The 559,110-nt window shown below is 38.5% G+C and overlaps 28 protein-coding genes and 2 long non-coding RNA genes across 62 annotated transcripts; 15 read left to right on the top strand and 15 right to left on the bottom strand.

Moving 5' to 3' along the window:
- Positions 1-12,108: 12,108 nt before the first annotated feature.
- dysc (whirlin protein dyschronic) lies at positions 12,109-120,297 on the bottom strand. The gene is given in 16 exon segments (XM_069109165.1): positions 12,109-15,525; positions 15,632-15,710; positions 16,089-16,394; positions 22,142-22,366; positions 42,828-42,938; positions 43,077-43,158; positions 48,462-48,616; positions 53,426-53,485; positions 53,842-54,142; positions 54,688-54,920; positions 56,199-56,522; positions 71,247-71,377; positions 85,085-85,434; positions 86,178-86,525; positions 119,803-119,848; positions 119,851-120,297. Coding segments are annotated over 16 exon segments (2,940 nt in total). The 5' UTR covers positions 119,897-120,297; the 3' UTR covers positions 12,109-15,382.
- Positions 120,298-120,310: 13 nt separating this feature from the next.
- On the bottom strand, positions 120,311-163,975 carry Rgl (Ral guanine nucleotide dissociation stimulator-like). Of its 5 annotated transcripts, none has more exons than XM_069109168.1 (7): positions 163,247-163,975; positions 136,079-136,291; positions 124,992-125,096; positions 124,218-124,647; positions 123,123-123,745; positions 122,446-122,760; positions 120,311-122,355 (listed from the first exon to the last, which is right to left on the bottom strand). In XM_069109168.1, the coding sequence occupies exons 1-7, from the start codon at positions 163,274-163,276 to the stop codon at positions 121,711-121,713; spliced, it is 2,361 nt and encodes a 786-aa protein (XP_068965269.1). In that variant the 5' UTR covers positions 163,277-163,975; the 3' UTR covers positions 120,311-121,710. The 5 variants fall into 5 exon arrangements, with proteins under 5 accessions (XP_068965269.1, XP_068965270.1, XP_068965268.1 ...); XM_069109169.1 differs by having other exon boundaries at positions 136,079-136,295; positions 163,247-163,973; XM_069109167.1 differs by lacking the exon at positions 163,247-163,975 and adding an exon at positions 146,917-147,274 and having other exon boundaries at positions 136,079-136,295.
- A 629-nt stretch (positions 163,976-164,604) lies between these two features.
- Positions 164,605-198,306, bottom strand: Axud1 (AXIN1 up-regulated 1). Of its 6 annotated transcripts, XM_069109158.1 has the most exons (7): positions 198,038-198,305; positions 197,864-197,951; positions 196,886-197,086; positions 168,544-170,769; positions 168,088-168,338; positions 167,537-167,953; positions 164,605-167,446 (listed from the first exon to the last, which is right to left on the bottom strand). In XM_069109158.1, exons 4-7 carry the CDS (start codon positions 170,753-170,755, stop codon positions 166,457-166,459), a joined length of 3,870 nt encoding a protein of 1,289 aa, XP_068965259.1. In that variant the 5' UTR covers positions 170,756-170,769; positions 196,886-197,086; positions 197,864-197,951; positions 198,038-198,305; the 3' UTR covers positions 164,605-166,456. The 6 variants fall into 6 exon arrangements, with proteins under 6 accessions (XP_068965259.1, XP_068965258.1, XP_068965257.1 ...); XM_069109157.1 differs by lacking the exon at positions 197,864-197,951; XM_069109160.1 differs by lacking the exons at positions 196,886-197,086; positions 197,864-197,951 and having other exon boundaries at positions 166,573-166,895; positions 166,969-167,446; positions 198,038-198,306.
- An 851-nt stretch (positions 198,307-199,157) lies between these two features.
- Positions 199,158-202,159, bottom strand: Oli (basic helix-loop-helix family member olig). 2 transcript variants are annotated; one of them, XM_069109191.1, is made up of 5 exons: positions 202,018-202,159; positions 201,673-201,895; positions 201,023-201,261; positions 200,726-200,949; positions 199,158-200,618 (listed from the first exon to the last, which is right to left on the bottom strand). In XM_069109191.1, the coding sequence occupies exons 2-5, from the start codon at positions 201,808-201,810 to the stop codon at positions 200,389-200,391; spliced, it is 831 nt and encodes a 276-aa protein (XP_068965292.1). In that variant the 5' UTR covers positions 201,811-201,895; positions 202,018-202,159; the 3' UTR covers positions 199,158-200,388. The 2 variants fall into 2 exon arrangements, with proteins under 2 accessions (XP_068965292.1, XP_068965293.1); XM_069109192.1 differs by having other exon boundaries at positions 201,673-201,892; positions 202,018-202,158.
- Positions 201,440-202,417, top strand: LOC138177896 (uncharacterized). Its single transcript, XR_011172562.1, has 2 exons — positions 201,440-201,595; positions 201,675-202,417. It is a non-coding gene; the product is annotated as an uncharacterized LOC138177896 (long non-coding RNA).
- Positions 202,418-231,258: 28,841 nt separating this feature from the next.
- Positions 231,259-246,837, bottom strand: Dhc36C (Dynein heavy chain at 36C). Its single transcript, XM_069109635.1, is given in 25 exon segments — positions 231,259-232,574; positions 232,867-233,148; positions 233,711-233,862; positions 233,934-234,143; positions 234,688-235,053; positions 235,276-235,516; positions 235,617-235,781; positions 235,873-236,171; positions 236,527-236,707; positions 236,929-237,299; positions 237,678-237,904; positions 237,961-238,152; positions 238,242-239,320; positions 239,434-239,622; positions 240,186-241,191; positions 241,447-241,619; positions 241,690-241,863; positions 242,271-243,326; positions 243,401-243,532; positions 243,664-243,858; positions 244,060-244,717; positions 244,927-245,654; positions 245,728-245,843; positions 245,919-246,355; positions 246,463-246,837. Coding segments are annotated over 25 exon segments (9,147 nt in total). The 5' UTR covers positions 246,774-246,837; the 3' UTR covers positions 231,259-232,367.
- A 389-nt stretch (positions 246,838-247,226) lies between these two features.
- On the bottom strand, positions 247,227-251,209 carry LOC138178026 (dynein axonemal heavy chain 7-like). The gene is made up of 11 exons (XM_069109428.1): positions 250,965-251,209; positions 250,559-250,862; positions 250,315-250,469; positions 250,102-250,255; positions 249,873-250,022; positions 249,524-249,712; positions 249,338-249,441; positions 248,790-249,059; positions 248,378-248,710; positions 247,946-248,296; positions 247,227-247,704 (listed from the first exon to the last, which is right to left on the bottom strand). Exons 1-11 carry the CDS (start codon positions 251,207-251,209, stop codon positions 247,227-247,229), a joined length of 2,733 nt encoding a protein of 910 aa, XP_068965529.1.
- Positions 251,210-251,246: 37 nt separating this feature from the next.
- mEFTs (elongation factor Ts, mitochondrial) lies at positions 251,247-253,723 on the top strand. Its single transcript, XM_069109301.1, has 4 exons — positions 251,247-251,413; positions 251,784-251,939; positions 251,994-252,522; positions 252,610-253,723. Exons 2-4 carry the CDS (start codon positions 251,784-251,786, stop codon positions 252,831-252,833), a joined length of 909 nt encoding a protein of 302 aa, XP_068965402.1. The 5' UTR covers positions 251,247-251,413; the 3' UTR covers positions 252,834-253,723.
- A 2,396-nt stretch (positions 253,724-256,119) lies between these two features.
- On the top strand, positions 256,120-260,934 carry qua (villin like protein quail). The gene is made up of 9 exons (XM_069109172.1): positions 256,120-256,605; positions 257,330-257,422; positions 257,600-257,716; positions 257,970-258,310; positions 258,386-259,148; positions 259,234-259,420; positions 259,490-259,741; positions 259,820-260,116; positions 260,194-260,934. Exons 1-9 carry the CDS (start codon positions 256,573-256,575, stop codon positions 260,541-260,543), a joined length of 2,433 nt encoding a protein of 810 aa, XP_068965273.1. The 5' UTR covers positions 256,120-256,572; the 3' UTR covers positions 260,544-260,934.
- Positions 260,693-262,071, bottom strand: Prosbeta2 (Proteasome beta2 subunit). Its single transcript, XM_069109190.1, has 4 exons — positions 261,947-262,071; positions 261,548-261,727; positions 261,119-261,434; positions 260,693-261,044 (listed from the first exon to the last, which is right to left on the bottom strand). Exons 1-4 carry the CDS (start codon positions 262,006-262,008, stop codon positions 260,769-260,771), a joined length of 834 nt encoding a protein of 277 aa, XP_068965291.1. The 5' UTR covers positions 262,009-262,071; the 3' UTR covers positions 260,693-260,768.
- Positions 261,947-264,804, bottom strand: Cdc6 (Cell division cycle 6). Of its 2 annotated transcripts, none has more exons than XM_069109173.1 (4): positions 264,195-264,804; positions 263,165-264,106; positions 262,870-263,075; positions 261,947-262,799 (listed from the first exon to the last, which is right to left on the bottom strand). In XM_069109173.1, the coding sequence occupies exons 1-4, from the start codon at positions 264,457-264,459 to the stop codon at positions 262,566-262,568; spliced, it is 1,647 nt and encodes a 548-aa protein (XP_068965274.1). In that variant the 5' UTR covers positions 264,460-264,804; the 3' UTR covers positions 261,947-262,565. The 2 variants fall into 2 exon arrangements, with proteins under 2 accessions (XP_068965274.1, XP_068965275.1); XM_069109174.1 differs by having other exon boundaries at positions 263,165-264,103.
- A 240-nt stretch (positions 264,805-265,044) lies between these two features.
- On the top strand, positions 265,045-267,179 carry RsfS312 (ribosomal silencing factor RsfS-like protein, 312). The gene is made up of 5 exons (XM_069109193.1): positions 265,045-265,205; positions 265,425-265,510; positions 265,770-266,438; positions 266,549-266,809; positions 266,889-267,179. Exons 3-5 carry the CDS (start codon positions 266,111-266,113, stop codon positions 267,092-267,094), a joined length of 795 nt encoding a protein of 264 aa, XP_068965294.1. The 5' UTR covers positions 265,045-265,205; positions 265,425-265,510; positions 265,770-266,110; the 3' UTR covers positions 267,095-267,179.
- Positions 267,180-267,283: 104 nt separating this feature from the next.
- Positions 267,284-269,762, top strand: LOC138177889 (uncharacterized). Of its 2 annotated transcripts, none has more exons than XM_069109177.1 (5): positions 267,284-267,695; positions 267,870-268,302; positions 268,378-268,580; positions 268,654-268,790; positions 268,881-269,762. In XM_069109177.1, exons 2-5 carry the CDS (start codon positions 267,938-267,940, stop codon positions 269,760-269,762), a joined length of 1,587 nt encoding a protein of 528 aa, XP_068965278.1. In that variant the 5' UTR covers positions 267,284-267,695; positions 267,870-267,937. The 2 variants fall into 2 exon arrangements, with proteins under 2 accessions (XP_068965278.1, XP_068965276.1); XM_069109175.1 differs by having other exon boundaries at positions 267,286-267,695; positions 268,651-268,790.
- Positions 269,763-270,402: 640 nt separating this feature from the next.
- On the bottom strand, positions 270,403-275,746 carry LOC138177892 (uncharacterized). 5 transcript variants are annotated; one of them, XM_069109186.1, is made up of 5 exons: positions 272,341-272,515; positions 271,853-272,055; positions 271,150-271,662; positions 270,933-271,073; positions 270,403-270,844 (listed from the first exon to the last, which is right to left on the bottom strand). In XM_069109186.1, exons 3-5 carry the CDS (start codon positions 271,576-271,578, stop codon positions 270,551-270,553), a joined length of 864 nt encoding a protein of 287 aa, XP_068965287.1. In that variant the 5' UTR covers positions 271,579-271,662; positions 271,853-272,055; positions 272,341-272,515; the 3' UTR covers positions 270,403-270,550. The 5 variants fall into 5 exon arrangements, with proteins under 5 accessions (XP_068965287.1, XP_068965289.1, XP_068965290.1 ...); XM_069109188.1 differs by lacking the exons at positions 271,853-272,055; positions 272,341-272,515 and adding an exon at positions 275,662-275,746; XM_069109189.1 differs by lacking the exon at positions 272,341-272,515 and having other exon boundaries at positions 271,150-271,590; positions 271,860-272,312.
- On the top strand, positions 272,716-275,029 carry Rnmt (RNA guanine-7 methyltransferase). Its single transcript, XM_069109183.1, has 7 exons — positions 272,716-273,149; positions 273,231-273,423; positions 273,494-273,738; positions 273,849-274,030; positions 274,104-274,313; positions 274,390-274,604; positions 274,683-275,029. The coding sequence occupies exons 1-7, from the start codon at positions 272,916-272,918 to the stop codon at positions 274,736-274,738; spliced, it is 1,335 nt and encodes a 444-aa protein (XP_068965284.1). The 5' UTR covers positions 272,716-272,915; the 3' UTR covers positions 274,739-275,029.
- Positions 275,721-282,387, top strand: Top1 (DNA topoisomerase 1). 3 transcript variants are annotated; one of them, XM_069109163.1, is made up of 12 exons: positions 275,721-275,852; positions 276,124-276,169; positions 276,714-277,107; positions 277,178-277,491; positions 277,571-277,719; positions 277,810-278,016; positions 278,090-278,254; positions 279,209-279,300; positions 279,624-280,597; positions 280,684-281,134; positions 281,202-281,351; positions 281,433-282,387. In XM_069109163.1, the coding sequence occupies exons 1-12, from the start codon at positions 275,811-275,813 to the stop codon at positions 281,533-281,535; spliced, it is 3,087 nt and encodes a 1,028-aa protein (XP_068965264.1). In that variant the 5' UTR covers positions 275,721-275,810; the 3' UTR covers positions 281,536-282,387. The 3 variants fall into 3 exon arrangements, with proteins under 3 accessions (XP_068965264.1, XP_068965263.1, XP_068965265.1); XM_069109162.1 differs by having other exon boundaries at positions 277,166-277,491; XM_069109164.1 differs by lacking the exons at positions 275,721-275,852; positions 276,124-276,169; positions 276,714-277,107; ... (3 more) ...; positions 278,090-278,254; positions 279,209-279,300 and adding an exon at positions 279,411-279,542.
- A 1,515-nt stretch (positions 282,388-283,902) lies between these two features.
- On the bottom strand, positions 283,903-291,384 carry mxt (Eukaryotic translation initiation factor mextil). 6 transcript variants are annotated; one of them, XR_011172561.1, is made up of 11 exons: positions 291,233-291,384; positions 290,084-290,202; positions 289,779-289,919; positions 289,522-289,691; positions 289,245-289,440; positions 288,903-288,974; positions 287,935-287,995; positions 287,561-287,849; positions 287,229-287,481; positions 285,745-287,158; positions 283,903-285,662 (listed from the first exon to the last, which is right to left on the bottom strand). XR_011172561.1 is itself a non-coding variant. In XM_069109178.1 (11 exons), the coding sequence occupies exons 2-11, from the start codon at positions 290,190-290,192 to the stop codon at positions 285,558-285,560; spliced, it is 1,518 nt and encodes a 505-aa protein (XP_068965279.1). In that variant the 5' UTR covers positions 290,193-290,202; positions 291,233-291,384; the 3' UTR covers positions 283,903-285,557. The 6 variants fall into 6 exon arrangements, 5 of the variants coding, with proteins under 5 accessions (XP_068965279.1, XP_068965280.1, XP_068965281.1 ...); XM_069109178.1 differs by having other exon boundaries at positions 287,037-287,158; XM_069109179.1 differs by lacking the exon at positions 291,233-291,384 and adding an exon at positions 290,779-290,898 and having other exon boundaries at positions 287,037-287,158.
- A 2,499-nt stretch (positions 291,385-293,883) lies between these two features.
- Positions 293,884-298,489, bottom strand: LOC138178010 (neuroguidin-A). 2 transcript variants are annotated; one of them, XM_069109415.1, is made up of 4 exons: positions 298,377-298,489; positions 297,248-297,773; positions 296,793-297,143; positions 293,884-296,674 (listed from the first exon to the last, which is right to left on the bottom strand). In XM_069109415.1, the coding sequence occupies exons 1-4, from the start codon at positions 298,383-298,385 to the stop codon at positions 296,649-296,651; spliced, it is 912 nt and encodes a 303-aa protein (XP_068965516.1). In that variant the 5' UTR covers positions 298,386-298,489; the 3' UTR covers positions 293,884-296,648. The 2 variants fall into 2 exon arrangements, with proteins under 2 accessions (XP_068965516.1, XP_068965515.1); XM_069109414.1 differs by lacking the exon at positions 298,377-298,489 and adding an exon at positions 297,854-298,265.
- Positions 298,490-299,201: 712 nt separating this feature from the next.
- TM9SF4 (transmembrane 9 superfamily protein member 4) lies at positions 299,202-302,597 on the top strand. Its single transcript, XM_069109407.1, has 10 exons — positions 299,202-299,327; positions 299,739-299,989; positions 300,049-300,195; positions 300,262-300,417; positions 300,489-300,769; positions 300,853-301,071; positions 301,151-301,308; positions 301,384-301,643; positions 301,752-301,935; positions 302,006-302,597. The coding sequence occupies exons 1-10, from the start codon at positions 299,325-299,327 to the stop codon at positions 302,243-302,245; spliced, it is 1,899 nt and encodes a 632-aa protein (XP_068965508.1). The 5' UTR covers positions 299,202-299,324; the 3' UTR covers positions 302,246-302,597.
- A 913-nt stretch (positions 302,598-303,510) lies between these two features.
- Positions 303,511-305,891, bottom strand: PGAP5 (Per1-like protein PGAP5). Its single transcript, XM_069109411.1, has 9 exons — positions 305,236-305,891; positions 305,022-305,167; positions 304,830-304,900; positions 304,612-304,752; positions 304,357-304,524; positions 304,196-304,281; positions 304,015-304,137; positions 303,774-303,914; positions 303,511-303,685 (listed from the first exon to the last, which is right to left on the bottom strand). The coding sequence occupies exons 1-9, from the start codon at positions 305,347-305,349 to the stop codon at positions 303,524-303,526; spliced, it is 1,152 nt and encodes a 383-aa protein (XP_068965512.1). The 5' UTR covers positions 305,350-305,891; the 3' UTR covers positions 303,511-303,523.
- Positions 305,892-306,379: 488 nt separating this feature from the next.
- Mtpalpha (monolysocardiolipin acyltransferase Mtpalpha) lies at positions 306,380-310,041 on the top strand. Its single transcript, XM_069109403.1, has 11 exons — positions 306,380-306,585; positions 306,875-306,984; positions 307,120-307,392; positions 307,476-307,726; positions 307,824-308,207; positions 308,297-308,467; positions 308,568-308,790; positions 308,846-309,055; positions 309,136-309,331; positions 309,408-309,610; positions 309,686-310,041. Exons 1-11 carry the CDS (start codon positions 306,513-306,515, stop codon positions 309,884-309,886), a joined length of 2,295 nt encoding a protein of 764 aa, XP_068965504.1. The 5' UTR covers positions 306,380-306,512; the 3' UTR covers positions 309,887-310,041.
- A 2,757-nt stretch (positions 310,042-312,798) lies between these two features.
- On the bottom strand, positions 312,799-315,620 carry LOC138177897 (Kruppel like transcription factor cabut). The gene is made up of 3 exons (XM_069109195.1): positions 315,425-315,620; positions 314,895-315,104; positions 312,799-314,420 (listed from the first exon to the last, which is right to left on the bottom strand). Exons 1-3 carry the CDS (start codon positions 315,476-315,478, stop codon positions 313,554-313,556), a joined length of 1,131 nt encoding a protein of 376 aa, XP_068965296.1. The 5' UTR covers positions 315,479-315,620; the 3' UTR covers positions 312,799-313,553.
- A 158-nt stretch (positions 315,621-315,778) lies between these two features.
- Positions 315,779-320,663, top strand: LOC138177898 (uncharacterized). Its single transcript, XR_011172563.1, has 2 exons — positions 315,779-319,088; positions 320,462-320,663. It is a non-coding gene; the product is annotated as an uncharacterized LOC138177898 (long non-coding RNA).
- Positions 320,664-321,524: 861 nt separating this feature from the next.
- ush (Zinc finger protein ush) lies at positions 321,525-525,843 on the top strand. Of its 3 annotated transcripts, none has more exons than XM_069109399.1 (8): positions 321,525-322,007; positions 520,263-520,519; positions 521,009-521,405; positions 521,743-522,459; positions 522,725-523,130; positions 523,421-523,679; positions 523,862-524,095; positions 524,309-525,843. In XM_069109399.1, exons 1-8 carry the CDS (start codon positions 321,968-321,970, stop codon positions 524,738-524,740), a joined length of 2,742 nt encoding a protein of 913 aa, XP_068965500.1. In that variant the 5' UTR covers positions 321,525-321,967; the 3' UTR covers positions 524,741-525,843. The 3 variants fall into 3 exon arrangements, with proteins under 3 accessions (XP_068965500.1, XP_068965499.1, XP_068965498.1); XM_069109398.1 differs by lacking the exon at positions 321,525-322,007 and adding an exon at positions 467,840-467,924 and having other exon boundaries at positions 521,755-522,459; XM_069109397.1 differs by lacking the exon at positions 321,525-322,007 and adding an exon at positions 467,840-467,924.
- On the bottom strand, positions 508,535-538,848 carry l(3)77CDf (phosphatidylserine synthase 1 homolog l(3)77CDf). 3 transcript variants are annotated; one of them, XM_069109408.1, is made up of 5 exons: positions 538,198-538,839; positions 537,301-538,125; positions 536,966-537,188; positions 536,789-536,864; positions 535,041-536,361 (listed from the first exon to the last, which is right to left on the bottom strand). In XM_069109408.1, the coding sequence occupies exons 1-5, from the start codon at positions 538,449-538,451 to the stop codon at positions 536,306-536,308; spliced, it is 1,434 nt and encodes a 477-aa protein (XP_068965509.1). In that variant the 5' UTR covers positions 538,452-538,839; the 3' UTR covers positions 535,041-536,305. The 3 variants fall into 3 exon arrangements, with proteins under 3 accessions (XP_068965511.1, XP_068965509.1, XP_068965510.1); XM_069109410.1 differs by lacking the exons at positions 535,041-536,361; positions 536,789-536,864 and adding an exon at positions 508,535-508,554 and having other exon boundaries at positions 536,908-537,188; positions 538,198-538,848; XM_069109409.1 differs by lacking the exon at positions 536,789-536,864 and having other exon boundaries at positions 538,198-538,848.
- Positions 526,481-527,677, bottom strand: fs(2)ltoPP43 (female sterile (2) ltoPP43). Its single transcript, XM_069109413.1, has 3 exons — positions 527,513-527,677; positions 527,166-527,432; positions 526,481-527,089 (listed from the first exon to the last, which is right to left on the bottom strand). The coding sequence occupies exons 1-3, from the start codon at positions 527,675-527,677 to the stop codon at positions 526,595-526,597; spliced, it is 927 nt and encodes a 308-aa protein (XP_068965514.1). The 3' UTR covers positions 526,481-526,594.
- LOC138178003 (zinc finger protein 341) lies at positions 527,684-531,005 on the top strand. Of its 2 annotated transcripts, none has more exons than XM_069109405.1 (9): positions 527,684-527,915; positions 528,177-528,251; positions 528,359-528,632; positions 528,733-529,006; positions 529,097-529,291; positions 529,361-529,924; positions 530,000-530,269; positions 530,348-530,560; positions 530,663-531,005. In XM_069109405.1, the coding sequence occupies exons 1-9, from the start codon at positions 527,684-527,686 to the stop codon at positions 530,843-530,845; spliced, it is 2,280 nt and encodes a 759-aa protein (XP_068965506.1). In that variant the 3' UTR covers positions 530,846-531,005. The 2 variants fall into 2 exon arrangements, with proteins under 2 accessions (XP_068965506.1, XP_068965507.1); XM_069109406.1 differs by having other exon boundaries at positions 527,868-528,051; positions 530,663-530,997.
- Positions 531,347-536,502, top strand: LOC138177998 (neprilysin-1). Its single transcript, XM_069109396.1, has 15 exons — positions 531,347-531,621; positions 531,693-532,629; positions 532,908-533,015; positions 533,105-533,210; positions 533,298-533,490; positions 533,589-533,726; positions 533,789-533,881; positions 533,961-534,143; positions 534,238-534,369; positions 534,443-534,625; positions 534,764-534,870; positions 534,941-535,128; positions 535,261-535,424; positions 535,551-535,706; positions 535,804-536,502. The coding sequence occupies exons 1-15, from the start codon at positions 531,421-531,423 to the stop codon at positions 536,014-536,016; spliced, it is 3,102 nt and encodes a 1,033-aa protein (XP_068965497.1). The 5' UTR covers positions 531,347-531,420; the 3' UTR covers positions 536,017-536,502.
- Positions 538,849-539,055: 207 nt separating the features above from the next.
- LOC138177997 (transcription elongation factor SPT6) lies at positions 539,056-546,730 on the top strand. Of its 2 annotated transcripts, none has more exons than XM_069109394.1 (11): positions 539,056-539,296; positions 539,364-539,451; positions 539,656-539,840; positions 539,925-540,044; positions 540,130-540,281; positions 540,367-540,607; positions 541,364-544,395; positions 544,484-545,000; positions 545,092-545,329; positions 545,421-545,820; positions 545,918-546,730. In XM_069109394.1, exons 1-11 carry the CDS (start codon positions 539,258-539,260, stop codon positions 546,120-546,122), a joined length of 5,217 nt encoding a protein of 1,738 aa, XP_068965495.1. In that variant the 5' UTR covers positions 539,056-539,257; the 3' UTR covers positions 546,123-546,730. The 2 variants fall into 2 exon arrangements, with proteins under 2 accessions (XP_068965495.1, XP_068965494.1); XM_069109393.1 differs by having other exon boundaries at positions 539,653-539,840.
- Positions 546,731-547,861: 1,131 nt separating this feature from the next.
- On the top strand, positions 547,862-558,323 carry stai (stathmin). Of its 3 annotated transcripts, none has more exons than XM_069110237.1 (7): positions 547,862-548,071; positions 548,853-548,910; positions 555,007-555,362; positions 555,439-555,579; positions 555,657-555,797; positions 556,048-556,203; positions 556,618-558,323. In XM_069110237.1, exons 2-7 carry the CDS (start codon positions 548,874-548,876, stop codon positions 556,708-556,710), a joined length of 924 nt encoding a protein of 307 aa, XP_068966338.1. In that variant the 5' UTR covers positions 547,862-548,071; positions 548,853-548,873; the 3' UTR covers positions 556,711-558,323. The 3 variants fall into 3 exon arrangements, with proteins under 3 accessions (XP_068966338.1, XP_068966337.1, XP_068966339.1); XM_069110236.1 differs by lacking the exons at positions 547,862-548,071; positions 548,853-548,910 and adding exons at positions 552,576-552,861; positions 553,969-554,058; XM_069110238.1 differs by lacking the exons at positions 547,862-548,071; positions 548,853-548,910; positions 556,048-556,203 and adding exons at positions 552,583-552,861; positions 553,969-554,058.
- Positions 558,324-559,110: the final 787 nt, after the last annotated feature.

The raw sequence follows: 559,110 nt of genomic DNA, 5'->3' as shown, positions 1-559,110 counted from the left end.
ATAACCACAACGTCTACAAATACTCAGCAAAGGAGTAAATTAAAGTATTCGAAATTAATAATGCAAACTGCGAATCACACGAACAACCCGCCCTCTACTTCTACCCTTAGCAGTTTAACCTTCGATTGTACAGCGATCTCCAACTTTCAAAACTTAATGTAACCTATTGTAGCAAAGACTGTTGCTTAAATATACTCCTTATAAAAATCATCCCCCAACGAAAGTAAATACGGAGGCGAACAGAAACTTTGTACTTCCTCATCGATGAGTTTGCTTTGTCTTAATTGCCTGATTAGAGAAACGTGAATTAATTTGAAAGTTCTGCGCGAGCACCGAGTGGTTGGAGATCCCTGATCTAGGGGGCCACCCTATAACAGCACGTGCACGCTTTTCGGCCGCGTGAAGGGCACACCCGTGTACCGGGGTGGCTTTCCCTTCTTCAGATCCTCCCCTTTAATCTCTAGCTTGCTTTCCTCCATGGAATATCGGTTTGTGATTTCGACAGCTGCTCCTTTCGATTCGCGTCGCGACAATTCCTCTCGTTTCGATTCCTTGAAACGGATGGGGCAAACGTCCTCGGATGTCAAAGAATTTCTTTGTTTTCCTCTGTAAGGGCTTTCTTGGCATGTGTCGGATTGCTTCTTCTTTTCGCGGGCGAAATTGTTGGATTGGGATTACACTGGGGAATGTAAATTGAATTTTCAAAGAAGAATTACAGAGCAGAGATTGTTGAGAATGTTTTACATGTTGAAGAACGTATGGTGTTAGATATAGAGAAATATATAGGAACGTAACTTAATTTGCGTTTCCTAATTTAATTAAAGATTTTTGTTATTTATCCTATGTTTCTTTTGAATTCTTCTCTCGTAGAGAAATATAAAATTTATTTAGAAAGATCTACAAAATTTTCTTCGTAGCCTTCATGTTTTCTTCAACTTCTTTGATAATGTATATTGTATGTAATCTGAAAATTACGCTGATCCGCAAATGTCCCGCTTGTTCTACTATACCACATGTTCAGACTAATCACTGGTCGTCACCCAATACTTGGAGCAGAATGCATTCAGTGTTAGAATAGCAACAATGCATTGTGCTTATCCCGAAATCACAATTTCCACATTTTCCTCGGTCCCATTCCCACATTTAATCCCTCGTTTCTATTCTTAAACAATTGCATAGATCGATCTGTGATCCAGCTGTTCCCATTGTCCTTCAACACCATTTTTCCATCCAATCCACAGGCGACATTTGTCGTAAACTGGTCCATATGTATCGACGACCGTATATAATTGATCGATGTTAATAAAGATTCACTTGCGATCTCGATTTTATCTTACTAATTCTTACCAGTCTTTCCTTAAATTTAAATTAAAATTACTCTTGTTTCGATAAAAGTGCAATGTTAATTTTACCAAAGCGTTAGTGTTGTTCTAGGAATTACAGAAACAAGAAATCTGAGTTTGGCAGTTCCAAAATTAACGAGTCAAGGAAAGGTTTTTTATTTCAATGACACGAGAATATCGACAATTGATGGCTGCATTAAGCGAAGATCCGAATTCCCCGAGAGTCCAGAATAAACAAAGAACGCTAGGGGTGAAGAGTAAAAATATTTCCCAGTAAAACGAACTGCCCGATACGGTGCGAAGAAAGCGTAACAAACTTGTGAAAAGCTTGTCAAATCTAAAAGTATGCATAGAAATTACAAAATATTTGGTGCAAGCGTATATATCGTATAATCATGACAGTCGCGTCTCATTATAGCGCTCACGAGATCTCAAAATGTTTTATGTAACGCATACAATATGAGCGCCAAAGATTATTCATTCTAAATGTTCAAATTACTTTCGTAGGACAAGAAATTTCTGCATGTGATTCTAGTTTAATGGCAAAGCATGGTACACTCTATTTTATAATACAGTACTAAACTGAAACCTGAATAAATCCATGTTTCAAATTCTCGTACATTAAATTCAAATTATACAATCTTCACCCCTTCTCGCCCCTCTAATGTCCATATCGTCTGAGGAACATCCGTTATCTGAACATCGTCCAGACGTACCTCTTCGACTGTCTTACCTCACAGGTAACATGTAGGGTGTCCTTGCTCTCATTGTCGAAGAGGCGAGCAAAAGTGTCGAGCGTCTCTTCTGCATGCGATTGGTCTATTGTCCATGGCACGTGCGTTCTCGTAACGTGCATCTGCGCCGTGCCAGGAAGCTTCTTTTCCACGGATGTACACCGGTTGTCATCGATCCCCCCTGTTGTTCGTAAATCAAGCTGGAGGAGGTTCTAGACGTCTACGAAAACCAGGAAGCGAGTATATCGAGCATCTGCCGCCACGTGAAGACGGCCAACGTTAGATTTGACAGGAATGTGTTAAACTGGAAGCGATAGCCTCGTAACGTGTGATTTATTTGTTGAAGGTTTTACTGATGGTGAATGCCAAAGTCTGCTTGTTTTATTAGGTTAAATGATTTCGTAGACGCTGACTATGTGGTTGGATGTTGAGTGGTAAATAGGGTTAAGGATTGAGATATGAAGGATTCAGTGGGTTGAAGATTTGGCGAGATTTCTTTCTTTGTTGTAGTATTTTAGATAAATATTTAAATTCTGGGTTGAGAATATTTATCTTTGCTGGTAATATTTAAATCTTGAATTGAATATTGAAATTTTCGATGGAATATTTGGATCTTTTAAACGACCGTCTCGGAACGTGTGATTTACTTGTTAAAAGTCCAAGGTAAAGCAAAATATGTTTGTTTACGTAGTTAATTTAAATAATTGTGTCAAGAGACATAATATGCTCGGATACTGGTATCAGAATATGATTCTTTTTATCTTTTAATTATTTTATACCTTTATACCTTGTATACATCGTCTTACGTTACATATATATCTTTTTATATTATTACTGTGTTCGCCTCGATTTCCACATACGGTTCGCAACAATCATCGCGTAATATTAACGTGGCGAATTAGACACACGGTCTCCTGGGCAATTTCCTAGTGAAACGAAAAAAATCGCATCCGGTCTGCCGTGCAGTCACGTGCAACCCTGCGGTCTTTTCCACCCCGATCCACCCCTTGAATAGGGCATAGAGCCCTTAGGGCACGCACTGTTAAAATATAGCGACATGTGCGACTAGTCACGGCTCGTTTGATACGCAAATTTTTGAGAAGTTTAGTAAAATTGGATCTTTAATTCACCTATTTTATTCCTACGGTTTTTAACGCGATGCACTATATGGTATTGTTATAGTAATCGAAGCGAAACCTATATCGTTTCCGTAACGATGGGGGATCGAACCATAAAAAAAAGAAACAGTTGCTAATTGCTTACAGGATTAATAGGTTTCAATAAAATGTTAGATGAGACTTTCAGGTACCAAGTTGCTGAATTGGATTTTTCATAAATTTTTAAAAGTAACGTCTGTCAGTTCATAGTTTTCTTTATTTTTCAACGTATAGAGTAGATCAGCGAAAATTTAAGCTATTTAAATATATTTCTAACTTAAAATGGAGCTACTACTAACATAAAATTAATATTCCATCTGAAAACACTAAATCTTTTCACCGATTGATGAAAGAAGATAAGAATTATCATAAATAATGAACCGCGCCGTGAACTTATTGACGTAAAGAGATACAAGAAAGATTTGCATGCCTGATCAAGTTATTCAAATTTCCTCTGATTTAATTTGATTCGTTGAGAATTCGCGTATTTCAAACCGATTTAATTTTTGCTACCTCATCAAGGACTCTTGCAACAGTATAATCCTACGACCTCACAATATGCTATGAACATTAATTACGAAACGCAGAACCATGAATATAGTAAAGTGTGTCACAATCTTCAGGCAATTTGTACTGTCGGGTAAAATGCACTAAAATACCCGCAGAAAGGATAGTTCCAAGCAGAACGAAAGAAATTACGTTTTGTATGTCTTAAGGATGCCTCGAACCTGAAAGCAGCTTTCAACATTGATCCACCGCTTTGAGTGCAATATTCTTTGAGATAAAAATATTCTTTATGGTCCATAGTATAGGTGCTTGACCGATTTAATGGAATTTTACGAGGATTGACAATTTCCTTTGAGAAAAAAATCGTTTACTTTGAGCGACGTTCGTGATAAACTCTTTTCCATTGGAATGCCAACTAACGAAACCACTACAAACCTTCCAGAAATATCAATACATATTTTATCTGAAAATAAAGGAAAGAAGGGGGACCTAGAAATCTGATTATTTCCACATCGTTACACAACGAGTCGGATTCGATAAAATCGTCGTGTATTGTTTCCTTCCATCTTGTATACTTCTCACGTATCATTATACAGGGTGGTTGGTAACTGGTGGTACAAGCGGAAAGGGGATGATTCTACGCGAAAAAAGAAGTCGAAAATATAGAATAAAAATTTTTCGTTTGAGGCTTTGTTTTCGAGAAAATCGACTTTGAATTTTCGCTCGGTACGCGTGCACTTTATCACGTCTTGTTATAACGGATCTCACTGTAGATTTAAAAAAAAAAATAAAAAAAAATAAAAAAAAATTTTTTATTCTATATTTTCGACTTCTTTTTTCGCGTAGAATCACCCCCTCTCCGCTTGTACCACCAGTTACCAACCACCCTGCATATATATGTTGCTGGTGGAACAATTTCATCCCTGCGATACGTACGAGTTCCAGTTATGTCAACTATTTGTTTCCTGATGACTTTAGATAAACGGTGTTCCGCTGTAACCATCAGTTTTAATAAATATACTTTCTTCGAGCAATATATCTCAGCGATAATGTAATATCCGCTCGAATAATTCCCTTACGTGTTATTTGCAATAAACAACGAGCAGCCATCCAATGGCATCGGTATCGACAACCGCCACCCTACATCGTCATCGATCCTAACTTTATCCACTAACGTAACATACCAGTTCTAGGTAAACAACGTATTTTCATGGAATATCTTATGCCACAACGCGATCGAGTGATTTAGCAGAGCTTTACGACAAAGCTTAGACAGCAACCCCCTTGGAGATTCCTAACGAGATTATGCATTATGTCTACCCTAGGTACCGTGTTGCGTAAGCCAACCCCGCAATCGACCAGCTTGGTACATCCACTGATATGTATCACGACTACGTATGTCGAAAAACAGAAATCTCGGTGGGCGTCATGATATTTTGACATTCCGCCAACTCTTGTTTATCTTATGTCTACCGTTTCGCAAAGACGAACTCTTATTCTTGGCTCGGCGCGGATAAGTTCTAAATTATAGCATTCTTTTTCAAAGAATCGAAGTGGGTTTACGTTATATTTGAAATATTCTTTTCATATAGATAGATTTGAATTAAATCGAGGGAACTTTGAAATATCGTTCAGTAAAATTTCATTGAAATTGAAATAGCTTTAGAATAATCTTTAATTTGATTTTGAATCGAAATCGAAACGACTTTGAAATATTTTATATTTATATCCGAATTCAGATAAAAATATATGCGACAGATCTTTCTATTTGAATTTCAATCGAAATCGAATCGAATTTTGAGGTAGCTTTGATTCCAATTTAAGCAAAGTTTGAAACAAAATGGAAAAATTTTTGGTTCCAACAGAATTTCTCCCATTCTCCTCCTTTTTTTTCCTTTTTTATCGTTACATTTCTTTTTACCAAAACAAAATGTTTGTGAAAAATGCATTATATATCGTGTTTTCGTCTACTTGTTTCCTTCGTATTTTTTTAGTCGTGTGATATCTGATTTCGACATGTTCTCTGTTCCTTCTAGTTTTCGTTTGGCTCGAACGTTATCGTGAGAATTCAATTATTTCTAAATCCAACGAGACGCTTCGTTTATTTGTAGCATACCGCCGCTATTTCGTAGAATTAAGCAAGGCAATTGTTCAACTTGAAGCTCGTTTTCGATTGTATCGTTCTTCTTTATTTAGATAGCAGCGAAAGCTAAACAGACAGTTCATGTGCAACACAATTTGTCGCTCTATTCCGTTCCCTTGGGAATTTCATTTTATACCATTGCAAACAATAATAAAAAATTTTATACGAAATAAATAAATAAATATTACAAGCTAAAATTGTGTTAACATTATCTTGTTTGATGAACAATTGTGAGATTATAAAAGAGAAATTTAGCCTATAACCCTTAACCCTTTGTCAACTCACTAATTTTATTAAATGGCAACTTATTGGGTCCTGTAGTAAATTTTGTGCAGATCTAGTTAAAATTCGAGTTACAATTAACTCAAGTTAGCTATAACAATGCTAGTCGGATTTGGCTTGGTGTTGTACTTATATAAAGTGATATTTTCTTTTTTTTTATATAAAGGAGATAAATTCATTTCAACAGAAGGCTTGCAACCAGCACTTGACAACTATCAATAAAAACTCACGCGGCCTCGAAGTTACGTAATTATCATCGTTTAACTCGAAATTACATCATCGATTGTTTTATAAGCTGTGGTCATCCTAGTGGTCCTCCAAACAGGAGGCAATTAGCTGGTAATCAGTTTGAAATCGATAATTCGAGCTTAATTGGCGAGAATGATGTGTAATTACGTAATTACGAGCAAACGCAGCGAGCTTCGAAAACAGATTTCTGAATTAACTGCGGCCGTTAACTCTCCCGTTCCGTCTGTTTTACCGGTTACACTTTTACTGTGCCATGATAAGCAAGGAATCTGTGGTAAATTTCGATCGATGGCGCTCATTAATACATCTATTTAATTTTTAGCTTAATTAATTTTTGTAATTCTCAAATATTGGATATTACGTTCTGTAATAAGTTGGTTTACGTAAAATCTATTTAACCAACGATATATACATATATCATTTTATTCTATTATCCTCTGCAAATGAAGAGCACAGGTGAAAACTATTCTTATTTAACGTATAAAGCATTTATTACATTATTAGACTACAGTAGCATATGTATTCTGTTTATAATATTCGATTAAGATTTAAGATTTATGATTCGTAATTTATTAGTCAGCAATCTCTTTTAACAAACAATTATAGCAAAATATCCAAGTATATGAGGAAATGGGGAATTAAAAGATTGGAAGAGTAAAATAAATAATAGTAGGAAGCGAAATGAAAAATTCGATAAATATTCATACCTCTCGTGGTGAACGTTTTATTCAATTACAATAATAATCGTCATCGTCGCGGTGATGATGTTAATAATAATAATAATAATAATAATATTCACGGTCGTAATCATAACGTAATGACTATAATAATAATAACGGCACGCAAAAAAGGACAAATCGACAGGCTGAATAGTGATCGTAATCACGTTACGCGACATTCAACGACGATAATAATGACAACGGTAACAATAATGAACAACAACAATTCGAGCAAACAATTAAAGCGTCTGCGATTTTTAACAATAATCAAACAATATGGTCGCGCGCGTTACACTCGGAGAAACGATGAATTTCCTTTTGTCCCTTTACATTTATTCTACGCGTGTCCGTGAATGTATCGTGTAGTTGTGTATTCGTATACGCAGGGTGTAAAAGAATCGTTTGACGATGTTCCTTCAACGTACTATTTAAACCAAATAAAAAAGCACAGATTTAAAGAATTTTACTAATAGATCTAGAAATTCCAACTAACTGCAAGATTCAAAAATTTGCTGCGTGTTGTTCAGCGACACACAAAACTCCAGTATCGTCTCATTAAAGAACGAAACCATTCTTATCAATCTTTCAATCAATTTATTAACTTTTTATCGACTAATTGTATGTGCCATGCAACTAGTATTTGTTCAAACGTAGCAATTTATTACTTGATACGAGTTTATAATAAATAAGAAATTCCATCGATTCTAAAGCGAAACACATCTACTGTCAAAGTTATAAATTTTCCATACTTTATTCTAAAAATAGGAAAAAGAAAACAGACCTAGAAATCTAATTATTTTCCACAATATGGTTGCACAACGAGCCGAATACGATAAGATCGTGGCACATATTTCTTTTACACCCTGTATACGCGCAACGTATCATTGTATACATGTTACTGGTGTAACAATTTCATACGTGCGATCTCTTCTATCTCCGTTCCACGACGATGAGCGTATTAATCGACGGGTCGTTAATTAACGCGACGAGCCTCGTCGTTTTCATCCTTTGGAACGATTCTTCGTGTTGTTGTTATGTGTTACACAGTCGTGTGAATTTGTTTGGTCTCTGTAAGTGTACAACGTACGTGTGTATGTGTCTCTAAAGGTGTACGAAATCGGCTGCAAAAAGGATGATCTATGAAATGCGGTATGAACGAGCGGTTTGCTTATGTACAGAGTGTTCCTTGAAACGTTACGAGTACAGTTACATCTGCTTTACAATTCGATTAGCCCTTTTATCCGCCGACGACTATAGTCGACTCGCTTTTGCATAATGTTTCGATTTTATTCTTCATTCGTCAAGCGAATCGTCCCCTGTGGATCCTCTTCTTTTTTCAATCTTCTCGCTCGTTTATCTTGACGTTCGTTTACGAGGATGTGTACGAAGCTTAAGCTAAAGATTTCACGCGAATTACGTTTGTCGATCGACTCTCAAGACTGAGGCGACGTGGTATCGTGGATGCTAGCTTTTTCTCTTAAAGTATTTCGTTGCAAGACAGACTTTTGTAACGTTTGATAAAGTTTATGACATTAAGAATTTCTTAACATTCAGAATCGATCGTATTTAAGATCGTTAATCGCGGATGCGAAATTTTTGTCTCGAAGAATTTTGCTGTAATATCCGACAGAGAAAACATTCCAAATACTCGATTACAATTAAGAATTTTCTATACACTGCCTCGATCAAATTTTGAATACCAGAAATCGTTCGATAGTAAGAATCGAGCTCATATTCGTTTCGAGTAGAAAATTCTTATTTCTTCAATTTCGATTCAAACACGTTTTCTAACGGAATTAAAGCTGAATCCAATTCCTGAATTTTTATATCTAATCCAATTTCTCAATCGATTTTTCCTCCTTTCAATCACCATCGGTCGCAAGAAATGGAAGTAGTATTTCCTGGAGCGAAGTCACGTGTTTCCTCTTCGAAACGTTCGAAATCCCTGGTTCGCCTTTCATCGTACGATCGATCTCGATCACCGATCAGAGGATCGATTTCAATGCTCGCTCGCACCCACGGTTCCACGGTCGATCGAGAAAAAGCAAGTTTGCGGATGGTGAACGTGCGAAAGCTGGACAGGTTTTAACGTGGTACGAGTCCGTGTTTGTCTCTCAGGTTTGATTCTCTTTTCTCTTTTGTCGTTGAAAAAATAAATCGCTCTCTGCTAGATTACGCTCTTTCTTTTCTGACTTCGCAGCATGCTTTTTGTGTCCTGTGGGAGCTAACGCTATTATTTAAGATAATCTCGGGTTTAGTGGACGCAACCTGTTCGTCTTCGTCTAATTATTCTTTTCTATCGCGACTGATTGCTCGATCGTTTTGTCGCTTCCCCTTCGAACTCTAATCCTTTGCACTTCGAATATTTTTTTAATTCGATCGACACACAACTACAGCGCATTTTTACAGTGAAGTTTATCGAAATAAAAGGTAAATTTATTTGTACAGTAGCTTTCTGCTCATTTTCGTTTTGTGTCGATGAAAGGTATATAAGAAACGTAGCCATTGAAGTACAAAGGGTTAATTAATTGACATCGATCGTAGACTAATCGTCTCGTCGTGTGTTTGTTGATCGTAGGACATCGCTTGAATTTTTAGAATTCATTTTCTTTCACCTGAGGCAATTTTAAATGTATACGTAGCTTTATAAATCTTAAGTAGAATATAATCGTTTTGCGAAATTAGAAGAAGAAATGGAAAGAATTATTTCGTTAAGGCACCTAGTTCTGGTTACTCGCTTAAGCAATTTCTTCAAATAAATAATTACTGTCTTTCCAATCACTTAACTTCAATAGAATAATTTTCAACTTCTTAACCTCTCTTCTATTCCTTAAATTTGAAGAAATCAATATCGTAATGCTGTTTCTAATTACCAATATTAACTAATGAGAATTAATAAATTATTGAATTTTTTTATTAAAGAAAGAAACGATGAAAGCGGCGAGAGAAACGTAAATAACGCGGAGACTTTAACGCCAGACTAAACGCGAACGCTCGAGCTCGTGGTAAAGAAAATCGGTTTCCGATTTTCTCAGAGAAAACAGTTTTCATCGGAGAAAGGTGGTCAATCGTCTCGCGATTAATCTGATTTTCATATAGAAATCGTGTTCATTAAAATTTATTTCAACGCACGAAACTTCCATCCCTCGAAATGAATTTTTAATCGAACCAAACGTATCATCGACAGTTGATATATTATATCAGCGATTATCATTGATCGAAGGGGAATCACGATGGCTCATTGATACGACAGATTGCCTCTTTCTCTCTCTTTCTCTCTCTGTCTCTTTGTTTGCAGTAGCTGATATTTTTCGAGAAATTGAAAAGCGATCGACCGAGAGCGACAATATTTTTCTTGAAACGTTCGAAACCTTCGTCTGCTGTGGAATAAAGGGAACTTGTGTGTGGAAAAATAGCTAGCGACGAATCTGTTTTCTCTTCTTGTCTCGATGGGATCGGAGGATCAGCGACCGTGAAGCATACATCGTGCAAGATAATGAAGCTGTTAATGTAATTACGTGGTTAATTGCAACAGTTTGGCAGTCTTTAAACGATAGATATTTCCTTTCATTCCTATTGTATCATAGTTTTGATATATTTTTGTTGCAATTGGATGATGCAGAAACTTACTGATAACTTTTTCAGTTGAATGTATTTAAATGAAACGAAAAGAGAAAAGACTCTTGTAAATTTTCTTACGTCTAGATTTACAGGTTCCTCTCCGAACATTTAATTAAGAAACCTGGGTAATTCATTTCCAAATCGAATACCATTTATTTTATTCTCGCGAGAAGCAAAAAATACGTTTAAACTCTGACAAATCTCTTCCTTCATATATTCCAAATATCGAGTAAACGTTTCTTTCATTTTTAAAATTACTTGCACGAGTTTAAAAAATAGGAATACCGATTCCAGCGTACATTTATAAACAACGCTCTCCGTTTCGAACCGAGCCCGATAGAACCAGTTTTTCCCACTTTTCTGCTTTACATAACTCTTCAACCAGAAAGATTATCAGCGTCGCTCCGCTCTGTGTCCGATCGTTAAGCAAAATCGAAAGATCGAAAAGCCAATGCTGTGTGTGCCAATTGCTTCGCACCGTACTGTATCCACTGACGCTGATCAATGGGAAGTTCCAACGAACATTTTCCTCGATCGTGATCGGTTCGCGTCGCTTTCACGAACCCATTCGTTTTTTCTTGTTTCTTTCATCAAAGCGGTAAGGCATTGTCGGATATGTCAGCTGAGATCTTCGAATCGCTCCGGTGATTGCGTTATACATCGAAGGCTTTTACAAAAATATCATCTCCTTCTTTCTTTCGTTTCTTTTCATTTCTTGTCCCACTTTCCATAGTGATTTTTCCACCCATCATTTTTTTTTCATCATTCGTTCTTCCTCTTTTATTCTTTGTTCTTTATTCGGGACGTCGAATTTATTTTGGATGCTTCGTTAGAAAAATTCGCTTCGAAAACAGGAAGAAACACTAACACACGAGGTATTTTTTAGTTTTGTCTGTTTGCTTAGCCGAATAGCAACTAGCCGCGTTTTACCCATCGTTCCCATCTTTGTTCTTTTATTTCCCATCTTATTCTCTTTTTCGTTTCTATTTCTCGTGTTTCTTAATCCCGTGGCTTGTTCGCGACAAGCGGTGCAATTGCATCCTTGCGTTACAAAGCAACAACGAAGAAAACAACTCGAGTGCACACCAGCTACGAAAAACCATCCTCTTTGTTTTTTCTTTGCGGTTTCTTTTCTTCTCTCGATCGTTCACTCGTAATAGTTTCCGTCTTGTTTTGCATTTTGCACTTGTAATTGTATGCACAACTTTCCCGCTTTCCGCGCTCGAATTCCACGCTAACGTTCTTCTCTCTTCTGCTTTTCTCTTCCTTTTCTTTCTTCTTCTCCGTATAGCTTTTTCTTCTCTTTGGCACATTTACCGGAATACGTCGTACACGCGTCCAGGTACATTACTGTTTTGAAACGTGCTTTCTTGGTTAGCGCACTGACGATCAAAAAATTCCATTCGTTCTCTCCTTTTTTAATGTTTAAAAATTAATGCAAATGTAAAAGTGTTTATATCGTAATAGTATAGCTTGATCGTTTCAGATAAAAGTAATATTAACTAAATACTTTATTGAGACTTTTTATCGAAAAGTAGCCTTTTAGATTGAGTAATGCAAAGAATTAAATTAGATAAAAGGGCTTACATATTATTTGAATGAAATATTTCAAGAATTATCATTTAAACGATATATTACCTTATTTGACTAGATGTTATTATAAAACAGTAATTCTATGATATAAACTCTGACAATACGTTTATATTCATGACACGACATTATCGAAAAACTCCATTGGAATTTGATTAAACGCGAATCTTTGAACCGTCAGTGGCTTTCGTCGAATCGTTTCTCGCTTTCTCTCATTGGCCTGCGTCCCGATTCGGCTGTTTCGTTACATATACGCGATAATTTACTACTTAAGCTTGCGCGGTATTTTTTTCACGTTTTATTTATTTTTTTTGCATCTTTTTATCTTTTTTTATCATTTTTGTTAAAGCGAGCAAGATCGCGGACGATCATCGGCATTCGACAGAACGACTTGTGGACTCGTCGACATTCAACGTATACACACTACTATTCGTAAAATTACGTTTAACTTGGTAACAGGTAGAGATATTAAACAAGACGTATCGATAACCATTTACTTTTACAACAACAGTCGCTACGTTTATACTCACGAATTGATAATTAGTAACTACTACTCGTTTAAATGTAATTATTGCGGTAACAATTACGTTATAAATAGTTAGCGAAAAACGGTTTGTCGACACTAACGAAGCAGTTCCACAAAGCAAATATTCTTTCAACTCACGAAAGAAAATCGAACTTTCTACTTAATTTGAAATTTAATTCCTTGTGCTTTATAAAACGATCCGGAAGAACTGAAACACGTACGAATTCTACTTTCTCCTTACTTAATAAAATGAATTAAACAAAACTCTCTAAATTATACGAACAAGTTATTTACCTAAAAAAGATTTTACCCAAGAAAGATTCAAAGATCTTTCAACGAAATTAATAGGAACCGCTGTTCTAATTCGCGTAGATACAAGTTGCTTCTCTCTTTTTCCAAATTACACAGCGACGAAAATCAACGTGATCGTGCACAACGATCGAAAAGTTCGAGACATCAATTACAATAAGGCGATACAAATGTATCATTTAGAAAATTCTTCTCGTCATCGTGTCTATGATTCATCGTAAAAAATGCCTAAACGACGTGATCCACGTGAACAAGGTGAGGTGAAAAAGCATGAAATCTCTGTATGAAAAATACAGCCTCGAGTTTTCCAAGCGTGGCGCGCGTACGAATTGAAGGAATCGTCGCTCACGCGAACGTGATTCTAAAATAATTTCCACGTGATCCACTATGCAAACAAACGTTTATGATCTCGTGCTCGCGTGTTGTTCGTTTCACGCTTTCTCCAAATTTTCCAGAAAGTGCAGAATTTGTCTTCCTTTCTCCTTTTCTTCATTCGTCTTCGATCACGAAAATTTTCAGATTTTTTAAGAAATTTGTTTTTTTTTCTATGCACGATCGTCCGCGATCTCTCGAAAAATTCGAACGATCAGGCCCATTGCTAAGTACGCGGTGTCTATATTTATTTAAACTTGTTGAAAATATTTCGCATATTCTTATAGAATCTTCTCAGTTTTCCCTTCTGCGCGCTCCTCGGTGCCGCCTCAGCGCGCACCAGCAACCGGAAGTCCGTGCGCGCTTGAGGTGTGATCGGGTAGGTACAAGTTTGCAATTCCACTACGATAGTCAATAATAATATTATCATATAATATATAAGTATATATAACATATCTTGTTAAGCCTCAACAATTCCCATAATAAGTCTATGTTAATCTCAGGTTCCACTCGGTTAGGACTTTCGTCGATTTTGTTCCTCGTCACCTTTTCCTCGCCGCCTGTTGGGTTCTCTTAAATACGAATTACTTGCTTATACGATTATCTAGATTTTATGCAAAAATAGAGTTTTGTGGATCCGTAGTCGAAGGTTTTTAACAGGCTGTGATTCGATAGATTTAGAAATATATGACAATTATTTTCATAATTATTCAAAGTATGAAATAAAAAATTTGGACTTCGAAATTAGACATTTGAAATTTGAAACAATTGCGTGGTAGCTGGAAAAAGTATCTTTCTCAGACGTTTAAAAGACAGTTAAACGGATTGTCATCACGGTACCACTAAATAAGCCCTTGAGGAACTGCATCAACGAAAATCCTGATCGATGACATCGGCCAGGATCCTGGAAAACGCATTTTACTGAATCATCACATGTCTCGCATAATTTCACTGCCTCGTATTCTTGATACGTTCGATCCATTCATGTGAACAGCTTTCGTGATCGTGTCCGTTAAGCACAAGTTCGTCACTCAGGATCGCTCGATTTTGCTACTCACATATTCGTGAATCTCTTGTCTTGGCAGAGTCTCTGATTGAATCTCGTTACGATTAAGAGTATCATAATTAGTATACACGAAACAATCCCTAATAGTTTGGCACAATCAACCTTCCTTCTCTCATTTAACATCATCCTCACACTCAAAGTGTCTCTCTTAAATAGTCTCTTCAAACCATATCTCTTTTGTACTCCTGTGTCTTGTCACCGGATCGTCCGTACTTTTATTCCTCGTCGCAAACTTTGACAATATTTGTTCTTATCAAACGGCTTCTTGAATCGAAAAAGTTGGAAAGCCGAAAGATTAGAAGTTTCCGATAGCCTGGCTCGTCAGCAACGAGGGCAGCCACGATAATGTCGACGATCGTGTAATTATCATCCCATTGACTCGCTAATCGAGCTTCACTCGCCGCCTAACCCCTCCTCTATCTGTGGCGCTTCTTTATCTTTCCTTCTTTTTACTCTTTGTATTTTCTTCTTGAAAAATTCCCACCACCAGGGCCAGGTTCAGTTAGCACCTGACTGAGAGCTCGACCGTCGAATCGAGAGCGTTCGATGAAGATGAAGAGGCAAGCTCGTCTTCTTTTCTCTCTTCGTCGATTAGTCTTCGTTATATTTGTCGATCGACGAGCTTCATGATCGATTTCCTCGTTTCATCGGTCTCTTCAGCTTCAACAGACGGTTCAGCGTCTACGACGCTCCAAGTATGTCGCGGGCCGAGCTCTGGTCACGTTGGGCTACGGTGGTTCCGGCTCGGAGGTGGGAGATTCCTGCTACGCCTCCAGGAATATCAGAGCCGTCGGTTTCGGCTCCAGATTGCTCTTCTTTGCCTCGACTACCAGGAACTCGATCTCGTTGCGGTCTCGTCTCGCGAACGACTCTGCGATCAGCCTTGCTACCTCCTGATGATGGAGACCTGTTCAAACAAAACACAGACGAATGTTAGACTTCTGTCATTTCTGTCATTTCATGCTTGTAGCTGGTAGTTAACGAGAAAAGAAAGATTTGGAAGATGAAATTACCTTCGACCTTGTGACCGTCGACTTCTAGGATCAGCTGACCGACCTCGAGACCACCGGCCTCGTACGCTGCTCCATTATCCTGTGAAAGTGTAAACTAATTAGTGTTCCGAGTATCGGTAATTTGTTTACCTAACAATAGAACTACAAGTCTGTAATGTATATTTAAGTGTTCTATAGCTATATGTATAGACAATTGCAATTAAACTGATCGTTTCAGGATGTGTTTTCGATATCTTTTCATCGATCAAACGTTATTCTTGAAATAAAATCAGTCATCGATATTTCATTAATCACAGAATATTAAATTTTATTTTCAAATTTTTTTAAGATGTACAAATATACGCAATACTTGAAAATTTCCTAAATTCTGATATTTTGTAGTATCTTCGTATTCCAATCAATTAAATATTATTTTCTAAATAATGTTAATACTTATTGTGAATACAAATTTCCTTACATGTATATTGATGATTCTGGGCAGCGGATGTTTGGTATTGGCACCGCCCTCGATGGCAATACCTAAAATCGACTTGGTTTTCTTAACAGTGATCCTCAGGTTACCCTGATGATCAGGAACCACAAGGGCGCCATCTTCTTCTCTTCTCTCAGACATTTCGCTTCTAGTCAACCTTTGAGCACTGTGATGCCTTCGTGGTGGACCACCGGCACCTCCAGCTCCGGCAGTAGCTGCACCAGAACCACCCTCTTCGAGGAGCTGAGCTTCTTGCATGTCGAAGCTTCGTGAGAGCTTGTGCGCGAGTTCCTGAAACGAGCACAGCTACGTTTCATCGGTGGAAGTTGAGCCACCCGGCTTCCGGTTGACCTTGTGACAGCCACCGTTTGTTCACTTAGTAGAAAAATTGATTTATATTCCTTTTTGGATGTATTTTCGAGATGTTGTCGCTTCTTTTTGGTTTCTTAGCTTCTTTCGATGCTATTTGAATATTTTGTTTCGAAAGTACCAGTTGAAATTGTCTATCATTTGAAAATTCTGATTTGAACTTTCTACATTGAAATTCTTCATTCTTTTACAATAGAACGAAAATTATATGCTTCTAGTTTTAGTTGTCTCGCTTTCTCTTGAAAAGAAGTTTGAAATATTCACCGATTGAAAACAGAGTGAACATTTTTCAAGTTGAAAATACGAGATTTAACGCGAAAAGAGTTTCGGACACGGTCACTGTCACGCAGTCCGTAAAAGCCACCTCGAAAACGCATGATGACAGCACACAAGAGCTAAGGAGGCTGATGCTGACAAGTTCGTGTGCACGCTGTAGTCGAAGGGAATCCTGGTAGTCTGTAAAGTTGGTTACGCGAAAAGGTTCGTGAAAGGTACGATACGAAAGAATTTCTAACACTTCGCGTTTCATAACATTCTGTGAAACCTGTGCAAAGTGCTAAAACGAATATGAATAAAGTTAATATAAATTATTGTCTGGAAAATAACTATTTCCTCATGGACAAGATTTTTTGCATCTCTGGTATCAGACGTTTAGCTTTTACAAAAAAATAAATATCAATAATTACGTTAATCATGATGACATTTAAAATATAAAATGCATAGTATATCACGTTTGACTGCTTGTACAAGTTTCTCTCACGTTACACTGTGAAAAGATCAAGAAGTTTAAGATACAAGAGATATCTTGTATATCAATTTTTATAATTTTTAATTTCGAGAAATTTAATTTCAAATAGTATTTTCATCGTAATACTTTAAGAAGCGGTATTATCTTTTAAAAAATAACCAAACATCGTCGATCAATGGGTTTCACCAAGTTCGCCTTTGTAGTTACTCCACAGCCAACTTGCATTGTCTACCGGGCTTCGCTTCTCCACAACGATGCACATCTCTTCTTGTTACCTATATGCAATCACAGTCATCGTACGCAACATCGTGTAGAAAAATGTGAATATGAATAAAAAAAATATACATATATAAATATATATAGCAATAAATATAAATATATCGTGTAATATATTTATATTTACGTACATATAAATAAATATATATGTATATATATCGATATAGGTATCATAAGAGTATATTAAAAAATTAAGTTTCATGCTTGCTGATAGGCTGGTAGCAATTGGGTGTTGGTGGTGCTCGGACAGAGTGGTGGTGGTGGTAGTGGTGGTGTTTTGTCGTGCAATTATTTTACGATCGAATTATATTTCATTTCTTTTATTCTCATCGAAATTGCGATTGCACGATCAACTGTCTTAACGCACGGCATTTAACGAAATTGGTTCTTCAATTTCAATTTGTAACGTGCAGAAAAAGACGAGAGATCATGAGACGATGATAGAAATGATCGTGGCACGTGAATCCTTGATCAAACCATTTAAACGAGTATCTTTCCTAGACTAGTCACGTATCTTTCCTCGTCAAACTGGTCGAGTTTCACGAATTTCGAAATTCTCACGAAACTCCTTGCTCTTCGTTCAATTTCCAAAGCAAACTCGGTATTTTTTTTTGTTACGTCGCTTGAGGAATTCCTAACTAGTGTTTAACTTCAGTTGTTGAGTCAACTCGCGAGTCCCCCGAGCGAATTCTGATGCGTTCGTTAACATTAGAACTACCAGAGACGACAAAATTACTGATTCGTAATTTTCCATGAGAATCTTATAGACTTACAGACTTATGGATTTTTGTCAGATTTTATAGATTTTTAAAATTTGACGGATCTTCGAAATTTTCTCTACTTTCTACACTTTCTAGAATCGTTAAATTTTATCATTTTTACAGATCCTATAAATTTATATAGATTTGAGTAATTTTTTGTAAAATATATGACTCAAGATTTTTATATTTTTATTGGAAAATATTTCTCTCCTCAAATTATATATTTTTACATGTCGCTGTCATTTTGATTCTTTTGATAAAAATTCTGTATAATATTTTAGTTGTCGACAGTTCTAGTGTCAAACGTTTTGGTTTATACAGAATTCTCGGTTTCGTTTTGCGAAAAATGAAATTCCACAACGTAGATTCCGGATCGTCTCGAAATTCGCTCGACTTCTATCGCATGCGTCAAATTTCCACCGACACAGATGTAGCCGGATCCGTAGGTCACGGTCGACGGGCATGGAAATCGAGCGAATTCGCGAACCAAGTTTCGCGGCCGGCCTCCTCCTTGCATAGAGAAACGCGAATCGCGAGCGGTGAAAGTGTTTCGCAAGCGAACGCGGTTTGTGTGACGAGAACACGCGAACGCACGCGCGTTTATTCGCCCCGTGAATTTCTCTTCCTACGCGTACCTATGTGGATCCCATTTGTCAACTCGTAATTGCGAATTAATTAAAAAAATAACGAAAATGGAAACGATTCTTCAATAATTCTTTATATTTTACGGCGAAGCAAGAATGGAAAAAATAACAGTTTAGGAGAAAAACTTAGATCTAAAGATTTTCTTTGAAATCAACTGAAAATTAAGCAGTCCAAAATTAGGTCACATAACTGAAATCCAACTCAAAATGTTGTCGTCGTTTATAAATCATCAATGTATTGAAAAAAGAACAATCTTTTAAGTTCGCTAAAAATAAATGATAGATACGTGGAACTTTATAATAACAATATTATAACAATTGAAATTTCGAAAATTGTAGCGAATGATTAAAATAGATTGGAAAATTTCTCTGTTACAAGACGATTAAAGCTATGCTTTATTATATTTCTCTTCTGTAGTTTTCAATTAAAATTCTCATTAAAAAACAATATACGAAATGAAAGATTTAAACTATTACATAAAATGTACGTAACTTGTAAATTACATGACGCTGTAGAGGTTGAAAATCGATCTGATACAACGATGATAATCCAAATGACGCGTGAACGATGGTCGTCGAACTGAAACTCGTCAGGGAGCCATTTCCTCGCGGATTTTCCGGTTCCCTTCGAGTCTCCTTGTTCGGTGAAAACTTTTGTCTACGCTTTCTCTACTGATTTATCGTCATCGATGGCGTCCCATTACTGATCGAGACTTTCTTCCTACAAAGATCCTATCTTACGAACTCCACAGCATCGTTCTATCGATTGTCTACGTACGTTCAGGATCCGATTGCACGTTTCTAATCTCTAACGGTGGTCTCTATAGCAATTGAATAACATGAAACGAACTATACTAGTATCTACGTTTCGATTTTACACTCCGTTTACCGATTTTAAAGTCGCGAATATACAATGATGTGGAAAAGTTCCTAGTCAGAAAGGTTCTTCATTTTATGTTCCAAAAACGATATCTAAAGGAATTTTAACTAATTTAGTAAAGAATTTAAATAATTTAGACCGCGCATTTTTATGCATTTATAGAATATTTAAAGGCTCAATATAAAAATAATTAAAGTAGGGTAGATTGTTATAATAATTAGTAAGTGTATCAAATTTTTTCTTAGATTTGATTTCTTTATCTGTGTTTATATATATATATATAAAAATGTGTATTTGCATAAATGTGTGCAGTCTACTAATATTATACGACAATGTAATAGTATGTATTCGTTTTATTGCTTTCTTTTGCTTGCTATTCTTTCATAGCCAGTATCGGTTAAAATTCTTTTAGACATCGCTTCTGGAATATAAAATGAAAAATTTATCCAACCAAAAACATTTGCATACGCTACTGTACCTGACTATACAACCTATACAGCTACACTGTATTTCGATGTGAGTAAAGTGATCGTGCATGCCAAGACATCTAAATATAATGTAAAAATACACTTTGACATATGTTCAGACGGTGTATATATAATTATATATTTATGCTCGTGTTCGAACGTTCTTATAATTATATATACATTGCATAGATATTATAGTAGTCGTGCGTTGAATATATAGTTAAGGATAAATCGAAAGTAGCATGTGCAAGACATCTAAGAAAAAACACGTACACACCTAACGCTATTTCGACTAAATTCGCTAACTCTAAGAGCAGAAAAAGGAAAATTGATCTTGGTAAAAAGAAACAGGGATAGAGAAAGAAGTAAGAGACAGACAGATAGAGAAATATATATGTAATGTAACATATAGTAAAAGAAAGACAGAGATCTAATTGGGAGAATTTCATGCCAAAAGGGATGATCATTTCCGATGGCTTGATTTTAGACAATTAAATTAAGATAACTTTTAATTTTGAATGATTATCGATCATGATTTTATTTTATTTAACCATCACGTAAACCGGTTAAAAATAAATATTTTCTTCTTCATTTTTTCGATTAAAAATTAAAGAATTCTATACTTTGAAATTATAAAAATTACCGATTTTGTAAAAACCAGAAATTTTCATTCTCTTTAATATATGCGTATCGGAATAACCGCACATTAAAAGTTTGCATATTTTCTTCAGTTTATAATACAAGCTTCGTGTAAAATATTGCAAAAGTTTTGTTTCACCAAGGTGAACTTGTACTCAAGAAAGTAGGAAAGTTCTGAAACCATAATGCTATCGGACATTATCCTACTATCTGTTAAAAAATTAAATTTTTGTTAAACAGATTTACCGACTAGTTCGTAATATATTGTCTAACTATTGTCACTACGTTTTACAATCGTATCTATTAGTTACTTTACTAAACATCTCATGGACAACACTCCGAATATTACGTTAGAATTTGTCACTATTTTGTCTATTGATCTAATGTTGAATTCGATGAAACGATACTACTGATGAATAAATTTTTTTGTTCATTTTCTGGAACAGTCCCGATCCCAAAATTTGGCTAAATTTTACACGCGATACAAAATTATTTTTCAGTCTATTTATAAGTAATCACAATTGTCTTTAGTTCAAGAGAAACAAAAGAATGATAGGAATTCTTTGATTAATTAGACCTTCTTGGATGAATCGATTAGTTAATAAGATAAAATAAAATTCAAAAAATAAATAGAAGAAAAGTATCCATCGCATTCTTCCTGCTTCTATATAGATATCAGAAAATTGTGATTGGCGATCGATTATTTACCTCTTCGATTTACAAGCAGTTCGAGGATACGAAGCCTCGAGTCGCAACCGATGCGAGGATCTCGAAAAGTACCTTGAAGAGTTCATCCATCCCGACTCGAGTAAAAAATCGAAGAGCGTTAAAAGCCTGGAAATTTCAGCCTAGCGATGTACAAGACTCGCGGATGGAAATTTGCAAATTTGCATTACTTCAGACGATTTTAACACTGGGGAGCTTTTAAGATACTCGAGATCAGATTAAGACAGCCAGGCCGTTTAAGTTTCAAGAAAACTCGTCGAGAATTCCACGGTCGTACGTCGCGACTCGAAACGTTTGACGCAACTCGAAACGCTTCGCGAATGACATGGGAGAACAAAGAAAAAAAAAATTGAAATTTTAAAGTACAGTAAAACAAGAGAGACTTTAAAAGTGAAATAAAAAAGAAAGAAAGGAAAGAGGAAAATCAAGAGAAAAATCGATAGACAGAGAGGAACAAAAGAGAAAAAAAGAAGTATCTGTGCGTGGTAGACTTTTGTGTGTTGGTGGTTCGTTTAAATTTAAACTTACGAGGGGCCTGGCGCCCCAGTACCAGGATTTGACACGTTGCGTCAGCCCACCGAGCAAGTGGGACCTCCAACCACCGAAACCTCCACCACCTCCACCCTCTGAGCTCCTTTCCTCCCTTCCTTCGTCCTCATCCTCCTCCATATCGCGATCCCTTTCCGTTCCGCCTCCGCGTCTCCCATTACCGATCATCTCGGCGTCGCTACCATCGCAACCACCGTCGCTCTCCTGCGTCGCGACGCCGGGAGAAAAACATCGAAAGCCACGTGTTAGCCCCGTCAGCCGATACAACGTTACATTATAGTGTAACAGTTTCGTCAACGTAAGTTGATTTTTTCCATTGTCAAGCCTTCCTTCCTTTCGTTTCACTGTGTTTATTTTGTGTTTTGGAATTGCAGAGAGTTTTTTTGGGGGAGAGAGAAGGACGGTAGCTGTTGGTTGTTTTATTATAGAGTTATGTAGATAGGGATTAACAGTATTATTGGTGTAATATATAGGGTGGATAATGTTAATGGTGAGTTTGAGTTAAAGTTGTGGTTAAGATTTTCAGATACGAGCTGTAGGGATTTAGGGAATTATCCTTGTGACTACTACTTTATTTTAGTACATGGCTTAGCTACGTATTTTATTACATAGCTTACGAAATAACGATCTAGAATTACGTAGGTGGTACTATTATTTTACATGTAAGTTAGAATCTTCCGCAGCGTAGAAGAATTTTTCCATAAATCTTCACGAGGCGGATCATTTTTCTAGTATCAAACTACGCTCTATTTAACGAGTCAGCAGAGGTAAATAAAGCTATCAGATGAAAATCTATAAAATGCTATAGTATAGCTGCAAGTGAGCAATATCTATTTGTAATTTCTCGTAAATTGAACACTTTCAAACATATACAAAAAATACACTAAAGAATCTTCTATAAAACTCATCGATTTCGTACGAACACATTCTTTCAGTGATCCGTGCACAATCTACAGCCATTAGGACCATCAAGAGAGATTCCGTTCTCAATTTTCGCAAGCAGTCAGTGACTGTTCAATCGTCTCGTTAAGTTCCATCCCGGGCAATGGTAACGTGCACGCAACTATTCCGCGATTCCGTTATCCGCTATTAATCCACGGCACGAAGGCGATCGATTTATATCGTAATCGCTCGCGCTGGTGTACGATTTCACGGCGCGGCGAGAAAAATGGCCCCATGGTCCCTGGACGAGCGTGACGCGCGCGGTAATCATCATTATCGCGTCAGGATCGCGTAATCCGAACCGAGCCTTTCCCATCGTATACAACCGAGATAGAATGCGTACAACGAGAACGAAGGAAAATTCTCGTTCCGTGTAGGCCTCCGATAAACCTGAGATTACAGGGAAATCGGCGCGATCACAGTCATAAGTGATTTCAAGGTTTCTCAGTCGGGACCGTAGATAACTTTTGATTGCACGGATCGCGCTTCCTCTTTCTTCTTCTTCTATTTTTTATCCCTCTTTCTTGCTATCCTACATAGTAAAAATGGTTTGTATGATGTTTAGCAATGGATAGAAGCTATGAGGATCGTTTAAAGGAAACTTTCAATCTGAAGGTTTTTATTCTAAAATTCAGTAGAATGTTCCAGCTATAATCAGACAGGTCCGATGATCATAGCTTCTGGAGGAATCGAAAAAGTTGCGATTTTATCTATGTTATTTTCTGGCGTTCTTCAGTTCATTTCCGATTCGTGAGCTTTCCTCGTTTCTCGCTGAAAATAGTTCCTCTAGAATTTTCTGTATTATGGGATACTTGGCCTTTCATTAAGATTAATAACGATTGATTTCTTGGTTTACGATACTCAATTAATTTTATTCTCTATGTTATAAAATATATACATCTAATATATAATATAGGAATTTTTGTCTATTTCGTTGTAATTTAATATCTAATTAGAATTTTATATATCAGTTCCCTATGTATTTGTAACATATTTTCAGCCAGCTGCTCGTACAACGTTTCACTTGATCCAGTCCACCTTTAAAGAACTTTATCCGATACTAAATATAATTCCAAAGCATCATCTGTCTTTCATTCTCTAAGACCACATCCACAGAATCGTCATTTGATTCATATTATCTCATCCCACGCAATCCATCAGGACACAATATGTATTATTCTATAATAGGATCGGCTGGCTGTGCCAATATATAACCACAAGCGTGCAAACAACGAAAGGAGCATCGCGTCGCGGTAGAATTCCGATTGTTCCTGAAACACTTCTCCCAGAGTAGCGTTCGATTGTTTGCAGCAATTAGAACAGGTGTCCGCAATTAGCGGCGTGGAGAAGTCTTTGGAGCGCGAAAGGGTCGCGAAACCGGCGTCGTATTTCGCGGAATATCTCCTTAGCGACCGTGGAAGCGTGCAATTACCAACCGCCAATTAATCGTAATTAAGGGACGAAGATCGCCCTGGTGACCGTTTCCACGTATCATTATGTGGAACGTCGCGACCGATCGACTATCTAACCGAATATAACGGGATACTCTGAGAGTAATTCGTCCTCGTGAGGTAATCGTGTTAAGTAATTCGTAGCATATTATCGTTGTGTAGATTGATGGAACAACCTTAATTACTATGGCTAACAGACGGAGTGACGGTAATAGAGAATGGAGAAATAAATAGATGTGTGGTGGAATGTTGGAAGATCACTTAGTAGTAGTTATTATATATAATATTATATATATTATATATATAATATTTAGCATTATTCTTCTGTATAATTAAATAATCGAAAATTGATTCTAGATATTCGCTATGGCTGTTAAGTTAAGAGAGTTTCGTTAAGTTGATATTAAGCGTGATTTTAGTACATTAATTGTATGTATACAGGAGATGAAAAATAAGAGTTGATTGTGAAAATAGAAATTTCGTACGAATAAAATATTTACACCAACCATTTGATGATGAATTTCAAGTTATATTAAAGATGAGAATTGTTTTATATTTTGGTAAATAATATAGTTATCTTACTATGAATTGTATATTGACCTATTTAACTATTTTTTATATATTTATTTACATTGTTACTTATGTATAGATATAATTTTTTATTCACACTAACGAATAAAATCCCTAAATGAGTGTTAGGGAAGTGATACATTTACACTGTACATGAGAGTGTGTGTGTAAGGGTCAGAGGGCGTCCAGGTCTTAGTTGAGACAAAACACTGTCGTAAAGAAGCATCTGGTAGAGTCGGTTGGCGACAAGCGTGCGTGCAAGACGTTCTTCAGAGTGTAATATAGATGTATAGCTGTTGTGTGTGAAATATAGTCAGTTATTTGTATTTCCAAATCCTATGATTTCCTTAACAATGAGAATAATCAATTATTACGTTAAAAAATTATAGAATTTCATAGATATTATATCTACCTTCTTCCACTTCATAAACCATCACTTATCGATTACTATTAAAAATCAATGATACCTTCAACCAGTTTAATTAAATACAAAAGATCAAAAGAGAACGTTCTATACTTCGTAATATCTACTATTCCAAGTCACATGATATTACAGAGTAAAATTCAAAGGTTCGTTCGCGAGTGATGGAGCACCGAAATTCAACTAGATACATGTCGTTAATTGACCCAGATCGTTATGGGCGTCACCGATTGCCGAGGAGCCGCTTTTCGGCCCGCTTCGTCTTCCTGGTATATAACGGAACGACTCGCCGAAAACTTTCTCCGACGCTGACCTATTATCGGCCTGCCATTATCATCGTTGTTTCGCGCAGTCGGTTAAGGTTAGTGGGTAACCGCGGTTTGTTGAATTACGAGCCGAGTGTCACGTTGAACGAGACTCAGGTTTTTCAGACTGGAACGATATCTTCGTGGAAATCTTCTTATTGCGGATAATATCGCCTTGCTAAGACTGAGTTACACCTAGATCTCTTTTAATTTCTTGTGAGATTTTGAACCACTTAAACGGTGTTTATGTTGGTATCATTAAAAACGGTATAAATGTTGCGATGTTTGGTATAGATATGAGGAATTCTTTTTTTTTTTTATAAGTAATACTACAGGTTATGTACCATTTATAATATCTGTGTAGCTACCATAACATCAGAACTTAAGATTGGTGCATAATTTACGAGTATTTTATGAACCAACCGAATGATAATTTTTCACAGAAATTTTATTGGATTATTTAATTATTTACCATAGATAAGTAACAATGTGTGTGTTTGTGTGAGCGTACGCGTGTGCATGTTGCAATGTTATTTGGTATGGATGTCGACCTCATCTAGAACGAGGTATCAATTCCACGATTTCACCAGATCACAGTGGATTTTGCACGTAGGTGTCATTTGAAAACTGCTCTCGAAAGTCTTTGCGTAATGCCTCGAGTCGATGAATTTAAAGTCGGAGATAATTCCGTAAGAATCCGATATCGAAAAGTGCAAATAAAATTCTTGTGAGGAGTTTCTTGATCGAGAAAGTCAAATAATTTTATCGTAAGAATATTTTCCTCAAGAAACGCGTGTCTCATTTCGTTGCAGAGACAATTATGTAAATGACGGTAGTTGCGCAACTATCACGCAATTCCGTGTATATGTCACACAGATATGCAAAATATACAATTACTTACACGACTGTTATGCATTACAGAAGTTTAATTAATGTATTAAATTTTTACTGCTGGGGTTATTTATAGCTTACTTTGAAGTAAGTGAATTAACTTATACACGTTTAAGCGTCAAAGCGCTAAAAAATGCAATAATATCATTAAGAAAGTACAGAGTATGAGTTATTGTTTTATCAAGGTACGAGAAATATATTAGAATGGATAAATTGGAAGCTTAAAAAGGAGTTGTTGCATTGAAGTTCATTTTATCAATTTAACCAATATGGTGGTGTTATATTTATTTCATTGATTCATTTCTGCAACTTTGTATTAGTTCTCTATGTTAACATTGGCATTCGATAGAAAAGTTCAATTCACCACAAGTAACTAATCGTTTAAACTCGTATTTCCACCGTTCCACCCCACCGAATCTATTAAACTTCTCCACTCGATTAAACTCGAAACGCATCGGGCAAGGTATAATTAATCCACAAAGAGTATGCCGATTTCGCAATTAAATCGATTCGACCTGCACCTTGCTTGACCAGAGATTAAAGTAGTCTCTCATCGGATGATGTGTAACACCTGCGGGGTTCGACTCAAAATCAATAAAATTGACAAAAATTTTACTACCGTGCATAATTACATTCTTCGTTTATGTATATTCAAAAGTATTGCAGAATATTTGTCGATAACTACAGTTTTTATAAAAATAGAATGTTACAAAATTTCATTCCAAATTTAGCGTTATACCCAAGTACTAAACAACCAGAAAGACGCATAGAGAAATTAAAAAGAAAACTTCGAGTAAACGGAAATGTAACCTATTTTGTGATAAAGAAACGGAACAGAATCTATAGAACATACGTAAATTCTGTTCGGCTAATAATGCACATAAGTATCTTGTGTAAAATCCCTTGCCTCGAAGCTTCTATCGTTCGTTTTTCACGTGGCCGCTGACCCACGCGAGTAGTGGCTCGTTATTAATCACGGTTCTGCATATACAGTGAGTCATCAGAGAGGCCAGAGCCGCGTACAAAAGTAACCACGATAAGAGGATGATCCGTGGATCGAACCGGTTCGGAGATAAGGAAGATAACCAAGAGGAGACTCGTCACACGAGAAATTGATCAAGAAACGAGCCCGTTCCAATTTTCATCGCGGCCACGGAAACGGGCTCGGACTCTGCCGTTGCTTTTTCTCGTCTCTTCTTTTGAGCCACGATCACTGACAATTGCGATCCGACCGAGGTAATAAATTCCTCGCCACTTAAGTCATAAACGCGACACCGAGGATCATCCTTTTCTCATACCTCTGGAAAAACTCTATGGAGCTCGATTTATTTCTTCGATTCTATTACAATGACGATTCACTTGGATCTGTTCGAAGGGAATTTAAGATGGATTATGCATGTTGTTGTACAAGCTACGTAGTATTAGGTTGTCCGAAAAGTGTCTTTCTTTTACAGACACATTTTTTACAACGATGCATCTTTATACAAACATGAAACTTAATCTGTAGAACGTTGTGATCTTTATTTTGATAGAACAAAATGGATCATACGTGATTTGATAAAATAATATAAAACGAAAAATATTGTGTATCTATTATTTCCTTATAAAACGAAAGAAACTTTCCGGACGACCTAATGCACAATAATATACATAGATGCGTCTTTCCAAATTTATATTTTTATGAAAATTGAACAAACGAGTAAAGAAATGAGAAGGAAATGGAATCTGAATAAACATTTATTTATTATTCAACAAACATTTAGCGATTTATTTATTATCGAATAAACATTTATTGGGCAACAAATCTTTTTCAAACTTTTCCTTCCTTTCTCCAACTAAGTCTCAAGGTAAATTTCCACCTGAATGAGCAGCTCTAAGTGAGAAGCTAGTGAGAGAGAAAGACAGCAAGAGTAGCAATTAACGGAATATCCGATTAAGATCCAGTCGTGAAGTTTCCCAGGAAGGTCGGTTCTTCTTTCGTCGAAAAGAAGTACCGTTCGGTTGGCCCGTCAATTCTGAGTAATCCTAATTGACCGGTCGAGATGATTTGCACAGAGGAAAGTCACTTGGAAGATTTGCTAGTTGGCAGAATAAGGTGTAAATAAAAAATGGTGGTTTCTCTAACAGAAGATGATCGACTCTATGTTCTACGTAATTCTCTTGTTTGACATATTCGACTGCTCATTAACATTCGAGACGACGACACTTCTGTGAAAATGTAGACTTGCCTGAGTACAGTAAATGACGTTTCATGGGAGAACTGTGTCGAATTGTCTCTATAGGTTCAAGGTACACGACAGAATTTATAAATAGAAAGTTCAGAGAAACAAAAGGCAGAGGAAGAAAGTGTTACGTCCGGTGAACCTTTACATAAACCAGAATCCATACCTTGGTCAAGACGACCACTAGCTGTACAAATGTAATTAGTCGGACCTCAATAATCCTAAGGAACTGTCTTAAAACTAAGCAGTTTTATTTTACCGTCAAGATCCTCAATTGTTATAAAAGATCTTCAAGTCGAGAAATTCCTTATGGTTATTGCTCAATCAGGTAAAAAAAAAAATCAGGTAAAAGGGAAGATCGGGGTTTTCTCATGTTCAACGGACATTTCCAGCCGTAAACGACCGGTGGTGGAGCGACCAACCCCAGCAATAATTTTCCCCTGCGACAGCATCGTCATCGAACTTCACTGGTTTATCAGTCTTAGATCAGTCAACATTTCTTGACTGGTTTTTCATCTGTTGACCGGTCAATGTCTTGACTGGTTGTTCGTTCATTGATCAGTTATCGGTTGTAACTTACTATTTACACGTCTCTGAGAATACGTTTATACCCACGACGAGTAGCTATTTATATCTACAAAGTTGTTGGAATGAAGTATATATCATAACCTGTTACTTCAGTGTTATAATCAGTCAATCACCTCTATTATCCTAATCGAAATAGGGGATCGACTAATCCGTGGCGTCGATTACTTAATCGTAACGAGAATTTACGACACTCATTGATGCGATCTACCGCGAAAGTGTCTCTCTGCGAACGGTCGAACAGAAAGAGCTTATATATTTTATGATAAAAATTCGGAAAAAGGAATATTGGAATCCCTGAGACTCGAAGTTTCATAGAATAATACGTGAAGTGGCTTTTCTAGGGTAAGAACGCATGTAGTAGAACTCTGATATTGCAATATTGTAAAGAACTTTTCCTCCTGCAAAAAGCGGTATTATTATAATTATCTACGAACTCATTTTTGGGATTGTTGTCGTTTTGCTTGGCCGAATTCATAGAAAGGTTTATCGCGGAAGGATGGAGAAACGGCTTAGGATTTCTTTCCATAGTGTTTGTTTGCTAATTGAGGAGAGGATTCGCGGTAGAGACCGTTTCGCTTGGCCCTGTCCTAATTAGCGAATTTTTATTGGGAGAAGAGCCGCTCTAATGGCTCTCTACGTATTTTGAGTGGCAATTAAGGAGCCTTCTACAGAAGACTAATTTGGTGAATCGTTAGAATAGACAGGACGATTTGAAACTCGTGTTTATTCGCGGTATCCTGTACTCTAATTAACGATTCTAATTTTCGATCCTTCGAAACCGTTTTGCCAGAGATCCGATCAAGTGTATTTCATGATATAACATGATTAGTTGTCTGATTCCTTACTATCGCGATCATCGAAACTCTTCTTCAGATAAAAGACTGACTCTATCTTTCTTTGGCATTTTTTACTGATTATCACACTATAGATATTTATGTATTTATTGAAAATTAAAAGATATAGGAATGCACATAATATACAGATATAGAAAATCCGAAATGCACTAATTGTTATATGTAATACACATAATGCATTTAGTGGAAGAAGCAAATCTTCCATGGGCTTCCTTTCCTCTAGCATTGCTCGTAAAAATTTGGATTTGCATGAACATCAGTAGGTTACTAATTATTTACCATAGGAACATATAATAGCATTTACGTCAATCATAACAATTGTATTGAACGATGTTTACAGATACAATGTATATAATACATGCTAATTAAGAAACCTCAGAATCTTCAGAAACATTCAGAAACTTAAAGGAACCGAAAACTAAACACGTAACATAAAACCACGAAAATTATAATTTTCTTGCCACCACGCAGCCGTTTTGAAACGAAATGCGCGATGAACGTGCGGTGTGGCAGTCATCCACCTCATCATCCCCTTTGTTTGCCGCCGCTCCTGTGTTATTATCATCCTCGTGCTTCCTCCGACGAGATCGACGCTTCCACTCATCGTCGTACACGTAACCCGTATTCGAAGCCTGGCCAGACAACCTGGCAACGTTGTAAAACCCATTCTTCCACCTTCCCCTCTCTCACCTGTTACCTGTCCAACGTCCCCACCGTACGAACACCTATGATTGTCTCTGTTTCGCCTGTACGAAAAATCTGTTCCTCTTCGTTCGTCGTTGCCCGCGGACAATCAGGTAAACGTAAACCCAGGCCTGGTGTACCGTCACTTCACGCTCGGTTCTTGAATCAGTCGAGGCAACGCCGTCGAGACGCGTGCTGCTTCCACCTTTCTTCGATCGATCGATCGCCTATCGCGAGTAGGTACGACGTAGTTTCGATTCGTGACGATTTCGAGCGAGTTTGGAAGTTTAAAGACGACGGGATCTTTGGGATTTGGTTCGTGACATAGGAAGTACGGCTTTGCTGAGCTTGAGAAATCGGCTGAGGGATTCTGAGGTGAGTTTCTTCAGAGTTTTGGAAGTTTTGATTCGTAGAATGTAATAGATAATAGTCTCTCGGTTTAAGTTTCCAGTAGTCAGTTGGTTATTCAAGTGATTGTTAGTTATCGACAGTTAGAACATTACGTCTGATACAAGATATTTACAAGTTATGTGTGATCATAGATCTTAAAGACGTCTAAAGGAAACTAAACTTGGGTCAGTCTAGGAGTCTAAGCTTGTTACAAAATACAGTCTGTTTCTGTCGAGTCGAGTAAAAATAATTTGTACCATGTGCGTGACATGGTCTTATAAAGCAAGAGGGACATTTTAATTTCTGCCCAACAATTGTTGAAATGGTTTGAAATGGTTTGAATTGGCTTAAAAATCTTTAGGAATACAAGTAAATCTGAATCTGTAAAAGTTGAATAGTTCCCTAATATACAAATATTTATTAACATTCGAACATTCTAACATAAGAATGTTCAACCTCTTATCTTCACACCTTTCATACAATTTTCCGAACCTTTTCTTCTTCGACGAAACTTTCCCGGAAATAAAAAATATCTTAATCGGAAATATCGCGTGAGAAATATATCTAACCAATAAAACGAAGCTTTACTCCAAACGCAAGTGATGTGTGTACAAAAATGAAGAAAATCTGTTTAAGCCTCGTAATCGACAAGATAACGTGTAGGTACGATCGTTATCATCGGTCCGGTTCTTGTGAATCGACGACCAATCGATTACATAACGCGTACACGCGTCGATGATCATCGAGAATTTCGAACGATGGTTAATTAGCGTGGCTAATACATCTTTCGCAGCGATCATGGTAAATCGAATCTTTTCATACGAGGAACGTTATCCGGTTGTGTGTTCGCTTTTGCGCAGCAAGAATCGCTCGGCTACTTTCGACGCGATTTTTCCTCCCGCTCTGACGGTTTTAATTGGTGAACACCGGAGTGGAAAAAGATTTCTTCGATTTCTCGAACGAGGATGTGGAAACTGGGCAAACTGTCCGTTTCTAAACCAGAAAAATGATGGTTGATGAATGGATCTTTACGTACTTATGAAACATTCGAATATATAAAAGCGTATATAGTATACGATACATATGATAATATACGATATATATATATTATATACTATAATTATACATATAATATACAATGTACATTATATGTTAACGTATACAAATTATCCACAGAGAAGCACAATTATAATATCAAGATTACAGGATGAAAGTATAATAAGTACGCTTCCGGTAATTTTTTCATTTGAACTAAAAATAGGAAAACAAGAAATGCAACGTGCTGTTAGGTTCGAAGATATACATACTTTAATGCTGTTTTGATCTTATCTGCAAATCATTCTCTATCTAAACTATCGTTAAATAAATAATCAGATAATAGCTGTCGAAGATCAAGTAGAATGATTATTCACTGCAAAAATGCACCGATTATCTTATCTGAGACTCTTTCTCTATCTAAACGGGCGCCAGCAGCGTTCTCGTTGGTTTTTTCAAGCCTATCGATGACTTCTTTCTACTGCCAAAAAAAAAAAAACACGCGATCTGAGTTTGCGGCGCTTCGATTAAGAAACCACGGTCTGCCTGATGAAATCTCGACGCAGCCATGGAGAAATCATTAAGCCGCTCGCAATCGTTCCAGGTGCGTGCATTATGCGCGTGCAGGTGCACGTGCCACGACTGGTTTGTCTATTACTTTTATTTCAATTTCTTTTATTTAAACGTTAGTCTGTTATCGTAACATCGAATGCAAATGTTTGATTATCAGTCGAAGCTGCTGGCCAAATCAAAATAGGTTAAATTCAAATGTAGCGTTGTAGCTCTGTTAATATATAATAATATATCTATACATATCGTATACATACTATACTATACATAAGTATGCGGTCATTTTGAACGAGGTATACCAATTACACTAATTAGTGATGAATTATTAGCTGGAAATAACACCTTATCATTTTATGGAATCGCCAAAATATAATACTAAATTACTTCGTAAAAATTAGATAATAATATATTTTACCACTATACACATACATTTATTATTTAAATACCATTTTAGAAGAACCTTCTTAATCCAGCTCGTAGTCCAATTTAAAAATCTGAGAAGAAAGAGTTTGTCGAGTAACAAAATATTAGTTTGTCCAAAAAGTTAAGAAGCAATAGTTAAGAATTTGAAGAAAATCTATTTTTTCATGTACTTTTTATTTCTTTATTATTTCTCAAATAATGGCATCCACGTTACATTTCAATCTCTTTCATTTTATTAATATCCAAGCAAGGTTTTAAAACATTACACGTGTAAGAACATACATTACTATCATACTTGCGATAAATTTTATCGACACTGCAACTAGTGGATTACACGATATATTGGAAAGCTGAGAGAAAAATCTGAAATAATCGTTGCAACAATGCAACAATAGCGTGCATGGGTCAGATATCTAGATAGATGGTCTGAGATTTGTACGAAATGGATTGATAATTTCAATTTAATTGCGCGCATCATCGAAAAATACGGATCTACCAGTATCACACCGATCCGGTCTCTCGATCTTTCTCTACGGTTTCGTTCGGTGTCGCTCAAGGTAACGCGAGCGCGAAAAAACGGCGGGAGAAACGCGGGACAACAAAAACCGGCGGCTCTCGAGTGCGGATCGTTGTGAAATCGACGAGGTCGCGATTGCACTTGCTCGCTAGAACAATAACGAAACACGCAGAAGTTGGAGAACGGAGACCGCGATAACGTACATCGTATCTGTCGCCGTCTTTAACGCGATTAAAACGAGTTTCCGGTCGCGCTCTGCAATTTCTACATATTTCTCCGTGGGTTGATGTTGGAAAATGGACGAGCAGAGAAGAAAAAGATATTCCAAGTAACGTTGGAATTCTCGGTATTCGTTACTTTCAACACGTTTTCACACTCTTCTTTAGTGTACACAACGATTTCTATTACTTTGTACAGTTGCGCGTTTAAAAGGTTGTCGCAAGAGTGGAGTTTCTAATACTTGACGTATTTTAATTAAGTGACGGGCTTTTAGGTTTATTGTTCTTGCAATTGCTACAGGTATGCTAATATTCTTTTGACGAGAGTAATGTCTATAAGTATATAAATATTATTGATAATTTTGATGCTTTAGATAATTTAAGTACTTTATTATTTGTTATTTTTAGTGAGACCTGGACATGTACCTATTTATTTTTATAAAGTTTCCAATATTTAACGTGTTTTAACTTGAAAATTACAAAGTTAGAAAGAGATTCATCAAAATGACAAGTCGCAGATTTATTGCTTTCGGTAATACTAGTAAAAACATGTATATGTATTGTTTAGCAAGATTAATTGACTTCTATTAAGATAGACGCCTGATTATCTCTGTTAATTTTCATCAGGTCTTTGCTAGAAGAACCAAAATAATTTAAATTGTCGGTAGATCTAGTATTAAGTCGACTGCCTGTTTCTTTCTGCGGTTCTTCATTTCTAGGATTGATTCATTCGAGGCTGAATATGTAATTGGCTATGCTGTCTCGTCGTGCGTTAATGATTAAGAAATGACATCGAAGTTCGTTAGATCGTAGATCCACGAGTTCGAAAGCGACAAGAAAGTCCGCAAATGTGTTCGAGAAACTTTTACTTTCAGCGTCGATGTTTTATTATTGTGCAACCGTCGCAATGTGCATGATAGAGGATACAAAAAGTGGTGTGTATAGAAAGTGTTTGTAATGATTTATAACCGGTGGTTGTACCAGTTAAAACAATCATTCCGCGTGTCAAATATCGATGAAGGAACTCATTCTTGTCTTTCCTGATATTTCAAACAATTCTTTCTTCTCACCATAACCGTATATTGGACATTCTCGAATAAATTAAAAAACATATAAATTCCCAACACAATTTTTTGAGTCTTAACATTAAAAAATTTTTTAAGTAGGTTACCAATGAAATTTCGTTAAAAAATTCTGCAAAACTGGAATATTCTCAAATTGCGATATTCGATGATCGAAAAGTTGCAGGAGACCTCGGTAACGTCTCTGGCCGGTTCAGCAAGGTTGCCCCGTCGACAACATCTAACTGTTTATTCTATACGGTATCCGAGCAGCCAGTGTGGGAATTCATATTTTTAACCGGTTTGATCGTTTCCTATCGTCCCTCGAAATGTTCCTTTCACCGTTTAACGAAACTGCCACCGTGAAATTCGAGCCGAATCCAGGGTCGAATTGCGTGCACCGTAAGCACCATTCGACGTTTCGTCCCTTGGTTTTGAAGTCGAAGGAGAACAAATTAACCGTGAATATTTATTAACTCGTTGCATTGCCATTCAGTCGTACTTGAAGTACCGAATAAATCGATGGTATAATTAAGTTTAAGAAATGTAAAAACAAAATTAAAGAGAAAGACTTCTTCCAGTTTTATGGTCCATTTTATTGCGTGCCAAATTCGGGGTCGTTGAATTGCGTGTATTGCTATGCATATAGTGTTCCGTTCTTTGGTTCCCAAGTCGTAGTAGTTTTATTACCATTAATTTACAGAGTAGTATGAACGAGAGTTGAGGCAAACGGCCAAAAGTAGTATCATAAATTGTACATCTTTAATGCTACTATATTATAATTATTAGAATTTATAAGGCAAAAGATGCAGGGAAAACGTAGTATTAACATTTAGTCCTGGAATTGCAAGAACTGTTGCCAATAAAAGAATAATTATTCTCTAAATTCTTCATCCTGAATTCTTCGCTACTTTATCACGCATAAACAGCTTTAAATATCGAATGAATCGAGCTCATTCACAGATATAAAAACGAAATTAAAATTCTCCTCATTTTATCAGGTGTCTTGCCGAATTCGTTTTTCAGTTTTACGAGGCGGCACTTTAAACTTCTTTTACTGTTTACAAAACGTACAAATGATTTCATAAGATTCACTGATATCTCACAAAATCACTAAGCTATATAAATACGGACGTTTAAAGCCGAATAATGCTGCAACGTTATATAGCGGTCTCGACGTTACGACATTTGTCGTTTCACCCCTCGAGGATCCACTTTTACGATCGTGCGCCGATTCCGCGGGAATATTACATTAGAATTGTCATTTCCGCGACAGGATCTAGAAATCCCGAGCTTCCCGTGGCCCAAAGCCACGATAATATCGACGTATAATTCGCGTTCCTTCGCTCCGACCGCTGATCCTTGAGAGATCCGGGATAAACAAGATCGTAAAACTCGCGTGGATCGGTTCGTTCCACGAACACGAATGCGACCCGCTCCTTCTTCCAAGCTTTAATCTCGGGGAATAGTTAATTGTGTGTGACCCTCTTTTTAAGGTTCGTCGCTTCACCAAATTAAATTTCATCCACGGAAGTGTACGAATACAGGAGAAATATAAAAGATCGATCTTTCTCGCGAAATTGTTTAATTTCTTGCGATGATTATATGATTGATTGTTCACTAATTTGCTATTATTCTTTGTGAGGAGAAAATTGGATTAAAAAGTATTCTGTGAAAATTCTGTAGCTTCCTTTGATATTCCTTTCGATCTGTTTGTTCTTAAAAACACGATACTTTCAAGAAAAATATATTTGACTGTGAAATTGAGATTCTTCGATAGGTAGAAAAATTCTAATCAATATAATAAAGGTTAGAGATATGAGGTTCAAGAACGTATGTGGATCATTATGAAAAAATTGACGAAGTTAGTTAATAACGAATGAATGGCATAGGATGCTTGGTTTTCTGTGTCTGATTACGATTCAGATCATGCCGGTGGAGTGTCCAGCCGGCGTGGCCCAGTGACATTCTTCTTTTCTTTGTCACGTAGCTTGCATGACCCATTGCCCTCGACTGGCAATGACCACGATGTTCTCGTTTGCTTTTTATCGCGTTGGACTGTGATGCTACCGCGGCAGAAAATGTCTCGAGTCATTTTCACGCGGTTCTCAGGAAATCACCGTACAAATTTGACGTCGAAACGAATCAGGTTATTTAGCAGCACGACATTTTCATTAGCATCACGAAGTCTTTGAAAATTCTGTTCGGTAAATATCAACACCTTAATGACTGGCAACATCAATTAGCTTGGTACTTTCACTAAAGAAATTCCATCATTAATGGATGATCTTTTTTGGAGCACGGTGTTAATACACTAGCGTACATTTCCCTCGTTTGAGATAAAAATCACATGACACAGATGTTAAATGTTCCAAGACTTTCTCCTCGCGAAAATCTGACTAAGTATCCAAATTAGACACGTGATGTTAATAAACTATTTATAGATTTCTCTAAATGCATTCACATCCTTTACATTCTAATCAAAATAAAAAAGAATAACCGAAAGGAGTAAATAAACTTTCACGATATACCAAATGCTATGACGATTAAGGAATTGAAATGGAAAATGATTAATTGTGATGAGCAAAGAATGAAAAGGGAGCACGTGTCTATTAATCGTACTTATCACTGTGATTTTGATAATTTCCTAATGATTTTTGGATTTACTTAATCCATTAAGGACCAACGTTGCGTTAACGCAATGTTTAATTTTCAATCTTCTATCGATTAATTTACATTATCGAATTCTGCTTTTTAAATTCGTATCTAAGAAATGAAATCCGAAAAATTCGCTCGACATTCTTTTTGTCGTTATCTTAGATCCTTCAATTAAATTAATAAAAATTCAAATATTTGTAAGATTATAACAAATTTACCTATTACCTGATCCTTAATGGCTTAACTTTTCATAAGTGTCCTAATACTCGAATAACTAACGAACAAGGACCTAAATCGTTCACCACGTAAACTGTACAATTGCAACTTAATCACCAAAAACTGTCTGCATTTGTTTCAGAGAATCTAAAAAGGCCACAAAGACTAAGAAAAAGAGATCATGGAATCCTGGTTGAGCGACGTGCAGCGCGTACGAATTCCACGGCCGAAATTCGGTAGCGGGAACTCGGTGAGACGGTCGAATTCCACGGTACAGCACGTGCGACCGGAAGTACTCTCGCGGCAGACCCAGGACGTGGCTAAGGCCACAGAAGAGTTACGACAGGCTCTCCAAGACAAGCTCTGACTGGCCGATCATCGATAAGGGACCAGCAAAAATTGATCGAGCAAAACACATTCGAGTTCGAGAGTCATCGTTGTATAAGATTCTGTACCAGGCCGTCGCTTTGTCGCCTGTCCACTTTCTTCCGCCATAACCAGAGGACGAATCGTTGTTTCGTGTTATTTCGTGACATGTTCCGTTCCAGACTCGCGACAAAGCCATTCTTGCGAAAAGAACAATAGAACTCGACGCTCGAGGATGAATGTTGTCGGACTTCCGGATTTCGCCGAGTGATGATGATGAACTGTGCTCGAGTAAAGTCGCGAATGGGGGAAACGGAGCGTTTGGTACGTCTGTGAAGGTGGATGCTGAATATTGTTGAAGCGTGAATGTGGATGACAGTGTAATAGAACGGTGGTTTGTTGGATTTTTCAATGAGAATTTAATAGAAATATTCGTAAGCTTGGAAATAATTTTCAGAGCGAACGCTCATGCAAATTCGTGTTTTTATAAGCAGATAGTAGAACCTACATAAAGAATTCAAACTTGAATAGGAGCATTGAATGAAACTACTCATTCATATTGTTAGGAGATAGTAATGTTCGAATAACTAGCGTTCTATTGCGTGTAGTCTATCGTCTGAAACGTGTGTGAATACGAGACAGTATTAGGAATCATATTTGTTCTCTGTGAAACTACATTCGGCGAGGCTATGTACAGTTTGCCAGTAGTCGCTTTCTGTTACGATTTCCATATCAAAACCATGCTTCCTTCGAACCTTTTGTAATTTATGCACGCGACGTTTGTTTCTTCTTTCAATGTTAAAAAGAGACTGAAAGATAAAAACCTGTTGAAACCGTAAAGTACGTGTCGATTATTTCATTCTCTTACGCTTTCCCCCTTAAAAAGACTAGAATTTAATTAAACTAAGAAATCGAATAAAAACTAAATTAAAAAGTACATTAATTAAACTATAATTGTCCATACATACTGCTGGTAAATGAACGATAAAGATGAAAGAATATGAAAAAAGAAAATAGCTACATCGGCGATAAAGTATTAAAAGAAGTATTTAAATGACACATTTACGACTTCGTTGCGTCGTAAAAGTAAAAAAGAGATTCTTTTCTCGATCTCGGGCTCCTCTTCAAGGATATCAAGCAGCTCGTTTGCGCTCGGTCGACGATCTCCCGTCCCAAGGCCAGCAAAAGTCCATCAACGTTAACCGCCGCGAAATAGAGACATTTCGCGGCTGGTTCGGGTCATGCTATCTGTACACCATGATCGATCGGGCCTGGATAATTAATTCAGACTTGGAACACCTCCTTCGACTGGCTACGGGATCTCGTCGAGCGGATATACGGGCCATGGTGAACATCGATCGACCTGGCGTGATCAACGTCCATAAATCGAACTTGTTTCCAAATGGACCCGTGAGAAGATACCCTCGATCGCGTTGGATCACCTGTCCAGCATAGTAACCAGACTCCATGAACGTATGATTTTGTATTGACCACGCGAAAAATGAGATAAGATCGAGAGAGTAATAGGACGATGTTAATGGATTTCAGTTTGCTTCAGATTTTTTCTTTTAAGCAAATTGCAGTTGGTAAACGGTTAGTATATGTGTAATTAAGGTATTGTGAAGAGACGATTTTAAAAGTAAATTGGTCAGGCTATTCTACTGATTAGAGTAGTATAGTAAGCAATCACAGTTAGGGTATTAAAGTAGCGAGGAATTGTTCAGTATACGATACGTATACGATTAAGGTATTTTTAAGGAAATAACTATAAAACAGAAGTAAGTTAAGATATCGGTTATGGGTTAAGGTATTAAAGTAGTAAGCGCTCATGGTTAAGATATTAAAATACTAAGCCATTGGATATACGAGTAAAACATAAAGTAATAAACTAGTTAGTACATATATAATCTCGATATCGCATTGAAAGGACTATAAAAGTAATATAATAAGCAATCGTGAGATCAAGCTATTATAAGATAATATAATATAATCATGGCATTGTGGTGAAATGATTAAAAGTAAGAAAAAGATAAGGAAAGGCTTAGAATATCGAGTCATGTTGGTAGGTTTAAGAAGATTAGCATCTTTATGCTTTCGTGTGAAGATAAAAATTGTGTCGTTAAGAGCATTCCAAGATGAATGGATAGATTGGTAGGCGTCGATCCTTTGCTTAGTCGAAAGCAAATAGTAAGTTCGATTTAATTTACCTAGTACCTGAGGCAGTTTACGAGCTTGCTAGACCGGTCGATACGTGAGACGACTCTTCCACTCCATGGATTTATCGTTTCGTCTCGCGAAATGTCAAATTGGCAGAGAGCAAAAAGCCAGAATAGCAAGATGACGTTGCCGAAAAACATCATATAACTTTCGAAAGGATCGTAATGTAAATTGTTATTATGTTACACGATGAGACAAACCACCGAGTCATTGTGCATTTCATTTTTAATTTTCAACATTCGTTTAACAATCAATCATTAATAAGTTGATTGATTATGATAAATAGATGATATATTTTATGTTAAGGTTGGTGTAAATTATCTATTGCTGCTTATTTGTAAAGAAACAATTTTCTTTATTATAGACGCTTTTAAGCGATGTGAGCGATGTAGACGGTATATAGGACGAGAGTAGAACTAAACGCTTCTAATCGAGGTACGCGGGTTGTGTTTCGATGCAGCCGCGACCTGATGACTAATTAGGGTGGCTCGTTACACGTAGCAGTTCCTTAATTGGTCGATTCTTGCACGACGACAATCGAGTTAACGGTTTCTTGTTCATATAAATGCCATAGTTCATTGACTTCTGTTAATCGACGCCATACGATCGGTAATGAAATTTAGTTCGACGAAGGAATTCGCAGTGTCAATTGAAAATATTAAATTTCAGTTGTAACTTCACGCCTAGACGCGATCGATACAATTATTGTAAGGGCTGAGTTTATAATTTACGTGATTAATTTGATTAATTTGAAGCTAGATATTCGAGTAACAAATTATTATTTTCATTTATTATTTCATGTAAAATATAAATATAAAGAGTTAAAAGATTAAAAAGTAAAGTGGATCTTTCTTATTTTAAGAAATATCTACTATTTTATGTAGAGAAAAATTTTAAAAGTATGAAACATATCTAATCAGAACATTGCTCTGGAATTTCCCGAGATATATTTGTGTATGTATATCATCGAGTTACATCTGTTTCGGACTTCTCTATTGTTTTTATTAAAACCGTCGATCATTAGCTTTGAATACTCGCGCGAGAGATTTCACCGCTGTCTCAATTATCCATTTGTTCTGCTCTCATGCGCATCGCATGTGCATCCTGTACCCTCCTTTTCTTGACATTATCACAGGCAAAATACTGTCAGCCATTAGCGCAAGACAATTCCGCCATAATACCACAAGGCAATTCATAACCCTGCAAGTCTACTCTCGCTATTTGGACGAATTCTGTATGGTTACTGAATAGTACTAACATTGTTAATACGTCTGATATACACGTACATATTCTACCAACGAAATTACTAAACGTAGAAACATATTAATTCCGAGGGAAATACTTCTTATCTTAGAGAACAAAAGATCAGAATGAGCGCGATGAAATTTCATTCATACTCGACACTCATAATACATATTCAGACGTTTCTTGGTATTTGCTGATATAATAATTTCCAGAGGAAAACTCACGTTAATTGGAATGTTCCTCAATCAGTCTTTACAATTTATTAATGTATCTATGTTAAACCATCAGTATCTGTTGTGTTTCCCAAGTATCCGTTTTGCGCTCGTATATTATTTAATGTATTAATTATTATTTAATGTATCGTACCCGGAAGAGTTTCTACAATTCACCTTACACCATCATTTGATGTTTATTACATCCTCTATATTCCTTCCAATTATTAAAACTAATTAATTACTGTCTTCTACTCGCGTTGCATAACTGAACAACTTCCAAACGATCTTCGTATCGTGTACAGCTCGTCTACCATCATTTTGTACGTTAATCGGATAAACGAACATTAGATATCAAGATTTAACCAGGGAACCATCGTATCGCATAAATACTTCTCGTTCACGAATATTATGTACGAGTACATTAAAAGATTCTTTATACGCTATACCGTTTCCAGGTAATTGCTGTTCTCTCGCGAGAAAACAGCCTCGACAAAGTTTAATCCCAACAGGAAATGAGTACGAGCGTGAACGAGTAATTCGCGAAGAAACAAGGGTGTAACCGTCACAGAGATGGTCCCGCGGGATTAAGGTAAACTATCGACTCACCAAATTATCCGGATGAAGATGATGATGGCCGTAATCCCTAGGGTTGCCTCGTGATCCACCAGGCGAGCTGTGCCTTCGTCCACGTCCGTTCTCCAGCTCGTCCTCGTAGTCCTGCAAAAGAAACCGACAAACATCCCTTTTATCGCGTTCATCGACAGCGATCGGGAACATTCTCTGGAATGGACAAACGCTTCGTCTAAGAGGGTCGAGCACCGACGATATTGCTTTTTCTCGAACAATTTTCTGTACCTGGTTGTCGCACTCGTCGTCGTTGGAGAGGGCGAGATCGGAGGTCGTCACTTGATGCTGCTGCGTCCTTCTACAGCCCACTCTGCAATGGCCAAAATTGCGATTTGAGACCACCCACCCTGTCGAGACTTTCACTGTCTCTCAATCAATTTTCCCTTTCTAGATCTACGGATCGTGCAATTGCATTCTGTTTCCTCCATTACTTGAAGCATCTACTTTATTTTATTTTATATAAATATTATCTTTCGTTTAACCTTGTTTCTTATATGAAATTCTCTTTTCTCATTGATTTTGGTCTTTTTACTTTTTCTTGAAAGTTTCTCTTTTAGCCTATAGTGGTCACCCATCGGCCACGTGTCAATTGAATATATGAAACGATTCGTCGGTTATTTTATCAAAGTAAATCGATTTATCGAATGTGAGAGTAAGTAGTAAAGACAAGTACAATCTGAATTTAAGTTTACACGATCTTGTACTTATTCTTCGGTTAAAATTCGTGATTATCGTTCTAGCAAGACAAAGTCTACGTTCGTGACGACTGATAATTCTGGGATTTATAATCGTACAGACGACTCGAAACTTCTGGATATCGTGCCACGAGACCGTTTCGATCGGAACGAAAATAGAACTTTCTATTCTCACCCGGTGAAGTTAGACAGAAGAATGGAGCACATATGAGCGACGACAGCAATGCGGTTTATTTATATGTGTGCTATCGATTATTTAATGAGTATCGCACAGTAGTCGACCACCAACGAACCCTCCCATGGATATCGCATGCCAAATCTATTTCCATTTGCTGGTTCGTCCTTCGTCGAACTTTCAACAGTTCCAGGTACTACCGATCGATCGATATCACGCTAATGGTTAATCAGGATGGTATTAAACATCAAAGACCAATTTTTAGAATTTTTTATGAATTATACAATCGTCTACAAATATTTAGATACCACCTAATCATCGCGCGAATACAATGACAGCGATAAAAGCTATCGGATAAAAGGCATCGGAGCTAAGCTGGTTTCGAGTGTGCTCAATGATAGAATCTTAGAACTTTTTAAATGTTTGTTTCCAGCTACATTCTAAACATTTATATAGATTGTATGAAATCATTTAATTATTAAACGTAGAACTTGACTGATGCAGTCAAGTACATTTCTTGCTTCAGATTAAATTTAGCACATCACTTGGCTCCAGCCATGACAGGAAGTAAAGAGTTAATATAATAAAGGCGTAAATTTGATCGAATTACACCGAGCGTCTGTATACTTCTAAAGAATTAATTTTTCAAACTATTCTGATACTATTTGAGATAGATAGATACGTATTCGATTAAAAAAACTTTCATAAATATCATCTGTAGAAAATTGGTTTAGAGTGCACTTTAAAATGTACCACTTGAAATTGATATTATTTATCCGAAGATTATTCATGACACTGATCACGTAAAAAGATTTCTGATGCAAAATTCTTTCACTAAATCTTTCGCTACTTATTTGTTTTTGACGTTGAGAAAGTGGAACGAAGAAAGACAGAACTCTGCCCCTGGCATGGACACAGACACTTTTTCCCCACGAACGTTTCGTTCGCGTAGCTATTACGGTACTGCTAACTCTCTCGAAGCTCATTTGTTTCATTCTGTTACCCGGGATACGACCTAGTGTTAGACCTTTGGCCGACCATAGAACGAAATTTTCAAGGGCCATATCAATACGTACATGTGTACGCTACTGCCGCATCAGCTCCATTATCGGACTGCGGTACAAGGATTTTGAGAATCGCTTCGGTAATGCGCCGCGGTATACCGTAAATTATGTTATTTCCTCTGTTAACCCTAAACCACCAACCGATTAATAATATCATCAATTTTACGACCGAAAAATTCTTTATTCCTTGCGGATAACGTGCTTGATTATGGATTGCTAACTAAATGATGTATTAATTTACTCAGATTATATTTCACCAATTATCGATTATTAATTAAATAACATATTAATTAATTTAGAGAAATGATCGGTAATATTTAACGTTAAAAGGATGATTTTTTCTTGAACGACTCACACGTTTTTAAAATCTTTTGATGTATAAACGAAAGCTGGAAACGAAATGTAAACGAATCGAAAATAGGTCATCACAAATTCTTCTTTACAAATACCATTATATTTTTAATTGTCAAGATGATGAACAAATATTATAATGTCTTCCACGTACAAAGGGTTAATTAAAGTCATATCAAATAAATAAGGAATATTAAACTATCATATGCCAAATTAAATTTGAGTAAAGTCAGCACGAGGATCGATACAAACGCGCTTCTTAAACAAAGATCAACATTTACCGAAACAGATTATGAACAAATTGGATATAAGATCGAAATAATTCACGCGTTTTCAATCACTGTCAATGTAAATACAGGTTCGTAATGAAATATAAACGAAATGAACGCTGTAAGGACAAAGGATCGACCAAACAGTAAGATTGAAATCTCGTTAAAACATTCTGGTAGAAGCGAGAACATTCATCGCCTGATGCCACGAGCAATAATCGGATACCACTGAAAACCAATATCACTCTGGTGAGATATGCAAATCCTATTTTTCTCTCTGTTTTCGATTCACACGGTCATGGAACGCTTTATATGTACATTTCCCTCGTGCCATACCGGCGAGAGATATCGATTCAACGGAATTTACTTACGCCCAATTCCGTAGAAAGACACGTATATGTACACACGGAACGTCCCTAGTCTATCCATCACTTTGTGCTACGATTCACGTACAGGGTGTGCACCGAATTAATCGACCTGACCATTCCCTCGAACACGTTAGAGAAACTGGCACGGGACCAGAGAAATTTTCCACAAGATGGAACCTTTATAGGTGGTATATTTCCTCCCTGAAGTATTTCTTTTTTAAACTTGCTACGGTCTTTAAATTTGTATACCTATCAATCTATATACTTTATGTATCAATTTATATACTTTTATGTCAATTTATTTTTGCATAATCTGGCTCCATTTCTACATAACGTATTATGTTATATTATCTTCGTTCTGACAAATGACAAGACTTTTTTAACCCTGTTACGATGTCTGATTTATTTTGAATTCAATTTCCTTCTTCAACTGTTAAAAAATTTTTAAATTTGTAAAGAGAATATGTAAAGGTCATTATTGATATGAATTTTCCCTTGTTTCAATTTTATGATAAAATCTTCTTGGGACTACTATGAGTCTATTTTTTGTTGAAACATTGGGATTGATTCATAAAATTAAGGAAATTGAATAGACGTAATAGGATCCTTTTTCTACCTTCATGCTCGATAAATATTAATGTTTAAAAGTTACCTTGAATTAATATTGCCAGCTAAATGAAAGAAAATTTTCATTTACATGCTATTTTCAGTCTCACTTTCTATTAAAATTCAACTTCAATCCCACCATTCCTCTATTAAAATATTTCAGTCTACCTTCAAAAAGTCGATCGATCACCTTCGCAAATGTTTTCATCGAAATCAAATCGAGCCAACATTCTATCTCCAAGAACAGGACGTAAAAAGCTAGTATCTTTTTTTAGAAAAAGCAACACCCCGTCCCATCGATCTCCACTTACGACGTGCTCCCTTGACCGTACATAAAATCCCGTCGAGGGCTCCGGCGAATTAATCGAACGATTCACAGAGCTGACCACCGATACACCCTGTACATATCCACACGTGTTCAACCAGCGCCCACGCGAAGATACAGAAACAACACACACGTACAGTGGCTACAAAAAGTATTTGCACATATCCTTATTTACCAATCATTATTTACCAATTAAGCACTTTCTTTCATCTAGCATTTCATTTTTAAAGTACCAATTTTTTGACCAATTTTTTCAGTTACATGAAAGTACTACTGTCCATAATTTAATATACTTATACGAAATTTAATATACTTGGATTAGCATGTAAATTAGTAATTAATTAGTAGATCATTGGACGTTTGTGTAATTTCATATGAAGATTACAGAGGTAAAGCTATAACCATTAAGCTGCCAATGTAAGTACATGTATACTTTATTGTTTATCGCGAAATTAATAACAAGTTAAGCAGTTTGTTTCCAAGTGTAGATCGCTTAAAAATTGTTCAGAACGAAATGTAGCGAATTACAAGGCAAATTACTTAGCTTGACTCAATTATCCTTCTGACTTAAGTAATCCTACCGTAAGGTCTATCTGGCTAAAAACTTTTGCACACCACTGTATTGTCCGCTATTTACCCTCCCCCTTCTTCGATCCTCGTGTCTGCTTATCCTTGTACATACCTGCTACCAGTCAGGTGGCGTCGAAGGGGGTGGCTGAATGCGGGATACGTACTAAAGCCAGATCGAGCCTGGTAGGAAATAAAATATCGATGTATCTCGTACATCCGACATAGAAACGCCATTACAGCTATCCCTGTTTACTGGGAATCGCACCCTCCCTCTCATATCTTTTTCATTTCTTTTATTTTATCTTCTTTCTTCCTTTTTTTCCTTGGTTTGGAAGTTGGATTTCAAACCGTGAGAGAACGATCGATTATCGATTGCAGGTTCTTCTTTTTGGGTGGAAGTTGAGCTTGAAATTGGGTTAGGGTGCTTGGTTAGCGATTAAGGCTGTGACTTATAGGGAAGAAAAAGGGTTGGAGATCTGCTAATCCTAACGAAAGGGCTAATAGTGAGAGTAAAATGTGTTTGCTTTCGGGGCTATGTTAGAGAACTCTTTGGGATAGAAATTTGCGGGAAATTATTTTTGAAATGTATGAGGTTTTTATTATCCTTGAAACTACGTGGGGTTGATACTGTTTTTCTCTCGAAGAATTAATTATGTTCGAGGGCCAGTATAATTTCAGGCTTAGCGATACTTAGGTCACGAACAGTTTGAAAAATTGGTTTGGATTATTACTCAAACTGGATTATTACTACAGTCCCACATTCGAGAAATCGGTTCGCAATCCACGAAACGAAACGATTCGAACCAATCACCGCGGTATTCCATACTGAGTTACTTCAAGTTTAACTGCAAACTTGCCGATTACTCTGGATGAGAAATCTAAACTTAAATTTTCTTCAACTTCGATCCACTATAGATTTTATCCAATTTATTTTCGATGCAACTTTTTCTCGTCGCTAATTTATTTTCATTTTAGGTAAGTAAATATTCTTCCGCATTATTATGAAGCAATTATCAATTTACAATGTTTTTAACAACTTTCCTTCGAATTTTCCAAGATAAAAAGAACAAATTGAGAAGAATAAGAGATATTTAGATCTAGAGTGGAGGATCTTCTAGAAAATCAAGAAAGATTCAAAGGTATCGTTGAAAAATGTCAAAAGATTCTCGTTTTATTGGAATCTTCTTGACCTGGTCCTGGGCATGTCGGCCCCGAGACCGCTGTCCTCGCTGGGCGATCTATATTCCTGGTTATCCCGCGGCAGAAGAGGTCCTGTTACTCCTAGAGGATCTCCCTCGACGTCCACCAGTCGTCCTGGACGGCAACAACCACTGGGTACACCCCTCTGCGAGAAATCATCAGATCCAGTCATGCCGTTCGCCAATCCATCGCCATTTTCAACCCGGTTTCGATGGCCAACGAGCACTTTTCACTTTCTTTTCCCCTCGATTCAATTCGTTTCGTCGATTTTCAACATTTTTTTCTTTCAAAAATAACTTGTCCATCTCTTAATCGAATATTTTTTCGATAATTGATCTTACTCGATTACCTTTGCATTTGGAAGTTCAACGAATTATGGAGAATTTTCCAATGAATTTTGATGGTTTTAGAACAATTTGATAGAAAATAAATGTAAATGTACCTACTGTGACTCACGGAAGCAATTGAACACTTGTCACACGAAACTTGTACGTACGTGTATGTGTTACATAAAATATTCTATTACACTAGTGAAATTCGAAATCAGTCTGAAAATGTATATAGAAGTTACAAGATATTTAATCCCGTATCCAGATACGGAAATTGAGAAACTTATAAAAAATGGAGTTGACTAGTTTGACTTTAAGCAGAGTCATATATTCGTAGCAAGTTTCTGTAAGTGTTCGAATACTTCAGCGAGTTACCGTAAAGAATGAAGCGTAGTTGAACTCAGAGGAAGAAATAATGAATATCAGAGAGAAGCAAATGAAAAATATGAGGAAGCAGTAGCTTTGTCCATTGGGAAATCAATGAATTTCGTTTCCTATGTAAATCAGCAAATCGATTGTTCTATTCGTGCCAATACCTTCTCTGAGAGCCACCAATTAATTAGTCACAAAAGCGTCGATCCATCTGCCAATTTAGCAACGATCTATTATCGATCTGTACCGCGTGTCGTGGCTGAAGTTTGTCGCTGTGCAGTTGACACTTGATTTACGATGACTTCCGGTGGCTCTCTTCCGTTCAAAGATCACGAAATCTGCCCCGTGAACCGTGAAACTGCATGCCAGCCGTTCGTCATTAATCAAACATCATCCTGTTTTGTCGATTATCGATTTGTCGATTAGCCACGATGAAAACACTCTTTTCGAATCAATTAACCCGCAATGAATAACTTTTTGCCAATTAATGCAACTAGTTCCGGGTATTAATATCTTGCTCTACGTTACAATATTCATAAGAATTTTATTAAGTACTAGATGGTAATATATGAAATGTCTGTTTCCTTTTCTGCTAAAATAAGTATGTTTTTTCTTTTCATCAAGGTTTATTTATTATTAATTCTTTCGCTATGGTACTCTAGAGACTGAATATACTCTTCGTACTGATGAACAATATTTCCCTTGACACATTCTAGGTGGGGAATTTAAAATATTCAAACGGACATTTCATCTGTTACAACTAAATAGAAAAACTTCTCGACTGTAAATGCTGTTTTTGTTTCAATCTACTTCGAACTTCGCTTGAACATTCTCTTTGATTAATGAGGCATCAACGTGGAATTATCCCAGCCTTATTAGGCATTCCACTGTTTTCTGCCAATCGTCACTCGCGACTAAGGGGCTTCCAATTAGAGCAATTAAAGCTTTCCCTAACATCGTAACCGTTTCGAGATTCTCTGATAAAATTGACAAAAATTTCATGTAAGCGGTTTTCACTAATACTCCATAGAACTTAGATAAGCGAAACACAAAGGTTTAGGGATCGATGTAAAAGAAAGAAAAAAAGAGCCGTGTGGAAAGCTAAAACGCTAAGGACACGAAAGTCAGAGAACAAAGCGAGAACGGAAGCTTAGAACGAAGAGGATGCTTTCGTCGAAACAGAAATCGTTTCGTTCACAAACGATTTGGCGGAGGAGATTAAACGTGTCGCTCGTTTTCAACTCGTTGGCTACGAAACCGGCCATCAGCGAGCTAGCCCGAGCTTTGAACAAAGCTGGCAGGATCTTTCTATTTTTTCTCTTTCTGTTTTCCTTTTATAATTGGGCGATCTCGTATGCAGGAATTGTTACGAAATGGAAAAGCACCGTAGCGACGAGAGCTCAGTAAAGCTTTCAGGAAACCTTCCAGCTCCTGAATTGTGACGCACGAGATGCGACTAGGCTGATCTCCAACGAACTACTCTTAGCATCTCGTGATCCAGTGCGTGATCAGTCGCGATTCATCTAACTCAAAAAGAACTTCGATGGTCCTTGAGAAAAATTTTATTTGGTAGGAAAGGAATAATTTCTTTTAAACCAAATATGCCTGAATTTTCTCAAAGTAATATCATTTTCCCTGTACTTGAAGTCCAAATTGTATATATTATTTAAATTTGTATTTTTCATCAATTTGCTAATATTGTTAAAATATTATATCAATAAAGACTACCTAGTAAGAGTATCTATGATGGAAAATATTAACTATTCGTATACATCCATAAAATATAAAAACACTGGGGGAAATGGTCTTGAATGACCAAAACTTCGACGTCAATTCATATCTTTATGCTCAGTAATAAATATAACATTTTGCCTCTCTTTTAATTATTACGTATTTCCTACCAATACCTGTCTGATCGAGCACTCGATCAAGCAAGATAGAACTGAACAGAAAATCCAGCAAAGCTCAGGCGAACTCGTTCGCATTTCTGTACTGTCTCCCCTGATGTGGTTAGCGTGAAAAGAAATAAAAAAAAGAAAAAAAAAAGAAAGAAAACAAAATGAAGTCAGGCGAAATAGATTCATTCGCATCTAGCAGCTGCATTCTACTTTGCAATACCTACTCTGCAAGCGTATCTAAGACCTATCGCATCTAGATTCGCATTCAGAACGAAGAATACTCGAAGCCACCGTTCCGATCGAACGAATCTTTTCCTCCGTCCAAGATTTTTCTCCTCGTTATTTCAAACGGTGAAACCGAATACTCTCTCGGCTCTCGTTGAGAAATCGTTTACACTGTCGAGGCCTTAATTGCAACGACATTCAATCCACGGGCTTCGAATATTCACGCAATGGCACGGCTGAAGCACTACGCAAACAATCTCGACTGCACAGTCTCCTAAAGAGAACGCGGGACGTTGACGAGCGCAGACCGGAAACGAGGCGACACTGCCTGCCAGGAGAAGCGCACTAACACTAAGCGGAATTCATAAAAACACAGATAGACAGAAGAAAGTAGGTACAAGACAAAAGAGAATGATGCAGTATTCGAGTGGAAATAGAAGAACAGCGGAAGAAGTATGAAAAAGATTGAAACGAAAGAGACGTTCCTCTACGAGAAACGGAAAAAGAAAGTGTACAAGATCGGCCAGCTAAATCGGATCACCTAAATATGTGCCTTGTTTAATTTTTTTATGAGAAAACTTCTCACGACAAAGTTACACCGTTGATCATACGTATTCAGACAATTGTTTAATACAAATTGAACATTTTCTGCTACTTTCATATTTTAGTTATGTTTTTCTTTTTATAAATCTCTTTCACTCATATTATGTGTTCTTTATAATAAGAATTTTTAAATAAGGAAAAATTTAAGTAGGTCGAAATATTTAAGCCGATATTTCAAGAGACCCTTTTTATACGCTCTACTGTACGCCATTTCAAGAGACACGTGTAACGGCGGAGAGAATTTTTTCTTCGTGTCATTATGTTTCTTCATAATATGATAAATAAGGCAGATATTTAGCTGGACCATTCTGTATAGAGTTTTGTATAGATGAAGAAGAAGCAGAAGGGGTTGCAGGAAAATTCTCGAGTCATGCTTCACCGGTCACCGCGATAGCCGAGAGCAATTAAGCTAAAAACAGAAAGTTCATCTCTCCCATCGACGTTCCATCGAAGTGGTCGCGAGACGTGTCTGGTAACTCGATGATTCCCTTTGGACGTTCTCCAGTTGGTTCTTCGTCTGCCATTTTGTTCTCTAGTCTTCTTTTCTTCGAGACAGTTCTCCGTTATCTTCTCGCACCTCTCCAATCGACAATGAGCTTTTCCCATCTCTTCGCTTTCATCTTTCTTCGTCCCTTTTTACTTTCTTATTTTCGTTTGTTTCCTTCGTTCGTTAATATTCTTTCACTTACTTTTGTCTGAATTGAGTTCGACTCTTCTAACACGTTCACTGTGTTCGACATGGATTTATGCCGATACATAGTCTTTAAATTATGTGAGAGGTTCAACAATCAAATTGATACAATTTTTATTCTCTACAAATTTTTAAATTTTATTATTGAAATTTTATATGATTGGTGTTTAATTTCCTAAAAATCGAATGATTTGTTTTGATGGAGGAAGAAAGCTCGGCTTTTGTATGACTCGATGTATAGTAGTATATGTATAAATAGAAAATTTGTATGCCGCAAATTCAATTTAATTTAATGCAATTATTACTGGAAATATAAATTTGGAATCCTTCCAGATAGAAATTTGACAGTGAACGTGTTAAAATGTTTTCTCTCGTGTTTTTACGTGCTCTCTCGGGATATTTAAACTCTTTTACGATTCTATTAAAATTCAACACATTCAACGAAGCGTTCGAGCATATACTTCCATCGCGAGAGAACCGGCTCGAGATCCTTTTCGAACAAACATATTTTATATTCGAAAAGGAAAATATCGTAGGGTTAGGTCGCTTGCGAGACTTGGCGACAGAGATAGATAAAAAGAGAGACGAGAGGAGAGAACAGTCACCAGTTAAAATCTAACAGTTACAGTGGACAACGCAGAACAGAGAGTGAAAAAGACAGAGACAGATAGTTTCTATACATTTCCCGGAATAGAGATAGAAAAAAGACAAGTAGAAAGAGAAAGATAGAGAGAGAATAATCGTGTAAGGTATCAGTCGTTGTGTTTTGTGTGTTTGTCCCTTCATTCATTCGTGTCATTGTATACGGTGAAACAAAAATTATTTTGTTCACTTACCGGAAGATCGTGTAGCGATGGCGTCACTATTAAATCCGAGTGGGCACGGTCACCTTTTCTCTGAAAATAATGAAGAATGGTTTAATCGTAATTTCTCAATTTCATACGAGTTTCAAATAATTAACCATGGGAAGTAAACATGTCATTTTGATGGTGCAACAATATGAACAATTTAAAAATGCTGGCGACTAATTAAACGATGATGTATTCGTCAATGTAGATGTGTTCACTTTTAATAAAACTGGTACTCTTTTTAATGCATTATGTCTTTCTTACAACAAGCTAGAAAAAAATATACTTTTATTATCGGTGATTGGTAAAATTTGTTTTAAACAGCTGAAAAAACATAATCGTTCGATCATGAAAGAGTTCATTTCGATCTGACCAGATCGATACTATCGTAACTCAAAGCATACCCTTGCCATGGCTACCCGAGGCCTGTAAACCAAATCGTCGAAAGCAGCTCTGTCTTTACTGTCGACGAGTTCCCTCAGCTCGGTTAGAAGAGTTAGTTTCTCATGGGTGTTCAGCAGATCACCTAAACTGACAACCAGCTCCTCGATCGTCATTCGACGCGTCCTATAATCAGCCAGCAGCTGAGAAAGTGCAGCCCTCTCGCTTCTCGCGAGGACCACCCTCGCCTTTTCTTCTACCATCGCTGCTGTCGCGGCAGAAACCGTGTGCATACCGCCTCTGTGCCTCCAATCACTCGCAATGCTAAAGAAAATATTAACGATATCGTTCAATCTCCATTTTTCGCTCCAAAATAGCATTTACTACGAAGTTTCGATCGATTTACTTTCAAAGGACAATAGGCGGGGATATTTAAATTGTAAATTTCCATGTCAATTTAAATATTTATGGAGATAACTGTAAAATAAGGGAATGGATGCTATATTGGTGCTATATATATACAGGGTGGTTGGTAACTGGCGATACAAGCGGAAAGGGGGTGATTCTACGCGAAAAAAGAAGTCGAAGTAGAATAAAAATTTTTCGTTTGAGGCTCTGTTTTCGAGAAAATGGACTTTGAGTTTTCGCTCGGTACGCGTGCACTTTATCACGTCTCGTTACAACGGATCTCACTGTAGATCGTTGTCTCGATGGAAAAATTAAAAAAAAAAATTTTTATTCTATATTTTCGACTTCTTTTACGCGTAGAATCACCCCCTTTCCGCTTGTACCACCAGTTACCAATCACCCTGTATATAAAGGAAGTTTACACTCTATAGTTTGATTTAAGTAGAATAGGTATTTCTTACGTAGGACTCGGTGGTCGATGATTTCCTGGACTTTCTAAGAGCAGAGGGTCGTGTTCGGGATACCTAGAGGTTGGCATGACGATAGGTTGACTCGTGGTGCAAGAATGTGGCACTTTTCCGACATCGCGAATCAACAGAGTCATTCTTTTGTTTGTCTTCAGAATTTCCACTGCCTCGTCGTGTGTTGCTTCCTCGAAGTTTTGTCCATTTACTTCGATAATTTGGTCACCTACCTGGAAAGCAAGAAAATACAACGTTATATCCCATTCCTTATTCCTATTTTTATATCATTGCGTCATGTACTTTAGAAAATAAAAATATAATAAATTAATAAATTAACTATTGAAGTAAGAGAAATTTGACAAATTACAAGCTGTTACTACTAATAAATTCTCTTCCGTAACAGTAACAAATTTTTTAATCAAATCAGTAGAATTTTGTAAATAAATTTTGGAGACTAAAGTGGTTAATTTGCCGCAACATTATAGAATCTTGCAAAAGAGAAGTCTATAAGTTACAATTTGTGACTTGTCCTGAATTTTAATTATAACGTTCTATTATAGAATCGTAGTCCAGATCTATTATTTAATAATTAATTAACAGTTTTCTTATATTTTTTTCCTATATAGAAACACGATGGAATTGATTTTCCTGTCGAAATTCATCGAATCACGATAGCCCGCGAACGAAAGTCGGAAACGCCCTTAAGTGCTTGCCTTTTCGAACGCCATCAAATCTTCGCGATCGTTAGCGTTCGCTCGATGAAGCATCATTCCGATCCACTTTCGTCATCGAAGTGCTTGCCGGCGCCGCGCCATTCTAACTCAACGAACTAATTAATTCTTCGTGACATTGAATTACGTAACGAACTAATTGATACCGTTCGTTATTCATGAACGTCCTGTTACGTCTATCGTATTTAATCGTAACCGCTTTTCTACGGACTGATTGTCTCAATATCGATAGCGAACGAATTACGTATTCATCTATAGGAATTATCGATATAAAAAATTACCGTGTGCTTTCTTCTGCTAATTAATTAAACACAACTATTCTGAAGACTTGCGAGTTTCAAGTTATTTTATCGAACCTTCTCTTGATTTTTCACTTGTCGCGCCAATTATAATTATCGTAACAATTTTAAAGGATCCTTGCTAAACCTATAATTCAGCAAATACTAAATATTAAATTTTTAACTTATTTTATCCTGTTTCCATTGTCTTAATTATTATAAAAATCTTTCTTTCTACTTTAGAAACGTATAACTTTTAAGTAACTTTGCCCTGTCTCACTTCCAAACACCTTAACAATCTTTTAAACTACCTACTCTAAAAAATTCCAACTTTGTTACTTCATTCGCAGTATCAGCACGGAAGGGAATAGAAAAAGGAAAAACTTTTCAATTTTATCACCGAGAAAATGGTCTGCTGACACATCGAAAAACTAAGTCTAATAAAAATACAGCGAATCCATGGCATCGAAGGAAGAAATAAAATCTGAGATACTCTTACCAAGAGTCCAGCTCGGTCAGCTACGCTGTCCTTGTCGACCCCGGTCACATAAATCCCAAGGCCGTACTCAAGGCCACCCCTGATCATCAAACCAAGGGACTGACCGGGTTCGATGCAGAGCTCGACCTTCCTCGTCCTTGGACCATACCTCGAGTCTCGAGGTGGATAAAGCGGAGGTGGTGATGTTGGACGACCTTGACGGTCGATCCAGCTGCAGGACTGCTGGCGACCGGAAGAAGACCACACCGGATGGCCACCTCTACATCGGGGATCCAACGCTGGCCCCCGCACTGTCATACTCAAGGTCCTGCATGATTTCAGCATCTGCAATTAAAATTGCGAGTTTATTAAATTTTGATAGAACACTATATAAATTTTCCGATTTTTCTGTTATTTTAATTGTACACTTTAATCATATTTCTATTATATTAATTTCATTTTAATTTCCGTATATTTAAGCAAATTTCATTGTAAATTTTAGTGCACAAAACATGTAGCTAAATGTAAAAATTATCGTGAACGAAGATGGCTGTTAGATTATCTGGGTGCGACAGGTTCCGCGGAAGAGTATTCACAAAGAGTGTGGGAACGTTTTGAAAATCGGTGGAAAATGGGTTAACGTAGGGTGCGGATGGGCTGAAGTGGAGATTGGGTTAACGTGTGGAGCAGATGGGCTTAAAGTGGTGCTGGAAGAAATGGCGAGCTTGCAAATGACAAGAAGATCGAATTTGAGATTTTCGGAAATTAATATTTTCATGGAATTTGAAAGTTGAAGACATCGAAACAGGAGAAAGCCCCAAAATTGAAAACGAAGAGACGAAAAATTATAAAATATGTATGTAGAGTATAAGGGACAAGAAACATAAAAGATAAAATATGCAGTCCTTGTAGTGTAAAAGAGGTACAGAAAGGTGAAAAGGAATAATCGTAACAGTAGAAAAAGTCGAAAATGCCTACGAAGGAAATTCTTCGGGGATAAAAAAAGAAGAAAAATCCCACAGAAAAAAGATGTGAGCTTTTAAAAAACTGAGAGCAGAAATATAAAAATCCCAAAACGGAAAAGAGAGCGGCGGATCTAAAAAGGAATACAAAAATTAAATAAAGGCGTATCAGAAAAAGTAAGGTAAAAAAGTAAAGTTAAAAGAATCTCTCAATGCTTAAAATTGACATCAAAGGTAAAATAATTTATATCCCAGTTTCAATGAATTTATTTAACCACATCCATATATGAATTTGTTCCCTCTAACTGAGAAACTTTATTTAAACTGCTGTACGAAAGCGTCGTTTACGAGCCTGCTATACACTAGCTTCGAATTAAATGGAAAATTGAGGCAGGTTATTAATTCCTCCATAAAACGTAATGCCATCAAGGATAATTAACCTCTATTATTGGCCACTCTATTGAGTTCTTATTGACCCCCGGCTACCGAGCTGCATTTATCTTGCAGCTGACAAAGACTCTCTCGTGTTGTGTAAGTATAAACGTACAGCTGAAAAAAGTGACATAGTAAAATCGGTCACTGATTCAAATTTGCAATTTTCCATGACCGTGACAACTACTTAGACACGTATTGAGGTCCATAAGAATTTCGAAACCTCGTTCAGGGACATACGATATCAACTGAGAACTACTTTTTCCTTTGTAATATAGTAATATAGATATAGTAAGAGAATCAATTTTGAAATAGTTTTGCAGACCATTGTATATCGTTCAAATGCATATATTAACATACGCGGCACGCTTAACATGCAAAATGAAGTTCCATACCTAACAGACGTATTATTTAAACGAGGTTATTGCACTTGATCGAATAAATAGAAACATCGGAGAACTTAGACCATCCTTTGGTCATCATTCAAGCTTCGTGACGGCACTGTTATGCAAAAGAGCCTACGAACACGCATCAAGCAGGAGAAGATTCCTCGCTGACGATCTCAGAATAGATCGCTTATACGTGTTGTGCCTCAACGAACTGAAAGAAATCATTGTTCGTGAAGGGTTTCTTCCGAGGCTACCTTGGCAAGTGAAACAGCCAACAATCGGCGTGTGTACCGCGTCAAAGAGGAACAAACGATTTCTATCCCGTTCTCCAGCGAGGATAAAAGCTACGATACTATCGTTGGCATACGATCCTTTGTAGAATTTCCGAAAGATCGCGTCAGCTACGCATACGTGTAACAAAGAGATCGAGTGTTCTCGATCGCGTTTTTGTCAGCCGTTTGAAGCTCCCAAAAAAGAACTGATTTTGCTATGTTTAATCTTCCTGTGATCTTCAAATTTTTATATTTTCATCTTTCTGCGTTATTCTTTTTTTTTTGCTTGTTTTCAATCAGAATTTATTTTCCTGTGAAAAATTTTACAGAAAATTTTTTAGGTTTGAAAAAAGAGAAAGAAGGTATGTAAAATCTGTTATTAATATGCGCGATTGCTCGTTTTATTTTTATACTAAAAATTTTCTTGAAACATTAACAACGAAATCGAAGCAGACATTAAAACTAAGATCGCAGTAAGGTTAATATTCTTCTTATTTTAATGTTTGAAGACAATCTTTATGGACAATAATTCTTTCATATTTTTCTCAAATTACAATAATTTATTCGGAATAGAAAAATAACATTGGGTCGGAAATGATCTGAAGGATATATTCTGGTTAAAATCTCTCATACTATGGAAAATAGAAAGAAAAATAGTAAAAGGGAAAGTAACATTACTATCTTACGTAGCGAAGAGATAGAAAAGAGTAAAAAATTTTGAAAAGAGGAGAATTTGTAGAGAGAACGAATTTATGAGGGATCAAACAAGAGTTTCGAAACGGATGATAGAATTAAAGTCGAAGAAGAACATGTAAAAGGAATAAGGTTGGAGCAAATTCAGATCTTCAGCGGAGTCTACAACCTTGGCGCGAATTAAATCAAACTGAAGAGAGAGAATTCCTCACAGAAAGATATACGCTTCGCGTATTAACAAGATCCAGTCGATCTTCAACGAGAATTTTTGCCGAATACGAAATGGTGCTTGAGTCGTTTGATTAACAGTAAAAATAGAAACCTATAATTGTACCTAAATATACGATTCTAGTTGAAATGGTATAATGAAAAAGGATAAGTATATTATAATATTATGTTGAGAAAACATGTTGGTCAACGTGGTTTCTATGCGGTTCATATAATCCACGTTAAACTTATTTTTGGATAGAGAGAGTAGCTTTTTGTATCGATTTAAAAATATTTTAATACGTAAAGTCACGGAGATTTCCATTTGAAGCTTGCCGATTATTCCTTAAAAAAGTAGAGTCACTTTAAATTAATTGTCAGTGACATTTTTAAAAATATTTCTGTGAGTTTCGTAATGCACCACTCCGAATTATATGGAAAAATCTGTGCGATTCCACCATCGATTGGATAGTACTTCTTGTAAGTATGTATGGAGCTCAAAACATCAATCGTTATCGCTTGCCTACAATTCAGTTTACGACCTCGCTATACGTTTCTTTGCTCTGGGTTTGGGCTATAGATTATAGGCCTGTTCTCATGTCAAAAAAGGATAGAAGGAACAATTCGACAAGCATTTGTCGAGGGAAACACGCGTCCGAAGAAAATTGGCACGTGTAAGGTCATGAAGAAGTAGACGGTGCGTTCGACGGTGACGCCACTTGGTAGCTAGGATATCGATCTCCTGGCACTTCGTGACGTCACATCCTGCCTATCCTTGACCCAGCCCGAATCACGTCCTTAGGATTCCATGCTTCTGGCCCACGAAGATGCAATTTTGTCGTATCTATGCAAGGCATGTACTTGCGTCAATGTTCTTCCGCCTCCTTCATCACGGAGGACCCATCGAGAACGCGTGGAACTTTTCCGATGAGGCCGCATAAATTACTCTGTCCAAGTTGTTGGAATTACAACGCGATTCATCACGCCACAAAAATTAAGCTAATGGCATGCTTTTCGCAAAGCAAAATATTTGGTTGAGAACGTGAAACGTTTGTCGTTGAAGAAGAGTAACAATATCGATGGACTTTAGACAAAAGCTTCCATTTAAGCTTCCTGGACTGTTCCGCAATAATTTTACTAACAAACAATAGTATTTATGTAAAATATACATAGATTTCAATTTTGTGAAAATCTACAAATAATGAGAATTTATGGAAGTCTTCAAGTTTTATAAATACCTATAAGTGAAATCTGGCGACAGAATTGATCGAGCAATCCAATAATTCATCCGAAAACTGTAAATCGATGACTAGTTCGTTGCCGGATATTCAAATCGTGGTATTTCGTATGAGTATTAATTGAAGTGATTGTGAGAGATTTTCACTAGAAAGCTACAGATGAAATGTGGTTTGACTACAAAGAAGACAGAGGCTACAAAAGAGAGAATTTTTTTTTACTTCCAAATCAATGGTATTATTCTAGCTATTTCCTCGTAAAATCGTGCAACGGTCCATGACTCTGTTGCGATAAACGCAGAACGGAAATCGTGTTTCGCGTGTGCATGAACGATTAAAAAGCCTCACAGATTCTTATCCTTAATAAACCTGGTGGAACTTTCGTACGTGATATTGGCTGAAAATACACAACTACTGTTTGCGTTTTTTACAAAACGCACGATAGACATATTTATAGAATTGTTATATGGGAAACGAGGAACTGCTGATTCATCCGTTGCAATAATCGATGCATAACAAAATGGATATTAAATAGACCATATCTGTAACTAATCGTATCTGGACTATAATCACAACATAACGATTATTGCATATCGTATTTATTATACAGTACTTATTGTAATATTCCATGGATGAAATAAATTTATGTTTAAATTCCATTTGTTTAATTAATTTTATAGAAATGCGAATTTGCATAAATATTCGAAGTCTAATATAAATAATATAGCAATGTATAATCAGAACGCCGAGCAAGCAACGATTAAGTAGAATATACGCGTCCTGGTCAGCCCTCCTTCGTAAAAACATTACACAATATACACATAACTATCCGCACCAGTGCTTTTGCATAATGGTTTTTACTTAGCTTACTTTTCTCTCTGTCTGGGTGGGTTTTTATAAACGAAATTTCACTTACTTCCCGAACAGCTAAAAAGCTGAAATTTTAATTCTTGCATCAGCACCACTTTAGAAAAATGTCGCTGTTTACGGGTCAAGTTTTAGATTTTCAACATGTCATATAATATAACATATAATAAAATATATATAAAATATAATATATCATATACTTTTGCATATATAATAACAAAAAATGATTAGTGAAAAATCCATGCGACTTTTAGAATTTGTCATGTACATGTATGTGTGATACACAGAGGAAAATAACGTTTTTAATGAAGCATTATTAACTAATTGAATGTTATTATATTATTAGACCTCATATTAGTTTAGTTTCAAAGTTATCAGAATTTTAACATTTTCAAAAACTGATGTCTTTAATACATCGCAAAGTTAATGCAACGAGTCCACCAGATTTTTATTTTTAATAATATGAGTTCAACAATTGAACGGTACCTTATTGTATGATTATCGCGTGTGTTCAACATATACAGGTTTTCCTATGCACTATTATTATACTGAATTTCTTAATGATACCTGGTGAAGAATATTATTTTTCTTCTTTTGACATTTTTAAACAAAAACCATCTTTTTCCATTTTTTTTTTTTAATTTCCTTCAAGCTATCAACGATCCACAGTCTTTAGCAGCGTAATAAATCAGACGTACAACTAGCCAGCTATGCAACACTAATTATTTCACTTTCATTGGCGTTAAACACGCCAAGATTCGTCGGAAAATGAGACCACACAGCTACGCGTAAATTACGAGGCCATTCAGAAGCTTCCGCGAAGGTTTACAGCCCGCGTATTGCCAAGCAAATTTCATGGTCGTCGTCCGTCTTCTGGGACGAGGGCCAATTAAATAAATAATTCATGAGGTCGAAGAGCAAGCGGGAAATCGTCCAGCCAAGTCGGCTGAAACTCTTTATCGCGTCCTGGCCAGGACTATTTCCTTTCGACGACGTCATATACGTCATATAATCCTTTTCGACCAAGTATCACGTGCACATCCCTGTTCATAAATATTAGGAAACTTATGAAGACTTAAGTAAATCCGAAGGATCAGCAGGAAATTATTAAAGCTTCTAAATAAGTTATTTCATTCGAAGTATATTGAACATTATAATAACAATCACATCAGTTCGATATAACAAAATTAATTCTCTTCTTGTCTACGTATGTGTCTTTCCATCACCATTTTGATTATTTTTATATTCATATTATTGCTTGTTATTTAACTCCATACGTGTTGTAGATAATTTTACGGTACAAATTTAGATTTTGAATAGACTTTGTAATGGCTGACTAGGACGTGTATATTCTACTGAATCGATACACGTTCGACTTTCTAATTATATTGCTATGTTATGATATATAGCTGTTTATCTAATTTACTTTCAAATCTTCCATTAATATTTAGATTAGAATCCTATAAAGAGCAAAACATAATTACTAGAATTTGATGTATTACTATGATTCTATCAAGTACGTTTAACAATCTTCGATCGTAATCCTGTGTAAATATAAAATTCTCATCGATCAATCGTTTTCTTGGTACTTTAGATTAATTGCTTCGTATGAAACTGGTAGATGTATTAATACTAATTAATGAAATTAATATTAAAATTTACGTATATTTCATCCTCGTGAGGACGCCACTCGAGTTCCGTCGACAAATCGGGAAGTTGTTCTGATAGTCGTGGGACCGACTATCGGTCTGGTCACTTTCGTGATTCCCGGCGATACTTCTCGATCAATTTCGCTCGAGATAAGCGACCTCGGTCGACGTAGGGGATGGACTACAGACGAGTAAACAAGTTTGGCGACGTCTATTGGGTGGACACCATCGACGATTGATTTCTGCTTTCCTTGTTTAGGCATTGGATAGATTTTCGGTATAACACCTACATTGCTGATTGTCTAATCAATCTAATCAATGAAAGTCTTTTCATTATACAGAGTGTTTTGTTTATCTTGGTTAATACCTCAATTACTCTTGTTACTGCAAGGAATTGTATTAGGACAAAGTTGATTCAATAGTAGAGAGGATCGATATCACCGCGTTATTCGAATACTTCTTGGCTAAACGTTCTTTCGTACATGAAGTTTAATAGCCACGCTGGAGTCGAATTTTTCACATTTCGATGATCTTCACCCGAACGCTCGTAAGTTAAGTCGTTACGAAGGAATTGAGTTACCGCGCCATTGGAGCCGGAAAGTGTTACTTTATCGCGGCTTCGAGGCACGTGGATCAAAGGAATTCTTTGAAAGTATTGCAGTACTATCACGTACATTCACGCGCAAACAGAAAACGCAACACACCATGTAACGAAGCTCTGTCCGTGAATTTTTAACCGTTATTCACAAATTTTGTCAATATACGCTATAAAAATTTACACAGAACTCACGATGCTCGTATGGTAACTTTATTTTACTCGGAAAGATCGATAAGTATGAATTCTCGATATTTATGAAAGCTCATTCTTGTCGGCGTTGCTCCAAGCGTTCTCGCGATTTAACTTCCGCTTTCTGGGTTAAGAGTTCCTTAAACAGCTAGCTGTATTACTCTTCGCCGATGACAAGATATTTTTTTACGACTTGCAATCAGCGTAAAAATATGGAAGAACGCCGATGTACGTGTGGAATAATGGGTTGGTGGAAGCTCGCGGCGGAAATGACGCCAATCCTCCGCAACAAAATCGGCTCGTAACGCACATTTCCATGACAATCGGCATTTAGCTAGGCACAGATAAAAGATTCGATCACTTTCGCGAATTCTCAAGCGATCTTTGTGGGTCAAGTATTTTCTGCAATAGGTATAAAGGGAGACGAATTTATGGCTGCGTATTCACAGTTTCTCCTGGCGATGAAAATTCATGTTTGTTCAACCTTTTTCCGACAATTTCAGATAAAAGTAGTTCTCGGTTATTTATGCTTGCCTTATAGATAATCTAAATGTCGAGCATTAAAACTCGAACTACTTAGGCTGGTTTTTACTTCCATCGCTACTTTTACTGTCGTAGAAAACCCACGATTATCAAGTGCGATAGTGTTCACAGAAATGTAAGTTAGAGATAAGAGTACAGGAAAACGAAAAAAAGCAATAAGGATTCGGAAATAAAATTACGCTAAAGGAATTCTAAAAACTAACGTATATAATAATTCTAATCTTTTAGAACACTCATTTATCTTTCCTTTAATCTCAAAACTTCTCAGCATATCCTATTATTTTGGAGTACTACGCAATTTTAAATTGTTATTTGTCACTTGTGATACTCTTTACAACATCTGTTGGATAAAGAACAAACATGGGCTTTAATTAATAAATTAGTATTAACACTTCTGCATGCTCTGTGTATTTACGTGTATGTTACAGAAAAAAGATAATAATATGAAAGCGCTTAAATATTAAAAAATTCCCCAAAATAAATCCTTCTTCGCGTTAGAGGAAATATCAAGCACTGAGAAAGAGACATCAAGAAAAAATAAAAATAACAATATACTTATCAAACGGTGAAAAAGGTGGGCTATAAAAAAATTCCGTTAAAGTATAAACCCAATCGTCTAGAGCAGGATCTGAAAATAATTATCGATCCGGCGTGGATGCGGCGGAGTCAAAAAGGAGTCGGCTTTTTCCGGAAATAGAAAAGGACAGGTTGATACACAGTGGCGATGATAACAAGAACCCGAAGAGATATGGAGCGGGGAGCAATTTCACATCGATCTATCGTTATTCGTGTGCGAGTATTCCCATAAACGTACATTCGATGAAACGAGTACGCCTTTTCTTACCAGAATTCCGGCAACGACGGGATTCTGAGGCAGCTTCCGCGGTAGCCTCGTGAATTATGTAGGGAGAAAATAAATGACGGGGATTCTTGCCGGAGGGCGCCAGGGCGCCTGGCGCCGAGACGACGACCGAGGAGTCGAGACAGAGACGTTAGGAGAAAAAAATCGGACAGCGCGCGGGCTGAAGGGTAATGGTGATTTCAGGCGTTCGTGAGTGGAAAGCGTGAATTCGTTGTCATTTTTTTCTTTTCGACCATTTTTCTTCGGCTTTTGTGGCTCAATTCTTGAATGATTGAGACACTTATTGCAAAAAGCTAAAGAAGTTGTAAACCGTAATATGTTGATAAGATTGTTTCGGTGAACTGAGCAACTCTATTCAGAAGATACAAACATCTTGAATTTACATTAGTCTTTATGATTATTTGTGCTTATTGTAATAAATCAATTTATAGAAATAAATCACTCGTTTTTTGAAAAATTGAACACTACTGTAGCGTTATTCTGTTAGCCCTAAAAATTATTGTATAGTCGTTAAGATTTAATATAATTGGTATATCTGTGTAGAAAGCGTAATTCAAATTACTCTTATTAAAATAATCGTCAGTTTTCATTCATAGCAGATTTCACTAAGTGATGGTAAAATCAAATAGACTTTATCCCTTAAAAGCCTGGATTGCGTGGTGGCACAGCTACTGTCTGACCTTTGACAGACTTTTCTACTGGCGCCGTAGTCTTATAAGAGAGAAAAGGCCGCGAGACAATAAAGCGAGATTAAGTGTGGCATTTCAAGCTAATACTATCCAAATTGATAACATGTTTTTACTTTATATTGGCATATCTTTTTTTATAACCAAATGTCAGAATCTTCGAACGCAGTATCAAATATTATAATTCTGATACATTTCCGGTATTCTTACTCGCATTATATTTATTTTAAACTACTGGAAAGTATGCACTCGTGCTTTTATAGAAATAAAAATATGATTACATTAGATACCCGTTTATTTCCATTCCATCATTTTGATTATAATTATTTATGCATAATTTATTTGAGTATTGTAGATCTATGTACAATTTATGTAGTGTTTATGTAAAAATGAAATGTTTAATATTTCCTCTGAGAAACTTTCCAATCAACATCAGCTATTTATAACCGCGCTATCACGTCACGAGCTCTGTCCGTCGGCGAAATTTGAAGCAACCGTGTCTGAACAGCATTAGAGCGGCTTCGTTTAATGGCACGGTAATTCCCCAAAAAGTCTATTACATCCGTAGTACAGTTCAGAAGTTCCATCTCGCGGTTCGGAATTCCACGTCGCCCTAATGAACTCTGTGGAAAAACGCGCCATAAATCTGGCAAACTTTTCGCGCGCTGTCCACGCTTCTTGCTCCTGCCGCGCCTATCGACCATTACGAAATAACAAGCCACGGCCACCGTTACGGTTTACGACGAGCCACTGCAATTTAATCCGTAGCTCGTTCGAGCGTTTATGTTCGATCGATGTCAGACAAGAAGCAGACCGGAGCCGGATGTCGGTCTCCGGGAGACAGCCTTTCGAAATAGCAAACAATTCCGGAACACCGTTCATATCACGACGAGTTTTATCGAGAATATCACGACGAGTTTTATCCTTTTCAGGAAGATCTCCTTAAAATACTAGTTTGATCGATTTATTTTACGACAACACTCATTAGGTCTTTTCTTTCTTTTCTTTTTTCTTTTTTGAATTTTTTATGGATTTTTACCAAAGATGAAAAGAAGAATAAAAATAGATTCTAAATAGAGATTTATTTTACTTACTAAATATTACAAGTGTTGCACTTTGGACATTTCGTATTTCCAATATCTGAATATCCTTTTCACTTTTTAAATATTGAGTAATCATTTGTTAACGTACGTATACAGGGTGGTTGGTAACTGGTGGTACAAGCAGAAAGGGGGTGATTCTACACGAAAAAAGAAGTCGAAAATATAGAATAAAAATTCGTTTTTTTAATTTTTCCATCGAGACAACGATCTACAGTGAGATCCGTTATAACGAGACGTGATAAAGTGCACGCGTACCGAGCGAAAATTCAAAGTCGATTTTCTCGAAAACAAAGCCTCAAACGAAAAATTTTTATTCTATATTTTCGACTTCCTTTTTCGCGTAAAATCACCCCCTTTCCGCTTGTACCACCAGTTACCAACCACCCTGTATAATGCACAATTATTTTGATATTCACTTAAAGTGCTTGACATGTACCAGAATAAGATTAAGTTCCTGAATAAATATAAACATTCATAGTAACAATCGCAAACGAACGTGAGGAAAAACCACAAACGTATTCCAATTCTGGATAGAACGTTTGTATGCAAGCCGACACTGGAATTTGAGCAATAGGACAGTACAAAGTCCGGGGCGGAAATTGGAGCTCGATAGGTGGACCTTGAATCAACGAAACTTCGTTTTGATTACGAGAACGAATATGCGACACTGTTATCCAGTACGAGCAGTGCGAACACACCGGAAACTTAATCCGTGGATTGTCGAACTGGGTCAACCATTTGACCTATCGTAATCATTCAGGAATCGCGGCTCTTCCAATTTCCTGAAGTCATCTGGGTCAAGGTTGCGCCATCTTTTCACTAATTAGACAGTAATTTGTAAAAATACGTAATAAATAATTTTCTCCAAATCTTATCAAATATGTAATATATAGAAAAAGATAGAATAAATAGACTGTCGAAAACTCTACGGATTTTTTTTAACAACCCGAGAAAAATTGACTGAAGAAAGAGAGAGATCGTGCTTGTTTGTGATTTTGGAGATGTTAAATTGCAAAGAGCACCCTCAGGCAGTGAAGTTTACTTCTACGGATACTTTTCTGTAACTGGGATCTTGTTTATTCTACTAGATTTCTTTTTTTACGTGTTTCAATAGAACGAGGAGCGTAAGTTTCAAGGCCGCGAACTAGTAGAATCACCGATTCGTATCTCTCTCGAGATTGGTTTTCACAAACTTTTCAGAAATACAATAACTTCTTAACAGAGGGAGGAAAGAAGGACACCGATATCTTCTCTGGAAGCCAGAGTGAATTTGCGTACAGGCGATGGAATAAGTATCTGTGAGAAGCAGAGAAGTAACAGGCGATAGTTCTCTTGTTTCGAGCCGCGTTCAATTGGCGACTTAAACGGGTAGCTTTTCGGCAACTGAACATTTACGTTTTTGTCTTATTTTCTGTTGAGTTTTTATGTAACAAATAGTGTTTACTACGGTATTAACAATAGCTCTTTGTACAAGTTGAACCAGTTTTTAACTGCTATGTAACAAACGTAGAAAAATTATTCGTACGCGTGTACACGTTCGTATTTTTCACATACATATCCACTACTCTTATCAAATATAATTTTATCTAAAAAATTTAAACCATCCTTTGCCCATCACCATATGCTACGTAAATATATTTCCTTCCTAACAACTTTCCACCCTACAATAACAAAATAATTAACCATTCACTGCTCTGAACCATTAAATCACCAAAATTTTCTTTAAACCAAACAATATTCTATACTCGTTACAGCTATATCAAAGAAATATCGACGAACCGAGGCTACCAAGTAATTTGAATACATAATTCTCCGCTTCTAGCTAAGTCACTCTCGAGGGTGAAGATGCCTGTAACCCTGAAACAGGGTCGAATATATTATTTTTATTGTTCCCAAACAGCGAGATAGCCCGTGTCTAAAGTAGCCACACAGCATCGATAGAGGATAGGAGAACTTGGGCCATGTATTCGAAATTCCGAGGCGGTTTTCACCGAGGTATGTGCCTCTTCACCGAACCAGTCTGATACCCTGATGGGCCATTGTCGACGGGCTTTTGTCTAGAAACTCTGGAGCTACTACGAGAGTATGATGAGCTACCGGATCCAGAGATACCCATCAGAAGCGTTTACACCAGAGATTACTCGTGGCGTGGCTCCGAGCAACGCTTCTTTTCCATCCGGCCAGTCGATAGTACTCACCCTCCCTTCCGCCCATTTCTCTCATTTTTTCATGCTCGACACCGCGGAATTTCAGACCTCGACGATGGACAAAGAAAGAGAGAGAGAAAGAGAAACCTGGCGGTCCATCGAACAAAGTCATTGATCGAACCCGTCTCTCCTTTTGGATACATTTTTTTCAGAGGATCGTCAGGGAGCTTCGATTATCAAGCAAGCGCTCGAACCTTGCACAGGCGCTTCTATTGAGTCGTTCAATAAAATTGTCCCCTTTTACTCTCTGTTTTTTTTCTCTCTGCTTTTTATATATCAATGAGTAATTTATTTTCAAGGTATTCAAGGTTTTAGACATTTCTTTTACACAGGATTTACATTGTTATCTTCAAGGTTTGGTGGCAGTGTCATTTCTTTTTATGTTTCTTATGATTTGGGTACCTTCTGCATCGAGAAAGTTTTCGTTTCGTACAAAAGACCACGAATTTTGTTTCTGCTTTGTCGAGATAGATATCATGTAGAAAAATTTAGGAGGAACCCATTCGCTCATGTTAATAAACAAAATGAAAAATGCAGCAGTAACGAATTTTCAGATAAGCAGAAGATTTTTCAGAAGCAATCTACTTCTTTCATCTTAAAAGAAAACCTACAGAGCATTGCCAACCTTGATCTAATAATTTCATAGATGAAACAGCGATCGAACTCCAAGAAATGTTTACCACCGTTTCGGACGCTCGCTGTGTCGGCGCTTCTTATAAGAAGAATTCCTCGAAAATTACGATGTAAAATGTTTAAGCGATATTTCGAGCTAACGTTGGAAGCGGGCTAACCTCGTTTATAAAACACGGTAATATAGTTGAAAGTTTCACTATAATCCTTCGTGATCTCGGACGAGCTTCCAAGTTAAATTAAATAACGCGCTGGGTATCTTGCGCAATTTTTGCTCCTTCGATAAAGTCCGAACTGACAAGCGTTTATTTTAGGATTGGGTAGAATTGAACGTCGAAGTTGGAAGTTGGAAGTTGGAGTTCGATTTAAAGCAACGATTCGCAAAGTTGGAACTACTGTACGTATTCTTGATACGAAATTTGAAATTATGCAAGTCAGGCTGGAAAGAGATGGTATAGAAGCGCGGAGCTTATAGATGAGAAGTGACGAAGAACACTTGGAATAATTGAGAACAAAGATCAAAGATATCTGCAGTACTACACCGCCGGAAGCACTCTTTGGCATCAATCGAAACCGATTCAGACAAAACGAACTTTTAAAGAAGAAAGCGTTTCCTACTTTTGTCCGTTACTTTCTGGATATTTCTAGTATCTCGTTATGTTTATGCATTTTAAAGCGCATAATCTTCAAATTTTGATCTATTTCAAGGCTGGAATATCATTTTCTAGCCTTCCTTGTTTTTATCAATTGTGATTGAAATTTATTGGAAGATGAAAATGAGATGAAGGATATTTATATTCTAGAAAAGCGCTCGAACCGTTCCGTTCGTCAGATAACACTTATCGAAGGAAATCGTCTGCCCCAGCCCACATAATTTAGCTGAGAGCCAGGCTGGTATTTGCGATCGATGGGATGGCTCTTAAGGTCACTCATAAATACAAAACACCCACGATCGATTGCGCACCAATGGTTAGAATGATTTAACACTGATTTTTGCTCGTGATCAGGCACGTAGCCAACGAATCGTGTTTAGGGAAACGTTCCAAAATTCAAAGACTTCGGTACGGTATCGGTTCGTATGTGGTAGTCACTCTACATAGAGTCTGTAACGATTGTCAAATCAACGCCTACAATCTAAAGAAATAGAATTTCCATCGCACACATATCGACATAAGCAAATTTTTATCAAAGCGTACCACGGTAACTCAATCTGAAATTTCAATTCCAAGAATATCGATATCATCGATCATTGATCCAATCCTTGTCGCTTTTATAAAGATCGACGCCTAAATATAAAAATCGAAATCTCTGTGCGACAAAAATTTCCTTATGTTTGTCATAGAATATAACACATGAGATGACACAATGATAAAATACAACATTACAATGAGAACAACGATCGTTAAAATCTACTGTGATACGATCGGCGCATGCAATAGAATGAGCTGGAAACACGCGCCAGCGCGTGTATGTGTGTGTGATTTATCGTTACGTAAACCGGGTGATATTATGTTTCTGGTTTGGAAAATGAAAGTAGAAACTCACTTTGAGGGCCTCCTCGTGGGTCACCGCCCGGAAGGGTGTGCCGTTTACCTCCAAGATGGTGTCTCCTGGCCTGAGTCCAGCACGTTCGGCCACCGAACCCTCCTCCACCCTCGAAATGTAGACACCCACCCCTGAGAACAATTCACAGACTTTCCATCAGACCGGAAGCTGTCTGGCGACTGGTCCACGACCAGTGCACGCTATAACCTTCCACCCAGGGCGCGTTCTTTCCAACTTTTTTCCGTACGATCGTACTAAAAGTGCACCCGCGATTGAGAGAAATTTGATAGACACGTGGCGGCATTTAAAAACACTTAAATAAATTATTCTTCGATATCGCTCGAACAGTGAATGGAAAGAAGAGTGGCGTGGAAATTATTGATCTATCCAATCTCTTTTTCCTCCTTTTTCGATTTTTATTCGTCTTTTTTTATATAGGATAGAAATGTTGAACATAATAGTTATTATGACAGATCGGATATTTTGAATGAATTGTACCGACCTAACGTTTGTAATAATAGCGAACCATTTGCATGAGTTTAAATTGAATATTTAACACAATTACTAGTTAATCGCGCTAATCCTTGCACATAATCAACCACATGGAACGAATCTCTAGGAAATTCGCAACAAAATAAATTATCTCCAACTGGGTCGCAATCTATTAAACAGTTTAACGTCGAACGTGGAAACTTTTCCCGTAATACGGTTGAGGAATTCAATTGAAAAGTGGTACAAGTGTTTTCTATTCTGATGTGCTTTAACGCGCAATGTTTAACTTTATCATGCTAAAGATTTCCTCGCTTGTACTTTCTTTCTCTTATGCTTCTCGATCGACTCTTTCAAGCCAGTATAAACCAAGAAAAATTCGCGCGAACTGTCAATTATACTACAAATTTCATATCATTATTAAATGACAAAACAAAAGCAATCACATGCATAATGCAATTATTAATACTTATTTCCTATCAAAAAAAGAAATTGAAAATTCTTATTTTTCATATCTGATACCAGAAATACGAGAAACTCTAACGATAAAGAAACAATTATTTCTTAATCATTAATTCCAAATGTTTCGCTATTTTATTACACTGTTAGAAGGTTAATGCATTATTTCTATAAAATCGTTTTAAAATCGTACGAGGAATGCTTCGAATTCTTCAATCTTCAAATTGCGAGTAAAGGCACAAAAATTCCCATAAATAGCAAGCGAAACGCCGCAGAAACGACACGATGAAAATCGAAAAAGAAGAAAACAAGAAAAAGAGAATAGACGTAGAAGAAGAGACGTAGCCATAATCTCCTCGAGCCAAGACTGTATCATGAGCCGCTTTTGAGGCTCCATAAATCGCGGCTAGGGAAATTGATCCATTAGAATGCAAGAGGGTGGGCCGTTCGTGTAACATGACGAGGTAAAACTCCCATTTTTGATCGCAGCCACCGCCAACGTGTTACACCTCCTGCGAGTCTCTGATGAAAACGCGCCGTGGGCAGAAAATCGGGTTAGCTTCTTGTGTTGATAAGTGAAATAACATAAATAACGTAAAGGGAAGTTTGGTTGCTGCTCTCCTTAGTTAAAATGCTTTATCTAGCACTTTTATATTCTGAACTTCAGATATTTCAATATATTCTGAAAGATGAAAATTAGGTCTCGACTTATCTTCGCTAAATGCCTTTATTTGAACGAAGAAAGGCGAAGACAGCACAAGAAAAGTATGATAAAACTTTGGTTTTCTTCAATTTCGAAATAACGGGTATCGTATTTTATCTAAGGAGGACAAAGTAAAATCGAAGATAGAAATAAGGGATGTCACAGAGAAACTTAACAAGGGGAATGAAAGAAAAATAGGTGAGAAGAAAACGAGTGGGAGCACGAGAAGGAGCAGTAGAGTGCGGATGCAGAACAGTGAAACTGCTTGTAAAACAGAGATTACGATTTTGTGCCGGTGCGTGTTCTCTTGTGTCTCGCGAGCAACGTAATAGAAGGGCCATGCAAAACGATTTTTCTGCGGAAATACGTTGCGATAAGGATTTGCCTCTGATCTAGAACTCTAACCACAAGGAAATAAGGAAATGAGAAAAGAGATTACGTATTCCTTCTTCTCGACTTTTCTCTCTTTTTCATTATTTACCTACTTGCTGGGAAATATTCCATTTCCTGGTTGTGTGCTTTTGTAGTGATGTATGGAAATCCCAGAATATTATGGTTAAATTGATCGTCTTTGTTATTTCCGCAGAAAGAAGGGAATATTACGACGCACTATATTTATGGTTGGGCTGGCGAATACATTGAATATATTTGTGGTATGATACTTTTCGAGCTCGTGCAACGAGAATTCAATGACGTATTATTTAGATGTATGTTTTTATACGATAAAATGTCTTTTAAAAATAACTTTTTCCCTGATAGAGTATTGACAATTGTTGTATACTTTTCTTGCTGGCAAATCTATGGCGAACAAAATCTTTGAACGTCCAATTCGTTCGAACGGTTCCTTGCTCGCACAAATTGTTCGATGAGCCTTTTCTTCTTGTAGCGTTTTCAGTTCTTTTAAACGAAGCACGTATTAGTCACAATAAGGAAGCGAAAACGTTTGTTTGTTCGAACTTCGTTTGATCGTTGTATTGAAGTGAATATATTTTTTAAAAAATGTTGAAAGAGTATTAAATAAAGAACATGTTGATGATAAAATTGTAATGATCAGAGATGATAGGAATAATTAATTCAAAATAGAGTTTCCCTTTATTCCAAGGAAGAACATGTACGTAGAAGAATAGTATAGATTCTCGTTAGCCTGAACTAATTAGGCAAAAGTTCCAAGTAACGGTACCGTGGTTGATGAGATTCTACGCCACGTATGTTTCGATGCATTATACATTACACAAATTAGCTGCAACTTAATAGCGATCAAACTGAGCCAGGCGTTTACGCTATCTTTTGTATCATTTTAATTGAATGCCGCGCAAGACCGTGTTAATTAGCTCATTAACCGGTATCTAAAACTGCGAAGCGCGTCATAAATCTGACTCCATTCTCTGTTATGTGAAGCAACGCGCACAAAACTTTCCTCGGTCATTTACTGAAATAAAAATAAATAAAAAGGGAAATTAAATAGATTTACACTTTAACGACGTACCGCGCCAACATATGTTCTATGTTAAATAATTACTGAATTGCAAACGTTTATATATTATATATCTATTCAAAAATATATAAAATATTCAAAGTATACTACTCGTTGTAATTTCTATTAGATTAAACAATGTAAATGACGTATATTAGATATTAAATATATTAAGTTAATATTAAATATAAATATTAAATAAGTAACGTACGTAGATATAACAATAACCAAAGCTTTCTTAATATATTCTTAAGCTTTCGTATCAATATTTTAAATAATTTTTTAAATCGCTCTTCACAAAAGGCCCATCGTTGAAACATTAATCACGAAACTTTCGGGACACGAGTATAATCCTCAATTCCCGGAATTATAAAAACCAATGTAAATTCGATCTAGAATCTAGGTATCTAGTGCATCATATTGCCAAGAGAAAGAATAAAATATTAAAAATATAGCTCGGCAAAGGACACGGGATTATACTTGCAAAGCACGAAGCATCATGAATAGTTAATTCCCCAGATATTTGTCCTGGACAGAGAATAAAACCCGGTCGCATTATTCAGCAAGACTAGATACAATCGATGACCAGTTATTCGCGCGAACAAGGACGAAATTATTATATTCTATACATACAAAAAAGAAATAAAGAAAAAGGAACGAAATCTGGCGTTCGGACCAGATGGACGTCGAATAAACTTGGTCTGTTTGAAGCCATGGGAATCTTGTTCCGCTGGTAAATTAATCTCTTTCCATGCCAGTAAGCTGAGGAAGCAAAGATTAATCCGGTTGATAAAAGAGATAAGAAGGAACAATGAGCTCGTTACGCGAGGCTCGTGTTGCCCCTGCCGAACTTGTGTCGTCGTCGCCACGGCTTAATAAAACTTCGCCGCGTGTCTCAAGCCCATTTAAGAACTTGATTTCCGCCTTGAGAACGCCCTCTTTCTATTTTCCTTCAAAGACGTCGATGATGAAATATGGACGCGAGGTATGCCGGTGCTCTGCCTGTATAAATACCGACATATTAATTTTCCTTCTTTTTGTACCTTTGTTTTAGCTTTGTAATTTTCTAGCTCTGTAATTTTCTAGCTTTGTTTCAACAGTGTCATTCCGATTTCATTCTTCCTCCGAGTCTCTTTCTTTTTTTTCTTTTCTTTAATTTGTTTTCTTTTTGAACGAGATGAATAGAGACGTTCGGAATACTTCGAAATAATCATTATAAATTCGTAACTGCCAATTATGAACTATTATTTCGTTGTATCAAAAATTGTCACTTCTGACACGTGTAATTAGATGTATCATTTGTCATTTTAATTTCTCAATTTATCTTAAATCCGCGTATTTATCGGTTCGATATTTCTATAGTTTCTTTCTTCGCTTTTCAATTAGTTTCCTTCGTTTATAACTCAACACGTTACCTTAAATGGGCTTCGTATAATGCTAAAAAATTTCGCATTCGTGCCTGTCCGCAAGAATGTAATGGAAATTACTTGGATAAATATATAAGAGAGATGCGCGTGTGTGTAGGTATACATGTGCGTTTGTGTGTGCACGTTTTCTTCTATGAATTCATAAACTATGCGCATATGCATCATACACTGTCATGCAACGAAACGCCGGCGTGCTAAGCCTAGAGGTATTCTCGGTTATTATAATTGCGAAGTCCCGACGATAAATCGTCGGAAGAACGGAGCAGACCAGAGAAAGGATTCTGTCTTTATGAACATTCCACGCAAACTTTCGCGAATTTTATTATGAAGAAATGGTCCAGTTAAACGAACAATTTCATTTTTCCTTATTTTAAACGAAGTTTTTGACCAAATGCAGAATAAAAAATGTACATATAATTTGTTTTTGGAAAATAATAAGCAAGTAATTTATAAACTGCTACAACGAATATTTAGTATTTCATGTTTAATTTTTCTTTGTTATTTCTGTATTTTTTCTTGATGCTCTTTGAAGAGACTGTATCTAAAATCCCTTACGCGGAAAAAGAAGGAAACGACGAGAAAATTTCGCGGTAAGACACCGTAGTTCCAGTGACAAAAACGAGGTCATAAGAAGATAAACTCTGTTATAACATTCGACTTTTTGCACCGCCACCTTTTTCCTCTTGCTTCCGACTAAACAAAACGTACCGCTCGCCCTAGTTGCATAACTCATCGCACGCAACTTAAGCTAATAAACATCGGCCGGAAACTTGCTATGTCCTCCACGTTACCGCTCGGCGTTTCTTAACTCCCACACTTGCCTCCGATTGTTCACTTTTTTGTAAATCCAAACGTTAACATGTTTGTTATCATAATGAAAGAGAGCATTTATTATATTAAGAAACTTTATAGAAAATAATAAACAAGCTAATATAGATAGAATTAAAAAATTTTCAAGAGATATACCATTTTGACTGATATAATTACTCAAAAATTATATCGCTCAAAATCATATATTTCTTGAGTAACTGCTATGTATACATATGTACTACATATTACAAAATAATGTCCACATATGTTACACACGTGATACCGATATACGCGTCATCGATAGCTGACGTGTTAACAGAAAAACAAATTCGATGTGTAAAAAACTAAACCATGTGACGAATGCTCGACTGTGCCAACAGTGAAAAGAGGAATAAAAGAAGTAAGTACATATGTGGCACATGTTTAAAGGCTGAAACTACTCGTCTTCCTTACTTCGATCTTTTATCATCTCTCGAGATCGAGTCTCCTCGACTTAGCTTAGTCGAAAGGAATTCAGACGACGTTTCCAGGCTAATCTGTCCTTATCACGCGTGCTCGCTCGGCAAAAGAACTCTCGATAATACCAAAACGAGCGAGCTCGTGCGCCAACCACGGAGAAATCGCCGATCGAAACGCGTCGAAAACGAGGACGACAATCGAACCTGCATTCTGATCTTCTCCGGTGGGAATTGGTCGCGAGGTCAACTCAGCCACCTGTTCCTACTTTTAACGACTCTTCGACTCGATCAAGCCAGTGACTCGATTTATTGTCACGAGCACTTTACATAAATATTGTATAATTTAATTCAGAGGACCGAGGATCATAGCGGTGTAACTCAATGCACTGCTAGCTTTCACAAAATTACGTTCTACATTTATTACTATGAAATATTCAATATAGCGTTTCAAGTTATAAAAACATGTCGTAGCAGAGAAGATAGAGCTACAACTTGATTAATTACGAATTGATTCGAATTCTCGAAACCTTGACTTTCACGTTTATAATCTTCGATTCACCATTTCATGCTCGCTCTCTATTTTATGTAAATTATTCGAAAACTCGAGAAATTAGGACTGGTTTTATATATTCTAGGTTCCTCATTTTATTATCATCGTCCAAAAATTCAATTCCTCTAATTACATAGGAAAAACGACGAAGATATCTATTTTAAGGGAACTGAATCAACCTCGTTAAACCAACTTCCTACAAATTTCTCAAACGGGGAAAAAATTGTTGGAAGCGAAATTACCTTCTCCAGCCTTTACCCGCATACCGTGCAACCACGTTCCTAATCACTGGAAAATTTCCGTCTCTATATACAAGCACCGTAATGTGGGTCGTTACTTTTGTACAATCTAAAATCGACAGTGAACGAGTCTCTATAGAAAGAGAATCTATAGAATCTTTCGTCGAACAAAAATTCTCCTCTGTCTTTCTGTTTTATCATTAGCTTCCTTTCTCTTGTGCCACTGGTCGCCCTCTAGTCCCAAGCCCGGCCGATCTGCGCATTACACTTTCATGCGACATCGATCGTTATTCAATGTGTGTATGCATGTATCTATGTGTACATGGACGTGAATACGCGAGTATGAATACTCGAAAACCACGGGGAGATTGGAACGGCCACGAAATTCGCAACGATACAGGGAACTACGCCTGTAATGGCCTTCGTAACCTGTCGAGTGTCTTTGAAACGACCTGTGCAGCACGATGATGGATCGATTCTATCGACTGAATCATTCAGACGTTTATGATCACTCGTTCATATATGTATATATGATAGCATAGAGCAAATGAAAAATTTAATCTACCGATTTGCCGTTTGAGTTGATAAGGAAATTAAATTTTTTTAATTTGAAACACCTCAACGTGACGATAGAGGCCCGAAATTTAGTTACGTAACGTTCGATAACGAATTATTCTTGCTGCTCAAAAAATTACGACCCCATTTTTACAACAAAGACTTATAAAAAATATGAAAGTACTATAATATAAAATACGACGCATCAAAATAAAATTGTAAATTAATTTGAAAAAATATTTCTGTTAATGACAGAAATTCGACATTTAATTACATAACGCTCGAAAACGAAATAATTTCATTCTGTGCAGCCGCGTGATTTCTATCGCGAATAACATGTTAAAAGACAACAAAGTACTAGAATGAGAAAATTGTTTCTGGTTAGGACAGGAATTCGGAATTTATGTATGAAATGTTTTCCGTTCGCGAAAAATTCGTGGCGCTTCTTTTACAACAAAGGATATGAAACTTCGATTAAATCGATAAACGCGGACAGCTGACATTATTAACCTCTTGTCACCTATCAGCCTGTTGCCTTTTCGAAACGAGGTAACAAGCACGATAAAGAAGCAAGGTGAAGAAAATGTCATGTATCCCTTGCACGAGAAACTTTTCTACCAAAGTTCAAAAAATACAGATTCTACGTAAACAAAGTCCATGAAACGAAACGGTATCATCCCGAGTATTATAACGAAGGTGATAATGTTTTAAAAAAGAGAATTTTCAAAATGAAACAGGAACTTTTGTACGAATATCCTCGAACGTTCTATTTTCCAATGGTATTTCCACAACGTCTCTACCATTTTGAAATATACAGACCGCGGAGAAAGGTGCAAGGAATAGGATGATATACTTTATCACGAGATTACACGTCGTTTTATATCATGGTAGCCAGTAAATCGCATCTATTCTTTTATTTAAAAGAATGCCTACAAGCAACGCGTCATATTTCATGCACACAATACATGAGCGAAAAAGTAATAAGAAAACGATATTTCTATTCGCGTTTAACCTTTCGCTCTTGGCCAATCAAGCCATTAAAAACAATAATTCAAGACTTAAGTACCCGTTCGTTTGATTGATAAGGCAAAAGGTTGAAGACGCCTAAAAACGAAGATCAGAGGAAGCTTAACAAATCGTTCGATCCGGATAAACGATAAACCGTTGGAAGTACGAGGCTCGATTAAGCGAACCTGTCTCGAATAGCGACCGCAAATCGCAACGAATCACGGTCGTCCAATGGAGCTCTCGTGTGTTACTAATCGAGCGGGACTACCACAAGGATATAAATCATATCGATTAACGATCGTCGGCCGATGAGGATATAAATCGTTCGCGTGCAGTCTGTAAAAAATTACGGATCACTGGATAAAGGCACAAGTTCGTGCCTTTAATCACGCTTAACGTAATTTATATCGGTGTTTCAGAATTTTTTCCCACTGCCTACGTATCGTCTTTTTCTCGCGTTAACGACGTCCCTGGAAACGATAAAGCCTCTCTGCAATATTCACCAGCACCGGCCATCTGCGTTATCGCTGTACAAGTTTAATATAGCAAAAGTTACGTTTTTCCTGGTATTAAATTGAAGATCACAAGAGAATAATGTGATAAGTATATCTTTTTTGATTTTCTTACTTTAAGCATATCATAGATCAATTTTTATAACATTAATTTTATCATTTCTCAAGTCCTGCTTCTGATTACTGAAACACGTTATTGTACAGGTGGAAAAATTTGAAAAATTTGATATGAATCAGTTTTGCTACTAGCCCTTTAATCAGCAATATACTGAACTTTTTCTCTGTAAAAAATGAAACTTATCTACCTTGCGGTCGTCAATTAGAATCGTTACATCGTGCAAGAAATTTGGTCGATCTCGTTGAAATTATTTTATGAATTTATTAATATCGAATATCGCAATGGAAATTAAAGATTGGAAAATGAAGGTCATTGTCCGTTTGAAATTTCGAGCCATTCGTCTCAATCTCCCAGTGATCTTGTTGCTTTTTGCTTTGTATAATGCTAATGTTCCTCTTTCTCTCTCTTTCTCTCCTCCTTTCAATCTCTTTCACACAGTATCTCGTTCGTTTTGGTTCTTTTTTCCTTACATTCTCTCTGCCTTTTGGTTCGTATGGTTGATGAGTTACCTGACTGCGCTTCTGGTACAGCGAAACAGAAAACAAGAAAGACACACCGCCAGTTGGCTTATTTCGATTTCGACCGGAGCGAAACGACGCCAAGGTTTCGCAATTGTTTCTTCGAAAAATTACCACTAATCGATCATTCGACGCGTCCTACTTTTTTATCGCTAGTCCATGCTCTAGCGAGCCTACTCGCGGACAGCGCTGAAAAAACTTTCGATCTGTCTGCCTCTGGTATTTTAATTTAATGCATTCTTCGATTCCACTGAACAGGTAATAGTCCTATAAATAATTCCATGAATACTGATTCACGCTTCGGCGCGAAATTTCCAACTCGATATTATTACAAAAATATTTCAAATAAATCATGCGAAGAGAATTCTTATGGATAAACAAATCAAGCCAAGTTCGACGATTTTAACTATAAATTTCCTAATCGAACATTTGAATTTAAATGTCTTTCATACTCAGTAGTTTCCTGATTAATACAATTATAGGTTTTATATCTAAAAATGTAAATCCACCGAAGTAAATCTACTTCAAAATTTATTAATTTCTTAATCAAAATAATTTCCGAAATTAATTTCCTTCACATAGAATTCTAATCGTGAACAAACAAATTGTGAGAAATTTTAGGATTTCAGCTATAAATTTCGCGATTAAAATGTTGGATCACAGTTAAATGGTCTTCTTTTGTGAGAACATTTCTCGACTTTCTAATTAACTGAACAAAATTTTCGAAGAAGCTGACGATACACCCAGATGTCGTTTCTAGCCCCCGTGGGATCCACGACGATTCACAAGCTCACACGACACGTTTTTGCGTTTCGAACCAAAAGAAGAAATGTAAAAGGAATAGAAAAAAAAAAAAGAAGAAAAGGTTTCACGCCCGAGATCTCGACGAGGACCAAGCATGAAGCGATCGTTTACGGTGCATGTGCGATACGCCGTGATCAAGCGTGAAGTTTACGAGACTCGAAACCGTGAAACCGGACCCCGACGACGTAAAGCGTAGAGCGCGATGTCGGGGATGCTCCTGGCATCCGCGGAACGTGGATCCCGGACGGGGACATTTCTATTTATCTTTGGCGTACGCGAGGAACTTCTCTGGAGAACCATACCAACCTCTTCCATTCTCCGTTATCTCTATCGAACTTCGAATTCCAGTTCGTTCGCTGATCCTGTTTTATCGTTTATTATCTTTCGTAATGACTGTTCTTTCTCTCTTTTCTGTTCTACGCCCAAGAGAATTTGATTTTCTTAGATTACAGGTAGAATATATTTAATCAAGATCAAACGTAAAAATCGTTTCATCGTGAAATTGATTGACAGCATATTAAATTTTTAGTGGAAAGATTCTCCCATATTGAGATTTTAGTAGAAATATCTCTTTTTCATTTGAAAGAAACGATCGAGATCAGAAAGAGTTCAGATCCCATGTAAATCTCAATGATTGTGAATGGAAACATTAGAAATATCTATTTCTGAATTATCTTTTCTCAACAACATTGAAATCCTCTTGTTTTTTAAGTCCCGAGGAATAACGAGTATACGCAAAGAAATATTTTTTCCCTTGACAGAAATAACTCGGGTCGAAAAAGGTTCGTATTACCTATTCAGAAAGTCTCTGTTGCTTTTTCATTTGCTATAAAAACCAGTATGTTACGCTTATTTTGTGCTCCCCTACTGACCCTCCGATATCGAGCCGACGAAATAAACCACCCTCTTTATCCGTGCAACAAATTCCTCGGGAAATTTACCAGACGGTTGTTTACCAGGCTCGATAAACAAGCGTCCGATATAAAAGACGATAAGTAAACCAACCGAATTCCATCCCTGTTATCCCGTCTCCCACCCCCTAAATTGCTCTAAATTACTAAACATTCCGTGGTGTAATTAATATTTAACGAGTATCGGTACCGTGTAGCTTACCTCCTCTCGACAACTATTTAAAACGCGAGTTCGCTCGCATATTATTCAATGCGTCGGCTTAAATAAAGTCGAGGAGGCCAAGGTGAGACTTGGATTTCCTCTCGTTCTTTTACAATCCTCGCGTGCTCCTCGATAGAAACGAACGATACGATTCCCTGAACTGATTACACCGCCGGATACACTACGTGCAATTATACATCCGGTTAATCCGTTTCACTGGCGAACACGGAAGAAAAATACGCGATGACCGCCGGCAATTAGAGCCGCGTCATTAAACGCTCGCAGTATCGTTGGTCAATTAGCTGGTATCGCTAATTACCCCGTCGAACGGTCGTCCCGTTGTAAATACTTTGAAACGGGGAAGGCGCATTCGCGCCTTAAGATCCCCTAAGGTCGCCTGCTATCGTATACTAATTATGCTTTCTGCTAATCAGTGAAAGAATTCTCAGGTTATTTGATCGTCACCCTTGAAATACAATTTTTATTTAATTGGTTGTAATATCTTCTATATTTTATAGTTATTATACAGGTGGTAATCACTGTAGCATTAGTATAAATATTGTAGTAATAATTGCTGGTATATTCATTTAATTCGAAAGAACAGCCATTGCTAATTTTATATATTTTAACAATGAAAATTAACGAAGTAGTGAAGTTATATGTCGTGAAGAAAATTCTATTAATTCTTTGCCACTTAATTAAACGTATTTCAAATCGAACTCGGCCCTCAAATAGATATAATTAATAATTATCTGATTTTGCCTCCTAAATCAATATTTTTATGTTTTCCAGAGAACTCCAGCATAGGCCAATCAAAGTCGACGAAAATAAGAGGACCATGTCGGTTTCAATTATTTTTTCTTTTCCTTTTCAACATCGTACTGTCCATCGGTCGGCGAAAACGAATGGTGACTTTCTTTCCGCGCAATAAAAAAAAAAAAAGAAAATAACGACAACACGAAGAGGGGAGAAAATCGAGGCGAAACGCGATCCGAATGTAATACATTCTTTCGTTTCCCCCGGAGACCGTAGCTGGAATGGAAATGACGCTTAATGATCGAAAACATGTTTTCTCTCCCTCGCCATTCCCTGTTTTCCGATTCTCGTTCCCGTGACGATCGTCTTTCAATCGAATTGAAATCGAACATTATCGCCAACAGCCACTTCATTTAATAATTCTCAAACGACAGTTTTGTCCACATTTACTTGCCTACATTTACATTTTAATACTTTCCATTGTGGAACTTAGCAGAATAGAAAATTAATTTTTAAATTCCTTTTCATCTTGGTAACACATTTCACGACTGTCACATAATACAAAAATATGCCTTTTTTATGCTATTGCTTGACCGTTGAACCACAATAAGTTAATATTGAATATTTTTTCAGTTATAGGAATTTTTGTGAAAAATTAATTTTGAATTAAAATACAGGAGATTTATATAATAAATATATGACCGTGTATATAATAAATAAATTTATATAATAAAAATAATGAATATGTATTAAAAGTACGTAAATTATACTTAAAATATACGTATATAATACGCATATTTATTATACAAATACATGCGTATTGTTATTATATAAATTTAATAAATATATATCTGACCGGAAATGTGTCCATTACGTATATAAAAAAACTTTATTAATAAAAGTAATAGGACAAGTTACTGTTCCCAAAGAACATTCATTTTATACGTTTGTTGAGATAGGAATATAGTTTGAAGTCCGAACTTCAAATTGTGCAATGAAAACTGAGTTTAAGGACATCGTAAAAGAAGCGAGTTACTTTATTACTTTCATCGCTGCTATGGACGAAATTGTTTCATTCGCTTAACGGAAGGTTCGTCACGAGAACGACAACGGTGAAAATGAAAGACACGTGACAGCTGTGCTGAAGCACAGGAAGCACAGAGTGTCGATGATACGTCGATTACCAACGAGACAGGGCTAAGTCTGCTTAGAAATACGATAGAGAAAATCGGCAATGTCCGTCGTGGTGCGAAGACATAAATTGCGATTTTGTATCGACCAATCGTTTCTAAATAATCTTATCGTGAAACTTTATACACTTTATAGCAAACCTACTAGTGTATTAACATACATACTTACTACATATACGTTACAATATATACATAGAACTTATGCATTGGGTACTTCTATTGTCGCATAAAATGCCAATTCCAATGATATTCCTCTAACAATTGCTTAACATTTCTCAGTTATTTCTAAAACTTTTATCTAAAGATGTATCTATTTACATATTATGATCAAAATATAAGTAAAAAAAAAATGTCAAAGAAACATATTAAACAGTACAAAGAAGCAAATCAAACAGTGCAAAGAAACAAAAAATATTTCGCTATTTCGTTATGAATTTAAATTTCATTATGAAATTCAATGTTACTTTTAACATTTTATAAATAAAATATTGCTAAGGAAGCATCAAAAGAAATATCTATCGCACAACTTTTTTATGAATTTCATTTAAAACAAAATTCGATTTCGCTATGAATCGCAATTCAAAATCCTCGAGCACCACGACGCGCGTACAGCAAGACACGAGCGGCAATGAAAGTCACAGTTGTCGGAAGATACCTCGATCTTGAGGCGCGAAGTACGGCGATGGAGGTAGCCTGAAGGTACTTCGGATCTCACCTGCGTCCTTGCCACCCTTCACGCAGATCCCAAAGCCATGGTGAGAGTCCGGTGGATCTCTCGTCATGGTGATTGTCCTTACGGTGAGCTCCTGTAAACTCAATGGCTGAGAGCTCGGTGATGTCGGAGGATTCGCGGGATTCGGCTGCGATTGTTGCGACTGCTGCGATTGCTGTTGCTGCTGGGACGTTGACGATGGCGTGCTTCGAACAGCGGCGACACTCGCTGGCGAAGACGCTGGCGTTCTCCTATCGCCCTGTCGACGCTCGGACACACCATTTCCAAAAAGTCTGTGATGAAATTTCAATATTACTTTTTTATAATTAATTGGGACCTTTAAAGGTTATCTTGAGTGAAATTTCGTCTGAATTTTTTAAATTTAATTTAGTAACCTATCGTTAATTCTGCCTTAATACCACCGTTCTGTGATAATACAATCGTAATTTTATTGGTAATCGCTAACTTTAACAATATAATTTTCTACCTGGTGAGTGGACTAGATAAAAAGAAGACTCGATCTATAGCGTTCATTGCATCATTTTAAATTAAACGTGATCTAGGACTGAAGGTCTGCAGACTACCTGATTAATTCAGAAACTTTGTTGTCTTTCCTAATCGCATAATAGAATATTCTATCGATACCCTATCCTCTAATCTAGTGAATAAAAATAGCCACATTGCAACTTCCTAATAATAATCCCATTTGTTCAAATCAACATAAATCATTCTAAAAGCTATTTATAACCCAATCTTTCCGTCGTTAAATAACCATTTTGTTGTTTAAAAACAATATAAAATACATTAATCCCAACTTTTTATGTTCTAAATCCTGGATAACAGAACGAAATTCCTATAATGCTTTACTACACTTACATTTGCAAAAACTGATACCAACGTAGTCGAAATGAATATATCTCTATCAAATTATCATTCTGTTAGCTTAATTTCGAACTTTCTGCATAAGAGACTCGGTTAACAGGTTAATAGACAAATCAGTTATAAGAAGTCTAAAAACGAGCATTGGAGAACCTACCTAAGCACCTGTTCCGGCGAAATAGCACCAGAGCCTCCAGTGGCGTGTCCCCTGTGCCTATACGGTGTGGTGTGCGAGGAATGGTGATGAGGAGCACTCGGTGGTCTCTCGACGATCGTGTAACTCGTACCCGGAGGGCTATAATATCCCCTGTGTTGACCACCATGATGCCTGCTGGTGGACTCTAAATCCTCAGCTTCGTAGCAACCACCGGTGCCGCTTCTCAGGAAGTGAGTGCCGCTGCGCAGGAAGTGCGACCCGCTACCACCACCCCACTGCAGCTCCTGTAATTCCGACCCGTAATCCTCCGTACTGCTGGCCATGCCTTTGCGATCCGTTTTGTCAGACCTGGACACAAAACAAGGCAAACGATGGTCGAGTTTGAAACATAAAAAGAAAAGTTTCGAGTACTCGAGCTCTCTCACTTTTCAGCCCGAAATGGACACATCGAAAAATAGAAATTGTTAAAACTGACAAATGTTACGATGATAGTAACTACAAAAGGCATTAGCATATACACTTATCCTCCAATGAAGATCTTCTCTCATCAGGTTTTACATTTCATCTTCGTACTTATTATAAATTATTACTAAATGATACGAAGTTTAATGTATTTGGATCTAATTAGTTAATGCTACGTAATGCTAACGTAAATGCTATTAGGTTGTCCGGAAAGTGTCTTTCTTTCACAGACACGTCTTTTACAACGATGCATCTTTATACAAACATGAAACCTAATTTATCAAACGTTGTAATCTTTATCTTGATAGAACAAAATGAATCATACGTAATTCGATAAAATAATATAAAACGGAAAATGTTATGCATCCATTATTTCCTTATAAAACAAAAGAAACTTTTCGGACGACCTAATATAATAAATACAATGACGTATCTGTATCTTTCGTAGCTATGTGGACAGCTATGTATTTCCTGTTTTAAGATTTAACGTACGAGCAGAATATATTGACCGATAGGTAATGCTGATTTAAATTTCCTAACATGTACTCGTATTCTATTCGATTATACATTTTAACCTTTAGGTTGTGGTATTTGACTATAACTCGAAAGTCACTATATACGAAACACATCCATTGCTAAATTTAACGTTAATCCACGTATCGTTAAAATCTAGTTTCCTCCATTATGCGGATTGATAAGATAAAGATATGCTATACCATAAAGAAATAAAAGTTTTCTCTTAAATTTGGATTCTTTAAAGAATGAGTGGATAAATTAATCACAAAACGCAAAGATCGAGCAAAGACCCAAACGAACCACTCGATTCGTTAAAATCCCTTGGTGTCAAAGCAGTAACTTTTAAGATTATGAAAATACAATTAGCAAGTGTCTCGTTAGGGGAAGATTGCTAATAACCAAAGCGACTCGATGGAAGATAAAGAGGGCCGCGACCTGAATTTCCCAGATAGCACTGCATCGATCTAGAATGTCGTAAATTAATCGAGAATCGTGCCTCTCAGGAGATCGTGAAGAAGTTCTCGTTCTAATATTCACCCCGTGTGCCATTCAAATATCAAACTAAATCGATCTCGTCCTTTGATCTAAAACCTTCTGAGATAAAGTATCGTAGTGTATAACTAAACTGACAGCTTTTGGAACATTTGTAAAAAGGAGAATAAGTGAAAATAAACTCTGAAAATGATTATTTGTATGAAATTCGTTAAAGTAATTTATCACGGTAAGGAATTGTATAGAATTTTGGAATTTCTATACAAAAGAAATATCATTCACTATTCAATTTCCAAATTGCTTTCTCTCCAAACCTTATACGTACTATAGTGGTCTCACAAATCCCAATTCACAATTTCAAAATTCCAATTTTACAAAGTGCTTCGTACCAAACATGACGCTCCAGAAAACCAAACAATCTATTCTTCTTTGAATCTCCTTAAATCAGAAAATGTCAACCCTTGCAAAAAGTCATTTTCCTCTTTACCCTCTTTATGTCGTTTCCATTCGTTAAACTTCTCTTGGAAAATTCGATAACGCATAACGTCTATAATTCGAAAAATTTTAATTCTTCCCTTCGCTTGAGATTCGAGTTACCGAGATTCGACCGTATAGGAGAAGAATCGTTTTTAGAAAATTAATTTGAGAAAATCATCGATGTCTGCTTCGACGTAGAACGAGCTACCATCGAGCGACCATGAGACGACCTTACACCGATTGCTATTAATGCGTGACTAATGAAACAACGGAATTCATGGCGGGAGAAATACCCTTATCGCTGTCGGTTAAACCGATAAAATCTGCACGTGATGCGAGGGCAACGGGGGGTCGAATATTCCATAGCGTGGCGATGTCATAATCCCGACAGGAAACCAGCCATTATCGCAGGAAGAAATTTGAAAGTTCCCCCTTGTTCGTGGTGTTACGCCTCATGCAAAGCCGCCCACTCGTCGCTAGCGATTTGCACGCCCCTGTTGAAATTTCTCCCTCGTGACCGATCGTCCTTCTTGGCGGCGTTTCCACAATCGGAGAACAACTTCCGCGACACCGTTTCAACTTTCGTAAAATATTGCCGTTTTCTCTTATTGTTCGTATTGTTCGTATTTTGTATTAGCTAAATATGTTACAGCGGGGAAGAATGTTACTGACGTAAATCTATCCTAGTCAACAATTTTTGAGTCTTTCTCGTAAATTTGTAAAGTTCTTTGTAAATTCGTAAAGGACACGGTTCCTCGTTCAATCTGTTTGAAGCGATATTTTCCAGGAAAATCTGATTTCTCCCAATATTCTCTTTCTTTTGTTTCTTTCCATGAAAAAGAGAAACAAAAACGAGATCGTTACGTTCTTTTTATTGTGCATGGAATATCAAATGCCATTAACAAGCAACGTTGCATGAAATCCGTATTTTCATTTAATACAAAATCCAATATTTTGTAATTTTCTATTAAAAGATTTTGTTATTCAAGTGCCTCAGCATTGCAGCAGTATCATATATTTTAAAATCATATTAACCGATATCATGGAACATGCAAAACAATGCTTCATACGTTCGTACAAAATACGTAGTTCATGATAGGGTAGAAAAAGAATATAATATAAAAATTTCCCCGCCGAGAGTCACGTTTTCGTTTTATCTAACATTTCATCTTTTATAACGTATTGCCTTATTTCTATTACGTGTCACGTTTTATGGCGGAATACGTAATGACGGATATCGAATTTCGAAACAACGTTTCGGGGCAAGTATCGAACCATATTGGTTGAATCGTAGTATCGATGCTTTCGAATACAGTAGAACGGTGTCCCTAATAATATTTTATAATGATCTATTAAACGTTCCTATTTGAATATTTTATGCGGAGTTATGTCGTTTTATGCTTTATAAGATATCGTCGTATTTCCATTAGGTTTCATATTTTATGACGGCATACATTACGGAGAACATCGAAACTCTTGACGTATGACGCTCGACCGAATATTGAATTAATGTTTTTCTGCATCGAATAACTCTTCGCGGTTATTTCGTGAAAACATAAAATTGATATTAAATAATTCCGAGAGGACAATCGAGATATTCGCAAACGATATAACGAAACTATGGTGAACACCTCGTTTAATTCTCCAATAATTTTATAATCCTTTAACGTTGTTTAATTATATACTCATCGTTGTTTAGGATATACGATAATACAAGATTAGAACATAAGAAAGTTAAGCTAAATATAACTTTCGGAATAGCCTGAAGTATTAGTAACTTTGTTGCATTTAGGTATATTAATTTTATTTTAAACAGCCAAGCTAGCCCAAATCTATATTATTCAAAGTTGAACTATATACCCTATACTTAGAGCTTTTCTTTTATTCCTAGAACACTAACAGGATAAATTTATGGTAAACGTCAAGAAAGGACGACTAATGGCGCGAACTACTTTAAGTATGAGGTTACAGTGACTTTAATCTGTGCTGCAGTATCAATTTCACCCTTTTCTACGCTTTCTTTCCTTCCACTCTTCCTTCGTTCTCATGTTTCTAAATCTTCCTCTTCTGCTTCTCTTCTTTCTCATCATTTTCTCCACACTCCTCTATTCTTCTCTTTTCTAGGTTTCGTCCTTCCTTCATATATATATATATATATAAATAAGTGTTTTTCTATATTTTAAAAAAATAATAAAAGATAACTTGACCTAAATAATGTCCTCTTTATCTCTATAGCGGAATTAAAAATAAAATCGTACGAAAGAGCGATTGTGTCCATGACCTGTCTATAATAACTGGTCTTTATTACGAAACGAACGAAATCTCCAACTTCACCTGGTGCTTGCCAATGAAGATAAGTGGAAAAAGAATACGAGGTAATTCCGCCTTCGGCTGCTTAAAGGGTCAAATCAAATAAGAAGTTCACAATGTTAAGAACTTGCATGCCTCGTATAGCCATGTACATCTATATATAACTAACGAATCGCCAATATTTGCTACACATCGATGTCCACTGGATTGAAGTTGAAATATCAAAGAATTATTTACTCGATCGATTCCTAGCAAATCGATGTTCAAAGTAGGTTCTTCAAAATTGTAAGGAAACTCACAGACAAATTGAAACTTTGTAAATGAAAATCGAGAAAAAATTAAACACGATATTTAATAGTGAGATACTAATAGAATCGAAAGTGTAATTAAATTACACTTGTACTAAATCATAATCGAACGACGTTACAATTTTATCTCACGACTCGGACTCGAAATTATTTTTCCGCGACAAAACTGTTCCAATTTTTCATGTATTCCTTCGACGTAGTGCTCTTTACTGTTCACGTGCACGTATTTCTCGTTCTATTTTTCTCATGTACGAGTACCTTGTTCTTCACGCCGTCTTATCGCACATCGCATTTTCTATCCACCATTTCAAACGTTTCTTAGAATCAAAGGAAGACTAATACGGCAAACTTTACGATATTTTCCCTAGTTTGTAATGGTTAGAAAATGATCAGTCAATTTTAAAGGATATACAATTTTTCGAAATATTTGCAAGACTATTGTTCTTTTACAAAAATGCTCGTAATACACAGATACACGCAAGATCAAGTCTCATGAACTATATCATCATGAATTGTAACATAAGTTATAATTGTGATAATAATTCGATTATATGCTTTGCACAATATATAATCTAAACGAAAGAATTCTTTTTCATTTTTATCTTTAATAATTATCCATATGCATATTGATATAGTATATATATTGATATAGTATATATATTGATTAGTATATATTGATATAGTATAAGTGTTTAATTCCAATTATAAGAAAATATAATTTATAAGAAATTATACTTAATATAAGAGTACAACCTTTTAATATCTAGAACAGTATGAAAGGCGAGAGTCGCAGAGGAAAGATAAAAGTATCGGGGAAACTTGCCGAGGTTTCTGGCATAAATGACAGATTAGATAGAGGGATCAACGAAATTGAACAGAAATTCGAAGCTCCACGTAGAATATTAATCTAGGGAGGAAGGAGGTGGTGGAGAGCTTCGACACCCCGTGACAAGTCGATTTTCTAGAACAACCGCGGCATTACCAGCGCGCGGCTAACGTTCTAATAGCGTTAGGAAGCCTCCTGTTACCGGCGGAAGAAATTTCGGAGTCATCCGGTTCGCGGTAAATGCATACCTATGCAAAGCCGGTGCTTCGTCGCGGATCGATCGTTGGCCAACGAGCGAGAGAATCGACTGGCCGCGGTGTTTAATTCATACTACCGACCGGCAACGATCGATTCGCATTAAGGTTGGTTTATATTAACCGCTCGGACACGGAACGATTCCGTTACCGTTCCATTAAGTCGAAGACATTTAGCGTTTATGTTATGAAGACTTCCTTTCACAATTATTGAGCTAAAATTGTTAGTGAAATTTTTTGCAATTCCCAAGTTACAGATTATTAGATACGTAATTAGTAAAGAATTAGTAAATTCTGAAGTCTAATAGCTAATTACTAACTAGAGACATATTATTGCTATATATAATAATCAATGGATATATATTATTACGAATACATATATGGACACAATATGTGAATATACAAGGTGGTTGGTAACTAGTGGTACAAGTGGAAAGGGGGTGATTCTACGCGAAAAAAGAAGTTGAAAATATAGAATAAAAATTTTTTTTTTATTTTTTTTTCTTTTTTAATTTTCCCATCGAGACAACGATCTACAGTGAGATCCGTTATAACGTACTGCACGCGTACCGAGCGAAAATTCAAAGTCGATTTTCTCGAAAACAAAGCCTCAAACGAAAAATTTTTATTCTATATTTTCGACTTCTTTTTTCGCGTAGAATCACCCCCTTTCCGCTTGTACCACCAGTTACCAACCACCCTGTATATTAGGTTGTCCAAAATGTTTCTTTCGTTTTATAAGGAAATAATAAACGCATAATGTTTTTTGCTTTATATTAGTTTATTGAATTATGCACGAACATAGTAATAGAAATAGAACGAAATGGATCATACCTAATTCAATAAAATGATATAAAACAGAAATTGTTGATCATCTATTATCACCTTATGAAAGGAAAGAAACTTTTCGGACAACCTAATATTATCATGAATAATAATTCGTTTATCAAGGAAATAATATATTAGCAAAATACGGTAATATACTAACATTTACGAAAATAAAAAGTCCGAAATTTATCATTTTGTCGCGTTTAGTAGATACTTCCATTGTTAAATGTACGTTTTCTCGTTGTTACAGGAGGGCCACGATGTTCTCCGGAAGAAATCATCCTCAAGAGACGACGATTCTCCGCTACCGCCCCTTTTACCACTCGCTCGCGCGAATTACACGAATTCTCACCAGCTCGAAAATGGAACGGTGGAAACTTGGCTGTTTAAATCTACTGTGTGGCGCTTCATAAATCGGAGCTATAGTTATTTGATTAGCTCTGTTATTAAAGTCGGTCTCGAGGCAGGATGAAAGTAATATTATGGGGCAAATGTTTTTTCAGTTTGAAAAATCGTTCCGTTCGGAGAATTTGCTTTGGCTCGCCGGATATAACTTCTCTGATGTAAATTTGTGAATAAAACTTGAAAGAAATAGCCTACCATCTTGACACTCACAGTTACAATAGCATTTTATTACCTCAATATTTCATATTCGATTTTAAACGGTTTCCAAATGGATTTTTCTTTCAAGAATGTACACGATAATATGATAGTATAGACTATAAACACGCTCAAGTTTGAAGCGAATGAACTGAATACGAGCGAAGATCTACAAAAGATCATCCTACGTGCGATCATTTCTACATGCGAAAATAAATGAAACACGTAGAGTTACACTTCTTCGTTCAATGTTTCATTTTTAAAAACAACGAATTTAAACGTGAATAATGAAGCATCTATTAAATTGAACCAATAATTTTTCATAAAATATATAACTAATGATCGAACTGAAATCGAACACATCTGTAGCCAAAAGTTACATCGTTCCAATCCCAAACAATATTTGCCTATTTTCATATCTCATAAGAACTCACAACACTCGACTCGATTTCATGCGATCCATCATCGTAACTTGACGTTATCTCTTCTCTGCAAGAGGAACGGAAATATCGACGTTCTCCCCTTTCCCAGAGCAAATTTTAACCTCTGACCTGTACACCCGACTCCACGAATAATCCCGCAGGGTAGGTCGATTTCAATGAAAACCGGCAATTACCGAATACCGGCCAACCGACCGCAACATTGTTCAGCCGGCAGTGTTACAATTCCAACAGCTCACACAACCTACACCTGTGTCCTACCTAACAGGCCACAGCCACCCGATCGCTCCACCCCCCTCACATACCGGCCACCATAATACCCAGGAAACCGAGCAATTTCCCAAATAAGCTCGTCGACGCGCGGTTATTCATGCCGAGACAGCAATCAAACCAGTTTCTACCCTCGTCAGCGAGTCAAGCTTGACCCAACCTTGACACTGAGCTGAAGGGGTAGCTTGTTTGCCGGCGGGGGTTGGCCGCGGTGCAAGTTACCCCTGGACGTTCCTAGGGGTTGTAAGCGGAGGGATAGAGAGGGCTGAGAGTACGGAAGGTATCTGTGAAACGGTGGAAAAAGGCTGAGGAGGGGAGAAACGAAGGAGGGAGCGACAAAACGATGAAACAGCCAGGTGGAGGAAATGGTAGCGCGGGAAGAGTTAGAGAAGAAGAGAGAAGACACTGTGAAAACGCGACAGAGAAGAAGACTACGTAGGATACAGTATGTTGAAAGGAGAAAGAGTAAACGATACAGGAAGAACGAAGAAGAGTAGATTAAGAGCGAAAGAGAGAAAGATAAAGTCATAGTGGGCGATGGAGTGGGTGACAGTAGCGGGGGCTGAGGAAAACGAAAGGAGGGATACCATGTACCCCGTGGTGCGAGGGTGGGGCGATCAATACTGCAGGAACACCCCCTGAAGCCGGCTTCATTCAGCAGCTCTCTTTCCACCGATTCTCGTGACTTCGAGCCGCTCTAACGTCGCTACTATAGCCGACTATACTGCTGCACTAAGAGCGCAAGGGGCAAACGGCACGATTGTTTCGAGATAATCGCTCCTTTTCCATTTAATCGCGTTAAAAGGATGAAAGAAATTCGCGGGAAAACGACACTCTTTGATTTTTATCGATTTCCGTACCACTTGAGAATTTTTGCCATTCATCATTCTCCTGTTTAGACTTTTTAAGCTAAGCTTTGATGAAGATTAATAGCAAATATTGTGTACGAAGAATATTTTTAAGTTTCTTCCTCGTTCTTTCCTGGTTTGTTTTTCCTACTTTTTCTTTTCTTTTTTTTTTTTTTTTTGTTAAGCTGATTATAGGTTAAGCTACCAGTGAATGAATGGATCTTGTATCGATCGGTCGAAGCACTTGTTTTCGTATGATGTTTAGAGTGGCACTAGGCCTGGCTCATTTTTCAAAGCCGTCTTCAATCAATCACGTCAGGAACAAATTGAATCATCCAATGAAGGAAACGATTTGTCACTTGGATACACATAGAACGAGAATAGGAAAGGGAGACTGATTGCCAAGAATTAAACTCATATTTTATTTACGAATCGACAAACGAAGCAAGTGGCTCGTAACAAAAGCGACCGTTGTCGAATTTTTTGGCTTTTTAAGTAACCATGCATTGTAGTAATCAGGACTCAGACATAACACGACGAAATGGATACTACGAAATGTAATTTATATCTTGACTTATTATCGAACAAAAAATATTTTTGATTAAGTACAGTGGTTCGTAACAGTATATGAACGTTTATCATAAAAAGCTTCTATGCAACTGATAATAATCTTTGATATCGATCTCCACGTGAAACAATTGAAAGCTAAAAGAATTACGATATATAGTAATGGTGTAAAGGAAACTCAATTTCGTATGGAGTAATCCGTGCTCCTTTGAACGCTTAATAGAATGATTAAAATGAGAAAATGGAGCAGAAAACGATCGAATACCACGAGTGAAATTCTCTGATGAATATTTTTCTATCAGGCGCGCTAATGAGAGCGTGTCGTTTTCAACGATCCACGGAAGAAAGTGAAATCTTTTGAGGCGTGCACGATGCAAATTATCTTAGAGGATTACGCGGCACGCCACGAATCGCGTCTAGTATTATGAAACCCAGTCGGCGAGAAGGATCGGCTCGCGTCGACGACGATCGGGACGAAGCATCGTTGAATTTTCGCGCATCAATTAACGATTACCCCGCCGGCATGGTGATTCTATCGAACGTTTTAAATATAATTCTTCGTTCACAGCCGCGCGACACAGCCAGGGCCTTTACGGTCATCCTTTCGCAACAAATACGTCATCATCGATCATGGGCCTCTTTATTAACGAGCCTCGTTGATGAATGAATTCCTTGCAAAAATTCTTTCGTCGTTGTTCGATAAATAATTTTAACCATCTGTGTTTTATTGGCGCTGTTAAAGCGATATTGTTAATGTACAAGTTACTTCTTCTACAGTTTTCAACGATAAAATATGGAAAACACAAGAAGCCTGGTGTATACATAAACTTACAAATATTCGTAACTTTGTTTCTTTCGAAGAAATTTCCTGACTTGTTTGCATTGAAAGTTCTGAAATTGTTGGTCGAATGTATCGCGATGCCGTAAAGTGTATATTATGTGGAGTTCTCACGAAGGGTGGCTGACTAGGACGCGTGTATTCTACTGCATCGCTACGCGTTAGTCTTTTCTTCATTTCTGTTGACGTATTGCTGCAATTGTTACGTTATTATACTATTATTAGACACTCATGCATTTACAGAAAATTTAAAGCTGCAAAACCTCCTTTGGTAAAATCATACTGATATGTTCCTTTCAATTCGTATATATCTATCTTACACGTACAATCCCATTGTTTTCCATAAAAGTCAGAAATACTGAGAATACTGAACAAGTAAAATTCCTTCGCGATTTTTAAACGATATTGCAGCAACCATTCCTAGCTTCGTTTTTATAACCCTCCAGAAATAAGAACATCGTAAAAACTTTATATCAACCTATCTAGACCTGACTCGTCTACGATCATTTTGCAGCTGCGTCCATTAAACCCAGGACCACTCTCAACTCATTGCCAGAAGTAATCAGACGTAGCGTGATCCAGCAAATTCTCCAAAATCGATTTATAATTAAACACAGTCTTCCCTGTTCGAAACGAGTTGCGGCACGACGAAATAATAAAAAACAGGACGCATCCAGTTGGCTAAATTAGGATAACACTAGGCGCGATAAAAGTCAAGCCGTTTTAAGAGAAACGTATCCTTCTTCCCAGGGGAAACAAACAATCGTCGAGAAAATGTAGCATTCCTTAAAAGGAAAAGGTAGAAAAAGTACAAGGTGTTTGATAAAGCTGGGCAATATTTATAAGATGTGATTCTAAACATTAAAATAATGACGGAAGTTTCTGTGACAACAAAATGTCGTTTGAGGCCTATTTTTCGTGTTACGAACCAGCTCACTTTCTCTGTAACTTGCTCATTCTTCATACATCTCATGCCGAGACAAATTACGGAGATTACAGATACGAGAACGAAATTACGAGAAAAAACGCGATAAGTCACAGTTTTTTGTCTTTTATAAAGAAAGTCATTCGAAAAATTTCAAACTATCTTCTCTTATAATCAATTTTCATTTACTCTTTGCTCTCCTGATACTCGTTTTTCATTTAATCTAGAGATCAACATACGCTTCTGCTAACTATCTAATATTAAGTTTTTTTTAATTATTGATTATTCTGTTGGTTTTATGCCTGCTCGTTTTATTTTTCATTAAAAAATTTACCATCCATTTAAAGTATCATATATTCACATAAACTTCTTCATTGTTTTAACGACAAATCTAGCATCACGATTCACAAGCATCAGCAATTTTTCTAACGTCCTATACACAACAACGAAGCCACAAAGAAAGAAGCGTATGAGCGAGCGAGAAGAAAAAAGAAAAAGGGTCAGGCGAAAGGGCACGCAGTAAAGCGCGCAAAGAGGGTCGTAAAGCGTTGGGTAGCATCCGGTCGATGGTCAAGCATCCCTCTGGCGCGATATACGCGAGTTTTCCTTGGCTACTGGCAATAGGACACGCAGCCCTTCGAGAACGAAGAACAACACAGTCGCTGCGGCGACTGCAGTGGTGATATTTCACCGGGCGAGTCCGCGGAAAGGGGCATGCCTGACCTCTTGGTGTACTCAGGTGCGCCAACGTATACGCCATGCACGGTCTGTGCACCGTAGGTGGAAACGACACGGCTCAGGTGTCCCGTGAGCACCCGCGCGCCCACGCCGGAGACGAATAAAGCTGCCGTTTGTAAATATTGAACGAGACCTAACTACACCGAAGCCGATGTTGGGCTCTACCTGCTTCGCAGGATTAAAATGGATGCTGCGGCTGTTACGGAGATGCGCTTCTGCAAAGAAACACTTTGTATGCTGATTATGGGCAGAGTATGAACGTATAAGGGATGTGCTGACGATGGTTACAGGAATGGAAGACAAATTAGGGATACATAGAGGGGATGTGGGATTAATAAATCGCTATGGAAATTCAGATTTTTGTGGAGGCAGTTGAGCAAGAAATACAATTGTAAGCGAGGATCCAGGTGTTGAATTTAGTTCAAAGTTTAGTTGTTAAGAAATTGCATGAAAGGAAAACAACGTTATATGTGTAGTGAGTGTTAAGAAGCGGTATAAGAAAATTGGTAGAAGTTTGATATTTGATGTCATGAATTAGCTATTGGGATATTCGCGGAATTTCTGCATAGGTGGCACTTAAAGAAAATTTATATAAATGTTCCGACACGTAAACGTTAACTTGTAGAATTCAGGACAATAAAATCAAAGAAAAGCTAAGAAATGTCACCGACGGTAATATCTCAAGAGAGATTGTAAAAAATAAATCAATTCGCCATTACGAAAATTTGTACACCAAAGAAATTTCTCCTTCAAAGACCACCTAATTGCCAAGTGTTAATCACACAAGAGAGGATAAACAGGCGAATAAATCGTTTCTCTAAACTCTCCCCAAGCTCAAAGCTGATTTCAAATGTCAAACGCAGCGATTACCCGAAGCAAGGTTTCGTTTGATGGCGAACAACACACGGTGGATAATAAATTCGTCGATTGATCAAGCACGGTCCGTCGAATTCCCAAATCAAACACCTCCGTCGAGTTGAAAAGAATTCCTGGTGGCGTATTTCCGGTGCATCTCGCGAGCACGTGCACCGAGGCCGCACCGAGGGACCCTCAGTTCCGTTTTATCGATGCAAGCTGCCCCCGCCACCACATCGAGACGCACTTCCCGTTTCACGTGCCGTTTCACTCGGAACCGATGCATCTAGGCCGACTTCGCCTCCGGCCAGTGCACGCTCGTCCTACCACGCTTCCGGTGCCACTGTCTGAAGACGCTGACTCGATCAGGCGCGCTCTTCTATCGCGGATTATGTTAAAACTTCCCCTTACAGCATTTTCCATGCACATAACGTTTGAGAACGACTGTTTAATCGAGAAAAGATCATGATTTTCATCATCATCCATGACCTAATTTTGTGTCTTTTTTAAAGAATTTAAATCCTTAAAGATCCTCGTATGAGAATGATGCTACGTGGCAAAATAAATATAGTAACTTTAAGCGATACTAGTCTGTACAGCGATCCATAACATTTGTACGATTAAATAGACATTTTCACATACCGTGCGACGTTTAAGAACGATGGGAAACGTTTTCGCAGATCGAAACGTGCACAGCTTTGTCCAACATAAATCCCACGTACCCAGCGGTGCACTTTCAACTCGAACGTGCTGTAACTTCGTACGCGTGCCGCGTTACAATGCGTCGTTTTCCTTCTCTCGATGGAATTTCAAATTTCATGGATAAGGGGAGTCACGTGACCAAGAAATTTCCAAGGGAAATATTTCCCTTAGAGCGGGATGTGGAATCTTTGGGGAAATCGGAGAAGAACCGTATAAAAGATTTAATTTTTAGAATACTAAGAGCCGAGTGATTGAGCAATATCGTTCTTCATTGAATTTCGAATATAATAATAATAAATTTAGAATATAAATTATATTTTTAGATATATTATACGATTTTATTATAATTTTAAAATTAATAATATTACCATCAACCATCAATAAACACAAAAAAGACATACATCGACAGCTTATTAGAAGTTTATGTTAAAAGTTGAAAGAACAAGTTGAACATTTCTTGGGAAGTATGACGTGTTCGATTGATTTAGGTCTCTGTAACATCATGTTATCGCAATGTTCGATGCTAATTAACGTGACAAGCCAACGGAACTGAACGGGTGAAACCTCGGTATTGGTAATGTGATTGAAAGCTCCATTTTCACGGCTCACCTGCCGTGTCTCTGTCAAAGCATGCGATCGCATGCCCTCCTCCGCGCCGCGATTCCTACGGACAGTGTGCACATTGCTCGACTCGTGCAGCCATTCCACACGGCCCACTATAAATACACCGAGGGACGTTCTATCGAACCTGATCGCTGCCACGACTCCACGAACACGGAATGAACCTTCTTATTTTCCACGATATCTTATCGTTTACTCGAAATTCATTTCTTATAAGTGATAATTGATATGAATCCTTATAAATAACGAATAGTAAAAAGAATAACTATGATTTATCTTTGATAAGAAATCGACGAGAACGATGAAACGAAACTTATATTATTATTGTTTCTTGGTTATTAGCAACAATTGTAGAAATTGTATTAATTATTGCGACTGAAGAAGATAATAATATCTGTAGACTTAATTTAAATAGCTCGTTGTGACGTTTTCGCTATATATTTTCCCTCTGAATCTACAAAGACATTTTTATACATAATGAACACCTTTATTTCAAACCACTTAATACGTACAACGTTTATCATTTCAATCTTTCAATCCTTCTCTCGTGACAGTTTTATACGTTCCAGTAAAATAAGTAAAATATTATAAAAAGTAAATCTACATATGAGAAGCAATTAAAACAGCGCGTGACGTAACAGTGAACCGAGTACGAGAATAAAATTCAATGCAGATTCTTTTCAATTCTATTGTTTCTCATATGTTCCTTTCTCTAGAAGGTAACAAAGATATGAAAAAGATTGATCGGAGATTACGGGGGGAATTAATTCCGCGGGGGACAAAGAATCAGTGGCGCGTTCGAAATTCTCGAGACGATAATGACGGAAACGCGGATCACACTACCGCTAATGGTGAATTATTACGATTTAACGCAGCAATTAATTAATAAAAGTAGACGTTTCCCGTGAACGTTTTAAAAAGGAAACCGACTTCGCGATAACATCGAAGAAATATTGCGCAACGCGGCACCGCGATTACGTTACCAGCCTCGTTACACAAATCGCGCTGTCGTTAGAACCGACGAGCACAATTCGCCAATTTAACACTTAACCAAGATTAATCTTTCGCCACTGGCTAACTACCTCGGCGGAACGGCTAACAACCTTCAACCATCTTAATTACCACAAGGCTCTAAACCGTCGATTATAGCAAGCCACTAGAAAATGATAAATCAGCAGATACGTCTATGATATTTTGTGGCTGGTCCAATTTTTCAAATCGAAATCGTTAACCGGTATAACGAAGCGGAAAATCATAATGGACGTCGAAGTCGCATCGATTAGCTTATCGTGACGTTTCCAGACGAGCGCTCGTGGAGCGACAATTGAATCTATGAAAAAAATTAAGCGTGTTGGCGACGAAATGAGTAAGATGCGGGTTATGATAGAAAATGTTAGATCGTTCATATTTTTCACTGATTGAATCCTGTGAGTGTGTCAATATGCTCCTGAAACTTTATTTTATGTAGGATTATCTTTCCCTGTGTGTAATTGCTTGTTATAATAAGAGGAAAAGAGAAAATTTTTCACGGCTGATTAATCCGTAAGCCGTTTAATTGCTAATTATAAATGTTCCCAGTTATTGACTGATTTTATTTCCAACGTAAAACGATCAGAATAAGAGACAAAATTACATAATCACCTGATATATGGAAAAATGTTTCGATGTTCGTGAGTTTCCCGTGCGATGTTTCGCGTTAAGAAGCAGTTTCGCGTTACGGTGATGGTCGTTTGGAATTAATATCTCCGTGGTAATTCGCAAAAAATTCTAAAATAAACCGAGAGAAACTCCACGGAAGGGAAACGGAGAACGTTCAGGGTGGTTAAAGCGGGAGGATATTCGAGTTGAAAATTCAACGCGGTACTTTCCTTGGGCTTTTTCCTTATTTTCCTACTTTATTCTTTTCGTTCCATTTCCTCCGTTCTCCTCTCTTCTTTTTACCACCCTGCTATTTTTTTTCTACTTTCTTCTTTTCATATTTTGTGCAGCTTGTCTGGATTCGTGCGCAGTCACATTAAGAAGCCACGTTTACGTGACTACAACAGGGTTGCCACTGCATTGCGTGGCGATACTCGTGTCGCACTCGCTAATGTTGCATATGCAGAAAGCTGCACACGCCACGTGCGCCGAATGCGCAACGGGGAAAAATGAGCCCTCGAGCTCGCGAGAATGAACGCGTCGACGCGTGCAATGCGGAGAACGCGCCGCCGCGCTGGACTAGCCTCAGCAGTCTCGAGTACCGCCAGAAGTGTTTCCTCTAATCGTGGAATTTTAATGTACCAGAGTGGAAATTTATGGTAACAGACGTCGTTCACGATGGCCGAGTGGTTTCGAAGGAAACGATTATCCTGCTTCTCGAAATAGCTTTATTCGTCGTTCGTATTCGTTTTGTTTGTGTAGACAACGTGAGAGTGAATGAGAAAGAGAGAGAGAGAGAGAATAATGACGAGTAAAGTATACACGAAATAGGTACATATACTCCTACTCATAAGCATTGGCCACTTATTGATTTTAAACGTAAACTTTAATAAAATAGGTCTGTAGTAAAATTTTGTAAACTTACTACTAGCACAATCTAGTTTCCCTTGCTGCAATATTTATTTCTGGCTATTCTAAGTATAGTACATATCCCGTGACTTATCTAGTTAATTATAAAACTATAATATAATTGCCTCATATCATTCGCTAATAAATTATAAATAAGTGTCCAAACCTTATAATATCCCATTGGTGAACTGCGTTATAAACAAGCAAACCAGTTTTGACTTTTCATTAACCACGACTACGTAACAATCGTACTATCGAGAACACGCATCGCGATAACAAAAAGATAATGTGTGACGATGCAAGTATTCAGTCGCATTGCCTGGGGACGGCCGATCTTTTAACGAAATAGAAAGATCGAATCCATTTTCTCGTGATGGTTAGCGTGACGGCTTCGCGTGTGGTCAGGAGGTTAGCATGTGCGCGGATCAATGGGACAGTTCCGAACTGTCCTGGTAGCATTTACCCACTGGCATTTCATCGTGAAAACTAAACTTCTTTCTATCACCAACTAAAGCATAAAGCGACTGAAAGCTAAAAGAAAAGAAAAGGGAGGAAAAGGAGAAACAAAGCGAATGATGGGACAAAAATGTTAGAGAGGAACTAGAACGCGTGGTCTCTAGGGATCGAGAGAGCATACGGTGGGCCAGTTGACGCAAGATTGAACAACGATAGTTATCTAAAAGGAAATTATCCGACATTATCGTAAATTATTGCAAACGACATTCCGAAAAGTACCTTGACAACCCTTCACCTCTATTTTTCCCCTTTTTTCTCTTGTTGCACGCAGGTTCACACACGAGTCCTTTTCCAAGTAAACAATTCGAGACCGTGGGGGCAGCCTGTTGCATGAACCTTGATGCCAGATAGGGTTAATTTTGCGCTCCAGCTTTGCCCTCTTCTCGATTATCTCTCCCTATTCTCGCTGTGTGATTTTCCTCTCTCTCTCTCTCTCTCCGCGTTTTTTTATCCTACTTTCTCTCGACCAGTTTCGTTCCAAACTGTGCTTTTTAAGCATTCGCGTGTATTTTGTTTTTCATCCTGAGTGTGCTTTTTTTTATCCGACGATCTAGATTTCACGGAGAAGTTTAGACGAATCTCCATGGATGCTTTAAAAAACGTGATGTCGGTATAGAAACAAATGGCCAAGTTCGGTATCGAATCTGGGTTAGGGTTACAATAGGACGTTGCCGAGTTTCATCGAAATTAACGCGCGTCTGTTAATGCCCCGTTTCTCTTCGTCCAATTCCCCTAATGTGTATTCTGACACGACAATGAGATGTACCTATTGTCACCATAGGATTTCTATTTGAAATAATAAAACATTGCGGAGAGTTATTCGATCTTTGTTTCTAAAAATTCGTTGCATCTATTGATCAAGCTGGCGTCTTATCTCTGTATATTGCATGGTCTCGTGAATTTTTGATACATTGGTAATAATTTAACCATCAGTGATGTCATTGGACTGTAAACACCAAAGAAGTGATTGGACTAAATTATTTAATTCTAGAGCCTTTGTTTTAACATGTAAATTATAGAATATACAGGGTGGTTGGTAACTGGTGGTACAAGCGGAAAGGGGGTGATACTACGCGAAAAAAGAAGTCGAAAATATAGAATAAACATTTTTTTTTAATTTTTCCATCGAGACAACGATCTACAGTGAGATCCGTTATAGCGTACCGCACGCGTACCGAGCGAAAATTCAAAGTCGATTTTCTCGAAAACAAAGCCTCAAACGAAACATTTTTATTTTATATTTTCGACTTCTTTTTTCGCGTGGAATCAGCCCCATTCCGCTTGTACCACCAGTTACCAACCACCCTGTATATAAAAATTAAAATTATTCATAAGCTAACAAATTCTTTCATATTATGCAAACAAATTGCGACATTGATATATAAACTTGATGTTTTTTATCATCCTAGGCTTTCAAAAAATCTAGAAAGACTTTTAAACGCTTACCAGCGTCATCTGGATATATTATACAATTATTCGTTAAGCCAAACGTTTCAAATATTTTTTAATAAAAATGAAAATTCTTCTCAAGAAAGAAATTCATGGATAAAATTTCGCGTGCTAACGAAGGGTTAAATATCCTACAACAACGTTAATTTATGTTCAAGCTATATTCAGATATAATTCAACGATATCATTTGAAGGCTAATAGCGCTTTATTAGTGAGGATAATGTGATGTAAATCGAATGGATATATTATACAAATATTAAATTATTGTATTTTAGCAAGTATGACGCGATGTAATGAATATTGATGTTTCGAGATTACAAAACAAATATTGTATTTTCGATCTCTGATATGTAATACGTAATTTCTGCTTAATAAGGTTTATCTGAAAATGGAAGAAACAGAAAGGAAGACTTGAAAATTTTAATAAACAATTAAACAACAACCAAAATTTGCAGAAGAAAGTATTTCAGTTATAAAAGATCTGTAAATCAAAAGAATATAAAAAAACTATTAAATGGCAGAAAACAAAAAAAGAGGACTTAAAAATTCTAATAAATGATGAAGAATAAAAATCTGAGAGGTATTCAGACTGCGCGTAGAGACATTAACAGAAGAGAAGAATAATGAAAATATCATTGAAACTTTTGTTCCATTCGTTTACAATTATTATATATTTGAAAAACTGGTGCATTATATTATTGAAAAATTTAAGTCGAGCTTGCTTATAGCTTCGTATACACCATTTAGTCGGCCAGTTTGGTTGTATAGTTGAACATTTATGAAATTAAAAACGCGATTAGACCGCGGTAGATGTTATCCTTCCACGCGACAGAAGAAAAAAAGACCAGAGGCAAGGAAAGGGAATCCCTGCATAAGCCGCAACACGACTTACCAAGGTAATTACCATTAGAACCTCGAGTGTATCGACTTTGTGACCGATTACGCGTAACTCACGAGCTCGAGAACACCATGCAGCGATAAACTCGTAACGTAACGAGCAGGGGTTGGCTTGGAGCGTAAAAAACCAACCTCCTTTAATCACAAGCTGGTTTTGCCTCTAATAAAAGTACGCGAGCCGAAAGGAGCAATGTAAAAATATGCATCGCACCTTACTACTTTGAACCTGACTTTCCTTCAGTTGGCGATTTCTCAGGGTAGTCTGAGATTGACATATTTAGCTCAAATATCAATCTTTATTGATAATCAATAATTAATTGTATTATTATTTCTTTTTTTGACGATTTTTGATTTGAAGAAATTGAGAAAAAAGAGAATTTGAGAAAATAATATTTCCTTTATTGTGTGATTTATTTTTGATATTAAACATTTTATGTGTTAATATTGATTCAATTTAGTATAGTGCTTAAAGATTACTGTCTTTGACTAATTAGAAATCGGTAAAGTCATCTCTTCTCCGATCGTACTACCATTTACATCTCGCTCTATACAAAATTTCTATACAGAAATGTTCAAAAATGTTCACAGAACATGTCCATAGAACAATAGCTAAAGACAGAGTTGAAATTAAACTTTGTTACGAATAAAATCTACTCTTATTGAATCATAACACATAATTAGTACCACGAGTGTGACAAGGTATTATAGTGTAGGTGGTAAACCGAGATTTATGTTAAGAGATCGCGAATAAATATTCAGATTGTTTCCCAGATCCACGATGGACACACCGGTTGCTCGCGAAAGCGTCTGGTACAGCGGACGAAAGCGAATCTGCTGGAAAAAGGCATTGAAACGAGGCTTGTACCTTTTCTATGCAAACACGTTTCATTATACGAGAACTGATCGGTCTATCGACACCGAATGCAAGGAAAAAATAATACTAATAGCTACAAGAGGGAACAAAAGAGACGTAGTTTGCAAAGAGGGTCACGTTCAGGGAAACAGAGGGAATGAACATAGCGTGAAAACTATACGAGAGGAACAATACTTTCGTCGTAGCTGGTCCGCTAACTCGATGTATCAGTTTGCTATTCACACGTGAAACGTGTGAGATAAAATTGTATCAATGGTTTTTCATGTTGCGACTGAAAGTGTAACGAACAGTAACGAATGACCGAGCGTGTGGGACTTTGCGAGCGTGTCCAATATTTCGCGGGTGAACGCACCCTTATTGGATGACTCGAAAGAGGAAATTGTGGCTTGCGTTGGATGTTCATCATGCATACGATATATATCACCTGAACGATTATGTACGTATTAATATGCGTGATTTAGGAACGGAAATTAAGTAAAAATTGGCAATGATGTTTTCGACACGTTGTCCACTAGTGTCATGCGTGTATAAACGTTATAGTAAATACTTTAAAACGAATTTAGATTTAATTTTCAGATACGAAATAAATTAATATTCCTAAGCTACGTACTAGATTTACAAAACATTGTATCGAATATATTGTACAAGAATAAAAGAAACAAAACATGAAATATATCAGACATTTTACCATTGTCCATTAAAACAACGAATGCGTTGAAAAGGATAACTCTTATCTCGATATCTTGTGCGTTTAAGACGTAATCTCCATCGTGAAATAGTTCTTTCCATTGCCGCTGAAAACAGATCGAGCTCAATCAAATACCATATTTTTCGCTTGAAAGCTAGCCCTCGGAATAAATCGCCCCTAATCATTTCACGAGCACTATTATCTCATGCATCTTTGAATAATTTCACGGGCTAATCATCGCGTTAAATCCCTATGATCATTCCTTGGATCGAATCATCGTCAGAAGCTGATCTCGCAAATGGATTAATGTTGCAACCGACTGACTCACCTCGGTCCGTACAACGATTGAAGTGTATATCACTGGACAGTAAAATGCGGACGAGCATTGCTATTAGTTATTAACGTGTTCGCCCCCACTTCCCTTTTTTCCACGGAAGGCGTGCTCACGCACCACGTCACAGGCATCGATCCTCGGCCACGAGGTCGAGGGCTGGAAAGTGTTACGAGAGGAGAAAGGAGAGAGAGGCGGCCCAGTCTTCCGCCAGCCAGAGGAAACGAGCTGATTCAACGCCAGAGGCTCGGGCTACTCGCGTCGCTTATTAGCCACCAAAGGCTCCTGGTTCTTAGAAAAATTCTACCCTTCGTGCATGTCCAACGTGGGGATGGTGAAAGGTTACGAGGCCACGGAAATGGAGAACCGAACGTGGAAACTGTTCCCGCCTACTCTAGTAAATACAGCGATTTTTATTAATAACGTTCGGACACTACTATGTTCCACAGATTATTGCTTCATGCACTATGGTTTAGGACTATGAATTTAATTCATCGTACAGTCGAGGTCAGAGAGATTCTATAGTTCAAAATAAGACGATAAGAATCTAAGAATAAGAAAATTACGTTGGATACTTTATATTCGAGAAAATCGAATTTACAAACTTTCCAAATATACAGAAATTTGTCTAATGGCAGTTTGACACGAGTATAATCAATAGATTATTCTACATACGAAGATAAGTTGAAAAGGAATAGAATGAATATTCTTCGTTCAGAGCCTCGTTTTGAGGAAAATCGAATTTAGGAATTTTTCAAACGAATTCTTGATTAACCACGTTCAAATTCTATCTTCGAAATATGTACAGGAAATGATTTTGGCGCCAAAGTGTGGTTAGATTAATCGATATGGCCGCTTGAAGCTTCGTTTAACAACCTTGCTGTATCATTTCCAGCAACCATACTGGTGCAGGATGATTAGAAAGAGTAAAAAAGGAGAAAGACAAAAAGAGAGAGAATTCTACTAATGTCAGAGACGAAGGTGGGATCTCTGTATCGGGAACAATCGAATGAACGTTGAGGAAGATTAGGAACTGGACGGGGAACGGAAACATTGGAACGTTGGAGAATGCAAGAGGATGTAGTCCCTATTGTCGAAGGAGAGTTTGAAAGGGGCTCGCGGAAGTGAAAATTAAAATGAATGTCACAGAGAACTAGGGTCTTGTTCTTGTTCGGTAGAGTGGGGAAAAAGTACCAGGTTTTAGAGGGCTGGTTCTTTTTGTGGCGATGAAATTTTTTTCAAGGATGAGTACTTGAGAAATAATATATTTTTTTTTTTACTCTATTATGAAAAATGTCAAAGGTGTAGAACATTCAGAGAGTAAGACATTCATAGAAAATGGAGCAAATGTTATATGTTACGAAAACGTCATAATGACAACATCTATAGTTATCATTAAATAATTATTGTGCTGATATAATATTGTTTTGCACATAAAATAAATAATTGTACTTTCCCTTTCTATTACTTTTTGAAGAACTACATTACTTACTTGCGTTAATACTAGGACCATGAAAATGATGGATTTCAGTTTCTTTTTACAATTAGCAAAAACATGTGGAAGTTTTTGACAAATTTAAACGAAGAGACTTTTATTGAAATGAAAACAAGATTTTTATCATCCTCTAATTATAAATATTCATGTACACTGCATTTATATACACGCGAGGAGCTGGTTATTCTAGTATTAAATATACATAAATGGCAAGCAAAAGTTCATCTTCTTATAAGTTAGCAACTGAGAAGCTTGTAATAAATTTACACGAACGTTCTTTGAAGACTTTACAAGCGTCTGGCGAGAGATTTAACCGATTACAGGTTCTAATCAAACAGGCGACGTCGCCGGTTTCCAATTAAGAAAAGAAAACAGACTCGATTTGCCTCGATTGCAAATCTTTCGTTGGAAAGCGAAGAACCGAGTCTACGAAGCTAGCAATTAGTTCACTTTACAGCGAATCGACGTTGAAAGTCTCGGTCATCGCCTGATGCCACCGTCTTTTAACTATTTCGAGTCGTCGAGGAAAAAACTACTGGCATCGAGTAAAGTAATCGGCCCGACAAATAATTATCCTTTTTCTCTCCCTAATTTTCCAAAGGACATCGTCCAAATTTTTCTCGATAATTTAAACCAGAAACTGTTTTCTTGAGATGTATGTTCCCTTGTTGAAGTTTGGTCCTGGTACTGTTTCCTATAATTTTCAAAGTGAAGAATAATCAGATGGTAGTCTGAATAATATTTGCTGTGGGAGAAAGGTAAGCGAACTAGAAACCCGTGTACCGTGACACCGATCGACCATCCTTCACACGCTGAACGCCACGTCATCCAAAAAATCAGTGACACCCAGTTTCGATACTTGGTGACCCAAAAATGACACCTTAAATCCGTGTGAAATTGAAATTGCTCGATCTTTATTTCAATAACAATTTGTGTACTCGATATCGTTTTGCGAAGAACGAATTGGAAGCACGAAAAATGTGTAAATTGTCCAATTTGATATCGAAACTTACACGATATAAAACGTCGTAACTAAGTACTACGAAGAAAAAAATGGTGTCAGTGATAAAATATTTAAAAGAAAACTGCAGTAAAGTGACTATATAAAGAATTTACATGAATCGGTGCGTAACTTTCAAATCGCGTAATTCTAAATAGTTTGTGCAGAAATGTCGGCATGGATCAAACAAGAATTATTAGACCTTAACGGGGACCAGACGTAACATTTTGATTGTCACTTGTTTCAGTCCTTGCAATACTTTTTTAATAGACAAAAATTCAGTGCGCTAGAGGCTTACCGAAAACTTGTTACTTTCTGTTATTTCTAATTCCTATACAAGTTTTATACTTCAATTGTCCATGGCTCTAGTATTAATCCTTGAAACTCGAAACTATCCTTTTCTAGTATCGCAGTAATGTAATGAATTCATTTACGAAATAAAACAAAAACACAGAGAAATGTGGACAAACAATTCGTTGGAGGAATATCTTCGCTGGCATTGGATCATCCGACAAATTAATGGGGAACACGATCGAACACGTTGAGAAGACGTGTTCGAATTAGTACGGGGACACAAGTTCGTTAACTACACGTGTGTAGGATTCGAGAAGAAAAGAACAGAGCACGCTGGAAGCACCCTCGTCCTCGGCGAAAGAAAAACAGAACGATTCAGCGTCGGTAGGCTACTTGCCTACGGTGACACCAATTAAGCCCTGAAATATCGTGAACACGCGGTTACACGAGCATGCAAACACCTCTAACCTAATTTACTTCGGGAGAAAGATTTCGTAAGCGATAACGTTTCAAATCGAGGAGCCTCTTGATTTGAATATACACATCATCGGTCGCGTATAGTTGGCGTATATGTTCGTGTCAAATTTTTAACACCGACAACTTTATAAAATTCCACTTCATTATTCGATCTTTAATTAATTTATCGATCTATAGCAATCTATAGTAATTAATATCTATCGATGGAAATTACGTTTTTCACGACTATCAATGAAAAATTCTGCAAGTTAATCTAATTGTGCGATGCCGTTGAAGGAAGTTGCTCAACCTTCTTCGAAATTATCGATATAAAACGAGCCGTTAAAAGCTAACATCACGATTAATTAATCCTGAAAAAAACAAACCAACTTCCACGAATTAAGTGAACGCAAAGCTCAAAGGAGCTTCAACAGTTTGAAAAGGTGGCCTGAAGAAGAACGAATCCTTGATCCAAGCAACTTGTTCGAATTAACTCGCGCCGTTTGAGAAAAGATGGAGAAAGAAAAAAGATAGCAGCAACCTTGTACGAGTTAACATTGGAACTTTCTTCGAATAAGCGTAGAGAATCGGAAGATCGCTTTAATCCTGCACAACCGAAGTTTTCTTTGTTTACGAGACTAAAAATTATAATTAATCGCAATTTCTCATTTTCAAGTTACATGACGTTGTGAAAAGATTAACGCAATTTTGAAGCGCAAAAAGTTCCAATCGCAGCTTCAAAATTAATACGCACTCTGGCCATTCGTTTCGCCCTTTTTTCTCAACGTGATCGATTGCACGAAACGGAGATAAATCGGCAAAATGTCGAACGCTAAGTGCTTTCGACAAGCACGTTCGATTAATCGATTCTTCTACGCGTACTTTTTAAAATGCAAAGCTTTCCCTCGCATTGTGCAACGTCGCTACAACGTTCCAGGGTTTTCGGTAAGAATTTTTATCAAATTGAATAGCCTTGATTCGCCGGAAAGAGAAAAGTTTCAAACGAAACGATCCTCGAACGTGATCGTAATGGAAGAATGAGAAAATCGACTTTGTTCGTCGAGGAGTTATGACGACGTATTACGATCGATTTGAAAAAGACTGAATTGGTAACGAAGAATGAACTCCAATATAACTCGATTCTACGAACAGGAAAAGCATGAAAATACTATTGCTTCGCGTCGAGAATATGTAAATTAGCTGTGTTGGCATATTTTCTATGTTTCACTAGATACGCTTGAACATGCTTTTTTTTCTTAAGAGATTTATCATTTTTATTGCATAAAATGTATCACCATATTGATTTATTCGTTAAGAGGAACACCGATAAATATTTTTTAATTTCATGTTTCCTTAATCTTAAGAAATCCCATAACAATAGAAAAATAGAATTACGTCGAAAATGATGCACAGAACACAGAAGAGTTGAATGAAACATGATACGCTGTATATAATTTAACTTTCATTTATCGTACTAAAAAGTTAGTCAACCATAAATTCCTCAGCGTCAGCATCGTTGCAAGCCATTTTATCATTCCCACGGTATATCATTCGGACTTCTGTCATTCAGAAAGACCAAATGAAAATCTAGATATCGTTCATGAATCACTATCACAATCTATCACCATAATCTATCGTCAATATTATATTAGGTTCTATAATAAATTCATTCGTAATTTCTTTAAAAAAACATCAAAAAACATTGCTTCTGCGTAAGATCTGTTTAATGAACGATGGATGTAACGTTTTACTGTTCTTTCCTAATGAATTAAACAATTCAAAATGTTTGTTCTTGCATCGAAAAATTCCAATGTACGAATATTCCGAGAATATATATGTATTTAATTCCAAAATCAAATAGAAAGACGATTTGGATATAGAACGGATCGACAACATAGTCGAGTCATAAAATAGTTCTGTAAAAGGCGAAAAATGTAACTTCTCATATTCTTCGCCTGCGGTCTTCGTACGGTATCATCAAAGAACCACAGAAGCATAGACTAATCTTCCACGTAAATAATTTTACCTTTCTCATTATCTTCGAAATTGTTATTAGTACATCGCCGGCGTGAAGAATTTATGAACACGACGTTGTATATATAGATATATCGAGCTTGAGAGGTTACGCGATGTCGTAAAACGTCTGCAAAGATAACTGGTGGTGCGGTGGCTGTCATGAATACGTAATCGCGACGCGATCAACGTCCAAAGTAATTTCGAGTAATTTTTATCGGTCGGCCGCGAAAGGATCAAGGCGAACGACGAAGAGGAAGGGGAAAGAGGAAGAAGAAAATCGCGGGACGAGCATCGACGGTATTGGGAGTTCTCATCGAGGGTCCAAAACGAACTCCGAAAATCCTGTTTTCCGGCTGAGAGCCTGATTTGCAATGGAAATCAGCCGTGAATCGTCCTATTTACATGTACCCCCGTCCACGAATGAATAATTCGAAATTGATCCCCGTTTGATAAATGAAGAAACTGCTTGGGAACACCCGCTGTGTACTTAAACTACGAGTTTATTGCTTTAAATAGCGTTAGGATATTAAAGAATCATCGGAATTACGGGTATCAGTTAGGTTCCTAAATCGTTGGTTTCTTAGAAGATTGACATATTTCGAATCTACAAAGAGATTGATTCTAGAAATGAACTATTTATTTTAACTTTTAATATATGTATATAATAATATAGCTAAAAGTGTTATATATACGATTAAGATAAAATTAGTTTGCCGAAAAGTTGACCAAAAAGTCACTGACGATTGTTAATAGTACGATGATAAGATCGTTGTAGAGGTTGTTGTAACTTGATGGCTCAAGTTGGCAGAAAATTAATTCACCGTGACAGTCGATGTTTCGCCAGAGTTGCTGCTGCTCGACGAACTTATCAATCGAGTTTCCAGCAATTAGAAGTTGCTTCGTTATGTAAGCTTTCTTCGCGGCCCTGCTTTCTCGTGCTAAATTTCCTGTTTGCCATTGTCGTCCTCGCCGTTAATACAGTTTGTAAAAAATTCGGCTTTGTGTGAAAATACCGAATTACTTGTTGTCTTTTAGAATCAGATTCTAATTAAGAAAGAGTAACTAGAAGATTCGAAACGAATTAATAACTTATTTCTAATTCGATTCCAAATTGCTTGAACTTTTTCTAGTCCTTTACATTCAGCTTTATCGTCGAATCTTATGCAATGAACTACCAGTCAAAAATAGATGAGCAACACAATGACAGATGTTGAAAATCACTTCTCATATAAAAAGCATCTCTCTCCGTTTGGATAAAGCAAAATATAAAAGATCGACCTTTGGACGAGATCCTAAGAAAGAACGAGTGAAAGATCAGAATACTTAAAAAAAAAAAAAATTCTCGTTACGTAAGGAACGTCTATTTCGAAGCTCGAAGAAAGGAAAGGGTAACTGTCTGGAATTTTCCATAAACCACTACTTCTCTCACCTAAGCTTTTATGTTATTCTTTCAACATTCCATCCTACGATCCACTTCAACGGATTACCAGGAGGAAAAAGAAGAAACAGTTTTCCACTGAATCTATGTACAAAAACCTACCCCAACCCTATTGCTAGCCATCGAACAGAAAGTTCGATTAACTCGCCCATTTCCCATCAGACGCAGACGTTCGAGTAATATCTCGCAGCTGGAACTACCATCGAATCGACAGCATAGCCGATATGTCCCAGGGACAGGCGGATAATCGCGAGCAAATATACAACGGCCAAACGAAAAACCTTCATTGACAGATCTGTCAAACGAGGAGAAACTCGACAACTGGCCTTAATTAACACAGCGGCGTGTGTTCGAGGTCTTCTTCAAAATCCTCGCTTTGGAAAATTCAGTCTAAGTTCATTTTGCAATAAACGGTAGCCTGTTTGGTGATTCTGTATGAATTGTACTCTTGCAGACAGCGGTAGAAGCTGGTACATCGTAGGAAATGTTGTGTGATACGTATCTTTCTGTATTAGTACACCACAGCCGTGGAATTCCATTCAGAATCATCAAGTCACTTAGCGTTCGTAATTAGTGTAATAAGCCGGAATATTTTATGCGATATTCTATTTCTGCCAATGTGTCCCAGAGATTCTAAGGTCTGAAAAAAAGTCAACTTTCTATTGCATTATCTATTCTTTACCTCATCTTCTCAAAATTTTGTTATCTTTCAGAAAACTTTTTGTATATGTATATATATACAGGCTGGTTGGTAACTGTTAGTACAAGCGGAAAGGGGGTGATTCTAGGCGAAAGAAGAAGTCGAAAATATAGAATAAAAATTTTTCGTTTGAGGCTTTGTTTTCGAGAAAATCGACTTTGAATTTTCGCTCGGTACGCGTGCACTTTATCACGTCTCGTTATAACGGATCTCACTGTAGATCGTTGTCTCGATGGAAAAATTAAAAAAAATAAAAAAAAAAATTTTTATTCTATATTTTCGATTTCTTTTTTCGCGTAGAATCAACCCCTTTCCGCTTGTATCACCAGTTACCAACCACCCTGTATATATTTAAATTTTGATTATAAAAAGTGTACTTAAATATTACAAATACATATATATATGTAATGCTAGCTCTTGTAAAATATCCACATCTATGCAAGACTGCAAAGAAATTCGTGTTATACTCTTTTATAACTATGTCCTTCTCTCTAAGCAGTGTGCACCGCCATATGGAAAGAGGATATCGAAACGTGCGTTACACCTGAAGGGTCAAAATTGAAATTCGACGAGTCGTCCTGCACGAGTGTAACGCGAGGTCGTTCGAACGCGATAGATCGATCGCGCTATACCACATCGAGAGGAATGCGATACGGGATGCGAGTCCGTGGGTAAGAGACTAGAGAAACGGGGGCGTGCAAAGCGGTTGCTAGTGGAGGTGGAGGCGTTGATGGCTAATAATAAAAGCAAAGGAATGTTTGCTGTACGCGTTGGAAACGCGTCAGCAGGACAGGGGAAGAGAAGAACGATAGGAGACAGTGATAAAACCGGGACAGTGATACGGATGGAAAATTGATGGAAACAAAGGCTGACGGAGACAGTTTCCAAGATATATTCTTGTTCATAAGTTACAGAATATAAGAGAACTTTAAGTGAAATAATAATAATAACCCTGTTGTTTTCTTCGGATCTATAGAAACGAGAATGGAAACTGATAGAAACACTTCTGACGATTTAAATGAAATTATTTTATGTTTATATATCTCATATATATATTAAAACGATATTTGTTTTATTACAGCCAAATACGAAACAGAACTTACTATCGGTTATCGAAAACCTTCCCAGCAATCTAATAGAAATAAAGATTTCCAGATACAGGACATGTCGTTTTAAAATTCCTCTTGCATATTACAAATTATACGAAGCAAACCATATAACCGCCAGACATGCCATCAACCACGGTCAAAAGCGAAACATCCCCGAAGATAAAACCAAAAACGGGGCCAAAACCGGACCTGAAGCGTGTCCGTAGAAAAGAACAGAATATAAAGGACACAGAGGCGAGTGACGAGAAGAGAGATATAAAAGTGTAAGCGGGAAACAAGTGGAAGTTATGGAGATAGTACGTGACGAACACGTAAAATGTGGAAAATCCGGTGAAAACGAGAAATGGCTGAGAACGAGAGAATATCTGCCACTTGACTTTAGAGTTTCTCGTGGCCAGACGGAAGCAGCAAACGAAGATAAACTGCGGCCTCAAAGAAACACGCAGGATAAGGATAGCAAAATGCGAAGATTTCGCTGGAGATAGCAATGTTACGTGTCGCAAGAACCATCAGAGTGGTTTTTTAAGGGTTGAAACTGGTCTCGTGTCGATTTTACGGAATCAGGCGTGCAGCCAAGTGGAATCTGTGCTCGATGGAACGCACGTGATCGTTACAAGTGGAATCTTTCTTTTTTCCCTAGCAAAGGAATCGCGCCGATAAACGCGGCTTCCTTCCACCCCATTTTTTCCCTTCTAGAATTACACGGGTTGATTGCAACCGTAGTTTTTGCCGAACATTTGTAGATTTATATGTGAAACGTGAACAAAAACACCGTGACTGCATTATATATTAAATATTTTCAAAGGGGCAGTCAGCTTATCGATCTCACCCTGCAGCGTGATGCAAGTTTTTGCATAGCGTGTGCTTTCAGGCAAACGTTGCTTGCAAAATGGAATTTTTAAGCTTGCGGTTGAACTTCGACGATAAATGATTAGGGCTCGTCGATTGATCAAGGTGCTTAAAACTAGCATTCTCAAAGAAGAAACGTCTTTATAAGGGATACAGGTGTACAAAAATACAGTCCGAACGTTCCAATGAATGAAAAGTTTGAAACCTGGTGCGAAGAATGGAACAACTGATGGAAAAATTACTTGAAAATTTTCAAACAGTAAAGAAACATTTCTACAGACTCCTACAAAACTATGTAATCTAGTAATTATGGAATCTAGCAAACTGGATATTCAATACCGACTAACAGAAAAATCTTCAGAACCTACCAACTTACTCCGGAACGCATATCCTTCAAGTCCAACATAATGGGAAGTTACATGTACGTAATTATACAGGATCCTTCGAGAATCTCTAATTCAGGTAAACTCAACCCATATCAACAAAGAAATTTTCAAAACTTAACATACTTCAAAGTACTCATCCTCCGGATCAAACATAACAGGATTATACACGTATACTTATAAGAGACCAATTTATGCATGAAACACTTAGAGGACTCAGACTCGAGAACCAGTATATTGTTACAGACCAAAGAACCTTAAACGGAACGTATCTCAGAGTGCTTGCAGTTTCGACAAGAATCTTTACGATCCACCGACGGAAATCGAACTTCAACCACTATCCTGACATAAACCTAGATACATCCTCTTCATAGAAGAGACGAAGACGTTCGAATGGGAATTTCGCGGGGACCTCTGCCATCTCGCGCCACGGCGGGGCGCGCTTCGCGAGAAGCAGCTTCCTGTCCTTGAATTTGTGGGTTCCAAGGGAACGTGCTCACGGGGTCGATTCTCGAGACTCACGTTTCTTCTCATCTCGCGTTGAATCCAGGGCCGTGCTCACGTGCGGCTGTCCGATGGTCGCACGGTCGTTGCACCGTCGGACCTCGTTGCGGCAGCAGCCTCGGGAACAACGACGTGAACCGTGACAACGACGACGAGGAGGATGGATACGAAGATGAGGTCGAGGGCGGTGACGATGACGATCGACCGCGACGATGTCGATACGGGACGAATGACGCGCGTAACGACACGGAATGGCGAGCACTCGGTGCAATCGCGAAGCACACACGAGCGACGAGCATCGCCCCAGCTCGGCACCAAGCTCACGACTGCCTCTCGAGGGCTTAGCTGGGGGTTGCTTCGACTCCGGTTCACCGGTTCAATCGGTGGCTGGGGGTGGCCTCGGAGGGGCCAGGGGTACAATGTTAACCCGACACACCACTGCCGTCTAGAGGCTACCAAGGGAACGTAAAGATTCGCCAGGGCGCAAGCTCCGCCGTTCGCCACCAGCGCAGCCGACAGGGTGTCACGAACATTTCAAGCGACATGGATGTGTAAAGTGGATTCGTACCGGGAGCATTTCACATATTACAAGAGCACTTTCCGTTGCAAAATTTTCTCCTTGGCTTCGTGCAAATACGTATATGTTGGATGTTATACGACGGTAGTTTGGTTCTCTTCAAGGGGTCGTCTAGGGAGAGTATGGGTGCACGTGCACTTTAGGAATTTTATACACGTGATGTAATGGCTGTTGGAAAGTTTCTGGCTGTAGTATAGTCTTAGAATATTCCCGGAAAAAGACGTCTATTACGTTAACGTAATATGTATTCGTTAAAGTAAATAAAATTATGGTACATACTATGTTGTTAAACTTCTTATAAGGAGAATTTTGTTAATATATGAATTAAATCGAAATAGAAGTATGACTTTTGGCTAGGAACTTTTTAGAGCTATCATAGCATATATGTACATATAATTGACTAACTATTATAATGTACATGTTTAATTTTAAAATAGACTCGAAATAATAAAAACAAAAGGGGTCAATTAATTAGCCTTCTTTAAACAGTATTATACGGATATCATCATAGGACAGAAAGAATTCTTTTACATTTTTTCCACATAAATAGGAAACAAAATGTCTATTCGTGATTTAAAACGCTTGAAAGAAAAACAAAGGAGTAAACGAAGCAGAAATGCATCTTTGTATCTACCAGCAGAAATATATCTTTGTTCCTATGAACAGAAATATATCTTTGTTTAATGGATTCCCAACCGGAATGCCCATTTGTACGCAGTCACTGTTAATTCAGCGACACAGTAGCAGCTGTCGATCACAGCTAGACACGCGATGCCAGCATTAACTCTCTAAATTAAAGCTATGACGCGATACGGAAAACAAGAAAGCACACAAGTAAACAATATTTTCGTGATCGAACTACCATTCTTGATACTTAAAAAAAAATGCACTTTCTTGCATATCAAATGCATAAAGTCACGCGTGACTCATAATAATACTGTAACTTCCATAAATTCAAAATTGTTGAAACAGAGTCGTAGCTACAACTTTGGAAGACAAAATAATATTACGATATGGTACATTAATTACAAAAAAATTTTTTTAGTTATACCTATCAATGATTCGATTGTTTCCAAAATATTTAGTTATTTATAAACTAGCGTTTCTATTATTTCCAACAATCATCAGCTGAAGAAAAAGAGTCTCCGATAAAGAGAGCTCTCAACGTCACAAAATCTCTAAGTACAAACCCTTCAACCACAAATTTGTGATTTACATAGGCTACATGCGAATCTCCATCCTTTTCCCCATGATGTTCCAAGTGGTTCGCTCATAATCGTATTAACCACAACACGGCATACGTGGCAAGAAACTGATACTAAGGATCAATTAAGGACTTTATCGGCATGCACGTTCGAATTCCTCTGGTTCGGCATTTCTGACGTAAACCGGTGACCTTGAACCAGTTCGGCAGACTCGAAGCGCGATATTAGGTACGCGTGTCTAACAGCTCGAGGAAGCTCGCCCTTATCGCATCGATCGTACCGGGGAGGACAGAAACAAGGGATATAGATCGCCCTTCCTGTTTCGTTAAATGATCGTATGCCGTTTGTCGAAACCATTAGCATCGATTCCACCCCCTGCCGTTTGTTTCCTTTGTTAAATGCGACCGGGGAACACCTACCTGCACGTTTTACCGCAGTATCGGGGTACTTGCACCCTCGCTGTAGGTGATCAACAGGTTCGCGTGCCGGATGTGTTGGCATACCGGAAGTCATCAACGAGGCCACACGACGTGGTTTTCCACGGTCTCGTACGGTAACGATCTGACCATCCTCTCTTTATGTTCGAAATAAACGGTCGTAAAAGTTAGTTCTCGACTGGATAAACGCAATCTCGATAAGCATCGATGACACGAGGAACAGATATGGATTTTCTAGGAACTTCTATAGGATAATAAAAGAAGAAATTTGAATGAAATGGTTCGTTGAAGGTAGGGATCAAAGATAAATAATATAAAATAGAATTAGGATAAAGAGTGTTATACCTAGGGTTAAAGGGATGAGTAAAACTGTAGATCCATCTATTCTCGTTTCTGTAGGATAATAAAATAAGAAATTAGAATGGTTAAAAATAAATAATAAGGAAGAGAATTGGATAAAGAATACTATACCTAGGATGAAAAAGCTTAGTAAAATTGTAGGTCCATCTATTCTCGCCTTTATCGACTCGTATTACATATAACTTCCGCGAATTTCAGTAAATAATTGACGCGTACACGAACAGATACAGCTAGTTAGTGACGTTTCTTGGAAAATTAAGGTCGATAAGAAGTAAGTACAAAATTGCCTAAGCTAAACGATACATCAAGGATCCAGACACGTCGGCGTAGTATTTCACGAATCCAACGTGCTTGGATCTTGCGATTGTTTTTTTTTCTATGCTTCTCACTTGCCCTAATATGAAATGCATGCAGGTCTTTGTAAAAATATATCAACGTACGTTCACACACGTTCTAATGTGTTTTTTAGCTTCGATATCGGAACGAGTATTTGATATTCATTCGCATCAAACGTATGCATATACTCGATTTCGGTTTTTCTTTCTTTTCATTTCACGATTAAATTCAAAGCCGAAATGAGAAATTCCAATATCACAGAATCGAATCTCTCTGTTCCTCGCATCGCTGTCATAGATGCGGGACAAGAAAAATGAATCACGGAATGGACGAATGGCTGTTTGAACAATTTTGGACCTCATTCTTTTTTTCTCCTTTTTTTCTCTCAATTGCAATGCGGAAAAAAGTAATTGACAATTGTTTCATTGGGTCCACTTGATTCTCGCGGCCGATCGACTACACTCGAAGCCACACTACGACACTAAAGTTATGTACAAAATCACAATGTTTCTCTCGCGAATACTCATTATTTGCCCGTCACAATCTTTATCGCCGTAATCTCTTAGAATCCGCAAGGATTTCTTGTATAAATTACACATAACTACACACAACTGCTACATTCGCGCATCTCGCAAACTACCTATTACATCGTTTGTCTTTGTTCGTTTCGCGTGTGCGTCGATAAGAGACCTAAATGACTTACACTAAATATAATCTAAAACTACATTAGTCCGCGATCCGCACAAATGACGCTAATGTTATATTCGAGTACCGTGTAGGCGGGTAATGTCGTGTTAACACAATTATGCGATGAGCGAGTGACGATGAAAGAAAGAAAAATTGATACTAAAGACACTGAACGTCGTATGATGTCCAAATGTAATATGTCACTGTCAACGCGTCGTTCACGATTATCACTATAAAAAAATTTCGCGACATATCAAACATTGGTACTGTCATGGGTAAAATGTGAAAGAAAAGATGATGTGAACGCATCATCGCAAACCTAATGAGATTCTTTTGGATTTTCAACTAGGACGTTCTTCAAAATGCTCTTTTATGAAAGGGCGCACGAAGAATAAATAAATTTTCCCTAAATATTTCGGTTGACATGATTATCGCTCTGAATATTCCATCCGACGCAACATAGCAAAATATTAATTACGAAGTAGCCTATTCTCTCGACATTCAACACTACCGCTTGTGACTCGTCTTGCTCTTAGGACTTTCTGTGACGCTATCGTTAGGCTCTCTTCTAGGTCGTAGAATGAAGTTCAGATTGTGCGCGGTATTTACGGCGTAATAAACGTTCGCTGAGTTTGGCAGAACCATCTCACGATCAGGAAGAACCTGGGCTAGCGTATACTGGTCGGAGCTGCCCTCTATTCCTAACTTAAGCATCGCGTTTCGTATCACTTGCGGGGTCCTTTCGTTGTTCGAGAGCATGATAGACTTGTACAGCACCACGCCCTCAGTCTCAACGTTATCGGTCTCCATGGTGACTTTAATTATGTAAAAATCTGGTGAGCTCTTGTGCGAATGACTCGGACTGGACAGGCCAATGACATTAGTGCTGTTTCCATTGGCGGTGATGGGAGTCGGCGGTGCTAGTCGGTTGTGCTGATTCGTCGCTCCGCTTCCTCCGCCGGAGCTTAGAGATACATCCAATGATGGCAAAGACGAGCTGGAGGAAGAACTAGACATCTGGGACGGCGAGGTGCGCCGATCGAGAGAGTTGTGCGGCGAGCTCGGCAGAGAATCTAGGTCGCAATAAAACTGGGAGCTACTCGAACTCGACGTAGAGGCTATCGAGTCGTTTTTGCGATGACCCTGATGACTCTGCAAGATAAGTCTGGGCTCAGGCTTCTCGCGAGGAACAGGTGATCGGGAACGGGTTCGTATTAACGAGATCAGGGAGAGCATGCTGACCTGCTTCTTCTTGCCACGATTATTCAGAGTGTTTCCAGGGGGCGGCGGCTCGATCTGACAGCTCAGTTTGTATGCTTCCCGATCATCAAGTACCACCACGGAATGAAACCAACGATCGAACAACGGATCCGTGCTGAAATTGTACGCGTTCGCTGCACCTTGGAGCAATCTTATCCTAGCGAGGACCTCGAACTCCTTCCGTCTTTTATCAAAGTTGATTAATCCTTCCGCTATCGTATCTGGTATCGCGGTGTCTATCATAGTGAGATCCGTTAGGAAAGTTCCTAGGTACGGTATCGTGCCATAGCTGATATTCTAAACAGAGAAAGTTCGTTAGTGGTTGTATCCAACATTGCAATCAATGAATCAAGGGATACATAAGTATTTGGTACACTTTCAAATTATTGTAAATATATAAAATAGTTCAAATGAAGCTCTTTAATCTAATCGTGGTATCTGATTTTATCTCAGACGATCATATAAGTACAATCAGTGGATATAGATAAGAACAATACTCGATATTAATTAATACGTACAAAACAGTAAGAGACGCCTGAATTAAGTGACTACGCGTTGTTCAATGTTGGGATAATAGAGGAATTGAATCGAATTTTGATTAAACTGCACCAAGTGTCCAAAATACTTACGCACATGTGTAAATTAGAAATTATACTTACTCCCGCGTGAGTATTCTGCTTCTGAAATAACTTTTGCAAGTGCCTATCGCTCCTACCGGCAGTGTCAGCAAACTTTGCAGTACCTTCCTTGATTAAAAGCTCTCGCTGCGTCCACGCGTTATTCTCTTCTGAGAAAATTCTCTCCAGTTCCCTGAACAGCTCGTGCTTCTCTCTGGGCATAGACTGCCAACATTTCTCCAACCTATACACAGGATTACTCTGTAAACCGGACACGATAGCCTTCAAGCTACTAAAGTTCTTCAACACGCGTAGTTCTTGAGCAATGTCAATCCACGTCTCGAGGATTCTCGCTCGTTCCTGAGGCTTCGTCGTCGGGTCCATCAGTATCGTGGATATGACTCGAAGCGACACAGCGTTGAATTGATTCACGGTCGCCAACACCGTAGCAGCGTCGTGACTTCTCGAACGATCTCTTCTGGACCAGACAGCACCTAGGCACTGATGGGCTACGAGCTTTTTGAACACTTCGGCGTCCATTCGGGTTAACTGTTCGGCGAAATGCCGGTGTGGAACTTCGGGGAAACTGTAATTCGTCCAGTGATCCACGATCGGATCTGGGGAACCACGTGGTAGTCGACCATTATCGTACACCATACAAGAGTCTGGAAGAAAATGATGATTTAGGACGATAATATTTTTCTGCGTAGATAGAAAATATGTATTCTTTGAATCGGTGAATCAAATGGATGAGTTGTACGTAGTAAGTTCCTGTATTTATCTAAAATAACACTAAATACGTCATATGCAGTATGATAAACTTCCGGTTGACGTGTAGCGTTACAGAATCGACGAACGAAATGAGATGTGTGATAATATGTATCGATTGACGTGTGTTAATATAATATGTAAAGACTGGAATTTCTTGCTGTATTAAATTATCACGACTAAATTGTCATTCAAGACCGAAGAATTAAACAATGAATATTTATAAAACGATAATTTACTTGCAATATAACTAACTCTAGAAATAAATATTTATATGTTTAATTTCCGGTGTTCTACAGAATCCACTACGTATAGCATACGATTAATCAATTAATCACGCAGGATATAGCGTTATAAAAGTTTCCTTACCCATCTGATCTTCACGCTGAAACCTGTGCAAGCGATGCCTTGCCTTGAGCTCGAGTTCCGAGCCAGGAAGTCGTCGATGCGTGAAGTCCAGGAGTCTACTGAGCAATGGATGATTCGGCGGCGACTTCCAGTCACCAGGATAGGCATCCAGCCAAACGTGAAGAGCCTGAACTAGGGTCTTTCGATGCTGTTCACCTGTCAGGGCACCGGATCCTTCGTCGAGGGCGTCGTACCTCGCCAACAATAGCTCCAGCACTTCTCGCGGCGTAGTGAATGCACGATATGTCGCCAAGAAGACATTGATGTATGTCGACTCGAGTTCCCCGTCGTCGTTCGCCAGACTCTCTACCAGCCGCTGCACCGTTCCGGCTTTCAGGAAACGCACTCTCACCGTCTCCCATTCTAAATGCGAAATCTCGTCGTCTGAATCCTGTGGAAAGGGTATTTCAAAATCGTTAAGTCGGAACGCCTAAAAATTGCAGAGGTTGAACATTTTTCAAATTTGCAGATCTGTCAGATTTCGAATATTTATATACTGGCAAGATTTTTAACAAAAAAATTTAAACGTACAGAAATTGAAATGCAAGAATTGAGAATTTCGGAAATTGGAAAATTCATAAATGAAAAATTCAGGGACTGAGAGGAGGTACTCAAAGGTATGGAAATTGTATAATTAAAGAATTTCATAATCAGAAATGCAGAGGTTTGGAAATTTAGAAACTAAGAAATTCAGGTATTCGAAGGTTTGGAAGAGATTCGATATAAATTACTCACCGATGCAGAGAGACTCCTGGTAGGCCTGTGATATCGAACCTTCTTCAGGTACACCGTGTATATGACGCCATCGCCCCTTTCCTCGCCCCATAAACGCCACGTGGGCTGCAAAGTAGAAGCAAATGGCGAAAGTTACGACAAGAAAAAGGCAGACATCCGTCGAGGGTATAGGTAGGCGGTGACGGCGACGTATACAACGAGCTACACAGGCAAAAGCACGCCACCAGGGGATGATTTACGCCATTAATTTCACTAGCTACCCCCTGTCATGCACAACCATCTTTCTAACGGGGACAAGCTAATCAATGAACGTCGTGCACTCGGCGGATTTATTGAAATAATTGACTTCCAGCTTCGAATTGACCTCGTTCGTCCATTTTACAACTTGGATCGTGATTAACCGGATGAAACGCTTTATCCTCGCGATCTACCGTCTCTCCTCTCTCTTTCTTTCTCTCTTACAACCTCATTGTTTCAAGTTACAAGAATTCTAACTGTTTCTCATTTTTAACAAGAATTTACGAAACCGATTTAGCTACGACGTGAATTACATTATGTCGACAATAGACTTGAGGATATCCTCAGATCGATTCCGTTTCAACAAAAGATTATCAACTTTTGTAAAGAAGCTAAAGTATCGAATAAAATCTAATAAGCCACCGAATATAAAAATAGTCGCTAATGGTCATAGTAATCGATGCGACTTGAAATAAAATAAATAATAGTATAACTTGAATCACGATATTTAGTCGTCTGGAACAAAAGCATACTTAAGCGAAATATCAGAAAAGCGATACTCTTGTATCTCTAGAAATAAATATTGAGCTTAAGCACACATTTGTTTCATCACACGATTTCTTTCTAATACCAAAAATATACTTAAGAGAAATAGAGGAGAAAAGAAACTCTGGCATTTCTACTATTAAATAACCAGCCCAGGCGCAAATTTATTTCATCACACGATCCTTCACCTATTTTCAGCCCGGTATTCCAAAACGCAAGCCGTGGATGGCAATTACAGGAGATTATAAACGAGCGGCTCCGCTGAGTCTGGTTTTTAACAATCGTGCAAGCTGGAAAACCAGCCGGAACCCTCGTTTCCTCTCCCCCGACGCGTGGAGACCCGACGAACAAAAGGAGACCAACAGAAACACGACTACAAGCAGCAGCCTCATGCAAACACGAATCGAGAAATAAACACGCCATGTTCAGTCTGCGCGAGTCACTTCCGGACACCATCGTAATTCGTAATATCATCGCGGTACGATAAACACGGAACGATAGGAAGCTAGGGTGAGATCTTTATCCAAGTGTTTTCTTTGTGATTCAGTACCGTAAACTGCAGGGGAATAACAGCCGATTTTAGATTCTTAATTGGTATTTAAGCTTTAATTATGGCGCGTGTCTGCCCGCGAGTTAAGTAATTTTCATAAGTCAAGACAATTTATTTACGACGAAGGAGAACTTTAATATTTCATGAACTTGTTACAGAGTTTGCTTTTTCGTACGAGTTGTTTGTGATTGCTTGTTGCTACTGAAGATCATATTTAGATCATATTTAAAAGTGTTTATACATTTCGAGAAATTTAAATACGACAAAACGATGGAAGAATATAGAAAATTTGCAAAGTAACGCGAAGGAATTGCATGAACATTCATGATCCCGTAAGAGTACCTAAAATGTAAAAATCATAGCAATATTCTTGTAAATCTTATATTTGTATGAAGCGATTTGAAATATCGTACTAGGAATACGATTGCTATTGACGTATTTCTATCCCCATATTTTTATCTGTAATCGTGATTTTTGAAGAAGTCACACGAGCCTTCGAGAGTCAGAATTTCCAGAACTCTAAACTCGATAGCACCACTTGATCATCGAGAACACTAGGACTTCGAAGCATTCGAGCTTTACGATCCTCCATGCCCTAAGTTTTCCATCGCATTGCTCGAATTCAGAGATTTTACGAACTTGGAAATGTCCCAAGTCCTATGGGACCGCGAGAATTTCGAACGTTCGAAGAACTAACCACGAAAGACATATCTAAGCTAGTATCTTCGTCGATGAATAATTAATTTATGATAAACCGACGCATTATATTATACCAAATTTTTAATTCCCTTATTCTTCTCCTATATCTTAAGTTTGTTTCCATTTTAATCATAACGACTCGATAAACAAACGTATATTTTAGAAATATATCTTATGGAATTTATCGATATTATTCGTTTTATAAAAAAGACCAATAACTCACTTGCCAACATAACAAAATTTAAAACACGAGTACTTTCCAAACTCTGGTACCGAAGTACATTTTCCATATCAATTTACACGTCGTATCGATAAGAAAGGCAAGAAGTACTTATACAACTATCAGACGATGTTTCTTCAAATATTAAAATATTCTAATCTCAGGAAATGTAAAATTTTCCCAAAATAGACGTGGTATTTAACTGTATGCTATTTATCGATAACTGATATTATATATCTGATACTGATGACTATGCTAATCATGACATTTATTACAATATACGTAATTTTCTCTTCGAATCACGTAGACACCTAGACAGGGAGGACAACAGACTCGACAGACTCAACAACAGACTAATTTCTTAGCAAAGGAACTAAGATCTTGGAATTCACAGCCAATTACATCCTCGGAAACTGCTGCAAGGGAATAAGTTAAGGGGCCTTCAAAGGAACAGGGACCACTAAAAATAGGATTCTCGTTTGAACACGCTGCACACACGTTTGCTGTTTTATTTGCAACGCTAAAAACGTCACCAAAGTTATCCGGTCCCTCCGTCGGATAACTTACCTGCAAACCAACAAGAAAATCGTAATATCCCCTCGTGAGGAATATACGGAGAACCCGTATAAGATCTCGTTTCCCTTTCTCTCTATATCTTCTGCGTGTCTTCTATGTCTCTCTTCCCTCTTGAAATCGCGTATAGAATCGCCACAGAAAGAAACAAACCGTGTCATTGCCATTTATGCCTCTAATATGCAACATTTACTAACTGCACCGATAGGGACCGACATATGCATACAATGTACAGCCATTGGATCGATGGAACTACAAAAGGAAAGCGTTTCTACATGAAGAATGGAAGTAGTGCTGTACTACTCCTATCTATTGATTGCTAATCGTACGCGGAAGCTTTTATTGTTGACGATTCGATGGACGATCAAAAGAGCAGAGGATTTCAAGAAGAAGATTTAACTGTAGCCTAGTCAACAGTTCAGTAGTTTTTTTCTTTTTTATTTCTTACTTTTCTATTTCTATATTCTTGCATTTTAAAGAAAATAAATTAATTTTCTCTCAATTGAATCTCATATGAATTAGAGAGTCGATTGTTCTGCTAGTGACGGTCAAAAAATTTGGACAAAAATGTTTTCCAAGGCACGAGAATCCAGTTAGATAATAAAAGGCAAACGACAAGGTATAGGCAAGGATGACGACAAAAAAAGATGACCTGAAACTGGCTACGGTCCCGAAGAAAACTGGCTGCGTTTCTCGATTATGATGAGTTCTGTAGCAGCGGAGTCTAGATGCAAGTAAAACTCTGTTGAAAAAATGTGGCTTACGTTCCGGAACGAACTGGCAATTAGAGGTCTACAGGGAGAACCCGAGCGTGACTTAAGGTCCTTATACAGCCCCCTCCCTCTCTTCGTCCTTGGAGACGCCTCCTTGGAACACGTCAACTGTCCATTGTTCGTCAGAAAATTCTGTCGAATAGAAATCTGTCTGCGTCGACTCCGAAGATTTCTGCAATTTCGGTGTAACCGCCGCTAAACAACCGTAGGAGATTGCGCCTGATTTTTGCTTTCTTGTGGTTTGAAGTTATCGAACCTTGGCTTCCCTGATGAAAAAATGCGAACTTTTCTTTCTCGTGTATCATCTCGAAAACAGATATTGTACAGAGAACAGTGAGAGATGTCGAAGAAAGAAAAAAAACAAAAGTTGCACGTCTTTTTATATCTACAACATAGTTACTCGCACAAGCAACCTCTGTGAGATGAACGTGTCAATCGAACGAACCCTATTAAGCCTGGAACATCCTCCTCGTTAACGTCCCAAATAATTCGACCGCCTTCTTCGTTCATTCAACTCCTCCTCTTTGATTTCGCAGAAGCTTCCATCACAAAAGACGTTGTTGGAGCCGTGTACGTGGCAAAGTGAACCATCAGTGCTAAGACGGTACCAAAAGCGATGTGTGTACAAACTACCACAACCTCCTCTATTATTCCAGCGTCGGCCTATAAAAAGCTTAACATCGGATTACCACGAGAAGAGGAATGGTTTGTGGTGCGATCGATACATGGAAATCCACCCCGACTATCGCGATGCTAACCTCCGCCTCCACCTTTCAACCCGCGCAAACATCGATGTTAAAGTCACGATTCGAGAAACCCGTTGGAATATTCCAACCGTGAATCAGACAGGGTCACCGTGCACAGCAGTGACGGTTTTGCCATCGATCTGTCAAATTAGATTCTGTGAAATGGCACGTCGCTCTATTTGAAGCAAGGATTTCTCGTGCAAATTGCTTCATAGTTATTAACTGATTGCGAATGCTTGTGCAAATTTGAACATACGCGAAGATCTAGATGTCAGATATGAATTTGTTCAGACTTCTACGTACAATAAAATTTCGATTATTAGAATACCGATTAATGGAACGATCTTTAATTATGGATTTTTAGAACAAAATTTATGAAGACGTAAAAGGAAGATCAAAAAGATTGGTGTATTTTCAATCTATGCTACTTCTAGCCAGTAAATTGCACAAATTTACGAAGATATAGGAAATAACGAAGAAATGATCTATTACACGCCTTTCTCTTTTTTTTTTTTTTTTTTTTTTTATTTGGAAGTAGTTTACAATGAATTTTCATTGAGAATTATAAGTAAATTATTCTAGCGTGGTACTACAACGTGAATAATAATAAATGATTATCTTATGTTTGATTCTAGCTGAATCTAATGTTTAAATCTGGAGGGTGATGTCTTTTTACCTGCCCCTGGTGTTGATCCGTCGTGTCAAATAATTGAGCAACTAGTGGATTTTGGTGGTTGTTAATTCTTATGTTATGTCCATTACTGAATTTGGATATTTCTTCTTTATCTGTGGGAATCTTAAGGTCGCGATGTATTGTTTCGCTGGTAACATACCAAAGTGCATCTATTACGGATCTTAGAGTTTTTGATTTATTACAGACCTGTATCGTATTACATTCCTTCATTATATTTTTATTCGATAAATCGTAAACGTTTACGAAGATATGAAACAGAAACAAGAAACACTTTATCTATTACAAACCTGTGTTATTCCTAGGCAATAATCATCGAAATGAGGATATAATTCTTATCTCGTTATCTTATAATCGCCATGAGTGAATGTAAAATTTAACGCTCGAAAAACCATAAGAAATAACGAAGAAAGGGAGAGCAGGGGATATCTGTACATAAAGGGGCAGGATCCGATTTAGTTTGGAGGCAGGCAGGCAATAAACGTAATCTGCGATCTGAAAGAATTACGAAGGAACGTTCTAACGCTATAAATAAGATCTATAATTATTGGGTACGAGTATTAGAAACCTGCGAGGCAATAAAAGGAACGGATCGAGAGAGAGAGAGAGAGAGAGAGAGAGAGAGAGAGAGAGAGAGAGAGCCGTGGCCGCCACGGAGCAGATAACAGTCATTCTGCTAAACGGTTTCGCAACGCTTCGAGCAACAATTTTCCAAAGCCTGTTAGATAAATTCACGCGATGATCTAATCCTCCGGAGTTTCTGCGTGCACGTTACACCCTGCACTATCGTCACGAATCATCCCGTGGGCTGAGCATTCCGTGCATTTTTACTTTCGCCCGCGGTTACTTTATTTTTGACTTCGTATACTCCGCAAAAGTCTTGCGACAAAAACCTACGATAGTGATTCCATAATGATGAAAATAATCATACGTTTTAGGAAATATTTCCTTGTGAACACAATTTAACGCTATTTAAAGTCCAGATCTGGTTCAGGAATATTTTTTAACACTCGGTGTAGAAAACTATTGTGTGTGTATCGCATGTGTGATAATAAATCATCTTGACAATTCGCTTGCTATAATTTTTTACTCACTGTAATATTCAAAAGGTGGGACTAATCTCTACCTAGATTCCACTTCTCTAATTACGCTTATAGCAGGAGTATAAATTTGCATAAAAACTCGCAGTGTAATTATTAATCAGTAATTTATTCCGCAAAAGATCTCATATACTTTTATTTCAATAAATTCTAAGTCTGCAAGTCGCGAATAGTTTTATATTAATCCTAACACTTTTACGTCGTATCGTACTTGCACTACACGATTAAAATAACCTGACTGACCCAATTTTATTTTCGATCCGATGTAAACATTCGATTTCCTCCATTGGTCTCTCTACCAAGTGTAGCTACTGACTAATCAGAAATCCTCTATAATTCACGGATTTCCGTTTGGTAACAATAACCTAGCGAGGTGTCTTCCACGTTTTCAGCACGCTATTTTAAAATGAATGATTCACCGTCGAGGAGACTTTTGAATAAGAGACAATACGAGTGATCGAAGAGAAAGAAGAAGGGGTTGCGTCGAGTGAGAAAAATGTCGCGTGGGTACCAAGACGTGCCGGAAGTTCAAAGAACGAGCGTTGATAAAGCGGAGCTTTGTTGATGCCCGCCACAAAAGCCACTCACGTACGCTCAGTGTGTGTACTCTGAAACACCTCAATAAAGAACACAATGCACTCAAACGTGTTAACAGTGCCGAAACTTCTCCAAAGGGAGATCAGGGTCGACGATTCCAGTCTCTGAGTCTATTCTTTCTTCATTAAATTCGAAGGACACATACACAGACATGTTAACTGTTGATAACTCGCTGGATTTCTTTGATCGAGTGTTAGGAGAGTTAGCTACTCGATGGTAAGGAATTATGATTGTATCTATATGAATTGTAATTTGTTAAGATTAAATGAGAGAATTGACTAGTCAAATCGACTACTTTTAAAGCCGATCGTATGCTCCCTTTTGTATTGGAAGTACTAGAACACTTACGACAAATTATACGAAGTTCGTATTATGTAAAACTTTACTATAAAAAAATAAAAATGTTCTTTGTACAAAGTGCAATAACAGCGTCGATCGCAGAATTTTGTTATAGTTTCACGTGGATCACGATCAGAGAATTTGCCAAAGACAGTTTAGATTCTTCGAGACGACAGACACAAAAATAGATAAACATTGCGAAATTGCAGATTATGGTTATTTCATTATAAAAGATAGTTTTACAATAAGTTCTTGTGTCGGACACGACAAAGATCATGAATAAGCTACATAATGAGCCACAACTGCGAACAGATCGAAAGTGTAACGCGTGTCTGGCGAACACGTTGCTCAGAAGGTTTCATAAACAAAGAAAATTTTTTGCTTCTCAAGGGAATTCGATTAAGTACAAACTGCTGCCGGTTTCCGGTCAGGCAACGCATAATTACACGGCTCCGTAGGTCGGTACGTAAGGTACGATCCCAGATAAGCAATTAAACGAACTGCTGGCAGCAGCGAGGATGACTCATGTACCGGTAAATAAGGTGTCAAAGTACCTTTAATCACTTCGCGTTCCCGTTCTCTTTGTACATACATATACTTACTTACGTAACCCAATTTCTACGACAGACGAAGATCACTACGTTTAAAGAAAACAGACAACAAAACTACAGTTAAAGTAGTACAACGAATGACCTTTACGTTACCATTTCTCACTAAAGTTCCCTATTTAAATCTAGTGACTATGCAATAATTCCGATTATTCCTAAATATTCGATATGTGTACATTATGTATTTGCTGTAACATTAGTTTACTCTAGCATATATATATATATATATATATATATATATATATATATATATATACACATGCACACACACGTTGATATTAAAGTCTCGTATCGTCTGTTTGATCGTGACATAATTCTATCGTCGACTACTCAAATCGTCGACTCTATCTATGAGTCAACCGCAGATAAAAAAAATGTCAACCCAACGTATCGACATTTTCCATATACGTATTCCATAACCGTAAAAGCATACAGAAAACTAATCGAAGCTTATCCAGTGTAAGACGAAATGAAAACTCTTAAATCATGCAAACGAAACATTTGTTGTTCCTCGTATACATAATTCAACGCACGGCGAACTAAAAAATAACAAAGAATTGACGTAAAATAGGAAACTACTGTTCATTAAACCGGTTAAAAGTCGATCGACTGACGTAAAAAAAACTAGGTGATATTAGGAAGGGAAAAATTTACCATATCTACGAAACGTGCCGCATCACGTACCAAATGAAATGGCCATTTTAATAATTTCTACAACTGGTTGCACGAACGAAAGCCAATTTCCCTGATGGACAACTCATTATTTGCTTTTAATTATCGTCCAATTATCCTCCCCGGAATGATATGTACGTGGATGAAAAGAGATCCTCGTCGATTTATTCATCGTTGATTAGGTCAATGTAACCATACGTTATCGTCTTTATTTGCATGCCGTACATCCTGGTCATTAACGACAATGATACAGTTCCGATGACACTCTGACCCTGATTATCCGATTTAACCACTTCCACGTGCGCACATTTATCAACAAGCATGCGAGTATTTAAATAAAACTCCCGCGAATAGAGAAACTAAATCATTAATACATGGGAAAACACCGCGTACTACAAAAAAAATTTTCCTCTGTATATATCTCAGGAAAAAAATTATGATTAATTACGACATTTTTCTGGTGTTAGTTGTACTTGTACGACCTCGTTTGTTTCTTCGACTCCCATACAGGGAAAATATTTTACTTGGAATCGTTTCAGTCTACAATATATACAGTGCGTGGTAAATGTACTGAACGACGTAAAAACAATATTCGATTGATATGTGAGAGAAAAAAGTTTGATAACAAGAGCGTTATAAAGTAATGGAAAAGTTATTGTCATTGGATAAAGGCAAACAATGGAAAAATTATTCTTTTCCTTGAAGAATTTACAGCGAATGTAAACGAAGTAATTTAGTGTTTCATATGCCTGGCTGAATACGCAGCACAATGGTTCTCGTCTTCAGGTTAATTCTAACATTGTAAGTTTGCCTTTTGTGAACCACACTTTCTCCGTCTTGCCCTTTTTTCTTGAATAACCTTTTTCTTTACAATACAATAGCTGTAACTGTGTAAATTTCTCGCTTTGAAAAGTGAATTCTTGCGATGTTAGCTGTTCCTTTCAAATATTTCCAAATAAAGAATTGATCGAACCGTAACATTTTTGTGAGTTTCAAAGCCTCACTAGGCTTTGTCATCATCATTTGTATTGTATATTAATGATATATTAGTACAAATAAATGAAGTATTCTCATTGGGGCGATCCCATGATTAAATCACATTAAAATATATCGATAAACTTATCCGAGGAAAATCGATATAAAAAGATGGGAATTTCCTTGTGTCGTATACCAATCTAATTGAAACATTTATGATGCAACATCTGATTCATTAAATTCATTTAACGAATTCATTTGACAATTCATTATGGTGAAACAGCAACGATACACGATGCTTTTTTCTCGTTCTCATGCACGAGGAGGTCAGTACTATATATACAACAAACGTTTAGGCATGCACAATAAACGTAGGTGACACACTTACGAATCACAGAAATACCAAACAAATTCTACGTGCGAAAGCAATTTCTTCCGATAGCTTATCATTATATCGTAATCGTGTTGCAATGACATTTCAGATTATGCGGTATTTATACAAGACTGCTAAAAGCATCAAATATACTTCCAAAAATAGAAATCCTTATCGTGAATGGTATTCTTTTTTTAAATTTACTATACTCGCGAATATTCTATATTACATATTATATTCTATATTATATTATATATTAAACACACGTATAATGCAATACATTCTGGCTTAATAGCCATAACTGCGATAACACGAATAACTGAAATCGAATGATTAATCGGAATACTAAAATTTCCCGAATTTATGGAAGAAACGATTTGTAATCGAAACTCGAGGAATCTGTTCGAGCAAACTTTCGCATGATTTATCGGACACGAACGAGAATTATCTAAGTCATTTAACAACGGAACAACGGAATCGCATTATTAAGGTAAACGAACAGGCTGTGAAATTTCGACATTTTCTAACAAAATAGAATCAGATTTCCAGCCGTAAGTTCGACACGTAAACATTCGATATTTCTAGTGATTGAACGACGCGGAGTTTCATCGAATCATTCGAAGCGCATCAAACTTATAGCTTTGCCTAGAGACGATTTTAACGCTACTAAAATACGTCAGAACGACAGATTTCAGAATTTGTTGCTTTTGCAATTAATAATAAATGCACGTAAGTAATTTTAATAAAATCAACATCGATCTTCACCGAAATGGAAGCACGAATATAAATAATTAATTTTATCAATCTCTTGTCTATTATTTTAACTTGTCACAACGACAAGCACCATTTTTTTTTTTGTTATTTCTAAAAGTAAAAACGTGCAAATGCTTTCGAAAAAATTAATCTTGATTTCTATTCCAAAACTCATAATCTTAACATTCGCTCTCTAACTTCTTGCAAGCAACTCTTCTACAATAATCAAGCGCGAGCTGAAAACACGTTCGAGCACACCACGCGAAATTCCTCGCTGAAACTAGATCTCTACAATGCTCGTATAACACTTATAACCAAAGGATTTTCTTGTGTATACGCGGGAAGTCACGTAGCATGGTCGAACTACGGTTGAAAATTAACGCTACTCGATTACCTTTAAACATCTGAAATGTTTACACGTGAAATAGAATGAAACAAGAGAATCATCATAACCAGACAGCAACGCAAAGAAACATAACGAACAACAACGAACAACGAACAACTAAAGAGAAGAAAAACAAAACAAAAATACTACTATAGAAGGGAAAAATGATATAAAAGAGAATATGAAGAAAGAAAAGAAGCTTGAACGAGGAAACAAACGAATGATGAATTTGTTGCCAGTCTGTGTTTACCTGCTGCACGTACCACTGCGTGGAATTCTGGTTCTTCCTGTGGCTGCTGGGCTTGCAGGGCGCGCAGAGCAGCAAGGGCGCCAGTTTGTTCACCCCCTTGACGCTGGCCGTCGCCGGGGGCGACGTTGGGCTTAGCCCGTCATCCCCCAACACGGGCCACAGCATCCACGTGTGAATGTCCGCGGAACTTCCCCTTCTTCCGTCACTTCGATTCTGCCTGTGCAATTCGTCTCGTGATTCATCTGACTACTCTAACGTCCACCGAGCTTCTCTCGATTCTTCGGATCGAATTACACGAGAACCTCGAAGATTTGTCTTTTTTCTTATCTGTCTCGCTCTCACGATTTGCGTTTTTAAAAAAATTGCCACGGATGAGACGCAAGTAGCACTTTTCTTTGTTGTTTCAAGCGTTTTTCGAATTCTGAATGTTCAAAAAATATTATACATTTTACGTATTCCATATATTATACGTGACTGGAGCACATTCCTTGATTATTTAAGATCGTGTCATTTATTCCAATTCAACAGCAAATTTTCGAACTTGAAGAAATCGATCTTTAAAGTACAGCTTGTCTCGAATTTGCTCGCTTTTGTTTCTTCTGTTGTTTCTCTACTGAATCTTCTTTGAAATGACAAAATTTCATTCGAAGAACCATAAATTGAAGAAACAAGCACAAGGAGATATATATACCGTGTATCCTGAGAATTCGCGTTCGAACACAATTCACAACAAGTCTTCCCTGGTTTGTTGTCGCTTGAAAACTGATCGATAGTCAATCGCGATACGAGCTCGAACTACGGTCGCGAGTCACGACGCAACAACTGCCGATGAGCAACTGCTTCGATTCCCACCAACGACGTGAATGACGCCACAACAAGAACGTGCGTCGCTTGACGCTCTATTATCGAAATCGAATTGAAATGTTAAAAGTGCAACTTGCGATCATCGATAGAAGAATAAAGAAGGCCTCTTTTATCTACTTCCACAGTTCGTGAATTTTCCATGTGAAATTGCGTCTAGTTCGATCGAGCTGCTCCGTTCTCGAGATTCTCGTTATCGAGCAATAAAGCAATGTATCAGAAGTAATACAAGAAAATAGTTCTTTGATTCTTAGTCGACGATGCAAAGGATGATTGGCTATTGTATAATGGGAATACATAAGATAATGAACAAAAATATTGACACAGACAAGATTTTTTCCTAAAATCCTGTGTAACTCTATAAACATGTCCTTGTTCGATATTCTTGCGGAATAACTTTCGAGGCCAAAGTTTAAATATATCGTAATTCATTATCATTAAACAATTGTAAAGTTTCAACTGGGTATTGTATTATGCACGTAATGATAGACGCTAGAACGTTTTGTAAATAATTTTTTTGAAAATAAATAATTTAGAAACGGTTTGAGAATCGCTATAGAAATATTTACTGCAACAGAAGACTTTGATTCCTTACAAAGATATTTATTTAAGATATTTTTGAAAATATAATGTTTTGAGAAGCCAAATCGATGTCATAATATTTCTCGACTCTACTTCATATGTATCTTACCAACAAATTTGATGGGCAATCGTATTACCGAAACGCTAATCGAAATATAAAATAATCTAACACAAAACTATAACCCAGACTCAAACCTCAAAATTACAAACTCGACGTTTCCACCTATTATTTACGAATACACTTCAACGATGAATCCAATGAGCTTCAATTTACAAATTTTCTAATCTTAAAACTTATATTTTAAACTTCTATTATTTTTTTATCTCCTCGAGAAACTATTACTATTAGAAAATACAGAGAGAACTATCGAAAATTGTTGAAACATCAGAATGAAATTTAGGTAAAAAAGTTATTAACACTGCCCCTTACCCTTACGGGACCTTACCCTTACGGGACCTTACCAGTCCCGTTCAAATGACCGCTTTCATTTAATTTAATTTAGAATTCTACATTCATTGTTATTTCTTTCGTTCATTTAACATTATGTAAATTCTTATATTAATAAAAATTGAAAAACTAATTAATCAGAGAATATAAAAATGATATAAAATAAAGTTAGATGAACAAAAGAAATAACGAGGAATGTACAATCTTAAATTAAATTTTGAAACCGATCATTTGGCCGGGCCTGGTAACATTAATGTTAATACAAATATTACGTATGTTTTGAAGAATTTGTTCGAAATGTAGTCTATTTTAAAACAGAAATTCCATTTTCGCTTATTTTAATCAGCGAAACGTATCCAGCACGCGGATCGTGTTTATTAAAAATCTTTCTTGAACTACGTCAACAATCATTTTGCCTACGCACATCGATTGGCTTTCGAAGGAAATGATCAAACAGAAGCTTTCATGAACATGATCGATCCTATGATAGCTGGTTACTGAATGTTTAAAGGTCGAAGGAGTAAACGATGGAAAACATTTTCGCTAAAGAGGATGTTGCTGCCGCGTGGGCGAAATTACGCTTCCTGTTGCTGAAAATCGCACGTATTTTCTAAACACTCGCCAACTTCGTGACTTTTTACATTTTAAATACCGTATTAACCAACGAACGAGGAAAAAACAAAAAATTCGTTGCACATCCTCTGATTGTTTACACAACTGTTTTTATGCCGTTGCATTAATACGAATTGCTATTTGCAGCGTTATTATTATTCAACCTTCTATAGTATCTTGCAAAATTTTATTTTATCCACTTAACATTATATCTTATTAGTATTATGTCCTTCTGATATCATCCAATCTATTTATAATGATTATTTGCTCCCTTGGATTTGAATTAGTATTGATATTGGGGATGAAAAAGTTGCAATCAATATATTGTAATCGATTTTGTCAGAATTAGAAAGCATTTTGTTTACAGAAGATTAATGTAACATAAAAGTGAATATATGTAACACAGGAATAAATCAGGTATTGGAACAGAGAGGAGATTTTAAAATATCTCGATAAAGTTGGTGTTCAGGGCCGACAGAAAACGTATTTTTCTCGTGCGTAAAAACAGCCTGAGAACGATATTTTTTCCCATTTTATCAAACTAATCTACGATGTATGACCGCCAAAGTCCATTCTATGTGTCTAGAACTTCCCACGTGCCGATTCGTTACGCAGCAGTAACACAATATCGTAACGCGAACGATAAAACAATACATACAGGCACAATAAAAATTGCGAACATTAACAAAGGAAAAGAAGTTTCCTAGAAATCATGCAAAAGACACGAGGGATTTTCTTTTTATGACTTACAGAAAGAAGGATGATTTCTAGCAAAGAAAGAAAAAGCAGGGTCGGTAATAAAGAACGAAAAGATTCACTTGGAAAAAAGAATCAAAAGAAAAACGAGGACATCGTCGTTATCTACAATTGTCGAACATGATTGTCGAACAATAAAAAGAATAGAACCTAGAAAGGTGATTCAATAGGACGTTCCTAAAACGTGGAAACGATTGAGCGAAATCCTCGTGGCTCGATAAAAGTGTCGATGCCCGTCAACCGTCGCGGCGACGCCTCGTTTCGATAAAACAAACGCCCCGTCGCCGCTTGCCACGAAAAACGTATGGTTGTCTGTCACAATCTTAAACCCCCTTGCTCCTCGTTATTTTTCGCGCACCGTGCTTGCACATTGAATTAACCACTTGTCCACGACCAGCCGCGATTCGAAAAAAAAGTACTCTGTGCGGATGGAAAAAGCTTCGTGTCGGTCCGAACTTTGAACCAGGCTTCGAATCGAAACGTGACTAAAGAAACTTGTATAATGATATCTGTGTGATTCATAAGTTGAAAAACATGGACTCCGCGGAAACAGCAGTTTTACGAGCATTCTGCACTCAATTGAGAGGAATTAACAAAGAGCTACGAGGATTCTGCTTGATGAATGTCGCGTGTCTGTTACATTAACTTGTCTTTTTTGTAAGTCGACGTGACTATGGAATTTTTTTTGTATATCGCAATCTTTTTTATTATAATTCAATAATTTAATATGTATCTATTTTGTCATAGGAAGAATATAATATTTTATATATGGTACTTATAAATGTTTCTAACATTTTCCTACTGTAATTCAATAATTTCATTAAATATGTGCTCCTTAACTTTCACGTAAATAATATTTTTGTTTCTATGATAAAATACATATCCCTAGATCCGTAAGCTACAATTCTATTTCTGAAGGGGGGAGGGAATATGAGAACACATCGTTATGTTTGGCTTTGCGATTATCGATTCTATATTAAGGCGAAACTGAAGCTTTGTTCTACGCAAATTCTTAATTAACTTCCATTGTTATAAGTACAGTACATGTTGACATTAATATTTACGATTTATACATACACATTCGAACTTTTATACTTAGAAAAACATTTCAGATACCTAAAAAATATATACTTCGGATTATTTGTAATGTCAACGTGATCAATTGATCGCCTATCTTCAAGATATAAAGAAACTGATCGGAAAGATTTATCGATTCTTGACAGATTTATGGAAATTGAAAATTTGATATAAATTATTATCGCAGATCGTTCTGTCGATTAGAAATTGTACATATACGCCTGTACGCGTTATATGTATTTTATCTGGAATATCGAGCAATGGCTGCTCAAAGATCAAGCACTCAGATTGCATTATGCAATGTGGCTATAGTCCATAAAGGGAGCTGGTGGACCGCTCCGTAGCAGGAAGTGTGTTTTAAGTTGCAGTGCGTTTCGTGCGAGCATGAATCATTTGGCGGCTCAAATGACTCGGCTGTTACGTTATTTTCTTATTTAACGCGTAGGACAATGAATGCCTTACGAATCATTCGAAAATTTTGAACCCAATACTGCGTTCTTAAACGTACATACCAATTCATTGAAATAATTTATAAAATAACTTTATTCTGCTCTGATAATAAAAATATATTTGCAATAGTTATTTTTAACTTCCTAAAAAATTATCAGATACTTTACATGTCACAATTTATTATTACGAATTATAAATAAACAACGAAAACGTAAATCCGTCTGTGTGTCAGAATATTCTAACTTTTAAAGCAAGTTCTTTTGTGATATTTCTTTTTACGTAACACGATTTACGAAAAAGATTCGCCTAACGAAACGATTCCTTTGATAGATAACTACGAAGAATCGATTGCGCGTCTAGAATCAGCAAATTAAATCCGCAGATTGCATTGGTTCTAATGGAGACTCCCTACGAAGACTCGTAGCCAATCTCGCTCGATAAATACGTAATATAAGGTCATGGATGTTAATACGTCATGTTACTCACCGCAAGATGTAAGCATTAACAGAACTGTTTGTACACAAGTTCGTCAGTCAGGCGTTTAACGAAGGTAGAAGGTTAGAAAGAGTTCTCTATGCTCGTAAATAAAATAGAATTATTCCGGAAAATAATTTATTCCGCAATTAAGAATTTTGGAAGAAGGTTTATTGTTACAAATAACAAACCACTTGAGAGAATTGTTATTCTTGAACATTAAAACACATTATTATAGATTACTACACTATTATATCACAAGAACTTGGAAATAAAAAAAAATCTTCTAGATAAATACGAATTTTATATATTGTTTCATCTACTTGGTTCATTATTAAGAAAAATACGCTTGTAACATTTTTTATTGAAAATTAAACAACTGTAAATCATTATTTTTTGACACCATACAAATATCCTGAGTTGTTTAACATTTTCTCATCCGCATAAATTTACTAGCAGCTCTAACCAGTAACCGACGTTTTTTTGGTAAAATATTTCAAGTTCGTAAGCTTCACGTAAAGGATCACACCAACACTAACACCAACGTCGTGTCACCGGACACTAAACACTTGGCCTGCAGCTAACAACACGTCGATGTTACTGGACGTGAAACTGTTAAAAAAAGACAGGATTTCCTAATTCCTCCGAATAATAACGATATATGTAAATATATTTGACATACTATTTTTAACTAATAATACCAACTTCCTAATATATTCGCTACAAATACGGAATAAATTCGTTAGGAGTATTTCATCTAAAATATGTTCTACCATAGATACTCTTTCAACCACAGTGCACTTTAGCTATAATCACATTCTGAATTTGGCCATGTAGCATGAGAGCAATTCCATCGGCTAATTTCGAACGACCACAACCCCCTACGAAACTTCCAGGTAAAATCGTGTTACGTCGCGTTATCTGGTAGGAGCTGAATTCCATCCCTCGGCCGGGACAGCCACTAGCGGTGCAAACATCATAGATCGGACAACAATAACCCTAAGGAATTTCTCGATTTGACTTCTATGTTGCAGCAATTGAGGGCCCTGAAGTTAAAGTAAAAAACGATATTTAGTTTATGACTGTGTGAATTAGGATTATTGCGGCCCGACTCATGATGTTTGCATCGCTAGTGGCTGTCCCGACCGAGAGATGGAATTCAGCTCTTACCAGATAACGGGACGTAACATCCTCCCCCCGTTGAGAGGGTACGGATCAAGATATTGTGAATATAGAGTCAATTAGATCTTCCATTAAACTCCCTCTCGATTGATTCTACTGGAACGGGTTGGTTTGGGAACGAGATGTTTGACACCTCGATCCAAGATGCTGGTTGCCGTCTGGATGATGTCGTCGACGCTTAGATAAACCTTGATGACTCGGCCTAAAAGCCACTGCATTGAGGGCACGTTATCCTCCCTGACGATGATAACTGTGCCTTAGGATTACTGCAGTCCGACCTATGATGTTTGCAAACCTAGTGGCCGTCCCGACCGAGGGACGGAATCCAGCCCGTATCAGATAACGGGACGTAAGAAATCGTTTTCAGGGAACTCAAGAAACTCGAGCACCCGAGAACAATTTTCTAGCGTTCGTAATCTCGAGCAAGAGGGAAATTGAGCTTGCTCGAGCCACGAGTAGGAAACTATCAATTATCATTCTGCGAATCATGTCGAATATCGTACAGTCAGGCGTCTTTTCGACGAATGCCGCCGACAAAGAAGCGAACGTGTATGGCAATGATATATAACCGCGAATTATTCTTATGGCCGATTGAGAGGAGGCCCTGAGTCATTTCAAGAATAAAGGCCATGGAAGTATACGAAAATAAATATTTACAGATTTTATATAGACAATTTAAAAATCCGACGAATGCCGGCAAATGATCCTATACTATACAAAGACCGCGTTTTTATTCAGTTTTAGAATTAAATATGTATTTTTGTTATCCTCTTGAATATTCTGGAAATGCAGATTGTCATAATTAGCATTAATGGTCGTCATTGAACTTTTCGAAACTTTATATATTTAATACCTATTTTTTAATCCTTAAAATACCTAGTATTTGAATATCAAGTGAAATAATAATCAGAAAACCGAGAAAAATTAAATCTTATAAGGAGGACAATTTCTTTTAGTATTTTACTCACTGTCTTAAGGAGCATCATTAAGATATAAAGGACCGCTGTTACTTCAACCATAAACGCGCTTTACGTAAGAGAAGAATTTTATCTTCAAAAAATTCGAAAGTTTCCCAATCCATTATCCTCGAGACAGAAATAAATTAAAGACATCTGCCCGTCCATTGACTGTAGCACTCATAAATGAAATAAACTTTGCTATAATTAAATATGACCGCGACGAGAGATAAGACTCGCCAGTGATAAAAAGGAAAGGAAGGGAAGAGGTCGAATCTGACGCGGATGTCACTGTTACATTAGCATACTCGATCCGGTTTCGAAAACGCGAGTCAACCTTGACTCTTCGCTGTTCCCTTCTCGCCGATCAAACAGATAAAAAAGAAAGCAAAATGAAGAGGATAAGAAAAAAAAGAGAGAGATTCGCTCAAGCAACTGTTCTTTCGCCATTATCCAAGGCGAAATTTCGAACGGAGCCCGTGTGATAATAGCCGTGTTTTTAATGCCGACTCGTAAACGTTCGTTTCGGAATTCGTACCAAACGTTCGACCAAATTACTTCGTTTCTACGTTACTTGACACGCTACAATGATGCACGTGCTATGAACCGCGTGTTCACAACGATACGCGCGATTCATTCAACCGTGTCCTCGAAATCCTAGTTGTTTGCCATCCATTTGCTGTATTCTGGTTGATATCTCGTGTGCACTTTAGAGCAAGCGGCTTCAACGTAGAATTTTTGGCTATTCAATCGGAATAGACTTTGTTAAAATAAACCGGGTGGAATAGGGTGGATTTAACCCAATCTACAAAGCCAATAGAGCGAAGGTATTTTCATCGAGGTATTCTTTTTTCTTTTGTTTCTGGAATGAAGAAATATGGAAAAAACGTGTGTCAAGAGATACGGTAAATATTAATCTTCTGTAACTAAAACTGCCACCTTTTTTCCTTGATCTGAGATTTAGCAAATAGCAATTATAATAATGAAATTAATTTAGCGCGGAGAATAGGGCGTTGGTGTTTCAATGCAGAGTTTAATCACCGCAAGGCATATTTTGTATTCAGTAATGAACACGTTCTTTAATTACTGAATAATTATAAACTGAATTATTATGTACGAATAAAATATAAGAATTCACGATAAAACTAATCAATATTATGATCAATTTTTGGACCTTTAACGTTGAAGAAAATACTGGCGGGAGATTAAAAAAATTTGAAACATTTTAAGAACGTAATCCGAAATCGGAAAACCAGCTGGCAAAAAATTCCAACCGAGTAATCGTCTATTTTTACACGTTGCGATACACTGTTCAATTTTTCACGAGGCGATCACGCCAATAATTACAATTAAGACAACGGAGAATAAGCGGATTATAGGAACGTGGCACATAACAGATAGCTTAGTCATACGCCGTTAATACATAGGTACGCGATCGTTTACGTCCAACACTAGGCGTGTACAACATGTGTAACTTGTGACAAGGCGTTCGATTTTCCAAAGTGTTGCTAGAACCCATAAACCTCCTCGCTATGTTGGTATACTCTTAAGAGGCGAGTCTGCTTACTCTGATAAGATTTGACCAAGTTATGTGCGTAGAAGTGCGTATTTTGACGAAATATCGTAAATACGAGAAATGTGGACTAATTGATAGAAAGAACTAATAGAAAAATACCAATCGCCTGATATACTTTGCAACCCCTTTTGAAGGGGTTCTTTTATAACTTATAACGCCTTCATTGTGTAGCTATCTCTTATATCTTTTGCTCAGAAATATTTTTATATCTTCATATTGTCACATAATAATATTATTACATATTTCATATAACAGTATTCATTTTAACATACTGTTCGTTATCTTGTTTCACTCCTTAAATCTTTTCATCGGAACGGAAAAATTTGAAAATATAATAAAACATTATAAAATATTCGCTCATATAACGATGTTTCTTAATCGTTTATTTCATCGTCCAATTTGAAAGTTCGAACGATCAATTGAGAAAATTATTAAAGTTTTTAAGCTTGACGATTTTATCTGACATGCTTATTGTTGAGTTTGACAACATGACGATAATACCATACGCTCTGATAGGTATCAAATAGAGGCGATAAAGACACAATTACAAGGCGTCGTGTCAATAGGCGTGAGAACAAATTGAATCTTTCAACCGAACGAATTGGCATCGCTCTTTGCATTCGTGACAAACATTTCCATGATGAAGCTTAGACGTACGTTCAATGAAATAATATAGTCGAATGAGTGATTATTCCTTTCGTTGAATCTTTTATTAAAAATATTCAAGTATCACGTAATAAGAAGTTTTCTATCTTGTCATACCTAGCGTGTATGTTTTATTATATGTTGTTCTATAGTTGGTTTGAAATACAGTACACGTACAAATCTATACGTACTGACATTAATGTACTTAGAGTCTAGAAAAATATCGATCAATCAGTGGAAACAATGTCCCGTTAGTACATCGTAGAATTTCTAATGAAACGAAAAACAGAGCGGCTCGATATCTTTACGAGATCTCATGGCCACAAACAGTACTCACGACCGCAACCTTGCAAACCTATTATTCTCATCGTTCGATCGTTGTTTACCCTTAAAAACAGGAATGTACGATAGCTTGTAAACGGAGCAGCTCGATCTCCACGAACGTAGTTTCAAACTTTCGATTTTCAAATATTACTTAATTACATATGCCGTTTTCTTCTCTTTTAATTGTAAATAAAATTCATATAATCTCTATACAATTTATTCCGTACTTTTGTTACAATGAAGATGTAGAATTTAACGAATGTATACAATGTACTCATTTATACGACGTTTTAATAAAAGTATCGATCAGGATGAAAACGTTTATTATTTCTAATAAGTGTATTCATTTACTGGACAATGCTGTACGCTTGTTCTAGTAGACGTCGAATCTTGTTGCAAGCGAATGAATATTTTACGTTTCAACCTTCTTTTTCTTTTAACCGAGGAAACGGCTTTTGATGTTTTAAGAGTGTCATTAGTATACAATTGACATGAGAAATTGCGTATTCTTTCATATTTTTCTCACGCTTAAGAATTTTTCTAACGATAGAGAAGTATGATTTGATCGAATGAAATAATCGAAAGGACGTTGCAGGGTTAAATTGCGTTACTCTTGAATATATTGTCTTATGAAACGCATGTACATTGCCTAGTAAATGACACTACACATTTGCTGAATTAACACACATTTGCGAGACAAAATTTACATCAGATCATAATATTTGACTTTCATTGTATGTATTAATTACACCTCAATATTTAAATTGCAAATTTCATTTTAAACTTTGGCAGAATAAAACGCCTAAAATAACTTTACGAACGTGTGTTAATTCTCTGTAGCACGCTAATGCCCCTAAATCCACCTCAAAATTCCAACGATCCAACGATCACTCACCACAGCCTCTTCCACGAGAAGAAAATCGTGCGTTCGAACAAAGAAGCGAAGAACTGGACCCGAAATCCCCAAGAAACACGACTCAAACTCCGGTAAACTTCGTATACCTCAACACCTGCCCTCGTACCTTTCTCTCCCGTTGGCCTAACTTCTGTTTCAGGTATACGCACGCACACGCGCATGCAGAGGCAACATAGACGCCTATCGTAGCCGAAAATTGTTAGACGCTGGAACACCGTGAACGAAGCACAGGTGGTCGTTGATGGAACACGACCAAGGGAGAGAAAGGAGAAACAGTCACGCGACCGTTTCACACCGGCAACAACAAAGTACGTGCCCGAACCGCGCGGCTCGCCGTCCCGACAACGACTGACTCTGAACGACGCGAACACGTAATTCGGCCGAACCGGCTCAATGCAATCGGACTGACCACGCTCTTACGTCGGCCACTCGTCTCCATTATCACCGTGGGTCGTGCACTGACGTAAATCTTCGTCGCCCGTAGTTGGAAGACACTAGCGACGATGATGGTTAGGTTTCAAGCGCCAGGATATTTGCGAGACACGCAGGATGTACATTCATGCAAATAAATGGTATGGAATTCATTTTTCATTTGTTGTTTTGATATAGCAGGCAATAGAATAATAAAGCGATTAATATCGATTAACGAAGGGATATGATTAAAGTTTTGGAATTGGAAGATTTGTAGAAATTTCTAAATTAAAAGTTTATATATTTTAATAAGTACAAGTAATTTCAATAAGATCGTAAGACGCACGGGACACAGGATGCAGCAAGGAAGTTTATGGAACTTATTTTGAAGTTAATTTGTGTTTTGGTGTACGATTGACAATATTGTCGTACGATATGAGAAATGATCATTTCTGATGAATCTTTGAGTTTCAAAATCTTCAAAAGAGATTTGAAGAAAGGAATGAAAATATAGTTTCAAATTGATATCTAGATAACAAAAATAAAAATAGTTGTGTTACTTCAATAGAAAAGATTGAAATGACTTTTATTCGTCTTAGGATGTCCACTTGCAGCTCTTGTAAATTCCAGTTTTCGTTTAACTATATACGATCACTAATCGTCTATGATACAGTACTGCTATCTGTCACATGCTATGGATAAAGTCGATGCATGACATTACCATCGGAGGACGGCAACTCTCGATCGATAAATTCTTCGATTCGGTTCCGCTAGATTTTATCATCCATACGAACTCGTGACGAACAATCATTCCCATATATCATTTTACAATACAGTTATCTGGAGAAATAATAGGAACACGAGCATTTGGAAAATACTATGAACGCATTGAGTAAAACGATTAATAAACAAGCTTACGTTACAGTTATGAAAAAAATATATTCGAACATGTCACAGCTGCAATATGATTGAATGACGTACTTTGATTCATGCCACGTAACAAGATCGTGCGTCAATTTTATTAAATATTGTTTTTAAACTTTCAAACCGTATGTTATATTACGAAGGAAAAGAAAGATTACGAGTTGAGATTCGATAAAGAATAGGTATGAAATAATACGCCAAGAATATTACAGCATTTGAAGCATTAAATTTATCCCACAATGACCAACTAGCATAATTCCTTTCCCAGGCCTTGAGAATCGACACGAATTTCACGTCTGATGCGTCGCAAATTACATCGACAGAAACGGCGACTAAATTTCTATAGAAAAAGAAACATTGCTGTACCTCGCACGTTGAACATAGTACTTCTCCAACGAATGTACACGTATAAAGTGAAAATAGTAGCAGACATTAGGCCAATTATTTGGAGCGTAGAGTAATCAGACGCACGAGTATTGCTTTGATACATTTTTCCGTGATGCGCATCGCGTGCCAATAATACCATAATCAAACAGACTGTTACCGTGAGCATGGAGGAATTTATGCGTGTCTCCGCGTCTCCACGCGAGCACGTACGCGCGCTCCCCTTCGAATCGCTGAATTTTGTTTCGGTCACGCTTTCTACATGAATCCTGGAAACTCGACATTGTCTCCCACGATTACGCGTAATCACTGCGTTATCTAGGTATCAGCTAAACGCGTATATGAAGTGGAAATTTCCTTTGGCAAATCGGAATTAGGAAGTGTCGTATGATAAGACGAGTCGATAAATTTTGTTCAGGCTTAATTTTATATACATTATGATATATTATTGAAAATTTGGAATAAGATCCCTTGAGAATAAAGTGTGTGTTTTTTAATATAATTTCATGGAAAGATACATATATGTATTTTCGACCGATCGTGGGGAGACGCGGTCGCGGGGAAGCGCGTCAACGGGAGTCGTAAATTCCCGTTACGACTCTAAGAATCGACACCGTGAGTCAATCGATCCCCTGATTTCCGTTAAGATAATAGGGGTGGTTGTTGTGGTATAACGCTGCGATTAACAGTGTTATAAAATATATATTTCCAACAACTTTGTACAATAACACAAGGTAGTAATTCCGCCGCTTAAGACATAGGTGACGAAGAAATGGATTGCTCTGATATTAGAGAATCCGTGTAGATATGTATGTAAATATGAAACCGGAATTTTTGTATAGAAAATACACGTTTATTGTATGAAAATGATTAAAAATATTTTATTCGAAGTATTGTCCATCGCTAGCTATACATTTTTCCCATCTGTCTGGCAATTGGTGGATGCCACGCCAAAAAAACTGTTGCTCTTTTGAGGCAAACCAGTCATCGAGCCATTTTCGTACATTTTCATAAGAAGTGAAGTGCTGGTCAGAAAGTGCGTGTCCCATCGATACAAATAAATAGTAATCGGACGGAGCCAAGTCTGGTGAATAAGCCGCGTGCGAAAGTATTTCCCAACTGAACGCTTCAATCGTTTCCCTGACCGGTTTTGCTGTATGCGATGGTGCATTATCATGAAGCAAAATTACTTTGTGTTGTCTTTTTTGATATTCTGGTCGTTTTTCATTCAAAGCTTGATTCAAATCGATCATTTGTTGTCGGTAGCGCTCAGTATTAACGGTTTCGCCAGGTTTTAACAGTTCATAATAGATCACACCATTCTGATCCCACCAAACACAGAGCATTGTCTTCCGTCCATAGCGATTTGGTCTTGTAGTCGATGTCGCTGGTTCGCCTGGAGCTACCCATGATCTTTTACGCTTAGGATTCTCAAAATATATCTACTTTACTTCGCCAGTCACAATTCGGTGGAGAAATGACTTTCTTTTGTATCTGGCGAGCAGCATTTCGCAAGTGGTTTTTCGGTTTTCCTGCTGTCTTTCATTCAGTTCATGTGGAACCCATTTTCCCAGCTTCTGGATCTTTCCCATGGTTTTCAAACGTATGGAGACGGCTTCTCGTGTCACGCTTAATTGATCAGCGAGTTGTTGCGTTTGAGCGTCATCCTCATCCAACAATGCTTGCAATTCGCTATCTTGAAACTTTTTCGGTGGTCTTTCACGTTCTTCGTTCCTCACGTCAAAATTGCCACTTCTGAATTTTTTAAACCACTCAAAGCACTGTGATTTACTAAGAGCATGCTCACCGTAAGCTTCGACAAGCATTCGATGCGATTCTGCAGCAGTTTTCTTCAAATGGTAACAGAAAATCAATGCTGTCCGCAAATCGTAGTTTCCAGGCACAAAATTTGACATGTTCAACGCTATTACAAACTATGCTGTTGTATGAAACTTGTATTGTTCTGAGTCGAAAATGTTTGCGAGATGTCAACAAAGACGTTTGGCATCAATGACACAGTTTAGTGATAACTACATTATCAGCTAGGACCATCTATAGGCAAATTCCGGTTTCATACAGACCTGATAACTTAGCTGATCTCGTACTCTATTCTAACTCATACTCTATTCTAACTCATACTCGTCCTCGTACTGTTACTGTACTGGGCTGGAACTGAACTGTATTCGTACTGTTTTAGGATTCGAACTGTCCGTTCTTATATACTTACGGTGGAAAGCTCGGTATGTGTGTAAGTATTGAACAAAGGAAGCTGATTCGTTGTTCACACTTTTCATAACGAAAAGTGTGATTACCATTGGTTAATGAGTGAAGATAGGAGGAATAAGCATCCTACCCACATAGATTATGGGTGAACTTGTTTATGGGAAAATCCAGACATTTCCATTAGGTAAATAATCGGTTCTTCCCAATATATAATTACCAGCTGTTCCGTAATTTCTAAGAGCGAACAATGAACCTAAGGACCTTTTAAGTACCGGCCATAAACCGAAAATATTTGCAGCATGAATGGTTTCTGCAATGGGGCCTTAGGTTTGTTGAGGGTATACATAACGGTCAGCGGACCCTTAGCGACCCAATACGGTTCCAATCACGCGATGTAACAATATATATCATATGGTATAATATAATCGAAGCTACCTAATCTTCTATGATTCAAGTCATCCATTAAACTTCATCGAATTATCCTAAATATCTTCCAATCCACCGAACGAATCTGTCGAAACGATTTAAAGCGCGTCACAACATACGATAAAATCATAACTTTTAAAATGTAAAATGAACTTGTAACTTTTGAAATACTGTTGAAATGGCAGCGGAGACGATTCCACTTTGCAAAAACTCCCTGAAGCAAAGCAGCTACTTCAGCATCAAGATGTTTGCCCGTCTCCTCTCTGCCACAATGGTGGTAGAGTGTAGAGAGACGAAGCGTAATTTCATTCCCCATATAAAGCGACCTGAGTCATCAAATTCACCCTACACCGTGCTCGAGGGTGACAGAGAGCTGCGCTAGGGTGGCTGAGTACAACATTCCGGACTTTATGCTACGAGACCGTGAAACTATCTTCGGTTGTGCTGATTTTTTAACGGATTATATTATTACAAGAACGATCATGCAAGTAGATAGTGCCACTTTCATTTACGACGCCACTTTTGTCCAACTGAAAGAATACCTTTCGCTTCAATCGTGTTGCCACAAAACCATTTACTCACGATCTTTTTAAAAATGGATGGAAATACAGTGAAACGAATCAGATCGCTGATTATTTAAGTATATTACGTATTCTTTATTCGTCTTCTTTTATATATTTTCTGTTATGTAATACTTAATCTATGAATAATTATTCTTAATAATACTTAAACTATGAATAATTATTCTTAATAATACTTAACTATGAATATTTCGAATTCAGATTATTATGAATATAACCAAAAGAGCAAAACCTAAGCAGAAGTTCGTTTCTCCAATTAAATATCATAGCAAGTATTACACTTTGTTTTTCACAATTTTATCTGATTAATGATCTTACATAATTTTTGATGTACATTTTGTTGCAGCTTTACATTTGCCAAAAATAGTTATATAAACATTCGCAGAATTAGTAATATTCCTGTCTTGTTGATTTTTTCTTTTAAATATTTCTTTGCGAATATTGTTCTCGCTACTTAGCAAGCTACTTTTTCACGTTCCAGACTAAAGTGCAAAATTCTTAAAGAATCGACCGCTTCTTTAAATTGAAAGAGATCTTTGCGAGGCACAAAGCCGTCTGAAAGCCACCCTAGACAATGTCGAGTTCTGCGGGGGTGGTCAGGTGGTACGATCTGGAACGAGCACGTGGATCGATAAACAATTGCAGTCACTGGTGACCAACTATATTTCACTCGTTATCATCTACGCGCTACCAGAATCGCCAACCTTCACGTGATAAATGCAACTGTGACGTAGCGAGTGTGACGTAACCCACCATCTACTACGTCATCGTGTTGCAAACTGATTATACGAGGCCGTAGGCCGTAATTCAAAATGATTTATGGCGCGGAAAAATGTGAACAATAGTCTAAATATAACAGCTGAAATTTAACATCTAGTTTGAAAGGAAATTTGAAGGCATTTAATAATAAAAAAAAGACGCGTGTAAGTCGACGATTCACAGCATTTGGTCATTGAATTACAATCACTCGACGTTTTCAATATTCTTTTTTTTTTTAATAGAATTGTAAGATGTATCGGAATTTTATATAGAATCGAAGTTTATCAACAGCAGCACACATACAAGTTAATAATTCAAAATAACTATGTAGCAAGTTATGCTCCGTGATATGATACCTTCAGTTTTAATTGTCGTAAAAAGTATGAGATAGTATAAACAACGCCGCGTATATATAATTATCTATATATTTGTTACTCATGAATTTGTTATTACATGTGGTCCTAATTCGCTGGAATTATTTTATCGTGTATGTAATATTATCGTTTATGAAATATTACAGCATATAGTTAGAATAATTTAGAGAATTAACAATGAAATATTCGTTGAAACGACTAAAAGATTATCAAATCGTTTAGAAAAAGAAATTTGCATTACGTCCTGTTTAGAATTAATTTCATTTAAATTTTCCTCTTTCCACGAAGTCATTTCCAACGGATGCCTGTCTATATTTCAACTTCTGGGAAGTTGACATCAAGACGTGAAATTTACGTTTTCGCGGATTTCGCGGTACGTTTATACCCGCAGCGTGCGAGATCATATACGTGACTTGGTGCATTTCGCTCGCTGGCACGTTTCGATTCGTTTTGTTTCACCTCATCTCGCTCTGTTCTTACCCTGCCTGTAATTCACCGAACAGTAAATCTTGTTAGCTTGAACGCGTACTCCAACGGACCACTCGTGTCAGTCTGCACAAGAGTATGGTTCAGGACGTAAAATCGATACCGAGTTTCTCTCACCCCTAGAATTGGCGGGAAACGAACCCCCTTGTGTTACGCTAGGGACCAATCTGGAGATATCCTCGTTCCATTTTCCTGTGTTTGGACACCGTTTGCCCTGATTGTTCGTTGATTAAACGAACAAAAAGCGGATCCAGTCATAGCGAAAAGTATGCACGACATGGCGCATGAGTAAATGTTACAGAGAATAATTTTCCAACGAAGGCAAAAAGCTCGTTGACCTGTCTCTGTATCTAAAAATATACATGTCATCGAAAGAAATACAAATCTAACTAAATGTACCTAGATATTAGATCACAAGAAATTAATCTAATAACGCAGTATCCTAAATTTAATTTGATTATCACATTTTATTTCTAGCAATTCATCAGACATCCTTTAAATAAATCAGTACGTACGGACAAGTATAAATCGTCAGAAATACGCTTAAAAATTTACCGAGATCCAGCTCTTATCCTAAAAACTAATCTTTCCAATAACGCGACGTTCCAAAGTAGACAAATTGATCGTCCAATCGCCATCACTTCCAACAAACCAGTGCAGTAAAAAGTACAAATTCTTCGTAGAAAGTGCTTGCAAACGCTTCCTCTATTCCCGAAAAACCATGAAAATGTATAATGAAAAATTTAACGGTGAAGAGATTCGCGCCTATTGGAACCTTGTTATTCATAGCCTCTCGCTTTTGGACCAGCAGACTACCGGTAGTAATTACGATCCAGCCTGTGCTGTGTCAGTCTTAAGGTCGTTTACTTTCGTAGCGACTAGGCTGTCGAGCGTCTGTTCGCGTGTACAAGCGAAATAACTCCTAGAAAGCCAAACAGAGTCGATAAAACGTTCGCCCTAGGCGAGACGATGTTCATTAACCCCGTTACTCTCTCGTGAAATCATCCGTGGACGCCGGTTTCTTCTTCGGTAGAACTCTGCCTGATGAATCTCCTGGACGTCCTGTGAGTTCGACGTGTGCCTTGATACGGAAGAAACCAACTAACGGAACACGTTTAAACATAAAACGATGAATCGATGTTGGTACAAGCCGATAAACCGAACGATGGGATCGCTGGCTACGATTATTTTGAAAAAAAGCGACTATGGTCGTAATCGTTAGATGCTTGATAGATGGAAGATGATAGGATTACTGGTTGAGGAAATATTGCTGATGGGAAGAGGAAATATCGCTGATGAGATTTACGATTGAACGAAACAGTTATAATCAGTGTGGTACAGAATCACAGATGTTTGATCGAGAGAAATATTAGGTGTTAACCCTAACGTATGAGCAGAATTTTGCAGATTTACGAGAAAAGAAAAGAGAAAAAGATAGGAGAAATAAGAAATTGTAAATGATAAAGAGTTATATAAGCGAATGAAATAAAATTTAAAAATCATACATATATGTGTGTGTATAATTCTTAAATAATAAAGCATTGTAAGAGACTAACAAACAAGAATTTCAGTGAGGAAATTGCGCCAGAATTCACAATTATGTGAAGTAATTACGCTAACTAAACCGTGAATGCCGATAAAACGGAATTTTCGATGCGAAAGAATCGAACGTACTAGTTACAAAATACGTAAACAAGAAGCACGCATGTAGTTACAGTGAATAAATTTCTAATCGTAGACGGAGTGAGCTTCGCTCAATAGGAAATTCGCGGAACACTCTCAGGCAAATGCAATTTATCAAAATAATTTATGCTAAATAATTTTTTAAACTTGATCGGAATAAATCAAGATTTCAAGGAAAATCAAGGTCTTTGAGTAAAATAGCCAGGAGCTAAGGACGATACGATCGTTATCGGACGTTCTTTGGTCGCGAAAGCTTTTCTCCACTTTCACACGAGAACGAACGATATAAAACACGTGTTTGCCAGCAGTGGTAGTCAACTGTCTGGGTTCCCAGCCATTAGAGCAAACAAAACCCGTTTCTTTGTGCACACAGCTATCGAGAATCCAATTAGCAGCAGTGCCCTAGTGATTTAATCATCATATGTGCAACAAAGTCGCTGTTACCACGCTATAAATTCATTTCCCTCTCGTTTAATTGATTTTTCACTTATTTTTTCTTTCCTTGTCGTGTCTCATAAGAAACGAATAATATTAGTTTAGTTGTTAGTGATTTAAGGGGGTGTCCTGAATTAGAATGTTCTGAAACAGCGTCTTTTTGTGATTTTTCTTAGAAGGGGAAGAAAGAAATGAAGATATTGAATTTTGAGGTATGGTTTTATATATATTTAACGAATACAAAAAAATTTTTTTGAAAGTAAAAAAAACAATTATACAGATTTCTAAGTCTATTTCATGGGCTGCAGTTTTCAATCAGCGTGAAAGATCCATCTCGTAATTCTTGACCGAAACAAAAAACCAAAAAGGGATTAAATTATTACATATTTTTCTTCTCGATGAACTAAAAAAAAAGGCAGGAAATAGTGTGACATTAAAAATTTTGGCAGGTATAAAGAAAAAATGTGTGTTATAAAAAGAAAAAATAAACTTTAAGGAGCTATAACAATTATTTAAATAAACTTTTTGACGAACTGTTTTAGTTCATCGAGAAGAAACATATATAATAATTTAATCCTTTTTTGGTTTTTTGTTGCGGTCAAAAATTACGAGGTGGATCTCTCACACAGATTGAAAACTGCAGCCCATGAAATGGGTCTAGAAATCTGTTATAATTCTTTTCTTTACTTTAAAAAAAATTTTTTTGTATTCGTTAAATATATAAAACCATACCTCAAAATTCAATATCTTCATTTCTTTCTTCCTTCTAAGAAAAATCACAAAAAGACGCTGTTTCAGAACATTCCAATTCAGGACACCCCCTTAAGTTAGTGGCATAGCTTGACTTAATCAATATTGGTCCACATATACAATAAATAATGTTATTAATATCTTGTAAATGTTCCAGAGGTTGACAAAACACGATATTTAATCCTAAAAGATCAAACGAAAAAATAGCGTTGAAGATCGATTGACGATGTAATGAATTTTGAAATTACTCCTTTTTTAAAAGATGACTGATGTGACTTGTCACATTTTTCGCCTGTGATCGATTTGATTCGTCTGGCCAGTACCATTCAAATATACAATGTCCTTTTATTTTACAATCATCGTCTCTGTCTATCGTGGTACGCGCGAAATTGCTTGGCCGAATTGCACCACGCCGAAACCTTGAGCGATTTCAGACTCACGTATGTAGGTGTTGTGAGTCACGGAGACGCGTGCGTGTCCCACGCGCGACCCACGAATCACGTTTTTACGTTTGCACGAAAACCAATCGCTTCGATGGTGGTCTGCTTAACCTGCCAGGTGTTCAAACGATATTTTTGATATCGATAAGCATCGATAAAGAGTGATGTATTTTTGTTCCGATCGTGCGACAAAGTGTTACGACTTGCAGTCGTAATGATACCGATGTTCGCGGAAATGATATTCCGATCAAGGTCGAATCTGTCGAAAGAGTTGGACGGTTCAAGTCGGTCAAGTCCCTGGCGGTAAACTTCGATCTTAACGCATTGTAGTAACTCACTGGAGACAAACGTGTCTATTTTTAATTCAATAGTCGTTTACTTTACTATAAAAGAAAATTTAGAATAAGAAAAGAAAGAAGAACGTTGAATATAAAAGTAATGGAAGTTCTTTTATACAAAGATTTTTCATGCAAATACGAGAGACAGAAGTCACGGACTATTTGATTATTTTAAAAGAAGAATATAATTCACAAAAAATATGGAACTATTGAATAGAAAGTATCTTTGGCGCTAAGACTGTTGCTTAAATATGTAACGAAAGATATTGATACCATAGGCAATATTGCAACTGGATAGAAAAAAGAAAGTCATTCATATCTCGAATCGTTACACAGCAATTTTCCCTTCAAATTGCAACAGCAAGTTATATACTTTATTAAGTAACAACCAATATTCGTCCACCGAGACGGTCTATAGAGTTCCGCAAAAGTAAAAGCGGATGTTTTAATCTCTCTAATCGTAATCCGGCCATTTGTACAAACGTTCGACTTTCGTAGCCGATAGCAGTTTCACAACGCCAATAAGAAACTGCTCGAGCCACGATACACTTCCATGATTGACGTCCGCAGGTCTGGCCTCCTTGCGGTTTCAAACCTCTTAAATGTAAACCAAGACGTCGATATTTTTATATTTCTCTTTTTAACATCATGACGAATCACTTTTCCTTCAGTTTTATATTTCTTGCATTACGTATCATCTTAAAACAGCGATAAAAGTAGCAGAACTGAATGCGATCGACATTCGTTCGTGACTTTGTAATTTCGTTCGATCTAATCGTCTAAATCTGCGAGTAACAGAGAAGAAAACGCATAATGTAATTTTATCACCGAGAATCGTTGTATTATTCGAACGCCATTTGAACACTACAAAAAATCGATAAGTACATTTTTAGATAACATTTATAATATTTATGTATTCTGTTTTGTTTCTGTGATTTTCGTTTAGGATCACGCACATGCCTTGAATATTATAACCTTCGTCTCGTTAAGGGAGACGTTGTCCTTCATCGACACAGAAAATCACGTTAAAGGCTTTAAGTAGATCTAATATCTTAAACAAGGCACGAGTTAAATTCTCCGTGAGACACGCGATTACAAAACAATTGGCAAGGCTTGTATTCCCATACACACGATGCTTATTAATTTCCACAGTGAATCTTCCTCAGATACTGAAGTTTATTCTATTTTTGTCAAGCGACTCTCTAATTTTATAACAGAATAAATATCCTTTCAATTATATTTGAGGCCAATTCCAGTATGACGTATCAGTCCTAATATCTCAATATCCAAATATTTCAATAATATCGTTCGATCGTTCGCGGAGAGACGCGATCTCGAGGAAGCGCGTCAACGGGAGTCGTAAATTTCCGTTACGATCAGAGAATCGACGCCATGAAATGATCGATCCTCCAATTTCGTTTAGGATAATAAAGATGGTTGAATTGATTATAACGCTCAAGTAACAGGTTACAATATACATTTTATTCCAACAACTTTCTAGACATAGACAGTTACGCTCCGTGCGTATAGATATAAGTTAAATAGATGACTGATCTAAGGGTGGAAAATCATTCTAGAGATGTTGACTGAGGTAAAAATGAAAAATCAGTCAAGAGATGTCGACTGATCTAAGGATGACAAACCAGAAGTTCGGTGACGATACTGTCGCAGAGGAAAATTATTGCTGGGGGTTGGTCACCCCACCACCGGCCGCTTGCGGATCGAAATGACCGTTGAACTGAGAAAAACCCAATCTTTCCATTTTTTAGCTGATGGATCAATAACCATAAGGAACATCTCGACTTGAATATATTTTATAACAATTAAGGGACCTAACGGTAAAATATAAACGCTTAGTTTTGTAACAGTTCTTTAGAATTATTGCGGCTCGGCTAATTATGTTTGACCGCCTCGATCAAGAAATGGATTCTGGTTTACGATTCTAGATTACCGGACGTAACAAATATATACTATTTTTCCTTACCTACTTAAAATTTTATTTATCTTTCTATAAGCTCATAAAAACAAAGAAAATCTTGCATGAATACCTGTTACTGAGAGTCTAGCAATAAATTATAACTTATAGATGATTAACATGTTAAAATTCGTCTCATTCGCCATCCAGTCGCCACAGGATTCACGCGTTCAAGGATCCGTATCAATTCAGTAGGTCGATTCTCTATCCTTTTCTCACATGGGTGTTTTACTCGTGAGATGGACTCTCGCATAGTCCAGTCGTATCGATTTCAGGTTGGAGAAATGCGTGGCCGCGTGCAACGTATCCAGTGGTCCAGGTTACTTTCACGTTTCCGTTCGGTCGACGTCGACGAGGAACAGAGATCACCGCGGGAAACGTAGACAAAGAAGGAGGGGAGGAAAGCGACAGATGCGAAGAAAGAGAGAGAGAGAGGGAAAGAGAGAGAAAGAAAGGATTCCTCTCGTTTCGTACTGAATTCTGAATGAATATCCGCCTTTCTCACGATCGAACCACGCTCGTGAGAAGATTGATTCGTGCGAAGCGCGTACCGGAGAATTGGAGCATCTCGCGTCTTTTCCATCGTACTATAAGAAAAGCGTGCAAAAGTCTCAAGCCATATCTCGTAATTGCCACTAGAATCATTTTTTCAAGAAATATTTTTATATCGTATTGTATAAAAGCGAGTTTATACATACAAGGACTCACGAAAATATATGAATGAAAAATTACAGCTAGCAAAGAGAAGCGTTGAACTCTGATTTTATTGAAATGTTTGTCCCTCGATAGTTCAAATAAATGAAATTTTACTGTGCTTTTAAAATATCAAAATAATTAAGGCTCCAACGTTATATGCCCGGAAGGAAAATCGTAAAACAAGAGATTAATCTGTGTCTATACGGCGATACGATTTAATGTAAGAAAAAATCTAGAAAAGATCGCAAGAAATTGGAAGAACTCATCTGGTCGACTTTTTTCTACGAAGGTAGATTTTCTCTTCACCTTGAGTCGGATAACTAGAAGTAACAGTACCCGTGGTATTGGCACGTCCAGCATCTATCGAACGCGCCGGATCGACTAGTTTATCGTTCGAGTTTCTTGCACAAATTCCTTGTTTGTTCTATCGAGGAGCATCTGTCCGAAGACGTATTTCCCGAAGGAGTGTCCCGGAGCCTATCTCCCAGGTCTTCGAACCAACAATGGAGCAACTTCCAACTACGAAATAGACCTCTTTGTGTAACTGCATCTTGAATCACGGGACGTGCGATACGTCAAATATTCGGATTTACATATCACCACTGAATCGTCACAGTTTGCTCGAGCCACGAACGTGCTCCCTTTCCTTTTCGATGAAAGCGTGACCCAACACGGAAATCAAAGTATACAGATATAGGGTGTTCCAAAAAGTGAATCGAAAGTATCTTCGTTTGGCGAGAACGCGGGCAAGCTGTACTATGCTACATATTGCGTATAAAAAATGAGCGTAACTTTCTCTTCCATGTTTTTTTCTATGCTGAACGCTTGAAAGAAGAATCAAACGTTGAGAAGTTGACTAATATGTATATTATAATTGGCATATCTATAGTTAAAACACGTCCATTGCCGATTGAATTTTTACTACGTTACTATATATTAACCTTCTCATTTATAAATTATTTAACAAGCAGAAATATTTCTCCGTATAATTAATCTAGTTATCGTACGATGAATAAGGTTTTCAGTAAGATTTTATCGTTTAACCCCTTTCATGATCAATGTATTTCTATAGGTTAATAATTTATTAAAGAATAGCAAAGACTTAACTAAACGAGGAATCAGTTTTCATGCAATTAAATTTACAATATTTTTTGGAACATCCTGTATTGAAGAGTTCTAGCCGCTCTTTACGTACGCGTTCGCGATGCCCGCACTTCTTTCTCGCCTCCTGCATTCCGCGACGCGCCTCGTTAGACTTGACACGTATTACTTTGCATTCTCATAAGCGTTATGCCGCCCTGCCTTTCTCATAGCGCCAGGCAGAGCGTACGAGATCGCCAAGGAATCGGCAGCTACGAGTGCTCATAGACGGTCAACGCGATCGAGAAGGAAACTATCCGGACAACGTTTCATCTACCGACAAACGAAGGTACTAGAGGCTACAAAAATAAGGAGATTAAGGACTTTTGCACTTTGAAACTATAAAATTTTCAAAGAACATAAGAGCAATTAAATTTTGAATTATTCATTAATTTCGCTCGGTATAGCGGAATTTTTTATTAAAATACTTGAGAAAATACTCGAGTCTGAGAATAAGAAAAGCTAAATGAATTTATATCTTTTCCTACATATAATCTACAATATGGTACATAGAAATGTTAATAATTTCTTTTGCTCTTGCCAATGGGACCTAGTTATATAAACGTAAATTCTTATTGTTTGAACGTTGGTTATGCAGAAGATCGATAAACATCTATTACGTGAAATATTTGTCATCCAATATCGGTCAAATACAGTTCCAGTTGTAAACAACGGGAATAAGAATAATATTCCAACGTTCCAATTACAAGCCGTGAAGCAACGAGGGTATGTAACACACGAGAATGATATGGTCGACCGATTAATTTCTAACATAAACAGAACGGCATCCCTCGATAGTAAGCATACCTTCGCGTGCGCGAGGCGTGCGCAAGTTTCATTGACTCTCGAGTTATTGAACGTGTTCCATCGAACTACAAGCTGTCCGCTGCATTACGATTTTGTCCACGAGGCAAGAGAGGAAAGGTCAACGAAACATACTTGAACATGGAACATCTTATATCGCGAATAAAATTAGAATAAAATTTGAATAAAATTATCATAAAGAAGACAAACAAGAACATATGATCTTTAAGTAATCCTTAAGTGAATGTAGTAAACTTATTTGACTTTGCTGCGACTCTCGAAATTTTATGTTTCAATCTTCTCCGATATCTTTAACGTAAAAATTATCACATAGGAGTACAGGTCTCTTCAATCGTTATGAAATAAAATATTCAACGCTCATAACAACAATGATCCAACCTCTTGGATAATGGTTAAGAGCTTGAAATATTTTTGTAATTTTGGAAGAATACGATATGATCTAAAATGGCCGAAAGAACGCATTAAGGTTAAAACCACGTCTTAGTCGAAAATCGTATTCTACTCTCGTTCCATTTTGTCTTGTGGCTAACCGGTGGCGAACTTACGAAACGTAAAGCGAGTTTCACAACTCCGGCTATCGAGCAAGAAATATCACTAGCCGCAAGAAATTACTTTTACTCGGTACAGACTCATCTGTCCACTCGGATCACGTGGATGAAAAACACGTGACAACATCTGAGTTATTAGCAATTAACACTGTACATGATGGGGCAGAGATACAATCTATGACCTTTCTTCTTTTCCAGATCTAAACATATTATTTCATTATGTACAAAAATTATCGGTAGTAATAGCACTCTTTATATAAAATCAGGCAAAATGACAACAAACGTTCGTAAAACTCGTTAAATTTTATTCTTCGTAACTACCGAATTTTAACGACATGAATACGTCAGTTCCCGGCTAGAATCCCATACGAGTTGATTAGTCAGCGTAGTTAGTAATTGTCAAAAGGTCGAAGATCGTTACAAGGTAAATCGAAATCAACTTACGCTGACGACATTGACGACAATAACCCTGCAATTTTACGATTCTCCTGTTTAAACATTGTATCGTATACTTCCTGTTTCGTTGATTACGTAAAAAAATTACGATAAGGCAACGTTTCTTGTGTCAGTCGTTTCATAATATTTTCAACTCGCGACCGACTGTTTTATAATACATCATTCCCAATACGCTAAACTGAAATACATACATACATATGTTTCCTACGAATATTCCCGCCAGCAGGAATATTTCCTTCGGTGACCGCGTTTACGTTAGACAGAGATGAAAGAAGGAAAGATAGAAAGAGACAGAAAGAGCTTTCAAATCCACGATTATTTCCGCACGGCGAAGCCGCGCGTTGCTCTCTGTCACCTGTGTATTTCGCTGGCCACGATACACGGACACGGAACCAGACGCGACAGAGAGACGGAACAAGAGGGAGCAATAAAAAAGAGAAAGGTATGATAATTACCAAGGAGTCGTCCCCATTGTCAGCGCTCATAGCCCACCGCTAGCGCGAGGGAATTCGAGATCGTCGTCGTGGTCGTCGTCTTCGGTCCTCTTCTCCGCCCTTCCGGTAGAACAACCTTACGCTCGTCATTCTGCGGCGTATCCTAAATTCGCAGGACACTCGAAGGACTCGTTAATAGACACCAATGGTAGCGCCTCGCACCTGTCATCTGGCATTGCAACAACGAACGCGGCTTGGTGCGATGGTTATAACGTATATAGAAAGGGACGAGATAGAAAAGGATCGGAGACGGGAAAGGGCAGACGTAAGAGAGGAAAACAGGGAGAGAAAGAGAGAGAGAAAGAGAGAGAGGACACTGACACATGAAACGTCAACGACACTAGCACGCCGTTGTATTCACCGTTCGAAACGAAAGCAAATTTTTTTTTAATTACGCCATCGACACGCGTCTCGCACCACACGCCACTTCCATTCGATTTAATCTGCGATTTTCGTATTTCATTGACCGAGCAAGAAGGAAGAAAGCCCGAATATGAAATTTTACCGCACCAACCAAACTAACCTCCGTACAGGCTCACGGGCAGGCGCTAACTTCCAGCGACACTCAACTCAACAACTTGCTAATGCTTTCCCTTCCACACGTCACCTCCCACCCCAAATCACATACGAACGGCAGGTAGAAACGATTGGTTTGGAATTGGAGTATATCGTCATACAGACCAAGTCGTTTGTGTTATCTTTTTGAAGACTAGTCGCCCATATCAGTTACTAATTCGGAAGTAATTTGTAATTTGAATAATATCGCGAATAAACGTCACCACATATGCACAGGATTCCCGCTACGGACGCCATGTTGGTAGTGCGCGCGCAGCTACGCTCTAAGGCAGGAAATTTGAAGAGTAATTTAGCGGTATGTTTAAATTGTCATTGTAAAGAGGTGTTAATTTTAGTTTACGCGGACAAATCGCTAATACTAATTTACGATGTTTTGTAAGATTTCCGGCTTCGTTCATGTGAATGGTAATAAATGTATGTTAGTACCCTGTAATTGCATGTTATCGCAACATTAAATAAGGACAAATAGGATATAATAAAGGTAGGAAGAATATTTTTACACTGCGTTACTTACACAGCCGGATATACCTATACAACTAAAGTAATTAATAAGACAGGATCATGAACAATATATTGAAAAGAATCACATAAAAAATATGATTTTTCATGAACTGCTTTCAACATAATAACGATAAAATAAACAAAGGATCTTGGGGAATGGTATCGTGAATGTAGAAAGACGAAATAACAAAAAACGAAACGACACACACATAAGAAGACAACACATTACACGGTAGACAAGAGACTTTTTCACAACATTTAATAAAACGCTATCAACTAGGTATGCCTTTTTTTACTCAAATACTCTAAAAGTTACTTACATACGTGTAGTTTATATGTATATTTATGTCATACGGAGGTGTCACATCCCTCGCAATGTTTCAACACGTTAAATCTATGTTCCTTTCGTTTCTTCTATTTTCGATAGTGAGATTTCGTTATCACTGTACACTGACAACAAACGTAACGATTTTAGGCACCAATCAGCGACGATGAACACAGTGTAAAATACGGAAATAGAAGATAGTCAAAAGTGCTTGGGAGCTGACACATCCAATAAGTATGTATAAATTTAATACTATCGTCTTATCATTGTTTTCTTACGTGTTATATTTTAATCAATCGTGGGTATAGCGATCAACGTCCCGGGATGCTAAAGAGGTCTATGTCTGAAAATCTACAAGGTGAATAACAATGGGTGTGCAAAACAACATCCGAACGAGATAATATTTGCCATCAGACTTTGTTTACCGCAATAGTTTTTCAAAAAATGAGAAAACCTCGCGCGGGTATCTTTTCTTTAACTTATTCGTGTTAGCTCTTACCTTGAAATTGCGAATATAGACAGACAACAAAATTGAGCCGTTGATCATTTGGGTTCGAGAATCCTCAATAATCGATAACTTATACATTTTCGTTAAAAAGTTTTCACATTTTGCTATTCTTCGCATGATGTGCGTGATATTAAAAAAGGACCTGCAATTTCAAGGTGCCATGTGAAAGAATGGAAAAAATATATGAGACCTTAAACGTTATATGTTCTGTAGACAGCGTGCGCTTGGTATGCCAACCAATCATGGTTCCTCTAACATTGGAAACATGTAAGTAACCGTGATGCTTCTGAATTTATTACAACACGACGGAAAATCTCTATATTCTGTATCGCCTATTGATTGAAAAACCATTCAAACTCGATCCCTTACTAACTGGCATAAAAAAGTCCCATAATTTATTTTCTTAACCTACGATCCTGGCAAACTGCATTTTCATATGCACGAGTATCACAATCGTTCACATTTCGTGGTCACATATATATGTGTTTTGTGTGTACAATCATGTGCCTGTCTTCCTTTCTAATCAGCAACGCGAACATCTTTCGAATTCGCTATAAATACTAAGTTGTTCGCTATCGCAGCTGTCACACGGATCCGAAAAAACCTTCTTTTTTTCTGTTCTTTTTTACAAAGACACAAGGCCCGCGATCGTAATATTAAAGTTAAGTATTATAAACTGCAATCTAAACTGATCCCATATGTTGTTTCTTGGTCACAACCTCGTTGAATATCTTCTGCAACTTCGTTTCAAGGAGACTGTTCATGGAGATTTTCGACGAAGACCTTCCCCCGAAAATCCTTCACCGAACTGGCGGCCCCGGATTCTCTTCACGTTTATTGAGAACATCGTCTTATCCATTCGATCAATTACACAATCGACAATCTTATAATAAAGGAACAAGGACAATGTCTCAAGTTTCCATCCCGGGCGGACGCACACGTATAATTTTTCTAACGACATCCACGGGACTCGTCATAGTTAAACGCGAGTGATTCTCGAGAAGAACCTTTGTTCTATTCGAAAACCACATAAACAATTTACTCGGATTTATCTAACGCATGGAAGTCTATCTGGTCAAATTGCCAGCACCTTCTTATTGAGATATTTCTTCGTTATCCTTTTTTTCTTCTTTTCTTATTTTTTCATTTGCAAGGTTTCCAATGACGAAAGTTAAATTCTATTTTTCGTTATAAATCACTATGGGTCAAAAACGATTTGACGGATTCGCAGATAGACAATTCTTCGTATCTACAGTTTAACCTAGGCGGATACAGTCTCAACCATTGACTTTTTAATAATTTCCCCAAAGTTTTCGTCACACTCTTCCGTACTTTCCGATTGTTGTTCGTTACCTTGGTTCTTTTCTACCTCGACCTTGGTTCCATTCCCGTGATAAGTACCATGAGCCGCGGGCTCCATTTCACCATAGTACGAATATCTACCAGATAAAAGTTCTGAAAATGGTTCTAGTTTACCTATTTGTTGAACCACTGTATTCATCGGCTGCACCGAATTTAAATTCGTGTATTGTGATCCGGTTGTTTCGTCCTGGGCAAAGCTAGTTTCGTAACTGGATGAGTGTTGTCCGGGGTGGACCTGGCAGTTTCCCTGAATTGATCCGGCGTCTTGCCCATAAGGCGCATAGTGTGAGAACCCTGGATTTCCTGGCACCGTTTGGAATTGCGGCTGAAATTGCACCCTAGATGTAGAAGGAAGGTTAGCGTAAGGTTGATAGTCCTGATAAGTAGGCTGTTGAAAGTTTACTCCGGTACTTGTTTGGCCTGAGAACGTTTGAAAAGCTTGACTAAACTCAGGATGAAGTTTCCTTTGAGGTCCCTGCGTACCATCAACAGTGTCTTCGTTAGGATAGCAATCGTCTCTAATTGCGTAAAGATCCAGACTATCCTCTCTAGTACCAGGTACTTCTGGCTGACAATTCGTCCCGCCGTCCCTAGCGTCGTGATTTTCGTAATGAAGCGTCGTAAATCCACCACCGTTCAAACACGATTCTGTGGTCCTATTCTCCATCACGGATCCCAAATTGATTTCTCTTAAAGGACTTCTGCCGTTTTGATTGTCGGAAGCGTCGTGATCCGTACCCTCTTCTTCTCGTTGCTTTTTTTCTAACTCCAGGCGCATGAGAGTGTGAATGAAATGCGTTCGCACTCGTACTGGATTGAACTCAATCCTGCCTGAACTATTCGCACAACCATCTCGGGTACATCCACAAGGAAAACCCGCTCTATCAACCTATTAACATATATCACAGTCGTATCATTTAGTTGTTTCTTAGAAAAATCTGTGACTCTATCGTATAGTATTTAGTATAGATCTACTAACCTGGCACTTTACATTGGCTCGACTACAAGGACAACTCTCTGGATCGCAATATCCTTTGCACCCGCAACCGCAATGTTCTCTGCTAGCTCTAATGTCACGGCACTCGTCTTTTTCGACAGCATCTATTCTACGTACTCCAGCCGCCCTAAGTAAAGCTCGTCTCTGCCACGTAGGTACTGGCTGCAGGAAATAATAACTATCGATATCCAGTTCTTCGTTATCACTTTGTTCCTCGTCCGTATCATCGCTGGGATCCTCGGAGCTGGAGGCTGCTTCCGATACGCAATTTGCAGCACGCTCGGAGCGCAATTGAGCTAGTCTAGCACGATGAATTCGCCTCTGTTCAGCAGCATGCTCCGATAACGAGAACCGTTCTGCATGAGTATGCGTCGCACTCATGCCAAGGGTGCTGCCACCCTAAGAAAAATAAATCGATTTACCACGTTATATTCATACATACTATATGTCATTAATACTACAACACTAGTATATTCTTCGTAATATTTATAGTATTTCTTCGAAATAAAATCTGTATTGTATAAAATATGTACCTGAGAAGGTACACAAGTGAAACCCTGTGCCCTGGGAAAATAATACACGGTGACAGCGTCGAATTGAATATTGCGTTTCTTTTTCATGGATTCTTCCGTATTGCTTCTCTTCGGACTAGGAGCCTCGTCCATGCAATCTATCAATCTTCGTTTTAAATTACTCTTTGAAGGACTCCGAAAATTCGTCAATGGTGGTTGTGGTGTACCCGGTACACCCACATTCGGTACAAAACTGTCCAATTGATTCACAACTGAAAAAGAATATCATACTTTGTATTTTCCTATCATATTCTCGCATATTCAGAAATACATTGACATATCTTTTATAACCCAATATCACAATTATTAAAATTAATTTGTCAAAAAAATTCTTTTACATAAGTATTTATAAAATATATTTTGTTCATTTTCAAATGGAAAAAAGAAGTTACACCAAATAACGATGCGTTTAATTACCTTTTTCTTTATCGGAGAGAATATCATCAGGTATCCTATCCAAGAAAGAAGTTTCGGAATCGCTTTCGGGAACCGGTGCAGGCCCAGGATCACCGGGTATCTCGCTTCCTAAACCAGAATCGCTTCCATCCGATCTAACTTCGTCCCGCGCACCAGTGGCAAGCGCTAGACTTTCCGCTGAATCTTCTGTAAAAGCTTCCGGCCTCTCTGGCTCCAACCTCGATATGATCTCCGGATTAATATCAACGCAGCACATGGACTCGTTCTCCTGGCACGATATTTGATCAGAAGCGGTATCATCCTCACATCCACGTACATTCGTCGTGGTTGACATTTCGGAGCTATCGGACCCGGTTTCGGTTTCCGTCTCTGTGTCAATAGCTTCTGGGACATCCGTGGTATGTTCCAACATCTCCGGTGAACTTGGTGTCGTTTCAGACGAATCCAAATTGTTCAACGGCTGTAAATCCTCCGTGGAGGGTAAAGGCAAGGAAAACACGACTTCTTCATCCTCTGCTAATTTCTCTATTACCGATGTGACTGGCGTTTCTTCTTTTTCCGGTTTCTCTTCCGTCGTCGCGTTTACCGTTTTCGGCAATGTTATCCTTTGCAAGATCACCTTGCATTCCTTCATAGAGATAATGGGAGTTGATTTTATCAATTTGGTCTGTAACAGATCGAATACTGCAGGAGAATCGTCCTCCTTATGGTCCTCTGACTCAGTCTTTTGGACACTGATCTCGCAATTTCGCCTTTCAACGGAACATACATTCTTCGACGTATCTTTGGAATCAATCCTTACATCTACGTTGCTATCATCAGCCTTGCACGTGGTGTTCTTCTTCTGCTTCTTCTTCGAGGTGACGGTCATATATTTCGCATCTTTCTGTTCCGGTGAGAAGTACTGCGACACATTAATGTGATCTATCTTAACCACTAATTGGGGTAACGAACTTTTCATTATTTCAGTCAACTGCTTGTTGTGTATAACCGATGCTGTGCAAGCACTATTCGTAGGCATAGTGTCGCTACACGAGCACTCCTCGACGGGCTCCTCGCACTGTTTCGGTTCCTGGCACTTGCTGAGATTTCTCTCCGGGCTGTCGCGCGACAGCGAACAACAAGAATCCTCGTCAATAAACGAGTCCGAGTATTCGAGCTTTTTACAGGTTTCTACCAGCGCCTCCTCGACGCTGCCGTTGGTACATTCACCTTCCGGCGACGTCGCTACTCTGCAGACCCTATGCTCCGACTCGGTACAGCTTATCTCCTCGGAACCGTGATTCGTTTGAAAAGAACCGTCCACGCTTACATTCGTCGATAACCTACAACCACTCGTTAATAAATCATCGATAATCCTATTGTTCCTTGAGATGCATCGACTGTTGACATCGTCGTCGAACAGGCACGAGTTCGACGACAGAGATATCTCACCCAGGGTACGCTCTCGGAGGCTCACCAACACCGGTGAGATCCTCCTCACGTCGCTTCTTACTTGATTCGATTCATTCTCCGAAATTTCAACACCGATCCGCTTGATTTCCGCATTGATCGGCAGAAAATCGCTGGCCAGTCTTTTTCTACACAACGGCGATGAGGTGGTGCATTCTGCATCGCAACTATCATCCACTTTAGAATCGTCTGTTTGTTTCTCGGTACACTGAACCGACAACGACATCGACGTCGGCGTCGGCGTCGGCGTCGGCGTCGGCGTCAGCGTCGGCGTCAGCGTCGGCGTTAGCGTCGGCGTCAACGTCAGCGTCGGCGTCGGCGTCGACGTCGAACAATCTTGTTCATCCACGGATTCGTTCGATTTCACTTCTACATCGATACCCGCATCTTCAAGTTGCGTCTTATCTTTCCCAAGTTTCAGACCCATACCGGAGATGTCTAATTGACCTTCGCCGTGTGAAAAGTCGTTCGAGGTCTCGACCGAAGCCTCACATAATTCTAGATTGATGAACACTTGGTTATCGACGGATCGACGAGTAGCATCCTGTATTTCTTCAGTAGCCATCAAAGAATCGGCATCATTGTCGCGCTTCGTTGGTCCGTTTTCCGATGTAGTTGACGACGACACTGTCGTCGACGCACCAATCGTTTTCGCTGATTCTATAGTCAATGCACCACCACTAACCGTTTCCGCTAAATCAGCCGAGGTAGAACCTTCTTGAGCTCCTAAACGACGATCCGGATTCGAAGACAATTCCATCTGGAGCGTTTAACCTGCGGTAAACAAGAAACACAGAAATTCATTAAACTTATACCACGTGCGATCATTAATAGTAAACGATATTTGCAAATGTTCGAAGAAAGACCACAAATTAGGAAACGTATCTTATTCTCTGAACTTCATATTCGTTGCTGATGGATACGAGAAAGTAGATTCGACTGGATTGAAAAACGAATTTTCATAGAAGTAGAGAAGATCCTCTAACGATGGACGTCACACCACCGGGATCAATTTATTGCTATATCATTCCGTGAAGCGAACTATTCTCGTTCCTAGTCATTTCAAGGTAATCATATTTTCCGCGTTGGCTCTTTTTCTCAAAATATCATAAGCAAAAGGACGAAGAGGAGGATGGAGGGATCAATAATCCGCGCGCCGATACCGCGCACCGGCAAACGGAGAAAGACACGACGTGACGCCAACGAGAAAGAGGAAATAAATCAATCATAAATGTTCTCCGTGATTTTGTCGCATCGCGTATCCAGAAACGTTTGCGAATGCTACGCGGTTATCCCCAAATCCGCGTGCTCTTTAATCTGTCGATATCTTTCTTATCACGGCACCAAATATAAAAGGGACTCTGCATATAATCCTGGCCGGAGATTATTGATTCAAAGCTGGCAGGAAAAGAGGGGTGGAATGGGGAAGGAGGGGGAGGTTTCTGTCTGCCTTCGGTTACCATGCGCACCTTGTACCCCTTATATACCAGAAAACTCCACGACTAAAGTAGGTGTAGAAGGGTTCTTTTCTTCCGTTATCTCTCCCTCTTTCGTCTTTTTTTTTTTTTTTTATCTATTTGTATCTGTATTTTTTTCTTAATCCTGTTCGGTTTGATTTACTTTCGTTTCTTGTATTCTATTTTTACCTTCGAGCCGCACGATCTTCTGCCCCCTCCACGAACCTTCCGCACTACTCTGTTCTTTCGCGAAAACCGAACCTCCAAACACGAGGCTCGACCTCGACAATCCGTTATCACGGCAAAGCCTTTAAGTCGTTTCGCAACTCCAACTGTCTCCATTCTGTCCGCGAACTCGTCTGCCGTCCCTGAGATCCGAGCGATCGGCGTCCTCCATGGAGGACAACCGTATGGGCCTTGAGCAGGAGCAGAGCATTCAACAATGTCTGACTGCCCACGGGGCCTGCACGCAAATGGCCTTTTTCAGAGAAACGGCCAATCTTATCGGTGATCTTACAATAATTCTTGGAAAATTTTCGAATTCGAGAAACATTTACTGGAAGAACGTGCCACGGCAAATCACGCAGACGGATGCTGAAGATTCGATATCGTGGCGTTGAATGGTGTTCGATAATTCGAGACAAAGATTTTTCCAGGAGCGATGGTTGCAAAAAATACGAGTAGGAGATCGTGGAACTGGATACGTGTTCTTCGAGTACGAGCACCAAAAGATATATGACGATGATCGAGGCTGGTACGAACGAGATTAAACATGGAACGTTTTAGCAGGAAGACATCGTAACTCGGTGTAGTGCAACAGCACGGATCCGAAGAGCAAAAGCGGCTGTGCGAGACGAAAGAAGAGCTGAGCGGAGAAGCGGCTTTCTCGATGAGAGATTCAAAGCAAACGCGCGAGAGCAAAACAAACAGGAATAATATGTTCTCTGGTGTTGCGAAAACTAGGTGGACGTTCACGAACAGACTGACTGAATATTCCCAGGAACGAATTCGATAGAGAGAGAGAGAGAGAGCCGGCCTCCTCTCTCATTTGATGATGATGATAGTACTCGGTGGCGAGAAAGCGAGGGAAATATGCCTCTAAGTGCGGAGAGTATACTCGTAGAGAAGGAAGAAGCGAAGCGGAGGCGCGTGCGTCGCGTTCGACAGCTCGGAGCAGAGTGAGCGGAGCTGGCTCGACGCTGCGTCGATGACGATTCCGTTCGGCGCCGCTACTCGGTCACCTTCGGGACGCCTCGGTTCTCTCCTCCGCACTGGTGAAGGGTACACGCGTACTTTATACGTAGGAGTATGCGTGTTTGTGAATGTGTAATACAGTGTATGGTGCTACGAAACGCCGTGGTTCTCAACGGGCCGATCGAACGCAATTCAACTCTCCAAGCGATCAATCTTCGCCTCTATTTTCGGTCTTTTTCCAAAAATTCTCCCGTGGTGGTTGTAAATGTTCGAAACATGCACGCCAATATTTATCCCTAACGGTAGTTAGAGGAAAACCTACGTGTCGACGGAACAATGGATTCAAGTGGAGAGTGATAGAGTTTTTCGAACGAGACCGCTCATTGATTACATCGGTGAAATTCCGTGGCCTTTCTAGAGTAATTCTATTTTCTGCGCACTCTTACACGCCACTGGCCGAGACACACAGCCATAGGTTACGCCTACGCGTACACACGCGTGTAAAATTAACGATCGGTATTATTAACTTTTCTAGATTAAATACATACTGCCTTTAGCCTTCTTCTTCTTTCTTTTTTTAATTTAAACGGGTAAAGAAGCAGACATCAACCATAGTTCACGATAAAAAGTGGAATAGTTCAGCTACCGAGTAGGCTTTCGAATACGATCGAAGTAGTCGATCGAGTATTTCAACGAAAAACAAAGTATATATGTTACATTCATTATGAAACGCACGAGTAAAAATTAGAAAAATAATTCACGAGAACGTGCGTCGTAGACACGTTCCGATTCAACTGTTAGACGATGCAGTTATTTAAATTAACCTCGTTACACTTGCTGGCGGACAGTCGTCGATTATCGAGTATCATCGGTGAAAAGCTTGGCTACAGTTCCCTTGCATGTGTAACATTGTATGCGGCGACATTTCCGAGCCTAGCTACAGAGAACTCTAGCCCACCGTATATCTCTTCTAAACCTCCGATACAAAAGTCCTTGCTTATAAACAGGAAATAGGAAGATCTGGCCGCGTGTAACTGCGAAGAATCGCCGCGTATTATCGATCCGAACGATTGACCAGCCTCCGTGAAACATCCAAGGTAATGCCCGTGTTTGTCAGAAGGACTACGATATAGCTCGTGATATAATGTCTCGACACGTTTAGAACCACAACAACTGATCGTTTTTAAATCGTGAAATAGTCGAGATCGATTTACAAAAACGACAATCATGAAAACCACTGATATAGAAGATATATTCACGGTATACCAAACAGGTTTCCATCGTTACATAAGTGAGTGTACACCAAGTGACTATATCATTCTTATCATTACCCTTGCATACTACTTTTTCCATCAGATTCGCCAAAGTGCACTCGACGATCCAGAAAACAAAGTCATGCACGAGGTTAAGTGCTTACTTATCATCGACCTGGCGTCGATTCTAATAGCGCAACGAACCGGTTCGTATACTAAAAATCTACTATTCAAACCTAATTTTACAAAGGTTAAACAGGACCCAGTTTATCGTCACCTAAATATTCGCGCAACCATCCGGATGTTTGAAAATTCATACGCGTAACGCGATCCTCCGGTTCTTGCTCCAACGTAATGCATTTTAAAAGTGGAAAGTCCTGCATAGGTGGCGCTGGTCGCAGAATTGGCGCGGTATTGTCTACGAGTACTCCAACTCTCTCTTTCGCGATGTCTTTCTTCTTTTTCCTCTCTTCGTGCTCTCTCCCTCGCCCTCACTCCTTCTTTCTCCGCTTCACTTGCCTTTCTTCGTTTCTCACATTTATATTTTTCTTTCTCTTTGTCACACGCACACAGAGAGACGAGTTTCTCTCACGGATGAGGTTCAACGAACGAGAGAGCGTGGCGCTTGCGCGGGGCTGCACGACTGCCGTAATTGTCGCTACGCTGCAAAAGTAGAAGGCGTACAGCGACAACCCTGTGCTCGTCTCCTTTCAGTCTTTCTCTCTGTTTTTTCCTCCCCCGATCTCTCCTTTTTTTCTTATTCCTTCTTCTTCATTTTTCCTTTTTTCAGCAAGAAAGTAATGGTACATTCATGCCGCGACAAAATATCAAAAAACGACCGAAAAAGATCTCCCAGCTCTACGCGGCCTAACACTCGCGTTATATGTTCTTCCTCTCGATGGCTTCCACACGAATTTTTCACCTCTGCATTAACCTACAGAAAAGGAACCCGAAGTCTCGACCGGTTACCACAGTACTTCAATACTCGTCACTTTTCAGATGCCGTAATAAATGTTACGTCAAAACATTTTCTTAATGCTCTTGCTATAACTAGATTGCGAATGTTTATGCATTTATGAAAAATTTCAGTGCGCAAATATACAAAATATCCAAAACAAGGTACTCGTTGTAATATTTAAGATGAAGCACGTCTATATTTACCTCCTCCCTAAATTATAGGACGTACAAACTGCGACGTCGTTGATATTGAATGAGATAGAATGGAAATGAATCAAGCGTTGAAGGGTAAGCTAACTATATGAGGACAGCCCTGATTTACTGAAAAGGTCACTCGGATAATCCTTTAATTACACGCGATCTCGAACAGCGCTATTCCAAAAAGATGAAACACGATCCGGTGTGCTTTCAATTAAGCTTCATTGAAATTTTACGTCACGTTGCGCGACGCTAAACGTTTCAACGTATCGCGACAAACAACCGAACGATTTGTTACGTAAGCACATAATTGAGCAGCGCTGAAGTTAGCCCGTGTTCGATTTCTTTTCCACCCGTGTGCTCTGTTGTCGTTTGGATTGAATATCAAGGTCGCGTTCTTGAGCCACATCGCGAAATTCTGCACGTCTCCTGAACGATGTTTACCCATCCTCATGCACACTAGAGTGTGCATACGTCGCGACTCGTAAGCGTACGCGCGACGAACAGGTGCGTGGCAAACCATGAACATACATATACGAGTTATAAAAATTGACGCTGCAATCGTAGCGCTTTCCTGATCTAATCACATCTAATCTTCGTTATTTTTATTCCCGTTTCATCGTTGAAGTTTCCTCTAATGACTAAATAATTCGCTTGGTACCCATAGCCTATGCACGGAGGTGCATAAGCTGTATTGTTAATGAGATCTGGGAAGACAATTTTGTTGAATGACCAACCAGTTTATCAAACTACGCTTTACCTATCCAACTCTATGTATACGCTGAGTCCGTTTGTTTCCGTAAGGTTTTCTGATGCTTTCTATAAGCAACATCTGACTAAAGTGCAGAGGGCAGAGTTCGTCCAAGTTGATTATCAATACCCGTTCCCTTTCCTACGGTATCATATATACATATATTTACCAGAATTTACACTGGAGATCGGATTAGATTTTGAATTTCTGGAGACAGTCCGCTGATTCACAATTTGAGTTTCTCCCGTACAACTTGCTAAGCTATTTTCTATTTAGTTGTACTTCGTGTAAACTACCATCGAGGAATAAATACACTATATCCGATCTCGTATTCTCTTATCTGGTACGCAGCACAGAATGTAGTTTCAGAAGTGGGACGCCCAATTTGCGAAATCTCAGTTTTACGCTGAGCGTAGGTACGTAAGTGCAATGTGACAAAGAAGGAACGTTCTCCAATCTGCCGTTTAGTCACCAAGTAGAAAAACTATGAACTACCATACGAGATACGCAACGCTTCTTCCTTATATTTGAATTGTTTTTCTTAAGTACTTAGAATCGCGACTCTTTAGCTGTTTTAAACAAAACATCAGTTTCTTTGAAGCCGTCTGTCAGGAGTTCGATTAACTCTCTTCGCTGGAAGCCAACATGTAGAAAATTGCGTAACGTCAGTGGCCCTTGTCCCCGCGTCGGAGGCGATGCAGATTTTCAGCAAGTGAAGACATTCAAAAGAGACAGTTTGATCGGGCCTTGTTACGAATTTTCATGAAAAAGAACCGAAAACGCGGCTTGGCCCCAGGTACCGCCGGCTTTTCTAAACTCTACAGCGGCAAAGAACCAAGGTGGGGGCAGAACGAGGGACCGAGACGAGGCATATTAAAACGGCGTGGGGGCAAGCGAAACGCGAGACCAAAGCAGTTTTACAACACCGGCAGACGCTGCGATATTGCTCCGTCGTGCTTTCTGCTTTCTGGGAAAGGTCCGAAGCTCTCTCTCTCTCTCTCCCCACTCTCTCATTTTCTCTTTCCCCTACCCTCTATTCTCTCCCCGCTACACCCCGTCCCTCTTTCACCTACACGTCTGCACAACTTTGAACACGACCTACACGAACACTACCTCTTTCTACCAGTACTTCGTACACACTCTCATATCCATACCTCTATCTCTCTTTCCTTTCTTCCTCTCTTCCTCACTACCCCATTCTCATCAGTAGTATTTCTCCCTCTTTCTTCCCCCCTATTCCCCTGATCTATCAACACCACCTATCCTTCTCTCTCGCAAGATACTCACACAAATTCCACGCTTTTATATCCGTGTCTCGCTCGATCTTTCAGTTACCCCCATCTAACCCTCACTCGCTTACACCCACGCCAGTCTTTACCATCTGTCTCTTTCTATAGCGAAGGCTGGTAGTATCTATCTCTATCCACATTTCGTTCTCTCTCTTCAATCGCATCTCCTGCTCTATCTCCATTTCTACCCAGCTTCGCCGGTACCGTTTTCTCATATTCTCTCTGCGCGCGCCACTATGGCGCATCACTATAGAAAGATATAGTGCGGGCCCGACTACACTGCACGCAACTATACAACGTATAGTAGTACGGCGCAACGCGGCAACGAAAGACAAGGCCGTACCACTCGCGGCGAACGGAGGATACGAAAACAGTTTCACACGACCGACGCCAATGGTCTACGTACCACCATTATGATAGCTCGACAGAGTAAATAATATCGTGGGTATTCATTAATCAAGTAAGTGAACCTTAATGCGAAATGTAACACACATCGAGCGAATTTTTCAAGGGTCGAAAATGTATTTCTTTTTCTCGTCTCCCTTCGCCGATCTATGTGTCGTGTTGCACTACTGACGCGCAACACTCGCAGGAAACGCAGCAACCAAACCACCCACTCGAGTATACCAGTTGCTAATTCGTTTTGCTCATGGCCCCTTTTTGCAAAAGAGAATCACAAATCGAGGCGTATATACATATTCGTTCGCATATTTCAGAAACATAGCGAAGTAACGTATACCGCTGCTTTCTACGTGCATCAGCATAAACGGGTGTTCACGGAAATATATACCCATTGTACCATCGCGAAATCGATGTGTGCGTGAAGAGGGTTAGCATCCTACACGATTGAAGAACACGTCGTGCTACGGAGACACACGCTATGTGTCGATGTGTGCGTGTCTCGTACACAACGTAAACGCGCGGTAGTGTAGGTTGCTTTGGCATAATAAGAGCGAGGGAGCGGAATATAATGCAACCTCCTGCGCTCAGTGGCCTCCCTGGAAGCTGTGGAATGTACCACCCACCCTGCCCTCCCATTCTATACAACGGAGAGAAGAGTCGTGCGGCGTTGGTCGTTGTAAACACTTCGTCGGACTATTAATACTAAAAATCTCGAATCAGTACGAGACGTTACTCTGTGATACTAACTAACTGGAGTTTTATAGGTCGTTACACGGGGGTTGAAATTATTTTTAATAGGCTATTTTCGTCCCCTGATTCACTCTCTCTAATCTTCTAATTATAGGAATTTTCTTCTTTTCTATTTTTAGTCAGATGTACATTTGAATATTAAAGGTGTTAGGCCAATATCAATGGACAAAAATTAATTTTACCAATCGTGGCACGCTAATCAATCATGATTACGTATCGACACTTCGTCCAGACTCAATTCCGTCAATTACTCGAGAGAGCTATTCGCCAACGGCATCGAGAACTTCACAATAACTGTGAGTTGCACGCTCGGTCATTCATTTCGCGTCTTGTTGATAAGTGAAACTCTGATTCGTCGCACACGACAACATGCGCCACTCGTGCGGGCGCGTGACCATATAAACTGTAACGTATCGGCCATTGTTGCGTGCTCCGGATACATTGTCTCGCGGATTGCTTCGCATCTTCGTCGATAGTCTTTTCAGCATCTAAACTTTAGTGCCATAATTTTCATCGCTAGAACGTGTCGATCGGTTTTATCCGAGGAGCAGTAACACAACCGCACTAAAGAATATATTCAGTGAACAACGAATAACGAACCACGATGCTCGTTAAGATCATCATTTTTCGTCAAATATTTTTAATTAAAAAATCAGAAAAAAATACTCTTAAAAGCATGCACGATTAATAACGTCGAATAATCGTTACACCGCAAACAAACATTCGTGCGTACCCATAGCTGTTACCATCAGCAAATGTGTGTATATGTATTTCTTTCTTCGTTTTCCGAGAAAAAAGAAGAAACAAGGCAGAGAAAGAGAAGGAAGAAGGGGAGGAAAAAATCTGACAAGAAGCAACACGACCACGACGATGTTAAAGGACAAGAGTGGAAAAAGAGAGGGTGGGTGGTGGTAGCGAATAGACGAACGAACCTATGGATATTTTGCGAGGGTGCGAAAGAGATGGAGGGTGAGCTGCGGGGGTGTATATTGGGACTTGTAAATGGGGGTGGGAGGTTCCACCTCCAGCCGAATCGATCCCACCGCAGTGTAGCACTATAGCAGTCCACGTGCATACATACCATGGACTTCTCTCTCTCTCTCTCTCTCTCTCTCTCTCTCTCTCTCGCTATTTAGCTCTCCTTCTTCCCTCGTTCTCTACCCCGTTCGTTCCTTCACCCTCGTATTTTCTCTCGTATACTCTCCACACTCGTTGCACTACACCGTAACAAACCGACGCAGCTGCGCCAGTGCGCGTTCGACCGAGTGCAACCGGAACAAGAATTCTGGATGCTGAATGAAACTTTTTTTTAATGATCGTGATTAATACGTTGACACTGTTTCAACAGGCACGATGCGGCAGTGGTCGTGAACTTTTACCGGTTCCGTGTGGGTGACGTTTCGTGATGTGAGACGTACAACGTCAGATTCTGGACCAAGCACCGCTCAAGCGGATGAAACATAGCCCTGTGGACGTTGATGGATTCGCGAACCAGCATCAAAGGATACTAAATCTCTATTATCTGCTCCCGGCAAAGATGATTCCGTTCTGGGACCATCGTGAATTCCGCCTGATCGCCTCCGTTTTCCCAAATTTTGTATACACCACCATATCTCACATTATTGGCAACTCATTGAAATGTTCCAAATTTATGTCAGCATCTTAACTTACACTACTGATCATAAATATTAACACATTCCGTACAATCGAAATAATATTATCCATTAATAATAAATCCACGATAGTTATTATTATAAATTTGTTATTTCTTTTGCATCGTATGTGTCTTGTAATATAAAAGACTAAATAAAATTTGTTAGTAATACAACTATAGTATTCTATACTATTCAAAAGTAAACAGAAGAACAATATTCAGAACGCTCCTGTTAAATTTATATATCAATTTTTATGTTTCGAGCAGGTTGAACTACACGATAAATGGGACTATCGGTTAACGCGAAAACCAAGAAATACAGGCAGGTTATTATAAATCGATAAACGCAACGCTATGGTATATCCTCGTGCGCTGATTGGACATCCTGTACGAGGATTACTGACACGTTCATTCAATTCGTAGTACGTACTACTCGCGCTCAGCCGATGACTGCAGTCACAGAATGCGCGTATATGGGTGCTGCAAATCGAACGCGTAGGTGGAGGAGGGATGAGGATGGAGGAAAGGGAGAAGAGGAGGTGTGGGAAGATAACGGGCATGGAGTATTATTACGTGTGTCGTGGTACACAATCGACATACACATTCTGCTATGTAAAGCGCAGGCTGCACGGGTTGTACCCAACAATTTGTCGAGGGTACGGAATCGTGAAAATTTGAAAGGAACCAAGAGAGAAAGTAGCCGGATTTCGACGGTCAACAACAACCACGTTTCTTTCCCACAAAACGATTCCACAACATGAAAAAAACACACAGAGACTGTCCTTGTTTCTCGTTAACGAAAAAAAGCAAGGAGAGCCATGTTTCAACGCGAGAAGATGAAGTTTTTAAAAGTGTATTACGTTGACGACACGTTTTTGATAATGAGACGACAAAGAAGTAAATCAAGGTTTATGAACGCTTAGAACACTTCATGCGATAAGGTCCCGGTGTCTTGTATAAATAAGGAGTTAATGGCCAGTTATGATTCAAGTTCACGCACAAGTGTTCCCTAATTACATTCTCACGTCCATATTTTCTTGTAAAGCCATGCTCTCGGTACGGATTATACGGAACGTTAACACGAGCTAAACACGAAGCTGGCACTATGTTAGCCGGTATAGCGGCCATACCCGTCGCTCATTGTACTCGGTTCAATAGACGAGACTATAGGTTTCTCGTACCACCGATGTATGCGTTACACATGCGTGTGTATATACATACAGGCGTGCGTGTTCACGTATCAGAGCATTAGGGCTTATATGGGCCCTTCAGTCACATTTAACTGCGATGCAATTTGCAATTTACTATATTTTAATGGAAACCTAACAGATATCGTTGTTTAAGGTAACATTTTGAAACGTTTTTACTATCAATTCACTCAAAATTTCTTGCAAAGTTTTGTAGAAGGAGGCACAAAAAATTTTATTATTATATGAGAAATTAAATATCAATTTAACCAATATACATTTTGACATCGATTGAACGGGTTTGCGAAAAAATGATACAATTACAACTTTTCTCGTGACAAGTCCCTTTCAGCCGCTTAACAACTCTAAACTTCGATGCCAAAAACAATAACCCACAGAAAGACCTATCGTGGCCAATTCACAAAAAAAAGGGGACGAAAAAAAGGTTAAAGCAGAAACCACTGAACCATGTATCACAGGCAGATATTGCAAGGTGATCGAATCATCCATCGACCGATGCACTCTGGATGCATCACCATATGCGCGTGTATGTGAGCGTGGATCGTGGGCGGCGGACACATGCATCGTCGATTGACGTAGGCATGCAAATGCTCGACAGACTGAGACAGATCCAAGAGAGACGGCCACAGTGACCGGAAGACATGGACAGGAAAAAACTTACTTTATTCGTTAACCTGTTCACGGAGGAAAGATTCATTCAACCTGTAACTACCGATTGTTTTGCCGCACTTGTCGGTAGACGACCGTTTTGAAGTGACTGTTGCAACGGCTTCCTTTAATTATTGCGTAATTAGTACTCATTTGTTGCACACAAAGTATAATTTTTATCGTTTCTAACGGAAACCACACAGTGTAAAGTATCTTCATATTGTTTCTAAAGAGTTAAGTGTCAGCGTTTATCTCGCAAGATGTGGCACGGTTTGAGTGAAATTTCGTGTCACCACTGTCACCAGGAGCTCGAGCCAGCTGTGCAAAGCAAGCAGAGGGGCTAACTGAAGTTATTTGAAAAAGCCACGACTTTTTATAGGAAGTATAGATCTAAAGTCTATTCTAAGGATATAAAAAGCTTTCAGGAATGGTTTGTAGTTGTTTTAAGATCGTATTCACGCAACATATTTCTGTATTCAAGTGCAGAAGATCAGCCACCTAAAAGAGAATCATGATACGGAAATAAATTTTGAAAACGTCATTATCTGAAGTGTCGAAAAATTTTACGGTAATTTTTGTTTCGAGCTCTTCGATAGCGGCATGAAACAAAATCCTAACTTAACGAAGATCGTTTAGTTCGAGAAAGTGGTTCATTGTAATTGGTTAACTTTAATAGCTCCGCGAGAAATGTATCGTCCAAGAAAAACGAGCAAGGAAAATACGTATTAGCAGCATTGAACGTTAAAAATAACATCAACCATCGATCGCAATGATCTGAATATCGCTTGTTATGAAACCAACCAGGATGTTTAAGGAATAATAAAATTCGTTCGTATAATCTTTTTATTCCTTTATCATCAGACTCAGGGTGAAAGAAGAAGAAGAAGAAGAAGAAGAAGAAGAAGAAAAAGAAGAAGCAACATCCCTCGACGAAAGAGTCAGTCCATGAAATGAACTCCTGGTTAACGGGATCATACTGGCGAGGCCAGCTCAGTGTCTTTACCTCCTCGATCGCAGACGTCCCTCGTTTTCCTCCTTCCCTTCTTAAATAGACTCTGTTCTTTCTACTTATCTGTCGCAATTTGCCGTTGTCTCTGTGCCTTTTCAGACTTTCAATGATTACAAGTATCTTGGCATCGATCGTTTGGCAAATTGAGTTCCAGATGCTCGAATTAGAAAATTTAAGTTAGAAATAATTTACTTCTTAGAATCATTTTAACTAAGAGCTACACTGTATAATTATTATTTAAAGTTTTATCTCTCTAGTTAGTCTTGTTAATTAAAAATGTCTCTTTCTAACAGATCTCTATTTCTTTTCTGTGGGAAAACACGCGTAGTATAGTCGTATTTCTCGTACACAGGAATAACTATTTTCCATATCCACTTGCTCGTCACTGCTTTACCCGTGTCGATCGCCCCTCGAGGGTCTTCTTCAGGGTTGAAGCCGCTTGCAAGATTTCCGATATCCGTCAGGCTTACATAAAATCGAACAAAACAGCCGGGGAAAGACGTCAAGCTTCTGTTATTCGATAAAAACTTCACCTTCGTCTGAAATATGCGACCGCCTTCTTGCTTAATTAGATTGTCATTCAAACTGGACCATCGCCACTAGCTTGTCTCTATTTTATTTATATTAAGTACAATACACTCGCTAGACAATAATATTAGTGAATAGATCAACGACTGTACTAGTGTTGATCTCCTTCATTTATTTATCTTAGGTTTGCCTATTGGAACTTAATCTTGCATCAAAGATTATTATGATTATGATTATTAACAACACTGTGAGAAAATGTACTACGATAGCTCACGAAGATATTGCAATGAAACTAATAACGTCTAACACAAAGATGAACAACACAAAATTATTGGACCTAATACTTGGTTTCTTCTGAATAATATGGCCATTTTGTGAGTCCGGAAGTTCTCATGGATGTTTACGGTGTACAGAAGAAAAGAATTCATTCTTCCGTTGCTTGAAACAATTATTTCAATTTTTCTTTTAATATTCAATATTTCCATTCGCGGGTAAACAACGATACGATGATAGAAAATATGCGAGGAGCTTTCTGCGGAATAAGATAAATGTTCTAGAATATTCTCCTCGAGCCATGTCTCGTACCATTTTGTCGAAGAATTTTCCGAGGAACTGCAATTTTCATCTTCAATAGGAGGCTGCGTTTGAAGTATGGAACGTAAATACATTGGTCGATATCAGAGAGAAGTTCGTTAAGTCCACCCCTGATTTATATCAGTACTTAAGAGAACACTCTCAACCCGTAGGCCAACCCCTAATGAAAGTTGTTCCCCTGTTGTATATACACATTTACACGAGGAAAATTTTCGACTGTCGTGATTCGCCGGATCGAAAAGCGTCAAGTGCAGCGGATCGATCGCTAAGTAAATTACCTACTTGCAAATTTAGCAACACTGCCCTGTTCTAATCCCGTGATTCGATTGCTACAAGTATTCAATATAGTTTGCTCGATTCTGTTAGCCAAAAATGATCTTCCCTTTGGAAAAATGTAAAATTTGCATTTTTCTTGATACAAGAAAGTTGTTCGGCAAAGTTTCTATTTCGAGAAAGTCGTTCAGGAGCTTGAGAAAGTTTAACAAGAGAACTGCGATTAAAAGGAGGATTAAATTATTCAGAGACTCGATCCATTAACTTCATTTTCTGAATGTTTCTTAATTTTATGTGTGATTAATTTCTAATTTTGAAGCAGGTGCAAAAGAGATAAATATACAATAATCGCCTTTTAGTTTCGATAAAAATAATGTTAAAAGTAGTTACGCGCTTTTAATAATTGCAGAAACAAAAGATCTAAGTCTCGTCATATCGATAGATGTAATAGTTGAAGCGTTAAATTGGTCCGTAGAAAGAATAGAGACCACAGAGAATCAACGATCACAAAATACAACGTGTTGCAAACATCTAACTCGAGGTAACATTTATACCGTCTTATTTTAAACTTTCTTCTCTGCCCAATTCGCACTGCCAATTTGCCACAATCGACCCCACGATATAGCAAAAACACAAGCATCTTACTTACAGTAAAGATATCGTTAGACATTTAGAACTGCTTTCCCCGTATCTCACTTCGGAATTGTGGCATCCTATACAGATCGTCCCAGATTCTGGAATCGTCCGGTATACTTCAAAACTCTGCTATTTTCCAAGCGAAAACGCTGCCTCTGAAACGCATCCACGATCGATCGACCTACGTTTCGTCGAGCGATCGCAAGATGGGCGTAGGACCATCTCTTCATGGACCAGAATAGCGTCGGGTCTGACGTCATGTAGAATGTAGACGTAGTAGGACCAACGACACACGGCCTGGATGACGAAGAATGAAAATATCGTGGCTGCTCGTCAAGCTCGCGTTACACACGCCACATGCACATGCATATGTCGACGCGCGCGCATTCACAATTCGTGCAACGCACGCGCATACATGTGCATGTATAGGGTGGTTAGCAGGATACTGATTAATAATAAAACATAATAATTCTAAGATAAGAAGAGATTACTTCATTTTGATACCTATACAAAAAGCATGATTCATTGTGTCCAACATTCTTAAACCTCGTTTACATCAATTCAAATAATATAAAACTCCTTCACCAAAGGATCTGCTGGTCTCTCGATTGGAAAGATTCTTTCAAGTTTCTATTCCAACTCTCGTTTAATCCTGTTACTTCAAGAAGAAAAGTTCTTAATTGTACTGAATATTACAACATGGTTTGATTCGTCGCTTCTACGTGATTTTACATTGAAATTTATAACGATTAAAATCAGGTAATATCTTGCCGAGCACCCAGTAGGTACGTGTCGTTGCAACTCGTTAGCGTGCGAGCGTGAGGTATTCGTAATGTTTCACGAGAATGACGTCATTCTCGCGGGGCACGCGCACTGGATGCATATTCTCAGAGCAAAAACCCCGCGGATTCGCCGCCAAAACAAACCAGATGAACCTTCGCGGTTTGCCAGCTCCCCCATTGTTTGCCGCGTTGCTTAATATACTCCTTTTTTATGCAGAACAAGGATCACGCATTAACGGAGATACAGGTTTCAAAGATTGCGTTCTGAACGTTGGGTCAACTTAATATACATTAGGTGACAACCGATCGCATTTATATCAACTATTATATACCAACAATTATGGTTCGCTTTTTATATCAACTATGTACATAGACCACTACAAGCGTCGTACAGATCGAAAATAAGCCAGGACAATGTAGGGCATACTTTGTTCGGTACAGTCATTGGAAAGTGTATTTCTCTTAGAAAACTTTCGTAGAATATCCGCACCGGCCCCGAATTTACTGCAGATAGAGTTGGGAAAGTAATTTCTACGCAATAAAACGCTACAAGTGGATCCGGCCGTAACTTTTCCGCCGCTATGGAAGGCCACCACCTGGGTGGGTTCCGATCGTTGGATAATTCGCGATAAAAGGGGAAATCTAATTAAACTTCGTCCCCGATACCGATAATACCGGTCATCTCCGATGTCGTTGTCAATCGGCGAAAATGCAATTTGATCTAGATGAGCGAGAAAAAAATGCACTAAAAAAAAAGTGATCGAACCACTTTGGTGATCAAAGGAGAAAACAGGCCTGACCCAGTTTTCGCGATTGCGGTTACCTCCGTATGAAGGAACTTGCAATAACTCGTCCTTCTGCCGTCTCCTGCAATCTTAAATCCACTGACTTTCCCATGTCCCTTCTTTCCTTCCCCCTTTGCGATCACCTTCTTACGCGTGCCACGTGCACCAACGATAAAAACGTGCAACCAAGTGTATGGAATCGTGTGCTTGATCAAAAATAGACGCGGCATGAGGAGAATTAATGACAATACAATTAGCGACGGTGCTGGAATCTTAGGATGGAAAGGCACTTTTTTCATTTAGAAGACATTAGTCTTTAGCTGTTGATAAATTGAAGATTTTTTGTGAGTAGAATTGTATGGAACTTCAAAATTACTCTATTATAAAATAAAAGAAAATGCGAACGTCCTGATGATCTTCACACGGAGATATTTCTTGAAAATACGATTAGTTGTCATTCTGAGATCAATAAATCAATGATCTATAACGTGCAGACAGCACTGTAAGTGTGATATTTCAACAGTGGAAACTCGATATTTTAATGGTTAAATTCCAACGTTAATTCGAGGATTTAATTACGTCGATTTTTCTAGCTGGAAATTGAATTATTAATAGCTAATTAAACGATGAACGATAGGTTTTTGCCGGACGTGAAAGTATCCTAGACGACCGGTAAGGTAGAATGCAAGTAGAACGAACGCACGAGCGCGGTCTGTTGCAAAATCATCCTGAGATTGCTAGGTCCGACTGGCTGGCCGAGCATTGCAAGAGTTTCACAACGGCCATTGTTAGATAGAACGATGTCGAAACCGCATCAATTTTAGAGGAAACGGGGACGAAATGGAAGACAGCAGTTCCGAGGTAACCTCACCTGCGTCTCGCTGTACCGACCTTCGAAACGGCCTTGATAAAATTTGGAAATATCGTCAGAGTTAACAGAACGATGGCCCGATATCTGTTGCCATTTTTTAACATTTTGCGCTTGTTCGTTGTTATGTTCGTAAAAGACTAGATCCTAAGTCTTATAGTGTCGTCTGTAAATATTATAGTATGAGTACTCTAATGTAGATATTTTATTTATTCTTATATATTACGTACATAATATACGTTTTAACATATTTAAGTTTCTAATGAATACATAAACATCCGTAGTCTATTAATAATTGGAAGTAACATTTACTAAAACAGAACAATAATTTACCATTTATTAATTTGAAGTGATATCAGAAAAAGCCCAAAGTCACTAAGCTACAAGTAGTATGGTCCAGCGTATACTCAGACAAAACTAGAAAGTATAATTTAGTCACTTGTAAATTGAAACGAGTATCAAAACAGACGATATCGTGGCTGGATAACATAAAACAGAAGACAAGTCCACCCTCTGCGGTAAGTGTCCTCCAGCGTTAAATTCATTGCCTCTCATAACATTCGAATTCATGAAGTGAAACACGATAACGGATTTCCATATAGACTGGCGACGCGTACGAGCATTGTGTCGCACGAAGGACAAAGCGAAGGGTGGAAACTAAAAACGGATCTATACGTTCCATTGGAATGGGACGCCAATAGAAACTTCGCCTAAGAACTTACGAAAACTTTGCTGCCGTTCTTCGTGTCCGTGCACTTACCAGTGTAAGCTGGATCAAAAGAACCGGTGGACGACTTTATGCAATCTTTTCGATAGCATTCGTTCCGGATATTTTGATTGTACGTTAAGTCTTTGACCCTACAACTTCAATCCACTTGGAACTTTGTAAATTGTTTCGTAGATACGAGCGTTTCCTTTATAGAATTTATACGGATTAAAAATTGCTGAAGTCAGTTAGTACAGTTACGAGATAAATTCGAAGGTTTTATTACGTTGCAATTTCTTGTTATTTAGATTATATTTTGCATTTCTACAACAAGTCAGTCTTTACGATAAGTATAGCCATGCGTGCTATTATGTAAACTCCGTCTCCACCTACTCTCGATCAAGTCAAATCGGCTCCACCTTACCAATCATGTTCTTCCTACTGCATTTTACCATTTCAGAATCGAGGAACGTGTCATACGTTTAAATACGCGATTTTTAATAACGAGTACAATTTAAGTCAATTGGTTATCATAATATTATGTCATTGGTTTGTTGCGTAATATCATAAATTTCTCAATCACCTCTAATAGGCTTGTATCTTAAGATTTAAGAAGTTTCTCAACCACATAAGTATATTAAGATACTCTCTTCTAGCCGTCAAGTAGCCATCGAAATTAAAAAATCAACAAAAGTGGATTATCGTGCTTCACCGTATGGTTGTTGATTATGAATCAAAAATACACAATGTTCTTGGAAATTAAAACTTCTGAATTGGCCACTCTCACAGTATTATCCCTTTCTCTCAATGTTTACCTCGAGGTGTACGGAAACCTATAATTCGTGTTGGATGGAAGAGCGCCAGAAACGACGGGATGGAGTAGAAACTGAGGATTCACGAGGCGTCCGGACGCCGCGCATCAATAGCACATCCATTGGTGTTCGTGATAACGCGTTGAACGACGAATCAACGTAATAGGTGGCCTCTCGATTTCCCCTGGAACTGACCATTCCTAATTCCACAGTTTTACCGTGGATCGCGGTTAATCTCCGCTAGACTTCACTTTCCCCATTTTCGGTTTCCACGGAGCGCAAAAAGGGACGAAAACCACCGTTCGATCCGATCGATTTGAAGAATAAACGATTAAACTGCATTTGTGGAATTCGCTAATGACCATCGCTTGTTCTGCTTGTTTGCTCAAGCGCTAGAGGAGCGCTGGTTAATTCGACAAGTTCAACGTTTTGAGTCTTCGCTAAACGTCCTATTAGCTCAACTAATTAAAGTAATATCGTATTATAGAAATAAAAGTTATATATTAATATAGATGCTGAATTTATTGGAAATTTATAGAACTCATCTAAATGTCAATAAAAATCCATAAAAAATTAACCCTCTGATTTCAGCTACTAAAACGAAGCGTTTCTAATTGTACGTTGTACTTACAATTAGTCAATACGCTTTGAGCATACACAACGACATTATATTTGTCGGAGATGAAAGAACATCGAGATTTCCCGGCTGGAATGTTGGGAAATACCCCAATACCCTAGTCCAGACTTTTACTATAGCTACACTTAAGTAATAAAAATAAGAAATAATTCTAATGTTTCAATCTGGCTTTATGACGATGAGTTCGGGCTCGAAGTGACATAGCGGGTCACTGGACGTAGCCACGGTCACGGGAGGAACGTGTTCCTGACAGAGGTATGGAATGATTATACGGTCCTCATTAAAAACAAAGATTGATCTGAGAAGTGGGGACAGGAATATATAAGGGCAGTTTCAGTTGGATCAGGGAGTCAGTTAAGCAGATAGTTAATTAGTTAGTCGTTGGGCGAATTGCTGATTGAGTTATCCGAATCATGTATTACGTTGGTACTCGTCATCCCGTGGACCGTGGATTCGTTATCGAACCTGAATTCGTTGTCACCATCATCTCGACCATCCTATCGCCGCTATTACTCATAGCCTTTTGTAGTGTCCACATTCGTACCAATAAACATTAGCTACATCCGCGATGGTAAAGTAAGTAAAGGATCATCGAACGCCCACAATTCCAATCCTTCTCCGACATATTTAATAAGCAATATTTCATTTTGATTCTTCGAGCATTTCGTTTGATTATATTATTAGAATTTGTTCAATGAAAATTCATTCTAACTATTAACAAATCCATATAATATTTGTGGTACATTCGACATTTTTGATACAGCAACAAAGGGTTAAATCGGAGGGAAACGTATCACCAGACGAGATGAGAGGAACATTCAGGAACAAAAGTACCGTTTTATGAGGTAACATTGAACTGTCTAGTAACAAGTGCATGGATTGAAGGTTATCGCGCGATAAACGCGACGGTTCACAAATCCATGGCTCAATCTCAGTCAATCCATCTGTTTCGTCGGGTGAATCCTTGCGTAGCCCGGAACCTCCCTCCCTCGGTCGAGACGGCCACTCGCCACGTCAACAAAATTAGATGGATCACAATAACCCTAAGGAACTGTCATAAAACTTTTTGATTTACCGTTAAGTGCCATAAAATATGCTCGAGTCAAGATGTTCCTTATGGTTATTGCTCCATTAGGTAAAAATTGAGGAAACCTGGGTTTTTTCATGTTTCCCGGGATTCCAACCGCAAGTGACGAGTGGTGGGACGTTCACCACTGAACAAGTGACTTTCTTTGCAACAGCATTGTCACCGGACTTCACGGGATCTAAGACTACAGATCAGTCGATATCTCTAGACTGATTCACCGACTTTAGAACAGTCAACATCTCTTTACCGGGTTTACACCCTTCAATCATTCACCTACTCACTTATATCTACGCACCAGCGTAACTATCTTCTCTACAAAGTTGTTGAAAATATATAATATTACAACTTGTTAAATTCAGTGTTATACTTATTGATCTATCCCTATTATCCGTATCGAAATAGGAGGTCGACCTGTCCGTGGCGTCGATTATTCTAATTGTAACGGGAATTTACGACTTCCGTTGATGCGCTTCCTCGCGATCGCATCTCTCCGCGACTGGTCGAATAAACATCTTGGAATCGAAAAAGTCGGATCAAGGGGAGTCATGTTATCAAGAGCCCTTCACGTCTGATGGCTAACCAATGGTTCATAACCCTAACCTATCCTAATCTGTCTTTACCGCGGGGAGGTTAACCTTTGACCATGAGGTCAGCACTGGCCAGCGTCCGTTTACACCCCGAAGGGACCGAACGGACAAATGACGGTAAACAAACTCGTGGTCCTCTTCCGGACGCCACTTGGTGTTAACAAGAAAACCAGGAAAACTCCACTGGAAGAATGGAGTAGCGGTCAAGTAAAATGAATAGCTTTCAACTAGGATGGGGAAAGATATTTCACCGAAGAATCTGCAACGTGGAAGAAACACTCGTGGAATGTCTGGATCGTCCGAATAAGTTGCGACACTAGACACGTCTAAACGATTTTAGAGATGTTTGATATAACGTTCGCCATTTTAGGATGATCGATAACCTTATTCGCATTAAAATTATTTTACTTTTTAGTCCTTAATAGGTTAAGGAAGAGGGAAAGACCTCGATATATAACATCATGCATAAGTCACAGGACATTTAGTATGCTTAGAGTAGGAAATGGATGCCATGATTAGAAAATGAAACTAATACTTCTTAGCTATGTGTATCATAAAAAAATGTAATAATAAGGAGATTTTATCTACAATTAGATACCTATTAGATTACCTATAGACAGGATTTATAGTGATAATATTTGGCACCTCCGCAAACAGGTAAATAAAAAAAAAAAGTAAAAAAAAGAAAGAGGGGTTTCGTGGCCACCACTTTAAGTATTTATGTCGTAGCTACAGCAATGGAAATAATATCGGTTGCTTGGCAACGCTCTATTTAAGAGATCGAGATTTTCTACTTTACCATATCTGTATCGCCTACCATTTCTTCGATCTCACTACATATTCTGCAACTATCACGTATTAAATAGCTCTCTGGCAAACCACACATGCTTTTTCCCTCTTTCTTCGAGCCCACCCCTTCATTTCAACCCCTAAAGTCACTCTTAGTCTTTTTCGTAGCTTCGAACAAGATGACGAATGATCGACGCTGGATTCAAAGATAACAAGAATCAAAAAACAGAGAGAAGAGATTCGTTGAATAGGGATGAAGTGAGAGGGGGGGGGGGGCACAGGAAAGAAAGGAGAAGCGAAAGCAGTGTAGCAAGCCAGAACCGAGTAAGAAAAGAGATTTTTCTCTTCTGTGTTTCTCAAATCTATGTATGCATCTGTATCTCTGTGTTCGACACTGAAAAGAGAGAAATGGTAGAGATAGAGATAGGTGGGGGGAGGGGGGGAGTAGAGAGAGAGAGAGAGAGAGAGAGCAATAATGTGTGGTGGAGGAGAGACGAAAAGGACGGTAGAACAAGAGGGGAGGGATCAATGCCGGTTGCCAGGGCAACCACGGCACCTGATCTTCATCCATCCTGGACCATACTTCTCAGTCCTGCCCCGTTCACGAGAACGAACTGGGACGAAGTGTCCTCTAGGATACCTGGACTGATTTCCAAAGGTTATATCGTGTCCAGATTGAAACCTAAACGGGGGAACGTAGGACGTCAAGCTTATCCAATTGAACTTTCCAATTTAGACCTTATGTATATTCTGTTTTGAATGTTGACGATAGAAACCAAGTTACAGGAGTAACACAGTATCTTACAAACTTACAAAAATTTATTTTAAAAAGTCATATAAATGTTGTATATATGTCTTGAATCTATTTATATTTTTATGTAGATTCAATAATGTCTGGATTTTATACAATATTCATATTTTTCGTTTGATATGACTCCAACATGCATCTTCCAGTGATGATTATTCGAATGTTTCATCCTACAACTGAGAAGTTCAGCATATGAATAGTCAGCAATAAAGGAGAACGTAAGATAGCAAAGAAGCTAGCACGTTTCCTGTAGAATCGCTTAAGACTACGTATTAGGTTCTGCAGACCAAGCAGTACAGTTAATATGTTATTCCGAAAACAGCAGTACTGCAATAACTTTCTCCTATTCCTACCAACAACTATTGCAACATAACATCCAAAGCCGGAGTAATATATCCGTCCTTATTAAAACGTATATCTACCATAGATTCCTATCTTTTTCTAATTAACAAAATTAACTAATCTCTGCCTTAAAAAAGAACTTAATTAAAAGAAAAAAGAGATAAAAAACGATCAGTTTGAAAGGAATTCAGCTGAAGAGAAGCTACTACGTTAGTCATGAGTCGGTCGTTTCCATGAGCCCCACTGCGCATGCTTTTGCGCATCGGGTGAATAGACGTTTGCTTCTTTTTTTCAACTGCGTTTATCCGGCGTAGTATTCCGTTCGTTCGCAAAGATGATTTATCTCGATTTCTCTGTCCTATCGGAAAATCGTTCTAGCTGACAAAATAATCGTGCTACGAGAGATATAAAGGATTAGTTGCAATGCTGTTCGGTCAGAGCAGACGCGACGCGCGCGTTTCTGCGCATCAGCGCGAGTTTTGGCGGGTCGATGCGCCATTGTTGCCCTGGCGGCTGTGTCCGCTTTGTTTTCATCTCTCTCTCGTTCCGGTTTCTCTCCCCCTGCTACCACGAACCTCCCTCTCTTGTCTGCTCTCTCATTTCATCATTTTTCACTCGACGCTCTCACCCACCCACCCCTGGTCCTCCAGTTGTTCGTTAATGAAAAATAATAAATCCAAAACTATTGGGAGAACAAAGAAGAAAAGAGAACGACACAGAGCGACGTTGCTAAAACAATGAATTCCAGTTCACCTTACGTTTACATTCTCACATAAATCTTTTTTTTTTTTTTAGTGAAATATATACGATTGATTCTTTCGATAAATTTTGCTTGGTTGTAAATATAAAGAAGAAATTTAATTGGGAAGTTCAGTTTTTTTTTTAGAAGTTTGACGTAGACAGCTTTCGTAATCACCAGCACGCATACAGCGCGTCCTTGAATTTACTACTTGAAGTTACAAATCTGATAAATAAAACTATTAGTTGATTGATTTTATAAATAAAAATTAAGTAAAAGAATCATACTTGAACGAATGATAAAAGTCGACCAAAGTGTAATATTAGACGAGACGATTGAGAAAGCACGTAAATTTGCAGAACTATGGGGATAAATACAGAATTTACGTGAATTCCGTTACGGAACACGCTATGGGATAAGAAAGTAGAAAAGGGGTGTCTGATATGCAGCAATGGATGGTAGATATATCGTTATCACGCGAGATATCGTAACACACATTCTTTCATGGTTAGACAGCTAACATGACTACACATTCGCAAAGAACTTTCTAGCATAGTTTACTGATATTTTTAATTCTATCCTCTCACGTGCACTCGACCGACTAGAGTACTGCTTGTGTAATTAAGAAACAGGATCGAAAGCTCAAAATTTAAAAGTCATTTCATTTTGATTTAGCGATATTTACATTTGATGGAAATGAGTACTTTATTTAATTGAATTGAAAATATCGCATGATATAAAAAAGAATGCGTTAGCTTCTTGCAACTGTATCTCTTTGTGCATTTCCAATAAAAAATATAAATGTTATGGTATATACTACAAAATGGTACATATACTACTAATAGATTCTTATAAAATAAACTTTAGCAATAAAATGATATGCATTGATTGGATAAGAATTTTAATAACACCAAAGGTCAAACATTAATCAACCAAGTACAACAAACTCTACGAATAAGAATATCACGATGAAATGGTAACATTGCAACTAATTAGAATATATTATGTTTTCTTCAATTTAATTTATCTGTGAATACAGTTCAATTTTTTTCATATCATGTGTCACGTTATTTTTAAAATTGTTAATAATATATTTAATGAATAACTTTTTGATATCTTTTATAGATTTCTGTTGACGTCAAGTATGGGATATTTCTGAGTAAATCGTAAAAATGAAGGTTGACAAGTCTTATGTATAAACAGAGAGAACTGTTGCTGCGATACCGATAACGGAACGGTTCGTCAGACATCACTTTCGGTTTCGTGTTGATAAACAACGATATTACGACTAGAATTTATTACAATATCATTAAAATAAGCAAAATATCAGAAAACTTTCTATCGTTGGTTGGAATCGCAGCTTTGCATTCGTACGCTTCAATTATTATTATCCCTCGTATAAAAACAAAAGTGAGCTAAGATAATTCAATCAGACGCTAATCCTTGACCCAACGACAATTTTGGTTCATCAAGTATTCGTCATGAAACAGACGCTATACTCCAGTCAGTTACGTACTTGTATGCTGTGACTTGATAACTGTGTGATATTTTTAAAAGCTGCAGAAAATGTGATATAATTTATTATTTTTCTAGAAAGTGCAGAATTTAGGATTTCTTTACATTTCGAATTTATATTGAGTACATTATAGGCAAGTTTGTAATGTTTCACACAATAATCGATATTCTATTCTTTGTTCGTTTCCTATCAAACAAATTGAGGATAATCACTTATTGATACATTGATAAAAATAATTAGAGAACTACCCACGTGAATAATGTTATCGTTCAGCGAAGGACTCGATATTGATATCATATAAATACTTGGAATAGTACTTCGAATAATCAAAATTGAGACAAGAAATTGAATTCTAAATAATTTGGTATCTGACTCAGATATAAATATAAAAACATAATATACATGTACGTTAATGAATATTAGGTTAGTGCATATGAAACTTCTATAAAGTTTCATAAAGTTCATAAAATATTTCAAAAACTAATTTTGGCGCATCATAATAAAGTACAGAGATACATGATTACATAAAGATATTACATATGTTTACAATATTCTTTGAAAAAATGAAATTTTATATAAACCAACCTAACATTACTTTCATCGTACTTCACTGTATCGAACGAACTTGATTATATGAAACGATTTCCTGATCACGCAGTATGTTTGCGTAATGTCGCCATGATGCGCGTACACCTCGACAATCGGAGATATGCGCACTCGTAAAAATTAATGTATGCCACAAACTTGTTGCTCGTATTATAAAACGCATTCGCGATTCTTATCCGAAAATTCACGTTGCTGTAACGTCGTTGGTGAGATTGGCTTTTATCGTTAATACCACACGTCACGCGTACCAATTGTTAACGGACTTTTTATACACCTGAGATAAGTTTCGCCGGAAGTGCGTCACGAGTAACTTCTTTTGTTTAGTTCGACAGATACGGATGGAAATTTCTTTCCCTGTTCGACGATCGAACCTGGATTCTTTTCTATCAAACAATTTTTTCCAATTTTTCGCCATATGTTACATACCATCGTTATCATATTAAAAAGGAAATCTAGGAATACACCTTTTTGAATTTAGAATAGATCTTTTTTGAACCTACGAACTATGTATATTTTTGTCATTATCGCAAACGTCACTTCTCATATTATTTATTATTTTATCATTATGTTACAAAAAGTAGTCTAATATAACTCCTTTATTTATTAATATACATCTGTTTCTTAGGACTTTTAGAATTGGGAATACTCAATTGCTAGAACCTCTAAAAATTTCGTCTAAATTATGGAAATAGATAAAAGTCATAGAATAAAAATGTTCTCTCTCTCAAACTTCGCTTTAAAAAAAAATGAACAAAATGGTTACAAATTACTATCATAGAGAAAGATTAGTACCATTTTTTTATAAAATTATTAATAATTTCTCTGTACCTCATTAATTAAAGTCGTGTAAGTAAGCGTACATACTCTACGAGAATATGATTCATTAAAAGAAAGTATAGTTATCCTATTATAAATTTGGAAAATAAGGCATAAACGCAGTAGACCGGAAGTAGGCACAGGAGCCAGTGTGTCACGATGTCAAGCTCGAGGATGGTGAACAATTTAAATATTTTGCTGTTATTTACCTTACATTAGCAAGAACCAGAATACTGATATCCTATCCTATAGTATGTATTAGTCCAGTCCTATACGATCATTCGTGAACGCGTTAATCCTTCGTCGAAGAGCATCATGAGGCAATGAATCAACTGTTTCAAGGTATTTCAACCTTAATTGACGTCAACGGCAAATAAGCACAGGCTGGCCAATGGTCTGTTCACAAGTAACTGCGAAATGTGGTATTAGTCGTTCATGAAAACAGATATTTCTGTGTTCCCCTGTTGAGACCTCAACCAGATATCATTCAATAAACAGAGTACAATGTAGTTAAATCCTACGATTATAACTTTAATTATGTCTAAATTTGTTTCAATGTGATAAATTAAATTGGTATACAATTTGTAACATTAATGATTTGGTAACTATGTTTTCGTACATCTTTCACAAAGAAAAATACTAAACAATAACGAACCGCATTTTTTAAGAATTAAATAAAAAAGGAGATGGTAGACCTTGGTAAAAGTCTCCAAGTTTAACCTCACTAAGAAAATAAGTTTTGCGTGCCAGATATGTAAAAAAGACTACCAATAGCGACTCTGTCCTGCGTCTTTCGCCCAATCGAAAGGTAAGGTTAGTTCTTCCACTCGCGATGGAAAATATTGCTCTACGTATGTATAAATGTACAACGGAATATCGTGAGTTACACTGTATCAATCTTTTTGATATATCACTACGATTGTTAGTTTCTTTTGAAGCAATGTTGACCGTAGATTGTTTCGTTTTAATTCACCAAGAAACACAAGAAAGACAAGGTTAATGAACGTAAAAATACGTGATAGCAATCGAACAACGAAGACAAAGAGATTGCACGAACTAGCCGCGATTAAGACATCATAACCTATCAACCGTCTCATCTTAAAAACAATTGTGTCTTGAAATCATCGTTTTATCGTACTACTCTACTCCATACTCTTTCGGAATACAGAGGAAAGAAAGTTTGTTACCGTCTGGTATATCTGTTTATTTAGTCCATCCCTTCAAACTCCTTCCTGTTTGATCTTTTAACCGCTTCAGTTTTTTCCATAGAAATGACTACGTCATTAAGTTTGTAGTAAGAATGGAACCAACGATTTGGTTATTACAAAGTAGAAAAGAATATCGTATTCGTTCTGACTTACCGATTTACAGACGATCGTCACATTTTTATGTTGCCCCAAGTTACCAGCCGGTCGAGTCACGTCGTGGTTCTGACACTAACGAACTTATTCACGAATCATTTACGGAAACAGAAACACCGTAAATCAAATGATCACACCATGGCGCGCAGCAGCAGGCTGCAGGCCATCTTGAAGCCACCGATGAGACACGCACACAATAAGCCCAGTGGAATCAGGCACATACGGTGTAAGGTCCTCCCAGAAGGACGGAAGACGATCGAGTGAATGCTCCATAAAGTGGCGGCCATGATGGCGCCACTTGTCGAACCTTTTAAGCTTCAACAAAATTCATCCTACAATTTGAAAGTTAATTCGTCTTGTTGAAAATGATACACGCCGTAATACGTGACTTGCTTTTCTTTACAGTTGTAGGAAGTAGAAATTATGTTTCATGGCGATACTGCATTTGATTTCGAAAAAATGTTCGAATTGAATCAAATTAGTAGTTCGTCATGCAGTCACCGTGATGGCGCCACTAACTGAGCGCGTGTGCGACGACTGATAGAAATTATCTATTTCTCCTAGTATGTAGTTGTCTCTAAAGATTAAGAATGAGTAAGTAATTGTTTTATAATTGAAACCATGATTCACCATTTCGAAGTAAATATTCAATATTTTGTCTTGATCTGTCAATAATTTTTATCGTTCATTTCGCTAATTATAGCAGTAGTACGAAGATACGGTATATTTTCAACATTATGAGGGTTGATCGATTTTCATTAAACGACTCACATATTTCTAATATCTTTGCAAAGAATTAAATGGAGTAACACTGATTCACTGAGAAACACGAGTCTCATTCAAAAATAGGCTCCAAATGCATATTTGAAAAATAATTGGTTACACCCTGTGGTGTATTTAACCACTTTTATGCTAAAAGAGCGTTATCAATGTATTAATTTGTTTCAATGTATTTTGCAATCAATATTGTATAATACAGTTGCCCTGAAAGAATGTCAATCGTTATCCATTTCAATTTCTTATCTCATGCATGATAACAATCTACCAAGATAATATTTATAATCTTTTTTTCTATTGATGTCTGACGAATTTCTCTCAGAGCATCTGTCCGATCCATAACTTTCTTAAATAGATTTTATTCGAGCACTAAACAGTTATATCTACACTACAACAAACATCTTTGTCTGTTTTCGTCGTTAGCGTTGCGTTTGCACACTTTTATTGTTAATTTAACGACCAATGTCATCAGGAATAATATAATAATAGTCGTTATTGCTTGCCATTTAACGGCATTGTTAAATTTTTTTACAACATTCTATCTGAACCTATCGAAGGACGGAAGCTTCCAGAGATAAGGTTCAATAATTTAAGGGATCATTGCTATTAATTAGGAATACTTCCGTTCTTCGTATAGAACCCAGCGTTCGATTATTCCCGCAAAAAGATGGATATATTCTTGGCACATCGTAGTAAACTCTTAATAAACGCATTATGTATATAAATAAGTTATACAATCGATGGCTCAATTCGAATTATTAAATATATATATATCTATATATATATAATATGTATATGAATATTTAAGATCTGTACGCGTGTATGACTAGAATATAATATATATATTTATAATATCTCGACATGTATCACATGCTATATTGACTATCGCGTTACCGGACGGGATTTGGAAATTGTATTCCTCATCCTTACATCATTTCTCTCTCTGGCAGTTAATATCTGATATTTCAAAAATGAAAAAGAAAGTATATAAGAAAAAATCATCTAAGATTGTTATTTCTTTTTCTCGTTATAAATCGATTTCCGCTTCACCAGAGACAGAAATATGCTGTCATTTATTGCTCATGTTAGTATAATCGTAGCCCGTAAAGTAATTACTTTTAATTATTAATTGCTAATACTTTCATAAACTTTCATCTTAGGAGCATCAACCGTAAGTACTAGTATTGACTTCAGTGTTTATCGAACTCGTAACAGTGTACGTCGCCCCCTTAATACTTCTCCTTCTAATACTTTCATTGTATATCAACAAGTAGTCTCGCGTTCGAAACTTACAGACTAGAAATGTACTATAGACTTAATGTTAAAATCGAATCTATCAGATTCTGTCCTGTGGAAGATTAATCGTGTTGCGTGTCATTAAATATTCCCGCAATATATTCATAAAAATCGGTATCCACACTAAAGGTAATACCGTCTACCTATTCTTCCTTTATTTTGTAAATCGTATAGTAAGAAATCCTTTAATACTTCTGACGTTTCTCCCAACGCTCGTCACATCTTTTAACGTTTGATTCGATTCTACATCTAGTCGAAGAAACAAAGGCTCGAAATCTTTAATTCGATTCTCCACTGGCTACAGTACCATCTGTCGGAGGTCCACCTGCTGTGACGCTTTGGGGGTCTGTCGTAGGAAGTCCTTGCATATCCTGCACACCTTGAAACAATTTGCCTGGGAACCCATGCAACAAATCGTAGGAAACAGGTGTGGGTGGTAAAGCAGTGGTGTGAGCGTGTGGCGACTGTAAAACCGCTATTACTCTTCTCAGTTCCTCCAAAGCGTTCCCTGCATGATTTGGTAAGGAATAATTTTATAAACACGATTCAACTTAATACAATCATCGATAACATGCTGAGATCATGTTTTATTTCTTGTATTTTTGTATAAAGTACCTTGCATGAGAATATAATTTTTCGCCAAGAGGAGGGTTGCAATCTTGGACAACTTTCTTACGGACGGACTATGGGCGTAAGGAATCACGGATCGAAGTTCATCAAGTGCATCGTTCAAATCGTGCATTCTTCTGCGTTCTCTGGCGTTAATGTTCAATCGCATGCTTTTCCCCTGACGAGTAGTTTTTGATTTTGGCGGGCAGTTCAATCTCGATGCCCCGGGTCTATAAACATTAGAATTAATAAATATATTGTTTAAATGGGTTACATTGATTTTTATTATAGGCTTTCTGATACCTTTCTTGATCTGGTCTATTTTCATCGGAAAGAGCACTCGATGAAGCATGCGGTTGGGGCTGCTGCTGAAAATAGAAACCACCGAGGCCGACGGCACCCAAGGGAGTCCTTCTACCAGGTGCACTCTGAGGGTGCTCCGACGAGTAACTAGCTGGAGGAGCGGAAACACTAGCATGAGATGCTCCCGGTACTGAATACATAGACTCGAGCGATGCTGTTGATTGTGGTGGTAATGGGTGCTGTAATAGCAGACAATAGTGAATACCATACACTAATCGAAGTTAAAGTACCTTTTAAAGTAAGTTGAAGGACCGTCTTTTGTTTCACTTTGACCTTTATACTCATTACTTGTATGTACACCTATTTCTTTTTCGTACATTTTACCTTAAAGTCCATTTTTATTACAGTATTATATGAAAACCATAGAAATAACATGAGAAACAATTTTTAAATTCAACAGGCTCCCAATATATCAAAGATCATTCGTCATAGTATTTGTTTTGAGCAATGTAATTTAATTTTTTTGCTAATGTAGGAATTCTTAAGGACAAACAACCTTCCAATTTCTGAATGGTAACTATCCAGATATTTTAATCGCTTAATAAAGACCAAATTTGGAAAAATGTATAACCATAACGATTGATACACACAGCGGCACGATGTTCCCAAGCCCATGTAGGATGCGAGGCCGAACGTTGCCAAGAACCTTGCTGCAGATGCGCCTCAGGAAGACCCTCTCTTCTATCGTCGTCCTCAGTGGAACTGCTCTCGCCGTCGTACGATCTCATTTCTCAAACGACTATGGTATTCGTTTCAAACGTATTTCTTCTCTCACTTCCGTCCAGTGCTTCCGCGAATCACCAGAGGCGGCTTCTTCGCGAACATGAAAACGTCGGTTGATCGGTTATCATTGTTCACGCGTGAGTGACGCGAAGTATCGAGCGAATGGTATCATCGACAAGCATAATATAATCAATAGTAACCGCAACACTTACCGACAAATTTCTTTCCGCTGATGGTCATGCACAGCGCAGGATCCTCCGAATGCAGCGAGGATCAGCAAAATTTTTTGCGCACGACCGCATAGCCGGCCATCTCTCCGATATAAATCCTTCTTTGATCGTGGTACAATCCGAAACCGCGATCCACACGATTTAATTGCAATATATTGTTTGTCCTTTCTTTCTGCCGTTTAGAATAAATTTAATATGATAAAAATATGTCACTGTTTACGATTCAAGGCGACGCTGATCTCAGCCATGTTACACGAAACTTTTGCAGCGTAAGCTGTTTGCCTACCTCTCAAGAAGTAACGTTCGATCATTCACTCCTCTGTCTTTATTATTTAATTGTCACACACGTGTTTTCCTATCGTCTATCGGCGTTTCTTTTTTTCCATCACTCGAGTCGATACATTTATACTTAATGAAATTATCGCCCACAGACGAAAATTCGTTCACACACACAGACCACGCACGCGTCTATTATTTGCAGACGCCCTGCGCAGAGGGTGAACTGCCTGTAACCCTAAAGGTAGTTTGAGCCTCCTCCGACAGGACGAGTGACCGTCGACTGGTGGATGCTGGCCTGGACCAACGCCTGGCGAACCCTGGTGAATATCCGAACAAGTTTCACGAGATGATGCACCCGCTTCTTACCATCTGGATAGGTCGATGCCCAGATGGAAAGGCCCATCGTTCGGGGGGGTGCAACATCGTTTTTTGCTCTTTCGTGACTTGGATGCTTTCCCTACTTCAAGGGGTGACTTACTTTCAGTATCAACCACAGCAAAACAATCTTTGTTTCTTATTTAGAATTTCCATAACTACAAAGGATAGGATAATAAAGGGTATATTAAAAAAAAAGTGGTCGTAACTTTGAAACTCAAGTTCTTTTGATAATTTTTATAGATAATTTCATTTTTATATTAATAGATGATATTATTTTAATCCTTCCTTTTCAGTCTACCCTTTTGTCTCGTCTTGTTTTTTATTCTTATATTTTGGAAAGGGTAATTATGGAGTAATACAGGGCGTATTACAGAAACGATCGTAACTTTGAAACCTAATTTCTCCTGAATGGATAAATTTACTCTCCAACTTTCTGCTATTCTAATCCTTCCTCTTTAATATACTCTTCTCATCTCGCCTTCTCACGGTATATTTCTTCTCACGAATGACAACAAGAATTAACGTTGGAACGGATAAACTTCTCGAAATATGAAATCCTCCGTGCATTTTTTTAATCGCACATACCGTTAAAACTCATTTGATCTGTTATTCATTCCCGAACAAAGAGAAATTCAGAAACATGGAAATCAATGAAAAAATGAAAACGAAGAAGGACGGGAGAAAAAAGGGCGCTGAAAATTTCATAAATGGTAGGGGTGAACAGCGGAAATGCAACGTAGAGTGTATCACGATTCGTACGGTCTTGCATGTAACGTTGCAGATCAATTTTGCGAACAACGAATAGGGTCTCTCTCTCTCTCTCTTTCTCTCTGTGGAGTACGAAATAACGACGGATCGACGGCTGACACGTTCTCTACCGTGCGTTATACCTGACCGTGGGCATAATAACGCCGAAATCAAAACCGACTACTCGCACACACGTCGAGCCATATTGTTCGCTGCATCTGTCGTGTGCACGACACAGGGGGTTGTCATTCGCAACGAACACGTTCGACGAAAACTCTGTATCGCCGGCGTTCGACTCGCCTTTGCCCAGGTACAATGGGAATTTTTCACCGTGGCGTAAATGTTTTTGTCTCCTCTCCGTTTTTTCTTCTTTGTCGGTCCTTTCCCCCTCTCTCTCTCTCTTTTTTTCATTTGTTTCCCGTTTTAATTAATACTCCGGGAAACAAGGCAAGCCGCACAAAAATGGGCGCAGAAAGGATTTTCGTCAGTTTTTATGTATAACTTGCGATGAACATTCACGTTTGAAATTATACTGAAAATCGACAGAGTTGTTTTCTATTGTCTTTTTGAAGCATCCTTTTTTTCGTCCTTTTTGTAATCGTGGAGACTATTGAAAAATAGAGTTTCAATTTTGCAGTGTTCTATTTTTCGTTATAATCTTCATAGCGAATTGCGAACGTTGAAGTAAAGGAAAAAAGGGAAACTGACAAATTGCGATTTTCATTGAAAAAGATGTCTTCCGGTGAAGCTGTCGTCTTGGGGAAAGATTAAAATAGATTTATGCACGGTAGAATATTGCGAAGACGTACCTAATAAAAATACCATCTAGCTCCACGTTTGTCCGTGCCAGGAGAAAAGGAAATTTGTTTTACGCGAATGCAACCAGAATTTCAAAGTGTCGAGAGAATCCACCTACGTCATACTTGGCTCGGGACCACATGTAAAATAGATCCATGAAACCCGGAAACATTTTGCGTGGATGAGATTTATACAATTTCCAAGACGTTTTCGAACCGTACATTCATCATGTTTGAAGCTTCCAACTTGTCACAAATATCTTGAGCCGTGCAACTTCAACTATCTTACTTTATGAATTTATTATAAATGCTATTACCTCAAACTTTCTCTATTAACTCTTTCACAGCAGAAGATTCCTCAGTTATGTAAAAAGCTATTTTTCTGCCAATTATTGATAATTAAATTGTAGATATTTATAAACATAACTAGAGAAATAAATAAAATTGTTAATATACTTTCTTTATAACAAAGTATCAAGATAAATGAACGATTACAACATAATTTATCCATCATTTTCTCCAATTATAGGCAAAGTATTTATCTAGAAATTATGCAGAAACTTTTGAACAGAAGTACATGCCCTATAGCTTCGGAACAAAAAGCTTGATTTACACCAACTTTCTTGGAAGCGTCTTCCACTTCTAGAATTTCGAACATCGATAATACCCTCGAGTCTGAATCACACGATATATCCATCCCTCCTGACCGAAATAGTGGTTGGGTGTATGGGTTAGTTTCACTTCTATTCGAAATGTTTACTATACGCAATTCGGCATAATGTTGCAGTCTCTCAACCCCTGCTGAGTTCTCGAGGTGGTCAAATCTTTGGCACAGAAATGAGGGCTGTAATACATATCTATAGCAGGCTGGAATTGTTTAAGGAGCTAGCGAGTGTCGCTCCCTCATCGAACTTCTCTGTTCAAGAGGGTTGTATTGTACTTCAAATTCACCAAATTATACCATCATACTTCGCATCTCAATATGAATGGATACATATAGGAAAACGAAGATTCTTTTCTTTTTTCTTTTTTGTGCGTTTGTGTGAAATAGATTAAATTGTTAAATTACGTAGAACGAAATCGAATTTACCTCTAGGCGATTGCATCCGATAAATTGAACGCGGTAAATTTCCTATTTGTGGGAAAATAAATACAGAATCTTTCTAGGTCGAGCACCCTCCGTCGTAAACGGCTTGTTCGATGGAGGAGCCTCTCGAATTTCGAGCCAGTTGGAATGTGGCTGACGACATTTATCTTACCGTGAGATTTTAAACAACTTAATACTCTTTTCGATATCAATAAAATAGAAATTCATTATTCCGCATCATAAACTGTTTCAATCGCACTACAATATCGATACTACGTGATACATGTAAACCTACGATAAACAAGCGACAGGAATATGCTAATATTGTCATTACCGAGTTCGCTCATTCCTCGTTCTCGCGGAAACAACAACAGTAAGAAACAACACGAATAAGCCTGCAGCGAACGAAGCGACCAGAAATGGCTAGTATCGGCAAATAGACGAGATTATTTCCGCGATGGCAAAAGAAAAGATACGTGTCGAAGACCCCGGAAGGAGCGATTCTACGTGCGCGCGACTGGAAAAAGGATCTTTCGCGTACGCCCATGTAGAACGGTACAAACCTCCATCCACATCTAGCGGGATCCAGCGTATACGAGGACACGACGAGAAAGCGGGCGCTCGTTTAACACCTATAGATCGACTTGGTGAGGACAGAGAGAGGACGAGGGAAGAGACAGAGAAGTTGGGAAGCAGAGGGACGACGGAGGTGAGAGAGCAAGAGAGAGGCGCAGCAACGGTTCTCTGTTCGGGGGTGGTTTTCGGTGTACGAGGGGCTGGTCCGACCGATGGAAAGTCCTGAGGGATGAGGGAGGAGGTTGCCAAGGCAACGCTCTGCCAGCCTCGGCTTACTTTAGCTCTGCTCGTGCACTCGGATCAATACAGCATCACCGTGAGTTCCCGGACCAAACACACCCCCTCGACACCCGCCCCTCCCACTATCTACCCCCTCTTCTTCCATCTCCGTCTCATACCACTCTGCTCCCTCGATTTTCTCTCTTTCACCAACAATTTTTATCCTTCTCTCTCGCTTCGTTTCTCGATTACCCTCTGGCTCTTTTCATCTCTGTTTCACCGTCTGCTCGTTCCTCGTTCAACTTATCCCCAGCTCCGCTCCTTTTCCTCTTTCCTTCTCTTTTATTTGCTGAATGTACGCGCCTCTCCCTTCCGGGGCTCGTGACTCGCTCTCCTCTCGTTCTCTCCTTGTTTCATTCTACCCGTATCTATTTAGTCGTCTCTCTCGTCCACCAGCCAAGCTGCCTGTGTCCGGCCGTGGGCTCTCGGTGCAGTGATCGCAAAAATTATCGCGCCGTTTTCGGTAGGTCATCCACGAAAACAATCGAGAGCCATGCGAACGACGAGACGCGGTTAATTAGAGATTTACTGACAGAAGGAACAAGTTGCGGTCTTGGATGAACTTTTTCTATCGTCGCATTATTTTTCTATGGGATCTTCCTATGGGAACGATATAGATTTTTGTTTCTTTTTTATCATTTTTCTCGATACTCCAGTAGCGAGGGTTATAAATACCTGACCTTAGCTAGCTTCATTCACTGCCCCCGTCACATTGATCTTTCCTTGAGCGAATGTTAATACTCCAATTCATTTCATGCATATTTTTATATTAGAACAAGATGATGCTCATATCACGTTCGAACAGTTTCTTCATTTAGTTTCCCTCGTGAATCTAGTTAGCGTTTCTTTCAACAGTTATAGAATATCTGAAGAGATCCCTCTACAACAAGCACGTAAATTATTCTTTTCTCGCAGTTGGCACGGTCAATGTAGTTTCATCTGAAAACCCAGCCCGAATTTCAACGAATATCATCGACATCTAACAACTTCCCAATCCTAGCCATCTCAGAAAATGTCTTTTCTCGTAGCATCGATGTACAAGTAAATGCACCTAAATCGCTCACCTAGTAATCGAAACGAAATTCCTGACCACGATTTTCGAATGCCAGCGTTCGAGATGGAAGCAACTCCGGACACACACACCCAAATTTAAACGATCGATGTAAAGCGTCATCTGCAATTCGACGATCAATGCACTCCCCAGTCATCGTCGAGTCGGCGTTGCTCGTCGAGTTTCATTATTATCCGAAAAACGCTCGTTCAGAGATGAGGAATAATTACAACTAGCCCGGAAAGCACTCGTCGACTACTCAAATTTGTTTCAACAACCCACGGAATCGCTCTCTCTTTCTCTCTCTCTCTCTCTCTCTCTTCACACGCTGCTAGGTGCATTCTCGTAAACGTCGAATCATATAAATTGCAGCGCACCGATTCGGATGGATCGTTTCGTTCTTCGTAATGCGCTTCTTGGCTGATGGCGTGACGTTCGAGGGTCGAGGACACGGATGGATCAACAAATTCAATCGGACTCTGATCGTTTCGGTTTTATACCGAAGCAAAACTCGTAGGGGATGTAAATCACTCGTAGCAGCCGTTCACCGCTCCATTTTCTCGCGTTTTATCTCTCTGAGTCATCGGTGAACTGCTCTACCTTGTCACGGAGAATTAAAGAAATAGAGGGAAATGGTAAAAGAGAACGTAGGCAGTTTTGACGACGAGCGCGCTCATCGATTCGCGAACTTCTTCTGACGTTCTTTTTCCGTCGAGCGGAATTGGAATCGCGGAATTTTGAACTAAATTAAATTGTCGACGCGCTGAAAAAATATAAGAGGAGAGTGTTGGAACGAGATGGGCTCCGAGCGACGGCTGCAAGAAGATATAGTTTCACTTTCTTTTTTACATGATTTTTCTACTACTGTAGTATAGCTTTACGTTTGTTCGTTTTATTTCGAAAGTAATTGTATCTTGAATTACTAAAAGGAAAATAACTTATTCGTAATAAAGATACAAATATATTACGTGACATCAATTTATGCAACGACAAAGATGGAAAAGTTCGCCATCAGAGGAGAATGGAAAAATCATGGTGGGTGTCGAGCAGCTTAATTGACGATTTCTCGTCGAAACTACAGCAATGTTGTACACGATGTGCAGCCCTTGTTTCCCACGCGAACTTAGCCAAGATCATAAACGCGTGAAATCGAAGCCTGCATCTCGTAATAGAGTACACGAGAGAACTTAAATTAATTCGCGTTTTTACCAATATATAGTCAATGAACATCGTATCTCGTCTCGTATACGCGATAACTCGAAGAGGTAATTTAGACGATAACTACGTGATCGAGACGAGCAAACTTCGTAGATAGTTCATTCAGAGAGATAAGAAGACGATCTACGATAACGATATACGAAATTCAGTGGTCGATTAAAAAAGGAATGCCCGTGGAAACTGGTGGTTGATTATGATCAACGACTTCGAGCCCAGCGGCACACAGGGCAAAGGGTGGAAAAATGATAAACTTGGAGAAAGCCGGTAATCGGGCAGAAGTTCTCCGCGAGTTTGCCATGGAAAACACAAGGAGACACCCTCTCCATCATTTTGCTCGTAAATTCAACGGGATAAGAGGGGTGAAAGAGGACTCCGTGTCTGGATGCCAAAAAAGAACTTCTCTCGCTCGGCTCGAAGATTAACGAAGAGGAGGAAGATTAACTGACGCTTCCTCCAGAGCGTACTTTTCGTCCTTTACTTACGTGCACAGAGGCACGACTGTCTCTCGCCCCGAGCAACGTGTCATCGGGAAAAATAATGGCCACCGTCGCGGGATCAAAGGCTAATCGGAATCCCTTGTATCGTCCCGTGACTCGTCGGTGAAAAGGTGTTTCAAACGAGCAAAGTAGAAATGTAGAGAGGAAGAGAAGGCGGAGGGATGAAACGTACGCCATGGAGCGACGGCGAACGATTGGAGAACGAAAACCAGACGAATCGCCGTCGACTTTAATCCCCGGGTCCCGGTATCGCGACTTCGTTTGATATTATAACGATTCTCGATGAAATCTGGCGAACTACGCGAAAGCATCGACTTTTCCCCTATCTATTCTGCTGCCCAGAGTTGCTCTAAAAAATTGTCGGAGCCCTTCACGGGTGAAAACCAATTTCTCGTCCTTTCAACGGCCAACGATGTGTCACTTCTTCCGGGTCTTTTTACAAGGGAGGACGAAATCCGTCGTTTTCTTCGTTGGTCGCATAAAAGCAGGCGAGAAGTGTCGAAAATAAAAAGAAAAGCTACGTAAAAGGGTGGAAGGGTGAAGGGGAAGGGGAGGTGGACGTTCGGGTAGAACAAGGACAAAAGCAATGATCAGAGAAGGACAGGCAGTTGAGTGCAAGAGAAGCAAAGGAACAGGAAGAAAGGCACAAATGAAATTTAATAAAATTTCAAGCGCGCTGGTCGGACCGTACACAGAGAGCTGCCGGGTCCGTTGGCGGTCACCATGGAGACGCAGCTTCCCGCACCCCGCGACGTCACTGCTCCATCGATCTGCAACCCCTCTATGGATATCGCCACCACTATAGTCGCTTTACCCACCACCACCACCACCACCTCCGATACCATCACCAACACCGACGACATCGGCCGATCTTCTCTGTACGTTTGTATCCGTGTGCGCCTCTTTACACTCTCCTCGTCGTACGTCCACAATCCCCTGGACCACGTAATGGTACGTGGATGAGGGTGCACATACAGAGATGTTGGCCATGTGTACGTTTGTGCACGTAGACGTAGGAGCAGCCCGTGCAGCAGCCGGATACTCACGCAGCCGTGGCACGGTAGTACGCATAGGGAAAGTGAGTAACCTTGCCGGTTGCCTGGCTGGCTGGTGTACACCTTTCGAGTCTACCTTCGTTCCGAGCTAGCAGGTGAGGGTGGAGTCGCAAAGATGAACGCGAGTACAGAGAGCAGCAACGAGCGAGACGGAGAGAGGAAGAACCGACAGAGAGAATGAGAAAGAGAAGGCAGCCCTTATTTCTGCGATTCGTCCGGTGCACCCTTCGCCGGATCGCATTATCGATCGATGGATGGGTGCGAACGGGGCAACGGCGAACGACGTCCCCCTCTGTGGACCCCTCCTGTTCTCTTACACTTTTCCTTTACTTTAATACATCATCGATGACTCTTCTTCTTTCCGTTCTTTTTTGCACAACTTCCATATACTTTCTTCTTTGCCTTGTGTATTCTTATGTAAGGTATCCCGTTATTTCCTCCTTTCCATGAACCTAGTAGTATAATTAAATTCGAGTCACGGTGAAAAAAGACTGCCACTGATCCGTATTAGTGCGCTCGCGCTTTTACACGTTGATGACGATACGAGCTTCGCGTGAAAGAAGAATGCACGAAACACACGGAGGATGTTCCCGAACGACGAATTAAATTATCTCGATACTAAACACGATGAAAAATGAAAATTGATGGCAACGATATTGGCAATAAGATAGTTAGATGAATTTCTCTTCTTTTCTCGATCGTCCTCTCTTTGATCTATCTTCTCGTTAATTGTTCTGCTTCCTCATTAAGAGGAGGATCTACTCTAGACCTGAGAATCTAATAAATTAACAGGGACCTCTGCCTCTCTGCATGCGGTTGATTCTTCTAATTGTAAACCGACGCGCGGCGCGTTCCTCTTCCTCTTTAATTTGATTAAAACTCGCGTTGCATCTTTCTCCGTCATTTCAGCACCGCTTATAGCCCGTTAATCGAATCCACGGTTAAGAGCGCAATTTATATGGAGCACGGACCGCCTCCTTTCTTTCGCTTCTATTTTTTCGCCGACTCTTATGCCTCGATCCCGCGGGATTCAACGACGAAACACGCAATAAATAGCTCCGCCTTCTCCTTTCTTTGCCGTGTTACTTTTTTACCTTGCAAGAAAATACTATTTACATCATTCTTTTATCGTTCATCTCCACATTGTTCTTGGTAGGTCAGATAAAGGATCTGAAACTTGCTGCGGTATCTTCAGAAATAGCTTTGATCGCGATTATCGCGGTACCGTAAAACATTTATCTAACGTTGCAAATATTGTAATGCAATATTGTATCCTGGACAAAGCTTTATATCCAATGTGAATTAAGATTTTCCACCAATTTTGAAATTTTAATCGTAATAGGTAAAACCTGTTCCTGAAATAAAATCGGAACGAAAGCAGTTTAACGAACAGAATCTCAAGCGGGTTAATCTGAAGTTTTATTACGAACATCATACTCAAATTTTTCGTCAATTTAAAAATGAGAATTAAAATGGAAATAGTTTAATGAACGACAGAGAATCAGTTTAGAGTTTTATTACAAATATTATACTTCCAAAATTATTTATTTATTATTTATTCAAATTCTTCGCCAATTTTAATACTTTAATTACCACAAATATAATCTGTTCCGGGAAAAACAAAAAAAAAGTCGGAACGGGAGCAGTTTACCGAACAGGAGGCAAGCCAATCGAGAGTACCTGACGGACATCGGGTTGCGCCGTTTACGCGCGGCTAGGGAGGAAAGGAAACACCGCGAAACGTCATTTCCTCGAGTGTTTTTCTTTGCCACACAGACCGCAACGATACGCAGGCCATTTCTGCCTTTCCCGTCTATGGGGGTTGCTGGCCTCCGGCAAGCTACAGCTGATCCCAAATTTTATCTCCCCCCGTGACCAATCAGGAGGTCGGTGTCCCGCACACGATCGAGCTAGACGGTGTGACGCCAGTAGTCCCGACGGATTTTCACCCTCGGAACGAACCCGACTGCGCGGAACCCTCTTCTCTCCGCTGCGTTCCTCTTCTCTCTTCGCTCGCTCTGCTCTCTTCGCTGCGGGATCGCTGTTAACGACGACGCACCGTGACCGAGAACCTCACCACGTCCGAGGAAACGATCAGTCGGAAACACGCTATCCCGATATTTCCATTTGCTCTTCTAATTTTTTCCTCCTGTTTCCTTTCCTACATCGTTAACAATTATGTCAAGCAATTAGTAATTTGTCAACATAGGATCTTTGATGTTTTCTCAAATATAATTTCATAGAGGTATATGAGTCTGTGTGTGCAAAAGTATTTGTGGCGGCACTCGACACATACGCCTTATATTATCCAGGGTTCTCATTGTAAATTAGACCGAACAAGTTTCCATTTGAAAGGAAAGGAAGATTTTCCTAGGCAGAGTTTTATCGATTCCCAAAAAACGACCGATACGAAATGCAGCCTTGACAGTCGGTATCGGCTGTCCGTGTAACATGAGAGAGGGGTAGGGATAGGTGCATGGGAACCACCAAAATTGGAAAGGCAATAAGGGTGTACCGAGGGTGCACCTCGGCTCATGGGGGTTGCCTAGCGACCCCAGCATCCAGCTCTCTTTCTTCCGTTTGGTAGCCCGTGTGTCTCTCTTTCCCTACCTATCCTCCTATTTACTGGCTCGTGCTGCCTCTCTCCCCTGTCCCTTCCACTCTTTCATCCCCTTGCCGTCTCTCTCAACTTGGGTCGCCCCAACAGTAGAATACCAGCTCTCTCCGAACCTTCGTCCGTCTTTCTCCGCCCTCTAGTTTCTTCCCGTTCGCTTCTGTCCGTCTCTGGAAATACCAATACGCTCTTCCTCTTTCTTCCACTCTCCGTTACGCTGTTTTCCACCACCACCAGCGCCGTTACCGCGTACACCCCCTTTTTTTCCTCCGTTGTTTCTTTTTCTCCCTGATCTCTTTTCCATTCGACGCTCCGTAGTACTCTTCCGTAGGCTCATTCCCACCCTTCTGCTCATCCCCGTCTCTCTGTTACTCTCTTCGTTTCTCTGTGTTTCCCTTTCCCCTCCCTGGACGATCGTCCACCTCTTCTCTGTTCTCACTCCACGGTCCTGGGACCATTTTTTCATCTTCTCCTTTTTTCTCACTCGTTCTCCTTCCTTCCGACGAGTGCCAGCTTCCTCGTTGGTTTTCCGTGTCTTTTCATTCTACGCCAGAACCCGCAGTAGATACTCTTTCCTCTTTCATCCACTTGCCCTACAGTTTCGTCCTACTTCAACCCCTTTTCTTTCGTCCTTGTCGCTCGTTCCCCGTTTCTCCACGTAGATTCCCTTCCTTCTCCTCTACTCGAGGGATTCCCCTTGCTCCCGCACGAGGAACTAGCCCTGCTGCTCTCGCAAGGAGGCCGTGGCCCGAATTCTATCGACCCACGGTGTGTACCTACTATCAACAGCCTTCAGCTTCATTCACCCGCCCAAAAGATCCGGTTAAGAGATTGCGTACGCACACAGAAGACCGGCACGTGTTTTTGTTTTTGCGACGCTGGCCGGCTTCCGCCGGGGTTGCACCCGAGGAACACCCGGCTGTCGTCGATTTTTTTTACGATCCGACGCGGCGCGACGAACTGCGAGCGACGAATTGTCGGAATCGAGTCGATTGGAAACGATGGCAATGCAGGGTGGTGCAATGAGATGAGTCCTGTTGGTTAAAATTCTTTTATTTATTTCTACACAAACTTTTTTGGGAAAAATGGAAAGATGCGGTAGATGCAAAAAGTATTCAAATATTTATAGTCTCGTTTTTCAATCAAATTTTTTTTCGTCAGATTCTACATTTCATTTTTGTAGTATCAAGTCTTTTTTTTTGTAGCTGTATTATTCACTACATTATAATTTTAATACACTTGAATTCGTTAGCATATAAATTATGTAATTAATACATTGGCGTGGAATTATATTTTGTAACCATTGTATAATGAGGATTTCTTAAATTACGCTACAGGTTACTGCTGATTCACTAGACAATGTACTAGGCGATTGACTACCATGAACAAGCCAGTGTTTTCCAATTCCGTGAAAATTACAGAAACCAGGGATCCGGATAAAGCGGATTCAATTCATATTTCATTGGGACGCGAATGAAATTTTATTCGTTCACGCATGCATGAAATACGCTATCCTTTTTAATAATAAATCGCGGCACTCGATGTTAGCCCGTAATGGCTGTTTTGTCAAACGGTAATTTTAACGTTGTACCATACCCGGAGAGTATTCGATATTGTACCAGGCGGTAATTGAAATGGTAAGTCTGAAAAGGAAGTATAAAAAATAGAATGTGAACAAGGAAAGCAATAGGAAATAACGGAACAAAAAAAAAATAAAGAATATCGCAGAGTAGAAACAAAACACGACGGTAAAAGCCATCGAAGTTCGAAATTGGTCGAAACGTCAGCCAATTCCCTTTTTAGAATTGCAATCATCACCTCTACCAACGTCGATAACGCTCGTTGCCTCGGGCAATTTAATTCAAACATAAAAAATAATCCCTTTGATGATAGGTGGAGGTCGGCTGGAACGGAGCCAGCGGTCACGGAGAGGCTAGCTCTATGGCCAATCTCCATTCTCCGCGAGATCTTCGACAAAAATTTGTTTTCTCTTCCCACATCTCGTTTTGGCATTTCCCTATGTTCATCGTGAAAAACACGCGTATCAAAAGAGAACGATCGTCGATCTTCAACATCGTAGTTTGTAATATAGAATGGTAGACCATGGTCTGCAAAATTGAATGTAAATTTGCAAATGTTTCTTATAAAAGACCGTAACATTAATATAATATTATTTGGTTTTATATCCAATCTGCTCTAAGAAGATTCGTCATTAAACTCCGATCGCAATTGAAATTTCAATATATTCGCGTTTAGATTAGCTATGAGTTCGACCGACGACAACATAGCGAATACTTTCCTGCAAAAATAAGAAATGTGATTTATCATATTCTTCTTCCGTAGTCTTCAATTTCAAACGTTCTTTTGTCCAGCATTGTGTACACATACAATGGCTAGAAAAGGTATTGGCACATCCCCTTATTTTCCACCGTAGCAACCTTTCATTCGTATTTCATTTTCATAGTATCAAATATTTATACTAAATACTTAATATCATATGCATAATTAATAATGGAAGTAAATAAACAAAGTTATATAAAAATATGGAATGATACGAAATCTAATATACTCGGAACCAATTAATTAGTATATAAATGCTATAATAAATACAGTGGGATGCCAATGCTTTCTGTAGTTTTTGCAAACATTTTTCACACAAAAAGTTAATTTTCCCACAGATACGATATTCACTACCTTGTATTACAAATTGCACTCCGTCTCCTAACTTTTATTAGCTCCCATTCGATTAGTCTGATATTCTACTGGTGACAATCGATCTTTTCGGAGACGAAGGCTACATTGACCTTTACATGTTTGTTGACAGGGACGCGTCCCTTACTCTTGCAGCACACAAATCTCGTTCGCTCTCCGCAGGAGTCACAAGGATTCCGCTCTTCTAACAGCAGGTGGCTATTAGACGGACACGGTCACCGGTGGGCTCCAGTTTTACGGTCTCCGTAGTCCTTCCACCCGCGATTCGATTTTCTCCAATCGACACCGACAACCATGCAAGATCGAGATAATCCCGGTGATCGTGATTCACTCCGTCCCGAGAAAGGTAAAGTGAGTTGTTTATTGCGCCGCGCCACTGGTAACACTTTTACGTTCGCTCCATGTCCCGCCGGCCGTGTCGTTTATACACTTCCAGTAGCCAGTATATTTTTTCGAATTGATAGTCGTTCGTTTATTAGAGAGCTATTTTACTACGTCAAACCCACCTTTTTTTTTTTTGTTCCCCCATTTTTAATAGGGTACGTAGTGCTATCATGTGTTTTTGACGTTTATATATGCGAAATCGTATATCTTGATTGATAAAACAAATGACTATGTGTTTTTAGAGAATTCAAAAATTTCCCTGATTTATGTGCTCGGAAATTATTTATCTCTTAATCCTACCAGAGTCCTTACATTTACACTTACTATCAATTTCTAATTGAAACTTGTTACGTTAACATTAATCTCGTAATACACATAAAAGACATTAAAAAATGGAATATTAAACGAAACTCCACTGCACTCCAAATATTTGTATATGTGAATTACGTATCTTGATTCATAATAAGTAACTATATATTTCTAGATTAGGTAAATTCAACAATATTCTTAATTTATGTCTTTCATATATTTTTTCACTCTCAAGCTTCATTTTTCTTGCATCTACATTTATTTAATTGTTAATTGATAACTGTTTTACTAATATGAATCTACTAGTGAACATGGAAGACATTTAAAAATGTCTGAACACTAGAAATAGTTCTGATGGCAAAAGCCAAACCAGTGTCTGACCAACAAGTGTCTAATACTACTTACGTTCTCGAACAAGGCGCACGGTCTTTAATCAAAACCCTCTCAGCCAATGCACGTAGACGAAGGAAAAAAAAGGGATATTATGCGCAGCATTTTATGCAACGTTGTAGGATTAATGATTCTCATTATACTTTTACCAAGAACGAGTACAAAAGAAATTAATACTCACTTTCGATATCAGCGCAACGATTCGGTTCAATTGGTACGCCGGTTAAATCGTGCTATTAAAAATAATTAATCGCCATCAAGTTCGCGCAATATTCTAGCAAAACTGATTTCTCAGATTAAGCATAATTATCAATTATAAAACGCAGAAGCAAATCGACGAAACGTTACAACAACTTTCCGACGTGCTCGTAAAAGGATGTGAGTATAAAGGCATGAAATGTTCGTTTTTCTTTAGTTGAGACAAACGTGCTTTTGATTTTTATCCGAATTAGTTTATTAACCCTTTCGAGGCGATTTTTTCTTTTAATTTTGTTACGTTCTTCCATAGTAAAAGTTATCTTGGGATATATTGTCTTATTACCTTTAAAAGGATTAACGCAAGTATTATTGCTAACGAAATACGACGTTCGTGGTACTAATTTCAAGAAAATACTGTTCAGAATTTTATAAGATCTTAACAAGTTTACTCTATTTTTCATCTTAAAAACTGACATGGCTGCAAAGAAGTTTAAAAAACCTGACCAACGTAATATCGTTCTTTACATATAACCAAATGCTTTTAACCTGAAATATATTCCGTCTGCAAATTAAAGCAGTGGCTAACCCCTTTACACGCGTATCGATAGAGATACGCGTCTTTGGTTTACACACCGACCATGTTAATTACGTGTTAGTCGTACGCTGTAGTGCTGGACTAATATGCCCGCAAATTCGTGACGCGGCTCGTCAATACAGGTAACAGTACAGTGTATTTCCATCCATGTGCCGCCATGCAGTGTAATTTTCCGCGTACTACTGATTAATACCGCCTCAATATAGTAAAACGGACAAAGATACTATATATATTCCATCTATAATAATGTTCTAATAAATTTTTCGGTAAACATCCTCCTCGAACGTCGAAGCTTTCGATGATAGATAACGTAAATATTTGATATCGTTAAAAAAGCCTTCCACCTCTGATAACCCTTGAACCAGCTTCCTCGAAAATACCACCCGTATCCCATAACATCGAACACAACGTTAATTTCATTAAAACGTTCGATTGGAATTACTGAGTTGTCAGTCGTTTCGTCTCCGCTAATTGCCGATCAATTTTCCAATTTCCGCGGCGTTGTTGCGGCTTGCAGAAGGGAAAAAGAAGCTCGTTGAACGAATCCAACCGTACCAAACGTATTTACGGGGAGGAATAGCCACGTAGGATGTTTCGAGGCCATGTTATTTCCTCCTCGTATCCAAGCGACAAGAACGATCCGGTGAAAAAAAGAAAGAGAACAGAAGAGGAGGAAAACAAGGTCCACTTTTTTTCCTTCTCGACAACATCATCTCGAACAGGAAAAGAACTTTCGAACTCGAAAGATGGCGGAACTACGGCGTGGAGGGATTGAAGGTGATTATTAGAAGAACGAAGGACTGGGTAATCGACGATACCATCCGCGCGAGAAAACGAACCGCCTAGACGGGGATGAAACTTGGATTTTCTTCGCCGATCAACCTTCCTCTCGTTTTATTCTGGTAGAGAAACGCGGCTCGCCGGTGTGCGAGCTTTAATTGATATTAGGAAGTTGAGAAAAGAAGGAAGTAGGGCGGAACAAGTCGTTAAAAATGTAGTGGACGGTAAACTTCGAGGCGGTTCTCTCGCGTTTGCTCTCGATGAAAATCGGCCCGCGTTTTTAATTGCTTCTCTACCCTCGAGCAAGCTCACGGAAGATTCTTCTTCGAAGAATAACCGAGTCTTCCCCTAGCGAACGTTGCGATCGTTGCGCGACCGTGTGCTTTCTTGCAATGGGAACTAAGGAAACGGATTCTAATTTTCCTTCGTTTCCTGCTTTCTTCGCGCGGCCCGGTTGAATTTCAGAAGGAAAAAGACTCGGCGCGAGCGTATTATTAGCGAGCCTGCCGAGAGCACCGTCGCTGAGAGCAAGAAACGGAAATGGCGCGACGTAAACGAGTCGTTCCGCTCTTCCGCGGATAAAGTAACAGTGGAGGTGAGATCAAAGTCAAGTCCTTTCTCTTTTCCTCTTTTCTTTTTTATTTCACCTGCAACGAGAAATAATCTGGTAAAAGGGCTTTTTTCCTCGATACTTTGATACGAAACGCGAGTCTGGTCGCATAAAACAAAAACTCGAACATAGCACGCAGCCTCCTATCATGCGAGAAACAGGCTTTTTTTGTGTATTCCCAGACTACGACTAGTAGATTAACGTACGTTTCTTTGTTACGACTGCGAGACCAAACGCAAGACGAAATAATGACGTTTAAAGTACAAAACGGCCAGATTCTGCTAACGTTTATACCGCGATAAGCTCTGTAACGAATAAAACGCAAACACGTACGAAACGTAATTAGATTTTTACGTCCATCGCCAGGCACGTTTTGTATACCTCATTTCAATGAAAAAAACATTCTCGTTTGTCTCGTCCGTTTCTCGAACATTGGTGCACAGGTCCTCTCCCAAGAGACGAGTCCTGGATGATACGATGCGGGAACGTGAGCAAAGAACCGTCGTGAGACCTTGCACCCGAAATTCCCACCCCCTTTACGCGGCCAGAATCCAAAGTCCGTGGGGGACCCAACGAAAACACCGAAGCGAGGCGAATCTCCCTCGTTTCTGGGTGACTCGTGGATGAAAGAGGGATGACGGGTAAGATCGCGAGGCAAAACGAGAGCGACGCGCGCGGGAACAGAGGAATTGAAACACATTACAGGTCCATAGTAGGTGGAGGTAGGGGCGTGCTAGGTTGCCAGTCAAAGAGGGAAAAAGAATTAGGAAGCAAGGAAGGAAGGAAGTAACGAACGAACGAGACCACGCGAGAAAGATATAGTCTCTCTGTGATCCGACTCTCCCCTGAAGGTTGCTCGTGGAAGAGGAGGTTGTACGCCCTTGAACGAAGACGGGCAACAGGAGCGTACGACGTGCATCCCTTTGGATAGAGACGAATGCCTCGGGAACGAGGAGAATGCTAGAGTCCCGTGCGCTGGGACTCGGAGAAACGAGAAACGCAAAAACGTGAAGGAAAGAGACAGAGGAAAGAGAGAAGAAGAGTATGTAGTAGAGAAGAGAAGAGAAGAAAGGCGCGCGCGGTGTATGAAGCTCGATTTTCTGGGTGACGCGTGCGCGACTCGCGTTAAAGCGCGCTCGCGCCATCAGCCAACCACCACCAGAAACGACAACGAACCACCTCTCCCTGAGCGACGTGGTTCTGGGCAGAGCGACGGCAGGCGGGTAAACGCGAGCACCCGGCAGAGAAGCGGCACCACCATCAGTGCGATCACGAGCATCGCGAAGCCTGGTTCGGTCGCGGAAAATGCGCGGCAGGGGTGGAAAAGGGCCGACGTGAACATACCACACAGCCTGTGCCTGGCTGGCTGCCCGCCGGTTTTCGGCAAGAGACGACACAGCAGCAGCAGCAGCAGCATCAGCAGCCTGTTCGTGACGAGCCCCAGAATGCTCCTGGAGGGGGCTGACTCGGAAGGGGAGGGGGGGGGGGAGGCTCCAGAGTCGGCATCCTCAGTTCTAGAGTGGAAACCACTGCCACCGACAACGAGGGTTGGTGGGGCATTCAGAGAGGGCTAAAGCGAGAGGTGGCTTGGTGGGAGGGAGAACAGTCGATCCCTGGGGCACTACCAGGGGGATTGGGGGTTGATATCGAGGGGCAGGGCTAGGTGGGCGAAGACGGAGAGGGCGCAGTGATCCCACGACCATCAAACCAACAACACCGTCCCGACACAAAACGGCGCATCCTGCTGCGCCCCCTTCTTCTTCTTCTGTCGCTTCTGCCGCTTCTGCTTCTTCTTCTTCGTCGACACGTCCTGTTCCATCGTAGTCAGCCACGGCGGCGTCGACCGAAGTCGGCTCACGCATCCTGGCTTTCTTGCCGCTTTCATCCATGCAAGGTGTCGAACACGATCCTCCACGATGGATTCCATGGAGGTATCCGAGAGATTCATCTCCTGGACCTGCTGTCGATGGACGATGGAGTATGGTTCTCCAATACGGTGACCGTGGCTGGAAGAGGATCCAGGAGGCATTCGATCAGCTACCATTGGATCCATGGAACACGGAATTCATTGACAGGTAAAGTATACAAGGATTTCTCCCGTGACGATCTCAAGGTCAATCTTTGGTCCGATAGGTTTCATTCCGATTTTCCCTAATCGTGTCTTGCCGGTTAAGGTGCCTTTGATCGTAAAGCTTTTGACCTTCTTTTGGCGGCTCTTTCGCGACATTTTGATGATCCGTGATGATCTTTATCAATACGTAATTTCCTTTTTTATGTCCCGGACTGAGGTAGTTCAAGGTTACGTATAAATCAGGAAGTGACGTTTACAAGGCTTCAGGGTCATCGATGATACGGTCCGTTTTTTTTCGTAATTGTTGTTTTGACGTAATTTATATTCCATAAAATTATTAATTAATGACACATAATTATTTTATGACGATTATTATTGCGTCCATTTTTCAATTCGTTAATATAAAACGTAGAATTTTCCCCATCGTATTAATATCATGTATTGATCGAATAAAACTCTCGATTAGAAAATGTACAGACTTGAAAAATTACAGTTCGTGAGGACTGTACCGCGATAACCTTTGGTTACGTCAAGTTACATCATTCGACACAGTCGATCTAATGACATATGGTCAGCTACGAATGTCGATAGGAGAAAAGCATCCGTGTTACGGAGAATCACCATATGTTACGATGCCGGTAACGTTTTCTTTGGCCTCGGCGCATCATTTTTAAAAAAGACATCCGTCCAAGATAGACATCTCAAATGATGATACAAATTCATCGTGCAATACGATACTCTCGTTACAATTCTACAGTATATCTACGGTATTATTATTTAAATACTTCAAACATTACAACCGAGTTACTTAGTAGCTATTATCGATGTTATCTCTCTTCTTCCAACAAGATTACACAAATGTTTCCGTACACGCAGATGATAACTGATGAGACGTTCCTCTTAAATCCCACGAACGTTCTTCGATGTCGTAAGGACAACGTAACATCCTGACTTCTATAACACCCGGTAGACGAGGTGTTCCCCTATTCCGCGTAAGTACATTATGGTGTGTACTGTTGTTTTATCAGTAGTGCAGGATCGCCATGGCTACGAAGTATGAATAAGCCGTTGCCGGCACGTCGCCGCTAGCTGTCTAATTACCATTTTCGTAATTTTCTGTCACGAAACTGACTTTCAGTCGCCATCCTTAAAATCAGCCCACGATCGGCCCGGAAGTCCCCGAAAATGTGACGAGAAAAATCTCTCGCCACCTATCGACCACCACGATTCCGACTACTTCCGCAATTCGATAATCCTCTGGGAGGGATCTATCGATCGTTCTGATACCAACACTTATCTATACTACACTTTCAAAATTTATTATCTATTCATTAAAAAATGTATCATCTATCCCATGATCTTAAATATAAAGTAAGTAAAATTCGGAACAAAACATATACAATATTCTTTAAATACACATATTTTCAAATTCATTACCTGTTCTGCTAAATATTAAATAAAATTTAGAGTAGAAATTATGCAATTTTCTTTGACTAGAGTTGTTATTACTAGAAAAAATTATTAGATTATTACAGATGTATCTAAAGTTTTATATCATTTATGATCCTTAATTATCGTTGATGGTCCTCGAACGACCGTTCTAATTGCATGAGAGACAGTCTCGAGGATTGGACGATCCCGGCGAGACAACTTATCGAACTGTCAATATGTGATCAGCTGACGAACTCGGCTGAGGGTTTCAGGACGGATTCCTATTTATAACCAACCGATCGGTCGTCCGCCGTTCGACGTTCGACGCCTCGATTACGCTAGAAAGATTCGATTACCAACGCTTCAGGGTATTTAAACTTTCAACGATCTTCCCATCCGATTGCACAAAATCAATCCTCCACATTCTACCAATCTTTTAAAACCATTATCCACTACGTGATTCTCTTTACGTGACAAATTTTCAAATATCCAATGTAGACGACAAATTTCTATCTTGCTAATAACGTGCACTTATCAATTCTTTAATTCTACATGTAAGTCAATGACAGTCGGTTTTTTAATTCTATAGATAAAGCATTATGAAAAAGAATTTAGAAGACACAATGAAAAGCTGTTGCTGACCTACGACCACTCAATTGCCTCGCAGGGCCGAGACACGTCTCCTCACCCTCTTGTCACAAATGCTGCCTCATCTTCCAACTCTCCCACTATCGTTACCTCTCTGTTTCGCTCATGAAAACTGTTCATTTGTTCTAGATACCAGGTAGAACCATGCGGTTCGTCGGCCCGGTACCAGGGTTCTCATGAATGGAGGAGGGTTCGCCAGGATCGATGAAGAGGGCGTGCCTTCAGGGGAGGATTGGTATCCGTGACGTTTTCAACCCCACCTGAGAAGGCCGCAAACGGAGTGCACGTGCTCGATTACGTCATAAGGATAGCCGGGACTGGAGCGAGAGTAAAGTCATTCAGTGATCCTGTATCGCTGCTCGTTCCACGGTTATAAGACTCCATTTCCGGTTCTCACCGTAACTGTAAATTAATGTCAACTTTACGGTAAGACCCATTAGTTTCATTTTTTTCTCATCCCGAAAGATATGCATTTCTTGATCTTCTTGTTGAATTTTTAGTAGTTCAATTTTTAATAATAATACTTTCTGTTAATTTATTCACCATTTTTTTTAGTAACATATTTTCTTTGAAACTTCTTTAGTTCGTTTTTATATATTTCTCAGCTTTGTAAGATGCAAGAACGTATAAGATTCTCATAGTTAAAGTCCTATAGTCCCGTTTAAACTATTTCTTTTGCATTGTATAATTGCACCATAAAAGAACATCGCCTTGCAACTCAAAATATTCGTAACGTACACAAATCCAAGTATCCAAGTAGCAGATCAAAATTCCCAAGTTTTGACATTCTCGAGACGAGCGTCAAAGTCTTCATAGACGGGAATTCGCGTCCTTGGGATTTTATCGCTCGTATAATTACTGTCGTATTCGCCACGCCCGATTACCCACCCCTGTTCTACACTCTCGAAAACAGCTCTTCTCTCGTGGTATAGTTACCAAAACCAGGTAACGATCGTTTTCTTTCTTGCGTCCCGCGTTTCTATCTCCGTAAAGTACCATTAGATCTTCGCGAGATCTAATCCAGATCGATCGTCCTAAATTCGTTTCCCCTACTCTTCTTTATCATTCAGCCCCTTTTACGAGGCACGACGCTTTTTCCCGAGAAATTAATGACACTTTCGACATCCCATTGCAAATGTCAACGTTGGCTAGCATTTAAATAACTTCGTATTAAATTCCTCGTCTCCAAGGGTGTCTCCTGCGAGGGTTAATAGGCTGAGATCGGGAGAGAGGGTGGGGGTTGTCGAGGTTAGGCGAGAGGGGTGGGTGTAGCACGAGGAGAGTTTAAATCGATGGATGAAACCCCCCTCCTGGTAACCCTGACCCACAGTTCTGGCAGACGAGGTCCCAGCCCTTCGAGGGAATGCCCCATTGTGCCACGGAAACCCCCGTTTCTTCCTCGCTTGACGGATGTGAATTGGCCTTTAGGGCGATTGTAGCTTTCAAGCACGCGCTGGACCCCGTCGCTCACACAAACACACACACACACACAAATACGAACACTGTTACGGCCCCCCATATCGAGTCACGCGCCCTTTAAAACGAGCAACACCCTTCTCACCAAGGTTTTTGGACGAGTTTCGGTCTACGGACCCCTTCGCCCTTTACTAGGACACTCGGCCAAAGAGATACGCTCGGCCAGTCACCTCTTCCATCACGAAAATTATGGGTTTTCGGTTCGAACAGCACGATCCGCTATTGTGTCTCAAAAGGGGTATACCCGTCTTTCGAAAAAATTCGCTCGACCTAGTGTGTAGTCGTATCTCGTTGTTTTATGGGATAGACGAGTTCGTTAGAGATACTTTGTTAAACGAGGAACTTTTTTTTATTGGAAAAGTTTCGGTAAAAGGTGTAAAAGTTTGCTCATTCTCTCGTTTGGAGGTTGTAGACGATCGTACTTGTTTGTCGAAGTTGTGTTAGTGTCTCAATGGAATATTTTATGAATGAAAACGAGTATCCTTTAAAAAACCATAATATGTTAAAAATTAAATAACGCAGTATTCGTATTCGAAATGGTAAAATCAAACAATCGTATACAAAATTTCCACCTTGCTCTTTCCGTGACTACTAATCTTTCCACGTCAAAATTTATCGTACAACGTAAATACCTCCCAAAGGAAAAGCGATCTATAAACCGTGAAATTTTCTGTTTTCTACAGAGAATTCGTAAAACCACGTCGAAACGGGGCGTAACGTAAGTCGTAAGACACGGTCATGTTCTCTTACGTAGGCAACTCCGTGGCGAACATCCATCAAGATCCGCGTCAATATTAGTCAGAGCATCCCATATGTCCCTCTCCACGCGAAAAAAAAGTATGGAATGGGGTGGCTTTCTTGATTATGCGAATATCTACAGACAATGGAACCCCAACGTCAGCTGCTCCCCGGCCCTGGATATCACGGGGTCGTACACCCTCAGCGAAATAAGCAATAAGTTATGGTGGGACTGACGAACCCCCCGTAGACCCCCCTACTCCGCGTACCAACACCCTCTAACCACCCCTGATCGTGGGTCCATAGGACGAGTGGTATCGTTCCATAGTATAGTTTCGACGCTCATCAAGCTCAGTTCGCATTGCGACGTGCATCGCGCCGTGTGCTCGCGTACGCTTTTTTTCTAACCCCCGCGCGTGCTCTCGATATTATCGAACGTATACATACGTGCATCGAATACGAAACGCATCCGTTGAACGCGATGCGTTTGAACATTGTTCGAGTTGCAACGGTGATTGAGAATTTGTTGATCGACCATAGTGTTACGACGTTACATCGTTTTATTCCTTTGTTTTTATCCCTTTTATCTTCTTTTTCATTTTTCTTATATCACGTTTAGTTTTATCATTTTACATCGGGATGTTGACTTCACTGTGGCAGTAACTCGTCGTTGATGGGTTGACGGAGTAAAGACGGATAGAGGAGGAAGATACTGAAGAGGCTAGTGAATATTTCAGACTGTTGGTGAATTTTACGCGGAGGAAGATGGAAAGAAGAAGTGAGATGGTGGAAAATACGAAGATGCGTGAGTCTGTGCTCCTTGCGTTCACTGCGGGCTTCCATGTGCCAACTTTTCAAAATTCATAAGGCACGCGGTGAATGCCAAGAGCGGACCAAATTCAACGTTCTCTATCGCGATACACGTCGATCGTAGTTGGCAGTTCACGGATTTCGACGATTTAACTGCGCTCGTTACTTTTGCTACGACAGGTCAGTAATGAGTTGAAATTTCCATGTCTGCGACTTGATTTCCATTACGTTCGATGATTAATTTATTTTTAATTTTCCCTCTTTTTCTATTTTTTTTTTTTTTTTTTTTTAGTTTTATATCTTAATAATAGTAGACTGTAAAGGTGGATCGTAGTAATAGTTTTGAATGATTTCAAGTAGATGAGACTTCAGTAGTTCAAGAAAATCCTTTTGTTTTTCATTTTTTTTATTCCCCCTGCTAGAATTTGTAGAATTGTAGAATTTCAGTTTGATAACAGAGTGAAACTTTAAGTTTGTTGCAAAGTGAGATCATGTACAGTAACAGCTCCTCTTCGACTGTGTACATATGCATTCTTTTTAACAATAAAAAGAAATATCGTTTATCCCCGTCTATTATACCTGCGTCTCTCAATCATTTTTCCATCACGATTCTTTCTACTTCTTTCTCTTTCTTTTTCTACTCCCATCGAGTGCCTAATCATATCAGGTAAGGAACCTTGAACTTTCTCTCTCTCTCTCTCTCTCTCTCTCTCTCTCTCTCTCTCTCTCTCTGCCTCGGTCTCGGTAATTTCACCCTGTAAAGAACCTTACTCAACACGTCAATTAATTTTTCACAATCTACGAACCGGCGAAATCCTCTCATCCTCATTACGTAACCACGTACGATCACAGTAGTATAAATTACAAAGCTTCATCAACTTTTCCCATTCTACCATAATCTACACCTCCATATACTCAATTCATTCCCAATTTATCACGACTTATTTTCCCACCACGTTTACATTTCCTTGAACGTATTTTCAACCCTCAAAAGATACCAAAAACGATCCACGCGATTCTACAAAACAACGAAGGGAGCCCTTCCTACGGTTTGTTCCCAATCCCTCGACTTTGTCAAGGACAAACTCGTGATCGAACTCAGCGATGATCGTAGAGCGACATCAACGAGCAGCAGAGACATAGAGAGCAGGGTTAGCAATCGTTTTAAGTGTCCCAGCGTGGCACGAGCGGCGATAAGGGTGGGAGAGAGGGCTTAAAGTCAGCACCCCCGTAATGGAAATTGGGGAATTCCCGAACGTACGACGAAAACGGCTGCTTGTATCGACCGAGTCCTCATCCGCGGAACGGGCAAATACGAGCTGCCGGTGGCAGAGGGGGTGACTGCTAGCATAGGGGGGTGGCAAGGGGTGAACGGAGGTTTAAGGGTGGACGTACGTTGCCTGGCAACCCATCCCTTCTCGCCAGCATCCCCCTGGACCGCCGCGGCTCCAGCAACGATGCCACGTTACCAATACCAACCGCCGATGCTCTGTGCTTCCACCTTCTACCAACGCGGCTACCGAGAGCTCGATTTTCCTCTACCCCGGTTATACGTATACCCTGTTAAAGGAAACGCGTTCTCATTCTACAGACCCGTCCAACACTCCAGCAGTTTCCTCCATTATTCAGGCCCGATGCTCAACCACTGTCCCTTTTCGTCGGTTTCATCCCTCCACCTGCCAGACGTAGCATCCTCTCTCTTTTTCTTTATTTCCAGCTTTCCACGGGGCACCGCAGAGAATCTCCGCCGCGGATAATGGACGTCTGTGCACGCGAATTAGAAACGACGATTGCGAAATCAAGCGTACGCAGGCTTTCGTTATCGGAAAAGCGGTTCGATTGCAACGGGGGTTGGGGAGGATACACCGTTATACTCGGGATTTGAGACGAGTTGGTAATAACGTAGATTATTCGATCGGTGGAGAGAATATTTTGTATACTCGATTATTATAGAGAAGCTTTTTTAAAAAAAGAAAAATAGCAATTTAGATTATTCGATTGTTATTATAGATTATCGGAATTAGTTTGTTTTTAAATTTGTAAATATAGTGTAGAAATAGTGTAGAGATGATCGAGTTTTAGGTTTGAGAAATCTAGATTATTTGATTATTATTATTATCATAGAAAATTCTTTCTTTGCAAATGGGGATGATAAAAACACGAACGTAGAGAAACGTGCCATAATTTCGAACCGTAAAATACTTTGAATTCGGAGAACATATTTTACTCGATCGTTATAACGAACTTTTTTCTTGCAAATGTGTGTAATGAGGATAGCAATATAGGAGGACGTAACTGAGCTTTAAAGGATCATGAATTTCGGTTGTCGCATAAGCTTGATCGTAATAAAGTATTTTTTCCTGTAAGTATATAGATTAACAGCAGAATTTTAAACCTAAATTTAGATATCGCGTGGTTTCGCGTTTTCAAGAATATAATTTTATAAATATCGTGCGATATTCAAGAGTAACCTCCATCGTCCGATATCGACGGATCTATCTTTGCTCCTCGCCGAGAGTAGCGATTATTAATGACGCGAATCTCGGCATCGTTGCAAGAACCAATAACATCTTAGATACGTAGATTTACGTAGATTACGTAGATATTAGAACGACCAAACTACTTTACCTTATATTTTATTAGAACGAATGTTTTCGATTGATCAAGAACTGTAATTAAGGTTTGAGAGTGTATATATAACGTATTTGTGAAAGCAAGGTGTGTGACCGATTTACTAATAACACATTCGTATGAAGAAACATGTTTAATTGCATGATGTAATGTGGTTGGAATAAACGAGCATACGTAACCAATGCATCGCACATTCTTTCCAGCGATCCACAAAACGCATCAAAATGATAAACCCGCTCCTATAATTACCAAGTTGTCTAACCTGTCGCTTCTGATTATCTACAATCGTCGTGACTTTCACCAGTATAGAGTTTTACAATCGTTCCCTTCCGCGTTCCTCTCCTCGTCGAACAGACAACCGATCGAACTGAATGGAACCATCACGCAATAAAGTGTAACCCGAGCAAACGCTTGTTAACTCTCGTTCCTCCTCTCCCTTTTACTTTTTTCCATTATCTCCATCCTGCGTGTTACGGAGATAAAAAAAAAGAAACTAAGAAACCTCATCAGCATAAAGGACACAGGTTTCTCGATATTTCTATTGAGATAAAGAACGGTCGTAAAATTCGATCAATCATTCATATCTCGTATAATGTGATATAAAGACTCATAAAACATCACACCATTCATAAGTTTCGTAAAAGATGATAAATACCGTCAGAGAGAAGATTCTTATCAGAAGCTTGCCGAAAGTCCTTGACGAGTCTCCCTCATCGGTGTCCTGATCATCAATCAAATCTCTTCTCAAGGTAAAAGCACGGTCGTTATCTCGTAAGAAGCCACGAGCTCCGTGGTGGTTAGTGAAGCGCGAAAGCAACCTCCTGGTAAACCATGCATCAACGAAAAGCGTTTTCATGGCACGGTGAAGGCCGGTCGAAGGTAAAAGTAAAAGGTATGCCATTTTCGCCACGCCACCCCTGACCAGCTCCCGAAATTCTCTCGCTCCATCTCCTCCGGCGTAGGCGCGACAAAGAGATTCAGATGAAGGTCACTTTGCCAATAAAAAGAAGCTCGAAACGAGGGATAAAAGGGGGTGGACGTGAAACGAAACAAGACGCGGCCACTACAGAAACGGCGATACCCTCACCCTTTGCAATTCGATCAACGAATAAATTTCATTCAGGTGATATGTTCCTCGATGAGAGAAGGCCAAGCTCTGATACGCGTTGATTGCAAATTAGTTGATTTTATGCGACCATGGAGCACGATTAACGGCCATCCCTTTCGAGTGGACTCGCTGCTGAATCAATTTACACGGGATGCTACTTTTTTCGAGTACTTTGAAGTAGAAAACTGGAGTTAGATTGGTAAAGAGAGAAAGAGGAGTTGATTATTCTACGAAGAGGAGGTAAATGGTTCCATGGGTATATAGACCGAGGGGCGAGGGTGATAGGAGAAAATAATTCGCCCACAAAGATAGTTAGACACCGAGAAAAGTTACACCGGGTGTAAAAATGTTCGATCGAGGCAACGTAGCGGAAGAGATACGGACGCCTCTTCCACTATCCTTTTTAAGTAATCTTATACGAACAATTTCAAGAGAGCGAAACGTACAAAGGAAGTATTACTATATTTCGAAACTCCGGCTTCGAGTTAACGTCGGTTCTTTTATGAAACACGCTTTAAATATTTCAATGTAGGTTCATCAGCATCGGTTGAGAAAGACGTCGATATCAAGGGACGGTATCGAAGCATCGCGATAGCTGTGCAAGCTTTAATTACATCCTTTCCAGGCCCTCGTTCGACGTTGCATCCAGATAAATGAATATTTATCAACCTCTTCCCTCACCTTCGTTGGGAACATTCGAAATCTAATCCCTCGTCTAAAATGTAGGGAATGGTTAACGCAACTATGTAGGAGTGTTTACCAACTCCTCGAGGGTCCTTCAACTTTCTTCGACCGAGTCCTTTCACGTTGCCGCAAATTACGCAAATTATCGGCGGTATCCGCGTTTCCCCGGTGCTCGTTCCGCCTCCATGGCCGACTATTTCGACGTCGTTTCCGGCTGACGCGAGGGACGCGTGCACCGTAAAATCAGCACGCGAAATCATAAGCCGAATATGCTCGTCTATAATTCACCGGATTACTCCAGCGTGAAGTTGATTCTACCAGTCAGCGCTTTACCGCTAGGAGAAAAAAGGAGAATGAATAAATGAAACAAGCGTTTCGTTCAGTGAAAAAAGTGGGGGGAGCTAGTTGGAATTTTTTAACGGAGATATAAACCAGGCCTCGGGAAGAAGTTTCCAAATACTTTCCCTATAGTTTCGCGATTCACCGGCTGTAACACGGTCCATTCCGTGGATTTTCATCGAATAATCATTCGATCCTAATGTCGTCACCTCGACCGTCGACTAATGCTACCGACGTCGTTTCTCTTTCTCTCCCTCCCTCTCTCTCTCTTTCTTTCTCTCTCCCTCCCTCTCTCTCTCGCACTCTCCCTCTCTCTCTCCGTGGTCCAGGGAGAAGCTGAGAGCACTCGAAACACGCAAACAGAAGGAACCTATATAACGAAGGCGAAACGAAGAAGAAACCGGCGGAGAAAAAGAAAGAAGGAAAGAAAGGAGAAAAAGGAAAAAAAAGTTGAGCCCGAGCAGGAAGGAAAAGGAGACCGGAGGGATACAGAGAGGACAAAAAAGGAGCCGAGGGAAGGAGAGAGGAAAAGAAACGAAGACAGGAACGCGATGAAGGGATCCGCGCGAAGAGAGGGTTAGGCAAACGGCGAGGGGAAGTATAGGAGAGAGAAGCGAAAGGGGGAGGAGAGAATCACGTGGGAAAGGGGAAAAGCCGAGATACGGGGAGAGATCAATACGAGGTCGCTAGGCAACGAGCCTCCGGCGATCTCAGTCCGGGTAGACAGGGTGCCGCCACCAACCCCTGAAGCCACCCACTAGCCACCCCCCGAACCGACCTGCCTCCCGTTGCTCTCTGAATATACCCCGTGTGCTCGCCTCTCTCTTCCCACCCTTCTGGTTACTCCTCATCCTACTGTTTTTCATCCTCTCTCTTTCCCTTTCTCTCTATCTGTCTCTTTATGTTTCTCTCTATATGTTTCTCCGCCCTGTAGCCGGCTCTACTGCTTTTCCTCGCCGTCACCAACCCTGCTATCTCCTGCGGACGTACGCTGCCTTCGAAATCTCTCCTGCACCTGGCTCTGCGAGGCTCTTGATACCGCTTGCAATATTTACGATAGCCGTTTGCATAGGAATCTCGATTTTGCGGCGGATACGTTCTCGCCGGTTTGTCGAACTATATATCGAAAATCAGCCTTGTTATATCTCTACCTTGTCTCACCTGTGTCCAGACCGATTTCTTTCTTCGCTTGATTTTTTCTCTTCCCTTTTTTGCACTCCTTTCCTGTGCTTTTTTTATGTTACGTTACCGTAGGTCCCCTCGTCTGGTCTGCGTCAAGCGATTGACTTTTTAAAGCTCGTTTGAAGATTTTTACAAAGATGTTGGACGGTCGATTGATCGGCAGACAAGAGGCGAAGTGGAGAGCCTGTGACCCGGATGTATCACCACCTGTTGTAGTGCCTCGCTTACGTGCGGAACGTTCCCAAAACGACACTCCACTGGGAAAAACAGCTCGGATTTTGATTGCGGATTTTAAGAACGTCCGCTAGTTTCCGCCATGAACAACGTGCCGGAGGGCGAAATTTCGAAAGGTGGACCGATTGTTTCTGACGGTGATCGATAAAGCGATAAAATGAACAGCGTTGAATAAAGTTTCTGCCTTCGATCCGACTATTTTTATCGCGATAAGGAGGACGATAAGCGAGAAAACGGCTCGATCGACGGGCTCTCTTCGAGAATCGAATTAACGTACGATGCTTCTGATCGCTTCGACGGAATTGAACACCAGATTCAATTATATCATCGATAAGGACAAGTATGCCGATGGGCGACGAGATATACGGCTGCATGATACATAAACGGAAGATAGTATAATCGTTATTCCAATGGGACGATAGGTTTAATCGGACAATTGGCAGATCATGGCTACGCCACGCAGAATCCAATGCTCCGGTGGATGGTCCGTCGGGAGCCATATAGCGATTACGAAGTTCGTCGAGTGGCCAGTTGTCGACAGAACACCTTTTCTCTCCGTGGTTTTGTACACCGGACAGGTATATGTGTATCTTTCCTCCACATCTTCCTTTTTCATTGGTATCAGCCAAATCTGCCGGAACGAACGCGACAGATTGTAGGACGAATTCGATTGTACGCTTGCTTGGCGAAGAAAATACAGGAAACAAGAAAATGAGATTTTGAAGAAAAACAAACAGATAAAAAAATCTGAAAGTAAAAGAATCGTTTCTTTTATTTGCTTTCGGAGACTTTTTCAGTGTAAGAGATAGATAGTAACTAGAATATCGATAAGATATCAAAGAAAAAGCAAAATTGTTTTCTTTTTAATTTGATTTTAGAGATATCTGAGTATGAATAAGTCAAAAGTAAGAAAACGTACTTACGTAGGGAACAACGTCGTACAAAATTTTCGGCAGTGATTCGTCAAGTTTCATCGTGCTCGTGTTGAAACGAGCTCCATCGAGGAATAGACCGTAAATGTAAACACCATCGGTTGGTGGTTCAGGGAAAACAGTTTCCTTCAAAGGGACAAAGTCGTAGACGAGCAAATCTATCGGTATCGAATATTTCCTCGCGTAGTTCTGTTGTGCGCCAGTGAGAAACGCCTGTGTGAAGTAGAAACCAGAGATCCAGAAGGATGTCGGCGGTCCTTCATCGTACCACAACTGCAGCGAAAAACAAATAATATAGAAAGTGTTATTTCCATCGAATCACTATTGATATCCTAAAACGAAAACTTCTTCTTGCTAAAATATCTTCAATCTAGAGTTTCATAAAGAAGTATAGAAGTATTTGAGCACTTACTATAAAAAGAACTTTTGAGATTGGATATATATTAATATATGACTATATTTTCGGATTTGTTTCAAACTTTAACAACATAATGGTGAAAGTGATGTCTCATTGCATCGCTAATAAAGTTACATGAAGTTTAATACAACACATGTAATATATTCAAAGAAATTTAGTATAGCGAGTGACCAAATATTTTCTCAAGTCATTCTATAGTACTTTTCTAGAATCTCAGACTATCTATCAAATGGAGCAATTTATAAAGCAAAATAGCACAGACAAATAGTGCCTTGGAAAGAATATTCAAAGATTTATAAAATTTTGAACATCGCGTGAAAATGTTTCCTAAAAATATGTACGTAATTACATTTGCCATTATGAGATCGCTATGATAGATAGCCGAAGATCTTTCGCGCGGTATATACGTGCAGATACCTGAAGAAAAGCGAGCCTCTTCAAGAAATCCTGTATATAACTGCCTAGCGGCTTCAACGACGGATAAGAGTTCCTCATCCACATCTTCGATATCTTTCCAGTAATTATCGATACGTAGACCTCCTCGAGGTCCGGGTTCATGATCACCAGACCTTAGATTAAGTTCATGAAGCCGTGAAAAATCGATAGACACCGGCTGGCCGTCACAAGCTTAGCCGTTTACCTTTGATCGCCTTCTGAACATTTATGAGGCTATTCCTGATCGTTTGCAGAAGCTTGTTGAATCTTCCCATTTCCTGGACTAGCACCGTGTTCATGCTTTGATTATATAACGTCGGATATTTCTCGAGTGCATCCACCAGATCGAAGTCGTCGGGCAACTTTGACAGAATATCAGACGCTACACCGTAGACGATCTCGTCGGGTGATTTTCCTACGTCTGTTTCCGTTTCTCCCGTGTCCTAATTGGAGGACGGAGCAACACAGGGTCTCGTTAGTCGTCCGCACGATTCGTCACGCAGAATACATTTAAGGAACCCTATTATATTTTGTGAAACACGAGGCGAGCCGAGGCGACCGCGTACACGCCTTAATTGTCTCGAAATTAATGAACGAAGATAATGATAACGACCGACCCGTGATACCAACAACCGAGATTTTCCGCAACGAAAGTGGCGAATATTTTTGATACAGATCGTGTCCACCATAAACTAGACTACGAATCTCCAGACTTACGATAAATACTAGAAAATGATGCTTTAATAATCAATACGTTTAATAAGATTTAATAACTTTTCGCTTTGAAAATTCATAGAATAATCGAAGTGCGCATAACACAGTGGTATTACCTTTCTCCTCGTCTTTTTCAGCTAAGCAAGCATGAGATATATGAATAATAGAATGATAGTGTATATTTATTATTTACAGATTGAACGAATTTGGTTTCAATATCACTTACTTTAATATCCTGAATAGACTGCGGGATGAAACACGATATAATATTAAGACATGAAATTTCCATATGAAAATCAAGTTTCATAATATTAACCTCACCTGCGTTGCCAATAAGGAAGACAACATCGATGTAGTCTCCTGCTGATCCTTAATGATATCCGCATTGTCGTTCATCCCAAAGACACTAGGAGCAGTGGCCATTGGAAAAGATCTAATATATTCAAGAAATTCGTCATGATCACTGACTTCAGGTACATAGTATATACCACTAGGATCGAATAGGTATTCCTTCTGTGCAATGACTTCCATACAATAAAACTTCACAAGAATCGTATTTAAAGTTCTCCTATCCCATTCGTCTGTCACGCGACCGCCATAATTACATTCGCCTACGAGACAAATTAATTTTGAGTAAGAATCAAATTTTCTAAAACAGTACACGATATTCAAGAATACAATTCGTTGATGAACATTGACTAGGAAATATTTCAAATAGTATTTTACGTTAGTGCAATGTTGGCCCTAGATGGGTTCTTTTAAAAAGAAGAAAAGAAAAAGAGTTTAACCACTCAACTAACAAGTTTAACAGAGTCTAACAATTAATGCGATACCTGTTAAGTATTTCAAGGCCGTAAACTGAACGTCATCGTACTGATCCAAGAAGATTCTCAATTGCAGCGCACTGATCCGTAGGTCGGTCTCGTTGAACTCATATTGATTATTCCAACCGATCGGCCCAAATTTCCTGCGTTCTTGAACAATCGCGTGGAAAAAGCACAAGGAAAAAAGTAGCTTCTTGAAAGCCTCGTTTTGCTTGCAAGTCTCGAAGAATTCCTCATCGCATATTGGGTCCTTACGAACGAAAGAAGTATCAAGTATTGATATATGTTTTTAAAAATGCTGTACGCTTCCGAAGATCTTATAAAATTCGGAACAATTAATTTTACATTACCTGTAAGAAAGATCTGATTATATTTGCTCTTAGTCCTTTCGGTGGCTCGTTGGTCATTTTCACACCATTCTGAAGGACGCTAACTGGAAAATGCTCCACTGGATAACTTGTCAGCCATAATCGGAAATCTGGATGCACAGTTTCAGGTGTGAAGCTTTCACAAATCTAGAAAAAGATTTTCCTCTCTCGCCTTTTAAATTTTTTGCTCCATCATACCATTCTGCCGCTTGATGGTCAGTCGACAATTCGGTAATACCTTTTCCAAATGTGGCATAAAACTCTTGGCAAGATGACAGTTCTGCAGAACCACCCAGGTACCATTTTTCACTCCCTCGTCGATTAGCTGGGCGGCGATAACTCCTTGTCCTTGACCCAAAGAGAGGGAGAACAATCGGTTTGTACCGAAACCTTGATCGTCGGCGAATTTCAGTAGAACCGCCATAGGATCGGCGCCAGGCGTTAACACGAATATGAGGGGACTGCAGGAATATGAATCCGCGAACGACGATACCAGGTCGAAGGGCGGCGGCTCAATGTACTGTTGTCCCAGTTGTTCTACCACGAATTAATCGAAAATCGTTCGCTTTAATACGAAGCTTCGATATAGCGTAATACCAAACCATTTCTTTATTTCTGTCTTCATCTTTATTTTAATATATCTACATTTATATTACTATTTTTCTATATATAGCGAGTCACGAAAATATTCGAATTATTTATTATATATCTAGGGATATGTTGTACGCTATATAAAACTTTTTGAATTTTGGTTTGCGCCGTAATGAAATACGATTGTTATGAATATTCGTGAATTATAGTTTTCGAAATATTCAAAATATCGCGTGCATGAATTCTTCTTGACAAATATGTAAGCAACGATGCGACGTATTTTTACATGAAGATTTTTCACCTTCTACAAATTGCTGGACGGCTGGCACAACTTTGTCAGGACGCATACACCGCAGCACGATCATTCTCTCGAAAGGGTTGAGCTTGTCGTAAGGCGCAGGAAACGTTAAAGTGTGAGGCTCCATATGATCAAAGATGGCTTTCCAATCATTCAGCGTTGTCTCGAATGCGTTTTGAAATCCCTAAACGAAAGAGAAACGAATTAGTTACGAAAATGTATAACTATACTCAATGGTAATAGTATAACGAACATTCTTTGAATTCGAACTACGAAGTACGAATCGATCATGATAAAATGTTCGATATAACTCGGACAATAAGAATTTATTTTTTAGAATTGTGACCAATCGGGAATACTAAGATCTCGAACATAGGTGCCTTACTGTACCACGTTTCATCGTACCATAAACCCTGGAATATTATTCAAACGACACAACTCGTTCCAGGATTTCGAGGGTAGCCATTTCGTGGGATTTGCGAAAGGATTCTCAAGGCCAACGCCACCGGTCAACAGAAACATCCATTGGGGCATCGAGAGTCGTCCCTGCTTATTCAGCAGGTTCACCGAAAGCAGCAGCGAGAATAAAAGCTTGTCCTTCTCAAACAACGACCGACATATGTTCACGTAAAGTGAGTAGGTGAAGTGCTTCGTGAGGTCCTTCAGTCGTTGCTGAATGTCTTCGACCCGTTCCGTGTTGTCGATTGTACTATTGAACAGATTCACGAACCAGGCCAGAGAGTATTGATACATCGGATCAATATTCGCCAGGACAGCTAGAGAAAATTTTATTCAATTAAGATTAATTCAATTTTCTTTTGAATCTATGAAGACACTCCAGTGGACTTAAATTCGCCATACAAAGGAAGTCAGGGAGATTCTAGGAGTCAACATATTACATCGGTATATGTAAAATACTTTTTCAAATAACTTTAAGTAGACCTAGTTTCTTCAAAATATCATACGAGTCGATTCGCTTTAATACGATTGATAGTCAACAACGTGATAAAATTTGTACTTCACAAGTGTTCAAACTCGAGTTTTTCGAAAATGGAGCTTCCAACGCAATTTTATTATTCTCGATTTCCGTCTTATTTTGAACCATAGAATCTGCCTTATTGCACTTATACAGTAAAACGCTTAGTGTGTGTCACCAATCGTGAAGAAAAGAACGGTGCTGTAAGCAGCTATGGGCGTGTACTCCAATCTTGCAGCGTCGATAGACTTTTCTGTAATCTCAGCTGCCGTTTGTTTCGTGACTATCTCATCAGAAAGAGTCTTGGATGAACTAAGTACACTAATCGCTGTTTCATCCTCGAGAATATTTCCTTCTGCTGTCGACAGAACTTCCAGAATTTCGTCTTCGATCTCCTTCAGTTTCCTACGAAACATAGTCGTTGGCGAAGATTGAAGAAATATAATAAAACGTTAATGTACTTCTTGTTGGCGGCTCCTTGGACGATTAGCTGATTCTTCTCAGACTCCAAGTCTGGCCTTTCTTTGGCTACCACAATACCGAGGAGCTGATCTTCCAAGCCTATCGGTGTGATCATGAAATTCAATAGTGTTACCTTAACTGCTACCTCCGGTAAATAGTGAGGATTGCGTAATTTGGTCGTAATGTAAAATCTGTAAAAAAAAAGATAAGTAAAATTTATTCCACTGTGTCGCAATTGTTTTTGAATAAATAAATGTTATTTATTTCGAATGAAATCTACCGGAAATTGGCAGAGTACTCGATGACAGAATCCCCAACCTTGATACATTCCGCGCCACCAGACTTAAATGTTTGTTTCATCAAGAGCGGTTCCAATGCAGCATCAAGTTCTTCGCCCACATTCTCTAACAAAACTGGCTGTCCAAACTGTATAGCATTTTCTAACACTCTCATATAATCACTCTGCGACAATCTTATAACATGAATATTATTTTCCTTCTCCATATTCTTCACCCATTTGTTAGCTTGGCCCTGAGGATCGATCATCAGGGGCCATCGTCGAGAATTCGTAACAATTATCGCGTTATCTACCGAGAACAAATCACTGGGCAAACCAAAAATATTCCAGGACCGTATCAACACAGGATCACCTAGAATCTGAGTAAGCTGATAGTCCTTCGTACAAATTACTTCCAAATCGGTGCAAATTTGCACCCAGTTGTCGATTTGTTGTTGTCTATACTGAGTGGTGAACACTCCTAAATAGGCCACGATCCCGGAGCCGATGAGAATGTCTCCCGTCAGCTTGTAATAACGCTCGCCCAGTTCCTTCGCAGTATCGGACCATCTGGTGTACTCTCCCCCTAAGCCGCCAATCAACTCCCTGGCTCTCCTTAATCTTGCCTCGCACTCGTTCACTTCGTCCGTCATCGCCTGATATTCCGCTCTTCGTTCAGCCAACAGCTCCTCCAGCTTCGCCAACCTATCACGCACTTCTTGGAGCTGACTTCTCTTCAAGTTCAATTGCCTCATGGCCTCATTGTAGTCGGCCTCCGCCAAGGCCAGCGCTTGCTTCTTCGGCGCCACGATCTTCGCCACCTTGTCGTACTCTGACAGAGCGAAGACCCATCTACAGAGACCCTCACAGGCGGTAGAAACTTGTCTGATCCGTTCTGGATCGAAGTTTGGATTTGTTAAGATAGTGGTGCGGATCTTTGTCATGATCCTTTCTGGAATGTTGTCCTTATCGAACGTTAATAAGGATTCGAGGAATTTCATGTCGCTCAATATGCGAAGAGATGGCCTCCAATAATCATCTATAACTCCATCTGGAGTCTTAACCTTCTCCGGTTTCACGTCCTAATAGGATAGAATTTGATCAGATGGATCATGTTTTTATTCTTTTGATAAGCAGAGTTTGAATAAGTACATCTTTGTGGAGATTGAGTTTAGTTTGAAGTTGAAGATCGAACCTTTAGAATGCAAACTGCTTCCATCACCAATCGAACACCGGCTGGCGGTCGTTTCATGGATCGCACGATTTGAATATCCTGAGGAGTTAGAGTGTTCAAGGCATCGTTCGCCGCGTTTAATATTGGCATCACTTCTTGCAGATCGGCGTCGCATTCTGCGCGAATGGCGCTCGCTTCGTTCGCGACGACCTAGAAATTCGAATATTCTGCTTTTAAAAAATACTACAAAAGAATTTACGTACACGTACCGAGTTCCATGCATCCGACATACCGAACGAAAGTCATTTTTGTTGCGAGCTCTACGATTTTCGTATTTCAAAATCTCATTAATATTAACAGAGCGCAAGCATACGTTGTGGAAGCAATTTCAGCAAAAGCTATTAGAAACCGTAGAAAGCATGAAATCCTTTTTACAGAGCGAAAACTACTAAAATAACATCGCTGGAATTAACATTTGTGTCCTAATATTTCAAATTTAAAAGATATGTAGATTTCTGGAACTATATGCGAATAAATGACAAACATACTTCAAATTACTCGCAATTATCAGTAAGGATGCACATTTACTTTATTCTCTAGTATTTTCATACCCCAAGGTCTCACTAATATCAGCATAACGCAAAGATGCATAACGAAAGGAATTCGAGAGGGAGTAATTAGAAACCGTGAACAAAGGTGGAGTGGCCTTTACAGGGCGGAAGCTTCCTAAATAAAATCGAGTGACTGTGATCTTTAAGCCGGCAACACCTTACCATGGCAGCCTCTTCGTCCCTCTTGACGACTTGCTCCATGGCAGCTACCTCCTCGCTTTCCCTTTGAACGTCGAGAAACATGGCCTCCACGTCCTTAGCGGCGACAAGGAGCTTCGGTTGCAGCGCGACTAAAATCTCTTGCATCTTCTCCACTTGCCTGTGAGTACTGTCCAACTTTTCCAAGCCAGCTTCGTACCTTTTTTTCCCATCGAGCGCTTCCTTCCTCTTTTTTGCGAGCAGGTCCTTGAAAGTGTTGATGAGCTCCAGGTACGAGGTAGGCGTAACGTAATTGTACCTCTTTGACTTCCTCAGGAACTCCTTTGTCAACTCCTGCGTGGACATATGAAAGAATTGGCACATCTCGATGCAGGCGTCACGTTCCTTCTCCGTTAGATCGATTTCGCTCAAGAATTTAGTCGCCACAGCGAGCAATGCGTCCTCAGGCCAAGGTTGCAGCCAATCTATCGTGCAACAATTCACCAATGCCGGAAATTTTCGAATTCTGATACGAAAATTATCACCAATAGGCGACATGGTGACCACGATATGCAGGTGTTCGCGAACAGTTTGTACGAAGAAATTGAACAAAGCCACGGGGCTGCCGTCTGTCTGCAAGGATCTGTCTCTCTGACGATCGATAACTCGCATCTTCTCGCAAATATCAGATATTTCATCAGGTGCAAATATGTTAGGAACCTCTCCGGAATTTAAAAGATTGCTAATGTCTTCCAGAAAAGTCTCTTCTTTAATTTGTGTATCCAAAAACAGGAAAGCTGTGTGAAGATCGCTGGCTGCGCTCTTTTTTAGAATGTCTTTTACGTCTTCGTGCCATTCGTATAGACCATACTGTTGAGACATTTCCACTTGAAACAATTCGTAATCTGAGATGTGAGCTGCTAATTTCGTTAACGATTGGCGCCCCGAACCGCCCACTCCGATTAATAACGCGTGACTTCGAGGCTGCATCATTATGCGACAGATCTTTGATAGATGTTCTACGGCGAATCTAGAGGGCAAAATAAAATAGAAAAATTGCGGAGATATCTGGAAAAAGGATCTATAAGAGAAAATGGTGAACTAAGGGAATTATATTTTTTAAAACTAAATAACGTTAAATCATAACAGTGAACGAGGTAGGTGATAATCGAATAGTACAAGTAATATTTCTATGATAAATATTACTGGACCTATAAACCCTTTTTTCGGAAAGCTCCTCAATTTTCATCGTTTTTTACTTAAAATATACGCAACCGAGTAAAACCTGAAAAGAACGAGATTCATCGGTGTCCTCGAAATGGAATTATATTCAGCGAGATATTCTTCAGCTACGATTGCCAAGTGGTCTAAATCCTCCACTTCGGAATATAGCTTTTTATCCGCCAATGTATCGTAGAAGTCACAATAAATCAGATTTCGAAGCTCTACTTCTGTCACCTAATTACGATTAAAGAAGATTATGGAGACGGTGATATTTAAAAACCTTGTGTATTAGAAGAAAACGTACTGTGCCAGATCTAGCAGTAAGTAAATCTTGAAACAGGTGGTCCAGATTGTCATCCATATATTCTAACATGGTCCTTCGTATCTGCTCGACGAGCCACTTAATATCATGGTCGTCTACCAACCGATCACCATAAACGCGCAACACTTCGTGTACCCAGAGACGCTTTAAACTCGCCTTAAAACATTATGTCGGTCAGGAAATATTATGTAGTTCTCATACATATTTATGAATAGTAACCGTCAAAATTGGATATATTTATTTGGAGCATTATGTTATCATTACGTTAATGACAAAACACAAAGAAATTTATCTTTAATTCCATTTAAGATTGTAAGCTGTTGAAAAAGTTGTTTGTTTTACGTTATAAAAATAGGGACCTTTAGGGTCATCTTAACGCTAATGCAAACGTGTAACCATACTAATATCATTAGAATATCGAGCTTCCAAGGTCAGTAGAAGACACGCAGGACTATGAATAGTCATACAGATCATGTCATTAGAATTTAAAAGCTTAAGATTGTTCGTAACCCTACAACGTTTCATAGAATAAAACAGAAATTTATCTGCAAACAAATACTTACAGGTTTAGTGACACTTTCAGGCGTACACAGTAGCACTCCTTGAATCACTCTGGAAAAATCTCGTAAGTTGAACAAGTAATGGCATTTGGCCGGTGTCGGTAGAAGATACACTCTAGTTTCTTTATAAACATCTAAGGTTCCTCTCACGATGTAGTCGACACTAGGAAAGTAATAGTCCGGAAATTCCTTGTTCGTAAAGTGCCATGTCACAATGGTGGAGAAGATGGTGTTGAGAACGTCATCAGAGAATTCGGAAATTCCTAGGGTAAAGAAGTGTCTCTTGAACCGTAGCGTGACGTCCAATCCGCTGGATGGAGGACCCATCGCGCAAACCAGCTGAACGTCCACCAGTTGTATAGGCGTCACTTCCTTCAAATCGTACCACGTCCAATGGTCCAGCCATTGCCTCAACAACTCTATAGGTGGCTGTGCTCCGTACTCTTCCTTCTGTGGCATGGAGATATCGTCCACGAATACAACCCAATACTTTCCTGGCGGAGCTCCATATAGTCCCTTCTTTCGTCTGTCCAATTTGTTCATGATGATCTCTTGGGTTTGATTGGCAGTAGTCTGCGCGGAGAATATTACGAAAAGAGGTTTGAAAATTTCTGGATCGTTCTTCTTCAATAAAAACTCCATGATGTACACTGATTTCCCGGTACCCGTCGGACCGACCAAAAGGATAGGTTTTTGATGACAAATTAACAGTTTAAACAGATGAAAGTAACGAACAGTTTCGATCGTGGGGACGATTATCTGATTCATTGGTATGTCTTTTGGTATTACTGGAACGTCTTTTAGATCATCCATCCAAGGTCTCCATTTGCCTCTACCTTCTTTGATGTATTTATAATCGAACACCAAACCTGTCATTGGTAAATTTACTACGTATGGTTTCGATGGATCGGTGGTTTCTTCAGAAACATTGAAACGTTCTCTGACATCGGCGGGGAATTCCCTCTCTGTTAATGCTCTAAAGAGATCGCTGAAGCATTCACGGGAGTCCACCATCAACGTGCCGCCCAACGCCCAGATACAAGAAAAGAAGAAGCAACCCTGAAACACCCTTAACACTCGTCAGTTTCTCTTTCTTCGATAGAAAAGGCTTGACAATGTAAGTATTTATGTACCTCCACTTGTGCCCTTAAATCTAGATCTGTTAGAGTTTGGAGGTACTTCTCGTCGTGGTACTCGTCGAGGAAACAATCGAATAAGTATGTCACAGACCTAACCATATTAGCGTCTTGCATTGTTATTAATTCCTGAAGGTAAAATTAAAAACACGTGAAAATAAGAATAATACCAGGGCCTCTTTACACGATAATAATTAATTGATAATATTAGCAAATTGGCAAGTTTATTTTAATTGATTTATAAGTGACATTTGTCGAACCTTGACTCCCCAACGGAGCAGATGCAAGAGTGGAGGACAAAACCTCATGTACATCTCGTGCAAATGGTTTTTAAGATGCTCCGTGAAAGACAATGGTAAAGTGTTCAACCATGAGAGCAAAATTGGTTTCCAACCTAAACTAATTGGTTCCATGTAAATCATACCGCATCTTGACACTGTGGCAGGTGACGCGACCTATATCGATCGTAATAATTAAACTATGAGCTTTCGTTCCAATCTAAATTTTTATGAACGTAGCTAGAAAAGTAGAGTCTAAATAGAAATTTGTTTCGCTCTATAAATATCATACACTGCCGCTCATAAATATTATGGCTTACAAAAGAAATAGATAAAACACTTTATGTAAAGAGGACAGGATAAATTTCAGTAGGCTACCTCCAAGTCCATAGGCTCAAAAATTAAGTTCGTAGTGGGCGCTAGCTGGATAATTTCCCCGGAGGTCAAGCAAAGCTTTTTATTGTCATCCAGGACAGTATTCATGTTCTCGATCCACAGGGCGTCGACCGGCCCATCGAAGACCAACCATTTCCTATTCAGGTTGGTGGAAGTCGCGAAAGCTCTGTAACTGACAGCGAGCACGCCGTCGCTCCATTCGTGCGAGGCCGGGTCGAACTGACCGTATAATTGACCCATGGTGATCGCCTTTGGATTGATAACGGTTATCTCCACCCGGTGTTCGTCCATCAGCTTCCGTTCCTCTAACAAACCAAGACAATCGGCCAATATTCTATAAGCCGAGGTTTTCCCTCCAAATGGTAGACCAACGATCATGAAACCGTGTCTGACGATCATCATCTCATAGATCTGCTGTATCTTCTCCAAAAAGAAATCAGTACACTGAATATTAGCAGCGGTACACGCATCCATCGTACACGCGTTTAGGTGAGTATAATCTGGCGGTGGAAGAACGACTCCGGGAAACAAATCTGAAGCGATGCCCTCGAAAAGAGGCAGATCGTGAACCAAAAATTTTGGCAGGTTAACATCCAATATGCTTCTCAGCATGAGGATGTCTTCAGATTCGTCAGGATACCTGATCAAGAATCATAATAATTATAAACCGAATTAGAAAAGTTATAGTGTAAGAATTAGTATCTTATCTTAAATGATTTTGGGGCACGAATAACCATTATAAATGATCGAAATTTTCTTTGATTACGGAAAATCAAATATGACGGAATTTTTCTTAATGAAATTTTTCGCAAAAGTTTTAAAAGTAATCGTCACATTCGATTCTCGTACCTGAGCTTTAAATTGCCAGCTGCAACGAGGACAGATTTCACTGCCCTCATACCATAATCGTAATGATGCTGACTACTCAACTGCTCGGAGCAAAGTCTGTAAGCTGTGACGATTTTTACAGCTAGAGGTCTACCGTTATAAAAGCCATAGGAGTATAGCGTGTTCTCGGCGATCAGCGCGTAATCCGGCACCATCATGGCCACAGGACGGAACAATGCCTTTAGATTGTCCGGCAACTCTGATCTCCCCGCGTAACCCGGATTCATCGTGATAAAAATGGCGCACGTTGGATCTAAAAAGATCTCCGTGCCTTCGAATACGATCTTCTCAGCGCCGCTGTTTATCGCTCGTTGAATCGTTAAAATTTGTTGCGCTACTACTGATAACACTTCGAGATCGATTCGATTGAATTCGTCAAAACAAGACCAGGCGCCACAAGAAGCTAGTCCTTTGAAGAATTTTCCTAATGCGAGATAATCGAGGCCTTCGGAACAATTAAAGACGACGCACTGTTTTGCTACTGCTTTAGCAAGATCTTTCGTTGTCTCTGTTTTACCAGTTCCGGCGGGTCCCTCTGGTGCACCGCCTAGATGAAGGCTCAAAGCGCCGAATAGAGTTCGATAACATCTATCCGTTAAGGGAGTGATTACTAATCTTGAAGAATTGCCAAGATACTCATAACCATAACGTTGCTGTGAATTTATCATGTAAGCCCACATGTTTTCTTCCTGAAATAAATATTTTTAATAATAATCTTACTATTAAAAGATTTTTCTTTATTTTGTAGGAAGTTAGCCTGACCAGCCAATAGTAACGCAAGTGACACAACCATTTGAAATCGGTGTTCTTGATCACTTTCTCCTGGTAAAGCGACGCAAGCACGTCTTTCCCATGGACATCCAGCGTAACTAAAGCTTCTACAATTGTAAATCTATGTATTATATTTTGTACTAAGAAAATTATACTGAGAAGTATAACTTATGAATAATCACCAAGAGTGATGCGATTCTGTTTCGAAAGTTTGCCTCTGATTAACGATATAATGTCGTTCAGTTCTGCCTGACATTGATCCAAGTATCTCTTCATCCCTTGAACACCGTACGGCATCGATTCTTCTATACGTAGAGTCCAGTATGTTTTACCAACGCAAAGAATCGTTTGCCCTGGCCATTCCAGCACCCAGACCTTCCTCGATTTAGTAGGATACGCCTGGATCGCTAGCAGCACCTCATTTCGTATACTTTTTCGCATAACCGTTTCCAATTCGACCAACCATTTCTCTACTTGTCCTCTGGCAGCAGCTGTGGATATTGTCTCTATCAGTCGAACCTCTTCGTCCTCTGTCGATACCATAGCGACCACTTCGAGGTCCTCGTTAAAATGTAATCTATGTATTCCTTCGAAACATTTCTTTAGATGTGGCTGAACCCTGAAACAAATCGTTATAAATATTTCAAAATATTTTATTTCAACAATAACACAATCGTGTATAGTTGATTAATTTTTCCGAATCGAGTTAATGGCAGTTTTTATTACCGAGTCGGATCCTTAGTTTCAGAGAGAATTTCCAGCAACTCGTCGTTAGACAGGAAAAAGAATCTCGGGAAGAATAGTCGTTTTCTTTCGAGGTAATCATTCAGACCCTTTTGGATGTCTTCTAGTAATCCGTAGCTCTTCTTTAGCCGCTCCAACATTTTATCGATTTCGACGACAACGAAAACGCGAGGATCCGCGTGGACGGTCTTCATAATGTCACGCCAAGTTTTATCCACCGCGGAAAATTTTCTTCCTTCCTCTGGCATCTGTTGCTGTATATCCGGCGACGTGAAGATCGGCTCCAGGTACATCCAGATCGCCTGCACGCGTAGCCATTGGTCCAGAATATCTTGCAGCAAATGAAGTTTGTACTCCCATCTCCTGTTTTGTAGCGTTAGGTCGTTAAATTCCGATCATACTCGCAATATCTAGTATCGCTTGGAAAAGTAATAGCTCGTAAAAATATTTTACACTCCAATTATCCGTAACAAGATGTTAAAAACTGTTGACGATCTATGTTTCATAGGCTGTAAGAGCCAAAAACTTTTTACAACAGGTATTAGTCAGTTGAGAAATAGGCAGACACACAAAAAGTGAATGAAAATGTTAAAAACACTTGTTACATTTTTGTTCTTTTTGTAAAACCAACAGAACCCCTTGGATCTATCTAATATTTTGTATATCATACAACTACTATACTATATATACTACTACTATATACTACTATACTATAATAGTTCTAGCGTCGATTTTCATTAATTTTCTTACAGTATCCTTGCTTCAAAGGGTTTTATGTTCGGCGAATTCTTGATAGTAACTGTCCTAATGATGTGATCGTCTAAAAGAAGTTGTATATCGTCGACACCAGCGATGACGTAGGTACCAGTATCTTTGAAAGGGTTCACCGTAAAGTATAAATCGGCCCAATCCTTCTCCATCTTATCCATGGCTCTTTCCAAGGTTGCTTCCTTCGACGCGTTGTCCGAGATGCTCTCGAACTGGCTGACGTATATGCCTAAATTCATGTCCAAAATCTTCGCCAATGTTAAATCGGGATCGACTTTTATCGGAATGTTTATGATCTCCGAAATTTGCTCCCAATGACGATCCTTTAATCCTGGATTACCAAGCGTAAAAACGATCGGCATGTATTCCCTGAAGTCCTCGATTTTTTCCCGGACGCTGGCTGCTAGCTGCCTCAAAGCTGGCTCTTGAAAACTTCTCTCCAGCTTATAGATCGTTCTGTTTGTGCAAACAGTTTTCATTAACCATTACTTGTCGGAAAAATATACGTTTTATCTTTATTGCTAAATAATTCTTAAGGAATATAGGAGAATAACTTGAATTCTAATTATAATAAGTTATTCGAACTTTCACAAACATTAATATAGAAACAGAAGCTAAGGAAAGTCAATTTGTTTCGATCACCAAATATTCTAACAAGTAGATAATATTATAACGATTGCATAACAAATATATCGACCTGAACGCGTATCCTACGTCGTTATCGATGTCCTCCGGATTATAAGAACCGATCATTGAGTTTAACCACTTATCCTGCTTGGTCAAAAAGTCACAAATTGCGTCAAAGAGTAGTTTGAAAGGCTTCAGTTGATCAGCGATCTGTTTACGACGTGGATATTGCGTTATGTCCCAGCCAAACGACGCTTCTTCTTCGTTAAACTTATCGATCTTCTCCATGGCGGCGATCAGTCGGTTCTCTAAAGTCTGTGCCCTTCTCTGATATTTGTACACTTCTCCTATATCTCCCCAATGTTGAATCTCGTCCACCTGTTTCGCGTAAGACTCCAATTCCTCCTCGAACCTAAGATACCTAACTATTGAAACAAAAAACAATTTCAACAATTGTCAATTTCCTCGAACACGTTTTTTCTCTTCTTATTAATCAAGTTACTTGACTAATCTGAAAAAGATATTAGCACCTTTTAATGCGTGCTGAAACTCCAGCGTCTTAATCGCAACGATACTTTCGTTCTCTTCCAAAATTTGTGGTACCTTGTGGTACCATTGAAAAGCTTCGTTGTTTGTGATTATCTCGATGTCAGTTAGAAGACGATAATCGGCCAACAACGAAATATGTTCGATTATTTGGTAGAGGTTCTGCTCCAAAGTCTTAAAAGTAACTTCTCTGTTTACCTTAATGAAGTTTTTAAGCTCTACAAGTTCGATTGTGTTGGCGGGCGTGCTCAGGGCACGTTCAGATATACTTTGATATCGTTCTGTAACACTAAACCGGGTTTGCCATTGTTTTATCGTGGAAGTGCGAATAGATTCATCGTTGTTGGTTAAAGTAATTTGAGACTCACTTCCTGGCCATATCTTGATACCTCTCGACGAGAGTATCGATGAGAAGACATTTTATTCGACAAGTGTTGTCGACGATTGTCTCGATGAATATTTTTCGAGATACCTTGAACAATCCAGTAAAAACTGTCCTTTCAATTTCGACAGGAAAGTTCATCATGAGATTATGATAATGTTTTATTGGTTCGTTGTAATCCTCTAATTTTTTGCTCTCGTCTCTTGTAAATCGTTCCACTTTATAATACTCGTCATCATTGTATAAATATTCGTATCTGTAATAAGGATACGAATATATAATAATAAATATTATTAACAGTAATACAAATTAACGGACAGTGACCATTGTGTACACCAGTATAGAAAACAAAAATAAATGGTACAGGCAGTAAAGCAAATAACACATGATTAATTGTAGCGATTGGTCAGGATAATCAGATATTATATAAACAGAAATTAATATACAGTTATATATATATTAATATAACAAAAGTTAATATATAATAAAGATGAAAATTAGAATTTGCAATGAGTATCAATGATTTATAATTACATTTTTAATTCCATTAATATCTGTTCTGGAATAAGCTTTTCTCGATCGACTAAGTCAATGATTTCCTGCTTCAGTTTTTGCACTCTGGATTCCTCTATATGTGGCTAGAAAGCATTTTTAAATTTATATGTACGTATTCACGTGCATTAGATATATCATAAAAATATTATAAAGGGAAATTTATACTTTTAAAAAACCTTGTTCGCCAGACCAATCTAAATAAAGCTGAGTTTCTAATTTTTCGAAATTTCTAACTGCTTCACATAGCTCATCCAGGATACTGCAAAGGATTTCTTTAAATTTTTCGAAGGATGGATCGAAAGCCAGCTGCTTAGAGGTGATAATTATGTCCACATTAAACATGCAATTAATCGGCTGCAAATAACGAATAATTATTACGTGATTCGTTTTATTGCAAGTAGAGCGCGGATGCAGTATTCAATTTTGTATTTTAATTTCACTTCTTTAGCTATGTTTATAAGATATAAATTTGCATAAACATCCATAATCTAACGATAAGAATTAAATAATCCACCTTGCCACGAATGATTAAGTCCATAAAATCTTTCAAACTGTATTTACACATTGACAAAAGCTGCGATTCCATTATCTTGGCAGCGCATTCGTAGAATCTTTTGAATCGTATTCGTTGTAGCATACTCGGAACTAATGATTTTCTATTATTCTATGGATAAACGAATGAACGCCAATTTTGTTAAAATAGAATAGAATAGAATTTATAGTAAGAATTCTTGAAATTTTACCTCAAGGAAGATATCCTGTATTCCATCGTACCAAAAATTTTTCAACATATTTCTCGCTTTAATCATTTGTTTATTAATCATCTTGTTAAATCCCATCAAGTCCCAACTTTCTTTACATTGTGCAATTTGCTTTACATCAATCAATCGAAAGTTGCTGGAAAATAATCAATTAGTGTTTCAAAATGAAAGTGTAATAAATGGCCGATCTTTTACCGAAATTCGCCAACCCAATGGTCTAAGGACATCCTCATGCATGGATTTATTAGAAATAAATTGTTCTGTAAATTGTCGCGGTATTCTCGAATCTTAACTGTCGATCCAGGTACGATATATCTCATGTAAAGCGATTTTTTATCATTGTCTTTCTGCTAAAGAAATGCATATTTTTAGAAAATGGAAAATTACAATACATATATAAAATATAGTATAACAAACAGAATTGAAATTGCAATTGAACCTTCAACAAATAATTTTGTACAGGAACTTGAAGCGCGTACTGCAGTATTGCTTTCTTAATATTTCTTGTATAAGTATCTTTGATCTCGATTAGCAAGCTTTCTGTGTAATAAGCAAATCTATCTCTCAAATGGTACGGGACTAAAAGTAATATCTTCTCTATAACGACATCCTGAATTTGTACTGTGTGAACAGTATCAACCCCATTGCAAATGTAATTGTAATATCGGTTTACGTCTTCGTCATTATTTAAATCTATATCTACATTCGGTAATTCAGGTTTGGTGATTAAACTAACCATGTATCTATAAGTAAACGTTATTTTAAGCTCTAATTCGATTTCCTTACTATAAAATTTTCTTTCACAATTCTAAAAAATTTAGTAAAAGTTCAAATGTTTTGCTGACCTGCGGAAATTTTCTACTTTTAATCGTTTCCCTGTATACGTGACACCGAATTTACGTTGCTTTCGCTTCTCTTCTCTTCTTGTACATTTGATACATTTCATTAATTCTGGTGGCAACGAAAATAATGGCTCAATTTTCGTTTCAACTACTTTTAATATCTTTGGGACATCTTTGGCGCGTATTTTTTGAACCGTCGGACGCGTAATACCCTCACATGATGTCATTTCCTCACAGTCACATTCCATGTTCTGTACAGATATATCTGTATAGTGAATATATATTTTGAAATTTTAATAAAACGAAATAAGAAGTTACATAATGAAATGAAATTCAGAAAATTGATGTCTATTACTACCTTGCGATTGAATTTTGCATCGGCACAGATGGCGCCACTTTCGGACTCAGTTTTAGTAACTGGACTACATTTTTATCTTTAAGCTGTGTCCACGGTAAGTATATTGCAACATAATATTTTCTCGAAATTAGAAGTTCAAAGAATAATATCACTGTATAATACTTTACGATATAATGCGTTAAAAATCTCTTTCTGTATACTTAATGTCATTAAGTTACGAATAGAACAACTCTTATGACTGCAATTGACTGTAGTTTCTAGGCAACGAAATTGATCGATTGGTATAGAATTTATAAAAAATTTCGAATGAAAATATTATTTTAAGGTCATTTGATTATAATTGTCATTATATTAAAGTAGAATATGATTCAAAATACAGTTGAGATATTTTTAGGTTAGGTCTCATTAATGTACTATTTTTTCAATCTTCTTTTATGTGAAATAACGTAAGTGACATGTTTCAGATGATTCTACGTCAATTTTTTCGTTCAATACATACAAATTGTGTACCTTGCTACACATCAAAGAAAATATTGTTAAGCAAATTGCGCAAGAAAACTGGGTATACAATTGTAAACTGTAAAAAAGCCTTAGAGCTAAATGACAATGACATAGTAAAAGTAAGTCAAGCATTAAACTATGTAAGAACATCATTAATTTTTAAAATATTGTAGGCTGAACAATGGTTAAGAGAACAGGCTCAGGCTCAAGGCTGGTCTCAAGCAATGAAATTAAAATCCAGGGCAACTTCTCAAGGATTAATAGCAATGATCACCAATAATAATCATGGAGCTCTTGTAGAAATTAATTGTGAAACAGATTTCGTTGCACGAAATAAGAAGTTCTATGACCTAACAAAGATCATACTTGCTACTGTATTAAAACATGGAATGACAATTGAACACGATTCATTAATCAAGAAAACTATGTTATGTACAGAAGCAATAAGTAAATTATATGCAGATGATGGAAAAAGTTTAAGTGATCATTCTGCTTTAACTATTGGACTTGTAGGAGAAAACATTAATATGAGGCGTGCATTATGTATGAATGTACAACCAGGTGTACATCTATATGGTTGCATACATCCTACTCCTGTAAACCCAGTATCTTCATCATTTGGACGATATGGAGCATTCGTGGCTTTAAAATCTGATGAACGGAAAGAAGTTTTGGGAATACAACTTTGTCAGCATGTTATTGGTACTTATATTTATCTTTCAGTTAATCTACTATATTATTTCTTTATATATAAGTATAGGTTTGTAGTAATATTTGTTTCAATATTAGGCATGAACCCAACTAAAATTGGCAATGCAGAGGTAGATCAGCCCCATGATGATGTAGATGAAGAACCTGTTATGCTGTATCAAGAATTCTTACTTAACCCTAGTGTATCTATACAGCAGTTATTGCAAAGAGAACAGGTTGAAATCTTGGACTTTGTACGCTTTGAAATGGGTGAGACACTCGAAGACAAACAAGAATTGGATTCTGTAGAAACTTGCGGTTAAAACGATTGGAATTCGTTTAATAGATCTATGTATTTATCATACATTTTGTACATATTTCGAAAAAGCCATGATTACGTTTTTAAAAGATAACGTAAATTTAATGCTTATCTATTATTATATGATATGAGTAAAATACTTAAATTGTTGCATTTTTTTTAGTACATATAAATTGCTATAATAGAATCAAAAAGTAATATAAATTATATAGTATGAAAACTAAAGTATTTTATTTACAAAGTTATTCTTCAATGATACATACACTTATCAAAAAGTATAATCGATTTAAATAGCGGCATCAAGGATAAAACAGCATTATAAATGCAAAGCACTTTACATCTAAAATTATAGATGATATTCAGATTATTGCTCTTCTTCGTTTTCTTTATTTACTGAACATATGTTAGATGATTTTAATTTGTTTCTTTTTCGCATGAGCTTTACAGATTTCCAAAGCCACATTCGCGAGTCTTTTTTCCAGTAACGAGCAATATCTTCTGGTGAATGCATGACACCCTAAAATACACAATTTTATAAATGATATATTTTATGATGTTATATATCAAAATTTATAAATCATACTTGAAAATTCAAAATATCAGAATGTTGAACAGATTTCTTATAGGGCAACATATCTTTAGCATTTAAACCGAACAATTCTTGATCAATATCATCGGGTGGTTCAGTTTGCACATCGCTTGTTCGACGAAGCGGTATCGTATCATTTCTGGATTCAATTTCCGCCTCCAGTTCCAAACGTTCAAGCGCCGATGTAAAGCTCCTTGACTCTTTACAATTGCCAAAATTCGCCTATTGGAAAATTTTGAATTTCCATAAAAAAGTAATAATTTATACTACGTCGAAAATAAAGAAATTTGTCATCATTGAACAAATTGTGTAAACCTGTACTCCTTGAGAACAGACATTACATCCTAATGCCACTGACAAACATATATCGCTCATAGTCTTGGACAAAAGATTTCTCTCGTCCCATGCAAAATTTTCAACTACTCACAAAAGAAAAGACGCGATTTAATATTGATGAAACCGAAGGGTTCACAACTTGCGACAAAACAGTCACAAACCGCTTGAGTGGTCAGATTCGTCATTTCTCCAATCCATCGGCTTCTTACCGCGTCATATAAAATTGCTATATTATAATTATCATATAAAAAGACTTCAAAAATTTCTCGTATCCGTTAAAATCGACTGACAGGTGCCGATTCCATCTCTGGACGCGCATGGAAAAACAACACCCTTCAGTAACATAATAAATGAGCAGCTTTCAAATTCACACAACTTCAACATGTATATTACGTATTACAATTATATTATATTACGATAGTATTGAATACACTTAGTGTATCCAAGTAATTTTTAGGAAGACCATTGAGTTGCAATAATTTTTCTGAAACACGATAGCATTATAAGTGGAACTGTACGTATATTACATTTTTTAAATTTATAATTAATCTATGCTTTTTCAAATTTGTGTGTATTATTTGTGTATTTGTCTGTACTATTATATTATTTCATTCATTGTTAAAAGAAATATTCGCCTTTTTTTTTAAATGTAATTCTCTGTAATAAATAAAAGAGTGTAACAATTACCCTCTTCATCTTCCATGAAACGATACAAGATAATCACGATCGTTACGTTGTCTCCGTTATTCGAACGAAGATAACCAAGAGGAAAAAGAAGAGCACGATAGAGGACCTTCATCATGTCAGAATGACGTTAGAAAGGTACAGAACAGGTGCGCTGAAGCGAGATGTGTATGGCGTAGAGGCGATGCCCGCATGGTTGAAACGTATATCCAACAAGTACCCGTTGGTCACGGCTGGCCGGTCGGGGTTCCGGGCTGACTTCCGGACGAGTCCGCACCGCTACGGTTTCTTTTTAGCCAGGAACGCATGGTATCAGTTGTGTTCACGTACAGTTAGACGGTGTTACCTCGCAGCAAACACCTCTTCTTCTGCTCCTTCGTGCATATCGCCGCGGATTCGTTCGTATACATTCCTTTAAATGACGTGACGGAAAAACGGAGAAGAAAAAACGATGGATTTCTCTAGACGGGTGAGTCTGCAGAGGAGCGTAACTATGTGAAACCAAAGACGCAAAACTAACCGGGATAAGGAAAAGAACAAAGTTAAACATTCATAAACAAATACATACGATTTTAATTTTATCGTTTTTATATATATTATATATATATATTTTATATTTTTTAGTCTTGCGTTTTTTCAATTCTTTCATGTGAAATAATGTTTTATAATTCCATAAATTAGCAGCAAAATATTACTGCATACCGTATTATTGCTAAAAAAAAAAAAGAAAAGGAACGAGGGAAAGAATTTTTTCTGCGCGATAAATTTGGCAAAACAGCGCCAATTTGAATAGCAACAAATTGTGTTGTATCTTATTATCTGTTTTTTGATTTTGTATTTTTGTCAATTCTTTTACACAAAGTAATATTTTATAATTTTAGAAAGTAGTAGCAAAAATATCATTACATACCGTATTACTGCTAAAGGAAAAGAGTTTTTCCCGCACTATAAATCTGGTAAAACAGCGTCAACTTGTACAACAACAATTTTTACATCCTCGCGAAACGATCGTTCGCGAGAGATTCGGCTATGTACAGGTTGGTGGGCGTGCGGCAAGTGCAGTCACCACTTCCTGCCGCAAATGATCGTCGCGGACGACGCTCGAATAACACGTGTACAGTGTACACACGTACCATTCGTAACGTATGTGTGTGCGGGCGTGGACATGAATGAACATGGAGATGCATCTGCATTATCTGCAAAGACAATAGCGTGGCTGTATACGTGCGAACGTTGCACTTTGCATCACCTACACCTATGTGCAAGTTAGAGCATTAACGGCAATCGGCGCACACCCGGAGGTAGCAGCGTGTTACCTCATCGCTATTGAAATACATATATTGTAGCAAAACCAGGACAACGCACGATAGATATCTGTGGAAAGCATAGAAATAATTAACAAATCAGTCATAAAAAGTTATTCGTGTCGAAACGAATGTCTATGGATTTAGCTTAATCCAGTGACAGTAACTTCGTAATTTAAGAGATTATCGAAATAACGCGATCCTCTTTCAGGAAGGTCCAAAATTATCTATTCTTCATTACCAATTAGTATCAAATATGAATATTCCCCGCATTCAAACTGTGCCACCGCGTCTAATTGGAAGTTATTTCTGTGGATACAGAAACAATATACATCCGCTTCTCTGTTACACTTATTCTTGCTTACATTCTGCTCCAGTAGAAACACCATCCGCCGTGAAAAGTACACGGCAATTAATTTTTGATAAAAATGATTATTTCGCCAGCTATATTTCTTTAGGCCGTTCAATTATGGCCGCAAACATAAACATAGAGAGAAACAGACTTACATATAATAGTTGCGTGCACAAACATACATACGCTCGATTACGGATCACCTGCGATTAAGTCCTTCCGAGGACTTCACTCCCGTGAGTTCTCATACCCCAGTTTTCTGCCAGCAACCGTTCAGTGCGAGCACTGATCGCGTTTCTCCGTTGCGAAATACAGGCGCGCACACTCGTGTCGTGATTCCGAGTTCGAGATCCGAAACGATCAAGCAGGTGCTCGATCAATTTCAAATAGACAAGTAATTCATAAAGAATCGGACGGTCAGTGATCGATAAGAGCGCGAAAAATAAAATCGTGTTTGAAAACCAAGAAACAGTGGCAAATGTCAGAACTATTCGGAAAGATCGAAGAGCCGGTGTGTAATTAAAGATACAGTAGAAATAACGATCTCGATTGAGTGAAGGAAAGCGTGAGGAGAATATACGGGCCGGTATTATTATTACACTAACCTGGACTATGAAAAGTATAAAAGAAAACAGAATATAATGTCTCACGAAAGTGAAACATTCATGAGAATTTTTAATGAATATATTATATGTATTATAAATATCTTGCAACTTCTATATACATCTTCAGATTCGTTTCAAATTTTATCAATATAATCACGATAGTTGTGTCTCGTTACAGTGCTAATAAAATCCCATAATGTTTCGTATAACACACATAATATATTCAAAAAGAATTCTCACAAGTATTCAAATACTTTCGTGAGCCATTGTATGTCTCAGACTACCAGGAGAAACGAAGGTCAATATAATTTTACCGTGAAAATTACTAAAATTGTAATTTCGCGGATTCATTTTCCATATCGCTTGTTTCTTATTTTTGCTCGATAACGCGTATATGACCAATGACCACATCAATTCGATATCATTATCCATTATAAAATCCTTGAAATTAATGTTCGCGATAACGTTATTACCGGACTATTTTGCACGTATAAAACAAGATTCATTTGCAAAATTTTTTCAAATAACAAAAAATTGCTTTGTCATATGATAAAAGTTATTTATACAAAATTTACCTACTTAAAAAAGAGTACAGTTTCCTAAAAGTCAAATTTCAATTATGTGTCTCAGGACGACAGAACCTGCCGTTCCGATGATTCTAACGGTGAAATCTTTAAGAATGTTCCGAGGAACAGCAGTACATTTCGCATTTGGAAAATCGAGGTACCGTAACAAAATAAAAATGCAACATAATTTACACTCCCCGTTATATTACGATATATGCACGTAGTTTAGATGTATCATATAGTTTTAGTTAGCTACGCTGCTTTTCGAGAGTTTAAGAAGTACAAAAAGTGAAAGTGTGAAGCACTAAATTTTCCTTTAATGTTCGTGCAACAGGGTTTACGAGTTACAGCCGTTACAGGAAGTAATATGGGACATTTCCTCTCGGAGTTGGCATACATTATCTACGCGGTGTCACCGAAAGACGGTCCACTACCTTACCCTGGAATGCCGGTAATTCTTTCTCCTTTAAAGAATAAAGTTGTAACTTAATTAACTATGAAATTAAGGAAATATTATGTACTTTTGAATGTTAAAATAAGTCTTCACTTACACCACTATGATTTTTGATCAACCATATGTAAACTTCGAATGCATTTTTGGAAAAGATATCCTTTTTTAGTTATGTTTATAAAAATCTGAATTTATATAAACACCCACAGTTTAATTATATGCGTAAACTATATTCTTTATAACGTTTAAACAGGTTAAGGAGATAAAATCGACTGCGATAGTTCGTGTAATTCATTTCTGGATTGGATCTGCTTGCGATTCAACAATCTCTGGGGCAGCAGCCCTTCGAGCGGCCGAATTAGATTCACAAATATCTGCCACAATTCTATCAAGGGAGGCCCAAGGACGAGAAAGTCCTAGATTTTTAGCCTATTTCCGCCAGCATCTTATTATTGAAAATTTCCACTTTGAAACACCATCATGCAAATTGCACAGAGTAACTGGCGTAGCGATCCCTGTCTTGACGGAACTTGAAAAAGTTCATTGGGATCATTTCAGTTCACGGGACGTTATTCTTGTGGACGTTCTATCGCAGTGCGTAGAAAATTGAATTGAATAATCATTAATAATTCTGTTATAATATATTAATAATAATATAATGGTACATAGGGCTATCGTATTCCTTTGGTTGGGATCGTCAGCAGATCCATTGCACAAACGACACGCTGCCAGTATCTTGGAAGTGAGAAAAGAAAATAACAATGGTCGTATCATCATCATCGATGATGGTTACGAACAGACACTACCGGAGGGAGATAGACAACTGTTCGCCAGTATTTTAAATCCTTCCACAAGAGTGGTCAAGCCGGATCGCCTTTACCGAGTCAATATGCCAAGCCCAGTCAAACTGTATAGATGTAACGAACAATCCGGTAAATATAAGGTTGCTGAACTGAAATCTGGACCGATTCTCCGAGCTGATCTCACATCTGAAGCCGTTTACTTAATCGATCGTGGTGAGGCTGGTGTTTGGGCTTGGGTCGGGCGTAATGTGAACGCTCGAGAAAAATTGGAAGCGATTCGTAACGCACGAGGATTTGTAAAAAAGAAAAATTATAGTAATGGTGTATTAGTGGAAAGAGCGCTGGAAGCTTGTGAACCAACGGAGATGAAGGCTCTTATTAGAGGGTGGGAACCGGCAAAGACAAGACCGCTCACTTTACCACCGAATTTTGATCCTGACTATATGAATGAAAGACCTAAAATGGCTACTGGGTGCCAACTAGTTGACGATGGATCCGGTCAAAGAACTCTTTGGAGAGTAACCCATAAAGAAGGAATGATTCAAGTGGATGACAAAGGAATATACTACGCAGAAGCTTGTTACGTAATGTGCTACAAATATGGACAAGGACGTAGGAGTAGAACAATCGTACGTTGAAAATGTAATTTCGATTGTTAAATTAACAATAACTATTACTAATTATTATTAAATTTGAAATAACGTGACATCACAGATTTATTGTTGGGAAGGAGTCCATTCTATAAACGCGGATCGAGAAGCCGCTTTAGAAGCAGCTTGTCATTTGACGGAAGATACCTCTGGCCAGTTAGTAAAAGCATGTCAAGGCAGAGAACCACCTCATTTGTTGCAGATTTACGATGGAAAATTGAAAATACTAGCTGGAAGGCATCGCGATTCTCGTAAGCAGTAGGATAAATTATTTATTATGTTTATTTAATTAAATTCTTAATGAGATGTTTGTTTCGTAGCTCCGGAAAAGTATCTCGTTAGAGTTTTCGGATCTACTCCATACACGTCGAAAGCAGTTGAACGGCCTTTGAGATCATCCAGCAGCCTCGATTCTAGTGGAGTTTTTATTCTATTTTCTAATTCACCTGTAGTATGGTGTGGTGGGAGAAGTACTGGTGACGCTAGACAAGCATCTAGACGACTTGCGCCCAGAAATGCACCTCTGATAACTGAAAATAACGAAGATGACGATTTTTGGAGAGAACTCGGAGGTTGACGAAAGATAATAAGAATTATAATATGAACTTAACATTGGATTATAACAGTGAACTTTAAATTTAATCTTTAAGGTAAAGGTACTTACGGCACAGAAGTTATTGACGACGGAGAAGAGCTTGAAAAACATCTATACCAATGCTTGACGGACAATGAAATGTTTGTTGGCGAAGAAGTTCTTGGATTTGGTCAAAACAGTCTTCTTCCAGAAGCTATTTGGTTATTAGATGCAGGAAATGTGATATGGATCTGGATTGGAAAGTCTTCTATTCCTAAATCGTTGAAGGAGTGTGTACATGATGCAATGATATTTTTATTCACTCACCCAGCTGGTCGAGATCGAAACACAACGATTTCTATAATTAAACAGGGTATTGTAAATTATTTATTTTCTAAAAACAAAGATACCAAAAGACCTTGAAGTAAAATAATTTTATCATCTTTTTAGGTATGGAACCTTCAACGTTCATTGGATTATTCGATAATTGGAATTACAATTTACTGAGGGAATACAAATCGTTTGAAACATTTTGCACACTTCTGCAAGATAAAGAATTTCTACCGAAAATACAAACGTTATCGAAATCATTGAGTGACTTCGATAATTATGTAAAGTATCCTCTTTCTGTCTTAAAAGGTGATCCGGAAAATTTACCATCCGGTGTTGACGTTGTCCGTAAAGAAATGCATCTTACTTTCGATAATTTCATTGCGATTTTTAAAATGGAACCAGACGAATTTGTAAAACTTCCTGCTTGGAAAAGACAAAGACTAAAACAATCGGCGGGACTTTTTTAAAACATTGTGCTTTAATAATACTATTTTGTACCATAGTAATTACAGTACTAAAATAAAATAAAATCATGTTATATATTTATATTTTAATGTTTGGAATTAAATTTATTAATTGGAAAGAATATTGAATTTTATAAATTTAAGCGTTATGAGAGAGAGAGATTAAGGCTTTATTTATTACAAATTCACATATATATCCAAATGTAAAGTAAAACTGTTTGATACATTTTATGATGAAGTATCCATTGGCTCTGTATTAAGCCTATGCACAGTTTCCCCTTCAATGATTATAGGATGAACCGTTTTGTTAAGCACAGCGGTAGTACCACGTTTATATCGGTACGATATATTGCGCTGTCCTTTAACATTAGCAACATCATAAGGGCGTAAATAATCAACAGAACCTTTACGTATGACACATAAATCTACGTTAGAACCAGAAGCTAGATCATTAAATATACCAGCGCGAATGGCATCTGCAACTAATTCTTTAGCCTGCTCTTCCTACAAACATTTAAAAATGAAATATGTGATTGTACAAAATATAATAAAATAAGTAAAAATATTTAAATTCTTACTGTCATATCAGGTTTCCATCTACTTTCAAATACAGCCATTGCAGCTAATGATCCTGTACCCATACTAGTATAAATGTGACGATCTGAAGATCCATGAGGATGAATACAATATAAGTGTGGTCCATCCAAATCAACACCTCCTAATATTAAAGCTGCTCCAATATTTCCTTGATAACGGAACAATAATTGTTTAATCATAGCATTTGCAGTGCAAACTGGCACTATGCGGTTAGTATTTAAACGATGTAACTCCAACTGACTGGATATCATTTGAGTTGTCATTTCAGTATCAGCAGCAGTTCCAGCACCACAACAACTTAAAAATAATTATTAAATTATTCTATTAATTATTCTTAAATTAGAATATTAGTTAATATTATATTGCTTTGAATAATTACTAATGAAATTAATTTTTTTTTAAATACTCACTATATATTTTCAGTAAGATAATGAATCTTACTACAATTTTTATCAGCAACTATGGTATTTTCTGTTGATCTTGTATCACCACCAAGAACCACTCCATCTTTATAAACAACACCAGCAATTGTTGTTCCTGTTTTAACAGCTTTAGGTGCTTGGAATCCTTTCTTTACTAAAAAATTGTTTCTGAAAAAAATATACACTCAAATAAATTCTACAGTTCTTTATGTATTTTATAAATTCATAAGAAAAATTTATTAGGAAAAATCAATAATATTACAAAATGACACAGCAATATTAACTTGTAATAGGTTATGCAGCATGATACATTACTTTTCACTTTTATGATTGCTTGTACTGATATACATATAATGATGTTTTTAATTTTAAAATAATTACCATTACCTTTGACAAAGATCAAAAGAAAATCCTGGAGCAGGAATTTCAGGCACAAGTACCGAAGACATGATTCAAAAGTTTTAACTTATAACTGTGTGAAAAGAGACGCAGTAATGAACGAAAAGCATTTCACAAATGTCACCATTTACCAGTAGATGGCAGCTTTGTGTGGAGCAACCACGAAAATAGTTCATTTTTAACTTATTTTTATCTTAAATAATGTATGAACCAACTTAACTTACCTTTTTCTTATATGCAAATGGATCAAAATAATAATAAATACAATTAAAAATGTTATATTTATTAAAAGTCAAATATAACAAAATGCTCAAGAAATAAAATTTGAAACAAAAATATGTATTGCTTGGTTTCAAAAATTTAAAAAGACCGCTACGGTACACACTAAAAATCACATGAATTTCTCCTTTTACATCAACTTGTATACAATATATGAAACATTAAATGCGTTCATTATGATATAAAAAAATAATATAAAACATGAAATAATTTATACAGCTTATTCTAAAGTGGTTCTCTCAAATTATTAAAAAGATGCTATATACTTTTTAATATTTACAAAATGATATGAAATTTAATAAATTATGAAAATTTCTTTAAATAACATCTATAAACAAGTTATATCGTTAATAATTTCTGCCATCATATTCCTGTCTTGCAAAGCTGCATCTAACTCTTCTTGATCCCATTCCAAATTTATTTTTGTCAAACGAGCTGCTTTTTTTCTTGTTAACTTTAAAATACCTCTAGTTTCTATCAATGAACATAGACTATAAAATTCAGAACCATCGACAGCATGAATATTTCGTTTCTTGCAAACCTTTTTGTACACTTCATGCAACTAAAACAGAATTATATTTATATACATTGACATTTTTTATTAAACAGTTGTTTTTGTATTGTACACTTACTTTCCCCACTGTCACATCTTTGTTTCGCCCTTTGTTTAGGATAAGTAACAAAGAACACAATAGTAATTTTTGTTGTAATGGAAATGTACTTTCCTCCTTTTCAATATTTTGAGATCCACCATAAATACCGTTTAATACAGTGATGACTTCTTTTAGATCCACTGGCTGGTCCACTGCAGATTGTTGCTTTTTAGGTATATTTATTTCTGTAAAAAAGAATGAATTTATTTTATTTAGAAAATAGCAATATGTTTTTTCTTACTTTTATTTTGCTCTCATTCCATATAACACATACCATTATTATTGGTAGGTTGTAAAACTTGTGCTAATTTATGAGATTCTGCAAGTTCTATTACTCTTCTACTGATATCCAATGCTCTTCTAATATCACCAGAAATAGCAGCAACTTTTCCAGATAACATTTGTATTGCAGTTTTAGTAAACAAGTCAGACACATTTGCTTCACTTAATCTTTCAGATATTATATTACATATTTCTTGTTTTGTATATGGCGAAAAATGCATCAACTTTGGTTTCAATTCACATTTAGCTTGTAATCTAGGCAATATCCTATCTGTTAAATCTAAAGCATTAGCAATTCCAACTAAAATCAGTTTCGAATTGTGTATTGATGGCCATTCAAAGACAGAATATAAAACAGATTGCTTTTTACTTTCTAATTGATCTATTTCATCTAAAATTAATAGCAACATTTTATGATTAGAGCTTAAATATTTTTCAATAACTCCTTTACTATATTTTCCAGATTTTCGTTCAGCTAAAATGGGTGGTAATCCTAACTTCTGTATAATTTTTGCATAAATTGTAGCAGCAGATTTCATAGTTGTGCAATTAACATAGATTACTTTAAATTTTGATTTGAACTCAGTCTTTAATATAAGCTTTGAAAGACATGCAGTTTTTCCAGTTCCAGGTGGTCCTGATACATATAAGGATCCTGATGTTTCATTTTTTAAATGCTCTTCCATAAATTCTTGTAACTTTTGTAATTCATTTTCTCTACCAGGTAAGGTATCAGGTACTGAGCTGTGCAAAGCTTTACGAGCATTGCGATATCTTTCTGTTCCAAATAATCTTTTAGGAACCAGTTTTTCCTCCTTAGTTGGAGAAGATTCCAAATTTAATTTATCAAAAAGAGTAGAAGGTGTGGTTGAAGATGTTAATGGAAATGATTTATCTATCCTTCTCTGTTTTGGAGGTGTAGAACCATGATCTTCTAAAAAAGATATATAAAACCATTAGTATCATTCTATACAAAAAATATATATTCATTAAAAATGTATAAATTCATTTATTACACATACCATCAGCTTCAGTTGAATTCTGCATACATTGAAGAGTTTTTACACTTATAGCATTATCACTGACTTTAGTATTTTCTACGTCTGAGTCTGAGTCTGATTCACTACTACTTAAAGTAATAATCTTCTTCACAGATGGTGTATATTTATGAGAAGAATCTCTCGCAGTTGCATTACTAAAATCTTCTTTCATTACATTATTTTTAGTTCCATAAAATGAACATTTCTTTGTTATTTTGAATGGAATTGTCATTTGAACACCTGTCATTTTTTTATTAATTAAATTACACAATTAATAAATTAACATACACAATTTTCGCACACAAAAATTGTATTCTTTCTGTAGAAATAATGTGTCTAATATAAACTGTTTGATATCTGTTTCCTATTGCTTTTTAACCTACAATTTTTTGGAAAAGCCAAAAAGTCACTCAACAATTTTCCCAAAGTTCGAATAAAATTACACATTCATTAATGTTATTTCAATTTACAAATTAAATGTTCTAATTAATTACATATACTTCCTTAATAAAACACGTTCCAAGTACTTATGTGCCGCGCTACAAGTGCCGTACTCCGAGATTTTCCGCGGGAAAAAGCTTTAAACGCGGGAAACCGAAGGCATGTAAAAAGGAAATGGAAGAATATCAATTCCCGCGTAAAAACAAACATCCGAAAAATATAAGATATTAATTTAAGACAGTACACAATAAAAAATATACAGATACAAATCAACATTAATAAATATGATATTACTTATATTATACAAATTGATTTAAACAAGTCGTTTTAATATAATGTGTATAAAATACGGATACATAAAATTAATTAGCCCTCTAGGGGTAAACATAAGAACTAGAGAGACTAAAATTTCCAGGATCAGAACATCAGAAGAAGCGAGCTATTCTCTTCCATATTGGCATTAAAACGTGTACGAAGTTGAAGGTCCGACTAACGCAATCGAGATATTCTAGACTAATCTAGAGATCTCATATTCAGAAAATGAGGGCGAAGGTAATATGATATTAATATTTCTTGTTAATTTCAATATTTTTGATAATAAGTTTGCTATTACATATTTTTTGAATCATAAAATATATATTTCTTCAATTGTTGCTGCACTGCATGGTTATTTGACATGTTTCCTAACATTCGAATCACAAAAGCAATAGGTTAAGTTATCAAAAAACATAAAAATACAAGAAAAGTAAATAGGAAATTTTCAATTTTCAGTGGCGAAAAAAGAGGATGCGCAGGCTAAAACGTAAAAGGAGGAAAATGCGTGCGAGGTCTAAATAAATTTTATATCTATAACCTCTGTAAGTATATAGCGTATTATAATATATATTTAACATTTTTTTTTTTTTTGTTACAAAAAGATATTAAAACAGTAATATATATTGATAAATATGTATATAAAAGATTTATTTGAAAAGAAATTTAAAAAGCAATTTTCTAAACATTTGGTCATGTTTGTAATATATAAGTTCTACTTATAAAAATAATTTTATTTGTACAAATCTTAACACAAGTCTTTAAAAAAAGGCACTTATTAGCTTTATAAAATTTTTGTTTCAGCTGTAAGAGTAACATCTTCAACCAGGTCAACTTTAAAAAATTGTATCGATTTCAACTTTCACAGTTAACTTCTCTTATGCAGAGAGTTCATTTTATTACCATGCACGTGACTTATACAATTTAATAAATTGATCGTTTAAATTACTTGGAACCTTGTTTTCTTAACCTTAACCTTCATAATATAAAATTAGAAAATATACAATTATAATATGAGTTAATATAAAATTAGAAAATATGTTATACAATTATAATATGAGTTAATAGTAATAGCGATCAAATGGAATAACTGGCGTTTAGGTTATTCGAATAAACTTAACCTTGCTATATATGTGCAGAACAATATGCGGACTGTACTAACAAGTCTATTACGAACAAAAATACAATTTTATAAATATTTAAAACCTCGTACAAATAATGTAGTAACATATTCTCAATTAAGACAAATTACGATGTTTCCAAATAACAATCAAAAACAATTTGATGGCGATAAAAATATTGAAAACGAGTCACATAACCTAGCCGGTTCGCTTAGTACCACTCATAAAGTTTTTGAAGATGAAAATGCAGAAATTATTTTTGATGTCAGTGAAAAACAAGAAATGATTAATTTAGAAGATTTAAGAATTGAGGAAGAACCTCACGATCCTTATGAAGGAATAAATTTAAAACGTGAGTAGTAATGAAACTTATTTATATACTATTATACAAACTTTTTGCTATTTAAGAACAATTATTAATAATGTTCCTTAATACAAGATATCAATACAATCATTTTTCAGGTGGCGTAAACGGTGTGTTTGAAATAGAAGATCTTGTATTATTATTACAAAAAAGTAATGCCAAAAATATCTTTGTTACTTCTGTACCCTCTGAATTACAATATGTTGATTACATAGTTATAGTAACAGGTAGATCAAAGAAGCATATGCAGTCACTTGCTAATTTTGTCCGGAAAGTGTATAAATTAAAAAAGGACAAAACAGATTTCTTGCCAAAAATTGAAGGAGAAGATTCAAAAGATTGGCTCGCTTTAGATTTAGGTAATTTTCTTATTGTGTTGGGACAGATTTACTATATCTTTATAATAATCGAATTATTATATATTCCTTTTGTTCTTAGGAAATATTGTATTACATATTTTTTCAAATTTTGCTAGATCATTATATGATTTAGAAACATTGTGGTCAGTTGGGCCTGATTATGACGATAAAAGTAGAAGTTCTACTGACAAAGACATTATGGAACAATATAATACGTTTTTATCTGATTTAGAACCAATTGAGAATAATGATGATGATAAAAAAATGAAGTGTATAGACAATTAATATAATAGTTATCTAAATGATATATGTTATTTTTTATGCACTAAGATATGATCCTTATTAAATAAATTCTATACAAAAAGTAAAATAAAATTCTAAAACATAATTCTCATGCAATAGTTTTTGAAAAGTATGTGTATAAGTTACCAATCATCCTCCCTTCCCTCCCCCCTCTTTCATTCCGCTCTTCGTGCTCTATTTATGCTTTCTGAAGCAATTCTCCATTTGCAATAAGCGTCCATATCTGAAGGCGCTTTATCGCAGATCAACAAAATGAAATCTTATCGAATTATCAGCTCTATTTCATACGCTGACTAATAATTACAATATAGACGCATTTGCGCGAATAAATTTTGTGTTGGTACATGTAATATTAAACCGCGTGTATCAACAGAACGCGATTAGAATAATAGTCTGTCCACCTAACGGGTATCATCGGCATTTTTATACTATTTATAACATATAACATAAAAAATAATTTTTATAATAACAGAAAACATTACATCTGGTTCTTTAGTAAAAAATTTATGTAACTAAATCCATGGCAAAGAATATTCTTTCTCCCATATGAAAGTGCAATTAATTTTCAACAGTACTTATATAGGTAATGTATATACATTTTCAATTATTGTAAATCGTTTAATTAAAAAAATGTATCATTATTTGCACATTGTTAATTATCATGAATTTCAACTTATATATTATATATATTCTTATGTGATAAATTAAGGTATCTTTAATTTTATGGTTTGTTTTATCATACAATTCTTTATTTCAGATAATCATATGATTATTTTAAAGGAAGAAAAATATGAAAAAATAGAAAAATTTATCTAATCACAAAAAATGACAAACAATTTAGATTCAGTTTGTGAAAAAAAGTCCACCCGTTTCTTGCAAATTCCTTTAAAGTCAACTGAACAAATTTATTTAATTTTCTTAATTCCAACATTAATCAGCTGTTTTGTATATATAATTCATTTTTCTGCTGATTTAGTAGTTGCTATACAGCATTTCAAAGAAAATAACTTGGTATGGGGTTGTTGCACTATTTGTTTTATGTATGCACCAGCAATTGCATACTTTATGTTAACTGTTTCAAGACCAGATTGGTGGATGTCAAATGATGATAAATTAACAAAGGGAATGTTTTGTTGGTTCTGTCTCCAACTTTGTCAACTGATAGGCTTTGTTTTTTTTTCTCTTTATAGGTATTAATATTTTCTACTCAAAATAACTAATAGTCTCATTCATTTATATTAATATAATATCTAATTATTTTTTAGGTATGCAGGTCTTATAGTACTATCTATTGAAGCTATTATTTTAAGTGGAAAAGAAAGAACTGAGACTTTAAACATAGCAGCTGCTCCTGCAGCTATAGAATTATATTTCTTTTTACAAGCATGGTTTCAAGCAGTTCCTCAAGCTCTCTTTCAAACACATTTACTCTTTCGTGAATCATCATTTCATCAGACTCATCAATCTGGTATTTTATTTACGATTTGCAGTATAATTTAAATAAAATTGTAAATACCAAATTAAGATTATTTTTGTAGCAGTTGTAAAGGTGCTTTCTATTACTATATCCATTGTAATACTTGCCATTCAGACTACCTCATTTCAAAGATTTGAAAGTCAACGTATTAATGGTAGGAAACTACCATGGGCAATGTGGTTAAAGAAATATTGCATTCAGGTATCTTAATATTAAAAATTACATGGTTACCTACAACATGGGAAAATAATTTCTCCTTTTAAAGTATTTATTTAATTTATATAATTATAGGAACTTTGTGATTTTGAAGAAGGCACACCTTTAAAATTATCTGATAAAAAAGAAAATAACCCTATAGATAATTCCTTAGAACAACCAGAATCTGTAAAAGTTCAACACGAAGATAAGGAGCAATGTGATTCTCACATTTCTTTAGATCGTCAAGTGTCTGTGACACCTCCTTTACCACCTAAAAATGTATATATTACACCACCTCCAACTCCTTTACGTGGAATTACTACAGTTACACCTTTACCTATACCAGATGTACCAGCTCCACCAAGACCAGATTCAATATGTATAGTTCCAAAAAATACAGAATCTGAGCAATTATTTACTAAGGTAGTATCTATTGCAGAAAGAAAGAACAATACCATGCAAGATTTGAAAGTTCCACAACGAAGATATTCAGCAAAAGGTTTAGAAGAAGATGATCCTGTAGGAAAATTTTTGAGTTTTCTATGGTGGTTCTTTTTCATTCTAGCACGTATACTTACCATTGCCATATTCTATGAATTTTACCCAGTTTACTTATCCATTGTGCTTGGTATACATTATGGTATTATGTTAATATATCTTTTTTATTATACGCAATATTATGACATTATTACTTTTTTTCTTAATTTATGGCTAGGATTAGTGTACATAGTTAGTTTAATTGAATATAGAATTAAATTTAAGTATGCAGATAAGTGGGTATTGCCATATTATATTTTTGTATTAATGCAAAATACGTTTTTAACATTATCTTGGTATTTTTATGCAGATTGGGATGGGTTTTGGTATTCTTATATATTTTTGGTCATTCTTGGAAGTATGACACTATGCGTTTTATCAACTATAATTTATTGTGCTTTGCTTAAACCAAAGAAACGTAGGATATATACCAGCTGACAAATGGATAAAATTGTCTCATGGTAAAATATTCATTGAAACGTGATTTCACAAATGCTTTAATTTTTATATATTACTTGAACATGAGGTTGTTTTATATTTATACAAATCATTTACAAAATAGATATACTAGAAAACTATTATTAACGAATAGGACAATGGAGTAGCTGATGCAATTAAAATTTATAGTTACAATGTTTAAATCTAAACTGAGAAACTGAGGACTGATATTGATAGTTACATAATGTGAAAAATGTATTTATCATACATGATTATAAATTAGGTAGCTATGTTTATGAAACATTCATAAGAAAATCCGTCTAAAAACATTTACATATAGTTACTAGATACAGCAGCATTTCTCCTTATCTACGAATTTTATATCTGTATAGTAATATTTACATTGCACATTTATATATAGAGATACTTATGTGAATACTTATAAGTGTTAAAATATGTATATCTCTTACTCTGTGTTTCTCTCATCTTTGAAGACGTATATTAAATTTAAATACTATCATTTCATTACTATCTCTTTATTATCGCGATTTTAACTAAAAAATATTTGTGTAAAATATTTTTTACACATTATTTCATACTGACTGCCAAATCTTAGCAGAAAACCACTTTGAGATTATTAATATTAAAGTGGTACGTAATAAGATAACATTAATAAAGAAATACTAATAAGTTTAATTTGATAAAAAATATATGCTCCCTTATACATCCATTCATTTATAACTATATTATCTACTTGCACACATTCCTTAGTCTATAATATGTTTTTCCTATACATGTATATTAGAGTCTTTATGAAGATTTCCTAATTGCGCTTCAAATAAAATATCATTTAATAATTTTTCAGCTATAATTCTTTGGTCTAATTTCATACTTCTAAGTTTTGCTGCAATATTTCGTCCAATTGCATCAAACTCATCTCCCATTACAAATGAATTATTATGTGATATTTTTAAAAGATCAGAACATTCAGCTTCATCTATCTTACGTCTACGAATTACTGGACTTTCAGACCACTCATTAGACTGATCATAAGCTTCTTCACTTTCTGGTTGCCATACATCCTAAATAAATATAACTTTTTAAATTTCTGCAAAATTTTAATTTTAATTTTTTGTCATATAAGATTAAGCTCATGAACAATGTGCTTACTGTTTTGTAACATTTCCTATATCCTCCTCTTGTTCTTATTATTTCTTGACATTTAGCTGCTGATAAATCAATATATATCATTGCAGGTTTTCTTTGATTAGCTTTAGATTTAATTTTATCAACCATAAAAGGATGTAATCTCTGTAGAACACTTAGATTAATGAATACAAAACAATTATATTAAAGTGCAAGAATTCTGAAAATAAATAAATCTTACTTTAATATGACTTAAAAAATTTCCAGTAGATCTCAAATTTCCATTTAAATGTCTTTGACATTGTACACATTGAACTGTTATATTACTGTCTTCTACTCTAATTACTGTAAAATATTCTCCATCGAGTATAGCTGGTATTCTAATTGGAGTAAGAGTCATGCTTTGTTGAATATTGGACTGTATATGTGAAATTTGATTAGGTTGATCTTGTTGATGTTGCACTTCTGAATCATGTTGTTGCTGATGTAAATTTGAATTTTCATGATTTTCTTGATTCTCTATTTCAATTGTTTGAGAAGATGTCTGATCACTGACTGTTTCAGATATTTCTTGCTGTTGATTTGCAGGATCGATCATACATGTGTCAAAACTTTCAATCTTTGTTTCATACCTTTGCGTAGGAAATGTATCCATGATCTTACAATGCATGCAAAATTTATTCTAATAGAAGAGTACGTTAAATAAAAAGCTCAACAATTTATATAAATTGTACATGAATAACTCTTTAAATATCTGAAAAAAAAATAGAGGAACATGATTTTTACTAACAGTGAAGCAAAATACTATTATTTATCTTGCTTTCTTATTGAATTTCAGATAAGCTGTTAGATAAGAATGTTACATACATAACAAATCTAGATCAGATAATAGATGAGAGAATGTAATACATACAATCTCTAATGAAATTTCAATGTCTACCTACCACCAACCTTAAAAAATGTAGCTATATTGATATAATATGTAAATTCCTTGTTACGTACTACAAAATATCGTCGTAACAACGAAATATTCGTCGCATTTCTTGAAGTATTATAAATATATAGCTGTTTGAGTTAAATAAAGTGTGCTATCTTTGAAGCTATAGCAAGGCATGCATATGTGAAAGCAAGTGCATACTTGGCAGCACTGTGGTAAATAAAGTTATCAATAAAATTTCATTAAAATTTATATAAATTTATATACGTGGATAATAAATACATGTTCTTTACTTGACTACTATTCTTTTACATAATATAATTCAAAACAAAAGAAGGAACATTACATATTTATAAGGTGCATACATTTATAAAAAAACAAAATCAAATATGTAAGATATAAATAATACAGATTGTTTAATATTATTTAACTGAAAAAGGTACTGTGTATAATTCAATGCTTAATTTAAAATAAAGATATCTTTCAAATTATTACTTAAGAGTAAAAATATAATTTCTGTTTTGAAAGAAATGAGGCTTATCTGTTTATATGTACATATTATTCTATGTATATTTATTTGTTAATAAATTTTGTATTTTAAATTACTAAATATACATTGTTACTTCAGTTACTATGTTGCGTATTTGTTTGGGGAATTTAGGCTTGAACCGTGGAGCTCTAAAGCCATAGGGATATAAAGATAGAATGCGTGAGCGAACTGAAAAATGGCTAAAAAAGCTATTTAGAAATAGAAAGAAAACACTGCATAAAGGCTTTACAACTTGTAGGGTATTTTTGTGAAATACGAATAACGTTGTCAGCATTGATAACTCTGATCCTGATTTTACTGAAAATAGATGCAGAGTAGACGTAAAAGAATTGTTAGCACTGTAAGTGCTATGCGTATATAGTTTTTTTTTACAAATGGTTTGTTTTTACTTAAACATATTTGATACTAATGATTTATTTACATGCATACATAATATAATATTTATTAAGAAACGGAAGTATCTATTGAGAAAACAGTAGAATAAGATTTAATAATTCGACGAGATTTCATTTACTTGGATATGTCTGCACCTGAAGTAATGAATAAAGCCAAAGAAAAGCAAGATGAGATATTATCAGAAAAAGACAATGAAAAAACAATACCTACAATAAAATCACAGACGTTCTCTAGGGAAAGAAAAAGGAAGATTGAAGTAAATGATAAAACTCATACACAAATTAAATACTCTCGAACTAAGGAACATTATTCTGATGCAAATTCATCTAAGCGAGTAAAATATGATGCCGAACAAAATGTATATATAATTATTATATTACACATTTTTGAAACATTTTATTTATTTGTTAAATCATTTTCTTTTATCTGTATATCATAGGTTAATGATACTTCAGCAGATTTAACTACTAGTAACAGTGAGAAAACAAAAGAATCATCAAGCAAGGAAGAACACATTGAAAACTCATTATTAGTAGTACAACATTATAATTCAGTACTAAATAAAGATAGAAATAAAAGCAGAATTTTGTATATGAGAAATTTTAACAATTGGATTAAAAGCATGCTTATACGTGAGATACTAATTTATATATAAAATAATACTTTTGTGTGCAACAATTTTTAATTAAAAATCATTTACAGTGGAATTTATTAATAAAACTCCAACTAATGCCCGTTTAAAAGTGCTAGATATGTGCTGTGGTAAAGGAGGAGATCTATTTAAATGGGAAAAAATGAATGCAGCACATTTGATCTGTACCGATTTGGCTGATGTAACTATGCAACAATGTCAGGATCGATATAAACAGATGTCAAAAAGATATTCTCAAGAAAGAAGATATTTTTCTATGTTCTCAGCAGAATTCATAACAGCTGATTGTACAAAGGTATTTGTTTTTACTTTTCCATGAGTTTGTAGAGGAATACTGAACAAATAATTGACAAAATTACTATTTATGTTAGCAATGGAGAAATCAGTGATAAAAAATGATTTCAGGTTCGATTGAGAACAAAATTTAAAGATCCCAGTATATCACTTGACTTGGTTAGTTGTCAATTTGCATTCCATTATTGTTTTGAGTCACTACAACAAGCAGAATGTATGTTTAGAAATGCAAGTGAATGTTTAAAACCAGGAGGTTATTTTATTGGAACTATCCCAAATGCATATGATCTAGTGTAAGTTCATCTTTTAATATGTGGAAAACTTTTAGCTAAAGTTATACAAAAATTAAATGCTTGTTTTAATCAGTTCTAGATGGCAGAAGTGCGATGGTGATGGTTTTGGAAATGACATTTATAATGTAGAATTTTTTTGTGACAAAACAAAACCACCTCTTTTTGGTGCTAAATATCATTTTCAATTAGAAGGTGTTGTTAATTGTCCAGAATTTCTTGTCTATTTACCTGTATTTCGTAAACTAGCTTCAAAGTTTGATTTAAATTTAGTACTATTTGAAAGGTAAAAAGAATTTAGTAACTGTACTTACTGTATATCTATCATATTTATAAATAATGAAAATTTTGTTTAATTATAGATTTGACAGCTTTTATGAACGCATGAAAGATGGGGATAAAGGTAGAATGTTACTTAGTAAAATACAAAGTTTAGAAACTTATCCACCTCGACGCGAGGTACAGCTTACTGGTAACCCTGATAAAGATTATCAACATGCTAAAGAATATTGCTCGCAAAAGACTTCTACTCGCCGTGAGATTGGGACTTTATCTCGAACAGAATGGGAAGTTACTTGTTAGTAGAAAATTAGTAATATTAGTATAATTAATTACGTTTGTTAATTTTATTGTAATAACATTAATTTTGTTTTAGCATTATATGCAGTATTTTCTTTTGAAAAAATGAAACCTGGCTGGAAGCAACATTAGAATATGTAAAATTATAAAAATTAGGAACTATAAGATGTTAAATTTTTAATATAAAATTAAGCACTGACTGTATACTGTACGAACTAGTCTGTTGCTATAAAAATACACACGTATGTCAATACAGTATATATATATATAGTTAATTGATATTCTAAATAACTTGCTCCAATGTGTTCAACAATATATCACTCCAAGCTAAATGTATACAATATACTTTTATGTATTTGATTATGGATTATGGATTTGATTGTTTTTTATATAAACATAAAATTAATAAATTTAATATGAATAGCATTATGATTTAAGAAGATGGTGTAAACTTTTTTACCCATTGCGCTGAATTTTATAAAAATAAACTCGTTAAATTTGAACATAAAATAAGCCTTGTTAACCTCTATATAACATTATGCCATTAATTACAAGTACATGTTATTTTCCTTACATAAGCCATAGACATAAAAAGCGAGTTAACAGAACTATAAAAGGTTAATATTATAGAAATCATATCATACAATAGCTTAGATCTTTGTATATTCCTTTGAATTAATGATGAAGTTTTAAGAAATTAACAATAAATAATTTTTTAATGTGATATATTTCCTATGTTATGAATCTCGATATATATTCGATTATATGTCACGAACATCTCCACTTAAAATTGAAGTTTGTAGCAACGGTTGAATAAAAATTAGATATTTCTTTTCAAAATTAAAGCGATTTTCATCGATAGGAAAACGCAATTGATACATTAACAACTACTCTCATGAGATTTATTTATAAAATTGTTAGCGTTATGTTCATAACCAAACATTATTGTAAGAGAACGACTGAATAGGCAGGTACGAACTGCGGTGGAAGGGATTGTATTGGGGATCGAAGAGGCGGAGCAAAGAAGCGCATGCGCAGTTAGATATTTTTGATACTTTGACTGGGTCTCCTCTCTAAGCGTAGGCTCGGTTGCAGTCTCACGCGAAGTGTATAGTCGAATAGTGGTGTGTGTGCCCCCAGTCTTCTTCTCTCGCTTCTGTTAGCCCTTGCGTCGCTAAAGTCTATCAGTGCGTTTGTACGAGAAATGGATCTCGAGCAACCAACAACGCAGTCAAATTCCGACTCAGTAAGTGACTATTTAATATCTATTTGCTTCATTGCGTTTATCTACGTGTACAGTTTTTTAGTATTTTGTCTTATATTACGGCTTTTCTCTTGTACGTACGGCATAGTCGTGGACGCAAAATTTTTCTAAGTCCCAAAATGGCGTCTGCGACTAAGTCCTACCTGGCTCGCTTCACACTGCCAGACGTTAAGTCCAACGGAGGAGTAGATAGTTATATACCGTGCTACGATCTTATTAAGATGATATTTATATGTGAATTTTTTTGTTTCAGGAAAAAAAGATCAAGGAGAATAGCAATGTGACTGGAAATTATAGTGGTAAGTGGTTTATTCGTACAGTTTTAACACATGTAATCTGACATAGCTGAAATCAGAACTTTATAGCAGCAAATGTTAAGTTCAACGCAACGACCAAAGAGTTAATGCTGCCAACGACCCGACCGGTCTGACACGTGTTTCGACTCTGACGAAGCGTCCGAACTACTTACGACTTCCTGCAATTCAAACTTAGTTTTATTTTTTTAGTTGGCACTTGTTCACGTTCTGTATTACGAGAATTTAGAATTTCAATTTTTTAAAGTAAAAATTATGGAATGTTTCTTAATTTGCCTCTTTTAACTAAATGAATACAATACATTTTAAATTATTTTTGCATTTCACATTTAGTTAAATATTTCGAATATATAATAAATTTAATCGAGGAATACAAATAATTTTTTTTTATATTTTAGTAATTATGCAATTTTATTTAAATAATTACATGCAAAATGATTTATTTTTTCAATAAAAAGATTTTGAAATACAATTGATATTATATATATTTATGTGTGTGTATATATATGTATTATATGTATATTTCTAGATGCTCATATAAATGGCATGTCAAATGGCTTTGACAAAAAAAGAGAACACAAATCCGAACATAGAGATAAAGATAAAGAACGATCTCATAAATCAGATCATAAAGACAAAGAGAGAAGCAAAGAGAAGGATAGAAATCATAAAAGTGATCACAGGGAAAAGGAAAAAGATAGACATAAACATAGTTCTAGTTCTATTAAAGAAAAAGATAAACATGATAGTAGCAGTAGTAACAAAGATAAAGATAAGGATAGAAAGAGTAACTCATCATCTAGCAAGGATAAAGAACACAAAAGTAGTAGTTCTTCAAGCAAAGAAAGAGAAAAGGATAAAAGTAAAGATAAAGAACATTATCACAGATCTAGCTCTAGTTCAAGTTCCAAGGATAAAGACAGGTATATTTAATATAATTTTGTACTTAATTACACATAGTTTTATGTTCATATACAACAGATTATGTTGCAGACATCACAGTAGTTCCAAGGATAAAGAAAGCAAAGAGAAAGACAAGGAGAAAAGTAAGGATAAGGATAAATACAAACACAGTATAAGTTCAAGTTCTCGTGACAAAGATAAGGATAAAAATGTCTCTAAGGATAAAGAAAAGGAGAGAAAACATTCATTAGAGAAGGACAAGGAAAGACATTCCACATCTCATATAAATGACAAAGAAAAGCACCGCTCTTCTGAAAAAGACAAAGATAAACATAATTTATCCAGTAAAGATAAACATCGCCATGATAAAGAAAAAGATCGACATCGTCATGAGAAAGAAAAATGTAAGTTATAACATAAGGTATACAACAAAGTTATGGACGAAGAATGAACTTGTTAATTTTTATTTTATCTAATCTATAGCAAAACATAAAGAAGATAAAGATAAGAAAGAGAAGGAGAAGGAAGAAATTAAAGTAAAAGAAGAAGTAGTTGATGTAAAACCTAATCACATAGGAAATGAAGTATTTCAGTTTGATGTTGGCCAAACCTTGAAGCATGAAGTGAAAGAAGTACATATATACTTTTTCTAATATATTTATTCTTATACTTGAAACAAATGAATTCGAATAATTAAATAAATTTAAAATAATAAATTACAGGAACCTATATCACAAATTGAACCTGAAGATGATGATGACAGTGGTGGAGAACAACCGTTATATATTAAAGAAGATGAGGATGACGAAGAAGCTATGAATGAAGAAGAAGGTAGTATGGATTCAACTGATGGAAACGACACAAGACTTTCAGATCTTCATAATACAACAATTAAAACTGAGGAAGAATCGGATGAAGATATGCCATTGGTAAGTCAAATTTATATTAAATTTTTATTATTTAAAAATTAGATATGTATATTATAATATAAAAATTATACAGAGTGCAAGGTCCATGGCTCCTACAAGTGTTAAAAGAAGTTTAGATTCAGAGGAAGAAGATGATGTCCCACTTTCAGCGCGTAAAAAGTCAAAGAAGAATGATACAAAAGCAAAGAAGAAAAAGCGAAAACATGAAGATGATGAAGATGAAAATGATATTGAACAGGTACTGTGATTCTTTACATATATTCTTTATATGCATTAATGATGTTATAATCTTACTTAACAATTTCGCTACGGCGATTCGGTCAGCTAGCGTCGAAAGTGTGCACATTGTGGGTGGACAGTTTATCTTGAAAGAAAAGGGACTTTTCTTTAAAACAATATACTCATAATTTCTACATAAAAGATATAAACTTATTTAATAGGTATATAGAATCTGATTAGCAATTGAAAATAGTGAAAGAATAATATACAGTGATTAATAATTTAATTCAATATATGTTTCGAAACATGGAAACATACACAACCCAACATCATATTCTTGGTATTGATAACGAGATTCTTGTCTCTTAGAGTTTTTCGCACACACAACACATCTTTGTGATCTATGTTTTCCTGTAGCTTCATAAAGTGAAGGAAAATGTCTTCCATTGAGTCTTGATGGGTGATTTTTTCCGGGTGTAATAGGATGACAGGTTGTTTTTTTCTGATATTTTTTAAAAATTTGATCTGTTAATTCAATATTATATATAATATAATATAAATATATATTATATATGTCGGAGATGAAAGAACATCGGGATTTCCCGGCTGGAATGTTGGGAAAAACCCCAATACCCTAGTCCAGGCTTTTACTATAGTTGCACTTAAGTAATAAAAATAAGCAATAGTTCTAATGTTTCAATCTGGCTTTATGACGATGGGTTCGGGCTCGAAGTGACATAGCCGGGAAATCCCGATGTTCTTTTATCTCCGACATATATAACACAATATAAATTCCATAAGCACGTGTCAATCATATGGAGTATATATTTTTTGTACCATTTTGTTGTACACGTCGCTGTGGGTCACATCGTGCATATTTGATATATCCCGCATTCGTCTCCGCGGATTATGTGAATGCCGAATATATCCGACGTTAGGAGCGAAAGAATTAACTATAAAATAAAATTTATAGAAACCAAAGAAGAAAGGCGCAAGAGCATCAAAAGGAGAAAATTCTAGCCCAAGGAAAAAGAAGCAAGAAGAAGAACAAGAAGTTTGGAAATGGTAAAGTTTCTTATGATTTGGGGAATTACAACGTATAAGTAAATAAGGTTATGTCGTCCTAACCTTATTTTGTGTGTATGCGTGAATACATTTTTCAGATGAAATATAATATAGTAAAACTTATATACATATTTTTTAAAGCAAAATATGTTTAAAGTTATTACAAATATCAGAATAACGTCTTTGATAAATGTACATTGTTTTTATAGATGCAAATATTCTACAAAATTGAAATTGCATATGTATTTATCTATTTTAAGGTTAAGTTTTTGAAGCACAATGAAACAAATACGAAATAAAACTAAATGAAAAAATTGTTATAGGTGGGAAGAAGAGAAGAAAAATGATGGGACAAAATGGACATTCTTGGAACATAAAGGACCAGTATTTGCACCTCCATATGAGCCACTTCCCCCTGATGTAAAATTTTATTACTGTGGAAAAGAAATGAAATTAAGTCAAGATGCAGAAGAAGTTGCGACTTTCTATGCACGCATGTTGGATCATGATTACACTACGAAGTCTGCATTTAATAATAACTTCTTCCATGATTGGAGAGAAGTGATGACTGAATCAGAGAGGGCTAAAATAAATGACTTGAGTAAGTGCAATTTTAAAGAAATGCATTCGTATTTTGTTCAAAAAAGCGAAGAGCGGAAAGCAATGACAAAAGAAGAAAAGCAGAAAATAAAAGAAACGAATGAACAAATACAAAAAGAATATGGTTTCTGTATTATTGATGGTCATAAAGAAAAAATAGGTAATTTCAAGATTGAACCGCCTGGTTTATTCAGAGGTCGTGGTGAACACCCTAAAATGGGCAAATTGAAAAGAAGAGTTATGCCAGAAGATATTCTTATTAATTGTTCCAAAGATTCTAATATACCAAAGCCACCACCAGGCCACAAATGGAAGGAAGTTCGGCACGATCCTAATGTTACCTGGCTTGCATCTTGGACAGAGAATATTCAAGGACAAGTGAAATACGTTATGCTTAATCCGTCAAGCAAACTTAAAGGAGAAAAAGATTGGCAGAAATATGAAACTGCTAGAAAATTAGCACAATTAATAGATAAAATTCGTGCTGAATATAGGGAAGATTGGAAAAGTAAGGAGATGCGCATAAGACAAAGAGCTGTTGCATTATATTTTATAGACAAATTAGCTCTCAGAGCTGGTAATGAAAAAGACGAAGATCAAGCAGATACTGTAGGTTGTTGTTCTTTACGAGTAGAACACATCACATTACATGAGCAAAAGGATGGAAAGGAGTATGTAGTTGTATTTGACTTCTTAGGTATGCTGAATTTTTTGCTTATAAATTAGATAAAGATGAAATTTTTTAGTATAATATTTGTATACATGTTTTTATTGTATTTATAGGTAAAGATTCTATAAGGTATTACAATGAAGTGCCAGTAGAAAAAAGGGTATTTAAAAACTTGCAACTTTTTATGGAAAATAAATCACCAAGTGATGATTTATTTGATCGTCTTAATACAACCGTTATGAATAAACATTTAAATGAATTGATGGAAGGTCTCACTGCTAAGGTCTTCAGGACATATAATGCTTCATGGACATTGCAGCAGCAATTAGATAAATTAACAAATCCTGATGATACAGAAGCAGAAAAGATTTTATCATATAATAGAGCAAATCGAGCTGTTGCAATATTGTGTAATCATCAACGTTCAGTGCCTAAAACCCATGCAAAATCTATGGAAAACCTTAAGGCAAAAATAGAAGCTAAGAAGCAAGCTATAAGTGAAGCAGAACATGCTGTAAAGGAAGCCAAACGTGATGCAAAGCATGGATCTGTTAAAGAAAAAGTGTACGTATTGGTTAATTATTAAAAACTAAGTAGTATTAAGTACTTTATTGTGTATTTATTATTATAGCGTATATGAAAAGAAGAAGAAGGCTCTTGATAGATTAAAAGAGCAATTGACAAAATTGGAGGTTCAAGCAACAGACAAGGAGGAAAATAAAGAAATTGCTCTAGGCACCTCCAAGTTGAATTATTTGGATCCTAGAATTACAGTTGCATGGTAACTTTGATTCTTCTTTTATTTTATATTAAATATTACAATCATAAGCACAATATTACTTTTTATTTTTATATTATTTAGGTGTAAGAAACATAATGTCCCTATTGAGAAGATTTATAATAAGACTCAGAGGGATAAGTTCAGATGGGCAATAGACATGGCAGGACCAGATTATGTATTTTAACCCCATAGAAGATTGATTATTACGAAAAATAACTCCCACTGATTGTATTTAGTGAAATTTTCGTTAAAATTATTGAAGGAAAAAGTAATGGTATAATTTTCTATATTTACAAAAAATAAATGTGAAAATGCGAAGACATATTTTGTATAGAACACTACGTTAAATTTCGGTAAAGACTTTATATTCAGTATGTAATAAACACATACTTGTAATCTAGAATTGATCGCTTAGCAATCATCGCGTAAAAATTTTAGCGGTCGCATTTGCATATAGATGTTTAATTGATCTTATAAATATTAGAAACTAAAATTGAATAGTTTGACGAAAATTTAAATTCGTGTTAGGTAGAAATTTGTAATATTTGTGAATTAAAAAAGCAAAATTTGTGCAAGTGATCTAAATTTAGAGAATATAGCTCAAAGTTACTTCATTAGAACAAGAATTTTACAGTCTCTAAATTTAGAAGTGCACAATAAACATTGGTTGCTGCATTGTACATAGGATTATGAAAACTTTGCAAGCCAAGTAAAAAAGAGGTATGTGTATTAGATCTAAAAAAAATGTGACTGCCGAATGAGCAGCTAATTTTTATATTCCTTTAATTTGTCTTTTCTCATAAGTGTATAATGTCATCAATGGAATGTTAATTAAAGTTAGAGTCGCGCGCTCTACATAAATTTTTTAGTATAAAATTTATCAAATCGAAATTGTGGTTAGCCAATTTGATTGAAATATAGCGTCTCGAAAGATAATTATAACATATTAATGTATTTAAAAAATAGATTATTGCTTTTAGCGATTTATGCTTTATAAAAGAAATGTTTAGTCTATAATAAATGTGAACACAGTGTATCTTTAACATTTTTTTAATATTCGTACACATAAAAACCTTGTGATCACCATGATATAGAATATTGTAAAAAAAAAATACTTCAATATGTTACAAATTAGTTATCATATTTATAGCCATAGTTGAATTTTGTTTACTGTTTAATAGCAAGATACTCAAATTTATTGCAATATTTTTCAAAATCCTTTCCTAATATATACCTGTAAATCATTTGTACAAGATATTCTAAATTTGAAGAATGTCTTTGTTTGTGTGACTCATGGGACTCAAATTATACATTAATATTTGAGAGTATGTGTGTGTGAAACACCTTATTTTAATCTGTTATAAGTAAATCATGTTTAGAATATATTATTCGCTTATTTATCTTGGAATATGGATCAGAGACGAGTAATTTTTTCAGTAGCTTAGGATATATTCACATTAGTTAGATTGTAGACTTTATAATAAATATGTTATTTCCATCATAAAAATATTCATTCATCTTGCTAAATCGAATATTAATTACTCGTCACTGACATAATATTCCCATATCATTGTGTTGTATGCATATGAACACATACAATTTTTTACACTCATATATAAATATATATATTTAAGGAAGCTGCAATTATAAAATTATACAAATATGTAATTAGAATGGTGGTTCTTTATAACTTTTGTATTAAAACATTACGTTAATAACAACCACAATCACAAGTTAGTTCATTTTATTTAAAATTATAGAATGTATACTAATATGTTTTAAGAAATGTTGTAAAGTTATTAAAGGCCACTATTCTCATAAAACTGCCAATTATTGTATGAAGAGTCGCATAATTTAATCGTCTGTTATGCTACAAACTAGTTTTTGATATATAAGTAAGTTTGGTCATGTTCTAATCTCATTAATAATTTAAAATGAATGTTTCATTCATTTCAAACATTTTACTGTCTAAAGTAGTAAACTCTTATAATATTTATCTTTTTATATTATTGTCTTTTTCCAAATATTGATGATTATAAATATTTCTGAAGATAAAACTAGTACAGTATATCAGACTACATTAACTTATACGATGATCAAGTAGACTGAATTTAAGATATATATGTGCGTATATGTCACATTACTCTTAATTTACTTTATTAAAGTCATTTACGATATAGAAATTAGTAACTAATTAACATGACATAATGAAATACAATCAGTACATAGGCCTCTAATATCAAATGTTTTATGCACATAACATCAGATATAACATTTTTAACTTTTACAAGTGAGAAGTAAAAATACAATCGATATCTAGTACAATGAAGTGTACACAAATTGAAGGTGTATGTATATTTCGGACATTATCATTTCTATACGATACTGGAATAATAAAACTTATAGTGCAAAAAGATAAATTGATTTATTTACATAATAACTAAATGTTCACATACTTACTATTAATAGAATCCAATGATTCAAAATACATCGCATCCAGTTATAGGTGTGCTTTGTTTTAAAGTAAAAAAAAAGTATAACCCGACGATACTTTACTTTTATTGGTTTATTATTAAAGAGCAAGGTACAATAATATACTATTATATTACTGCAGTTAGTGTTTATAGTAATAAATTATTAATAATTTAAATCAAATAATTGTGTAAATTTGTAATAAATATTAAAAGATGTAAAAACATACAAACATAACGTTCCGTGTGCGTGCAACATAATTTAGTCCCAGATCAAATAAATATTAAATATTCTCCTAATATTTCACGCCAGAAAATAAAATACAGAAATAACATATTTTACATGTTCAAATAATTCATATGTCAAAAGATACGTAATGCGTAATTTTAAAAATAATCAAAGAAACTTAACAATATATTTGTAATTTATATTCTGGCTAATGAAACATTTACAATACATAATATAATCTTTAACTGAAAGGAGAGAAGTAATACCATAACAAAAAAAAATAACTTATTGAAATACAATTTTATATCTAATAAAAAATAAACTTGAATTAATTATAATACAAAATTTGTTATGCAGCATTGAATATTAATCCTTATTATTAATTATACGGAAATCGATATAGAAGCAAAAAACTTGTTTTTATCTCTCCATATAATTGATAATATATATTACACAGTATCATGGTTTTAGTATATAAAATATAAAATCTTGATTTAAGATTAAATGAAATCATTTTTTTTCTTTTTTTTTTGGCTATTATGTCACAGCAGAGTAATTACCAAAATAGTAGTTCCTACTTTAAAAAGGTAGACTAGACTATGTTAAATCACTATTTTGTTACAGTTGTTATATGTAACAAAATATATATTATGCATCAAAAATTGAAGCATTTTTTTAATGCTTACATAAATCGCATTCTACAATGTTAAATTTAATTTTATTTACAGTTCCAATCAACAATCATTTGTTAGTAATATTATACTCTTTTTTTCAATTAACAATTTTCCTTCGTTAATTTAAATTCAAAACTATTAATGGAAATGCTATTTTTTAACTTGACAATATTCAATAATTATGAATTGCATAAGCTATGTTTCATGAGTACCGTAATTTGATCTATATGTCATACTAAAAATATAAAAATCGTTTATTGTCTTTCATAAGTGTTTATATGAAGTATTCCAATACTAATAATAGTAGTGGTAGTAGTGACAGTAATAATAATAGGAGCAATAGTAGCAGTAGTAGTAATGATAATAAAGATATTGAAATTTCTTCCATCTACTACGAAATATAAAACAGTACATGGATGTACCATTGTAAAATAAACTAAAAATATTGCTGCAAGACACGTTCGATTAATTAGAAATAGACAACATTTTTTTTAAATGAATTCCACAAATTTGCTGCATATAAGTGTAATATAAGAAAGCATAAATGCTTATTAAAATATTACAATATTAAATTATTTTGAAAACAATTTAGATTTAAACACGTATAACATTTTTAAATATTAGCGGATATCTCGATATTCATACTAGTCATTTTGTATTGCTACAATTAAGTTCGGCAATATATATTATGTTACTCATATAATACCTATTCCTTCATGTCAGAACATTATACCAGTTTAATTTTAAAAATTTATCACAATACATCGAGATAAACATCGATGTAAATTAATACATACAATTTCATGGTGATTATACAATTTTGCAATCCCTCTCATTCTGGATCAGTTTCTCCTTCTCCGATCGTCAATACTGTAACAAGACCAGCAGCTGCCACCTTAGCTTTATATGTCTCCGGTTCGAACCAGCGAATCGGTTCCTGTTAAATAAAAATAAAGTTTAGTTGCATAATTGCTAATAACAAACTATATTGTAAGTAACCATTGTAGTTTCTACATTACCTGGATATGATGTTATAAGCAGCATGCTTTGAAATTGTAAAGCAAGTGTTAAATAGTTTATGTAGATGCATGCCATTTTAGAGTAGTTACACAAACGTTTTCTAATATAATTTTGAAGTTGAACAAGAATTTATCACACATTTGTTATAATGTACATACTACATGATTTTAAAAAATACAAAGTAAAAATGTTTATTATCTTAAAAATTCCATAAGTGTTATACAATAACATTTAGTATATAAGTCTTTTTATATAATGTAAAATTTAATACTTTTTTCACATAATATCACTAAAATAATAAAAATTGCAATAACGTTTTCTTAAATTCATTTAATATTAATCACTTAAATTTAATATGCATAGCATATTATGCAACTGTTAAACAAATCATAGTATTTAAATAATGACGTATATGGGAAACTTGAGAGAATATAAAATTTACATACAATGTTTAACAAACACATAACACGACATATTTTCGTTTTTGATTTACATTAGTAATCAAATCCCTAATTCATTAAAAAAATAAATATTTTAGTAATAAAATAGAAGAATATAATTGAAAAAAGAACTTTATGTAATTATTTAACGATAGTATATATTATGAGTTTAATTTATTTAATGAAATAAACATATACTACTGCAATAATATTCAGTAATAAACATTAATATATTATTATAACTCAAGGGCAAATTATATTGCTTTCAATATAAAAAAACCATTATAAGTAACATATAACAAGTTTTACATATAATCACATCTACATAATACTGTCAAAACAATTTTTTTGGTTGAAGCTATTAAATATCACAAAAATCATGCTTGTTCCAAACTTTTGGTTTAAATATATATATATATATATATATTGTATATGAATTAAAATATCAGCCTTGTAATTTAATATTTCCAATGGAAAAAAATATAAGCTAAGGAAAAAAGAGCTTAGGAATCAATTCTAACTGATCAAAGTTAGAAATTATTAGACTTTAGGAATTATGATACTTTCGTGAAAATTGCCTTTCACTAATGGAAAATATCTGTTCTTCTATACTATTACTGATTCTAATAATGTAGTGAGATTTAATATCTAAGGACGAATATTCCAAAAGTGAAATAAGTAAAAATATAACAGTTATTTTAGCATCAGCACATTTCAATACGGGGAATAAACGTAACTCCAAAATAGTTAAATTAATTTCAAGGCGTTAATCTTGTATCATCTTGCAAGAAAAATTAGTAAATAACACTGTCGTACATCAGGTGATTAGCATTGGTATCACATTGATGTACCTTGCGAACAATGTTGGGACATTCCTTTTGAATACGAGCCCAATCTGCAGGCGGTCGTTTAGCATAAGGGCCTGTTGAACACAGCAACAAAAACTCGTATGTGAGTTCTCTAATTTCTGGAACTAAACAAAGTATTACCAAAGTATTATCTTTTGTAGTTGAAAGCTTTCAATAATCACTCAAAATAATTACCTCCCTGAGTCGATGAACTTGGTTCAGGTATAATAAAGGGTTTATAAGTTTCTTCACTTTCTGACGTCGCAGTACTATCCATATTTAATTCTCGGCCTACTTCGTTTGTATTATTTGGAGTTAACAATGTTTTTTGTGTACTGGAGGACGAAATCGAAAATGGAGACTCTTCTTCAAAATTGAAATATTCTATACCACTTGTGAAATTTTCAGAATCTCCCAAGAAATATTCATCTAAAACTAGTTTTGCAGTCTAACATACAAAGTAATTGTGTTAGAAATACATCAAATAAGATACTTAATTTATACCTTTAAAAAAGAAAGATTATTACCCTAACAAGATCGAGATTGCATCCTGTGATCTTTAAGGACTGGTTACCAACTGTAACTGTATATTTATATTCGCCTATACTGGCGTCGTTGGTGGAGAAGCTGTGGAGGAGCGAACTTCGCAAACGAGAGTTTTGTTGCTGATGTTGCAATCGATTACTTTCGTCTGACGCACTACTATTTAGTGAGGAGCTAGAACCACCCATGGCTCCTTTTTCTCCTCCACCTTGCTCCAATCTCACCGGCGATGCATTTCGTTGAATCGTATCTTTTATCAAATCCTTCGCGTAACTGACGTAATAATGGATAAAAAGTAACTTAGATATTCCAAGTTTAATATAGAATAGTAAATAATTAAAATTAAAATTGAGCTCACTGTATCTTGTCCTCGGAAGTACCCGTGATTTGGACAAGTCGTTCTTTGGCTCCAGGGTTTACTACAAAAAAAGCAGTATGTCAAACATATTTTGTAATATTAATAAAATGTCAAATGTTTGTTATCAATTAAAATTTATTATGTAAGTCTCATTTGCATTGTGGTTAATGTGCAATTTGTCAATGCAAAATTATATATCAATAGATATCTATTAAATATAAATAATGTTCAAACACTCCAAAACAAATTATTTATGCATTAAAACATTAAAAAGTTTAACATTAATTATGTAAACATTTCCTGTAAAAAGAGATAAGATAAATTTTTAGATATGTTTAAAACTGTAAGCATTTATAAGCAGTAAACAAAATAGTATGAAATGCATAAAACACTGAATAACATTGTAATGATAACATCAAATGTTATTCAACATTTTATACTTACTTAAATGTGATTTAATAAGCTGCAAACAATATGCATACTAATGATAATAAAATGTGATAACAATCAAGACAGTCATACAGTAAAAAAAGATTTTGAGTAATCACACAATCGAATTTTCACAATATCATTAAGTGATTAACATAATAACATATAAAGAAAAAATATTTCATGCAAATAAAGGTAAATGTAAGTTACAACATAAATTATATTCGTGAATGTACAAATATCACTTGCTGTCATAAATTTATTTTACAATGTTGTAAGAACAAAACCGATTTATTTATACGTTTTATTACGAAAAGTTTTTCAATATATTTTACTAATGTTTTATATATGAATATATAGTAAATATTTAACAAAATATTTAATCATAAGAACAGAAAACTCCAATTTCTATTACTTTATAAAGTGGATTGATGTAATGGAAATATTAGGTATGTAAAGATATTAAAAAATATATAATTAGTTATTTTTGTAATGCGTGAACATGATGCTATTAAGCCATCTGCAAATTATTTGTTTACCTCGCTGGAAGGAGATGATTGTCTGGCTGAGCTCTTCGATCATGTGAACCCGCCGCCCTTTTATTCCCATCACTGTATTTTTGTGCAAATGATTTAGAAGTAGAAACATAATACTTACTACTTACAATAGATGTGAAAAACAGTATACAAAATATAAGATATATCAATGAACAGATCCAAAAATATAGTGCAACGGTAACTTAAAATTAAAATAAACCATTCAGAAATTAAAACAAGTAAGCCGTATTCTACATTATATTATGATGTTTTACATGTATGTATATTTCATCTACAATATACATATGATTAATATAATTTTAAAAAATTTTAAACTTCTCTTACCTTTACCAGAATCACTGTTACGTATAACAACTTCATCTTTACAGTAGTTTTTTCCAGGGATACGCGTAGGTTTAACAAATTTGCCGCTATTTTTTATAACTTCACCAGGTCCTAAAATAGGTGTCACAGTAGGGGAAGTCATTGTTGCCATAGGAGATGACAATACATTTGTAGGTGTGTCAGGAATTGCTTCTGCCTATTAATGTCATTTAGACTTCTTTACAAACCATTCCATTTATAATAAGACATAATATAATAAAATATAAGGATGACATACATTATCTAAATGCGATAATTTCTGTGTATAATATACATCCATAGAATCTGTGTGACGCCATTGCTTGGCTCTTAATTCTATAAGTTCCAGCAGGTGAACCCTAGTCGTCAAATCTAACTTTTCGTCTTGACTTCCATTTCTGATCGCCACAAAAGCTCTGTCCAGCTGATCTATAAATTAAAAGAAAAAAAATTGAAATTATTAGTATCTTGACTTCACTCTATTTTTTATATTAAAAATACTATTTTAAGCTATACCTTTATAAATAGCTTCTAACTGAGGAGCACAAAGTTTTAAATGATTACACATTGTAATCACACTTATTTGCAGCGTTCGATCATGGAAGCCATTAGTTAGTTGCATAGCAACATTGTCGATTAAGGACACTATGTCCTCCACTGTAAAATATAATTTTTTAATTTGATAAATTATAATAACCAAAATCAATAATTAAAATATTATAAAGGAAGTGAATAAGAGAATAAAACTTAATATGCATGTCTTAGGTATGTAATACAATAAATGATACATTATATAAGTATATTAATTAGCAATATATTACCAGTCGTAATCCGCCCATCGACGGTCGCGTGGCGTTGAGCAAGTTTAAGCGGCCGAGGTTTTTCGATTTTCTTGATGGTTCGAGCTCGATTCAGTTGTGTTGCGGCCATTCTCTATAATCTTAAACAAACAAACACAAAAAATAAAAAAGGACATTAAACAGAGCTACTAAGTAGATAAGGATTAAACACAATTTAATGAAATTAACCAATATAGCCTTTATTTCTTTCACATAATTAGAAAGCATAAGTTTCAAACACTACCTTTAAGAAAGTAAAAATAAGTATAGAATTTTCTAGCCGATTTCTTTTCACACACTGTTGAAAGTCTTCCTAACGCGATGCTACTTCATAATGTAATAAAAGCAATTATTTGTATGATCAATATTTACACAGATGTTGCATTTTTTTGGCAACTTAATATCATTTTGAAATTAAAGAAGAAAAGGATATTTTATTATCTTAAGTTTAATCGTTTTGTAGAGCGTATTCTTCAAAATTTTCGATATGTAGTTCTGCGCCGCGGGTGATTTAAAAATAACTACGGAACAGAGTGTGGTTTATGTAGAAAATACTAAGCAATGGCAAAGAAAAAAAAATTGAATATTTAATGTACTAACGTGAATTTTAACAATATTTGCTACAGTTGTTGGAGTTGGTGCGAAAGTAGAGTCTTTACAATAGTAAGTTATTTTACCGTAGCCTACGTAGCGATAAAAATAATTTATGCGGTCTCCATGCGAGCGCCTTTGGTACTTTCGACATCTTGTAAGGCACGTTAGAAGAAGAGGGAAAATGTGCAAAGAACAAAGAGAGATAGTAAGCAAAAGAAAGGAGAAAACAAGAGTGGGGGAGGAAAAGTGGAAGGGAAGAGCAAGAAATAAAGGGGGGGAAGGAGAAAAAATATAATGAATTATTTAAATTTTGCAAAGTACAAGACAAATAACATAAAGAAAATTCTTTATGTATACATCGAAATACTGAATTCTATTAAGGTAGGACATTAACATGAACTACCATTGCAAAATCCAAAATTATGAAAGCTAAGGCACATCACGTCGAAAAAACACTTAACATTTAACATTAACCAAATTGTTATATTTAAAGAGCAGTATCTACAATTTAATTTTTATAATTAAAAAGTCACTTACCACCACGTCGACCGTGCCACAGATCAACGACAGGCAGATCGTCTAAAAGAAATCGGTAAGATATGTCGACTGTCGTTGACATACGTTACGAAGGTATACTCAAGTGTCTTAAATTTACAACAGTGATACTAACATGTTATTTAAAATTCACTAGCAGAAGGAACTTAGCTCGATGAAAGCACGGTTACATAAACAGGTCTCGACACTCTCTAGAGAAAAGCGCTCAAAATTTGAGTCGTGAAAAATCAATATGGAAGACAACAAAGTTCTTGTTATTACAAGGCAAACAAAGATGCATAGAATGCCTCTGTTTCTGTTTGAGGCATGCATAGCATGTCATGTATGCACAGGACGGAAACCATTTTGCCTTCCATATTGATTTTTCTCGACTCAATCTTCGAACAATTTCTACCATGCTTTCGCTCACTTTCAGTATGAGTATCGAGACCTGTTTATATGATCCCAGATGGAGGTTTCTGCGTTTTTTAAACTTTTACGTACAACTTCATACAATAGAAGAAGATAGCCAGGATACGAGGGACAAAAAGTGTCCTTGAACCGATTTTTATTATGCGTCATTGTGATGCACCATTCGATAACTCACCAAAAGAAAACATTGTAAATCAATTTTCAGCGCTCTATCTTGACCAGAAGGATAGTTACAGAGTGAATTCGAATTATCTCTTTTTATCCTATTTTCCCAATTTAATGGCATGCAAAAATTCTGGGTTATTATAGACACATTAGTGTCGAAGTGTAAAAAAAAAATGTAGATTTCGCATAGCAGTTTAGAGCGATCACTGTTTTATTATTATGGTAACGACATGTTAGCATGACTATTATTCTCAACCTTAAGACTCAACCCAAGACCGACGATCTTTCGTGAACCATACATACTTAGTAGGTAATCACTGATCTTTTACCTGAAGAGACACAATACATCGGAGCAGCATAATAAAGTAATAAAGTAATAAAGTCTTAAGTTGAATTAAATAATGCGATTTAACTTGTGTTGTAATTTAAAGATAATGAAATGCAGGGGACTTTGGTAAAATATTGTTTTTCTATTGAAAAGGCTATCAATACGCTTACTTGTACCATTGAATATTAAAATATTGAAGTAAACAAAGAACGATACGAAAATTTTGAATTACAGAAAAATTACATATACTGTTATGTGAAATTAAAATTATTTGATGAATATGTTATACTTACCTAAGTGGAAAGATACGCTTCAATCACGAAACGACACTTTGAGTAGGTATAAGAATGGACCACGTAGGAGTTAGCACTGATGCTTAAAATATCATTGACAATTAAGAATTTTTCAAATAATGACAGGAATTTTCCAGGGGAAAGAATGGAATAAAAATTAAGCTAAAAGGTTTACATTCAGCAAATCCCTTAATTTTCCCAAATATTTTCACATGACAATTATAATTGAACATAAGATTGAAAACACTAGATGGAGGGTTGCTACATATAACAATAAGCCATTTTTACGGATGAATCCCTGATTCTTTAATAAAGCAATTACTTTTCAATTTGAAAAAGAATGATAGTTTTTCCCAATGTATTGTCTTCAGAATCCCTACATAAAAGAGGAGATCATAAATATGAAAATAGTAATTTTCAAAAAAGATGAATACCATCCATATCCATTTACTCAAAAACAGAAGATCTAATACTGATTTTATACATTTACATAATATATAAAATATTAAAGAATATCCGTAACAGTAAAACAATACGTGGTTGAAGGATCGACGGAGTAAAATGTGTTCCAAAATTATTTGCATGGACATTTTATGATAAAATATTCCTAAAATACTTTTAGAACACTTTTAAATGAACTCCGTTTGTTGTCGTGTAGCAAATAATAGAAAGAAAATCGATGTAATAACAAAAAAGTGGATCGCTGTGACGCGCACGAACCTGCGATAAAAAAATTCACAGCGGCACCACAAAGGAATATATAAGATACCTTAATCGCTCCGCTATCCTCAACGTTGAATGAGAAACTGATACTCGTATGGTACAAGATAAGGGACATATACATTTTCAATTGATTAAATCAATTTAATTCCTTTTATTTGTATATTACTTTTTCGAACGCACAAATATTAAAAATCATACAATATACTCACTGCGTAAAAAAAATGCAAAATTTGAAAATATTAATCACATTTCTACCTGAAAATCTTCAAGGAAATTGGTTTTTGATTTTTTTAACTACGACACACCTTTCCAAGAAATCTAGAAAGGGTTGAGAATAATAGTCATACTGACATGTCGTTACTATAAAGATAAGAAAGTGATCGTTCTAAAACTTCTATTCGAAATCTACATTTTTCAGCATTTTTAATTTTTTTCACTTAGGGTTCGCATCGAAAAAATCTAAAAGTTTTCAACATACATGATCGTGTCTATAATGATGTAGAATTTTTGTATGTTGTTAAATAGGGAAAATAAGATAAAAACGAATAATTCAAATCCATTCTGTAACTATTACCATTTTGGTCGAGGTAAAGGGTTGAAAATCGCCTTACGATGTTTTCTTTTGGTAAGCTTACCTTTTGGTACGGTACAGTAAAACCGGTTCACGCACACTTTTGGGCCATTTATCTTGCTACATCCTTTATGTAAATAAATTATTGACATTGAAAACATTTTATTCAGTCAGTAAGAAGCATTCTACATGATGATGATGATGATGATGATGATGATGATAATATAATAATAATCAGAATAATCATAATAATTATAATAATATTAATTTATAATAATAATTCATTCATAATAACCATTTGTAATATACAGGTAAATCTCTCTCTCTCTCTCGCACGCGCTTACTTTCGCTCTCTCACATACACTGAATTGTCTTAGTACATAAATTATAGAAAATTCATCAATAAATGAAACATTACATTCTTCAGACTATGAATTAGTCAATAAATCATTTTATACTCGTTTTTGCTGCAAAGATATTTTGTTTCTCCTTTTTTTAGTTTGTTATTCGGCAGCGTTGTTGGATTTGAAGGACTACTTTAAACTCCCTGCCCGCAGTAACGTTTACATATTTTGTGCTTCCTTTGTACATTGCTAAAAAATTCATACCTGCTATGCAGGTCAAAGATAACAAACTCTAAATACTTCTCTTCATAAGGCATAATATGTTCCATTATATTTCACAACAAAATTACTGTATCAGTAAATGTGTAAATGAACAATAACACAACAATGTAAACGCAACTGACGCAGTTCTATTATTGTAAATCCATATTTCTATTGATTTGAGGTAGTGTATTCAATGTAACCCTATTACTTTGCTGCTATATGTTGTGTGTGGATATGTGTCTCATATGAATATTTTTCACACCCATACACTTTTACTATAAGTCCAAAATATGTAAAACATATTAGGGAAATTTATCTTTAACAAACAGATGTAATCATAAATCTTTCAACTGAAATTTCTTCTCTACTTATTGCAAACAGCATGATATTTTTCAATGAGCATTTATAAACAGTTCAGAATGTAGAAATGAAGAATATACACTATGTATATATGTATATATATAAATATACACACACACACGCACACACACGAGTATAGTATTTAGTATTTTGGACTTACAGTTATTTCAGTTGTAAGTGTGCTTCAAAAATTATCATCTATGTATAAAGTATGAGAAAACTAAATGTCGGGCAAATTTTGAAACCGATTGTAATTTTTCATTAATTATTTTGTGCATGCCATACATTAAACAGGCATGAGATTTTGTAAGTATAGCTTGACATCATTAATCAAAATCTTCCCGCTATTCAGTATTCCAACTTCATTACCAAATACGACAAGGCTGCTGACATTAGGCTTGCTAGCACTTGTAAATAATGCCCAGCAATTGTGCTATTCTGTTAGTTTCTTTAACTATTATTTGATGAATAATTTATCACATTTTAATCGTCTTCACAGATTGAAAAAGAGAGGGCATATGTAACATCATGCATTACCAAGTTGGCTCAATCTATGAACACTTTTGTAAAAAATATAACATCTATGGATGGTTGAGCCCTTGGTTAGCATATAGCGAATTAGTACTTTTGAAGGTAATGCGGATCACTTCTGCAGGAACGACTACTGGATACAAATATCCATGTTATGATCTGCATTAAATGTATTTACCATCATTCTCCCTTTATCTTAAAAGGAAACATTTGGGTTTAAAAAGATACCCAAAGTTATATCTAATATTTAAAAAATGGAACCTATTTAAGCACAAGATATGGATGCTCTTTACAATTTGATTGTACAAACTCTTTATTCTATTGCAGAAGTGATTTTCGCTCTAGTCTTCGTATATTAGTTTTTCTTTCAATATCACACATACCCCCTCTCTAAGAAACTAAATACAGTAAACTTAAGTAGAAATCGAGAAATTGACAATATTAATTTTGAATTTTGACACATTCGTGTTATCCTTATATTACTTTTAATATAAGTTTAACAACTTAACCAAATCAATCTAAAGTTAAAACAATAAATACAATGCATAAACACATTGTAAAAATTAAACTTAACATAAAATATGACTCACATCAAGATATAATAGCCTCAACAGTTTACCAGGGGAAAACACAAACGAAACATACATATAATAGTAAAACTATTTACTACACTACTCTAAAATAGCGAGAAAATCCTAAGACACGCGATATCGCACGATGAACAATATTTAGAAGTTGCAGAATATTTGCAATTTCTAAAGTCATTTTCCTTATTAAACTTGAATTTTCTAATTTTTGCATTGAATGTCTTGTGATTTTTACGCTTCTGTAACAATTAATTCAATATCATTCCTCCTGCTATGTTACTGGTTTCCTCATCTATAGCTGGAGAATATCTCAAAATAAAGCAGAAAATTTTTCTGCTTTCAACTTGTACGTTTAACTTGCAATTTTAGATCTTGGAGCCGAAATCCATTATTTGATTAATTGTGTCACGATTACACGTAATTTTCTTTTATAAGTTAAGCTCGTATGTACCTTGACATTATTCTTCATGTACTTAATATCGTCAGAATATCGTTTCTTGTGACTTATGGAACATTTCAACTCCACAGATAAAAATTGATTTTAGACAACAATTAAAGATTAAAATCATTATTAACTATAATTATCAATTACACGACCATTAGTATGTCTTATGTAGTAATAAATTACCATCGTGCTATTTTATTTCACCGTTGACGATTGTTGTTTTTATTACTAGTTGTTTATGAGTTATTTAGCTTAACTTATTAACGAGTATTAATGGCATCTGCGTTTGTCAAGAAGAATTGAAGTAAATTTGCATTTTACCTTAATTATTAATGCTGTACGAAATTCAGCTTTTTCAAATTTTTATAAACTCGATTTAATGATGCCGTTTTTTCTTGAAACCTATAAGAAAATACAAATTGTATTGTAAATAAAATACTTCAGTACAACATAAGCATATTTATTAAATTTAAATTTTTATTTTAATTTTAAATTTAAATAACTAAATTTAAATATTTACTCTTTTTAGCTTTGCTTTTTTTCTGCGCTTTTCTCTTTTTAGCAGATACAGAAGATGATTCCCCGAAAGTTGTAATTTCTTCTCCAAGTGTACCAAGAGTTGTTATTTGGCGACGTCTGTGTTTTTCTTGTTTAGTAACAGGTAAGCGCGTCATATAATTTTCTTCATATTCTATCTTCCGTTTATTTTCTCGACCTAGACTAGCTTGTTTTTCCCCTAAACCGTGTTTATCTTCAATAGGCGCATCTAAATATTCTTCTTTTAACTCTCTTAAAACAGCACCTGATACTGCACGCCTACGAGCTCTTTCTCCTGATTTGCGAATTTTTTCAGCAACTGTCTCATCTCCATCTGCAAATGAAAAATACGAAATATTTAATGTATTATAATTTTCTACCTTAAAATATTATATTACAGCTGTTACACTGTGCAAATATACATTTATAAATACTGACCATAATGTACCGCAGCAAGTTTTGGTGGTACATAAATATTAGATTTTCTTGCCTGTGTTGGTTTAAAACCATCTACTTTACCATCTTGATCACTATCAGATTCTTCATCATTACTATCAAATGCATCTGGATTCGCTTTAAAATTAGTTGGATCATCACTGTTAATAGTACCAGTTACTGCAGTCTTAACAAGTTTATCTATTTGATATTTTAGTTTGTGATCTATTGGTCGGATTTTTTCTAGGACAGTTCTTATTTCAATTAAGCGATCGATTGATGGATCTCCTTCTATACGTTCTCCTGAACATTTTCTCAAAACTACATAAGTCAAATTAATCAGATAAGAAAGTAACATATGATATTTCATTTCTAGGAAACTAAGACCCTTGTCCGTAGAAATTTCCCCATTTTTGACACGGACTAACATATTGTCTACAAGTTGATTAACTTGTAGAACATTAGCATTCATCTCCCCAAGCAAGCGAAAAGCCTGTGGGAGATCTCTTTGTTCCATTTCATCAATTGCCTGCAAACAGAATATTTCATTATTAAAATAACATATACAATTTAGATATACACATTATATACATAAAAAAAATTATGTACCCTCATTATTGTCATATTTTGTTTAAAAAAGAAAAAATGTTTATAAATAAACAATTCACAATGGGATATTCATTCATAAAATGTTAAATTTTTATTTCACATGAATTCAAATATCCTTTAAGGACATCAATTAAAATTTCTATATAGTCTTTCACCGTATTTGACACAAGTTCAATATACAAAAATCGTTATGTATTCTATTTATTTCAATATTAATCACATTTTATTTAAGAAATGAAATACGCGCTAAATTCTGTTCGTAAAACTGAAGCGTAACCAATGTTTTTATATAAGTTTCACCCGAAAATTTGTAGAAAGGCTTAATTTTAAGAAAAATGTCGGACCCGTAAATGCACGGGAAAAAAGCGCAATAATCTGCTGCCATCTTTCCTATTTACTAATGGATGACAACGGAAAAAAAAAACAATCAAAAATTTCCAATAGACCTGATAGAAAAATGCATTGATTTAGACAAACTGCATGGAAATTTATCAATGTAATATACTTAAAAGTTTCTACTCACCTGTACCATTGTTCTGAAATAAAAATTAACCGAACAGATGCATATCTAAATAACGTAACTTGTAATTAAACGAGTCCCCACGTGGGACGATATTTTCCTTTTCGGGGGTATATTTTTTCGCTCGGAAAAGCTTGATCAAAACACCTTCTATTATGTAGTAAAAATGTTTCCATTTTCTATCAAAATTAAACTTTTATCAACTTATAAATAATTATTTTTATATATTAAGAATTTATGATATAGAAACGAAATAGATTAAATTGTTTATTAAGTAATATTTTACATTTATAAAAGATTCACTTCCTTTTCATTTGCAAGGATAAAAAATTGCGGGAATTTTAAGAATAAACACACTAATTAACACTCTCTATATAATAATTAACATGCTAGATATCGTACCGAACATTAGGTATATTATTTCTCACAACTAAATTAGTCATAAATCAGAATAGCATAAGATAAAATGATTTAAATAAAAGAATATCTAAAATAAATATTATCGTTTTCAATACGAGCAGTAAGAGCTAGATAGAGGAAAATAAAATTGTCGCACAGGAAAATCATTTTGTTTTTATTCATCTATTGTATTTTTTCTAAATTTTATCAAATATAAGTAGCCGCTTATAAAAATTATGAAGTTCCTCTCGTTTTAACAATTCTATTGGTAAATGTTACTGTTACTATTTACTATGTATTGATAAATGGCGTAGTATAAAAAATAACATATGTATATGACCGTGCGTGTACATGTAACTGGAAATAAACCTGCTAGGGAATTTTATAAAGAATCATTCTTGTATTACTTTACCAACAAATGTTTCGAAACAAACTTCATGTTGAAGTAAATTTCATTTTTGACGTGAACGCAGTAGAAACTCTACGAGTAGCGATTAAGAATAACGTAAGAGGTACGGCGTGGCGCGCCTTTAACGAAAACAATATTAAAGAATGGTAAGTATTTTTCGTTTATTATTTTCGTGTGTTTAAAAGTTATTAAGATTGAATACCACAAAATAAAAGTATTTATTGAATTGATGTGGCGGTTCTTTTTCAGTATAGTATTTTCTGTCTTCATAGTATTCGTAAAGTACAATGCCATTAGTCCTGTCAGAAACTTAATTACGCTTTATCACAATTAGTCAAAAAATGTTTTAAGGATTAGTGTCATTAAGTTTCATAATTGGTTGAAATTGGTAAGACGTATCTCTGGTAGAAGATAATGTGAGCATATCCACATTTGTATTTATAAATAAATCATGTTTCAGTTTATCCTATTGGACATATAGTCGTTTTTAAAAATATCAATTATTTAATTAAGATATATTAAAACATGTACCACATATATTATGTTTCTGTTAACAGGGAAGATTAAAACAAGGCAGTGCAATATTTGTAATAATATCATTATTAATTGAAACAAATGGCTTCTATGTGCCTGGTGTTGCCCCTGTGGAATTTAAAAAGGATCAAAAAATTGATGTTAAAGCAGTGAAAATGACCAGCACTCATACACAATTACCATATGAATATTATTCTGTTCCATTTTGTATACCAAAAAATGGAACTTTTATTTACAAATCAGAGAATTTAGGAGAAGTATTACGTGGTGACAGGTAAGATTTCCTATTTATCACTATATTCTGAAAAAGTAATTTGATTCATTCTTATATAGAATTGTAAATACACCATATGAGGTATTAATGGCGCACGATACAAGCTGTAGATTATTATGTCATGGACCATCTAATCTTATGACATGGAATGAAGAAGAGTCGCAACGTGTTATAGAACGCATTCAACATGATTATACTGTGCATTTGTAAGCATATATTTGCATTATAATTTATATCAATATATAGTTACAGTCATTTTTATCTGTTCTTAGGTTAATTGATAATTTACCAGCAGCAACAAAAAAGGTTCATAAAGATACAAATAACGTGATTGTATATCATGGATATCGTTTGGGTGGTATCATGAATGACCAATATTACATTAATAATTATCTTAAACTAAAATTAAGTTACCATAGATATGGAGAGTTAGTATAAAAAGCATCACTTGATATGTAAATGATGTTTCAAGCTATAATTATCTTTTTACTTTTCATAGAAACGAATTTAGAGTAGTTGGATTTGAAGTAGAAGCTCGTTCAGTTGATGTAAGCCAACTAAAGTTTGATAGAAATACTTGTATAGTGCCCACAAATCCTCAGGCAAATCCTCAATTTGTTAATCCCAAAGGAACCAAGCTTCTGTTCTTATATTCTGTGGAGTGGAGACAATCTGATGTGAGTTGGGCAAGTAGATGGGATATATATTTGGGAATGAGCGATGTTGAAATTCATTGGTTTTCAATCATCAATTCACTGATTGTAGTCATTTTCCTTTCTGGTAAATATACATCATACCCTATACTTTTAAGTCCTTTGATCGCTTTGAAGTTTATATACAAAGTTTTGAATAAAATTATATAGGGATCTTAACTATGATCATGGTTCGAACATTAAGGAGAGATATTGCACGTTATAATGCTGGTGAAAGTGACAGTTTAGCAGGTTTAGATGAAGCAATTGAAGAAACTGGATGGAAACTTGTTCATGGAGATGTATTTCGACCACCACCAAATCCTCGATTATTTGCCGCTGTGATAGGCAGTGGAATTCAAATATTTTTTATGGCTTTAATCACAATATGTAAGGTTCTCTATTGTTGTATGAAAGAATACCATACATTACTAAATATTTTTATACTACTTCTCTTATATACCTTTAGTTTTTGCTATGTTGGGAATGCTTTCTCCTGCCAGTAGAGGTGCACTTGGAACCTGTGCAATATTTCTTTATGTGTCTTCTGGTGTAATTGCTGGATATTTTTCTGCGCGCCTTTATAAAACAATGCGTGGTCGAAAATGGAGAAGGACAGCATTACTAGTAAGGACAAAATGGGTTAATATAAGATATAAAGATAATATAAAATTTATTATATTACTATATAATTTATTATAGACAGCAACACTGTATCCTGGAATAGTGTTTACTACTTGTTTCTTTTTAAATTTCTTTATATGGGGAAAGCATAGTTCTGGTGCAGTACCATTTACAACAATGTTAGCATTATTATGTTTATGGTTTTGTATATCACTTCCTCTTGTATACCTTGGATATTTCTTTGGATATCGAAAACAACCTTTCACACATCCCGTTAGAACAAATCAAATTCCCAGACAAGTTCCTGATCAGTTATGGTACATGAACCCAATACTGTGGTAAGTTTAAAGAATTATCTATTAATATGTTAAGAAATATGTATATACATATATATGTATATCAATTTCATTATATTGCAAACAAAATGTTTATTATAATTATTACAGTACGCTAATGGCTGGAATTCTTCCGTTTGGCGCTGTTTTTATAGAATTATTTTTCATCCTAACAGCATTATGGGAAAATCAATTTTATTATCTTTTCGGATTCCTCTTCCTCGTTTTCTGTATACTTGTCATTTCTTGTTCTCAAATATCCATAGTTATGGTCTATTTCCAGTTATGTGGAGAAGTGAGTAATAAATAATTATTTTCAATTGTGTTTATAGCATATATACTTATGTTATTTTATTCGTTATTAGGATTACCGATGGTGGTGGAGAAGCTTTATTGTTAGTGGAGGATCAGCTGTATATGTCCTAGCCTACTCAATTTTTTATTTTATGACAAAATTAGAAATAACAGAACTAATTCCAACACTTTTATATTTTGGTTACACTGCATTAATGGTATTAACGTTTTGGTTATTAACAGGTACAATAGGTTTCTTTGCTGCTTATGCATTTATTCGTAAAATATATGCTGCTGTAAAAATAGACTAGTCAAATTAATCATTGATGAAATCAATGATTAAAGAAGGTAACACATTTCCAATGTTACAAAAAATATTTAATTACTTTAAATGTATGAAACCAAAATAGTACAATAGTTTCATTTTCGTTAGATTAATCTAATTTGATTAAAAAGATGAGTAGTACATTTACCAAATAATATTCTTAAATATTATAAAATTATTTTGTTTATAGCGAAAAATATGTAAAACTTACAAATGAACAGAAAAAATTTCTGATTAAAGGACGTGATGTATAACTTAGTTCTTTGCATTATTAATACATGATTTTCTCTTTTTATTGTTTATTACATATCTTAAATAAATATTTCGTTATTATTAGAGTATTTATAATTTATAAAACAGAGTACTGCTCACATTCAGCGAAGAATACACACATTCATATAAAGAAAATGCATAGACTATGTTAATATTACTTCCTTTTAACATAAAATTGAAAAATATATAAAAATATTAATAAATGTAATATTAATTATAGTCAATGCTAAATACAAAAATAATATTAGTTCACAATTATTATATTTTTTATTGCAATAAAATAACAAGTTTACAAGTTATATCTGTAGACATTTGTTACTAGATATGTATGCATCGAATGCATATAATGTAACATTAAGGATGTAAAATTATGTCACTTACATTTGGATAACCTGGGGTGTATATTTCTCCGTAATGTCATGTCATAAAATGTTTATTAATTATACGTAACAATTCATTTTTGGACTAATTATAAAGATCTATATTTTTAATTATTCAAGTATTAAGTATGTTTAGTAAATCAGTAATGCTACAGTGTTTTATATATGAGATCTTTGATATTGGCTGATTAAATATATAAGACAGATATAAGTTTTGTACATGTTGCAATGATTATATTTGCGATTTTTAATATTCTTATAGTGTGTTATATGTATTTATACACATTTTCCTTTCCAATAGAGTAGTTTGATAAAATAATGAAAAGAAGATTGGAGTATGTAAAGCGAAATAGTATTCAATAATTTAATGCAGTTGAGATGTGTTATTGATCTGATTAATATAATAATGAGAATAAATAATATAAATATTTTATACTTTGAATAGTGTAAATAATATGTAAGTAATATTTTTATTTTATATATATGAAGATACACATAAAAATATGAATAATTTGAGCCTTATATTTTATGTTTTAGTTTGTTTATAATTATTATTTATAATCTACTTACTGCACTTTTTTAAATTAATACTAATAAATAGAAACAAGTCTTTAATGAAACTTTAAAAGATAATATCGATTTTGTTTTAATCTACATTTTATGATAAAATATATAAATATACACACTACACTGATAACATAAATTTTGATCTCTGTAGATTCCACAGGCATGTAACATTTTGATACAGAATAATTATTGGGGGTAAATACACCCTGAAATATGAATAGTACTATAAGTATGTATATGGTAATAAAATTATGAAGTTATATTAAATAGTTTTTTCAAATGTGTAGAACTTACTAGTAAAAGTGAAGGATTATCCTTATTGCGCCAACTGAAAGATGGTATTGTAAATTCTAATATATCTTTTCTATGTATTCTTCTACAACCATGATGAGTATGACCGTTAATGATCAGTCTTGGATTCAATATATCTAAAAGCTGTAAGTTGATTTTCTATAATCTATCTATAAATTCTATAAAACTAAAAATCTATAAATTCAATTTTATTGTAATAATCCTTGTAAAATATTTCATGTACTTGCTCAGATGCTTCCTTTGATAAACATTCCCATCGTTCCCTAAATTTGATATCTTTTATTTCATCTGGTGCTTGATCAGGTTCATTGCAAATTTCATCAGACTCACGATACATTGGATAATGCTATAATTATAATTCAAATATTATGTTATCGTTTTTATTTTAAGAAACATTTACTGACCTGTAAAATAATTGGCCTGCTGTATCTCGAAATTGCATTATCTTTGTTACAACTACTTCCCATATCTTTAGCACATTTTAAATGTGCTGAAAAATATTTTTATTTATACATAAGTTTTAATTCTCATAATTATTCACTTCTCTAACAAAAAGTAATCTTACTGGAAATTTTATTTAATGCAATTTCTGTAGGACGACACAAAAAGCACCCATCTCCTTCCAATGCCATACTATTAATTAGGACAAAGTGATTCCCTCTAATACTAACTCTTTTCACACTTGGTGACTTCAAACCATTTACGAATCGTTGATTTAAGTATGGTGTAATAGCTAAAGAAATATTTTTTTGCCAAAAATATATTCATTTTATAGTTATAAAAACTATTCATAGGTATAAAAAAAAATATTTTACAATACCATAGTGAAATCCAATATCATGATTTCCAGCAACAACATAAAGATGAGTGTGTTTAGGTACTGAAAACAATGAATGAAATCTTTGTATATATTGGTCAAATTCTGCTGAACTACTCCACTGTCCTTCATCAAATAAATCACCTGTCGTAATTATAATATATTTATTATTTCAACTTATCTTCAATATATTATATCATTAATATAATTTTATTGCATACCTAATATAAAAATTATGTCTGGTTTATGAAGTGTAACCATAGTTTGGAAAGCTCTATACATTTGCCATTCTCTACATAAAGAAAATATTGATTTCAACATTATATATTCAGTATTATTCAATAGGGAGAAATTACTTTAAAAAATGTATAAAGAATTTACTACTTGTTTATTATCATATAATAAAGTCAAACCTTTTTAATTTATCAAACCAATGTCCATTTTTTGAGCCCAATAAATGAGTATCTGCTATAAACATTGCATGTACCGGAGTTTCTTCTGATGTGGATTCAGTAATTGTTGTATCAGTTTTATGTGGTTCCAAAACTGGCCATGCACACTGTTGTGTTAAATACAACATATGAAATTTTTAATCTTTATAATCATTTTGTTATTTGTACGACTCACCTGAATAAGCACAAGGTAATATAGTAAATATTCACAAAAAATAAACACACATGCTAAAGCTATGACAGCTTCAGTTAAATATTTCTTATATGAAAATGTTCTGGTATCTAGCATTTTGTAGAATTGGAAATACTTTAAAGATATGATTTACAAATCGCTGTAAATGCAGTTGTGAATAGATAAATATTATACATCAAATAGTTTTTTCATTTCAAGTGAACATTGAACATTCTTTTCACTGTTTACATCATATATTTAGCATAACAAATATATTCTGTTTCAAATGTTGAAATCTTCTTAAGAAGTAATGTCTTTTTATGCCACACGATATGCGAATTCACAGATCCCCTTACCATTTTTACGTGACTTACAAAATTATCAATTTAATAGATAGATAAAATTACAATACTAATCATGTTTGGAATTAAAACTACGTGTGACTATCATAGCAATACTTTATTTTCTACAGGTAATCAACTAATTCAAATCAAATCAACTAAAGTAGAAAAACATGTGTATATCGCAGTTCATAACTGTGATAGTATTTATTTGTAATAATACTTCGAGGATGTAATTGTCTGCGGTGCTACAAACAAGATCTTGATTGTAGTGGTGCAATAAAATAGCCAACTGTTGAATAGCATGATATGATAAAACTATGTACTTGCTAATTAATAAATATTGAAATACAGGCAAGTATAGGAATTAAGTTCATAGGAACAATATTCACTGATATTAAATGATACAAATAATAAATGTATACATATACAGATACATTGTTTTAATAATCAATTTTCTCATTAGTATCAAGTAACATGTACAAGTTTTAATGATATATAAAATATTTACACAAGAACATTCAAAATTCAAATTTTAATATTTAATGTTAAATATTAATAGCAAATGTTATTTTTCTGTAATAAGTACATTACGAAAGCATACACTTATGATACGATATTATGTGGTACATATGACACATAAAAGAATAGACATCATATATTTTGTATTCTGAAAATATCAATTGTAATATTAAATTATATTTTTCATGTTTAAAAACAATTTTAATCATTTTTTTGTCTTATTAATTATTTTTATATATGTTAGGATACAGTAAGTTGAGGTCAAAGTCCTTGAAGAGTATAGTAAATACAGTAGGTTAGATTAATATCCACATTTACACGCATGCGTAGTTACCGGCGTTTCTACTTTCACACAGTGATTCCATGTGCAGACTTAAAACTACCTTTTGGGGCGTGTGAATGTAATTTTGTAAAAACATGTCACAATATAGATTACTAGGTGCTATTGCGAGTTTTTCGCATATTAACAAAAATGTTGTAGTACGAACAGGTAATTATAAATAAGAAAACAAGAGTTATATTTTTATATAATCGTATTTATGAACCTTTGCTCCCAAGTAAACTTATCGTAATCTACATGTCACATAAGGTTCAAAATACATGAAATATTCAAATTCATAATAAATACAAAGGAAACATTTATTTATGATTAAGTTAAAGGTTGAAAAATAGATAAAACTTCAAAATGAATATTTATAAAATGGCAAATATTGACTTAGAAGTGACTGCTAGAAATGGAAGCTTTAGAATTTATATTTGATCATAAATTTTATTTTTAGCATTGTACAAATCAATAAGAGCAATGAGTACCCAAGTAAATACAAAACATTTGAGATACAAAGTTGTAGATAATGTAGCAGTTCTTACTTTAGATTCTCCAGGAGTTAAGGTATGTAATAAATACACACATCTAACATATAATTGTATTATTTGTCATTAATATATTGATATATTGTTTGATTAATAGTTTGAAAATAATAGTAAGGAAGATCAATAAAAGTAATAAGCATTTCATATAATATAGGTAAATACCTTAAATCGAGAAATAATGGACGAAATTGTGGATGTTTTAAAAACTGTACAACATAATTCTGCTGTAAATTCAGTAGTTCTTATAAGTGGAAAACCAGGATGTTTTATTGCTGGTGCTGATATTACTATGATACAACGTTTTAAGACTTCAGAAGATGGCTATAAAATATCTTCTGATGGTCAAAAAGTTTTAGAGACAATAGAGAAAAGCCAAAAGCCAGTTGTAGCTGCAATCCAAGGCAGTTGTTTAGGAGGAGGTCTTGAGGTATATGATTTAATATGTTTATATACTACTATATTACAATATCTATGGTTTTAATCATACACACTTTTATTTAATTTACATAGGTAGCCATGGCATGTCATTATCGACTTGCTGTAAATGATCAAAAAACTAGTTTAGGTTTACCAGAAGTAATGTTAGGTCTTTTGCCTGGTGCAGGTGGTACACAAAGATTACCTCAATTAACTTCACTTTCTAATGCTTTAGATATGACTCTTACTGGCAAAAATCTTAAAGCAATTAAAGCTAAGCAAGTTGGACTTGTAGATATTCTAGTAAACCGTCTTGGTCCTGGTATTGGAACACCAGAAGAAAAGTAAGAGTTGTTAATTTCATATGCATTTGTATGAAATAAATAAAATTTGTATCTCCATTATATAAAGAAAAATTATATCTCATTGATATATTTGCAGTACTATGAGATATTTAGAAGAGACTGCTATTAGAGCTGCAAAAGATCTTGCAAATGGAACATTAAAAATTGATCGAAGCCCTAAAACATTGATGGATAAAGTTATGAATTTTGCTTTATCCTATGAGTTTGTAAAAAATCAAGTATTTACCAGAGCAAAAAATGAAGTAATGAAAAAGACTGGGGGATTGTATCCTGCACCTCTTAAAATCTTAGATGTAATACGTACTGGTATGGATAAGGGACCAAAAGCTGGTTATGAAGCAGAGGCTAAAGCCTTTGGTGAACTAGCAGTTACATCTCAATGTAGGGGTCTTACAAGTTTATTCTTTGGACAAACAGCATGTAAAAAAAATCGTTTTGGGGCACCCAAAAGTGCTGTTAAGTATGGATATTTTGATATGCATTATATTGATATTTATATAAAAATAACTAATTCTTTTATAGAACACTAATCTCATATATGTATTTTAGAAAAATTGCCGTTGTTGGTGCTGGTCTTATGGGAGCAGGTATTGTTCAAGTAAGCATAGATAAAGGTTTTGATGTAATTATGAAAGATACAAATGAGGCGGGTTTATACCGTGGTTTTAATCAAGTACAAAAAGGATTGGATACTGCAGTGAAACGAAAGAAGTATTCCAAGTTAGTTTTTAGCTTTTCGTTAAAAATGTAACACACTCGTACGCGTTTAAAGAGCCGCTGATTTCCGAATTCTGTTCTAATTTTAAAAATTAATTTTTAGCGTTCAAAAAGATAAATATCTTTCTCAACTTGATTCCACATTAGCCTATAATTCATTTAAAAATGCAGATATTGTAATTGAAGCTGTATTTGAAGATATTGCGATTAAACATAAAGTTATAAAAGAAATTGAGGCAAATACTCCACATTATTGTGTACTCGCAACAAATACATCAGCAATTCCTATTACTGAAATAGCTGCTGGTAGTAGCCGTCCAGATAAGGTATGTATTATATATTATTTCTCTAATCTGATGTAACAGAGAAATATATTTATAGGTGATTGGAATGCATTACTTTTCTCCAGTAGATAAAATGCAATTGTTAGAAATAATAACACATAAAGGTACGTCCGCTGAAACTATTAAAACTGCAGTTGATGTAGGTTTAAAACAAGGAAAAACAGTTATTACTGTTGGGGATGGTCCTGGATTTTATACAACAAGAATTCTGTCTGCTATGTTATCTGAAGCTATTAGATTAATGCAGGTAATATTTTTATTTTTTTTCATACTTTATACTGTATAGTATAAGAAAACTGAAAAATGTGATGCTTAATATAAAAACAGGAAGGTGTGGATCCTATAGATCTAGATAGTATGTGTAAAAAGTTTGGCTTTCCTGTTGGAGCAGCTACTTTATCAGATGAAGTGGGCATCGATGTTGGCGCTCATATAAGTGCGCACCTTGTAAAGGCATTAGGTGAACGTTTTAGAGGTGGAGATGTAAATATACTCAGTGACATGGTTCAAGCTGGTTTTCTGGGTATTCAGTTTTTTATTTGTTTTATATACTTTATTCTTTTTATAGATGTATTTAGTGAAATATATGTCATTTTTAGGGAGAAAGTCCGGCAAGGGAATATATATATATGAATCTAATGTTAAGAACAGAAATATAAACCTTGCGGCATTAGACATTTTGAAGAAATACAAACTTGAACCAAAAGGAAGTACATCTGTCGAAGATCGTCAGTTAAGAATGGTGTCTCGATTTGTTAACGAAGCAGTACTTTGTTTAGAAGAAAATATTTTGGCTAATCCGGTAATACAAAATTTCAAATGCATTAGTAAATCATTATAATTATATTGTGTTTATTAAGCATAAATATTTTTACAGTTGGAGGGTGATATAGGTGCTGTTTTTGGATTAGGGTTCCCTCCATTCACTGGTGGGCCTTTCCGTTGGATAGATTTTTACAGTGCTGATAAATTAGTACATAAAATGGAAGAATTTCAAAGCCACTATGGTGACGCATTTAAGCCATGCCAAATGCTACGTGATATGGCATCTGATCGAAGCAAAAAGTTTTATAAATGAGAAATTTAATAGATTTGTGAGAAAAGAGTTTATATAATGCTAAAGCTTTAAAACTATATTTGAAATTTAAAAAATTTTATATTTGCCTAAAAACTACCATAATATTTAGGAATATTATATTTTTTGATAAATATATATGTTGAGATGGTTCTAGTGATTAACCTAACCCCAAACTAGTTATGTATCTAGTATAAGATTTTTATACTTTATAACAGGAATATTTTCATAATATGTAACAATAGTGTTTATTTTTGCAGTATGTAATACGAACAAAATGTACATATGCGCTTTATTTTGAAACACAAAATATACTCTTTTTACTGTTTATAAAATTGTGCAATATAATTTATTAAAGGAAATTTTAATAACAAGTTTTGAATATAAAAATTTTCTACTCATTTTCCTTTACGAAGGTAGCGCCAGTAAAGGTTGTGAGTGTGCATTATATGTTAAACAGTTTAATAATGAATGACTGATAAATGTGTACTTACGAATAAATTTATCGCCTAATTACCATTTTTTATTTCCTTCCAATTATAAAAGGTGTAGAAGCGGAATTCTTGTTCTTGATGCAATGTTTGGAAGATATTGCACTTTCAGATACATTCTTATTTATGAGTAAAAAAAATTGGATCTCCATTCATGATATAAACGTTTAAGATAAATTTAACCTCAGCAAACTAAACAAATTTCTAATATACTAGAAATAAAATAAAAATCTATATATAAATATTTTATATGATTATAATTTCACGAAAGCACAACAAATATAGTAATGCATTTAGATTTGAGACCCTATACCAAAAAAAATAAATTTAATGAAAGTAATTATCTTTTGCTATTTATATATATCATACATTTTCCTGATTGATAAAAGGAACTTCAAGAATACAAGAATACAATTTATTATGTAACAACATTGTCCCTTTTGTAATAAAATTACTAAAATAATAAGTCTATAAATTTTGATATACAAATAATTCTTTATTATTATTAGATTACTATTTCAGTAAAGTTAACAAAAGAAGAAATACAAAAATAGGAACACGTGTTACGCTTTTAATAACAAAAAGAAATTTTAATAAAAACGAGCAAGGGTAATCAAGAGGACATTTTACGTCATCTACCGGTCCCACACCTGTTTGTGACATTTACAATATTAAAAGAACTCAAGTCCTTGGCTGATGCAAGAAACCACAACGTTTCGTGAGAAGCCATTAATGAGGATCATGTCTTTAAATTGACCTGTATAACTTAGTTCGCACTAGTTTGTCAAGAATATAAACAAAAGCTTAAAAAATTTGTTACGATTCTTTTCTTGAATATTTCTTTAGTCCCTTACATTGTTAAGGATTATTTTAATGACAACATTTTAATGATAAAAGAAAGCGCTAATAAAATATAAATATATACCATTACTAACAATATGCAAAGAAAGAAAATTAATCCACACATACATATGTATCTGCATAAATTTTTGGTCAAGTAATACTGAACTGAAGCTATTACATATATTGCAGTAATTTCGTTCAGAGCCTATTCAATAGTATTTGAAAAATTTAGTTTTATAATACAGAAATCATTAAGCGCAGAAATATTCGAAAGTGTATTCATATTTGCTAGAAAGCACGTATTTTGGGCAATACAGTTTTTCCACAAATACACACAATTGATAAAAAATCTTATCTCAATCGATGACCTTGCGAATTATGTTTGACGCTAACGTGATTTTTTTACGCGTATAAAGAATGTGATAATGCTTACAATGGAACTTTTCTACTTTCTCTGCGTGAATTATATTTTTTATTAATAATATACATAAAAAATAATATGAGTATAATAAAAATAGCATTTATAATACACATAATAAAGTGTGTATATACTCATACAGTAAACTCATATACAAGGCACATTCGTATATTATATTATTGAAAAACAGAAATACTTGTGAATTTTATTTGTACATTAAAAACTGTATAAAATTTATGTACTGTTAGAAAATCAATTTTTTCATGTGATCTTGGTATTTGAAAAAGTATTGGCTAATTTAAATTTGAATGCAACCTCAGTGAATTTTAACTAACGAGGATAATATCCTACACACGCATCCGAACACAACCTAGCTTTCTGTATGATGCGTGATGGAAACTTTTCACTTTGATATGATTTGCTGAATGCGTTGCTGTATGTATATTCTAATATTCTAACATTCTATTTAATTTATATTTCATACTTAAGAGGTATTCTTAATCAAAATATAATTGAAATGTATTTATATTTTTCAGATTAAAAGTTGAATGGACGAATTCACATAATACCTATAAATAATGGTCGAATATTTAAACAACTAATGATATCACATTCTATTACTTCATTTACTTAAAATTCAATGTGAACACAGTTGATAACGATTAAGTTTTATATGTTCGAAATTTAAAAATAACTAAGGGCTCGAAATAGTGTATAATAATTAATGATTATTAGTCATGTCCTTTACAACATGTAGTGCAAACACAACAGATACTGCACTAGCAATTTTTTTTCTTTCATTAGTCATCTTGATCTATGATCTTTTATTCATGTATATTGGTCTTACTTTTTTATGAAGTTGAGAAGTTAAAGATTTACTATCAAGTTTTCGCTTATTAATGTTGTATTGCATTATGTTAATCTATAAAAAATATAATAAGGATCATTTTTGTCAAAATTAGTAATTATATTTAATTAAGTAATTTATAAAACACTTTACTTACTAAAGTTGATCAAGCGAGAATCTCTAATTATAAGAATTACATAAAATTGATTAAGACACTTTTGTAAATCGATAACGAATATAGTTAGATGTCTGAGGATACAGGAAGGACAGTGTAAGGTGTACTAAGTTTCATGTATATTAACGACACTTTTATATGAAAGTATATAAGTTGTTTAATTAATTTCTGCTTCTGTAGAAAAAATTTTAAAACTTATTTTTATACATAATATTAGTCTTACTTCGTCTAGTATATCACTTAACTGGACGAGTTATATGTATATACATATATACACATAGATAGATATGACCTTAATTAATATACATATATGTATAACTAGTTGAAGATAATGAAAATAGCATAATCCTTAACACTTTTGCATAGCCGTTATGTATATAATAGATAAAAACTGTCTTTGCATTTTTAAATAAATATTTTTTCTCGGTCAACGCGCTTATGCATCACAGATCACAGTCACACTTAGGTACTTGGTTCACGGACGGCAAAGAAAGCCTCATTTTATGACTTATCACCACTCCTCGTGCCTTCAAGTTCTTTCCTTTTAAGTACGCTTTTATTAATTCAATTTACACGATCACACTGTGGCACACATCGGAAAAGACATATAGGAGCGTATTCGTATTCTTGCAATGTTCACATTTCAAAGTCGATATGTTCTCCGACAATTTTATTGTTTGATTGTGGACTTAGGAAAATCTTCCTGGGATAAATTTTTTCGCAGAGAATATCTATTGTTATCGTAAAATATTGCCTTTGATTATCCATCAAAAGACAATTTTAATATTCTCATGATGCTGGAATGGTCCTTAATTCTGCGATAATTAAAGCTCGATTCACTGCTTTAAATACAAGCTTAAATATTAAGTGATACCAGGTCACTGTTCTCGTATTTTTCAAGCTGTTAATTGCGGTGCAATTATTTGTTGAGTCGATTGTGTTATACGTGGTGCTATAACCGGAAGTAGGCTTACTCTTAAAGGTGTGGATGTCATTTGCGTGACAGAAGGTTGAGCGCCGGAGACACTCGCGGATGAAGACCTATCTCTGGTATGCCGTTTAACATGTTTCGCCAGATGGTCGCTTCTCATAAATCTTCTCTGACAAACAGTACAGACAAATTTCTTTTCTCCAGTATGCGTTCGCTTATGCCGTGAAAGTTCGTCGCTTCTTGAAAATCGTCTGCTACAGTCTTCGTAGGGACATGAGAATGGTCGTTCTCCTGTATGGGTTCGTGTATGGGCTTTCAAATGAGATGACTTAAAATAATTCTTGCCACAACCTGGATGTTCACATTCGTAAACACGACGTCGTGCAGTTGACTCTGGTGCAGTTACACTTGATGCTGTTGTAGTTGGAGGCGCAGTTACTAATAAAAGAGGAGCTCGTGGAAGAACCAAAGGCGATCCTAAAAGTCCGGTTACCATAATCGGCGCAGGTTTTGGTGCTAGAGGATGTAATTTTGGTTGTACAGTCTCGCGGTCCGTATTTTTATTATTTACAATAATCTCTTCTTTCCGCAAACTCATTTTGAATTTGAGACTCTTCAGTATGTTCTCCGGCTCCGTTGTACTTTGCCGCGTAGTCGATTCGGACTGTGAACTGGAGATATGCTGTGGATCATGTGGAACTGATTGTGAGCATATCGTGGTAATCTTTGGTATCAAGTTGGCAGGACTGTAGGTACCATCTCGATTGGCACGCATTATCACCGAAACACGGGCTGGTTCTGGACTTGGTGGTGGCGTACCGTCTAAGAGTAACTATTTAAAAAAATACAAATTTGTAACAATTCATTCTTTTCTTTAGATAATTAGATTAACAAAAATTTGTTAGATAGATCGAAAAAATATTGTATTTATATTTTCTACGTTATTATGTAGAAAAAATTAAAAAGAAGTGAAAATATAACAAGCTCAGGCTTTTTATCATTCGTTTAAGAGACATCTATATATTTCGGAAAATACGGATTCAAATGTTACTTTGCAACGACTACCATCAGAAGGTATAAACCATTTGCTCGAAGGATAAGCATCAAAAATGGTGTACGAGTGAACGCACGCAATGTGCACGCAATAAATGGGGTCATCTTGCAAAACAACTCTATAAAGCATGCGCGCATGCGTCTATGTACATTGGAGTGGTCTGTCGATCGGGCAGAAAAAATCAAAAAAAGGTAATTTTGCAATGAAGATGCATACTGAGAAGGCTACTAGTATCGATAACATAATACTCACTTTTGCCAATTCACATTGTTCCACGCATCGCCTTTTTCGGAAAGGTTCATCTTCTTCCGAATCAGAAGGTTGTGGAGTTGGAGGTAAACCAGGCCGTGCATTTCCGTCATCGTTTTTCTTCACGTTTATATCAGCAGCCTTCGTTTTCTGCAGAAGTTTATCTCCCAAAAGTGCTGCAACGCTGAACGAAGACTGAATCGTTGGTTCAATCTGGAAAGAAAAAATAATTTTTTAATTAAGCATTAAATAATGAATTCAATTATAAGAACTACATCAGAGAAATATAAACTAGAAGAACTATAAACAGAAAATCTACAAAATCTTTAAAAAATGTACGAAGCAAAGAAAAATACGAGAGAAAAGAAAAAATTAATAGAAATGATATGAAATAAGAATAGAAATGAAGACATATTGTGATGTAAAATGAATTGCGTGAAACAAGGCCAGGTTGCCGTTTCCAGCTGCGTTCATATTTCGCGGGCAGCTAGTCTGTCTACAGTGGCGGTACTTTTAATTCAACGTTCACTTACGTGTTTGAATTGGGGTGAGGCCGGTGGTGAAAGAGGTGTTTGATTAGCATCCATTTTTTAGAGAAAATGTGGCGTGAGTATGTTCTACGTTAAAGAGGCTCGCCCGTTGATGAGAAAACGCGGTCTCACGTATACCGTATTTCGAGCGAAAAAAGGTTAAGGGACGTAACCGTTGAACGTCTGGTAATGCAATGAAGCTTTCTCAGGTCGGTTGGCTCGACACGCCGTGCTAGTTGTGTGTGTGATCATGCGGCGCGCTTCACTCGGACCAATGGCGTGGAGGGGCTCGCCGTAGTTGACCAATCAGCGGAGTACTATCAGCCGACGACCGCGTGATCACCAGCGTGCTGTTCACGTGCTCGCGGTCTGACTGAGGCCGTGATCATGACGTCAGTCTGCGTGGCGCGCTCGGTCGATACGTCATGGTATCGCTGCGCTCACCAAGCGTCATGCAACTTCAACCCTCCTACACCTCCTTTCGAAGTTATCTAACTCGCTCTTTCTATCTCTTCGCCTTTTCTCTTCCTGCGATTCTTCGTCGATGTAGTCTGGCCGCGACCGAACGTTCGCAAGCCACGGCGAGCCTCCGAATTGCCTTTTCGCCACACTTACTTCCCCCCCCCCCTTTGCCCCGTTGTAACGTGAGAGTTTCTAAGCTCGCTGCATAAATATTTCCTTCTTATAAACAACCGCGTATGACGCTTCGATGATTTCATTTTTAATAGCTTTTCCGTATCCGGTTACCATTTTTGACCTTCTCGAAGATGTTTTGTTGTTACAGATAAACGAGGAAAAATATATTACGATTCTAGGAATGTCGTTTTCACCGTTCAGCATCCTTGTCATGTCACTCTCCCTCAACGTATCTAAAGTCTGCAGCAATGCATCTGCAGCCGCTCTGACATTTATTGGTTTATTGCATCTGGATTTCTCTCAACTTATTCTTCGAGTATTTTTTGTGTTTTGAAGGAACAATATACGTATGTATATACACGCGTAGTATATGGAGAGGGTTGAATAGAGCAAATAACTGAAAAATCTAGGAAAGCGAAGTCGTCGGGAGGTCGGATTTTAACGAGGAAGCATTCTGATGCAGTCTGCCGGTAAATATATCGGTCGCCTACTTTGCGACTGGTTAATTCGAATTCAGCTCGGGCGGGTGCTGGTCTTTGACTCTTCTTTCCCTTCTCCTCTTCCATCATTCTCTTTATCCCGTTGTATTTTTCTGCAGCGTCTTCTCTGCCGAACAAATTGGTCGGCTGGTTGATTGATTGAATGTCTGCATCGGCAGAAATTCGCAGCCGTATTTATTTAAAGCCGGATCGTTTAAAGACAGCTCATATAGGGAAAATGGAATAATTTTATCGTTCGCTGAATGTTATATTTAGCGAATATTCTTTTGTTCTTCTTTTTCATGATGTTTCGAATGCAAACGTAGTAGAATTCGCCTTGAAGACCGTATATAGCACTATGCTGTATAATCGATGTCATTCATAGATACAAGAAATTGCATTTTTAGTTTTTTACATAGAATGGTTGCATCGAAAAAAACTTCTGTCCTTTGGTAAATCTGTTACTATGAACGCGTAGTGATTTTCCACGACGTCTCTCTTGGAAATGCGGAAATCTCCGTAAACTGAGACGATGTTCATATTGTGGCCCACATATCGCGGTTGCGCACTAAAACAAAATGGGGTCGTAAGAAGATAACAAATAGTTAACTTACAAACAACAACTTGACAACTGATGTTTATTGCGCGTTATTAATCTATTATATTGTATTTGGCTCCTTTCTGCTTTTGAAATCCACGTGTTACGAAAATCATTATATTCTGTCTTTAAATATATATCTTCTTCTTGCTCTTTTAGATTTTTTATGACTTCCAAATTTCGTCTCATAGAAAATCGTAATATAGGCTAAATAGATTATGAACATACAAAATATCTATTATCATCTTTAATATAATTCATATAACATGACCTACTGAGACGCTAAGGAGGTTTAAACGTAGATTATTAATTTATTTCAATTATAATGTGACCATATTTCACTTTGGCAAAGTAATGGTGTCGAATCCTGATCATCTATCATGTTTACGAAATGAAATTGAAATGAAATAAAAAGAATTCGAAAGATTTTGAAATTACGAATTTCCTTTTAAAACTTAACGCGTGAGTATCTTTTCCTTCTTTTAACAAATGAACAAGCTTGGGTTACAAGTCCCTTAACGCAATTCTTTAAGAGGCTTTACGAATTAACGTCGTCTTAGTGGAATTCGTGACATTCAAATTATTCTGTGTTCGAAGTCGAAGCCGTTGAAAGAAACAATCTATGTACGTCATAATCGGCTTTGAAAATAGAGTTCCCGTAGCAGCTTAACATTTAATCGTATTGGGTGTAGGGCACACATAATTGCGTATTTTTGTTAATGCATATTCAATGCATAATGCAATGATTCATTAAGAAGAGAATGACCTGCTGTGTCGACTAGACGTCGAAACGAGCGATATCGTTGGGCGAATTCTTAGATTTTTGTCGGTTCGAAACAGGTGAAGGCGTAGAATCGTGAATCAGTTCCATGTGACCACGTTCTATGTGACTTTCTACGTATATCCATTGGTTCCTTATCGCTATTTTTTGAACAAGCTTCTTATCACACAGCGAGCAATCGCATGGAATATTACTATGTAAATTCTTTTCTCTTAGTGTTCTTGTGTCTTTAGTAAATTTGATTTTATCGTTTGATATCTTCACTGTTCTCTGTGCATTATCGTTCTCGACTGCGCTCTATATTGGTAAAACGATTAGAACACTCGATAGTCCCGCTCCATGCTTATTTACGTCGCCGTGAATAATCGACAACGGTTCCCATGAACGATCGGAAAATACGCGGTAAGATTAGAAGAATAACGGAGTGTAAATCACTTTAATTGTTTCTTTCATAACGAAAGTCCTTATCAAAAAATTTAGTTAGTATTTCATCATTCTCTTATCGGGTGTCCGTATAGTGAACTGAACTATAAGTATTATTCGTTGCTCTTAATAATTTTACAGTCTTTAATAAACTTATATCGATTCTCGTGAGCAGCCACGCGTCCCGTCGATTTGACGAATGGCTACCAATGTTTACGATAGACAACAACGGAATCATTCGACGAACTCGTGATCGATGATCGTGTGTGCGTTTTCTGTTCATGCTTTATCGCTAGCTTCGTGTTAACTCTGCAGAAGTATCGCTGACATTGTTTTTAAAATAAATATCTAAGTCAGTAAGAGAACGTGACAGAGAAGCATCCGGTATGATTAACCGAAAGTTCGTAAAAATCGGGTCCTCAAGCGTAAAGTGTATCTTGTATCGAACGAATTTCGTTCAAAACATTCGACTTGTATCTCCTCTATCTTACTTTCTCCGTAGAGGGCCTCAAGGCCGACCGCACGACCTTCCCCGATCTTTGTATTATATAGCGTGTCGTATTGTTTCGCAATTTTAATTAATAACATGACTAAAGTGATTGAACGTTGCACGTTACGTGCATTTTAAACGTGCACCAAACAAAGGAGGAAAGCACGTACAAAAATAACCACAGTGTTTAGTATGTGTCAAGAAAGACGCCAAAAACAAATAATGCAAAGCTTAGGTAGGAAACTGGTTAAAGATACAAGGTTCGTGTTTTAAATATTAAATTTCAAAAATTTTTTTTATTCAAAATCTTAATCTTAAATATCAAATAGAAATTACATTTTTATATCGCTACTGTAGTATCACAGATTATTGTGACACGGATTATATCAAGGATTATAGTAGCGGCACAATAACATTGGTATGCAATTTATTTGATATGTATGAAATCTATCTATGAGTATACAAAATTAAAATTTTTATCAAACAATAAAATTGCACTATCAGACTTAATTGTTTTGTGACTGCTTTGTAACACGTAGTAAGGAAAAGTTGGTAAGCTCGAGAATGTTTTCATAGAATCTCGATGTTTATCTATATACGAGTTATCAAGGTTCGAGATTCTCTGCTTGAAAATATAGAGGTAACGCTTTTCTTCGGTTTGCGTCAACACGAAGGCTCGCCTGCGGACACGCGCATCCGTCGATTGAGTTCACTTAAGGGCGTGCTATTTCATCAGTGTTTTTGTTGCAGCAGTACTGTATGCTAAATTATTGAATAATTATTACTCCATACGATTGCAAAACTATATTATGCTCATATAATTAGAATTACGCATTGATTAAAAATATGCATTTACTTTTGCGATTGTCTTGCTGCGATGGTTCCTTCTTGTAACTATTTTTGTTTTTTAAATTTCTTGCGTTCGCCATTAGCCTTGCGGCGTCTTTTCCTTTGTCCGACCTTCAGACAGCACTTCGACAGAATTACAATTACATATCTCATCGTTTATACGTTACATTTGTAGTTTGTTGTTGTACAAATGCAATTGTTGACAATTTCGTCGTTCTATTTTTGGCGATGCCTCTGACTTAACCTTCTAATTCTTTCTTCTCTGTTCTTCGAAATCTTCCGTATTCGTTACAGTTGCAGTATAGAACTTCGTATTATCTTTAGATTGCGAATATTAATGCAATTTCATACTTTTATAAATATAAGTAAGGAAATATTATAGATAAGTTTGACCAATAAATGTTTACACCTCTAAATTTTCCATAAATGCATAAAAATCTTCGATTTATGTAAGTATGTTCGTATAGTGTACAGTGTCTATTACTGCGTTCGGTTTGCTTTTTGCTTTATGTTATCCACGGGTTTGAAAGCATGGGGCGTGTCTGTTAAACAGGTCATAGCCCTTCATGGAAAGTAAGCGACTCGTGGTCAAAAGTATGTTCGATAGAGGACAGTGTTCGTATTGTTAGCGGAGATGTGTTTGATATATCGCGAAGTTCGATTGCGAATACATTTGGTACATCGTCTGAGTTCAGTCTCGTTGTACGACCGAAAATAGCACGTATTTTTCTTTCGCAGTAATAGAAGTGGGAATAATTGGTCTTTGACTTGTTTACATTCGAAGAAACGGTGCCACGTAAAAATTGGATCGGATTGAGGATACATACTTCTCATCCACGGCCGAAGAAGCAAATAAATATGGAGGATAAAAATGCCTCGAGTGGAAGTTTCAACCTTGGGAAATAAGCATCGACGATGATATCTTACCTGTAAAATAAAACTGTAAATATTTTACCTGTGAAATAAAAATTGAATTAATGTATCTATATAGGGTTAGGATAGGATTATATAAGAAAGCATGACAAATTAAAGAAATTAATTAAAACAAAATAATTTTCAACAACATGTATTTGTAGCTTGATATGAAAAAATTATATCACAATTTTAAATCATAATTATGAAATTCAAATTTTATTTATGCATATCTATATTTAATTCTAACTAACATTAAGATTCATGTAAATGTATAAGCAGATAGTGCGAAATATATTTTTGTCGGTACACATGATGCCTCTGATATCTACCGTTGCCAATTTAAAAAATTTCAGATTGATTACCAGATGAGAATAGCTACATTATGTGTTAAAACTATACTATTCGGCCGTAGATGTCGCTAGAGAACTTCTACCAAGTTACCAACCAATAGTTATAACTATTTCTCATCAAAAATTATTTGCTATTCATAAAGCAGACTTTTTAAAATAAAACCCACGATAGTTATCATCAATATTAATGCCAATAATCGATCATCACGTTTGAGATTGTATTTTGTTTATATTTATATAATATTTTGCATCAATCATTAAATTCCTTCTATAATTGAAAAAATGATATAGCTTGTCTTAATTTTTATCTTCTTTTATCAGTATTTTTCGGAGATCTTTCGGATTCCTTTAATTTGAATTTCAGATAATCGATATCATGTATATCGACGCACTACCGCCATCTGATACACTCGACAAACATTCTCAGCCGGTAAACACATCTTTAAAATTTCCCGCTTTCAAAAGCAGAACTCGAGTAATGGGCGGAGCTTCCCCCCTCACCGATTCCCCTACTTAGTAGCACGTAGTCACGCTGCATTTGCAGGAGTGGGGGTTGTTTGGTATCGCGTTTGTTTAGTTGCTCGCTGACAGCGGCCGCGGTACGAGTACGTCGTGGTGCGTGTATACGTTTTTCATCGGCGTTTGTGCGTGAAAAACGCGAGAACCGACTGCGAACGCAGGGTAAGAAGGAACCACAAGAGCGGGTTAAAAGAACAATCCGGGATCGATGAGGAAGTATCATTTATCAGAGACGTATATTGTCCGGTGATCGGAAAAATCGTATTTTTGTGCCTGTCGAAGTGTTCGTTGTTCGTTGCTTTTTTATCTCTTTGTCTCCCTGGCTTTGTCGTCTTATAAACCAACCTGTTTCGTCTACCCTTAAATTTTCGTTTCGTGTGCTGTGTCACTTGTTATATGTCAACAACGTTACGACGATCTGGGACGACCGAACTTCGTCTTCTCGCGCGTACCTGCAACGATGTCAAGCATGTCGACGCTGATTTGGTGATGGCAGAACGCAGAGGATGTCACGCCGCAAGCAGAGCAATCCAAAACCACTGAAACGTGAGTCGTAACCGATATGCGATTCCTTCATTTCTCCCGTGACTCTGCCGCTTTCTTTCGTCTACGTTCCGCGTGTTCGTATTTCTCACGTAACGCATGTTAAATCGTGTCTGCAACCCGGAAAAACGGGTTTCTCGACGGCGTGCTTTTAAGCCGGCCACCACGTTGCTTGACAGGTGATTGGGCGTCTTTGCTTGTCAGACCACGTTTCCACTCGGCGCTTACGTGCCATGCAAACTGTCTCGGCTGATTCGCGTCGGTTAGAATTCTTTCTCGGAGACAACAGTTCTTTCCGCCATTTTTTATCGGTTATATCTTTTCGAACGAGCTCGATACTGCATAACGTGTCTAGCCAATCAGCGTTTGTATCGTGATATCTTACTGGCGGGAACATACGTAGATAGCTTCGAAGTTATTCGATCGAGATTTAACGTTACAGGGGTATTGAATTATCTTTCTTTTGCAGAGAATCAATCATGTGCACGATCTTTTCTGTATTTTTTTTGTATCTGTTTCGTTCGATCGATTGGAATGTTAGGTTAGCTGGTATTGGGAGAGAACAGTTGTCATTCGACAGGTCGGTTGTTGTCAGCTGACCTTTCGAGCTCTCGCGGATCACGTGGTTGACCACACATGCAGCGCTCGAACCGCGTGCGTACGCCAATGTCATAGAAATCATTGCATTTCACATTTGTACGTTAATCAGGGAAAATGATATAATACCGTTACAGATCATTGGAATTAATATTTTATTATATAATGCTGTGATACGTTGAAGTGTCAACGTGTCTCGGAATGTATTAAAGTTAGGAAATATGTTTCGATAAATTTGTTATATCTACATATATACGTAGTAGATACATATCTGTCACAAGCCATTATATATTAATTTTGACGCCATTTTATTACAAGTATAGATATTCAAATATTATCTTTGATGTATACTATTATATATGGGTTCATCGTTGGTAAATTTGTTTTCGGTCTTATTAACGTATTCTACTTATTGCGTCTTTACTTAGAATGGTTTTGTATTGCTTTTCTGGAATTCTGCGGCACATAGAAACCTGGACATTACTATCGTCTATTGCGAAACAAACCGTATATTCTTCATAAGAAACAAACTTCTTATAAACTATAATTCTTAATTTTGGAAGACGACATTTTTCTTCATATGTTCAACACTAATAGTTCTTTTATCACAGACACGTGCATACCAATAGAAGAAAAAGCACACTTCGTGTAGTTTACACAACAAAAGTGCGATATAATTGTTTGATGTTAAAATTGATCGCTGACGTGTGTAGCGAAATTCACTGTATGTATATGCAGACACATTTCCATTCAAGTGAAATGGTAAAAACAAGTAGGTTTATGAGATGGTTTTTTCATTTCAGTAACAGGCAGCATTAACTTTCTTACACGTACATCTATATTCAAACTATTCACTAATATTTGTTTATCAAAGGTTTTTCATTCAAATACATTGCGGTTTTAAAAATCTTCCATTAGATCATAGTAATAAAATAAAAATTCTATAATTAAGGATTAAATACACACGTAACGATCCAATTAATATCTTGAACAATACACGAAATATTTTTCTCAATGATGATCATACCAAATTGCTTTTCCATGAAAAAAATTCGCATCCGAAGTATTCGATACTTTGAAAAAATTAAAAGTCTCTTCCATCACACACTTCGTCATTTTTTCGTAAAGCTAATTTTCTATTTCTTCACTCGCCATCCCCAATGTGCTTCCCAATATCTCTTTTTGGCGAACTCTTACGCAACCAGGCGGATTCGCGACACTCGTGTACCTACTTACAGCCACCAATTAAAGCTTCCACGACTCCGCAGGACCTTTGTCGATGGTATCGAGTTGGCAAAACGGGGATCGGTTCGGCTGCACGAATTCGTATCTCGGCTTATACGTATATGTTTCTGGATCTCGGCGTAAAACCGATCGAGGCCAGACGAGATCGCGGGTGCCGATTCCGACGGGATCCTTCGTCCCTCGCCGCCCTTGTGTCGCGGCTGGATCACGTGGCCCCCGCGATCACGAAAGTCGCCGGCCACTTTCACGTGGCCGCGACTCGTCGAACCGGGTGTTTCTCCTCTCCGCTCCTCTTTCCATCCTGTTCATCGCCACGCCGCACACAGTGTGTTAAAACGGCTGTCTCGCCGGGAACACTCGTAATTCTTATTACTTTCTATCGTTCAATATTTTTGCTCTTTCTAAGTTTCTAAATACTTAAGGATCGGCTGTAAAAGCATCATTTAGCGATCCATGTTTTTTTCTTTGTAAAAGGCAATATTTTATGTAAATTGGTGTGTTTAAACGGTTGTCACAGCGGGGAAATTCATAATTCTTGTCATTTCCTGTTATCTTTTGCCTTTTTCAAAGTTTCTAAGTTCTCCAGGACTTTTAATCGAATATTACGCAGGAAAACTATTCTCTTCTACGGGAAGAGAACAGAATGTGATTCAATCGCAGGTTTATCGTTGCTAGTAATAATAGATAGGAATAATCCTGGATATCGATGAGAGTCACTGTAACTCAAGCAGTTAATTACCAAAGGGTTCTTAGTCTGCAGAGTATTTTCAATGATTGTTTCGTAGTTAGACAACCGTTTTAACACGCTTTACGCGATATTTCCGCGATTTCACGACGAGACCACGTTTGTTATCCTTAACACGTTCACTGCCGCGCAATGTTTTCAATGAAATCTCCTTCAGGCCACGAGTGTGGTACAGATTATTCCGACCAAATGGTTTCTTATGCCACCACAATTAGAAAAGGAATCAAATGGTACCGAAAACTTGGCATTCAACTCCTTCTGGGAATTTCTGTTGTAAACGCTTTGACGGTTTACAAAATTGCGACAAGGAAGGATGTAAATATTAGAAAATTTAGAGAATTATTAGCTGCAAAATTATTAGGGTTGTCTGAAAATACAAAAAATCCTTATCTTCGACGGAGTCAGCATAATATCGTCGAAAAATGATTCCGGAAGAAGCATTAGACGCACATGCAAACTATGTTATACAGATAAAAGAACGGACTGATGAAAGACGCGAGAGAATTTCAAGAAAATGACAATTTATTGTCCAAATTATCCCGACTAACCTCAGCTTTGTACAGAATGCTTTAAAGTTTTACATTCTAAATAATTTTATTAATAAACCATTTTCGTATTACTTTTATAATAATTCAATAGTTTTATTACTTTCTGTGGAAAATCTTTTCAAATACCTACGACGATCCTTCGCAAATAGTCAAATAAGCGTCACCTGAATACGGATAACGTGGGCCTATGAGGAACTTTGCTGTCATCCGAATATGGATGACGCAGCAGTCAACGTGTTAAAACGTCGTCTCTCGTCTCCGATTGTTCGCATCCTTCTCTTTCTTTTCCCCTTTTGTAATTTTCGTGCAAGTTTCTAAAAGATGTTCGACCACTTTTTTGTCACCTGGACGTTAATGTCCCTGTAATTATTGTGTGGCACGTTGAGCCACGCGCGTGACTGCTAATTGGGAACAACGGTAATTGAGTTAATAACGAGCGATCGTGGAACGAGCAGGCCTTTCTTGGTTCACTCGCTGCTTCTGCGCCGGTTCTTAAGGGTAACTTCAGCTTCGAACGGTACAGTGGTTTGGTTAAACAGTTAGGATTAAAAATTGCTAAAAATTGGATGAAAAAGGTGACCATCTATTGTTCAGATTGTATCGATGAGCCACATTTACGTTTAAAATGTTTTAACACAGTGCACTGTTAGATACAAGATTTCTTCTCGTTGTTTTTTATTGATGTTATTATAAAAATGTTTAATTGTCCAGTGGGGCACACTTTTTATTTCAAAGTATCTTCTATTTGTCGGTTATATTCAAAATGCTCCAACTGTCAATTTTCATTCAATTTTTACAATTGTAAGAAGCTGAAGCGCTCCGGTTATCAATGACCACCATGGCGTCACAGGAGAAACCGTGGCCGGTGATATGTGACCAACGTGGTAGTCGAAGTGTTAATAATGGATACGTGAATAATGGAAAGATGGATACGTGACTGGGAGATGGATAATTCGAAGAATACGAGTGGGACAATGGATGTTAGAAATTTTTGTATGACAGAGTTTCTACGCTTTTTGTATTTTTAACTTAATCGGAGACTGTTTCGACCGATGTTTCGTACTTCTAAAGCAACTTCATACTTTTATAACGTTTATAAGAGTATTTAGAAAATTTTACGAGCTTGAGATTAGCATCTTATTACTGTCTTAATTACCGGTACGAGATCCAACACAGACAATTTAGATGAATAGTCAGTCCGCTGCTATTCCTACGAAAAAGAGCGAATAAATTGTTGTTTCCAATAAATAATTTTTTATACTAGCGTTTGAATAGTTTCGTATTTACAGAACGATTCTTCACGAAATTGTTCAAATTTCCTGGCTTTTCGTCGGCCGCGTTCGTACGTGCCTGAAATTCGCGACGGTGCAACGCGATCGCTTTAAAGATTAACCTATCTGCCGCTTATCGTCGCGGAGGACTTTAAAATACGCGCGTCGGCCGGTTGCGCAACTAAAGTTCGCCGATTTCGGAAAGGACGCGCGCGATTAAACGCTTATACGGCGAGATACGTCCTTCGCGGAAGAGGCACGGTCCTCGTGCTCGATAACCAACGCGATAGATTAAAAATAATTGACGTCACCAGACGATTTTTCTTATCTCTTCGTATCCAGCAAGCGCGTACGAACGTTTTTCTTTTTGGTTTCTTCGTTCGCATAATTCCCTCTTTACCTTGAATACACGTGAAAAATTTGTCGTTGTAAGAGTCAGTTTTATCGTCGGGATATCTCGCAAGCAGCATAGAGAAAATTGTTTTACCTTTTTGGATATCGGTGCGTCATCGCCGACTCGTTATTACTGGTTCCTGGTTGCAGCAACTCTTTCCGTCTGCGAACTAAGAATTCGCCTCGATCGCCGAGGGATCGGCGAATCGTTGGTTTCTTGCTTTTCTTGTATTTGCTGTATGGAATATACGATTAAACTAAGATTTAACGGAATTTTAATGGAGAGCAAGGGTTATTGAATTTTCTATTGGTAACGCGAAACGATTAGATGGTAAATTGTAGTACGAATTAGGAATTCGTCGATGGAAAGTTAATTGGAGAAATGTTTGTCGCGAGCTATCCTGCGTACTAGCAGCTACTCGATAATGTACATTGGTAAACTTCAAATAAAACGAGTAGATGCAACATACGATAATGTAGTATCGTGGACGAAAGGCCTAAGAGATATCGGACGAATCATAAACAAGCGGTTGCGGATCATGTGTATGGTGGGGCTAAGACAAAAGACAAGGGGTTGCTAAGGGATGAAAACGAATTAACACGTTAGTCGCCACGATACCCATATCTATGTGACGGGTATGCTTCCTTGGGGACCCCGTAAACCAAATATGGGTGACGCTCTTCTTGTTCGAGTTAATTAAATATAGGATATTATATATAGGATATACAACATAAAAATATTAAAAACACATTATACCATACTTTTTATTAATATATATTCTGGATAAAATATTACATTATGCTATGTTGCATGGTATTCGTTAAAACATTCCAAACACATTTGGGGTGATTTTGGACACTTCGAACAATATGTTTTAGTTTTTTTCTACGTTTTTCTCGCTTCTTGGCGTGCGACAATTTGCCTCTTCTTACAGAGGGTGCACATCCTTCTTATAGGCTTGCCCTGCTGATTCTTACGAATCTCCAAATGGTGGGACACCTTCTTCGTTTTTTCTGATGGTTGTCGGGCACCGTATTTTCTGAGGCCACATCGGACCATTCGGAAACGAGAATTTCCCGAAATTTTCTTATCCGTATTTTTTTGTTTGTGGCTGTTTGGTATACAATATGAGCATTTACTATAATTGTTCCTAAGAGTAAATGCTAATTTCCGATACCACTTGATGCTTTTCCGTATCGTAGTGGCATATGAGACCATCTGGTCACTTCTGCCGATACCAGTTTTTCCATTATTCTATACTACTCTCCTCACTTTCAAATATATTTTCACGCTGTTTACTGAACATTTTGACGATGAAAAAATCACTGATGTGCGTCTCACAAGAAATATGCTTCTCGACTAAATGAAAGATCTGGGATATCTGCCACGAGATCCCTCGGAATACTCTAACCGAAAAGCGTACCGACAGTCGGATTTGGTCCCGGCGGGAAACTTAGCCGAATTACGCTGGGCGACCAACGTGTTAACAGTCATTGTGAGTTGAGAAGTCAGAGAGTGGGACTTGCGTTGTCGAGAGAGTGATGCTAGTGTTACACGCTCAAGAAGGCCACCCGCTCAGAAACAGTAATAGGATAGGCTAGACATTCTGCATACCACAGGCATCGAAACAATAACCAAATAGCAACGGGATAGGCGTCTTTGAGATACACCAGACGACAACCCCTCCAGAGGGACTAAAATCTCAGTATAAAAGCCCTCCAAAATAAGCGCTCGCCCCAATCTTTTGTAACACTTTGAATCATTCTGTTGTAACACTTTGAATCGTCACTCTGTTGGATTTGCATAATAAATCCCATTATCATATAGAAAGTTCAATTTCTTCACCTTATTCGTGGAACGTTCAAACTGCAACGCGAGGAGATCACCGGCGATCTATCGGTTTCGTGATTTCTTGTGTCTCCTACGTGACACTAACGTTGTCGAGAGAGCGTTGGATCCGTGGTGACGAGAGTTGCAAATTAGCTATCTGGTTGTCTTAATTATAATACGTTATTGTGATTAGTTCACATTAAAAAACCATCGTTTTCTGTTTAACCAACATCAGTTTAATCCATTTATTGTAAATAAACTAATTGTATTATAAGATCCTGCAATAATACATCTTTTATATTTCCACTTATCTGTAAGTTTTTGAACATATTGTCTACCTGACTAAAACAATCACCATACCAATTACGGGATGAACACATTTTTCAAATACGCGATTCTATACCTTTTCTACGAGAAACGAAACAGATGTTGATAGTACAAGGGACAGTCGTACGAGAAATATATCGAATTCTGAATTGAATCGCGCGAAGGTAATAAATGTTAGCGTGAAAATTATTTCTCACTTTCAGCGTTCGCTTCCGTTGAATCTGCTTTACACCGCGAGGTGTGAACAGGTCGAAACGCTATCACCTGCCTTCCTTAATATCTCGATTATTTTTCGTTGAAAAAGCAACGTCGCGAGATACCGAATCCTCTTCGTGGCAAGGTACAGGAGAAGGCTGGATCTCCGCTTGTATCGCGGCGGTAATCGACGATGCCAGGGATAAAAGGCACCCCGTGGAGAGGCAGCAATCACCCCCCGTCGAGCGTAGCCGTCAAATTAATAACCAATGATTTTATACGATGTTTTATTGAATCGTGTTGCCCGTAAGTAATATCTGTGCGCAGCATCGGCTCGTTTCGCCTGGACACGGGGGTTAAAACCATTCTGGGGGAGGATCGTTTCGTACGGTTCGATTGCCGCGTTCTTCAAGTTCCTGCTGTAATCGTCGTCGAAACGTTAAATATCGAATCCTTCACTTATTAATCCTTTTCAGCAGATTGTGCTGTTGTCTCTTCTCGATGGTGATATTCATCTTTTAACGTTTTCCTCGCCTCTTTTTCTTTTCTACACGGCGTTTCCGTCTGTGTACCTTCGTGCGATTGGGATTTGTTGAATCCGCTTATCAGTTTGCCTTGCTACTGTGTTTCGTATTGCAGGTTTCGTCTCAGCTTTGTCAAAGATTGTTATTCATGTAAAATGATGTTACATGTATGTCGGAGTCAGGGTGGACTTGCGGGGCGTTCAATGAACTTTACTTTACCATCGCGGATGTAGCTAAGGTTTATTGGTACAAATGTGGACACTACAAGTGGCTATGAGTAATAGCGGCGATAGGATGGTCGAGATGATAGTAATCACGGATTCAGGTTCGATAACGAATCCACGGTTCACGGGAGGACGAGTATCAACGTAATACACGATTCGAGTAACTCAATCAGTAATTCGTACAATGACTAACTTACTCTCTACTTCTCTAGCCCCCGATCCAAATGAAACTGCCCTTATATACTCCTGTCCTCACTTCTCGGATCAACCTTTGTTCTTAATGAGGGCCATATAATCATTCCATACCTTTGTCAGGTACACGTCCCTCCCGTGACCGTGGCTACATCTAGTGACCCGCTATGTCACTTTGAGCCCGAACCCATCGTCATAAAGGCCAGATTGAAACATTAGAACTATTTCTTATTTTTATTACTTAAGTGTAGCTATAGTAAAAGTCTGGACTAGGGTATTGGGGTTTTTCCCAACATTCCAGCCGGGAAATCCCGATGTTCTTTTATCTCCGACATGTAAAATAGTAGTTTTTATACAAAATTCAACTGTATCTATTTTGTACAATTTTCACTGGCAAATAAAAAACTGTTAAAACAAACAGAGTTATGCGCAGTGATAATGAAAAAAGGGGGGCTACGTACGAGAAGCGTTAAGAACGAAATTATAAGAAAGTTTGTAAGATTTGAGCCGATTCAAGATCCTAAAGCATCGCTTAAATGTTAAATGGTGGGAGTATTTGAAAATGTCTGAAGAGAAGATAGAAATAAGCAGAAGATACGAGCGTAACGATCGGATACCACCTGCCACCGTGTTCCGTACGATTTATATAAAGACAGCTTGTGTGGAGGAGAAAGAAAAAAGGAGAGAGAGCGGTCGAACGCGGAACGGTTAATTACGTTTCTCGGAATCGGTTATAGCCAGGGCAGGAAAGGAATTCAATTGGCCGGGTGAAGATTCCCGAAATCTCGTGCTCGAATCTATCGGTTACAAAGGGGCACGCTTCCCTCCCTGACCGGATCCTGAAGGAAGGCACAAAAGCGAAGTCGCAAATTCCGTCGTGGCCGGTTACCCGCGAACAGTCGTTGCGGCTATCAGTGTCGATCGGCCGCTGGTGTGTGCAATGAGCGGGTGACGTGAAAGGGAAGAGGAAGAAGAACTAGAGGAAGCAAACGGCGAAGACGAAAAGACGGAGAAGCAAGAAGAACGCTGTACGTGTTACACGTACATATACGTTTGTCTGTATGTACGTGTGGATACGTGGATGGCAGGAAAGCAAGGGAAAGAAGAAGAAGAAGACGAGAAAAGGCGAACGAAGAAGCAAGAAGGAAGAAGAAAGAGACAAGAAGAAGCAAAGAGAAGAGGAAGGTCCATCAGCGTCCCTTATCTTCCTCGCCTGGGTCCCTTATTCCGCGCAAACGCATGAATCCACAACCGCCGCAAATGTCTCTCCCCTTGTGTTCTCTATCCCTCTTGTTTTCCCCTGTTCGCCAACTTGTTCCACCTCGTCGAGTCTTTCCTCGCCATCGGTCCACCTTCTTTTTCCTTCTCCCTCCCCTCGTGTCCTCTTTGCGAAGAAACGCACGAGAGACAACTATCGCGGCGTTGATCTCGTCTAGTTAGCCCTTCTCTTCTCTCGATCCTCCTCCGTTCAACCCGCCTTCTCTGTTCATCACCCTTTTCCTTTTCTCTATCTCGTTCTCCCTCCCCCTCGTTTTATCTTCCTTTTACTATAGTTACGTCTGTTCTTCTTTCACTCGCGTTTCTTCTTCCTTTTCTTCTCCCCTTCTTCCTCCTCGTCTTCTTGCTTCGTTGGTATATACGTTCGTCGTCGATCGGCGCACGGCGCGGGTTCGGTTGCTCGCAAGGAGAGAAGAAGAAGAGGAAGAAGGCCGTGTGTGTACTCGTTTCGTGCGCCCTGCATCGTCCTTCCTGCCTTAACCGCGGCGCGAGAGGAACCGATACAGGCGTTCTCTCGACTCAGCTCATAAATACAGCGGAGGAAGAGGCGGCTGCTGGAGGCTGTGCGGCACCAGAGAGACACCAGGGGAGGAAGGACGAAGGGCGAGCCTACAAATTGCTACACCGCATTGTGGTGTCACTCCAGCCTGTTACGACACGGCCCTGGCATCGTTGGAATGGTGTCTGCGAGTTCTCCTCTTCTCTCCCTTATCCCGTCCGCGTGTGTTAGGCCTCCTTCCCGAGCCTTCCTTCCGCTGGCCCTCTCCGCTACGGTGTCAACCAGCCTTCGTACCAGCTTTACACGCGTGTAAACGCGGCTTTACGCCGATAACCGCGATGTACCTTCCGATGCTGGACACACACAACTGGCCTCTTTTTCCTTTTGCCTTGATTTCTCCTTTATCTCTTCCTCTCTTTCGTTTTCCCTGTTCTGCCTTTCTCTTCCTTTCGCTCTTTCCTCTTCTCTCTCCCTCCCTCCCACCCTCTTCTTTTCATCGTTGTATTCAAGCCTCGTGACCGGGCGCGTTTGTTCCGAGAATTTTTTGATAGTCTACCCTCGATAAGGTTTAATAGATTCGTGGTGGGAACATGCTTGATGCGGCCGACATGTGTTTCGTGTTAAGTGAAGAGCTCGCGTCGAGCCTCTCTCTGTCTTTCTTCTCTCCTCTACTGTTTTCGGGGGTTAGCCGTTAAATTAGGAATGTAACGCGGAACGTGCAGCCGTTTAACAATCCCCGAGAGAATTTACGATTCTTAATTTCTTCTTCTTTATACGCTCGTATCTCACGAATTCAGGTTGCAACACTACGGCCAATATAATTGAATTTGGCTGGCGTAACTCGCACTCAACGCGGGATACCGAAACAGCGGGCAGAATCACGAGCAGGAACATCTGTTTGAAAAGCGTTTAAACTACTCGGAGCAGGAGGTCGTGTATCGTGTTCGAAACGAAATCGAGTCGATAAGCCGTGACGTGATCGCAAATGCGGATATGATTTCGCGAAAGTGCTCGGTATTGGGAATGGGTGAAACACAACCAGCTCCAAAAATGGCACAACGTGTGTTCGTATGCAACGGTTACACGTACACAGGGAGAAAGAGAGAGAGAGAGAGAGAGAGAGAGAGAGAGAGAGAGAGAGAGAGAGAGAGAGAGAGAGAGAGAGAGAGAGAGAGCCGCAAAAAGGCCTTTGCGAATCGCGAGAGGCACGATCGAGATATCGTATCGGTCTGGCATTCCGAGTGAATATTAGCGTAATGAGCTGATAGCCAGTGATAGGAGATTTCAACCTGGCGATCGTCACGTTCGTACGATCCGCCGATCAAAAGCATCGCGACGACTAATCGACAGTGTGCCGTCGACGTACGCGCGTGGATATGAATAATCTCGGTCGCGGCTTCAAACAATACAACGAAACCCCCACCGTGTGGTATCTCTGTCGTTTTGCGTTCGCGAGCGAACCATATCTCTCGAGTTCTTTTGTCGCGATCGCGGTAGCATCGTTGAAAAATCTGATCATCTACCATGATCCCGTTCTAATTACGCGAATCGTTGCCCTGCGATCCACGGGATCTTTCGGGACCGGCATTGTTCGGTCTTTAATCGCGTGCTGGCTCACTGGTTCGAGAGTTCGTGTACGTTCTTTTTATCGCGAAGATAGGGCGATCGTTTAAGTATCAGTGATTTCGCTAATAGCGATTTTTTATTTGTAATTTATTTGGATGGATGATCGCAAGGTCTTATCGAGTTTGCAGGTTGCTCGATGTGTTCTTTATTCTCTAATATGCTACTCGTAACAAACGATAGCTCGTTATCAGATTTTATTGCAAGATTCGTCATCTCCATACTATGGCGTTCTTTCGATGTTCGCGTGTAATGTAACGCGTGAGAGTGAAGGATAGAAAAGATCTGCTCGATGTAGAAGTTACGCGGATCAAGAATATCTCGAATCGAGTAACAGTAAATTCGAAACGAGACTTTCGAAGATTAAATCACCCACTTGTGAAATATATGAATGATATAATTCCAGTAATTCGTATCATTTTCAGAAAGACACAATTCTATTTCAGATATATCGCGTGTCTATTATACGCGTATATCGTACGATATAATTCTATCGATCTATGTCGTTATCGGAAAGCCACAAATCTATTTCTCAATATCCTCGCGTTTCTCTCACAAATTCTTCGTTTCTTATTGTCAGTGGACAAGGGAGAGCGAGAGATAGATGGAGTTCCGTTTTATTCCACGTCTCGTGTATATAGCAAAGTTTGCGTAGCATTCCAGTAGACGCGATTCCCTGTCCTATTACCGTTGTCTCTGGCCTCCTGGCGGCGGTTTTAGGGCCCCGATACCAGGCAGATTAGCCTCGCTACGAAGCGTCTGCGTTTTCTCAAGTCTTGAGATAAAGCGGACAGTCAGGAGCAAGGGTAGCTGGTGCCCGGCTCGTCTCTCGCCTCTGATCACGATACACGCTCGTCCACTCGCTTCTGTGTCTGTGTCCACATTGACGTACGAGACCTAATACGGGTAACACTTGTCTCGTTGAAACTTGTATTTGCGTAGTAATTGTCCGCTGCAAAAACTGTCTCCTCGTCGCCGCCATTTCAGAGCCAAGTATAAACGCGGAGGATCGTCTTTAACCAAAGACTCTAACCATCTGCCACAGTCAGTTTGTCAATTTTTTCTCTCTCGAATGACAAATTAGTCGAAAGACGGGCGATGGTCCATTTTCTTGTCTCAAGGTGAAAGCTTAAAGATGGTAATTAGTCTGCCAAAGATAATAACTCGTTCGACAATTAACGATTTTTAGGTCATCGGTACTCTTGACCATCCTCTGCATCGAACGTACGTACGTACGTCGAGTGGTATTCTTAATTAAAATTATTGTTCGCTATTTAAACGAACAAAAGAGGCTCCGAGTAGAAGCATTAAAGTATACTGTTTTTGGTGGCATGCGAGAGAGGCATGTATGAAACGTTCGCTCTGGCCAGTTTTGCCAGTCTTCCAAATATATCGCTCATTAGCGTTAACTGATCGGAACAACGAGAGTTTCTTCTTCTCCCAGTCTCTCTCTTTCTCTCTCTCTCACTCTTACGTTTAACAGACGGAAGGAGATAGATAGTAAGGGCGAGATATAGAAGCGGGGGAGGAGAGACCGCGGAGAAGATCGCATCTGATCTCGGTCAGAACGATTTGGCCGTTGTTGTTTCGTTGTTCGCTACGGCCGAATCAGATAATTGTCTCGGTTTTGCAACTGGAGTATTCCGCGAACGATTTCCACGCGATAGCTTCTCTTCGACAACGTCCGCCTTTTTTCCTTTCTTTTCATTTTTTTTTTTTTTTTTTAATTCCACTTAAACCGATCCACGTAGACGAACGAGATGTGCGTATCTAGAGAAATATCGCGGTTGGTATAACTAGGTGAATCGTGTCAAAGGGTTTCTCGTTTCGAGTCGAGCTTCAAAGTGGAATCGGTCGGAATCAAATGTACAGTATGCACGAAAACTCGTATGCACCGATGGCTGATTACCTGCAGATGAGAATCTAGCGACAAGAGAGGCGTATCCGATTCGTTAACGCGTCGTACGCGTTAATGAGAGAGGGTTGAACGTGGGTGCGTTGTATTGCGCGTGTATCGGTGCGTGTGTGTGTCATTTCTCAACAATTTTGGCCCCCTCTCTTTGGTTCCCGACGCCGTAGGTATCTCGAGTGCTCCTTTTCTCCTCAATCATCGGGCTTATCCGTGCCTCTTCAGATAAGAGTGGCGCCTCGGTCATTTCGTGGCAGTACCGGCCTCGAAATTCTCTCGATCGAGATAACGTAAAATTAAGGACGACCTTTCGATGGCAATTAAACCACGAACGAACGACGTCCGACCGAATAAACGCGTCCGTACCATCTTTTTCTTTCCGTTCTCTCGATACAATGCACGCGAACAATTTACTTTTCTCCCTTTTCCACGCTGGTTTCGTTCGTGAAAATGACAAAGACTTTAAGATTCGTCCAACTATCGTTGAAATTTTGATGGAACACCGATAAATCGCAACGCCGATTCTTCTTAGGTATAATCGAATAACGTGTTCTCGTTTTATACTGAGAGTCTTTGCAAAGTCTTTTCGAACGAGTTATTAGGAATGGTTGTCATTAACAAGGCTGTATCGCGAATAACATTGTAATGTCAATGTGCAACTCTGACTGTATGTCAAGTATCAGGTTTTTACAATCGTTCGCAACGACGGTGGTTTGCCGCGTGGAACGAGCAGTTAGAATGGAAGAGAAAATAATGGAATTTGTAGCAAGAAGATGACGTCGTGTTTTATTCTAATCCTATATATATATATGTCGGAGATGAAAGGAAAGCCGAAGCCGTTCTTTGGAAATTTTGGGAACATCCTCTAGTACTCTAGCCTGGATTTTATCATAGCTGTAATTGTTCGAGATTTGTGATAGCGAGATTGGGTTCGAGGTGACAATTGGTGGCTGAACGTAGCCACGGTCACGGGATGTACATTTTGCCTAACGGAGGTCTGGAGTGGTTGTATGGGTTTTCCGAGAAATGTGGTTGTGGCGGCATGCGGCCTCGGGAGCGGGCCTAGCCACGTGTGATACAATGGATCATACATTGTATTACTAATCAAACTCCAGGCAGAAACTGCCTAACAACGGCGTTTGGAACTTTCTCGATGCTTACAACGAGTCTGCCTAGCAACGGCGTTTGAAACCTTCTCGATGCTTCCCAACGGATATAGAAAAACAAATGCAATCGTACAGCGAGAAAAATCTCGACGAGGCTGGCATTCTTGCGACTGCTTTGGAGAGTGACACGTCGAGTTTTCAACCATCGTATTTCTGTGCTTAAGATCAGTCTACGCGTAGTAAAGAGTTATCCCGTTGCCCGTGGATTCGTTTGAACTCAAAAATATTGTTAATAGCGTTCATTAAACTTATTGTTCGTAAATCATACTATTCATTGAACTTACTATTCGTTAAACTTATTATTCATTAGACTTATTATTTGTTAGACTTATTATTCGTTCAACTTATTATCCACTAACTTATTATTTGTTAAGCTTATTATTCACTAGACTTATTATTTGTTAATCTTTGTAGTAGACTTGTGTATACGTGCAAATATAATCTCGGTTGTGTAAAACAATGGTTAATTCACGTGAAGAGTTGTTACGCGCCCAAAATTCCAACCATAACCCGACATATATATTTAAAACGCTAATTTATCGAGTTATGCTACGAGTCTTAAGCGATCGTAGAACGAAAAACTAAGTTACCAAATAATTACAGCTATCAGATCGCACGTTTCACACAGGCCTGCTTGTACATACAGAAATAGTCTATGATGAAATCACGTCGTTCCACTGACACGACAAGTTCTATGTGAAGTTTAAGAGACTCGTGAGCATCGTAACACGGTCAGGCCTCTTATTTGTTTCCAGAAGCGATACCAGAAAGTTGGCGGGAACAAGATCCGAGCTCGTGTCTCGTCTCGAGTGCACGCCGCCCGTAATAATATCTTGTTTAGCCGGACAAACAACGGCACGCGCGCCGCCGTGTCTGAAGAGACCTAATTGCCCGCCTCGTATTTGCTCGGCAAACACCTTAAGCACAGTACAAACTCCTTTCCCTGTCCCCTCCTCGTTTTGCCACGTTCCAACCTAGGTCCTCGACATAAGTTGAGTCTCTGGTTCGTTGTCAGTCACCGTTGTACCACAGAGATTGTCGCTCCTCCGTCTTACAGCTAAGCTAGCCTCGCGATAATTGTCGTCACGCGATTCTGTTCTTCGTTTGTCCTCATAATTCAACCCCCTTCTGATCTCGCGTCGAATCTCTCCGTCTTCCTGTGTTCCCGGCGTGTCGTGTGGTCGAGATTCGCTTGTTAAGGTCGATGTGTTGTTCCGATAGAGTCGTTGGCGAAATTGTTCCGTAGATTGTTCTTGGTGAAACGGGAATCTGGAGTCTTGGATGTACGAGGAGATTTTATCTTCGCTTTTGATGGAACGGGAGTTCAATTATTTGATCGTGGAGAATGTTTTCTGGTATAAAATCTAAAACAAGCTCTTTTTCCATGATTTCTTCACGTGCGTGTTTCTTCTTTTCTTTTTATTGTAAGCAACAATTTTATTTTCACTTTTGATAGAATGAAAGTTCGATTATTTGATTGCAGAGGGTATTTTCTATTACGAAATGTAAATCCAGCTTTGGAACCTTAAGAATAACGTTTGAACTAAGGACGATTGAAGGAATTAACAGGTGTCAAACGCTTCTGGATAATAGTATACGTCTTATTTAAATAAAAATGCATCTTTTATAAAGCATATAAAGACTTCCGTGGGTGACTGTACATGCGTACGCACACGAATTCTCTCTTTGAGATGCATAGATAAGAAGGTGGAATGAGGCGATGCCGCTCCTCAATCTTTCTTAAATGTCCTCCTTCTTCGTTCGTCTTTCTCGCGCCGGGCTCCTCCTTCTCGTCCTCTTTCTCGTTTCTCTTACCTCCTCTCCTGGTTCCCTTCTCGTTACTCCGGCCGCCGTAGCCACCCACGTGTTCGCACTTTAAACAGCGCTGTTCGACGAGCTTCGAATGACGTGTCGCGTCGAGAAACGAGGAACAGACCGATCGCGTGGGTTCAACGTAATCAGTCTTTGCTGAGAAATTGATATTAGGTTCCCTCGAAGGAGGAAAAGACAAATTGCCGTGCCTGTCGAGCGAGCTCGCTACCAGCGAGTCAGGAGAATAGGATGATTCCTGGTTCTGACGACTCTGAATGACTTTCGCGCGTATTTAACGCGTATTTGACGTGAAAGGATTTGAGAATTTATCAGCTTGCTGTTTAGATAGATGAGTTGAGATTTGATAGACGAGTTGTCAGGACTATTCTCCTGTTCGATTCGACGAAGAAAGAAAGCAATTTGTTCGGTCTCTGGACATTTTAATTTCACGCAATATCTTCGCAGTTTGTTGAACAAAACGTAGTAAATACAAACGAGGAACACGATATTATAAAGCGTTATCGTTTAAAATGTCAATATCTTCAGCTGTAAGTGATCCATGTCAATTTTCCAGAAATTGGTTCCTTAACTGATAGTGATTTTCTACATAGTTGAGAAGTCGCCCGTATCGATGAAAGAATTAATAAGTAGATCATATAATTACAGTACAAGCAGCAGAGTTTGGACTGTGCGACTTTGTTGCATCGAAAGTATGCCTAGTAAGACGCGTTTTTCTGCTCGTGTAAGAGATGACTACTGTTCCCGCCACTTCTCGTAAGATTTACCAAGCGCAGATCACATAATCGAACCTTCAGCTTCGACTTAATATTAATAGCGTCTAAGCTCAGAAGTTTGACTCTTACGACCTCTTAAAAAAAGGAGCAAAACAATGCGAGAAATGCGCTGACCCAAATAAATAAAGTGTCGTCAGCAAACTTGCAGTTGAAGGTGTCAGCCAACACTTCGTTGATCCTAGCAGGAAAAAGAAACGGCTTATTTACATAGAGAGGCGTTCGATGCACTCCTTCTTCGTTCCATCGATCGGTTTCGCAAGTGGCGCGTTTTTCTTTTCGTTCGCCTCCCTGAAGAGAAGGAAAGCATGGAACGCTCCCAGCCCTCTAATTGATCTAACCCGATAACAGCGTTAATGGTACGAGTCAGTGTCGATCGGCAAGACCGATCGCCGTGTTATTTTGACAACGGCGTTGCACGCGGTCGCGGCGTTAATTAGGTGGAACGTTGGCGCTTGTATAGAGGTGTCAGCTGCGCGTCCCACGTCGCGTTCGTCGATCGCGCGACCGTGTTACCTGGGCTTCTTTCTTAGCTGGCCGCCTCACCTCTCTCGCAGACCCCGTGCTCCGCGATCCGTTGCTGCGAGCATATCCGCGCCTCTCGTCGCTTCTCCAGCCGGCATCGACATGCAGGCTCGATCTTATCGGCTGATATCGGCAAGCGTGTCGAGAGCGTAGCCTAACGCTAACAGAAAGAGTGCGAGAATCAACGGCAAGCAGCCGCTGCGATGTTGCGGCTGCGCTCTCTCTTGGTATTCTCGTATCGCTGCTCCGATGCAACGAAACACCGTGTATTTGGAAGTTTTTAGTTCTTAACTAAAGTGTAAATAAAATGTAAAATAAAGTATATGTATACGTATGATATACGTATATATATTATCTGTATATAATACTGTACATAAATATTGAATTATTACTGGATTATAGGAACGATCAATCAGAATTTTGTATTTTCATAGCAATTATAGAAACGTAATAAATTAACGATAATGCATTAAATCCTAGTGGAAAGTTAAAGACGAATTGAATTCTCCTCGTAATTCCTTATGGTGTAACGTTTTACACGAAATAATAATTTTTAAAGGTTTCAATAATCTTGCTGCGATTTTTTAACTTTAATACGACTTACACTTTTCACCTCTACGTACTATTTAATTGTTTTGACAAATGAAACATTTAATGAACTACAATATATTAGGTTGTCCGAAAAGTTTCTTTCGTTTTATAAGGAAATAATGGACGCACAACATTTTTTGTTTTATATTATTTTGTCGAATTACGTACGATTCATTTTGTTCTGTTGAGATAAACACCGCGACATTTCACAGACTTGGTTTCACCTTTGTATGAAGATGCGCTGTTGTAAAAAACACGTTTGCGAAAGAAAGATACTTTTCGAAAAATCTAATACATATATACGTATATACAAATATACACGCAATGTACCTACTCTCATAAGATTCCATATAATTTAATTGTTCCGATAAAAGACGCGTTACACTGTGTCTCACGTCTTCAAGTAGTTGATTCGAACGAACACGCGAACGCGTTTGAAAAGTTTTCTGCCTCTGTAGGGCAGCGAGTATGTTGAGTTTGCGCTAACGCGAATACCAGGTAGTCGAAGGGTTTTGAAGCGAGAGAGCTCTAGCGATATACGAAGCGAACGGGACGCTCGTTATCGGCCGCGAATCTCTCACGAGAAAGGACTACTGTCTTCTCGTCGGCCATAAGAAGATGCACGTCCCCCGAGCTGCGAGCATCGCGCACCTTTACACGTTGCTCTCTTCGTTCGTGGCGTACGGTATGCTTGTAACCCGCTGCTAACCGCTTTGATTCGGGGCTGCGATCTTGGTCACAGGAATCGATAACGATCTACCCTGTGCCCCGTGGTCTAGGGGAAAATCTTTTGCTGTGGCAATCGGTCGCGTATCGATGGACTGGCTGTTGCCCCTCTCTCGTTGACGTTTCGCTACGTTTATTGGTGTTGACGCGTAAACGCGTATCGAAACTGAATATCGTGGGACTGGTGATGATACTTTAGCTTATCGGACGTGCTGGGTTCCCTGGTTCAAGGATCAACGCGATCGAGTGGTTAGGGACTCGAGGAAGTTTAGGCCTCGATATATGTGATCGTTAGATAATAGTGTAATCATAGTTAGAATTCCCTAAGAGCGAACGAGCAGATTAAACGATCACTGAGATCTTTGTATAATCTTGGTTATTTGTAAATGAGGAAGATAGGCATTGTAACTTTTATAAGTTACCGGTGCTATTAATTTTCTTGTATGATAGTAGCGAGTTTGGTAATAAATAAATTATTATCTTCCCAGCTCTATAGCACCGTTATTGGAACCTTTAAAAATTTCTTTAGTAATCGAATCTATTTTACACATTCGTTTTGAAAAGTCATATAAAAGCTCCGTCTTCCGTTTGTAACAATATTTTCGTAAACATTTTTTCGTAGATAACGTTTTCTCATAATTTTGCATAATATATAGAAACAAGGACGAATATTCGGAATTGGAGGTAGCTTATCGTAGCAAGTTGGTTCGATTGAAAGTCAGAAGTGTTTTCCGCGCGAAAGGATCAGCTTTACGGTCGAAACTGTTTCGCCGCATGCGGAAGCACCAGATTATCGCGGATAGTCAGAAACAGACGGACTGTGGGCGCGGGCAGAGGGCAACCGAGTCGGGGACAGCGTTATCATTCGTAGTTTTATCAGTCTCCGCATCGTCTGGGGTTGCTCTCTCTTTCTTTCTTTCTCTTCGACGGGGCAACCCCCTCAGTGGCGCTGCCTCAACCCCCTCGGGGCAGACACAGTCCACATGTTCAACGGACGGATATCCGTAGGTCTGTCGTCGTTTGTCGACCAGGAGTGGATTAATCGAATCTGGCTCGGCCATAGCGTCCAACAATTGATCGTATCGCGAATATTTTTTAAACTCGTTAGCATATAATATTTTGTCTAGTTTTATGATATTCCCCCACGCGTATATAGTGAAGATTCCGAGTGTTCTACAAATTAAAAAAGTGAAAGTAAAAGTACAACTAATTTTATAAATTTGCTATGTAACTCTCAATTCGTACAGCACCTTTCAATTAACGATACTTTAAATCGAACAAAATGTGCAAAAGTCTTCTATTTATCTATCGTCTTAAATTCGATTTCTCTTTTCCAAAAATCTCGAACCGTGCAAATTCAAACGAACAAATCAGGCTCAAAGGAAGAAAGATATCTCAGAATATAGACTACCTTCTTTCCCTTCCGATCCGACCCTGTCGGGCCGCGTTTATTCTTTCTCTTGGTACAGCCGTGTATGCATTCACTTTATGCGCCTCCTCGTATGTGCGGGAGTTCTTCGACGGTTGCAGGAAAGAGACGGGACAGCAGGTCGAATGGGTGGGGAAGATGAGGAGGAGGTGGAGGCAGAATCCTATCTGGTTAAAAATCGTCTGCGTGCCGCTCACTTGGTTCCATTCGCGAGGACGACGTCCGGCTTAATGCATTCCGCGAGATGGAAACGCGCCTCCGTGTGCCTTCGCCGTCGTCGTCTTGGTCGTCGTCGGGTACGACGAGAAGCGATCGATCTCTCGAATGGTTGTAGCTGGCTCTTGGTCGTCGTCGTCGATTCTCACAGTTCGGCCCGATTCTTATCGGACGGCGTCGCTACACGGAAAAGGGACCAGGAGGAGAAGCACAGCGGTACAGGTGTGGTCGTTAAATCCGTTAAATCGCCATAAGTGACCGGAGCCTGAAAAGAAACGGTCGCTCGCGTCAGGATCCAGCGGCGTCACGGATAAGGGAAGGAATGCCTCGAGATATCCGGCCTACCCCGAGTTTTATTCTCTCTCTATGTTTGGAAATTAACCGGCGTTGTTCGTTTGCTGCCTTCTGGCTTCCAACGAATTACGTTTTATCTGCTTCAAATTGCTTGCGTCTTCGATGTTTCAAAAACGTAAAACAGTCTGTCTATTTGCTTTCTTCTGGTTTGAAATGGATTATATTTTATTCGACACGATGTCGGAAGACTTGATTTCGATAATGTAAATCGATCGAAAAAATATAGAAATGTTCCATTTAACGCAACGTTGCATTCTGATTTAAATCGGAATGAATTAAATTCGATTCACTCTCTGGATTGTTCTCGTTTTCTCGTCCTTCTTTTGTAGCTACTTAAGATAAATACGTTGATCTCGCTTTGCTTATGTAGCCGATGATACACGTTTCTCGTCCTTTTGTACGCTCTTAGCTTCAAAGACAAATGCAGTACATATTTATTTTAAATCCCATCCACGTTCGAGAAATCGATACTTTGTCCCTCCTGGTTGCACCTGTTACCCATATCTGATTCGAAGAAGAAAATCTGCGCTCGTATAGCTATGATATATTTATTCCTATGTTGCTGGGTTGGATAGGTGGAGACGGTAATTTCCATGGCGTCACGGTCGCCTCATCGAGCTATCGTTGCCAAATGTGTTCTATAGCTGGTGATCTCGCGGTGATCGTCCAGGACAAGGCAGGTCCTTTAGAAGGAGGACTCGCCCCATGAAAAGAGGAGGAACAAGAAGGAGGAGGAGTAAACGAGCGTTGCTACAGCTACGACTTCGATGTACACGGATAGATGCAACAGAGAGAGCGGCCGGTCGGTTTGGTCGAGAGCAGCGCGGTCTTCTCTCGGTGCACCGATGCAATATGCACGCGATCCGGGTTTTGATAATAAAGGGAGCCTTATGCAGGCACGGCAAGTGTGTGTTTATGCGAACAAGGGCGAGGGGCGATAGGCAAAGAACGAAGAGGAGCGAGAAGAAAGTAAAACGTTGTTCGCCGTGTGTGTGACTGAGACAGAAAGATAGAAAGAAAGAGGAGGATGACCGTTATCGGTAAGCACAAACTCGAAGTAGTAGAAGGAGAAGAAGAAGAAGCAGAGGAGGAGTAGAAGAAAAAGAAGAAGAAGAAGGAGGAGAAGAAGGAGAAGAAGAAGAAGAGTGGCCGCAAGAAGAATGCTCACAATGCTGTAATTTCAGTGTTTGATCTTCCCATCTCTCTATGGGGGTATTATATGGGTTCTCGGTGTGCACACAGCTTACACGTACGCTATCCAACGTTGATGCGTGTGTTCAGACTCGGTGCGTAAGCCTGTCTGAGTGTTCGAGGGGGAGGCCGGTTTTATTTTACCCGCATTATTATTCCGTTGGAGATCGCGCGCTGATCCGTGGCCGTTCCACGGCTCGCCAAGGCAAACCCCGTAGAGAGCCGCGCTTATTTATGGATGGATTCCCTTTTAACTTTCGGCAGGATCGTTCTGTCTCCCTTTATCGTTCTGCCTCCCTGCGCCCGGATCCTTTGTTGTATCCTTCGTTTGTCCACGCGCCTATCCCAACCCTTCCGCGCGCCCACTTCAATGCCGCACCGCCGCCGACTCGTTTGATACGGTTTGAGGCTTCTTTGTCGGACGAGGGCGCGATCCGAGCATCGCGTCACATCATCTCGCAATAATGCACGAGCTTTTCGTGCTTTCATTCCGGGTTGTTCGCCTTTCTTCGCTGTCTAAATCTTGTGTTCGTGTCTTATGATCGATATTGATTATTAATTTAGATGTCCTTATTTTTCCTCAAATTCCAAGCCTCTCGAGTTTTTCTCCTTGCCACCGCCGCACGAACCTTTGTTTCCAATGCTTCTTTCACTTATCCTTTGAATATTTTCTTGTCAGTGATTCTGTTAAGACTTTAACGCCCGATTCTGTTCAACATTTTAGCGCCCGATACTGTTTTAATTTTCGAATTTAACCGTAGATATCGATCGTTAATGACTTTATTTTTTACAGTTTTCGTAATCGTGTGGTCGTTGACTTTTTCATTTCTAGTCAAGAATTTAGAAAGAGGCCTTAATGCCACTCTTTACCGTGTTAGATTTAATTCGTAATAGATCGGTGTAATGTAGCGCAATCAGAGAAGCTTATGCATATTTTTCATAAATTATTCCATCAAGTCCAATTTTTCGCTCCGAATTCCTTAGCGTGGTATCAAGCCTCTAAACAGCATTGGCGAGCGCCGGAAATGAACGCTTCGGGAAGTGAATTTGGAATTCGTAGAAGTTCTCTTCTATCGAGCTGCTATCTCGGCCGTGGAGCGTAATCAGTCCATCATCCGGTCTCCCTTGCTTTCCTTCTTTCTCTCTCTCTCCCCCCTCTCTCTCCCGCGACTCCTTTTACTGGTTATTCGCCCGATGGGAACTTTCCTCTCGTCGCTCATTACCGCTATCTCCGTCCGGCTGACCATCAACTGATATCCTATCGACGGCCAACAGCTCGTAGGCCATTTTGAATAAAATCGCCGCGCCGTTCGTCCATGCACTTAAAAATTTTCTCTCCTTCTCCGACTTTCTTCTATTTTCATCGAAGGTGAACGGAAAATAACAGCTACCAGCCGATTCGAAAAAGAGTTTTTCATACAGTACCAAACCGCACAATTCCGTTGCTCCGTGAACGAAGTGGTATACGTGTTTCTTAACCTTGAAGCCTTTCTTAAGATCGGATTCCTGGTTTAAAGGCTGTAAAACGCCATTCGATCAGGTCCACCGGGGCCCCTCATGGTCGATTCGAGAGATCTCGCGAGACGGAGAACTTTTTCGTGGATTAACGGTGGTTTTCGTTCGGCCTCGTAGCAACGCAATTTGATAAGGAGTGTGTTTTCCAACGATCGAACGCCCGGACAGTGCAGATTGCATTGTTGTCTTGTCCCAGAGATCACCGCGAGGGTATCGGTCTACTCCCTGATATCGTTGCAGAAAGCGAGGAAGACGAAGGAGCGCATCAGTGAAAGCTTTCCAGCGTGTAAGAGAGAAAGCAGAGCAGCCAAGCGACTATCGACAAGAGCAAGAGAAAGATAGGGGGTGAGCCGAGTTGCGGGGCACGGGTATAGTCGCGGATGATGCGAATTAAAAGTGGAGAGATGCGATGTCTGTCAATATTCCGCGATGTGCAACTTATCTACAACGCGATGCAGCTTCGCGCGCGAGCTCGCGTGAAAACATCCATTAACGCTGATTCGCTCTGAAAAACACCTTATCGTTATCCCTGTCGATGGCGTCGGTAGACCAGTCTCTGCACCGTCTCTGCCATCGTGTTCCGATAAGACCTTCGTGCCTTGCTGCCGCGATCCGATCACGCGATAATGTCTCGATCATCGATCGATATCGCTTCTTAAGTGTGTTTATTGGATTACCATTGGCGAATGTCGAGGGCGGCACCGCCGCGGAATCTAATCTGGCTGAAAGAAGCGTTGAAAAGTTTATTGACATGGACTTATTGTGGCCGATGTAAGAAAACTACAGGCGTGTATAGACGGCGAAAGATTATCGGCATGCTTCGTACCTCAGAGTTCCACGGACCGATGAACTTTGTGGCTCAAAATCTATTCTTAGTGCAAGAAATCGCGGAACACTTCGCAATCTGACTTGATATTCCAAGCCAATCGGTGGTAAATTCAACTTGTTGCTTTTGTTCAAGAAACTTCAATAAATACGACGAACGATTAGATCGCAACCTTCCATAAATCAGAGTTCCAACGATCAGTCTAATATCGTCGGCAACTAGATATAGCAGTGATTCGTTAATTGGTTAGTTAACGAGAAATGTATATGCATGTGTTTACTATACGTACGCAATATCAGAGGCTGATTTCGTCGAATCGGTTCTATGAGTTAATAAGAGTAATAATAGCCAGGTACTAGTGGAAAATCTCCGGAAAGAGAAAACTTGTATTAAGCAAATGTCGCCATTGCAGAACCATCGTATGCATGGAAATCACGGGACTGTGGAAAATTCGGTAGGGAAAACTACTATCAGAGACGCAAGCTTAGCCTACCTGGATGGTCGTTCGAGGCTGTTGTGTGCCAGTCAGTGCGTGAAGTTTCTCTTTCAGACGTGGTATCATCGTCCGCCATCGTCTTTTGTGTGTCACGCGAGTGCCATTTCCTGCCGCATACTTTTTTCCTATCGGTTGCGTGGAACGCAGCGACGACACGACTCGTCGTCGTCGACGACGGATGTCAACAGCCCCGATGGAGAGGAGGCCGTGGTCGATCGAATCGACAGGAGGCCAACACAGGCCCGTTGGTTAGGTCGCATCCGCGTTGCCCACCTGTTGACATCGTTGGCCGAGAAGGTGAATCGAGCGAGGGTGGCCGTAGGGAACCAGGGAGGCAAAGAGGGATAGTTACGGTTGTAGTAGCGGAGAGTCGACTCGCGAGAGAGGGATAGAAAGACAGAGTTTGCAGCGGTGGTGTGCGAGGGTGCTCGTTCATTATCTGCCACGCTGGAAGGCTCTGAAAGCCACCGGCTGAAAGGCCAAAAAGAGCCACATCCCGCCATTACAAAAAGCAGATTCCTGCTCCCGCGCTGATATTGGCGCTGATGCTCGTTTCTTTCCTCATCTTTCGCCATCTTCGCCGTTTATTTTCGCCACTAGCTGATGACAGTTTTTCGTTCTGTGAATTTTCGTTTTGATTTAAAGGCGGGAAATTAGTAGTGGAGGATTAAAATAAAATATATTCGGTGAAACGATGGTTGTTACGTGATAATACGAAATAAAGAAATACTTAGAGGAAGATAGGATTGAAGATCGGCAAGAAATTGAGTAAATAACTTTTATCGCACGTGCTCGCCTTTTTTTCGTATATCTTTCGTATGCATTTACCCGATGCACTTGGTGTAATTGTTCTCGGTAGAAAAATAAAAGCAAACGAGAGAAAAACTTCGCTTTTAAGCGGAATAATGGCGGCAATTATGCGTCCGAAGGCCACCTTCCGGGATAAAAGACGGCGTAAGTGCGAGCTACCGAAAAAGATATCGGCTTATCTATACAGATTGCTTGTCGAGAAACGTGTGCATGCCGATAAGTCGTGATCTCTGCGCGTCAGGCTGCTTGCAAATGCTCGCACATCACCGCGAAAGTGATAATGGCCGATAGGAACGATATTCTTTCGAGTATCGTGCAATTTTCGTGACGCAACGTTTACCGTAATAACTACAAAAAAGAAGGAAAGAGGAAAGAGGAACGAAAGAAACAAACAAATAAAGAATCCCAGAAAAATAAATAAATTATTTTCTTTCTTGATACATGCCCAAACCGTGGTTTATCTTCGATGCGACATGTCTCCATGCGATAAGAGAGCGAACGCCCATCGGGAACACGAAAAAGCGAACGATTAAAAGTTTGTTTCCCCTCTTGGACGAGTAAATTTGTTGACGATCTCTTGTTATCGCCATTTTGTCGAGATCCATCGCGCATTCGCGAGAGTGGTTGAACGTAGAAGGACGTGAAATAAACGGTCACGAGACATCAGGCACGGGGAAGCGGAGGAAACGAGATGACGAAACGTCGTTCCAAACTGCCGATCTCTCGACTACAGCCTCCCGACGTCTGTTCAAAGGATGAAACGTTATCGAGCTGTCTGATAACACGTCGCTCATCGAAGCTTCCGAGGGAATCTTTCGTTTTCTCTCCCCCCTCTCTCTCTGTCCTTTACTTCGTCTCTCTCTCTCTCTCTCTCTCTCTCTCTCTGTATTCTCCTACGATTTTTCTTTTCTTACACCCTTGTAGATCTCTCCTGGTACATTTTTTCTCTTCTTTTACGTATGGCGGCTAGGACGTGATGTAGTAATGTAATGTAGAATGATCACGTCAACGTCGCGGAAATAGATTTCCCGAAGGTTGCCGCGTTACATCATACAGCGTTTCTTTCTTATGTAAATTGCTCGGTTGATGGCGACCGTCCCTCGGTTCTGTGATTTCGGTTATGGAACTACCTGTCTTTCGTCGCGCTACGAGCAATCACCATGCGCCGTTGGATCGCTCGCTGGGAATTTACTAAAATTGGAGGCGGCTAGATGGAATATTCTTTGACGGTTCTCCCTTCTTTGAATTTTATATAATCTCCGTTAACCCTACGAGTCAAATTGATACAAAAAATATATCCGCCTACGTAAAAATCAGAAACGAATAACTCTTGAAATAATCGTCTACGTTCTTCCTCTGAAAACGTCAATAATTACTAAATTACACGCCTGTCAAAGAACGTAACTTACTGTGCAACCAAATTAAATCACAATGCCCTGAGGGGTTAAACAGCCCTTGAAAGGGCATAATAAAATCACCTGTGAACCAACGCATCGTCCATGAATGAACTCCGGAAACCCGTGGCAGGCGCAATTACGATGGCCGATCGGTATCTTCATAAATACCCACGAGCCGACGAAAATAACAGTATATTTTGCGGGGCGTGCGCGCGGCGTACTCGCGCAAGCCGCGGCGAGATTAATCGTCACTCCGGGCAGCGCGCGTCGGTAGTAAATCGTCGATTGATTCAATTACGCGCCGCCGCGTGGCTACTCCGCGTGCACACGATACATATCCCGGAGGGTTCGCACTCGTTCTCTCTCTCTCTCTCTTTCTCTCTCTTTGTCTGTCTCTGTCTCTCCTTCTTTCTCTCTTCCTCGGTCTGCATCTCTTAAGGCCGATCGACGGCGCCGGCATTCGACGCGTTTTATTATTTCGCCGCGGCTGACTAGATGTAATGGACACCTAGCCATTATAGGCGAGAGAACGCCTCGATTGGCTGGCAGATACCTGTACGCGTCGTTACCAACGCGGACCACTACGTACAGGGACGTCACGATCGCGTGGGTGTTGGTGGCTGGCGTTCGCACGTGTTTCTGGGTGGCTAACTGCACATCTACGCGACGACGACACGTTGTCACGTGTGGTAGAAGTGGCGCGCATACCAGAGGAGCAGAAGAACGCGCTGCCTCTCGCGTCCGTATCATGGGAACGGAGGCGTATATGGTTTATGGCGGGCATAAAACGCACCTCCTTCGGGTGATCAACGGATATACCGGTCCTGGCCTTCCTACGGTCTCGCTTGCTTGCGTTATCGGGAAATCGGCTGCGAGGGAATACGTGGATTACGATCGCAGAGGCGTAAGGTTGGATGATTTTGGTAGTGACTCAGATAAAAGATTTTTAGTCGTGGAACGAGCAGGAAGGTTTGATTAAAGTCGAATTAGTCGAGTTTCCGGAATTCAGTTCGATCGGATTTAAGATGCTCGGGAACACTTTGGCCATGAACTCGTTATTTGAGAAACTCGAAGTGCTTTCTCCGGTTTCTAGTCAACTTGAGATTCTTTTGACGAATGTTATTAGCTAACTCGTGACTTCGTTTGAGAAAATTGAAAGATCGAAAGTTTTCTATTTGTAGAATTAAGGAGATGGTTTTAGGTTTTAGTTTGAGTCGATGGTGTTACTTGGATTCGATTGGGTTGAAGATACTTCACTTGACTGATATAAACGAGACTATTAGAACAGATTAAACTCATAGAATATATTAGGAAGTTAGGAGAATAAGCGACAGCTTCACATTTCTAGCGAGAAACTTTTATCTAATTGAATCGCATAGTTTATTCGCTTATTATCATATTCACTGATACGTTCATTTTTATCCACCTCTTCATCGTATCCTTAGTCCTCCTACGTTGAGTCGATTGTTTCAACAGTCTCGCCTGTATAGCCTTAATTGTCTTCTTTCCACTAGATTAGAGAAATTATCGGACCGTGTTCTAGCCTGCGAAAGACGGACGTCAACCACCCTGGGTGAGAACTCGCAGTTAACATAGGGGTGCGATAGGAGAAACGTTACCGTTGTGGTCAGCGATACGATAGCGTCTACGGTTAACGATATATATTCTCGGTGCTCTCGCACCTGCTTACCGGGAACCGATTACAGGGCCACACTTTTTCTTCTTGACGTAACGAAAGGGGTTGTGTCGCCGTGCGGGCGTTTATTGAATTTGAATTACGAATGTCGCCCTCGACAACGTATCTCTCTGATGACGCGTTTAGATTTCAATTTCGTTCGTTTAACTCGCGTGTCTTTCCTCTCTTTATTCCCTATCGTATACACCATGCAAATTTCGAAGATAGACGATAATTCACAGGTGAACTTGCTGCGTCATGTGTAAGAGAACCTGAAGCTTTCCAAGCATTTAGAAACGACCTTTCGGTTCCCCAATGTCGAAAAAGAAACCATCAGGTAAATGTTAAACGTGGCAAAGTTTAATCGTTTAAATACTTAGGTAGAAACAGGATAACGCTTCGTTCGAATATCGTACGGGAAATCTGACAGCGATTAGTTCGCTTTAATTTAATTGACTGTATGCCTCTTCTTTTTTAGTATTATATTATTAATATTTATTATTCCAGATTTTTGATAATTTTAGCGAATGCTCAGACAGATAGCTTGGTGTATTCTCGATTCTCTATCGTAAGCTAGGAGGATCGAATGTTTTGCGATCACGACGTACAGAGTAGATATTCTAGATTTTGTAAAGTCATCGACGAACGTCCAAAGTAGAAATACGTTGACAAGATTGAAAAGAACTTCTATTCTAAATTCGTTTTGTGTCATTACATCTTCGTAATACATTCTCGCCGCAAGTTTGGAAGCTCCTTCCGATGTCGAGAAGTGACTCTGGCGCCACGTCAGAATAGGGAGAGAGAGTCCAGAGACTTTCCTGATGCTGTCGTCAAAAACGAGCGAACGCACGAACAAGAGACGGAACTGCGTCTAGTCGTGTGTCGCTTATCAGACACCGTGGTATCACATACGGGTCGCTAATGTCTCCTTATCAAAGGTACCTACCTATTCCCTGGGCCCTCCCCCTGCCCCCTGTCCCACACGTACGCCGGCACCATTGGATTTCCAGCTACCAGCACCACTTACCTATACCCACCTCTAACGTCACTGCTGCTTGCTATCACCGTCGTGGGACAAAGACTTTCTAGTTTCTCGTTTCTGTTTCCGCGCTTCCTGATACCGCCGCCCGATAACGTAGTTGCGTTAAAACCGGGCTGCACCTGCAAACGGGCCCGCCTTCCTTTTTCCTCTCCTCTCTCGGCGAATGTGTGCCTGTAATTACCATCGTGTCTTCGTCTCCTTTTACCCTTCTTTTCTTCCTTTCGAATTTACTTCTCCGTTTTCTTCCTTTTTCTGCAGTGCGACCAACCCAGCTATTTGAGCCTGCGTGTATCGAAGATTAAGTTCATCGCGAAGATACTTGCACGTTGTACCGGACTCTCGCCTTATCGAGAGTTGTTACCGATTTATCAGTCGCTTATCTTGTATTCGGCAAATCGGAATTGGAAGTTTCTTGAACATCGTTCGATAAGGAATTCGATCGAGGTGTTGCGCTTCTCGATGTCGCTATTTGGCAAATTTCGCATCGACGCGATACGAATTCGGAGTCCGCATTCGTCTTGCGCTCCTAATTGGTCTTGATCTTGTTGACCACAAAATCAGGTTGCAGAAAGATGCTTCCGAGTCGGTCGCCACTTCGATTAGAATTCTTCGGCTTGTTTTTAGATCATAGGGAAGTCGATGCCTCCCAAACGGAGATTCTGCCAGTGCTTATCGACAATCACCGTTAATAACACCGCTATTCAGACTGTAGAGGAAGATAACTCATCCCCAAGCACGTACCTTGCAGCGTACCTAACGTCATTACCACCTCGATTCGTTTGATCCAGCCAATGATCTCTGCCGCTCGAAATTCCTACAGAATCGCGAACGTCCCAAATGTGGTGCGTGTTCGTCCAAACGAAAAGGAGAAAGAAAATCAAAGAACGCGAAGTTGCTTGGTGCTCATTCACGTTCGTCGTACTCCACGCTAGTGGTAATGGTAACGGCCACTTAACGACTTAACAAGCGAGGACGAGCATGCGCGCGAAGGGGGGCGCTAACCTAAAAAGGCAAAAAGTGAAAATAGCGCGAAAAGGGATATTGCAGGGAGAATCCTTTAGGTATGCGCGCGTACGACTCCGAGGCGCGCGTGTAAGGAGAATCCTGGGATAACAAATCTCTTCGTCGCCTCTCCTCTGGTTGCCTCGTCTTTTTGCCATCGTCTCTCCTCTCTGCTTTAGTTCTTCTCTTCGAACAGGGCCTCCGGCTTGCATACGCACGCCGCCAATTATAAACTCCCTTTCCCCGCGTTCTGCAATCCGCCCCCACCTTCCACCCTCGACACGTTTCCTCTGTGCGAGAGCGGAGAAGCGGAGAAAGAGGGCTGCCGCTGCCGCCACCGCTGACGCTTCTCCGAGGGTGAGGGGAGTCACCCGTCGCTATCTGATGCCGCGGTAGAGGTGTTAATTCACGCTGCCTCTCCCTTTCCGCCGACACCCCCTCTCCACCGCCTTCTCATCGTTCACCTCCACCCCCTCCACTCTGCAATACTCGTCTCCCTCTCCCCACCCATCCTTATTCGTCACGTCTCTCTCCATTCCCTTCTGCGCGCCCCTACCTTACTTATTCGACTCGTGCACCCCCTCCATTCTCCCGCGCGCCTCCCCCACCGCCGCGTCCCGTACAAGCATCCCACTTCTTGGCTCGCGTGTACACGCACACGCACGTGAGCTGCCACGATGGCAAGCATCGCCTTTCGCGAGTGTGCCAAGGTGTGCGTATACGTGCACTGTGCACGCGCACGGAGAGAGCAGCACTTAAGATGGGCGTGAAAGGGAGTAATTGAGTTCTCGGTCTCACGTTTCGGCTATCGAGCAGGGTTGCCAGAGTTGTGGGGATCTCTTGATTTTTTCTTCTTCCTCTCTCTTGTTTTTTTTTTTTTTTGTTTTTTTTTGTGAACGACTACCGGGTGCTTGCTTTTTTGGACACTGGAATACCGCGAAGCTGACATTGTTATATCGATCTTTGAGGTTATCTATTCATTGTTCAGTTGACTTTTTCTTCATGGCTGTTACTGGCGTTATCACTGGTGGTTGATTCTTTGGGTAGTGGAACGTAAAAGGTTCTTGTGGTCGCCTATCATTCTCTTGAATTATTTACTCTTTGAGGTTATTATTGGTTCCACCGCTGGTGGTTGCTTTCTTTGGGCGCTGGAACGTTAAAATTGGAATTCATATCTTAATCTTTGAAGTTATCTGTTCTTTGTTCCGTCGAATTCTTTACTTTCCGAAATTATCTTTAAATTCTCTCGATTAATGGAAACTAGACTGATGTCCATGCGAGTGTGAAACATTTCGCGTGACGGCATTTTTATGTTGAATTTTAGATACAGTTGAATTTACGATTTATAAATGAAATAGGGTACATTGTACGTTTATCGTGCGATCGGTTCACGGAGTTTTATGATACAAATTGGTCAGTAGGATGTAGACGTTGCAAGGGAAAGAAGGAAAAAATATCGAACGATAGTGAGAGATAATTAGCCGTGATTGCGATTACAAGCATGGTCTTATGTAAATTGTTGAAATAATTAATCGCGTAGTCAAGTAAAAGAGTAAGGCTCGTTTGGTAACGAAGGTTGCACGAATTTATTCAATTACAGACACAACTCCGTGGAATTCCGTGGATGTGTTCTTATAAGGCGTGATAATTAAACGCATATGAAATACTCCCGACACGTATATCTGGCGCAATAAATTATTTTGGCTCGTCGTATTTGGCGTAGGAGCGCGCCGTAGAAATTTATTACACGAAGCTGGGTTTCCAGGCATTCACTCGTGATTCCTACAATTATCGCGAGAACATGCGTTAGTCGTACATGGAGAGAAATCGAGCGCAATTGCACCGTGGACGTTAAGAACCCGTCTCTAATTGTTAGAAGAATTTCATCATTACATAATATGTATATCATGATTCTGCATAAAATATAATTCTACACCAGATTATATTTTATTATATGTTATATATGTACCTCTGATGTATTTCATAAATCGCCTCTACCACGTTGTTTTGCTTGTACATTAGGTGATTTATCCGTATTCTCTGCATAATCATAGGTAATTATAAAAATGATGATTATTCATGATCTCGATGAATGAAAATTTATTCTACCATATTTCTTTTGGAAAGGAAAAGATCGATTCTCAAACAAGGTTTTTAGAAAGAATCGAGAAGCAAAACAGTGTAAGTGAATTAAAAGAGCGGTTTCAGCAGAATACTGTATAGAAAAAAATGTTTCAATGAAAAATGAAATTTGGTCGTCCACGCTAGGATTAAATTATAAACACACCGATTAAGAAATGTACAAGCAACCAAAAGTATTTGTAACCAATGAGTGCCGTGACAAAGAAGAAGAAGGTGGATGTGTACGTGTGTTGCTATATAGCTATGAGAAATTATCTGATATGGTCGTTAAGTTGGTACACTGGACAGACATACGAGATCGTTGCTGATTGCCCACCCCCGTTCCACGTGCAGGTATACCGGGTGACTTCGTTAGGAGAAGGCTGATCATATCAATGCATCCGGAGTGAAGCGCCAGGTCTAATCTTCGAAAGAGCAGGAAGGGTCTCTTTCCGTTCCGAGGACGGAATGATTTCATCCCTGGCGATCTAATATTTGTCACGGAGCATAGTCTGACGACTTGATTACTCACCGTAAGCCATTCGACCCAGTCGATTTTCATTTAATCCTCATCTTTAGGAACCTGATCATCGTTGTCACAAGTATCGAGATGTCATTTTATTCGATAAAAATATAGCAAACAGTCGAACGAACAGAATCTTTACAATCGATAAGAATCAATGAGATAATAAAACATAAATCTAACGTAGAAAGCAACAAACGTAAAATATCTATGCGAAAAGTAATATATGTATAATACTTACATAAGATATATGTGAAGACCAGAATTGACTCAGAATCCACCAATTATTGGTTAAGGAAACGTTCGTCCTTCGCGATTATAAAAATTCTTTAGATCCAGTTTTCTTATATATTCCCTTTCGAGGAAAATTTTATAACGCTCGGTGAAAGTAATCGAAGTACGATGTTAATTGACAGGAAACGGTTAATTATAAGAAGAGGCGGAGCACCATCCGCGCAGGTGGCGGAAAACGTAACCTGTTGATCGGACAGATTACCAAGACCGATTCCTGTGCCACGATTCGAGCTTTACGTTGGTGGTACTCAACAGGTTAATCGCAGGGAAATGTTATGCCGTCTAGAAAATTGTTCTGGGACATTTTTACGGGGAAACTTTCGCCCACGATGGGGACTGGAACGCTATTGCTCTTACATTTTCATCTTATCTCTACTTCGATCCTATTCTTTCCAATCTCTACTTGAAAGTTAAAGAACAACGTACACTAATGTTCAAGAGTATTCTGACGCTTATTCGAATACAATGGGATGTAATTTAGTCACAGGCTTACGGAAAAGAAGATTTGGAGAAAAGAAGAATCTTATTAATCTGCCACTAATTCGATAAAATTTGATAAAATCTGCACTACGCTTACTACGAATCGGTGCAAACCAAAGTGTTGCTACTTATGGGAGGTAATGTACTTATACATACGTTCTCCAATCTATTTGTCTGTCTTTGACAAACGATGAAGAACGTTGAATACGCAAGTGAGAACGTGAACTCAGGTGAAACACGACCGTAACGCAAGAATCGACATAGCCTGGCAGAAAACGCGAGGCACGAGGACATCAGAGTGCCACACCCGCGCCCGTCGACCTCAATATTATAATATTATCACCTCGAAGCGAGCTATAATAAGTCGTTTGCATCGTTGTCACGTGCCGAGGGATCTCACTGTCTGCTATGTACCCGTAGCTGATCGACAGTTAGGATAAGACGAAACGTGTCAGTTGGAAAAGCCGAAGGGCCAATGACCAGTTTCACAGGTTATCTCATTGTTACACGTAGCCAGTTCGAGGTTTCTTTCTTCACTCCGAATCTCTGTTTACGCTCTTTGGTCATTGATTCCCCTAGATATTACTTAGATATTCATTATTCGTTTACTTTCTAAGAAAAATTATGCACGACAGCACAGTTTGTCAATTATTGAAGCGTTACATGCTTACATTTTCATAAATCTCCCAATTCTTTCTCTATGAGAGAAAGAGTGAAAGAGAGAGAGAGAGAGAGCGAGCGAGTGAGCGAGAGAGAGAGACAGAGAGAGAGAGAGAGAGAGAGAGAGAGAGAGAGAGAGAGAGAGAGAGAGAGAGAGAGAGAGAGAGAGAGAGAGAGAGAGAGAGAGAGAGAAGTCTCTATCAAAAGCGGTTTCAATTCCGAGATATTCGTTTCAATGTTCGTGTTTACCAGAAGAAAACAAAGATCGGCCGGAAAACTGCAAATGGAATTAGAGTCCGTAATTCCTCAAGGCTCGCGAATAGCCGCGAGAGCTGTTAGCGTCGAGGTGGCCGGATTAAGGAAGTAGTTACGCGAGCTTGAGAATTCTAAAAAGACAAACCGCTGGGCTATTTCCCCTCTCGGTTATCGTATTCTTTCTACCGCTATCGAGAAGCCGGAGCAAAATTTACCTTACTTCGCCTTCCACATCTTTTCGTTTAAAAACAAGAAAAAAAATCAAGAGAGACCAAGATATGGTGCAGAAGCTGGAAACCATTTATTCCAGTGGAACGGGACACGTGTGCATACTTATATCCACATTATAAACACCCGGATAGATACTTGGAGGCGCGTGCGAACGAGCATACAGGCGAAAACGTTTCACATACATTGACACCACAAACGAAACGTGAAAAGAGAGAAAGGGAGACGATGCGGAAAGCAGTGGTGAGGAGGGAAGAGAGATGAAGGGGCAGGATACCAGGTTCGTTGTCATGCAGGATGCAAAAGGGGGATGAACGGTGTCCGCCCCCTCAGTCAACCATCCCCTTCCCTTGCCTGTGTTCCCTTCCAGATGGCAAGCCGGCGCACTTCATTTCCGCGTCTTACAGCTAGCCGGTATGCCGAAGGAAATGAAAACAATGAGATACAGCGGTCATCCGTTACCTATGCTCGTCGAGCACCGTCTCTTAACTCGCATTTATATTACTTAAGCGGCTCTAAAAGCATCCAGCCGTCTCACCCTCCTGTCCTTATCCGTTACCACTGGTTCTGCCCCGGCGTGGATGGTGTGTCGGTGGCGTTCTATGGCGCCAGACCTCTGCCGACGTGTTTCCACCTCGAACGAGAACCTTCGTACCTAGGAGGGGGGAACTTATATCCGCAATGGAATTGCGCTGCTTATGAATGTTCTTATTAATTTCGTTTAACTTGGTTTTTCAGCTAGATGTGGTTGAAATCCAGTTTATACGTGAATCTTTTAACGCCATGTTGCTTGAGTATCTTTTGAATCGTCACCCTTTTTCTTTTTCTGTAATAGCTAAATAATTTATGATCTTCTTATCCTTTGTATATTCATTCATTTATCAAAGATCAATTGCATCATCATCGATAGAACGCGAAAACCGAACATCTATATATTCAGCTGGAAACTTTTGAATCCCATTGTAGTTGTATTAAAATAGGTGCTAAACATTTTTAATTAGAATTAACTTCAGCGATCTCCAGGAAAAGAGGTTCGTCTTTTCTTTCTTTCTTAAATAACTTCTCCGTTTATATTTTCTCTTCCTTTCTTAATACCTTGATGATAGTTAAGAGAAGCGTCGGCTGTTTGGGGTGATTGATGGCGCGACTGTGTTTCAACGGCAGTCGTTAAATGATCATCGCGGCGTATCCAGTTGTCCCATAAACGTCATTATGTTTCTTGATTAATTCGCTGATAGTTTGTTCTTGTTGCTGACGTCGCACCGTGAACAGGGAGATAGGGGACTGATCGTATCCGGCCGCAAGTACGAAAGCCTGGTCGAAAGTGGGTCGCGAGGGACTCGCGAAATTAATTTCTCGAGATTAAAAGCGCGATCGGTACGATTTTACGAAACGGAGTCGAAGAAGAAAGTTACCAACACCTTTCACCACCTATGTTCTGAAATTTAATTTCCGCTATGTCCCTACTTATCAGCTCTCTTATGTATTTTACATATCATATATCAAATTCTATCAATTAATTACAGTTATCTTGTAATTTTATAAACCCGTATTTATTACCTCCTTTATATGTTTTATATTTCTTATATCCAATGTTACCAGTCGTTTACGTTTATCTCGTAATTCTGTAAACATTCTTTCAGACATTCCTTGCTGAAAAATATGGCCAGATGTACCTGACTTCTGTTACAATATTACGTTCAATTCCTTCGTCTTTTGAAGTAAAACCAAAGGTGCAACAGTTGCGCCAACAGCATTATCTACATAATTGAAGCGAACCAATGTCTGCTGCAAAACTCTTCCATTCTGTTACATTTATCTTGCGCTCCAAAATACCTTTCAATCCCCTTTATTCCTCATCAATTCTTCGACTCATTCCCCATTATTTTCATTATTCTCAGAAATCTGACGATTCAAAATTCATTCGATTCACCAGTGACAAACGTCGTTCTCCGAGATATTCTTCGATCTCATTCAAAGTTCATCCATCTCCTGGAACGTTCATTCCCGTTTATACAAGTCCGGTCGTCTTCCAAGCTCGTCGATGCTCCGCATTAAATTCAGCTCCTCTCTCTCGGTCTCCGTGTGCTCTTCGACTGGCGCACGTCCCGCCTACGGAAATTATGAAATCAGAGACACAGGGCACGTACTCGGAGCCGCTTTCATGCAGGATGACTTCTCGCTTCGCCCTGTGCTCTCGGTGTCCTCGAGGAAGGAGATTGGTAAAAGTCGCCTCGCGGATGATGTATCGTGTCGATGATAATACCGCCCTCGCTTCTCCTCCGCCATTCTCATGCTAGATAAATGATCAACGAAAGCTCCTCAACGTTCGTGAATTTCGTGCGTGGCGAATCGACGTAATGGCACGATTGATGAGTATTCGTTGACCGGCGAAGGACAACTCGGCTCGGTAATGGAAACACGTCACACTTTGGGCATCTGTTTCACATGTTCCGATGTTTAACTTTGGAATTAGTTAGTATCTGAGAGCTGACTGACTTGGTGGCTTTGTAGTGATAATGCACACGTCATCGGTGTGTTCCGATGACTCATCGTTAACCATGATGTACTGTCACACGTTTAGATTATTTCAAGTTTTTAAGCGATTTTTTATGTTGCAAATGGGATGGTTAGATCGTTATCGCGGCGTGATTTGGATAAATTGTAAATCAAAGGTGATAGATCCATAAATTACAGCTAAGAGACGAAATCAGGTGATACGAGTTTTTAAAGCACCAAGGTCTGTACTTTGATCTATATGTGTTTCTATACACGTGTTTTCTCGAGCACTTCGTATGAAGAAGTGTTATTCTACACTTTTTGCTTGTTTTTGCGCATGAAATAAGTTGCTGTTGATCGAATGTCGATTTAACTTTCGTATTTCCAACAACGTATTTTGTAACAACGCATTTTGAACTCATGGAATCTCTCTGATCACACTTGTAATTTTGTCTTCACTGATTGACATTTAAAGAAAAAGGAGCATGTTTTATATATTGAAACTGAAGAAAACGAATAAAATAAAATATCGAGCTAGTTTGGCACATGATAATAACAATTACATATACGTGACGTTACTCGTGACCGTATTTCAGTCATCATCGTGATTCCACTGGCAATCGGCACGATAATTTTACTCCGTAATTACAGCATCTAATTGCGAACGTTAACTGGTTCGATGCCAAAAGCGGATCGTGGTAGGGTAAGGTGAAAGGGAGACAGGCCCGAAAAGGGGGCAGAGGAACGTTATCACGAGAGGGTGCTTTCCTATATTCGCTGCGATACGACGGAGAGTTGGGTGATCAGATAAAAGCCTCAAAAGTAGTACCGTCCCAGTTTGAAAAAACTTGCGCTATCCGCGCGTGATTATACGGTAACGAAGTCAGGGACGCAGCTTACATTCTCTCCAGCCTCTATCGAATTTCTCTTTGTCCATTATCGACTTTCCACTCGGCTCTGATCGTTAATCCTTAAAAGAATCTCTATGGTGGATAGTATTAAGTTAAATTGCGTTTAATCGCTTGAGAAATTTTCTTATTTCAAAACGAAGCGACAAGATTTTTGTCTGGATATCAACCAAAGTATAATATACTGTATTTTCTAATTGACTTTGTTATTAATTCGAAGTTGATACTGGATATATAAAATCAGTTGTTTCATTTTGATAAATCTTCGACGATCGAGGTTTCTACGGCAACAAAATTCTAAGCCGATTTTCTCTTAAATTCTTTTGTGAAATTTTAGAGCAAAAGTTGCCTAAGATAAAGCAGTTTTAAACTGGCATTTTTTAAATTCATAAATTCTATGAAACACGAAATAATTTCAAACTTTTGGCAACTAGCGTGCATATACAACCAGCATGGTTCGGTGTTCAGTGTATTTTGGATTTTTAAAATTGCAATCACCTATGGTAACACGTAATCGTATGGTAATAAGATATAAAATGAATTTCAAAAGAGAAGGTTCACGGTACATCGGCGAAAATTTCCGGTTTGAATTCGCAATGACCGACCCTGGACGCGGTTACACGGCCTAGGGGGTAGGTATGTGGGATAGAGTTTGATAGGGGTGGATCCGGAGGTGCACGGCGCGCACCTTATCACGCCACTCTGCTGCTGTAGTTTTTGTCCAGCCCCTGCATATTCCAACTTTCTTCCTCCCCCGCATCGTTTGGACGCGCTGTTTACGTGTACGCGTGCACATGCACGACATCGCATACGAAAATGCAACCCTTCTATCGCACCAAACACCACGTACCTACGTAAACGAGATAAAATTTGTTCTCGCGACAGTTTTATCCAATTACATATCGGAAAGATCGCTTGATTTAACGATATCCGATAAAATATTTTGCATATCTTTTTGTGCCTTTCCTTTTTTATTTACAATCCTTTTAATGCATCGTTGTATATGCAGAATTTTCTAGATTTAATAGCGGTGCGTCGATACTCGCAATTAACATAATCGCCAATTACATAAAAATAGATACGCGCGTTTTATATAAAATTATTCCTGAAAAAAAATGATTTCGATTAAAAATGCATTTATTTAACCAGCGTTTAAGAACGATAACGAAAAGACGCATTTCTACACGGGCAGCGTGAAATATATTAACAATATGTAAATTAAGATCGAATTCGTGAGTGAACGAATACATATAGCAGTTGTAATCGTCTACGCTCGAATCTAATTAATTCATCTCACATAATTTATTCGTTCCATTCTCCTCTGAATATACAAAGAGCTCTGTCGACAGCTGAAAACGATCGCCTCCAAACGATTCCCACTAAAACCCGCGAAGTAATTCTTCATGGTGAACCTCACGATACGCGTCCCCGGGCGAGAAGCTTGAAATTTTAATTCACCTGGGACTCGATTAACATAATTTCCCCGTTAATGTCTGGCTGGCTTTTCCTTGTCGCGGCTTGCCTCAATGTAGCCGCATCGTTGCGTCCTGCGATAAGAGAGCCTCGCTCGCGCTCTACCGTAACATTTAACAAAACGGCAAAAAATGACCGGTGGAACAACAGCGAGCCAGGAAGCTAACCAGGCGAGAGCCAGGAGGAACAAGGGGGAGAGAATGAAAGAGGGTGGAGAAGGGGGAGGGGCAGCCGTTTGATTCGTAAATGAATATCAAGGTAGTCCGCAAAGGCGCGAGAAAAAGAGAAAGCAACGGAGGGTGAGAGACAACGCGTTTGGATCCAGCCAGATAGAGAGTTGGAAGAGAGGAAAGGAGACGCGGCTTCCGATGCTGTTGCGTTTTTCAATTGGCTTCACGGAAGCTTCGTCGCTTTTATCCGCGCTGTAGGCGCAAAACTAGAAAGCTTCGCTTCCCTGTTCGCTCTATTGTTCCATGGAAACAGTCGCTACTTCCTCGACGTGTTCCCGTCATCCACGTCTTCCCTTATAGAGACGCTTGAGGTGATTGAGAGTGAATAGGCCTCATAGGTAATCAACAACGTGACCGTTTGCTACAATGAATTACTGATAGCAACAAGCAGCTTTGATTATACCGTCGGTATCACGGAGTTCGTGATCATTTTACTTACACGGCTGCTCATAAGCATTAGGAAACTCGCTGGTTTCAAAGTGTGAATTAATCTAATTGTAAGGTATCAATTGTAAGGCAACTGTTAATCGATCAGAATTCCGTGAAATTCTTATTTTTCGCCAATCGATCAGAATTCATGGAAATCTCAGCCGGCAATACAAAATACGTGTATCATATTTTTAAAATTCTGTTACAGAAAGTGGTCTTATTATGCGACAAACGAATTAGATCTGTATTGCTTGCGTTAGTATGGGGGATTAGCGTAGTCAGCGTGGACGTAGACGTAGAGAAGCAAGACGGTAGCTTCAGGTGGTGAGCGTTGTGCAATTCGATGAGATGCTTAATAGAGCAAGCAAAACGCAACCGAGCTGAAAGGGACGACCAAGTATGACGCGAATTGCTTGATCGATTGGCGGATCCATTAGAGACTGGCGTTCGGCTCGCTCAGGTGCCCGCAATGTGGCATCGAAATGGAAATGGACACGGATCGGTGAACACGTACAGGGAGGAAAAGGCGAAAGGGTAATCGAGGACTGACCTTGCTAGTTTGCCAGGGAAATTGTCGGAGACGGAATATAGCCGGTAGATACGCGACTGTTTGTTGATCTACTCGTGTTATTTATTCGTTTATAGGAAAGTTTTTTGATGGTTAAGTTACGGACAAGTTAGAATCTCTAGCACTCGATGTTCAATCACTAGCAACAAGCGATCAGCCAAAATTTCTTTTTCTACAAATTGTCCGATATGGAAAAGATTATTGTAGACATTTCAGACGAAGCAAAAGATTTCTTAAGCAAACGTACAATTTCGCTATCGGCTCAGAGCTTGATAAATCGTGAAACTTATCGTACGTTCATTTACACCCGTAAGCATCGTTTGTTTCGAGCCAGAAATCATTCGGTCGATACGAAATCGTTGGGCGATATCAGGAAAGCAGGGCCACGGGAAAAAAGCGCACTTTCCTCTACTATCTGGAGAACTATTTCTCCGGTGTCTGGAAAAGCATTGCCGCTACGATAACGAGTGCGAGGGCGGTTCGGAGAAAGGGCGAATTTATCGGATTGACGATGGCCGAGGCGGGCCGCGTGCACACAGACATTTGTATGCAACCGTGTACGTACACGGGCCCGCGTCTGGTCACACGTTCCGATATGAAGAAGAATTGTTCGGGAGGTAGACATTGAAGGCTTTTTTCCGGCCGGACTGATAACGCGATAACGTTGGATAGGGGAGCGTCGCCTTTCTCCAATTAAACGAGCAACGTTAACGTTCCCGCGACGCTTTTTCTCGCTTCCCCTATTAACCGTGCGCGCTCGCGAATATACGCCCCCGATAAAATTCCTTCTTCCCCTCTTGCTTTCCTTCGGGATGGTAACGCATCGCCTTCTCGATCGAGGATTTTTATTTTGAATTCGTTGCAGTATTTGTTATCTGTTTTAGTGACCGTCTTATTATTCAGATATCAATTGGAAAAGGTAGCAATATTCGTTTCGGGAAAATAGCAATGCATTTTTGGACCATTTAAAACTGATTTTCATACGTTCGTGTAGCGTTAAGGTTTGTCAGGTTAATTAGGATGAGACGCGGTTGATTTTAGTTTAATTTACGAAGTTTTAATTTACGAAGGGAAAGCTACACGACGTACGAGATAGAAGCTGTAGTTTTTTTTTAAATTTTAAATACCGCTAAGCATCGTATAGATATAAATTGATACGTCTTATGCGTCCTGATTCTTCGTGATTCTCGTTTCTAAAATCCAGAACTTCCAGATAATCGATTGATATTAATGCACACCAACCAATCTCTTTGAGTTTTACTACATAGGCTGTTGAAATGATTAAAACAATCGATTAAACTAAGTACGATTTATATCCGTATACAACACGTACATGTGCGTTAAATGATTAAGTAAGAAATTTATATCGTAATAGGACTTTCGATAGCCGTGTAAAAATAATAGGCGACAGATCGGAGAAACAGGCTGAGGTTGTGAGTGTCGTTGAAGGGGATTCCCGGAGGAAAGGGTGGCGGCGAGTCGGACGGCCGTTTCGCAGGGTTGCAGGGGTTGTGTACGATGCACCTAGCTGCAGCTATTCTAGTGGAGAGCGATAAGGCCAGCGAAAACGGGTGGCTGTAGCCCGTAAATATCGAGACGGGGCAAGCAACCCCTGCTACCCTCTACCCTCTCTTCGCCACCACGTAGTTTATCGCCGGTATCGGAAGTCGCGGAATCAGAGTCGCGCCAATTGTTTTACGGTGCGCCGCCGTGTCCTTCGTTTAGCCCGTAGCACGAGCTTGGATGCTGTTTAGACCACGAGTCAAGATGCTGGTACATATCACAAATCTTCTCTAGTTTCTGTTTTCCGTGGCCAATACGTGGCCTCAACGTGTTACACCGCGAATTCTCTTATATTTATTCCTTTATATCACCAGAGAACAAGATAAGGTAAAGTAGTGGGATTGTTTCAGTCAAGCCAAGTAATTTGTCTTGCATTTAAGTTTCATCGAATTAGATAGCAAATAATTCGTTAACGATCTGCATTTGAAAACAGACTATTCGATTTGTTATTAATGACACACGATAAACAGCGAAATATAATATATCTTGTATTTATAATACTTACATCGACAGCTTGATGGCTATAGTTTTCTACGGGCGTATAAATATAAAAGCATTATTATGGTTTCTGACATTGTTTGGTACAAAACGTTGATCACATTGATACGCTAAGAGTTAAATAAGCATGTCTGTAAACACGAAGAAATCTCATCGAATTAAAGTAGCTTAAACTTCAATAAGCTGGAAGATGGAGTGTAAATACAAAGGAGCAGTCGTGTTTACGAGGCCCCATTTCACACGCTGTAGCGCTAGTCCAAACATTTGTACCGTCATTTGTAGTTAATGGTTGTTACTTTAGTCAGTCGAATGACGTCATTAATCATTATGATCGTCGGCGTCATCGAGCAGAGGGCGGACAGTTCTTATAAGGTGTTTCAGGCTAAGGAGTGGCGTCTCGTACATCTGGTTGGCGTGTATGCGCGACCGACAAGATACAGATCACGATAATTGAATCGACCGATCGGGGTACCCCGCAGCGCGAGATACGTCCCTGCTAAAGGTATACGGCTCCTTTCGTCTTCGTTTTTATCTTGGTGAGCTGTGAGAACGCACAATGCACGTCGTTCGCTAGGCGAAACCGCGAACGCCAATAAACTGCAATCGCGATAAAATGATATTGCAAGAACGAGACATTGTTACGTATCCTTTTAATCAGCTTTATTCGGCAGTGAAAGCAAGTTGAATTCAATTTTCTCGTATAATCAAGCGTGGATATTTAATATGAGTTTTTATTGAAATCATTATTAGGCTGGTGCGTATGAAGCGTCGTTTATTCGAAGATTAAATTTGATGGATCAATACCGCGTTAAAGACGAAGAAACTTGCTATATACGTCACGTATATGGAATATTGACAAGATTTATAAAAAAAGTATTCAAATCTCTTCATCGGCCATCTCTGGTGTATTTTATTAAACGATCCACGATTTTCAACGAAAGATGTGGAAAAAAGTTCGTTTCTTATATGTCGTTTGTTTCCAAAAAAAGAGCTGTCATTTATTTAAGCTATAAATTATTGCATGATTTTCAAACTCCAAGTTACAAAATTAGAAAAAAAAAAAAAACGTCTAAGTTTACATTTCTAAATTACGAGTTAAGATGTTAGTTTGGCTTAGGGAAGAAAGTCCTTCCATCGTAATTATGACGCTCCGCGTTAACATGCAATTAGGTAAAACGAGTGGAGGCTAGGCAACGGAACGTCGTTACAGTTGTCACGAAGATTCGCGCGAAGACTACAGGGAACAAGAATCGCGCACGGTGGAAATGTTTATCTTGTCACAAATCGATTGAGCGGTTCCCGGCGCGGCTTAATTAAATTTACCTGTTATCTCCGATCGAGACTATACCTGGTGCTGTTGCGCGGAACGTTTGCGAGTAGTGCGTATACGCTCCACGAATGGGGTGGCGAACACCCGCGACGTTCCTGACTCCGACCCGTCAGGACTCATTAATTGAGAAATTAATCCTCGGTAATTGTGCTTTTTGCGCCCCGTTTGCCAACCCGTTTCAAGATAACGCCTGCTGTGCGAATTGTTTATCGATGACGTATTTTCACAGCCCACTCAGAGATATGAAACAAACAGCATTCGTGCATTCAACGATTAATGGCTCTATTTTCAATATTTTTTTTTCATTGTCTTCTATTTGGAAAAATAATTCTATACTAGTTCTTTTATTTCAGTTATTGTCGTATTGTTCGAATGAAATACATTTATATAACGTTTACTTGTCTTGACCGTATTCGTTATAGATATTAACGAGCACTAATCAACAGCTAGTTAACAAAGACATCTGAAACATTGTCTATCTTCTGCACAAAGGGTATTAGCCATAAAGATACTTTGAGTGATACAAAAATTCAATTGTTTTCCATGAAAACGTCAGAAGAGAAAAGGAAAGGCCTATAAGGGATAATCGATGCGACTCTTTCGATATACACGTACTTATATCGTTCGAGTCGCGTGAGTAAGGCCAGCGCAATGCGGTCGGACAGGAAAAAGGATTCCGCCGGTTCGCTTGATACTTGCTCGTTTTTCGAGCTTATCTTTCGTCCTGCAGGATTATTGAAAGGTTTCTGTTGCGCGTTACTCCCTCGTTCGTGAGAACGCAATTTATTTTAAACAAGCTGCCACGACCAATTTATTCGTTGTCTCGTCATTATCGACGTAAAAGTTCCGTTTACAAAAGCGGTCTTTAGCTCTCGTCTTTGAATAATAATAATAAAAAAAAAAAAAAAAAAAAAAAGAGAAAAAAGAGAGAAACGAAACAGCGAGCAGACGATTATTTATCGATATTATTAGTGACAGAATGCGTGGACTCTGTCCACGGACAGATAGACGTAGAAGGAATCATGTATCGATATCGAAGCACGATAACCAACGCGACGAACGAGGGAGTACAGACATGGCTCGTCCATTACCACTTAAAGAAAGTCTTGGATCGATGGGAGAGAGCGAAGGTGGGTTCACGAACTAACACTGAACACGTATGCTTCGCCAGTTGACTCATCGTCGCGAAGCTGTCGGATGTTTCATGAAAAACCGGTATCTATCGTAGATTAAGATTCTTATACAATTTCCTTTGCTCAAACCTTTCGTTTCCTGGAAATTGAGAAGTAGTCGGTGCATTAACCAAAGATTAATTTAACTTGATCTTTTGGCGGTTTTTATTAGATTTTATCATAGGATCTAAAGTCAATAGGGTTGAAAGTACATAAATTAATAGGTTTGGAATTTTTTAATTTTGCATCTTTTATAGACAAACACGATGTAGGTAAATCTCACTTCCGCTTCTAATCTAATCTGAAAATATCCATGGATGTTTATCAACGATTCAATAGAAAAATAAGTTACAAATATTATGGATAAAAATAAAAATTCTTTTGCCTCTTGCTTTATCCATGTAGGATTGCTTTGCCTATGGAGAGCTCCGTTAAAACTCTCAAATATGTGGATTATTTTGTCAGTAAATTCTCGAATAGGATGTTTTGCGGCAAATTCTGCGGCATTTTATAGGTTGGCTGATCGGTTGGAATACGTAAGATCGGTTTCCCGATTTGCAGTATCTAAATTAGAAGCGACAATTAGAATCGAATTGGCCTCATCGAGATTCATGGCGTCGTTCTGTGAGGCAGTAGCGGCAGTTAGAAACGGCGAGCAATTTAATGCAATTCGCGTGCGCGAGAAAGGACAAGGAACTGAAAGCTCTCGATCTTAAGAAGTGTCTTCACGTGGCGGGCAAGTCCGTCAGAGGGGACGACGATCGTTTGATGAGAACCGCCTTGAGAAAAGTCCGCTGGACGGAGGATCAAGTGCCAATCAAGGGAGGCGCCTAAGCGTCAGGAATTTCGCGATCGTGAATGTTCTACCTTGCGGCTGGCATAACAAGCGTGTGCTAATTGCCTTCACCTTCTTCCCTCTCGCCTTCCTTTCGTTTCTTTTGGATTCTTCGCCGGCTCCTACCATTACTCGATGTCCGTGCTGTGATTCCTCGCTCTACCAACTTAACGGTTTATCGTCGGGAATAGAAAGATGCGTTTGATATTCTTGCGATAATTCAGATACTGGTAAAAGGAAATTTAGTACTTTTTCGAAGTTTTATGTTTTTCTGGTCTTTACGTAGCGTAGCGTGAAAATAATCTCTTTTTTGATGCGTTTTAATTCATATAATTGGACGTAAGATCTACCATTTGGAAACTTTAGAATCTTTTCAAGTTTTAGATTTTAGAGTTGTATTACATTTCTATCTATAGTGTTTTGCTTACATTTTTATGTAATTTTCAATGATCTTCAATTTGTACTTACGCAACGAATATTTTCTTCCATCATCGGTTCAATTTTAATTTCTATTATATTTAATAGCATAGTAATCCGAGAGCAAATGGATCTGACTTCGAATACGCTAAACTAAAAGTTCAAGTTTTAATTAAGATTTCTCGATAACATATTGTAGTTTTCCAAAGAAATTGCAGCAATCAGTATATTGCATCGTCGACCCGCTTCTTTTTTTATATCGAGGTTAAATTGTTTCTCATACAACAATTACGTAACATGTAAGTTTATCCTACCAGTCTAGGGTTAATGATATTCCCAATAAGTAAATTCTCCACGGATTTCATTGGTCCTTGCTTGCAAGGATAATTGTTGCGCGAATTGCTTAGTGGATACGTTGAAGGAATCTGCGATTAGAATTGCGACGGTAGGTACGCGTTTCTGATCGCGTTTGCGGCGAAACCTCTACGTGTAGTGCATTTAGAGCATCGTAGTTGTCTTAAGTATGCTGTCGCGGTACAAATAAGGCATTCGAAAAAGTCTAGCCAGGTAAAAGAATTGTTTGATGCGCCTGATTGTTTCCAGCGGTTCAATAACACTCAAACGACACGGCAGACGAGCGTTCGATAACTTAATTGTTTATCGGCAAAAGAACGAGAAGGAAAGATCATAATCATAAGATACAGCCGATTACTCTTAGTAGAAATGCAGAAGTAAGAAATGTAACAAGAAGAATAAATAAGGATGTGAGTCACATAGGCGTTGGTTTCAAGCTTAAAAATAAATCATACCTCTTTGAATATCATTTTAATTCATTATCGACCAAACGATGCAATAACGCATAAAATATTGAAAACGCAAGTATTAAATAGTCTATTAACGTAACGTCAACTTCCGGTCGATTAACATAGAATTTATTTTCAATCTCGTTCACTTGCAAACACTTTTCTCCACCCTTTTAAACGCATACTCAAAATCGCAACTCATTTCACAAATATCGAGCAACTCGTGGCAAATTCCTCGTGGTTGCATCAGTCGGAGCAACATCAAGGGGGTTGTTAAAAAAAAGACTACCGCTTTTTTTCCTCCCGTGAGGGAGAACTGATCGGTTTTGCAGCGCGAAGGCGGGGGTGGTCGAACAAGTCGACGTAGGAATACAGGGGTTGGTGGCGTCGAGGGGGTAGGGATTGCGCAAAGGGAGCAAAAAGGGGTGGCTGGTCTTGTCGAACCGGGGGATCTCAGTCGGTATCCCCGTGCATCTGGGAGACGGCTATGCATTTATGCATGTTTTGCGGGTATCGCATGCTTCTTGCCAATAACGCGCCATTCTACGTGGCACACGACTCGCGCACACCGTGCCTCCATTTTCTGGCCTCTCCGTGCTAGTGTCGTTTCGAGAATATCATGATCGTTTCCTCGACGATGAATCTGAACGATCTAAAAGATCGTAAGGAATTTCAAGCTAAAGATCGTCGATCTACGGACAACGACGAAGGTGTGGTTGGGTTTTTCTTATGCGAGCTTGTCATTTTTCGTTGCGCGTGTGTACAGTCATTCGTGCGAAACTCGTTTCGTCATTGATGATGGACAAACGATGTTCCGCGTAATTTGCCATTTAAGCGTCAATAGAAGAAAGCGCTGGATACTGTTTTATAACGAAATTCTACTTTAGTCATTTCCTATGAAGTAACAGATAAATGTAGAGATGATCTTAGTTTCTCGAGTAAAGCAAAGATGACTTCTATTTTATATTATTACAATTACCTCCGTTTCGGATTAAATTTTATTACGGTTAACATTGGCATTCCTGCTAATTAAAATTAATCTGCTGTACGAGTATCTTTTTCCTATGATGTAACAATTCAGTTTAAAGGAAATTGTTAGTTGATCTTCTCTGGGAAAAACCGAAGATTGTTCGAAGAGAAAGTTCATGTTATTTTATTAAGCTTATTTTATCGAGCCAAAAAGGGTAGCCAATTATTTTAGCTTCGGCTGGTTAAGATTAATCGTCGTGTACGAATATCTTATCTTCGGCAATTCCATTTAATGGCCGGAGTTGACTCTCTGGAGAGATTTTTTGTATCGCGGGCAATTGTCATTTCGTGTATTTCCAGATCTAAATATACATACACGTGTTCGTACGTAGGGAAACACTTATTATACCCAGAGTCAGTAATACGTTGCGGCCAGTAAAGTCGTAAGTGGTCCCCGTTAATGGCCGGCGCTGTACAAGATAAGAAATTATTGATCGTAAATAATTTTGTAATGTACGCGACGATAATGTTGCAATCGCTGCCTTTATCGACTCGGCATTCCATAGATGCGCGATCGGACGTAAAACTTTTTCGCGGAATTTTTTTCACGTTTCGGCTTTTGTCCGATCCTGACGTACCTTTTATCTCGTTCGCTTAATCTTCCATTTAATCGCAACGCGTATTTCATAAATAAATGCCTACTCTTTCTCGAAACTTATATCTGTTATTCTCCATTATTGTCTTGTATAACTAGACTGAGCATATTTCCCATAATATGCAAGAATATTCATACTCGTTATAACATTTGAAATAAATCTCTATTTAGATCCCACTCCTCTATCTCCTTACGATTACTCTTATAAACATTAATTTACTTGCGACATACGAAAACGCGATGAAATTCTTAGCATTTACCTCGATACTTTACCGCCAATCCTTCTTAATACAACATAAAAGTAGAAGAATTGTTTTTTATCCTAATAAATATTTAATCAGCCGCGATAAAGGAAACGATGCTTCCTTAACGTTATAGCCGAAGTTATCTGAACTTCAACAAAGGACACGCACATAAATACATTTATGTATATTGTACGAGGCGAAGAAAAGATGAATGTCAGAACGAGAATTGGTAGTTCGTTTACGCCTTCGAATTATCTTCAAATTGCATGATAGTTCCCCAGAAGGATCGTAGTGCTCTTTCGAAAGAGGTCGCGAGTTTTAAATTGGAGTGAATTAAGATATACGCGAGGCTACATATATATACAATATATATACATATATATCTTCTCCTTCGGTCGCTTCTCATAGGTATTAATCGCTATCAGATTTATCGAGGAACCCATAATTCAGCCCGTCTACGTTGACACGTGAACGTAAGCTGGCCGCAACACGCCGCGTAACACACATACCAACGTTCGCGAATACACAGACGAAACGCATACAGAATATGTTCATACAAGCCACCGGCTGTCTATATCGTAATTTTATGCACTTCGGGCCGATGAATATGGATTCGCAAGCAGCGCGCCACTGGGTCGTCGATTTATGCGGCCACTCGCTAAAGTACTATTTACCGAATAGGCGTGGAATCGAAGAAAAATGTACACGAGAGCCCGCGTATCGGTAGTCACGCGACTCAAGCTTAGAAATACGCACCGTTCCTTCATCGACGATGACGGTATTATTCGTTGAAGCGTCGAATCTTCGATCTATACGACTGGGATATCGTAAGGTACGCGTAGCGATGAATGTTCGATTTTTATTTCGAAATGATTCGAAGATTTTTAATGTTTTAAAATTTCGCTTGTCGAGACTTTGAGGACTCAAGATCCGTCAAGATTCGAAATTTCTAAAAATTTTAACCATCGAACCACATTTCCACCACATATTCGGGAGAATCCAAAGTATTTTAGAGCGCATTAGCGATCACACTTCTCCTTCATCCATATATGCCGCTTCAATTTCGGAATATCTTACAATCCTCTATCGGAACTTTATCAATTTTATGGACCGTATTACAGCACGTTTTACAGCAATAAAGTCTTGTTCACCGCAATTACCCGGCATCTCTGTCGTTTCGAACGATAACCGGACGTTCAGTCGTTTCAGTTAAAATTCATTTGGATGCTAATTAATACAATATGTCGATATCGGTACACGTGTTAGTTTCATTATGAGTACCGGCTCAAAACTCGATCGTTGAAAATTTAATTAGATTCCTTGACAAGGTGGAGGAGAAATATTATTAGATCGGTCGGGGCAGATTAGAGACGAGCCAGGGAACACGTAGTATTTCACGGAAGAAAAGAAAAGAGCGGCGACGCGGTGAAAAGGGGGTGGAAGAGCGAAGGGGTGGTCGAGAATCGGAAAAAAGCGAATAATCGCGACGAAGGTTTTCGTGCGAGCCTACCCACATTCCTACCATCGGCTACGAATGTTGCGGTCTCGTACGAAAAAAAGGGTAGCAGATACGGACGGGACAATCTGATTAGCGCAATCTAATTAACGCTGCTTTTAATGGCGTTCATTAGCACATGCGTCCCCTTCCCCCGTGTCGTCCACCTACGGTCCTTCCTAAGCCTCGACCCCATCTATACCCCTCGAATACCACTACCACCATCACCAACGCCACCCCTTTAGTCCGCCACGTTGACACTGTGGCCTTTTCTATACCTACGCTCGCGATTTTCGCGTTTGTTCTTTCACACGTGTTATGTTTGTACTCGTGTCTGTTGTTTTCTATCTCTTTTTTTATCGTATTACGAATTAAAGAAAATTATTATTATTGATATCTGTAGCTTCGTAGGAATCGACGTATCCGTGATTGTATTTTTTCGTTTAAATCGAGGAAATAGAATTTAAAAGGAAATCATATGGCTTGGAATATGGTTCGCTTAGAAGCGCCAAGTAAAGAAACTTATTATTGATATTTGTAGAAAATTTTGATGAAACTCTTTGGTAATAAACTGACAAGTTGAGTAAATGAGAAATACTGGAGCGTACACCGGAGCGTAGGGATTTGAAAAATGCCACTGTCGTTACGCGCTTTGCACTTAATCGGAGTTCTCAGATCTGTATCTTTTAGATACAACTCTCTTGGGTGGCATTTCATGCCGCAACGATTAATACGTTTGTCAAAATGAAGCTTAATAAACTTGACAGCGTCTAGGGTACGCCCGTGCTGCGTTTGTACAGTGAAAAGCGGAGATAATTGCCTTTGAAATTAAACGCGAGTTTGTGTTGTTAACATGAGCGTTACAGGAGTTTAAAGCAAGCAATTAGTTGCTTAGTTCCACCGTGCTGGAGCTGGTAAACGATTATTAAATGTAAATGATCAAACGCAAATAAACACAGTAACAGAATTAACGTATGTATCGTACTTTATTCGGTTTCCGTGATAACGCAATATGTGTTGGCATTAAAAATTGTTTCCGTAATCAGCCTAATATGCTTTTTTAGCCCTTTGAAACGCAGATAGTCCCGATATTTTACAACTATTAAATACGATGTGCGTTACTGTTGGTCGATCTTGAAATTAAAAAAATAAAAAGGTGTGTAAAAGGAAAAGAGAGAATAAAAGTAGGTGAAGGTGACAATTCTACGGATTAGAATTGTAGCTTTTTATCGTATCGACGATATATTTCGGAGTGAAACGATGTTAATACCAAGCCGTGTATGGAAGTGCGTGACACTGTATGGATATTAAGCCGATTTTGTCGACGATAATCTAACGGTGGCTGTACGCCGGCCATAACAATGCGGGCTTTTTACGCAAAAATCTTAATTCGATACGTCGTACCGGTCCTAAGCAATTATGACCTACGTTAGAACCTTAATTAATATTCTTACACCTAACCGTCTCTTTGAAACGACTTCCTCGCTTTTTACTTTAATGGAGTTTGAGTAAAGTAAAGAAGTACAGCGTGAAAATTTGTAACGAGGAAACTTATTTGCTTTCACGATATATTTCCCATAGCGATATGAATTCAAAATATTCGAAAATAATCGTTTTTCGATAATGAGTATACGTAGTCGCCGCCTACTAATTAAACGCATTCCAATGTACCTGTAAACACAGCTACGATGGGAATATCTGACGGAGAAACCGATGAAGGAAAGCTTCTATTTAATTTTTCCCATACTTAGTACCTCCATAATACGTACTTCCTATCCACATGAAACACGCATTAAACAATCAAATAATGTAATACGCACGGTAGCAGAGAAGTTGAATAAATATAAATGCCAGAAGGGAGAACGTCCATTGGAAATAAAAAATACATTTCCTTAATTTATCTGCTTCCTTAAATTTTCTACGTATATATTTCAACGTTATGAATATACAGTACATCAGCAATATTTCTACATAAATTTTCTACGTACGTATGTACTTTAACGTAATAAACATTCAGCATATCTAACAAAGATAATTGTACATTTCGTCAATACAATTGTATATTTCTCAATAACTTTCTAGTTAGTATTCGCGATAACTCTGACTTGTAATGTCAAAGACATTCGTCCTCTCTCTCTCTCTCTGTCTCTTTGTAAAAAACGAGAAAAGAAAAAACATGAAAGCAATAATTATCCCTAACGTACATTTAGCACAATTTACAATACGATTACACGTAGGCAAGGATACGCAAGTCGCGCGATAAAGCCACGATTCTCAAAACGGTGGCCGTTGGAAGGAAAAAGAGCGCGAGGCAACGAATTGTGAAACGACGGTAAGTCACTTAGCCAGGCAAATCTCTTGTATACGCCGGCAAACGTCGTACGCTCGCACGGGCTATGCACAATCGTTTGATATCCATACAATGCGAAGCCCGCCAAATACAAACTCGAATGGCGAAGTCAGCCGGCCTCGTCGTCGATCCTCGCTTCTACGACTAACCAGAACTTCGTTCCTCGTCGCGTGTACACACACGTACGATTCGTATCGTAAATACACGGCGGCGTGCATACATGCACACACGCACGTGCGCGAATACGGCCACGAACGGCAGCGGAGATAAGGCATGGCACACGTTGCTAGATATGTAACAGATACGAAGCGACGGCGTTTGCCGGGCTACGGGTATACCGACTGTACGACCTACAACTAAAGTAGGTACTACCTACTAGGCCTACTACAACGTACCTACAGGGAGTGGTACAAGTACCAGACGCGATCGAGACATCCATGGGAGCAGCCGGTAGAGGTATAATCGTCCCGCGCGACAGAGAATCAACCGCTACCGTCCTGCCGGTTCTCGTTGCGTTACAGGAAACCTAGCTATGCCTGGTGAACACGGTGTCGTTCCGACCTGACAGCACGGAGGAAGGTTTCCTGGTTTTGGTCGCTGTTATTTGCGAATGGGACGAGTGTTGTATAACGCTAGTTGGAAGAATCTCAAACTCGTTTGGAATTTTAAAAAGTTTTAACAGTTTGACTAAGCAGGATGACTGTGGAAATAGGGAAGGATATTTTAAATTATAAGTAACGAGATTCCGATGACGACATTGCCACTGTTAAATCGTTCGAGTGCAGATAATTCGATCAATCTAGTAAGAAACTTTCATATACTTCAAACTCCAACTTGCCACTTGAAATCTCTTTACAGCGTTGCTCCATTCGCTACTTTTTCTCCCTTGAATACTCGTTCTATTATTTATATGGCATACTGTGATTCCTCTACATTTGATCGATCCAACTAAATTCCAGGTCCTTTCAGTAAAAATTTTAAAATCTCAGTTCCATCAGTCGGTCTATGTATCATTTTTCTCCATATTCTGTGATTCCCGATTTTCAATAACCCGAGATCGGTAGAGATACGCCACGTCATTGATCTAATACGCGTCGCGTCTTCCCTCCATCGGTTAGGCGATAGATTTTCGCGACGAGCCGGAATTAAACGGGCTATGATCCATAGATCACGGGAGATCGAGCGGCTACGAAGGTGCCTCTCTCTCTCTCTCTCTCTTCGTGAACGATCCTACGTTGGATCCTGCTGCTGCTGCAGTCTGGGGTAATGACGTGCGAACAGATATCCGATCCCTTGCTCTCGCTATCGTGTCCTCGGCCCTCCACCAACCTCCGTCTACACCTCCGCCTCCGCCTCCGCCTCCTTCCGATTCCTGCTTTAACAGGCTTTGCACGCATGATTTCACGCGCACGCACGCACACGCTAGCGATCCACGCGGTCGACACACGCTGCAAAAACCCGGGGATGCCTAGCTGTCACGCGTTCACTGGATAGTGACGATGTTAATAATAACCTATGGCGCGTTCCTCTACGAGGAAAACGGAACGAGTCAAACCATATACGAAGCGTATTCGTGGACGACGAAGAAAGTGAAATGGGCACGTACGATGGCTGTGAAAAGTATGTGCAGATACCCTTATTTTCCAATGAAGTGCATTTTTTTTTGTTACATTTTATACATTTCATTTTGGCAGTAGCAAATTTTTATATTGTCTCTTCGAATTGTTACGAGAATATGGAAAATTCTAGGGTATAAATTTAAATTTGTGAATTTTTAGCGAAAGAAGCGGAAGATTTGCCTAAATTGGAACATCGACTACAAGGGAATTGGTTTTTATTTGGTTATTAAAACTGATTCGCTGTGATTTGGTGGTAGATAAAGAGATCGTAATCTTCTCGCGAATTATTTGTTATTTGAAGTCAGGTGTCTAAGAATGTAAACACAGATATTACAATTTTTGGTAAAAGGAGCTAAAATTTGTATAAATCGAATCACCGAATGTGGAAGCATTATTCTTTGTCATGAATAGATAAGCCATGAGTCAGTAATAGATAGAGAAAGAATGATAGTTTTGTGGTACCGATTCATTCGAATTCAAAGCTTTATCATTCACATGATGCATATCGTTAGCAGTTACCGTTATTAAAGTAACTTATTCATATCGTTATAGTCATAGCTTCCACTACTTATCACTTTCAGGACCGTATGCTCTGACATGTATATAGCCTGAATTCTCGCGTATTTTTGGAGCGATTGAGAAGATTCAAAAGATCGTTCTGAATGTTCGTTCCGATTTACGTTTCGATTCGATACACATTTATTGAATCATATAGATGGCATTTTGTTCCACAACCTGAAACTGAATAACACTGGAATTTTATCATTTTCTCACGGTATCTTTATTTTTCTTCCTTCGATTTAAAATAGTTTGTTCTCGAACACAGCCACAGCCTCCATAAGTACACTTTTCAAAAGACAATCTGCTTTATCTTATTTATCTAACGTAACATACCTGGAATTTACCTAACGTAACATCAGGATGACACTCGTGGGCGATTCTAGGTAGAAATATCTCGATATTTCGCAAGGATGAGGGGGCAGATCGGAGAAAAAAGGCAGATAGAGACGGAGAGAAGGAAGAGAGAGAGAGAGAGAGAGAGAGAGAGAGAGAGAGAGAGAGAGAGAGAGAGAAAGAGAGAATTGGCGATGATCGTGGCGATGTCTGCTCCGGCAGCGAGACTCCGGGCCGGCAACAATAATCGTCCCTCGTATCGGCCGTGCACGCCCGTTATCGCGGTTATCACCGCGTCCGGTCTCTATCGGCTATCTATGCAAATCGCAGCTAATTATATTTAATTAGATTCGACCACGGCGCTCCCACCGATTGCAGCGTCCCACTCCTCGTGCATGGGCTTCGATCGTGCTTGTGTGCGTTTTGCACAGAGATCCTCCTGTGTGTTCTTCGACTCGCGCGACCGCAAACACGCGTTCAGCTATGTATGCGACACGGGATGATGATCGGAGTGCTGCGCAAATAAACTTGATGCTCGGGCGTGGACTCCTCGTCTCGTGATTCTGTCTGTGACGAGTTCGCGGGAGGATTGAATCTGGGAAAATTTCGTGACGTATTCTAGCAGAGTCGACTCGGAATTAGTAATAATGTATACTGATGACTGAGTTCTCTTTGGTGATGAGCAAAATTGTATACAGTCGTTATTCTTAATATTAATATTTTTTAATATATCTTAGTTTTTCCTTTCTCCTTTTTTTGATTTTTCTTTAGAATTTACCATTTCTTTTCAAAGAATTCTTTTGTCAACTATATTTGTAAAATTGCATCATTTGTCTTTTTGAGAAATTGAATGCCGATCGTGCGTTTGAACATTGAGACTAAGAAACTTATAAAAAAAAATGGTTAATTTGATTTTCGAGATGCTTAAATATCAATGGTTATCGTAGAAAGAGCAGCGAATGACTGTGTAGTCGTTTTTGCGCATCTCATGTTTGTCATGTTGTCGACATGTCATGAATTTATACGTTTAAAAATTAGCTTAATTTTGTTTAACATGGCTTGGGCTTCTAACTTATGAAAAGAAAAGAATATTAAACGATTAATAACCAATAGTACGTGTGTTACGAGACATCGAGATACCCTTCTCTATAAAATGATTAATTTCCACCTGGATGACGGGGCTGAACGAGTCTTTGCCGATCTAACCGCCTCTGATCGACTTGATTTATCATTTGCACCGAATAAAATAATCCCGATCGAGATCTATACCACGATAAATTAAAATGACGAAGTAGAATCTTTCTTTTATCGACGTACAATAATCGTTTATTTTTCTGTTTCACCGAGGTCAATGTAACGAAACGAGAAGATAAAATTACCGCGTAAACCACAATGTTGCTCGGTAAGATAAAACTTTAAGGAGAGGGATGGGCACCTAAAAGATATCGCTTCTCATTATTGAATCTCTTTTGCTACCCTTTTGGGTTAGTATCCCCTCTAACTGAATCGCTATCGCGATATTACATCGCACACAGAATTCCAACTTGCAAGTTGGATCGTCGAGGCCGGTTACACTTGACTGTGTTGAGGCGCGTCCGCGTTTTGAGCCTCGTATTTATTAATGTTAAATGCAGCCAGTCGTATTCCTATGTACGTCTTGATTAACAGCAATGACTGTCTGATTTTTCGATAACGTAGGACTTTTTAAAACGCAAGAAACGTTGTGAAAATGTGAGTTCTCTCGTAGAAAACGAATCGAAGGCACGCATGCGATAGCATTAGAGTTCTGCAACTCTTCTCGATATTTTTATCATTTCTGTTTTACCATTGATGGGATGAATATTCGATATCGGGAATCATTCTGTGGAAACATCGAAAGCATACTTTTAATAACAAAAATGAAAAATTTTATAACGACAGAGTAAATGAAACACGACGATAAGTAACGACAAATATTATACAAATAACTGATCGACAGAAACTTCGTTTACGATAATCGACCTTCCTCCCAAAAGCTTAAAACTACAAAACTTTTATAAGTTTGATAAAATATGGATTTTGCCTTAACGATAGATAGAAACGGTTGACCTAAAGATTATTTAACCACTTACCATAAAGTCCAACAAACCGCGTACCAAACGCGGCCAGAATTGCCTCCCTCGTCGTTATCATACCATTGCCGTGATACCAGTGAAGTACTCGCGTGTACCACAAGTTAGATTACATCGGTGATCATCTCGTCTCGAATTCTGTCCACTCTTTCCTCTTTCTCTTTATTTTTCTTCCACCCTGGATCCCTCACGGTTGCTCGGAATTAACGAGTGTTCCTCGTGATTCTATGGTATGTGTGTATATATATATATATCTACCTGTTAGGTAGCTGGCCTTACCTCGGTCAGCTTGGAATCGACCTGCCCCCTCCGTGGTGACCTTCGAGAAAGTTTGATCGAACCCTGACCCTTCCACTCTTTCTCTTTGTCTCTCGATCCCCCAACGTATCTATCGCTGACCGATCTGACGAATCTGTAACGCTCTCGTTCACGATCTCTCGTGACCAACTATTAGGTGCCACTGCCTCTATCTGTGGCCACGTGTGTAATTAACAGACGCGATTTTAATTAGGGATTTTTTATGTGTACGATTATGTAAATCGACTGGCTGTCGTTAATTGACGGTGCCACGGGTATCGATCGAAACCCTGGGCAGAATTCCACCCGCGAAAAAAAGTTAGGTAGCCAGTCGTTTGGAATTTGTTAATTCCTTGATGCGGCGCGACGGTTTATCGGCCGTTAGTGAATAAATTTTACGTCCATCTGATAACGTTGACCGTTCCCTTCCTCCCTTCCACCCACCCTTTGCAAACCAACAGATAGAACGAGCGTGATTATAAATTTAATAGTGCATTCGCCGGGCTCGTCTGTAAATTTTTCCCCGATTATTTCCGGCCGGGTCGGTGAAATATGAAAAGGGTGCTTTTTTTTCGAAATTAACGTCGACGGCGGGTCATTTTTTATCGAGCCCAGTTAGAGATTCGAGGGAAACACGTAGCGTCATCGTTCGTTTGTCGCTTGTGTTGTATTTGTTGCATTGCGATCTATCGGATGTCGTAGGTCGAAGGTTTCTGAGTAATCTGATTTTTATGCGTTTATCAATTTATGCAATGTTATAGGAAACGATCATCGATGAACTTGAAAATGAATTGAAAGATAGATAACGACGATGTTAGAAACATGTTGGATGTAGTTGCGGATAGTTGTTAGTCATCGATTAATCGTCAGAAAAATGAGATAGAAGACTAACTGAAGTCTGTTGCGTTTTACGAATTCCAACTTTGTTTTTAGCTCTTCAAACTAACCGTCTCCAATTACAAATTATACACTGTGTTTCAGCATCTTACATCAGACACCGTGTTAACGATCAGCTGGATATCTGCTAGAAAAATCACGAGACAGGAATCTAAACGTTGAGAATAGTCTGTCTCGCAGACTCCAACAAAATTATCGTCCGGTTATCTATCGCGGAAATGTTGGATAATTAATTCCACCTCGCGTACCGGCCGGCACTGGAAAAACATCGAGTACGCACCAATGTACGTCGCATTTTATAGCGTTTCTTTTCCATGTGAAATGCGGGCTCGTGAAAACGTCGATACACACCGTTCGCGTGAGAATGCGTGCACACCATCGAGGCATCCGCGTGTCCGTCGTGTAAGAGTTGCATTAGTTATCTCGGTTCTGGTGGAGGTGGTTCGAGGACGATAGGGGAGGAATGCAACCGTTGGTTTATCGACGAAGCGTGGGTTTCGGAGTGCCGTCTTCTTGGCCGAGAATGCAGGTGCTTTATCTCCGCGGCCACGTAGGGCAAAAAGGACGATCCGAAAGGATTACTCCAAATAAACTTCTGTCGAGATGCGTTTCAACCGTATTTAACGGTGATACCGAGCCTAAACCGGACGGATTTTATATTTCACGGGCCACTCCGCGCTTAAAACAATTATCTGCCCTGTAAATCTTAGATTTCTTAATCTCGCGTCGTCCCGGAGATTCGTCGAAAAGGGATCTGGAAAGTGGATCTCTCGAATAAGTTGGAAATATTTCGCGTGTTGAAAATAACGTGTTGCAGGTACCTCTTTGGTCGACTGACTCTGAGAAATCTTGAAACCGAGGCGCATTGTTCTGCGGTATAATCCTCGATCATCTAGTTTCTAGAATTCTTGAAATTGCCCTTTTTTTTAAATACCTTCTTATCTATCGCATATATTAGTTTGATTCGTCTATTTTTCTGAAACACGCGAATCCTTGCAATTTTTAAATAAAAGTACAGCACGTGACTGGAATCGCGAAACATGTTATCGCTCTAGCAGAATAAAATATCATTTATCCTTTCTAAATCACAGACCATCAGCATATCGTGCGGCCACGAGAAACGGAATTGAAGATTCTTCGAATGACATCTGTTCGAAATGACGAATACGTTCGAGACTTGGTTGCATTGTCATTTTCACTTTTAACTGGAGGAAGAGGCGCAGTAAAGGGGGTTTGTGGAACGTATTGCAAAACCGGTGTGCAAAAACGGTCGTTCACCCGGGGGAACGGGGAAGAAAAAAAGGAGAAAAGAGGGAAGCAGGTGAAGAGGCGAGAGAGGGTTTAACGAGGCAGGCGCTCAGCCAATGGCACTAATGACGCTAATTAATTGCACCAAAGACGGCGACCAACCATTATGTACTTCTCACGGAAACACGCGAAACTTCGAGGAAGTTTTGTTAAGTTGCTCTCTCTCTCTTTCTCTCTTTCGCTGTATGGTCGTTACGCTAACTCACAAAGATCGTCCGTCTCGAATGCGGTTATTAGTGTCGTTGCATTTATTCGTCTTGTATCGTCAGCTGTCACTGTGTCTACTTTATTCGCCGTGAAAGTACCTAACATAAAGGTAGCCCATTAAAGGTGAGTTCCTGGTAATTTTACTCGACGTCTGAGAGTTTAATTGCGATGAAAATTTATTACTGTGTATAATACTTATTAATTCGATGTTCAAGCATTACGAATCAATGATGATATCGAAGAAGATGGACGTAAACACGCGTTTGATGCCTGTTGACTAATAGAGATCCATTTTCACGTGAAACGAATATATTTTTAATCTGCTCTATCAGCCACAGAAACGAAGTCCGAAGAATCTTTAAAAGACACCAGTTCGAATCGCGATAGAAATGACTATCGAAAAACAGGCGATAAGAGGTCGGAGGTCGAGATTCGATAAGGTTGCCCGCATTGTTCCCTGCCCTCTCCTCGTTCCTCCCGTCTTCCATAAAGAGCAATCAATCTGATGACTTAACTCTCATTTATCGCTGACCGGAGTAAAAATAACGCAGATGATCGGAGAACATGTCTCCGGTTGATTTTATTATCCGGACCTGGATATCTCGCGTGTTAGAATTAATCGTGTGCTCCGTTACAATCGTTCTAGACTGAATCAGAGAATTCTGGAATACGATAAAATCTTCGAAATAATATTACGAAGTTCAGCCTCTTGAGTTTCTTTCTTGCTAAATTTATTACTTTAGATCACATATGTAGTATACTTTATGCTTCAAAGATCTGATATTAAAACAAACTTGTTTTTATATTACTTGTAACACTATAATGAAATTGTAATGTTTAGTCATTTCATGTTTAATCATAATGGCTCACAATTAATAAGCCATTTTCAAAAGTTGTTTAAAATTTGAGTGTATATGTATTATTATGCGTGTGTGTGTATTATTATTATGAGTGTGTATTATTTATATGTATGCATTTATATATAACGCGATGAAACAAATCGTTCGTTAAAAATTGTACGATAATCTTAAGGGTTAAACAACGAAGGACGTTCTATCTCTTTGCTTTCAACGATAAAACGAAAGAATCAACGATATCTTTTCGATAACACTCGGAACATTACTTCTCCACGTGTACGCGCGCAGGATATAAAAGCGTGGCAGTTCTGTTCTCGCGTAAATTTCTCTCTCGTCTTTTTTTTTTTCGCTCGATGTTATCTGGCTGGTGAATATGTACGCTGGCCATCCTGGCTCCCTTATAGAAAATCACCGGTCCATCTCTCGTAACCGGGTTTGTCGCTGGACAAAAGCCGTGGCAAGAATGGGCCACCTATGCTCGCCCATTCTTGTTATCATCTCACGGAGGTATTGCTCTGATATCGAATGAATGGCCAGCTTTATGGCTCGATCTCGCATCCGATACATCGACCACGTATAACGTGTCTCGCACATAGGTATACTGATTACGCGACCAGATTGCCAACATTTCCTTTTTTTTCTTCTAAATAAGGAAAGTTAGGAATATTTGAGTCAAGTCAAGTAATTTACTTTTTATTATTTCTTATTTGCTATTTATTATAAAACAACCTTTAAACGATTTATATTCGAAAATAGATTGACTCGTTACGAGTGACATGGTAAATAATGAAATATATATATCGCCTATTGACAACTTAACAGCCATTGTTTTTTACGAGGATATAAATTCTATTCATCAAAAGGGAAGAAGTTTGTTCGATGTTAATATTCTTTGTTGCAATTATCACAGTTCGATGGCGTGTGTATATTGTTTCAGTTATTATTTTGTCGTTTATTTTATTAGTTTTTGCATAATAGCCGTTGTATTAAATTTTAAATAATTCTACCATAGGGTTATCCGAATAATTATTTGCCTTTTGATATTTTCTCTCGCTCGACTTAAAGCACACCGTATTTTCTCATTCTTTCGCTATTAGGTATACTAGAAGCTAATACTGTCTGATAATATACAGCAGACTTGATTATTCTGTGCAAAATCCAAGACTGAATTTTAAAACGTTGATGTCCCGGTACTACCTTACTACGCCACTTTCTATGTATATTCAATCCTTCCACGCCTTCCCACATTTATACATTCGATAAGACCATAGATATCCCGAGACGGAGAAAATTTAATTTCGTTCTCGGTAAAAATTTGTCTATCACGATGGGTAAAATGGAATTGATACGATACGTTTTCTCGCCCGCGAGTATCGTAGTATCGTTCGATGTATACGATAAAAGACTAACAAAAAAAAAAAAAAAAAAAAAAAAGAAAAAATCCAAAGCGGAGATAACGCTTTCCTCCGTTTCTTTCTGATATTTACATTTATTTACCAGATGGAACGTTCCTCTCGATACAACGGTGCTCTTGATGCGAGATATTTCGATAAGAGGGAAACGCGCGAGGGTGGAGGTGGAACGACGAGAAACGTAGACTCGTAACTTGCAATCAACTCGTATTATTAACGTTCCGGTTGTGATACACTTTTGCTGCGGTGTATCAAGGGTGTGAAAAATCGAAACGAAGTAAGTTGCCCCATTAAAATTCACCTGGCGTGTCCCTGAATATCTTCGTCGATATGGTGTATTCGATGCTTGAGGTCGACTTCCTTTCAACGTCCCCACTTCTACCGTAATCTCTTCTACCATGGCCACCAAGTGAAACGAGATTGTCGCGTAAAGCTGAAGTTTATCGTAGAACTACCTGCCATTTCTCTCGCTGAAAGATCTTCGTGCCATTATTCGCTCGTAAATTAAGAACTTTTTCAAAGCTTCGCGCTAATTTACTCCAAAACGATGGATCTTCGCGAGTTCCTTCGATCTCTTGCGTTTAATATCTATCGTTTGACGCATTCTTCCTTAAGATGGAAACACTTCCATCTCCTTTGAACGACGGATTACCATGATCGATGAGATCGAAGCTTCTCCAAATCTAAACCCACCTATCTTAAATAAACCCAGAATAGTTCACACTGGGAAGAACGAATACAGAGAACAATAGGGTGCAACCGGATTCGATGACAATCCCCAGTCGCGGAGAAAAAGCCGTAGATAGGAGGCGCGAGGCCGTTATCGTGGCGTATGCAGCGGTCGAGCGACGCGAGATGAATATTCAGCCGGTGGCGTTGGATCAGCATCCTTCGTTTCAGAGAAGCTATTCCTCTCCTCTTCGTCTTCGGTCTCTCGCCTCTATTTCCACGATGTACAATGTAAAATACACCTAGTGGACGGTGGCGGTGGCGTTCTTTCCCCTTGGCGAAGGTCTGTCGGAGAGGGTGGTATAGGAGGATAGAGCGAAGGAGAGAGAAAGAGATGGGGTGGTTGGCTATCGGAAACCCTCGGCCCGACCAATGCCACGCCGCCTTTATCGTTTTACAACAGAAAGGCGCACATCAGTCAACCGGTATCTCCTCACGGTTGATTTCCCGTGGCCGCGGCGGAACCAACCTACCTCTCTTCGTCTCTCATCCCCTCTTTCTCTCTCATTTACTCTTCGGTTACTCTCTTCTTCTTCATCCTTTGGTATCCTACTATGTCTAGGTCTCTGTCTCTTTTCCTCTACAACACCCTTTCTCCTTTTTCACCCTTCGTCCTCTCTTCTTTTGCCTCACGGCGTTACTCTTTCGCGTTCTCTCTTTCTCTCTCTCTCTCTCTGCCGTTCTTCCGCTTTCACCCCCTCCTGGCGCCACCCCTCTGTAGCCAGGCGTCGTAGAGGCGACTCCAGGCAAGAGGTGTAGCTGGAGGTGGAGCTGATAGCGGGACGTAGCGGCCCGGCTGCGGTAGTTATGAAAACATATGAAATATATTCAATCTGGGCCGACGCGATAACACCGCCGCCGACCACGGACCAACCGACCGCCCTCCTCTTTCCACCCCTCGTTGGACCCTTGCACAGCCACCTATGTACCAACAGAACAGGTGTTGGTGCTTGGTATGTACAAGAGTATGTGCCTGTATCAGAGAAACGCATATAGGTCGGGGTTGCGATGGTGCGACCGGTCTCCGGAGACTACACGCTCTCCTCGCCTTCCAGAATCCGCTGGAAATTTCAATAGGTACAACACGGAGATTGCCACGACGCCGGTGGAACGGCGTCGAGGATGGCTGCTTTCTCCGACGTCCGATGGATTAGAATGGCCCTGGATGCCGATCTACGCTACGCTGAACGTCGATTTCTATGGATGATCATCGGAGGAGAAGAAAGTTTATGTCGTAATGGGCACTGAATATCGTTTCTTTCGTTTTATCGGATAACCGGCGATCGATCGATGATTTCTATGATTAAGGTTGACGATCCGAAAGGTTACGAAATTTTATATCGTAACGAAAGTCGAACGTCTTCTTCGTTTTATCAAAGAAGAGCTATTAGAAACGCTGTGGACATGGATCCGTTCTAACGAACGATTTCTATGATTAATGTTGGCGATTAAGAAGATACAGCGCCTTGTATTACGGCGCGTATCGAACGTTATTTTACTATATTCGAATTCTGCTAATTTATCCAGATATTAATGTACCTATCTAGATTCTGTTAATTTAGTCAAAATCTACGAACATGTTACTACGATGATGTTTCAACGCTTACGACTAGGATGGATGCTTTCTCTCCTGAGCCTCGTAGATTACAAGAAACGATGATTCCTGCGAGCAAGATTAACGATCGGCGAGAAATGATGTTTAATGCTTTGATCAGAGTTGAATGTTTTTCCTTCTTTCTATCGATGGATGACTCAAATTTTCCAAAAATTTAGGCAATTGCGCAAAATTTCGTTCGTCGGGTGACAGTTATGGAAGATAGACTCGTACGTTGGGACCGACGATTGTCGTTTTACGACTTGACCGGTGTTTTATCGGCTTGGTCGCGATTACTGAAAATAGAACGTTCCCTCACTCAGATACCGGCGTTGCGCACGCCGCGCCGGTCATTATAATTATCTCACAAATTTCTAATCGCTCGCGATTATTTATCTCGATAGGTTTTACAAGCGCTCGGCCCCGCCGGCTGCCCTCAAACTCCCCCGTTAACGTGCTCCGTTTCCAGTAGGGACGACCGATAAAGAAACCGTCGTCTTAATCGCTATGCAAAACAGGGAGGCTCGTACGTGAAAATATGCTCGCATAATTTACTTCATCGAACCTACTATCGAGAAGCGTGATCCACGCGGACCCACACTATACGCGGTACGACTATAATGTTCCCGATATTAGGATTCCGCGTTCTAATGGTATTCAAGTAAATTTGTTCATATTGAGTGGAAGTTGTACGACGGTCGCAAGATATATGGCGGGTGTTTATAGTAGCGATTCTGTCAAAAGCAAAGTTTCATTTGAAACTTATTTTTTATGTTATGTTTTTAAATAATCTTATTTTCTGGAAATATACTATCACTAAATCAGTTGACAAACTTTTTTCTATCACTCGCGTTTCATGTTTCTCAGTCTCAAGCCGAAATTCTATATATTCTATACCATACGTTTTGGTTCATATCGTTAAAATGTGAAACGTGAAGTATGAGTATGATTAACAACGTTAGTACGCAATGTTGGTCTTTAGTAGATATCGATGTGACGAAAAGTTATTTCGAACGATAGAATAAAATAATTTATTATTCGATGTGTTTATGTTTCCGTCTCACCGTAGTCTGAAAGCTTTATCGTCACACCGTCTACATCTCTACATTTCACCTTCTCTCTCTTCGGTTACGTTTGTCGTGCAGTCGTTTGATCGGTCGTGAAGTGGCGCGAAAATACGAGTCGGTCAGGCCAAGTGGAGCGAGCTGGGAATGGACGCGACGATAAGGAAAGTCAGCCAGGTTGTTATCGCTTATCCTTATTTCCAGCGCGAGAACTATCTGTAATACGCGCGATACGTATCTCAGACGTTATCCAGTTCGATGAAACGTTACGCTGTTCCAGGACTTCGTAATTAGAATAGAGTTGCGACAGGAAGGAACGTTGAAGGGGGAGGAGTTGCAGAGGCTTTACGCGGAACGAGATCCTGGTCGATGAAACGACTTTAAGAAAAAAAAATTTCTCTGAATGTTCTAAACGGGGGAAGAATTTTTGCATAAAAATTCGTTGGTCGAGAATCGATGTTTTTAGTTACTACGCAGATCTTCGGTAATAACATATTTATCGATGCGATTATTCGACTTTATTTTTATGTATTTCCATGAAAGGTTAGAAAGATAAACGAAACGATAAATATATCGAGATTAAAATAAAAACTAACGATATACGGCTTGTAGGGAAGAATAGTAAACACATTTTAGTAACAGCGAATGTGTTAACTGAGAAAGATGATATAACTTGTCACTGAGATTGCTAATCTTTTGGATATAATAATTTCGTCCACCATATTTATATTTTATAGGGACAAAGATTAACTTATCTGAAATTCACGTAACTTCATTAACTTTGAAATACATGATTAGATGTAGAAGTCTCTCATTAAAGGATAACCTGGTTAACAAGATAAGATGTTAAACGATTCTGTTATTCCATAATATCTTTTATGGGCTATTTATACACACATTACAATTAAATTATAAATTTAAAGTAGGTACATATGTATATGTACCGCTTATCTTCTTTTGTGAAATAAATGTATCATCTCTTGATATCTAAGAAGCAACTGACGGTGTGGATAATTAAACATAAATGTTCAGATTGAACCGTTAAGCATGATACATTTGATTCGCTAGTAATACGTAATCTTTGTTGGAATTTGATACAATTGATCTTCGTATGTATCTGTTTCCGCTACTGGAAAGGTTAATAATACGGTAAAATATACTGTAAGGAATAGTTTCTATCGATAAAACAAATGCCACAACAATTGTAGCTTATTCCTTTCCAGTGTATTAAATTGTTTACGCTGCGTTTAACATGTACAATGTACAGTATATTAGATGATAATTTTGATAATTCTTTCGACGTGAAAGAAATTATTTATTCCTAAACACATATCTCTTTGTATGTTATGTAATGTACGCTAGAACGAACACGTATTATAACAAATAAGACTTTAGAATCAATTAAATTCGTTGCATCGTGCGACACAGTACCTAAGCTAAATTTAAAAATGGAACTGTCGAAATTAGATATGTGTTAAGAGATATGGATATGTAAGATACGTTGTTAAATGGAAGCGGAAATTCCGTGGGCGCCATTTCGCGATTAAATTTAATGAATCACTGATTTCTCACAATCATACGCAAATTTCCTTCAAATGGCGCTATAAACTCATTATCAATCAAACTCCAAACATTCGTGTCACATTTTCCTACAATAGAATTTACAATTAAGAACACGAAATTATCGATACGATGCGATTAAAACGAGGCGAAACGATTCTCAAATTTCTATAAGATCACGCTAGAAATTCTTTGTTACTAAAACTACAAATCTCCAAAAAATTCTCACACTTTTCTAGAGTTTCCAATTAAAGGCACGGTCTATCGATGTGGTACGAAGCACCACAGGTTTAGCAAGTTCCTTTAAAATCGCGTTATTCAAATTCATGGTATCAAGAAAATTTTCATACGATTTCCAATTAAAGACGCGAGTTATCGATATGATTGGGCCGAAGGGAGGCCAAAGGTCTATGACGCGATGGAAATGCGGTCCTTGGCGGGAAGTTCGTGAAGTGGCGCGAAAATACGAGTCGGCCGGGCGAAGTGGAGCGAGCGGGAATGGATGCGACGGAATATACGTACGGGGCGAAGCAAACCGACGCGGCGATAAGAGCGGTGGCGAGCCGTTATCACGATCGCCGCGCGGCCACGTCGCGCGATAACGATAACAAACTCTCGCCGTCTCTTTCCCTCTCCTATTCTCGTGCTCCCTCTCGACGCTCGCTCACACGAATAAGCGTGCACGTACCGTACGTGTATATTATGTGACCGTCGCGAGGGCGAGAGGTGACTCGTCGTTACCGCGTGGCAGCCTTCGCCAACCAGCGACTCCACGTATGCGAAATTCTCCGCTAGGATGAACGAGAATCCATGCGAAATTTTATCGACGACTGGTTGTGCTTGCTGGTTTGTTGGTTTGATAGAAAAACCACGAGAAAATCTATAGTTTCACTTTTGTTTCCTTAATGAATTAACGAAAGAAATTGATGACAATTCCTCGATTTTATTTAACCCTTTTGAAATTCTATTTAAATCACTCACGTTATGATTCTGACGATTTCACATGGCTTCGTATCTTATTAAGTTCGAATCATTTGAAGCTTCCTGATTACAGATATATATTTTTTAAACGAATCTTTAACCTTCTTATTTTCTACGATTTGAGGAAACTATGATTTTTTTACATCCACGTTTATTTGCCATCTGTTAATCTATAAGTAATAAATAAGCAAGTCTTTTTAATTAAATGGATATGTACAGCGACGGTCGTAAACCTTGTACTTATCGGCTTACTTCGTTTCTTTATTCCTCATTTCTTTATGGAACAGCTGATGGAATTAGAAACTGTTACGATCGTTCAAGAGTTTCAAACATTCGAGTTGTACGATCGTGCATGGATCCTTCAAGCGATCGTTTTGTTAGATTATTTGGATGGTGTACCAGTCGGTAGGAGTGTTTGTTTCCCCGGTCGACAAGGAAACCGTGCAAGAAAAATAATTTATGTCGAAATGTTTTAAGAAATAGGACATCCTCGATAAACATCTGCTAACACCACCAGTCAACTAAAATATACCTCCAAAGTCTCACCTCGGCGCTACAAATTATCATAAAAAAAGAGCAGCGCAAAAATCGTAAAAAAGAAGCTGAAAAAAATCTTTAAAGGTTGAAACCTCGCTAATCTTCGACAAATAAAAGAAGAGGCAAAATGGGAAAATTATAGGGCCTAGGGTTGACACAGGGAACCACGTTATATGTGTGCTTGTTGGTTTCGTGGCGGCATTCGCTGTGGTGATTTGGCGGGATCGCAGATCGCGATAGCTCGGCTAAGTAAGATCGAGGTGTCGGCGAAGGAGGGTGGACTGCCACGAGCATAAACTTGGCTCTCACCCCTCGCCGCCCTGTTCCACGTCGAACGACGGTTTAGGGGATGCGAGGCACGCGACTGCCGCCTCATTGCACCGCGTTAGCTTTTCACCCTCCGCCGCCCAGTTTTTCGGCCCGGAACCAACCACCCCTTCGTCGTTCGTTCGTTGGCTGCTCGCCACTGAACAGACGCCGAATCCCTTTTATGTTTTCCTGCTTACCTTTTGGCGCGTAATCCGCCGCCTGTAAATCCTCCTTATGGTTCGTGTTGTGCCTTGCGAGCGAGATTCGTCGCAGTTTATGTTTCGTGTTCGGTTTATCTTTTTCTTTTTTTCTTTTTTCATTTTTTGGGGAAACATCGATATTGTACATAAAATGCACATTTTTATGCGTTTATGGAAAATTTAAGGATGTATAAACATACAGAACGCTCGCACGGTTCAAGTATATATAAAATATCCGAGCTATGTGATATTCATTGTGACATTTTTAAAGCTGAAACAAATCTTCTAAAAGTTCCATTTTCTTTAATTTCGTTCGTAAGAATATGAAATTGTATAAATACCTGCAGCTTATTTAAGTAGCTTAGTATACGTTCTTCGGTATGGCAGATTGTTAAAAGAGTGATTGGGTTGGGTTAGTGGTTTTTTCTTTTCAGGACAAAGATGGAAGGGATGAAGGGACGAAGATCGAAGTGATCGGAGGGATGTTTTGTTGTAAAAAGTGCAAACTTAAATTTTTATGAATTATTGTTATGCTGATTGATTCATTGACCGATTTGAAGTCGCATTGGACATCGAGGAAGTGAAATGTATAATACCGACGCGTTTTGCGAATAATCGTTATTTATGGCTTTTCTCGATCTAGTACTAGTGTTTGATTTTTTTAATTTAAACTGATCGATCTGCGAATAATTCGAAGTAATTTCTAGTGATTTATACGATCATTTTGCATGTTATTTAGTTCTGGAATATCGCGGCAAGATAAATCGCCTGTGGCATCGATTACGATCGTTGCATGCGCGAGAAATTTTCCACGGGGCGCGATTGTTCTTCCCCTTAGGACTTGCGCGCTATTCTTATTCCGATAATTGTTTATTCATTCGATTAAACCTGTTACATTTTATTTGGTAGTCGCTATTTTTAGACGTTCCCAAACGTTTTGTACGGGATTCATAGCGATTTTTCCCGGGGTCCTCGACTCAATGAGATGGTGCATGTACTATTGTTACGAGGAAATTGTAACGTAATTAAATATTCTCTCTACGATCAAGATTAGACCGCTGAAGAATAGATGGATCCTAAAGGAAATGCTAAGATATACCGATGCCTATGATAAATTGTTAATGGATTCTATAGTATATCTCACCTCGTGTATCAAATGTGTTAAACCTCTGCTAAGATAAATAAATAAATATAAAACATCTGGGAATAAGCTGGCTTCTTCTGCTCGTGAACAATGAAAACGACATTAAAATACCTCTTTTATAATACGGGGTAATCGTATTATTATGCGCATTTTCATGAAGTACTAATTCTATTCTATTGCACGTCTTAAAAATAACGATTGAAACGAACGAACACAAAATTACCGGTGATCGTACGCAGATTAACGTTTCCAGCGCAAATTTTGTCGTGGACGATGAGATATCAATGTAGATTCACAAATGAACAGCGATGGTTGGCAGAGATCGAAGCGAGATAAACGATACCGATCTTTGATCGATTAACACCTGGGCGAGATAACGAGAAAACACGGTCGATTATCTGAGGGAACAAGTGGACGATAAGCGCTGCCGTCTCCCCCTTTGCATGCCCGTGAATTACATTATGATAATCACGGCCCCATTAACATATTAATATAATTCACGCTATAGCGGCGCGTGTAAAAGTGCGATGCGATAATATTCATTTCATTCGACCCATTTCTGCGCTGCACGCATTAATCACGCATGATGAGGTAACGAAATTGCCTTTTCCTACATCGGCGACAGTCGACGAGAATTTTCCTCCGGGGAAACGCGTGTCTTCGTTCTCAGAATTGTTTGCAGATATCCACTTGCGTTGAGGTCTATGATCAAGTCGTTTCACGGCTTCATTTTAATCGAATCGGTCAAGGTTGTAACGTTGACAGCGATCGACAGGTGCGTCGTAGATATTTTAAATCACCTTCGTATTAATAATATAATGAGAAATTCATGGACCGTGGATAAATTTGGAAATATTTAAATTTAACCTGAAGAATATTTAAATTTTCCGGTTATAAATAAGAAATATTTAAATTTAACCGGTTTTTAATTATGAGTCATATTTCATCGAATCATAAAACAGACAGGTATATGTAAAAGTTCAAAAATCGAAACGATATACGAAAAGGTCAATCTTCTCAAAAAATTAGAACAAGAAACAACTTCTATCTAATTTAAAGCATCTTATTATCACTATCTTGTCTCTGTCTTTTGGTTCGATAAAAATGAAACAAAAACAGTTCTTCCTCAATTCAGAGGGAAATTTCACGTGAAAATCGTGGCTTTATCCCTCCATTCCTCTTTCTCGCTCCATCCTCGATCAGGTCGTGCCGCTTCTGCGTGCAGTGTAGGCAGTTGGTAGTATACGTAGTAGGTTGTGTATGGAGATAGGATCTCGACAGCGCTGGCCGTCGAAGCAAATCGATTAATTGGGAACTGGCTCGCCCGATCGCCACGCTCTGACGTCTAAAAACCAGCTCGACCGTGTTTACCGCAATACCGTGGAATATATGCCGCGACGAAAACGAGAAAAAGAAAAAGGCCAAGAGGAAGAGAGTGGACGTTACAGCGTCTGGCTCGCGTGCAAATACATTCGAGAGCCTAATCGTAGTCCATGGTTTTGCACACGTGCGAATTAATCGTCGATCCTCGACGACGCACCACGGTCGATTCATTTCGATTTCAAGACACGCCGCGTGAATCGAAGAAGAATGCCGATAAGGGGTTGATGTTGCTCGAGAATTCTTCCGTCGTCCGCGATGACGGCCGAGTTTCCGATGTAACGATTTCAGCTTGATAATTTCTAGTTTGACACCGTCCAGACGTATTAACATCATATTATTTTACGTATATTTATATATAAAAATAGGTGTAGTTTCACTGTATGTTAACGATCTGCGTAAATTTTTAGTATATTCTGTTAGGGATCCTAGAATATCTGTAGAAATTTTAAATTTTGTATTATATTTCGATAATTTGCAGGTTTTTGTTCTTTTTATGGAACATTGTTTTATTTCTTATTATGCTTCATTTTTCACTGTTCTTGTATCGTTATTCATCATTATTTTTAATTGTTGCTGGAACTCTATGTATATCACGTTCTTAAACCATCTTCTGCATTGCTGGAATTCTTGTTTCGTTATCATTTTTCTTGCTGAAATTTCTTTCTTATTGGCACAATTAAATGGTATTCTTCTGCTACTTCTTTTTAATCCTACAACTTTTCTTTTCATTGTCTTTTGTTTCACTTTTAACGATTTTCCGTTAGTTTCTCTGTCTCTACTGCGTCATCTTTTTTAGCCTGTTCGTATCGCTTTTTGTCAGTAGAATTTCTCTGATGAATTTAAGGAATTGTTGAACGCTTTAATAACCGTAGAAAAATCGAATTGAATTCAAAGCTTGTACATTTGTGTAGTTTTACACGTGAATTAGTACAAATTTGAAGAGAGTCCATAATTTTAGTTAAGAATAGTGTGAATGTCCATGCGTGTCGGTGTACTTTAACCAACTCCTCGTCCTTTACCTTCATGGGATGTCTCAATTTGAACATTTTAACCTCTCCATACCCTACGCAACAGCTATTGCACATGGCAAATTATTATTACAAACAACAAGCTACCTTAATACAATCCTTCTGAACGTTTTACAAAACTGTCCAGGATCTCGTTCGCGACGCGATTAAGCAGCAATAGCTGCGAACGAATGGAATAATTTGTCGGTCACGAATTCGTCGGATCTTATCTGGCATCTGCGTGCCGCGTATTTTCTTATTGGCCGATACCTGCTTATCTCCGAACGAAAATAAGTATTCGATCCTCTGGGCGTGTTCACACTTACGAAATTGCATTCCGACACGACACATTGTCAAACTCTCGTCCCACGTTGAAAATAGCTGCAGAGGAAAGGAAAGGGTGAAAGTGAGAGAGATAGCGGTGTCGAAGCGAAACGAAAAGTTACTTGGACGTGTGCAACGAGCACGCATGAATGCACGCTAAAGCGCTGCTATGCCGGCAGGGATCGCTTGGACCTCGGCACCGATCGAAAAGAAAAAAAAAAGAAAAAAGAAAAAAGGGAAGAAAAAGAAAAAAGGAAAATATAAAAGGAAAAAGAAAAGGAGAAGTTCATGGTGATCCTTAGGGAAAGAGAGAAGAAGAAAGCTCATTGAAACGGAGCACGGCCAGATTCCGGGCAACGGGCCCCAATAAAAAAGAATCTTTTGGCCCGATGAGAAATTCGATTCTGATCGCGGGGCCTTTTTGCAATTCCTATCGAGTTTCGCGGCGCGGTCCCGCTTAAATCTCGATTTAATCTCCCCCCTGCAGGATTTTTGTTGCCCCTCGAAATCCTTATATAACACGCGTGTATCGATCCTTGTAAATATATCAAACCGTGCTTCGGCCGCAACAAGAGTATCCGTGTTCGGAACCGTAGAAATTTCTCTGAACGATTTTGCTTCTCCAAAGAAATCTTCATTTTACCGTTTCAGCGCTTTCGTACGAATTTTGGCTACCGCTTCGATCTCGACTCGCAGGATGAATTTTAAGAGATTCTATTAGTAATGCAAATGGCGAAAAGTAGTTTTACTTCGAATAGCAAAGGTCAAGATTGCTCCGCGAGGATCCATGGGCAAGAATCACCTACACACAGGACGAATCACGTAACTACGGCTGTATCAGCACGTATCTCCTATTTGGTTGAAGATGTACACGTTACGACATGGTTTATCTTCCTCTAACTTCTCTTTCCTTGGAGCCCGCTCGATGTGCTTACGAAGTGAACTCGCATCGATCGAATGAAATTGCACGTTTCTATCTGAAACAGATCGATGCCACTCCGAGTGCTCGAGGAAGAGAGAGAGAGAGAGAGAGAGAGAGAGAGAGAGAAAAGATGCAAATAAAAAAAAAGCAAGATCGCGAGGAGATAGAGCTTGTCGCACCACCACAGTCTTTTCTCTTCAACTCTGTTGCGTAATTCACTCTGTAACGATGATGCATCAGCGAAACGCAATTGAATTTTTTTTTTAAATCTACTTATCCGAGAAATTGTGTAATCGGAGATCATATGATTAATACGTATCTTTCCACTTCAATTTATCACAGCAAGAAGAAAGTAAGAGGAAACACTGCGAACAGATATTTTAATAACAGAAGTGAAACAGTTGACAAGAATAAAATAAATGAATCGGCAGACTGAATAAGGGACAATCGTAAGTAACAGTGAACGCTATATTGAAGACATTAACACGTTGGTCGCCACGTCACCCATATCTATGTGACGGATATGTGACTTCCGTAGGGGCCCCGTCACCAAAGTATGGGTGACGCTCTTCTTGTTCGAGTTAATTAAATATAGGGTATTATATATAGAATATACAACATAAAAATATTAAAAACACATTATACCATACTTTTTATTAATTTACATTCTGGATAAAATATTACATTATGCTATGTCGCATGGTTTTCGTTAAAACATTCCAAACACATTTGGGGTGATGTTGGCCACTTCGAACAATAGTTGTAGACTTCGTCATCACTACTCTACTAACGGAAATGTCTGTTGCCTGTTAACGAATTCATTCCATTCAATATCGTTCAACGAATTATCAATAGAGTCGAATTTCTCTTCTTCGTTTATAGCAAGTTCTTCCAACATGTCTTTGAGGTCTTCGCTTGCACATGCTTCCTCAATATTCGAACTCGATGAAATTCTATTTATAATTTTTTTTCTAAAATTCACTAGTTCGTCATCACTACTCTCCTCACTTTCAAATATATTTTCACGCTGTTTACTGAACATTTTGAGGATGAAAAAATCACTGATGTACGTCTCACAAGTATGCTTCTCGACTAAATGAAAGATCTGAGATATCTGCCATGAGATCCCTCGGAATACTCTAGCTGGAAAGCTTATCGCTTTCTCCATTTCAGAATTAAATAATCATTTCTTTACAATGAATCGAAGGCGATAAACGATGAATTTTCGCTTGTCGTTCTATTTACCGAACTTATTTACCGAAACTTAGCCGAATCACGCTGGGCCACCAACGTGTTAATTAATAGACACTTCAATTGAAACACTTGATTTTTTCCTTTCAAGGTGCAAGATCTATACATCTTTCGTGTTCGATATCTAATAACATAAATTTTTTATTGAATCGCAGATACGTATTGAAAGATACAACGAGCTGAGTAGTAAAATACGGGAATGTAGCGATGTGACGAAATATTTATGGGGTTTGCTGCGGTGGTGTATCGGTGAAACATCGTAGATCGCGGAAACGTCGTTAGTGTATCGCGGGCAAACGATTCCTTCCTGGGTGACACGATGTAGGAAGGCGTCGTGGAAAAAATCGCTCGTGACGAAACAGCTCGTTTCCATGCGTCGTTCGCGACGACGCTGCCGATAAGCTTTACGAGACAGCGCCTCCTTCTCTCTTCTAGCCGCCTCCGTTTCAGCTACGTTCGCTTCTATCGCTTTTCCTCTGGCACGATCGCCTCGAACAACGAGCCTCGGTCAGACTTGCCGATTACTCGATGCTTAACTTTCTAGAAACGATAAATCGCAATGAGAACTTTGCATAACTTCGCGTTCCGTAAATTCTTTGCTCTTTGTCACTTCGTTTCTCTGATATTTATCTTTTTTATTCTTAAAGAGAAAAATGATTCACGATTAACGTTACAAGAACGTTACACGGACTATATAAATATAAAGTAAATGATAAAAAGAAATGTTTTCGTTAAAAATAAAAGGTATCAGATACCAAAGGATTGGATAATAGAAAACCGTAACATATAATAATTTCTTTCGAACATCTTCCTTTATTAACTTCTACGGTACCAGCTGTCTAAGCTTTCCCAGCGAACACCTGTTTCCTTCCTACCGTCATAATGATCGCATGATTCCTTACGCTACCTCCCACATTGCAGTCCAATCAATTACCCGCGAACCGAACAGCTACAACAGTTCTCTCCCATCCTTTACAGTTCCCTCTACTTTTAATTGCATTCTACACCTGGTCTGCTATTATTCCTTACAAGTCGTGCGCTACTGTAATCGGAATTGTCAGTGTTGATACACGAGCCGTGAGAATTTCATCTCGATCGCTTGTCTATGCCGACGTGTCTATTTCCTCGTATTTTACTTTATTCGCAAAATTCGATTGAATTTTTCTACATTTATAGAAATGTTAGAGATACCAAAATGCGTAAGACATCTATAGATGATATACAAAAATATATTTAGCGATTGAAACAAATTCCATTTAGGCTCCGTCTTTTTGACTATGTTTACACAAATATAAATTTACATGAAACTTCTTACGATTTTCTTGCAATAGCGAAGAAGACGATTGGAAGAATCGCTGCTTGAATAGTACGCTATTATTTAATCGCGTAGTCTTTAATAGCGATTCTACGTACAAAGATTTCGATATTTATACATTTTTCATATCAACCATCGATATTCATCGATGCTGTATCTCATTCGTGACGCTTCCAGCCAATAACACAAATTCATACGTCCTACCGTTACAACTTTGCGACTGCGTTTTTCTTCAAAAAGAAACCACGAACCGATCTCCATTGCTATATAAACATCGATTACTAAATAGGTGGTAAATTGCTTATATCAACTCTGGTCGTTTCGACTTTAGCTAAACGACATGCACGAAGACACGTTTCTGTTGGTGGTTAGGAGAGCTTGGATACAGATAAACAAGCGAGACGTGGAAGAGTGCCCGGGTCAGATGAGATTGTGCCGCGTGTGTATCGTTTCAGTCGAAGCTTATCGTGCTTCCCTGATAACACTTGAACGCCCCCAGATCACTCGATAACCATGTTATCGACATCGGCCTCGTCCATCGGTCATCACTGTTTGTCAGTCTGATGGAAAAAGACCAGGTCCTGTGTCCCGTACTCGAACAAAATCACGGTATCGTGGCCGGTTTCGTCATGTTTTCTCTGTGTTTTGCTCTCTGCCTCATTTGCATCATTCTCGATTCTATCTGTTGGTCGAAATCGTTTACACGAGAACCACACGATCGCGATACCGACGAGGTCTCTTATCGGTAGCTTCAGTGTCATTGTGGTATAAATAGTTCCATTCCGATATTTCCGATAATAAATCGAGAAAGTTGCAGCATGGATGTTTACGAGGCTGCTACACGTGGACAATACGCGCGCGTGCATTCGCGCGTGCACTCTACGGGATTTATCTTTCTAAAGTAGCCGCTCTCTGCAACTGCTGACGATTACCAGAGCTTTCTGTTCTGCGAGATAAACGCCCGTTGCAATTAACAGCCGCCGTAAATTACCGAAACTGTTTCGCGAGAGGATCGGGGAAAGATCGTTGCTGAATGGAGGGTTGGCCTGACGACCATCACATTATTTTTCTTCGTTCTACGTTCGTATTTTCTGCCATTCAGAGAATTTTGTTTTCAATGGCAACTGTTTGGAGAAAATGGAAATTGTGCTATCAACGAGTGCAAGGTTGTTGTAAACGATTCTCCAGAGAGCATTGGGTTAATTATAGAATAGTTGGAAGAACATTGAAAGAATCGTGGATAATCGGCGATATTAGGATTAATCGATACTGATTCTCTCTGCCGCTTGAAAGCACTAGAATTGTTTCTGTTACATTCGAGTGATCTCACGCGAATAAGACCTTTTTTATTGCACCGTAATTGCAGGCAATGGTATCGGACGTAATGGTACGATGAGTGAGATTCCACTTTTAATAGATGTCGTAAAGCGTAACCATGTAAGTGAATATAATGAATGTGAGCAGAAAAGGAAAATAGATTAAAGAAATAATTATTTATCGAATCGTTTTGTTCTCCGTGTCTGTAACGTTGCACAGGATGTTTCTGTCTAACTCTTTCCTCATTGCCTTTTCTTCTCTCCGTTAAGTGAACGCTGGTATATTTAAAAAAAAAAATAAACTGTGGTGTATTTCGTGAAATCGTTATTAAATTCGTATATACTCCGAAAGTTCTTACTACGTGAAATCGCACGCTAGGTCTGTCCGACAATGGCGATCCGTTTCCACTTGCGTAGATACGTATTCCCCTGATTCGTCTTCTTCCAAGCACAAGACTCTTCTATCTCGAAGCTTTCGCGTTTTTCATTCTTCACGTTATTAATTTTACGCGAAAATTTTGATTCCGTCTGTTTGTATATATTATAATTTAACTATTTAAAGGGATTCTATCGAAACGATATAATTTTACCTACAAGGAGTTTCAATATTTTCACGTTTCACCTTTGTCAACGAAACAAGTGTAATATTCCATCAATAATTTTTTCTATACGATAACACGAGGCGTATACTATATAATATACGCTTCTTCGTTAAGATCTTTTTTTACAATTCAGGGAGATCTGTTCAGGCTTGCGAACGTTTCCGCTAAACAATATAATTTTACCTGCAAGAAGAAGGTTCAATATTTTCACGTTTCACCTTTTGTTAACGAAAGAAGTGTAATATTCCATCAATAATTTTTTCTATACGATAACACAAGGTGTATTAAACTTATTCGTATACAACACCTATATAATATGCGCTTCTTCGTCAAGATTTTTTTTTACAATTCAGGGAGATCTGTTCAGGCTTGCGAACGTTTCCGCTAAACAATATAATTTTACCTGCAAGAAGAAGGTTCAATATTTTCACGTTTCACCTTTTGTTAACGAAAGAAGTGTAATATTCCATCAATAATTTTTTCTATACGATAACACAAGGTGTATTAAACTTATTCGTATACAACACCTATATAATATGCGCTTCTTCGTCAAGATCTTTTTTTACAATTCAGGGAGATGTGTTCAGGCTTGCGAACGTTTCCGCTAAACAATATAATTTTACCTGCAAGAAGAAGGTTCAATATTTTCACGTTTCACCTTTTGTTAACGAAAGAAGTATAATATTCCACCAATAATATTTTCTATACGATAACAGGAGGCGTATACTATATAATATACGCTTCTTCGTCAAAACTTCTTTTTTACAATTCAGGGAAACGTGTCCAGGCTTGCGATCGTTTCCGCTAGATAGTGCTAATAAAAGAAAAATTCACACTCTTATTATAAATATTACAGATTTGTAGTTAAACTCAATGCATCTCAGCATAAAATTCGAAACCAACCGCGTAATCGTTTCAAAACGTGCGCACACATTCCTTCCACTGGATGCTCGATCTCACCGAGCGAACAAAACTTACCAAGCAGGATTCAACCGCATCTGAAAGAAACAACAATGTCATGCAGTGTCCTTCCGTTTTTCCGCGAGAGGAAGCGGCGCGAGCAAGAGACTAAGAAGAAAAAGACTGGGCTACGGCCCTGACATTCCCCGCGGCTGCGGAGAGGGCCTCCTATCGGAAAGCCATGGGAAAGAAAGAATCCGCAGGAAAGTCATCCGACGCGATGGGACTGTCTGATATCGCGGGCCTCGCATAAAACTCGGCTATCTTCGCAATCTGATGCCGCACGAACCAGTTTTCGGTACGGGGCGAAGGATCCGCGAGGATCTTCCAACCCGTAGGAACCATCCTCTTCGCCCGCTCCCTCGTTCTCGCTGTGTCCGCCTTTTATCCGCTTCGAATCCTCGCCGCGTCTCGCCCGTCCCCCTCCTCAACCCCTTCAGACAAGAGAAATACTGCCGTGGATCGATACCGGCGATCGATCGAGAGTGGAGAAAGCGAATCGTGCACGTTCCCCTTGGCTCGAAAGTCGAACGTGCTTAATTGAAAGAAAAAAAAAAAAAAGAAACGGAAAGGAAGAAAAGAAAGATACAGAGGTGAAAGAATAAAAAATAAAGAAACGTGGTTAAGGATCGTGGTGAACGATACGGCTAATCGCGGCGGAGGTGTCGATTAGCTTTCGATCTTCCGGCTGGGCGCTTCAGCGAGAACTCACAGATATCGATCGTGACCGCTCTCGCGATCGCGCCGAGTTTTCTTCCCGCCGTTTCAAGCCAGCTCGACCCGTTTTTCTTGCTTTTTAACGATCCCGATAGCCGACCAAGCCGCGGGAAAAGTTGCTCGATCGCTGGTTCTGTGTAGATCCGCGTTGATCGGAAAGTTTCTCGCGTCTCGCTCAGCTTTTCATGGTGTAGAGTTATCTCGAAGATATTTGAACGGCGAGTTGAATAAATCAGTTTCGAAATATTAGACCGATTCGCTATCGATTTGTATAAAAGTTAGGGACAGAAAAATCGAGTTCTAAATGGGAAAAGAAATTATAAAATTGTAGGGAAAGAAGGAGAGATACGTTTATGACGGAACTTATAATCGAAGCGACTGTATAATAGTGTTTCCGTCTGTTTCTTGCCGGTTATTGCAAATAAGCAAACGTTAGTTGCTATCGATTAGATCATCGTGATCGTTAAGTTTGTGTCATTAAGCAATGGAATGGTGCGTTGGAAAATAGAGCGGCAGACGCACATTCCACGATCAAAGGTAACACGAAACTGTTGGCGCGTACATCGACCCGTTCGTTTTCATCGGCCGTGTAATCGATCAATCGGTTGTCGGCCGATAATCTAAATCGAAGTGTCGAACTTCATTAACGTTTCGTACGCTCGTATCTTCTGGCACCGCGGCTCGTTATTCAATTAAATTACGACTACGATTATATATTGTGAACATCGATAGAACGGTATCTTCCAACAGCATCGTTTCGACCCAGCCAGAATCAACAGAAAACCAAAATCAAACACCGGAATGAATAAATAAACAACGAAAATTGAAATAAAAAATAAAGGAACAGAAAGATGGACGAAGCGCGTGGAAGAGAGAAATTGCATATTATTTTACAGATACTGTGTGACGTTTAGATTTATGAAATTTTATAAAACTAAATGTTATGGCCACTACTCTATCTCGGATAATTTCTATACGCATTTTCGAGTGATACTTCACCACAGACTCGTAAACGAGAAACGATTGGATATTTGCTACGGATGCAAATATTTGGCACGCTAAGGTCGTTTGATCGATCCGGCATCGATTAATCGGCTTAATCGATCAATCAGCCGACCGGACGCGGCTAATCTACGAGCAAAAGGACGCGACCAGCTACCTGTGAACCTACGTCGTCGTTTGATCGCCTCTGTTGCTTGGCTGTCTGCTTGTATAGCGCGTTGGACAAGGATAGGCTGTAGAGGAAAGGTAACAGGAAGGATGGACAAAGAGAGAGAGCGATGGGCGGAAAGGTTCGAGAGGGTTGGAGTAGGGTAATCAAATTGCGGACGAGCGTAAACAAGCGGGCGAAATTAACCTTCCAATTTCTGCGGCTTGTTGCTAAATAATCGATTGCCGCGTACCAAACTCCGTGCCGCTTTGCTGCGGCGTTGGCGTGCGGCAACAGGTGTTGAACAGCCGCTGTTACACGACGCGGCCACCATTGATCCTTTCGCTTCGGGACGCCTACGAAATTTCAACCCCCAACAAGGTATATTCGTGGTATAGTTGTTGCATTTGTAGTTTGGCGTTGGGAACTTTTAGAAAAGATGGTAAAATTTTAAAAATGATGGAAGAGGTAAAAAATTGGTAGAGAATAGAGAGAAGTTTAAACTGAATATGATAGGTAAATTTGAAGGACGATACGAATATTTCAGGTACGAGTAAGCGCTTTCTTTCGAGAAGGACGGAGTAGAAAAATTTTAAGGAAGACAGTTAATTTCTTTAAAAAGAATATTTTGGAAAGAATTAATATTCAGAATAATGTACATAAGTATTTAGGATATATGAATATTGCAAAAAGTATAGGATAGGGAAATGTTAAAAAAGAGAAAATAGAATGTAATGAATGTAATAATAACTTAGTTAAGTTGATTTAATTGGTAGAAGTTTATGTAATGGAGTAGAACGTAACTTCCGTTTCCACAAAAAAGAAGAGATGAATAATCTGTAAATATTTCAAATCAAAAAATATAATTATATATATATATACATAAACTCTGCTCCACTCATTTATTTTTTTCATGTCGTTTTAATTCTGATTATGTATGTATAACATATCTAGATGCATACTACAGGTTAGCCGTTCTAGTGTTAACAGGCAGCATGAAGTATAAATGCCTTAGTAACTTTATTGGGTTAAGTAATAAGTTCGTTTACCTTTCACCAGCGAATACATTTCGAAGAATCGTGTAAAAATTATTTAACGAAAGTAAAGATACAGGTGTTTGAATTTTTCAATGAGAAATACATATTCATAAAGCAGTGGGATAAGCAAGTAATTTTCCTAATCAGATTTTATATAAAAATAAGAATACTTGATGTACTTTCTTAAGAAGACTCGAACGAAGCTATTACTTATACTAGCGCAATGATTTCTAATTTTTCCATTTCAGCCTCAAACATCGCAATAGACACGTAGGTCTTGTCTTAACAGCGTCGTTCGTTCATCCAACTCACAGCAGGCCGCCAATAAATTGGACAGACTTCCCAAAACGAGAAGCACTTTCGGATCCATCAGCGCCGCGCGTCAATTCAATTCGTGTGGCTTTATCTCGCGAGCGGAGCGGATGCAAATACGGGACGGGAATGAGAAGAAAAAAAAGAACACCAGTCTATCCGATGAACGGTGTAATCGGTGACGCTGTTCGTGGGCCGGCGTCACGACGCATCGTGTGACGGCGGCCGATCGACGCCGGATAAGCCGCAGCAACTATTTCGAGTTATAGCTCGGCGAGAGAGTTACGGGCCGCTCGCGGGATTTATTAATCGCGGCAACGACTGAGTCTAACCCAACCTCTGTCTCTTTCCCAATCTTTCTCTGTCATTTTATTTCTTTCCGCTTTTTTCTTTTTTTATAGTTCCGGTTACTTCCAATCATTTTGCTTAAAATCGAATTTAACGACTGGGCAAAAAATTCAGTTTCGGTTCTGACGATTGACGGGAAAAAATATTGTTGGCCATTGGGTTGGCAAATTTATTAGCGTGCGTGGATCTGATATTCTTCAGAATATCGTGTAGAGAATTTATAGTACGGGACTACCTTGATGCTCGCGCGTGAAACGCGCGATGAATCTTTTGCTTAGATCTTGGATGCGTTCGCGGACTGAGACGAATCAAATTTGAGCCTCTTCCGTTCTTTGTTTCCGCTTATGTTAATTCTGCTATGTCATGTGTTTCTAAGAAATTTCTTAATGAAAGAAAGAAGCATGATTCAATTTGTCGAAAATATGGGACAATCGATACCATCGATCACCGAGTTCTGTAAGGACCAGCAGATAGGAAATTTTCATGCACGAAATTAACGAATTCGATCGGGAAACCGAAACGAAGCTACTTCGCGCCTGCATTTAAGGCGAGTAAATCAACGAGCAGCGATGCAGATTAATAATTTCGAGATTCGTATCGTTCCGCGACTTCCTCTCTATGTGTGCGACTGTGTATCAATCGCCATGAAAGTGTCTGCCTCGGCAGGTTTATCTAATCCGGTTAATAAAGACGGATTAAAAGAACCGCAACTTTCCCTCGACCGCGGCCAGATAATTCAACGTCGCGTTTCGTCGATCGTGAAATATTCGCGGCCGATAAAACGCAAGACGAGTCGGTTGCAGTTCTTATCGATTATCTTCCGGCCGGGTAATTAGTGTCTCATTAATTTGAGAAATCGGCGAACCTGTTATCGATGTACGTATGCTATACTTATGTAGCGTTGGTTTCGTGGAAATATTTCGTCATATTTATCCGTTGTTTTATCATTGAACTTTATCGAGCTCTCAGCGATTTTTCAACCGATTCTTCGACCGCATTTTCGACGTGCTATCTAACGTAGCGTTACATCGAGGCGTGCACGCTTCGTATATACGTGTATAATGTATATGCACATTGCGTACATTACTTATCGTCTCGACCTACGTGCGTTTACGTGCATCGGGTGCTCGCTCACAAGGTACTTGCTGCTCGAAGAAAGAGAAAGAGAGATTTTCTTCGACGAGATGTTTTCTCTTTTGTCGCGAGCCAAGTCAGCATGCAGATTACGATTTGTCGTTAGCCTCGTGATAAACTTTATGTGGCCGCTGATATCGGTCGATTCGCTACGCATAAACCATCCGTGCCACAACGTCGATCACTGATACATATCGTGGTCAATCGCAACAACGTTTCTACCAGATTTTTCAAGTGTCCGACAATTGTTTTTTCCGGCTTTTGAGAATTCTTACATAATGGGACAAAGATTTTTAGAAAGAAAAATATAACACTTTATTAAAGAGAATGATTGGTTCTCAACAAGATCTCAACAAAAATATTATTGTCCATATCGTAAAAGAAAAGAAATTTGTTAGTAATTGTAGAACTGAAATCGTTGTCCTGAGAAGTTCTGCGCTCGATTTTATTTCATTCGATGATATATAAAACCACAATATATTAATAATGAAATGTCATAGAACCTAATACGATAATATCGTATCGCAAACGGTCCCGACGTAGCTTTAATTATCAAAAGCAACGTTCGAGGTTTAGACCATAACCAGGGGAAACATCATGGCCCGTTGGAAGATATATATTTGTTTTCTCACAAAACCGTACGGAAAACTCTCTAGCAGCTATCTTATCGCTGCACTACGCGAAAGATACCGCCGCGTTTTGCATTGTTATTCAGCATTACGTAATAATAACATACTTAGAGATATCGGTGGTTTCCGCGTATCTCCGTCGACTGTGCGCTTCACAATATGTCCGATCTTATAGATAGGAGCAGCGGTGGCCGGGTTGAAATGCAAGCGCAGTTCGCTCGTCTCTAAGTGGCGGGTCCGTTGTCGCTCCCATTGTACGCCGGCTCGATTGTTTCTATTCACGTTCCCGTTAACAGTGCGTATCCTGACTCGCTGTACGACGCGCGGCGTTTTCCTAATTGCACCGCGGTCGCATGCTGTAATCGACGCGATTTTCCATTCGACGACCTTCGGCAGACCGATCGCGAGTGCGATACTTTTTCAGAGAAAGTGCGATCGCTTATTCGCTGGACTAACTTTGTCTAACGACGATTCGCTAATTTCATTTTGGAGTATCAAGGATATTTCATCGATTTCTATGTACATTACATAATGTTCGGCGAGTAGGATTCATGAAAAGCGTCGCTTGTACATTTGGAAAATTTGCCAGATCTAACTCAAACTCGAATTATAAACAACAAGATCTAAATGAAGTTTGTTTCTCGAACCAATTCATGAAACCACGATTCGACCAGCCAACCAAGAACTGATTTAGCTAAAACGTAACTCAAGTTGAAACTCAACTTCAGTTGTGTATATGCGTGTGTGTGTATACATAAGCATTACATGGTGTTACATATTTACGAACCTCGCCATATTCCGGCTCCTACTCCAACATTCCTGGGATCCTTTCCCAACTCTGCGTCAACGTCCGACGAGCCGAGCAACGAGTGATTATACAACAAGAAGCGGAGCTGCGATTAAACGAGATCACACCGAGGGGACCGATCTCGAGAGCGGTCACGATCGTCCGCGGAAAATTAAATAAAACTCCGTAGGAGCTGGCGAGAAACCGAACGTCCTCGTGACCAATAGATCTGATTAACGTGTCGGGGCCAGAGAAATGGATATGAAATCATATTCCATTGCTGTCTCCCGCGCCCGATGAGATAGTCAGGGGCTCGGAGCCCGCGAGTTAAAGAGAGACAGACTATACAGAGAGAAAGAGATAACAGGAGAGCCGTATTACCATCGATAGAGGATATATCGAGGACGGCGTGGCCACGTCAATCGATAGCGACCGTTCGATATCTCGAACCGGGCGAGCACCCGAGGGCGAGACCCCACCTCCTCCGCCGCGTACTTCCATCCGCGCATAATCATCGGCAATAAATCTCGGGTTGCATAAGTGTAACAAGAGATACGGGATCGCAACGCACACAGCCTGAAGCGTTACTGTTCCAGGGCCCTCTCTGCGCGTTGTGTTGGCTGGCCTGGGCTACCCGATCGTAGGCCCCGTCCCAAGCCTTCGATCCACGACGATGATGCGGGAAACGTACGAGAGAGAGACAGAGACAGAGAGAGAGAGAGAGAGAGTGAGAGAGAGAGGGAGAGAGAGAGAGAGAGGATGGCTGAGAGACCGGTGAGATCGAGACGCGTCCGTTCTCGATAACCGGTCCGATTGTTTGCTGGCCGGATTTTTGGAATATGATTGTTATTATTATCTGTTGGCGCACGCTCCGTCTCTTCCTTCGATAGCAGATCGAATCGATCCACCAACGATTTTTGTTGTTCCCAGGGCAAGTTGCCTTTGCTCCGTCTTTTCCTTCATCGGCTTTCTCTCTTTATTGGGATCTTCCTTTTCTCGCTAGAATAAGCTTCTTTCCCTCTGCCAATGTTCTGTCTGAGATGTTGAAAGATTGAATTGGAGGGAATTTAGGTGGTAGATTGGGTTCCTTACATATTGATGGAGTGGTAGAATACTGGAGCGTACAGTAGGCTTTGGTGTGATGCGGAGAATGAAAATTGTCGTGTCTTATTGATAAAATGATCGAGAGATTTGCAGGAAATTTTGGCTCTTGATTTACGTAAAATTGGTCTTTTATTGATTGATTTACTTCATAATTCATCTGTTCGTTTATAGTTATCATTTATATTCAATAATCGTGTTCTATAGTGTTGTGAGATATTTCTTCTTTAGCACAATAATAGGAATATTTGTGGGAAATTAAAGACTTCGATATGTAATACGTTTATTCCATAAAGCTAGAAACTTTTCCCATTTTCGATTGTTTATCGCAATGCTTCCTTCTACTATATGCAACTACCAGAATAATTTCTAATTTTTAAAAAGACCTCAAATATCTATCATGATTTTTGTAACCAGTAACTTGTCGTTTTCTAACCATTTTGTATGCACGAATACGCGTGGCGTTCCAGCTGCGTTGTGTTTTTAATTGTACCGGTTAATTTTATGCCGGTTAATACCGGCCGTTTGGCGAGATATCGAACAACCGCTATCTTTCGCATCTCGATTGACGTGGCAGCCGCGTCCCCGATATATCTTCTATCGATGGTATCGCGCAGCTCCGGCCGCTGCGCTCTATCGTTCGACGACCGGAAACAAAATACGACCGTAAATACTTTTCGTGGCGCGATCAAAGCAATCGTTCCTCCGGATAATTAATCGATCGTGTCAGTCGTTTCAATATCCCATTCAATCGGCCTGGTAATTACGTTGTAGCATCGATAATGGTCGCTCATCTTTCGCTACGTACAACTTCTTCTTCTCTAATTGCTATTCCATTAAATCGTAACTTAATCGGAAAAAGAAGAAGATAAACAAGTATGAAAGGAAACGTGTAATGTTTCTTACACGCGTGGACGAATCTCCTGTTTTGAAAATAAATGAAATCTCGTGCCAGTGATGTATGAACGCAAACTGACGCGCCATTTCTGTATCTTCCGCGATATCGAGCCGTATCGAGGATATCGTAATAACTAGATGGCGTCACGTTGTTCTTATATCGATATCAATTCAATCCAACTGCATAAACAACAAGGAAAATAGAGAAGAAAAACTATGAAATAATCGCTTGTACGTCGATTGTTTCTATCTTAGCTTGTTTTTAACTTCTTATAGGACATTTCTATTAACGAAGATGTTTATCCAGTCGAAGATCGAATTCGCGGAAAAATCTAGAGGAAAACATTGTGACACGTGGACGCGTTGTGCAACACAATCGTTCGATTTTCTTCCGATCGGAGTTGAAAATCTCGCACTAACGCGCGATCTCGAATCAAACGATCGTTATCGTACCGCGGCTAGTAATTATCGAATTCTATACTAGTGTTTTCTATCGATTCCTGACAAACTCTGCGACAGGTTGATTTTCCATAAATAAGAACAGAGAACGTTTAATCGATTCCTCTCTCGTTTTATGCGTTTTCTTCCCAATGCTTTTCATTTGTCATTAGTTACTCTTTGGTGTCAGCTGGCGCGTGACATCGAACTTGTTCGATTTTTTTCATTTATACGACGCAGACACCGCTGATTATTCCGCTGGACGACCTTCGACGATGATGCCAGATTGGAATATTTTGTCGAGTACCTACAACAGTCTCCCTTTTATCCCTTCTGTTCGTTAAAAAGTACAATTTTAGAATAATACGAAAGGAAAATGTTAAAAGTTGAAATAAAACCTAATTCGGAAATGTTGAGTTCTATAATGAAATATCGTAATCTTATGTTTTTGTCAGTTTCTAAAATTAGCAAATAAGAATTACTTTGAAAGAAGATTTCTTATATAAGTAAATTTTCAATAAAGTTATTTGTTCTTATGGATTATCACATTATTCGATATGCTGTACTGTATTTATATCTTACATATAAAAACAATAATAAACAAATTATACGCATGTTATTTTATTTTCAATCCGTAATTGAAATTTTGCATGTACGATTTTCATATTAACCGGTCATTCGTTTATCCAGTTGGCGATCTGATTCCCACAGGTATCGGTTAATCCTTTCAGGATCGAATGCTTTTTTAAACCGTGAAAAAAAAAATGTCGGTTCTATCAATTATTAATGATCAAAATACATGTTCTCCGATATTTCCATAAGAAAGATGTAATTAAATAAAGTTGTAAATATACAAGCAAGATAGGGAAGCAAATAGAATCTTTTAATCAAGCTATAGGTTAAATAGAATCATTCAACCTAATTAATAACATTTATACACAAGATCAATCGATAAAAAGGTTAACGGGGTGTTTTCTATTTCCATCTTTATTTTTCCAAATCTTTCTATATTCAGGACAAGATTGTAGTATTACATAACGCCTGTTTTTCTATGTAATGCAGAATTCAACACTGATATTCCAACATTCGCTGACTAGTCAATTACGTCTGATAAAATTACATGCGCGCGTACAGTCAACATCATTTCGACATGTTAGAATTCCCCAGTCTGACGAATATGTTCTGACATGGCTACGTCTTAGATCGCGGGATCGCTCGTAACGATTGCACGATTTTTCATGCGATATCGCGGCTATCGTTAACGAGTATCTCTCTTAATGCCTCCGTCCCTCCATCCTCGCAGTGTTTCATTACCCTCCAACAACCACCGCGTCCTACCTCCTCTTACCATTTTTTATTCTTCTCTTTCCATTCGTATCTGTCTCTCCTTAACGTTTACCACCTCTGTTCTCAAACCGATTCCATCTCTCTTTTCACCATCCCTCTTTAGCCCACCTTTTGTCATCCCTCTTCGTCGCTCGAATTCTCGATCCCTCGACGCCCGGCAGCGTTTCGAGTCGGGACGCTTTTATCAGCTCGGCCGATCGCGAAACGGCACCTCGCGATAATTGTGAAATATTAATAATGACGAGGAAACGGGGCCCTGGCTATGGCGCAACGCGGCCATTTACGCGGCCAAATCGCATCTAGACATCGGTGCGCACCGTCGTTTCTTCGATCGAGAGCGAACGTGTAGAAGATCGGGGAAAGACGTCGATCGTCGTCGTATAATAAACGGCGACGATATAACGAGGTTGTAAAACGAAGCGTTAACTCGTTAATCGGGTAAGACGAGTTAACTCGTCGCTCGTGTTGCCAATCCCTTAGACATAATAATTTTTTTATTTATTTTAATATTTCATGTTATAGACGTTTCTGCTTACGGGATGATTCGGTTAAAAGATTAAGCCGGGTCAGTCATTGATCCAGCGCCGACTGCTTTCGAAATTTTATCGCATCCTGAGCTCATTTTTTATGTAATAAAATATTCCATGCATAATTATGCCCGCTCAATATCTCGAACGATAACATCTGTGAAACAAGAATAAATTAGTTTTTTATCGGTTTTCTTTTTTTTCACCGAGTATAATCGATCCTTCTATTTCAATAAGATTGCAAAGATAGTACACTTCGTCCCTTCTTACTAATCACAGCGTACAAGGATTGACATTTTTTACGTGATATTATAGTCATGAAACATAGTGTACATGTATCTATAGATATATATATATGCATGTCTATACAGTATATGAGACTGTATCGTATCGTGTTCGTTTATGCCGCAAAGACCCACTGTCACTAATAATATTGTTATGTAAATTTACAAACGCTTATGCACGCGAATCGCGCGTAACGTGGCAGCGTGACGTCGAGTCGCGATCGATTTTTGGCAGCGGATCGATTTAATCGAAATGAATCGTAAATTAATCCGGAACGACCCGGCGTTGAGATAAATGTCGGAAAATTAGAGGGTTCGTCACTCGGTACCGCGGCTCTGTTGCGTGCCATAATTGAATACACGGGCAAGAAAAAAAAAAAAAAAGAAAAAGAAACTGCGCGTGTTGAATACGATGATCGACGGCGCACGCGTGTTGCGACTCTTCCAGGAGCAGCGGCCCCTGGTTTCGAGAGATCGACTATAAAGATGACGCTTCTTCTGCGTGCCTACAAGCATGCTTTATGTGGTTATTTAAATACAATGTAGAGGAGCCTGGATTAATTGGACGTGGTGGAACATTATAAGTAATTGATTAACAACTCGGTTCCTTTTTTTACCTTACGTATATATTCAATGAATATTTTGAATATTCAAAGCTTGAAAGACTTAAGAGGATGTTAGAGAGAACTGGTTTTAAATTGATGGGTCTATAGTCTAAGGTAAAATTATTTAAGTTAATACGATGTTCGAATTAAATTAAGAAATTCGCCTTGTAATTCGTCAAATTCGATTATGGATAATTAGATTATGAATTTCTGCAACTTATTTCATTCTATCAGATCTTATACAATACCTCCTCGTCGACTCGAATAACCCTAGCACAAGATTAATGGAAGCACTTTCTCGTTTCTGATATTTCCTCTCGCTGTACCTCAAGTGCACGAAGTGCATTTTCTCATTCTCTCGCTGTTATATTAAATATTAATGGTGTCTCGAATAAGCCTACTTTACTTTAATTGTTTAGATTCATGATCAAAAACATGGTGTTGATAATTATACACGGAGAAGCAATCCAGGTTGCACGGTCGTTGATTTGAGCAACGTTGATTGGTAAAGAAATAGCAGGTTAATAAATTGATATCGAGGGGAAGGCGATTTAGCTGGTAATTGGCTGCGAGTGGTTGGCTCGATGACTCGGTTATCGATGGAACCTCGTTTTTTCCCCCGAGGGCCGGTTGTCGAGTTACTATTCAATTAATGTATCGTTTCGTCTCGGATGATCGTGCAACGTGCACAAGCCGCGAGTTAGATTCGCGACACGGAATTTCCTGTACGACTTTTTTTTAAATCCAGAATAAACAGACTTTCTCGAGTAGTTTCTCCACATTTAGAAATTTTTGACCGAACACGAGATGCGTGAGCTCGTAATTCCACATCGACTATCGGCGTCGCATAGGTGTGACGCTTTAACGTTAATGTAACTGTAGTTCAGACTCAATTTGGCCAGCCATTGTCCACGGTAAAGGTATTAATACTACACAAAATTCATCTCCAATTCTTCTGATCTCGCTAAAACATCCACTCATGATGCACCGTGAAGAGACGAAGGGCAAAGAGATGAGAAATAAAAGCACCGGGAAATCGGATTCACGCGGTGACTTTCGCGTGACTTCCCAGCTGCTGGAGAAGCTTCGTTGCGTACACGCGCGCCTTCTCTCCTTCTTTCTCTTGTCTCTGCTGAATAATGTAGCCAAGCTTTATCAGCATAACCTCGAACGAGAGGCAGTCGGAGCGCACTCGCGCTCTCGCAGATACTTGGCTGATTCGCGAAAGATCGCCGAAAGATTAGCCATATCCTCGTCCCCGTTCGACTTATCGGATCGCCGTTCGGTTCGCCGCAGATTCTCTCTTTCCCTCGTCTGTGTTCGATTCGTTCATCGGGCTAAAGATAGTCGGCTATTTATCTAGCGGACGCTAGAATCTTCTATCGATACACTACGATTTAGGAAGTAGATCGGGGGTAGTTTTTCTTATAAGGATACAAGTCTGTTTCGTATCTTTATTATTTTTCGTCGTTTTGTTAGCGTAATTGTGTGTCCAGGTGTCTGGATAATTTATAAATTTAACGCGGATTTTAGTTCATCTTGCTTTAGTTGCTCGACTTGAGAACTGGATCTCTCTCGGCGGTAGTTTCTCCAATAAACATCCATTCCTTGATATCTTTAATAACTTTTGTTATCTGGTTAGTACATTTTGTCGCAATCATCCGCTGAAACATCTTAATAATTTATTTCGTTTGTTTGCGAACATTAGAGTCTTCCATTCATATCGTAACTTAGAAAGTGAATTAAGGCAGCTTCCTTTAAATGTAAAGTTTCTTTTAAGAAGATAGATTTCTTCGGTATCTTTAATAATATTTTCTATTCGATTAGTGTATTTTGTTGCGATTGTCTGCTGAAATGTTTGCGTACACGTAAACATATTTTATAGATTTAACGTGTATGCTAAAAATGTTTTTCATAGGAACATTCTGTCTTATGGAATGGATCAATAAAAATTTCTAACTTTTCTAACAGAGATTGAATTCCTTGATGTATTTATAATACATGTAATTTTTATCGTTTGGTTAGTGTAATTTCTAATAATTGCACGTCAGGATGTTGGATAATTTATTTTGTGAATTTGACGTATATGTCAATTATGTAATTAGTACACCATGTTAGGTTGTGAATCGATAAAGACAGAATTCTTTCATACTTTTCTTGCATTTTATTGTTTGTTTAATGCAAATTCCTGTAATTATACGTGAAGATGTTTGGATAATATTTTTTGCAAACCTGACACGATTTAGGGGTAGAAGGGTTGTTTGAGCGACGATATAAGGCAGCGAGAGGGTTGCGAGGGAATCGTTCGTATGGATTAAGCGCGTAATCTGTTTATATTTCATGATTGTATATGGAACATAGTTGCGTGTTGCTTTGAAGCCACCGATGTTGCATATCGTTTGCAAAGTAATGAACGAGTCGTTGTTTTCTCCGGGTCGAGGGGATCGCGGCTCGACTGTCCGCGCTGTTTGAAGAATGGCGGTAATCTTTTCCATAACAACTGCTTAGGATTTAACGATCTTGCGTGTCAGCGGAATGAAAGGAAAACTAAATAAATACAAATAAATCAGAAGAAAGAAGAAAATAAAAGAATATCGATAATAACCATTTTTAATCTCTGCTGCGTAAACATGTGTTTTTCGCGTTTGAGTTAATCTGAAAGTAACATTATCTACTACATTTCATACGTTTTGCTTCATACTATGTACTGCACAATATATGTAAACAAACTATTTGTCAAAAATATCACATCTCACCATCGTGAAGGTTTAAAATCTAAAAAATTTCACGATAATCTTAATTTAGATTATTTGTTATACGCTCGATATGGAAGTCTAATACGGTGTAGGAAACTAGAAATAAGAATACAACAATCTTCTTATAATAAACTCTGAACCTAAAGTACCTTAAGTATAAAATTATAATACTATTCGTTACACGATTTTTTTAAAGACTGCTATTATTTTAAAAACACATTAGAAAGACCATTAGAAACACACATTAGTAAAAGATCGAATATCGCAAATGCGTGAACAGGGCAGAGCTGAATATTCTATGAAATTTAAAAGACACAATCTACTTCCGTATAAAGAAACGCAAACAATTTCCCATTAAACAAGAAAATCTTCTGCAAATGATAAAAAAAGAATGTCTGTAGATCGGACGATTTCAGAACCGTGCCGAAAGCGTCGAGGGGCACGCCTGTAAATTTTTCAACGCGTCGCAAAATGCGGCAGAATTAGCATTGCCATAATAAGCGATATCGCAGGATCGACCAGTGCGCTATCATAAATTCCTCCAACGGTCGCAGATAGCTCAGTCCGATAAAAAAAGGCGCGCACACTGACGGCCGTGCGTCTTTCCCTCTCTCCCTTTTCTCCTCTTCTCTCCTTTCCTCTGTCTCTCGATTCGAATAATTTCCTCGGGGTGGGAAGGGTGTGTGCTCGATTCTTCCGCTTTTTTTTTCTCCCGACGAGCCGCTAAGCCGACAGGAAACGAACCGGCAGATAGTCCACGAACGACGACGCCATTGCACTCGCAGATAAAACAGTGATAGGGAGATCGATGAAGGCGATAGTTGAAGTTATTACCGGATAGAGGAAGCGGCCAGGACAAAGATGGAAACAGACGAAAAAGAGAAACAGAAACGTTAGTCTCAGACCCTTACGATTGAAGGAAAGAGGAGAGAGTGAGAAAGAGAGAGAGAAAGAGAGAGAGAGAGAGACTAAAAGAATGGAAAGAGACGTGAAGACGCGAAACTCGAAAGAGAGATTACAATAGAGGCGTTGCGTGGAAGGATAAAAAGAGGAAAACGTATTAAAGAACAAAGGAAGAAGAGAGAGGAAGAGTGAGTTCGAGAAAAAGAGACCGATAGAGACGAACGCGGATGTGGAAATAGCAGAAGGTAGAGGGGAAGAGAAGTATTCGGTACTCGCACGAAGCTCGGATAAGCAGTAACAGTTATCAAGAAATGGAAATGGCTGATAAAGGCCGGTGGTGAGCCGGCGGTGAAACGTTTTTAATATTACATTAAGGCAGGATTACTACGGCCGCGACAGAATTTGCCTCGTGTGACGCATCGTGTCCAGACACGCGAAATTTCACGGTCTCGCTTCAGCCCGATCCGGAACGATTTAATTAACGATCGACTCTGGCAATAGTACGGAGAAGGGCCAGAGAGAACGCGAGAGAATGATTCACCGTGCGATTATCGATCTACAGAAAAGGAAACTATTGATACGTTGTTAATCGATGCGAAACGATTGACGAGGAATGATCGAGGATCATCCGTGATCGTGCCATTTAAATAATTTCGCCATTTCGCTTAGGGTATTTCTTAATAAATCAACGATTTAATTTCTTAATTTATATTCCGTGTTTCTTTTTTAAATAAGAAAATGATTTTAAATGATGATAAATTGATTAGATCGAAAGTAACCTAGAGAGCGCAACCTTAATACCTGCAGCGAATTCTAAAACGTATATCGCCTTAATTTAAGCCCGAAATTATTGCACAATTTCTGCCGATGCATCGTTACATCGGTGCGTCCGAAACTTGCGCAACGTCAGTAGGCGATTTTCCGCTCGCTACGCGCGTGGGTATCGATTACACGCGCGAAACGCTGAGCCCGCTGGCGGAGGAAGACTCGATCATCGAGCAGAACTCGGGTTTATCATCGAACTTTTCGATATTTGCCGCGTTTCTCTGCAAGAAAGCTTCACGCCGCTATTTGCATAATGATGTCCGCGCGAGATCATTTCTATACCGCCATATGCAAATTCAGACGCCATTCAACGGCTAAACTACCGTCGATTAAGTGGCAGATCGATTCAGATCGCCTCGAAAAAAGTTCGATGTTCCCTCGTCGACGATTCGATGGATATTGCGAAACTTGTATCGTCGAATCCTGTTGGAGTAGCCTCGGAATCGACTCGGTTAGAGCATTTTGGATCTTCCACGGAGTTCATCGAATCGAGAAATAGGCGATTCTCGGAACGAGTGGGAGATCGAACCCGCTATGACTTCATAAAGGTAGCTGGAAATGGATTTTATGAAGTTCTTGAGATTCTTGCAGATTTTATTGGGATTCTCGATAATGGAAAGTTCATCGAATTAGACATTCTACATGATTTTTAGATTATAAGCTATAAAATGATAGGAATTTAGAGGGTCGTACAGCGAATTCTGGTCGTCGAATTACGATCGGTCGTAATCTCGAGTATTTTTTACTTTTTTAGTAAAATTGAACGATGCGAGAAAATTCTAATAGGAAAGTTTATCGATTACAAACGCCAATTCCAAGCACCTTCGTTCGTGAGTATTAAGACAACGATTTTTGGACGGAACGTTTCGAGTTTCGCTTTGATATTTTATTGGAAAAATTGACGGAACTTTTACAAGATTTATATTTGCGTGGTTGGTTTTACGAATGTACAAACTCTTTATCGTGGACGCGATAAAGCGCATCATATGCGTATCGCGGTGTTTTTTTTTTTTTTTTCGATTGCTCAGCAATAATTCGCGAGCATCATATTATTCCACCGTTTGCAGTTCGACTTTTGATATCGGATCTGCCGGCGGTGTCATCGGTTTCGACTCGAATTTATTTCTACGAAATTCAGTAACGGATAGAATGGACCGAAGTTAAATTTTTTACTTCCGACAAGATATGTAGCATCCACCTGGCGTTGAATTTCGTTCGAACAAATGGATCAAATAGTCTACTCCTGGACGATCGTGATAAAAAATTATCACTAAACAGCATTCTATCGTGCTTCCACTAAAAGACTTTAATAGTAGAAGAAAGGAACGCGATCAACGTTTTAGGTAGCACGAAGAATCTTTATTCAATCACGACGTAGACAAAGAAACTTGTTTACGATGGAGCTGGTCTGTCGACAGATTGACTGAGTCATTGTGGCTCACTGAGGGACCGAACACGAGCTTCGAGTCCAACTGTTTTGACACTCGTTCGTCTCGGAGCTTGGCTGCTCTTCGTCGGTCTTTCTTCTTCTCCGACCTCCGAATTCCATGCTGGGTTATATCAGAATATCTATGGACTCGTCCGGACCACTTTTCGCTTAATCGTCTTCTACTCTTTCTCTGGTATATATCCACCGAACATCTGTCCGTGGCTCGACGTTGCCTTTTCACCTGGACATTGTTACACTGTTTGTTACGATTACGAGACTTGCTGAAAACATAAATTGACATTACAGAGAAATATTACAAACGTTCTTTTATCTCATCTAGATTCTAGACAAGTTTCCGTTTGCATAGATTATCTTGAAAGAAACTGCGAACGAAGAATCTAATAACGCCGTACCAAGGATTTGTAGAGGACAGTATATGTGGTTACTGTAGAGGATGGTTGGTTTATTGGAATAACGAGATAACTCGTTGTCGTAAACCGTCAAGTATATTTTAAAATGATTAAATAAATAAGTACAGACAGTAAGCGCTCGTACTAACAGATTCGCTAAAGACAGTGTACATCGCTGAATAGATCGCTGATAACTCATTGATAACTGATGGATACTGTCCTCTACATTGGTGACCCCGACGTGATTGAACACGACTAACGAACCTCTACAGATTTTTGAATTCCAGGATTGACAGTCTTATAAACTTGGAATAACGAAAGCTTTGGAATTGGTCGTTGGAGAAACGTGATGGATCGTGTAAAAATTAATTTGATTAAGTACACGTCAATCTTTTATTCCACGTTTTTGCCTTGATGTACTTCACGATAGAATAGAAGGATCGATGGTTATCACAGATTGACATGACGACATTAGAGCGATATGAACAGTCAAAGGGATCGTTCTAGAGTTTAAAAGGATAATCTGGAAGAGAATCTTCCTACACCAAAAGCGATACGACTGTCGGAGGATGTTCTGCGATTGCGGTGACGCACGCGAATGTACAAAGGTCGTCTCGTAAATAGTTTAATCTCCGGACGATCAAGCAGGCGGCTGATTAAAACTGTCTCGCCTCTGTTTAATCATTATCTCCCGTTCGAAAGTACAAAGATGCGTTTTGTCTTCGACTTGAATTTTTGTGCCCCTTTAAAAATCTGTATACCGTACTCTAACGAGGCTGGAACAGTTCATCCAGTGTTCCATTTCGTATCGATATTCAATCGCGACTGCAGTTTCCATTGAAAAATGTACTTTGTAATAAAGACGCTTAAGAAAGAAAAGTTTACAGTTTACAAGCTTCTGAACTGTACTACGCTCCGCTTCTTGGCATCTGCATAGAAACGAATCTATATCTATCCAATTAATAATAGAATAAATATAAGAAATAATAATAATAATAATAACAAATATATAAAAAGAAATTTCCGTAAAAAGAATTTGTATAAAAATGAGTCTATATCGATTCAATTAAACAAACAATCAAAGCAAAAATAAAGCAACCGCGAAACAGTAGCAAGCGGAGGAAGCATGAAGGTGTCGTCAATGAGGCGGGATCGAGGTTACCAAGATGACCCAACAAATGTCCATACGAGCAGCAGGCACGGCGGAGATGCAACGACGTTGTACACACTGTAAGGTAGGCGCACGGTAGTCATTCCTGTGGCACGTCGTGACGGGTCTCGCGGAGTCTCAGACTGCTATCTTCTGACATTGAGGCGCCGGTATCTGTGCCACCAAGTCTCAGCGTATAACCTGCTGCGACCGAGATATGCCTCTCTCGACCGGCACAACTTTGCCCCGTTTTGACGTGCGCCAGATAACTAACGTCCTCGTCCTCCCTCTCTCTCTCTTTCTCTTTCTCTTTCTCTCTTAACCGTTTCTCTTCTTCCTTCTGTTCTTCTTCGCCCTCTGACATGGTCGAAAGCGCAGCGGCCTCCGTGTATCTCGGAAACGGAATCGCTGTTTCAAACTCCGGTCACAGGGATATTCGAGATATGACGAGTATGACTTTCTTCCTTTCTTCTTCTGCAGCGACGTGTGTCTAGCTTGTTTCGTTCGGACATTGCTTCGACCATTTGGAAATACGATTCTATAAATTTCGTAGTTGGGCATAGGGCAAGATAAATTTTGTTGTTCCTTAGATTCGATCATTTTAAGAGCTGCGACATAATTATGTTGCTATTTGTATCTTGGGCGAACGTTGCGACGATCGCAGTTTGACTGCATGTTAATCGTGTTAACGTTATGACGGCCAAACTAAACGACAGCTCCAAAACAGACACCGTCTAGACATCCGCTCCAATTCTTCGTTATTGTTGATCGTGTTCGATGGTTACAAAGATTCCAACTTCTCACTTTGCCTGTGGACGATGCAAAAATTTAATGTTTAATTAGATCTCTACATTAATTCAGGGAGAAAATCCATGCGGTTGGCAAGAACGAAGGAGATTACCAAAGATCTATTTCCCCATAAGCAATAGATCCTCGTATTCGCCATTGAGAACAAACGTTTCAACGAACCTACATGCCTGCTATTTGCTACCTTACTGATTACAATCCAGATGAAGCCAATCATCTCTCGATGCACAATCTTCAGGATACAATTTGCCACAGAACTGGACGTCCATCGTCGCCCAACGACTCCCTCTCTTTTCCGATCTACCAGTAGCCTTTCCATCAGCGTTGTTCAGGATTTTTTGAAGTTCGCGTGGGGCAGTCTCGGCGGGCAAAGAAGCCACAGTGAGCAGGTATAAAGCGATGCGCTAGCAGTCGTTTGACGACGGCTATGAATAATTCATGGACGGCGTTTCCTCATACAGCTCGAATGCTCTTCTGAGAACGTGGCAGGACACAGGAAAGCGTCGATAACGATCTCTCCCTCACTCTCTCCTCCTCCTCTCACTCTTTCTCACTCTCTCTCTCTCCCTCTCTCTCTCTCTCTCTCTTTCTATCTCTCTCCCCTTTCTACAGTCTCTCTTATAACGATCTCCATCTTCGTCGGTCACGATACGTTCATCTCGCTCTAATCTACGTGACTCACTATCGAGCACGGCGGATGGCTCGTCACGATGCGTCAGTGCGTCAGATAAAGTCACCGTATCCTCGTCATTCTCATTGTGTCAGAGCTCGCGCGGTGACACGTTCGGTGTATGTCCTACATCGGTGCTCAATTCTTTCCCTCCCGTCTCCGTGCAAACCTTCCTGCGCGCTGGCCAGATCCCGAAAATCGACCGCTCGATTTGCTTGCTCGCACGTTACACCTCCCGTCCACGTCTATCGTTCGCCGATCTACGCGCGCCCAGCTTTTCACTCGATGCTCTGTTTTCTCTTTGGTTTCTGCTCGTTGAAAGGATTATAGAGCTTCATTCCCGCTGGGATATATATGGGTTCTCGATCGAGTATCCCGTTTGAGGATAATGTTCACTTTCTTTTTTATTATTAACACTGGAACTATCGATAATTAACACGAAGCTATTTGTACAAAACCAGTCAAAAATGGCTGGTCTTTAAAAAATACGTAATAAGAGAATATTTTTATATTTATTGATTTATTAATTTTTTACGGAAGGAATTCCATGTTACGTAGTACATTTTTGGTATTATTAATCCATCTGAGACTATGATTTTTAAACGAGGCTTGACAAATTTATAAAATTGTAGAACCAGTCACTTTCACTGGTGTGGTATTTCTAGTGTTAGCATCTAGCGATCTAGCGATCGATCCGGAATTTTCCTGATAACTGATATCGTCATACTGAATGATACGCAGTAAAAATTTTAAAAACGTGTGGGAAGTTGTACGAAACGAGGAAACTGGTTAATTGGGGTTCGATAAACAGATTGCAAGACCCTTTTACATTTCGACAAGTACCAGCCATTTTGACCGGTATTGGTATAAGTAGGCTTGATATAAAATTATGTCAATTTGAATACATACCAAACAAAATACAATTCATTATATTATTCTTTTAGTTCTCGTTGCGAAAGTCATTACATCATTATGGAAAAAAGATATAACATGAAGTAGAAATTTTAAAATAAAATTGTAAAACCAGCCAATTTGACTGGCGTGGTAATTCTAGTGTTAAGGATTTTGTTTTACGTCGTCTGTTGAGGTTTTGAGCTGCAGTATGATTTGGGAGGTTGAAGTTAGAGGCTGTATCAGGGATTGGTTAAGCCTTCGGGTTGTCCTTGAATTTTATTTCCATTGATCGGTTATATTACGTATTATACGAGCATGAATTATATCGCAGTGCATATGCCTTTTATTTAGGTTTGGGTTGGGTTTGCATTAATTTACATTCTCAGATTGGAGTACATCGTAAAACTTATCTTCTGGTGGAACGTATAGTGGACACCAATTAATTATTACGTTCAAAGAAAATAACTGATACTTCTACTGTTTTACTTACCTCATTAAGATTTTAGATTTGGCTTATGCTTGAGTTATTTTTGAGTCGCCTTTAAGGTAGGTTTAAGTTAGATTTTGATTTGAAGTACGTTTTTCAAGTTTTTTAATATCACCGATTAGATTGTAGATACAGACTACATTATTTTATATGTCAAATATCAGATACCTATTATCAGGCATACATACGATCCTAACATCCAATGAGGAATATAAACTGCAAAGTAGCAAAGATTCCTGCATCGTTTCAAATTTCGTTGCAAGTATCCACACTGTAGAATGACGATGGGATGATGTTACACTGCATTATGCTCATGTACTTTGGTAAGGTATACTTTGATCGAGGTTTATTGATAATAAGCATAACTCGTCGAGTGGGAATCGATGTTTTAAGCGATAAATAGAAGATTTTTCAAATTACCATATTCTTGAATTCTTATTGTCAGATTCTTATTGTAAGTTCGGCGAAATTCATTTCATCTTACATTTTTCTGATATTTTCCATTTCTATGGATTTACTAAAAGGTTCTTTGTTAGGTATCGGCATCTTTCGGCTGGCGATCGGCAGAACGCGAGCGCGTTATCCGTAAAATCGTATATACATACGCGATAGGCAAAGTACGTGCCGCGATTATCTCGCCGTTTCGATCATGTACACGGTGTCTCGTGTGCGTGTGCGTCGGTTCACGAGGGACGCGCGTGTGTTCACCCGCCCGCTCCTCTTTTTTCCTCTTCCTGCTCTCGCGTGTATTACGCTCGCGCGTTTCTACGCAAACCGTACGTGCATACTGTGTGACTCGTAAAAAAACTATTCCTCACCGGTCCTGACCCAACGAAATCAATCGAAATCTTTCAAAAGTTTCATATGTGTCGAAATACATAACTCGTAGAAAGAGAAAGAAAGAGATTACATATGTATTTGAGAGATCGCATATTTCCTTTTAATTATACTAATCAAGCATCAATTACCAACAAATAGTTATTTACGTTCGCTTAATATACGCGAAAAACCGTATTCTTTGCAACGTATCTTAATAATTTATTTAATTACTAACTCAGTAATTGCAATAATTTCCCATCTCTAGTTCAATTGCCTGAAAAAAATGACAGACTAACAGAATTAATTTCTACGACTCGCCGTATAGAAGAACGTCGATGAACGCTTTTGTCATCGTGGTTACGGCGTGCACGAACGTGGAACACGCCGTGCATTCGTTCCTTTTTCGTTCGTTCTTCGGCGTTCTCGTGGCCAGCCGCGTTTTTTCACGAACGTTATCCACCATCACGATCGTCGCTAGACCTTAATCTATTTCATTTCGTCTCGTTAACAACACGCTCTCACCGCGGCCTGCCTGTTCCGTTCTTTTCTCTCGTTTTTGCCAGTTGTAACGCTGTGTTAGAACCAGGCGGGGGGTAAGTCCGTGATATCGAGGCTAGATAACGGGACTCGTTCTCGTACATCTTTTTCAATTGCTACATTCATTGATACAGTTCGATGACGAAGTACTTTAAGTACTATCCGCTAGAACTTCTTGTAATATTCTTCTTCCCGATACCATCTGTTTTTTCGAATTGTTTCTATCCTTATCTCTCGAAGAATTCCATTCGGTTGCTCGGGAAGTTCGTAGAGGAGTTCGATGATAATAATTTGGCGATCTTTGCGAAGTATATGCTTGGAGCAAATACCTCGTGACTTTTATATACACTTTGAAATTCGTTTCAAATTTTAATAATACAACCATGACATCTCGCAACACTGCTAATTACATTTCAAGATGTTTGGAGTAATACACATAACACTTTAATAAAAGGTTTCTTTAAATGTTTAAATACTTTCTTCGATCACTGTGTAATATTAGGTTGTCCGGAAAGTGTGTTTCTTTTACAGATACGTCTTTTACAACAACGCGTCTTTATACAAACATGAAACCTAATCTGTCGAACGTTGTGATCTTTAATTTGATAGAACAAAATGGATCATACTTAATTCGATAAAATAATATAAAACGAAAAATGTTGTGCATCCATTATTTCTTTATAAAACGAAAGAAATTTTTCGGACGACCTAATAGAATATTAATATCGATCCTCGGTAACGTATGAAGTTTACGAACAACTTAATAATCGATGCGAAATTTTTGCCAAAAAATATGTTCAGGGATTCGCGTACCAGGCACCGACTTTTATCTCGCGGCCCGGTGACTCACCGTTTATCTTTACGTTCGCCTAGACGGTATTGTCCGCCGTTATCTTTCACTATTTACCAAAGAAGAAGCAGTCGATCAACAGATAGCGTCGAGTCATTGTCTAAACTCGTTCCGTTCCGATCTCGAGATCTCTTCCTCGTCTCCTCCCAGTGTCTGTCGCAACACGAGTCATTTTCTCCTCTCTTCTAGAAACGAAAATGAACGAGGAAAAACCACGAGGGGAACGAACGATACACGTTCGTCCATTGTGTTCGTTTCGATATCCGTCGATACTTCATCCGAACCAACATATATGGACGAGAAAATACCGGGACAGGGGATGGTTCGGTAGAAAGTTCTCAATAAGCGCCTAAACGCGTTAAACGAATAGAACGCGAATGCTTCTCGTATCTCTGGCTTGTTTCCCTGCTTCTCTCATTTACGTCACTGCGCTGCCAGCCAGAGAAGCTAAGCCCGAGCGCACAATAATTCTATCTATCTATTTATCTTCTTCAGCCTTCAAAAGAAGAGGGAACAATGACGCAGCTCGCGAGACGTTCGGCAATTTGTTGCGGAGAACGAGAGAAAGAGAGAGAGTGAGAGAGTGAGAGCAGGACAGAGGGGTAAACAGAGAAAGGAGTGAATGATAAAAGGGACAGAAAGAGGGAGAGAAAACTGAAAGAGAAGTAGCTAGCGAGTTAGCGCGAGTGAACTAACCTTATAGAGGGAGAGGAAGAGAGAGAGAGAGAGAGAGAGAAAGAGAGAGAGAGAGAGAAAGAGAGAGAGAGAGAGAGAGATGGGTGAGTTGTACGCAGTCGAGGTAGCCTCTATCCACGGCTGAGATCTAATCTCCCTCGGGAATCTGGCATCCTATACCGGTATCGTTCAGGGAATCTCTTCTCCACCTCCAACCTCCCACTTCTTCCTCCCTTTACCTCGCTCACCCTTCCTATCTGAGCGCTGACTATGTCCTAGTTTATACACACTTCGATATCCTTGTGATAACGCTTCCAACCACCCCCTCCGCCATCCTCTCCCCCCTTCTCTGACAGTCCAGCGTCGCGCACGTTGCCGGTGCTAACGTTGCCTTCACAGAGACGCTCGCAATTTCTCGAATGGCCCTCTCTCTCTCTCTCTTTCTCTCTCTTTCTCTCTTTTCTCTGTTCTTCTCTTCCACCCCCTTTTTCTACCGCTATCTATCGAGCCTGGCCTCCCCCGATACCGTTGACAGATAAAAATGTTTGGAACGTGGTTATCGATCGTCTCGGCTGGAGATCCTAGGATACCGATACCCGGGATATAATCGAAGATGTCCCGATACACGGCGAATTCTCTGTTCGATCGGAGATTGGACCCTGCGCCATCGCTGGCGTATCGCGACGAACCATTCCGCTGGCAAAAAACCGAGGAGATGAGAGAAAATCAGGGTGCAACGATCGATGGTTCCGGTTGGTGCAGTTTGATGGTGATCTTTTTAATCGAAAAATTTTTTAGGGTTTTAAGGTTACGGTAGTTGACTCGTTGGGTGGTATACGGTTGAGTCGCGTCAATTGGGTAACCATTGGACAACGTACCAAATGGTAGTTTTATTTCCTGGGCACTACAGCAACGTAGATCTCTCGATAACTGGCGCAAATAAAACTGTTCCGTGGTCAGTTAACAAATCACTTTTGCCGTTGTGTGTTCTTTTTTGGGGTTTAATCTTTTTAGGTTCGAGCTTGTTAATTGAAACGTGTCGATTTATTATGCGAGAAAAGGTGAGGATTTGAAGGGATATTATGTCTTTTATTATGTCTCCACGTGAAACGGACGAAGTCGGTGAACCGTTGCCGTGTCTTTTCTTGTTCAAGCTGATTTACTTATCGACTCTATCTTTAACTGGTCTGTCCAGTCGGCCGCAATTAATCGCTGCGTTTCTCTATTACGCTCCATCCGAGACACGCAGTTTCCATTCGAACTTCCATACACGAAAGCACGCTCTCTAACGTGATAAAGCGAGCCAGGAATCTGTGTGCAAGCGAAGATTCCTCGACACGAGCTTGTCTTCTTACATCTTCTCTCCTTTGACCTCCTTCGCCCTTTTTATTTTTCGAAATTCTTCCACGGAGGAGATTTTACGTAACCGATCGTTTCCCGTGGCGATCGATCGCTGTTAAGGCTCGGCTTTTTTTCACGCCCGGTAACAATTTACAACGCGCGAATGAAGTGTAATTTAGAGAGTGGCCGGCGGGCAGAAGGAAAATGGAGGGCAAATAAAGGCGGCGGTACCACGTTGAACAAACAAGCCTGCTTGAAATAACCGCGTTCGCCGCATCGGCTTGAATATTCACACACAGCGCCGCTGCGCGCGTGCAGATAAGAAAACGTTCGTGATCTTTCGACACAGATAACGGGCATAGGAACTATCGATGATCTTCGCTCGATACGTCGATCCAAACATATTTTCCAGCGAGACGCGCGCACTTGCTAGCGCGTTCCACGCTGCTGATTAAAGCGTGTTTATCTTTATTGTAATCGGGCCAGGTCATAAAGCGTTCAGCTAACTGGATACTCCGGATACATTTCCTCGTCGAGCCGTTCGATTCGATCAATCAAGAAAATATTAGACCATTAAACTCTTTCATCCGTGTCGCACCGAAATCTATACGATCGAAACTGTATCGTTCGCGTTTCAATTAGAGGCGTTCACCGGGAAAGTGGACAGTGGTAAAATCTATAATTTGGACAAGGTTGTGAATAATATTGAATTCTGACGAAGAAATGTGTATGTTTCTATGTACATATATTGGAATATATTATTACGATTATACGTATTCGTAGAACATTGGAGAATCATAACTCGTACGTATAGATAAATGAGTCAACTCTATCGACAATAAGAACAATCAATCACCTTCTGGAAAATTGAACACCAGTCGTACACGTATTCCGGTACTAAGATTCTAATCGACTTTAATTTTTGATATTAATCTTTTCTTAATTTAATGTTCCGCTACTAGAATTTTGCATAAGTTGAAGTTACCGAATGACTCATATCATTGCCTGTAATAGAAATTCTCCGTGAATTATTCCTGCAGTAAAAGTGTATCGCACAGGATATTACAAACTAACGACTAAATATTTTTAATTGAACGAGTAAAGAGGAAAATGTGAGAAAGAAAATACGAAGCTTGACAATGGTGGATAGGAAATTTCAAGTAAACGGAGTCCTATATACCTCTTTGTCATCGATCATCCTACTTTTTTTTTTTTGTCAAAAAACTTCGAACCCCTGTAATCGCGTATAATCACAAAAATTAATTATTACCACCTCGATACAATTGAAAACATCGAGAGGGGCAGAGTGAAACAAAGTTGGTTCCGAAAACAGGAGGCCTCGAAACGGAAATAGAATGGTGCAAAGGGGTAAAAGGGCGAAAGGGTGAATTGATGGGAAGGGGTAAAAAGATCGTGGAACATTTGGCGAAAACGAGACTGGAAAGAGAAAGAAAGAGAGGCAGGAGAGAGGAATATATACGAGTGGTGTCGAGGCTGGAAAGCCTTGAGAGTTGCGGCGCCACTGGATGGAGATAAGGGAGCGTTATCGGCTGCGCGGTGGCTCTTATCAGCGATCGCGCTCTCCGTTCGCCTCCCTCTCTCCCCGGCCTCTCTCTGTCTCTCTATCTATCTCGCTCACATCCCCGCTACCCTCGCGTAGCCTCGGTTCGCGGCTCGGCGATGTTATCATCTAACTAGCTCCAGCTACTGATTCTATCTCACGTACCCACCCAGCAGGGCCGCCAACCAAGACCAGGAACGTCGCATGAAAATCTCGCGCCCGATCCTACGTCTCTATCGGAGTTTCGTTTCGTTCGAACAATCGTTTCTTCAGGGAAAATCGATTTATCTTGATTTTGATTATCTGGAATTAAATCTCGGTTTATCTGAGGCTAGTTTTGCGCGATGATTTTACGGAGCAGCGAAATTTTCTGATTTCTATATATTTATAGTAGAATCTATGAAATTCTAGATGGAAATTTATGTAACTATTATTTATACGTGAATTTTACAGTAGAAGTAGATTCAGTGGAAATCGTATATATCAGAAAGATTAAACGAGAAACCAAACTAATTAAAATGTGGAAATAAAAAATTTGTTTTCTGCGAAGTTTAACATTAATAATCTGTTCCGACGTAAAGATTGAGGATTTTTTAAATAGTAGAATCCGATCAATCTGTCTTCTGAACGACGGAAATTGGTTACAATTAGAGCGTCGTATAAATCAATCCGCGTACTCGATTATACCTTTAACCAAATTAACAATTCAGATTTTTCTCTTCCTTCGTAGGCAACGTTTATTAAATTGTTCGCAAGGATTTGCATTGAAAATCGTAACGAGTTCTCACAGCGGGAGGACGCGTCAGGTTAACGATCACCGGAACGCCACGCTGCGTTGGCTCGATTATAAAATCGAGCTGCGTCGGTGCGCCTGTCTTTTCCAGATACGAATCTCGATCGTCAAATGAACAGAACGCTACAAAACGCAACTCGTGCACGTTCTATCGGTCCATAAATTGGTAAACGATTAAAACTCCGTCACTTGGTGAATTCTAGCCCCTCCTTCTCTCGTTGTCTTCGAGTCCGATCTTTTCTTCCGTTGGCCTGGCCGACTCGGTTGATAGAGGAACACCGATTCGACCGCGAATTCCCATAACTCGTTCCCGAACCAGATCGATATCAGTCCGGAACAAAAAGGAAACGAGTCGATCGGGTCGAGATACAGGAGAAACACAACCGCAGCGCAAGATTTTACGGTGCATCTAGTTAAGAGTCAGGTACGACTATAAAGCTGGCGGAGGAACACCTGGTGCACGCGGCGACGTCTTCATCCTCTAATAGTCGTCGTGGATGCAAACTGTAAGAGAGACAGACGGAGAGGGAGTGAGAAAGTGAGAAGAGAGAGAGAGAGAGAGATAGAGAGAGAGTAAGAGAAAAAAAGGAAGGTGTAGCGTAGAAGATCGAGAGAGTCGGTTTTAATGTTACGAGGGTCTCTGATAGCGCTACGAAGCTTTTACAGCTGCGTGGCATGCGGCGTGGTTGATGTTATAATGTCATTTCTTTTATTAGCACACCGCGCGATAACGAACGGATACCGCGAAACGCGTTTCTGCAATTCAGTTCCTTCCAACAGGATGTGTAACACGTCTAATATCAATCTCCTGTGTTCCTCACGTGTGTAGGTAGAAGAATGCAAGACAAGTATAATTAGCTTTTAGACGAAGAAGTGGAACTTCATTTGTAAGAGAGAGGCTCAAGTATGAATTTTGATGGATTGTCTACGTTGCTATATTCTATATCGCTAACCGTGTTACTCGAAAGTATCAATTTCAAAAGATAATTACTTGCTAAATCGTTCCTGCTGAAATTTCATTTATTTAGTAAGACTACTATAATCTACTCCAAAACGATAATTGTCTTCTACGTCATTCCTTTCGAATTCTTCGTCATTTCTATTACACCGCGAAGGAATTAATATCCTTCGATATCTATATTAATATTTTTCGATAGTTTGAAATTTCTTAAATTCTATATTTCATTGAACTTACAACTGAAAAGTTACATAGTTACTGGCATATACACGAAATGTGCGAACAAGTTCAATGTAAACCGTCAGTATCATCTTCGTTTTGTGTTCTTCGACCGGAAGCTGTTGGATGGCAGCTTTTTCACAGTTTCCTCGTGTTCGATGGCGAGCATTAATCCCCAGGGCCCCGTATCACGTCGTAGATCTCTCTACCGAGAATTCTGGGAATGTTCTGATAGTAAAATGAAGCCTTTATGGTTAACACGGAGAGCTAATCTCTCGGCGAGAGTTACACGCGGTCGCTTCTTGGAACCGAAGGAAGTTGTAACGATTTCAGGCGAATGTTAAGTTGCCCCCGCCGTTGAGTTCAAACGATCATTTTTGTTTCGTCGTTTTCGTTTGTTCGTCGTTTCTCCTCTTCTTCCCTCCGTTTTATTCCTTCACTGTTTAATTAAAGATCACCATGTGCCTTAACTCGAGCTCCACGACGCGCTTTATTCGCGTTTATTTTCATAAATGGTGGATTTCGTGCGGGAACGGACAAAATCGATACAGATAATTGATGGTTAGCGTCAATAATTATTATTCTGTTTGCTTTTTCTTCCACGATCACCTGTCGTTCGCGTTTTTACGTTTGAATTACTTGATATATCCGTCGATGATCTTCTTTAAAATGTTTTATAAGATAAACGCCATCGTTCGTTGGTTATGTTATAAGTAATTTCATTGAAAATTGATGTTTCAAGGATAATTTTACTGCAGACCTATCTTTACTTCGTTTTAACGCTTCCTCGTGATCTTTCATCGTCTTTTTACCATGCATCCTTTCACGAGAAAGGGGAACCTGAATCGCTCTTCCGTAGATCGTTATCGTTTCCTGAAACATTTTTTTCAAGATATCTCGTGGTTTCTTTTTTGTTGTTTTTTGCTTATCTTTCTTACATTTTTTTTCTTTTTTTGGTTTTTATTCGTACAGAATAAAAGTGCTTGAAAGAGGGTCAAATGGTTGAGAAAAATATTATCGGAATGATAAACGCGCCATTGGTGGTAAATGTAATCCGTGACACACGTATGTACGTAACGGTGAAAAAGAGGAAAGAAAAACATTGGCCTGGGCGCCATGCAAATTAACATATCTGACCGATAATCCTTGACGGTTCAGTGGCTGCCACCGACATGCATCTTCTACGAAGCCGTTCGAAGAACCTACATCTACTCCTGTCTTTACCAATTATAACTGATTCCGCACATCTAAATATAATTTCTCATTTATTAACATAAAACTATTATCTTCGATTCTAATCCTACGCTAATGAATAGAAGAACGTTTAAAAGTCTTTCCTACAATAAATCATTTATTTTCTTCTTTTCTTCGCTTATCAATTTAATATCGAAATATCGAGACATTTCAGATATTGTTCCATTCACAATTGTTGAGGTTATTCGATGTGTAATCAGAGAAAACTAGTGGATAAATTGTAAGGCAGAAAAATATATTTAAATATAAGTGTAATTATAAATAAGAATACAATTTGAGCTGGTCCAGATCCGCACGCTAGCTGTGTTACCCAATAACTGAAAACCCCGAAGCCAACATCGCTTGTCTTCTGTTTATGGTCTGACTTCGTCGCAGTCTTTTGTCTACGCGCTGTCGATGGCTTCAGTGCTTGAGAAACTAAAAAGACCAGATGTAGAGTTTTCTTATAAGTGGTGACTACCTCAACAATAATAAAAAAGAAAGTGTGTTCTAATAGAAAAATTGTCTGCTTATCTTACAAGCTGTAACGTTAATATTTGTCTTCACATCAATGTAAAGTTCTTGTCCCATAAAATCATGAAAAATTCTTTCCATTATTGCGAGTAAAACACAAAGTCAACAGGAATGTCGTTTTTTAAATCGAACGTGAAAATGAACCCCATGGAAAGAGAATGAAAAACGGACAGGTTTTGTTCACGCAAACGCGTAACAGAGAAACTACATGGTGGATAGAGCCGGATGAAGGAAGGTATTGCAGGATCTAGATATCCCCTGTTGCCGTACAGTGGCAATCGATATCCAGACATCTATATCGAGCTTGCATCGATTCGTCAGAAGAAGAGACAGCCTGTTACGTTTGTTTCCATCGCTCGTTGCATACGGCTGTCAATACGTATCCTGGGCCGTGGCGCTGGAAAGCCACCGGCCGTTCTCTAAGAACGTTCGATCCACCAACATTTCCATACGCTTTTACGTCGGCCGGTGTTACAATTCCTCGCCTCGTGTTCGCACTGCTCGACCATTGGCTTCACGCCGCGTTGAATTGCAGATAATTTCGTATTTGAAATGTTAACTCGCGGCGATCATCCATGCAAATCGCACCTGATGTTTACGATCGACGTTCGATAGTCCACGTGGAAAGTCCAGGTTCGTTGGAAACTTCGAAACCCATCCAAGACGATTGTTTTCGTTGATACAGCATTTTTATGTGATTTTAAGAGTACGATCTTTCCTTTCCTCTTTCTTGCTTGCGTTTTTCTTATCTCGATCTTCTTCTTTTTATTTTCTTCATTTTATCAACTACCTTGTTATCAATACATTTTCATACGATGTTAATTAATATGTAACTTCTCGAAAGCTAGTACATGCGGTACTGTTTATTAATTGAGGCGTCAAGAAACATCGAAAAGTACAGAAATATGGCGAAGCTATAGAAGAAAAGAATATCTCGTTTCTTTTTAGAATTTATCATCGCTTGTGTCACCTTCTTGCGATTAACCAACTCATAAAAAGAAGATTTTTGTTTCTCGAATGTCGAATATTAATCGTGTATTTGTGTAATGAAACGAAGAAGTTAAAAAGTAGAGTTGATCAGAGTTTCGCTTACATCTTATCGATAATAATAATAATTTCTTCTTCCATTTGCGCGATCTATTTTTTCTTATTTTGCGACTTTTCCGTGTTCCCTCTGCGGTTCTCTTTTTTTCTATTGCCATCGTCAACCGCCGTGTACGACTACACGCAGTCCCCAGTGTCCATTGTCGGCGTAGAAGCTGCAGAGCGGCCGGCACCACGTATTATTATTGCGATAGCAGGAACAATGCAAGTGCTGAGAGGGCGAAAGGGTTGAAGGGTGGTTGCATCGGTATCTCTTGCCGACGATATCATCTGCCATTGCCTCCTTGGAAGAGGACGATTTTATTTTCTCCGATTTTGGCGGTTCCGCGTGATTTGGAGAAGACTTAGCTGATTTCACGAGCAACGATACCTTAGAATGAAATTGACATTGCTACTTCTGAAAATATCTTTCACCGATTTGATTCAGTGAAGACCGTGTAATTTTTGTCACGAGCGTCGAATGTTTATTTCATAGCGATAAAGTTGAACGAAACAGCTTTTTGCCCATACGTGATAAAAAAGTTCACTTAATTTTTTATATCGCGACAGTATTTTGTAGTAGCGCCCACATTAAAATATCGTCGCGAATTAAACATTTTGAATTTTGCAGCCCGTCTACGACGAGTATCATCCGAGGATTAATTTCACAGTGAAAGATAAATGATTTACAAAGGGATCCTCACAAAGAATATCTACATTACATCAACGAAAAGGTTCATCTCCACAACGACCATTCGTGTATCTCAACGTTCCTTTTCCTTTTCACTTTCCAAAATGTATCCTGACCTCGGACGAGTTTTTATTGTAACCTCGCAAGACGGCGAGCAAAAATAAGAAGAAGAGAAGAGACCACGTTCCTTGGACCAAATCCAAAAAGCGAATTCCCCGATATCTGGCAGTCTCTTTGACCGATTCAACTGGCTACACACCATCGTTCTGACAAGCCGCCACACAGAGTGTAGGATAGACAAAAATCCGTGGGCTCCCTCTCTCTTTCTTTCTTTCTCTTCCTCTCGTCCCTTTTCTCTCTTTCGCTCTCCAGAGGTGCGCTATCTCCATGGAGATAGGCGAGGGAAAAACACTCATTTTTATACCGTCAAAATGTGTTATCTTGCCCGTGCGGCTCGTCTCCGCGTCCCTCCCACTCCTCCCCTCTCTTTGCCTTTTTACCTCTTTTTTTTACCCTCCTCCTTTCGGGCTCTGTGTCTCTCCGACACATACACACGTACACCCTGGGGGCGGAATTAACTCGCTAGCAGATATCCACCCTCGAAGCCACTCGCCTCGCCACCATCCCACTGCTCCGCCGCTTCCACCCTCTCGACATTTATATTGTCTGCCGGTCGTCTAGGGGTTGAAAAAAGTGGCCCGTCCTCTCTTGTCGCCTGGCTGGTAACCGGCTAAGCAAAGGATTCCTTTTTCCAGTTCGACACCTTCGATTAATCTCCGTAGAACGCTAGTTTCGGACAGAAGGGTGAGGGTCGTTCTGTTCTCTCGTTCCCAACTGCTAAACGCCGCCACCAATTCGGCATGTTTGGCTTCGTTACGCTGAAAACTTTTCTATGGCTGTTGAATGAGTCTGACTGTTTGGAATTTGGGTTATTGAAACACGCAGGGTATGGGTGACTCTTTTAGGAATAGTAAAGAAGGAAGAAAGAAAGATTTGTTTAGAAATAAGAATTTTTGTTATTGTGTTCGTGTATTTCTTTAGGTTATTTGTGTGTTATTTTACTATCAAAGCGTTTTCTGAAGTATAATAAATATTTATTTATTGCTGAAATTAGGCGACGAACAACTGGTTTTTTATTGTTGAAGAATCGTCGGTTATTATACCGGAGTGTCAAATTCGAATTACCTGAAAATAATTTTTACTTGCTTTATTAACATAATTTGCGGATAATTGGAACGTAATCTATTTTTCGATAATTCTTCGCCAGTATTCAATTACCGAATTAGCCACGCTAACGTATGTCATATAATTTACGTAATGTGTTTAACTTATTCACTTAGAATTTACTACTTTTACAGATGTACTTCAAATCACACTGAGACATGCATATATTACGTTCATTGGATTATCTGTTTAACTCTGGTGTTGTACAAATATTTTTACTTAAACTAAGAACTTTTCTTATGGCTTTTCTTATGGAAAGCCAGAAACACTGTTGTAGATCCTAGTGGATCGTGGTATTTTAGTTTGCAGCAATATGTCATTCCTTTCATTCTTGAGTCGTTAGACGCATCGAAAGCTAAAGACTGTTAATATTTTTATAATCAAATTTTTCATTTCAATTATTCAATTGGATCAATTATTAATAACAAATTCAAAATAACAAACTATATGTTACTTTATCGTAATTTTCACCAACGTTTAAAGGATTGATCATCCCCAAATAAATCCTATGCTTTTATCGGAAAAATTCCACTTTTTGTCATAAAATAAAAAGGACGAGTTTTCTGGAATTCGACTATCTCGCTCGCGCATCCTCAGGCTTTGACGCACGCGACGCTCGCAGCTTTATTTCGTGCTTCAATTTCCGTTCGACGTGCGTCACGGTCGACCGGCCACGAAAGCTCTTACACGTTCTGTGTGGCAGGAAGAAGAGGGAAAAGAAAATTCGGTGCGGCCAGCGAAAAGCTTGGTCGATTCTCGACGAGCTGCAACCGAAGCCAGCCAGACGTTCATTTAATTATTATCACCCCTAATGAATCTCATTCTCCCTCACCATCTCCCTTTTCGTAATGGATTTCTGCGCCAAGTTCGAATCTCGTCCCTGCTAGTCATGCAGGTTCCTCGTCTTCTGGAAACGTTATTCCGCGATACGCAGCTTACCTCGTCTTTGTATACTTTCGAATCTGTGTGATCCGCGAAATGAAGCGACAGGGAAGTTGGTTCCACGCCTCGGATATCTTCGATCTACGGTTCGTTGACGAAGTTCCAGCGGTCTTTGTGTTTCTGGTTTTTCGTTTGATAACAGCGTTGGATAAGCGAGAGTTAAATGGCTGTTTCGACGGAAATGTTATGGGAAAATTGATGATTGCGATGATTGGGAGGGAGGTTAGCTTGAATGGTGAGGTCGAACAGACTCGTGAGATTATGTGTGTTACGCTGCTACAGGGTCGCGATGAAGGTTCTCTTGAACTTTGTTCGTCGTGATCAGCAGCAACGTTTCTGTCTTTCAAACTTCCCTTTTACAAACCTAATCGTGTTTTATATTGTATTACGATCTTCAAATGCTCGCTAAAGTCACATTCGTATGATTTTTGAAGTTTTGCAATTATTAAAATCATCCCGATGCTTTCGATAAAATTGAATTTTGAAAAATTCTTCGTCTCAATTCCAGAATATATAATTACCAATTAATATTTTAGAAATCAAATCGTAGCTGCAAAAATTCTATAAGGAGAAGAGATAAATCTTACCTGTACTGTATCGTAGGATCAAAAAGATATCACTCGCTTCCCCCAATTACCAGCAGAATCTCGAGTCTCCTCCATCATCCCCCAAACTACAACTTCTTTGGGAATAATGGTTCCGCGACTTTTTGCATGGAAGCTACGACACGGGCAAAAATGAGGGAACCCCGAGGAGTTAAGAGAACGTTAAGAAGCGTGACGCGATGGGTGACGGCTGAAGCGGTGGATAAAAGGAGGGGCGAGGTCGAAAAGGACGAAGAAAGACTCGATTAAACGGCAGGACATGGCCCAAGGCGCTGCTAAACTTTTTAAATACTTTCGAACTTCCTAAGGATGACAAATTGGACGAACCTCAGCGGAGGCTATGGAGGTATCGCGAGTCTTCTTTCTCCGGCGACCGATTAATTTCGTGTCTTCTCTCTTGACTGCTTTAACCACCCTTCCTATGCTCACTGGTCTCCTTCATTTTGTCATGGGACGAGCAAGGCAATTTGGGCCGCGGGAAACGATAAGACGTTTAATTTCTTCTTCTGTCAAATTTTTGAGCTGTGGTTAAGTAATGCGAAAAGACTTATACTTATTTAAAGTTAAAGATACTAACTACTGGAGACTTGTTCTTTTAGTCTTATGTCGTTGATACATTCACTGTTGTTGCTTTATTGGACATTTGGAATTGGACAGTTTCTTTCGACAAAGATATATCTAAAAAGAAATTACTCAATTAATCGAGAATTAGTCGATGCTAAAACTACCCTTGTAATTAAAGTGACTGATTCGTATCCGATCCAATTTATCGTAGAAACTTTATGAATTTATAACGGAATATTTTTTTGTAAAATATATATTTTTCCATTTCGATTCCACGATTTATATCTTTTCCTTGAATGATTCAAGAACAATTTATCATAAGCTGATAAAATGATCCATTTTTTTTTGTCTCTTCTAATAGAATAGCATGTCGTATGCCAGCTTTGCCACGTTTCGATAGCCGTTTACAGTTGATCGCGATAGCATCAACGCACGCATTATAAATCACGCTGTAGGCACTGTTACCGAGCTACTGAGTTTAGCGCTGAAACACGCTCTCAGTTGTATATTACAGATTCTGAATGTTATTAAATATTCAAAGTATAACAGAAAATGGTTATACGTTAAATTCAGCCGGAAATAAATCGTAAGAAATATTACGCATAGAAATGGTATTTTCCATCCCCTCGTCGAACTGGCGCAACAAATTACCAAGTCCATAAAGTCGGAGGAACCAATAACAGGCAGAGAGTGTCGCGACCCGTCGTTGCTCCAACACGCTATGCAAAACGGGAGATCCATTATTCGCGACTAATCGCTCATGAATCAATAGGCAGCGATCGAGCTCGGTGAAACGAAACAATCACGCAGGTTCGTCGGTGGCAGCCGGGTTCTGTGTTCGAGGGATTAACTCTCACAGATCTGACCTTTCGTTTGCTGCAAACAAGCGTATCTTCCACGAAAACAAAAACCAGCCTCCCACACTCCACACTATGCTATGGCACTCTATACATATACCGTATACATATATATATATAGAAACATCGATACCTCGCAGAAAACAACGACGATTTCCATTTAGCAATCGAACGTAGCCGTCTCGTTTTTAGAGGGTGGAATTTAGTCGTTCACGGGCCACCGCCGCGCGAAATCGTTGCCCCGTCGACCATTCGAGAAATCGTGATCCGCGAAATCGACCGATCCATCTGGCGATCGCCAGTTCCTCGTTTAGCTTTCTCCATTCACCGCCTGATCGTCTCTCTTTGTCGTCGTCTTCGTATTCGAAGCCACGAAGGGAACCTGGATGAATACGAACCGTTCCGTGTTATCGACTGGTTCCCGGTTAACTGTAAATTATAATTTAAACCAAGTTATTACAGGCGAAAAACTTTCGCTGTTGGAGCGGGCTTCTTTCCGCTCGACTCCTACGCGAGATTTATCTCGCGATCTCGCGCTAATCTCACTGAGTTGCTCGATACTATACGGGGTGTCATGCTTAGAATATCATTAATATCTTAACGGAGTAAAGAGAAAGGCTCGGGCAAGCTATTAAACATAGTACATACTATAAATTTCACGTCTCTTAAGTGTCGATGTACGAAGACCGCGGATGAAAAGCATAAGTCATATTTCTTGTCTCCGACATTTGATTACACTGTCGAAAGATTAATTCGGTTCTTCAAGTCAAAATATGTGAATTGAATATGAATATGAATTCCGAGAAGTGTAAAATGAGAATAAACCGTGAGTACGATGTGATCGCGTGTCGTTTTGGGGGTAAGTTTAGGTTTCCAGGGTGGACAGTGTGCGTACAGTGAGAAAAACGGTGTGGTTGGGAAGTTCAAAGAGGAATAGCTATGTTGTTCATTGAAGAGACATACCGTTTTACGTCCATGTTGGTCATTTTGACTTTCTAAACTTTCAAGTAAACAAAATAACGCATAAGCAAAATAAATGATAAATTTTATCTTCGTCAAGACCCTATAAAATATCTACGTACTTATAAAACTTTTAATCGAGCAGAATAACCAATCCAAAGATATAAATCCTCCACCGAAACAATTCACGATCTCGAACAGTTCCTTTGATATTCCCATAGATCGATTAAAATGGAACACCCAGTACCAGATCGTTGGTCTTTCTTTCAATCCCGACACTTCCCCGTTTCCGTCTTTCACGACTGCCAGATGAGATCTCTGTTTCTCGCGCTCTTGTCTCCCGCCCCTCCATCGCTTTAGCTGCATATCGAGATGAATCGATGGCTCGACGAAGCGAACGATCGCTGAGAGGAGAGCTGCGATCGACGAGCATTTCGTTCACCGAGCCTCGGAGAAATCCATGGCCGATAGAAGGCTGGCACCGCCTAGATCCGCGATCTAGGATGTTTCCAGGCGTGTGCCCGTTCCTGCTGCGCGCTTTTCTGCAGATTCGTATCGAAACAGCGACGATATTAATGCGAGGCAATGATTTACCGGGATGATGCCTCGGGGGAAAATTTAATAATCGAAAGTCGAGGATATAGCAGCCGTTCGTTCTATGGAAGATCGCGGCTGTAATTGTTTTGGGAATACATTATCGATCTCTCGTAGTTACAACGGCGCGTGTCTTGCAAAAAGGCGAGTTTCTAATCGACCATCGTTCCTTCGTCTGGCACTATTGGAATTGGTGGAAGAATAGATTGTTATGTCGCGTTTTATTATGCGGAGATGCCGCTTGGATTAAACCGAATCGCGATTAGAAACTTTGCTTCTATCGCGTCGCATCTAAATCCTGGCTAACTGTACAGTCGCTAATGGAAAATTTTAATTAATCTCGGTACAGTTTCCATGCGTAGTTACATGTACGATTAAGAAATCGTTTAAAATATCTAGCGAATATAATGGATATAAAACATTCTAATAGATTTTCATTCTCTTCTGTAATGCTGAAATATCTGTATCTATCATTAGTTACATTATACCGTATTAGATCTGTTTGGCGCTCTTTTAAATCCCTATCTTCATTAACCACTGCATATTCTATCTATAAATACAAGACGGACACGTGTAATAAATAAAATAACCTTTTGATGACATAAATGTTTTTTTTAGTCTTACGTCTTAAGCTATCCATAGGCACACGACACAATCTTTGTGATTTTTGTAATTTTTGTAGCAGTAAATCGAAGATTTAAGACAAAGTGACTCAAAGTTTCCCATCTATCCTGACCCAGCTAACCATACCATCGTGTAACCTGTACAACGTACAACGAATCCCAACGAGACCCGATCTCGTGCACAGCAAAGAAACTCGAAGCTCACGATCGGTTGTTCCCTCGGAGTGTCCCGTTCGAGCCGTCATTTCCATTGCCGGCAAAAAACGGGACAAGGAAACGCACTGCGGTGTTCTCCAGCGGGCACAACGCGCTGCAACAGAGCGGACGCGTGGAAAAAACTCCGGGATCTGAATACAATCGTGGGACATTAAGGCCGGGCCGAGTGCAACATCCGCGAGCGCGCGATCCCGTACAGGCTGTTGGCCGCGTGCGTGGGTGTGCGTCTCGCGTATCACGATACAGATAGGCACACAGGGTGAGACCATTTAAGGGCATCGAGCGTGCCACCAAAAACGGATAGGTGGCGTGTGTACCATAGGGAAAGCCTTCCCGGTGAAATCGTAAATCTGCTTCTCGTGGTGGCTACCGTAATGGATACTCTTCCTAGTCCTCTCAGGCAAGCTGTTTCTCCTTTCGTTGTTCTCTGGCCTTTCTATTTTCATCGATCATCTTAATCTTTTAAGGAGATATTACGTTTTATTTATAATTTATATACCACTACCAGATTAAAAACCAAAATGCGTTTATACGCGGGTTGTCCAGAAACCACGCTGGCTAACTCCGTAAATTAAAATGCACAGGATACTGACGATTACGAACGTTACATTTTGAAATTTCCGATTATTATAACGATTATTATTATTATTATTATTATTTCCTTGGTTCCTTAAAATATTCAACGTAAATTACGTACATATCTGAATCATGGAATGGAAAAATACATGAAAGGTGAAATTTATCAATTTGGAATTCTACAAGGCTACATCTACTAATTTATGTTTTAACTTTCACCAGCGATAAGAAAGCTATTGTAGAGATTTGGAAAATACTGAGAATTTCGATATAATCGATCAATTTACCTGGCAAACTTTCCATATTCTCCTAAATGTAGCATTTAATTGTAAAAATTAGTTTGCAAGAACTCAGACAAATCTATATTTCCCATTATTCCGCATTGAATCCATCATTCCTCTTAACCTTCCGTTCCTCATCATCCCTCCGCAGGATTTCTGATCCTCCGAATATCCACGCTGAGTGGCGTGGATTCATCTTCCCGGTCTGAAAACAATTCTCGTCTGTTCGAGTCGATCGATCATTTGCGGTGTTTTTCACCTCCGCGGTTCTCTTCTTCAGCCGCCATCGAAACGGCTCCGGCTAAGGGAAACAGAGAGACGACCTACGGATCGCGCGAGGAAAAGGATCATTGGTGGAAGCGGCAGCACACGACTGGCGAGAAAAGTTAATCTCTCTGGCCAGAGGTAGCGGAGCTTGAATCCGAACGTTGAGGGATGAAAAGCTCGGCGAGAAAGAGAGAACGACGAAGAGAAACATGCCGGAGAGTGGATGTATCGGCAATAATCGTGGTCAGGCCTGTGACTCGAGTGGCACGCCGGAGGGAAACGTGCAAGGGAGTTTCTGAATAGGCAGTGCCAGGGGATGTAGATACGCCATGCCCGACGACGCCCGAGCGTGCGATTCGACGAACGGGATGCTCCTTTGTCTTTCGTTCTGCTCGAAACCAATCCTCTCTTCTCGCTCGTCTCTTTTTAGCCCGGCTTCGTAACGCGCGGAGCAGTGTGCGGCGCGAGCGCGAACACGCGACGAAAGGGGCGGCTCGACGACCGTGCCTGATTCAGACAATTATTGTCGATTCACGGCTGGAAATCCATCCAGCCGACGCCAGCAGCTTTTTCTGTCGCGAGACGACGACTCGGATCTCACCGACTATGTACAAGCCCATCCCCCTGGCCACCATTCTTTTCTTTCGTCCGCTAACACACGCCTGTCTCTTTATCCCCCTCGACCGTGCTCGTTGCCGTTTTTAGAATTATCGGCCTGGCTACTTTGTGTCGAGCATCCCTCTCGAACCTGCCGTAACTATGACTCTTGCTTTCGGCGGGGAATAAAAGGATGGAGGGGTATAATTGGAATTGGATCCGAGGAGATGGATACTCGACAGATTTATCTGCCCGTGTATGGAAGACTAAGCGAAAATTAGTCGCTTCAGAAAAAACTAGCTACGATTGAGGGGCTTGAGAAGAGGGTGGAACGGAGACGCTCGATTGTGCTGTTTCTTTTGCTGATAGGGGTTTTTCATTGTTTCGAGTTGGCAAGATGTTAGTTAAAGAATCGTGTGTAGAAGTGTCGTTGATATGGAAGAAACTGCAAGTTGCTTCTCGAGCCAAGAGTTTCTCAGGTAGATACTAAAGGTGCGCAAGAAATCTTGTGACAAATCTTCCGGTAATATTTATAAATCTACTGCAACAATAATTTTCTTACTATCGTTCATTTTCTTTTAACTATTTAATCACTCGATCTATTCGAAAGTCACAAAAATAGTATGAGCTTTCGTATAATTTACGAACAATGCTTTTACGAACATTACATGCTATCGAAGAAGCAACCTTTATTCGTAAGTTAACATTGGGGTAATTCTGTAAAAAGTATGCAGACCGCGGGAGAAAAGCGATCTGGATCGTATAACCGTTCGCTGGAAAGGAAGTTCGCCCTTTTCGACGTCAATGAAGGCGGTCGTTCTACAACAGCCCGTAACTTTAGAGTCCGGTCGGGGATTGCGAACGGGGTGGCGGGTGGTCGGCTCGCTCGACTTGACGCGGCTCTAATTTCCGATAGGACGCGTGACTCGAATCCACGATGCGGGACACGTGCGCGCTACGAACTTTGAGTACACCTCCTCTTTCTTCTTATTCGAACCCCCTTATCCTGCTCCGGACACGGGTGACGCCATGATTTATCAAAGATACCCCATACATCCGTTGGGTGGTCCGCGGGAATCGGATAATTAGAGCCCTTTACAGCAATTTCGTTGCTGAGATTATAGTACCATTATTGTGAGCTGCTTGAAGACGATCGCTGTTGAGGATTCTTTTTTGATAAATGGACAATTTAGATATCATGGTTTAATGTACAGGTGAAGGTACAATGTTGTCGATGGAAATTAAAAAATTGTGTTTATTTCATTGTAAATATAATGTTGCGCATAGAGTAAAATAATGCTATACTATGGGGAATAGCAAGTAATTCCAACATAGAAATTCTTCAACGATTCCAATTGAAAACTCTAAGATCCTTAATAGATGCACCTTGGTATATTACCAACGAAACAATACATCGCGACGTCAAGATATCCACAGTCAAAGAAGAAATATCCAAATTCAGTCAAAGAAAAAATATCCAAAAAACCAAAACCCACTAGTTACTCAATTACTTGACACGTCGGATCAGATCCACAGGCTAAAAAGACATCACCCTTTAGATTTAAGCATTAGATTCAACTAAAATCAAACACACGATAAACACTTATTAAACACGACATAGTACCACGCCAGAAAAATTTACATATAATTCTCAATGAGAATTGATTGTAAAATACATCCAAATAAGAAAAAAAGTATAATGGTTAAGGTACATGATTAAGGGCCGGGCAGTTGAAATATGAAGATAAATTAACATATTTTCATCCATTACACTTAATTAGTTTTATCATTTTTCATGCAGAACGAATCCTATTATATTGTTATCGAAAATGTCCACAATCTTTCTCATCATTTACTCCAACAATACTAACCGAATCTTTTTCTTCTCTGTTTTAGGTAAGTCAATACCACGTTGCGTTTACCCTCATAGTGGGTAGCTTTTACTCGGGAGAAAATAAGTGAGTATGTTATTTTCATAACGTAATAATTGGCCAATCGAAATGGAAGACTATATAAGCGTTATAGCAACAACGAATATATTGCATAAAGGCATTACTAATAATAATTTTATAAAATTGGTCAATCGAAATGGAAGACTATATAAGCGTTATAGCAACAACGAATATATTGCATAAAGGCATTGCTAATAATAATTTTATAAAACGAGATTACAATAGATCCCAAGACAAATGATTGTTATCAAAATGATAAAGAATATACAGGGTGGTTGGTAACTGGTGGTACAAGCGGAAAGGGAGTGATTCTACGCGAAAAAAGAAGTCGAAAATATAGAATAAAAATTTAAAAAAAATTTTTTTTTTTATTTTTCCATCGAGACAACGATCTACAGTGAGATCCGTTATAACGTACCGCACGCGTACCGAGCGAAAATTCAAAGTCGATTTTCTCGAAAACAAAGCCTCAAACGAAAAATTTTTATTCTATATTTTCGACTTCTTTTTTCGCGTAGAATTAGCCCCTTTCCGCTTGTACCACCAGTTACCAACCACCCTGTATATGTAATCGGGGTTAGGTTTAGGGTACAAAAGCTACAAAGTAATTCCTACCTTGCGCAGGTATATACTAGTTCCAGATCTTTTTTGTTCATCGTTGTATATTATTCTAGTACCTATAACAAATAATCTTCTGCTCCATATTTCATAAAAAAAAGAAATGTATGCTATTTTTATGAAAAGAATCATTTTTCAAATTTTTGACACGTACAACCTGTGCCATTCGAACTCGTCAATTAACAAAAGTTGGATTTCACGTTCAATGGTTCAACGATCGCGACCGATAAGTCACGATTCAGGTCGCCGTCGAAAAAAAACAATGGGGGTGGCAGCCACGGTGGAAATGAGAAGTGGCCCGAGGCTGGAAAAAGCCCCGGACAGGACAGCGGCTCGTTCTTCACCGGGTTTCAAGGGAATCCGCCTTAAGAAATCGCTCGGTCTCTTATCACCATAGAGCAGGAATCCTTCTGGTGCAGGCGCGCTCGATCATCGGCAGAGAGAACACCGACCAGACAGTCGGAGCGATTTGTAACGCCATAGAGGAGCGTGTGCGATGGCCGATGGGAAGGGTAACTTTGCCGGCGACGATGTTCGATTTATCAGCGGCTTTCTCGCGATGAAAATAATAGCGAAATATAACTGGCGGAAAATAGAAAAATGTACGCGCGCGGAATTGATTCGCCGGCACGATCTATGGTTTTCTTTCGCTATGCGAACCTGCGTCTCCTGTTTGTACCGCGAGATCGTAGTTGGTTTGGTGTTAAGAGTTTCTAACATTGAACCAATTTGAAAGTTGGCGCGGCTTCAAGGATTCGCTCGATTTTGGAAGAATATAATTTCGCTAGAAGTGAACATTTCTATTTAAAGTAATCGACTGAATTTATAATATTCGATATACTTCTGACGACTCATTATGGCTATTTAAGGTCATTTCGATAATGTCAATATGGAAGAGAAAAAAAATAAGTAAATTCGAACTGATTTTAATATCGTTTATAAAGTACGAAGATGTTGGTTGGGATGGATTTCGTAAAAGAAGAAGGTTTATCGAACTTTTACATACCAATTCCAAACAAAACTACTTTCAACGCGTTGAAAAAGATTACAGCATGAAATTGAAATGAGAAATCATGCGTATCAAGAACAATCGATTCATATTCCTCTCAAACAGATTATTAGAAAAACACGATTGTATCTAAAATGACACAAGAGGAATAGAAATATTAACTACATAAAACGTCATAAACAAAGAAGAGATACGAATCAAAAGGGTATATCAGCATCAGCAGACAAGCTGCAAATTTTCAAGGGATTAGCGCACCAATGTACGATCGGCATCGTCCATTCGCATGATTTAGCAATACTCGGTTTCTCAAGCTGCTATCTCCAAGACTCCATCGTTCGTACGCACCCCATAAACTTCTCTACTTCGCACGGTGAATTCTCCAAGTAACCCCTTGGTCCTTCTTCCGGCTTTAACCGTACGAAACCATGGAGAGACAGAGTGTCACGTCCGAAGCGCGAGAGGAAGGTGGTGCAGTGAGAAACGTCCAGGTTGAAGAGAAGCAAGACGAAAGAAAGGGAGACAGAGGGAAACTCGAGAGTGGAAGCAGAGCGAAAGAGGAGTGAGAGCACGACGGGAGTAGAAGCGTAGTACCACCCAGGAACCACCGACGCCGCCGCCCACTCGTGTGGAAAAATGATAGCAGCGTACTGACTGAGTGCCCGTGCTTCTGCCTCCCCCTCCAGTCCCCTTTGAAACCCCTACGGGGGTGGCTGAGGGTGGACTGCGGGGGTTGGCTCCCGCCACGTGGGTGGAGAAACGCGGGGGTTGGTGGCGTGAGAGAGGGAGACGAGATGCCTGCTCCCGATTCCCTTATCGCCGCGGCACAGTTGTGTGTGCCTTTATGAAGATCTGTCAAACTCTCTCTCTCCGTCGCTCAACCGCGCCACCACCCCCTTGCTTCTCGCCTCTTCTCCTTCTATCTCTCTCCTTTCCCTTGCCAGGCTTCGCTCCTCGTTCCCTCAGCTGCTCTCTCCCGCGGGTGTTGCGGACCTAGGTGTAATGACGTATCGCGTATCTAGCGCACGTCGAAGCCAAACGCCGTTTCTCTGGCCTCCCCTCTGCCTGCCGCGCTCCTTTCACTTATCTTCCGTGAACTTTTTCCCTGGTTTATTTGGCTGGCCGGGCCGAGCCGCGGTCTCTCGCTGTCTCGGCTAACGGGTCTCGGACAGGTTACTGAGATTTTTTTGCTGTTTTGTAAGGTTTCTTTGGACCAGGGCGGATCTACTGGATTGAACGAGGGTGGAAGATCGGCAGACAGAGCGAGTAATTTCCAATTACACATACGTTTATGCACGCTATTTCCATGCTTGGTATATTCTGTTTTTAAGCAAAGGAGTTATCTTGAAAAAGTTTCTTTGCATTTTGGTAGAGTGAATTAGTTGACGCGTGTATCTGGTGTCTAGGATAGGAGATCGAGATAAGGACCGAGTAATTGGGAACGTTGGATTTCCACCTTTGCGAGAGAAGAAGCTGAGTTATCACAGAAAAGCTTCTTTGCATTTTGGTGTACCGAGGTGGACCATGCAGATACATACGCGGATCGAGACCAAACTCTCGTTTGGCTGTCTCGACTACAGTTGTTAGGTTCCAACGATCTCCTTCGAAAATCACACGATCTTTACTCAGAATCTTCGGTAAACACTAAAACCCCGAGGGTTTCGGTCATTCAATCCCTAACGTCCTAAGTATTCAGTGATATCCTGAAAGGATCAAATGGTGTTGTCATACCCATCGAACAAAGGACTCTTTTCGTCAGTAGTTCCACTTCTGTGAAGCTTTTCATTATTCGGTTGAGAAATTCTCTGTTTAACCCTTCCACGATGGTAATCTGTCATCAGTAACGTACTCTTACTTTTTCTTGACTTTTGAAGTGATTTTGTCGACACACGCAAAAACAATCATGCAATACTTGTGTCAACAGGATTAATTCAATATAATTTATGTAACCGCAACGTATGTATCAGTAGTAGTGAAAATGTGAATCCTCAATTGGCGCAGTGTGGTTTAGTTGATTGATAAATAAGCGATAAATAAATTAATCAGAAAAGTGTTATGAATTAATCTGCCGAGTGTTGCAGTATAAGGTTATCAACTGTGAAGTGCAACACGTTGATAAGAAAAATGAAAAACGCATGGAGGAAAATATAATTATCTGTAATTTGACTTTCACCATGCGAACTACACTCTCGTGTAATAAATCGTTACGTCGAAACAGCATTGCGTAAGCATCGTGTCACACGAGAATTACCTGTACTATATTTCGATTGTGGATTCTTCGGCAATATTTTGTAAAATTTTCACTTTACGTACATAAGTAAAAAAAGTAATACTAATGATATTAAATACTAGTAATCAGATTATTTTTTTAAATTTCTCCCTCTAAATCTTAGATATAACTTATTACTTTTAATATTTCATATAATCTTTTATACTATTGTATATACATTTTATACATGTGGGCATCTTTAAATTTCTCATAAATTCATAAGCATCCACAGTTTACCTATATCTTTCTCGAGTCGCACTACTAAAAGGATAAGAGTGTCACGATATGGCATAGAGAAATTAGCAAAAATAAGCTTTTGACGTATCAATATATCATTACAAATAGATCAAATGTTGCAAGCAAGAGACATATTTTCTCGTATAGATCGCAAATTTGTGTAGGGCTGTGTTCTTCAGCGGGATAGTCTAAACGAGAAGGAATCCAAGACGCTGCACCACGTTCGAAGTATCGTTTGGATATATCAGCCGGCAGATTAGGCGACGACTTGAGCAGAAGCTGTTGGGAGAAGTTGGCATTATCGCGTTCGGATTCATTGATTCCAGAAGGAACGTCGGGAAGGAGGACCGAGACAGTGAACTTGCTGCCATTACAGCGGCTGTTATCTGAGCATTTGAATGAAATTGCGATGTCCTACGACGTGTGATATCGGCACTCTACTTTCAGCTAGTTACCGTTACCTTCTTCGCCGGTAATTCGCGGCTTCAGATACCGAAGATTCGAGCATGATAACGTTTGTTGCTTTCGGATCGAAGCATAGCTAAAGCAGGATCTTGAATTTAATGCTAAGACGAATTTGAGAAAGCTTGTCAGAAAGCGATAGAATTATCACCGTGTGAATTTTAAACTAGAACGATGACTTAGGAAGATTTATTTAAATCTCCAGTCAATTTCCACCACAAATAGAGTGAGACCAGATTTTGAAAAAAGAAAATTTAACACGTAGGCTACTGTAACGAATAACCAGAACTCTACGTAACAGAGTCACGAAGAATTAAGAACTAGCAACTTGGACAGTCTAATTCATTCCGTACATTTCGCCGATATCCTAGAGCTCTAGCAGCTAGAGGAACGATACAACTAAAAAAGCTTCCAAAGAAATCGGTTTAAAGTGGGAAGTTTGAAATACAAATTATTAATTACTCAACTATATACATGGCGCTTATTGAGATAACAGCTTGTTAATGTATACAATATACGCGACACTGAGCAGGAAATAGTTAACTAAACTACGCGATTATTATCCAAAAGCTCAGATTCCGCCAAACTGAACGAAGCATTCCACGCTCCTCAAGGAAGCAAATTGGTCTCCCAAGAAGGAGTGCATAAAAGCTGTGGAACAATTCATTAAACCCGACCAAGCAGCCAAGGAACAAGCAGTTAGCCCGCCCCATTCCAGTCAGTTGTATAATATAATTAACCGCGACGAGGCACAGGAGCGAGCCGCGGTAAAATCCTTTGGAATTCGTTGGACGACACGCCGTAAGAGAAAGAGAGAGAGATCCCTTCTGACGCTTTCCTAAACCCTCCGCCATTCCCCTCGAACGTTCGTACCCAAACCCCGGATCGAGAAGTCCCCTCTCCGTAATCCCCTTCAGGGTCGGGGATTTCACGATCGCTAATGAGATTCCGAGTGTCAAAACTCCGGGCCTGGGCCGTGTCTGGAACACACAGGCCCCCGAGACTCGCACACGTATACGACGTGGCCACCAAATAACGGATCGTAGCGATTAGATGGTACCGATAAAGGTGTCCTGAGGTGGGCTCCAAGGGAACAGGTATACGACGAGTCGCGTTCTTCTCTGCCCTCTTTCTCCTTGTCACTCTTCTTCGTCTTCGTCTTCCTCTTCTAACTGACTTATACGTTCCCCGAGAGAACGTAAAAGACAGAAGACAGAAAGAGAGAGCTTGAGGCGGGGGCGGGTTGGGGCTAGAGGTACGACGGCGGTGACGGTGGAAGGGAGGAAGTGGCGGAGGACGAGAGCAGAAAAGATAAAGAGAGGACTAAAGAGCGGAGATTAGCGCTAATGCACCATCGAGGGAATGGGATGGTATGGGGGCGAGGTCCATCGTATCTCTCATATTTCAGACCCCCGTGACGTCGTCCGAGATACCGAATCATTCCCACCTAGAGTCGACCGTGTATTTTTAGACGGTCTCTTTTTCTTTTCGCTCCGCTCCCGTCTTCCGACTCCGCGAACCATCCACAGCGAGCCTTCCTGTTCTCCGCGTGAACCGAATGCTCCAAGGAATCAGTGGACGGTAACGTGTATTGTAGCTTTTTTTTAAGATACGGACATTGAAATATATCGTGCAATTGGCAGGGATGTCGCGTTTGTTGAAGATCGTTACTGCGAGATGACAAAGGTGGGCGATGTTCTCAGCGTGATCCCTGAATTCGATGGAATCGTTAGTGGGCGGTGAATATGTAGTTTCTTTCGGTGGATGGGTTTTCAGTAATGAATATCGAAGTTTATATCGTACGTTTGAGGGGGATGTCGAAGTTATGTAAAGTTGGATGAAGTTTGAGGAAGCTTGTACTTACGTAAGATGACGTGGGTTGAGATTGTCTATAAATTCTGTAGGATATAAAAATAAAAATTCTTATTTAAATATAATAAAATTGTAATGATTACCGATACAATTAACCGTGTGCTTAAATTATCGTCGATTGCTCTAGATGTACGAAAGAAAACCGTAAGTTCGGTGTTTTGATCGAAAATGGAATTTCGTTTCGCAAGGAAGCGTGCACTTTTCGCCTAATTGCAAGCGCGGTTAGGCGTTCGATCGCAAACGGCTTCGCTATTCCGATAAATAGCAGCGCGCGCGGCTATTGAAAAGAGCAGGAACGTAAATCGGAGGTTAACGTTTGTCTCGACGTTAACCTTTTCCACGTGAGGCGTCGACACCTGAGATAAGGAACGTCTGTTAAGGGTACATGGATCTGAGTCTAATAAGCTTCTCTCGGTTTCTGCGAGATAAATATCGGTGAGCGCGAGCACACGGTATTCCGTGCAACTGGCGCGAAGTGATTTACAAGGATCCTGGCCCACACATCGCCGGATCGTTGGGAAAATTATCCTGAGCAAAAATTACCAGACGAACGCTCCTTGTCGAGAAACTTTCGATAGGTTAACTCGCTGATATTCAGAATAATTTCGTGAAAAGGATAAACGGCCTTTTAAATCGGACAATTTTATTATATAAGTCTAATCCTTCTACGTCCTTTGAATCATTTTCCAACGAATCGTAGTTTACTATCGTTAAAAAATTTCACAAATACGAAGAAAGTACAAGGGAATCGTTACGTGTTATAATAGTTGAATTTTATCATCTTGAAGCTTTTCTCAAATATATCAAAAATATCAAAAACCGTTTTGTTTGTTAAGACAAGATCCAGATTGAGACATAAAAGTTTCAAGATTTCGGAGTTAAAAACTTTTTAAGAGAGTTAAGATTTCAAGATGAAATTTTTGTCCGGTAAGTTAATTAAAATATTTATTTTTCCATGGTCGAAATAAGGTTGGAATTTCAATCACAGAAACTATGGTGTCTCGGTAAAATGCTTTATGAGAAAGGGATCTAAAAAGCGGTTTGAAAGATAAACTTTTAATTGATCTCTTTAAAACCGCCGCTTTAATTCTGTATCGAAACGCGGAGGACGCGCTATTTACGATTCTGTTGGAAACGTTGAAAATATCATCGCCAGCAAGATGTCGCGTTCACCATAGAGCTTGTAAATCGTCTCTTGTAACGCGTTCGCAAATTAACGACGCTTTCAGCGAATCGTTATCCGCTCCGACTGTCCGCACTATGTTTTATAGCATTATAAACTTCGGCCGTGCATTATCGCGAAACGTTCGATATCTTTGTACTTTGTATTTCTCAATCAGTTTGCGCCACGACTAAATCGACGAATTTTGGTAAACAATTCTTTTCGTTGTTATTTAATCTGCCTTTTGTTTCTTTCACTATCAAATTCACTGTCTCAATCATTTTCAATCGTACTATATTCATAAATTTAATCTTGTTTGTTCGTTTAAAAATTTAGATATCGTTATACGATATCGTGGTACGCAATGGTGAGAAAGATAGTTTGAAAGACACCATAATTTTTCGATGCAATTTTATTTCACAAGAGTAACAAGTTGCTTGGTATCTATTTTAATATAAATATGTATTTCTTAAACTCTTTATATTCATCAACGCAAAATTCTCTCACCAACAAAGTTTAATTTGCCGTTATCGATTCGTCATAACAATAAACCACCCCATAACTACCCTTATTTTTTATTTTAACGAAAATAATCATTTCCAATCTCCTTCTACCTATCGAAATAAAATTGTATTGTTAGCTAAAATCTCATTTCCCATTAACCGCTCGCTACAGCGGCTACCGTCCCATAACCATCCCTAATCATCAAACGCGAATTACCCCACCATCCAACCACACGACCAACGATCAGGACATACAAATTAATCGACAGAGTCACCCTCGTCGTTACATCCACACTCCATACTCTAATGTGAGCTGATGCAAAAAGAAAACATGTCGTCGATTCAGGCGCACGAGCTTACACTTTGCATCCATTTGACCAACAAGCAGAATGAAGCCCGAAGTACAACAAGAAGAGAAAAATGGTGTAGCATTGAAAGGGGTGCAAGGGGGAGGGGAAAACGAAGCAGAGTCTCGGTACGAGCGTCAGCAGCCAATTCACGGTGCCAGATAACATCGAATATTTTTCGAGTGAATGTTAGCAAACGTCCAAAAAAAAAAAAAGAAGAAAACGGGATGGTACGAGTGAATTTCGTAGAGAGAAAGAGAGGCAGGCAGACAGAGAGGGAGAGAGAGAGAAGTAAAAATAGTGCAAAGGGAGAAATAGGGGCGGATAAAAAGAGATGGCGAGAGAACGATCAGCGTGGGTGGAGGACGCTAAAAGGCTTGGACCGAACTTTTCGACAATAACCGGCGGCGGGCAGGCCGTTATTGAATTTTTATTGGCGACGACGAGTCAATTTGCGATTAAACCCACCCTTGTTACTCTTCCTCGCGCCACCGGCTCGACACGAGTTCGACAGTTCGTTTAAAGGAGAAGCACCTCGTTTCCCTTCCTTTCTTTCTTTCTACCCCTTTTTTTCATCCATAGTTGAGGAGAGACAGATCGACTAAAACATGAAACTTCTTAAGGGATGATAGACAGGGGTAAGTGGATGGATGAACGGGTTTCTCTTCGGAATGACATTTGAAATTATTATGTCTGTCAGGTTGGGGATTCTAAGATGATTTCTTAAGGTTCTTTAGTGGCAAGTTTTAATCGTTATTGGATTTCGTGCCTCAAATCGCTGAACCTTGGATATCAAGGGAAATTCAGTCTGGTAATATATTTTTGTTTGCTTGGAAATTGAGGACTGTCTTTAACGTAATAAAAAAAAATTCTTACTCTATACTTTTCGAAAGTTATTAGGCGTCATTCTATCGATTTGTCTTGAGAATGATCTTATACAAGAGATATCTTATGTTATAACAGAAGTGTGAGGAAGCTTTCGAGTTGATAGTGAAGATGTCCTGCCACGTGTTCGAGAAGACGTCGTATATCCTTTCGACACTGTTCAAGGAAATAGAAACGGCTTGGCACTTGATCGAGAGCCGGAAGCAGCACGTGTGGACTTAATGGATTCTTCGCGTATGCCACTTAACCGGTTGTAAGAGAAACGATCCTCACCTGTCGTTACGTAGGGTGGTTACGTGTCTTAGGGATGGGAACGAAATTCTAGTCCTAGTACTTTTGTCGCGAAACTGTTGAAGCAAGTATTCCTTCACAGAAATCTTCTTTTCTTATTAAAATTTCGTTTGCGGATTAAGATCCTTACGAGAGAAAAAGGTTTTTTAAATGTAAATTTCTTACAATCTTTTTGCCTCGTCTAAAATTTTGGGAACAATAATTATTACAAGTAACTTATAAATGATTTTGTGGTAGTAGAGTGACACGTTAATTTAGGCACATCCGAATTTTTGTGTATTTTTTTTTTTAATTCTATGAAATTTCCTTTACTTGTGTACTAAATCAAATGCAGATCTTGATTAAATTTTTTATCACTGTTAGCTGATTTTTCAAAAGATAGCCAAGCTTCCAAAAGGACTTTGGACAATATGAACAGTGATGAAAAATCGGAAAATAAAATTTTAACAAAATGCACGAATACAACGATTGATAAAATAGAATAACATTTATTCGATGGGTAAATAGAATAAAATTAAAAACAGAATAAATACAGATATAACATACACGTTAAATGACGTTGTAGAGATAATTAACGAACTAAAGGGATTAACAAAATGATAATTAAAAAGAAATGAAAATAGCCGTGCTAATGAAGCATGTACGATAAAGTTGGAACGATCCGTTTGCATGACCATTCAAAATCATCCATCCATCGAATTCGAGAGGCTTTGGAAAGGGTCGCTTCTCACCTGTCGTCACAAAGGGTGAACACGTGTTCATCGGGTGAAAAACCACGTACAAACACACGTGAGGGATGAACTGTGCCTCGTCGGCCTCCTGACACGATCGACCATCGATGCTAGATCACTCTTGACGGGATTTCCCGTTGTTTTACCAACGTTGTGAATTGTCTGGCGCAGGAAAATGTCAATTACAAAACAAGTGGAAAGAATGAAAGACCAATATTCTTTCAAATTCTTAAAATTCCAAAACAGTGTCAAATCGTTCACTCCTTCGTTTTCGCATTAACGAATCATTTTCTTATTTCGTATTTACTTTTCACAGGCAAAGTGGATGGACAGTGACCGATGGACTAAATTAGAATTACAAAATTCACAAAACTTTAAAATACAATAAATAATAGGAAATAATAGAATTTCAAATACGAAGGTAACGAATCGAAGAATGTTCTAAATATTCCAAGCATGTTCCTTCCGTTTCACACCGAGTCGCCGCGTTTTGCAACTTCCGTTTCGGTCACAAATCGACTTCTCGAGCCGTCTGTCCGTAAAAGGCATCGGTGCTTTTCGAGGGGTTTCGCTCCATGTTAATGGCTTAATGGCGAGTCGATGTCCGATGGAAAAGGCCAACATTTCATGCTGCGTGACCAATACCCGTAGGACAATTACACGCCTCTTTTCAAGCTCCTTCTGTACCCCTTTTCGTGCTAAAGCCACCGATATCGCGAAACGCCGCTGATAACAGCGCCGGTTTTATCTTATCACGTGGAAACCCTCGTTTCACCGTCGCGTCGACTGGTCTCTTCTTCTTCTTTTCCTTCTGATGTTACGTCGACTTCTTCGTCTTCTTTCTAGAGGCCATATTACTGCCGTTCATCGGGGTCCTTCCACCTCTGACAGACAGTGGGTCCATTTATTCGCAAATGCCAAGGCCGAGGGAAAGATCGACGATCGGAGGTCTGGCCGGAGGTCGCGGAGGTCCGAAGAATATCTGGATCACCAGACGAGCGTCGACACGGAAAAATGATTCAGAGAAATTGTTTTCGTTTGACGATTCTTACTTAGCCGACATAAGTCGCCGAAAGTTTTCGAGTTTGTAGATTTTTCCACGTTATTATTCATCCTCTGTTGCTAAGTTAGGGTCATTGACTATTAGACTACGAATTTTTATGCATTTATTCAAAAGTGCATACAATCTACAAAATATCTATATTATGCTACTAGACAGAAACTTTTGTTTCTTCCAAGTATATGTACTTAGGTTACACAATCTTGCTTTGTTAAAATTTTACTCCTCAGAAACAAATCGACGTAACACAAAAAATTATTCGCGAAAAAGCATTTATACGTCGGGAATTATCAGATGGTCCTATCGTGGTCGAAATTAATGGTAGAAACAGGCGACCACGAGCGGAAGCAGAAGTCCTGAAAGGATGGATTGCTAGATCCTGATCGCTGACCAGTTGAGCGGGACTCCAAAGAGTCTTGGAGATAGCGGCGTGATTGCCGGGGGTTGATCGACGATTTGTCAAAGTCTTTCCACGAAACGGTAGAAAGACGACGACCGTGACAATACCGTCTGGTTCTATATTTAATGTCGCATCGCAAAAAAGCATCGATGGACCTTAGACTCAGACGTGGTCCCGAATAACAAAAAGTCTGACTGTTTGTTTCTTCTTTACTTTTAAATAATGTCTCTTATATGCGTTGATATATAAGGAAAAATGAATTCTATTTTTTGAAAATGAGTTTTATCCGTTTAGTCCGTTCCCCAAAATTAATTCTTTTTATTATTCTTCTTATAAACTTAGACTTTGTGAATATACATATTCCGAGCGTATAACGAAGTGTAAAATGTCAGGCAATTTTCATATCCCACATGTTATTATTTCATCAAGTTTTTCATTATTTTATATTTTCATTCTAACCTTTAAACGTGGCTTTAAATGACCTATATCTGTGTAACGTGTTGTGCTTGAATAACACTTACCTACGAGGTCTAACTGTTAAACATTCAGACACCTTGTATATATAAGAAACATTTTTCGCTTGAGAAAGCAATTGGAAACGAAAAAAGTTAGCACCATCTTCGGTCTTCTCTAGTATCTTCACAGTCTGCATTAAGCGTTAGCGAAAAGTTCCTAGAAGCTGCGTGCATTCAGGTGTACCGGGAGCGTGGTTTCCGCATTAAAAACGCGGCAGCCTCCGCGATAGTGGTTCTGACGTGTATATCCTCGGCCGCAGATGTCGCAAAACGCCCGGAGAGCAGCCGACACCGAAGTTCTCCGATAGCCTGATGGTCATTTCTCATTTGCGTAATCTCACGCTGCCCTCCTCCGTTTCTCCCATCCTCGTTCCCTCTCCTCGTCCAGCTCGTCCCCGTTTCGCATGGAAAGAGAGAAGGAGGAAGGGTGGTGGCTCTTCCGCGAGAGCTCTCTCGAGGGGGTGGCTCGTGCGAACCATTTGTTCCGCGGGGCGGTTTTGACGAGGCGAACTCCCTGCCCTAATCGCTGCGGCCGTAAACGCGACGCCTCCACCGGGAGCTAATCATAATTGCGCGCCACGATAAAAAGTGTCCGGCTCTTTTTCACCGTCCGAGGCGCGCACCGCAGGGCACGGCCGGACGATGACGAAGCGGCTCGTTGCAACCCGCCCCGGATATATCTCGCCCCAGTGCAAGTGGACTGATGCGTCCGCGTAATTGACCCCGAAACGCTGTTACCACGCGATGTTGCGATACCGATAGAGAAGCATCCTTCTATCGTTCATTCGACAATTGGCAATCTTGTTACGAATTAGTTTTGGATTAAGAGATATCTCTTGGCTGAGGTATGAAAGGATGAAAGTTAGAGAGGCAGGTTTTCTGTCAATTTTCTATGGATCTCGAGATTTGGTGAATTACGACGTTTGAATTATGCTTTTGTGTTTGAATATAGATTGTACCAAATGTAATATGTAATAAATGTAATGAATCGCATCGATTGGTGCTCCGAAAATGTAGAAGGAATGGTATCGTTGTGCCGTAAAGAACGAACATAAGATTAAGCGATTAGGCAGTTTCATGCAAATTTGTAATCACAGACGTTGCAATTACACGGTACCGAGTTCACATTCCAGCACTTTTGTACGATACCTCTTTAACCGTCGTGTTTTACATTTTATCGGATTTCAGCTTCTGCCGATCAAAATAAAAAATCGAAGGGAAGAAATCCAACAGCCAAATTCCGTATGCGCCCTTAATGACCCAGTTTCTCTACGGAGAGTCAACCCAGCTCCCCCAATAGCTCACCCCGCCCCAAATTATTCACGCTTACCCGAATCGATGGCCGTGACTGTGACACGAGCGACGGTCATCTCCGCTATCCCTGTCCATCTCTTCGGACAGACGAGAGTAGAAGCTGGAGATAAAAGGATACGAGAGATCGAGGAGAGAGAGAGAGCGAGAGAAACTCTCTCGATCCGAGGAAGACACCAACAAGAAGCAACGAGAGATGAAACGAGAAAGTCGAAGAGAGAGAGGAAGCTATCTCTCGCGTCGTCTAGACTCGAGAAGCCGTTCCTGGATTTTCTCCCCCGGGACCCTTGGTATATTCCATCCTAGGGGAGAGGGGAGGAACAAGAGAGAATCTTTCGAGACAGTGAGACCACTGTTGAATCTGTTTCTCCCCTCCTCGTCGCCCTCGAGGATCTTAACGAATAAGATAACACGGCGCCAGGGAGTTCTCCTCTCCTCTCTCTCTCTCTCTCTCCCTCTCTCTGTGCGCATCTCTCCACTTGGACAGGCCAACGGTCACCGACACCACGTCGATGATCCATCCTTGCCTGTTCAGACATCTCACAGCCCCGATTACGCGGAATCTCTTGTCCCCTCTTTGCTTTTTCACGCTTTCGCGCTCAACGATCCTGTTTAGTCCTGGTAATTCGACGTAGCCTCTTCGGTGGCTTCACTGAATCGAGAACATTATCGGCGCCGGGCCGATCTTTAAGACGTGTTAAGTGCCATTGATGAACTGGTACGGCCTGGTCAGATTTATAAAGGGTGCATATTACAATACCCATTTGTTTGCAATATGTGTCAGGTTGAGTGTGTGAGAGAGTATTATATGATGATTCGTTGGTTTGGTTCAAGGGATGTGCAAGTATACAAAAATGTATAAAAAAAATATCGAGAGTAAAGTACATGTTATTATGTAGAGGATGGTTGGCCGTGTGGTTTAAATGACGAGATTACTCGATAATGAAACCGTCAAATGTATTTAAAAATAATTAATAAGTACAAAGAATGGTCGCTAAGACGCTCGCTACTAACTGATTCGCTAAAGACTGTGTATTGAACGCTAATAGAATCGCTCGAGACTGAGACTGAAAAACTGGTCCTCTTACGATCGCGTTCATTTATTTATACTGGTTGGGGGAGTACCGGAAAATTTAAATTCGTCTTTGTTTGACGGTTGCACGTAGCGGCGACATTGTTTTGCCCGAAGTTTATTTATTATTACATTATGTATGTACTAAAAATGTTGATACCCCGAGGCAAAACAACAACATGATTCGAATTGTCCTCTAACTCATGTGTCGCTACAATTATACAGGATGTTTGGTAACTGGTGGTACAAACGGAAAGGGGGTGATTCTACGCGAAAAAAGAAGTCGAAAATATAGAATAAAAATGTTTCGTTTGAGGCTTTGTTTTCGAGAAAATCGACTTTGAATTTTCGCTTGGTACGCGTGCATTTTATCACGTCTCGTTATAACGGATCTCACTGTAGATCGTTGTCTTGATGGAAAAATTAAAAAAAAAAGAATTTTTTTTTTAATTTTTATTCTATATTTTCGACTTCTTTTTTCGCGTAGAATCATCCCCTTTCCGCTTGTACCACCAGTTACCAACCACCCTGTATATGTAGAAAACGACACATTATTTTATTGAAGCGTCGCTTTTATATGAGTACCAGGAAAGATATGAATCTATGTACCTTAAATATCCGCAGTTTACTGATAAGTATATTCCTGAATTCTTCCAGACTTTCCGAGGAAATTAGAAGAATCTAGATTAGTAGAAATTAAATAGTAGAAGAGTCAGTTTTGGATATAAACTGGCCACCTGTTTATGTTTTGTGAAAACATACGTTTGTCTATGGAAGACTACTTTTACATAGTAATTCGTGTATTTAAGGTAGTCGTTAATTTACAAATTATCCAGTTAATATATTGTTAATGTTACACTTTGTTGCATCAAGTCATCCGTTTAAAATTTCAGTCCGTTCCTAAATGTTCTTATAGCTTAGTCGAGTAGACTCGCACGTATATTATTAGCAAAACATTAAAAAAAGCCAATTAACTGGTAGTCAAAAGTGACCAGAATAGTCGGCGTTGCCATAAATCATTCACAGCGGGGCTAATTAAAAAGAAAGCCGCGAGAAAGACTCGAGTAGAAGTTCGACTGGTTCCCGCCACCAACGCGGAGTCGAACTCAAGCAAGGCCTGGGCCGACGATAATTTATTGGCAGGTAATTAGCGATCGTGCGAACGATAATTGTCCGCAATTTCGCAATCCCCGTGAACTGGTGCCTGCAATAATATCGCGGTAGCCCCTGTGGTTGCGTAACTCGTCGATCCAGCGAAAATCCAAACTGATAAATGTCCGCCGCGATGCGGAAAAGGCTGATAGAGAAGGAAAAAGAGAACGGGAAAGACACGATCGTTAGCGCCGCTGAAAAGGAAAAATCGTTGCATAATTAAACGCACCTGTCAATCAAAACGTTTGTCGAATTTATTTTCGATCAGTTTCGAATAACGCTATATCGGATAATAGTCTTTATCAATAAAATCGAGATGTTATGATTTATTCCGACACACGTAATAACTCTCCTTTCGTATTTAGATAGCAAATGAGAATCCTACCAATTTAAAATTCACTAACACGAGCAAGAATAATCCATCGTTCGTTATATTTGATTTATTATTCCAATGATCCATTCCAATCTCCAAATTCCAATCTCAACGAGAAAGTAAATACATTTCAAAAGTAAATAAATAAGAGACAGAAAATAAGTATCTATTTTTTGAAACGTATAATATTCGATAAGAAAATCACAATCTATTCTTGTGGTATCTTGCCGCTTGCTCGACGTCACCAATAATCTATCTATTTATTAAAAACCTATTATAAATCGATTAAAAAATATCCCAATGTAATTATTCACGTAGAAAATTTGAACACAATCAATTCCCTACACCAGAAATGAAAATACAAATTCTATGGACTAACCGTTACGAAAGGAAATACACCACTATCCGTCACATCCGATGATCAATCTAAAAACACGAGTCACCCTCCAGAATCAAACCACCGAACGATCCAACTAGCCCCGCCCTCGTTTTCCGACAATCGAAACCAATCTACATCAGGATAGAAAAAAAAATGACAGAGAAACACGTTTTACGATGTCGAGGAAGGTTCGTAAAACGACGCTCGAAACGACGCGTATCCCGTCGTAATAAAATCTAATCGCGAGTGCCGAAACGAGCCGTCGGCAACGTTCAGGAGAACGGTGTGCACGATCCACGGAGACAAAGAGTACGGTTATTAGATACAACCGTACCCTACGTGTCTTACGATCCTCCTTATCGTTATCGCCATTAGTCACGGAGCCCATTGCGCACCGTGTTACCGGTATCGGCCTGGTGTTATCGTTATCCGTTATCAGGCCGCGCTATCGGCGAAGTTCAAGCCTCGTGACGCCAATGACAAGAGGTAATTCTGGTGCCCTGAAGTCTGCCAATGACGCGATATATAAAACTCGTACGCTTATTTCTTTGCTTATTTACTCGCCAGATCCAGTCTAAAGTATTTACCGGTGTATTGATACGAGCGATCATTACAATGGAATCGTTGTTCGTCGACGTAAAAGTGTGATTTCGATAATGGGGGATGATCGTATGGTCTTTGGAATGTTGAAAAGGATATCGGAGAAATATCGATGAGATATTGGCTGTTATTTTTACGACTATTCAGGGTTTTTGATAGTTTTATTTCGTGATTGTGTACAAGCAGATAATTTATACTAATTTTATAAATGATTCACTTTTATCTATCGTTGTTGTTTATTCGCATTTTGTATGCTGAAAATTTTATAGTAATCGTAACGATGAATATGTGAACGTTATTTTCGTGCATATTCAAAGTAGAAATTAATCGCATAATCTTCGCGATATTGAAGCATGTTTTTTCCGGTTTAGAGATTTTGCCCTCGTTTAGAGTAGAATAGAGATAATTCGATTGTGTGGGATGATCATCTGGTTTCTGGAATGTTGAAAAGGATATTGGAGAAATATCGATGGGATATTGGCTGTTATTTTTACGACTATTCAGGGTTTTTGATAGTTTTATTTCGTGATTGTGTACAAGCAGATAATTTATACTAATTTTATAAATGATTCACTTTTATCTATCGTTGTTGTTTATTCGCATTTTGTATGCTGAAAATTTTATAGTAATCGTAACGATGAATATGTGAACGTTATTTTCGTGCATATTCAAAGTAGAAATTAATCGCATAATCTTCGCGATATTGAAGCATGTTTTTTTCCGGTTTAGAGATTTTGCCCTCGTTTAGGGTAGAATAGAGATAATAATGGTTTTCGACGGAAAGGAAGGGTTAGGATATAAAAGCGAAGAGATGCAGCTCGAAGGAGTTTTCGAAGGAATTACTACCTGTGATTAGATACAGCAACGTATACTGCATTAATTTGGTAAATAGGTACTTACTAGTCAATGTATGCGCATACTAATTCGATAGGTAAATGAATGTATCCACAAGCAGTGAAATTTAAATGTTGACTAAATAGCACGAGTTTAGTCTTCATTTAATAAAGATATGCACAAACATTCAAATTAACAATTTTGCCAGCGGATGTGCACACCAGCCACATAATTCATCAGGTGTAAACAAAGATGCATCATTTAAGTGAACACAGACTACTACGTATCAAACTAAAGTATTGTAGAAAAAATATCCCTTTTTTTCAACTGAATTTATTCCATAAACTCGTTCGTTACAAAGAGGTAACATAAATAATAGTCAGTTGCAAAGTTAATTAGAAAAATAATGTTCGTTGTACCATCATTTCCCTCTATCGCTTTACTAAAATCAAAGCTTGAGATTGCCTAATTTTCTCACAGGACTCCCAGTAACCGCCTCCTAACAATCGAGGAAAACCCCAGCGCACACAGCTCCGTAACTGTATCAAAAGAAAAAGAAAGAAAAAATAAAAAAACATCGCATAAAACGAGCCATAAAATTCGCAAACTGCCGAGCGTTTCGTAGAAGCTGGCCGATAGAGGCAGACAGGGACGTAATCCGGCAGAGTCCTGGAAACAATCGTCGATTCACACCCCTTCCCAGAAGGCGGCGGTGTGTTCCGGTCGAAATCAGCCTTTTGCCGTAGACGCGAGAGGGAAAAGCGGTATGTTTGCCCGGCATTATCGTGAGGCGGCAGAACACGAGAGAGCCGGGGAAAGAGAGTGAAAGAGAGAAAGAGGAAGGCAACCGGTGCTGGGGACAGAAGCAGCCAAGAGGGAGCGAGAGAAAGAGAGAGAAGAGAGTGATAACAGGTAGCCATTGCCATGGGTCTCGGTGCCGCTTGGAAACCAGTGATAGCGCTTCCCCGCAACGGCGAGCATCTCGCTCCTCTGCGGTTTCGTCTTACCCTCAGCTTTTAAACAGTCTGTCGGAAGTAGCTTTCCGCGTCGCCGACGAGAGTCTGCCGTGCGCGTTAAACCGCGAGCGGCCTTGTCTGCGAAATCAACGTTCAATAGCCTCGACTAAGTCCACGCTAGAAGTTGCGGATTTAGGAGAACTGTCGACTGTCCCGTTCGTTGAAACGTTGAGCTTTCGCAGGAATAATTTCGTAATACGCTGAAGAGAGTTCGAGGAAGGACGTAATGGTTAAAGAGTAACGGCGCAGCTTTTCTTGGGGTAGTTCTGGTATTCTTGGAGGGAATCGTGAAGTGGTTCGGTGACGTCGTTTAGGGACCGAAGAATTTTGGAATTTGGGAGCTGCTGTGTTGAGGGATTGCTTGTTGGGTTGATGTACCCTTTGAGAGAAGCGTGAGAGGTACAGGTATAGGAAGACTATTGCATCCTGAACGATATACTTTCCTGACGTGATAAAGATAAGTTGAAGATGGAATTTGCAGCTCCCATTTATGAAACGTGAGTTATCAAAGAAAATAGCAGACGGATTTGCGATATTAAACTTGTAAGAAAATACAAAAAGTATATGAAAGTGAATGATCAAGACCTGCAGATATTTAGTGACAGCTGATGTAAAAGGAATCATACAACAGGACTGTAATCTTAGGACGCTAAACTTGCTCCAAAAATGTAACCCATCAGGAAACAAAGATATTTTACAGGAAATACAGGAAAAAGACCGATCATATGCAACATACGATACTCCAATTACTAAAATATCCACGTACTTAAATTGACCATCCCTCACCAATTCTATAACATCACAACCTACTTAGTTTCGTCACACTTAACGCTACAACTGCATCGAAGAGAGCTGCGCGTCTTTCAATCGCTCGATAATCTTACAGTGCCAAATTTTCATCCATCAAAGCACACAAAGGACAATTACATTTAACATATACAAGCTAACATAAATAATACTTCGATTGCCAAAATATCTTCATTTTAAATTAACCATTTCCCTCGAATACCGCAATACCACAACCTACTTTATCACCAATGCCCATCAGTCTCAATCCTACGACCGCGTCAAAGAGCGTTCCGCATCTTGCAACCTTCCAAACTCTCGCACGAAACGGTTTGGGTGAAACGAGCCACGTTCGAGCGTCAAAGCGACGAACCTGCTGGCCGGTTGTCCGCATTCAATTACCCTTATCGTGGTCCAAGTGTCAGACGTTATCAGCCGTGGGGCTAGTGGCCAGCCGTGACGAAAATTTCACCGGTCGATCGTGCCTCCTAATTGTCGTGGGTCGCGCGCGCAATTAGCCGCCGGTTTTCCGAGCGAATCGGCGTCGGCGTCGACGGCGGTGTCGACGGCAGTGGCCACGCGTTCTGCGTGTGCGCGATCGATAAGATGCCGATCGTGCCGGCTTATCGGGCAACGGGCGGCCGATAAGAGTCGGTCCCCGTAGCTGTCGGAGCGAGCGCGGCCAGGCCGCGATACGCGGATTATCCGCGTGGCTCGTTTATTCCCGTGCTCGCTGCTACAACGACGACAATCGGCCTACCGACCTTCTCTTGTCCTCTCTCTCTCTCTCTCTCTCTCTCTTTATCCCTCACGTTCTATCTGTCTGGAAATACAGTCGTTGTTGCTCGGATTGTCGTTACATCGAAGTTCAACACCAGGATGTATAGGGAGCAGGATTAATTGTTTGTGAAGGGATTGATTCGGTCTTTGGGTAATCGGTCGAGGAGTTTGGTGAATAACGTTGAATATCGTCAAGTCCTGTGTAAAGTGTATTTTTATTTTGAAAAGAGATTTGAAGTGTTTGATGCACATGTTGCACGGTAAGCTGGATGGATAAGTAATCTCAATTATCATCTTTGATCGATAATGATATATCAGAGACGTGGATTAAATACATTTGCTGCATTGAAAAATTGCGATAAGAACAAGCAAAGATTATTTTATAACATCTTGTTTGTTTACTTTGTCTTCTCGACTTACTATTTGCATATTTCTAAACGATGATTTTTATAAAATCAAGGTAAGACGATCGATCTTACTTCTAAATATAACTCGAACTTCAGTCTAGAAGAACGATAAAACACCGCGCGTTAAGAACGCCGAGTGCAGATAATAAAGTAGATCGAACTGTATATGGATGATTAAAATCCACAGATCGATGCAATGATCGATGACGATACCGGTAACGCTCGATGGAAGATGCTCGACTCGATTTACGTGAAAAGTTTCACGATTTATCGACAAAACTGTTATCTACGCCAGGACTCGGTCGATCCCTAATCAAACATCGAACGCTGGAAAATCGCGTGTGTATGAATAAACATTCGAAACACACATAGAAAGAGGTAACGATCGTACACAATCGATGTTTGCGATGTAGTCGATGGATAGCGATAGAACGAGTCGCAATCGGACATGGCGATCGCGATCGCGATAATCGTCAGACGAGCATCGTGCCAATAACGTGACGCGATATCTCACGGGATCTACCGATCGGATCTGATCGACGTTCGATCGGGACCGTCTTGAAAAACCGCAGAGTGCTTGTCGACAATTGCGTCAAGTTGAGTCAACAGAAATCATCGTACTCGAACAAGCTGAAAAAATTGAATGGGATGCGCTGCGTGACCGACAGTCGACAAACACAGAATGTTTCGCGTGGTGGACAGTGAATTTGTGCAACAACGTGCTATTGGACTGTGTTACTCCGACGCGCTACGTTGATGAAAATAAAAGGTGGATCTGAGAATGAAAAGTGAGCTTGTGGTCGAGTAAAATTTCGATCGAAATGAGTATACTGTTGTGGAGACAACGCAGAGGCAGTCAGCTCAGGGCGGAAACCACGCTTTCACTGACAAGTAAGTAGTTTAAAAAAATACATAAAAGATCGAAAGTTTTGAGGCGGTGGTTGGTAATACTCGACGAAGTATGGAACGTAAGCCAAGTTAATATTAAGGTACTTTGAATATGAAAGTTATTTTTAATTTTCATGCGATCCTCGAATTTTCATATCGCAATTTTACTCTCGTAATCGAAACGAGAATTCATGTATGTTAGTAGCATAAATTTAAGAAATTGTTTACGATTTCGTTAAAGAAATATAGTTGGATATTTCTAGGACACTTTATATGCGAAATGCACATCCATAAAACGTGGAGTTCCGACTCGTATGTTGTTCTATCTGACTATCACTCTATCTTCCTAACAACGTTATCTCGTGTACACTTCGAAATTTCCCACTCAATTATGTTCGTATTCATCGTTGTCAAACTTCCAATATCGTAAAGTATATAATGGAATAACCCGAAGTGAAAACGAAGGTATACAACGATATTTAAATTTAGAAAGCTACAACCAAAGATGTTACTGTACAGCCAAAACACTCGTCTACTTCCAAGAATATTATAACGAGAAGATTAAACAACCTCGAAAGGTACCTTTCTCTTGTTGAAAAACCAAAAAGAATAGAAAGCAAAACAGAAAAATGTGGATCCAGTTCCTAGTACCGTTTCGACGATCGATCGTCTTGCGATTTCCCATTCGATTCGACGGGGGTGATCGAAAGCACAGGCAGAACGGGAGAGAAAAAGAAGGAGTTTCGTCGAACGTTGCCGGTCGCGGCCTCGGAGCGTTAATGGGAGGAGTTCATTAAGATCGCGCGATTAGTGGCTTATCGCGGCTAAGCGAGGCTCGTTACTTTACCGTGACGTCACTTCCTCCCTGTGTCGCCGGCATCGTTGTCCGTTGCCTCTCTTTCCGTCCGTGCTTCCAGCTTTCTGCCCGCCTCTTTTGTTCCCCGAATTCGAGCTTACACACCGTTTCCTTCTGGTTACTCCACGACTAGAGCATCGTTTTCCCTTTGCTGCTTCTCTTTGCTTGTTTTTCGCAAGAAATCCAAAGTACATAGCGTTCAACACGCGAATAAACAATAAAATTTGATACTTTTTCGATTACATTTCTGGATATCAATAGGATTATATAATATTGTAATATAATAATATAAATATAATAATGTAATATAAAAAAAATAATATAATATTGTAGGCGTAATTATATAATTAAAATGGCACAATTAGTTGCAAAATATGCGATTAGCGATGGACCTCTTGGAAACCTAGCGATTTATATTGATGGAGTCGATCGGTTTAACTTTTATATGGTCCATTTATTGCTTGAAACTTTAATACGATTAAAAGAGTGATTCTGGGGGTTTTAGGTAATCGTTCGTTGTTACAAAACCTTCAAATTAAGCGAAGATGAATTGGCAACGATTACGGTTTCGGTGATTAAATTGGAAACTGGTTCTCGAAGGTTTCTCGTTTAACCTCGAAGAAAAAACACTTTTCAATTTCAAGATAATATAACATTTATTAAAGATCGTTGCTTATAATATTATGTTAATTAATTAGCAAGGCAAGGCAGAAAGTTTGCCCCCGGTGGATTTGAATATTCAAAAGCTTAGTCTTAGGTTAAGTTTCTGTAAAAGTTTCAAAAGTCTCTTTCGCAAATCTACTTACACAAAAATATTAATTCCAGATAATACTATCTTGTTATACGTAGAATTCTTCGTCCGTAAACTTCTATTAGAACATTATGTTTTTTCGTACAGCACTTCAAATCAAACAAATTCCAATTGATTCTCAAGAACAAATATTGGGAAGGATTGTTTTCGAGTGTCGAAAGTAGATACAGATTGCGTGATCCAGATGGTAATCTCTCGTCATTTGTACGATCATTGGCTTTGTTAATCGTCGTACGATCATGAAATAACGATCTTATAACGGAGTTACGATAAGCCTGATAAATTGTCTAGACAATGGTTAGCGGTAAGTGTGGGATGGATCCGATCGATCTGGTCATTGATCGATATCGCGACCACACATTCGGTTATCTCCGCTTGGACTTTGTCCCATCTTCTGTTTGTTGATTTCCCTTTATCTTATAAACTTCAGCTCCGATAGTCACGAATGTTCTTATGATACAATTACTGTGATCGATATCGCAGATGATTACCGATGACGTTTAATCTTCGGTTTCTTGAACGATAAACTGATATTGGTTCTTCGACAATAAATGAGGTAGGTCAATCTAGTTGATCGTGCCTAAGTTTTTACACACGTAATCGGTGCCTTTTTGAAATATCTACGTAGAATTTCTGACAGAAAGTAACTGTAGTTTTTATTAAAATTTCGTTTACTAAAGTAATTTTTAAATTGGTGGAATTTTAAAGGATCGTAAAACGATCTTCCGACGTACAGTAATTCTTAACTCTGTGTGATTTTAGAAAATCGCAGAGTAATTTGTAAGTTGGAAGAATTGAGAAAGAATTGACTTTATAAATTATAGACTTTTAAGACAGAAGTAAGGGAAACAAAATTTACCGAGCGATAGCACAATTTTTACAACTCCTTCGACGTAATATTGCAGCGAACTTATAATTCGTACGAAGCTATTATTTTAAAGATACGTGTAGTTCGAACGATTACTCGTTTTCGATCGAAACGAATCAAATGCTACTCAAACTTAATCGAATTACTAATCTTCTTGATGGATTAATTATCGCATGGGAAAGATAAAACATACATAATATTCCAATATCTTTATGATTAACGGATATTAATCATTTGTTCATTACGATTTACAAACATTATATGTTTAATCTTCGAAGTTGGATTTAACTTATTATTTTAGTTTATGGGATTAATCGAAAGATTCTCATCCTATCACTCCAGCTTAAATTCCCATTAAACTCCAATCTTGAAAATATTAATCAATTTTAACCGAAAACTCGCTCTCACCTCATCGAATCACCAAGTTTAAATTCACCAAACATTGTTGGACCCAGCGAAGCCACTTTTTAGCCTGTTCACCGGGCAAATTTCCGCTCGGTCGAAGGTGGGTTTCGTGGCGGATCGTCTGGTGCGCGAAACGGAGCGGTGGTCGATTTTCAGCGAGAGCAGACGCGAGTCGAGGCGATCGGTGCCGCGATTTCGAGGACAAGGGAAGGCCGAGGAGGAAAAAAGAAGGCCGATGGACCGTGTTGAACGGAGATGAACGAGGCGAAGGAGGTGGCGCGGAGGGTTCCACGAAAGGCAAGAACGAAATAAACGATAAGAGGGACGCCGGGTTAACCAACAAGCAAATTAACACGTGGGAGGGTCCGATCGGCAAATGAGATAATTGTGCAACGAGGGGCCCCTCGGGGCTCTTTCTGTCTCTCTCTCTCTCTCTCTCTCTCTCTCTCTCTCTCTCTTTCCTCTGCTTCTTCTTTGCTCTGTCTGTCCCAGTTGAGTCCGGCTGTATCGCTTCAACGTCGATTCATCCAACTGTCTCTCTCTCTTTCTCTCTCTTTCTCTCTTTCTCTCTCTCTCTCTTCGTTCATCTGTTTCGCATGAGCTTCACGAGCCACGAGGCGATCGGGAGAGGCGTGTTACCGATGGATGGGACCCATCGATGGATCGATCTATCGATCCCCACGGTATGCTTCGGCGTACCCCTCGCCCCAACCCTCTCTTCGGCTCTTTACCCGCTTCTCTCGTCCTTCGTACCTCGTCGCCATCGAGATTATAGGTGAGCACCGACAGCCACGGGCTTCTTCCAATACTTTGTAAGTTTATTTGCGATCCGGCTGTTTGTATCTTTATTTATGAAATCCTGGCGGAGGGGTCAGCCTTCCTTCTTCAATCGATCGCGCGCGTTCTTCCCTCTTCAACTGTGCCATGAAATTAATTATGCCGACGGAAAGAAGAAAAAGGATAGAGGATAGGGTGCAACGAAGCTCGTACCGGAAGGATAATGAGCGATCAATCGCGACCGGTCGATAGCTGTGTGCGTAAACTCTGCAGCTTGAACAGCGGTGATCGAGTTGATCTCGTTGTTGCTTGGTCCTCCTTTTCGTGCGTTATCGGACACGCCTGCGGTTTCGCGTTTCCAGTGCTGTTTTTCTTCTTATTTGTTATTTCCGATTTCTTTTTAACACCTTACAATACTTTTTATTCCATTGGTCGATGAATTTATTTCGAATTTCTAGTACGTATATTGACATCCCATCCCTAAAAGTCTCTCCATACCTGCAGCTATTCAGTTCCAGCGAAAGAGATTCCTTTGAGCGAAATCGCACTCGGCAACCTTCTTGATGACAGCCTTTCCGGTGTAACGGCAATTAAAACTAGGACCAAGAAACGAGCCCACGGCGAAAAGGGTAGCGGTGGTCGGAAGAAGAGGTGGAAAGACGTAGAGGAGCGGTGTCCTGATAAACCGGGCTGATAGCGCGCCTCCAAACATTTGCCCGCGATAAGATCCCGTATCTCCTGAGAAAGCCCGGTTTTTATGCTCGTGCACGTTCTCCGTGTCCGTTCCTCCGCAAAAGCAGCCACCACCGCATTGAAACGATAGCGGACGCGAGTGCGAGAGAGACACTGGCACGGTGAATCGCCAGAGTGCGACGAGGACAGGCAGAGCGTCTGGCATGGGCCCATGGTGTTGTTGTAGTACCGGCTTCAGATAGAGATAGCTATTTTTAATGGAAGTTCCTTCGAGTGCTCGAGCGTCGATAGCCGACCGCCTATCTACCGGCTGATATTTTTAATATCGGAAACGGCCAGATGGGGTGGCGGTGGAGGAGAGGCTAGCTAGATAAGTCTCTCTCTCTTTCACTCTTCTACTCTCGGCCGGCAAAGTCGCCGATAGCGTGGATCCATTGCCCGTGTGTGACTGTCTATCTCTTTTCTATCTATTTTTCCCTTCTTTCGCTATCTTCCTCTCGACGACCGCATTCCAAAGCTTTTCTCCTCCTACTTTCGTCCTGGTGGGTATACATAGAATAACACCCGTTTTTTCTTTCGCGATCGCGATCTAGCGCGAGGAAACCTGAATCGTAGCTCGATCAAAGTGACGTGGATCACTGGGTAGACGCTTCGCGGGGATTTTGGGAACACAAGATTTGAAAAAATGGAACGAGGAAATGGATGGGATGTCTCGAGGTTTGAAGATATTTATTGATAGAAAAATCGTTTTACTTTGTGAAGATACTTACAGATCTAAAATGTGACATTAGCGATTATATAGTTAGAAGACTGACAATTCTCTAACTTTGTCACTGACGATAGGTAGCGTAATTACGTAAGAGAAAATATACAGAACGAATTTGATTGCTACGAATGTAGTTTATACATACGAGTAATGGTTTACTTTATAGTTGTACAACGAAGAAATACAGCTTAAGTTTGATCCTTAGGATCGTATAGTTAAAGAACTAAATAGAACTTACAACAATTTGTAACCAACTAATATATAATTATGGTATATAAAAATGATATATCTAAATGATATATGATTATATATCATTTGAATAGCATTATGTATAATATATAATTATCGTATCGGAAATAAGAAGAATAGTATAATGGTTGTTGAACTAGATCTGAGTGAAAGCATTCTGATCGTAGCTGTTGAAAAATGGTATTGAATCGTTGTCGTTGGTGGTACCAGAATCTCGTGAACGACTATCGAGGATCTAGAGCCAACAACAATTAGCCGGGGGTCAGAGTTCGGAGCTTGGTGCTGGCCTGCCACGATGGGCGGGTTTGCATCGCATCGAGGGCGATCCGAGTAAACAAATCATAAAGCCCGACGTGGAAGGCCTCCTTGCGAACGATCTTCTCTCGGTGAACCTGTCTGTTAATCTGATCTCGGACATTCTGCGTGCGTGATCCAGCTTTCACAAGAAACGTTGTAGAAGAACTCTTCGACGAAAAAGTATGGAGCAATCTCAAAAGTAACGCGCAATCTAGATTCGCTACTACTACATACACGAGTTTCTCTCTTTTTCTTGATATAACCAGGGACTTAACCAGGAACTTCCTTAAATTTTGCCGTGGTAGTTTTATCCTAGAAACAATGTCTTTCAATTTTCTATTTTTCAATTTTGTTTTTATTTCAATAGAGTAAACCCTTATTTCCACTCGAATCTCATTGCAAATATTTCTATTTTGTGTAGCCTACGTTCATTCCTTTTGGATCGCAAAAAATACCACCGAAACTTTCACGAATTTTTTAATGAAAGAAGAAAACGAATACACTGAAGTCGAAAAGGTCTTAAATAATTTAGCAGAATTAAATATTCGTTAAGATTAAAATACAAATCAAGATTAAAAAAAAAAACATTCTCCGCTCTTTCTTCTGATCTTGACATCTTCCAACAAAATTTTCCATCGATCCTTTTCCTCAGTGTCCACCATACATGTTCCCTCAAAACTTCTTCGAACGCGTGTACCGTCTATCCTCGCCAAACAGTTCCGTCTCGTACCGATCTTCCTTCTCCTTCTTCCTCCACGTTTCTCGGTCCAGCTCTTATCCTTCCGCGGGATGAGAACCCGAGATGCCCTCCTACAGATACAAATGGGTACCTATGCCAACGGCGCAACCTGTTATTATACATTCCCCTATACAAACAACGTGTTAATCGGGCCCGCGCCCTGGCTCTGCGCCGCGTACGAGCTGGATCCCCCCATGCATCGCGAGCACAGGCTATCGGGCTACGCGCCGTGGAAACCGATTTATCGATCGTTCCGCGTGCATTTCTTCTTCTTCTTCTTCTCTTTCTTCTTCTTCTTCCTCCCTGCAAGAGGCTCGGTGTATGTAGCGACGGTAAATTGGAATACACACCGGCCCCGGTTCCCTTCACCCACAGATTTTGACCGTTCGAACAACGATTCCAACTGTTCTTTGCGTTATTCCTGGTGATTTCTTTTTCCAGCCTCTTGAAGCAGGAACGAAGCAACATCGAGATGATGGGCCGCTGGAATGTGAGCAGAGTTTTGGAGAATTTGTTACATTGGTGTATTAAAGAGTGTTACGAATCGATTCGTTTTGTCGGTCTTTGAACCTTCTTACTTTTTGTGGAGAGTTTCCTTTTAATAACGAGCGCAGTAATATTGTTTCGCTGATTCCAAACTTGTTTAAGAAACATGAAACATCGTATCTTGCAATCTCCATTTAGAAATTTTTATTTCTCGGGTGCTGTCGCTTTCTTTAATCTTCACGTAAAAGATTGAAGGAAGTAGTCAAATAAAAATTCTCAGCATTGAAAAGCTAACTAAAAGTAGGTGACTTGATGTCTGTTCTATCCGGGCGTGTAATTGTATCTTATAAGCCAAGAAATCACTGACAATTCGATTACTTAACCCTAAAACGATCCCAGCAGTCAAACTTAAATCAATTCACTCGTTTCAAAAACGGAAAAGAGAGGGAAAGGGAAAACAATCGTTAAAAATCAACGGATCCATCAGTAAGGAAACCGTAGAAGAATGTGGCGGGTCTTCCTGTCGAAGAGAAAGAACGAGAGAGGAAGGATCGCAGACAGGGATGCAGCGGCCGGTATCTACATTGTATCGTGCACGGGGCTTCGTGGTCAGGTCTCGATGCACCTGGTGCTCATCGTCTCGATCTCGATGCTGCCCGGGGCTTTCTCGCTCCTCCCCTGTCTTCTCTGCTTTCTCTCGGCGATCTTCGGCATCGACGCTGTGCATACCGCCACCCTCGTGAAACAACCGCGAAACGCCCTGAAAATCCACTGTGAACCATTCGAGGATCGATCCGCGGTCGATTCACGACCGATAAGCGGACTGCATGCCGCACCGCCACGGAGTCCTGGTGCATTATGAAAACCCTTCGTAAGCTTGTACACCCGCTGGCACGAGCCTTTCGATGTTACGACACGTCGTTAGCTGAAACATCCTCCCTTCTATGTGGACGTACCTGTCATCGTGAACTTCCCCGTTTCATAGTCTCTATGCTGTGTCCGGAGAAATTGAATTACTCATCGCAAAGTCGGTCGTGTTATCTGGTTTATTTCGATCGATGTGGTAATTTTGTAAGGATTGTTCATTTATTACTGAAAGGAAGTAGGTTATCTTTGAAGAAGTGGGATTCCTATGGAATTGAATAATGGATTGTGAATCGAATTATAAGAGCTATAATAGAAAATGGTATTATATTAAATTATTAGCCAAGATATAATTTTTATTGGAAAGTTTTATAATTATAGAATTATAACATGAAGACGTTTTATAAGATTTATAATATTAGTTTTATTATATTTTGATACTAATCGTATTAACTATGTAATCAAAAATCATGACATAAACGAACCACCACGATCGATCATCGCCCCAAACCTCTCTAACCATCCATCTCAGCCATCCTAGGAAAAATTCACCTAAATAAAACCGACCACTAGTTATCAACCCTTCGATGCGTTCACTCCCCGTCCTCGCCCCTTCCATTCAGGAAACAACAACGATGCTCGAGTTCCCACAGACGAAAGAAATTCATGGCAATCAGAAAAGCCTTGTCTGCCAAACGACGATATAACACACTGTTGGCGGTTTTCCGTGGCCTTGCCTTGTCTGCAGGGTTCCTCCAACCCCTCGAATTCCTCGGAATTCCGCGGCTGTGGTGACTGGCGGTGGCGACCGCGTGCGCTTCGCGATAAGCTTCTCCTCCGACCGGCACCAAACCACCCCTCCTCAGTGAGCACGAACCTAGAACCATGGCTGGTGTTAGCCCGTCATCCTGGAGAGGAGAAAGTTTCGGGGGTGCAGCTCGAACGACCGGAGTCGATCGATCTCCTCCGCTCATCGCGGATTCGTTATCTTTATCCGAGGCGCGCTAGGCCTCGCGATATATCTGATTGGACGAGAGTTCTCCTTTCTGTCTATGGTGTCTACACAGATAGAATGGTTGGGGGTAACTGCCGTAATTTTAAAACGATCCCCGAACCGCAGGATTTCGTTTGCTGGCCGTTTATTTATGGTCGCGGCAACGAGGGTGCCTAGAGATGGCTGTCTTATCGGCGGTGCCCGATAATTGCTCGGTTTTTGCGGGCGAACACGCGGGCAAACGTTGGAGCAGGTCGATGGCATTTCGTGCTTCGTGGTACAAAGAGAGAGAAAGGACTAGGTAGTATGTTTTACGGGTGTTTCGCGAGCACGTGGAACAGGGCACGAGTTTTATCCTCGTTCGATGATTGCCCGGTTTTTGCCGGATTGGCCAGCGTCAGGCGATGATTTTCCAACCTGTTCGAAATGAGTTTTGGGAACGAGTTCCCGGGGCAAGTTGAGGATTCCAATGTATTTTAGTCTCATCAAGATTTGTCTTCTGTTGTGTAGTGTTAACAGAGATTGAGCGTTTTTCGTATTAGTTTCGGTAAATAAAATTAGAACGTCAGTAAATCCGGATCAAGTAGTTGTAACTAGATTTGATTTTGGTTTTGCGATCGATTGGAGACGAATGTTAACTGAGTGAAGTGGATCTTTCAAAAGATGGAGTTGTTCGATTTGATTCCTCAGTGGCTCGTATTCAAAGGATAAACGGAACTAATCGCGAGAATTAGTTACATCGATATCCAGCTTGCATTTTTACCATTTTCACACCCTCTTCCATGTTTACATATATTTACAATTTACATGTAGTACAAATGCATAGACACCTGCTATTTTTTAATTATATAGTTGCAATTTGTATCCACCGATCTCGATACAATCCATCGCAAACGTTGCTCCAATAATTTCGTGTATCGATTCCCCATTACACGAGAATGGGAATCGTTGCTGTATCAATTTGAAAAAACAAAATCGAAGAGAATGGAAGCGATGCACACGGGGACTCCGTCGAGTTTATCTCGGAACTCGGCTCATCGGCTCCTCTGCTTCATGCATCGATGTCCTTTATCGGCTGTTCGGCATGTCCCGGGAACATTACCGCCCCGGTTGATTGATATACAAAGTTGACAAAGTGCGCGACGTCGGTTGTCTACGTGTCGTGTTCGTCGTCGTAGTCCTCGAGGTAATGGCGCGGCAACCCTATCTCGCTATTGTACACTCCCTGTTACGTATACCTCTGTGTTCCGTATCGTTCTTCGAAAAGGAATCCGATTTCTCTGATTATTGACCGGATTTGTTTCTTCAAACGTATAGATGAAAGCCAAATTCCCGCTTGACGATTGGACATGTTATTCTTCCTTTTATTGGGGTTGATAATCAACAAGGAAGATGATACGTAAATTGAGACACTGTGTATTATAAAATTATTAGAGAAGAGTAGTTATAACGATTGCTTTTATCTTTTGCATTTAAAAATTATTGAAAATATGTCGAAATTTTTGACAAAATTAGGACTGACACTTACCAACATAGAAGCACGATCATATATTTATGATCTTCTATTTGCAATATATTCAAACACAGATTGAAAAAGTACGTAGTTCTATCTATGTGTGTTTTAGTAAAATGGTGGATTTTTCACCTTTTATTAAGTAAATTGCACAACTACAAGCCAGTCGTGCAGATCCCTTCATTTCGTAAAATTCTCTCTTATTCTTACAAAAATACGATTACATTTAAAATGGGCCAAAGTGTACGGCAGATTTAAAACGGGCGTTTTAAAGACGTCGTGCGTTGTCTGGGACATATATCCGTAACAAGCGTGTATCGTAGAAGCAAAATTGCATCTACCTAAAGGAAAAGCCTCGATGGCTGCGAAAGCCTCGATGTTTTCCTACTGAACGATCCTTAAAATTTACGCCGCTTTATCGTCGATCGCACGTCGCTGTACATCTCCAGCTGCACACACTTTCGTAGCAGCGTTTAACTATACAGAATCGGTACACCTACATGTGTCTTGCCGCGACCCGGTTCTTTCTCGGCCCCGTGCTAAACGAGAGAAATAAGAGAGGGAGAGACGCAGCACTTCCTTATCTCCCGTAACGACTGCTCGTTATTAATCGGCGCGCGCTGTTCGAGATACCAAACCCAACCTCCACCCCCGTGCACCCTTAGTGTCTCGAACCGTGGCCCCTTCGGATCGCGCACCTTCGTCAGCCTGCTGAGTATGCGTTCGTGCTTATGTGTGTTACCGATACGTGCTGTTGCAACGCATATAATAACACAAGGAAACGTAGAGTACGTATTATGGAATATTTCTCTGGAGGGTTGATCCGAGACAAAATCGGTTAGATAATGCATGATTGATGTTTTATTGGAACTATTTAGTAGTAAAGAATTAAACAATTTTTTTACGTTGAGGATACCAATGCAAGACCATACAAAGGTAAACGAGTTATTAATAGAATAAATAATTATCTAGCAGTAATTTTACAAAGAAATAGATTCTCCTAAGTAACAGGTTGATTCATAAGTTCTCGCGGGTTTCATCTTATACTGTATTTTTTCTCATAACAATTGCCTATCATCCTGCACATCTTATAGGTTAGGAAGAAGTTGTAAATAATGGTGAAGAATACTTCATAGATGAATTTTTACTAAATATCTGGAAAATGAAACAAAACCTTTCGCATTCGATAAAATTGTACAAACTTATGGACCGATTCCGACAATAAGAATAAAAGAGAGGAATTTTGTTAGGTGGAGCTATTAGTTACCGACTTCTATGTCAAGATATATTGTATTAGGTTTGTAGGTTATGTATTAGGTTTGTAGGTTAGGTATAATATTGTATTAGGTGTCTTTTTTTTACAGACCCGTCTTTTACAACGATGCATCTTTATACAAACATGGAACCTAATCTGTCGAACGTTGTGATCTTTACTTTGATAGAACAAAATAGATCATACGTAATTCTATAAAATAATATAAAACGTAAAATGTTGTACACCCATTATTTCCTTATAAAACGACAGAAACTTTTCGGACAACCTAATACATACAGGGTGGTTGGTAACTGGTGGTACAAGCGGAAAGGGAGTGATTCTACGCGAAAAAAGAAGTCGAAAATATAGAATAAAAATTTTTCGTTTGAGGCTTTGTTTTCGAGAAAATCGACTTTGAATTTTCGCTCGGTACGCGTGCACGTTATCACGTCTCGTTATAACGGATTTCACTGTAGATTTGTAAAAAAATTAAAAAAAAAATTTCGACTTCTTTTTTCGCGTAGAATCACCCCCTTTCCGCTTGTACCACCAGTTACCAACCACCCTGTATATTCACATTTTCGATTTCCTCCTGTATGCACGGAACACTTATGTGTACCATTTCGTGAAATATTCGGAAATTTTTCGGAAACAATCAGAAATAATAAAGGCATCATGAAACGCGTTAACAAAAGTAAGAAGTTTCTACCCTCCATCCAGGGTTGCACACCCCTCTTCTCGTACAGCCATTTCCGTATCGACTCGCGATACCGGAGAATTCGGCAATGCATGTGCGTCTCGCCTCTCGTACACAGGATGATTTATTATTTTTATCTCACCGCGGTTCCTCGCCTGGGTAACCAGCAAGCAGACGACGAAGAAAGATGTCCTCATCGAGGGAGAATCATTTCGCCCGATGAAATTCGAAGCTGCCCACAAGATCTATCATCATTTTGCCAGATACAAATTTCATTCGTAATTTTATATACGTATTCTTCAAACGTTTACCAAGTTAGGAGTACACAAAGAATATCTGTCGAACATTTGTTGCACTTAACAACGATATGGATGCAGATATCTTGTCGCGGTATTAGTCATTTTCACGATATTGGAGAATTACGGTTTACATTCACACGAATATGCGATCACTGCTTTTCTTACTCATTTCTGTTTCAGCTACTTCTAAAGGACATATTTATATCCATTTATTATCCATTTATTATATGTATCTCTAAAACACTCTAGCTTCTTGTTGATAATTCCTGATAGTATTTTAACTTGTACGATCTATAGTAACATTTTAAAATATATGTAAAAATAAATTATATAATTAATAAAAATTAACTATGCCCAATATGCATTTCGCTGGCATGGCAAATTACCTATTGTACAAATCTTGCATAGGAAACGACCGTTTGCTCGATCTCCACGTTTCATCGCCAAATTCCCGAAAACGGAAAAGCCAAGAAACGGAGGAAAAAAAGAAGAAGTTGGGCAGGAAATACGGCGCGATTCGCGGAAGCTGTAATCGCGTGGAATCGTTTGGTAGCGAGCGTTTAAACGCGATCGCCTCGCATTAGCGTCGGGTGACGGGGCTAGGGAAAAGTACGGTGGCGTGCAAAAGTGGCCGATAAGTCGTCTACGGTCGTCGATTCGGCAGGGGGTGGCTCGTACGGTTATCTTTCAGACGTGCCTTGCAATCGGCCGCTCTAACTAACTGCTCGATGAAAAGCTCGTCGCGAATCCGGGACGTATTTCTCTATCGTCCGTGAAAGGAAACGAGGGGGAAAAGAAACGCCTCGATAACGCGCGAAATATAACCCTTTATGGTAGGTACGCTCATTAAAATCGTGGCGAAGGACGTGAATTACAAAAGGGGGGTAACGATTTTCGTTCGTGAGGAAATCGAAGTCAGGCTGGTGGTAAGATCCGTGAAATTATGGGACACCGACTGGTATCAATAATCGATTAATATCGCCGGTTAAATACGATCCCCGCGGCATTACTGGCCGATAAGTCGTCGATAACTACGGCAGAAGCAGTCGTGGAACCGTTAACTAACGACTCGATGAAAAGCTCGTTCCACCGAACTTGGATCTTCTCGCGCGGGATAGGCCTTTGGATAGATATTGGCAATCATGGTTAAATTTGTCCCTTGATCGCTAAGAAATTACCAAGAAACGTACGAACTCTGACTGATTCCTTTCTCTGTTCTTATATATTATTCTTCATTTTATGGCGAGTAAACGGCGGAGATCCTGTGATTTAATGTTTTCGACGATAACAATTTTAGAAATGAATCCGAGCTTGGACATTTATCGTATAAAAATAGCGCTTGAACCGCTAAAATATTAGATGAGACATCAAGATGTAGTAATCCATTTAAACGAAGATAAAAACACGAAGTAATCTTGAAGATTTTATAATCGAACGCTTCCAATGGAAAAACAAAAATCTTAAAAAAAGCATCTCAACTTAGAATCCTGTATTCGTAACTCGAGGACGAAGCTCAAGCGCTAAACTACTAAATGAAACCATCAAGAACCGTCGCGCCACTGGAGTGTAACTAAAAAAAATCAAAGCGGCCGGCTCATTATGGGTAATCAATAATCGATACATTATCGGCGCATTCTCGTAGGAGGCGGCAGAGGGAAGGTAGCAGCCATGAGGGGGGCTAGCAACTCATCTCCGTCCCAACCATCCAGGCAGTCAGAGAACCTGCTGTTCGACGGGGATGTTCGAGGGTTCCGATTTACACAAGTATATTGAATTTATTGAGATGAGCCTAGGGATAGCGGCCAGGAGGATATTAGCTGCCTACCAACCGCCCCGACGTTTCATACGATCCGTCCTTCCCATCCCCTCTCTCGTTCGTGTCGCGTTTCAACCCCCGCGACACACCTTCCACCCTCTTCCCAATGCTCAGACCAGAGAGCCCACCTCCGTTCGCCTCTCGTGCATTTATTAAGATCGCCAGTCTGATTTATGCCTGGCCGATAGGAGGCGACTGACGACGAAGGGGTGGGTTTTCAACGCGATTCAAAGCAAATCTAATATCGACTCGGGGGTGTCGATTATCGGCCGAGACGAGGTCGCGGTCCAACCGTCTTGGCGATTCAATTTAGCTACGTTTACCCCTGTTTGCTCCGGTTCCCCAATGGGTTTCAATGTGTTTAGAATTGCAAAGGGGTTAGAACGAAGGGAAGAGGTTGTTTACGAGCCAGATTTTGATGGCTTCTTGATCCTCCTTGAGATTTACGATGGTGGGATATTTAGTGGACGTTTATACTCAAATTTGTGGAATATTGTAATTTTGTTTCATTCGTCCATCTAAAAGGATATTCAATGTTTCAAGCTTTCTATCATTCTTGAAAAATATAATCTTTAAATATAATAAATCGTATTTGTAATGTACGTTTCTTTTTCTGTTATAGGTAAGTCCGATTCACCGTCTCGTAATGGCAACTTTGCTTCTCCATGAAATTTCACTCGCTTTAACTGTAAGTCAAAGATTAATATCCTGATTAATATTCAGATTTTTATCCAAATCAACACGTCATAAACGAGGTAGAGAGGAGAAATGTTAAAAAATAAACTTTGTGAAAAGAGATTGCGATAAATCAAATAACACAAACGATCGCGTTGCATCGCTGTGCGATTCAATCGGATTTTATCTCGTCGATTTTTCGACGACTGACCGACGCGAAACGTCGACGTCGCAACGATTCTCGAGGGTAATCGGTGGTGGCAGCCCGAGGAGTACTGCGGATTCTGCGGCTCTGCGAGCGCGATTCGAGCTGTCCTTATCTTCGGCGACCAGCCGTGGTTCTACAACTTAACCCTTCCAAGGCAACACGGCGCGGAGATTACCTTTGCGAGCTCGTCCCGCTTTCTCGCTTCCTTTCCTGTCTGCTCTCGCTATCCCGAGTCCTGTCTCATTCCGAATCTTTTGACGCGGATGTCGTTCCACCCTTCGTCACTCGCGAATCAGGCAATTCATGAATTTAAGGAATTTTATCGTACGTTTTACTCGTCAGATACTCGTCTCGTTCTGATTACTGTAACGATGATTGAGATATCGGGATTAGCAGGTTAAGATTATTTTACAGTGTCAGAATAGGTGACCAAGTTAAATGAATAATGAATTTTGCACCTATTGCAGTATTGCGATGGTACATAGACGACACTAATGGAAACATCTATTAAAATAATCCTATCTCTTAGACTGTGTGATTTAGAGTTTTTCTCATTATTTATTAATTTGATTTCTCGGTATTAAACAACGGTATAAGCAACAGATATCGAAACAAGTCGTATCATCGATTCAAACCTGATCGAAGAAATATATTTCTCGTGCATTCTGTCGCGGATAGAAAGAGGGACGTATGATTGAAAAGAAGTTTCGATGACAAGAAGCTGCCAACGGCTGATAAGCTGGCGGATAAGAGGGCAGTGACGAGTATAAATATGAAAATGGGGTGGAGAGATCCCTCCATAAGCTTCCTCTATTTTACCTTAGCCGAAAGAAATACATTTCCGAACAGACACAGTTCGAAAGTAGAACACGGTGAATTATCGAAAACCCTCTCGATACCAACTAAAATCCGAGAAGCTCCCCATTCGCGATAGCGGCAGAAACAAGGAGAGCTGAAAGATTCGGACGCGTTGGGGGTGGTATTTAGATATTCTAATGGCCGCCTGATATCAAGACGCCACGGCGCGCGAGATAAAGACGACGCTCCCGTCGAGGACGCGGCGCTGCGCGTCGCTGATAACGCGGAGCTTCGCTCGTTGTTTACGTATACGACGTTACATGCACGTTAAGGTATATCTACGGGCGAGACAGTGTGCGTGCACACGTGCATATAACCGCGGCCGCGATTATTGGTGCAGCGAATATTAATGAAATGATTATGGCGAACGACGCCTGGGACGAGCACCGAAAAACTCGTCGCGTCGTTTCCTCGAGAAATTTAGCGTGCGCGCAGCAAGGTTTAATAGGGAATTGAAGACTATGTCTTGACAGGTTGATGGTTATTATGTATGAGGTACTTCAATGTGTGATACCGGTTGTAGAGCAGGTTTTAATTTCACATAATTGTTAGTCCATTATTTTCTTCTAAAATTCTTGCGTGAGGTTTCTATAATTTTTTATTGTGTATTTTAAATCGTTATATTATACAAATGCGAGATTCTAATTGGTCAGTTATTTCCCTAAAAGACTGGTTCAATTATTCGAACCAACGGATAGCCTAATCTTATACATATTTCAAATATTAAAGATATAGGAAAAGAAAGTTACCATTATTAAAAGTATCTGTACAATAGGTAGGGTTTACCAAAAATTACAAAGTACTCAACTAAACTCTCAAACGCTAAAAATCATTCAAATAGCATGTTCGAAACCGGATGAACAGCAGAAAAATACCACCAGACTCACCAATTCCACCAGCAATTTTCCAACCTTTACCTTACGGTTTGAAACATCCGCCATTACGATGCTCTAAAATTCAATAACTCGGTCGGTCGTGTCCGCGGCAATCTGAGATAGGAATCTGGCAAGTGATGCTCGACTGCAGAGGGCGATAAGCAAGCTATCCCGCGATGATAGCGATCGTAAAGTGACGCTGGGTTTTATCCGGCGTGTAACGTTCGACTTTTCCAGCGGTTTCATTGCTTATCTCTTTCGATTCGCCGCGAAGAAATCCACGGTATCGAGCCGTGGCTAGGGAAAAGAACTCGCGAAACAGAGCTTCTCCGATTACCAATGGACGATCGTCCACCCGCGATCCAGTTACCGCAGTTGTCTGTACTTATATATACATAGCAGCGAGAGAGTTGGCCGAGTCACGAGAGGAGAAACTGGCAAACCGGACGCGCAGGATCTGTTTGGTCGACAAAGGAGCCTGTGGATTAAGCCTCCGTGCACACCCACGTGCGGCATGGAACGAGCAGCGTGCACACACGGTCTCAAAGCACACGGAATAAAGTCGTGGCTGGAACGTGTTGAACGTTATCCCTGGCTCGGTGTCCGGCCGTAGATATGTTAATCAGCCACGCTGGTGCAAAGCGATCCTCGAAGGCTTGGACGATAGTTGCGTGCCCGGCATCCCGAACTTCGTCGACTATAATTATAAATCAGCCACCCTTATGCTAATGTCTCTGTCCTCCCAGACTCTGCTTTCGGCTGGCTTGGCTGGTGAAGTGAGCGCCCGCGAGTCGAGCCGCGAATCCAAGAGGGAGATTGTGCATGTCTGCGTATAAACCGATCTCCAATTAGGCCGCGATACGCAACTTCGGGAGTTACGAGTCGCGGGCGTGAGATATCGCCAGCAAACACCGCGGAAAGTTTTCAAGTGTATTTTATATTCCACATAAAATATTTGTATTTGTGTAACATCTTCTCTTGCCTACGTTTTAAATTAACTTACCAAACTTACAAGATCTTTCAACGATATGGAAGTCTAATAGAGGAATTTTTAATCAATGGATTAATATTCTCTTTCGTCCTATTACTGTCAGCTTGTGTTATATTTCGTTGTCATAAGGAAACACTCTTTGCCTGCATCTTAATCAACTTATCTAACGTACAAGAGGAAGATCTCTCAAATATTAATTCTCTCGATCGCAGAGCAAGATTACTCAGTGACCAGCATCGGATAAACTGCTAAAAATGAAATATTAACCAGTAGCCTGACTCTATCCGTCTTACAATCGTCATCTTTGCGACGATGATTCTCAGAGAGAGTAAAATTGGTCACAGCAAAGTCTCCAGGACGGAGGAGTAAGGGTAGGGAGGTTGGCTAAGGGGCGCGTGCGAAAGGGTGGCAGGGTGGTAAGCGTAGGGGTGGCGCGACAGCCGAAGCTATGCGGATCTGGCTTATCTCGAACTCGCAGACGCGTCGCAATCGATATATCTCGCGAAGGCTCCTCTCGATAGGTGACTACCCCGGCGACATCCACGCGTAGAACGCCAACGCGGGGCTTTCTCGCTCTTTGCTCGCGCTAGTGCGAGCGAGAACATCTTTTACTCGACAATGTGTACGTCTATGCATCGATATATGTACGTACGAATGTATATGTGTGCGTGGAGAAGCAGACACAGAGCCCTCTGGCTCGTCCCCTGGCCTCGAACCGCTGCAGAAAAGATCAATTTTAGATTCGCAGCGATTTATAACTTCCTCTAATATGGCACCGATACCATCTCTCTTCCTAGCCTCCCTCTGTCTGTCTCTCTTCGTTCCAACCCCCCTTTCCCCCGTCGACTATCCCCTTCTGTCTTTGTTGCTCTATCTCATTGTCGCCTAGCAGCTCGTGGATCTTCGAGGACCGCTTTCCGCGCCAACGAGCCGGCATTCGAATCCTCCTCGTGGATTATTTGTTTCCATATTCGGTAGAGAAGCGAGGGAGGGAAGGCCGCGTTAGGCCGAGCATAGGATTCACTAGCTGAAAATGGCTTTCATTCGCCGGATTTGCCCTCGTTCGGGGATTCCTTCGGCTGGAATCCTTGGACCAGCTGACTGCGGAAATAGATCCCGGAATCGAATATAGGGTGGCGGAGGGAGGAGGGAAGCGGATTGGAGCGTCACTCGAAGGATTTCCGTCTTACCCCTTTGGGTCCATTTGCAGATACCCTTCGCGATCATCGCGTTGCTATTGGATGTTCTTCGTGGAATTTTTATCAATGGAGTGGCTCGATGTAAGTGGATTACACGTGACAGGGATGAAGGGGTTGGAGTGCGGATAGAAAAGTTGGAAATTGATTTAGTTTACGAAGAAAATAGTCCGAGTTATTAAATTTCTTTTCGTGATATGTTCGTAGTAGCAAAATTTGTAAGGACGTTTTTAATAAGAATAAAAATTCTGTAACTAGAAACTAGAAACTACAGTAAGTTGCTAAGTAACTACAGTAAGATAGTTCTTCGTTTTATTGATACGGTGACTGGATGTATTGGATTACAACGACGAAAGGAGTTAAACTGTTGAAAAGAAAATTGACAACCTATTTCTAAAATTTTACAAAATGGTTCACAGTTATATATCGATCCAAAGTTATATATCGGTCTAACCCAGAAACAAAAACGCGCAAAGAAAATGGACGAATAACGGAACGAACGATGAAAGTGGAAGAAGAAAGAGGAACAATCGTTATCGGTATCGGTTCATCATCGTAATCTGGTAACAAAGGGTCTCATTCGATGAGAAGGCAGGAGAGAGAATCAGGCTATGTTCGGTTTAAATTAATTTGGGACTGGAAACGGAGAGGACCTGTCCGGTTGCGCGGTGGACCCGAGCTACAACTTAATTGGACGCAGAAACTGGTCCCTTCGAGGGGGCGAAACAGCTCCGGCAAGGCAGGAAGGAAGGATCCGGGCATGCGCCTCGGAAGAAGAGAATTTTAATTGGCGGCAATTTGTCGAGTCCTCGAGAGGGTGGATTCCCCCGGGATCGAGTCGGCTACTTAGCTTCAGCCGAATGGCCACTTTGTACGCCGTCAGGCCAGTCGTTTTGAAGGGTTCCAGCGACGGTTCCTCGCTTCCATCCATGTCCCACGTTTTCTTGCCAATCTTTCTTCTTCCTTTGTTTCTGCCCTTTTCTATTTGCGCTCCTGTGAGACGCATACCAAATCATTTTGCCTTCTTTCGCTTGACGTTATGAGATTTTTTTTAGAATATTTTATGAGATTTTATTTTAGAATATACGAAAGATTTGATAAATATCATCACGATAGTCGGCTCTTCTTACATTGCCAAAGCAACTGCAAAATGTTTCGTATAATACGTTTATAAAACATCGATACAAGTGTTCAATGTTTTAATTGTCTCGAACAATATGCAATATTTCGACATTTTGCATCCGACAGGACGAATTTCAGAAGAGAATACATTAAACTCGCTCAAGTAGGTCCTACCAGATCGTAAGATCAAGGGACTAAGGATCCAGCAAAACGCTCCGCGATTTTGGGATGTCCATCGACAAAGGAAGGAGGCAGGATCAAGCCGATAGGGATCAGCGACGCCGCGCCGGTCGGCTCATTATATTCCACGGATGACTCCGTGGCTCGGTCACGACGTCGCGACGACTTCCACCAGGACGACGATCCATCACGTTTTCACGCGAATTCCGTGCACGACCGCGCCGCAGCGTGCAATTAATGCCCGGCTACCACCAGTCGAACGTGTCGATGACAACCTACTGCACTATCTCTTTTCTTCTCTCGTTCGCTCCTCAAAATATACCGAATTTAACATTATCCACATGCATGCAATTACCGTAAGAGAGTTCCGTGTTTGTAACCATTTCCATGGTTTCTTTCGATCTTCCAAGAAATACGCGGTTCCCGTCTTAATTATTAATTTATTCGCCGAGCCAAGGGATAATTTATTCGGACGCGACTCGATCCCGGTTTAATCGTTTTCGTGCGAGCTTGTCCCGTGTTCCTCTTTTAAATATTTTGTCCCCGTACGCGACGAACCACACGGTAGTTTATTGACCGAGCAAATTTACAGAGGCAAATTTCGATGTTGGGCGGCGACGGAGGCGCGTTTTACCGCGGCCATGGGCCCCGTTTAATGGAGATGCATGCGCGTATGCAAATCTGTAATTGAATATCGAAGAACGGGGCGGGTCGCGTAAGTTAAACGCCACTTTTCGCTAACCGCGCCGGATGCAACCGCTTTAAATTTCGCGTCATTTTGCCGAACGTGTCCATTACATGGACCCTCAATTGCTCCTTTTGCTTCTATAATACTTCTTCTTCTTCTTCTTCTTCTTGTCCTACTCTTGGTCATTTAATCTTTTCGTTCTTTTAGTTTCTGAAGTGCTTAGTTTCAATCTCTTAACTGATCAAAATTGAGGAGAGTGGTTCAAAAAATATACCTTTTTTCCCGTGGATTGTAAAGAAAGGTTGCGTAAATTATATCTATCAAGTGGACAATACGTATTTACGATGTAACACAGATGGAAATTGAATCATTAGCGATATGTATTAGAATACGAGGCTAGAATTGGACATTTTTTTCGAATTTCCATAAGAATGGATTAAATGGCGGAAATGGTTGGGTTATATTGTTAACTGGTAGAAACAGTATGAGAAAGGGATATCAAAGGAATCGCGGGAGTATGGAAGGATACAAATGAGGCTTTCTTAGTTGCCTCAGCACGGAATTGGCTCGTTTAAGTTCGCTTTTGAAATACGCACTGGAGCCTGATTGCGGCTGCAATCAGCTGAGCTAGAAACTCACCAGTTCACCGCTGCCCCTCTTAACCTCTCTTTAGAATCACGATCTGCCGCTGTCGGTATACAAAATTACGACGCTGCACGCCTATGAGTCGTTAAAATTATTTCACATTCAATCTTATCAATTAAAACAGGAAACAATACAAACTCCAGCTTACCATTCTCTTCAACAGTATATTCGAATTTTACAGAAGTGTCGCGTTAAATACTAAAGTTAGCTGGCCACTAATATAACCACCAATTCTCAAATAAATTTCACGAAGTGGATCTCTAATGTTGCTCGAAATTAACTTCAAAGAATGAGCGTTTATATAGATATAACGTTACATATGTACGTGACTCACGAAAGCATACCGTGTTATCGTATTAGAAAAAAGATGTAAAAAGATATAAAATGTAATACAACACAAGACTTAATTTTACCGTGCTGTGATCCGCGGATTCCTAGAGCCAAGCGTCAATTCCACGAAACCTCTGAATTTCGCGGAAGACCAGTACCTCGGGCTAACTCATAAATAATCGTTTACCGCGAATCACTCGAAGACTTTCCCAAACACGACAACTATAATTAACGCGAAAATATTCCGGAGACATAGCGGAGTGTCTCTTACACCGTCCAATTATTATCCATTATTCGCGCCTCTGAGGCAAGATCTCTTGGTTCGGTACCCCCTGCTTTCGCGTCGTTACGATTAAGGGAACGATTGCGTGATCGTCGTTCCGCCGTGACAATCCGCCGTTAATAAATTCGTGGGGCCCTTTTAACGGTGAGTTAAAAGAAAGAGAGAGAGAGAGGGCGAGAGAGAGAGAGAGAGAGGACAGACGCGGCGAAAAAGAGGCGACGCGTTCCTCGCGTGCACGCTCGCGGCTCCACATGCGACCAGCTACCACCGATCGGTATTCATTACGTTAATATCACGTCATCTATGGCATATCCTGTAATCAAGCGGCTCGCGCCGGCCCTTGGTCTCTTGGCTGTGGCCACCCCCTGGAGCGAAGAGCTGGAGAGCTCGCGGCCCCGGTGTGTTATTAGAAGAGCATCCGGGCGACGGCCAGCCAAGGCAGACCGAGTAATACGGGTAGTAAGGCTCATTGAGATTTATGGTGGACCGTCTTCTAACCGCACCTGCTCGTTAAGCCTCGCGTTGCTAAACGTCCATGCCTCGTCGTTACACCTTCCTCTTCGGTTGGCTGGCTGCTCGGTTGCTTGCCCGTCTCACTGTTACTACATCGTATTCCTCCTCGATCATAGCGACAGTGAAAGTAGATTTTCTTATTAAGCTTCGTAGGTGGCTTGGCAAGCAGTTAGCCGAGCGTGGAACTCGCGATAACGTGAGAAATTTAGTAGATCGATGGTTGGAAGTGGCAAAACAGTGTTCGATTTGATTTAAATTGTTTCGAGCTGTTGGGGTAAAATATTCTTTGTACAAGAATTATTTAATAGACGTTGTTCGAGTGGTTTTAGCTTACCGATGGGCGTTATTTAAGAAATTTTCGATGAATTTCATTGCGATGATTCGATTTACAGATACGATAATTTTGACCCAAAATTCGAGTATCTTTGCATTTACATCGGAGAAAGTGCACGTTATGTTGCGGTATTGTAATTGTAAGTGAAGCTTGTGTAAGAGAAAGTACAACTCGATAAGGAAAAGAAACCAGGACCATCAGGAAAACCCAGTTAACAGTATTCGAGTTCGAAAGAGAATCATCGTTTAGAAAATCGGAAGACCAAAAGATAGAAGATAACCTTTTTATGCATATAAAGGAAGAAAAGGGACAAAAGTATCGAAGAGTTCCTAACGCTTCGAATGTGTATTTTATCTGAAATAAAAGATAAAACAAAAGAACATTAATCTACGTTTTATACAAATAACATTGCAGACAAATGACGTATTTAGTATTAGAACTTAGGTAAAAATTTTGCAAAATTCAAACGGATGTTTCTTGTGTAAGCGTTTCTTATGTAAAAAAAATTAAGTAACAGTCTACACAGTATACTGCAAAATTCCATGCTTACTTGGAGCATTTCTCACGACGTCTTCCATCGATAAACCATCTATAAACTATAATGCGATAGAAAAAGCAACAGAACTTATGCTTATCGTGTACGATAGAGAATCTCAGGATTCTCCACTAGCTAGTTTCTCTATTTCGATACCGGTCAGGGAGACCTCCGGGAGGTTGCAAGGCGCGTGCTCGCGTCGAGTAATAACTCGTCGATAACTAATGGGCCGGGAATGCGAAAAAATACACGCGCACAAGGAGCACGGCGATGGTAGAAGGGAAAACGCAAACTTCTCCTCAGCCAAACATGGTAAGTTGTTCCATCCTGATCTCCGTCGCCGAGGCGAAACTGTCCTGAACTCTTGTCCGGTCTTCCTTTCTCCGCGGGAAGCGCGACAGATGCGGGAACTCTGATATACGCGCGCGTACATCCAGAGGGGTGCACATTTCAGGTGTATCTCTCTGTAACGTGGATGCAGCATATATCAGCTGGGCCAAGATGCTCATAAATAGTTGATTTTGCACCTCCCTCGATCACGTTGATCGCGGTTGACCACTTTTTAGCGCGTGGAATTATTTATAGAGACGGGGAAAATGGACCTGGATAAATTCTTTCGATGAATCGTCGTTCAAGTTACGTTTGTTCGTTAATCCTAGAACTGAGCGAGTGTTATATCCTTTAATATCGTGCGATTAATTAATGACTCTCCGTCATTACCACGCTTGCCAAATAACTTTTCTTTCACAAAAAACATATTTTTGATAACTTCTATCCTTCGTAAAATATACCGCTGTTTTCATTTAAACAAAACACCCTGCGTATAATTTTGGTAAAATTAATATCGACTCTTATTGAGATTTATATAGAATATATACCGTGAGGATCGGTAGATGGAGCTTTAAAAAATCTTACCTTCGATTTACGAACATCGAGTGACAAACCAAGTCTCGTTTAGTACTACAGACTCTATTCACTTCTGAGGAAACATCGAAGTCATCGGAAACAAAAGTGACGAAGGGGTTTCACGGGCCGTGCGGAACATGAGTTAGGTTCGTCCAGGTGGTGCATGGATAATTGGCAAGAGGTTGGTTGTCCGCCATGCAGGCTGTTGCGCCAAGGAAGAGGAAGGAGAAGAAGAAGGCGAGAAGCGCGGCTCGAAGAGGAAGAAGAAGAGAGAACGGGATCGACAAGGATCTTGCGATCCTGGCGACGGTTCGAAGGCCTCCTCTTGGCCAGGCCTGATCTATGAATGGGACCAGGCACCGGAGGAGGTCGTCGGTGCCGATTGGTCGAGGCTGGTACCACTCTGGTACCACATCGACCAATCGTTCGTTGGTCTCTCTCCTCTCTCTGGGTCGCCTTCGTATCAAGATACAGCCGGGCCACCTCCTCTTCCGTCTCCTTTTTCTTCTTTTGCCCCTTTCCCCCCTTTTCTTTCCTCGCCTGTTCTTCCTCCGTTTTTATCTTTCAACTCGATGTTCCTCGTTGCTTCGTTGCTTCGTTGCTTCGTACTCTTCCCCTCGTGTACCCTCTTCCGCGCTCTGATGATCGCCGATGAAACGATTAGGGGTGGAAGCGTGGCGAGAGTATGTTTCGCCGTGAATTGAATTGGTGAAATCCGTTTCGAGTGTGAAAATGTTGATCCGCTACATTTGAAATTGGCTCGCAAGATCTTTGTAGAGCGGTCAATTTTACGTAGAAATTTGTCAAAGTGAATGTTGATTTCTTGTTGAATTTATTTAATTTATTTGATCAAGCTTGGTACTTTCAATGAAGAAACATTGGGTGTTTTAATTAGACAATTTTTTAATTTGTAACTCTGGTCCATGTAGAATATTTTTCGTATCATATTCACGCTTGTTAAAGATCCATTCACTTTGTGAACTTTTCTGTAAATATATATTTGCTATCGTAGTGAATTGGACCAAAACGTTTATTCCAAATTATACTTCGTTTTTTCTACTCTCAATCGATATATTGAATAATCCATTGCATTTTTCATATAAGCAATAACCTTGCACGTCGATGATATATTCCTATGTTTCGCAGCCTGAAATTAAATCTAAATTCATCTTATACATGTATATCTGACACTGGTAAAAAACCTGTTAAACAATCTGCACTTCGATATAATGCTTCGCTAGATCAGTTAATCGGTCAATGAAAAATTTCCGCAATCAAAAAGTTTGATCTCCAGCAAATACGCGCACCAGAATCAATCATAACGCATAATTGGATATCGTAGACCCATCCACCACTCTCACCGTTAAATTTTGCGCTTGTTTCGTGACTCTTCCTGCTATAATGAATTTATCGTACTCTTTCTCACCCTCCACCTCTGAATTTTCTTTCTCCCTCTCGACTTCTCTCTTTGTACGCTGTGCTTGTCTTCACGAAGTGGATGATGCGAATCGTTCGACTTCGCATGAGCATTGTTTGGAAATACGCGGCTGATCAGCGCCGATATACGGAGCCGTCTCACCCTCTCCCTCCCGGCGAGGCTGCTTGATTTTTGCTCGTTCGTCCTCCCTTTTTCGTTTGCGTGCCTCGATCTCCGGCCGGATCGTATCCGTAACGCGTGCACACGCCTCATCTTGTACGCAATTTGTTCTCTTCGACGGTGGAACGCGGCGTTCCACCGTGCTGTGGATTTCTCTTCTCTCTCCGCGTTTTTTTCCCCCTTGAAAACATTCTTTCTTCACCCCCTCCTCTTCTCTTTTTGTCGTCTCTTCTCTTTGGTCGCGGAGAGAATCGCGATGCCATCGCTTGGCGTAACACAAATACTCCACGTTGAGCAATTTCTTCCTCCGCTGCTTTATCCATGCGTTTCGGAGGTGCAGAGCTGAAGTACACGGATTTTGTGGATCTCGAATTCTTAAGTTTAGTTGATAAACTAGGTGGATATTTTGTATCCACTACGTAGATATTGCGCCAATCTTTCTTACAGGGAAGCATAAAGCTTTTAGGTTTTCTTATTACGAAAGAATATTCCGAATACTTTATAGTCTCTAAATGCCTCGTGCAACATAATGTCCGCTTGAAAGTTTTGGGACGGTAGTTTTATTGGCGAGCAAACGCTATGTTTTAAGAGATATTAAGAATCCCTGTTTGTTTTTTGATGCATAGATGAGCATCTTTAATCACAGGGAAGATCATTCTCACATATTGCTTACTTTAAGTGTGCGTGTGCCAATGTTTTATGGACTTTTCTCGTGACCCAGAATTATCTGATGTACATGCTGCACAAAAATCTTGAAAGTACCATTTAACACGAAACTTTATACGTTAACGAAAGACCAAAATATCAAAAGTTTATTACCCGAATCCTGGGAAGAGTGGCAGATGCTTCGAGTTCCGCGGTGTCGCGGATTCTCCTCTCCTACGTCACATTAAACAAAGACGAATATCTCTTCTACGTATCTCCTAAATGTAGCCTGGTCTTGAAAGAACAGAGAGGCCCTTTTCTTCATTCTTCGTTCGTTTGTATTGGTGAAGACGAGCCACGACGATAACGAGGCTGCGAGAGTAAATTTGCTGCCATTAGCCGCGCGAAAATAAAGGACGAGGGAGATATTAAATTAGCGGCTCGTCGGTTCGCGTGTCTTCTCGGGACAGTGCCTCTCGAAAATGAGTCCCGAGTGTCTGTTTACTCCTCGTTCGAGACCGTGCAATTTGCTCGCATGGCTATCGTTTGACCGCGTCGCTAGATCGGACATTTGTCGCTTCGATTCGTCCTTCGGAGCCGATGGAAGCCTGGTGGGAATATTCGAACCTTCGCTCGCTTATTGGATTTCCTAGAACTGTTTAATAATTTGTACAGAATTCTTTTTTTTTTCCTTTATTTCTTTTAAGACGCACATGTGTGACCCTCTCAGAAGTCAAACCGATCAACTCTGCTTTTTATTAATTTGATAAATTAATTGCGTAAGTGTACGGTTAATATTTAGTTGTTAAAATACAAATGACTTACCTTCATAAGTTCATTCGTCGCAGTATGGCATAGATGATTTTGCTTGTGATTAATATTCAAATTAAAATGAAATAATTCGTCCATCCTCGGTTGAAAATCTTTTTCAAGTATTCACGGAATTGCATGGTTACAGGATTAAAAATAATATTTTATACGTTGCGAAAGATTCTTAAGAAATTATTAACGATTGGTACATCGTACTCAGTCTTTCCAGAAAAACATACCCAAGGTCCCTTAACGCTAGCATTCGCTAAACTTAAAAAATGTCAATTACGAGTTCGAACTACCCTGAGGGCAATACCATAGAAATAACCCAGCAGAGAAACTCGTAGATCAATCGCGTCCATGCGTCACTTTGGGCCGATCGTTCGTCGTAGAAACTAAACGTAGTAACGTTTAACGATCCCTCTCTTAGTTTCGCTCTCTCGGTAGAAAGAGCAACAAAGAAGTCCTAGGCCAAAGTCGGACAAGACCAATCGGGACACGATTGAAGAAAAAGAAAAAGAGAAGAAGAAAAGAAAAAAACGAAATAAAAGAAAGGAAGAAAGGTAAAGGAACAAGGCGCTTGACTGGCTACGAGGTCCTAGATGACCTCGAGCAGAGGATCGAGCTCGATCTCCGAAAGATCTCTTTCTTTCTCTCTCTGTTTCTCTCCTCCCCGTGGTTCAGCGACTAACGAGACGTTTTCCCTGCGCTGGATTTATCGTCGAGTTCGCCGAGACATCGGTCGAAGAGCACGGCGGAACCAGCGATTCGCACGTCGCGGACCCGTTTCTCGCGCTAATCGTTGCCTGGTCGACACCGATCCCGCGATCGGCATCCACGCATTCCCTTCAAAGGGTATCCCCTTTGACGTGGCCACGTCACTGGCCGCGAAGACGAGAACGAGACGGAAAGTCTCTTGACATTTTGTTTCTAACCGACTCCGGTTATCTGCATTTTTTATCCGCTCGCGATTGGGTTAGGCTTCGGGCTACGGTTTCACGTGTACACCGGGACTTATCGGTTTCTTGGCTCTCTGCGTGTCGCATGGTACATATACACTGCGCAACGATGACATTGTGTGGAAATCTGCTACGTTGAAGTATTTAGTTAGGATTGGAATAAGGATAATGGAACTTTCTGAAGGGATTTGAATGAAATTTATGGATACACCGAGGGTGGTTTTAGCGTTTAAAGCTAAAGACGATGAAAATAGAGTTAATGCCGCGTAGATACGGTTTGGCTAAGTAATTTAGGTTACGGTATTAGGAATAATTAGCAATTTGGATAGTTCGTGAAAAGAAATAAAGGTGTGATAAAAAAAGAATAGAAAGAGAAAAATGAAGGTAAATAAACGAAGAGACGGAATACGTGGAAGAAAAATAGAGAAAGAATTGAACAGCAAAAAACACAAACTTTGTGCTACATGTTAAAAGCAATAAAAAATCCCTTTATACGTGTGTATGTACGTTTGTACGCGTTGATAAAACTGAAGTAAAAAGAGAGATCCGAAAATGTGAAAAAATAGAGAAAAAATAAATAAAAAAGAATTAGAAAAATGGGATAAAAACAAGTATTTTGCGCGGAAAGCAGCAGTTGGGGGTGGAAATAGAGGTCTGAGGTGGTCGTCGAAGGTAGCGGGCGAGCAGTAAAGTGGCCGAGTCAAAGGGATCGTAATCGGGCAGCGCGAAAAAGCGGCTGCAAGTAAAAAGAATAATAATCTCCCGGTGGAAAGGCGGCCGGCTGGGTTTCCTAGAGGCGAGGAATGGCAGTTGGGGAGCGTGGCGTGATAACCCTTTCGTTATCAGGGGTTGAATAGGGGGTGGTGGGAGCTTAGCAGCGGACCAGGCGATCCCAGACCCTGATAACGGGCCGATGTCTGATAACTCACACTCTACATTATAATACACAGCACGGGCTGCCAGGTCTCTGTTGTTGTTGCTGTTGTTGCTGCTGCTGTGCTGCTGCTGTTGGTGCTCTGCTACTGCTCCTGCTGATGGCTTTCTCAGTGGGGATAAATGAAGAGGCTTGTACTGGGTGATTAAAAAGTATCAGAAAATGATTCTGTCTCTCTTGCGAAATATTTCATTATTTTTGATTTTTAGACTCACATCCCTAAATCTCGATCTTCGATACAAAATTTATCGATTGAGATACACAGATCGTTTTTCTTATCTCCATCATATTTCATAATCTCATAATATAAAATAGAGAACAATCAGTATACGAAACATTCCCTTGAATCGCAATCTTCAATACAAAAAAGCATGCTACTTGCTGTAATATTTAGTGGATGAAATTTAACGAATCTCAGCTTCCGTTCACTTCTTTAATTATAGTAACGAAAATATAAATTTGCGCAAAAATTCGTGGTCTAATTATAACAATGTGTACAATGTCTGCTCGATAAGCGTTAAATATTCTGATCTCCTGAAAACATAAAAGAAGGTAGGAACGAAGAATTTTGAGATACGGACGTTCGATTCTATGAAGGGGGAAATCCCGCGAAACGGAGATGGGTGGATTCTCGTTGCACACGGATTCGTGACTCGTTTCAACGGACACGGGAACACTAACCAGGTTACCGCGAGTTTCCAGCGGGAGGGTTTTGCGGAGAGAGACTCGAACGCTGGACCCGTTTGATAACGGCTGCCAGCCACCACGTATCTTGGACCCTGCAGGCTTTATTATAAACCTCCTCCTTCACCAGCTTCGCCACCCCCTTCTTCCTTCTTCTTCGGCCAAAGCTCCCTTGACTTCATCTCTCTTTCTCTCTTTCTCTCTCTTTCTCTTGCTTGGACCGCTTCCTCCTCGAATTACGAGTATAATCCTGTAAATATAGAAAACAAGATAAGGTAGGCAAATGCTTTCAACGAGCGCTTAAATCAGCCACGCCGACGGAAACGATGATGATGTCAGTGAATTTTAGCCCTCTTCCACGACACCCAGCGAATTCTCATCGCGCTGGATAAATTCTCCAGGAAAATTTAATTTTTCGTCTTTGCTGTAGTCAATATTATTAAGCGAACGATGTTTCTTGACTTATCTATGATAATGCTGCGTCAACTCACTAAGATTTTATTTTTGTTAAATGTCTCTCGCTGTTCATCATCCAATCGTTAAAACTGACTTCTTCAAGTGAATTTAATATTAGATAAGAAGACTAAAATCACGTTTGAAGGATCGACGGTATTTTCGATAATTATTCGAACCTGATTTCATAGTATTCCTGTTGTATCGCTTGTAAAAACAAACTTCCGAGGTACAAGAAATAAAACGCAATCTAAGACATATACTTTGTTCGAACCCTCTGTGGTAGCGAACATGTTATGTTAATCTGTACAGCTATCACCGAAACTAGAATTGACCACTTAACTCTGCACTACCGTGCAAAGAGACCAAAAAAGGTAGGAACAGCATAGATTCGCGAAAAGACTTAACAAGATACAGTACCAGTGGAAAAAAGGAAGTAAGAGAAAACACAAGAAGACTGAAAACCCTCCCAATCGCGGAAGACAAGAAGAAGGACAAGGCTCGATAGAAGAGGAAGGCAATACGAAGAAGAAGAAGAGGAAGAGGAGAAAGAAGGAGGTGTTGCAACTCCGTATGCCTCTCGCGAGAAGGGCTACACGGTGGTGGGACCTCTTTATCGTGATCCCCGTCCTGCAGCTCAGCTCCTCATTAGCTCGGCCGCTCATCAATCACTCGTCCACGACCACCGTCTCGTAAAGTCTCGGCCCCCATATCGGCGCAACCTGGGTACCCTGGTTCGAGAGCTATCTCTCACCGCGACCAAACGAGCAGAGAGAGGGGATGTCTGTTTCGTACGTACATACTACATACGTACATAAGTACTTTCGTACGTCGGCTAACCGTACACCAAAGTGTATCGTTGAAACTTCATCCATCTCCTGTTTCGTTCCTCTCTCTCTCTGTATTCCTTCGATCTCGTCCTATTTCTTAATCTTTCGTTTTTTTCTTTATAACGAATTTTCGATTATGTCTTTTTTCATTATGTCATTTGTCGTTTTCTTTCTTTTTTATTTTGTTGCTTCTTTGTGTTTCTTTAATTCTTTCCGCCAATCTTTCGTTCTCTCCTTCGATTTGCGACGACTTTTTGGCGCACACTTATGGCGTGCCTTTCCTTTATACGTTTCATTGTCTTCTTATTCCGTTGCACGTTCAATCCTTCGATTTCATCCTTCTCGTCTACGTGGAGGCTGGCCGGATTGGCTCGGCTTCGAAAAGAGATACGGTGTCCCAATATTTGGACCATGGATCGCGGGACCTGTCCCTTCTCCAGGCAGAAGATTCGATCGACGGACCACTCCAGCGTCTTGCATCCTTTCCCCAACGTCAGATCGATCGAGATATCGCGGCGAGTGGAGGACCGGCCGCCGCTCTCTCACTCGGTAGCTCACGGTTTCGCCTCCGCGGGGCTACGAAATTCGTCTTCGTTCTCGTTCGATCGGCTCTCCGATACGATTACGGCCAATTGCGATTTGTTTCTCGTGTTTCGCGCAGGGACCTGAGTTTCTCTTGTAACCGCTACTCTCGGTCGTTGGTTTCCTTCGTGGCTGTTTGTCTTGCAGAAATATAAATTGTTCTTAACCCCTTCGTACATGTAGATAAGACGCCTTGTAGATTTGTATGATTTTTATCTGAAACTATGTGCACGATATTCCACATCTTCGGAATACAATTATCACTAAGATATATAGAACCTACGAGATAATGTATAATAGCCCTTGTGCCCTGTTATTAAAATATTCAGCCGAGAAGTAGCCAGATACGTAATACGAAATTCAAAATCGCAAGGAGACGTGACAAGCGTAACGCTATTTCGCTACAAAAGAGACTAAAGACGAAAGAAAAAAAGAGAAGGTGGTCGGGAAGGCAAAACGGAGGGCAAGTTTCAGCAAGTTTCTCCCCAAGTGCCGATACTCCTTAATCACGCTCTCGCGTTTCCTCTCTCCGCGTTGGGTTCAACGACGGCCAACCAACCAGCATCTTCCCCGAAATACGTCCAAGACCTGGGGGAGAGCCGATTCTTCGTAGATACCAAAGTATCTACTTGCCAGAGACGCGGTTAATCTTCGGTCTGGAGTCCTGGCCCTCATATAGCTCGATATTGTTTAACTTGCCTCGTTATCGCTAGATGCACTCTATAGCCATCTCTCCAGGGGTGGAAGATAGCGTGCACCTTCGAACATCGTCCCTCTCCCTCCCCCACAACCCTGTGGCGTTTTCCCCTCGCTTCTCGTCGCCACTTCGTCTCTCCTTCTCTCGCCGAGTTGCCAAAGGGGTTGGGACGCCTGGAAGGGAGCTGCATCCAGCTGATAACACCTCCTGAACTGATAACGAGCCGGCCAGGCTCTCGTCCTACGTACACTCCGAGCCCCTCAAGGCTCCCTCCTTGACTCCGTGTGTTTCTACGACGTCGCGAATTCCCTGCGAGCCTCTCACGGCTTCTTCTTCGTCCGACACCACGACCAGCCGTTGCAACTTGCTGCCCTGAAAATTCCTCCTCTGTGCCCTTCCATCGCCAACCAACGTTCAATGACACGAGATTTTCAGACGACGTTTGAAGAGAAAGAGAGTGGTGGTGGCAAAGTGAATTAACACGACGAGAATCACTAGAAGTATTTTCTTAAGGTTATTCGAATTTGGATAATCTTTTTCTTTTTTAATTTCAGTACAGTATGCATAGGAATGGAATTAAGAAATGTGATGATAATCATACTGTGTTCTTCGGGTTGCTAGCGACGAATCGTATTCTTTCGTTACTAAGAAGTTCCTCGAGTTTCAGGAAAACAGAAGAATTGTCATTGATATGCGTAATTTTTTCAATTTCAGTTTTATGCCGAGGATTTACATTGAACATTAAATGTCTTTGCGTTTATTGCTAGACAAAAAAGTTCGAGTACTGCGACTTCAATGAGATATCGTCTAATTCTAAAGATCCACTAAAGTACGAGACTCCTCAGGTTGAAATAATCCGCGAGAAAGTCGGCGAGTCACGCGGAATTCTTATCTGTCGATTAGGAAACTTTTTCAGCCGCGCGGTTGCGCCTGATCGTCGACTTTATCTTCCGCGAGGAATGGACCGGGAGTTGCTTCTTCGGTCAAACATGCAACCGTGAGAAGGAAAAGGGCAATGGAAAAGCGTAGAGGGGAAAAGAGAGAATCGCAGAGACGCGGGCAATCGCGTCTGCGAGCTGCTCTCCGACGTCGACAACGATAAGGTGACGCGACGCGCCGATATCTGAGCCTTGGCACAATACGTCCCTGCGCGTCTCCACGTGCATCCACTTCGCGTCTGAGATTTCGAGCAAACGGAACACGAGATGCTTCTCCTCCTCTCTGCTTCCTCTTGAAGAAAATTATTTTCGTAGCTTGTTTCGAAAACATGGTTTAGTTTCAGAGTGATTAGACTGCCGCAGAAAGACGCGAAACGTAAATTATTCTACACGCGAATAATAATAATAATAGCCGAGACAAATTGCAAAAATTCGAAATTTTCCGTAGTATACCACGACGAACCTCACAGCTACAAAAATTCTACTTATCCTTGTCACTGATTCATCTTCGTCAGGTCGCATATAACTCTAACTTATCGCCATCGTTCTTCCTCGACGATGGAAAGAAGAAAAAAGAAACGGAAGACAAGAAATCAGTGAAAAAGAGCGTGATAGAAGTCAGAATCTGCTCACGGTTCATGACACGTCCGCGATAAAACTTATCGATTCGATAGGAAACGAGGAGACGGCGATACGAAGCTTCGTGACCGTCCTGGCCCAACAAAGAAAACCGCTCGGCTTCGTGGAATTTTCACGGTGCATCTCGAAATATCCGTGACTCGACGAGAGAAGGTAGCAATTGCCGGCGATTACGATATCTGTGGAAAAAGGGCAAATAAAAACTTTATTCCTCGATGGAATACATTATCGTAGGTAACTGATGGAAGAACTCCTCGACGATGATTCATCGACGACCGACTGTTTCTCGCTTTCATGCCAGATATATACGCGATATACGTCCTCTGAGAGATCTCGGCGCGAAAACGATTAGAGTCCTTTCTCGGTATTCCCTGGCACGGACGCAACCGCGAGATATCGCGCGATTTATCGCTCCATTTTTGCGCCGTGACCTTGAATCATTTGTACGGTTCCGTGTTGCACTCACGAACACGATTTATCTCGGATCGGGTCGTTTCGCGAACATCGATAGCCGCGGACTACTACATCGTCGCCTGGAGATCGCGTAGACGCTCGTTAAGAAGCACAGTCTCGGAGAATACGATTGATTTTTCGATTTGGTATTTTTGGGTCAACTTCGAGGAAGTTTCTTGGATGTTGGAGAGTTTTATCGATGGTAGAATGACAAGTAGAATTTTGTGCTCCACTTGGGAATGTTAGTGCGGTTATCGGGATGAATGGGTCTGAAACTTTTTCAATCTGTGGTTTGTTTTCTTTTCGAGAAGATGGAAGACATCGTATCACTTCCTCGCAAACTTGTAACATAAAATACAGATCCACTTTTCAAAAAAGAGAAATTTCATTTCCATTGTATATTGAATTGTCGGATCGCTCCTTCTTACAATGTCTACGTTAAAAGAGAAGACGTTTCAGAAAAATGAAATTGTTACTATGTTACACATACAACATATATCATAATCGATGCGAAATTTTCCAAAGACGTAGCAATACGAATATCACGTATTTGCTCTGTAATTACCCTGAAATCATAATTACGCGAATTTTCGTTCACGACCCACACGCACGCCAAGGACGTGTGTCATGTTTCTGGATGCCATAAACCAGGAACAAGAAGGAACAATTAACGATGCGGAGGAGTGAAGCGAGGACTTGGTTCGGTTCGATTCTCCATTAGACTGACGGATGGGCCTCGATTAGGCTTCCCTGGATAACGAACGGGGCAGTGTCTCGTGGCGAAGAAAAGGCGTCGTGCCGAAAAAGGAAAAGCAAGGAAGCGCGGCGAAAACGAGACAACGAGATGGCAACCAAAAGGAACGAATAAAGAGTAGAAAAGAAAAAGATTAAGATGCAAGAAGAGAAAAGAAACGAAGGAGACAGAGGACGAGGAAGGAGAGAAGAGGAGTCGAAGAAGATTACTCTTTCTCCTGGAAGAAGGAAAAAGAGGGGAGGATGGGGGGAGGGGTTAAGACATAAAGCATAAGCAATAACGAGGCGCAGACTATCATCGACCTATCGGAAATAATTATTCTCTTTCTATCGAGGCGACTCAGAGACAAGAAAGAGAAAGAGATGGAAGAAGAGAGAGAAGGGGGTGGATACGAGCGAAAGGGAGCAGAAAGAGGGGAGTATAAGTAAGTATAAGTGACTTTGCCACACGGTCCTAAGATAATGCCAAGGGCCACCTTCCAGGAATTAGTATTTATTGTGACGCGATACAGATAGCGGTCACGGTACGCCCCTGGCGTACCTGGAGCCCCCAGTCCCACGAATTATGGTTTTCAATATGATGACGGTTTCGTATCTGCCGACCGACCTCGCTCTCATCTCTCTTTCTCTTTCTCTCTTCGTCTTCGTCTTCGTGTTCTCCTCCTCTTGCTCTTTTCGGAACGTCCGCCTTTCTCTTCGGCAGCCTTCGAGATATACTTCGTCCGCGGGCTCGTAAACCGTCTAAAAGGCTTCGACGATTTTTGCCTCGCCGCTGCTCGCACGCACGAAAGATCGCTGGTCGCGCAGAACCTTCTCTTCTATCGCTTCCAACCCCTTGTCTTTTTCTACTTTCTTCGATTTCTTTCAGGTTCCTTCTTCTTTTAATTTAAAGCGTTCTTAATAGAGTTATCGTGGTATCTTTCGACGCGAAATGATAATTGTCGGTCGAGGAGGGTGGAAGTTGACTAGAAATGAAAATAACGCTTACTTATAAATAATAATTAGAATATTATTATAATAATTAATAAGTAGAATATATTTCAAATAATTGCACCGTCGTTCATAGCTACGATCCTAATCATTCGCCCCTACAAATTATTCTACAATTTTAAAAAGTATTCCCTTCTACGTCTTTGCAAATGAAATTGTCTCCGGCGAATCTCTAATTTTCCAAAGGAAAGACACTAATTTTTACGTGGCCGTGGTGCGAAATAAATAATTCTAAAAATCGCCGGTATCTCTTCCGAGAGGTGAACGAGAATGGCAGAGGGAAAAAGACGGATTGGAATGGGTGAAGGGCTCGCCGGGGGTGGAGAGGTGCTATCATCGGTACGTAAGCACGAAATATCGCGACATCGTAGTGGCTGTACGCTGTAAAAATATTTTAAGCGGCTCCCGAAGGCACGGTGCAGCCACGGGTCGGGGGTGGTTTAGTGGCGGCGCCTGAAAAAGCACGATTACGTTTACGACTTCCCTCTCCGTCTGTCGACTCACTCACCCTCCGTCTGCCTTTTCCCACGAACCACCACCACCGTGAAAGGGGGATGAATCCGTCGCGTGCTCGGCAAATTTTCAATCGGATCTCCACCGTCTCCTCGCCCGATTTTTCTCGCCCCTTCTTTTTCGAAAAATATCTTAATTATCGGTTTGAGTAAAAATTATGGACTAAATGATATTATGTTTGCTGCACTTAAGAAGAATCGTGAATCAAACGAACTGTTTCAATTTATGGATGGTTTTAATGAAGATGATTGCTACGTGAAACCTAGCCACTTGTGAATTACTCAAATCGTGTATTCATAAATAAAATTGTTAGATAATCTATAAAACTGCGTGTATGTCTATTGCAATGGAGTCCGAGGAATATTTTCCAAATCTTATCTTAGATATTTCTATTTTCTGGCTAATTCCATATTTCCGTTTCTACCTTCTTGCTTCTTTAACTACACGGAAATCAAATACGATAAATCCATTTTGTGAAATTGTCTTACCTTTAACACGACAATATAGGATTGTTATTTAATTTTTTAAAGAACTAATCGCTATAGAGTTGATCAGTTTGGCTTCGATGTGACTTACGTCACATTTCGCAGCTTCACGCCCTTCCAATTTAGTTATTTCAATATCTCCGTGTCCGCCCTCGCCCTATTTTTCATTTATCTAACGCTCTTCATCCCTCTAGCATTAATAAAACATCAACTACGTTTCTCGATTCCTATCGGAAAAAGGAATAAATATCTTCATACACACTCTGTGATTCGTCTTCCACAAGACGGCAAACCACGTCCACCGTAATCTCGTAGGCGTATGGAGCTTATCGTCGTCGTGATGCGAAAAATCGGGTCAAGCGTTGGGTTTCACCGCGTGAAAGGGTGGAAGCAGCGCCTTATTAAGAAAGATGGCGCGGCATCAGAGAAAAAGCAACACGGCTAACCGTGAGGGGGGGGGGATAGAAAGAGAGGGTTGAAGGGGTGGACGCGGTATTATCTTCGCGCAACCCATTCCTGCGACCTTATCTACCGTAAAAACTTCGGCTTTAACCACCGGGGATCATAATCGAGCTTATCTCTCTGCCACCCTATCCCACACGCTCACCCTGCGTTCCGTCTCGTTCTAACTCACCACCGTTGCACCGAAGGCTATCTGCCGCTTTTACTCTCGTCTATCGCCCCCTGACGCGCTATCGTGGATTTTATCGCGAAACTTTGGATCGACTCGCAGAGACGGAGATCGTGAGGAAGAAGAGAGCCGCGGAAAGAGAAGCGGAGGCTCTTATTGTGCGCCACGAACACCTCGAGGGTTGGATGATTGACGAAAGGAAGAAGATCGTGGATGCTTCAGATATTATAGAATTAGACCGGTTTGGAGATTGATACACATGGTCCTCCATTCGTCATGCGATTAAAGTCAGCGAGACTGTACGATATAAAATAAGACGAACGCTAGAAATAATAAAATTACATCGCATTTACGTTGGAATAATAAAATTACATCTGCCTAGTCTCTAACTCGAGGGGGGTAAACAATCGGTAATTTTTTAAAATCGCCATTGATCGCTTGATAATGTTATTTGTTAAATTGCCGCATTGCAAAGATTCATCTAATATAACTATGCTTTTCATATACACGCATCTGTTTGTTTATAAGTATTTTACGACTGAAAGTACTTAAATGTCGGAGCTCTTAAAATTTTGCGCTAAGTCGTGGTGATGAAATAGCTGCTTACTAATTAAATTCAGCCTCGTTGTTAAAGATGAAACAATCCAACGGTACTTCAGATTTTATTTCATACGAGTATCAATCGTGGCAGCGAAATTCGAGGCACGAGGCGCGATGTACGCCGGTAACTCACGGGAATACCGATAAACGACACAAAATTAACTTCCACTCTCGCCGTTCCCTCGCGCCGACTTCCTCAGACACTCGATAAAAATCCATTTCCACGTATCTCCGTCTCCCTCCCGTCGATTTACGACTCTTTCACCCCCGTTCCTCTTTTCTCGAACGCAGGCAACATCGCCGAACGACGGCCCAATATCATCGAAATTGAGCGATTCCAGGCGTTCCTCCCGTACGAAGCAAACTGGCAACTTCGGTTGGAAGTCGAGGGGTTCCTCTGCGTTTCTCGTTCGTGCGCTACTTTACTACCCCGATGGCAAACGAACGTACGTGCTGTTTCGCCAACGAGTGTATCCGTGTGCATAATGCTACCTGCCACGCGGGTGTAATTTTTATGAACGCTCGTTTGCATGCAACATGTCATTCCTCGTAAAATATAGTAAATCGACGCTTGAACGAGTGAATTTATGTGTTGTGTTTCGACACCGGAAGATACGATAGAGGAACGTGAGAAAGACGATATTGAGAAAAACGAGAGCAACTGTTTTAGGAGAACCCTTTCTTATCGTATATTTACCCTCGTCTAAGACCATTCGATGGAAATCGTGAGAGAAAATAGATTAATCTGCGAATTTCGTAATATCAAATTATTTTAACAACCGTCTCGATCTATGTTTCCATATGATTATATTTTTACGTGCATCTAAGATTCTGCTCCTCGCTGTTCCTTTTCCATTTCTTTAAAACTACATTTATGGTCTGTATACAACGTTCTTAGAACATTTTAGCGGCTACTAAATGCGCAGTCTGGTTATACTGAGATATAACGGCACGCTTAACTCTGGGCACGTATAGGTACGTGAGAGTTCGCTACGCGGGGGATTGTTCGTGGACACGATCGTAAATATAACCCCCTTCGAGTTTTCGATACCTCAACGGCGACTTTACGACGATCTGGTCTGCGAAAATTGCTCATCGATTCCACCAACTCCAGCTTAGCACGCATCGTTCACGCTTGCTGTCTTCAATGCTCTCTGTGGATTATTCACGAACTTATGACAATGGACGATTGACAAATTTATTTAATAATCTACATTTGAGAAAACAGCTTCAAGAATTTTATCGTTTCCATAAAGCGTAAAGTACGAACTCGTTAAATTTTGAAAATGAAATAACATATTTTGATAATCACGTGGACTGTATTTTTTGAAGATCAAAAGTTAAGAAATGACAATAATAATAATAATCATCTTCTCTGATAAGTGGGATTCCAAGAAATCCCACTTTTATTCAACTTCGTCTTCCAGAACGCTTTTCTCCGAGCATAAAATTTGTCATAAAACGGCGTAATTTCCATAGGGTACACTATCGAAATTTACAACGCTTTGTTAATAAATATTGCTAAAAGGGAGGATGAAGTGGAAGGACAGAAGAATATTAGCAAGATTCAGATGTGGAAACGAGACAAAAGCAAGGGAATACTGGGAAGAAGAGGGAGAAAAAAGATGCAGACTATGTAAAAGGAAAGACGAAGGCCTGAAACATGTAATAGAAGAATGTGAAATAACGAGAGGACCAAAGGACATAGAAAAAATGCTAAATGAGACTGGAGAAGGACTAACAGAACTAAAAGCAATAACAGAGAAGAGAAGGGCAATACAAGACGGGGAGGAACGACAAGAAGGAAGCACAGCAAGGAGGCAAAAGCCCAAAGTTGCAATAGTTTTTTAGTCATTAGTTTTTAGTTTTTAGTTTTTACAGATAGAATAATTAAGGGAGTACAACATAATAGAGCGGATAAGAGGGGAGGCAGATATATAAGAAGCGAAATAGGTATAAGAGATGTAAAACTGAAAGTTGGTCCAAAGCCGAAAGACACGGACTAAGCAATAATAAATAAATAAAATAATAAATATCGCAGCCGCTTTAGAAAACAACTAAACCAATCTCCGTATCGGGTATTTCGAAAGCATCCAGCAAAAGTACACCGCCAGGTTGCTGGTTTCTACTCCAGCTAGATGAACGCGTCATGAGTCAAAACTTTCGTGGTCCGACGAGGAAAATCAAAGAAATAGAACTAGACAGGAGGAGGATCGAGGGAGGCAAGGTGGCGAGATATACCAAGCCCGCCCTTTGATAATTATTCATTCGGTCGACTTCCAGAGCGGTTCGATATCGATCTTAAAACGTCGTCCAGAAGGTAGGCGAGAAGTGTCCTGGTCAGATACGAAATCTCGTTGTGTCGGTTCACCGTCGTCGTCGTCGTCGTCGTCGTCGTCGTCGTCGTTGTCGTCTTCGTCTTCGTGGTCATTCGCAGGCAACCTCTGTCGCGAGCAGAGAACAGAGAGCAAGTTGCAAGGGGAAGAGAAAGAGAGGAAGCTCGTCGGCCTTAATGTATGCACGTCGAGGTCCTGCCGAGCGATAATTGCCCGATGTGGCATTGCCTTCGTGGCAACGAGCATTGGTCACGTCTCAATGTTTTAAGCCGCGTTCACAGTGTCCTCCGATTGATTCACCGCTTCACGATCGAAACGATCGCTCCGCGAAATTTCTTCATCAACGAGGATTGAGTTGGAATTATTCTCGTGCTTTCGACAGACAGAATTCTGTTTTGGATAATATCATTCTTCTTTTTTTTTTTTATTATGAAAATGCAATTTGATAGATTCTGGAATTCACACTGAATTAATGTCATCTCCAAGTTTCCATTCTAAAAAAAGTGAGGCGCTTTGCTTCTTCGAAGGACTTGAAATTTTATCGTATTATCCATTTATCGTAGATACTCTAAAGATTTTGAATAATTCCTGCTTCTCTAATTATCTACGTTCAACGTAAGAGATTCCCGCTAGCCAAAGATATAACATGAATTTCATTCGCGAACTTTGAAATATCTATTCTCTGCGTCCTCGATTATCCGCGTTCAACGTGAAGGAATCTTCTACTATGAAAGATATAAATTACGTTTCAAATTTCTATTCCAAACCTTACATTCTGCTCTACTTTCACTACCCAACGACAAGACGACACAACAACCCGCGCAGAATCATCTCTCTGACAGCTACGACATGTCCATGGATTTGTGTTGATCCAGGAAGCCTCGATTCTGAAAGAGAGTCTACTCTCCATACTGTCGGCCGTTTCTCATGGTTGATCCGGGCTCTGGTCCTCTTTAGAAATTTGTAAAGAGTCGAATCGACTCGATCGTGGCCGAACAGAGGGCCGAAAGGTAACGAGACTAAAGATTGACCGGATCAGATACGAGCGGGTAGGACCGGCCAGTCCAGATTCTCGCGATAGGAGAATTTAATAACCTGCTACGTGGCGGAGGGGGAGGATGGCAGGCCGATAGGGTGGCTGGAAGGTGGTACAAGGAGGGGGTGCAATAATATCGAGAGATATCGATCTTTAATTAGGCACGCAGCGCGGGAACGAGAGATTAGATCTGTAGCTAGACGAGAAGCGAGTTCTGCCCATCTTCCCTCCTCTCCTCTTGTTTCTCTCTCTTGCTCGCGCTATTCCTCTGCTTTCCTATCCCTCTTATACGACCATTCTTTCTTCCCCGTCCCCTTTCCATCATCTTTTTTTCTTCTCTCGTCTCTCTAACTTGCTCGAGTTCTGCTATATACTGGTCCTTCGAAGATCTTTCGGCTGCTTCGTAGTATCGTCTGCCACAATGAGACTCGATCCAGATCCATTTTCGTTGATTGTATCGAAAGAACGAAGAAAGGCAGTTCGATGGTATCGCTACCGGGCTCGCCGGAATATTTTGTGAATATAATTGCCGTGGATTTGTTTTATTTGGAAGCAATCTGTGGAAGCCTCCGGTTGGCGGCCATTGTCGTGCGCATTCAATGGTACTTTTATCTTCTTTGTCGATGAGAACGAAGAGAGGAAATTGGTCACCGGTTATCACGCCATCGCTCTTCTTCTTAAAATATTTATACCGTATGATTTGTAGCTTGTCGATTTACTAATCGACGATATCGGTACATTCACGAGTGACAAGCGTAGATTGTGAACAACCGTCTTCTATTTTCTAAAACGGTGCAAAAGTTTATCGAGCTTGTAGCGACGTTTGAAAAGTGATTTGATTTTGCTCGATTTTGAATTGGTTGTTGTCGATCTACTAAAATTATCGAAAAATCCCTTCTTATTGTAACAGCCTCTTTGGTTTAGAAACATCGTTACAGGAGCTCGAGAGGAAGAGAAAAAGAGGAGAAAGAAAGAAAAGGGAGATGGCGTGATTCGTGAATAAGTTGGTATCGTGGACAGGACGTTTTGTTGCCTCCAGAAAACGGGAATCCGGAATTTTAATCGAAGGAGGAGGCGGCAGATAATTTTCAACGCGTGTACGCAGCACGAGCCCGTTGCGACCATGCGCATTGAATATGCAGAGAGCCAGGGATATGCTTTATACGTGTCGACGATTAAGCCTTGAAAGATGGGGCAGTCATTAAGAGATACCAGCCGTTGACACCAGCGGAGACACTCGAACAGATAAACCTTTTCCTTTTTTCCCTCGGTACTCGCACCTCAACAGCGTGCTCCCTGCAGTTCGATGCATTCTTTTTGCTCGTCTATGTTGCATCTGGTTTTCTTTAAATGCGTTTTCTGGATTGTGCGGTGGTTTATGGTAATTCGTAAACTTCAATGTTCTCCCTCTCAATCCATTCATTGTAAGAATAAATGTGTTTAACCCACGACTGGTATCGTTGCACTGCAGTACTTATTTTTCAAATATTTTATTTTATCAAACGTTGTATATATATCTGAGGCGCTGAAAATAATGACATACAAAATAATACTTGATATGAAGTAACGTAAATTATCCTGGTCACCTATATGACTCAAGGATAACAGTTAAGGACTAGGCGTTTGGACTTTTTCAACAAACTTTCTGCCAAATTTGTTCTAGTTCGCTTTTAATTAAATCGAATATATCACTTTTCGGGTTTCTACAGGAAAATCTTGAACGATACCCGTGTTATTCAGGATATTCGTAGTTTGATTTAAAGGACAAAGAGAGTGAGACGCGGTACGTTGCTCCTCGCAGCACGGCTGGGCGGGCTCGATTTCTGGTTTTCACCGGCACCAGAAAAAATCACCAGCAAAAGCAGTGAAAACCAAGCTCGGTGACAGATGGCGAGTACTGATAACGTCCCTCGAAGGTCCTGCTAGCAAGCGAAACGACCTGCACGGATCCTGTTCCTGTCGCGAGATAAAAGAAGAAACAGCTGCGTCCCGGCGTTGATCGGAGATCGTTCTCCCGTACGAGAATGCTTTCGACGTAGGACAATCGTATGGAAATTTATGGCGATCATTTGTTTATCTATTTATTCTACGGGCGAAATAGACAATGAGCGGGACACGGGTCCGCGTTGTAACCGAGACGAGGAACGCGTTAATCGGTCGATGGAAAACACAAACTGATGATAAGCAGTTAAGGAATTAAAAATTTATTCCTTCCTTTCGCATCTTTCTCTTTACTTTCTAAAAAATTGTTTCTTCCTTCCTCTTTTATTTAAAAGTACAAAACTACATATAACGCAGAAAATATACAACAATATATAAGATATAAGAAAGGTAAGTTTTCTTAAATTTTTTAGTTTAACACTAGAACTACCAGTCAAATTGATTGGTTTTACAATTTTATTTTAAAATTCCTACTTCATGTTATATCTTTTTTCCACAACGATGTAATGACTCGCAACGATAACTAAAAGAATAATATAATGAATTTTATTTTGTTTTTTATGTATTCAAACTGAAAATAATTTTGTATCAAGGCTACTTATACCAATACCAGTCAAAATAACTGATACTTGTCAAAGTGTAAAAGGGTCCTGCAATCTGTTTATCGAACCGCAATTATCCAATTTCCTCGTTTCGTACAACTTCCCACACGTTTTTAAGATTTTTACTGCGTATCATTCAATATGATGATATCAGATATCAGGAAAATTCCGGATCGATCGCTAGATCGCTAGATGCTAACACTACCATAGAAATACCACACTAGTCAAAACGACTGGTTCTACGATTTTATAAATGTGTTAACCCTCGTTTAGGGATCATGGATTAATAATACCAAAAATGTACTACATAACATGGAATTCCTTCTGTAAGAAAGTGATAAATCAATAAATATAAAAATATTCTTTTTTTCCTTTTCTTTTTAAAGACTTCTTTTTTAAATCATTTTGACTGGTTTTGGTAGAAATAGCATGTGTTAAGTATCGGTAGTTCGAGTGTTAAGAATTCCTTGGTTTTTGCTTTCTAAATTGTCTTCAAAAATATCGTACGTGAATTTGTGTTTGATAATAACAATTTTGGAGCTCGGGAAGCTCAACACAGGCGAGCTAAGATAACCTGAGATCGATAAAATCAACGTGCATAAAATCAAAATGCATCATAGCTACGAACAACAAACGTGCCAGCACGTAATAAACTTTCAACAGGTATAACTAGCAACGAGAGAGCAACCATTACGAGTCTCATACATACGCTATATCCATCGTTAAATATCGCCATTAGGACATAATATAGCGGCATAATTGCACTAATAACGAACACCATTAGCTTTATTCACTCGGCTCAATGAACTAATAATATTCTCAGCTAGTAATCGGCGCGTATTTTCGTCCCGATCGACCGTCCGGCTCTGATCGAGTAATTAAGTGGTAAATGGCTAAAAGTCGAAATGTTACGCTATCTCGTCACGATATCGACGCCCGGGATTTATCGTTGCCCTTTAGCATAATTACTATCATTATTGTCCTACGTATGTGCACACGCGAGAGCTCGTCACGTGAAATACTCTCGCATGGACAGGTGAGCACGCGAGGTGTTACGTTTCTCCGATCCCTCGTGTTACGTTCAAAAACATCGATACGCGATCTTCATGGACGATCCTCGATCGATCTACGGTGTAATTAAATTTTCGGATCGATCCGCGAGATACGCCTGGTCGCTCGAGCAATCCTTGTTTAACGTCGTTCAACCAAAGATTTATTATATCCTCCAACCATTCGAAGAAGTTGTAGTTTTCGCTTTAGTTTTCTTTCGCAGAAGTAGAAAATGATGTTCGATAGGAAGATTAGATTGTACGATTTTTGTAGTAGCGTTTAACAACATGCATCGACTCGATTAGATGTCGATTAAACGGATAAATGGTTTTTCTTGAAAGGAATGATGCAATTTGTGTGACACGTTCGCAATCTGACCTGGGTCATTATATGATGCGTCACAGTGTTATTTATGATTTCTAATTGACCGACAACACGTGATACGAGATGAACGAGTATAATTGCCTGGAGATATTGGAAGAGGAAATCAGTGATACCAAGGCAAGGAGTAATTAACACAGCTTGTTATTAGAACTTCGTTAACTTATAATATAGAGCTCTGTAAGCTAGCCGAAGGTGCGAAAGTAATTTTCTTAGCGACGAAACTAAATGTTAAATTTGAAAACTTGCGTGTCTGTATCGTATATAAAGATCTTATATCGTCTTTTACGATCTGATCGAAGATCCAAATACGCAAAACGGAGATCTTCGATTTGCCTAAAATTTCCGTTTCCTCTTTTCGTATAGTTGATTAATTATCCGTCGAAATTCTCAAGACACGGTGATCGCAGGCAATTCGAATCGCCTGGTCGCCGTGTCACTACACGTATGACGGCCACGTATAGCCATGCGTGTTGATACGCAGATAGAAGACGAGGTGGACGTAGTAAGAGCTTTGCATGAATAATGTCCTCCGCGACGTGATCTGAACTTCTTGGAAGGGATGGACTGAACGGTGGACGGTCTCGTATAAGATCCTCTCTCTCATTCCCCTCCGGCCGGCACCCCCTCGTCGAGACGACGAAGAAAACGACGGAGGCGAGGAGCAAGCCGGAATAAAGGCAGATCGAAGATATCGGATCGATCGGGTAGATTTGCGTTTTAATGAGGTGTGCTTGCACCGATGCTTGGTGAATCTTGAAGAGCTAAGTGTAACGGGACGAATTGAATTGATCGATTGCATCGGTGTTTAATTGAATCGGAACATGGACAGTTTCGTTTCTAGAGACGTCGTCCGGTAAATTGTGCATAATGTTGTAGTACAAGGGACGGCGCGATCCTTGTCCACTAGCCACGATTACTCGAGTACCATCCAATCGAATGTTTCTCAGCGACCTTCGTTTCTAAAGGAATCGATGTTTTAACCAGCGAAATGGTTGCTTCTTCATTACATGGCACTCGAAAGAAATCAAGATCAAATCGTCCTTTAACCCAGGGATGAAAGCCAGAATCCCTTAGTCTCTTCTGTACAGCTTTATAAAGTCACTCGTCTAGCAACTTTTTCATTTTTGAGTTACGTTGAAATATTTTTACCGTTTAAAATGTTGTCATCGTTTCGTACCATTTTAAGATGAAATTATATTGTACATACAAACATCAACGACGCAAGAAAATATTAAAAGTCTCGCAGGTATGTTTCGAGATGGCAGATAGAACGTTTTAAGGAGAACGATAATATTATTGGTACATCGATAAATTATTGTACAAAAAGAATTCTGCTTGTCTCTCATCCTTCTGCCTACGCACGACTATAAAACGATCCAATCGATATCCAACTCTCTCGATCAAACTCCATCAACGTCGACTCTAATTCTCTTACGCTACGTCTAAACTGTCCTCGAGGTGTCCTATAAAGTTTACCACAGAAACGTCGTCCGAAACGGAGCCCGACTGTCAACCATAGCATTCGGGCGACAACCGAAGCGTTCAGCTAGAGGAACAGGAACAGGATCAAGCGAACACAGAAGCGAGATCGAGTAGCCACAAGGAAGAGGTTCGACGCGCGGCGTAGGAGCCGATGAGAAGGTTGCGACTTGAGCTCTCACTTAGCAGCCGCAGTGTCACGATCGGGACGGCTACATTAGCATATCTCCACGATGCAGCGTGGTAGAGTAGAGAGAGGAAAAGACGGTGACTACCGATGGAAAGAAGAAGAAAGAATAACAGTGAAGAGGGGATGGTGGAGGGAGGAGAAAAGGCAGAAAGAGAAAAGCAAAGTGTTCATGGATGCATCGGTACGAGTGGCATGCACCTCTGGCATGGGTCGTGGCCCCGTGAAAAGAGGGCGCACACTACCATAATACAGCTTGGAAAGAAGGAACAAGAAGAAGAAACAAGACGAAGAAGAAGAAGAAGAAGCAAAGAGGACTCACTCAGGCCTCACTAGCTCTGCCTGTTACCTGTACGTCGCGTGTTTGCCTACCCGCGTCACGATCAGGATCCTATTTGCATAGCGCCGATGAAGCTGCTACCGTTGCGCTCGTTTTCCTGCCACCGCACCGGTGTACTGCCATCGTATCCTCCTTCCTTCGGGTGCCAGCTACGCGTCCAGCCAACAGCAGATGACGAGTACCCAATTGGAAGGAAGTAGACTCAATGTGTTCGCTGCTGGCTCACGGTAATCAGGAAGAGGTCGTAGTCGATGGAAACCGAAGGCTGATTGTACGAATTGTGAGACAGAATGAAATTCTAGGTTTTTTGTAAATTGTAAATAAAGGAACGCATATAGCGAAGTTGGAAAGATGTTGTGAATCTTAGGAGAATAAAAGGGGAAAAAGGATTTATGGGCTGAAAGTATAGTAGAACTTAATTTATTTGATGATAACGAGGAATAAACAGTTTACGCAATAGGTGTTTTCCAACTCTGCCCATTATCCACAGTCTTTTTTTTCTTTTTTACTTTAATAATGGTTTCAGTCGACAGCAGTTCAGTTAATTAGGCATTAACTAAAATTTTATGCTAATAAATGGAGTTGTACCGTATAGCGTTCCAACATGCATACGATGCGATAAATTATAATGTAAGACCTGGCTGAAAATGGGCCACGTGCCGCGACTACGACACGCTATACGATATGTAATTTTTACACGACGAGCACATGTCTCTGCTCTTTATTCGCAATATATTTTTTAACGACCAAGGAACGAGCTTAAACAGAATCTTTGAAAACCATCAAAAATATTTGCCATATATCAAAGAGATTTGATCGATAATTTGACTTTTAAAAAATAAAGCTTTGCTATTACTTTTCTGCCATCGGCTTTAAGATCTATAACAAATCACCAAATTACAATCCTTTTCAAAAAAAAAAAAAAAAAAAACAAGAACAATTTCCAAACGATTCCTTCTGAAACAAACGAAAGAAATCAAGCTCGAAGAAAAGACTTGCGAAGAAAGACCATCTAAACATTGACTAACAGGTAACAGGTGCGGTTGTTTCTAAATTCAATTAAAACCACTCAACAAAGAGAACAATGGCGTAAGTGGCAAAGAGCAGGAGAGCTTCCGAACTCCGTTTCTCACGCGGTTGTTCGTTTCTCGCATAAAGCGGGGCCGAAGGTGTACACGGGCGCGGTATCGGTTCTGAGAATGGCTTATCAGCCCGCGGATATGTTAATGGCGGCCGTGTTTGCCCCCCTTGTGCCCCCATCTGCCCTCCACCGTCGGCCACCACCACCACCACCACCACCACCGTCTTCTTTTCGAGATATATTACACCCTCAACGAACCCGGAGGTGGTTGGTGGCGATTGTAGTAGGTGGTTGTAGGCGAGCAAGGTGCAGCCCTCTCGATCGGCCGTTGAACGTTTGCATGCACGTGCAATTAAGAATGGTCGAAGCCGGTAACGAGAATGAAAGGCAGATAGAGGCGACTGGACGACCGTTTGCGGGTTTAATAGTTCACTTCGTGGGACATCGTTCGTGCTTGATAGAGTCATTTCGAGAGAGAATGTCCTCGACGAAGATTCAATCGCGTGTTCTGTAACCGATCGGTGATTTCAATTGTCCCGATACTAAAATGATTCAGTTTATTGAACACGAATTTATTTGCTTTTTAAAAAGTTAACAGAATTGTTAATGGTGACTGTTTGTACGTTGATATACGTCAAACGTTACGGGAAAAATTCCAGAAAAATTACCATCTATACATACGATACCAGGAATACGTGCAGGAATAATAATATGTATTACGTAAATTGGAATCATTTGGAATAATAAACTACTTCTTTCGTTGTATCGATTATATCGTAAAAATGTCATATCTTCAGTAACAAGTATACTATTGTAGAAACAAAGTACTACGTTCTCTGACGATTTCGAAAGAGTCGTAAGAAAAGCTTCTTTCCCCCTCGTCTTCAAAACTGAAACTCAAAAATCGGCCTCGCTGGAAGTAGTTCTATAACACGAAAATTCAAGCAACTAATACAATACTTCCACAATTTCGATCAATTTCGCCGCAACGAAGCTCGCGCGTAAACGCGAGACGAGCGTGTTCCGCGGACCCAGGTAGCTTGTACGCGCGTGCAATTAAGAATGCTCTCTCCCTCGCATCCTCGTGCAACGAGCAACGACGACAAGCTGAACTGGAAGAAATAGGGCCTCGAAGGCAGAAGATAGCATTAGGAAAAGGAGAGGATGCCACGAGAAGGAAGAAGGATGAAGGAGGAACGCGATGGTGCTGGCAAGAGTCGGTCCGATCCATCGATGACCGCTTATTTACAGAGAGGCAGAAGGAACACGACCGAGCTGTAGATGCGAGCCGTGGATAGGCTAGAAGTGCGCTGCAACCCTTTGCCCAATCTACCTCGGCATCTCGCCTCCTCTTACCTCGTTTCTTCTCGTCTCGCTTCTCTCGCTCGTGTACAACGAGAAAGTCCCGACGAGCCTCGCCCAAGCAGGCAATTAAAGCATCCGGGTAATTCGACGGACGATACGCGTGTCGTCTCGATTTCGAGGACAACCCACCTGGATGGTGTAGTCCGTTTTTTCCCGCCTTCCTGGCATATATCCGCGCGAAGGATCACCGGGGAAGAGAGAAACCACGGACAGAGATACGGTGATCGGAGGTATCGATGCTTTGTCCAGACTCGTTTTACTGCTTGGCAACAGGATTTTACCGAAGTACAGGCATTTCTACGGATTCGATGTGTATAGGGTTGAATTTTGGGATGTCAAGGATCGTGGCTTTTGCAGCTTAATGTCCGCCAAACGTTCGTTCATATTTGAAGAGCACGGGCGAAAAACGCGATAAGTGGAATCTATCGGATTATTCCTTTCTTCGATTGTTTCGTGTTAAGATACTTGATCCTGAGGAGCGAAGCTGAAGCTCCTCTTGTCAGAAATAGCTGAAAAAAAAATGAATGGAAAATTCAGGTTTTTCAGGTAGAAAAACTTTTACGTCCGTTAATTTCGCTTCGAGATAGACTGTCGTTGAAAAAGGATGCAAGAAGGCGGAGCGAGAGAGCTTGAAAGATAAAGTAGTTAAACGACGAGGAACTTACGTAACCGTTCCATTTCCCACAACATTAACACATTAATAAAACAAACTATGAATTCCTCGGTCTCACAAGCCGCCCAGTGGAAATCTTCTCACGGTACAACTTCCTCGATCCGCAAGTCAAATCCAAGATATACATCGAAATCGAAATTTTTTATTTAGTCGGATTCCACGTTTCAGCGTCACAAGTCTGACGAACCTGAAACTTTCCAAATTATATTGTACAAAAAGCGTTTTCAGATCCTACGAAAGCTTGCGCGTCGTTTCACAGGATGCCGTGGATAAGCAATAAGCCGACCAACCCTACGGTGTCGAACTTATCCCAGATTTCGATGCGAGAGTAGCCCCTTTCGCCGAGGACGCGCCTCGTCGAATGGTGGGGATCTGCAGAGGCGTGCGAAGGGTGCAGCGAGTGGGGTAGCTGGCAGAAGGATAGATAGACGAATAAAGAAAGATAGGTGAAAGGAATAGCAGGGGGAAGGGAACAGAGGGTACGCAAAGGCTGGCGTGGCGAACGACCATTAGGGAGTCGAACGGCCATAGAGACGCGTCGTTTAACGTGCGTGCCGTGCATTTTTTTTTTTTTTCTTCTCGCTTTTTTCCGTCGCCCACCACTTCCGACTCCGCCGAGACGACGTTCCTTCCACGTGGATCCGTCTTCACGGGCCATGGTCGTTTCTGAGGAATTTATAAACTGTCGTTGGAATTGCCTGAAAAAACGTAGGAATCTAATATTGAAATACGCGAGGATATTTATGGACGATACGTTATACTTGTTTCTATCGCTCTGTTATTTTATTTTATTTTTCCTTTTTATTAAGATCGACAAATTTGTTAGCGAGTTTTGGTTTGGCTGACGTAAAGGAAGATTATTGTGCGGAGATATTGAATTGTTAGTTGGAATGGTATTTCTGTTTGAGAAGATTGATAGAAATTAAAGTAATGTTTCTTTATGGTTGCAGGGGAGGATGAGGAATGGAGCGACTCGGAGAAGACACCATCGGTGAGCAGCGGAGTGGAAGGCGGTGGATCGGCGGTTTCCAGCCCGATCGCGCCGGTCGTCGAAGAGGAATCGAGTTTACCGCCACCACCGAGACTGAATCCCCCTTCCTCGTCCGTTGCGATCGCGAATTCGGCCGTTGAGGATATCAGATTGAGGCTCAGCGTGCTCCCCGAAGACGCACGGAAACGACTGGCTAGTCTTACCGAAGATATCGAGGTAAATATTAGGTTGTCCGAAAAGTATCTTTCTTTTACAGACCTGTCTTTTACAACGATGCATCTTTATACAAACATGGAACCTAATCTGTCGAACGTTGTGATCTTTATTTTGATAGAACAAAATGGATCATACGTAATTCGATAAAATAATATAAAACGGAAAATGTTGTGCATCCATTGTTTCCTTCTAAAACGAAAGAAACTTTTCGGACGACCTAATATTTAACATTTGATCAATCTCGCGTAAAAATTAACAAACGATCTTACTCTCGATCGGTTCACAAATAAGATGGTAAAGCTTGTGAGTTATTTTGGGATAAATAGTATCTCACTTCGTAAAGCTTAGATCTCGTACGTTTCCCGAGAAATATCTAAAACGAATAGAAGGCTACAATTTTACTTGCTTAATAAAAATTACCTCGTTCGTCTTGTAAAATTACTCACTCGGTAACTTCGCTTACAAAATTTGTAAATATTTGTCGCACAGGTTGCAAGAAGCTTAAGAGATCGACATGTCACCCCGAGATCCAATCAGACGCGAGAATCGAGTCCGAAAGACACGGACGAAGAGTCCAATCTGGTCATGGTCAAAGAAGAGGATTGTCAGCCGAGATCGTCGTCCTCTTCGTCGTCCTCGACAAGAAGACGAGAATCCATGTGCAGGCGAGACTCGGAGGACTCGTCGAGACGATCGAATACGGACGATCCACCGACCGAGAAAAAGTTGAAACTCGACGATGAAGCTGCACCAAGACTGAGACTGAATCCTAGTCTGGCGACGGATCCAGCTCTTCGGCCCTCCGCCGTAGTCGCGCTCACCGTCAAACCGGAAAATACCTCGCCACCGAATCCTGTGCCACCCCTTCCGGCTGGACTTCAAAATGGTAATATTAATTAATAAAACAATCTGCTGTAACACTGGTCTGTGTATTATTTCTGTTATATCAAACCTGCTCATATTTCTCAACTGAACTGTTCAAAATAATGAAAGAATCGCTTGAGATTAAACGTGTGTTTTTCTGCTCTCTTCGTAAGTTCTAAACTATTGCCTGTCGCAATGTTAAAATACCAAAGATATTAAAATGAGAAAAATATTAAGATTTCTTCTCGATAGCTATACCTCTAGTTCTTTACAAAACACCGTTAATGTATCAGCTATTTTTGAAATACACAGAACTACAGACAGAATATGCAACTCACTCGAAGAAACTAACATTGCAGCAATCGCCTCAGGTCGTTTGTTCGTACTTCCAACCGATGGCAAGGAGACGATCACTGTGGAGCCAGCCAGGCCAGCACCTCTCTTCTGTCCTCCATGCGGCATCCGTTTTAGCTCAGCGAGCACTCTCGAAGCGCATCGCACTTTCTACTGCGCTCATCGTCCCCGACTCGAGGAAGACACCGCCAACGAAGAGGACGAGGAAAAGTCCAACAAATTCGAAGTGAGAAAAGCGTATGCCTGCCCTCACTGCTCGTACAGCGCGGACAAGAAGGTCTCGTTGAACAGACACATGAGAATGCATGCTGCATCTCCTGCACCACCCACGATACCAACCGCTCCGACCACAGCTACTACTCCAGGAAGTGGCGCGGCAAATGCCTCGAATGGCTCCTTGAACGAAGAGGCGGAGAGATATTGCAGAAACTGCGATATTCGATTCAGCTCCCTGAAGACTTATAGAGCGCACAAGACGCATTATTGTAGTACTAGGCACGTGGTCAAAGATACGCCACCAACAGCTACGGTAGCTTCCTCGTCGGTGAAAGCTTCGCCACCGACGAGCGCGAGTCCCGGTGAATCGCCGCCTCCGCAACCTTGTCTGGCGCTACCTACAAATCCTATTTTGATTGTACCGTACTCTCTGTTCCGAGGTGCTAGTGTCCTGGCAGCACCCACTTTGCCCGCGCCTGATACTGCGTGCTTTCTTCTTCCAAATGGTACGTGTTTTAATAACAGTTTATTTAGATCTTCCAAGTTACTTGTATGCTTGCGATTAAAATTTAAGAAACTGTTGTATTCGTTAAAATAAGTGGAGAAGTTTGAATTATATCATGGTAGAAGAACTCCATTTATTGGAAATCTTAATGAAGTTAAATCCGCGCCTTATGAATACATATACGAGTTAAAATTATGAATCTCATACCCACGAAAATCTAAAAAGGAATTCCAAGAATTAAACTGACAAGTCTCACTCTTTTGTAGGTCATCTTCAACCGATGACAAGAGGTCTGGCTACCACAGCGCAGAACACCGTGGTCGAACCTTCACCGGTTCTCCGAGCAGCGAACAAACCAACGACACCAGCGTCCGTCGTGGCATCGTCGACGTCGCCATCAGGTTCAGCGCCACTCGATTTGAGCGTTAGAAAGTCACCAGCTCATCAAGATGAAAAAGAGAACAGGGTATCGCCGGCACCCTCTTCTCTACCTCCACCACCTGGTAGTCCTAGGTCAAGAGGAAGCGGAAGTCCTAGAGCAAGGTCCATTGGTTCTGCTCCTACGGCTACTGGAACCGTTGCACCTCCTCCGCCGACGGAACTAGCTCTCAGACTGGCTGAACTTCCACCACCCCCTGTTCCTGGGGTTCTTGTGAAGCAAGGTGTCTCGAGGTAAGATACTCTGACGTTTTCGTAACACAATGTGACAATTTGTTTCATGTAGTTAATGAAAATAAAATAGACGAAACTAAAATAGATTAAGATAAAAATACTAAAACAACGAAAGGACGATAAATTCTTTTTCTCTCGCTTGTATAATAAATAATATTTGAAATGTTTCAGTATTTTAATCTTAAATTGATCAGTCAAAAAACTGATAAGTAATTCGGCTTATTGTATATAACTGATACGTAAAAGGATCTAGGTAATCCGGAAATTATAGAAAACTGTTCGATTTTCAGATGCAAAGAATGTAATATCGTGTTCTGTCGGCATGAGAACTTCGTCGCACATAAAAAGCATTATTGTCAGGCAAGAGAGACAACGGTCAGCAATAGTCCTCCACCACCTGGAACACCCTCGCCTCCTTTGGTGCAATTAATCTGTGCCGCGTGTGGTATCAAGTTCGCATCTATGGATAATCTGGTAGCTCATCAAGCGTTTTACTGTCCCAAAAGGCCAGAACCTCAGGAACATCATTCGCGATGCTCCAAGTGCAAAGTTAGTATCGTTTCCTCTATATAAATTCATTTTATCAAAACTTTCTCTAGATTTTTCTTCAATAAAAAATTAGTAGTATAATTTTTTATTAGATTTCGATTTAAAGAATATCCATTAATACTATATTTTTAATAATATTATATACTTCTCCAAAGACTAAAAATTTAATATCCTTTTTTCAGACTATAATTGAACCTGGAGGCACCCATACCTGTAGCAGCGGACCGACTGGAGGTTGGAGATGTCCCGTTTGTGGTGCGGTTAGTCCAACAGCCGGAGCAGCTCAGCGTCACATGGATGCTCATCAGGGTGTCAAGGCTTTCAGGTGTACGATCTGTCGGTACAAAGGAAATACGTTACGGGGAATGAGAACGCACATCAAAATGCATTTTGAGAAACGTGGAACCGATTTACAGGTACAAAATTTTACAACTGTGGAGCTCATAATAAAAGCTACTTATTGTTATCAAATTTGTTCACTTTTCAGATAATCGACGTTATGAAAATATAATCCATACCCTGATTTATCGATGTCCTTATGACTCGAACGATCTCTCCATATTGTAAAGAAACAATCTTCATCTGATAAATCCTTTGATAAGCTTATATTGTTTATTTGTCATTTATAGGAAGAAAATTACATAACGTGCGTACTCGACGACGAAACGGTTCTGCCGACTCCAGAACCGGCTCCAGCTACGACTCCTGAAGAAATCCCTGGCGAGGTGCAAGTAAATGGGAAAACCGAAGTTCGGAAGAGTCCTCAGCCACCTCCACCGCCACCACCGCCACCACCGACGGTAACCAACAAGGTGAAGCAAGAACGCGAGGACACTCCACCTCCCGAAGAAAGTTTGGATCCCAACAAAAGCGGTCCGCGTTACTGCAGGTCGTGCGACATCAGCTTCAATTATTTGAGCACGTTCATTGCTCACAAGAAGTTCTACTGCTCGAGTCATGCCGGCGAGGCGAGCAACAACAACAATAATAATAATAATAATAATTCGAGCAGTCATGCGACGACGCCTCCCAGCAACAGGACTGAGGCGTCGGTACTTTAAAAAGACTCTCGACAACCGATGGGACTGTTAATTGTTGCCAGTTTATATATATAATATAATTGCCGACTATCCGATTTAGTTGTGTGATTTCTGTTAATCCAGGGAATTGTTTGTACTTATAAATTCAGTTATCTGACGTGTACATATACGCGGTGCGTGAACGATCGTGAAGGAGAAGCTACGTTAAACGTAAGCTAGGATGTTAGTAGAAGTAAGAGGAAAGTTAGGCGATCGTGACGGTGTTTGCTGGTTCGCTTTGGATCAATTAGGCAAAGATAAGGTTGGATATTAGTGGGGAAAGTAAAATAGGATATACCAAAGTGAAACTGTGAAATAGATGTGTGTCCACGTATAAAACGGATCGTGGTTGCAATTAGGTTCACAGTGCAGCTGATTTCGTACGTCACGATCGACCGATACGAAAGGTGTGCAATCTCATGACTCTTCAATAATCTCGTAGTTGTAACTGATAATCGAAACATACCTAAGGAATTACGGAAAAGTAAACGATGAGTGTAAAATGTTGTACAGTAGCCAAGTAGAGTATTACGGTACGATATAGTAATAATCCTAAATGATACCAATTTCCAGCTTGTGAAAACGCTAAGTTGCAATATGACATTTAATATATTATATATAAATATATATATATATATATATATAAAAGATGATTTCATTGTCCATAAATCGCGCTCATATTCTCGGCGAGTAAATACGTTGATAACTGTATCCAGACTGCCATAAGAAAGAAAGATCGGTGTCGTTTCCTATCATTTTGCCAACAGTCCCGAACGTATAACAAGCGAGAGAGTAAAAATAAATTAATGGCCCCTAGTATTTCTCTTCGAATTTCGGATACGGTATAATTGGATCCTTACCAACGCATTTGCTTCATTACATTGCAATCAAAAAAAGAAATAAAGCATCGCCTGTACTTGTATACAAGTAATGGATTCGTTGCGAGCGCGTAAATGTAAAAATTAGAATTAAGGCCAGTGTTACACGTATACGCAGCGTACTATTCATATCACATAACGAGTTCGTTAAAGGCATGAGTTTCTTCGCGTGTGAACGTTCGATGATGAGAGAAAGAATGAGAGAAAGAGAGAGCGAAAAGAAAAAATAAATATGCGAATGTTGTAATCCGAACGTTGTCCAACATTGGACGTTGGAGCAACGTATCCGAAAAATCTCAGTTATACAAAAATTGTTTTCATATTTCGGCGAATAGTATAGTCAGATAAAACGCGAATGTTCGCAAATACTTTTATAAAAGTAATTGTTATGTTATTTACAGGCCTCCTGCTAATTACTGTCTAAAGAAAAGCAAGATTCACAATATTCCATTACGAAATAAATACGAAAGATTTAATAACACATAACGGAGAACCTACTTTATTGCTGAACATTTGTAAATCACTATCTGGTACTTCCACACAACAATTTGTTATACATTATAAATTTGGTATATTATTATATGCCATATCGTCGAAAACGGTTCTTTTTCTAAACACCTATACACACACCTTCCTTTGTCACTTCGACGTCTAGGTTTACTTTTTATTGTTTTTATTTTGATAGATAAATTTTACACATAAAATATATCTATAAAAATATGTAATAAATATATAGACATAAATAAAATACTAAGATCCTTATAACCCTTACTTGTATGTAGTGGGAAAAACACATAAGACTTATATTTGAAAAATAATTTTGGTTAAGAAACAAAAAGACATATCAATTTCACTAACTGAATTTATTTTACATATTGGGAAATGTATTATGTTAACATCACTGATCACCAATTATTATTTTCTTTCAGTATAAAAAGATCTATATGTAATTAAATAACTATTCGGAATCTACTTCATTATTATTATGCTCATCCGAATCTTCAGACACACGTATACTAAAATCATCATAATCATCATCATCGTTATCGTCATCGTCGGCGTCGGCGTCGTCTTCCTCTAACTCTTTCAACATCCTTGCTTTATATCTTGCATACTTGTAACCAAAATTTTCTACAATAGTCTCGTCAACAGCATAAACAAAATCATCTTCTTCAGATAAATCAGATTCCTCCTCTAATCTCATGTTCATAACAGCCTCTCTGATGTCATCTTCATTAATTGATCCTTCAGAATAACTAGAGTCAGGATAATCATTTCTCCAATTTGACTCTGAATTAGAATCGTCTGAGTCGCATTCAGATTCAGGATAACCATGATCTCTATAACTATCATGAACAAGTTCTTGTTCGAATGCATGTACAGATACTTCATCATCTAGGAACATATCGTTCTCAGATTGAACATAATATAAATCATATACATAATTATCATCCTGTAAAACATTATTTATATTATGTAAGTAATTATGCATTGAAATAACAAAAAAATATTTAAAAAATATTGTTTACTTTTCCTATAGAATCCCTTTTTGCTATGGATTTTGAATCCTCCACATCTATTACTACTGTAGGAACCTTCTTTTCGGAATCTTCACCAATAGAATTGTCCAATGATCGGAAATAATTAACTACTTTATAACGATTTTCTGCTGAAGCCTGTTTTGTTGCTTCTCTTATTTTACTTAAGATCTTTTTCGAATCTATACGATGTTGTTTGAAATTAGCTTGTAATTCATCTTTCCCATAACCTTGAATTAGATGTTCCACATTCTCATCCTGTCATAATAAAATAAATATTGACTTAATCTTAGTATAACGTTCAGTTAATTAGAAATATTTCACTTTTTAACACAAACCTGCTCTTTTACAGTTCCAGCAAATTTAGCAAGTGTGGTTATAGAATTTGATAGTACATCTTCGGTATCTTCTTCTTCCGCAATTTTTTGTCGTTTACATGAAATTACCAAAGCATTTGATGGTTCATCATAATAACTACGTTTCACACGTAATATTGCTGCCATTCTTATATGTTCTTTTTACAAAAAACTACTCTAAGAAAATATTCACACACGCACTTCCAGTATGCGTCCTATTCTAAACCGTTTGACCAATCTTTACATTCATGCTATAAGCGCGCTACAAGCAAGCTACAAGCAACTTGTCCTATTTTGAGGTTAGAATCGTTTTCAGTAGTCGACATATCGATTATCATTCGCTGGCCTGGTCAGCAACAACGCTGGCAGGGCGTAGAAATTCTCGGTATGTTTTCAACTTGGAAATTGTTCATTTTCTTCATATTAAACGATTCATGAAAGTCTGATCGTTGATTTCGCTTAAAATGAAGCGTTAATATTATTGCAAAATATGGCGCAATCTATTTTCGACGCTTTAACAGGTAAAACTTCTCTATCATAGAAATAGGTGGGGTTAACCAACAAGTATCTTATTTATCTTCTTCTTTAAAAGAAAATTTAAATAGTGCTTTAAAAATTTATGATAATTATTTTGTCTGCTTTATAGGTGTATCATTGGACAGTCCTTCTGTGCAATCGTTATTGGAGTCTCAGACTCTAATAACTGAAGTTGAAGAATCAGGTGGGTTTTTGATGAAGTAACCCTGATAACCTATTAATTGAAATTGTTAATCATAGAAGCTTCTATGAGATAAATTTATAATGGATATTTTTATGCTTTGTATTTAGCAATCGATCAAGATGAGGAAGATATATTTCAATGTGGAAAATGCAAAAGCCAATTTACATCATTACACATGTTTGTGCTGCACAAAAGGACACATCAAAAAACACAAGAGCAAACAGTAGATTTGAGTCAGTTTTTGGTGAATGATGAAACTCAGACTGTTCACACAGAAGACAATAGCGAAGATGTATCACAATTTCATCCACAAGAAACATTTGTTCAAAATGATCAACTTAGTGAACCAATTATACTTGAAGAATCTGATATGCTATTTAGGTAAATATATACATATATACGTACATATGATTGAATGTGTTTAATGTATATGAAAAGGTATTTTTTTCTCAATGAATGATGTATCATTTATTTACTATAGTATGGATCAAGAAGGTGCTAATTACTTTACAACAGATTCCACATTTAGTGTTCCAATTATATTAAGTTCAGAAGGTTTGGATACTTTTGCAAACTCTACTATTCCAGGGGATAACGATCCCATAAAAGATGATTCAAACGAAGTACCTCAAGTTCTCCAAAGTGATATTTCTCAAGAACAAAACATTAACAATACACATAAAGTCGACGTACCAATGACTGAAAATTCAATAACAGAATCTGAAACTACTGCTACTCAAACACAAAACTTAAAAGTATGTACTTTAATGAGATGATAAATTGTGATTATCAATAATGTCTTTATTTAAAGCTGCATATTTATGAATAAAAATTTTCTATTGCAGTATAAGTGTGGTTATTGCAGCAAACAATTTTCAAAAAAATTTTATTGGCAACAACATGAACGTTCTCATACAGGGGAAAAACCATATCAGTGTGTTGTATGTGGGCGTGCATTCGCACAGAAATCAAATGTTAAAAAACATATGTCGTCACATAAAGTATGGCCGGGAACCGCTATACACTCCTTACCTCCAGAGGTATTTTAAACATTTTTGCACAAGCTTATAATTTTTTTTCGTTTTTTAATAGTTCATGATCATTGCTAGGCACCACCAGATGGAAGCATAGATCGCACCTATCATTGTCAGTTTTGCAAAGAAATATTTGATTCGTACAAAGCTCTAAAGGGCCATCTTATAGTCTCTCACTTAGCACTGAAAGTGTACAAATGTGTGCAAAGTAGTTGTAGTATGATGTTTGCTGAACTCGAAGATTTCTTAGAACATACTCGCAGTCATAAGAGATCGGAATATCGTTGTCATGTATGCGGTGAAGTGTTTAATACTCTGTCTGATCTTGGGCTTCATCAATACGCTCACTCCGTCCAAAAACAAAAAACAACAGAGAAATATTACTGTTGCTCTGTTTGTAAATCCTCCTTCTCTAATTTGGAGGCTTTGCAACATCATACAGAAACCACAACGCATGACTATGCTTGTCTACATTGTGGGAAGAGTTTCTTGATCGAACGATTTTTGCGGCGTCATTTAAAAACACACGCCTCATCTGCGCGATTTGCATGCGAGGATTGCGGAAAGGCCTTTAAAACTGAGCAATACTTAGCCAATCATAAGTTAATACATAGCGAGGAAACACCGTTTCTATGTCCAGTGAGTGATTCTATAGCCGATTAAAAAATTTGTAAATTGTTTTAAATTTCATATATACATATTCGTTTATTATAGCATTGCCCAGCTAGATTTAAGAGAAAAGATCGTTTGGGTCGTCATATGCTGATTCATGATCTAACAAAGAGATTAAAGTGTCCCTTCAGAACTTACTTAGGTTGTATGAGTGAATTTTCACGACCTGATAAATTAAAGCGTCACTTACTGACGCACAGCAATATCAAAAGATTTAGTTGTAGTCATTGTAATCGTAATTTCCATCGGGCACAAGCTCTTAAACATCACGAAATGAATAAACATAGTTTAAAATGTGAAATTTGTTCACACGTAAGTGTTATATTCGATTAGATAAGTCGGAAATTCATAATATATGTAGAATACTTATGTTTAAAAATTCTTTTATAGGCATTCAAAACTAAAGAACAATTGCTAACTCATAACTGCGATCAGTCGAACGAGACTAAGAAGCACATGAGTTCACAGTTACCTAAGAAAGCTTCTGGTTCATTTAAACCAAGGAAACCTACTCCAAAGAGACAAACATCATCAAAGACTGCAATTGGGCTTGCTGATAAGGAAAAAGTAGAGAAATTTAAGGCTGACGAAATACAAAGAAAAGTAGTTACATAACTATACAATTTGAAAAACTAACATTTATTGTTATTTATTACTTATTATTATACAGTAACTTATACTATTATATATTTATTCCTATTTCAGATCACCTCTGAAATGTTAAAGTCTAATGATTACAAAGACGATGTCTGTACCAAAAAGATAGAGAACATTTCTGTATCAAAAGAGATCGGTTCAACAATCGAAGCTCTTATTAAATCTGATGCAACGGACAATGAAATCAAACGCAACACTGATACATATTTGGTACAACAGACAGGCGAATAGAGTTTTTAAATATATTTTTTAATTGTATTTAAATATTATAATATAGTCTAGACTGTAGATAAGTTGTCATACTACGTGCAATGGGATCATTGGCAAACTGCAAATTGCATTTTATAATAGTATATATAATATTTTGTAGTTTACATATCTGTGATAATTGTATTATAAAATATATTAATATAAATAACTTATATCTATCTATCTCAAATATTTTTAATGTCGCCTTCCTTAGGCCACTTGGAATTTATGGATGTATTAAAGAAAAAAATGTTTGTGTCAGTGAGTGTATTTCATTCTACTCAATTCCCCTTTAGCGTACTAATAGAATTCCATTCTTCGTTCTTACAAATTAGCAAAAGGATATTATAATATCGTGTGTTACGGATGCTGGGGCACACTTTAAGATAATGTTTAAAAGGAAGTGGTCGATAAAATTGTAATTACCACTTCCTTTCTTTTCTTAACGTTTCGAGTTTGGTTCAGTAGAAAAAATACAGCGCTTTTGAGCACTACTAAAAGTATTATATCTTAAAACTAATGTCTTTGTGAATAAGTAGTATATTATATTTTAACAGATGATTTCTCGAGGTTCTTACCAAATTGCTAATATGGAAGCAGCCAAAGCAGCGAGACGGGACCAGTCTTATAGAAGCTGTGTTTTATCACTGATAATATTCTTTTTTCTCTGTATGATTCTTATCCTAGTCAGTTTACCGTGGAAATTATACCGCTCCTACAATTCTGAAGAAAAAGGTGAATATGCAGGAACAACGCAGGTAAGCTTATTTTTGATATTATGAAAATTGTGGCAGAAAACAATTTGATAAAGATAATTATATCGACACAGCATCATTATCACGAACATCATACAGAACATGAAACTGAAAGAACAACCAGCACTACGGATTCAATTAAATTATTAATTACTACAACTTCTATGCATGAAATGAATTCAATAGAAGTAGAAACAGAAACAACATTAAACTTTGAAGTATTCACCGAAAACTCTCATGTAATAAATGATACAAATTCAGATATTGTTGATTCATCTAAATCTAATATCGAGACTACTGCGGAAGATATATCACAAACGAAAATTTACAAGGAAATTGCAACTGAAGAATTCGATAATTCAATAAAAGTAGAAACAGAAACAACATTAAACTTTGAAGTATTCACCGAAAACTCTCGTGTAATAAATGATACAAATTCAGATATTGTTGATTCATCTAAATCTAATATCGAGACTACTGCGGAAGATTTATCACAGACGAAAACTTACAAGGAAACTGTAGCTGAAGAATTCGATAATTCTTCGACGACTAATATTAATATTACAGAAAATAGTACATCAATTTCGACGAAAGAACATCAAGAAACAGACACTACAGACCAATATACTACAGAAACTTTTACTACTACTGACTCAGACTATATTAATCAAGAAACTCCCCTTGAGGTCGAAGAGTCGACAGAAGATGTTATTAAATTGACAATGAAAGAAGAAAATGTCACGATTAAATCTACTACTAAGGAGCAACAAAATGAACGATATTCTTCAATATTAAACAATGAGACTACAAGTACGACTTTTAGTTCTCCAATTGATAAGCCAGTATGTCACGAGGGTGAATGCAAAAATTTGGCCAGCAAGATATTATTTTACATGAATCATACGGTTGACCCATGTGAAGATTTTTATGAATACGCTTGCGGTAATTTCGAGAACAATCCTCAAATCGTAGAATGGAATTTGGAAGATGTAGCTTATCAACGTATTTTAGGTGAGTATAGTTCGGCTTTTTACTATATAAAAAAAAATTATTTTGTCAATAAACTATTCTTTAAATATTTTTCAATTCTTAATTGATAATATTATGTAATATCAAGTACTAAATATTTAACTTTGTTTCTAAATTATATTTCTTTTTTTCTAATCCTTTTTCTAAATAATTCTGTATAAAGTATTCTATGAAGCATTATTTAGAAAAGTATACAAAAGAAGTAAAAATATAAGAAGTGACAATTCTCACATGCAACACATTGTTTTAATTTGAATCAGGGCAAATGCAGGAAGAAAATGAGAAAAATATATCGTCTATTTTCACCACCTATTACAACAGTTGCATACAATACGAGAGTATCAATCGGGCTGAAAGAATCAAGCTGGGTACGGAAAAATTACACATCTAATTATTTAATTTCTAACTTTGAATACAAGTTTAATGTATAAGAAATAGTATAACATTTTTCTTATAGCGAGAGAGGCGTTAGACAAGGTAGGCAAGTTTTATACTAAAAAAACATGGCCTAAAAAGCATATAAACTTTACCGAACTACTCGCTACACTATTATTAAAAAACAGGTAAGAAATTGAAGACAACGGCTGTACAAAAATATAGCATATCACGTTCACTTAATATATTTATCGTTTGCTTTTCTAATTCTCTAGCACTTTACTGTTCGACATAGTTCCGGATCTTGACGAATATTCTCCGACATTCACTCTTAAAATAAGCCCAACGACATACGATGATCTTTTTGAAATAGACGAAAATAACGAACCCTGTTACGCAAATAAATTTGAAAGAGAGAACGAAACGGTGAATCTAGAAGAATTATATATGGAATATAAAACGTGCAAAGTACATATATAGATATGTATATCAATCGAGATAAGAAAAAACATGCTCTGTTAATGAAAACTTATAACAAATGTGTCTTTCTTATTTTATTTTATTAGGTTGATACGAAAAAGTTAATAAAATCCATTACCGAAGCCTTGACGATGCTTGGGGTATTCAACGAGCCGAATATTGCTCAGAACATTAATCTTACAATCATTAATATCGATTTGTGTATATTGCAATCATTTACCGCAGTAAGTTTATCGAGTTCTTCTCACAATCGAACGCGTTCCCTCGATTCTTTCTTATGTTTCAGAATTTTCCGTCTAAGAACAAGATCCGCGAGGCGGAACTTACGAAAAATTACACTCTCATCACTGTCAAACAATTGGATAGCGAGTTTAAAATCGTAAGGGAAAGAATTTATACCCGTTTAAGTTAAGCTGATTCGTTCGATCAAATGGATATATTATGTAACATACTTGTAGATAAATTGGACGCATCTAATTTACTTGTTAACGAACGAAAAGGTTCAGCCGGAAGTAAAAGTGCAGGTTTATTTTTACGATGCCCTATCTAAAGGATTGAAAAATCTGGAAAAGTTCGAAGAAGACCCGATGACATTGCATAATGCATTATTAGGATTGTATGTACACAATCTGTATCACAAGGTATAGTTATATTCCCTGATTAACGTCCCCTTTTATGTCTTTTTTTTGTATTGTATTTTTCTTCATTTCTTTTTTTGTCTTTGTTTGTTTCTAGTTAATTATATCAAAACATCCAGATGTTAAAAAACACTGCCTTCGCGTAGCTGCCAACGTTTTAATCCCAGAAGCTTCGAATTTATACATCTCTTCGTTCACAAATGATCAACTTACGTATATGAATAGAACTGTAAGTTCATATACTCTGATTACTCGAAAAGATTGTTTACTAGGTGACTAATCAGTATCATATAATTTAATAGATATATAGTTTATTTGAGACACTTAAGGAGACCCTAAAATTAAAACTCACGAATGTAACATGGATTACAGAAGCGGAACGTAACGCATTGATTGCAAAAATAAATAATCTTAATGTTGCCGTACCTGATATTTCATACTATACTGATAGCGAATCAACTTATAGAAAAATTCTAGCAAACCAGGTACGAAAAACTATTTCGGTTTCTAATGAGATAATAAGCACATGTGCATAATTGTTTATATAATATCAAAAAAAGATTAAAGAATACTATAATAACTAAAAGTTATTGAATGAAATGTTAACGATAGTCTAATTTTAGATAAATCTGACAAATAACTATTTCGAAAATTCAGTGATTTTGATGCAAAGGTACCGAAAATTAATATATGCAGAATTATCTACAAAGCCGGGGTATTCTGCACAAATGTAAGTTTATAATTGAAATTATATATATGAAATAGTTTAAAGTTGTTGAACTATATACATTAATATATAGATGGACACATTACGCAACACCGTACCAATCTAAAGGGCTCGCGATTTACGGATTAAACCTCGTTGTAATACCTTATGGTGTAATTGATTGGTCCATGAAATACAATGAATCTTCATTTAATTACATAAAACTGGCGACACTTGGTAACATAATAGCACACCAAATTGCACATCATTTTGACGCAACTGGTATATTAGCAATATACAATTTTATAATATACTAGTGACCAACGTTATAGATCTGTAACTTATTAGTATACTTTCGAGAAAATTCGGAAAAATCTTATCGTCTATATATACTTTTTTAATATATATCGTTAGGTATCTATTATTGGAATGGAAATCGCAATGCCAGTTCTCTATTAAACGATAATGATTCTACAAACATGAATTTCAAAGATTACATTGACTATCAGCGAAATGTTCTCTATAAAAATTCTATGGCTATGACATTATCATTTACAGGACAGAATGTACTTTATAAGGTGAATTCATATATTTTTCTTTCTATAAAATCGTTACGATGCAAAAATATTATTTTAAAGTAATACGTCTAATTAGGTACGTCTTTTTAAACGCAATGACTCTCTTTTTGTTTAAACACGTTTTAGATTTCCCAATTGACTCTAAATGAACGTCTGTCCGAGGCGATGGGACTCAGATTAGCCTACGATACTTTGGCTCAATTGATGTCTAGAGAATCGTGGCTTTATCTTCCATGGCTTGAACTGGATTTCAATAAGTTATTTTACCTCATCTATGCTCAGGTACTCTTGTTATAGTAAGATTTATGGCATTGACATTTTGAATAAAATAACAATCGTTATGACTATTCCCATTACCTTTTTATCATGATTTTTATAGATGTATTGTACAAAGTCTCCACTTACGTCATCGTATATATCTTTGTACGAGAACGAACAGTTACCAAATCGAATTCATATTTTTGTTTCTGCATCCAACAATAGGCTTCTCGGTGAAACTTGGAACTGTCCAGAAGGTTCACGGATAATGCCAAGTTATGTATGCAGTGCATTTCCGTATATTCAATGTAACGAAGAAGCTACGATAACGTAACGTGACGCAGTAATTAAATAAACTACGATTCGTAAATGATACGACGGTCAATTTTTTTATAAGGAAGCGTTATTAATTGGTAACGACGCTCTTCATTTATTCTCAGGAACATATTTTTCATAACATTCACACGCAAACAGGCGCAGTATGCAAAAATCAGACGAACTCAGGTATTCAACAGCCTATTACATTCAAAACTGCGGCTTTGTATGATCTTATAATGCGACTAGAAAATTTGACAGTGTAAATAATTCACCCTTAACTCGAACGTTCCTTGTTGTGGATTTGTTTACAACTGCTTCTTTTCCAGCAAACCCATAGATTTTGTAGAATGAACCATGTCCCCTAGAACACACATAAATTGTTACAAACATTCATTAGTCCAATATTCTATCTACCAATGATGGACTGAGCTGTGACAAAAAATGTATATTTATATAATAAAATGTATATTAATTTAAAAATATTTTCATGCATTCATATGTATGTATTATTCTTAAATTATTTTTACACTTATTATTATGGTATATATCTATATATTCTTATGTAAACAGGTATAAAAATTCATATTTTTCAATATCAAGAACAAAAAACAAAAGCATCCATAACAAAATTTATTTGAGTTTTATAACATTCAGTCAAATAACAGATTGCAAATGATTTATATGACACTCTTGCTTTATATTTAACAGCCAGTTAATTATATGTCAATAGCCCAGTACACTATCGGCTTAAACATTATTTAGAGAAATGTAGTAGACATCACACATACCACTGCTAGGGGTTACATCCAGATGACTGTTGTCTAATTGAGTGATACACTGTTTTGAAGTAGTTTTCTTTTCTGTCTGAAAAGACAAGAATCATGCAAAGGGCATAGAAAAAAGACACAAATAACCATACATACAGTTAGTTACAAAATTTCAAATTTAATTTTTAAACTAAATACCTCAAAGTACCGGTGCCACAGAACACAACCATAGACACAAAGAACTGAGACTAGGGACTGGCAAAGTAGCCACAAAAGAATGTTTAGTGCTTGAGTACGTTCAAATAATGCAGCACCATGCCTTATGCATAACAAAGCTTCTGTAACCATAATTGCACCATAGACCCAACACTGAGTCCCTACTCTACTACATGTTGGATCTGTTACATACATGTAGTATTGCCTATAATTATGTTAAAATATTATGGTTCTTATGTAATAAATTGTTATAGCTGTTGTAATAAAAATTTATGTTTAATATATATCTAGCTTATTCTATTATAATTCTTCCCTACCTAACAGAAGGTGCAACTATAACTCCAACTAATACCAATCTTGCCACAACAAATGGATGAGAGGGTGGAAATTCGTATACATGTTTCAAGAAAAATGTATTTAGTTCTGAAACCTGCCAGAATATTACCAACTGACATAGAGCAACAAATCTCATATATGTACAAGTTGGATCCAACCATCTAATAGCAGTCCAACTACCAGGTGTAAATTGTAGCATTGCCCTTTTCAATTTTCCAGTAGTGCTCTCAATGTCAAGGATGCTTACCCATTTATATTCTCTCATTTCTAATAGAGAGCAAATTTTTAATCCAACCCAAATACCCAAACCATTACAGACAACAACATCAAGTATAAAAGCATCCCACCAGCATTCCACGAAATTTGGTAGTAAATGAGCAAATGCTATTTCTGTTACTTCCCACATAACACTAATGGCCCAAAGAATACCAAGATGACGAATAAGGATTGCTTTAAAGGCCCATCCTAAAAAATGGGCTACTGCAAAAATATCTAAATGGTTCCATATCTTTTCAACTGTGATTTCTGAACAATTAACACCGTATTCTTTGTCCATATCAATGTGAAACGACGCCAAGCGAGGATCTATCCAAACAAAGATTTTTCTGACTGTTTCATAATCTTGAAACAGCATAAATAATAGGCCCATTAGATATAGTACACTACAGCCAAATACGAGTCTCCACACGACAGGATGAGGTCTCGTAAATGGTCCATTTGGAAATGTAAGTATTGATATAATCAGAAAAAAAAATATAATACAAAGTATTCCAGCCCAAATGTTATCCTCGACACTGGTAGTATTCCTGTATTAAATTAATACCGATATTTACAAGAATTAACATATGTATAATAAGATAATTTGAATATTTAATTACCTAGTGAATGCGGAATATATTACAGCACCGATTGAGATGAGAAGCAATGTAATGCTGTGTGGTTTATAAAAAAATTCGATCGAAATATCATCAACCGGTCTTTCATTGATATTGGGGAAACTGTCCGTACCGTGTCGTAATTTGTGCCCTTCTATGTTATCTGCACTACTCCGGCAATTTACAACCTTATTTTCATCATTTTTTACGAGTCTCTCTAAGAGACCGTCATTTATGGACTCTTCATTAGTTGTCATCCCGATTAAGTAATTATTTGTTTTAAAATCGTATCCTGATCATTTCATACGTTGTTTCGCCATGTTCTCACCTTTTTTGGTTTCAATGTGCACTACCACGCTATTGAGGAATTTACAAATCACAGCAGGCACGAATTATGAATCAAGAAAGTATTACAGTGATCAGTTTACTTCCATTTATGTGAATACAGTTAAAGAAAAAGAAAGAGATTTGACGAATTATCTTGCTTGCAAGTCAGCTGATTGGACATCGGACACGAATGTATTTCTTTGCAAACACGCCATTATATAGATAATATTATACGGGTTCAAAAACTTTCATGATGGGGTAGACCTCTTTTATGAAGTTTCTTGTATCTTCCACCAAAATTACGTCGCTGCAGTCGAGTTGTGAGTCATTCATATGGATTCATAGGAACTTGTAATTTTCTTCTTTCAAAGCAAAACTTTTCTTCAATAAGTTTCAATAAGTTTTTTTTCAATAAGTTAACAAAGGTTAACTATAAAATTGTTTTTATAATTGTTTATTACTTATGTAAATTACTTATAACTCGATCGCAGAGCCGCTATTTACTGCAGCGGCGGATTAAGGAACTACGCCACAAAAGCGTCTACCCCCACCACGGGAGTTTCAGCAGGTTTACGATCAGAATATCCGTAGATCTGCAGTATTAAACAGCTGTCTGATGTCGTCACTACATCCTGCACCATAATAGGATTCTTCCGTCTGCTTTGCTCTTTGTTGTTAATATTATATATTTTTTTGAAAAACTCTTATATTTCTAATAGAATATTTCTAATAGAAGATGGCAGATTATTTGGACATTGAAGCACAAGAAAGTGAGGTAAATAATAAAATGATACAATACGGCCATTTGTAAACATAGAATCTAATGTTTCATGATTTCGTAGGAGGAGGACCAACTTGATGTTAAAGAAAAGAAAAAACTTAAAAAATTAAAAGCGATGGAGGACAGTGAGGATGAAGATGATGATGAAGGTATATGAAAGTGTTTGATACAAAAAAGTATTTAGTTATTGCTTCTTTCAAAGCTTTTGGAGGTTCTATAAAATACATTATTACTTTAGAATACATTAAATATTAGAATCAAGATTTATACATCATTAATAATATGTAAATTAATATTTACTAATACTTAAAAACATCTTCCTTTAAATTATATATATGTTTAATATTTAGAAGATGAAGGAGAAGTTCCAGGACTTATTGATGATAATTTTATCGATGATGATAATGATGGTGAGGATAGTGATGGATCTGACAATTCTAGAAAACGTAAAAATAGTGATGATGAAGATTTTGATGATCGTTTAGAAGATGAAGATTACGACCTACTTGAAGAAAATTTAGGAGTTAAAGTTGAAAGGGTATATATAGTTGAAAAAAAAATTATATAAAATATTTCAAATTTATATTTGATACAATTTTTTAGATATTATATCATTTTTTAGAAACGTCGTTTTAAGCGTTTACGTAGAATACAAGATGAAGAGTCAGAAGTGGAAGAAGAAAGAGAAATAGATGATGGAAGAGATGCTATTGCCAATGAATTGTTTCAAGGTTCTGGAGAAGTAAGTTTTTAAGTAAAATGTATATTTGACTTGTTTAGTAATTTACTAATTTATAAGAATTAACTACTTTCATTTTGCTATATAGGAAGATGAAGAAAGAAGTGAAGTTAGCCATAGAGGTGAAGTAGAAGGATATGATGAGGATGAAAGTGATGACGAAGACGATTTTATTGTGGATGGTGATGGAATACCGATAACTGAAAAGAGGAAAAAGAAAAGACCTATATTTACAGATGCGTAAGTACTGTTTCTATTTTTAAAATAAACTATAAAATTTCATTATGATATAGTTATTTATTTTTTTATTATATTTTTATTATAGTGCATTGCAAGAAGCCCAAGATATTTTTGGCATTGATTTTGATTATGACGAATTTGGAAAATATGGAGAGGATGAGTTTGAAGAGGAAGAGGAGGTGGATGGATATATTCATGACGGGATAGGAGACCGCCCAAGGCCATTAAGAAAACATCTTAAGAGAAAGAGTACAAGAAAAAGTATTTTTGAAGTATATGAACCCAGTGAACTTATACGCGGACACTTCACCGATGTAGACAATGAGGTAATAATTCGAATTAATTTTAATTTATCATCAGTGATTATAATTAAATTTAATATTATACTTATATAACATTATATATGTCGGAGATGAAAGAACATCGGGATTTCCCGGCTGGAATGTTGGGAAAAACCCCAATACCCTAGTCCAGACTTGTACTATAGCTACACTTAAGGGGGGGGGTAAGGTTAATTCGTACAAAATAAGGCATGTTTTTGTGAATTATTTGTGACGACACAGTTAAAATCTCTTTATTAAAACCAATTGTACATTAAAGTATGACATTCGAAGAATATTGTATAAAATTTTCACGGAGAAATATTAAAAAATACAGCAATGGCAGCAATTATTCGGACGTGTCTCGGAAAAAAGGTAGAATTACGGTGGCCCTGATAACTTGGTGCTGGATCATCTGAAATCAAAAAACCAAAGTTCATTCGTTAGGTAACAGTTTTCCCCAGGTAACGCTGGGAGGGTTTTCCGAAATTTCAATTTTTCACTTTTTTGGAACACTTTGAAGGGATAAATTAGCCGATTTTGCGAAAATTTGCGGCTAATTTTCCCTTCAAAGTGTTCGGCTACCAATTGTCACCTTGAACCCAATCTCGCTATCACAAATCTCGAACAATTACAGCTATGATAAAATCTAGGCTAGAGTACTAGAAGATGTTCCCAAAATTTCCAAGGAACAGCTTCGGCTTTCCTTTCATCTCCGACATATATATATATATATACTATCATAATTTTTGTCTATTTTAGATTCGTACTACAGACATTCCTGAACGTATGCAACTTCGCGCTGTTCCCATTATACCTACAGTGGAAGGTTCGGATGAATTAGATCTTGAAGCCGAATGGATATATAAACAGGCATTCTGTCAACCAACAATTTCAATACAAGATTCTCATCTAAATGAAGAAGCCAAAGAAAGAGCTAAAAAGGGTCCGCAAACAATCGGCAAAATTAAGAAAGCCTTAGATTTTATGCGTAATCAGAACTTCGAAGTTCCGTTTATTGCATTTTATAGAAAAGAATATGTGTTGCCAGAGTTAAACATCAACGATTTGTGGAAAATTTATAAGTTTGACGTAAAATGGTGCCATCTGAAACAAAGAAAAGAAAATTTATTGAAACTCTTTGAGAAGATGAGGAATTTTCAATTAGATGAGATCATGAAAAATCCTGATGCTCCATTACCCGACAACATACGAGTTATTAAAGACGATGATATTGAACGACTTAAACATGTTCAGACTTTTGAAGAATTAAATGATATTTATCGACATTTTATGTTGTATTATAATCAGGATGTGTCATCCATGCAAAAAATTGCACGTGAGAAGGAAAAACAAGCACAAACGAAAGCTAAATTGGAAGAAAGAAAGCGACGACTTGCAGAAGCTGAAGAAAATGGAGAAGATCTATCTGAAATTCCTGATGCAGAGGATGAAGAAGAAGAAATAGACGAATCATTAAAGCAGCCGGTTAGAAAAGGTCCTTACTATATTTGCAAAAAAGCTGGCTTAGACGGATTTACTAAAAAATTTGGTCTCTCACCCGAACATTTTGCTGAGAATCTTCGAGATAATTATCAACGTCATGAAGTAGATCAAGATCCAATAGAACCTGGAATAGTAGCAAATGATTTCTGTTCTGCAATATTTACGACAAGTGACGAAGTAATTAAAGCTGCACAATTAATGGTTGCGATTCAGTTGGCGCATGAACCATTAGTTCGTAAATGTGTTAGAGAAATGTATATGGAGAGAGCAAAAGTATCCGTAAAACCAACTAAAAAAGGAATAAAGGAGATAGATGAAGGGCATGCCATTTATGGATTAAAATATCTTAAAAATAAGCCTGTACGGGATCTTGTTGGTGATCAATTCTTAAAACTAATTGTAGCAGAAGAAGATAAATTGATTACACTTTACTTTAGTGACATGATAGAAGGAAATACTAGCAATAATTATATCGATGAAATAAAGCAACTATATTATAGGGACGAATTTAGTAAAAGTGTCCAAGATTGGAATGCATTAAGAACTGGTAGTGTTGAAGTAGCTTTAAATCAGATTATTATACCTCAATTGAAAAAAGAATTGAGATCCAATCTTTTATTAGAAGCAAAAGAATGCGTTATGAAAGCGTGTTGCCGCAAAATGTACAATTGGATAAAAATTGCTCCATATACTTGTGAATTTCCTAATGAAGATGACGAAGGTTGGAATACTAGCAAAGGAATTCGTGTGATGGGTTTGGCATATGTACCTGATCCGTCTCAAGCAGCCTTTACTTGCATAATTTCTCCAGAAGGAGAATGTACTGATTACCTAAGATTACCGCATTTATTGAAACGTAAAAATAGTTTTAGGGAAAATGAAAAGATATTGAAAGAGGCAGACTTACTAAGAATTAAAAATTTTATTGCCACAAAGAAACCACATGTTGTGGTAGTAAGTGGTGAATCTAGAGAAGCATTAATGATAGTATCTGATATAAAAGAATGCATAGCTAATCTTGCAGAAGAAGAACAATTTCCGACAATCCAAGTGGAAATATGTGATAATGAACTTACTAAAATTTATGCAAATAGTAATAGAGGTATATCTGAGTTCAGAGATTATCCAGAATTACTAAGACAAGCTATATCTTTAGCAAGAAAAATGCAAGATCCTCTATTAGAATTCTCTCAGTTGTGTACCATAGATGAAGAAATTCTGTGCCTTAAATATCACCCTTTGCAAGATCAACTTCCTAAAGAGGATCTTATAGAAAATTTATATTTGGAATTTATAAATCGTATAAATGAAGTAGGAGTAGATTTAAATAGAGCAGTTCAGCAGCCTTATACAGCGAACCTAGTACAATTTGTGTGTGGCTTAGGACCTAGAAAAGGACAGGCTCTCGTTAAGATTTTGAAACAAACTAATCAGAGATTAGAAAATAGAACACAGCTTATAACAGCATGTCATATGGGACCTAAAGTGTTTGTCAATTGTGCTGGTTTTATTAAAATTGATACAAATAGTTTAGGAGATAGCACAGAGGCATATGTGGAAGTACTAGATGGCTCGCGTGTACATCCAGAGACATATGAATGGGCAAGAAAAATGGCAGTAGATGCTTTAGAGTATGATGATGAAGATGCAAATCCTGCTGGTGCCCTAGAAGAAATTCTTGAATCACCAGAAAGATTAAAAGATTTAGATTTAGATGCATTTGCAGAGGAACTTGAAAGACAGGGTTTTGGAAACAGGTGCATTACTCTTTACGATATAAGAGCTGAACTGAACTGTAGATACAAAGACCTCCGTGTACCTTACCAATCTCTAAATACTGAAAAATTATTTGATATTTTGACTAAGGAAACTCCGGAAACTTTCTATGTCGGTAAATTAGTTTTGGCAACAGTTGTTGGTATAAGTCATAGAAGACCTCAAGGAGATCAATTAGATCAAGCGAATCCTGTTCGAAATGATGAAACCGGATTATGGCAATGCCCATTCTGCTTGAAAAACGATTTTCCAGAATTGTCCGAGGTATGGAATCATTTTGATGCCGGTGCATGTCCGGGGAAAGCAACTGGAATTCGTTTAAGGTTGGATAACGGAATATCTGGATATATTCACGTAAAAAATCTGTCTGATAAACATGTCGCTAATCCAGAGGAAAGAGTACGTGTCGGACAAATAATTCATTGTCGAATAATTAAGATCGAAGTAGAACGATTTAGTGTCGAATGTACTAGCAAGACGAGTGATCTTATTGATAAAAATCACGAATGGAGGTAAAGTATCAACAAATAATTATAATAACTTCATTTATAATCATTTCTACAAGTTCTTCAATTAATATTTTACGTGTATTCTTTTTAGACCTCAGCGAGACGTTTATTATGAAGCAGAGGCAGAAGAAAAAGATATGAAAACAGAAGAGAATGCTAAGAAATTGCAACAACAACAAACTTACGTAAAACGTGTTATAATTCATCCTAGCTTCCATAATATAAGTTTTGCAGAAGCTGAAAAGTTAATGCTAACTATGAAGCAAGGGGAAGCAATAATACGACCTAGCAGTAAGGGACCAGATCATTTGACCGTAACATGGAAAGTCACAGAAAATATTTATCAACATATTGATGTAAGAGAAGAAGGCAAAGAAAATGCATTCTCTTTGGGTCGCAGTTTATGGATTGGCAATGAAGAATTCGAAGATTTGGATGAAATTATCGCTAGACATATTAATCCAATGGCTTCTTATGCTTCGGAACTTTTAGATTTTAAATATTACAAAACAAGTGTAGAAGGCATTAAAGATAAAGCAGAAGAAATTTTGAAGGAACAGAAGAAGCAAAATCCTGGAGGGATACCATATATTGTGTCTGCAACTAAAGTATGTTCGAAAATATTTAATATTTGCTTATATTCCTACTTCAAAATTTTTATTTTTCAATTAGATTAATGTTTTTTGTTATACATTTTAGAATTATCCTGGAAAATTTTTACTTTCGTATTTACCACGAACTCGTTGCCGTCATGAATATGTTACTATAATACCTGATGGATTTCGATTTAGAGGTCAAATGTTTAGCAGAATAAGTGACTTGTTCCGCTGGTTCAAAGAACACTTTAGAGATCCTATACCAGGACAAGCTACACCTGGTACTCCACATGGAACTATGACTTCCAGAACACCATATAATGGTACTGCAGGAGTGAATGGTGAGTCTCATATTACTAAGAATTTGTATCCTATAATAATTTTTATTCTACTGAAATTAACTTCCTTTTTGTCTGTTTCTTTTTTTTTCAGGAGTGAATCCAGATACAATACAGAGGGTAGCACAGAATATGCCGCACCACATGTTACATTCACTCTCGAAAGTAGCAAATCATACTCCACATCATTATCCACCATACACTCCAGGAGCTGCTAGTGTTAATAACTATGGAATGTATGGAAGTACGCCTTATACACCTTCCGGCCAAACTCCGTTTATGACCCCCTACCATACACCACACCACACGCCTCATCATCCACAAACACCCAGTCACTCTCAAGGACCATTCTTACAACCAATTCCTCCAGCAATGAATTCAAATTCACATAGAACTACAAGATCACATAGATCTGTCTCTAGTACTTCTGATGCAACGAATTGGACAAAAGCGGCGGAAGCATGGGCTCGATCAAAGCAATCTTCGAAAGAATTGTAAGTTGTCTATATCAAAATATATCAAAAATCAATGAAATCATAATATATCAAAATATATCAAAATCATAATGAAATATTCATTTTCTAATTTTAGTAATACTACTCCTAGATACGATGAATCTAGAAAAACGCCACGAAATCAAGAAGCTCAAAATGGGAGAGCAACTCCGCGCAATAGAACCCCATCTGCTCGTACTCCGTCTTATAAATCTCCTAGAGAAACTCCATTTACAAATTCTAGTCCCCGGAGTATGTCTCTAAGTGGAGATGGTACTCCTCTATATGATGAAAGTTGGTAATCATATGTTTTACATGCATATGTAGCTAGAACAATTGGTTATTTGAAACAATACTCTACTGAATAGAGTATACTCTATTAATAAAAGAAAAAGAGTAAGGTGAACCATAAATGTGTATGGTTCTATTTTCCGCCAAGTGGCACAAAGCATTTTCTATATCAAATATTTATTACTAGTACAAATTATACACTTTTTATAGAATCTTTTCCGAGATTTTTGTTACGAATGTACAATTTTGATCGAGAAGTGTCTAATATATATAAATAAAAAAAGAAGGAAATTAACAGAATTGATTTAATGCCAATTTTATATTTTAGTTTAGCAAAACATATCAAGCAAATGTTGTTTTCCCTCTTTATATGTACATAATGTTTAAAATATTCTACCTCAATGATATTACATCTCCAAACTATCAATTCTATACAATATATCTGTCTATATTTGCTCAAATATATCATATTACCATTTAGTTCCATAAATTATTCAAACACAGATACTGCCTTAATTCAAAAATATATGTATAAATTTTATTTGTATAATAATGACTTACTACCGATGTATTAATCTAAGTACATGCAATTTTGATATATATTTTATTATAAAAGATTAGGAACATTAAACATGTGTTAAGTAAAATGTTCTTTTTTTTTCCAACCCTTCATAAACTAATGATCATAGTTACAAATGTCATCATTTTGATTTTGATTGATTTTTAATAATTGTTTAATGTATATAACAATAATATATATTTAAGAAATACTTTCAATATATATTAAAAAATTTGATAATGTATAAATAATCATACTTAGTACACAAAAAAAGCATGTTCCTTTGTTTTAAAGATTATTTTATAGTTATAAAACAGAATATATATGAAACATATACATGCATTTTATTAAATATTTTACATAATGGTTTGCATAATTGACTGACATGATTTTAATAATGTAAACTGGCTACTTACTATAAAGAAAAATAAAATAAAATTTTCACATTTTTCAGTAATAAATAGAAATAAAAGTAATAATGATTAGTTAAAATCTTAACGAATATATGGCGTCTTCTCGTAAAATCATCGAAACCAGTTATAACGACTCGACCATATTTGGAACGGATTTTTACGTTCTGATGGTCGCACAACGGTCGTCGGTCATAACTTCCCACACATTGGTACGCACGTTGCTGGAGATGCAGACATATGATTCATCCAAAATGAATCTTTTTTGAACTGTGTGACTGTGTTTCAGTCAAAAATATAAATGCATGTATTTTTACAATGCTTCTACTGTACTATTATAGATTGTTTATTATAAATTATATTTTAATCATAGAAATTGCATAAAATGACTCGCGATAATTATAAGCAATTCAATAAAATCATTAGGTCTTTTAAATTCATAAGTATATAATTAAATATTATCGAATTATGTATTTATAATAAATAATGACAAACATATCTTAATAAGACATAATGTGACATAACGTAAATATGAATAGAATACATTAAGGAAACTGTGATTACCTTGCTTAAGTACGTTGTATTTACAATGGTTATCTTTTAAACAATGAAAACGGTACTGCGAATGCGTAGTAAAAGACCCGCGTGACACGTCCTGGTACAATTCAGCCAACGCTTCAAATTCAAACGAACCAATCTCGATGAACCGATCACTTAGCTTAACCAATGAGAACTCACGAATGTTCGAGCACTTTGACAAAATGTACGTATATGTCGTATGTGTAGCCAAACGTTCACCAGTGTGAATCACTGAAATACACAGAGATACTTGCATGTCGCAATAAAAGCAGCCAGCAAGCCAGCAAGTCCACCGACCGTTCAGATCTCTTAGCAGTCCTAGCATTGTCAAGTGCGTGCGTGATTGTTCCTGTCGCAGGATCTACTTTTACTCTTCAATAATTACTTATTTATTCTTTTAAAGGGGAAACAGGTAAGTTAATTTGTTTATTTCCAATTTATGACGGTAAGTTCACGAGGTGATAAAGGGACGCCACCGAGTACGAACAAAGAGATACCGCTTATTCTAGTTTATGCTTAATCAATATTCAATACCAAACAAAGAGAGTGCTGTTGTTTTTGTACAAAAACCCTAATCGACATCTTCCGCATTCGATTTACAGCGTGACTGCAGTACGTTTTTTTGAACGCGATCATGCGTAGAAGTAATCGTAACTTCGACTTTCTGTGATTGTATTTAAATAAATTTATCATAATATTTTTTGTAAAATATAGAAGAGAATACTGAAAACGATTTTTCGTGAAGTCACTGAACGTCAAGCCAAAGCAAATTTGACATATATTCGTGAGGCTGGTTCATTGCACTCTATATACTGTACATCGTACAGACAGCTTCGAATAATTTCAAATACCGTTTACTTCGTTTATGTAAGAATAACACGCAATAATGCCTTGTCTTTTCCTAGAAAGTTATTACCCTTTCATCGTATACAGGTGTATTATAAGACACTTAATCCAGGAATAAAATCTTTTCGATCCTTGAGGAATTTGGCCACAATATAAATAGCATATAGTTTCCTTATATACCTCCTTTGTTTGAAATGAACTTTCTAGATGGGATTATTACATTGAAAATTGCAAAACATGTACGAAAGTTAATGTAGTTTACATGAAACAAGAAATAAATATTCGCAAAAAATACTATCTAGCTTTTTTCAAACTCAGTTTATAAAATGAAAGATATTCTTTTACAGTGATATACAGCTACGGCAGCAATGGCTACGGCTACTGAGTCGCCTGTTAACAACGAATGTAAGTGATGAAATCTTTGAACAAAGATATTAATCGATCATTTCCTATAACAATTTCTGCAGTTAACGATATTTGTGATCTATATCATACTATCTTGAGTATTAACAAAGATTGCGATAAGGTATACAATATATACGTGACATGTACATTATACATCTTACATATAATACATAATATGTTTACGTTTTTTATTGTTATTTATCCAAATTGACAGCTTATTTTAAGAAAGTAATGAATATATTTTATCAAATATACATTCCATGCACGTTAAGTATATACATGTATACATTGTTCGATCTTATACAATCAGTATGTACTACACGTCAACGATGTTATTTACGATACGATAGTTCGGTATACCTATATACATATTATATTTGTAACGACGACTTTCTTCCAGTCATTGTTCTGTCGAGTTTCGTAAATCGCCACGAGCAATGAGCCAAAATTTCGTGTCGAATAAAAAGGTAGTCGTGAATTGTATGTAACACGATTTTTACGCTTTTGGATGACAAAGTCAGTACGACAAAGGATCGTTAATTAGGAAGGCAATTTAGATGGCAGTAGGAACACACCCTAAGGCAGCGAAAAGTAGATAGTTGCTGAGAAGAGGTCAGAGCCCTCCATTGGCGTCCTCGGAGAAGTGCAGCCTGCACTTCACCGTGGCAACTGCAGCTTGTCTCAACTGCAGTGCTTGAACGCCTTTCAGTGGTTCTCAACTACCAGCAATTTTAATATATAAAAATGTGTTTCTTCAGTAAATCGCTGTTGCGATATTTTTATATTTGTGCAAATAGAGTATTTATTGTATCTAAACATGATAAATTGTTGTATTTTCACATTTTGTTCTTTTTATAGTTATATTATATACTTCAGCTCTTAAGACTGCTTGATATATTAGTTCAAACGTAATTTAAAGTTTCCTTGTAACTGTAGAGTCAATATTTATGAGCGTGACTTTTTATGATTGTCATATTGGAGCTGAACATTTTTTTCCTTTTGAAGGCTTTGATAGTCAATACCGATTAAATAAAATATAAAAAAAAATGATACAATGATGAGTTAAACACAATATAAAAAATTATCAAAAGATTATATGAAATTTAAAAAATGATCAAACGATGGATTATATGAAATTTAAAAAATAATCATTGCATTGCAATCTATCTCCAGGTTTGTTCTAAATTTTTTACAGAATGGAATATAATGTAAGATACATATAACGAAACATACGTGCTCCATGGGTTAAGTATAGATTTTTTTATGTATTAATTGAATGCGACAATTCTATAGCTATCTGTAATTTCGCAATGCGAATAATTATATGGAAAGTGATTGTATTGATCTTTCATTATCGGACTGTACATGGTGTAACGGGACCCGCATAAGTGTTGTGTATCGATAAATAATGCTGTTTCACAATTGAACGCTGCGTCAGCTGCTAGCATGCGATTTGAAGCCTCGTTCCTCGCTCTTTTCAGACCGGCTTCTCTCGTCGTACCGAAGGATGAGATTCAAGTTTCTCTTACATGCGTGAAAGAGAGCAGTTCGGTTAACTCTCGGTAGTATTTAAACAGCGTACACATGGTAACATCGAAGTGCGTAGGTTAATCTGATTGTCTGGTGCAAGATATATCGGATGAAATGTCCATAAGTGATTTTCCTTGGTGAAACTCACCGTTGAATTTCTTCCTGCCTTAAAGGGTATGCGACGATAAACCATATTTTAAAACGATGCACCTTTCTTGACTGGTCAACTACAACTTTTACTTCTATTTCTTGTCTTTCTTTTCATTAACGCTTCTTTAAATCATCCAATTAAATGTAACGAGCGAGTGAAACTCATTAAACATCGTATGAGATCGAGACATTCCATGGATCTTCTTTTCCTCTTCGAGTAAATAGATTTTTTAACGAATTGCTATCGGGCAGTTGTTACTTATTATTTATTTGCTTGAGAATAAAATGATTTTCTTTGGTGTACAAGGGAAATGTAATAGTATTAGTATCATCTGCTGTCAGCTGTACAGTGAGATTTAAATGAAGATATCGGAAAGGTTGAAATTTAAAAAGAATCCTTGGCAAACGGCGAGATTCGGTTTCGTGGTACTTCCATTAGAATACGTCACTCCGATTTCTGCGCAATTTACCACGGTTCGTGACCAGTAGAAAAAGGGGCGACTGCATTATTAACATCGCCTGTTCCCTCGTTCCGAGTTCTGAAAATATTCCACGATATCGATCCACGTGTAGGAGATTCATTCATTTTACGGCATATCCTTCGATTGTAATGCGTCACGGAGTTCCGACATTGCAATTGTTCGATCGTTTCTGTCAAATGGAAAAGTTTACGGAACAACGATTATCGTTTGCGTCCTACATTTTCTGGCTTCGATTTGTTTTAGTATTGTTTTCTACATTTGTTTCGACCGATTTTACCAATTCGTGGGATTATTAAAATGCTGCGAAAAATAGCCACAGAGGATAGAAAAAGATGAATACGATGTACGGTTAGTCGGATCCGAAGATACAAAGGGTGTGTCCATAGACAAAACAGAAGATACAGTTTCGTAAAAAGAGCAATCTATTTCGAGTGTCAATGTAGAGCTATCGAGAAGGGCAAAAAATATTGATGGATCGTTTAGATATGAGGGTGGGTGAACGACTGAATTATTCCTCGCAAAACGAAATCACGTTCTACGTCGATCGAAGAAATATAACAATAAAGTCGAAGTTGAAGTTTTCTCAAATGTCAGGAAATTAAGAGGCTTTTGTGTGTTCCGAAGGTTCAAGTAAATTCAAGTAGAAGTGCTTAACACAGATACCGGAACAATCGAAACAAGGTTTCTCAGCACTCTACAAATGCTCTTCAAGGCGCATACTGCAAAGTCGTCAGTTCGAAGATCGCATCCTCGGTGTCGCAACCAAGCAAGGGCAGGATCTAGCGAGCGGTAGGGCTTGATTTATAGTTGCGAAATAGGGCGCCGGTTATATAAAATATTCGCAAACTTTCAAATCGATATGCTGCGGGAAAATGATTAACTCAAAGATCTTTAGATACTGTAATCTCATCTCTATACAATATTACAATATTATTTGACTACATTTTCTTACAATTCTATCAAATATACAAAAGAAAATGTTCGAAAGAAATCTATCGATTATATGTGTAAGAACTACCATATCTTCGATGGTAGATATTCCAGCTACAGTTAAACGAAATTCAATTTCAATATTTTCGATAATGATCTAATTCTAACTTTAATTCTTACTAATTCTAACATAGCAAAAATTAAACGCGGGACTATGCTTCGGCAAACTGCGGAATGTGGCGAAGATCGTGATAAGAAGATGTCCATTGATCAGCAGGCTGGTGGTACGAGGTTGAGTCAAAGTATAAGAAGCTTGACGGTGGTTGGAGTTAGACAGATGGTATTTTACGCCTCCACGTAGCTTCCACACGTGCCTAGCGACCGGCAGCCGGGTCCACGATATAGGCATGTTAAGGTTGCTCGAGGTGGAGGTTGGAGGTTGGAGGTTAGCTAGAGGTGGAAGGGTGGCTTGTCGTCGGGTAGGCTACTCGCTGCAGTGGGGAGTGGTCTGCCGCGACTAGGGGCGCAAGAGGCGCCAGTCGGTGGATATTGAGCGACGCCCGGCGTCGTGGCGCACTGTGCGGATCAGTCGCCCTCCAGCCACCGCCCCAGATACGAGTTCAGCCACTTCCGGCCTTTCTCCTTGCTCGTTGGACGTGTCCTCTCGCCGACTCTTCTGCGCTCCCTTTTTTCATTCTCGTAGCCGTTTTCGCCAAGCTCTTTAATTTCGCTAAATACGGACCACGATTCGCGGGCAGCAGCGAGTAAACAAACGCTAGAAATATGCTGATCGGTCTTGTGCGCGATTCAGTGCTGCAGTGCTTCTGTCACAGCTGCAAAGCACCTTTGGGTATCGTAGGTGAGTTCTGTATTTGATAAAAATTTTCGTCTTTGCTAGGAAGGAGGATGTGCAACCGATCTTCGTATTTTCTTCTTTTATTTTTTATCTTTTTGTTTCTATGGTAATTCATTTGCGGGCTATGCAGAGAACTAGTAGGGGAGGAGGAGTCGATATCGCGGTGAATGACTCCTACGATCGAAGTGATCCGCTAAATTCGTGACCAGACATTTCATTTAATCTAATTTTATATGGTATCGTTGCATGCAGTTTTACGTGGAATTTTTTCACCTCTATTCATTGTCGCTACTTACTACCTTTGATACCGCGATCGTTAAATCAATTCCGTAACAACTCCTTGTTTATTTTATTCGTCTTACCTGCTTTGTTTTTTTCAATTAAAAAAATGTAAATTATCAATAACTCTTTTTGCTTCTGACAAGGTTCGAATATGTTATGTTTAAATAACTTTGAGGCACAGAGAAACGTGACAATTTCCTCCTCGAACCTCCCTGAAACGTTCTCCTTTTAAATACATGATTTTTGAACTTGATGGTCGGTGTATTTTTACCGCAGTCTACGGTGGTCGATATCACGTTGGTATCGTATTATCTTAGGTACCTGCAGTTCGATCAATTTCTCTACCCTCTACCAATTGGTACTCGTAGTGTACTCGTGTATCATCGATATTACTATCCACATCAAAGGTTTATTACACCGGTAGCATCATTATTCTCCATTTATTTTTTATACAACTCAATATTACATAATTTGGTGTGTTAATATTATTTTTGTTTTATTATTTTCAAAGCTTGGCATATACTTTAACACAATAAGCACGGTAATTTGATCGAATCGATATTTCCCATCTTAAATCTTGACTTATGTTGAGCTTGTGCAGATACTTATACAGATTTAAGAAATAGTCGGTACGAATGTGCTCCATGAGGAAAGCTTCCACAAAATTCGCTACGATCGGGGTGCGGCCCAAGATGGCCACCCTTGGCTTTGTTGACCTTTGTTAACCGATAGGAGACGGTTGCATCGATTTCCCGTTAATTAAAACACGATTCCTATTTCCCTGGTCCCTACGGTAATACGACACTCATTGATTCTCAATTTTCGAAGCGGGAGGCAGAAGGGGCAATGCGCCCTTCAAGAAGCCCAGCGGCAAAGGAAAACCGCGAACCAAGCAACCGAAGAAAGTAAAGTTCATCAGTGAGTATACGTCGTTTTTTAATTAACGAGTCTTGCCGTCGATCCATTAACTTTCGAATTGCACCAGTACCTACGTAATCGAACGCTTAATCGCGTTTGAATTAAGTTTAATTAACAGCGCTTGACTTTTACTCAAGAACCGCATAAAGTCGATGATGTGGAAAGAAGAATCACAGACCAAAGTAGAAAGCTTTATCGTTTAACGATATATCCTTGTTATTTTATATGTTATTGCTTACTAGACGGTATTTTATCGATTGAAAATTGCACAACCTTTTGATCGATTTTCTGTGCAAATTGCGCTCGCTGCAAAGTGCAACGAACTCGACTCGAATAGTCGCCAATATGTCGCCGGTGAATTATAAATCGAAGGCGGCGAATGTCGGAGAACGCTCCGTTGCGGTGTACGGTAGGGTGGCCGCTGAAAGGTGCGTGTGCCGACGCTAGACGTCGCGGCGCCTAGAGACAATCGTCTCGTGGGCTGATCGATCCTTCCTTCTTGTGGTCTGAGTCATACTTCCGTAACTCGTGTACTTCGAAGCGAACCCGAGATGAATGGGATCGAGAAATCTTCCGCCAAAGTGGATTGTGTCTCGCCGGCCTGGGGGACTGGATGTTTTTAATTGCACCTTGCTCGATGGGGGACGCGTAAAATAATTAATGAATCATGAAGGTTTACTATCCCGTCGTTATGCGTATGTAGATTTTTGCTACGTTACGAGTAGCGATAATTAATTTGTTTTGCACTTACGCAATTGGTTGATTTGATGAAAATTAATTCTTCAATTATGTTAACATTTGAATAATTGTTTTTAATTTGTAAAATTGTACTCAAGTTAGTATGTTTAATATATTGAAGCAAATATTATCAATAATTCTGAATAATTCCAAGGATTTAAAATTAACAATATATTTACCGATACATTTTGCTTATTAACGCGTTTATAGCAACTGAGATTCGATGCCAAGAGAAGTCCAAAGGTGGATTGTGCTATGAGGTAATCTTAGCAGAGCCAACAGTACAGAAGAGAGCACCGTCACCCCCACAGACAAGTCCGACTCAACAAGTCGCTATTGAAGACAAGCTTCGAGCAGCGGAGGAAAGAAGACTTTCTTTGGAAGCTCATAAACTTGCTGCTCTTGCTGCTAAGCTTAGCAAAATTGAAGAGGCAGCTCGCAAAAAAGATGAACTTAGCGCTGCTTTCATTGCTGCGACGCGTGAATCTTTAGATGCTAAGATGAATAATACAGAAGAGAAGCGAGAGGCGCACATTGCGGAACTGAAAAACAAGTTGAAAGAGCACGTTAGTTGAGATCTTCCTTTATTTGCATATATTCATCGAATAAATGTTATCATGTTTTTTCTATTTTTGATTATAGTTAGAAAGTGTAGAGAAAACTCGCTTGAGTCTTGAACAGCAGACTCAGGAGGTTCGTTGTGCCGTTGAAGAAAAGCTGAAAACTGCCGCCGCTCAACGGGACGAGAATATTAAGAGGATGCTGGATCGTCTAAAAGAACATGTCAGTCTTCGATATTATTGATTAGTAAAATAAAATATCCTTTTATATATTATTTAATCTCATTTTTTGATTATTAGGAGGAGCAAGTTGCCCGCGTACGCCAAGGACTAACCGAGCGTGTGCAACAACTTGAATCTCAGATTCAAGGCAAGTTAGATCAAGCTCACGAACGCCGTCAGAATATTGAACGCGAACAGAAAGAGAAGCTGCGCATTCATGTAAGTCGTATGCATTATGCATTAACTTAGACTTTGGTATTAGTTTTATGGGTTTTCTATTAGATTGTTTTGGCAACTACCAGGAAGGATTTCTCGCTTCTGTAGAAGTAACACCTGTTTTGGTCAAGTTTTGAAAACACGAGTACACGGGAATGTAGTTTTCCAAACTTGGTTGTTTTCTTAGTGGAAATCCTTTCTTACACACTGTCGACAATGTTACCCAATAAGGGAATTTGAAATGGTCGTTTAGAACACTGTGAAGATAGCAAAAGTGCGTCAGATGGCGGATGAGTGCGCCACGAGAGAACTTCTGGTGAAAAAGTTCGAATTTGACAAGAGGGTTTCTACTGCGGAGCAGAACCGACAGCGAGAGATTCAACGTCGTGTGCAGGCTATTCGCCAGCATGTAATTTCGCCCTCTTTTTGTTGATTCAATATTCTTATTGTCTCTCACCTCCTACCACCATGAGATATTGGCTTATATTATACCCGTTTCGTTGATTAAGTTTCAGTAGAAATTTTATGAACTTCAGTGGCATACGGTTATCATTAGAACGTTCAATGAATTTTAATCGTGCTTTGTCATATTATGTTGCAGAAAATATTCCTCATAGGAATTCAGTTATATTATGTATAATTATATATCTAATTTTTTATCATTTTCTTTTCAGCATGATCCTGCATTTATGAGCTACTATACCTGATGGATGTTAGCTTAATATCACCTCTAGCATGAAACATTTAAACATTATTATTTTAGAATAGTTGAATCTCGTAAATTTACGCTTAAAATATCATTCCTATTTTTCTTGTTCTAAAGGAGAGGCGCGCCGAGATGGTAAGACAGAATAAGGCAGCTCTGTCCGAGCAATCTGTCCTGCCCGCTGAAAAGGAAACTGCCAGTTCTGGGTAAACATAACGTCATTCTTGATCGCTATCCTCGTTAAAATACCTTTTCATCGTTATAAAATTGGGGAAAGAGGAGAGCGGGATTTGACTACCGCTTGCAGAGTCAGTCACTCGCTGAATAGATCGTCGGAGTTACGTGTTTGAATTTTGAAATAAACTAAAACTAAGGAGTTGCACTCGCTGTGCTTTACGAGACTCCATTACGCTTGGTGCCATTTTCGTTCGCTGGAAGAAAATTAAGGAACTTAATGCAAGCGATTTAATCGTAGTTGGAGAGATTTGCAATTTTAACGGCTTTATTTTATTACAGTTAGATAAAACATTCAAAATGATTCAAAGAAACGTTTATATTATGGGGAATTAACTGGTTATTTTTCTCCCACTTACTACTCGTGCAAAGAATATCACTGTCTTTATCTAACTACACTCATTTCTTTTTTTTAAATGTACACGAATACATAGACGTAAGCCCTAACCTTAACCTAATCCTAACCTCGGTTGAAAGATAGGACATGTAAAATATTTTCAGTTATAATGTGCCTACCACTTACACGATTGTGGATCTTCTAGAAGGTGGCATTAAAAATATCTTATATGTTTGTGATCAATTGTGTATGTTGAAGTCTAATATTTTACAACTTTTATAATGCTTGTTTCAGTACATTTCCTTCTTTTGATACCCACAATGTTGTTATTTCATTAATTACCCCGTTAAAAAACTATTCTGTTTATATTTGAAATCAAAAAAGGTCATAGTGATTATCGGAGTTAAACGTTAAAAAATTTTTTCTCCTGATAAAGACTCTTTTTATCCTTCATCTTTTTCTTACATAGTTTTTGGTTTCTGCTTTTGTTCGTTAAAAAGTTTGCTTTTATTCGTAGATTAATCATAGAGTACTACCGCTACAATTAGATCGTAAGTGGTAATTGCGACCATATGTGTGTACAGTACAGTACATATATGATAAGTATATGTGTATGGTTCGTGCCGACATGTAAGCACACTTATAATATATATAATAGTGCTTTATACTAGGCTTGAAAACTTTAAAACCATTTTGTACTCGATCATTGTAATATTACTGCGCTAACAGAACAACAACATTTACGAAATATGTAGTCTAATTGAATATGATAATATGATGCTTCTGTGATGACTTAATTATTTGTCAAAATGTGTAGTCTTTAAGTGAGAGTGTGAGAGAGAGAAAGGAGGAGCGAAAGATATTTGATTCCTCTATGCTTGTATGGATACCGTGGCTTAGGGGCCTTAATTTCGTTCGCATTATATATCATCGCTGGAAGTATTTAAAAATATAACAAAATCCGTATCAGGGCAAAGTTTTCACAGAAATTTTCCTTCGCGTAATGAAATAGTCAGCTGATGGTTCCTCGGTCTTCTTAGATACTCGTATATATATAATGGGGATACCGCACATGTAAGGAAACTTTTAGCTTTGGTCACGGTATCGTCACAAAATAAAAGGAGTAAAAAGAAAATATGTCGCAGTGATATTGCAACCGATATCCTACGGTCTTAGATATTGATACTACACAAAAAATTTTTACAAAGGGCTATTGCAGAAATGTTAACGCGAGAAAAAATAAATTAATTAATTAAAAAACAGAGATTGAAAGGACAAAAAGAAGCATTAGAACTTTTACGTCGACGAATATATAACTGTAACCTACATTGCTGAGTGTTGCGGTTAATTCGGCACGTGTTGCAATGTCAAGAAAAAGACGAAAAGTTTTGATTTTTCTTGTAGTTATGACACGTGTCGAATAACGTCTATTTTTGCATAATTGTTGTGATCTTTTGCAAAATGTATTTCGTATAATTATTATATAGATGCCCGACGTATGTATGTTATGATTGTCTTTTTCGATCTACGTTATGATATATAAATATTATAGATTTCTACGCGATGGTATATATATATATATATGGTATATATATATATTATACGGTTACGATATGTACGTATGGTTTCTTGTGAGCTTTGGTAATTGTCTTATAGTGGTGCGAAGAAGCAAATCAATTCTTGCAAAACCATTATTGCAAAATAAATTTTTATTGGATCAAAAATATATCGCGAGAAACCAATTTCTTAACGATATATTGATTGCCTTTAATATTCTTTGTTCAATTTTTAGTTCGGATAAATGTGTTTGTGAAAGAGAACCTGATTGTGTGAAGTAAACGGACATACCTACACGCACTTACGTTTGTTTGTTTTTATTACAAATTCCCTTTGAGTGCTCCTCTTTGATATATAGCATAAATTAGAATTTTACAAAATGTTAATAAATTTTCATTTAACAAAATGTTAGTTATTTTAACTTAAATTTTAAAATTTTTTTATAATGCATAGATCTTGGCGCCGCGACTTTATAGCTCATG

The sequence above is a fragment of the Bombus flavifrons genome, chromosome 3 (assembly GCF_040668555.2).
Source record: "Bombus flavifrons isolate JBK064 chromosome 3, iyBomFlav1_principal, whole genome shotgun sequence".
NCBI classification, from domain to species: domain Eukaryota; kingdom Metazoa; phylum Arthropoda; class Insecta; order Hymenoptera; family Apidae; genus Bombus; species Bombus flavifrons.
This window is presented reverse-complemented; position numbering and strand designations above follow the sequence as displayed.

Excerpts from the sequence above, each read along its gene's own strand:
- Rgl (XM_069109167.1), bottom strand. The coding sequence starts at position 147,098 with ATGCGCGTGTGCGTGCGTATACCTGAAACAGAAGTTAGGCCAACGGGA. Across the intron at positions 124,648-124,991 it reads CCAGGAGTCTCTCTGCATCG|GATTCAGACGACGAGATTTC; the intron begins GTGAGTAATTTA and ends CCCTTTCCACAG. Across the intron at positions 123,746-124,217 it reads TCAGCGTGAAGATCAGATGG|ACTCTTGTATGGTGTACGAT; the intron begins GTAAGGAAACTT and ends ATTTTCTTCCAG.
- Axud1 (XM_069109158.1), bottom strand. The coding sequence starts at position 170,755 with ATGGAATTGTCTTCGAATCCGGATCGTCGTTTAGGAGCTCAAGAAGGT. Across the intron at positions 168,339-168,543 it reads TCTCTCCGATAAAGAAAAAG|TTGTGAATCAATTGGACAGT; the intron begins GTAATTAAACGC and ends ATTCTTTTTCAG. Across the intron at positions 167,954-168,087 it reads TCACTTGTGTACCTTCTCAG|GGTGGCAGCACCCTTGGCAT; the intron begins GTACATATTTTA and ends TATTTTTCTTAG.
- Oli (XM_069109191.1), bottom strand. The coding sequence starts at position 201,810 with ATGAGATCGTACGACGGCGAGAGCAGTTCCACTGAGGACGACGATAGA. Across the intron at positions 200,950-201,022 it reads AATAGACCAGATCAAGAAAG|ACCCGGGGCATCGAGATTGA; the intron begins GTATCAGAAAGC and ends TAATGTTTATAG. Across the intron at positions 200,619-200,725 it reads AAATTATATTCTCATGCAAG|GGAACGCTTTGGAGGAACTG; the intron begins GTACTTTATACA and ends CAAATCATGCAG.
- LOC138178026 (XM_069109428.1), bottom strand. The coding sequence starts at position 251,209 with ATGGAATGTGACTGTGAGGAAATGACATCATGTGAGGGTATTACGCGT. Across the intron at positions 250,023-250,101 it reads TACAGGATATCTTCCTTGAG|AATAATAGAAAATCATTAGT; the intron begins GTAAAATTTCAA and ends GTTTATCCATAG. Across the intron at positions 249,713-249,872 it reads ACTTAATCATTCGTGGCAAG|CCGATTAATTGCATGTTTAA; the intron begins GTGGATTATTTA and ends CGTTATTTGCAG.
- mEFTs (XM_069109301.1), top strand. The coding sequence starts at position 251,784 with ATGATTCTACGTCAATTTTTTCGTTCAATACATACAAATTGTGTACCT. Across the intron at positions 251,940-251,993 it reads ATGACAATGACATAGTAAAA|GCTGAACAATGGTTAAGAGA; the intron begins GTAAGTCAAGCA and ends AAAATATTGTAG. Across the intron at positions 252,523-252,609 it reads ACTTTGTCAGCATGTTATTG|GCATGAACCCAACTAAAATT; the intron begins GTACTTATATTT and ends TTTCAATATTAG.
- qua (XM_069109172.1), top strand. The coding sequence starts at position 256,573 with ATGTCAGAACTATTCGGAAAGATCGAAGAGCCG. Across the intron at positions 257,717-257,969 it reads TACCTTACCCTGGAATGCCG|GTTAAGGAGATAAAATCGAC; the intron begins GTAATTCTTTCT and ends ACGTTTAAACAG. Across the intron at positions 259,149-259,233 it reads GACGTAGGAGTAGAACAATC|ATTTATTGTTGGGAAGGAGT; the intron begins GTACGTTGAAAA and ends GTGACATCACAG.
- Prosbeta2 (XM_069109190.1), bottom strand. The coding sequence starts at position 262,008 with ATGTCTTCGGTACTTGTGCCTGAAATTCCTGCTCCAGGATTTTCTTTT. Across the intron at positions 261,728-261,946 it reads TCTTTTGATCTTTGTCAAAG|AAACAATTTTTTAGTAAAGA; the intron begins GTAATGGTAATT and ends TATTTTTTTCAG. Across the intron at positions 261,435-261,547 it reads TATCTTACTGAAAATATATA|TTGTTGTGGTGCTGGAACTG; the intron begins GTGAGTATTTAA and ends ATTATTTTTAAG.
- Cdc6 (XM_069109173.1), bottom strand. The coding sequence starts at position 264,459 with ATGACAGGTGTTCAAATGACAATTCCATTCAAAATAACAAAGAAATGT. Across the intron at positions 264,107-264,194 it reads GAATTCAACTGAAGCTGATG|AAGATCATGGTTCTACACCT; the intron begins GTATGTGTAATA and ends TATCTTTTTTAG. Across the intron at positions 262,800-262,869 it reads AAGATGTGACAGTGGGGAAA|TTGCATGAAGTGTACAAAAA; the intron begins GTAAGTGTACAA and ends ATTCTGTTTTAG.
- RsfS312 (XM_069109193.1), top strand. The coding sequence starts at position 266,111 with ATGCGGACTGTACTAACAAGTCTATTACGAACAAAAATACAATTTTAT. Across the intron at positions 266,439-266,548 it reads TGAAGGAATAAATTTAAAAC|GTGGCGTAAACGGTGTGTTT; the intron begins GTGAGTAGTAAT and ends ATCATTTTTCAG. Across the intron at positions 266,810-266,888 it reads TTGGCTCGCTTTAGATTTAG|GAAATATTGTATTACATATT; the intron begins GTAATTTTCTTA and ends TTTTGTTCTTAG.
- LOC138177889 (XM_069109175.1), top strand. The coding sequence starts at position 267,938 with ATGACAAACAATTTAGATTCAGTTTGTGAAAAAAAGTCCACCCGTTTC. Across the intron at positions 268,303-268,377 it reads GTTTTTTTTTCTCTTTATAG|GTATGCAGGTCTTATAGTAC; the intron begins GTATTAATATTT and ends ATTATTTTTTAG. Across the intron at positions 268,791-268,880 it reads TAAAGAAATATTGCATTCAG|GAACTTTGTGATTTTGAAGA; the intron begins GTATCTTAATAT and ends ATATAATTATAG.
- LOC138177892 (XM_069109188.1), bottom strand. The coding sequence starts at position 271,578 with ATGCATTGTAAGATCATGGATACATTTCCTACGCAAAGGTATGAAACA. Across the intron at positions 271,074-271,149 it reads ATTTTTTAAGTCATATTAAA|AGATTACATCCTTTTATGGT; the intron begins GTAAGATTTATT and ends AGTGTTCTACAG. Across the intron at positions 270,845-270,932 it reads ATAGGAAATGTTACAAAACA|GATGTATGGCAACCAGAAAG; the intron begins GTAAGCACATTG and ends ATATTTATTTAG.
- Rnmt (XM_069109183.1), top strand. The coding sequence starts at position 272,916 with ATGTCTGCACCTGAAGTAATGAATAAAGCCAAAGAAAAGCAAGATGAG. Across the intron at positions 273,424-273,493 it reads GATTAAAAGCATGCTTATAC|TGGAATTTATTAATAAAACT; the intron begins GTGAGATACTAA and ends AATCATTTACAG. Across the intron at positions 274,314-274,389 it reads AATTTAGTACTATTTGAAAG|ATTTGACAGCTTTTATGAAC; the intron begins GTAAAAAGAATT and ends GTTTAATTATAG.
- Top1 (XM_069109162.1), top strand. The coding sequence starts at position 275,811 with ATGGATCTCGAGCAACCAACAACGCAGTCAAATTCCGACTCA. Across the intron at positions 276,170-276,713 it reads TGTGACTGGAAATTATAGTG|ATGCTCATATAAATGGCATG; the intron begins GTAAGTGGTTTA and ends GTATATTTCTAG. Across the intron at positions 281,352-281,432 it reads CCTAGAATTACAGTTGCATG|GTGTAAGAAACATAATGTCC; the intron begins GTAACTTTGATT and ends TATATTATTTAG.
- mxt (XM_069109178.1), bottom strand. The coding sequence starts at position 290,192 with ATGGCCGCAACACAACTGAATCGAGCTCGAACCATCAAGAAAATCGAA. Across the intron at positions 289,920-290,083 it reads CGATGGGCGGATTACGACTG|TGGAGGACATAGTGTCCTTA; the intron begins GTAATATATTGC and ends TATATTTTACAG. Across the intron at positions 285,663-287,036 it reads GTCCCAACATTGTTCGCAAG|GAACCGATTCGCTGGTTCGA; the intron begins GTACATCAATGT and ends TTTATTTAACAG.
- LOC138178010 (XM_069109414.1), bottom strand. Across the intron at positions 297,144-297,247 it reads ACTTGCTGCGGTACATTATG|ATGGAGATGAGACAGTTGCT; the intron begins GTCAGTATTTAT and ends TTTCATTTGCAG. Across the intron at positions 296,675-296,792 it reads AAAAAGCAAAGCTAAAAAGA|GTTTCAAGAAAAAACGGCAT; the intron begins GTAAATATTTAA and ends ATTTTCTTATAG.
- TM9SF4 (XM_069109407.1), top strand. Across the intron at positions 300,196-300,261 it reads CATGATTATACTGTGCATTT|GTTAATTGATAATTTACCAG; the intron begins GTAAGCATATAT and ends ATCTGTTCTTAG. Across the intron at positions 301,644-301,751 it reads TACATGAACCCAATACTGTG|TACGCTAATGGCTGGAATTC; the intron begins GTAAGTTTAAAG and ends TAATTATTACAG.
- PGAP5 (XM_069109411.1), bottom strand. The coding sequence starts at position 305,349 with ATGCTAGATACCAGAACATTTTCATATAAGAAATATTTAACTGAAGCT. Across the intron at positions 304,525-304,611 it reads TGATATTGGATTTCACTATG|CTATTACACCATACTTAAAT; the intron begins GTATTGTAAAAT and ends ATATTTCTTTAG. Across the intron at positions 303,915-304,014 it reads CAAAGGAAGCATCTGAGCAA|CTTTTAGATATATTGAATCC; the intron begins GTACATGAAATA and ends ATCAACTTACAG.
- Mtpalpha (XM_069109403.1), top strand. The coding sequence starts at position 306,513 with ATGTCACAATATAGATTACTAGGTGCTATTGCGAGTTTTTCGCATATT. Across the intron at positions 306,985-307,119 it reads TAGATTCTCCAGGAGTTAAG|GTAAATACCTTAAATCGAGA; the intron begins GTATGTAATAAA and ends CATATAATATAG. Across the intron at positions 309,056-309,135 it reads AAGCTATTAGATTAATGCAG|GAAGGTGTGGATCCTATAGA; the intron begins GTAATATTTTTA and ends ATATAAAAACAG.
- LOC138177897 (XM_069109195.1), bottom strand. The coding sequence starts at position 315,478 with ATGGATGCTAATCAAACACCTCTTTCACCACCGGCCTCACCCCAATTC. Across the intron at positions 315,105-315,424 it reads CCTCACCCCAATTCAAACAC|ATTGAACCAACGATTCAGTC; the intron begins GTAAGTGAACGT and ends TTTTCTTTCCAG. Across the intron at positions 314,421-314,894 it reads AACAATGTGAATTGGCAAAA|TTACTCTTAGACGGTACGCC; the intron begins GTGAGTATTATG and ends TTTTTTAAATAG.
- ush (XM_069109397.1), top strand. The coding sequence starts at position 467,855 with ATGAGTATACTGTTGTGGAGACAACGCAGAGGCAGTCAGCTCAGGGCG. Across the intron at positions 467,925-520,262 it reads AACCACGCTTTCACTGACAA|GGGAGGATGAGGAATGGAGC; the intron begins GTAAGTAGTTTA and ends TTATGGTTGCAG. Across the intron at positions 520,520-521,008 it reads GTCTTACCGAAGATATCGAG|GTTGCAAGAAGCTTAAGAGA; the intron begins GTAAATATTAGG and ends TTTGTCGCACAG.
- LOC138178003 (XM_069109405.1), top strand. The coding sequence starts at position 527,684 with ATGTTCTTTTTACAAAAAACTACTCTAAGAAAATATTCACACACGCAC. Across the intron at positions 527,916-528,176 it reads GCAGGGCGTAGAAATTCTCG|GTGTATCATTGGACAGTCCT; the intron begins GTATGTTTTCAA and ends TCTGCTTTATAG. Across the intron at positions 528,252-528,358 it reads AACTGAAGTTGAAGAATCAG|CAATCGATCAAGATGAGGAA; the intron begins GTGGGTTTTTGA and ends CTTTGTATTTAG.
- LOC138177998 (XM_069109396.1), top strand. The coding sequence starts at position 531,421 with ATGATTTCTCGAGGTTCTTACCAAATTGCTAATATGGAAGCAGCCAAA. Across the intron at positions 533,211-533,297 it reads ACACTATTATTAAAAAACAG|CACTTTACTGTTCGACATAG; the intron begins GTAAGAAATTGA and ends CTAATTCTCTAG. Across the intron at positions 534,144-534,237 it reads TACACAATCTGTATCACAAG|TTAATTATATCAAAACATCC; the intron begins GTATAGTTATAT and ends GTTTGTTTCTAG.
- LOC138177997 (XM_069109393.1), top strand. The coding sequence starts at position 539,258 with ATGGCAGATTATTTGGACATTGAAGCACAAGAAAGTGAG. Across the intron at positions 539,841-539,924 it reads TAGGAGTTAAAGTTGAAAGG|AAACGTCGTTTTAAGCGTTT; the intron begins GTATATATAGTT and ends ATCATTTTTTAG. Across the intron at positions 545,330-545,420 it reads TGGTACTGCAGGAGTGAATG|GAGTGAATCCAGATACAATA; the intron begins GTGAGTCTCATA and ends TTTTTTTTTCAG.
- stai (XM_069110236.1), top strand. The coding sequence starts at position 552,786 with ATGCTGATCGGTCTTGTGCGCGATTCAGTGCTGCAGTGCTTCTGTCAC. Across the intron at positions 555,580-555,656 it reads TGGATCGTCTAAAAGAACAT|GAGGAGCAAGTTGCCCGCGT; the intron begins GTCAGTCTTCGA and ends TTTGATTATTAG. Across the intron at positions 556,204-556,617 it reads TGCAGGCTATTCGCCAGCAT|GAGAGGCGCGCCGAGATGGT; the intron begins GTAATTTCGCCC and ends CTTGTTCTAAAG.